The sequence below is a fragment of the Leuresthes tenuis genome, unplaced genomic scaffold (assembly GCF_036924035.1).
Source record: "Leuresthes tenuis unplaced genomic scaffold, fLeuTen1.0.hap1 SCAF_21, whole genome shotgun sequence".
Taxonomy (NCBI): domain Eukaryota; kingdom Metazoa; phylum Chordata; class Actinopteri; order Atheriniformes; family Atherinopsidae; genus Leuresthes; species Leuresthes tenuis.
Genome location: NW_027325375.1, coordinates 7,655,577 through 8,075,590, shown reverse-complemented (window position 1 = coordinate 8,075,590; position 420,014 = coordinate 7,655,577). Strand labels below are relative to the sequence as shown.

General features: G+C 39.8%; 16 protein-coding genes across 22 annotated transcripts; 5 read left to right on the top strand and 11 right to left on the bottom strand.

The window, feature by feature from the left end:
* Window positions 1-598: 598 nt before the first annotated feature.
* zbtb16a (zinc finger and BTB domain containing 16a) lies at window positions 599-142,525 on the top strand. 2 transcript variants are annotated; one of them, XM_072374503.1, is made up of 7 exons: window positions 599-721; window positions 3,670-4,996; window positions 55,077-55,174; window positions 90,633-90,719; window positions 125,366-125,536; window positions 133,224-133,394; window positions 136,420-142,525. In XM_072374503.1, the coding sequence occupies exons 2-7, from the start codon at window positions 3,759-3,761 to the stop codon at window positions 136,647-136,649; spliced, it is 1,995 nt and encodes a 664-aa protein (XP_072230604.1). In that variant the 5' UTR covers window positions 599-721; window positions 3,670-3,758; the 3' UTR covers window positions 136,650-142,525. The 2 variants fall into 2 exon arrangements, with proteins under 2 accessions (XP_072230604.1, XP_072230605.1); XM_072374504.1 differs by lacking the exon at window positions 599-721 and adding an exon at window positions 1,149-1,414.
* Window positions 142,526-147,877: 5,352 nt separating this feature from the next.
* Window positions 147,878-153,878, bottom strand: LOC140280215 (5-hydroxytryptamine receptor 3A-like). Its single transcript, XM_072375513.1, has 9 exons — window positions 153,614-153,878; window positions 152,789-152,952; window positions 152,492-152,536; window positions 152,153-152,262; window positions 151,876-152,045; window positions 151,266-151,426; window positions 149,057-149,267; window positions 148,590-148,826; window positions 147,878-148,290 (listed from the first exon to the last, which is right to left on the bottom strand). The coding sequence occupies exons 1-9, from the start codon at window positions 153,681-153,683 to the stop codon at window positions 147,980-147,982; spliced, it is 1,479 nt and encodes a 492-aa protein (XP_072231614.1). The 5' UTR covers window positions 153,684-153,878; the 3' UTR covers window positions 147,878-147,979.
* Window positions 153,879-156,626: 2,748 nt separating this feature from the next.
* On the bottom strand, window positions 156,627-165,168 carry LOC140280216 (5-hydroxytryptamine receptor 3B-like). The gene is made up of 9 exons (XM_072375514.1): window positions 165,001-165,168; window positions 163,753-163,916; window positions 163,141-163,185; window positions 162,749-162,858; window positions 161,821-161,990; window positions 160,136-160,293; window positions 157,884-158,094; window positions 157,257-157,466; window positions 156,627-156,923 (listed from the first exon to the last, which is right to left on the bottom strand). Exons 1-9 carry the CDS (start codon window positions 165,032-165,034, stop codon window positions 156,658-156,660), a joined length of 1,368 nt encoding a protein of 455 aa, XP_072231615.1. The 5' UTR covers window positions 165,035-165,168; the 3' UTR covers window positions 156,627-156,657.
* A 2,881-nt stretch (window positions 165,169-168,049) lies between these two features.
* usp28 (ubiquitin specific peptidase 28) lies at window positions 168,050-195,505 on the top strand. Of its 2 annotated transcripts, none has more exons than XM_072374890.1 (26): window positions 168,050-168,195; window positions 170,902-170,979; window positions 172,089-172,209; window positions 172,896-172,983; window positions 174,280-174,442; window positions 176,773-176,859; window positions 177,007-177,144; window positions 179,235-179,305; window positions 179,409-179,485; window positions 179,571-179,719; window positions 179,808-179,935; window positions 181,139-181,234; window positions 181,345-181,524; window positions 181,694-181,899; window positions 182,558-182,628; window positions 182,826-183,054; window positions 183,427-183,762; window positions 185,215-185,360; window positions 185,712-185,930; window positions 187,224-187,319; window positions 187,757-187,935; window positions 188,419-188,497; window positions 190,503-190,582; window positions 190,803-190,926; window positions 191,713-191,911; window positions 193,964-195,505. In XM_072374890.1, exons 1-26 carry the CDS (start codon window positions 168,151-168,153, stop codon window positions 194,137-194,139), a joined length of 3,561 nt encoding a protein of 1,186 aa, XP_072230991.1. In that variant the 5' UTR covers window positions 168,050-168,150; the 3' UTR covers window positions 194,140-195,505. The 2 variants fall into 2 exon arrangements, with proteins under 2 accessions (XP_072230991.1, XP_072230990.1); XM_072374889.1 differs by having other exon boundaries at window positions 185,655-185,930.
* Window positions 195,506-198,321: 2,816 nt separating this feature from the next.
* On the top strand, window positions 198,322-209,313 carry orai2 (ORAI calcium release-activated calcium modulator 2). Its single transcript, XM_072374964.1, has 3 exons — window positions 198,322-198,628; window positions 200,996-201,231; window positions 206,982-209,313. The coding sequence occupies exons 2-3, from the start codon at window positions 201,001-201,003 to the stop codon at window positions 207,540-207,542; spliced, it is 792 nt and encodes a 263-aa protein (XP_072231065.1). The 5' UTR covers window positions 198,322-198,628; window positions 200,996-201,000; the 3' UTR covers window positions 207,543-209,313.
* A 3,686-nt stretch (window positions 209,314-212,999) lies between these two features.
* On the bottom strand, window positions 213,000-230,935 carry bckdk (branched chain ketoacid dehydrogenase kinase). Its single transcript, XM_072374630.1, has 11 exons — window positions 230,504-230,935; window positions 227,900-227,968; window positions 227,686-227,796; window positions 222,605-222,652; window positions 219,868-219,987; window positions 219,542-219,640; window positions 219,376-219,449; window positions 218,389-218,517; window positions 217,727-217,816; window positions 217,182-217,337; window positions 213,000-215,734 (listed from the first exon to the last, which is right to left on the bottom strand). The coding sequence occupies exons 1-11, from the start codon at window positions 230,747-230,749 to the stop codon at window positions 215,590-215,592; spliced, it is 1,287 nt and encodes a 428-aa protein (XP_072230731.1). The 5' UTR covers window positions 230,750-230,935; the 3' UTR covers window positions 213,000-215,589.
* Window positions 230,936-232,505: 1,570 nt separating this feature from the next.
* On the bottom strand, window positions 232,506-244,176 carry lrwd1 (leucine-rich repeats and WD repeat domain containing 1). The gene is made up of 16 exons (XM_072375417.1): window positions 244,109-244,176; window positions 243,314-243,400; window positions 242,750-242,984; window positions 241,237-241,356; window positions 240,686-240,832; window positions 240,500-240,589; window positions 239,940-240,305; window positions 238,646-238,763; window positions 238,391-238,497; window positions 238,019-238,229; window positions 235,937-236,009; window positions 235,171-235,314; window positions 234,806-234,909; window positions 234,191-234,352; window positions 233,490-233,599; window positions 232,506-233,047 (listed from the first exon to the last, which is right to left on the bottom strand). The coding sequence occupies exons 2-16, from the start codon at window positions 243,391-243,393 to the stop codon at window positions 232,895-232,897; spliced, it is 2,220 nt and encodes a 739-aa protein (XP_072231518.1). The 5' UTR covers window positions 243,394-243,400; window positions 244,109-244,176; the 3' UTR covers window positions 232,506-232,894.
* A 268-nt stretch (window positions 244,177-244,444) lies between these two features.
* Window positions 244,445-248,458, top strand: alkbh4 (alkB homolog 4, lysine demthylase). Its single transcript, XM_072375471.1, has 3 exons — window positions 244,445-244,587; window positions 245,574-245,762; window positions 245,868-248,458. Exons 1-3 carry the CDS (start codon window positions 244,474-244,476, stop codon window positions 246,387-246,389), a joined length of 825 nt encoding a protein of 274 aa, XP_072231572.1. The 5' UTR covers window positions 244,445-244,473; the 3' UTR covers window positions 246,390-248,458.
* A 455-nt stretch (window positions 248,459-248,913) lies between these two features.
* LOC140279219 (E3 ubiquitin-protein ligase CBL-like) lies at window positions 248,914-265,212 on the top strand. Of its 2 annotated transcripts, none has more exons than XM_072374312.1 (15): window positions 248,914-249,478; window positions 250,982-251,229; window positions 253,383-253,529; window positions 253,718-253,874; window positions 254,245-254,366; window positions 254,464-254,601; window positions 256,135-256,222; window positions 256,413-256,544; window positions 257,228-257,437; window positions 257,536-257,652; window positions 258,540-258,829; window positions 259,282-259,449; window positions 260,225-260,328; window positions 260,626-260,811; window positions 261,500-265,212. In XM_072374312.1, the coding sequence occupies exons 1-15, from the start codon at window positions 249,335-249,337 to the stop codon at window positions 261,835-261,837; spliced, it is 2,589 nt and encodes an 862-aa protein (XP_072230413.1). In that variant the 5' UTR covers window positions 248,914-249,334; the 3' UTR covers window positions 261,838-265,212. The 2 variants fall into 2 exon arrangements, with proteins under 2 accessions (XP_072230413.1, XP_072230412.1); XM_072374311.1 differs by having other exon boundaries at window positions 257,536-257,664.
* Window positions 265,213-266,140: 928 nt separating this feature from the next.
* Window positions 266,141-316,712, bottom strand: mcama (melanoma cell adhesion molecule a). Of its 3 annotated transcripts, none has more exons than XM_072375297.1 (16): window positions 316,572-316,712; window positions 282,973-283,106; window positions 282,255-282,483; window positions 282,063-282,133; window positions 281,868-281,955; window positions 280,940-281,119; window positions 279,334-279,461; window positions 277,783-277,927; window positions 277,566-277,681; window positions 276,754-276,895; window positions 275,811-275,941; window positions 274,928-275,069; window positions 272,589-272,624; window positions 269,720-269,849; window positions 268,799-268,928; window positions 266,141-267,916 (listed from the first exon to the last, which is right to left on the bottom strand). In XM_072375297.1, the coding sequence occupies exons 1-16, from the start codon at window positions 316,633-316,635 to the stop codon at window positions 267,914-267,916; spliced, it is 1,869 nt and encodes a 622-aa protein (XP_072231398.1). In that variant the 5' UTR covers window positions 316,636-316,712; the 3' UTR covers window positions 266,141-267,913. The 3 variants fall into 3 exon arrangements, with proteins under 3 accessions (XP_072231398.1, XP_072231399.1, XP_072231397.1); XM_072375298.1 differs by having other exon boundaries at window positions 268,811-268,928; XM_072375296.1 differs by lacking the exon at window positions 266,141-267,916 and having other exon boundaries at window positions 268,787-268,928.
* Window positions 316,713-345,348: 28,636 nt separating this feature from the next.
* Window positions 345,349-352,898, bottom strand: tmem120aa (transmembrane protein 120Aa). 2 transcript variants are annotated; one of them, XM_072375290.1, is made up of 12 exons: window positions 352,733-352,898; window positions 351,243-351,361; window positions 349,433-349,567; window positions 349,294-349,353; window positions 349,109-349,204; window positions 348,851-348,940; window positions 348,452-348,517; window positions 348,258-348,319; window positions 347,558-347,653; window positions 346,432-346,496; window positions 346,268-346,336; window positions 345,349-345,857 (listed from the first exon to the last, which is right to left on the bottom strand). In XM_072375290.1, exons 1-12 carry the CDS (start codon window positions 352,808-352,810, stop codon window positions 345,750-345,752), a joined length of 1,044 nt encoding a protein of 347 aa, XP_072231391.1. In that variant the 5' UTR covers window positions 352,811-352,898; the 3' UTR covers window positions 345,349-345,749. The 2 variants fall into 2 exon arrangements, with proteins under 2 accessions (XP_072231391.1, XP_072231392.1); XM_072375291.1 differs by having other exon boundaries at window positions 347,558-347,650.
* A 1,441-nt stretch (window positions 352,899-354,339) lies between these two features.
* Window positions 354,340-362,776, bottom strand: styxl1 (serine/threonine/tyrosine interacting-like 1). Its single transcript, XM_072375090.1, has 8 exons — window positions 362,674-362,776; window positions 362,476-362,537; window positions 359,118-359,217; window positions 358,867-359,000; window positions 358,313-358,467; window positions 358,092-358,180; window positions 355,155-355,267; window positions 354,340-354,471 (listed from the first exon to the last, which is right to left on the bottom strand). The coding sequence occupies exons 1-8, from the start codon at window positions 362,774-362,776 to the stop codon at window positions 354,340-354,342; spliced, it is 888 nt and encodes a 295-aa protein (XP_072231191.1).
* A 1,744-nt stretch (window positions 362,777-364,520) lies between these two features.
* Window positions 364,521-366,733, bottom strand: LOC140279273 (serine/threonine-protein kinase pim-1-like). The gene is made up of 8 exons (XM_072374400.1): window positions 366,472-366,733; window positions 366,139-366,291; window positions 365,818-365,912; window positions 365,689-365,736; window positions 365,361-365,579; window positions 365,000-365,180; window positions 364,731-364,901; window positions 364,521-364,612 (listed from the first exon to the last, which is right to left on the bottom strand). The coding sequence occupies exons 1-8, from the start codon at window positions 366,731-366,733 to the stop codon at window positions 364,521-364,523; spliced, it is 1,221 nt and encodes a 406-aa protein (XP_072230501.1).
* Window positions 366,734-375,117: 8,384 nt separating this feature from the next.
* On the bottom strand, window positions 375,118-377,330 carry LOC140279272 (serine/threonine-protein kinase pim-1-like). Its single transcript, XM_072374399.1, has 8 exons — window positions 377,069-377,330; window positions 376,736-376,888; window positions 376,417-376,511; window positions 376,288-376,335; window positions 375,960-376,178; window positions 375,597-375,777; window positions 375,328-375,498; window positions 375,118-375,209 (listed from the first exon to the last, which is right to left on the bottom strand). The coding sequence occupies exons 1-8, from the start codon at window positions 377,328-377,330 to the stop codon at window positions 375,118-375,120; spliced, it is 1,221 nt and encodes a 406-aa protein (XP_072230500.1).
* An 8,409-nt stretch (window positions 377,331-385,739) lies between these two features.
* Window positions 385,740-387,919, bottom strand: LOC140279271 (serine/threonine-protein kinase pim-1-like). Its single transcript, XM_072374398.1, has 7 exons — window positions 387,658-387,919; window positions 387,325-387,477; window positions 386,989-387,119; window positions 386,596-386,910; window positions 386,222-386,402; window positions 385,953-386,123; window positions 385,740-385,831 (listed from the first exon to the last, which is right to left on the bottom strand). Exons 1-7 carry the CDS (start codon window positions 387,917-387,919, stop codon window positions 385,740-385,742), a joined length of 1,305 nt encoding a protein of 434 aa, XP_072230499.1.
* A 5,669-nt stretch (window positions 387,920-393,588) lies between these two features.
* Window positions 393,589-418,038, bottom strand: LOC140279269 (serine/threonine-protein kinase pim-1-like). The gene is made up of 8 exons (XM_072374397.1): window positions 417,777-418,038; window positions 417,444-417,596; window positions 417,125-417,219; window positions 416,996-417,043; window positions 416,668-416,886; window positions 416,305-416,485; window positions 393,793-393,963; window positions 393,589-393,671 (listed from the first exon to the last, which is right to left on the bottom strand). The coding sequence occupies exons 1-8, from the start codon at window positions 418,036-418,038 to the stop codon at window positions 393,589-393,591; spliced, it is 1,212 nt and encodes a 403-aa protein (XP_072230498.1).
* Window positions 418,039-420,014: the final 1,976 nt, after the last annotated feature.

Sequence of the window (420,014 nt, the reverse complement as noted above, 5' to 3'; positions counted from 1 at the left end):
ATTTGTGGCTGCTTTCCTGTTGGAAATGTTTTATTTACCCATTGAGAAATTCTACATTAGTCAGCAAATATCAGCTCCAATACTGCTCAGCTACTGCATTATTAATTATTTCATTTGATTTTCACCTGTTTTTGAAAGTTCAAAATATTCCATAAACTTTTTTTAGGCCTTTTAGTACAAGTCTTCTGATGAGGGTTGGGGCTGCTTCGTCCAGTTTAACCCACATGCCCGCCTGTCCTGTTCTTTACTGAAACTTACAGAATGTAGTGTGAATGGGAGAACATGTTGAGGTGGGGCGGACTTCAGGAGTCCCACTCCAACATGGTTTTTCCCACAGGGCCGCCAAACCATTAAGTCAGCCCCTGGCAGGAGGTTGAGAGTTACTGTATGCTACTGTATGTGTGTTCAAAACAGCTGGAGAGAGGGCAGTGTCGCTCACCTCTCACTGCCGTACTGTAACGTAGCCGTTTGACATGAGACAGCCCCCTAGGTGTCTCACTTTGTCAGTGTTTGTATGGGCTGGAGCGCCGCGCCGGCTGCCCGCCTGCCTGCTGCTGCTAGTCTAGCTGACTGGCTGCGTTGACGTCAGCGCCGCGTTGATTTGCTAAGGCGAGAGAAGAAAGGAGTTAGTGCGTGTTGAGAGAGCGGGTACTGCGAACTGCCTTACTATGCTGTAGCCCCACTCCCCGTACACTATACGGAGTCAAAACGTGCAACTTAGGTGAGTACCAACCCGGGCAAAATGCAGCTGCAGTTTCCCAGCGACAAGTGCAAGACCCGCTACTCTGCATGCGTCTTCCACTGTTTTCTCTGTGTACTTTCATTCAACATATGGATGTTTTCATGCGTTTACAGCGCTGATGACCGTTTTGCTTGTCCCCGCTCAACCTCTCGCTGAAGTTACCAGCAAAACGCGACTTTGACATGCAAGTTGGACCTGCGCACCGGAGTTCTGGATGAAAACAAGTGTTTCGCTGATTGAGCTGCAAGGTGTTGAAGTTTACATTAACGCGCGGTAGCCCATTGTAGAGATGTTAAGGTTGACGTAACCCCCCCTCCTTCTGTGTCTGGTTAGTATTCTGGAGATCGCAGTCCGAGGACGTGAGGTCTGGCTGTTTCACCAGGAGCCAGACAGCTCATGACGCCGAGCTGCCTGTCACTTGAATGGAGAAATCGCGTTTGCTCGTTTCGGTGGAAATTATGCAATTTTTAGGCAGCGACACTCTTGCCCGTCCTTGTGTCTACGGACGCACCAGTGTGGCTTATTTAGCCGTGATGACATCATGATGAGAACCGGAGACACTGGTCTTTATACACGAAACAAGCCTAAATCCCAATCACTGTACTGCCAGACTACGATTGATTGACAGTCAACTAGATGTTTGTTTGGTTACCAATAATCGGCTTGTGCACGGTGAGGTGGGGAACTGTTAACAGATGTATTGGCAAATTGATTTGTTATCGAATCTGTCTGATCTCTCTCTTCCCCTTTCACTCATTTTCTCTTTCACCTCATGGCAGCTTTATCGAAGACCGTTGCTGCTTGTCCTAAACTGTAACAAGGCAGCGTTGCCTTAAACAAACTCCACCTGTGCTTTGATTGGAGATGAAGTGGTTTGGATTGCCGAGAGATCCTAGCTGCTGTCTGTCTCGTGTGTACTTTTTCAGCTCAGTCTGTCTCAGGTCGTCTCGTGGAGACGCTAAACCATTTTGCCCTCTCCACGTTTGCTGTCTGTCAGTGTGGCTCACGATGTAGATTATTGAACGGCGTTTATTCCTGTTGTGGCTGGCGCGCAGTGGCAGACAACTCGTGATCAGATTGATTGAGCTGCCTTTCTGTGAAGTCTGCTAATTATGGTTATTGTCAGTGATCTGTGTAGTCTCACAGGGAGAGCATTTCTCACGGCTCGATGTATTTAATGTAGTGCAAGTTGTTTTGCATAAATGAGTAGAATTTGTCTGGTGCGGGTGGCCACTATTAACGCCGTCTAGACGCACGCAGCCTCGCTCCTTATTAATAGAGACCAGTCAAAGTCCCCAAAATAGCAACTTTACATCGCGCCCCAGTGAAGCCACAGCTTCACAGAGCGCAACAAGCATTGATCATTTACGGGGCCATAAATCGGAGCTATTGGCAAACATGTAATAAAGATAATGTTGGGTTGAAGGCTTAATCTCTGCTTACTGAGAGGCTGATCTCAGTTAAAGGAAAACCTGTGGTTTCACCATTACCTTCCCTCTGTATCGATTTTGTCAATGTTCGAAAAGACAGTCCCCTAAAAGCCGGCGGCAGAATTGTTTTCTGTGATTCTCAGTTCAAACAATAGGTGTCCAGCATAATTTATCTCCTGGATATTCAGATTTCTGAGTGAGCATGAGTGTATGTGTCCGAGCTGAGCTCTTATAGTTCTGGATATTATTTAAAAAGTCGTCTATTCGGGATCCTTTTTGGGGGGGTGGGGGCTGTATTTATTGCATGTGGAAGGGGAAAGGAAGTGTCTAACTTCTTTTGTGACTTTATTTAAAATGCTTAGGAAATCAAATTAAATATTCTTGAAGAAAAAGTTTTTAAGAAATGAGAATTTATGAACAAAGCTAAATGAGTAGATAAATCTAGTAATTTATCTTAAAGCTGATCGAGTAGAAAAAAAGGAGTCCTCAATGAGCTCACTCAGAATGTGGTTCAGTGAAGGTTTCTTAGCTACAAGTCATTCATTCTTTCCTTCACTTATCTCTAATATGTATTAGTTCCAACTCTGTTTCTTTAGTTGGAATAAAAAAAGAAGCAGCATGTTTTCAGATGACGCTTGCAGAGATGGCCTTTTTTTGCATGCAGTGGCGAGACTGTTAATTTAATCTAAGCCTGTCCTCATTATTTAGTGTGGGTCAAACATGCTTTAGAAATGAGCTGGAGCAACATGTTGCCCTGTTAACTTGAATAATGAAATTACCAGCAGTCACAGAGACACTCATTCATTTGAGATTTTCAACATTAGTAGCTGAAAGCAGAGCGGGGCGTTCAGTGCAGTAGTGTTGTGTGCTTTTGCCTCATCCTGCTTTCTTTTCCACACATTTCTGGCCGCTGCTCCCTGCTCCGATCTGTGATGAGAATACTGAGTAAGATGCTATTTAATTTCAGAGAGGCTGCTGACGGTCTTTGTGAGCCAAGCAGCAGCAAAGCCCACAATTCACTCTTGTTTGACTGGTGTAAAACCCCATCAGATAAGCAAATGAAGACATCTTTTTAACATAACATATGTTGGGCTGATTAGTATGTAGCATGAGCCTGTTGGACAGCTAACAAACCGTCTCTGCTCAGAAAACAGACAGTGCTCTCCGCTTGTTTTAAGAACAATATCGCTGCACAGATTGTTTACTGTCGCTGCAGGATGTTTGCAATTTGACATTCCATTGGCTTCACTTTTCCATTTGCTGAATACATTTTTGTGTTCATCAAGCAAATTTATCACCAAATTAAATTAATTTCAAAATAAGTCAGAAGGGTCTTCTCTACCTTTGTGAATGATAACAATTTGACATACTAGATTGAATTTGTAAACATTTTTTGCATTTATTTGAATAAGAGCTTTACACTTGTTGGCTTTGAATGCGTAAATATTTTTTTCTCATCATAAGATTTTTGTTTTCTCCCCCTGTATTTCCATCCAGGTTTCATCTTGTTTACAAAGACGGCTAAAAACTCTGCTGAAAGGGAAAGGCAAGACTCATGAGTCGGCCTCGTGGATTGCATCGACATAATGGATTTAACTAAAATGGGTATGATCCAGCTCCAGAACCCCAACCATCCCACTGCCCTGTTGCAGAAGGCCAACCAGATGCGTCTGGCTGGGACTCTGTGCGATGTTGTCATCATGGTAGACAGCCAGGAGTTTCATGCTCACCGGACTGTGCTTGCCTGCACCAGCAAAATGTTTGAGATCCTCTTCCATCGCAGCAGCCAGCATTATACCCTGGACTTTCTTTCACCAAAGACTTTTCAACAGATTTTGGAGTATGCTTACACTGCCATGCTCCAGGCCAAGGTGGAGGACTTAGATGACCTTCTGTATGCAGCAGAGATCTTGGAGATTGAGTACTTGGAAGAACAATGCCTCAAGATCCTTGAGACCATCCAGTCCTCTGATGAGAATGATTTGGAGGTCAATGCCAATGATGGGAGCACAGAGGAGGATGAGGAGCGCAAAGGCCAAAATGGAGCAAAAAACTCCAAAAAGCATTCCATGGAGAGTGCCAGTCTGTCAGGTATCCAGCAAGTATCCAGCATAGCTGGCATGGTCGACCAGAGTCCCTCTGTCTCCACTTCCTTCAGTGTCTCAAACCTGAGTCCCACTAAAGCTGCTGTAGACAGTCTGATGAGCATCGGTCAGTCTCTGTTGCAGCAGGGCTTTGGTGGTGAACAACTCGTCCATGGCAACTCCCACCACCTTATGAATGATATCAAGACTGAAATGATGCAGGTGGACATGGGAGGCAATGGTCATGAAAGCCCTCAGAATATGGAGTCCAGTGCCTCCAGCAATGGAGAGCGAAGTGGGGAGGACAGGAATCGAGACGGTCCCGGAACACCGACCAGAAGCAGCGTGATCACTAGTGCTCGAGAACTGCATTACGTCCGCGATGAAGGCATGAGCGACCAGCAAGCTGAAGTCAGTCAGATGGGCCTGGAAGCAATGGCTGGAATGACAGAGAAACATCTGGCCTCTCTGTACTCACTACCAGTCAATCATAAATCAGATGCCATGATGTCCATGCCAGTATCTATGGCCTCAGCTCTCCCTATGTCCCCAGCCCTGGCGATGTCGATGGACTTCAGTGCCTATGGGGGACTCCTGCCACAGAGCTTCATCCAGAGAGAATTCTTCAACAAGCTTGGGGAGCTGGCGGTGGGCATGAAACCAGACGGCAGAAACCAGCATGAACGTTGCAATGTCTGCGGTGCAGAGCTGCCAGATAATGACGCTGTGGAGCAGCACAGGTAAGTCGAGTTTTCTCTTGAGTAGCTGCTTGGTAATCGTTTTGTTTTTGAGCCTTTCAGTGCAGCTGTTATTATTATTATTATTTATCAATATTTCATTTAACCAAATTATTAATTGGTGATTTGTTATTTTTGTTATGTGCTGCATTATGTGAAAGATTTACGTACTTTAATTTACAGGCACCTCACTAATTTAGTGATATTAGTTATTTGATGTCCATAGGTACAAGAGAAAATGGCTTCATGAAAGAAAATGGTTTTGACAGCTATCAAAACACTCCACATAGCTCTTATACTGCATTTAGACAAGTTCCGTCCTTTTAGAATCACTCAAGGCGTACTTATGTGTGGCTGACAGCACAGGTCCAGAGATTCACTCCCTCAGTAACTGCCAACTCTGCCCAGGTGACTGCCGAAGCTTTGCTGTCTTAACAATGTCCGAGACCATTAGTCACACCTTCCAAGACGTGGGCGGCAGCTATCACAAATACTTACCAATGTGGAACCCCCTCATCCAAGACTCGGCTCCCCTCCCCTTTCCCATAACTGCACAAGGGGGGCCCTTATTAGCTTGATAATTGGAGTGGACGGTGAGCTCAGGAAATGAGTGCTAAACCTAGACCCTCAGACAAGGAGCTAATTCTAGGACAGGGGAGTGGCACTATACCAGTGCAGCACTCTTTCAGACAGTTCATATAAATAAACCTTACGGTCTTTCACCAAAAATACTGAAACTTGAGAGATTTTTTTCAAAACTCTCCATCTACTCATGATTCTGTACATATGCCTCTGTCACTGTTGGATTGACACATAGTGTGTATATCTTGTACAATGTTCTTGAATCACTTCTTTGTGGATTTTGCCACAAGGCCACGTTCTCACCCTGCAATGTTTGCTTAAATCAATAGGATTGCACAGCGGTTAAAGTTCAGTTGAGGATTTGCTCCCCTTCCCATCATTCTTGAGCAAGTAACTCGGTATAGATGGCTCAGAGCTGAACCAATTCAGTCCGAGCTCCTTCGTTTCTAAATATGTCTTGTGGTTGTCTTTAGGAAATACTGAATATTACAGAATAGCTTTTACTCATGGGAGAGGTGTCCTTGTTAGCAGCCTCTCACTGCATTTCTATGGAGTGTTTCTACAACCTTTAATAACAGTGGTGAAGCTGGTTACTTTCTTGTGTTGGAAGTCGCCTCTGAAAGTTTTGTGTGGCCTTCATGACAAGTTCCCATTATTCATGTAATAAAAAGGGAATTTCTGCATAGACTGAAAAATGTCTGTGATTAGTGAAAGAAAAAAAAAGGAGAAAATCAACTATACAGGTGGATTCTAAGCTGCTTACGATCAGTTCTGACTGAAAACGGCTTAAAAAATGCACTTCAGGCTGTGTGTAAGAGACAGTAATGGACAAAAGTCTGGCATGTGAAATGGTTGCTTGTGTTTCAAGAGGAATTTCATCAATTTGCTCAAGCTGGGAAATCTTTTATCAAAGGAGATTTCCAGACCGTTTCATGCATTGATCTACACCCCATAGCATACTAATGGGTTAATTTAGACTGGTTTATACATCGACACGACACTGTTTAATATTGCATGTCCTGTCCTGAGAAATCAAACATTGCATCATCCACAGTCTGCTTCGCCATTCGCACTTGAAAGCTCTGCTTTGCTTGCCTCAGATGCTTGATAATTCAGACGCTCCTCGTGTCTTCACAAATTCCTCTCGAGGTCATTTGATGGCAAATCAAGTCCACGCTTTTTACCGTGCAGAGCCTGTCAAGATGCTGATTCTTTTGATGTGCATATGAGATGTTTTATTTCAGACAAGCGGAGTCCTGTCCGCGCTAACTAATTACACGTCATTTGCCAACAGCCACTGGGTCACGGTCATCACTGCCCCTGCAACAAACACATAAAGAAAAGTTGCCAGAGATGACTTGGTGCAGGCAGGTCAAGTCAAACATGAGTATAATTGTTTCCAGATGTGGCACAGGTCAGTGGTGAGAGGTGTCTGTGTGTGTGCTTCAATGTTGAAATGAATGCACCAGAAAGTACCCACTTCCTGTATAAATTTAGTCTCAGCTCTCTTTCATTCCTCTGTTACCTGGATTATATCATGATGAACACCACATTTACACGGAATTTACTGAGTATCAGCTCCACAAGTGTTTAGTTAGGAGTTGCTCATGAGAGGTATTAACACGCAAAAGCACATGCCATACTACCCTAAAGTAGGGCTGTTTGAATCAACTGTTTTTCATGCCAGGCTTTTTTTCATTATTTTTTTCTGATCTGTTAACTCTGTTAATCAGTTAATGTGAACAACTGCCTGTGGTGCCAATATCTTCACAGTAGCAGGAGAGACGCCTTGCACTGATATATGTGAGAACATGTTGTAGACCATTCAAATCATAGTGATATCTTGTTTAATACCCTCCAAAGACATGAATGAAGCTGTATGTGGATTGACATAGTGGGTTTTCTTTTCTGAATCTTAACAGCGCCCGTCTGACCTCGGCGTTTTGTCTATCCTTCTCAGCTCCAACATGCCGCCACATCATCTCTCCACTGATTTACTTTAGATATATTTCATAAAGGGATGTTAGTTAGTTTGTTGGCTTTTGTCTGAAGTGGGCTTGTGTAAAGTACTAATCAGCAGTCACTGTCTCACCTGCAGTAAACTGCAGACAGCCTGCTCTCAGTTTGAGGAAGCAGAGATGTAATCTGATGGGGGAGCTGCTCAGACGAGGAATAACAGAGGAGAACATTTCTGCCATCTAAAAAACCTCAATTTAAAAAACTGTAATATTCATATTTCTCACAGTAAGAAAATGATCAACAAGGGAAGGACATGGGTGATTATTGAGTTAATAAATGCTTGATGCAGGGGGCTAAATCTGCAGAGGCAGGGTAAAAGAAGGGGGGAAAAAAACCCTCCTCTGCTTGGTATTCCAAACACAGCATCCAATTCACAGGAACTAGCCTTGGGTTTATCTCTTTCACTTAATCGTCCATTCTCATGCAAATGACTGACCCTGGCTGTAATGTACATCCTATAAGTGAAAAAGAAGGCGCTTTTCCAGTATATAGCCTTTAAACATGACTGATTAAGAATCAAAGCTTCAATCTTTTCATAAAGCAGCTGTTTTTTGTTGTAGTGGTGATTTCTCTTTTTGAACGGTTGGGGGAACAAACGAATCAAACACATCGATGAATTCCCACCTCTCTCCTCTGTTTTTTGCTCGTGTTATTTATTTATTTACTTTTCATTGTTGAAGGTGGTATTGGGGTTCGGGGTGGGGGGTATAGAGTGGGGGAATAATCACCCCCACATTAACCTCTGCACGCGCACCCACTCGTGTTCATTACTTTCCACACACATTCCCTTCAGCAGCAGCAGCCAGCGCTCACTCTTCCATTTCCTCTCCTTTTGTGGCAAAGGGGGACGGAGGGCGCTCTAATACCCCAGGCCCCAGGTGTTTAAACAGCAAGCCCAAGGCCCTTATCTGTGCATATCAGAGTGAGACAGATAACCCTTGGCAATCCTTCTTAGTAAACCAAGAGCAGATTGTACCCAGATATGAGTCTATAACGTTTGTTGCTGGAGATAACGATGTATACACACACTCGCACACTTAATATCTGTTTCTTTTTATATGTGTATATATATATATATACATATATGATATTTATTAATACCATTAATACTTGTGCTTTGGCCACTATCAACCATTAACACTTGATTTTTGCTAACTCCAGTGTGAATGACTTCAGAAGCTTGAACTCGTCTGGAGATACAGGCATCAGAAAATATCAACCTTCAAAGGTTTCATATTCGGTCTCTTTGAATCTCAAATTATCTTAATTTTGATTTAATTTTCTTTGTTGCCATTTTGTAAACAAACGTGTGACTGGAGATATTTGACTGAATATTTGCTTGATAGACATGTCTTCACAGTAAGCTGCAGTAGTTTCCACCCTAAATAACCTAATTTGACGGGACAATTATTTTTGATATAGTTGATGATCTAAACCAGGGAGCCTTATTGACTGTTTCAGTAATCAAAGGACCACACATTGGACAATGATCTGAAACATGGCCAGAGTATGCCGACTGCCACTCTTTAAAAAAATAAAAGTAAAGATTTTAAATGATATATGGTCAGAAAAAGGCTATTTTGCAAGCTTTTATGTCTCCATGTAGTTAATACTGTCAGTTCATGGGTGGTTGACTGCTTTAAAAAAGTATTCTGTCTGGCTGGTAAGTTGAAAGACAACTTTGTCATGTTCATGAATGTCTCTTGATGTTGTACTACTTGAAAACAGCGATACTCATATCATACATCGGCCCTTTGAGCTGACACAACGTTTAGATGTCAGCGCTTGGTTAAAAATGCGACATTTGATGTAAACTTTGCTCTTTTGAATCTGTTGTTTTGTTTTAGTCTTAACAAAATAGCTGGGTAAATTGTGGTGATCCATGTGGGCTAAATTTTGCTCATGACTTTTTACATTGACTAGATACAGATGTTGTTGTTTGTTTCTGTAACTGGTAACACAAAGTTACACTGCAAAGTTAAAAAAAGAAACAAAAAAACCCCAACTTATTTACACCAATTTCATGGCTAAGGTATTACAGTACCACTCAGAAACTCAGGCCAGTTCTGATGACTGAGAATATGAATGTTATACCGTAAATGTCAAACATATTATTATGTTAGGAGTTAAGAGTCTCAGCAACACCAACCATCAGTCTTGGGGTAAATGTGCTCTTTCCACATTTAAGCAGGGTTCTCCAGGTTGTGTGTAACTTGATTGCCAGTAGAAATATTGAATGTTTATTGCCCCTTGCTTGCTGAAAAAAATATAGTAGTTGGTGTTGTTGAGAGGTGGCACATCCAGAGTAGTATGTGTAGAACCCCAAGGCAGCAGTCTCTAGTGTTGGTTGACAGCACTATCGGAGCCTTTCTGCAATTTCCTTTGCTCCACTTTATAACAAAAAGAAAAATCTATATGTGCTGTAGTTGAAGAAAGGATGGATAAATATGAGTGCTTTGAAGCGGGTAGTTTGGCGTTTCCTTTATTGTCTTGGCCTTGCTCACTGAATACAACATGTCATCTGAAATTAAAGATCTCTAAGAACAGCAGACTTGTGGTCCTAACCTGTAAAACTGCAAGCATTTTCCTGCACGCTGAGAGCCGCCTGGCAACAAAGCATCCATTACATGGCAGTGGATTACCCCCTATTTGAAATCACTCAGTGAGCTAAGTCTCCCCGGCTTGCACTCAGAGGTACAGTACATGTTGGTGTAATGATCCAATAGCACAAAAAGCCTCACTCAACAAAAACACCTCTCCAAGAAATACCTAAGCCACAGACAACAGCAGAGGGCTTATTTCGAATCTGGCTGCCACATCGCCTCTCTTTTTATCCTCACACAGGTGCTTTTTCTGCCCTTATTGGAGGTGCAGTATTTGTTTATGCCCCTTGAGGAGCTGCCGCTTTGACTGGGCCCACGTTGATGGCCACAGCCAAGGCAGCTGCTGGCTGTGGCCCAATTATAGACAGGCTTTAAAAGGCTCTGGTTGAACCGTAAAGATTTACACCGCCATCGCTCTGATCTCAGATCTGGGCTCTGTCCTCACTGTCAGGATAGGGAGATGTATCGATTAAAGACTTAACACAGGAGGCTACATCATGTGGAATGGACTACACACGTATACATACATACACGCACACACACCTTAGCACAGATCAAGCTTTTTTTTTGTTGCGCGGTCTTGCGATATCATCAGGAGGAGAAAAAGAAATTGGTTTATTTGAATAGAAATATGTCAGGTTTGTAGCACAAAGAAAAGAGCAGGTTCTAATATACAGAAAGTAAAAAATAGCAATGGAGGGATGTGATCTAATCACCTTGCTGATTAGAGATAAGTGTGGAGGGAGGTGCTTGTGCAGTCAAAGTTAGCAGCGTGACTCGGTGCTAGCAGCTGCCTCTGTGTGGCTAACGGCGCTCAGCAGACTTGGCCTTTGCTGCTGCAGTCTGGCACGGACTGCTATGAAATGAACATATTGAGGCACTGAGGCCCCTATCTTTTGTGGCTATAGGGGCCCTGTGGTCTAGAGACAGGGTTAAGGGTGACAAACCGTACGAGAAGCTGAAGTCATATGTGTTGATACAAGTGTCTGAGATGTTGTTTTTCTGTGTTTGTGAGAGGCAGGGTAGGGGGCTCAATAAAGGCTCAGTGAGGGAGTACTAATTACAGCTGGTTATCAGGTGACATGCAAATGTGTTATCGGCCTTTACTTCCTGATGTCTATCTCAAATCCCAGAAGCTGCTATGAGTGGTGCCTGGAGAGGCGGCTGCGCTGTTGTTTATCTGTAGAGAATTTGTGGAGAATTCATAAATACTATTGATATTCTTTATTTTGGAAGCTTATATTTAACTCAGCAGCCCTGCATATCTCGGCAGACTTTCTTACTGTATTGAGGTCCATGCTTCATTGTCAACTTTCCCATTTAAAAAAGACAGGGTCAATAGAATTAGAATGATGTGGCCTTAAAGCTCTGTGGGTTTTAGTTCTGGTTCATAGAGCCCCCTCCTCTGTTCTGCTGGACCTGAGAGCTCTGGGTTCTAATCCCATCGATATCCCATTAGCATCCCCTCTCTGGGTCCCCACAACATGAAAGATGTGTCAGTTTCTTGTCTCTGATTCTATTGCTATGGCTGGCTGTGGGACGGCCACAATAAGTAAATTTGCTACAGCCAAACGGCCAACCCATGTGTGCTCACAAATGCCCTGTAAATGTGTGTATGTATATGTGCATGTGTGGAAAAAGCTGCCACTGCCACCTCGGAGGCCCCCTTAGCCTCCTTGGGAAGTATCAAAAACCCTTGGTGGCTTCCAGTGAGAGAGCTTCTAATTAGCCTCTTTGTTGCTACTTGAATGGTTTGCCAGAGGTTGGCAAGGGGCCCCAGTGGAGTGATACCAGCACGCTAAGAAGCTGGTCATAAAAATTACACACTGCCTTTCTTTTCCCCATCACCTGTCACAAAGAAGCTCTCAGGTAGGAAAATGAGAACAAAGAAGAACCATGTAGGCTTTTTATCCTCTTCTTCAGAGGCAGAAGAGCCATGTTTCGCTCAACAGGTGGATTTAAGGTGCAGTCGCTTTTAAAAAGAAATGGAAAAAATGGAGGCAAAGCATCCTGAATAGCTTCCAATGATGTTACCAATCACCGATGGTAACAAATATACTCAAGCACTGCACTTGAGTTCAAAATTGAGGTACTTGTACTTTGATTCGTTTCTTTTCGTGCCACTCTACTTCTACTTGACTCTACATTTCAGGAACCAACATTACAATATTACATTAAATGTTTGAGCACTTAGGATATGAAATAATGCATTATACCTTACTGTCCCTGTAGGGAAATTAGCCTTGGCCTTGAATGCTGCATACATACATTCAGTTTTATTTATGTACCACCAAATCATAACAGCTGTCATCTCAAGGCACAGATTAATTATGAATACTACCAGTTGATAAATTCATCATGACAAAAAATTTGTAGCACTTGAAGAAAGAAGAGTGAATTTAACAGGAGGTTAATCTAATCCAACCGCAACAGTGAAATCCTGTTTTAACCAAAATTTTTAATTTTTAAAAACACACAGACCACCTTCACCGTAAATACAAAGAAAGTGAACTGTGGGCATCTTTTGATTAAAGTAGATGAATAAAAGTGTGATTGAAGGCAGAAACAGCTCACTTTCACTCTACTCAAAGAAAAGACACAAACACAATTGCTACTTTCAAAAATACAAGTAAACTGACTAAAAGATTATAAATCACGTTGAGTTACAAATTTCATGGGGTTTCTGTAAAACATGCAAACAAGAGTTCATGGCTGTGAGAACGTGTTAGGTCTAAACCCTACTACTCATTCTAATATACTGTAGGCCATAGTACAAAATGATGACAAGGTACTGTAAATTATTAATGTTAACTTCATGATAATTATAAGGATATGAAGGATTTTACTGGAGGTGTATATCCTGTTTTTATTAAAAGGTATTTTTCTTATTAACGAACTAGAAATGAACAATTTGATGTATGCAATTTTATTCAATGGTTTCCTCTGTTGTTCATATTTTTTTATATTAATCATAATGTGTTATTTGTTTAATATGTAGCTTATTCAAGGCAACCATTAACCAATGATTTCTGCAAAATTCAGTGTGAACGGCTTTAGAGACTTGAAGAGGTACAGAAATTCTGAAAGTCTTCAGAAAACATCAACCTTTAGATAATATCATTGGCAAAATCTCGTAGAAAGTCATATCATGATCTTACTTTAATGATTGGCAAGTTTTGGTTACAATAGGTAGGATTTGGAGATATTAGAATATTAATACTCAAGATGAATGTGGTTGCGTTGACCTCAGATCTGTGCTTACGGCAGCTGACGTGCCGCTCAGCGAGCTCCATGGCTGGAGTGCAATGAGTGTCGAGGCGACTTGCAGCTTTAGCACTGACCGACACGTTTTAAGCTCCGCTGTAATCCAGGAGGGATCAGTTGGGTAAATCATGGCATAAAGCTTAAAACCATAATTGATTTATGTATTTGCTGACCGAAGACGCCTTGAGAGATTACTAGCGGGAGAGAGCTGATGACGGATAGGCCGGTCCACCCTGCCCCCTGACAGACGCTGTGTGTGAGGTGGGGGGTGAATTCAGTTGAAGGCAGATTTGTCTGCCTGAAGAGGAAGGCTGTCTGAAAACAGAAATGAATACATGTATTATTAGAGGTGCATTTTCAGCATTGTTTCTGAGCAATTATGTTCTAAATGGCCATTTAATTTATTTTGAGTTGTTAAAGGAATTTATTTGACACAAAAACTACAGCCGGTGAAACGGTGCAGGCATTTCTATTTACTTTTAATTAGCAGCGGCCTGCAAACAAGCCAAAAACTGCCAATATTGTTGAATCCTCATTGGTTTATAGAAAGTGGATGATTGCCTGAGTTGTAAAAATAATGAGCTCACGTGTCTAAATTCCCCATGAATATTTATTTCTATTTTTTGGTAAGTTACCAGACAGACTCCTGTTTAATGTTTAATTTAGGGAGAAAAAGTACATTATAGTTCTTAGTTACTTACTTTAACGGTTTAATCTTGTATATGTGAGATTCATCCCTGTACGTTATGCTCAGATACCAGGGATAAGTATAGGGATGTATAGTTTTATGCAGAATTGTTATGAAATATAAACTCCCAATCCACAGAAATATTATTAAATGAAATATTAATATATATTTTTGCATTTTGTGTACTGTATTAGAAAATGGTGTTGTATGTAATGTGCGAGTATGTAATTACTTTTCTTGACCCAGAAGGTGTCGTACTTTTCTTTAAAGGACATAAATTGTATAATCTTCTCAAGCATCATCATTTCCTAGTTTTTACTTGGGATATATCAGGTTGTGAAATTCATTTCATTGGTCCAATGGTTGTTCTGCGGGACTTTCTCTCTTGACACATCAGGAATCCTCTCTGTTTTGTTTACAGCCTGACTGTCAGGCATCTCCAAGGTCTTTCTTGACCGTTTCCAGATTGTTTTGTGTTTGTCTGTTTGTGTCTCAGCCTCGAAAGGCGAGAGTTGGATTGTAGAAAGAGTTTGGGGGAGGGGGGCATTCCATTTCCTGGACTGATCGCTGAAGCGGATGGCTCTGACATGTCATGACTCAAACAGCATCATTTCTGTCCTTCCTGTCTCGCTGCTGACCTTACAAATGATGCTGTAGGCTCCCGCCATATGCCATTAAGCATGCCGTGGAACAGGATGGGGTTTTATCCCACGTGCAACAGTGCCCAGACACCCTCTATGGGTTTCACTCTCTTCTCTCACCTTTCGGAAAAGAAAAGCCGATTACAGCAGCGGTTTTCTCTTATTGCTTTGTCCATGCACTTTTCCTCTTCCTGCCCTGCCTATATTTTATTGCCTCCTGTAAGTGTTGGTCTGAGGCGAGTAGCTGAAGCTTCCCTAACAGGTGTTTGGGTGCTTATCACCCACGTCTCTGCCCTTATCTCTGGCCCTCAGCTTCCTGCATCCTCTCTCATGCATGCCTCAGAGTGGGGATATATTTCACTTAGCCTCTGACCCGAAACCTTCCTCTCTATCTCTTTTGGTCTCTCTCCCTCCTTCAGTCTCTTTCTTATGCCATCATATACACTCATTCACTCACATACCCAGAAGGACTGGCTTGCTGGTAGACAGGATGAGGCTGAAAAGCATTTCATCATCACTACCTAGCTTAACCTCCTTTGTTCTAACCATCGTCTCTGTCACATGCAGCTTGCAAAAAATGTCTAAATGAAAAACTTGGGCCACAGCTAAGAATTATTGTTGTTTTTTAAAATCTAATTCTGTTATTACAGAAACCATGAGTGTGGACTGTGAAATGTCAAAAAATGGAAAAATGCTGATCACATAGAGGGTGATCATTTTAAAATTGTTTCATAATTTAATATCCACATTACCCATTTGAGTTCAGCGTTTATAAAATTATAAAAACACAACTCTTAAATTAAATGTATATACCTATGCAATCAAGTGATCTCCTCCAACTGACGCATATTTCTTTAGAAAAAATAAAAGGTTGAAAAAATCGATTCTCATTTTAATACTAAGAAACGTCTTAGTGGCTTTAGCACCGAATGAGCTTTGATGGTGTTTGTATCTGAGAGTTTGATCCAGCATTTTGTCAGACTGATTGGTCTCAGGCTTCAGCCCCACCTCCACATTCCCTCCATCCTTTCCTGCTCCCAAGTCTCACAGCGGGACAAAGGCTAAAGTGTCTGTGCGTTGCGGTTGTAGTGGTTTTGAGGGGTTGACCCCCTCCAAGGACCTGACAGGGGCCTTTTTTTTTCTTTAATCCCCATTCTGAGTGGGCAAAGAGCAGAGAGAGCCCACAGTCTTAACACCCATGAGAGAGTCTATTGTGAGCGACAGGCTCTGTTACAGTAGGATGGATGCAGGGGTCTCAGGCCCAGATAAACTCTGGGGTCAAACAGGCCCCCTTATTTACAGTAGGCTCTTTCATTGGCCGAGTGAAACAAGAGCCCCTGGCGGAGGTGGAGGTGGTGGTGGTGCTTCAGTGGACGACCACTGTTTGTGCTCAGCCAGGCCTCCGCTATAGGTCAAAGAGCACGGGGGTGGGGCCGCAGGGGTTACAGACCTGACTTTTGTCTGTAAGTTGGGGGAGTTGCTGCTTCATAACAGAGAATAAAAGGTAGATAGAACAGGCGGCAAGGATGATCTCCATGTATACTTGGCTGTAATGTGACATAACTAAAGGATATGTCCTGATTATTTATTTATTTTTAATTTTTTTGTAGAATTAAAGGATTTGAGCGTTGACTCAAATTGTGTAACAGCAATGTTTGAAGTCTTTCTCTGCATTTCTCTAATTACATAGGAACCCTACACATATGGTCTCTTAAACCTGAAAACAATAGAACTTGTTTAGATTGTTTAGCGATTAGAAATAATGCAGTTGTTTCCTCGTTGCTTAAATTGTAAGATGTTTGGCTCACATCAAGGAAAAAAAGGTTGGTTTTATGGATATTTTGCACACCCTACATAACGTATGTATCAAACATCAAATTGTGTTGTTCAGATAGAGGGTTCATCAGCTCAAAGAACGGTATGTGGAGGGGGGGACGGAACGGTATGTGAGGTCATTCCTGCTCACAGCAATAAGTCTACACAATGACCTTTTTTTTTTTTTTTTTTTTACAAGGACTAATTGATTCTTTAGGCCTGGAAATAATTTCCCTTTTTGGGATTAATAAAGTACTATTCTTCTCAAATAAATTCAATTTTAGTTTAAAAGCATAGTGTTGCACTCCATGTCCCAAAGTTTGACCTTGTACTGGCATTAATGCTAGCATACTGAATGTAGGAAACTGTTTTAAAAACGCAGGTTTTTAACTTAAATGGACGGTGATTTTAAAATTGAATGTATTCATTCATTCTGAAATTTGGATTTAGAAATGTAGACTTGATTAGTACGTGTTGCTTGATATAAAGTTGGGTCTTCAGTTGAAATGTTTTGCATTTTGACTCTAATTCCACTTAAGTTCATTTTTGGCATTATAGTTTCTTTTTCAAATCAATTGTATAAAGTGGACGTATACTTTTATTTTACTGATGGGAGAAGAAACGCTGCAACAGAAAAACAGTGTCCACTTTAACCGTGTAATGAAAGATGCTTTCTAAACTGAGTAGTAGTCTGCTTTACGTCGCTATGTCTGGATGAAAACCTGCTGAGCCTTCCAACACAAAGAGCATTGACAGCAGTGTAAAGGACACAATAGCTGTTGTTTTTTTTTTTGTTTTTTTTGTCATTTTTGTCAGGGTGTTGCTCCAAAAAGGGAATATTCTACACCCTCACAAATGGCTGCAGGCCTGACTCAATTGTCCTGCATTGACTTTGTGACCTACAAATGCACAGCTCAGACCTGACCTGCTGTGGAAGCTGAAGAAATGTAGCCTCTAAAAAAGAAAAAGCTTTCAGCAACTTGCTGTAACCTGACGCTCCAGATGTAGTTAGTTTGGTCATCTTCGTTCTCACGTGACATTCAATCCTCTGCAGAAGCCCCTATTTGGTAACAAATCCAAAACCCTTTTGGTCAAAGCAAGTCAGCTCTACTCTGAAATAGTTGCTGCCAAGTGCATTTATTAACCTTAATCTTACATTATCCATTACCAACCCAATTCCTGTTTGCTGTCTTTCATTAAGAAACAAAAAGGTGCCAAGGGCCAGCATAACAAAAAAAGGGAACGGGGACCATCTGCCAGAAGATTCGAGCATAATCTTACCTTTAATCTCAGTGTCAACCTGCCATTTTACGAGGCAAGAATGAAGGGAAAAGCCAAGCTAAGATGTACAATAAGGACAGCAGTTTCTCAGGCATTCATTTGCTGGAACAGATTTAGTTATTTTTTTCTTGGACAAAGACAGGAGGGGTTAAAGGTCAGCAAGAGAACCTTCCAGATGAAGTGGGGTGTGGTGGGGGTGTGGAGGAGTTTTATTTGACCCCCCACCTCTCACCCCTATTGTGCAGAGAGTACACAAAGGATTCAGTCAAACTTTAGTGGTCAGCGCTTTGGCCAGACTCGCCGAGCCGAAGCAGAGGTTTTGAAACTGGCCGAAGTCGCCACTAGTGACCAATCAAAAGGCAAAGGCGACGGTTTGTCCCTTCAAACATTGTCTTTTGTATGCGTGTAGAAAGAGCAGGAGAAAAATGAATTGTACTGTCTGTGAGCTTTTGTTAATCTTTGGTGCAGCGTAACCAAGTACAGCTCTGAGACACTTCAGTGCTGCCACACTGAGAGTTACTTTATAAGTCATGTTTTCCATTCCAGATTGTGTGAATGACAGATTATAAATGCATGTATGTAAAAAGATTCCCAACTTTTGACGCAACTACTGCACAGACACACATGCATATAATGTTATGAAAAAAACACGTAGAAGGTGCATAAGATGAATATTTGTACTCTTCTAAAATAATAATTTGAGTCATAGTTGCGAGTTGGTTTAATTAGTTATTATTCACTTTTAATTCATTACGAAATATAACTTTAATTAGAAAATCTCTCTTGTTTGCCTTATTATGAATTTAAAATAATAAAAAAAAAAATAAAAAAAGAGAAAAAAAACATTGTCAAGTCCCTCATCAAGGAAAAAAAAAAAAGAATCCCAACATCTACAGCCTTTAGTCTAGCCTGGATATATTGTCCACTTTCTGTGGGTTAAAAAAAAAATTATTGTTCTTGGTCTCAATAAAATAATTAATTAACAGTCTGTTTGTCTCCAACAAGCCAATTTAAAAAAAATTAAAAGAAAATTAAAAAGAGCTCTGCAGCAGTGGAGCTGTAAGTCATCAGCTATTGCAATCAGTCATCCATCTGTAACAGTAACTGTGGTGGCTTGCGTTAAATATGCTTAAGACCTGCTGACATTTTTCAACATAAAAGAGACAAAAAATATGCAGAAAAGAAAGAATACACTGGCTCTGAGAGCAGACGTGTGACATGAAACGGCTTGACCGCCGTACATTTTCTCTGCTTACGTCTCGCTTTCTGTCTTCTAAATGCCCTTGACATATTGTGGAGGATATGAAAAGCAGCAGAGATGTGGGTTTGCTTGGGGATGTAAAGATGCAATATAAGCTAGGGCATGGCCCCGCAGGGACAATATACAGTATGGCATTTGAGTTCTATCCGACTTTGGTCATCATTGTTGATCTTTGGTTCACCGACACGTGACTTCATTTTAAATGTTTTCTAGTTACAAAAAAATCTTTAGAAAAAAAAGTGAAACAGATACATTCATCATCAGTTTGTTAAAGTTGAATTTGTCATTTGGTCTAAGTAATTAATCAATCCATCAATCACGAGGTGCTTTAATTGTATCAATTAGTTTTTTCCTTTCTGAAGAGAAGAAAACATCAAACCCTCAGATCAGTTCTCTTGTCTCAAATATGAATAAAATATTCATTATTCTGTGGGTTTTTGGCTGAAACATGACATTTATTATCTCTACTAAAGACGTGCACATGATTCGTATACATGAGATATTTTGGACAGTGTATATCAAACTCTGATGTTTTGTTTTTTTTTATCTGCAGAACCTCAAGCACTTTTTTATTTTTTTTATTTAGGAGTTTCAAAAAAATTCACATCTATTAGCAGATCTTATACTCAAATATCATCTTTTCATTTTACAAAAATAGTTTTAATTTGAAAATTAAGCAATGCAAAATCTCAAGTCAGGTGAAGTTGTCAGGGAGGGGTCTTCAGATCCACTAATGAGGGCTTTATTGAGTACCTGAGGAAAAGCCTGAGTAGTGGCGCTGACATAAATCTTACATCAGTTTGTTGGCAAATGAAATGTTGGACCTGTTTTTCCTTTGAGATATTAGTACTCTTATTGTCAGACTGTAACGGTTGGTCGGCTTATTGTGATGGTCTGCAATATGGCGGCTGGGCCTGTGCAAGCACTCAGAGGTCAGTGGACATGGTACGGCTTTCACATGGCCCTGAGGTCCTGACCCCCACCTTTGTTGGTCATATTCACCCCCCCTCTTCCCAGCAAGGACCGAAGCCCTTTGAGCCGAGCCCTCAACCCCCCGCAGAGCGCGCCCCTTCACCACATTAATAGTGGCACTGGAACTAATTGCCCAACCTTAGATGTGCTTGAGACCCAGATTGCCTCAGCTGCCAGCACACCACAACCCCCCAACACTCCAGCCCAAACAGAAGAAAACCCTCAAAAGAAGAATCGCAAAATTGCTGGTTTCCCTGCCCAGTCCTTTGGTAAAACACAGCTCTTCTCTTCAAAGGGCTTCATTTATTTCTTTGTGCTACTGTAAATGTGCATCTATTCAAGCTTGTTTTCAAAACATCGCCCTCCTTTCTTGCGCTGCACACTCGATTTTTGTCTCGCCCTTCAATGATGGCTGGGTTTAGCTTTTATTCCTGCAAGAAGACTGACAAGTACTCACTATGTACCTCACGCCTTGGCGAGACCTTCCCACACATGCCATCCACCGCCATTTTGTGGCTAACCCCACCAGGAACGAAAAACCGCGGACAGATCAGCCTTTTTGCGCTCGGCGCGCTTATCAGTAATCCTTGCTATCGTTCTAAAATTTTTTTTTCTTTTTTCGGCCATACGCTTTGAACTGGGAATTGCAGTAATGGTGTAAAGTGGTGTCTAGCACCAGACTGTTGCTGTTCACACTGTCATGTCTGCCATCTCCTCTGCTGCAGTGAGCGTCACCCGAGTTCAAAGAGACGCTGAAAGAGAGGGAAGCAGTCTGAGAGGCGTTTTATGATTTTATTGGTCCAGAGGAAGCCTTGCTGGGAAGGTGTTGGTCCGTTGTCTGTGCTCGGTGTCTGGCAATGTCACTACAGACTGTGGCAGCCTGCTTGTTTGTGGATCCATGTGACTGCGTGATATAGCTGCACAGCCACAGTGTGGAAATGTGTTCTTTCCTTGTCATCCTGTGCCAGCTTGTTTAATTCTAGTTGAGAAGCAGAAAGGGAATATGATGATGTTCTTTTTTTCCAGGTCAGGTTAACTACTGTCAGGGTAAACTCCTTCCTCTTTTTGTCAAAATGCTAATGTCAGTTTGCAGATGTGTTGCCAGATGCTGGAAGCATTCTCACAAACTGAGAGAACATCCAGATTCACTTGGATAAGTACACTTGCAACCAGGGCTTACATTTAGATTTGTTACGTGGGGCGGCTTTGTGGTTGAAGGGTTGCAATGTGTGCGCTGTGTATGTGTACACCTAGACAACAAAATCTGACATTATTTTTACAAACTGCATATAAATCAAGGTTTCACATTCTCTTGGTTAGCACAACAATCTCTCTGTAAGTGAACTATCTTGTGTACCTCCAGCAGATATAATAATGCTGTTGATGCCACAAAGGAGAAAATGTTCTCAAGAAAAAATAAGAAAATATATATTTTTCAGTAGTGACAATCTCACAAAGCGTTTTTTCAAATCTTCCTAACTTTCCATGACTTTTCAGAGTCCCTTTGAGTTTCAGTCACTACTTAATCACATTTAAAAAAAAACTACTTAAAAAGTGAGGTCGCTCATGGCTTCGGCAAGTTTAAGACGTTGGTTTTCCATTTACATTATCCAAATAAAGATTATAAGTGACGTCTTGTTTGTATGAAAAACAAGGAAGAAAATGCAGGCTCATTCATTGCCATTATTTGATGTTATAGCCAGGAAGTGTTCTGCTTAGCACTTATCACCTCGCTATGGTGTAATTGTGATATTATGGTGTAATAATAGTCTGTGGTATTGTGCTCAAATATTGTTAACAACTTGAACCAGAGTTTACCACCTGACTTTATTTAACAGTTAATTGAGGAAACGTGTCTCAGATCTGCGTTTAATTTGCAGAATAATTTTGTAAAGTTTCACAATGATTGGAGATGAATATTGGCACGTAACATTTTGTTATAACAGTGAAATGTTTCTACCTGTTTTTCCATCCACCTGTCACCCAGTTATCGGCTTGTCTGTCTCTCATGTATGACATGATGACAATATTACTTTGGACACTGATCTTCTCGGTAAAGCCATTAACAGAGAAAAGGCGTTGTGTGAAGATGTGCAGAAATGAGGATGGATTCGTATGTGCTCTGTGACGCCATCGCTGTTAATTAGTAGGGAAGTAAGGACTTATGCTTTGTTCTGAGCCCCGTAAACACAAAGTTCATTGGCAGGATGAGGGGCTTAGTTGGATCAAGTGTTGTTTGCAAGCAGATGTGAAACATTGTGGCTTTCCATGCCTTTAAGCCTGAGAAGTGTTTGAATATATATCATTGAAGATATGCCAAGATAAGTGTTCCATGATGACGAAGCATCAGTTGGGCCAAGGAGAGCCGTGGTGATAGTTAACCGCTGCTTTCTTTCGGTTTGATTTTTTTTTTTGTTTTTTTAGAAATGTTTTGCTTTACTTTTTTCTTTTTTTTTCTCCTAAACCGAAATTTGCTGCACTGGCTGTGATTACACCAAAATGTGTTTCCAAGTGTTTTGAAATATTGAAGGAGTACTGAAATGAAAAATAAAAACAAACACAAAGAACATCCCAGCCTGTCTGTCATAAGGCGATGGTATATGATTAAAGTTCCTACAATTGTATTTTCTCAGTCCAATACTGCAACAATGTTAATAGCATAATGAATAATGACCTGTATGTCTGACTGGTATTGTCATTTTTAGAATGGACCTTTTTGAAAATGTTAACTTGTTCATGCTTAAGAATTCAAATTGTTAACAATTCTGAATGAAAGCGGGTTTACTTTTATTTGACAAACACATTGAAGCAAGGCCTTAATCAGAACTTGACTTGTAAAAATTAAACATTTCTTACTGTATATTAGCATCTTTTCAGCTAAAGTTCATCCTTATATATTCTGATTAGATGCTTTACCAGCTCCCCTGGGAGGGCCCTGACATGCCTTAATGCCTAATTTATATTTGTTTGTCTTAGCCCTAAATCAGAAGGAGATCTTTTCATCCACTTCTACATATTGTGCTTTTTCCACTTAATTGCCCTAACAAATATTTTTGAAGAGACCATAACTGCAATACCAACACAACAAGACAACTTAAATCAGTACAGGTCAAACAGTAAACACAGTGATGCTTAACATTGTAGAAATATGTTTACTGACAGTTATGTCTGCCGAACATGCAGTCTGAAACCCTTGGAGGTTATTCGACTACCATCCTAAATGAGATGACTCAATTTGCAGATACGTGGTTGGCATGATTAACTGTAACAGTGTAGCAATCCTGACCTTTGGCGATCATGTATGTCATAAACCGAATGAAATCAGGCTCGTAAGAACTGGCAAATATTTCAACAATGAGGTGGTTCTAGAGGTGAATGCCCTCAGGAGTGTAGTGTGAATCTTACATAAAACTCATCAACAGCGATGGAAAAGAGTGGTAATGTTTTTATTGGAGTTGGGGAGGGGGGTTTATAAAGAAATCTTTTAATCAATTCAGGGAGCTCTTGAGAATGTCAGCGCAAATAGGAGTGAAGGAAAGAACATTTATAATATGATTATAAGTGCACTCCTTAACTTTAATTTGAATAAATGATTTATACTGAGATTATTTAGTTCTTCTTTGGAGTGTACGAGTGTACTCATCCTGGGCTTTTTCTACTTTTCACCATGTTTTAATCCACCTCACACAATCCCATAATCCATATACGTATCATAAAAGTTTCAAATAGTAGTGTCCTTCTCCTGTGTCATCAGTTGAAGTCCAAAATAGATATTGTCTGCATTTCTGATTTAGTATAGAGCTGTAGTTATTTTTATCATCTGCACAGTTTGAGTTTGAGTTTGATTTTTAAGTGGCAGGCGTCATGTGTGAAAACATGCTTTATTGCATGTTGACAGTGGTTATGACTTTGCTTCATACATGTAAAACATGTGAGAGCATAATAGAATTGACATTTTTTCCACAGTTTTGCATTTTAAAAAAATCATTTAGAAGAAGTTGTGTTAGGAGATTTTTGTCACAGCCACCAACAGGCTTTGTTAGTGTATGAAGAACACCTGAAGTTTATTGAAAGCTGCCTTTGATGCACATAGGCTCCGTATAGCTCCAGATTAGGTGTGAGCTGAGTCCCAGGCCATAGTGTCAAATAAAACTCTCCACTGACACTGATGTGACTTAATTCCTTGAGGCTTTGCAGCTCTTAAAAGAGATAGTAGCAGCAACTTTTATAAGTATTAAAATCATGCTCCTCCTAAAAGGAGTTAGTTCGTCATCCTGTATACTTGGACTGAACCAAGATGACTGTCCCCATACCATAAAAATAAATTCAGTGACTACAAAAAAACTGTATACACATGTCCCGCTGATTAAATGAAAACTTGAAGGTAGAAACTCTTTGTAATCTCTTCAATGCAACATTTTCTTAGTGGTAGAGTCTGCCATTTAAAGTATGTCATTTACATAGGTTGTAATCCCAAAGTGTAATCTTCATGATTCAGAGCACAACCTGTTCTCCAGACAAACATTATCAGATTGTAAAGCTGATGAAGAGCCTGTCAGTGTTTCATCAACCTCATACAGCAATATATTCCCACATAAAATATTCTTACCCTTTTTTGCTTTTCTAGGACAGTGTCCGCCCACTGAGACTCCTCAGCTCTACCTGCTCTCTCTGAAATATAGCGTGTCATACCTCAGTCTCTACATTTGCATGTTGCCAAATAATCCATCACAGGGCAAAAATCTTCCTCCTCCAACAACAACAAAAAAAAATTCAACTCAAAGCAGCAGGAGCGGTGTGTTTGTGGACCAGTCTTATAATCCTCCATGGAAATGTAGCCGCTGACAGATGTGTGCATGGTTATCTAGAATTACTGCTGTGATAAGAAAGAATGAACTTGATCCTCTTTTAGCAACAGTGAAGAAGCTCTCTGCTGTTGTTGTATGGTAAATATCCTTGACATGATGTGCCAGCTCTAATCCCATGACCATGCACCTCAAATCTTTATTTTTTCTGCTGATGTAAATTTTGTTGCGTGTAATAGATGCTGAGTGACATGTCTGATTTCCCTGTTGACCAGTCTTTGATGCGAGGTGACTGTCTGGACCTTAGTCATGCCGAATTTTAACAGTGAGATAGCTGAAGCTCAGATGATAGAGTGGTAGTGCCTACTGATCTCAGGCTTGGCCGTTTGATCCCTCTTCAGCTCCAGATACTGAGGTGTTGTTGGGCGGAAGGGCTCCTGTTGGCAGGCCAGTGCCTTGAATGATATGTGTGCCACCATTGGTGTGTCTCTATATGTGTATGCATGCTTGCCAAGTATTTATAAAATGCAGAGCATTTAGCATAACCCATATGAACACAAATTATGACTCATTACTCGTTGAGTCTTTCCTAGTATTGCTTTTATAAGTAAGTAGGGGACAATCTTTAACTTTCCCTTCACAGCAATCGCAGTTATAATTGCTAACATGAAGCTTTTTGAATCCTCCGCTTGGATTTTGGTTAACTCAGACAGTCATGTGCAGTATCCACTTAAGTGTCTGCCTTGAAATGTTGATACCAGAATGACTTTGCTGGCACTTTTGGATCTTGAAAGACAAGATGACAACATCAAGAGTCTGGAGAAAAACATCAGGCAGAGTCAGCTGACCTTTACCAGCATGATGGATTCTTCCATCATGATGATGATCTGAATCATAAAGCCAAAGTGGTGAAGAAATGGAGAGCAGAGAACATTATCAACATGCTGGTGGCCTAATAATTGTCCACACCTTAATCCCATTGAGAATCTGTGTAGGGAACTAAAAACCGGAGTAAAGATGAGGAAGTCTTCCAAACTCAAGATTGTTGTCACAGTGAAGAGGCTGAAAATCCAAATGGAGACAAGAGACTTGTTGGCATTGATTATTAACTGCTGTTACTGCAAATAAAGAGTTTGCTATCAATTACAGTGAAGCAACATTAAAAGTCAAACACAGTGATTTACCATAATATTTCACTTGTTTATGCAATTTCCAGTGAGAATAGATTTATTTGAAAAAAAATAATAAAAATAGTACTCCCTATAAAACTAAATTAGGCATTAGTATGGATATGGTAGGGATTTGTACTGGCACAACAAGGTATGCTGGTTGCTTGTCCTTTAATTTCCATCATCTGGAGGTGCTATAAAGCAGTTTTAATTGTTTAAAAGAACAGTGTGCAAGACAATTTTATCATCTTTGATCTTATGACCTCCTTCCCCTGATTTTTCATGCCAAAACTGAACTTGTGGCCAGTTTGTTTAATTTCCCAAAATATGCAGAAACCAAGCAATAATGCTGTTGATTTCTTTGTATTACACCTTTGTAACCTTAAATCGTCAAATATATATATATTTTTTAAAGTACAGATAATTTTTCCTTGTTTGCAGGTTTAAGTCCTTACTCAGCGTTAATCAACAAGTTGTCTCCTTGTTTTTTTTTTTAAATTGCTTTCTGTATTCTGCTTCAAATTTAATGCAGCAAATGCCTCAGATACTGGGTTGTGTAAAAAGAACAAAGCACTGTGAGGCCAGTGACCGTATTTTGGCAGTTGTTTTTATTCATCTTTTTCACAAGTCTCTTCAAACTAAATCTCGTCTGAATTATTTTTAAGCAGTGTTTGAATGGGAGTGGATACAATTCATGGCTGAGATGACACACGCTCTCAGAAGTTAAAGACGTATGTGGCAATGCTTCACTGCCTTGATGGCTATCCTCAATAGCTGCATTGGGCCAGATGCACCCTGGCATCATGTTTCTGTCACTTCCTTGACAGAATCGAACCAGAGACTATCCACATAAGATGTGCATCACCCACCCCCCTACAGTTATCTTATTTATTGTTGGACATTTTTCCTTCTCTTTACAACAAATGTGATACATTTTTTACAACTCACTGCCTGTATTTAAAACATCAAGGCCACTGACTTTACCAAAAACAAACATGATCGCAGAAAAGCAGCTCAGAAGAGCAAATGGGGTATCAGTGACTCATGGATAACGAAGAGCATCCGTTCTCCAGTCCCCGCCTGCGGTTTTGGGGATCATTTGGCCATGCCACCGTGTCACTGTCACCGTCTAATCTCATTGTTAAGCCTCAGGCATGCTGCACTGTCCTGCCTGCCCACATCTGAGCAAATACCCTCAGAGAGAAAGACACCAACCTTTCAGTGAGGTGACAGAGGAATGATGAGCGAGGGAGGAAAGCGTTAGCGAGGGGAAATATACAGTGCAGTCGCCAGCACCTGTCTTGATATTCATCTCAGGAGTGTATGAACAGAAATCTCTGTCCGCCTACAAGTGATACCACTGAGTGGCTTTAGGCAAGAGTAGCAGCATGGAGACAGTCTGGATTTATGTACCAGGAGCTTTCTTTCTTATATGCCTTGGCTCTTGAAAGTTGTGATACAAAAAGGGTTGAATGGTATGATATGATGGATTTTAAAAGATCAAACCTGCAGATACAGCTAGTGTCTTTTGTAAAAAAAAAAAAAAAAAAAAAAAAAAGGCATTCGATAAAAATGTAACATTTGTTACTGGTTTACTGATTCGAAATTTAAACAATTTGCAGCACAACATTTTGCACGTAGCCCTGGTTTTTAGATACAGACTTAGAAGCAACATGATTCTTAATTAACTAATTAAAGGTGGTCAGATGTGTTCTTTTATTCTGCGTTCCCACCATCCCCTATTTTGAAAGAAAGCTAATTATTTTTTGTCTGATGTGGCCACTGCCATTTACAGGGCTGACACCGTTTTTGGGAGTGGGATGTTGCCAACAGGGCTAGCTCCAGCAGAGACTTTTGAAAAGAAGCCTCATTTCCACGCTTCAAAATAACACCAGGGAACAATCAAGGTTGTGTTTATTAAAACACATCAGAGAGGCGGACTGGCCGCCAAAAAGCTCTGCTCAGCCAAATGCAACACCCTCTTTGTGATCACAGAGAGAAAAATGCGTCCGGCGTCATTTTAATAAAATGATAAGGTGGCTGATTCCACATGGCCATGCTGAGCCATTTGCTTTTACAGCCTTTTTGGGGACTGTTTGGAGTTAATCCTCTTCTGTAATCAGTTCCTTTCTGCATCCCTGTCAATGATGAAGCAGACTGGACTGAGAATGCCACAGAAGAAACATTTAATGAAAAAAGGGGGGAAAAAAAGATTTCAGTGTGTGTGTGGGCACGTGTCCACAAGTCTGTGTGTCAGCAGCTGCTTCCTTCAATAATAACACATAGACGTGTGGTATTTGAACTTATTCAGCATCTGGTGAAATAAATGCAGACCTCAAAATGAGGAAGTGATAGTGACATGGAGGAAGAGGAGCTGCTTCCAGATCGGTTTCCTAAGCTGTTCAGGATCACTCACATGAGCCCTGTTTTATTCTTAGCATAGGCACCAGTGAGTTTACTAGAGTGCAGCAAGATGATTCTGTGTAGAAAAGCAGTTTTTCATCTTTTATGAAAATCTTGCTGAAGATCTAATTCAGCTGCAAAAAAAATGTCTTTATGAAGGATTTTTATAGGTTAGATTACTCAGCGATGTCATTGTGGTGTTCAGAACTTTGGAAATATAACCCTTCTTATGGGTTCTTAAATTATATCTAATTAAAGCAGCGCAAATATGCTGTCATACACATACATATGTCCTCAAGTAGTCGACTTACATTGTGAATTATGCATATACAGTGTCTGGTGTGACTTTTCAGCACTTTAGCAGATTTTCTTTTTCTTTCATAGTTCTGTCTTTTTGTGAAACCCAGACTGAGCCCCTGATGTTGATGTCAGGTCTGTGTGGGGGCAAGACCATCTGTTGCAGGACTCCTCATCCTTCTTGTCGCTGAAGATAGCTCTTTATGACCCAGACTATGTGCTTGAGCTCATCATGCTTGTCAGAATCAGTTTTGGAAAGAGCAGATTCCTCCCTGATGGTAACATATGAAATATGAGATAATGGACAAGTTGTCATTTTGCTGCTATATGCAACATAGTTTAATTCTTCATTGACTGTCATAAAGGCGAAACATGTTGAAACACACAAAATTAAGTGTTTCGGTAATTTAAATAAGATTATCATGATATCCTGTCCATCAAAAACTCAAACTAGAAATTTATTTTTGCTAGTTTACTAATGTATTTATTTGAATGTCCTCTTTTTTTGCAAACAAGTTCGGAATTCTGTTTGAACGCTTTGTGTTCTGTTTTTGTTTAGTAAGGCCTGACATTACAGCCTTAGAATGTGAGGCAAGCATGTGCAAGCAGTGTTGGTTGATGTAAATCTATGAAACCTGCATATTGGTATCAAATTTGGTTACTGTTGGTGTTTTTAATTGCCTCTGGGCCAAAACCTGATCTTCTTAAAGACATTAAGTATTTATGTTGAAAAACAATGTCAGTGACCAAGCTTGTATGATGACATCTGTCCGGTGGCAGAACTGGGCTTGTTTTAAGTGTCTCTGGCTGTTTGGATGAGTATTCAAAGTTTAATGAAGAGAAGAACAGCCTATGTATTCATTATCCATTGACCAGGTCATATAAAATACCACAAACTTTATAGGTATATCTGCCCATGGTAAATAACTATTCAAATAGTAATGAGCAGTCATCCATTTCACAGTTAAAAAGTCAGTTAAGAATTATACGAATTACATTTGATTTTGGAAACCAAATGGATGGTGGCAATGTAGTGGCCAAACGACTATCTAGGTTTTCTGTATCTGTTCAACCTGAGAGACGAGCTGAGGGTGAGGATATCTTTCAGGTAATGATGAAACTGTGTGTGTAAGAGTAAGATTCACTACCGATTTTCTCATACTATTCAAATGTTTTATGGTCACTGCACATAAACCCAGAAATACCGTTTAGAATTTTATCTGAGAGTATCGTGTTCAAGTAGATGCACAAAATTTAAATGCAAATGAAGTTTTTAAAATGACGACAAATTGATTGAGTTTGCTACCTTCACCTATTAAACAATAATGATGTGATCATTTAAAAAAAACCTCTAAAGTGAAACGATATTTCTCTTTAAAGGCAGACAAAATTTGTTTTGGATGTTGTTCTCTCCAATCAGTTGAACCTTTTACCTGTAAATAGTCTCTACTTATATCAGTGGTGGATGTTTCTTGCTGTGAAATAACTTCAGTTTTGACCTGTTCAGCTTTCTGCTGCTTACTAATGAATTTTTTCATTTGTTAGTGGTCATTTCCACTTTGTTGAAACTGGTTATGAATGCCATTTGTCCCCCCCGTTACCATACCTATATGACTGGAGAGCCAACCCATGGGCAGTGTGAATTTCTCTTATGCTTGGATTTCAGAATTGTGCAAATGAATAGTCATGACTTTGTTATGTAGTTTGTTGCACCACCAAACAAACTCATTGGACAGATTCCAGACCTGAATGACATCCAATACAATTACAAGGCTGGACAGGAATGAATAAGCAAACTAGCCAAAACAGGCCTAAACAAGACGTCACCACCTGTAAGTTCAGAAGAAGCTTCTGGCTTCGCCTCGGCATGTCATTTCAGAGCTGGAAATAAGCCATTGCCCTAAACTGACATGCTAACCTTTTTACGACACTGCTCATCAGACGCATAGTCACACACAGTCACACGCACACACACCATGCTCGCTTCCTTCAGAGCTGGATTGACAAGTGTAGAATGGATGCCTTAGCTGATGCCATTGTCTTGCAGTTAAGCTTTGTGTCGTTTCCCTCCCGGACAAAGGTCATTCATCATGACAGCATAAAGCTCTGGCCATTAGTGGTTGATGAATGACCTGGCCTACCGGTCAAACCTTGACCTCCCTCCTCTTTCATTCCTTTGGTTGGGTAATCTACTCAATTTCTCTGTACTGAAGTCAGACTTTGAAAAAATGGTGGAGTCTCTAAGTTTCTTGTTGGTCAGGCTTTACTGTATCTTATTTGCCCAGTGGCTGGTATTAGTCACACACCAAACATGCAGATATACACACACACAGGATGCTTTCAGTCCTTATCTCTGCTGCTTTTAGGACAGCTGTTGAGTGCAAGAAGCTGACCTCTGACCCCCCAGCTCCACTAGGCTCCTTCCCTCCCACCACTACCAGTACAACCAGCATGACAACCCCCACCCCTCTATAAATTCCTTCCACTTCTAGCTCTGCAGCATTGTGTTGTCCTTCTGGTGTTTAACCAAATAAGAATTGTGAAATATCCAGATTATTAGTCAATTCCATAAAAATACAAATGTATCCTGCAGGTAATTTGAACCATTAGTTAAAAGAAAAATGTATCCATCTTCTGTTTCTCCTTTTTTATTTAATTTTTTTTATTTTAACCATGTCTCATGTAAGGAGCTGGTGTCAGCCCTCCATTTCTTACATACATTCTTTTTCCTCCTGTGTGACATATGTGAGGGGCTCGGGGTCTTTTAAGGTCATACACAGACCTAAAAAAAGACAAGGAGCGGGGAAAAAAAAACCCATGAGGGTCTTAACTTTTCATCTGTGCGTTGCATCTGTCCCTTACTTACCACATTAAAACCATTTGCTCTGTGCAGAGTCGGGGGTCGGTTTTGATTTTCGTCTAGAGGGCACTACTGCCCTCAGCATAAGGAACTCCCATGGCAACCTGAATGCAAACACACAAATGTAACTGGGCAGTACAGCATAAGTGTCAATGTGTGCTGCAGACAGAAAGTGTTCAAATAAAAACTGTCAGAGCTTAAAATAGGGGCAATCAACAGGTGTTAACATGGGGAGTTGAATCTGGACAGCAAGGGAAATGTACTTTGTGTTTTTTTAATTACTTGTATTACTTGCATTAACACATGAGTATTTTAGTGTTAAATACTTAAGAGTTATTGCTCATCCTGGTTGAGCTTATATCAACTCATGCCTCATATTTTTACCTTTGAACATACATCCATTTTGTATATCCACTTATTCCACCTCAGGGTCGTGGGGGGTCTGGAGCCTATCCCAGCTGTCAAACCATCCACGTTTAAACTCACTCCTAGGGATGATTTAGAGTAACCAATTAAGTTGAAATGCATGTTTTTGCGCAGTGGGAGGGAGCCGGAGTACCTGGAGAGCCGGCGTCCCCTGAGAGAAACCACGCATACACGGCAGAACATGCAAACTCCACACACAAAGGCCCCAGCTGGGATTCGAACCTGGAACCCTCTTGCTGTGTGAGGCCACGGTGCTAACAACACCACCACCGTGCAGCCCTTCTGCTGAACACACTCATTTTCCAGGGCGTTTTAAAAATTAAAGTATTTCCCACACTTAAATGTATTTAAATGTGACACATTTGCCACTTCAAAAACATGCTTTAGTGATAGCTGGAGGTCATAAGTGTGTTGTCAATTATTGCTTCAAGATGCACTGCAAGACAGTGCTCTGTTAAACCTCAAGCCAAACTCATTTATATCACCACTTTAACTGTTTAAAGGCTGCAGGTAGAATGATGGAACAGTGTTTGGTAGTCAAAGTTGATACCTAGAAGATGTATAACTGTTATAACCCTTATAACTGTTGACTTGTGTCGTTCACTTTCAGTTCCAAGAGATGTTTACCAGGTGTTGTGCTGGCTTTTAGGTTATATTTTGTTTTTTCAGAGGTTTAATTTTTTACTCGTTTTTATCTTCACATTTCCAGTTTTTTTTTTTAATCCATTTTTATTCAGCTTTACAGAAGTTGTCCAGCAGAGGATTATTTATTCTATACTGATGGTGTGTATCCATACATTGTAGAAACATTCTTAAAAATTTCAAAAGGAAGGGAGAAAAACTTTTATTTCAAGAGCAAAGCTCAAATATACCATATGTCTCCAAACCGAATGTTGGAAAATGTATATATTTTAGTATTTATCTGCAAAACTGTAACAGTTTAATTTGATAAATTGATTTTTATCATTAAGATTCCCTATTTAGATCAAAGTACTGCAGAAAAGTTCTTTAATATTCTCAATGAAGATCAGTGGCCGCTCATATCCAGATTGGTCTGACCTCACTCATCCTCCCCTGTCCCTTTGCTGGAGAAAATGTGCTGAGGGCCACATGAAACTGAAATCAACTTAAGAGTAAAAGCAACAAGCTTTGGAGAAAGAGAGGCACAGCAAATACACTTGACCGCTCTTGACAAAAGCGCCTGCTTCTACCAAATTCACATTGATTAATTAATTAGAATCCCTTATTAGCAAATTGAGTGTCTCAGCTGATTATCAAATTCAGTTTCTTTATTAGATGCAGCTGCTGTGCCGCTGCCCCGATGCTCAGTGTCTGCTCTCTGTCTGAGCCGGCCACTCAGCTGCAGAACAGCACTCATCCAACCATCTAAAGTGGTCCTCTGTCAACAAGCAATCAGACTTGATCAGAACCAGCGTGATTCCCCTGTCAGAGTGTAAATGTAGATTTATGGCCTGAGGAGAGTCAAACAGACAAATGTCAGACAAATCCATGAGTTTAAAGGGTCACGCTAGTGTATTTCTAACCTTCAGGCTGTTTCACAGGATTTTGATAGAGAGTTGAAAAATATCAATAGAAACACTGAATTGTGAAATTGAATCGTTGTTATGTAACACTATAACAAACAATTTGTCCATTACATATATTGACACTAAATAGTGTGTATTGCTGTCCTTTGGTGTTTATTGTTCGTAGAAAACCTTTATCTGTTGGTGGTCGTGCTCATTTTTAAGGGCTGCAGAAATTGGTTAAAATCAGCTTCGGTCTTACAAGGAGATGGTGAGCAAGCATTCCATTTTTCTCTTGTGCATTCATTGCTCGTATGTGTGGTGTTTTTGTAAGCAGGAGTCATATGATGATTTGAAATGGCGATAAAATAAGTGAATTAGGAAACAATCGTCTCTTTGACCTCATGGCTAATGATATGTTGACCTAAGGCAGCATTCTTTACATCCACCCAGTTGTGCTGGCATCACATTGGGCCTCACAAATAACCCTGTTCAATGTGGCTGAGTTGATGGCTGGCCCATATAGGGGCCGATGGATATCTTGCTCCGTGCCTACAGCGACAGGAGGAATGAAAAAGCCAACAGTGTGAGAGCGCTGGCTGGCCATCGGACCACATGGACGGGCCTGTGTAGGGCCTTTGTGGCCAGTGTCTTTGTCCAGATGGTTCACATACCTTTAGTCATGCTCTGGGTGAGGAATGCACTCCCTCGGGACAGTTCCCGACCCTGGAAACAAGGGCCAACATAAACACCCATCCCCAACCCCCACTGTGGCCCTCACCTAAAATCCCTCCAATCTCTGTTAGAGCTCATAATGAGGTTGCAGCAAGATGAGGATTTATTAAAAATCCCGAGATAAGTGTCACACCACCTTTAAATGCAGGTGGTGGTTGTATTTATGAGATTTTTTAATACTTTGAACTTTTAACATGACACATTTTAAGCAGAATTAAGGGTGACAAAAGTGGTTTGTCACATGAGAGCATTAAGATGCAGTGTTCTGAGGAAGACGGTCCGTGTAAGTGTGTGTTAGAGAAAGAGTGAATGTGAGATTACAGCCTGACTAATTACCTTGTAAAATGCCGTTCCTTCCATTTAAAACACAGCAATGCCACAGTTCCAATAAACAGGCATTATTCCAAACAAAAAGCAGAGAGAGTGCGGTCTGGAACCCTCTGTTCCAGCTGTCTTGTAAACAGAGGTCGTCATGGATGGATGATTTTGTTCCATTTTTATCATTGAGGATATGAAATGCGGGTATTTATATTTTGCTATCTTTTGCAAGGGGGGAAAAAAACTCCACAAGTCCGCTCAGCTGTTCTCGTAGATAAGTGTTTATTCAGACATATTTGTATAGGGCGGAATTAGACACTCGGTCTGTTTACAGCACAACTCTGTGTTTAGTGTTTGTTTCTTTTAAGCACTGACAGATTTCAGGTTGATAATAGGAATAGAATGATAACTGTGTTTTTTCGGCAAGAGAGTTCTTTTTTTTAAGATTTGTTTTTTATGATGAAAAGAGAGAAAAAAACCATTGAAGAAAAGCTGTTGAGGTGAAAATAACAGCAAACCTGTCGCTCTTGGCTGTGACTTGTCCAACCAGAATAGACTGAGGGACAGCGGCTGCACAGAATGAATGGCATGTGATGTGAAGTGTCCCTTCTGCTGTTATGAAATCCTTTTTATTTTGACTTTAGCTTGAAGGGTTTCTCCAAAAGTTGGATGACAGCTGGTGTCCCGGCTCTCTGTGACCACTCTCAGTTGAACTTTTCCAACCGTTTTGATGCTAAAATCTCTCTGATCCCCATTTTATCACCAAACTTTTTGATGGTAAATAGTAATGTTTTTTTGTTTTTTTTAACTCGTTTTGGTGGCTTTCATTATTTTTGAAGAGTCAAAGAAGTGGAATGCAGAGCTACATCAAAGTGACAAAAGTAGCTCTGCAGTGAAGCAGCCGACAGGATTTAGGTCTAAATCAGTTTGTATGAAGAGAAAACGTGTCGGAATAGGCCTCAGGTTAAGAATGGCTTAAAGCCAGGCGGACTACTGTTTTCTATCCGTTACTACTCTTCTTTTCTTCCTCCTCTGCAGGTACAGAGGCCTGCGCTCCCTCGCACATCTGTCGGCATATATCCGCCGCTCAATCGCTCTCACAGGGCCGCGGCGGGTTCCCTAACAGCTCAGTATGGCTCTTCCATTAATCAAAGACACTTCCAGTGTCCCATTACAGAAACACTGCTACTCTGCCTGTCTGAAGCTGACAGCTCACCAATTCATCTTCTCTGTGGAAAAAAAAAAGCCATTGTGGCATGCCAGTCGCCTTTACCTGTTCAAACGAAGGGCTGTTAAGAACGCAGGAAGACCCCTCTGAAATTGTTTTCTCTGGGTCAGGCAAACAACAAAAAAGGTAAATTGCTTGTCTCAGGTAACGCACAGGGAGAGTTTGGTGGTGGCAGTTTGGCGGGGGAGGGCGAGTGTTGAATGGTGGAGAGGGTCAGTGACAGAATAAGAGGATGGAGATGTGTTTGTTAAGATGTGGATTTCAATGAGGCTACATGGGGATAAGGCGCACCGATGCATTTTACTAAAACGTTCTAAACGCTGCCCTGACACCACAGCAGGCCTGAGGCACAGCCTGGCTGACACTAAGCACACCTACTTATTCGTCCCCTGTTACCTGAAGACGACAGATTGGGGTGTTTATATCTTTGTGGTGGTGGTGGTGACCATAATGAAGGAAAAATGTTTTGCTCGATTCTTTCTTCAATTCCTTTGTTATTTACTCGGCTGTTTGAGGATATAGCTTTTGTATGTAGTTATTGATGTGTTTTTGTTTATCTCTTCAGTCATGGTGTCTGTGATAGCTGAAGCACACTTTTTTTTTTTTAAACAAATTCTAAAGATTGAAGAAATGAAAATTATTTTTATTACAATATGTGAGCTTGAGGAAGAGAGACGATGGAGGACATTTCAAAGTCAGTGTTTTTTGCCATTATTAGGTGAAAATTCAGCAGACAATGATGTGAAACATTAGATCATTACTGTGCAACTGCGTGTGTGTTATATTAGCAGTCATGGGCTGGATCAAGGTTTCTCACTTTCAAACTGCTTTAAGCTCTGGTTTGGTCTTCACCAGCCTGAGGAAACACTTGTCTCTGTTATTGGGCAAATCAAAGCTGCAAAAATATTCAGAGAATTGTAAGAAATTACATTGTCCGCTCAAAGCAGCAGTGTGACGCGTGCACATTATCCACCTCGTCTGACGAGCATAAGCCAAAACCAAATCTATTTGGGAGGAAGTACATTTATTAAAAAAGAGTACTGATGTAAAGTGCAAGCTCTGAAATTGTAAGTGACACAGGGGCTTTCGCAATTACAGTAAAGCGTACGTTGACATGACAAAGGCTCGGTGGTGAAATTGTTTCCGCTCAAATCCATGTTATTATTTTAAAGTACTTTGCTGGCATCCAACAGTAAATAGTTTATCCTGTGCAGTTTAGAGGCAACAGGCAGAATGAAATGTTAAAAGCCAGCTGCAGCTCAGCACTGGCAGCCACTCAATCCAACATTTTTTACTACTTGGAAGAAGAGAGTTGGTGAGTGGCTTATTACCAAACTGAGGTACAATCTGAGAAGGGGAAAAAAAATGCTCTGGCTATTTCCTGACAGCCCGGCGTGATCACATGCTCTCATTAAGGTCAAATCTTTCTTGTATAATGAACACATGGACAATGAAAAGGAGAGACGCAGAGTGAGAAGGGACAGCTCGTTCCCTCCCTTCTCCGCTCCTCCCCACCTTCCACGTCCCCCGGTCGATTTGATTGGCATAATGAGGTGAAGGCTAGTTGGCACAAAGCTGCTCCAGGGGGCAAATGAAGACATTATTATTGTGTGTGTGTGTGTGTGTAGGTGTGGGTGTGTGTAAGTCGGTGTCTTGGCGATCACACCCAGGCCCCACTGGGATATTAATTACCCTCTGTAACTTGGCATCTGCTGAGACAGGGCGATAGAGCGAGCACTGTGAACATGGGCATGGCTGCTCTCTCTCTGCCTCTGGTCTCCGTGGACCCCAGCTGCAGTTTTCCTCTGTGCTTATTGGATTCCATCTACATGTATGATTGATTCAGCACCTGAACTGTGCTTTTCACGTCAAGCGTACCAAACAAATACACACACTCACACACACAATATGTGGCACAGAACAGCACCCCAGCTGGCAAATATTTAACTAACCATGAGACTCTCTAGGATGCCTGCTCTGTTCAAGTACAGGGGGACATTTTCATAGCAGATGTTTGATTTGATGTTCTGGAAGGTAATATTTTTTTTCGTTCTTTTTGTTTGGTTGTGGCATACATACATGATTGTGTTTTGTTTTTTTCTTCTTGTACTTGACAGTATAAGAGATGGCAGTGATCCATGTATATGCTTTAACAGACCTTCAGGTCTGAGTTCTCCTGTGTTCAGCTTGTACATAGATTTAACTTAAATATAACTGAGGGACAGTAGCCCACCAGATGTTGGCTGAGAAGTATTATATTGATGCTATTACAGGCTTTTTATCACCTACTGCAACCAGTCGTCATAAGCTGCTTGTGAGCAGGATGTAGATTCACACAGATGCATTTTTCATTCAGGCAGTGTCTAACAGTCAGTCTGATGTGCTTCCTGAGCAGTACAAGTACGGCTCTTAACTTCTTAAGTTTTCTGTTCATGCTGTGTTCCCTATAAGAGGGAACATAGAGCTGTAATGGCTAATCTCTTAAAATTGATGGTAACAATAGTTGACAACAGTTTCATTATTATGTATTTGTCGAGGTCACAAGCTGTGAAGTCTCCTTAAGGTCTACTCAAGGTTTCCGCATGCTCAAAGTGGATGCGAATTTGCAGATGTACACAATTCTGTTCATACTGCAGATTGGGTCAGCTGTGCCAAAGCTTTTCATGCAAACAGAAGTGCTCAATTGAGTTTTCAGATTATTTTTTTTTTACTCTTTTGAAGAAGAATGCTGGAGGTGTTTTATGGCAAATCCTCAAGATAAACATGGCTTCTCCTCATACAAGGCATGCTTACTTCAAGTGCAGTCTGCTCAGTCACAGATCTGCTCTTGAACAGCTGCAAGGTCATTGTGGACCTTTGTGGACTGGTAAATATGACAAAATTGATGTCACAGAGGCCTTGCACATAAACATAGAAACATGAAACATAGAACATGAATTGTCCTTAGTGTGGAGGCAGCAAGCAGGCCAATGCCACACCTTGTGAAGCTTATATGATAAATTACAGGAAGGGATTTAGGAGTCTTAGGAGTTAGCATCTTAAAAACTGAGAAGGCAGAGGGAGTACATAGGTTGGTGCTTGTTTGGAAAAGCTGGAAAGAAGCTCTACATCTAGTAAAACCTTAGGTGACATGAGATCTACCACTTTCCTGCCTTCCTTAAGCCATTTTAGTTCAGAGGTCATGCTATAACACTGAAAAGAAGACTTGCAATTGCTCTCTTTCAGATGTTCTGATTAAATGGTGGCAACATTTCCTGTGTATTTGCTTTCAGATAGCTCATTGGAATCCAAGGTATGACATCATCACATAGTTCAGTTTGACATGATCCAACATGCAGGCTTTTTCTTGGCCTCCTCTAATACCAGCTCAGAGACACATCACCTTTGCCCTCTTATTTCACCTCTGCATCTCACAAATATTAATATAAAGTGAAAAGCCCAAAGAAGGTGCCTTTAAGAGTCGGCATTAAAGGAGCCTCAAACAATCAATTAAGGCTGGTAATGCAACAACGAGGTTATTCTCAAAGAGCTGGCTGAAAATTTGGAGAACAGACGATGGATCAACTGAAGGACAAGATGCATTTCTTGGGTCCTGTTTCAATTTTCTTGCTAGGTTTTTTGCTATTTCTTTAGAAGTTCAGTCTCAGATATTGTTCATCTGCTGGAGTTTCTTCTATTTTTGTCCTCCACTTGTCCATTTTCCTTGAATGGTTTTGCAATACTCAGTGCGGTTACATGCGGGCAATCGGATCGGATTAATGGCAAACTACAATAAGATTGAGTTATTCAGCTCATGTAGACAGCTTAATCCAACAAGAAATCGATTCGGATCGGGTTACTTGCGATCGAATTAAGCCCCCGGGATAACTCGATCCGATTGCCCACTTAACATGCCTGGAGTGGATAGGATCGAGCGTTTTGCGCATGCTCGGCTCGAGAAGGAGACGATATTACTGTTGTTGTCGCCGCCGTCAGAAAAAAACAAACAACGCGATGGAGAATGCGCCGTTGTGCCATAACCAGCTCATCACAAATGTAGAGGGACGTAGCTTCATTTTGCTCTTCGTTCGCCATCTTTCTTGAATGCCTTAGTTTTGTTGTTGGTGGTGAAGACATCGACCGGAGGTGGCTCTATTAGCGATAGTTGAAATGGGTACAGCGCCACTTATCTACTGTGGTATTGCATGCTTTGTGCCAGTGATTCGATTCATTCACCGCCATGTAACAAAGGATAATTACCCTTGCTCTGATAAGGAGCATAACCAGTGCTTAATTGATCTTGAGTTTTATTTTTTACTCTTTTGGAGAAGAATACTAGAGATGTTTTATGGCAAATCTCACAATTTGTCCTCAAAATAAGCATTGTTTCTCCTCCTACAAGCCATGCTTACCTTAAGTGCAGTCTGCTCAGTCATATATTTTTGAGATGGTCCTTTTACAACAGCAATTGAAAAATGACATGTATTGAATGTTTTTTTTCAATAGCATTGCAAAACCATTTAATACATGTCCCTGTTCATACTGGAGATTGGGTCAGCTCCAAAAAGACTTGGAACATGTTTTCTTTTTTTTCCAGTTTATTGAAGAACAGTTGAAGTCACTGTGAATAAGAATTTTGAAATTACCTACAAGTGTGGTCTAATCAGTTGCCACTCAGAGTCAAGCTACAACACAGTTACACATACACATGATATTTTTCCATGGAGGACATTTAAAGGTCCTGTTTGTTGTTTAGATGGCCATCCTGCTCCCTGTCTGCCCCCACTACCACACCTCCATGCATCCAAACACACACACACACACACACAAACTTGTGGTGAGTCACAGCATTAGCAGTCATATCGATTTCTTCCTTTATACTCTCCCTAACCTGTTGTAAAGAAAAGGTACACCCACAACCTTCTCACTGCCAGTCCAGACCACCACATCACAGTCAACACAGCGACCAGCGGAATAATGAGCTGCCAAAATTAGAACACCATCACTGTATTATTACTGTATTAGTTAACTAAAACAATCCATTGTGGAATTATTGCATAAAGCAACAGTGCATTCAGTGTGTTGTAATTATCCTACTTTTTCTGTTTCACACAAACAGTCCCTGCTTAATGTAACGAATAAAAATATTTTATTCACTTGGCAGGTCTTACTACACATTCTCCCCATTCCAAGGTGGATTAGTGTCACATCTGGACAAGTTAGCGCATTATCTGTCAGATACTACGTTATCAGTCAACTGTAGTGGTGTGAGATGTTTTCCTAGCTGGGGTCTGTGAAAGTCTGCTCTGCAGTGAAGGAAGCGACCCCGGCCTGACATCCAGACGCTACTATTTCAGTGCTCTGCCCCTCTGGCCAAAAAGCTGTCAGCACATATTTTATCCTTTCGCTTTCACAATATATTTTCGCTCTCTCCTCCTTTTATATCCGGAACTCTTGTCTTGTGGGCTCTCCTCCTCCTGCTGTGTACGTTAGTGTGACGCAGACCCCAGTACAAGGTGTTGATGGGCCTTTACATTCTTGCAAAAATCTTTTGTGTAGCAAGAGTTTTAGGAAAAAATGTCACATCCAGATTTTTTTTAATTTTTTTTTACTCCAGAGAGTTGGATGTAATAATAAACACAGCAGGATACAATTTTCCTTCAACGTGTCACCTACTTTTATTCTTCTTTTATACCCAATTACTATTTCAAATGAGAGCAGGACATTCTGGCTTTAAAAGCTTTATTGCCAAACTGGTCTAAATTTTGTGCCTCCTGGCAGTTCTGAAAGCTTTTTTTAGCTTTCCCCCTCCATGCCTAGGTTAGACTCGGTTTTCTTTTCTGCTCTCTGCATTGCATGGAAATCATTACCTGATTTGTCACAAAGCCACTGCTCAAACACCATGGTTGTTGAGTGTTGCGGGTGAGCAGCAAGTCCCAGATCCAGACTGGTTGGACTACCTCCTGCATTTCACTCCCTCTACTCATATTTCCTGTGTCTTTACTGTCCCTATCTAAACAGCCAAAAAGGCACACATATAGTTAGCAGAAGTTGCAGTTTGCTCTGTTATTAGATATATTTCACACACACAAACCCAAACTCTTGCATGACCCTTTGCTGTGCAGGCACTGATTCAAACTGACAGGAATTCTTGGCACAGACCGCCCACTCCTTTCACTGGCTGCTGTTCAGCTGTCATACTCACTTGCTAAAGTTTTCTCCACTTAATAGTTCTACAAAGATGAAGGTATTAATGCAAGCTCTAGCAATCTGGTTTATACAGACAAATACATGTTTTAGATCACGTATAATAATAAAACAAAAGGAACGCTGCCTCTTGACACCAGCAAAGAAGAGGTATCAGGTGTAAATAAGAACATAGCAAGCTCTTGTTACATAATATACACCAATGATTGCCAGATTTAGGAACCTGCAGGGAACATTGGTGGTGCTGTCAGAAATCGGAACAATTGTCATGCCTCATTATCTTTTTGCTTACTTTAAGCTACTTTAAAGCTCTACTAAGTCGTATTTAATACAGTTATTTTCCCGTAAGGGGAACACTTCATTCAATTTAGTTTAATATTATGAAAAGAAAGTTTGGGGGGGGAAAGTGTAGATGTCAAAAACACTAAATGTATAAACACTAAATATATACTATAAACTATGTAGGATTATCACTAATTTGGCAAACTCTCCTATAATTGAATTTTCAACAGTATGAAACGGAGAATAAAAGTTAAAATTATTTGTATTAGTTGTCAATAACATCCACCTAAAATAAGGTTAAATAATCACCAAATGGCCCACGTTTTTTTTTTATCTGTTGATTAGCCAATCAGTTAATTGATAAAGAAATGGTTGCTGTGAAGAAATAAGAATTAAAACAGGCAACTGTATGCATGATGGAAATCCGTTAGAAATATACTGTTACCTGTTAGCTTTTATGCAAAGAATAAAACTGAGCAGTGATGTGTAATAACTGGCTTTTTCCACAACACCGTCTACAGTATGCACATAACATGTCCATCTGAGTGGAAGCACTCTGGCCATCAAAAAGGAAACAAAACAGTCATGCTATTACAGGCACTCTGATGTGTACAGGAATACAGCGCAGTATCACAGGGTCTCAACCCCCCCAGCAGACACACACTCTACTGAGATGAGAGCGACTTGTTTACTGCAGCCCCACAGAGCCTCGACTGGGGCTGTGCGGGACGCCCGTGGGTGCTGTGCGATGCTTGGAAGGCGGACGTGCGGTGAATGACAGTGCAGATGGCCCAGCACCACCACTGCCACCTGAACCTCCCTTAGCCACACACACACACACACACACACACACCCCAATGTGAGATCAGTCACATCAAAACAACCTGCCTGCGGCCATCTCCAATGTCAAAAGAAGCCTCTGGAATCTTACCTGTTTTTCTTTTTTTAAAAAGACTTTTATTTCCCGCTGCATAAACACACAAACCCACATGCACAGTTTTTGCCTAAACACACAAACACACTGACCTGTGGCTATCTTTCATCCCAGAAAGTGATTTGTCCTGTGTTTGGAGTACAGTAAATCAATCCCAGTAGCATTGCATAATAGTTTGAGGGCTGTGGCCAAATACCAAAATAATCACCTTGTCAACTGGTCTGCTCTGGCTCATGCTTGCTACAAAAAATAGAATCACAAGGTCCCTCTCCTGTTTCCAGACAAACAGCAGTGTTTACACTGAGCAGTGTTATGAGGTAGGGACTGTACTGTCGACGAAATATTGAGAGTGTGCCAGTATTTTCTGAGATAAGCAACATCTGGTCAACAGTACTAGTCATAATGTTGGACCAGCAACATGTGATTGCACATTTGCCTATTTAATACATTCAGTAGCTGACTTGCTTTGATAAGCGATGTTTGAGCTTCACATTATTGCTCACATACTCAAAATTCACAACTCTGTGTACGTTTATTCTATGACTGAAGCTAAAATTACTATTCATTATATCTTTGTCCTGTTATTTGGTATTTATTCTTCAGCTTTTACAGTAATTAGTACAGTATAATTATGTTGTCTGTTTTTAGCGGTGTAGCTTTAAATAAGTAATGCCAATCATCGTTCCTTTGTACATTGCCAGGAAAATGAGAAATTGATGCAGTGATTAATTGAAACGTTTGCAAACGTAAATGTAAATTCAGAATGTAAGGCATATATTAACAGTTAACACAAGTCTAATGAACTTAACATACTAAATATTACCTTTAGTATGACCCCCTTTGTTCATCAACACAGCCTGAACCCTCTTTGACAAGTTTTCTGTCATTTCCTTAAGTAGTCTTCAGGAATAGTTCTCCAGGCTTCCTGAAGGACATCCCAAAGCTCTTCTTTAGATGTTGGCTGCCTTTTGTTCCGTTCTCTGTCAGGATGATCCCACGCTGCTTCAATAATGTTGAGGTCTGGGCTCTGGGGAGGATTCATCCCTCCATAAGACCTGTTGCCACTGATTCTCAGTCCACTTCATTTGGCATAGCTCAGCCTTTTCTCACTGTTTCCCTTCCTTAAGAATGGCTTCTTGACAGCCACCTTTCCATGGAGACCATTTCTGATGAGGCTTCAGCAAACAATAGATGGATCAACTGAAGGTCCAGATGCATCTCTCAGGTCTTTGCTGGATATTTTCCTCTTTGCAGGACATGACTTTCAGATACTGTTATACATCTGATGTATATAGTTTTTTACTTATGACACTTCTTTTGTCCTCAACTTGTCCAGTTCCCTCAATCTTTGTAAGGACACAAGTTTTCATCTAATAGCTCTTTGAGAATCACTTTTGTCTTTTGTTTGAATAATCTAAAGTAATTGGAACAAATGATGTGTCTTTAGGATGCTAAGTGCCTAAAGACACATTTAAAATAGGTTTTTGTTAAGATATCTGTTGTGTGTAGACACAACTCTGGTTAATCATTTGAGATAAGTGCCTCTTTTATGATTGAATCATTCATAGGTTGGAATTAAGTGGCCTAACGTAATAAATAAGTACATCCGTCTGAAAATGTTCAGGTACAAGTACTGGACTGAAAATGAGTGAAAACGCAGCCAACATCCAAAGAAAAACTTTGAAAGTCAGGAGAACTATCTTTCAAGACCACTTTAAAAGACTATAAGAAAGTCTCTATCCTTGGTTGTAAAATATGAAAAATTAGGAGTGGATCAAGACGTTAGTATGGTAAAAATTACAGTAGAGTTTGTGAGTTGTACATATAGCACTACTTTTATCTACTGTTTTTCTGATCTGTCACACTGACATACAAGTGGTAATCAAGCCAGCTGTAGAACTGACCTTGATGACACAAGGTCTGTTACACAGTGTATTCTCCAAATATCTTGTTTTTATTATAAGAAAAAAATAAAATACATACATATATATATATATATATTTTTTTTTTGGTGTTGTTTAAACTCCTGATGCTGTTTCATCATCAGTCTTTTGTGATTATCAGCCACAGACAAAACTTCCCTACCAGGTCAAAGCTTGATCCAGAGCATTTAGGTGCTTCTTCCATCACACAGGTTGCCGTTGTCATCGTTCTTGTTGCGAAACGCAGCTTTTATTGATGTAACAGGTGCTTAGCTCGACTGCGGCAGTCAAAATAACACATCTCCTCCTCTGTTTGGCTTTCAGAATGGAAGCTAAAGTTAGACATCTTTGAGGTTTTTCTGCCACTTGATGGAAGGTGATGCCAATGCATAATGCATGAGGAGAGAGGCAAGACTTTGTCTGGCAGCTTTTTATAGACCACCAAAGCTCTTCTACCGCACACACACGCCTCAGCCAACCGTTTCATTCGACGCGCTGTAACCTCTCACAGATCAAGAAAGCAGGAGGCACAAGAAAAACAGGAATCTAGCAAACTGGCAACATTGTCGAGAATAAAAAAAAAAAGAAAGAAATAAGAAGACGACACAGAAATGTTGACGTGCTATTTTCAGACGGCGGCGTCTTTTGATGCACAAACCAAAGGAGAGGCAGGGGGAAGAGGGAGCAGCAGGGCTGCTGTTTGTCTCAGAGATGGGCTTCAACAGAAATACTTTATACATGTGATCTTACATGCCCTTCCTTGCCTTTGTTCCCACTGTTCCAACACTTGAGTGAAAGTGTCTTTAGGTCTAGTTGAAATCAAGGAAAAAAGGGGGGAAAACTGTGGATGTTAGATTATTTAAAGGCACAGCCGGGTTTGCACTTTCAGTTGCAGACTTTGCAAACACCATTTGCCTCAATAGTGTGAAGTTATTTTCTCCCTCTAATCCTTATTTAACCAGGCTGGTTGACTAAGTGCACACTGTCATTTATAGTAATGACCGGGAGTGGGGGAGCTGAAGGGAGCGAACATACACGCTCTCACACCTGTGTGCTGCCCAGCACCACCACACAGTGACGGACTATAACCTCTATGCAGTTATAGCTCAGTTTATCCTCTGAATTATTTACAATGCTTTGGGCTAAGCACAATCTTTTAAAGAAAATACATACTGTCACTGGTTTTCAAGGTGTTTATTCAAGTGTGTCAGTTTAGACTGGTCAATGTTGGGGTGGCTGATAAATAACTGCAAGGATGAATGTATTTTTCCATCTGCAACATTATGTGCAGTCTTATAGATTCGGTTAATCTTGCTCGCAAACAGTGGAAAGATTTTTCTCATGCCACTTAGAGGCTTGAATATGTTACTAGTATTAGGTGTGCTTTGGCTTTGATAATTTTTTTACAGTTAAATTCTCTCCTGACAGTCGGTGGATTTAAATTGCAACCTCTAGGTCATGTTCCCTCTTCAGTGTCACCTCTTATTGAATAAAAGGACTTTGTCAAAGGAGGAAAGCACTTTACATTGAGTGGAACTGTAGACGAGAGGTTGAAATGGCTTTCCGAGTAACACTAAGGGCATTAAATAGTGAATCCTACTTTCTAAGCTTTGGGGAATCAAGGTATCTTACTGGGATTAGGTTGAAATAGTCTGACTGCCTAGGAAGCACAATTATAAGTTCCCTGTTATTGATCTCCTACCTTTAAAATTAAGTTATTTTAACCATATAGGGCTCATCAGTCATGCAGCAGTGATAATAATTAGTGCAAATTTCCATTGATGCTCTTTTCAAACATGTGTTTGAACACAGCTGTGACATGAAAGCTGAAAGGGCTTGTTACATATACCACCCTCTTGTTGGCTGCAACAGGCTTTTAAGCCCGATGTCTCAGGAAATGTATCTGATAGCAATCTTGTCTTGTTTTTTCAAACAAATGCCTACTGACGTTCCTCAGTTCATATGACAAGTAAATTTAATCTGTGCATTAAACCTTTTTCAAGATTTATAACTGGAAATGGAAATTTGTAGGTTTCATTGATGGCAATTGGGAAATTAATGCAGGTTTCCACTGTTTGGTTTACCTGGAAATAAGAGTATATCTTGAGTATATTCGAAACATTTTTTTAAGGGAGTCACTTTGAAAGGCAGGATGAGCATTATTTACATTCACAATGGTTATAAATTAGGGCTTGATTGGTAAATTACATCTTCAAATTCAGTGATGCACCCTGAAAACACTTCTCTTCCCTCATATCATTACAGTCACCATTGCTTTGCTGCTTCTTTTTTCTGCACATCAGATGCCAAATATCACACTGTCAGTGTGACTTTCACATTGAGATAAAACCAGAAAAAAACATCAGCTTTATGTTGTCAATGAGACTTAAACCTTGAATATACTTCTGTTAACATTATAGTTTTTTTAATAGAAAAAAATATCTTAGCTTTAAAGGAGACATATAATGCCCTTTTATCACAAACTGACAAATTTCCAGGGGTCCTGATAAAATCTGCCTGTGACACAATTAGGTGGAAATGATGAAGAAATACAATACAGCAGCTCCTTTTTCACCTATTGATTTACACCTCTATTCAAATAGATAATTTTAGTGTGTGTGACAGGTGTGGTGTGACCCACTTGACTCCACTCTGCCTCTCTTCCTCACGGTCTACCCCTTTGACTCCTGTAGAAGTAGGAACATACAGTGAATAGCCTAAGAGCTAAAACCACACTCCAAACTAATTGGACCTTTGATAACTGGTAGGCTACTGATCCCTCTTTTAGGCACAATCTTGTCAGGTTGGGCTGCAGTGTGTTAAACAGTCCAAGTTGTTAAATTGCACCACAGAAAATAATGGCAGCTGGCCAGACTCTGGACTTTATTCCTCTTCCTCCTTCCTTTAAGTTTTTAGTGGCTAACATTGAGAACTGTTGCTTACATGGTCAATCTTTCACCAGTGTATTTTTTTTTTTCTTGGGTAGAGTCCGTTACCAGTCCTGCAGAGGTGGTGCTTTCAATGATGCATCATAAAATCAGAGTTTCAATCTCTCTCTCAGTCTCTCTAAAGAACACAAATTAAAATACCGATTTTCTTGTTGGAATATGAAATATATCCCAACAAACAAGTGAACTATAAAACTAATTATAAGTTACTAATTTGTTGTTAATAGTTACGCAAGGGGCAAGTGCAGAAGTGTTTTAACTTTCTGTTTCCAAGGTACACTGAATGCAGCATCCTCAGAAGTTGAAGTTTGACAGAGATACAGAGAAGGCTGAATAACCTTGTAGAGTAATGAAGTGTGACTTCAGACACCAAAATATATGCTCTCAAGCACATAAAACACTTTACACCTTAACACTACATGACCCCAATTAAAAGCCAGAGAAAGAAACTTAAATTCAGCAGAGAAAATCTTCTGACACATCTTCCGAAAACAGTAACTGTCTACGTTCAGTCTCTAATCTCTGAAACACTTTGAGCACCATCTTTTTGTATGAGCCACTCGTGCTTTTGCTCAGTTTAGCGGGATTAGGAAAGTTTGAACGAGACAGTTATTTAGTTTATTTTTTTTATTTTTTATTTTTTTAAAAAGCATGTTGTATGGAAAATTAAGATGATTTAAAATGGTCAGATCTGCCGTGCCTAATTTTACTGGTTATACATCATCCTAACTCCACTGTAGCACCTTGACAAGAGCTTACTCATCTTCTTCTCATCCATCTTCTTCTTAGATCTCATTCAACTTTTTTTTTCTAGATAAATAGCAGGGAGTGGAGATAATTTTTTGCAAGGATTTATTATAAACATAGTCTTTAGAGACACAAAGTAGTCTGTGATAATTTATTAGATTTGTTGGTTAGGACACCTCTTGTGGGCTAACTCCTGCATGACTGATTGGATTTTAATGAAACATGTTGAGGTCATTAATCTAGCTACTTACACCTAGTTTTCAAAATTACATTTAGTATCAAAATTACACTGATCGGAGAAAAAAAATCCATCTCCTTAAGGTAGACATTGTGTACAGGCTGAGACAGACACTGTGTTGCTCCAGCAAGGCGACGTGTTTGTTGTCACTGTTCGCGGATGTCAATTTCTTCATTGTTTTCACAGCGGCAGTGTGGTATAGCTGTTTTTCTCTTGAGACACCCTCAGGGCAAATTTGGGGGTGGTAGTGTCTGCGATATTATAAATAACACAATGAAAATGAAAGACAGTGGCACTCTCCCTCTCTATTCCTCTGTCTCTTCTCTTTTCCTCTCGCCCTGCTATTCATCTATGCTCAACACAAGTGTCTCGGCGTTTGCGTGTGTGGCTTGAATTTATATGAACGTCTCCCCGACGGGGGACAACAGGGGCCAAGTCATTGATATGTGCAGGAGGACTCGGGATAAGCAGCCCACGCCGAATGGTGTTACACCAGCCTGCTTGATACATTTTGATTGTGCAAAGACAGAAAGGTGGGATGATGAAGGGAGGGCAGTGGAATTAAGGATAAAATGACAGAGAGGAAGCAGCTTTTGCCTCCGTTTCCAGACAAAATGGATGCATGTAAATGTTAAGAATCACACATGATGCATCACTAGACAAGACTGTGCTCTGGAAGGGAACAAACAAATGAGGCGCCATATCAAGGCATTTGTTGTTATTTATGCGGATATCAGGCTCATTTTATTTCATTCCTGATTACCCTTTTGTTTCATTGAACATCACTATTACTGTTTTGGTCGTACATTTTTGATTGTGTGTCATTCTTAGTCCTTTAATGGACCAGAAATTTGTGCTGAAAAAAGTCACTTGTTCCCCCCACTGTGCGTTTTTTCTGTCAGAAAACCAAAATAAGAGGTGGCAGCGACACACTGCGCCACTTATGGCTGCATTAGGATCAGCCACCCAAGTGTCACTGAATTGCCTCGTGCATCATTTTGGCTTTGTTCGGCATGACGTGGAGCTGTGTGAGCGGCAATAGCCTTCATTCACCCTGTGCTTTTATCCTCAAATGGATATACTGCTATTATATAGGCTCTTATTTCTAGAGTGCATCATGCCACTTATACCATGAATATTGTTTGAAGTCTTTTTATTGAACGTTATTTCTAATCCAATTTATTGACCTGTCTTTTCTGTTAACATCATGTCCTGTTGCTGCGTTGCCATTGTAAAGGGTAATTGTTTCCAGCTGTGGTTTTATTTACTAATTCAAGCATTACAATGCAGTTCACATGTGTCTTTATTCTGAATGCCTGATGGATTTGTATTATAAGTGGTATACATGGGGAGTTTTGCCTATTGAAAATTGATACTTACATAGGTTTAAGAAAAAAAAAAATCACATTTTCTTGCATGGCTGGAAAAAAAAAACAGGAAAAATGTGTGCTTTATGCTAAGCTGATGGCTGTTATGTCAACTAAACACAGCAGAGAAGTTGTCCTCAGTAATTGTCTCAGATGCTCACTCACCATACCTCTGGTTGGTGGTTGAAATTGGGTAAGGGCCCTGCATTACCCAAGTACCATTTAGTTCCTTGTCCTCTGACCTCAGGATTACATTTCATGGTCTTTTATTGCTTCCATAAGTAATAGAAGATGGGATATAAATTTAGAAATAAGAGATAAAAAAGGGTAGATGAGGACATAGAACAAATCCTAAGGCTGCTGAAGGAGACATTTACAGTAAACAAGTAATGAGAAATAAGAACAGTATAAGTCAGAAAGCTTGACTCGGCTTGATTTTTCTTTTTTATCCAATGATCTGGATGTTGGTGATGCTTTAGCATGAGTTTCAAGCAAAGTCTTTTGATTTAATGAGGTTTGGCAATAGCTCCATTGCCTCTGTCAAAGCCTAGTCATGTGAAATCTGGATGACCCAAAACCATCTAAGGACCATGGAGAACTTGAAATATTTTTTTTTTTTTAGTGTGTAGTGCGATAGATCACCTTAGTTTGACTTTAACTGTTGCAGAAGAAGAGGGCAGGTGGGAAACTTGGGTCTTTACTTCATCAAATGCAGCACTAGTTATGATATATGGCCAGCCAAGTCCGGCGGCAATATGAGGGGAATAAAAACAAAAGAATAAAAAAAAAGAACTTCTGAATTACACGAGGCAAGCTGTTACGGCTCAATAACACGGGCCTGTAATCGACTCACATTTCAAACACACACACACATGAAGTCAAACAGCCCTTGGTTGGGCTGGTTTTTATGAGGAAACGCACCGCACGAGGTGATCAGCATATGTTTTGTTGACATAAATTTAAAATTTATTACGGTTGTCAAAAGTGACTGTTGGACAAAGTCGATTATTAACTGAGTAAATGGCCTGAGAGAGTTTTATGAGAACTTCCTTAATGGCCTCAGTCAGTCTGTTTCAAATCAACCCCCAACCCTTCTTACCCACACCCCTACCACCACACACACACAAAACGCACGCACGCACGCATGCACGCATGCACTATCTTCATCATCCATATCCGAGGCACAACAGAAAGGCAGACAGTTACGATGGGATTTGAGAAAATGTTTGTGGAGAGTGTCTGTCGGAACTAAATCTTTAAGCTGAGATAATATTTTAGTGTCCTTTTACAAATCATTAAACCTTGTCAAAGCAATGTATGTCAAACAAGGTTACGAAGTGACACACAGAGCATTTCAAAGAAGCTAAAAAAAACTTATTTACCTTCTGTTGAACATTATTCAGCCAATCCTTTGTCCATAAATATTTTACTGTTTATCCTACTGTTTTACAGTTTATACTATTTTTATGTTGTCAGGCCAAGAGATGGCATTGTAAAATGTTCATTTCCAAAAACTTTTCTTTTTTGGTCTATTGCTGGTTATTTAATTGAATTAAGCAAATATATATATATGATTTTGAAATTGCTTCAAAATTAAGAAATTTAGCTCAATTAGCCCTTTCATTTGGACAGGCTAAGTAAAGCTATGTTGGCAAAATGATCCGTAGTCTGGCAAGATAGGAAACATTGTCAATTTCAGCTTTTGTTTATTTATTTATTTTTCAATATTATTAATTGTTCTTCTCTTATGATGTGCACTTTCCCCATTTGGCTAGTGTACAGTTGCCAAGTGACGTAGGTTATGACAGAATATACTAGCTCACTAGTTAGAGTCGTTTTGCACAAAGTTTTCCATTTTCATTCCGCTGTCTCCTTCATTCCACCTCCCACGTGCAACTTCTTACTTTTCCTACTGGTTTCTTACCTTTGTATAGCTAGTTTAAAGTACATGGTTAGGGTTCAAATTAATGTACATGGTGAGGCAGTTAAGAAAATGTTTATGTTTATAGCCATTCAGGCTAAATGAATATTGTTAAATGCCAAAAAAATGGAAGCATTAGTGTTTCAATTGGGCAGGTTTCTAAAAGTCCTAAACCTTCCCTGAATCACTTTAACAGGTGTTGTTTCCATTCTGTTGGACATCAAGTAATGAGTTGTTTCAGTGGGTACTGCTAGCTATTGCAGTTAAATTTAACACATTCTCAGCTATGGACATACACACCGCGCTTTGCTCATCAGCACTACATTACGGTGAAAAAACATGGCATTGGTTCCACTCTGAGTGCCCTTAATAAGTCCATCCATGCCTTATCAGTGCTCTGTCTGGGGGGCACAATGGTCAGATTGAGGAGGGACACAAAAGGCCTTTGAAAGGCTTTGTGCACTGTGTGTGTTGCAGTTTACCGCTAACGTGTGTTTTCTTCTTTATCAGGGTGAAAGTGAGTGCATCACATATGACCCTTAACAGAAAAAAATCCTGCTCGGTAGCTTTATTCATTTGGTTTTGTCATTCATGTGGATGACTTCTCAGGTGCAAAATTAATTGAAGGGTTAGAGCTTTATTTTTTTACCTGTTCACACCATTGGTAGTGAACAGCAGTCTTAGGTCCATTGGAGAGCATTACTGTAGAACTACTGTTTTGTAGTTGCCTGACAGAAAACTACAGCAGAGGGATTTTAAAATCTCACCATTTACAACCATGGACTGTGAAATTTAAAGAAAAAAAAACTTAAAATGTATTTTTTTTAAGATTCCTCTGCTTTTTATATAGTATTCTGGTACATACAGAGGTGGATTTTATGACAAAAATGTATTTTTATGATTATGCTCAACACCTTGATATGCTTTGTGTGCTGAAAGAAACATTACAGGCTAACAAGGTTGTTTTCTGTCCCAGGTGTGACACTGCTACCTCTGTTCAAGTTTCTCTCCATTTTTGGCTTTCTTAAGTGTTGCCCTTCCCTTTTGAGGCAGTTGGCATTTATAGGGCCTTTTAATTACTCACAGCTTGCCAAAGGGCTGTCATGCAGCCTGTGGTTTCCAGAGTCTCTCCGTAACTTCAAAGTGCTCAATGATTTTCATGGCTTACTCACCCTCTCAACATATATCTCAGATTTGTACCCACTTTTATCCAGTTTCAAGGATGTTATGCAGCAATTAATTGTGAGCAAAGTCATACTAGAGTTGATTGGTTATTAACTCCTGCAGTCATTGCCATAGAACATACTATAATCTCTCTCTGGCTGTCTTTGTCTCATCCTCACTCTGTCTCTCCCTGCGCTACTCGAGGCACAAAAGAGAGCTGTAAATCAATTTGCATTCGACATCTGACATCAATCAGTCATGTTTTGGGAGAGTGGCACCAACACCTCCTCTGAGGCTTTGTTGAAAGTCTCTAAGATGGATGGCTGTCATCTCGCCCAAGTTGAGCGGATCTCTTATCAAGGGCATTGTTTCCCCTAGAATGCACCAGGCTGATCACTTTGTGCCACCTGGTTCGAAGTGGGGACCATGAAATGTCTTTGACGTCATGTCTGCCAGAACTGTGCTTAGACTCGTACCCTTTCTTTTTTTTTTTTTCCTGCGGACAATAGTGTTATCACCACCTGTTGTGGTTTTGATTTCCTGGTATTGTCACAAAATCTTATTTAGTTTTTAGAAATGTGTTTTGTTAAAAAGCGACCACAGTGAAAGATTAATTTTGCCAACTATCAAACCGCCCCAGCTTGACAAACAGTCACTGCTATCATGGGCGTGTATGTGCCCCTCTAAAGATGAACTATTTGAAGTTGTTGGGAAGCTTAAGGCGCTGTGGCAGTTGTTTGGCAATTCGTGTCACCTTAATTGCTTTAGAGCACTTTCAGATATCTCTCAAGAATAATATGCTTTGTACTGAGCCGTGGGCTCTTTGAGGATTTCGTAATGAAGGGGGTTGTGAGGATACACTATCTGTTGTCTCATGTTATTTAGTTACCTAACCTTCAAGGCCTTTACTACATAATCAAATATTGACCCGTAGACTTGCCTGACCTTGTTCACTTGAACTGTGTTACACCCTAATGACTTTTCATTTGGAAACAGACCATTTATGGCAGATCTGACTTCAACCTCCTCATTACCTCGTAGCCCCGTAAATAGTTCATAACACAAAGTGGCTGTCCTGCATGTTTGCATGAATAAAGCATGCTGATTCACTTTCCAGCACCTAATTTGTCTGCTGCACTTGAGATGTGGGGATTTGAGAAGGTCTCTGCTTGAATAGAACTTTGTGAACCTTGGTTCAATCTACTTTGTGGAAGAATATGTGCAGTAGTTGGAGAACTTGTTAAATTGATGGTTATTGTTATGTGCTCATGTTACAAATGATGGAGTGTAGGCTTTGTCAATAAATATGAAAGGCCAAGCTTTTTTCTGTGCTGTATATTGTGAGCCATTAAAAGCCACTTTGTTAGAAACACAAACATGTACTTGAATGGCATGAATGTACATTAATCTGAGATTGGTCTGACTTATTTTGTTACCAACAGAGAACTTAGTTGAGAAAATGTTTGTTTTTTTGTCAACAGAAAGATGCACAGTGGAATGAAGACCTACAGCTGTGAGCTATGCGGGAAGAGCTTCCTGGACAGCCTCCGTCTGCGGATGCATTTGCTGTCTCATTCAGGTAAAAATGTCAACTCTTAAACCCTAACCCCATATTATGACCCTTGATCATAATATCTTTATCTTGAAGATAAAAAAAACTTATTTACAACATATATCAACAGTGAAGCTGCTGCAACCTGAAGACTAAGTTAGAGTAAACCTGGCCTTGTGCTTGCTTTATCTTGCTATGAATATACAGTTTTTAAAATTATGAATATGGAGCACAGCCCGGTTGTGATGACTCTTCTACCCAGTAATGCTTAACCCAGAGGTGCCTGCCCATCATCACCCTGTCAGCCTACACCTCTGTGACAGTAGAGGTCTATAAGGTAATACAAGTGAGAACACTGGATACATTGATTGATCCAGTTTGACATTGTTACACCCACCCCCCCAACGCATACACCCCAGCAGTCTTTTTGTTACTTAGTTACTTAGTTCTGCACTGCTTTTATAGCAGTGGCAGTCTTTTATAGGCAGCTAGGACTTTCCCTCTTCTCTTGCAGAAGGTTTCTCTAGACTCTGTTAAAGTAATGGAAGTAACCCCTTCTGCACAATGTCCCAAATCCATTTGTTGGCCCAGAGACGCATTAAGGAGTCTGAGTTGTCTGTGACATTATCATTATCGGTGGTTGGCATACACCAAAACCCCCGTCCCCCTGCTCCCTATCTGACCACTGCCAGTGGTCCAAAAAGCATAACTTACGTTAATTTGTTTATTCATATCTCATTAAAACTTAAACAGTCACTGATAGGAATGCCGATACTCCTGCCATGTTTCAACAAAGATGAATGACAAACTCATGCTGTGCTATGAATTGGATCCGCACACAACTCAGTATGTCGCAAGCAAAAGTTGCTCCAAGCAAATAATCCCTATTTGTTTTAAATCTAAACCCCATTTTCCCAATTCCTGCTGTGAATACATGTTACCCCCCCCCCCCTCCTACACACACACACACTTGTCAAAGTAGACAGGACAAAGCTCTGCAACAGAGCACATATAAGATGGTTTAAAGAGTTTATTGTGCGTGTCTCCCAGTGTGTCTCCAATTACTGTATATGCTTCCTCAGATATAATGTTCAGCCTTAAGGCATCTGTTCTAAAACTGCTGTGATGTGACATTATGCTGTACTGTTCAGTGACAAAAGTAAACGCCTAGTCAAAGTTGTCTTTAACTCTGATAAAGTGGTGACAGGTAGCAAGTCAAGGCAACCTTGTGTGCTGACACTTTCTTGTGTAAGTATATGTGTGTAGCTTTGGTGATTAACCGTAAAGATTAGTCTTTAAGTCCCAGGTTTAAGTTCGGCCCAAGAAATATTTCACAACTGTAGCTGTGTTTTAGTTTGGAAAATTTGGCTGTTGGGTAGTTTTAGTTGTTATGATAACCATAGCCAATACAGTAAGCAAGTACTCCCTGGTATTTAACCTGTATGTCCACCTAACTTCTGTGTCCTCTAATTTCTTTCCATCTAAGTCCTCTAAGTTCTTTCCATAAATTTACACAATTTACAGGTAGTAGTATTCAAAAGTTCTATTTGAATTTTCTTTTGCATGTAATTGACAAAAGTCTTAATTTTTTTTGATACTGTTTATAATCAAGTCACGTGGAATGAAACACACTTTTCAGGTTAACAGACCATGCCACAAAGAGAAAAGACAAGTTATAAAAGATTTGTGTCAATTTGAAATCAAAATAGCAGAATTTGAAGACGTCAAAGGTTTTCTGGTACTGATAATGACATATTTTCTTTATCCTCACTAATTTTGAACACAGTTTGTATATAAGAGATTAAGCTATGCCTGAAGTAATGTTTTCAAGCCTAAAGTTTTGCATTTGGTCTTTGCTATTATGGGATTTTTGATGCAAGAGAGAAGCCTATTTAACCGCTAACATTAGCTAGCTGGCTAGTTTACAAGCTGCAATCTTGATTTACCTTAAGGTGATATTTTGTTCTGTCTTCTATTTTTTAAGTGGTTTTTAAGTATTTGTCACTACTCTGACTTACCAGCAGCCACACGTAGGCAGACAGAGCTTAGTCACTTTGTTGAATCAGGGTGGAATTCTGACAAGTAGCCAGGCTGACAGCTACTTAGACTGCATTTTCCCCATCTAATACAACAAAATAACAGAAATTTCATAATGATTAGAGCAATATGTGTATATATATTTAATTATTTTTGCAGTGGAGCAAAGTGTTGTCAGGAATCTTCTCTGATGCTCTAAACTGAGTGTGCTCTGACCACTGTCTTTTGCAAGTAATACACTAATTAATCAAGTAAGTAAGCAGACAAATACTGAACTTTATACAAACCCACTTGAAATAAGCCCAAAGATCCCTGTAACTGTGATAATAAGTAGCATACGAATTGCCTCTCCTTCTTGTTAAAACACTGGAAAAACCATAACAGCTTTAGGGGTATTTTATTATACTTTATGCTAAAAATGACCAATAAAGTGCAATAAAATTGAAAACCATTTAGTACATGAACCGTGTAGAATCTTTTATTTCAATTATCAAAGAACAGGATATAATTACAGTGAAACAAAACTGTTCAAAACAACCTGTGACAGGAACACTAGCAGAAGAATATGTATTAACAAATTATGATTTGTTAATACATATTCTTCTGCTAGTGTTCCTGACAAAATTGCTGTCATGGATCAAAGCTATAACCACGCACCTCAAGTTCACTGGTGTTGCCAATTGTCTCATCCATTCGTCAGTCACTTACACTGGTTCTCATTAATGTCAGTCAATCTAGTCATGCTTTAAAACTCTGATTTTGGAGGATAATATTTATGTAGAATTCTAGAATTGTTTTTTAAAAGTACCACCAACCACTCATTGCACGCAGTGAAAAAGGCTGAGGTGGTCATCTTGAGCTGTGAAAAAAAAAGTATTAATATTCAATGAAAAGTTTATGCTTAATGAATAAGAGTCTGTTGAAGCCTCAGATGTTTTATAGCTAGCACCAAGAAGCATTTAGGTTATTTTTTTTTTTCAGAAAAATAAAAGACTTTAGCTTTGGAGGGGTAGGGAAACTTTTATCCATGGATTGAATATGAATAATTCTTGCTTTTATTTCACCTATATTTCCCTGCCATTTCTATTTCTATTCCTGTGTATTGTGTAGTAAATTCTAGTATTGTACTGTATATCAGATAACAAAATCTACTAAAGTTTCCCACAGGATAAGCTAGAAAAATGGTTTCTGCTTGTTATTTAAAGGACGAAAGACAATGAGTATAACTTGTGTAAAGTAAAAGAAGGAATGTGTGGAGGAAGACAAAAAAATATTGGTTGAATATTGAGATAAAAGTCTTTCAGCAAAGGCTTTGACCTCACATGGGTAATCATTAATTGAACTGATTCCGATTCTTAAGAATCCTCTAATATCAACAGGTTAACTCATGATAAAACTATATGATTTCTACTGAGGTGAAAGTCTTCTGATAGATCAAATGGAAAAAAAATAACATTAAAAACTCTAGGAAGAACCACATACTCTACCTTGAGAAATGCAGCTGAGCGGAAGATGTGGGCAGAGTATTTTTAGCAACTGTGGCAGCAAGTGCACAAACTTTTTTCTTTCTTTTTTTCCCTCTTTCCATGTAAGGCTGTCTCGATGCACAGCATCAACCTGTACTGTTACACACATCAGTGTTGATTCATAGCCGCTTTGGTCTGGCGTTAAAGGCAAGACAAGCGCTTCTGTCGAGACAGGCGATGGTTAGGGAAGAGACAGCGCCGAGGCGAGGCTTCTTTGATAGTTTTTGTTGTCTTTTTTTATTTTTTGCACTTCTCTTTTTTTCTCTCTTCCTCCTCCTCCTCCTCCACCATTTGACTTTCAAGGGTTTTTTTCTCGGTCTGACACCACATCTCGATTTTTATCATGTCTCTTTGTAATGATGACACTTCACCGAGTCCCAAAACCCTCAACTTGAGCCCCCTCATCCCCTTCTTCTTCCTCAACCCGCCGCCGCCGCCATCATCCTTCAGTTTGCTTCAGAAAAGACAGAATATTGGGGAGATGGAGCGAGACACTGGAGAAGCTTCTTGGTATGCGCAGTGTGTCGTGGATGTGGAGCATTTCAGACGCTGCTGCCACTACCTCCTCCCTCCCCTCTGCCTTCCGCTCTGTCTCTCACTCTCTGCCTGCCTGTCTGTCCATCCGTCTGTCGCTCTGTGCTTATTGTACAGAGAATTTGGCCGCTCGCCAGTCTGGGCTGCCTGCCACCATTGAGGGTACAGTATGTACAGTCTACCTTGTGCCAGCTATTTTTTTTTCTATCATCTCGTTCTGTCTCAGTCCTCCACGTTCTTTTCTTGTTTGTTTGTTTTGTTTTTATCTCCACCTGATGTTTAATGTCTGACAACCTTCGCTGAGCCCAAGCCTGCAGAGGTGGGGCTCGGGCCTCGTGAGCAACTGTGATTCTCAGCCCCTTTTGAGGGCATTTTGAGGTTCGAGATGTTGTTCTCTTTTTGAAAAAAAAATAAGTAAAAAATACATTGACCTAATTAATGTAACGAGAATATTGCAAAACCATTTACAGCATATACAACTTTTTCTTAATTTCATACTTAAGGCTGGAAACTGAATTTTGATACTTTGCTCAGGCAGATGTCCACTTTCCACTGCTTGGGTGGAATGTTGTCTATTTGTCAGTGAGTTTATGTAAAAATGAGAAATTGCACAAAACCTATTTGAATAGCTTGAGCATGGTGAAAGGGAAACTCTGAGTGCACTCTCAATGCCGTTCAAATTACATGTTTAAAATTTGCTTGTTGAAGAGACATTTTTATTTAATAAAAGCAGTTGCAAAGCTTTTAACCTTTTAAGCCTTTGAGACTGCTGGCTTATGAGTTAAAAAATTTCTTGCACTTAAGAAAAAACATTCATTCTATTTCTGTTTTTGTGATAGAAAGGAATGTAAAAAGGGTTTGATATCTATGCATAAACTCTACAGTATTACAGAAGTTCAATGAATAGTGCCCAGCACTAAATAAAATGAGACATTAGCATTGAATGCTATGCGTTTTCACATCGATAGAACTGGATTCACCACATCAAAAGTGATCTGGCTTTTAAACCTCACCCTGGTATGCTTGTTTGTTTGAGTAGTGGAACGTGCTGCTGCTCATCAAAGCAGACCAGACCTGGCTGATTTGATTCACTGTTTGTTTTGTGACCAAGCCGGTGCAGCATAATAAGATTAAAATTTAGTTGATCTCACTTTATTTTCTTCCTTTAGAATTTTAGTCTTCCGTTTACAGTGTGTATACATATTCCATGTATCTGAATTGGCTGAATGTGTATGTGAGTGAGTGAAGCCCAAAGCATATCAAGAGAAACATCCTTATTTAACTGGCAGTTGCATGCAAAGTGTCTGGCTAAAGGGCACAATGTGATGATATTTGAATGGAGAGAGCTGTAATATGTCATCTGGTTGTGAGGGAGACAGAAATAGTACAAACATACACTCCTCAACATTTCGTCTACGTGTCTGCTTCCTTCACTTTGCTCTTTACTTGTTCGATGTACTGTATGTAACCTTTGTGTTAAAAGAGAATGGAGGTGATCAGGTAAAATGTACAGCTAAAGATAAAGAATATTAATAGATGCTCTAGTTAGGTTTTGTGAAGGTTGACTATTTTTTGATAAGGCTATTTTGAATGGAAAACCTGTTTAAACAACCAACTTCATCTCAAGACAAAAGATGAAATACTACATAAGCACTTGTTTCAGTACTCAAAGCTGTGATTGCATATAGACCAGGGGTGCAAAGGCATGGAAAAATCTAAATAGCCATTATGATGTAGACAGGGGTCTTGATTAATACATTTTTTCTTCATAGACATTATTTTCTGTTTGTTTGTTTTTCGGGTTAAAATAATGACTAGATAAGGGAACACAATTTCACTTAATTTTGTGAACTAGTTAAAAAAGACAAAAAAAACACGACTGCATCACTTTTACCTAACAAGTTCTCCAATTAATTCAATTACATAGGTCACCTGTTCATACCTTAATATGTGGCCCACGACAGGGTCCTGTAAAGTACCAGGTGCCAGTGGACAATGCAGCTCGTAAGAGCATTTACACATTGGAGCAGTCTTTATTCACAAGTCTTTTGAGACACAACAAAGTCCTCCATTTTCAACAACTCAACAACACTTTGATTAAACACCTTCATTTCTTCTTGGTTGGGTTTAAACAATAACATTACTTGGTTATAGTTTGAAAAGGATTGTGATTTTTGGCTTTAATACATTCTTTTTACTACAGGACTGTCACCCTAATGGATTCCATTTTTGCACTTTTAAACGTGCAGTTGCTCTAGTGACCACTAGAGAGATAAAATGTTCTTTGAACGTTAGTACATATCATATCTGCCTGAACGATCAGCCCCCTGGGCACATTTTGGGGAAGACGGTCTTCATATAGCAGGCGAAACAGTCCACTTTTGGAAGTCCATATTTGGATAGTGGACCTAAACAAAGTGTGATTCAAGTCCTGTGCTGAGCAATGGTATTTTAAAAGTAACATTATTTTATCTTATTTTACAAATTAAAAGCTACATGGTTAAGGATAAAGCTTACATTAAAACATACACACAAACCATGTGTACTACTGATATAAATCACTTGGAAAGTTGTGTGAGGTGGCCTTTAGATTCTCAATTTATTCTTTAGCCCATATAAGGAAGTGTCCCTAACTTGTAACACTGATCCTGATAAACCCAAAACAGATTCATTACAAAAATATAGTGTTGGTGCCAGAGGGGTTGGTACAGAAGTATCCTAGTTATACAAATTATGCTAGCAAATGATTGTAAAATTATTACTTATTGGAATAAAAAGATTCCTGACAAATTTTGTCTTTGAGATGCACTGCTTTTTTTAAGCCTTTTAAGAGAACAATTTGCTGATCAGAGGGGCATTTTAAACAGTTTTCAAAGAATTCACAAAGTAAACCAAATAATGAACTTGGATGTGAATAACCTGTTTTAGATAGACCTGCCCTTTATGCAGCACACTCACAAGCTCCATTACAGTTTACCCACAAATAAATAAATAGTATCTCAGAGTGTCTACATTATTGATGGAAACATGACTTTACATGATAATCTTCTGGCATTTTTTTGGTCATGTGCTTAAACTGTGTGGTGTGTCACACAGGCCTCATCACTTTGGTATTCTTGTGTTTGGCTTGGCTGCATTGATGAGCCAGTACAGCCAACACAGTATATTTCCACAGGGAGGTGTACAGTTTAGAATAGCATTTCTAACCAGCGAGAAGGGATTTTCTTCTTAGTGGTTGATTACTTGTGAAAAGAAAAGTCTAATTTCTTGTAAAGATGCTGCCCAAGTGGTAGTAAAATGCCGGCAATCAACAACATCAAAAGCCCTCCTCCCAGATGATGACGTGAATTAAGAAACATTTTAAACAAAAACAACTGAAAATTAAATAAACGTGTACATATTCATTGGATTACTGTCTACTGGAAATGTGTCTTTTTTTATTAAAGTTTTCTAATGTTCTCCAGTCGTCCCTGGCCAGCTGTTTAACTTGGCTCCCTAAAATCCAAACCTTTGTTCCAAATTGATTTTAATCTGAGTGTAGGAGCAAAATGCCCCCGTAAATGTCCAGGGCTTTTTAGATGAGAAAAAATGCAAAGAATTTGGATATGAATGCAGCGAGGTGGGAGGGCTGCTTTCCCATTGCGCTTTGTCTGTATTTCTATCTTCGTGGCATTTGTTTGGTTGTTTGGCAGTCGACTTGGTCGGCTGTTTTGGCGGGCTGCCCGCTCTTCCCTCACAGTGATGACGAGATATTTGTGCCGGCAGGTCTCGATGTTCTGCCAGCATTCCAGCATTTATGATCGCTCGCAGATGTGAGTCCAGGAACACACTGTACTGTACCCAAACCCAGAAATTAATGAAACTTGACTGGCTTCCAGGCCACAAATTCTTTAAAGTGTATGTGTGTGTGTGAATGCGTGACTGAGAAGAGAGATGGAGGACTCAAGGGAGGGAGGGGCGGCAGGGGGGAAAGTGCTATTAAAAGCAAGTAGAAGGAAAAGAAGTAGTTCAGGGAGAAAAAAATTGTCTCAGTGTTAAGTGGTTTGTATGTACATTTTTCTTCACAGCTGATGTTCTCCTGAATGCACACTCTCACAACTACACACATACACAGTACTGCTGTTTTTCTAGGTACATAAACACAGGATGACAGAGAAGACAAACAGCAGTAGCTCATTCTTTCGTCGCATAACATTACTCCTTCCCTGCAGCTTCAAACTTACCCTGCACTTCTTGCCATTATTCCCTGGACCTGTTGATTTAGTGTTTTCAAAAAAACCCTGGGATCATGTCACCAGAGAAATCTAAGTTGGGTTATATTACTTAAAAGGCACATGGGGGACAGACAAGTGAGAGGTGACACAAGGCAGGGGTCTACGTATAATACTGCAGTGTCAGCAGTAACTGTCAAATTTGTATGTTTAAAAAAAAAATTTAAAAAAAACTCATATGTTTAGTTGCCTAGCAGAGAATGGGGAGGGGGGACAGGGTGGGGGTGTGCTTGTTAGACCTCGGTCCTGCGTGAATGTGACTTCACTAGAAACGTTTTACTCAGGGCAGCTGCCCTCCTCAGCCAGAACTCAGTGTACCTGTGCTTCGAGCTTCTGGGAAAAGAAGTGGTTTTGAAGAAATAAAACATAAAAATAGCCTGGCTGAACAGCACATGAGGGATGATTCTCTCTTTGATAAAGCCTCTGGCTGCCCAGGCTGACAGCTCTGTGTCTGGATCCACTCTCAGACTAGACGGCCATTTGCCTTAAATGTCATTTTGCTCAGCATGGCTCTACCTATAACAGTTTTCCTGGAAGATGCTGTGTGGGTATTAACTGTAACTTGCACCCCTTTGAAATTTGTCACTTACTTCCAAAGATTGTCTGTCAGTCTAACAGTGTTTTGTATCATGACTTACTTTTTCACTGTTTTTGCACACCTGAGCAATGTACATATGCTATGCAAGTATCTAAATCACCTGGTACTTATCAGATCTTAAAATTAGGGGAAATGCAACCTTGAATGAAAAACAGCACATCACATGTTACCTTATGTCATTATTTAACAAAAACTAAACTTAAATGCAGAAACGATGTGTGAAAAACAATTTGGACCCCATGATTGAGCTTGTAGAATCATCAGTTGCTCAAATTGAGGAATTATTACCTAATTTGCTTTACAGTGTTGCTTCAGTGCATTGAAGTTTTGGGGCATTTGTTTATCTATGCATAGATCTCTTAAGGCCTCACCACATCATTTGAATTTTAGGTTAAGATCTAAACTCTAACTGGGTCGCTGTAACACCTTGATTCTGTTCTTTTCCAGAGTTTTTGTTATCGATTCGCTGCTGTGTTTGGGATCATTGTTCTGATGTGTGACCTAGTTTCAGCCAAGCTTTAGCTGACTGCAAGATTTCCAGGTCCTGTGGCTGCAAAATAAGCCCAAATCATCAGCCCTCCACCACCGTGCTTGACAGTTGGTATGAGGTGTTTGTGCTGATATGCTGTGTTTGGTTTTCTCCAAACGTGCTGCTGTGCATTATGACCAAACATCTCCACTTTGGTCTCTTGTTCAGATGTAACTTTACAAACCTAAGCTGTGCTGCCATGTTTTTTTTTTTTTTTTAGAGAGAAGAGGCTTTTTCCTGCAACCACTCCAAACAAGCTATATGTTTTCTAATTGTACTGACATGAACTTTAACATTTAACATAGCTTCTCATCATTGCTGATGTCTGTCCTCCTTGGCATTGTGTTAACACACACCCAAATGCTCCAGACCGGCAAACTGCCAAAACTTCTGCTTTTATAGATGTTCACATTTACATATGATCAATTAATCAATAGCATTTGATTAGGAGCACCTGGCTGCTACTTACCTTCTTGATTCCCATGGACATAGAAAGGATTAACTTCACACACTGTTTCTGCATTTTGGCTGTTTGTTTGATGAATAGTTACACAGTGGAATATGTCATGTTGTTCCTATGAAATTGTATTTCATTTCAAAACTTGGTAAATACCAGAAATGTAAACCTTACAACTGAAAGAGGGTGTCCTTTTAATCACATGACACTTGGCTTTATGACATGTGGCTTTATTGGCACACAAAATAACAGTCAAATTGACTGATGCATTTTTTGCTGCTTATACAATGTCCCCATGGGAAGATTTTTTTTTCCCAGCTTCAGATTGCAAGCTAAAACTTTGTATCACTTTTTAGGCTTATAGTTCAGCTACAAATTTGTGTTGAATATCATTGTTTCCACAATTAAAATTGGTCAACTCAGAAAAACAACACAAATTCTAATCATATGTGCAAGCTCAATTCTTATTTTCAAGATGTTAAAAAGATTATCCCTTCCCAGAGAATAAATACAAGTAAGCAGTTCTTGCCAAACAAAGGGCTCCAGCAGATTAATTTGTAATCCAATCACTGCAGTCTTTTTTCTGTGGTGTCGATTACTCCCAAAGCCTGTCGATCAAAAAAGTTAGAGCTCAAAGTTGACTTTTCATCCCTCTCTATTTTCAGACTGGAGGAAAAAAGTAACAGGAGGACTTGATCTTATTCCTTTTATTACAGGGATATTGCAGCTTTAAATCCTTTTGGTTGCTAAGTAGCGAGTGCCCCTGTTCTCCCTTAATGGGCTTGATTTGGTATTCCGCTCTGATGCCAAGTCTTATTTTTGTATGCGAGACAAAGTGTTTTGATGGAGGGTGATTGCTGAAACGTCTGTGTGTGTCTACTAAAGGCTGTTTGTGTGTGTGTGTAGAGTGAGAGTTTTATGGCCTCTCACAGTACAGTACACTGTGTGCCTTCTGCTCAAAACAAGAACACAGTCGATTGAATTTTGGATTCGCTTCATCATCCCTCCCTCCTCCCAGCAGCTTTGTTGTCAGCGAGCAGCATGTGTGTTTGCGTGTCTGAGAGAGAGAGATGTGATTGCTCACTGTGTGTACTTAATGCGTGTGTGTGCGTGTGTGTGTGTGTGTGTGTGGTAGAAGTCAATTATTGCAAAAGGCTGCCAATTAATTTGCTCTCCTGGAAATTCGAATGATACTGTAGAATGTAGAATGCACACACCCATAAACGTGTGTGTACACATGCACACGAACTGAGCATACACGCACACACTCGTCATTAATTCGAAAAGAGGGAGAAGATGCAGAGGCTGTAGACGTTTGTTTGCTCCAAAGTGTGATGGTAAATTAGGTTGTGTGTTTGTGTATGTTTGGGGGGCTCTTACTGGCTGAATAGTGAACATTGCTCAAGGGGGCTAAAGCAGGATCAGGTGGAATTGCTCACTCTAGTCTTCCAGCATTTTGGTTGTGTCTTTTTTTTTTTTTAGGCTGAGGGTCCTTCAGACTATTTCAGGGTGTTGGGATGACAGAAGGGCAGAGCTGATTATGTGCCCTCCTTGGACACAATAAGTCAGCATGTTTATATGAAAATAGAAAAAGTTGACTTACTGTGTTAGCCTAACTAAAACTTGACCTTTAAAATACATAATGTTGGGCTGACTGAATCCTACTAAATCAAATTTTTCAAATTCAGACTAATGCGCCCAGAATATGCAGTTTGGAGTTGAATTTGTCCTGCGGGTATACTGACACTGGCCCAGGTGCTCTGTGCTCACTCCACGCTTCCCATTGCATTCTCTTAAATATTTTTTGTTGCTTTTTGAACAGTAGAAATAATATTAACTGTGCGATAGGTGAGAATGGGTGTATTTGGTGAACTGCCTCTACAAGGAAGGGCTCAATTACTTAGAGAATTCACAGGTCAAGGGAAAAACAAAGGGAGTTGATTAGTTCCACAAAGGGGCTCTATGTGTCTTATAACTTGGAGCAGCCTTAAAGTAGGAATCTGAGCTTTTTGGTATTTTTTAGTATTTGGGGATAAAGAATCTCCTCTATATAAGGATGTTCTGTTGGAGTTTTTTACCCAGAAGTCACAAAAATAGCCAGTTTACAAATGAAAAAGATAGTAACAGTGGAAGTGCATTTAATTAGATTTAAAGAAACAAAGCATGCAGAATATGTAAAAAGTACAGAGCTGTCCAATTCATTGTTGCCAGCTAAATTGTTTCTCAATTTAAAAGCTTAGTCGAGCTACAGCTATAGCACACTCTGTGTCCTTTTTAATCACTCGACCATTTCACTGATAAGAATTCCACTGTGAAATATAGAAATTGCTAAATACTGGCAGAGAAAATTCCAGCATTTGACTCTTGTTGGGCATTATAGTATTCTACATCCATGTAAAGTTTAACAGTATATTACTGTGCAATAATCATGGTAAATGACGGTAGGCTAACTGTCAGTCTTATGTCATTTTAAACAGTTATCGTTATTGTAACACAACAGCATTTACTGTTTACTAAACTTCAGGGTTTAATATTCTACTGCAGTTGTGAAACACTGGAAGACACTGTTATAAAATCCACAGTAAAGCACTTCATTACAGTGTATGTTCTTATAATCCCCTGCACAGTATAGTACATTAAGGATGCAGCACAAGCAAACAAACAATACAATTGATAGAATTAGTAGCTCATCTCTACATTAATCCATCTTGATTAAATCATTTTATGAACTGGCTATGGTGCTTAGAATGGTACGTGCCCTTCTGGTGGCAAAATAAACTACAGAAATAGTGTATGCAAATACTGTTTGTGCTGGTAGACTTTTTTTTAAAAAGGACCAAAGTTTACTAAGGAAAGTTTGTGTGTATGTTAGAGTGTGTACTTGTGGTACTGGCAAAGTCCATTTGTTCAGTTCTGTATAGTAATTAGTGGTGTTTTCCACATTTGGAGGAGGTTCTGCAATGTGTATCTGGACTGCACATGTCAATATAAGCCCTATCTAATTTTTACTTTTTTCGTAGCTTTCTCTTCTAAACATGTAATTATTCTTTGCAAACATACTCATATGGATCAATGATGTCCCTTAAAGCGTGTCACTTTTTGTATGTTGCATCCCATTTGGCATCTATGCATGTGTCTGAAAAAGAGTCCCAAATGCATTGCTAACACCCCTCTCTCAAAATAAAAAAAGAGAGAGAAAAGCAAAGGCAGCAATGAGAGGTTGGTTGTACAGGGGCGAGATAAGGTTGTGAGAGCAGGAGGCTAAATTTAAATCGTAATTGGCCGACTTCCACAAGCTTGTGGGCATTTTAATGAGTCATAATAACTTCATTTAAAACCAGCTGAGCAGAAAATAGATTGGAGAGGAGCCTGTGGCTAGTATGGATTTGTGTTGCTTTGTGTGTGTATGCACACAGGTTTCCCTGTATTGAGCTGGACTGTAAAACCTATACGAACATATGCGTGCACACACACACACACATACACACACATATGCATAAGTTCATACTTGCAGTGAAAAAATTAACTGGTGTGACATTTGTTCAGGACAGCTCACAAAATATCGCAGAGCTCCTTTTAATGCAGTGTTTGTTTGTGTGTTGGTGGACTGTAATGACACAATCAATATATATCTAATGTTGTTACCATGACGGTGTTTGGCAGACACCATATCTGCATTTGTAACAAATTTTCTGTACCCAGTATTCAAATAGTAATGATGTGTGAGGATGGAAATCCATTTGCAGAAAAGCTAAATGAGACCACAAATGCATTTTGAAGAGTATTTTCCAGACAGTGGTCAATAACTGAGAGCTACCATCATCTATTGCACAGACAAGGTTTTTGATTGTGGAACAATGCTTCAAGGGTCAAATGTAAAGATCTGAGTTCTGTTGGAAAGTGTTTTTTGTCAACTGATGCGATGTGAATATAAGGCATAGTCCACCCCAAAGAACCCTTCAGCAGCCTTGTGCACAGAGGCAGCTGTTGGCCATTGGGAACGTCTAGAGCTTCTGTGAAAATGTTTCTTTCTTTAGCTTGTACAAACCATCTGCACTATCAAAATCCTTTATCATTTTAAGCCTATTCAGTATGTTTAATCTGCACTGGGTCTGTCAGTTAGATAAATGGTTTTGACTGACCACCCAGTGTAGCTGAAGAGCCCATTTTCTTCACCCTCTTAGTGCAGTTTCTCCTTATTTTTCATCTTCTTCCTGCTTTGCCATTCCTACATCAAAGTTCTCACTAACCATATCCTTAAACTAAGCACAAACTCCTGAGGCAAGAAAATGGCAATGATGTGATAATAAGCAAACACAGCTATGTTTATGGTTTTTTTTATCTAGGCGCTTACGGTTTCCCTTTTTGAGACTCATAAATAGACCATTGCCCCCTTCTGCATCGGAGAGTTATGTCCTCTGCTGCAGATGCACACAGTACATTCTAGCTGGCAGTGATCTTTGCTGTATGTTCAAATGGTATTTTACACCCCATACTATGGCAACACAAGGAGAGCCAGCAGGGGTCCCTTTTTAGTGTCGGAATTGATTTAGTGAATCAAGCAAACAAATACAGTGGATGCTCTTGAATTTTACGCCATGCAGCGTGTGATATGTGAATAATAAAGATCCAAGTGGAGGCTCAAGATGGTCTGTTCCAAAAATGTAGTAAAACCTAATTTTGTACCAGATTATGTAGATTGTGGCCAAAACAGCCTTTCACTGGTTTTCTGAAGAATTCACATTTCAAGTTTGAAGAGTGCCACAAAAATACTTTGCTATGAACAACCAAGCATGAAATGTGGTGTCTGTCCAACGGTGGTATGCCATGTAAACAGTCCACTCTGTGGTGAGTGTAGCTGAAACTCTGTAGCTGTCAGTCTACATAACATATGGTATTGAGCTTCCTCTGACTGGCCTCCTTGTGTATTGTTACAAGCATAAGCTCCCAAACTGGACAAGGAGTCGCACCTAGATCTGAAAAGTGAGAGTCATCCATGAGATGGACAGCGTGTGACTGCCAAGAAAATAAGTAAAATCACTGTTCTTGTTTTAAAAATGCTTCAAATTTCTCCAACATTATGCCTAACAATAAGACATTATTCTCCTAATGATATAACTGTGTCATACATTCACACTTGTTATTAGATTTTCACTACCACTTGTTGCAATTTCTATAATGAGCTCTTGGTATGCACTGACATCTGCAGAAATTGAAGTCAGCCTCTCAGATTTGACAGCTTCTTCATTGTGTCATGACAGTGTGGGTAATTAGACAGGTTTTACATGTGTTGACAGATCTACACAAGACTAGACAATCACACTATCTGTTCACATGTCCTATCCAGTTGCTCTTCTGTTATCAGCCTGCCGATGCCCATGGCTTCAAAACAAGGCTGCATTTAGTGGCTGGTATTCCCATATTAAATAAATGGCCAGACAAATGCATTTGTTTTGTAGATCTTGACCCTGCCATGTGACAATCACATTAACTAATAATCACTCATCTAGCATTGTCTGCGCCCAGTTCACACAGCATCCAGACAGCACATCTCTTGAGTCTTGCTTTATGTTGCCCTCTCCTTTCTTATCAAATAAAATCTAACAGTCTCAGTTTTGACAGTTTGCTCAAAAACATGCTTTGTGATATGTTATGTGTTTGAAACTTTGAGTGAAACGTTTTAAAGACTTTTGCGAGGGATCTAAATTCTTTTACAGCCCCAACTGGGAGACCAGGGTGGAGGGATTGTTTGTGACACAAATGGTAATAAAAGTAAATATTCTCTGAGGCACGAGCCTTTATTGCATTATGTAAGTTGGCCAATAGCTCTGGGAAACTTTTTAGATCAATTTCGCAGCACAGATTAGAGAGCTATGAATCCCATTTATGGAAGAGCTCCCTCATGAAATGCTCTTTGAAACTTTTATATTTTCGGATGAAGAGAGAATGAACCCGGCTAAGCAAAGATCTGCCGACGGCACTTTCATGTGGGGGGAAGAAAGAGAGCAAGAGAAAGTGAAAGGAGACAGAGGGAGCGAGGCAGAGGGAAAAGATAAAAGCACTCCCAAAGCCATCTGGAAGTAGCCAGGACACACAAGGATTGCTTTTATGCTGCTAATTCCACTGGGAGGTGCGACATAAAAGCAAAGCATGGATATTGTGTTATAACTGTTGAAAACAAGCAAGTGGCTACAGAATACTAATATGGCTGGTCAGAAGGAAAGCACTTCAATCCAGGAGTAAACAGGCTCTTGGATGCCCCCCCAGAGGATCTTCGGGTGGGGATTAGGGGGTACAGAGCGTATTGATTTGCAGCCATTAGTTGACTGTCTTGTAGTCTCTTTTTTGAAACACAGTTTTAGGCTTCACCACATGTCTACGATTTTGTTTGTGCCCGTCATTTGGTGATTAGCAATTAGCTGTTTCCATGCAAGAAAAATTTTGATGATTGTTTAAGCTTTGGCTGAGATGGACATCATTCACAAGAGCAACATTCAATGTGTCTGTACAAAACGATATACATATTGACACTGTTGATCTGGCCACAAACACTTGTAAAGAAGAAAGAGGGATGGCTGGAGGTGTTTGTCTGCCGACTCCTGTGTGTGGACGAATGTGGCTATTAAACAATCTGATGATTCTGTAAACGTGAGTTGTGATTCATGTCATGTCGATACAAAACAATTTGCAAGAGATGAGTTTAATTACAATCTCTAACCATTTATTGTGACACTTCTACATTTGGGAATTTGGGGATAATTTAAGGTTTTAGGGCTTCAGTCATTAGCACATCTTACTGATCCCAAAGTTACTCAAAAATCAAGATGAAGTGGCAGCTCACTTAGCTCGGTCTGTAATAATGCTTTCAGATGGTCGCCTCAACCCATAGCATGTTGTATTGCACACGCTTCACATTGTTGTATTACACAGACAGAGCTATAAATTAGACTTAAGTGTTAATAGCTCTTTGTGAGCATGTGACAGACAGCACAGTAAATACATCAAAGGAGTAATATTGCACTGGCAGCACTGTCAGTTCATTATTGCCTCTGGCAGTCTGTATGTTATGACATAACTAAATTATAACGTTTGTGCCCGCTGACCGCACTCTTGTTTTCTTGATTCATGACTTTAAATGCAAGCAAATGTTCCCAAGGAAGAACCTTTGCTTCATAAGGTGAGAACTAAATATCCAAAAAATGTTGGTTAAAGGGAAGGACACATGGAGTGGAAAGATGGCAGCATATAACTTTCATCTTCTTTCAGACTCACACAATCCTTTGAAATGCATGAACATGAAATGCATAAACATGTAAACAGGGTGTTTTTCCATCAGTTTGGTTGAAAGGAATAATGCAGTAACTAGAACGTAGAAATGTCAAAAAAGTTAATCATATTAACTTTGTATGAGTGCACAACTGAAGAACAAATCCTAAATGTCAAAACACATTCATGAGGAAAAAACGTGTTTGAAAAATGACAGAAAATTCCACTTTTCCAATTAAGGATCAATCAACCTTGATGGACAAAACTTAGTAAAAAGAACATAACACGATTTAGCTTCTTTAACCAACAAAATGAACACTATGCACAAAAAAAGAAAAGAGCTGAATGAAATGATTGTCCAGACAAGAATTTCACTGACAGTCCAAAACAGTAACAGAAGAAAAAGAGGGAAAAAGCCCTCTTGGAGAGCAACGACAGACAAACCCTTTGAACCACACAGTCACCATTTGGCCTATTTCTGCCTCAGCTGATTGTATTTCCCCCTCACCACCTCCACCCACACATATACACACACTTCCCTACGTTTGGCCGCCTGCCAAGAGCTGTCATTGCCTCTACAGTATGAGTTCTGCTGTATCTATATCCACAGCTGCACTGAAGCTCCACTTCGCACACTGTCTGTGCGAATCTGCAGGAGTAAGAGGGCCAATAATTACCAATAGAAAACTTTGTTTCAGTCAAAAGTGGAACATTTTTCTTCTTTTTTTTTTCACTCCACAGTTATTTAGAAATTAAAAAGACCAAAATTTTAAAAGAAATCTTGAATGGAGTTCAAATTTTTTTCAAAGACCTGATGGTTAACATTCAAACATTCCAATGTGATTGTTTATTTGGATATAAAACAAAACCATCAGGTCCTTACCAGCTCAACATGTGACATATTACACTGTGTCATGATATGTTTAACAAAAACTATGTCAAAATGCAGAAGCAGTATGTGAGAAACTTAGAGGGTAAGTAGCAGCCAGGTGCCACTAATCAAATGAACTTGATGAACTGAAAATCAGTAAGAGTGAGCACCTTTATAAAAGTATAACTTTTTGTACAATGTTCACACAATGCCAAGGAGGAGAGACATATGCCACAATCTTAGAGAAAGAATTGTTGCTTCCCATCAATCTGGGAAGGGTTATAAGGCCATTATCCTGCCTTGACTCTTCTGGAACAATGTCCTATGGACAAATGAGACCAAAGTGGAGATGTTTGGCCAAAATGTACAGCACCATGTTTGGTGTAACCCAAACACAACAAACCAAAAGCTGATCTGAAGTGCTGTTTCTGGGAACTTAAGAGACCTGAGCATAAACCTCCGCAAATTGAAGCAACATTCTAAAGAAGAGGAGAGCAAAATTCCTCCAGAGCAACGTAAGAGACTGAAAATATCATATAGAACACCATTACTTCAGGTCATTGCAACTAAAGGTGGTTGTACTACTGAAAAACACTGAAAAGTGTACTTAGTTTTTCATGTATATATTTTGATGTAGTTTTTGTTGAATATAGACTTGGTGGAATATATCAAGTGGTGTTGTCAATCTCATGTTGTATTTCTCTAAAGAACTGGTGAAGATCAGTTATGTCCTTTTTTTCTTTTCAATTATATCTTGAGACATAAAACCCTAGAATTTAAGGAGTATGTGCTTTCTTTTTCTATAAATATGCTTTACATGCTTCCATCGCACATATACATTTCTCTGTTGTTTAATAACATACAAAAAGTGTAGCATGTTACAAATGATTACTGAATAGACAGACAACCTTCGCAAGTTAAGTGTTTCTCTTCAAATCCTGATGCGTAAAACCCTGAATTGAAAGAGTCAAATTTCACAGTCTTCACCAGTATGCTTGTTGTAAGCAGTTTTCTGTTTTACTTTATTGTTGCACAAAATGAAAGCAGCTGAAGGGAAAACGAAGGCAGCCAAAAAGCAAAGCTCTGGCTCTCATAGATGATAATTAATTAGATCTCAGTGACATCTGTGTTGTGGGTCTGGACACAACTTTTTGTTTTGCTTTTCTTGACTTTTTTCACCAATATAATATCTTTGCTCTGACACCATTTTCGTGGAAAGAATAGATGACCTCATGGAAAAGAATAAGTAACCTCTGAATGGTGTCTCTTGGCAGATAGCACAGGCTTGATGAGTCCTGCGGTATTTTGAGGTAAGTTTATTCCCCTTAATAGCTCTTGTTGTAAGATTTCCCTAATTGATCCAATTTGCGTGTTTGAAGTCGGCACTTATTCATTTTTATGTGGAAGATTTAACAGGGTGCAAGAGAGGATTTTGGAATCAAACAAAATAAACAAGTATGTAAATTAATCCACCTGAGTGCAGTAAAAAATAAGTAAAATAAAAGCATGTTTCAGACATTTCCTGTTGTTTAGAGCCATTTTGATATTCCATCATCTGTAGTTCAGTCATGTCTCCAGTCCTTCGTTGACTCAGATGAACTCTCCCTTTTCTAATATACACACACACACAGACACACATATATATAGCCCGACCAAAAAAAAGTCACAAACTGTAATATTTTGTTGGACTGCCTTTAGCTCTCCTTACGACACACACTCACTGTGGCATTGTTTTGGTAAGCTTCTGCAATGTCACAACATTTATTTTCGTCCAGAAATGCAAAGCTCTTGTAGTGATGGGAGAGTCGGGCCGCTGCACAAAGTCTTCTCCAGCCCATCCCAAAGATTCTCAATGGGGTTAAGGTCTGGACTCTGTGATGAAAATGATGTCTCCGGTAATCAAGGCATTGTCATCTTGGAATCTGCCCGTACCATCAGTGAGGAAAAAATCCACTGATGGAATAACCGGGTCATTCAGTTTATTCAGGTGTTCAGCTGACCTCGGTTTTTGAGCACATAACGTTGCTGAACCTAGACCTGACCAACTGCAGCAACCCCAGATCATAGCACTGCCCCTACAGGCTTGTACGGGAGTCACTAGGCATGATGGGTGCATCGCTTCATCTGCCTCTCTTCTTACACCGATGCACCCATCACTCTGGAACAGGGTAAATCTGGACTCATCAGACCACATAACCTTCTTCCATTGCTCCAGAGTCCTGTCTTTATGCTCCCTTGCAAATGTGGTTTTCTTAATGCTGCACAGCTGTTTAGTCCCAATCCCTTGAATTCCCATCACATTGTGCGTGTGGAAATGCCCTAACTTTCACTATTAAACATAGCTGGGAGTTCTGCTGTTGCTTTTTTACGATTTGATTTCACAAAACCTAAAAATGATCGCGATCTGGATCATTTGAGATTTTTTTCCTACCCCATTTCTTCCTCACAGATGATGGTTCCCCACTATCCTTCCAGTTTTTGATAATGCATTGGGCAGTTTTTAACCCAGTTTTTGTAGTTACAGCAATCTGCTTAGATGTTTTCTGTGCTTGATGCATGCCAATAATTTGACGGTTCTGAAACTGATTCCTCTCTTTTCCACAATCCCAGGATGTGTCTTCCGACATATAGTTGTTTTAAGGAATGAGAAGCTACTATAACGGCATTATTTAAAGTTGAACAGTTGTTTTAAAGAGTTGGATTTTTTTTGTCTTGTTTTTTGTCTTTTTTTTTACAATTTCATTTTAGTAAAACCTAGGGTTTAGTTATCAGCTAATCCTCCGGCAGAGCCATGGGATCCCGTACATATAGTTGTGACACTTACTCTAACAAACACCGTTTTTTAGTGTAAATAATTCTTTTAAAAGTTGACCATCTTGTATTTTCCACTAAACGTGTGTAATTCCTGCCAACTTCTGGGTTGAAATCAGTGTATTCCTGTATCCATTTTACTCTCTTCCCCTCTTTGTCTTAGTTTTACTACCCATGTGATCACTGTATTCCCTGCTTTCCACTCCGGCTTCGTGACTCCAGCCTTAATAAACTCAGCATTGCCTTTGACAATGTGTGACTTGAAAGCAGGAAATAATGGGCCCTAAACACTAAATCTTTACTGGTTATTGACCAGGGGAGAGGAAGGGAGAGTGTGGGTAAGGGGGCGTCCACCAACTTCTGCCATGTTCCCTTTGCTCATGTGGCTGTTCTGGTTCATTTTGCCCCAAAAATTGAACAGGAGCAAAAAAAAAAAAAGGCAGAATAACAGAGGAAGGTTTTTTAATGCAGAACACAAGCTTCCAAAAAAATTGAACTCAATAATACTTATGTTAACATGAGAGTAGGGGAAAGCATGATGTGTCCACCACACAAGTTTTTAATTTGCAGGAGCAAATCTGCATCTCCTGTTACACTAGTAAAAATCCCACAACTGCCTTGGCTTTTGCGGTGGTTTTGACTCTCAGTCAATTTTCCTCAGCAGGAGAAGAAGATAAAAAATAAAAAAAAAACTGCAGCAACTGTTATTTTTTTATTTATTTTGTGCCTCATGCTTTAAACCTCTCCATCACTAGCTGCAACCCCGAGTCAGCGAACTAAAGCCAAAATGAGTTTTTCTTCCTCAGTCCAGCAGACATCTTATCCCGTTTTCTCTTCAACTATAAATGCATTTACAGCACTGTAAAGAGGATGTCAATAGCTGGACTGCCAGCAGCTGGCTTAGCAACGGTTTGAGGTGGTCACAGGGGTAAGGGTTCAACTGCTGGTCAGAGTCTCAGGTTTGTTCCTCTCCTTAGCACTCAGAGAATAAACCTTAGCTTGTATGTAGAGCAGCTTTCAGACCTGCTGGTGGCATGACCTAAGGTTGATGATTTCCATCTGTCCAGCATTTCATTCTGGACACGAGATTTGGTATGAATGATCATGGTCCACAGAAGATTAATTGAGACATCCCTTGTGTTGCTGGTTTATAGTCTTTTGTTTTGAGCAAATAATTATATTGTTTATCCTGTTGGAATTAAAATCCTTTTCTTAAATTGAATGGCTTTAGTCTTGGAATTGATATGCAAATGCATGTATTCCTCTAACTCACTTGACACAGCATAGGTTCCAAATATCCAGGCTGCTGTGTGCTTGTTTGACATGTGTTGCCAGGTTTTTGCTTGATGTCAGACTGCATTTGAAAAATATAGACACAAATACAAAAAGAAGCTAGTTTAAAGTTTTAAGCTAAGGAAATCCACCAGGATTATTTTCAAGCTGTGGAGGAAATAAATAAGGCTTTGAGTAAATTTCCCTCAGGAGAAATGAAATTGAAAGGGAAAAAAAGCAGTGGCAAGATGTTAAAGTTTTAAAAGTGTTGCAGTAGCTTTTAACAGCATATTTGCAATATAATGTCTCTGAAAACACTGTGACCTCACATTTACTTTACACCCTGAACTGAAAATGGTTTTTTTTCAGCCTTAATGCAGAGGGAAGATGATTGTTTCTATAGCCTCTCATATTTTGGTTGGTTATTCTTCTGGTTGCCTCTCTGAAGTAGTTTTACATTAACTTGCTGCTCTGTTGAGCTCAATAATTGGGAAGGGTGACCTTGAAATGAGGTAAATTGATTAGTTTAGAGCTATGACCTCTAAATTCAACTCTCATATTAGTTATGTTTACTGATAAGATTGACCACTACCACAGCTGTTGATAATGAGTAGTAAAGTCCAATTCTGTGTATACTTAGTTTATATGTTGTAGTTTTGGCATTACATTGTTGTCTGCAATGAAAACTACAGTAATCACTAATTACCTGTTTTAATTTTTAGGTTTGATGACAAGTAGGCAACAGATCCATATCTGAAAAATCTTAAAAGATTTTTATATTCTAATACACAAATAGAGCTGCATGATCTTAACTGGGTCCAGTTTGTTGCAAATACGTTCCGGCAGCGGGTCACAAACAAGTAGAATAATACTGTACTTTCCTTCTTTATATTCACTGCATGTCAGTTCAAGTTAGCCCCAAATTGATTCTGATAAGATCTATGCTTAAGCAGAATTATCTTAATTTTTCGTTCAATTCTTTTTGGTAGCCCCTGGTGGCTAAAATGCTAACAGTTACAGTTCCCATCTTTTTATATATTTCATGCGCTGTACGTGAACTATACACCAATATATGGCCCCAAAACAACAAAAAAGTACTTTTGAAGATGAATGTAAATGTGTTTTTGGGTTTATTTCATAGATAGACAAAACTCTTGCTGCACTTGGAGACATATACTCACTTTGAATCCAATGAAATTGTTTCCTATTTTAAGTATCCCTCCTCCATGATTGTAAATTCAAACAAAAATGGCTCAGGCCACTGGAATTGTCCAATCACTGAAGACTTGGCTGTTTTGTTTTGTTTTTGGCTGTTGCTAACTTCTGTTTTTACAGGAAATTTGTAAATGTTGTGGACTAAAAACCTGTTTCATAGAAATGTTAAACTTGATCAATGGAACTTTTTGACAAAGTATAGCAAAAGTATTTTGATTGTATGACACAAACAGTGTGTGACATTTTCAACTTGTGCTTCAGAAAATTTTTAGTGGTCAATTATTCACAGAGAATTTAAAAATGATTAATTTTTAAAGATAATTTAAAGTTTTTAGCAACTCACTTGGAAGAAGTATATACTTTGCTAAAGCTTTAAAACAATCGTTTACATTTATGCTGTAGATTACTTTAATATGAACCGCAATAAATATTCAGACAATTAATTCAAATCAAAATTACATTCTTTGGTACACATGTGCATGGGTTTTTCCAAGCTTTTTTTTTTTAAGTTTCCATTGTAGACACATGCTGACTTTATAATGCTCAAGAGCAGAGCTTTGTTTGGACCATGTGATTTGTTGCGGGTTCTTTATGCCTCTGAAGAAAGTTTTGTGACTGTGTGTGTTTAACATCATTATATGTTTAATAAATTTGGGACCAAACTTGTGCCTTCTTGATGAAGATATTGCTTGGTTAATAAGAACAGTTGATATGCATCAAATCTTTTTGAACAATGATTTCACCCACCTGCCACTGTCAAACCAGCATCTGTTGAAGTTGCATTTTTTGAGCAGGCTAACTTACTTTCTGCCTCTTCACACCAGAAGAGCCCCAGGTGGTTCTTTTGTGCCTCCAGTTTTTGCATCCTGTCTTGCACTTTTTCATCGTTGTACCCGGACACAAACACACATAATCCTCCTAAAACCCTGTGGATATCCTTATGTCTGTGGCCTGTTAGAGCACATGGATCATGTAAAAGACTCATTTTCTTCAGTCTTTTTGAAATCAGAGGGGGGTTGACAGCAAAGCTGAAAACACGTGGCACCTTTCACCTCTCGGGACAGCCAGGGAAGAGGAAAGACCCAATTCTGGAGAGGGCAGGGGCCTTTTGAAACATTTGCTCAGTATACTGCTGCCATTACTGAACAGCAAGACAGAACGCGTTGTTTTGTATGAGTGTTTAAAAATTGCAAGTTTTTACAACCTGCATCTTTCTTTCTTTATGTCACCCATGATCCCCAGAAGTCCACAATCATCATCTTACAGACACAAGTATACGATACTGCTGGACAGATTTATGACAGGCCATTGGGCATCGCAAACAGAAGCCATCACACAACAATAAACTTTATTCTCAAGCCTGGCCTTTATGATTTTTCACTCAAAACCAACAAGCACTAAAAGTCAAGAAATCATCAAATTTACTGTGATTCTTGCCTTGTGATGTCAAGGTAGCCCAGGTTGGTGCAGTGGTGGACTGAATGAAACATGCATCAAAATTACCAGCCCAAGAGCTACCCCTTCTGTCATGGCAGCGCAAATAAATAGGAAGATGAATTGATAACGCATGGAGAAAAACTCACAGGAAAATGGATAAATTAGAATGTTATGTTTCTAAAATAATTCTATATGCTGCATATTTCTTCATGTCCATCTGTGTCAGTGCACTCTTTAAAGCAGGTTTCTGTAATGTCAAAACAACTTTAAAAATAGGAGAATTATTTAAAAAAAGAATTGAATAGAAACAAAAAAGACAGAAGAAGTGAAGAAGCAACTGCTGCAAAGGAGGGAGCAGGAGGGATAGATGCGTGGACTGAGATGCCCTCGATCTCCCAGGGGGCAAAAGCTCTAGAAATGGCTCAGTCATTCAGGGAAAGTGAGGCAGAGAGAGAAATAAACTGTAGAAGAGAGAAGGGAACAGCGAGGGCAGGAAACTGTCTGTGACCTACTGGACAAACAAATTGGTTTGCAGACAAAATGGATTAAGAGGTTGAGTTCGACAAAAAAAACAAGGGTGAATGATGTTGCAATGCGAGCTCATCCTTTGGGGGGGGGGGCTGAATTTAGAGGCGTCATGTGGAAGTTTCTTGTGTGTTTTCCCCCTGTGTGTCTGTGAGTGAGTGCGTGTGTGTGTGTGTGTGTGTGCATGTGAATGCTCTGCAAGTCAATATTTGTCTGCTTTGCCACGTCCCCAGACATCCCATTCGGCGCAACAGACCGTAAAGCTGTCAAATGCGACCTGAATATTCTCTGTCTTCATCTGCTTCCTCCTCTTTCTCACCCTCCCTCTTCCTCGTGCTTACTCGTGCTCCCTCGCTTCTCTTTGATTTCTTTTTTTCCTTTCCGTCGATAACAATATCATCAGGAGCAAACATGTCTCTGTGCTCCTGATGGCTTGTCCACCCCCCACCCCCACACCCCCCACTCTTATCTATACCGCTGTGTTTGTTCACACCATAAAGTCATTTCTGGCTGTGTGACTCTGATATTTGTGAGCACATGTTTCATAGTTCCTGCAATGTTATCTGCATGGTATAGTTTTATTTCCATGTGTAGCTATTTACTTGTTTGCCAGGTACACTGTGTTATATCCTATTAGTTCCTCAACAGAGAGCTACTATATCATTGTTTCTTGCCACTGATCCTACACTGATTATCTTTTTTCCCATTTAGATGGTGTCTTGATCGTCTGACCCCATATGGGTGACTGTTGTGGGTTTGCATACTTATCAGCCAACATTTCTGGCTTGGCTTTATTGCTGTGACAATCTTTTTGCAACTGGGTTAGTTATCCATTATAAGTGTTGTAGTATACATTGGTTTAGTATTCTATCCCCTGTAACCTTCAGTATAAGATGGCATCACTCCTTGACTACCTTTCTTTGCATGGAATGTGAGATGGACAAGAATTTAAAGCTGTACTTTTAGTCCAAGAAACCTTTTTCTTTACATGGATCCATTCAGACTTGTCCTGCAAAGACTAGGCAAAATACACCTTTGATGTTCTGACAGATAAAGCAAGTGAAACTACAGTGTATAAGAGAAACTACACCATAGCTGGGTTCAGAAATAACTGTTCAATGTGGATCCATTCTCAAATAGATATAAACCCTCAAATATGCATATTTTTGCCCTATCAGGTTCACGTGTTGCCCACAAGCTCCTCCCCATTGTCCAAATATGGCCACTTCTGACTCCAAACAAACCAAGATGGCGACAGCCATGAGCACATAATGCTTCACAATGGCAGATTATTTCTCAGTGGGTCACTGCACCGCGTCTACTTCCATTTCTTACTTCATTTTTTAAGTTGTTTAGTCCCTAGTCACTGCGGTCGAACTTAAACATCTGAAGTCCCATAAACTTCTCTACACTACTGCAAATAGCTAGACTACCACAGTGGTTATGTTTGATGGTTAAATCACCCACTTCTTGCATGTAGCCATTTATCACCTTCTTCCTAGAAGACATTAAGATTTATCTCAGCTAAAAATGTAATTGCTAAATTACATGCTTGAATAATGAAATGATTGTCAAAATGACTGAAGGTGGACCCCCCCATCCTAACCCCACCCCCCTTTGTGTGCTGCAAGACCTGTGTCATAATGTGTTTATGGTGCCTTATATCAACCTCATCCTGAGTATGTTTTGTTGTCTTGTGACGCAGACTGGCACGGGCCCAGACTTTTTCTGAGCCTTGATAAAAACGTGCTGTGAGCATGGCGGCATACACCTACTCCACTACAGGGTACAGGCAGTACCGTTGCCTGTCCTCTCCAATTGGCAGCCTCTGTGCTGCCGTACCACTGATACCACACAAGGCTGGTGTAAATGAAACTGTACAGCAGAGCTCATTATAAAGCTGAAGGTAGAGCTCAGGAGGGCAGGGGTGGGGTTAGGGGAAAGAGAGGGAGCGTGTGGTGTCTGTACTCATTGTTCTGATAGCATACTGCGTCTGTGTTTGTTCCCATGAATTTGTGTGTTTTGCCATTTGTATGTGAACCAGATTGACTTTTAAAGTAAGTGTCTCTTTTGATATTTAATTGTCATTTAGTTCATTGCTTCACTTTTCACAAGATTAAAGTTATAAATCTCATGGAGACAGTTTTTCTTTCTTTTTTTTTTTTTTTACTGTGGGAATAAATAAATAAATGAAATTCCTCACAAGTGGAGTTAAACCAAATTGTGTGTGTATGGGGGAGAAGGAGGATGTGGGAGATGGGGTGGTTGTCTCTGTGTGTGTGTGTGTGTGTTTATGGATTTTTGCTGTTTTTTGGTACTGTGAGTACTTTCTTACGTAAGCCATTTATGTAGGCTCAGTGAACAGCCAGGCTATGTTTTTGTTGGTGACTGCTCTTGTCTGCCTCCCTCCCTCAGTCACACACACACAGATATACACACACACTCACATTCTGTCTTCATAATCCTCTCTGCCTCTCTCTCCCACCCTGTTTAGACTGTTAAAAACCACTGAGTGCGATATTGGTCAGCCATCTACAGATGCACTGTAATTAGCCTTTTTAATTTCCCATTTAGCCTCCCTGACTCCTGAGGACAGATCATTCAGCCACTTCCAGCAGAAACATGTGCATGTACAGTATGTCCTGCCTGGCAAAAAAACAAGGCCACACTGGGATTTAAGTGGGAGAAAAATCAGGGCTTACCCTTTACTATGTCAAATAAACCTGCATGCATTCATCTCTAGGGAAAAAAAATCATCCAGCCAATTAGCATTTGAGGCTCAGGAGACTTCTCAGTGGTCCTCTAATGTTTGCAATAACTGCTGCAGCTGTAAAATTAAGTACATTTTTCAGGTCACTGTGACCTTTTGATTTAAGAGGAAATGTGTGATGAAAGATGTTCTGTTTGGGGCAGGTTTTGAAGCCATTTGGAAACCCCACCTTCACATTTACAAAGCGTAATATGAGCTCATTTTGTCAGGTAAATTTAAAAAAGAAATAAGAACAAATTTTATTTATTTTTTTCTATTTTTTATTTTTTGGTTTTGCCCAAATCCACAGTGTAAGTGCAAACTTTTCAAACCTTTTCATTAAAAATGCAAATATATATATTATTTTTTTATGAAAAGATCAAGATTTTCTTTGGTTATATCTTTTTACTGCATGCTTTTCGTTTATTTTTCTGTAGTCAGCTCATTATCACTATGAAAATAAAGAAAAATGTATTATATTGTTATTTTATTCACAGCAGAGCTGTTAGTTTTTTCTTACGTTATGGATTTCCCACAGCTGAATGGATAATTTTACACATTACAGCAGGCTTATTCACATGGAACATACTCACTCCTTAGTTGAACCACTTTTCTTCAATGCGGAAGCTCTTTCAGTAGAAAGGTTTCTCTGTAGAATGGATGTTAAATATTGTTGCAACATCTAATGAAAGCAGGCATATCAGACCTCTTGAAATTTTACTTTCAACACTTTGTCACTTCAAACAGAAGATCTTTGCATGACTTTGCTGTTTCTTTGCTGATACAAAATGACCATTTGTTGTTAAAGAAGAAACAAGTTTTCCTTTATCTTCCATGCAGGACGAAATATTTAATTCACATGTCAACACGGTGGCCTAGATTTTCTGTGCTGCTATAAGGAAAGCCTCTGTAACTCTGATGTTTAATTCTGCGTTTGTCTTTGATGAAAGATTCTGTTTAGACTGTGATCCCCAAGGGGTGACATCTGTTGCAAACTAAGTATATATTATATCTTCTACCTGTGAAAGAAAGTAGGCTGAGACAGCAGTGTTATGTCTGAATGTGGACACAGTAAAAATATATATATATATATATATATATAAAATCTTCCACAGGATATACAGAAAAGCAGACAGAAATTATCGCCCAAAACAAACAAAGCCTCTGTATGCCGGTGACATGTTCTTCTGAATGAGAGGAGCCTCTGAATGGCGGCATTATGAGGTCACATTACTGAACTAGATGATGCGAGCGTGGTGATGGTGTGTGTTGTGACACCCAAATACATTCATACACCCACAAATGCCCACATGGGCATCAAGGTTACTTGTCTTCTGCTCTTTGTGTCTGTATCATCTCAGTGGTTTGCATTTGCAACTCAGGCTGAAATGAATGTAATAACAAATAGTGCCATCATCACATTATTAAGGGAAATTGGAGAATGAGCACTTAGTTTGTCTGAGGAAATTATGGTCAAGGGAATGCACCATCACTTCCCTGTGAGGCCTATGCTGTTGGCTAATCCACAATCCTCATCACGTCCTTGTGGTGAAATGCTGCCACTGTCGAGGGAATCCTGCAGCAGTTAAATTTAAGTGAAACACTCTTGAATAATGCCATGGGATGGTAAGAGCACCTAGAGTGAACCAGACATACCTGTACTCTTGTTATTTGTGAAGAGCCTTAATGGAGTAAAAAGGGGACTTAGGGGTTGAACGAAAATATGACTGACATGATGAGGAAATTGTTTTTGCTTGAGATTGGGAGTCCTGTCTCATGATTGAAGCGCAAGGTTGACTCGAGCTGGGTTTTTTCTTGACTGTTTTCCTTGAATTGAAGATTTTGACTTTAAAAGGTTTCTTATCTGCAGAGTTAGAGTTGCACAACAACTATTAAAAAGTTTTGTCTATCATATACTGTTTTTTTTTTCCTTAGCTGGTATTCTATATTCAAACCTAGAGCTTACAGCAATCTTAAATACCACTGTTTTCATACACATTATAAAGCCTGCAATAGGCTAACTTATTATCCTCAATCACCACTTCATCAAGTAATCTTAAAAGACAAAAATATGTGCTCCACCACCTAAGCATATATATTCAGGAAGTCAGCATGAGCTTTCCTGTTGCTACATACACCGACAAGTTGCACTTACAGCTTCAGTTGAAATAACAGTAACGCTTACTGAAACATTAGCCAATCTAACTTTTAAAAGCAGCGTGACACACCGAGTGGTTAGTTCTTCTCAGATGTTAATATGACACCATATGAAGGAAGGTGTCCTTTATCAAGGGGAAGCAAGACCTGCGCAGATGGATCAGGCTTACACTTTAGACAGAAACATTATAAGTCTTTTTGCTTGACTTTATAGGAAGTTTGGGTGACTGGCAGGGAGCCCTCACTGGCTTGTTCTCCTTTACAGCTCTTTATGAAATAACTGAGCCACAGTGCACTGCAACAGCAGTTGTGCAATATTTCAGAGAGGGAAGTGAAAAGGGAAGTGGCTTCGGTGGCATGTGGCACCTGATCACAATCCCATCCCCTCTTCCAAACACATGCACATGCTAACTCAACATCGGTTGTGCAACTTTTATTATGTCAGCGAAGGGCTAAATCCGTGGCAGTGACTCAGGAGTCCCACTTGCAGAGTGAACTGGGCAAGTCTACTCATTTGGAGATTCCATCTTTTTATTTCTACTTTGATCTTTTCAATTTTGCAGTTAACTATATTTTTATTTACTTCACTTATTTAGATACCTCCTTTGTTGCTTGTGCTGTTAGAATGACATTTAAGATCAGAGTCCTTTAGACTTTGATTAGTAATTACTATTGAGAGCAAACCTGACAAAACTAACAGCATGAATCTCTACTACCCCATTTGCCCTGTCTTTCCAAACTAACAAGTTCACCCTCTTGTGATCAAAGGGGCCTCAAGATTTATCACTTTAATTTGGCACTGAAAATCGCTTATGGAGTCTGTTACCAAGCCGAGGGCCCCTTGTTAGCACTTAGCTGACTAACTAGAGTGACGGGCATCTGGCTGGGTGGCTGCCTGGCCGTGTGCACCCTGAATTCTTGTGCTCCCACTTTTCCTCCCCCTTTTGCCCTACAATGACCTCATGCAGCTCCTTTCTCCTTGAAGCAAGGCACCATGCAGGCATTTCCTGACAATTTATGTCCTTGTGCCACAAGCAGGGGCATGCCCTGCACTAAAATCCTATCCCTGGCCCATTTAGCACACGCCTCTTGGCCTCCCAGAAGACTGGTTATAGTGTCTGTAAGGCACAGTCATTACTTATAGTAACCATGCAAGTTTTACCCATCTACAATATTGTTTTTGCTGTTATTGATTAGACTGAAAAGAAAAAAAATTTAAATTTACTACGAGTATCTTATATTTGCATCAGGCCTACTGGAAATTATACACATGAATGTGTTTTTCTTGACATTCCCAGTCAGCTACTGTTATATATTAGGGATGCTGGTTTTTCCAAGAGTTCAAAGGAATTTGAAATAAACATGAATGCCAGTTTGAATTTTCTTATTATTGCTCCAGTTCCATTAATTTATTCCTGAAACCCCTTTCCTGAAACAATGCAGTTGGGTCGTATATCTTTGCATAAACATATTACTATCTTGTCAGTGATGGCAGTTTTACAAGTTTCTGGCAAGTGACTTACTTTAGCTGACTGTACTGAATAGCAGGTAGTTGGAGCATGTAGAGTTGTTTATGTGGTGCCTCCATTGACTCACTTGAATGGCATGCCAGCAGGTCAGTCTAAAATTTTGTTGTCATGGAAAAATGTGAAATTTATACTGGCCATTCTCGGTCTTGTGAACAGCAGTACTTGTCAGTATTGATATCACAATACCTGGCACCTTGGAATTGTTTTGGCTGGTTGTGTTCCTTTTGATTTTGCCTAACCTGCCGTGCACTGCACGATTGACACATTTGGCAAGAGCAACAAAGCCAACATTAGCCTATTTTACTAATAGGTCACCAGTGCATGTATTAGGTGACCTCTGCATGATCACAAAGCAAACTACTTCCTGACGCACATGGACCTAGCTACTAATATTCAAAGTTTTCCCACATTTGAAAGAATGCCATCCATCCATTATCTGCCGCTTCTCTGGGGGTCGGGTTCGCGCGGGCAGCAGCTTGAGCAGAGAAACCCAGACGTCCTGTCCCCGGCCACTTCTTCCAGCTCTTCCAGGGAGACCCTGAGGCATTCCCAGGCCAGCTGAGAGACATGGTCTCTCCAGCGTGTCCTGGGTCTTCCCCAGAGTCTCCTCACCACACCTCACCAGGGTGTCCAGGAGGCATCCTAACCAGATGCCCAAGCCACCTCATCTGGCTCCTCCCAATGCAGAGGAGCAGTGGCTCTACTCCGAGCCCCTCCTGGATGACTGAGTTTCTCAGCCTTTCTCTAAGGGAGAGCTCAGACACCCTGCGGAGGAAGCCCATTTCGTTCTTTTGGTCACTACCCTCAACTCGAACAACAAGATACTTGAACTCCTCCACTTGGGGAAGAAAAGAATGTTCGAACTTAAATCAGCAGGGTAATAGGCTGCTCATGAGCATCTTGGTGGTGATAATTAATGCAGGCAAATTGTAAAACATTAAAACACAAATGTATTTACTTTGAGTACTGGTACGAATATATCAGTTCGAACTGACAGAATTGAGGTTGAACTTGTGTGGTCATAGAATTGTCACAGGTGGTTGCTGCAAGGGCAATCGATGACCTCAAAGCAACAGGTGAAAGGAGTCCAGTGAAGCTTGACTGAGCAGCTGTAGCACATAGAAATGTAATACCAAATACAAAAGTTATGAATTAGAAGTATAAGAATCAACTGAGGCACTTTGTTATTAATGCAAATCAGGCACCTCAGTGGGGGTAGGGGGGGATTCTATCTACATCCCCTCTATATGCATTGCTCTCCAAAGGTTAAGTGGATGCTTTTGCTAGCTAATTCAGCCATATGCTCATCTGTGCATTTGACATTAGCGTGTCATGCTCTCACACTGAAAATGATGGCTCTTGAATATGCAGCCAATTATATAGCATTGCTCAACAGCTTAATCTGTATTGTCTAAAGTGCCTAAATGGAAATGTATCCTGTGATACTGCAGATTAATCCAGGATGTACAAGCTTTATAGGTTGCATTACAGTGGCTTATGATCTAGTCACGCTCACTTGTGCGGCGTATCTTTTGCATAACTTGTTGCATAAGCACTCTACTGGCAGGCACACTCTGTCATGTACGGTCTGTGTCATTTCTGCTTTTGGTAGGGCTTATTACAGTACAGGCCGTTCCCTAATGTCACTGCGGTTGCAAAACCTCACAAGCCATCTCCCCCTGCCTTTTTTTTCTGTCATCTAAGAATTGGCTTCCTGTTTTCATTGTGTTCTGTTTCTCTCTCTGGAGGTGTCGTAACCCAGGAGGCCGTGCCAAGAACAAACCAAGGTCTAGTCAGGAGAGATCGCTCTGTGCTTGCAGTGGAAACAGGCGCACACACATGCACGCCTATTTTGTACGCATAATATCCAGATGTTAGCCAATGTGAGTGTGCTTGTGTGTGTGTGTGCGTGTATTTATGTCTGTTTGATGCGTGATGTGTATGGCATGTACAGAGCTTGTTGCCAAGCCATAAAAAGTCATTTGCCTGAGATCTGATGTGCCCTTCAACAGCACCCTGCGTGTGTGTGTATGCTTGTCTCCTGTCTTTTTATTGTTGTACAAGGTTGTACACATTCATAAAGTATACACCAACATGGCAATCCAGCCCATAGCTCAAGGCCTACATACTTAGTGTACTTGTATAAACAGAAGCAAAGAAGCGTTTTACAACATAAAGTCGAATGTGGTTGGGGGTGTAATTCAACTATATTGACATACTTTTCAGCTATATTTTCTTGTATTTAATATTTGTTTCTGTCACTCACATTCTCATCCTTTTCTACTGCCATGTTTCCTACTTTCTACACTCACTTAAGAGACAGTAGTCAAGTCTTTTGCAACTTAAAAATTGACTTGCTCTATATTTTGGACATCGTCATTACAGTCATGGAACAGGACAAGTTGCCATATTTTTGCCTTCGTCCTTTTTGTAGAAGAGGTCATTTAAGCAGAGGGAAAGGTGTTAGCTGCAACAAAACTCACGTGGCAACAGTATAAATCAGCAAGCCATTCTTCCACCAATGAATCGTGAATTTATTCAGCATGTGTGTACATCAAGAGGGAGGGACCAAAGTAACATGAGTATGTGTGAATGGTGGCATTCCCCAAGGAGTCAAATAGATGTTTCCTTCAGCTCTACTGTAGAAAAAAGAAGAAAAAAAGAAAGCATTACAATACAAATACTATATATATATTTTTTAATTATATGTGATAGTAACATTGTGTTGAAAATACATCAAATAAGATGTTGGTAGCCATGGAATTGATGTTTTTGTGCATTTTTGCAAAAAATGAACTCAGTAGAATATAGTTCTGCAAATCAGCAAACATCATGCATGTATGAAGAACAGGAGGACACTCTTTGCCATGATTTGCATATTCATTAAGTTTGGATCAGAATCTGACCAATCTGAGGGAGGATGGATTGACACATCAAATTATAGAGCTAAATGCACTGTAGGCTAAATCACAGTGTACAATATACACAATAATCAATCAAATAGTGAAAACTGTCAGTCGTCTAAATTCTAAAAATGAAAGAGGATCAGATAATTATGGATGAAGTCATGTGTTAAGAAAATCTTTACTAAAGCATGATCATGAAGCATGATTGAAATGATCTTGACTCAAAAGTCTTGTGTGTAAAAAAAATAAATAAACATGTTGGTGCATCTCTTGGGCAAACTATGATTCAAGATTGATTTGTCATCATTCAACTAGAAGCAGTCATCTCTGCTAAATTGTTTTGTGTGAATTGAGTCGTATTCCAACCTATTTTATGGCTTCTGCTTTTCTGCAGAGGACATTTCTTGTTATCTGTCTTGTGCTCATTTAGATATGTCTGCAATGAGCTAATGCTGTTATTGGTTTACTGGCTGCTGGTGTTAAAGAGTCACTCATTTGTTTTATTGTGGCTGCCTGAAGGCCCTCAAATCCAAACATGACCTCTCAGTTAACTATTTGTCTTAGATAAGTTCAAAGCAGGACATTTTGAAATGCAGGTGCCTTGCAGAGTGTGTTATGGTTTCATTGTTTTATCCCAAGGATTCAATAAGGAGTATGTTTCAAAGTAAAAAGAAGAGGGACATTTTTTGCAGAATTTATTTATTTCCCTCGTCTCTTTAATTTCATGCAGACTTTTCAAATGCGCTGCATGTGTGGGAATGTTTCATAACAATCCACTTGTTTCTTGTTGTTCAGCTGGTGAGAAGGCCATCGTGTGTGACCAATGTGGCGCCCAGTTCCAGACAGAGGAATCCCTGGAGGCTCACCGACAGATCCACACTGGTATGAACACACACACAGTCAGACATCGCATCATGAACATAGACATAAACAAGAAGATTATGAGCTTTTCTGCAGTATCAATATGTTTGCACTGGTGGAATTTGCTCTTAAAGTTCCAGCTGTTTGAACTCTCTGTGCTAATACATGGAACAGTCTTTAGATGCTGGATTTAAAACAGTTAGCTTACTGTATTTTGACAAGGCAAATCTTATTCAAATGGTAGGGACATGATCTAAATAGCCAGATGTATTGGGAAACCTCCTGTGCAAGAATTGTTGTCAAATAAAATTTAAACTGAGAAAACTTAAGATCACAATTAATTCAATTACAATTAATTGCTTGTGTATTTTCACACATCAGGGTGAATATCATGGCTTGGTGTGTTTAGATAGCATGTAGAGGCTCATCAGCCCTTGTCACCTAACTACAGCCTTGGACTGATAGATAGATAGATAGATAGATAGATAGATAGATAGATAGATGGATAGATGGATAGATGGATGGATAGATCACATCATCTTGGATTAGTCCCACTTGCCCTAAATCAAGTTGGACCCAACAGTAATCAACAAACCGGGAAAACTTGGCAGGTCAATGTTGTTTATCAGTGCTCAGCTATGAAAATGAGACTAGGATGACGTAGATGCCAAGATGTAAATGGGAAGAAATAAATCCCCCCCCCAAACACACACACACACACAGATGTGTGATGGCTCAGAGCAGTTTTACTGCTTGTTATGAACTCTTTAGTTCTGTGGGAAGACTTTGTGTCAAATCATGTCATCTTTGTTACAGAGATTTTGGCCGTTTATGCTTGTTCCACAGTGTTCAGGATTCAGTGTGATTCATGGATGTGTGAGCATGAGTCCTGCTTTATTTCTATTTGATTCTCTTTTCAGTTTGTTTTTTCACTCCATCATGATCTGTTATACAAATGCAGGTGGTGTGAGTCTAAAGAAGAACAAGGAGGTGCAAAAAGTATAGGATTGTCTATTGTAGGTGGATATTTTTTGTACATTGTTTTTAGCTACTCACTACCAAATTATAGCTTAAACATCAATATTTGTATATTTATATGCTTATTATGTTATCAATATGTAGTACGCGACCATATAGACAAGTCAAAATGTCCAATAGTGACTTCTTATTGGTACAAAATTCCTAACTTTGTGTAAGCTTTCAATAGAGTTGACAACAATATGTTTATTAAGCTTTTTTTTTTATTTATTTTCGATTTGCTAGTACCGACGGAGAAATATATAATTTATAGGGTAAAAAACTAATTGAAAATCATTTTGAGAAACACACACATCTTGAATGTTTTGGCAGGCAATTTGGCACATAATGTCACATCATATGTGCTTAAGAATGAATTTAGTTTTAAAAACAAGGTAATACGAAAGATCTCAAAAAATTAACATCCAAAGGACATGGTTGTCTAGCTTTTAATTTGTGATGTCCTGCATTCTGAGTTGAGTGTCTGAAATACAAACGGTTCATCCTCTGAGGTCCCTGAATATGCCCAGCAGATTTTCCCTTTTTGCAGTCTGCTGGTTTTGATATTTCTCTTACACATGTGGACACTTTGGCCTAATGGGTATGTCAGAGAAAAGGTCAGGGGATCACCACCTCACCAATCAACATCACCATCTCTCAGCCTCACTCGAGCATGTCAAACAAAATGAGACACGGGTGTGCTCTCAGGCCAGAAACATTTCTCCAAAATAGCCACACATTATCATTATCATCATCTTGTGTTTTGTCCTTCATCTGAAGCCACGACCCTCAGGCTTCCGCTGAGTCCCCCTTTTTTCCATGCACTTCTCCTCAGTATTTGATAGGAGAAGGTGTGGTGGTGTAGTCAAGACTTAGGGATGGGGGGACTACCCCTGAGGGGCATGCCCTCAGCCAGTCAGCTCATTGGAGGTAAAGAAGGGTTAAACGGGGCTAATGATTCAACAGCCATAACAGCGGAAGGGAACGCTCTAAATATAGGCATTCCAGTCTAGAACGAATGGAAGGGGTTGTGTGGTTGGGGTTGGCGGGTGGGGGGTAGTCACCACCAGGACCAGACATGTCTTCCTGCTAGACAAGTGGAGGAGCAGCAGTAATAGTATAGTATAATAATCATCCCTGTTTTGAGCCTCAAGTTTGAGAGTGGGCTCTGGCAGAACATGGCGAGCCAGTTTACTTCGCCGCCTGATTCCCAGTTTTGGTTTTGTTTCTTAGTGATGTTGGAATCGCTGTACACTTACCTCATGGCATACTCTGACTATGCTCTGAATTCTAATCCATGACATTTTACAAGCTCTTGCTGACACTATGCTCTCCCATATATCCCCTCTAGTTTTAATGTGAAAAAATTCTCACGTGTATATTTGCTTTCACATTACATATACACTGTATCTGAAAGCTTTGGTATTAAAACTAAATTTAAAAAAATTAATTGGTCAGCTCAAAATTAGCTCTTTCATCTGGTTTTAAATGGGTTAATCCCAAGTCCCCTAGTGGGGCCAGTGTAATTTCTAGCACACAGTATGTATACTGTTACCGTACGTTTTTGAGTGTGTGTGTGTGTGTATGTATGATATTACATATGGTGACATTCAAAGGTTAAGTATCATTTGTGCTCTTAGCTCAACAGTGAGCTGAGGGCTTGACAGCATTTAGCCAGCTGGTCTGTTTGTAGCATGGAGTGACTGATAAGTGTGAGAGGTGAACAGTCACATCCCTTCCAGTCTGTGTCTCTCATTTTAACTTTCTGGAGACTGTAAGGTCTTGACCTTACTATGTTAAGTACACTGAGATGACAATGTGATTTGATGTAATAGAATAACATGGAAAATAGTAAGGATGAGGATGGACGGTTTCAGCCCACATCCCAGATCCTACATCATGTGTTTTTTAAGCCACTTAAGAAGTGGCCTTCTTTATATGTTTATATGTTATATGTTTATATATATATATATATAAAGCATGAATGATGATGCCTCAGTAAAATGTAGTAAAATATCCACATTGAATAGAAGACTTTGATGGGGAAGTTTGAGTTTGACTCTCAACAAGTATGGATTTATTTGTGCAGAAATGTGTGTACAGTACACAAGACTCACAGGAACAGGCGTGTGGTGGAAGCAGGGGGTGACTGTTTGCCATCAAAGCCATATTTGATCTCTGCCTGCCTCTTGGCAGAGCTTCAGCCCTTGGCTAATGTTCTCTGATGACAATATTTGGCTTCTGTGGTTGTTTCTTGCTGCTCTGAATGGGAACTATTGTCGCATCTCCTTCATTGGCCGATCAGCTGCAGTCTGACTCAACCTCTTCTCTTTCTCACTTTGTCTTCTGTCGCTGTCAAAAAGGCTCCCACTGCACACCTCTGTGTTATTCAACAGGTCTAGTATGAAGTGCATATAGAAAGTGTTAATCCAAAACCACAAGATAGTTTGGAGGGTGTTGAGGCTTTCCTGAACTTGTCATTATAAAGGGACTTGCTCTTCTGCATAGTAGAGTGTGGGGGTGGCAGGGCCGGTCATGATGCCAGGGAAACTAGCAGCAAAACATCATGTGGCTGTCTTTACCCAGTGAACTCGTGCAGATACACATGCACAAACACCCTCTGCTAACTATTGCCTTCTATGGCAGCGTTGTGCAATGCGCATACAGAAATATATCCAGGAATGCCTGTATTTAGGGGCCGAAGTCACTTGTGAGTTTCATTACATCCACTCACGGCTAATTTTCGTCACATATTTGCCCAAATTGGATGGCATCACATCAGAGTCTTCTTCTGTCTATACTGGGGCACACCACAGGGCTTTTGTAAGCAAAGAACACAGTCTGTCTGGCTTTCATGAAGCACTGATCCTTAAAGGAAAAACACTGCTGTCATTTAGAGTTGTTGAGCTGTTATTACACACTCCGTCTCTGTCCTCCAGCTTTTGGATGCAGAGACTAATCTTTTTTTAAGACCTGGCCTTGTGTTGTGAGCAGCCTTCCCAAGCGGAGACGATGCAAAATGGTGACATGCTTATTTTATGGTAGAGATTTCCGTTTCATCATATTACTGTCAGGACAAGGGACAGATACAAATCCAATACCTTTTGATATATATATTTTTATATTAATGTGTTGTGAATGAATTAATCAGATATCAATGTGACTTCACATGATATGAGAGGAGACCCTCAGCTTAGCTACAAGTTGTAGTTGTGTGTCTTATTTGAACCAAGCACATAAATGAAGCAAAAAAAGGCTGAAAGAGGTTGGATGATGTGTTATTGAAAGGGTTGGTAGAATTTATGAATTTAGTTACTGTTTAATGCCGGCAGTCATAGATGCATTCTGTTTTCTGAATCTTGAGAGATTTTTGTGATAGAATTTACTTAAGCGGCACAAATGTGTGCACAGGAGAAGCTGCATTTGCCATTTCCTCTTTGTGATCAGCTGTAAACTCTTTCCATAGCTATTTGAAAGCAAATTTTGTTGCACGCTATAATCTCACATTGTGAAACCTTCGTGCTTATTTAAACACAGCCACATCCAACGTGTCATTTTGAGTCTTCATTTCCAGTAAAGCCTCTCCCAATCGAATCTGCACAGGACTGTTCTGAGCTCTCAGTTGATAATTTTCTCTCCTCGTGTGTTCATCTCTGTGCTTCTGCCAGCAAGCCTTCTCTATTTTTTTTCGTTGATGGTTTTGGTTTCCACCATAATTTATAGCTCTTGTATTTTATTGGTAAACCCACCACACAAGCTCTCAGTTTGATGTAAGTGCAGCTTGGTGCTGAAACGCAAAAGGTCAGAATACATGCCGAGAAAGTGGCTCACAAACAAAAGAGTAAGCAATAAATTGAAGTTAAAGTAGGTTTTTTTTTTCAGTCTGTCTGCAGAGAAAGAAATGCAGATTTCCCTTCTAGAGATTCATGCATTTTAAAGGCTCTGCAGCTGTAATTTGCACTGAAATCTGCACATTCAGCTGCCAAATTAAGGCCACAGTGTGAGCAGTTGCCTGTTATTCAGTCAGAGCTGTGAGTAGCACTAGAAACAACAGGGACTGCATCTCCCATGTGACTTGAGTAGAAATGAGTTTGGAGTCCACAAGCCTCGGAAGAATTTGTTGTCTGGCTGTTGGTGTTCCTGTTTATACATGAATCATCTCTGTGTGCACACACACATACACACAGCAGTGCAAGAGAAAATCCACATATAATAGAGAGGGGAGGCTCTTACTCTCCTCTTTTCCTTTCTTTCGTACTTTATCTCCCTCTGTCCTTTTTTTAACGTCTTGTAATACAGGGAAAATATGCAAACCATGGAGTGGCAATAGTGGGTTTAGCCAGTGGGAACACAGCATGATTCCAGCAGGCCTCAGCCGCAGAGTAAACACTTTCTTTTCTCAAGCCAGAAATAGTTTGGCTGAAGAGAGAACACTGGAAGGGAGGGGAGAATGGAGGATTGACAGAAAGAAAAAGCGGATGGGTGGGGGTACAACAAGGCTCTGATGGTCAGAAAGAAGGAGCTCGTTTAGTCACATTATTTTCGTGTCTTTGTCTTTTTTCCTCCTTGTAAATTATTCACACCGGTGGCCTCGCAATCACTCACTTCAAATACAAACACACACACAGAGAAACACACGCACGCATGCAGTCCAGTCATGTCACTCAAGCAAATTAGGCCAATGGCAGCGCTACACAGGGGTCACGTCAAAAGTGCCGATTGTCTCAATCACATTAGTCCAGCACTGGCATCTGTTTAGCATTTAGTTAATTGTGATGTTATTAAGTTGTCAGTGAGCATTAGGGCGGCGATAAGCAAAGCAAATATTCTTCCAGCCCAGGCAGGCAGTGTAGCACATGTGTTGCTGATACACTGACAACACTCACACACACAAACGTAGTGAACAAGCTTACAGCCCCACAAATGTGAATGTTATCCCGCTCAACCTACTGATCACTTCTATCTCTCACTTGCTCTGTAAATGAAATGAGCACCATAAAGGGACTTTTGCTATGCTTATGATTAATTTCCCCTTCGATCCCGCTCTCCTTTCATGGACAGATGTGCATTAGCATTACACGACTTTTGATCACAAAGCGTTAGCATGTTGAGCTTCCTGTTGGTGTCATCTGGTGGGTCAAAATGCTGATTAACGCAATGCCCATGCTTGTTGTTTCTGCGTCCCAATCATAATTGAGCAAGCTGTCCACAGTCCTGGGGAGATTATGCATCTGTATGTCTCTGCCCAGCTGCCCAGAGAGCTCACACAGGGCATTCTGGGGCATTATATGTAATGTATCAGGTGGCATGTTCACTCTGCATGGCAGAAATGTAGTTGTGTCACCACCGATGTAATATTACCAAATAGCACTCAGTATGTTGTTAGTATGAAGTTTGATCTATGTCAGATGCAACCCTCTGTAAGGATGCTAATTAATCTATGAAATGTCCCAAGAACTTGAGCAAAAAGTAGCAAAGTTCTGCATTCAAGTAGCTGGAACAAGAACGTTTTTAATGGTATTATTGCTTACCTCATTATTTGTGGATCATATATTTCAGCTGTTAATAGATCATAAGAAAAAGTCATTCAGAATATCTTGATACTTAAAATAGAGTATCAAAAGTGTAATGGAATGATAAGATCAATGACTGTGGGTGGTCTTGGCTTCCATATATTTACTGAAACCGGTTTATTTACTCTCAGAATGTCACTAAGATGATCACAGGTCACTTTACATCTTTCTCTGTAAACAAATAGCTCTTTCTTGTTGCTTTCCTCCATTTCCCCCGCCATGGCACTCACTCTCTTATACCTTCCAGACTAAGAAGAATACAACTGGTCAGAGACACTATCGCTAGATAAATTAAATCAAGCGACACTAGCTAGACTACAGTCACTTCTCCTGCAAACCTCCTCCTTCTCCCTCAGCAAACAAATTTTTCCCCAGATAAGATCTAAATGAGTTTTTCCAGGCGGAAGGAGATCCTCGTTTGTTACTGATGGATACTGAGCAGGGTTGCAGTGTGACCAGCACTGTTGTAATCATCCACCACAACTATAAGTGTTATGCACAGAGGCCTACGTGAATAAAGGATGTGTGGCTTGTGTGTAAATTAGATAAAATGTGTGAATGAGAGCTGGCACTGCTACGTTCCCCTGCACCAAGCTTTATTCATTGGGAAATACCCAACTGGGCCCTTGCACTGCAGAGCCTCAGTTCCAAGGCTTAGTGTCATGGTGGGCATGGTCGCATTAAGGCATCGCCACAGGAAACTATAGGACAACAGCATGTCAGAGAGGGAGGTTGTATTTTTATGAGTTGGTGGGGGAAATGGGTGGGTGGGATCCAGTAGCAAATTGGGATGTCCATAGCAGTGCAACAGTCTGTCTGTGAGAGAATCCCCGCATGGATGGATCATTGTAAACCAGAGACAGCAGCCACACATCCAGAGAGACCAATAAAATGATGTGGTATGGGTAGTGGGAGGGTAGGCAGTGGGGGCGGATTATAGACTCCCAGAGGGCTCTGCGATTCACGGGCCATAAAATGGAAGTCAGCAGGACATGCTGCAAATCTGGCCAGCCAATATCCTCCATCCCCTACCTCCCTCTGTCGACCCTGAGGATGTGTCTTAGCTGTACGTCACAATGCAACCCCAGTGAGAGCGTCCTGTTGTCGGACAATCTTAACTCCCTTGGATACCGCTATTCTCCCATTACATTTGCATGTCAGCCGCTGTGGCTTTGTTCGAGATCTGCTTGGTTAAGAGAAATAAAAAAGAGAGATAAGGAAACAGACAGAACGGTGGAAATCAGCTAAGGCCCTCACCGTCCAGGGAATAAAAAGGCTGCTTTTGTCAGGAGCTTCCCTACTTTCAGATATCCCATCGCATTTTAACCTTGGCAAGGCGACGACTTTGTATATGAAAGGATTCGCCCAAGAGAGTGAAAGAGAAAGAGATGTGAAACACTGGACCCACGTCAACAATGGCCAGGGTTCTTTTGTCCACAGTGTTATTTGAAGTAAATCTCCCTCTGTAATTAGATTGGAACTGTTTGTGGACATCTTAGGAGAGCACATCAGTGTTAAACCAGCAACGCACGAGGGCCCTTTTAATTTACAGTGCAAATACCTTTCGATTAGCGTAGAGAGAGTAAGGGGGAGTAGGAACTGAGGAGGAGGGACAATGGAGGAGTCTCTCAAGCCTTTTCTTTTTGTTGTTGTTTGAGAGAGAGAAGAGGTTTGAGCAGCTCTCCTGTGTTCCTTAATTGTGAAGCAAGGAGATTAGTAAGAGTGCTTCCAACCTTTCACCCCAAACAAAGGAACCATCAGATCCAGTTGCCTGGTGACACAAAGTTTCACACCAGCACATTTAGCCACACCCTTCCCTTCACCAGCTCCTTGAGGTATATCGTAAGAGAAAGAATGAAATCTCCAGCCTTTGCTTGTGCACCCGATTCAAACCATTTCTGTCCCTGTCCGTCTGACAGCACCCTTAATGGCCCTGAGCAGCCGCGCTAATGAAAATGGTCGTTCATCCTCACTCAAAGTCTGTCTCTCAGACTCATATAAAACTTAATGTACCCGTGACAATGACATTCAGAAGACCGTTTAGCTTTGCACAAATGCTGCATTTCTTAGTAGCAAGAGCAGCTGGGCACACAGAAATGTCCTTTTACACTGCGTGCAGCTCAATCAAAGGGCACTTAGCAGTGTCATATTGATTATGGGAGCTTAACCCCTGTCAATCTCTGATGGGTCATTTTGGCAGCCGTCCTGCATATAGCTTTAATGAATAGAGTAGCTTCAAGAAGAGGGAAGGGGTTCCCTGAGCTTTAGCCAGAGCTGGTCCCTTCTAACAGGAGATAGTCGTAAATATTTATTCATCAGGAGGCATTTTGTAGTCTTATGCTTCCTGTGTTTTCCTTTCTCTGTCTTGAAAGAGGAGGAAATTATGAAGGCAAAACATGCACAAATCCTCGACAGTAGGCATTTCTTAAAATGCTGACTTCATTATTTCATTTTCATTGTTGTTCAGGATTTTGTCGCTTTTAAATGATTTGACAAAAGTCTAGATTTTTGTCATAAGAAACACTACTGAGTTTTTTTTCTATTTTCAAGGTGCTGAAGAAGTTTATTTTACATAAATCACAAGCAGCTAAGATTCCCTTTAACTTCCCTTTAAAGTGAGCAATGAGAGGCCAGCCTCTTTACATTATTATGTTTAACTGTAATGTTTTAAGTTTTTTAAGTGTTTTTCACCCTCTTTATAGCTCTAATTTCTATTTAGTTTCAGTTCTACCCATGCCATCACCTATGTCTGAACATTTACATCAAACAAATCGATAATATGAAAATATATGATACTGCAATACATGTAATACTGCAACTTTAACATAAACAATACCTAAAGTGCTCATAATCCAGTTATGTTACATAACTGGATTATAATTATTGATTTATTAATATGGGATTACTTTAGCATTAAAGCTGGTGCAAATTTGAGTAGGTTTAAAACTTATTTGATAAATAATTTATAATAACTGCTGTGGTGAAACAGCATCATCTATCAGTTGATTTATGTTGATAATCTAAATCTGAACAAAAGTTCACAACTAAATAAATTAATTTAAAATAAATGTAGTGCAACAAAAAGTACAATAACTGTGTCCAAAATATGACTGAAAGAAAGTAGTCAAACATTGATATCATGAATGTCAAACCTGTAAAGTTCTTGAATACATGTACTCTAAGATGCCACCACTATCATCTCCTACTGCAACATGATATCATATTTTTATGCATCTGTTAGTCAGAGGCGGCCTTGAAGGCAAAAAAAAAACCTTTTAAATAATGAACATGCTGCTGTTTCTTTGCCCAAAATATTTAATCATGACATGATCAAATATGAAGACTTGACTTATTGTATAAAGGTAACAGTTTAATTCAACTTAAATCATTTTAGGTAGCAGCAGACCAGAGGCTCATCTCATTTGCATATGATAATATTGGTAAAACAAACCTCATCAATCGATAATTGAGAGAACTCAGCTGTACAAAGTACCAGCAATTTCACTGAGAAATGAGGAACTGCTACAGAGGAATGAAGTCTTTCACCTCACCTCAACTCACTTGGCTGAATTTCAGAACCAAACAGCAGTGTGAAGCAACTGCCGCACTTTAAGACAGGGAGGGCTGAGACAGAGAGCAGTCACTGCGTTGGGTTTGTCTTGGAGGTGGCCTGCCAGGACAATACTGCGAAGAGGAACTCAAGTGGGACCCATTACACCATACCGAGGGCAGACTCTTATCAGTTAATAGCAGGTTTCCCTTTGAGAGCAGATTGTTTTGATAGATGGCACCTGGTCAGGCCTTTGCAACCCGCAGAAGAAAAAAAACTACTAGAGTATGCTAGATAAGCTCTGTGAGGTGGGGAAAGTAAAAAGAGCATCCTTTGAGTGTTAATTTGGACACGGAAACAGGAAAAAGCTGAGTTGTGTCACTGAACTTTCATGTTTCTCTTCTTCTTTCATTGTTCGTTCGTGGTAACAATGAGCCCTCTGCACGTTTGCTCAGGTGTGGAGTCAGGAGTGACCGAGCAGTTCACTCCTAACACCTTATTAGACAGCATTCTTGTTACACATCACACATCTTGCCTGCTATTTGGGGGGAAAAGCATTTACCTGGAATGCTTTGATCTCAGTTGCCGTTGACCTCAGAGTCATGTGTTTTTCGTTAGTTGGCACTTTCTATCAAAACTTTCAGTCTTGTATTAACAACTGCCATGTTAGCTGCCATGAACAGAGTGGAAGATGAGTTGATATGGATTCAAATTCAGATTGTCTGAAAAAAGCTGCCATGAACCAAATTATAGATGGCATCCAAAGTTCAGTTGTTTTTACCAAAATGCTGCTATACGTCTTTTACCACTCAAAATTCCTGTGACTCACAGCAATGAACAATTCGTGTTGACTAAACAAAAAAGGACCAAAGGAAGTAGAGAAACATGCGTTATTACCCAGCGCTGTCATCTCTACACCAAATCAAAGTTACAGTCTGTGTGTCACAGTTCAGTTGTAATAGGTGTCCATTTGATCCGTCTTGAACTGGTTCAACAGGATCCAAAACCATCCAACTGAAAAGCTTTTGTTTGTAGACCTGACTGGCCCTTTTGGTGAAGCTAAAGACTCCTGAAGGAGCAAGAAGCTTCTGTCCTTTTTTCTTTTACTTTTCAGTTTACTGGAATGATGAAGTCAGTCTTGTCACGAAATCTTTACGGAGTTGCACAGAGGATATTGTTTGCACCAAAGAGGTTTTTTTTTCCAGAAAGGAGAGCTGCATGCAGTCTTTAATTTGACGAATTACAGCTGACTTGATGGTTATAGATAATTCTCTCTAAGATGTGTTGTTGTGTTAAGATTTCATTTAGATATTACAAACTTTGAGTGATGAATTATGATGATATTTCCCCAGTGATGAGTCAGTGACCACTGTTCACCTTTCCTTGTTGTCTTTGCCACACTTGGTTCCTGCTCTCTAATATGTAATTAATCTGTTGGAAATTAACCTAGTATTTAATTATGCATTTAATCACATGCAAATATGCCAAAAAGTTTAACAAGTCAGCAACCAGCTGGTTCACCTTAACTAACTTTTGGAATTGTGGAGCATCATTATCTTGGAGGAAAATGTTAATTCCTCAGCACATCGGTCTAATGTAATATTGTCAGGTGCTGCACAATTGTAGACAATGCAAAGTGTAAGAAAAAGAAAAAGTAAGTTGCTGATTGCCAAAAGAAATAGCTCTCCATTTTACACACAAACAGAGAGAAACATGTCAAATCTGTGACTGAGGGCTCAAGTTATGTGTCTTGTATACATACTTGTAGTGATATATTTAATAGTCAGAGTGGACTCACTGAGTAAATCAGGAATTTATAGTTTTTACAGTAAAGTAGACTTCAGTGACGCTGATGATGAAAATGGCCTGAGTGAGTGAAATTATCTGGGTAAGAGGGCCAGTGTCTAATACTATTTATATGCTTCTGGTCCATTTTATAAAGATTGTCTGAGTCCACTTACCTCTTGACTGTCACTATGATAACTGTAAGGTGAAAACTGAAGCTAGTTAAGTAAAAAAAATGCATATATATATATATATAAAAAGCAACACTGAACTGTCGTGTTAGGCACATGTTAAAATGTGTATTCATTATGATAAACTTGGAGAATTTAGACCAAAATGTGTATACAGCACAATGTGATCCATTATCACCTTCTGTACCTTTGTTTTTCTTTTTTTGGCATTTTCCTCATTTTTGACATCCCTTTTCTTAGTTCTTAGAAACATATTCTCCATCTTGTACAAGAACAAAGGTGTTTACTGTAAACAGCAGCAGGGAATCCAAAATCTGTTTCCTGATAGAAATCATGTTGAAATCAGTCTGAATAGTTTGAGAGCTTTGGTCATTTGATAAATGTCTTCACTTTGTTTTATGAGCTTTATTTGTAGGACAACACGATGAAGAGGTTGTACCATCGTTGGTGCTTTCTCAAACTTAATTTTAATCGGGAGGAAGAGCATGAAGTTAGGAAGCTTTACAGGATGGAGCCTTTTTTTTTATTTACAGACACAAAAAAACAGTTGAGCTTTCATTTCTGAAACCCCACCCTCATCCAAAAAAGAAAGGCTTTCCTGCAGAGGAATGTTTGGGGGTGGGTCCGCCGGTCGGACTGCGGTGTCCTCTTACAGTCCGGCTGACCAGCAGGCTGGAGGAGGTGATTGATTGGGTGGTGCTGGGGCCACCAAGGACCCTTTCTGCAGCTTTAGAGGTTAGGGGTCATCTCTTCTGCAAATCTGCTTCCTTTTGTACAGTCGCAATACCGGGAGAGTGGTGTCACATCACCCCCCTTCTCTTGTCTCCCCCCAGCCCTCCTCCCTATCATCTTCACCCTGGGAAAATGGGGGAGGCGTCAATTAAACCTTTTCTCTCTATCCTCTGAAGTTGCTCTTTAAAAAAAAAAAAAAAAAGCAAATTCTTTAGGTCTAAATGCAAAGAGGCGCTCAGGGCCAAGCCGCAGTGCTCTAAAAAAGGGTTTGTTAAGGTTTCCTGAGAATAAAACTAATGATAATGGAGCATACAAGCTGTTGGAGAAACACCCTTAATGGATTACTTAAACTAGCAATTAGCAGTACACTAGCAGCCACATATCAGCATCTGAATGGCCTAAAATATGTGTCGGTTGTAATGATGCTATGTGGCAATTACTCTTGTTAATAAATAGAAATTGGTTGGACTGAGGCACTGATATGATGACAAAGCTTCTCCTGCACACTGGTTCTGCTGACACATTCTCACAGTAGACTCTGGAAAGTTTTCAGTTGTGTTGTGCAAGCTTCTCCCCTCGTACATTCAAAAACCAAAGCAAAACATGAAATACGAAACAGATTTATTTGGAGTCCTGGAATTAGGCAATCCTTTAACACCAGAACAGAGAAGAGCCCAGAGATATAATCCTCTGATATGTACTCAGTCCGAAGGGTTAGCTGAGGGATAACGTTGCAATTCAGAAAATGTGACTGGTCCTTGGCCCTCAGGGGCCAAGCCTTTGTGGTCATAGGACCAGGATTACACTTTAACCCCCACCATCGCCAGCAACCGGTTCCCCCAGCCCCCCCTTGGTTAAGGCCTGGGGTCAGGTGAAAGGCCAGGAATCTTAAACAGGGTAAAAAAAAAGAAGGGAAAAGAGAAAAAAGGAGAAAGTCCATCTTTTAAACATCACAGAATGCTTTGACGCAGTCCTGTATTTAATTTGAATTCCTCCACTGGCGAACATTGTTCTTTATTCCTGTCCAATTAGTAAATGCAGGGTGTTTTTAAACACATTTACATCTCTATTCAAGTAGATGTTTGCAATGGCGGTTTGTAGAGAAATACTATTGACTAGCGTCCAGCAAGCTTAAACAAATTAGAATGAGGCAGAGAAATTAAATAAAATACAAGCTTTGACCAAAAGAACCTTAAACTCCAGGGCTGAAAATGAATCAAAGTGTAAGGCACTTTGATTTGTCGAAAGGACTTGAATTAGTTCTTAACAGCCAGAAGGGACCATTGTTGTGGTCAGCGTCAACCCTAATGGCATGTGACAAACACGTGAAAATAAATCAGAGGTTAAACTTAGCAGAGAGCACAGAAAAAACAGTGTGTTCCTCTCTATTGACTGTCAAACTGACACTGGGAGTGTCAAACTGACATTAGAAACTTCTAGTGACATGCGTGTGTCTGTTAGACTTTGATCTGAACATAAAGATGAACATACAGCCGAGGTTTTTCTGCCGGTTTAAAATTTGTTAATTTGTTATCATCCTCTAAAGAATCATGGATGAATCTGGAGTTTAAATATCTACTTTGACCTGAAAAATGTTAAAATGCAACCTGTTTAAAGTGTGATATAATCCAGTTTGTGATATATGATATTAAAATCATAAAATTTGAGTGTGTTTTTCTCCTTTGACACTCTTATTAAGCCAGAAATAACGGCTTTCTGAATGCGTTCTCTCCTGCCCACCCAAGTGTGTGAGCAGATGCTGTGTTTGCGTCTGGTGTGCGTTGCTGCTGAGTGTGTCTGTCAGCTTGCTCGCAGGCCAGATGTACTGAGGAAACGATGGGGTCAAGGTGGGAGAACCCCCTCAAAAGAAAAAAAGGGAAAGAAAAAAGAAGTGTGGATTTATAGCAGCAAGTCTGGGTCAGGGAGCCAGTGGTCTCTCCTTCCCACACCACACTATAATTTCCTGGGATCTGACAGCTGAGAAATATGGCCCGGAGACACACACACACAGAGGTAGAGGAAAAGCTAAAGATAGAGATGATGGGGCAGATGTTAGGAGATGCGGAAGAGACAGTGAGAAGATATCAGCATCGTTTCCAATTCTTCTCCTTTTACATTAAGTTTTTGTTTGTTTGCTTTTTTTTTCTAAACTCTAGAGGATGGGCAGCCTTCCCATGTTCAAAATGTTCCTTTATTGCCAGTAACTTAATTGATCTGACTAGTAAGTAGGTCTGTCTGGGTGTTAATCCTCAACTCCCAAAGGAATCTTTTGATGTATTTTGAGTTTTTATTTTTGAACTTTGAAAATCAATTTAAATGAGCTGAGAAGCAGTGTCAAGATTTGATTACTGTCTCACTATTCCATAACTCTGTACTTCATTGTTAAGTCAATACATTCTTTATAGTATCATATAGAATTTATGTATTTTTACATAAATACATGTTTCACCCCTTTTAATTCATTCTTTTCTACTTTACTGTTGAATGAGTCTCTTAGTTTGATCTTTCAATGATTTAACATGTCTTCTTCTTGTTTGTTGCATCTTTTGATATTTGCTGCTGCTGCCAGAAAGTCTGCTTTAAGAACACAGACACAAATGTGTTAATCAGAGAATTTTTCTCTGCTTAAAAAGAAATGGACTACTAAAAGAAATGGTATAACTACCATTTAATCAAAAGTTTAGATATGCATTTGAAGTGTTCTGATTGAATAGATTTGCCTCAGAAGAAAAGGGGACAAACAAGTGGAATTATCTCACTTTTACAGCATAGTAAACTATCCTTCAACCTAAATGAGACCACTTGTCTTGTTATCATGGCAGCTTTAGTGTATTTCAATCATATATCCACATTTATACATCCATGTTAGAACAGCATCTTAGTGAAACAACATATACCCCCAGTGAACCCAGTGCTTTGTAACACCTGACACCTTAAACTACTTTCTAATCTCCATTCTCAGCCATTAACTGTCTCAGTGGTGGACACTGGGGTTGTTAAGTCTTAACTTATACCATATAAGAGGCTTTTTATCTGATGTCAAACTCCTGTGAACTGGGAGGTCATGTGAGGACTTCTCCCCTTCCCTACTGCTCTCCAGTGGGAACCAGCGTGCCTTTGTGGAAACAGAGGAGCTCCCCCTGCTGGCCAGAGGCAGCGCAGGGCCCTGCACACAGATGTCTCACACATGAAACCCCAGCACGACACTTTACTGCTTTATTCCCACTCATCTGCATCGCCTGTTCTTTATTCAGAGGTGACTTTATGAGGCAGTTTTGTTGCGATCGGCACTATCATTGCCATTATATGATTATCTTCCACTAATCTCTCCAATGTAATAGTCCTACAGGACCAATTTCTGGAGCAGCATCGTTTCTTATCTGCATTTTTAAGCAATCTGGGGCAGCAGGCTTCTCTCTTGTCTCCAGAGATGGAAGCTTAAGATGATGGTCTTTTAGTAATGATTTCATTTCTGCCTTCAGTGAATCTCAATTTGATCATCGTGACTGAGAGCACTCGGCTTGGCTCAACGGAATTCAGCTGCATTTTGGATTGATGTATGAATTTTTAACAGCACGTGAATATGAGAGTGGTACTGTATGATCTCAATGCCTTTAAATGACTTGCAAAGCCAAAGTCTTCATCTATAAAGATAATTTCAATAATAGTTTTATTGCCTCTTTGTGTTAACTATTATAGAAACCACAGGTGGGCACATACAGGTGGTTGTTAACAGTCCTGGCAGTGAACACACTTGTTTTCCGTCTTTCTGACTGAGAAGCTTTTGAGCCTCGCCGAGTTTCTCAGCTGCCTTTGATTTTCTCAGACAAATGTGGAAAACATGAGGCTCCTCTGCTCTCATCTGTCTGAGCATGCAAGCAGCAAAATGACTACATCTACAAGCCGCTCAGAGATAAGTCGAGTTCACCAGTGAAAGGGACAAGAATAGGAACTAAATCAAAGCCACAACTTAGATGCATGCCAGCACTGTCTCCTTTTCATTTTCTTTACTTCTCTGTTATGAAAAAATGAAATATTGGCTGAACATGAGGAGTTTATTTGCATTAATTAATATTTTCATGCCTCATTTGAATTGTTTGTGCAGGGCTTCAGATGGAAGAATAATAGGAATTTGGACTGTAGTTTTCTAAATCAGGATTGAGTATATTTTATTGGTTTCCTCTGCAGTACATGCATGCACACTGTGCTAACTACCAACAAGTTTGAACATGAGGTGTAATTCAGCGTAATGAATAAAATGGAATATTCTTCTGCCCCAATGAGAAGCACACATTGTTCATTTTTACAGGTCTTGTTATGTAGTAAAATTTTAATCAATTAATGTTCATCATACTTTTAAAGGTAAAGCTCTTAATACATTTGTCATAGAATGAAATTTTAAGGGAATAAGAGAGAAAATCAAAATATATACTTCTATAGATAATGTTAACCTTAAACCAAGTTGTTTTACACATTTAAATTTATAACTTGATGTTATTTAACTTTATTCAATAAAGTTAAGGTGATGGTTTAAGCTTTCAGTAGAATCTGAGTGAAATATTCAGAACATTGCAAACAGGAGCTTTATGTTCTGAAGAGCTTTTCAGAGAATATTATAAATATTTCAGAACTTCAATCATGCGTTTTATCGTAAATCATGGCTGTTGGCCTGTATGCCTCATCAGCATTTAAAATAAAAGATTATTGGTCACTTATCTTTAAAACAATGCCTTCTTATAGAATGCACTCACATCAGGGAGGAGCCTGTAAAAGTCACTTAAGGGATTAATGGTATATATGTGCATATGTCACAGTGAGTTTTAATGGGTTAATGCACTCGGTTTGGTAGCTTTCTGAGGTTTCATAAACTTCAATTTGTTGCTTGAAAATAATTTCAAGAGCTTCCCCGTTTCTATAAATTGGATTTTCTCGTAAGGAGTGTTTCAATCAGATGTTTTGAAGAAGAAAAAAAATTGTGAGGCTTTTGAAATAAGAAAAAAGAGTCAGTGTGCATGGGTGTGTCGGTATAAACCGTTTCAGCCTGCACAACCCCGGTCGGCTATAATCCTTATTTATATTCTTTTGTAATATTTATGTTCCATATTTTCCTGCCACTTGTTACCACAAAGAGCCCACGCCCCAAGGGATCATTAGAATTTAATTTCTGTTTTCATTATCACTGTATATCATAGCACAGCAGCACACTAATGTATGCTACTACCTGCAAAGATGTGAATGAATGAAAGAAGGTCAAGACTTTATCACAATTGTAATGGAAAGACAGAACAACCATGTGGACCTACCCCCTCACCCCCCACCACCTCAAAATCAATTTCCTTTAAATGGAATTAAGTGAGATTGAGGCAAACCTCTGTATTTATTCTTCAAAAAGCATTTTTTCTCCCAGCAACTGACACACACACACACACACTTTCTCTATGCTTTCTACTCTTCTCCGTCGGCTGTCGATTTCCCCTCGATGGAGTTTGATCGACACACAGCTGATCTATAAATAAAGGTTTTTTTCTTGCAGCCCACAAAGTCACAGTGGCTGCTTGCAGTTTGGCTCCAAGGTCACAGCTGCCTGAACTCCCCTTTACTGCATCCATTCAGAGCTCATTTGGGAAATGGCTTTAACTGCACTGGAAGCTAATATAAATCTGTTGCTTGATGGAAATTGACAAATAGAAGAAAAACATTTTAAAGAATTTATGCTTTAAAATGCATAGATTTAGTCTCTGGTGGGATGCGACAAACTCCTTTAGAATTATCATTTTGATATAAACATCTCTTTGTGAGTATTATCTGCCAAGTTCTTCACCGAAATGAGGCTTTGCAAATGAAATTATTTAGTTTTAGTTTTCTTTAATATACATCCCATTTACAAAATACACACAATAAGGGATTGATTTGCCTGATTGATTTGAACTTTTTTTTTTCGATTATTCAAATTATTGAGATAATAATTGTTAATCATTTTAATTAGAGTGAATTTGTTTAACTCTTTAATATGGTTAATTTGTGAATTAAAAAAACAAACAAGAAAATCTCTTCTATTCAAAAATGCTTTTTGACATGAATCTAGTAATGAAAAAGTTGACCAAAAATAAAAGAATTCAGTTTTCTTTTATTTGCCCTAATCTGCACTTTCTTCACTAGCATAATGTATATGTTATATATATATTTAATTCAGTAGCTTGCTGGTAAAAAAAGAAATATTGGTGTCTTTGCTTCCTTATTTCCATCATGCGTACTGCTACTCCATGCTTATTATTTTGTTTCTTGTTTTTGCTCTTTCTCACTTATTCTGCTGTTTGTCTTCACATTGCTCATCTTTAAGGCTACTTGTGAACAGTTTTTTTTATTTATTCTGCACTGCTGTAGCAATTGGAGGCACTTTTAGTTTATTTACTGCTAATTGTTTGCTTCATTTTGATTTTCTGATTCCACAGAAAAGCCCCCTGTTGACTTTCATGTGCCATCTTGGTCTCATCAAGATGACCTCAAGCATTTGCAGATTATTTTGTCCCTCACTGTATTGTTGTGTTTTTCACTGTGAAACTCTCGCTGAAGGCTGAGGAGTGCTTTGCCATGTCATGGCCACGCCGCTTCCTTGTGGTATGTTGATGGCTGATTCGCAGTACAAGAAGGTTACAGCACTCTCCGGCTCTCCGTGTTATTCTCTGTGTGTCTTTCGGAGGAAAACTGTCATGTATGTATGTTAAATGCAACTTTCCTCAACAATGGAGGCTTGTAGTGCGCTGTGACTTTTCTCTTAGACCTCCACCCATGGACTCATCCTCTGCTATTCCCAACAAAAGGCCTACATTAAGCTGGCCTAGAAGCATGCCATCCCCATTGTACTGAACACCTTTATAATTCAGTTGCGATTTGGCCATGCTTCTCCCTCAGCATTCATGTATGATTTGCTCTACTTTTTTAACTTGCTCCAACACCCCTCATCCCTGCTCCTTTTTGTCTCACCCCGCCCCTTCCTCTCCCTTCTTCCAAGCTATCAGAGGAAACAAAACAAACACTCCATCCTGCCCAGCAAGTCTGTATTGCAAAGGATGATGTGTGCTGAGTATGTGTGTGTGATGAGGTTAGGGACAGTAGAGTGAGGTGCTAAAAGCCTTTTGTCCAGCAGGAAAGACGATGTCAGCAGCCAAAGTGAGGGGGAGTTGGGGTCATTTTGGCTTCAACCTCTTAGTGTGTGTTTGTGTGTGTGTGCACCCGCGTGCATGCGTGTGTACATACAGGTCGAAGGACCTAAGAGCCTGTGACTAATGTGGGTTTGCAAACCACTCACCCAACCCCCTTTTCCTTTTACATTGTCTGCTTCCACTGTCCAGATGGCCAGTGACAAGAATAAGTCCTAGGAAGGCGAGGAGAGATTTGGGATTCCATTGCAGGACACGGGGTAAAGGTGGGGGGTGATGGGTGCCTGATAGGGTTTGGGTGGAGTTGGGCAAGTTGTTCCCAGTCCACCCGCCCCACAAACCAGAGAGCATCCTGTGAAAAGTTTAGATAAAGCTTTAATAGTAATTAAGCTGTAAGCCTACAGGAAATAAAGACATTAAATTAAATAGAACAAATGAATGCCCTCAAACAATTAGCCAACAAAAGCTCAGGTTAGTAGAAGCATGGGAGGAATACTGGTGTTACTGATGATATGGTATGCAAAATGACAGCTGAAGACACAGCAAACCTTTTTTGTGGCCTTTTAACAGTGATTTGCCAGAGATGATCAGTCCAGTCTAAATAGAAAAGCTTTTCAGTTTTATGAGACTTCTGTTGGCTGCAGTGATCGGAGCAGATGTTTAGTTCACCTTTATCCAAGACCATCAAAGTAAATTTGAGAAGAGTTACAAAATAGTTACAATATTTGTTATATAGATAATGTGCATTAAACACACTGAACAGAAGGAACTCCACAACTGATATAATAGAAGAAAAAGAGAAAAATGATAGCTTGTGATAAGTAAATAGTTTCTATTCATTTTATACAACCAGTTGTTGTCAGGAAAAAACATTGAAAAAATAATGTTTGTCTGGATTTTTGTTTTATTTTTTTTTCCTTTTAACTAACTGGTTATTAAAGAAAAGTGTTTAATTCTATCTTTTTACCATGTGCTGCACAATTTCCTATGACGCTAGAAAACATCACATTTCAGTTTCAGTTCACCAAACATTGCTATATGTTGCTAATTTGACAGCCTCAAATTCTGTTTCCATCTTGGTGTTTGAATCTGTCAACTAATATTTATTTATAGGATAAACCCCTTGAGACGATAGATAATAGAATCAAGCTGCAATGGAAGGTTGTATGCTTTACACGAACCAGGTCTAAATTTCTTTTTTTTTTTTAATTGTGTACATGTATCCCTTTTTATTTTGTAAGTACAGGTTGCTAATTCTTTTTAATTCTGAAGATGTGTGGAAAGCTGCAATTCTAAGAATCCATTCAACACGTGTATGTGTTGGAAGCATCTATTGTAGTTTACGGAAATATACAGATTGCATTTCAGCAGAAGCAATTTAGCAAAGATGTACCCTGTACCCTGGATTAGAGAGGACCAGGAAACTGCACTGCTAGAAGTGACCTGCGGATGCACTAAACTTACTTACTTGATGGATGGAGTGATGCTTTAGCCTTTCTGACTTTATTGGCAGAATGATTAGTTTTACTTAACTGGAAATCAGTTAAGCCGCCATCACTCTGTGGAGGGGGTGGGGGTGGGGGGGGGGTGTATGTGTGCAAATCTTAAACTTGAGAAACAGACATTTTCCACTTCATTTTTCTTAGTGTCTGGAAACCCTTTGTGCCCGATTTTGACATGTTTTGTCAAGTCATTATTACCCTTAGTATTATAATCATTATGATTATTATAATTTTGTCTTAAGTTTGGTAAAAAAAAATTAACAAGAGGTTGCTCACTTTAATTTAATGTTTTCATTTTTTTTCCAGCATGTGAACAGATTACTGCTTTGTTAAGCAATGTTGAGTCTGTAGAAGAGAACAGTGAGCATTAAGTCATCCAAGCAGGACAAAGGTGCAAAGTTTGGAGACATTTTCCTGACTTTTTTTTAATCAGTCTCAGATCATCCTCTTCCTTTGTCTTCCTCGTCAACTAGCACGTTCAGAACTGTGAAAGAGTTAGGAACTTAAGATGTTTATATTCTTATCCATCACAGTAAGATAGGCATCTGATCTGTCCCAGATTCCCTCTGCAGTGCATAAAAATGTGCTCAAACATGCAGCTAGTCATAAAGAGCTCTTTTCAGTCGCGGTTCTTTAGAAATATCTTCTTGCAGGCACGTGGTCCCCCTTGAGCTCTGATCTCAACATCAGAATGGAGTGGTATGCTAAATATTGATCTGATTTAGATTTTGAACGTTCTTGTGCACTTTGTATGAAGTTAACTGATGATATGAACTATTTATACTCCTCCTTATTTTTGATATTTCAAACAATTTTGCACACACTAGATGTCTCCAGTCATAAAGTGAATTTATTATTGGACTTTAACTGATTTTAACTAATTTCAGTTTTATTCTTAAAGCTAAAATCCTCTTTTATATCTACATTTTACAATTGTATGAAGCTCCTTTTAGATGTTTGAAAAAGAATGGGATAGGATGTTGTGTTTTTTTCCTATCTGAATATCATTAATCGTGGTGACAGGGATTAACATCAGCTGACAGATCCACTGATATATTTAGAGTGAAAATGTCTCTATTTCCTGTTAAAGAGAAAAATAGGCATGCTCTCAAATGTGGTGCTTCATCTGTAAACACACAATTGAGCATTCTACGTGGAGAAAACTGGGTATACAAATGACCGAGCTGCGCAAATTTCTCTGTGGGATACTCAAACCTCCCACTGAAAGCTGTCATTTATTTTCATTGGTTTGCTGCGGTAATGGACTTCGCTTGAACAGCATCTTTGTATTTAACCTTGAGAATGAAGCGTTTGAGAGCATATGTGCATTTAGCCAGAAATACACATACAGACACACACTTTGCTAAAATAATGATCATCTTGCTTACTGTTTTTGCATTTTAATGGCGCATTTTGCCCAGTGTTTTTGTATTATCTAAAGAGCGGCAATGAAAATGATGGCAAACATTTTAATTTAGAAGAGCCTGTGATGCTCAATTGCAATCGCAATAAATGTCTGTACTGTGCAGACATTAAAAAAGCTACCCAAGTTTTTAAATTTGTTATCATTTAGTGATGGGTTTATGCACAAAAGAATGTATGTTGCTTGTTACAATTGATGCAGTTCAGACAGGTATCTTAAACATAACCATAACCTGCAGCAGGTTACACACCAGCCTCTGCAGAAAATGGCTCTGTGTCTGGAAGAGCTAGCCAGTTGTCATGGTCAGGCTGGCTGAGAGTTGCGGACACCAGCTGTATAGCACTGGAGCAGTTCCCTCTCATTTCCACTTCATTTATCTGCATCCGCTCTCTCCTTCATCCATCCATCCATCCATCCTACCATCTATTCCATCTTCCTTTCTCTTCCTCTGCCAGTGGACCAGCACTCCGTCCATGCTGAGCTCCACAGCAGCCAGTCAACTGTGGAGGAGCAAATGGCATCTCTTTGTCTCTCTTCCTCGTAGACTCAGAGAGGTTAAGTGCACTCATATATTTGTTTTTATTTGGCATATAAACTCATTATATGTAGAAACCCGTAGAATATAAACCATTTGTTTTTTCTCGGTTATGAACTTCTCTGTACTTTTATTTGGTTTCAGAGCCTCTTATTTTTTTAAGAAGTACATTAATCAGTGTTTTCCTTCTGTTAAAGAACAAGTTTCAGTGAGTCAGGGTGGACAATGGTTTAGGTTGTTAAGGTAATAACTAGAGTCATACAGGAAATAAACAAACATAAAGGAAACCAAATCCTTTTCGATTTGACCCACTGTAGAACAGAGCCGGGTCCAGACAGAGCTCTCTCTCTGTTTCCTTTCCCCTGCCTCCCTCCTCTCCTTGGTATGAATCTGCCGTATCTCATTCCCCAGCGCTAATTCCAATTTAATTGCCAGTAGCCTGAAGCCTCCTCAATAGGAGTAACAAATGGTTTGATTCTGTAGACTTCATCAGACTGCATTTTAAATGCGACACAGTAACCCGGTGCGAATGCCAATGAAGCCTGGCGAGTAGCTCCTCTGTTTACTAATTATCCTTTTTCTTACTCCGAGCCACACTGCACAAGTTGTCTGATTAAATCGGATTTGTGGGGATTGGAGGGTGGGGTAGGTGGGTACCTCTGTGGTGTTGGTAGAGGCCAGCTGGATTGGATGGTGAGCGTGGTCCGTCTTTGTAAATGATCCTCAAGTCCACAACAAGAAGGGACCGGCGGTGCAACTGTAAATCATGATAAAGGGCTTCGCCGCTGTTTTTCATGTTGACATTAATTCCCAGCTTGCACCGTTGATGATCTTTACAGTCAGCGTGGCAGTGAGGAAGAAAACAAACACACGCTGGTAAATAAATTCTACTGGCGTTTCAGAATTTATATCTACTGCAGTCTTGAGGGTGGGAGTGATATGTATTTAACATCTGAAAACCTCTAAATGGTCATGTTATAGGAAGACAGAAATAATGAATGATCCATTTTAGTGCTTTACATTTAGGTGCTTTCTCTGTACTTTCTGACTCAAATGGATTTCACTTTAGTTTTACAAAAATGATTCCACAAAGGTGTAAATATATACGTACATAATTATTGCTTTTATGAATATCCACAGCAGCAAAAAAAAAAGTGTCCATGGTCCAAATATTTTTACATATATTACTACTATATAGCACACCTTAGTCAAAGAATCTGTCAGGAGGCCATGCCAGAAATTAGTTGTTGCCCTTCATAACAGATCCTGACTGCACACCGTATTTTGAGCAAGAATATTCATATAGTAATGAAACGTTCCATTTGCTGCGGTGAGGCTTGGATGCTGTGCAGATGAGGAAATTTGCACCAATATAAAGACCTCTCCCTGTCAACTAAATGGCCAGTTGAGCTGCCATATGGTTGTGCTGACATTATCTCTGGGTAATTAATATGGCATCTCGCCTGGCATCTGGTGGCATTAATCTAGCTGGGAGCAGTTCATCTTACAATGTCAGCGCTGCTGCGGGCCCGACGTGAATTATCGCTGCCCGATGGAACTGGGTGGAAAAAAAACAGCAGGGCAGGGTCTGTTGTCTGTGTGCTGTTGTATTTTGTTGTAATAGAGATTTCATTGCCTTTGAATTTTCTTTGTTTGTTGGTTTTGCATGAATAATGTGAGCATCTATTGGCTTTTTGAGCTGAGCTCCAGTAGTCCCAAGTCGTCAATGAATTTATCATAGTGTACTGATGTTATTATGTTGGGATATGTTCTGTGTAAAACTTTTGCTCTTAGACAAATATTTCATTGTGTCCAAGTTTTGTATTTATTTCTATGGTAACAATCTTATAATCGCATCAATAGTGTAAACAAATGTCTTATTGTACCACATAAAAATATCTTCCATGACTTTCTCATGACTTAAATGAATTGATTCAGTTTTTAGCAGCAGTGTCCATCAACACCAATAGCTTTTGTCTGCTGTATTTTCTTTTAAGAATGAGGTTGTTCTTCTTGTTAATAGAGAAAACCTTGCTTGTATAATTCAGAGAGCATTAAATCAAAGCATGGTTGGAAGTTAACATTATATTCTTTTGTTGTGTCATCCAGTAGTTTTCCCTCAGATATACAAGCATCTCCTCATTACTGAAGCCTCATTTTCATTCCTGCCTCCTTCGCTTGATCAATAAATAGTTCTGTGGAGGTGTTTTAAATGAATTAGAGGTAACAAAGATTATATCTTATTTTCTTTCTCATTCCCTGTATGCAAACAGAGAGCCAGTGTGGACTGTTAAAACCCAGACACCTGTGTTCATGTTTCTGCTGCTCTGTTTCTGTGTAGTGAAGTACACGAGAGGAACTAGACTGATAATGTGAGCTTAGAAAAGAGGATGTTAGAGAGTGCTGTGCACAGCTGGACAACAGGATACTCTGAATGAAAGAAAGGCTATGCATTGTGAACATGGCATTAACTGGTGATGGATACGATTCTTAAATACAGTCTGTTGAAACCCATTCTGCTGAAAAGTCTGGTACAAGGCATGTTGTCTTACGTTGCAAACAACATGACTGATACACTTGCTCAAGTCGAGAAGATATGTGGCAGTGCCCCAAACTGACTTTACCAGTATCAGGTTAAACACTTAAATTTTCCAAATAAACACATCTTAGAGTGGGTATTTATGGAAATTCCAAGATTGTAGAACAGGCTGCAGGGTTTTAAAAATGTCATCAAAGTAATCCAAACTTGATCCGCGGTTTAAAACCAAAATCATTTTATTGCTAAATTGTTACTGTTACAAGCTTACATGCGACAAACAGGAAATAATGTGGTAAGCTTGCACAGCGTGATGTAATTCAGATGCAATACATGTTGTGTGAGCTACTTTAACAGAAAGCTTATTTCCCCTTTTCTGCATCTGTATTCCTCATGCCTCTGTTAGTAGTGGTAGCTTGACTCCACGGTCAGTTTGAGCTCTAAGAGAGTTTTACATTTGAAGTTTGATACCCTGGACTTTTTCGAGATCATCTGCTGAAGCAGCCATTATCACACAGAGAAACGTGTCTAACGGTATGTTTCAGTGGCTTAGACTAAAATAACTGTAAAGAAATGCAGGACATGTTACTGCCTGACAATCAATCCTTCATTTTGTTTGAAAAATGGAAGAAAAAAAGCATTGTACCCTCAGGCACCTTTCAATGAATTACATGCATGGTTGCTGGACGATAGGTTTCCCAGTGTTGATAAAGGTAGGCAACAGTTACCCACAGGGGGCCCACAGAGGGCCCACAGACATGATGACTCCATGGCAAAGCCCTGAGTGTTAGAGACATACCCTAACATTTCATTAGAGACCTTTTCCAGTTTATCTAAGCGTAAATTACATAAGGCATTTATTTGCTCATTCACGACAAGATGCATGTCGGTGGCGACGCCCCATGGAGGCGGCGATAAAAGCGACCTTTTCAGAAGGGCTCTGACCTGATGTGTGATGAAGCCTGATTGCGGATTAGAGTAACAACAAACACTTGACAGAGCTAAAGAGCAGCAGGAACGTCACCTTTTCCCTTCTCTCACACCTTGCTGTGCCGACACGGGGAGGCTTGTTGTGACTGGTGTTTGTAGTGACTGGCAGTTAGATGGTGGCAGACAGCAGAGCCAAGATTTCAGTTGAGCTCCAGGTAGGATGAAGGTTGTTGTGAGTGACTGCTAAGGACACCATTTCCCGTGCTGATGTAGAATGAGGCCATTTGGCAAGGCAGGAGACAGAGAAAATGATTACTGACATTTGTGTTCATGAAAAGCTTAATGATCTAAACTTTTACAGATGAGCTGTGTTGGTCATTCCTCTTGAACAGGAGACATGCCAAGAGTAAATTTCTCCTCTGTGTACCTTGGGTGGGGAAGCCAAATGACAAGGCTGCCCAGCTTCCCATCAAAATGTGAAGTAGCTACTGTGGTGTTCAGTGAAGGATTTTTTTTTTCAAGCCTGTAAAATTGCAGAATGCTTTCAAAGATCTATTCAAAAAGTATAGATAACAAAAGAGAGTAAAGCTCAGTTAGGCTGAGTTAGTACAACTTGTTATCATAATGCCATGATTAAAACTGGGCTCTTATGAATGGCAGACAAATTATCGATACAAGAGACTAAAACTTAGATGGGCCACAGTTTTGTTCTTTCTACCTTTTCTATCTACCTTTTGACAGTATGTTACCTTTTGCAGTTGAATTTCTCCCATTCCTCAGTTAACACACAAATATCTCTGAGAAGAGTGTCTCAGCTTTAATCAATGATGTGTCTAGTTTGACTGTACTCCTTGTGATGCGTTTTTCTTTCTCTTTTGATAAAAAAAAAAAACTAAATTCTGAGATCACTCAAACATCAGCAGAAAATAATTTCTTTTGACAAAAAAAGCCTCTCAGATCAAGGTCTTCTTGCTAGTTTTTCGAGATATTAAACCCTCATGTTGAGGAGACTAATTCTCTTTTTTTTTCAGCTACTGTTTCCGTGTGAAGTATGAACACTCATGCTCAAGATTAATCCTATTTAAATGAGATGGTTATAAGTCATAGTATATGAGCAGTACTTGAAGCCAGCAGCTCACAAAGACAACATAAATCACATGTCTTGTGGTGACTTTTCAATCATGTTTCTGTTATTACGTCTCAAACTGAGCTCAGACTAAGACGCCAACAATTAATTTTGGCATGTAAGAGTACAGATGGCCACATTTGTCACTATTCTGTCCTCGGTATAGATAAACTATACCTTGGCATAGATTACTATTGACAAGAGCAAGCAGCAACAGTGGTTGAGGGCTGTTGGTAATGGCCTGTGATTGAACACCTTGTGCTAAGGTCCCGCTGCTCTCTGCCTCATTAAATCTGGCAGGTCCTCTGTTCAGCACGCTGCATTGCAGGACACAGTCAGGACACATTTAACTGTCTCCACTACAACAGTCCCAGAAACGTGTGCATTCAGGATGGATTTCAAGAAACATTTTTAGGGCTGTAATGCTTGGAACAAGTTTTTATGTTTTTACAGTGTGATGTCAAAGGTTGCTGGTGAGTTGCTACTGTAAGCAAGGAGCACAGACTCCAGGCATCTTGTATCAGGAAGTTGTGTCAATTTTTCCTTTTGTTGTTAATCAAAATCCCTTAATCCAAACCTCGTCAGCCTTGGTTACTGCTGTTTAAGCCTTAGAGGATACCTCTTATCACTAAGATCATAAGAAAAAGATAATGAAAAAACATTTTATTGCCATTAAGGGCCCTGCATCATTTCTATGTTTGATTCACATTCTAGCCATTGTGGTGGAGTTCTTCCATTTAACACAAACAGATTAGTTCTGATTGGCTTAGTGTTTTTGAAAGTGGTAAATTCTTTACTAATTTAACTCCAATTCCTAAAGAATTTGGGACTCTCTGCATTAATTTATTGATAATCAAGAAACATATATGTGTTCAAGGGACACAGCTGAAAGTTAAGACTATATGCCTGTGATCTTCAGGTCCTCAGGCAGCACTGCATTAAAAACATGCATGATTCTGTCATGGAAATCACTGCATGAGCCCAGGAACACTTAGTGGCTCAGGAACACTATGTCATCCACAAATGCAGGTTAAAGCTCTTTGATGCAAAGAAGAAGTCATATGTGAACATGATCCAGAAACACCACCCTCTTTTCTGGTTTATTTGAAATTGACGGAGGGAAAGTAAAAAACTGTTCTGTTGTTTGATTAAGTGAAATGTGAAATTCTAGTTTGAAATCATGGATACCACATCAATCTTACTAAAGAGGAGAGGGACGATCCGACTTGTTGTCAGCACTCCCTGCATGTCTGAATGTATGGTGGTACATTAGTGACTATGGAGCTGGCACCATCAATGTTGAAAGGTATACAGGTTTTAGAGAAACTTATGCTCCCATGCGGAGAAGATATTTTTCAGGGAAGACTTTGCATATTTCAGCAGACAATGTTAAATCACATACTACATCTATTACAACAGCATGGCTTCGTAGAGGAGTCCCGGTGTTGGACCAGCCTGTCTGCAGTCCATACTTTCACCACTTTTTTACTTGGCTTGATACTGTGCTGCTCATCGAAGTCAGTGAAAGCGCCTACCTCAATGGCCAGCCTATCCTCAGGCCATTTCTCTACTCCTCGCCCATCCGGCCACTGTCACCTCCCATCGGGGAGTATTCCTCTCCATTACCGGCCTCTGTCCATCCCCCACTTAAATAACAGCAACTCTGCCACTCCAGACCCATTAAGACACTGCCGGCACTGCCGTAGCCAAACACACAAACTGCCCAAGCCTTTATAAATAGATGACATGAGAAGTAGAGAGCGGCTGGTTAGAGGAGGTAAATTATTCCAAAACAGCCAAACAGGGCTGAGACTAAGAACCCCCCACCACTCTGGCTCCTGCAGCTCCTCCGTTCAGGTGTCACTTTGGGCTGACTCAATTTTACACTGTAATGGACCTCCCGGTTCAACTACTTTTCTCCCACCTTTCTTTCTTTTTTTATCTCTCCACCACTCTCTTTATCTATCAGCAGCTGACAACAGCTTTACTCACTTCCCTACAGCACACATTTATTCCCCATACTGACTGTATACTTTGTACCACTTAATTTTGTCTAATAGTAATCAAAGTTAGAACTTTGCCCCAAAAATGTGGTTTGCAGAAAGGAAGGTGTGAAGGATAGCAGGTAGCAAGCAGGTTTCCTGTAAGAAAAGCTAAATTAAACATCTGGGATATCACCCACAGTTTTATGAAAAGAAAAAATTGAAGCCTTGATTTTTGTAGTGGTTGAAGGTGCAAAAAAGACTGAACTCACAATGCATTCACCGCACACATCATAGGCTATCCCTTATCGGTCAGAACATTTTTATGCAGATAATTTGTTCTGCTTCATAGTTTTATTACTCACATTTCTGTAGTGAAGTAAGTGGGCTTTTTCTTGCCATTAGAGAAACACAGGAAGGAAACACGGCCATATGGAGGCAGTTCGTCCCTTCCCTTTGATAACCCCTAGTAGCAAAGCAATGACTGGAGATATGCCACAGGATGGGAAACTTTAAGTAAACTTTATAAGTAATATCTTAAAAATGAGACAATGGCATGGTTAAGAGTTGGTTCAGTCTTTGGGGAAAAAAAAACAAAACAGGTCAAGGTTAGGGAATGATGTTAGTCTGGGTTCAAATAAGTAGCCTGCCCTATGGACATCAGAGGACCTTCTCCATTATAAAAATTAAGACATGTTTAAAGGTATAAATGGTCATAGATAAAAGAAACAATATCAGCTATCAATGTCGTCTACCAACATCAACCTCCCTGCAATGTCACCTTAGTTCCTCTTAAGCACCTACTACAGCCACTAGAGGGAGTGGTCAGTTGATAGTCTTGGATTTATTTCATATTCCAAAGAATATATACTTAATTTGCTTAAACATTTTGGGAGATTCTTTTTTTAGTATGTATAAAACCTTTTTATGACAGTCACATAGTAGTGAGATAAGTGCATACTATTATTATATTTTAGTATGCAAACACTGGATCTATGCTAGCATAAAATTATTTTATATAAAATTAACTTTGTTAAAATGTTCAGAACATGAACATTTTTGATTGTTTATTTTACAATTCATGTCACGAGCAAAATCAGCTGTCACTGGTATGGCTTGGAACACTTTCCTTGAATCTTGAAATCTACGTTTTGATTCAGAAAGGCGATGTCAGACATCACATTAGAGGGACCAACCCTAACTACTTGGGTGGGGGGTGTACAGCTCATTTTCATTTCCTTTGAAGAACAGATACAAGGAGAAGCTGGTCCAAGATTCTTGGAAAAATTAGATGGAGGCCAGCTGGGGCTAGCAGCAGCAGAGCAAACAGGCGCTAGCTGCTAGCCACCAGACTCTGCTAGTGGGCAGAGATTTGAGAAGGACCAGACTAGCATATTCATTGGTCCTTATTTATTGAATGTAGTAAAAGGTGGAGAATCACACTCAAGCCATTTTAAGGCCCTAATTGCAAAACTTTGAAATGTACAATTTCAAAGAACACAGAGGAGTTTTTAGGAAATTAAAAACAACTGCTGTGGGTCTTTAATTGTCATACATTTCTTTGCCAGACATTATATCTTTTAAAGTAGTTAGTTGTCTTGTAACATCAGTGTATGAATTATTGACAGGTTTCCATAGTAACACGCAGCGGACAATAAAGCTCTCACAAAATTACACACTACCAAGTTTATCCAAAAATATACAAACATCTGTTCATGCCTAAAAAAAATATGTTGATATATGACCTTGAACATTTTTGAGTATTTGGTGTTTCGGTCATTTCTATTGGTTTAGTTATTCTTACATCCTTTGTTCCACTATGTTCCGGTCTATATTTGTTACACTGAGTCTTTGCGTTACCCCCTTAGCAAGCTTACATTACTTTGACTGTCAAACTTCTTTAAAAGTTGATACACACTTGCTGACAAATAGTGTAAGCCATACGACTGAATGTGTCATGCCACTGTAACTGCTCTGACTTCAAAGTGTTTTTTTTTTTTTTGTATGGAGCTTCCACTCTTTGTTCCCCAGCTTTGTTTTTTTTCTGTAAGGGTGTGCGTTGGTATCTGGGTTTCATATTTCCACCCTGCTCAAGCCCAGAGGTCAGAGGTGTGCTGACCTTTTACATTCCAAAACCTTTTTTTTCTCCTTCCCCATATTTGGCCAAAGTCTCTGTGAGTCACCAATCCACTACTTTAGATCACTTACAATGTCTTTGTTCTTTCTCTCCAACCAATGTAACCATGTTACCTTCTGTCCTAAATTTGACCATGAGTAGTTTTTGATTTATGTGGCCTGGAGGAAGAAGTCATCTGTTTATGCCAGTCCACTGACAGAGCTAGACCTTAAGTCAAATTAGTAAATCAACAAAGAACGAGTGAGGAAGAAAGAGAATTGCAGTAAAAGGGAGGTTGGATTGTCAAATCATTTTAAAGTCATTTTAGTATCAGGAGTGTTTAAGGGATACCATTCAATTCAATGGCATCTTGATGAAAACAAGAAGTCCCAAGAAGAAAATACAGCAAACGAAAAGGATCAGCCTGGAATTTGTTTTCAGAAGCAACATTTTATTTTATTTTATTTTTTTAGGTTTTAGTTTTTGTACTTGTCCTTCTTCATTTTTTTCAAATAATTTTAATAGTTATTTTAACATTGATGTTTTCTGCTTTGCTAGTGTTTAGATTGCCTTAAAGTACAAATTGAAGTTTTAAAAAATTCATGCAAGGAAATTAAGTGGTGTCCCTTCATTCACCTGCCAAACCTTATTTCTAGCAGATTTTACATTGTTTGTGTTTTTTCTTGGGAGAAATTATTTAACAATCTGGATCCCATTCAGTAGAGGCCAATGGTTATCCAAAAAAATGGCAAGATTTTTTATTCTAGTGGAGCAAAAGAGCTGAAGATTATCCAGAGGGTGGATCTGGAACTTATCAGTGACCTCAATGTACCATGAATGCTACTACAGATTAGGAATCATCCTCCAAAGACCACGAGTGTAAGTGAAACTGGATAAACACTCAACTCTTTTTAAGCTATTCCAAGACAAAATATGACCAAGATAACAAAATCATGGAGATATGTTTGGTTGTGGCACCAGAGTGGTCATCATACGTCATACTGTGAGAGAGCTCTAAAAACATCTGTTGTAAAACAATCAAACCTTTTTCTAAAGATCCATGTTGTACAGTCTGGCTTGCTTTGAACTTAAAAGGTTGCTTAAGTCTCTTTGTTTTTTAGCACCCTAACTCTCCCTCAGTTCTAGAGCTGAATTCAACTTCACGCTTACTCTCCTGTACAACAGAAAATAAAAGACAGACGCACACCTAAAGTCATAAGGGATAAGAATATGTCAGTATTTATTTATTTTCCCTACAAGCACCAAAATTAGATTTTTTTTCTCTCCCCAAGCAGTATCACAACCATTCGCACCTTGAATCCTGTGACCAAAGCTCCCCCTTTCAGGCAGGTAGACGATTCATAGGTGACAGTGACTCAAATAACATGCACATTGACTGTAACGCTGTAAGCTGATACTCCCTACCAACGAGGTGAGAACTGAAGAAGTCTTTTTGATGAGAGATGAAACGTCTCATGGCATCGGCATCCAGTTGCCCTTACTCAAGCTCTTATGATTACCATGACCTGGATGACTGAGAATCTTCATCAACATATTCTTTCTCACTTGTTTTCTGTGTTGCTCTCCTTAACCACAAACTCAATCTCCCATCTTAAACTGCTTCCAAGAAACTTTTCTCTACCATTCCTCTTATCATCATCCTCCAGCAACATTCCCAGCTTCATCCACGTTCTTTAGTGTGCAGAGCAGTCAAGACAGTGATTGATCTGGTGTGGAGGCTGTCGTGGGCCTTCCTCCACCTCCAGTGGTTATGAACATGAGGCAGGCTGCTCTTCATAGATTTTTAAATTAGTGTCAGCTTTGCCCCAAAGATGTGTTATTGACTGATGAAATAGAAACTGAGCTCCAAACACTCAGTCCTTCCCCAGAGTTTTCCCCAGCCTGGTAATTGAAAAAGTGTGAAAGGAGTGTGTTCGAGGGAGCGTGCAACCCCATTTGTGTGTTTGTGATTGTAGGTGTTTGTGTGCTTGCAACTGTGTGCTCTTTATCTCTGCTGGAGAAAAATGCACCATGTTCGCTGGAGTCAAGATTCGATTGAAGTATTGCATAGGAGATCTTTATCTTTCTACACACCCATCCTGAAACATGAGTATTGTGTGCAACTTTAATCCTATAAATACAGCATGCTTCATGTCAGCCTGTGAGGAAACAGTTAGCAAAATATAACGTGTCTGAGCCTCCTGCATTGTTGGGTATCCTGTGGCTTAATAACTGTTAGCGTGTACAAGCTTGTGCGATTTGTTTATCACTGTGGCGATCACAAAGTGCTGTTGGGAGATGTGGCAGCCCTGGCTAGTTCTATGGTGACATCGCTTTTTAACTTAAAATGAACAAATACGGATCTTGTTGTAATTCTGGCCAGCTTCCCCTTTAGTGACTGTACTCATCACATGAATTGCATTGACAAAGAGATATCATAAACAAAATGATAAAATCCTGTCTCCCAGATTCCATCTCTGATTAACTTGTGGTGTCTTTTTCTCTCCAGGTTCAGACATGGCCATCTTTTGCCTGCTTTGTGGGAAGCGTTTCCAGACCCAGACAGCACTGCAGCAGCACATGGAAGTCCATGCCGGTGTGCGCAGCTACATTTGCAGTGAATGCAACCGGACTTTCCCCAGCCATACTGCACTCAAACGCCACCTACGCTCACACACGGGTAAGTGGAAGTGCCTATTACCCATCTAAACTTTCATAATAAAGCTATTATGCGCTACAGTGCATTATCCACTGTTCATCTATAGCCTCTTCTATAGCTCTAGGTTACACTTGTAGCAAACTAAGTACAGTAGAGTTGTCTTCTTCTTCTCAGCCACATTCTCACACTTGATGTGTTGGCGCTCCAGAGTAAATGGGATATGTAATCGCTTTGCTGTTTTCTGGGTTAGCCTCAGGGTCTGCTCCCATTTCAGTCCAAAATACCTCCACTGCTAATCTTCTGGGAGACCTCAGAATCAGATGTCCAAACCATCACAACCAGCTCCTCTCGACATGAATTGGTAGCAGTTTGTATTTTACATTACTTGTGAAATCTGAAATTCTCCCTCTACCTCAACACTGACCCCCTGTACCTCTTTTGACTAACCAGAGTTTAGACCATACATTAGGAGAGGATTGGAATTCAGATTGACTGGAACCACAAGAGTCTTTCCTTTAAGCCTTCAGTTCGATTACTTCTGGACTGTAGTGGTGTTTTCCATCTTTATATTGTTTTGGTGTGTGAGAGATGTTAGCAGCAGATATTTCTGGCTCATTTCTAACAGAATGACTGAACAAAAATTTCTCTGTTGAGAAATCACGACCTGATTATTCAAGAAGCACAACTCTTATTGTGAGCATTTTAATGTGGGAACCAAAACTGAAATATGCATCTGAGAGACGTGTAATAATTTAGTTGTATGATAGCAAAAAATATTCACCAAGTCTCTGTCTTTTCCAATGTGCTTGTAGTTTTTCATTGATATTTGTTGCAAAAACAAACAACAAGGTCAGGGGATACCGTCTTCACTTGCAGTTCAAATAAGTTGGTGGACAGCTGTATTCCAGTGGAAGAAGAAGAGAGAGCACTGAGAGCAGATATCTCTTCTACCAACATCTTCAAACTTTGGCACTTACACCAAGACTTTCACCAAGGACGTATGAATCACTCCACTCGTCAGAGCAAAAATACGTGTATTTGATTTAGGGGTGAAGATTCCCTTTAAACCGATTAGTTATTGCCCAAGCTAAGTATTAAGATATTTGATCAATTCTGGAGGATAAATAAGTGGGAGTGTTTCTCTGTACAACAAATTGTGAACCCAGCTCAGAAAAAATAGCAAATTGCCAAATATGTTCCAGCTTCTTTCCAACATAGCTACTCATAATTTCTGTTCTTTGGTACAGGCTGTTTTTGTAAATATAGTAGCCTATAAAAGACTTTCAATTTGTACATGGTGTGTGTATTTCTAAAATCATTTGTGTTTAAAGTAAGCCCATGGGTAGGTTTTTTGTCCCAAGTCCCCTCAGAGCAGAAAAATTAAGCTTTTTTTTATTTCTCAGGTCATCATAAACTGTATCAGCCTTTCCCACTTGTATGTTTAAGGGCAACAGAATAGCTGACAGTAAAATAATTCAGTTGCGTTAAGCCTTGAGTGTGAGGAATACAAAGACTGTCATGAACAAATTCAGCCTACAGTATAATACAATCTAAAAAGGCATGTTTTATTTTAGAAAATGTAGCTCTACTGAATAAGCAGTATGAATTCAGGTCAACACCAAATGAATTCTGCAGCAGTCAGAGGAGGATGATTTACAGTGACTATTTGGTTTGTTTTTTTTTTCCTTCGGTCCACTATAATTCTCTACATGCTGGCTCTCTTCTGAGACGAGGCCAGGACTGTTAATACATTTTTTCTGGAGAGCAGAGGTAACGTGACAGATGCGGCTGTTCAGAGCGGGGGTAAAAACGTAGCCATGACAGAATATGAACACATGGAAATGAATCCCATTTCACCAGCGAGGGATGGGCGCTTTTTTCTTCCCTCTTTTTCTCAGTCTCTCACCCAACTGCCTGTCTGTGACCTTAAATAACAGTCTCACTGTCAGAGCCGATTTAGCTCACCAGCTCACGGATAAATATTTGAAACGAAAGGCAGTGAGATGAGAGCAGTCAGCCCTATTTACAAGTCAGGCGAATACACCATTAGTGTGTGATGGTGGTAGGAGCTAGGGGGCTTTCGGGTGGGGCGGGTGGATGAAGCTGCTTGAGCCGCCTGTACAGTAGCGATGCACACATCTGTTCTCTCCAGCAGACATTGGAGAGGACACATGCAGTGTCTCTGATCCACCTGCCCACCCTGGCGACGCAAATGTCACCTCAGCCCGTCTCCAGAGCTGCAGATGAGACTTTGCAGCTTTTTGCCACTTTGAACCTCATCCCACTGTGGGCGTGTGTTAAATCACAATGAGCCAGCCGTGAAAGCAATCATTTGAATATGATGCAGAGTCTTTTGTCAGGGGATTATAAAGTCAGCAACTCACACAGCCATCGCGGGCACCAGAAATAGGTCCTAATTTACCCTGAGAAAAAAAGGAAAAAACACTGAGGCATGGTTCCTCTACATTTACACTTTGATGTTAATAATCTCATTCACACGTTGCAGGGTAACAAGGCTTAAAAACAGCTAGAGCTAGACAGCATATCCACCTTAGAGATTTAGCCCTGTTAGTTTACTGACATGAGGACTTGTTTGTTGATACAGAGACACATGTGCACTGCTATCACACAAAATTCAGGTTTTTTTCAGGTTTTTTTCCTCGTGTTGTGCCACATTTTCTTTTTACAAGTTTTCATGTATACATCAAAAGTGTGGCATCCCAATAATGGTGCAGGGATGGTCTCAACTGGATCGGCTATATTGGATTTAATTGTGTTTGTTGTTGATGCGACATTATTATGACAAAGATTTTTAATTTTGCTTCATGTTCTACAGCTTCCTTTCAGTCAAATCCACATCTTATACCCCACAATCCCATATCTACAACAGCAACCGATGAAGTTGTAAAATGGAAGTGCATTTGGTGAAGAACACATTATGACTGTTTTAAGATTTAAAAATCAAACTTTAGGATTTGATTCTGGTCTTGAATATTGGAACTTGAATCAGATTAATCCACAGTGTTCCACATGCTCTGATCCAAATAAATAAACTGAAGAGAAAAAGCTTAGTGATGTTACATGACTGTGATCACTGCTTTTTATTGTCATACTTAAGATTTTAAGTGTGACAGTTTTTCAGTAAATGATGTTGGGATACGCTGTCTTTGCTTCTGTGCACACAGTCATCTCCAGCACACAAAAGCATCAAAGAGGCATTCACACAAAACAGATCTCTGGTTCCCACAGGTATTTTCCCGAAGAAATAAGAGTCAATTTTGACGAGAATTCCCCGTAAATACAGAGATCTCAATTCCCAGTATTCAATCCTAATTTTAATGGACAGACTTTGGCAGCTCATCTTCTTGAAAAAGCTTTCCAGATAGAGCTTGGTTATTGGTTGAATCACTATTCTGTTGTATCAACTGACAACAGAAAGCAGCAAAAAGCACGTTTATGGACATTCATTATGTGCGCTTCATTTTACCTGTCTGCTGCCTTATCTTTTGAAAGCAGCCTTGCTGCTACGGGCTCTGACACTGGATCACCATTTAGGACGAGGAAAGGAAAAAAAACAGATTTAATGGTGTTTATTTCAGCATCCTAATCTTGCCATCTCACCTCCTCTCGCTTGCTGTGTCTCAGTTATTTCCTTCCATACACCTGCAGTTTCATCACCTCCTCTTGACATACCATTACAGCCATGTTGTCTCTTTATTTTATTTAAAGCTATATATTTGTAGCATGTATGCACAGTACAGTACATGTTTAAGCACTCATGCATTAATACACAGTGTTGGCTAAGAAGGGGCAGTCATAGCAGCTGTGCTATTCCATTTCCCTGGCAGCATACACATACAGACATACACACTCTCTTTACAGACCAGGCCTTCATTAATATTCTGTTGTTGTGCACTGTCTGTGTGCAAGTGTCTGTATGTGTGTGTGTTTTTTTTTTAACTCTGAGCCAATTTGATGTCTGCTGTGGCGGGGTGTTTTGTGTTCGCAGCTGTATTTGATAGCACTACAGCCAGACAGAGGGAGAAAGAAAGAGAGAGGATCGAGGCCAGTTCTGGTCCTGGCAGCAATGTAGCCCGGTAATTTACAGCCTCTTACCGTATATAATGAACACACCCTGTGTGCCCACGGGCACCCTGAGCAGCCCTTTGGGGTGTCAAAAGAGGTGATTGGAGAGGAGGGGGTCAGGAGACGCAGGTGGTGATGCTTGGGGGCACCCTTGGGTTCACTCAGCTTGCTGCGGTTCCACCTCACTGTGCTGCGTCCTCATCTGTGGCGTCCCTGCCATGTGGTCACACCACTGAGAAAGAATGAAAGAAGAAAAGTGAAGAAGGGGTGGAAATAGAAATAGAGGGGAGGGGAGAGCAGAAGGAGAGGGGAAGTAATAGTAGCAGATTTGGGATGGACGGAGGACGTGTCCCCATTGTTTTCTAGCACCCATGAGGATATCCTGACAAAATGAAGTCTGCCCCTTTACATGCTCACAATGTGATTATAGAATTATAGATGGTAGAATCTGATTTATTTAAAGCTCTTCAGTGCAACTTTGCACTTTGGCGTCCCCGAGTGGTAGTGGGAGATAACATGAGTGGTAATTAGGCTGGGTACACGATGCTGGACTTAGGTAGCAACTACGCTGTATTTTTTTCTGCCTCAGCTGATACCAGACATCATGTATTGAATTTACTGTGGGGTTCAATTCCCAATAAGAAATTGGGAAGTCAGCATGTTATGTGTTGTCTGTGAGCACTATATATCCAAGCAGTAGTGGCCAGTGCTTCGTGTAGATTGACAAAGGCTCATTTACTGAACACCAATAACAGTTGTACAGTTTTGTCATTGTTGTCTGGTATGTTTTAAGGGTTGTTTTTTTTTTTATCACTGTTATTGTAGCTAACTCTGAGTCACGTCACTTGATTTAAGAAAATTTCAGGCTAAATTAGATCCAGGGTGTAGGATTTATTCAGATCTAGTAGCAAAGTTCCTGACTGCAATTGACATAATACTGCCCACCTCACCCTCCTCTTCAAAGTTTGGGTCAGAAACACAAAAGGAACACACTAAAGCCGGTGTTTGGATCCTCCTCTGGGCTGCTATGGGAGTGGTAGTGCAACATTGCAAACTAAGAACTGGATGCATGATGCTGTTATGTACATCTCAGGATTTTGAAGGTCAGATTAATGTTCTTGGACTCTTTGTTGTGTTCCTGCCGTTCTAACGGTGTTTGCCTTGTGACGGGGAGAAGTGTGAGGAGCCCACTGCTGTCATGGCGGTCTACTTGGTCTGTAACTGTTTTTAGGTGGATGGTATGTGTCAAAGTAGCATCAACATAAATGCAATGGCCCAAGATTTCTCTTGGGTCTGGTCTGGGAGGGCTGGGCGGTGTGGTGTGGTTGTCAGTGTGATGTTGTGTGAAAAAGAGAGTATGATCAGATGTGTGTTCTTAAACTTGACAAGACAAAACAAGATGAGTGTGTGAGTTTATATATGTATTGATTTTATTATGTAAAGCACTTTGCGCTGCTTTTGTATAAAAAGTACTATATAAATAAAGTTTGATTTGATTTGAAATAGAACATACTGTATTTTCCAATGAAGCGATAGAGAAGTCTTGCAACAAGACATTAAGGGTAAATAACCCACTATAGGCCTTCTTGGAGCATTAGCATCCCACTCACTGGTCTGATAGGAGGCCTTAATTAAAGGCAGGTGAATCTGAGCTCAATTATTATTCTTGCAGCATCGTGCAAGCCAACCGAGCTCTGTGATGGATTGTGATCTCTGCTGTGGTTGAGACGCTAGAAAGAGCACAATGTCTTACAGCGGGAGCCACTGATAACTTCATGCAGACAAATAAAGACTGTCACTTTTATTGATTTTTACCCAGCCCCCACCGCCGCCGCCATATACACCCACATTCCCTGTTTCATCCCTGTCTCAGTTTTATCCCCCACCCCTCCATCGCCATCGCTTCTCTTTAATGGTAATGCATCCAACATTGCATGGCATCGGAAAACGTTTTCCTCCATAAAAGTATAATATAGCCATAATGTGATCAGACTCAAAAGGCTATGCATGTTACATTCTTTGTTCACTCCTCTTTTTTTCTCTGTTCCTAAATAAAACAACTATATGCGTACATTCTGTATGTACTTGCATACAATTTTAAATAAAATATGTGGATGGAAGTGAAATTGTCTCCCAACAGCGGGGCAGAGGTAGCAGCACATAAAGAGAAATGCAATTTATTCCCTGGCACGTTGCTGCTTGGACAGGCAGATAATGAAAGGCATAGGTCATTGATGGTGACTTAAACCTGCTGCAGTGGAGTGAAATACATTAATAAATATCCACAAAATTACTTGGATGGCGAGCGGGGGGGAGAGGAGCGGCTCCTCATCAAACACAGGAATACAATTAGTTTTTGGGCTGCTGGTGAGAGGCTCCCTGCAAATCATAATGTCCCTGATCATTGACATCTGAATATCCATTACAGCTGCCCAGTAGGGACCTCTGCTGCGGTAGCCTGTGGAGTTGAACATGATGCCCTTTATGATTTTCATTTCAGGAAGCACGCACACTGTACGTCCGTGGCCAGCCAGGTATCTAAAATATGTCTGGTGTGTCAGGATGAAATCTTATGCTCTGTTAATAAGAAGTGAAAATGCATTCACACAGTGTGTAAGCGTTAGACAGGTGTGCATGAACAAAAACACTGAAAATAAATATCTGGCATGGCAGATATTTATTTAGCAAAATAGAGAATTTTGTGTAACCTAACGATAGCAAACTCGAAATGTTGAACGTTTGAACATCTTTGCTTCTGCTTCTAAATCTCGCAACAGAAACGTGATGAACCCTGTTGTGGTTCTTTCACAAAAAGCCTGTGATCCAATTGAATGGAAAGAAACAACCGAACGAGGATCGAATTGCCTTGACTTTTGCTGATGTGTCAGGCCAACATCCCCTACATTCTGTTCAAGTACAAGTCCAAGAGGATAAAATGTAACGACTGGCTGCTGCTTTAACTCTTTTGTAAAAGCTTTAAAAAACTGACACATTTTTAGAGGAAATGGCATCTAAGGGGTTTGTTGTATTAAAAACTTACCTGTTCCGTGAAGATAAATCATCACTCTAGGTTTACCACATCAGTCAGGTTTCCAATGAGTGCATAGTAACACTGTGACCTCATGGTCAACACTACATCTCATGGCTGGTGAATAATCAAGACAGGCTGCAATTATTTAAGGCTTTTCACAAAACATGAGTGCAGGTGATTTGAAGATAAAGACAAAAGATGGATCGTGTTTGTCAGTTTGTTAAAGTAGGAATATATTAGAACAAAACACCTAATGTTTGTTCATTGTTTATTATCTATTCAAAATACTTAGATAAAATTCCGGAGTGCAGCTTCACAACTCTGTTTTTAGATTGATAAAAACATCTCGTCACACTGATGAGAACTAACTCGCCATAAATACTGTCACAAGAACTCAGCATTAGTTTTATTTGTGCATGTAAATGAAGGCACAGCTTAATGTCTTCAGTGTTCCATAGTATACCAATTTTGACTTTCAGTCTGTATGTTCACATAAAAGAAATCACTGGGATAAATTGGATGTTCTGGCTCTTCACGTCAAGATTTTGCCTGCAAATGAAGTGAACTTGTTTTTTTCTTTTCACATTTCAGCAGGGGACCACCCATTTGAGTGTGAGTTCTGCGGGAGCTGCTTCCGAGATGAGAGCACGCTGAAGGGCCACAAACGCATCCACACCGGGGAGAAGCCCTATGAATGTAACGGCTGTGGGAAGAAGTTCAGCCTCAAGCACCAGCTGGAAACCCACTACCGTGTGCACACAGGTGCTGCAACCAAAAGTCCAACTGAAAAACAGCACATGTTTGATGAAGAAAATGTTATAATGCTACTCTTAACAGCCTCGTATGCAGATCTGTGGTGTATGCAAAGGGAAAATTAATTCAAATTAACACTTTCATGTGCAGATAGTGAGATCACAAAATTGTTCTGTAAGTTACATTCAAGAGCAACTTTGCTACCATTCAATCTGCTCATCTCTAGCTTTAGCCGTTATTTCCATATACAGTACAGGTCAAAAGTTCAGATACACCTTCTAGTTATTTCTAGAATAAATAGGTATATCCACAATTTAGGCTGGTACTGTAGAGGGTAAGCAAAAATATTGTTGTTGGTGTCTGTACAGGCAGAATGGTGAGCTATTTTACAATCTCCTGGCTTCTTAGCACATGATCATTACACCTAAAATATTGAAACGTTTTACTGCATGTATCTGTACTGTTTAAAAAAAAAAACGTTTCAGTCAAGCTGTATCTGCAGGTATCACTTTCAAATTGTAACAATGAGACATGATTTGGGGCCTGCTGAAGGACTCTAAAATAACCAAGTTGCAAGAGACCAGACCTGATGAATATCTATGTTGCTGTGATACAGTAGATGAATGTCTGAGAAGACTTAGTATTGATCCAAGTATATTTATAGGCCCATAAAGATGTTGACACTGTGATAGGCTAGGTGCCCTGGAGAATGAGTGCATGCTACGAACTTAACTGAGTGAGTATAGCCTACCACGAGCGCTCACCAGGGTGGCACACAGCCAAGTGTTTGTGCTCCCCACATCACCTTTTTTTTCTCCAACGCACACACTCGCGGCAGCACCCTCCCATCTTCCATTCAATAAGCCAGCTGTTAAGCCACACTATCAAGGCAGCCTGTCCAATAATTGGCTCCCCTCTGTCCACCCTTTTCTCTCTTATGTGGGGGAAGGGGGGCTTTGCGTTAAGCTGGAGAGCAACAGCAGATAACAAGAGCGAGTGACAAGCTCACAGTCAAAGGCCACCTCACACAAAAGGGAGCTGCTTGATGAATCATCGACATTGGCAACCTAACCCCCACCCACCCCCCCTCTCTCCACACATCCCAAATGCCAATGGTGGATCAATACCTAGACCCCATTTGCAATTCATTATTAGCTGGTTATTTGAGGCAACTCTGTTTACAGTCTGGTTATCAATATCAACATCATGCAGGTGTCCACACTGAAACGAATGAAGACTCGCAAACTGCATTTATGATTATTGGCTAAATGGCACCATAATCCTGCCCCCTGCAGAGGTCAAGGTTAACCAGAGCTTCACAAGAACAGACCAACAGCAGCAGCAGAGGCAGGAAGACAGGCGCTTTGCTCGCACACATGTGTGAGACTTCAGCTGAAGGGTGACAGCAAGCGCTGGGCCAGATCACTTCCGACAGCTCATTTCAAATGCCATTCGTAAAGGTCAGCATTTACATGTCTAATTTGAGTCTGCTGGCTTGAGCGCTGGTGGATTATTCCCTGCCATCACTCAAATCATTAGCACATTTAGGATGGCTGCTCTTTCCAAATTGAAATGTGGTTCTTGAATATAGCAGCCCCCACAGCAAGAAAGCAGCGTCACACTTTGATTTATAACACCTTCAGGAGTTCTCTGTGGAAGGAGCTGTACATTGTGTAATGTACCATAGATTACTTTATTAGATACAATATTCAAAAGTAAAACCTGAAATGTGTTCTAATTTAGGTCTTAAATTCTTGAATCTATTTGCTGGGTTTACCTCAGTGTCTAATTTAGTATTCAGAAAATTGTGGTATATTACGACTTGTTTTCTCATTTTTGTAGCTGGGGTCATTTTTCTTTGAGCTGTTTTAACACTGACATGAACATGACTTTGCTTGAAACACAAGAAACAGGAGTGCTTCCTCCAAATGGAGAAATCAATAAACCTTTGTTAATTTGTTTCATAACATAAAAGTAAATAAAAACATGATCAAAAAAAGGATTTAATGTTAAAAAATATAGAGGTCTGGATTTTTGTTTAAGAATACTTTTAAAAGGGATTTTGGAACAGTGTAGGTCTTAATCTATATCAGAATGTGTAACAGAAAACATAAGGCAGTAATTATAGCGACATGAGACATGAGAAAAAAGCATACATGTGATTTTTAATTTGATCTTCTATTTGAATGAAGGATGTTCTCAAATGAATTGGTAGGATCACCAAAAAGAAGAGTAGATATAGGTTGAAAACTTGGCTATCATATAGTCAAATGCAATAGATAGAGAAAACAGTATATATCATATTTACCGTATGTGTTTGACAAGTTTAACAACAATTGACAAGACTCGCTGGGGCCTCATAAAAGAGAAGTGAGATGCAGAGTTACAATCTAAAGAGTGTAAAATGTGAACAGTCATCCTGACCATTCCGGTTTTACACAAAGTTATACATATGGATTAAAGGACAAATTCAGCATGAAGAAATTGACAAAACCAATCTTTCTTGTTGAATTTGTGCTTAAACTTCACCTTAGCCAAAAAGTGCCTATGACTGCTGGAGAACTTGTTTCTTGTCACATTGGTCCTAGCTTTAGAAATGCACTGCCTGTGTTGCTGTGTTCCCTTATCTCTGTAATTGCCTTACTGTGTCATACTGCAAGGAGATATGGCTAAAACTACAAAAGTTTATTCAGTAATTTAATTGCTCAGGAAATAGATCTGCAATGCACCTTTGTTCAAACAAACACAATATTTATATAGGCTTTCACGTGGATGCACACGGAAATAATTGGAATTGGAATAATTGAAACCCTTGTGTAAGGAACAACAAAGATTTTTCAAACTGTGTTAAAATAAGAATTTACATGCTTCAATTGTAAATAGCAAAAGTGTAGAATAATACAGTACAACTTTTCCTTCTCTTTAGAGTGATTGCTGTAAAGAATGCCATTTTCTCCCTATTTAACAGACTTATTACTGAATGACACTATGACAAACATAGGTGTTGTTTCAAACCCTTTCTTGTCATCCTTAGGTGAGAAGCCATTTGAGTGCAAGCTGTGCCACCAGCGATCCAGGGACTACTCTGCCATGATCAAGCACCTGCGCACCCACAATGGCGCCTCACCCTACCAATGCACCATCTGCCTGGAGTACTGCCCCAGCCTGTCAGCCATGCAGAAGCACATGAAAGGCCACAAGCCAGAAGACATCCCTCCAGACTGGCGCATTGAGAAGACCTACCTGTACCTCTGCTATGTCTGAGATGGAAATAGTGAATGAAGAGGGTGGGGATGGGGTTGAGAGGTAAGGGGAATGTAATGGAGCAGATAGGAGGCATTGGTTTTGACGATTGAGGAATGTCGATGGCAAGACACTCGAAAGCAAGAGGGTTTGTTTTTCTATTTTTCTTTTCAAGCAAAGGTGGCAATGAGTGGTGGGGTTAAAAGGCAGTAACGGTGGGGCAAAAGTACTAAGAAGAGGAAGACTTGGACATGGAGAAAGATTTTTCCACCATTGTTCGGATTCACCGGGTCATTCACTACATCTGCAACTGTGCTAATGTTTCAGGTCATTTCATGCAGCACCATAAAGCAAGCAAGCAAGCTGCAAGGAAGTGACTCTTTGGATGCTGCTGCCATATTGGTGGGGAAGCAGATTCTCAAGGGCTATCTGAACCTGTACATGTGTGCCATCAGGAAACGAATCCTTCACTCCGTTTAGTCTTCTTCTTTTTTTTCTGGTGTTCTGTGCATGGTATGTCACACTGCTCACTGTTTCTGCGTTTTGAATATTGAAAACTTTTTCTTCATGACCATAAAGCTGAAGTTTCTGGTTGTTATAACAAGCTTATCTTGGAGAAGACATATTTTCCTAGCTAATTAAAGTAAGCAGTGCTACAGACTTTGATTTAACAGCTTTGGATCAACATGCTACTTGTCTTTTCAACTCCAAATACATGTTTGCTTTGTCACCTCTCCCCTTCTATCCCCAAGCAGTGTGCACAGATCTCCCATGTGCCACAAAATCTGCAAGTTAACCTGTCCATACATGAAATACTTTAGATGCTAGCAGTGGCAGTATGATAGCCCCTGAGAATCAGCAGCAGAGCCTTTAGGCTTATGCAGTAGTTGAAACAGTTGAACTGGATGAGTGGGAGTATCGACATGCTGCAAACCAGGCACCCATTTGTTTGCGTGAAGATGCTTTTGCTGCTTTTTGTTGGAAGTCTCCAGAGGTTCCTCAGTGGTCTTCCTGGTTCTGCATCTCTGTCAGATGAGGGCTGGAGAAGGTCGAGTCATCACTGGCCACTCACGGTTCTCCCCAGAGAGCCAAAGGCTAACTTGTGTCACTTTTTCTTAATATAATATTCTTAGCTCTGCAGTTTATCATGGCTTGATTGCACAAGTAAAGCAAACTACGACAACAGTCTCTGTTTGATGTCAACGAAATATATACATCCGTCATAGATATAACTCGCTGTTACAATATACCACAATAAACCCAGCTTATCCAGCTATTCAGCAATAGATAAATTGACTGCTTTTATCCATATGCATTTAACCAAATGGTTATCAGTATCTCACACTAATGATCAAATACATAAACTGACACATAATCAACCGCAATTCACCACAGTAGAGAAAATTAATTGGGGCAAAGGTTGCTGTCCGTGGGAGTCCTGTGACTTTGACTGCTAGTTGTGAATGTTGACAAAGTGCTAAGAATGCCTTAGCTGCACACCTTAACATTTGTCAAAGGTGGCATGGCAGTTTGAAGACTGTTCTGTGGCATCGAAACATGAATGTGAAAGTCTGTAAGCCAGATTTGTACAAGGCGGTGTAAGAATATATATACCGTAGCAGGTTAATGCTGCCTTTTTATATGAAGTTGGAAAAAATTGAATTCCCACCTTGAATGTTCCAGTCTCCAGAAGATTTTCTCCATCCATAATCAGTATTTTCCATCCAACAACTCTTGCCAAACTTCAACCGGACAAGCCCAAAACCTCTACTACCTGCAAAATCCCCATATTCAATCTGGTTAAGCAGTTTTTAGTTGACAATATATACCGTTCTATTACAGATATGGTCGACATATAATACATATTCACAAATATTGTTTCATAGATTTGTAATACCACAAAAAAGGCTACTTTTATAGCATTTTTAAGCATTGTAATGTTTCTACTGTGTCTGGTGGATAGTTATGATTACTAAAACATAGCAAAGGGAGTAAAAGAGGTGTTAGCAGGCACCCGTAGCTTGATATTGAAATACATGCGAAGCATTTTACACTGTGTGCTGCAATGCTTAAGATTACCACTTCTGGAAAAAAACCTGAAACATTCCGTTGGAAGGTTGGAGGTGGGAATGTCCAACTTTCTGATGTCTCTGAAATGCAGCATTAAACCCATACGGCATGTACAGTCGCAGGTGTTGTGATCGAACCTGTAGGCTTTAAACAAGATCACCGCACCTCACAGCATCATCTAGGTGACATATCCAAATGGTCGATGGAAATGGGGGAAGTCACTGACTGGACGAAACACAGCAGCTAAAGAGGTGACCAGTAAGAGGACAGAATGAATCAACTCTTTCTCTGTGGTTTGTCCCTGTGCTTTGTCTCTCTCGTCTTTTGTTGTTGTTGTTGTTGTTGTTGTTGTTATTATTATTATTGACCTTGAGTTTGATCTCAACACATTGTACTTGAATTACCTCATTTTTGTGACCTCATGTTGCTTGTGAATTTTAATTTTTCCCTTTTGTTTCATGTGTACATTTAGTTCTTGTGTTTTGTTTATGAGTGCGTGTCGGAAAGATACATTGCAAACGCAATGAAGCAACGTGTACGCGGAAAAATTAAGTGCCACAGTGAAGAGATTTGTTAGTTGTTCTGATGTTGTGTATTTGTTTGTGCATTACTTGTTACCAAACTTGGTATTATTAACCCTGTTTGTTAAGGAGCCGGAAGGTTTGATCATTTGTTATAAAAGCTACCTCTAAGTTGTTTTTATGTTTTTTGTTCTTTTTTTTTTGGCAAATGCACACTTTTTGTTCGTGTTTTGCATTACTTTGTCATTGCAACTTCATCTCATGCTTTTTTTTGTTTGTTTTTAAGTTGATTTATGATTGTCTGTGTTTTCCAGCAAAGTGTATATAAAAGGGTAAGAGCTGAAAAAGTAGAGGGTGGACAGGATGAGAAAAGTCTTTCGAATGGACGTGTGTTCTTCTCTTGTTGTCTCCCCCTGCACCTCCGACCACAGAAGAGCAGAGAGAAAAGAAAAAAGAAAAAAAAACGCAATTCTGAAGCCTTAAGTGACGAGTAAGGGGTGCAGCAGATGAGACGAAGTACTATTGCTTTTTAAGAGCGTTTAAAAACAAGAGTTTAACTTGAAAATATGTGAATAGAGTTGTAGTTTTGTAATGTGAAAAAAAGATGGTTCATCAAGAACGCTGAGCTGCACAGGACAGGTCATATTTGCAGCGATGCAGAGTGCGCTGGACAATTGGAACTGCAAGTTGTAATCACAAAAGACAAACCAGAAGGTTCAAAATAGCGATTCTCTTGGCAGACAAGCTCTCTTGAGATATGGGTGTATTCCTGAACAAGAGCCAACAGAGGCAATTTGATATATAAAAATTGTGATATTTTTGTATTCAGTGTCAGTCTTTTTTCCATTTGTGGAGGGTTACAGCAGGGCACAAATATTTGTATTTCTTTGTTTTGTTTTTTTTAAACCTGTCTCCTTTTTTTCTCTCTCTTTCTGGGTGTGAATCATCTTTGCCTTGCTCCTCTTTGATAGTGTTGGACAAAAAAACAAAAAGACAAAAACAAAACGTGTGTAAACATATTGTAATAATAAGTGTTGCTTTCTGGATGTCAGTTGCATCGTAGGTGAAGGACTAAATCTATCCGCCACAAGTTTTACAAGTGTGTGTGTGTGTGTGGGCGTGTGTGTGTAAGTGACAAAGTCTAAAAAGAATTTAAAAAAGATGATTTGAAAAAAGAAAAGAAACAAAAAACGGAATGGCAGGCGAACGCTGCCCAACCGACCAATTAGTACTTGTCATTCACGTTTTTTTCAATCAAACTTGACTGTCAACGTTTTTCTTTTTAGTTTTTTTTGTACTTGAAAAAAGAAGAAGGGATGGCACATCCTATGGTGTCTTGCCATTTTATTCTCAAACACTGTGAGCTGAGGGTTTCTTATTTTTTTCCCACCCTCTGATAATATCCACCCACTATAATATACGCAGTCACAGTTTAGTCTGAACACCACAATGCAAGACCAGTTCCGTCACGTTGTTCTTATCATCGTCCTCTGAATGTTTTCTACTCTTTCGTGCGGGTGAAAGTGTGCGTAAAAAAAGTGTGTTACTGTGTGCGAGCGTGTGCGTGTGTATTAGTGGGAAAATGCACTAATCAGATACAAAATAAAAGGATATTCTATGCCACTGTTTTTTCTGTTGGGGAAAAAAATATATATATACATTGGCATCAATATAGTTCTTCCCTCAATGTTCCTCCGATGTTTCTGTACTATCTTTGTGCCTAAAAATGGAAATTGTTCAACAAAAGTATCCATCTATATCTGCTTAGTTTCTGTATTTTCAGAAGAAAATAAAAATGTTGTCTGCGGCACCCTAGGGATGTCATGATGCTCGAAATATGACCTTATTTTCTCTTGTTTAGTTTTTTTTTCTTTCTTTTTAACAGCGCAGGCCTTTTTCTTTTTCTTTTTTTTGTTAAGGACTGTAAAAAAGATCCTTCCCGCTGTTGAAATAGCAACTTCGTTCACTTCTTTTCTTTTTCTTTTTTTTAATCTGTGCTATGTGATTGGCATCCAAAAGCAATTATTTAGCAAAAAAAAAAAAAAAAGGAAGAAAATACCTGAAATGTAGATGGGCTGTTGCGGCGAAACTTGCAAATACTTTTTAGGACAAAATCTGCATCATGCAATTGTTTTTCTCTCAGCAAATTAAGCCCGAGTCCGTTTGTCCTTTTTTGTCAGCAACAGGTTTGCTGATGAGGATCGTCTCGTTCTTGAAGACTTAAAAAAAAAAGAAAACCCCCATTTGGGAAGGTTGGCACTAGGGAGTTTCCCTTCTGCTTTGCTTCAGTTTTTTTTATAAGTACTTTTCCTTTTCTACTAAATGCATTTAACAGGGGATGTTAAATTCGTCAGAGAGGAATCATGGCATCCCTGGAGCTGGCACTCTGTGTTTTGGTGTGGTGTTTCTAGAACAAAGTAACCATTTCATGCAGTGTTGCAATGCATGTGCCATCGAGGTCTAGACTAAAACTGTTTGAGTAACAAAGCACCAAGACATTGTATTTTTTTATATTAGCACTGAGGACCAATTGCCCTGTCGGACCAAGCATAACAAAGCTTTTTATGTAACAAAGCTTTTCTCTCTGTCTTTCCCTGGCTTGTCTGTGCTACTTCTCCTCCTCCATTGTTGTGACAGCACAAGTGCCAGTCGAGTTGCTCTGTATTAAGAAAATAGTGTTTTTATTATGATTTGAATTGTTATAGTTTTTGTCTACCTCAGCACCTAATCTTAGCCTAATCTTAGAAGGTGCCCAATTATTATTTTTTATTTTCTTTATTTTGTTTTCTTATTGTTGTCCGTTGTAAAATTTCTTTTGAAATTTGCAGTAGAGCTTTGCAAAGGTCCTTTGTCTTCTCCAGCGACAACGTGCTATTCTTTTTTTTCCCCCTGTGGCAGTACGTTTACTGTTGAGCTGTGCCACCAATCTATAGCCACCGTCTGTTGATATAGCGGTTGTTCTTTTTCGTTTCTTTCCATGTAGAATCAGACACATCTCTTTGTAACATTTCAGTGTTCTCTGATGGAGTGTGAAAAAAAATAATAAAAAGGAAAAATAAAAGATTTAATGCTGCAGGTCCTCTTCTCCATGTTGTCAATAAAGTCAATGTTGTGCCTTTGATAGTGAAAATATAAAGGAAAAAACTTTTCTTTTCTTTTTTTTCAAATCCTACTAATGGTAGATTGTTTTTTGTAGTGTTTTTTTTGTATTTTTATTTATGGGTCTCATAATAAAAATCAAATCATGATGTTCAGTTGTATACTTTCAATCTGCAGTTAGAAAAAAAAATAAAAAAGTTGACTTCATGTTGTCTCTTAGCACTCTGTCTGGCTCTGTATTTGCCTCCTAAAAGATAACACTCGGCAATAGACCTGCATGGAAAATAATAGTTTCATGACTCTCTCTGCGTGTGTGTGTGTGAATGACAGTGTTCCACTTTTTCTGTAGTTCTTTGATTTATTAAATCATAAGATCTCAGCTCTGCGGCACCAAGGCATAGTTTCATTGGCACCAGAATTTGCCATTTTAGTTTGTACATAAAGGTTTGATGTGTGTTTAGACTGAAATAATGTAATCCTTTTCCGTGTCTTTGTAGATGGCAGTATTAATATGTAAGAGAAAAAGAGTACAATTATAGCAACTGTGCATTGTACTAAGACACCAGATCTATTTTAATTCCTATGAATAACATGGAAAAAGATATTCTGCTCGTTTCAAGGAGGGTGATCCTTTTTAACCTTTTTCACCTCACAGCATTCCTCCCTGAAATGTTGTGACCATGCTTTTTTTTTCTTGAACTGCACCACTGGAAAACGTAGGGTGTGATTTTCAGGCCCTGTGCCGCAATACAGATGGAAGTGCAAGAGACATGACACTGCAGCATTGGGCAGCTGTTATTACATGGCAGGACAACCAGTTTTTTCATGCACGTGATAGCATGTGATGACTGACCGTACATCAGTGGTGTTAGATAAAAGAATAGAAAAAAGGCTGCTTAGACATGTCCTGTAACTTTTTTTATCAGCTTTCCCAACTTATTGGTTATTGCCACTGAATGGAGCCAAGGCAGAAATACTTTCAGATGTTAATCTGGGTTGATGAATATATCTCCACTGTAGAAAATTACACAAATGTAGGGAAGAAAAGCAAAAATCAATGACAGCACAATCAAAAGGTAAGGTAAATTTTTATTAGCTGAAAAAAAAATCTATTTTATCACTTGATATACTGAGTTTTGGATGCATTTCAGAACTATATTATAGCATGCTAGCAATAAAATCTGAAACTATCTAGATATGTATATGTTTATTTATATCTACAAAAACATGGATGAGAGACTTCTGTTTTCAATGATTTTACCTAAGGATTCACAATCTGAATACAATTATTTTACTTTAATGCATGATGGCAATAAATATAACAAGAAAAACGTACCATTTACTTCTATTTACATTATGGAATGGCCATGAATCGTTTTGTCATCCAAACCAAGAAAGACTGTTCATGTTTATAATCTAGATTGTTCTGCTTCTGTATTTTCTGTATTGTGTGGCGGTGCTGTGTACCTTTTGCAAGGAATTTACATCCTCAAAGCATAAATGCATTAACACAACAGTTGAAATAACCCACATGGATCAATCCACTGAATTCCACCATTCACTCATGTTTCTGCTATGTGTACTTTTGTACTCGCCACCTTTTTCATTCATAATGTGCAAACAGTAAGTGCTGCAGCACTTCATGCCTGACTGCCTTTTGTCTGCTCTGCCTCTTAAACCATAGCAGTCACAAATGCTATCATTAGATATGCAGATCACATTTGCACCAGTATTGTCACGTAACACAAAGAATGTCATATGAGAGGAAGCAAATGATTTTGCATGGACACAGGATAACCTGAGCAGCAAGGTTTAGATTAGTCTTTACAAGCAGATTGTTGGGTTTTTTTGTGTCTCTTGTTTTGTGTCTCTATTCCGTTCTATTCTTCAACCAGATTTGTGTCTTATTCTGGGCAAAATTAACAAGCAAAAGTTGTGGCTAGCGTATAGGTAAATACACATGTATGTCGCCAACATACCAAGACTTTTGTCTTCAAATTTAAATTAAATCAAATTTTATTAAATGGAAAAAATAGTGTTATAGCACATTTTTGGTTACCTCAGAATGACTTGTCATAAGCAGTCATTATGCTACTCTATGGAATACCCTGCAGCTTTTTTTGTTGCAGAGGAGTTGACTTGACTTGAACACACTCTGTTGTGTCTTCATTGTGTTGTTTAGAGGGTTTGTGGTATTGTCCATTATTGAAGCCAGCAATTAGTTGGTTTAATGAAGGATTTTTGTTGTGAGAGTTCAGGATTGCCAAATTGAAAAGCTTCTTCTTTTGTGATTTAAGCTTCAGTCCTACATCTAGCTGTTTAACTTGTAACCTGCAATCCCACCTTCTCCCAAACTGTGGAGACTGCATGACCCCGTGGTTATGGTTGAATTGTAGACAAAAGGCAAACAAAAATGTTTCAAATTACCTTATGTTGACTTTTCCTAAGCTCTAACTATCCGACCTGACCCAGTATTTAAATGGTCCCTTCTATGCTACTATAGTAACATGGTAGTTTTTGTATTCAGATTATGAAATCGCAAACATTCTGTACATCATATAGTATGTGTGACATTACATATCCCTAAATGGTACAGTTCACAACTCTAATGGTCTGTTCTGTGGCACAGTTCGAAGGAGAGGCTTTAAAATGCTTGCTTGACTGCTGATTGGGACATTTCATTTACAAGGAGTCGGATGGTAAAATTGAACGAGCTAATTGTTTTTTTTAACTGATATGACCAGCAATTAAATGCACAAACAAGGTGTACTGAAATTATAGCTAGGCTGGAATCGATTTCCACAGTGTGTTTTAGTAAGATTTGTACATAATTTGTAGCCACTGCCAAAAAACATGAAATGTCCCTGACACTAAATATTTATTCAGGTCTGTGTGGCCACTGTACTTTCTTTGCAAGCCAGCATGTCTGTGTGTGAAAACATTAATACTGTATCACATCGAAGTGTCTCCAGAGCATGCGCCAGTATTGCTCCTATATTTGCTCATCTCTTTGACACACGCACGATCAGATCTTGACTTCAGTGTATTGGAAACTAATGAGGCAACTCTTTCCTTTCCCTGTTCGCTCATGCAGAACATTCTGTAGCATTACACCAGAAACACATCACAGCTCTGTGGGTTTTTTTGTTTTTTTTTGACAGAAAACAAAAACAGGAAATGTGAAGAAAAGTCATTGTGAATGGCTTTGTTGGATCTGCTGCTCTGATGTGGCTTTGATCTTATTTTTGGGACATCAGGAAGGAAGGGTCAGGGGTTGGTGAATGGTTCGTTGGGATGGTAATATGAGCCAAGAGGGACTTTTGTAAGTTTTCAGTATTGATCTCTGACCCACACATCTAAACAAACAATCTTGCCAGCCTAAGATTAGAGAGTGATGATTTTGAAGATCCTCAATTTGTTTGAAATGAGGTTTATGTCAAATCCTTTTAACTGTTTAAGTCACCAGACTGTTTTTAATTGAGACCATATGACCCCGGGCATTTAAACTTTAACTATGTAAAGTGTCAGAGGAGCATGAAATTACAAAAAGGGCTTGTGACAGCCGAAATTTCTAGGCATCTCTTAAGATTTTTTGTATGACGCACAGTTGGCGTCTCTGTGGTGATGAAGGAAACTGATGCAGTTGTACATAGTGCCATCCTCTGGCTGCTGTGTTGCACTACAGGCTCTGCATGCACTGTTGAATACTCTTATTGTGGTAAATAAAAGCACATACTGCACATATTCTAGAATATTAAGAGTATGATATGATTTTTTTGTTTTGTTTTAACATTTTGACTTAGGTTTTCATTTTTTCATGAAACTACACATACGGAACAATGAAAGTGATATGTGGCACTTCACTTAATGAATGATGGATAACTTTTAAAAGAGTTGGAGTCAGAATTGAAGTTGTTAAACCAAATGTAAGCAGGGCTGTATCAAACAAAACCGAAACAGTTTATATTGATATCAAATTTAAACAAATCACAAATACAATTAAAAAAATTATATTAATGAACCTGATTAATTAAACATAATCAAAACCTGTGGAGTCCTACGCTCTTCACTTTATTTGCTCATGTAAAACCTTTTTCATCCACATTTATGGCACTTTGACTTTGACTTGAAGAAGGCAAGAAGACCATAGTACAAGTTTTAATAAATATTTTTTGCTTAGTCTTGATCGGTTATAATTGAAACTTGTTACATGTATATGTAACATTATGATTATACAGTATGTACAATGTTTTCTTATCATTACATATCATCTCTTGCTGCCACAGAAACAGCTAAATAAAATGAATGCCACTGAAAACTAAAACTATGCTGTTATTGTATGTAGGTTGGGTATACATAAGCTGTGTTTATGGTGAGACACTTCAGGTGAACACATGAACCTTTTGATTACTTACATTAAAACATACATTTTTTTATATGCAGATGTGTGATCGTTTTCTTTAAAGATCCTATGTGTTAATGTACAAACACTCAAATTTACATACATTTTCAAATTTTCACATAAGTCAGAAAATATTACCAACACCCAGAAATAACGCTTTTTTAAAACTAGATCATTTTACTCAGAGTATAATTGAAATTAATTGGCTGGGGGGAGGGAGTGTCTTTAAAAATGTGGACCATCTGCTCAAAACAAACACTGTTTTTGGAAACTTTACTTTCAGTAAGGCATTTATTAATTTTGTAACACATTATCTTAAAGTTATGGATTATATATGCAAATTCTGTATATTATATTTATCAGAGGTGAAATTTGTCTGAATGTCAATGAGATGTAATGCTGTAAATAAAGACACCTATGTCAGTATTTTGGAAGGGTCTTTTTTACCCGCTAGTGTTGACAAAAACATGTCATTGGAGGAAAATAACCCAAAATCACAGCCTTACATTACTTTCCTTTACTGTTCATTATCTTTCATAAAATTGGAACAGTGATCTCTTCTTGAAAAAAAGCTCTTTTACTGCTTATTATACATCTAATTTTAATTTCTAAAAGTTCTAATTTACAGCACTGATATGCACTATGCAGCACAAAACAGTGCAGTTCATGTATAGCTTGTACATACTGTTTAGTTAGACTGATGTTTCACACTGCAGTAACTAGTTTGATTATTCTCTGTATATTTTCGGGTTCTATGTCCAAATCTATATATCAGTTTATTTCTTCTAAAGCTTCTAAACGTTTTATGTCACAACATTATTCTTTGTTATGAAGGTGAAGGGTCATTAGTTATGGTCATATGAGTTGCACCATGACTGTAATACTTTAAAATCCATCAAAAAGGATGGATAACTGTTTTGAGCAGAATGTTTGTGTTTTAATCTCAACAATCCTTCGGTTGGTGCTGGTAAAGCATCTCGAGTTACTTTTGTGCCACAGGCCTTTAAACTATCTGATCAAGCTTAAAATGGTGATTTTTGTAGGGATATTGTGAAATCAAATCCCACTTAACTTAACTCACTTAACCTATGAATGTATGCATAAGCCTCTTCAGTAGGAGCCATTTTCCTGTTAAATCTCTATGTGAGTTTCCTCCCTCTATCGTATGAACAAGGCAAGGCATACAGCCCCTAACTCTAGCTATCCTTATTCATAATTTGTATACCAGTCGAGTGTCCACAACAGTGCATTGGAAAATCTCAGGCAACCTGCCAGACTGACCACAAAGTTCCCAGTGTGATGCTATAAGCCACCATGGCCACTAAGTAGACTCTGAAGAGCAGCACATCCAGCACGTAGCCAACCTGCAGCCACTCTTTGGCAATTTCCCGACACCTGTCCCTCTTCTCCAGGAAGTGGCGTATCGCTGTCACCTCCTGCAGGATGTTGTCCATGACAGGTGGGGTGCTGTCCCTGGATGGGGGCAGGCGCAGTCCAAGCATTGCGCCTTCTCTGTCCTGCTGGCTGAGCCTTCGGCCCATCTCACAGGTGTGGTGGAGGGTGCACTGGGCTACAGAGCAGGACAGGGGTTGTAGTTTTTCATTAGACTAACACCTACAGAGATGGCTTAAAAGTTAAAACCTTTCATAAATCTGGTTTTCTTTTCAGTGTATCTTTAATGTGTCAATATTATTATATCGCACAACACCAGGTAAAAGAAGGCAATATAAGCCAAGAACAAGATATGACACCATAAACTGTACATGTGTAAGTAGCACTAAGGATACTTCGGCAGGTTGTTTGATTTAAAACTTCTGCGATTAAAAAAAACAATACTGAAAACCACTCATTTAGACCCGTTTGTCTTACCAGTTCCATAGTTGTTGTCCTTATAATGCTCCAGGTCAGAGGCCTGGGAGGACAGTCTGGAACAGAGGCGGTGCTTTTTGTGGATGCAGAAGAGGACCGGAGCTCTTTCCAGCACCAGATACTTCACCCAGTGAGGCACAGGGGGCTGCAGGTCCTGCTTGTGGACCAGGCGTACAATCAGCACAGTTTCTGTCAGGCTGATCACCAAGAGAGCCATGCAGACCACGAAGTACACACCTGCAGTACAGGTGAGAGGAGACAAAGTTTTTGATAATTGTTTTGAATATGGTAAAGTGGTAACTAATCCACGCTTTCTGGGGTAATGTACAGACTCAGATCATGTTTTGTTTTCACTAATCTGTCGATTCCCACTTTGTTTTGTGCACCCCTGACATCATAATTTACCTGCCTCTTTTTTCATTCAAACATTCATTTAAATTTCAATGAGCATTAAAGATCCCAGCCACCTATCAGTGGGGTTCCTATGGCAGTCGCAGGCAGTGTGTCAGATACAATGATGAGGAAGACGGAGTAGCCCAGCAGCAAAGTGATCTTAAAGGAAACTCTCTCCCCGCTGTCTGGTGGCAGATAGAAACCAACAACGTCCATCACCATCAGGAAGATGCTGGGCAGCAGCAGATTCACAGTGTAGAACAACGGCCGTCGCCGGATCACCACCTGTGAAATGAGACAAGTAAACAGGCTTGTCTCGTTTCATAAATGGGAAAGTTACATTTTCTTTACTTATAAAGGGAAAACAGGGAAACACCAATCTACACATTTTATGTTCATCTGCAAATGCAAAACCAGAATCAACAGTTTGTTCATCTAGCTGTGGCTGTCAGGGGGTTGAAGGTCTACTCTGCTTAATTATGTCACTTTTATAAGCATGTTCAAAAAACACATATAGTGCATACAAAGAGCAAAACAAGAACTAATATAACTAAAATGTGTTTTTCCTCAACTATGAATCATATTACAAAAACAGTAGACCAGGAAACACATCCCCAATCACACAAACATCGCACAGAACCTGCATGTCTGATCCAGTATCTATCCAAAATCCTGTTTGTATAACTCTATTCAAACTTGTAAAATACATTTCTTTTCAAAATTTTTCAAAATAATTTTGAAAATATCCCTCTATGAATAGAAATACATTTCAATCATTTAATTTCATACCATATTTAAACTGAAAAAGGCACAAGGTTATGTATCAAAGGAGAACCTGAGAAATGCTTTTGAATTTGAAGCCAGCAACATATTTCAAGACTGATAAAACAGGGGCAGCAAAAAAGAGCAACAATAAAAATCTTCCAATTAAATGACTGAAAGTCATTAACAAAAAAAAGTAAAAAATGCATTCAAGATTGAATTTGAGTCGTTAAGAAATAAGGTGTGTATAGATCAAGATTTATCAACATAAAATTGCAAAAACAGTTCAAGAATATCATCATCTATGGTTCATACAATCATTAAAAACTGAATTGAATCACAGTTTCCACTTGGGACAAGACTCATAACAACACTGAATGGCCATCTGTCCTTCAGGCAGCATTTCATTACAAAACTAAAGAGAATTATACTGAAATATCTGCAATGCAGTGAATCAAATAAACAAGATCTTGCAACCTTCTCTGGGTCTGAGCTCATTTATGATGGGCTTAAAGATTAAGTGGAAAACTCTTTTGATAGATCTTGACAGACATTTTCTTATTTGACATGTCAGTCACTGCAGCCTCGTGGCTAAAGAAGAGAGAGACCATTCATCTTGTTGTCAGCCTGCAGTTCAAAAGAGAGACTCTTCGATGGTGTAAGAATGAAATAATGTGTTAACAAGTTTTGGAACTTGATATGCTGCCACCCAGCCTTTTGCCCTTTTCATGAAGGGCTTTGTTTATATAATCAAATACAGTAACACTTTACATTAAGGTACAAAAAAAATCTGCTTAGTTATCAGAGAACCAATGTGGTTTGAATGACAAACTAACTGATGATTAAAGCAGTACCTAATGATTGACTCACAACCCAGATTCATTTGGAAATTAATGATTACTCAATGTCAGTTTATCAAAAACTAAAGGGAAGGATTAGATAGTTTATTTATATTACTAAATGCTCCCCTAATAAACCCTAAAGGAGGGATTTACCAGGGAACATTCTGTGTACCATCAAGTAACTTACTGCATAATAGGGATCGGTTACTTACTAGTTTCATATTTATTTACTGTTAACTACGAGTTCTATGTACTTTGATATACATGTACTTCAATTGAACATAAAGAACCTTTAAGCATTGTTTGATTAATTTTAATTAAAAAAATCCACAAACTGTTGAGCAGCTGAAATATTTGACTTTAAAACCACAGAAACTGCTCTCTGCAGCACCCAGATTGATGTTAGAGGAAGAGGTAAAGCAGTGCAGTGGCAAACATGCCACTTTCCCTTCTTTTTAGGAAAAATGTTGCTGGCATCAAATTCAAAAACACCGTATGATTTCCATAAAATGATTCAATTTCTCGCTTTTAACTTTTGACTTTGTGTTATTCAGGACGGGGGATTTACAGTTCATTGCATTTTGTTTTAATTGCATTTCACACGGCATCCCAACTTATTTCGGAGAAAGGTTTCTAACATTTTCACCCTGTGTAAAACTACATAATTCCATACACTCACGTGAAACTTCATCTCAGCATAATAATCGTCATTGTCCACACTGAAGATCTTGTAGTTGGACAGTATATGGAGCAGCTCCCACTCTCCTTGGTTCATGAAGACACTCTTGTCATCCCTGAGCTTTTCGGGGCTTCGCATCAGAGTGATGTTGATGTCATCAACTACAAATCGAACACAATAGCAGCAGCAGCATGAAACACCCCCGATAACAATTCAGCCCTCACCAAACACCCAGCTCTCTGAGCACAAATCACTGCAGGAGATAGCTGATGGGAGCACCAAACAAAACAGCTCTTCTGCTCAAGACTTAAAAAGGATTTGCACTGCTTTAAAGGCAGCACTCATCAATGTTGGTGCTTTTATCTGTTACTGCATATTTCTGTGTAGTTAATTGATAAATATCAGCTGGTAAGGCTCGTCTTAAAAAGCATCTACAGCATACTTATAATGAAAAATGCATTTGTGATCTTGATAGACAACTAACAATAAGACATGACACAATAAAAATCTAAGCCTGAACCTGATCGTTGTTATTGTTATTTTTATTTTTATTCATAAGCTTGCACATTTTCTAAAAAACAAACTATTGATTATTTGAGAAACCTCTTACTGGTATGGAGCCAGCTCTGAAAGGTGAGACTGCATTTCTGGACATCAAATGGGAAGTTGTAGATGTTGAGAGTGCAGGCTGTAACCACCTGGATGGGCTTGTAGTTTTGCACCAGTCCATCATGAGTAACATAGACGTAAGGAATGTCTGGAGACTTCCCCACATCTACGCTGCAGGTTTAAGACAGAAAGGACAACAGCGATTGAGTTTAACACAACGGAAATAGTGGGGTTTGCCCCAGAAGAGCAGTGAGAGCATTTATAGAGAAAACTCTTACAATTCGTTGATGAGGATGTCAGGAACCCACACGTTCGCTGTGGGCATGGAAACTTGTTTGACCTCATCAAAGTCCTCTGGATTCCACACCAGGAATTCATCTGTCCATGACTAAAATATTCAGCATTTGGAGGAAAATACATCAGCAGCTTGTTAATATAAAAAATGCCTGCATGATTCTTACTGTTAAAGTGTCAGGAAAAAAAATCTATTTGTTTTAAAGAAAAACAAAATGTGCAAATGATAATAAATAATTTTGATATTAAAGCAGGATCAGATATTCCAAGTGATGCTGTAAAATTAGTGGTGATGATGCATTTCAATTAGTCATTGTTCTTACCTGTCTGTACCACACATATGTTGTCAAGACCTGATTCTTCTCATCCTTTAGTCAGGGTACATAAAAAAAAATTTCAAATTCATCATATCATCTCATGCTGCAGCATATAAGGACAGTTTCTTTGCTCACTGAGCCAGTAGCAGGTTAATCTGCCCATCCTTTTGAATCAAAGTTTTTAAAAAACAAACATATCTAAGTGTGTGCATTACGCATAATGGAACTGTGACACTACACTTTTAAAAGTCCTGACGCACTCTGTAGAGAACAGCAGTGAACATGTATAACCCTCCAACTTACCACACTGAGTATAGAGTATACCATGAGGTCTATGGCCACGATAGTCGACGTCCTCCAGTCTTTGACTGGTCTCACTCCTTTCTTGTACCCCGCGCTCAGAAACTCGGAGAGCCGCACTAAGGTGGCATTGGCAAACCTTCCAGTGCTGCTGCCCAGTTTCTTCACTGAAAAGTTTTAAAAAAACACATAATCTATTACTATGAACTCAAAGAAGAAATTCTGTGTTTGTCTCTGATGTTTTCAACTACATAAATCAAATAAAACTGTTTACCACACTTAGATAAATGTACTATGATTGATAATTGTTACTGTGAGCATTTCTAAAATCCAATGTGCAGATTATTAACACTTGCAGCTTCTTCTTCTTCCTTTTTTCAAAATTCAAATTCATGAATCATGTTAAAAAAAAAATATTTTAACTATTTTTTTGGTTATAATTTTCAATGAACATAGTGTGACCACAACTGGTCTGATAAAAAGAGAATTCACCAACTAATAAAAAGGGTCAGCTAGAAAGAAAACAGACATAAGTTAACTAATATCGATTTTGCTGTAGTGTTTCTAATTAAATTTCTTTGTTTTCATTCTTTTTTTTTCTTATTCAACCTCATGACATGTTTGTACATGGTTAGTAGTGAGGACAATTTGCATAAACAGTAACTCAGTCTAAAAAATAGCCTCTCAGAATGGAACTGTGTTCTGCCATCTTGATTTATTTCCTAAACTACCAGCTATACAAGACATTTGTTGAATCTAAGACTCAAACTCAAGACTAAACAACATTTTAACATAGACCGTCACAGTGTAAATCAGACCCCGGTTTACCTGTGCAGGCTCTGGATGCTCCATGAATCAGGAGGCAGAGGAGTGCTGTCCAGGCTGATGAGAGTCTCATGCTGTTAGCTGACCTGAGTTTCCCTTTGTTGCTGTGGAAGTCTGCCTGTCTCTCTGATGAAAGGCCTCAGGACGTCTGCCACCCCTAACCTCCATATCCATCCACTACGTGCATCACTTCACTCACGTCCAACTATGAAAACCTTGTTAGTGTCAGTCGACTCATGAGGGTGTGTGCATCTGCTCTGATGCCACTCCTCTGTGTTCAGTACAACAGCAGCTCACAGAGATAAATGGAGCGGAAGGACCACAGAAATTCAAGTCAGGACGCTGTGTCCAGATCACATATCATATCTGAGAAATGATTTAATCAAGTCAAACAACATTAAAGCTGATGTGGGGATTTTCATAATATTTAGGGATTAGGACTCTATTGAACTATTAGGCAATTTCACCTGCAGATGGTTAAATTTAAGTATTCAAGGACCCAAAAAGCTAAGTTTTGTTGTACTTGAGCCACAGAATATGATATTTTTAAGTTTTTGTTAACAAAATTAATTTCGGTTTGAATTCAAGTATAACTTCATTTCATGTCAACTGAAATGAGAGATTTAGTGCATGTTCTTGTTTTAGCGATGTCAGTAAACTAAATGAAAGTGGATCTGATAAGTTGAAACAAAGAGGACCATTCAGAAGATATAGTACCTGCTAATTTAAAATGAATATGTGCTCATTTAAAGAAATTACAGCAGTCCTCTTGTTTTTCTCACCTTCAGATGTTGTTTAGTGTAGTGTAGTGTTGATTGATGTAGCCTTACAAATGAAAAATAACGTGACTTTTTCCAGTAATTAAATTCACAGAATACACAACCCCTAGTGGTCGTGGGAGCAACTGCAGGTGAAGGGAAAATGTCCTTAAAGACGGTACAGTGTTATCTCTTACCTTGATTGTTTTCCAACCCTGTCAAGTAGTGTTGTTTTTCAATCTGAATTAAATTACATATTTAACTTGAACCAAATGTAAGTTTCATATGCTAGTTTACATTCATAGGCAAGCAAAAAGTTGGCATCCATGACGTTTTGGTCGCATTTTTAAAGGAATGTATTTTAGACCTCACCACGATGGTTTTGATCTCACATCACACAAATATCTATATGGTGGAAGCACAGCATTTAACTGCTTAGTCCACCCACCACCTCCTTCATCCTTTTGAGCATTTTGTAGATTCATAAACGGAAGACTTGAGAAAGATGTCTGCTCTGATGTGGAAGCCTCATACTGTATGAATGCTTGTTGGAAATGAAAGATCATAAGCTCTGCTGCTTTTTTAATCGCGTGTTTCACAAAGGCAGACCCTCAGCAGTTTTCTTTTTCAAAGAGGTGTTTATTGTCACTTCTACAACGTATTATCATCACAAATGATCACATTCTTATTGAGGGTATTATTTTATTTCAAAACATTTTATTTTCAAAGGTGAACACACAAAGCTTGAACAGCAAATGCAGCAGTTGCCTCATGGAAACATTAATACAGCAGTGATCGGACACTTATCTTCAGCTATGTTGCATAACATCATGGAACAAGATCTACTGGAAGAAGAGGTTGCAAATACCATCAAAATCACATTAATATGGATTGTTCCGCTGGCAGGTTTTCTATTATGCACTTTTGATATTCTTATCGCAACTATTACAAAGCCAACAGGGAACAGAGACACAGCAGCCAAGCTCTGAATGGGGTTTACTGATCTAGTTTGCGGCAGAAGGATGGAGATTAAAGTAAGAATTTGATATCATAACACCACACTGCCAGTGAGAATTTTCTCTAGAGAGCTGCCGTATTGTACGGTATCTATGGTTAAATCTTCACTGTCGGGAAACATAATAACAAACTCGATACAATAATGTCTTTGTCAGAGTGATGATGTTACCGTACAGTGACATGAGCACTGGAGGATATGCAAACAGAATATTCAAAGGATAGCACTAGTTTTATACGGCTGGAGTATTACTGTTTTTTGCAGTTTCATTTAGTTATTGAAAAATAAATCAATATGATTACACAATTTGTCATTTGTAAAGATTTTCACCATTTCAACACCCACTATTTCCTTAAGATTGTATATGGCATAGTTTGGTGTACTAACGTTTTTTTTAACAGTTAGACTTCATACTTTGCCCTAACGGCAATCATTTTGGTGGAAATTATGTAAGACACATGCAAAAGTCTCTTTGAACAATTCATTAAGCAGATCTGATCTCCAAAAAAGCAGAAAGTCAAAGTTGTTCATTTTTACTTAAGCTTTTGAAAAACTAGTTCTGAGGCCAGGTGATAAGAATTCCTAAACTTTAAAATGAATTTGGGAAGTAAATCCTAACCTTTTCTGCATCCAACCACAAAAACTGGGCCTCAGTTGTATAAGATTGAATATTGAATTCTGATGCAAGAGTGATGAATTTTTGGCAAGAATCCGCTGAAGTAATGAACTAATAGCACTTTTTGGCTATATCGTGCAAAGGCGTGTTTTCAGAAAGAAACGCTGCAGAATTTCATGACAGGAATACCGCCTGTTAAGCATGGAGGTGGACTCATCTTGCTTTGGCTTTGTGATGCAGGCGGAAGGAAGAATGGATGCATTTAAATTCTGGAAGTAAAGATCACGCCATCTTAGTTCACCAAAGATCTAAAGAGAATGGCTTCAACGGCAAAAATGCATCTAAAAATCCTCCATCACACCCTGACTTTAAGGTGGATGGACCCCAAAAGAGCAGTACATGTAAAAAATTTTGCTTGCTTACATATTGGCAGAAATTTTGACAAGGTTGTGTTCATACTTTTGCATGTAACTGCATCATGAAAAGCAAAAAAAACACTGGTTAGCAACAATGGCAAAGTACAATATACTCTAGTATAAGTTTCCTGACACATATGTAGAAGTGAAACTGAATCATGTTGATTGTGTAGACTATACTAAGAGTTTTCTCATTAACTATGACGTTTGTAGCATTCAAAATCTTGCTTCTAAATATGTTGTCAAGCAAAGCTCCAGCTGGCCCAAAGCAGCAGCAGAGTGCTTGTGTACAAGGAAAGAACAAAGAGGTAAAGGCGGAACAGTAAACGGTCGAGACGCAAGCAAAGGGCCAGCCACTCTGTCTGAGCCGAAGACTCTGTGTCGTCCTGGGAAAAAGCCATCCGGAGGGAAACCAGCTCCTGGAGGAGCCATTCCAGTCCAGAGGGGGCATCCTCAATCTCAGTCAATGACAGAAGATCCTCGTCAAGTGAGTTTCCAAGCTCGTAATCTATGAAAACATTAAGAGTTTGCTTTGAAAAGCAGATAACAAATTGCGATTTTTGCAGTTTTTAAAATAAATGTGAACAGCCAAAAACCAATCAGTAGTGATGGGATGATTCCCTTCATAAAAGATTCTTCAAAAACTTATATATTTAATTTGATTTCTTTTTATCTTAAACTTTCTCACACAGATAGAACGTGCCTTTACTTCTTTTTATCCCGCTGTTTTTTCACCCATGAGTCATGGTGTTGTTTTTGTAAACTGACATGAGAAAAAAGAAAATAGAGTTCCCTAAAGTCCTGCTGGCTGTGGATATCAGCCTTTCAGCATGTAGTGTACCTCCAGATGGGTTGATTTGGTCAAGGGTTTTGATGGATGTTAAAGCACTCTCTGTGAAGCTGTGACCAGCTGAGCCGTACTTATCCAGCAGGCAGGCAGACAATGACATTTGCTTCACCTCCTTCTCACTGTGGTGGAGCAGCTTTACCACCAAGATTGACTTGCTGAGGCTGAGCATCAGCATGGCCATGCACACCGCAAAGAACACGCCTGCAAGGAGATTAAATCAGTAAAGCTCGCAGTTATTTACTGAGTAGCATAATTATGGCCAATAATAACAGACAGACATTTTTGGTGGCCTGGGCCTCTAATATAACAATTCAAACAGAAACCTTTTTCAGGCCCAAAGTGTAACTCTGTTCTGTTTACTGTTTTCTTGTTTGGAAATATTGTGTTTTCTGAAATTTTGTGTTTTCGATCTTGTTTCTAGAAATGTGAGTTAATGTTTTTGGATGGGGAACTTTGGAATTTGGGACTTACTTTTCTGATTACAACATCCAGGGAATTTGATTTTTACTCAAAACACAACAACATAAAACATACAAAGTGGGCCTACAACAATATTTGTCAATGATAATGGCAAGAACAACAGACATAACTAAAGAGCAAAATGAGAAATCATCTCACCAATAAGTGGAGTTCTGACAGCAGTAGCAGGTAGTTCATCTGTCAGGTTGACTCTGAAGACTGTGTAACCCAGCAGAATGCTGATCTTAAACGCAATGCGTGTGCCGCTGTTCAGAGGCAGGTAGAAGCTCACCACATCTACCAACATGAGGAAGATGCTGGGGATAAGGAGGCCCACCACATACAGCAGGGGGCGCCGGCGGATCAACAGCTAGATTAAAGAAAAAGCAGTGAGGTCACTTTAAATACAAGATTATACTGTAGATTTCGTACGTTTTTTTTCCCCACTCCCCCACAGTGAATGTCAATGGAATTTGGTTGCTGTGTGCATACAATAGGACATTTAGAATACTCAACAATAACATATCTTTCTGCCAATGTCGTTCACGCTGTGTAATCCAAAAAACAGCAGGTTTTTGCAGGGATAACTTTTTTACCATTTGATTCTTTATCTGTGCTTCAGCATCAAACAGTGTTCCAAAAACAGGCCCATTTTGTGTAAGATATGGAGCGAGCGATAAAATCAAGATGATACTTGGTTTGCTTCCTCCAAACCAATTAGTCAGTGTTATGTGATTGATACTGACTAACATTTAAATTCAACCAATGCTTGCATGCCAGCCAAACAGGAAGGGCCTTTGGAGGTAAAACTGGAGCCCAGCAAAGAGGGAGAAGGAGGTACATGCAAGTTGTATTTGTTCAGACTTTAAACTCTTTCTTCTTCTTGAGATTATCAAATTTCTGCTTTCACTTTTTTGTTTAGCAACCTTGTAAAATGGTTCCTCAATATCAATTTCCCAAACATGGCAAACAATTGTCATTATCACCATAACTTTCCACTCTGCTGCGTCGGGTTTCTGATCTTGGGCTTCTATCGCAAAGAAGATTCGCTAACTTACATGACCATTACAAACGTAGCAGGCATCCCTTTCAACAAGTTGGTGTCATTTTTGCAAAATGCAGATAAGTTCACAAGCTGCACAACCCTCTTACGATCTCATACATGCGTGGTGTTTCTTGTAATCTCTTGTTGCTTGTTGCAAATTTCTTGAATTGGGCCTCTAGTAACAACACATGGCACTATTTGTTAAAGGAAAACAAAACTGTAAATTAAATAGGTGTCATTTTTTCTCTGTCTTGTGAAATCAAGTAAACTCTCTACCTCCCCACAGAACTGCTATGACGCACTAAGCACCTCTCCTCTGCAGTCTGCTCTCCGGGTATTTAAAGGCTATTACTGATGTCATTAACTTTCTGTTTTATCTTTTTTTCTTTCCGATTGCCCTGTGCTTTTGTGTGTTTGTGTCACTATCCTGTCCTCTCACCCCCAACTGATAAGTGATTGAGGTAGATGGCTGCCTTCACTGAGTCTGGCTCTGCTGGAAGTCGCTTCCTGTTGAAAGAGTTCTCCTTTTCACTATCATGAAAGCCTGTGCATATTCAGGACAGGCATCTGAATCAAACTAAAGATTCAATGCTGTCCCGGTTCCTTAGCTGGTCAACTCTTTTTTTTTACAAATTTTCATGTTATATATACTATTATATCAACTTCAAACAAACTTTTTCTCACAACTGGGGATGAAAAATATATATATATTTCCCAGAAATGAAAAATTAATCATGACAAATCAACTCTAAGCAACAAAACTGACGCAGTGTAACAATGTCTCAGTGAGCCATGAAATGCTCTACTACCAAAAAGCCTTCATTCTATGAGCTGAATAAATAGCAGCCATCCCTGCTCTCCACCTGCAATGGGCTGTGGGGCCATTTTGCTCCCAACTAACAAGAGGTCCATTGATCAGGCAGCCACTGAGACAGTCTCATTATGGTAGCCCACCCTCCCCTGTCTATCAGCTTCTCTCTCTATCTGTCTCTTTACTTGCCAAAAGCAGCCTCAGCCTCATCATTTGGAATTAACTCTGTTTCTCAAGCCATGAAGGTCACAGCTATTTGTTTAACACTTTGCAATTCCAATGCACAGAGTAGGGGGTCTTACCCACACATGGCTACAGTTTACGACAAGCAGTCACAGTCAACGCAGTGCAGCTACTCGCTCAACTGTTATAGAGCTATTACGCCCCTGCAACAGCCAGTAATACAGGGATTAGATCCATAGATAAAACTGGCAGAATGGTTTTAGTGACAGTTCAGCTTTTTATTCTCTTTCTTTGTCTCAACTGTTTCATTTAAACTGTTCCCATTTGAATAAAGATAATGACAGTACATGTTTGAGTCAGTTAGGTACCTACATTGAATTGGATTTGGGCATAGTCAGTGTTGTCTTGCTGGATCTGCCTGTATTGTGAGGGAATGGACAGCAGTTCCCATTCTCCATCATTCATGAACTCCCTCTTATCATTAGCTATGGCCTCTGCACTCCTCCACAGAGCCAGGTCTATTTCTTTCACTGGCGAGGGAAAGATAACATAGAATAATAGATAGCAGGAAGATGGACACACAACGAAAAAAAGCTGTGAATTTTAATTTCCTCATTGTGTTGGGTGTTTTCAAGTATGTCTCACAGTAAGAGAAAGAGTTTGTGTGTTTACATAAATTTCAGTAAGATACATCAGTCTTTCCTTTAGATATAAAAGCATGGTTAGCTAGAATTTGTATATTTGCTGTCTATTCTTCCTGCTTCATTCCACAGAGTGGTTAGTTGAGAGGAACAATAAGAAAAAAATCTCTCCTCAAGGTTTTTCGATGCACCTATCTAAGCTTTCAAGATCTCGCTATTTTATTCTATCAGAGACTTTGATTAGTCAGGTTAAATTTGTTTGGGAAGTTTCCATTCATTAAAGTATTTCACTGCTACATCGATAGGTCAATAACCCAACAAGACTTTACTGAAACAATTTTATTACTTCCTGGTTGGTTGTGACTGGGTCAGAATTTATTTCTAAACTAGTTAGGGTTAGAAAACAATGGTTAGAGGTAAAACACTGTCAACCTCATGGATGACATTTTTACTATTTACATGCAGTTGCTGTCATGACCACTAGGAGTTGCATTATTCTAATGTAATTATTGTTAGTTCTGGCCTGCATGTGCACACAATCCTTGAGGTTTGGGAGGAGGACAATCTCATATTGAGACAAAGACAGAGGTCCAACCAAGGCCCTGTACAAACAAGCATGACTTTGCATGTGAATGCAAAACTAAAACTGTGTTTTAGGCACTGAAAACTAACTGACCTCTGGTTGGTGACAACTTTAAAGATAAAGTGGTTGTAGTGAGCTGCTTTATCTGCACATTGAGGAGAAACCATAAGAAGCCATAATGAGGTCACCTGTCTGTGCTGTCAAAAAATAAAGTATATGAGGTGAGAGGAGAGGAGACAATTTATGCCAGCAAACGCCTTTGGATTGTCAATAAAAGTGGTTTGGACAAAAAGCAGATTACCACTTTTACCCTGTGTAAATGCAGGAAGCTTTCACCACTGTGGAACTTGTGTTGGATGGACGTGTTTTGTTTATTTTCTAACTAAAGGATGAGGAAAAAACCTCATGTGTGCTCAGCCTAAATCTCCAAGTCAAGCTATGGATCAAACTTTGGATTTTGGAACTTTACGTTGTATCCTTCCTGATTACTGGGTTTGAAATTTTTTTTTAGTAAAGGAATGTCAATGTTCAAGTTTAACCAGCTCTTTGACAACTTATCAAACTACTTTAGCAGTTGACAGTCCAACAGAAGCCAGTCAATTGACCTACAGTTGCGTAGCTTTTGCCAAGCTAATGAGGGTTAGTAGTTTCTAAGAATAAGCAGAGGCAAATAAACAAATGATATTCTCATGAGGATTCATGTGGCGTTAAAACATTCTAACAAAAAAAAATCTAATCAAAAAAGAAAAATGCAACAATTGCTTACTCCTTGAGAATAACTTGACTTTACTGAGCTTACAGACAACAATAAAACAAAGGTTTTGTGAACAGACCTGAGTGAAGCCAGCTGCGGAATGTGAGGCTGCAGTTCTGCTTGTCAAATGGAAAGGCGTACATTTCCAAGCTGCAAGCAAGCACAGCCTGGATGGGCCGGTAGTTCTTCACTGAGCCAGAGGAATTGACATAGACATACGGTATCGGTGGGGACTTCCCCTCCTCCACACTGAGAAACACACAAAACAGAGGACGGGTGTGAACTATAGGATGGATGTTTGACCATTCAGACTCACCTTCAGGTCCAATGCTCCATGTGCTATGTGTTCATCATAGTTACATTTAGTGGGATTTAATGTTAAGATTTATTGATATTTTAGTGATCTCCATAGGGATGTTACAACACCAGTAACAAATATACATTATAAAAGAAAACGGTGATAGCAATAACAAGGATAAGACCATTTATCATGTAACAGTTCTCAGACAAATCCAACATTCAGGCATGTTAATGGTTAAATCTAATGGTTTTATGGGTTTTAAACCATTTATCACTAATGATTTAAATTACAACTGAATGTTATTTTAAAGGTGGTTGTTCTAAAGCGAAGACCCAATGTCCATCTGTAAAGATCCAAAGAGTCTGACTAGTAGTTTTTGTTTGTTTGTGAGAAACAAGGACACACTCTGAAATCAGCCTGCCTGCCTTGCCACAAAATAATTCACTAAGCACTCTCTCCTGCATCTAAGTCAATATTTAAGATATATTCTAATCTTATTAAGAATAAGTATCCAACCATATATTTAATTGTCATTCAAATCATAACTGCTTCATAAACAAATGAATATATGGTGGACATTGGACCTGGGGCCAATACACTCTATTAATAACTTAAGGTTTACCTAATATCAGGATACTTTACACTGAGGTAATATTCAAGTGAGTACAAATTAAAAATGTTTTAGGATGTTTTTGGAACTTCTTACAATTCACTAACAATAACATCAGGTACCCAGATGGCATCAGATGATAGCGAGAGCTCATTGATACCATCAAACTCTTCTGGGTCCCAAACAAGGAACTCATCTCTCCAGATCTGAAAACAGAAGAGTTAGTTGTAAAATAGCATAGTTTCCTCCCAGAATTCAATATACACAAAAACAGTTGAACAAAAAACATGAAACCCGACTGTTTCACACATTTGAAAATCAGCCCATATCAGACGCCTGTCACACATTGCTAAAGCTTGAAGTTAGAATAAATGGTAGAGCTCAGTGATGACATGGGAGATAAATGGAGCTCTTTTTAAGATTAAGATGTAAATGTGGACTTCTTTAACCTCTTCATAATGAGAAACAAAAAGTAAGAGGCCACCTACCTGTCTGTACCAAATACTTGTTGTAATGCTCTGAGTCTTTCCATCCTGGGAACAGGAAATTGTTGTTTTCATTGTGATTAAAGGCCATTGTATACATAGTTGTACAGTGTAAGACATATTACCAAAGTCATTATAGAAATAAAGAGTTCGATTGACATGTTTTGTTCATACACCATTTGAAATTGTGAGGTGATAGCTGAATATTCATGAAGATTTTGCTTCTGATGATCTAACAGTCATTCAGGTGTTTTTCTGGCAAACTCCCAGCAGGCTGTCATGTGTGTTTTTATTGAGGAATGACTTTTGTGTGTACATCATCAAAAACCCTGCATATTCAGAGCAACACACCGAATTGAACTAAAGGCTTAATCTAATCAGTTGGTTTCCTAAACTACATTAACTTTTTACAAACCGGCATTTTATGAATACTATTATGCTGAGCTTTACTGTGCTGTACTAAACTGGACTGAGATGGATTATAACTTGAGAGGGAAACTCCCTGTCTGCTTTGTAAATTGCCCAAAAGTCTTCAGTGACACTGAATAAAATCTTTCTTATGAATAATAAAAATCTATAAATTCTCTGTAAAGAAAACATTCAAAGTTGATGTACCACATCGAGGACAGACTGCAGTATGAGGTCGACATAGACAGTGGTTGGACTGGTCCAGTTGTGAACAGGCCGAACTCCACAGTCGTATTTCCTCAGGAGAGTCCTGGTCAGCTGGTTCAAAGTGGATCTCTTCGGCTTCTCTGGCACACATTCAGCCAGATGAGCTAAAAGTTAAAGATGGGTTACGACCTTGGCAAACTCCCTTGACAGAGCAACTTTTTACTTTAAGATGCACTCTCTTACCTAATACTGATGCAGCATGTATTTGTGTGTGTGTTACTTTTTATCTTTGTCTATGTTTTAGCTTATGTTTCAGTTTTACTTAGTGGTGCACGCACCCGCAATAATTCCAAAGTTAGGACCCTGTGTAAAATGTAAATATAAACAGAATGCAATGATTTGTTCATCTCATAAACCAATATTTAATCACAATAGAATATAGAAAACATAGTACGGTTTTGTTTTTTTGAGTTGATTGAGTCGGGGTTGTGTAAAAATCATCCCAATCTAAAGGATGCACATAAAACCTAGGGCTTCTTGTAAAATTTTTGGGCACTATATGAGTAATTCCTCAATTCCTACCTGTAATGGAGATCTAGTGAAGGAAGCTGCAGAGCCTAACCTGGAATATGCTCTTTATCTGTTGGATTTAACCAATGCCTTATAGAGTGGGAGAAATGCTTGGTGGAGGTGGGGTGGTGGTTTCAACAGGTTACTTAGTTCTGCTAACTAGTGATGTATCACCCAAAAATAACATTACATATAGATGAAAAGAGCAGGGTTTATATGGTGTGTTTTTTTTAGCTTGGTATATTGTTGAATCCTTCCCATTTTTAAACATAGGAATATTAAACAAGTTGGTTTTGTTACTGTAATAACGAACAGGGTGGACTGTGAGGTCAAACACATTATTAGAGGAACTTTCTACTGCTCTGAAAATCCACAGCATTCACACAATAGTTTGAATGGATTATTAAAACTGTTGATCCTTTTTTAAAATCTAGTTTCCAAGAGCACAAAATAGCTGTACCCTTGCATTTATTTTCATAATAAGTTCCACATGATTGTTTAAAAATATGCCATCGCCTCACTGAAACTGAATCTGAAAGACGGAGGCTTGTCAACCAGTGTTTCTGGGTCAAAACCCTGCAAGTAAAATCTAACCCACCAACAAATATTTTCTTTAAACGCTACTAAAGAATATTAATGAGGATTTCTTTGAGCTAATTAAAAAAGGTGAACTCTTACCTGAGAACAACAGTGTCAGCCAAATGGGAGACATCAAGCTCAAACCAGCGTCCTGATTACAGATGTTATCCAAGTGTCACATCCGAATGTTTGCTTTATAAACACAGAAATATTCACAGTTTCAGAGAATAGTTCAAGCGTAGCAGAACCGAGTGGAGAGGAGGAACAATGAACGTGGTCATGCAGACATCTTGGTTGGACTGACATTGATTTTCCACATCCTAGGTAAGATGATACGGATGATAGTGAAACACAGGGGAAGAGAAAACTCCCTGGAGGTTGGTTTAGAGACAGTTCACTGCTTCAGAGGATTAAGAATATTTAGCTGTATGTTTGTGTATTACCCAGCAACAGAAGAAAGGTAGAATGGGCTGATGGGTTGAAAAAAAAATAAACATAGCAAGTGTTGTCACACTTTTTGCACACAATCACATTTATCAGTTACGTTCAATAAATTGATTATGGTAATACAATGATAAAAGACAGCTAAAACAAAAATGTTTTCCAAAATGGATAGTTCATGAAATTCTCTTTGATAATACATTGAAATGGAGTCCTTTTTTTTTTATCAAATAAGTTTGTTTTATATTAAGTGAAGGAATTTGTAGCTACGGAGCCCCCTGGGGGGACACGGGGGTGAAAAATGATGGGTGAAAAAAACTTTTGTGAGATCTCGCAAAACTCTCTCGAGGCCCATGGGAACGTAAAACAAACACAGACACAAACATGGAGTGGGAGAAATTGATTGAATTTCATTTTGAAATGGGCCTAAAATGCAGCGAGATAAAAGCTGTGCTCAGCAGTAGACACAGCTTTGAAATCAGCGAGAAACAGGCGTAACTAACCCAGATGTACATTGTCCTAAATACGACCTTGCGAGATCTCACATGATCTCGCGATACTTCGCGAGAAAGATCTCAAGAAAGTTTTGGGAAATCTCCTGCCTGTCAGTCAAAAGTTCAAAGGTCGAGGTTTTTTTTTTTTTTTTTTTTTTTTAATGGCAGCAAAGTGAGATTATTACTTTCTATAAACTGAACAAGAAAATCTCACTACACTGTGCAAAAAGACATTATATCACTGCTGTTTGCTGTACTTTTTTCACTCTTTACAAAAATCTTGTCAATTGATTTGGTGAATTATTAGCTAACGTTTGAAGATAAGTAACATACTTTTAAAAAGTATTTTAACAGTATACTGTCAAAAATAGGAGTACAGTAGGGGTATATTTCTATAAAACTATCAAGACAACTGTTTGCACTTTTTGAGGGTCTGAAAGGTACATTTATGTTCCCAAGTAGTAAATGGCGCATATGTGTACTATGTATTCACAATTCTAGGGTACACTATTAGGAAATTAACAACAAGGCAAGAAAAATGGTAAAAAAAAAATAAAATAGTTGTAATTTGAAGGTAAAGCATTCAAAGTAGAGAAAACCATAATGTTGTTTTAGTCCAACCAAAATCAGACTTTTTTCAGTGTATTTGAACAGGACTGTCTTTATCTTCTTTACTCTTTCAAATCATGATGTAGATACAGTCGACTGTGGCCTCACAGAGAGCATGGTTGCGGTCCGTTTAGTTGCCTCTTGAAGCAACTAAAATTCAATCAGTCTTTGTCCAAGCAAAAAGAGAGTAATATCACTGACTTTACAGCCTGTGCCTCCAGAGGAATGGCAACAAAGTATGTCTTCAGCATCACTCTGGCAAATGTTTGAATGCTGTTTCAGTTAATCTCCTAAATCACAGTTTGTGTATGTGTAAATTATGATTTACGGATTTATTATTCCTTAAATATATAATCTCAAACACGTGTAAAATACATTATCAAATTTTGATAAAGCAAATTCAACACTTCATGATTGCCATTCTGCATTTACTAAATATCAGTCACGATGACTGTGAAAGCAAGTGAATTTGAAGTTGTCAATTATCAGGTAGTCTATGACGACTCAGATGAACCTTTGACAGAAAAATTACTGAGCTGTTAACTAGTTTAAAATAAAAGTTCATTCTGAAATGCAGATAGAAAAATCATCTTCCAGTTTCTGTTCAAGACGAGATTTTTCATGTTAATTTTCTAAATGTGTTTTTTCAAGTAGAATTACGATGTTTTTATTGCTTACCACATGCAGAAAAGTGTTTTTGATATCTCAAAGAATCCAGAACTGGAAAGTGTCAAGCGTTCAAATTATTTTTTTAATGAAGCAAAAAATGCTATACGATCTCCATAAGTGATGAAAACCATTGTAAATCCAAGCTTGATATGACTGAACCTATCCATTATAAGTTCAGAAACTCAGTAGGGCAAACACATACAGTGTTGCTGGGAATTCTCTGCACAGAATTTTCTGGGTGAACTTGAAAGTGTGCCTGGAAAAAGTGTATCCACTCAATTTTTATTTTTACCTGTTGAACTGCAGAAAGTGAAAAAGTTTACCGGCCTGTCTATCCTATGACCGCCACTTTTTATGCTTACAGAGTCAAAGTTGATGGAGAATGGACTTTACTGAAACCAGGAGATAAAATAGACTTCCAGCCAAATGACATTTACTCAGTGGATGACTTTCTATGTCACAGTTTGACAATGTGTTTAAGATTTCAATGAAATGAAAATGCTGAAATGTGAAAATGGAAAATCCTATTCCAGCTGTCACTGGACAAGTCACCAGTCCATCACAGAGCCACACAGAGACACACAATCATGCACACTCACATTCACTCCTAGGGACAATTTAAAGTCAATATAGGAACTATTGCCTGGGGAAAGTTTTTGACTCACATTTGTAGTTTAATTAAACTCCAGTTTGACGTTTTGTAATAACACTCGAAGGTAACTTTTTAAAGTCTATTTAAAATCAGTAATAATTTATTGTTGGAGCTTTATATACTGCACCCGCAACAGAGATACGTACTGTTCAATGGTTAAAGTGAGAAATCAAAGTTAGAAACACAGACGGTCGGCCATTCGTGTTGCCAGTATGCGCGTGCCACATGCCGCGACCGCTGAAATGCACGCGCGTCCTGACAGGTGAGCGCGCGCGCAGCTGGCTGGCCGCTCTTTGCGCTTGACAGATGGAGTTGGTTTGAAGTAGAGACAGTGCGGCAAGATTTTTGTGGAAAAATACGAAGAAATTCGTGATTTAATCTGCAATGGGAGCTGAGCAGACTGAGAATGGAGAAAACTCAACGAACTCGGTGAGCGCAAGGGATCATGGAGCCACTATTAACATAATAAGTGAAATGTCTTCATGGGAATGCCTGGAGAACTAACGCTAACACTAACCCCTCTGTTATGTGGACCGAATCCTAAAAACCAAACCAGAATCATACAAAAAAGCCTTTGTAAAGTTGTAATTGTAAAGATACATACGATTTTCAGTGTCTTTAGAAAGGATATCTAAGTGTGCTCATAAGTCGAGTTTTAAAAAGTCAAACTTGTAAATATTCAATGACATGACTTATCAGTTTAGAGTATGATGAATCTAACAATCAAATTTTATTTTTAGACCAACTGCTTGGTCTAAAAATTACTTACATTGGGCATTTAGATCAAACTGTAGTGAATATAGGCAACTAACAAGCAAAACAGTTTTAAATGAAACACAATTGTGAGTGAAACTCAGAGTTTCCAGTCACAAAGAGAAAGGCTGTTCTGTTTGATTGTTCCTACAGACAGTGAATAAGACCTAATGATAGGATAAGGGTATAAGATAAAGTAGATATGGTTTGTTTTCATGTGAAGTTAAAAAGTTGTCTCTAAAGTCTATTTAGCAATGGTGTTGATGGTGTGTGTGTGTGTGTGAGAGAGAGAGAGTTGGGTGAAAAAGGAAGAGAGGCACCCAGTGCCCGGTGGCATGGTGAGTGGAATGATAAACAGAAGCTTGTGCTATCCATGTCAGTAGCCTAAAATAGAGGCTAACCAAGTGGGTCTCAGATAGCCCCTGGACTCCATATAAGTCTGGTCAGTCTGCTCTTGGCTTCCTGTGTGTATATATGTGTGTGTGTGAGAGAGAAAAGGGGAGACACTGACACGAGCACCTGCTGTTGGGATAGCAAGCTTTATATAGCACGTCTCACCCAGCAGCATCATGTTATTTATTTTTAAAACCTCATGCATCTCCGAGGTCAAAGCATACGATTTGTGTTTACTGGTGTAAATGAGGATAAGGGGATGTTGGCCTGTTTTGGGTTCCAACCTACTTCAACAAAGTTTGAGTATTGGTTGAAGGAAACAAAAGGCTACATTTATATATTCAACATGTAAACCACATCAATAATATATATGTCAAAAGCAATGTGTGAAAAAGTCTGCACCTACTAATATTACTTACAATAGGAAGAGGTTAAGTAGCAGCCAGGTTCTGCTAATTGAATGCACTTGATCGTCAGTAAGTGTGAGCACCTCTATGAAAGTTTAAGTTTTGTCAGTTTGCTGGTCTGGAGCGTTCAGGTGCATGTTAACACAATGCCAAGGAGGAAAGACATCAGCAATGAGAAGCAATTGTTGCTGCTCATCAATCTGGGAGGGGTTGCAATGGTCATTCTACAGAGATAAAGATTATTCATGTGTGGAAAACATTCAAGACAGACCCTAAACCCAGCGAGTTCACCAGATGGGCAGACCGTGCAATACTCAGAAAAACTGCTAAAAACCCAAGAGCTACGTCTCAGACTCCACAGGCCTCAGTTAGCATGTTAAAGGTTAAAGTTCATGACAGTACAATTAGAAAAAGACTGAACAAGTATGGCTTGTTTGGATAGATTGCAGGTTAAGCCTCTTCTCTCAGAAGAGAACATGGCAGCACAGCTTAGGTGTGTAAAGCTGCATCTGAACAAACCACAAACTTCTGGAACAAAATGTCCTTTGGGCAGATGAGACCAAAGTGGGATGTTTGGTCATAATGCACAGCAGCACGTTTGGAGAAAACCAAACACAGCATATCAGCACAAACACCTCGTACCAGCTGTCAAGCACGGTGGTGGAGGGCTGATGATCTGGGCTTGTTCTGCAGCCACAGGACCTGGGTCATTGAGTCCACCATGAACTCCTCTGTATACCAAAGTATTCTAGAGTCAGATGTGAGGCCATCTGTCTGACAGCTAAAGCTTGGCTGAAACTGGTTCATCAACAGGACAATGATCCCAAACACAGCAGCGAATCTACAACAGAAAGTCTGAAAAATAAAAGAATCAAGGTGTTGAAATGACTTGGTCAAAGTCCAGACCTCAACCTGACTGAAATGCTGTGGTAGGACCAAACAAATGCTACAAACCTCAATGAACTTAAGCAGTGTTGTAAAGACGAATGGGGCATAATTCCTCCCCAGCTATGTAAGAGACTTATAACGTCATAAATAAAAAGTTTACTTTAGATCATGGGGTGTAATATGTTTTTCACTCACTGCCTCTGCATTTTGGTTTAGTTTTTGATAAATGAATAATGACACAATGTAATATGCCATGAGTTGTTGTTCATCAAAGGTTGTCTTTACCTTAATTCAAGACTTCTTAAGAACCAGATGATAATTCTTTTTATGTCCTGGTACAAATTTATTTCGAATCAAAAGGGAGTGTACTTTGTTTTTCATGATTTTTCAATATGTGGTATATGTGGTAGCAGTAACATCCTGCTGACTGCCAAACATATATTTTTGTTTTATCATAGCTGCTGATTCACATCACTAACTTTGGCTCCATTCAAGTTGTAATTGTTGTGACCCAGACAACATTTCGACATCATGAGAAAGACAGATTGGCATTTGTCCTTCAGCTCCTTATAGACCTCATACCCTATTTGCCTATGTGGGTCACAAGCACGGCTTAGAACAGCATGAGCCATACAATTCAGGTCCCACATGGTCCTCGAGTCTTGTACAATACAAGTTTGTTTGTTTTTTTCAGCAGAGCAAAATGCTGATCAGCCAGCTTAAGGAGATCACTGGAATCCAGGACCAACAGATTCTCTACAAAGCCTTGAAGGTAACAAGTGATCAGATTTTAGGATCCATGTCATGATGCAACTAAGGAGCTGGTCTCTTTTTTTTCTGTTACTTAGTTGTTTTTGAATCAGCACAAGCTTTTGTACAGCAAGGATCATCACAGTTTAGATATTCCACACATTTAAGAAGATCCAAAGTAACCTTTGTTAGACTTATTACAGCCAAACAAATTTACAATTATATTTATGGACGACTATCCTTTGCTTCAACGACTTCATCATTACAGATGGAAAAAAGTGCCAGAATAACCAACAGAAATTGCGCCAGCAGCACACCATGCAATCTGTCACATAGAAAAGTTTCTTAAAAAAACAGTGCTTACAAAGAAAGAATCCTACCAAAAAATCTAGAAGATACAAAGGACGCAATATATCCAGGGTGACTGCAACTGAAATTTTCCAAAAGCATGGTAATGCCAACAGCAGTAGCAACAGCATCATTAAAAGTCCCAAAAGGAACAGAGAATTTATAGAAAGATCATCTACGTGGATTCATGTGACATTGTGTATTCTCATTTTGGTGAGCATCAGAGAATTGTTAAAAGACATTTTATACCACAGAGGACCCGAACGTCTATACAAAGTGTTTTAGAAGTCTATTGGTGTAGCTACTGTCCTTGAGGTTGTCCTTCAGGTGTAAATTATGTTAAAGAAAGTCCCCTTGGGTTCCACTCTGCTAATTTTCTGCTATACAACTACACAGACATATCTCTGAACGGCTGACTTCATTCATGAAATTCATAAAAGTGATAACTAGACAAACTGCAGATATAATATAATATGCATAGTGGCTGAATGATGCACAGCCATCATTAAACCACACAGGCCGCAGCAGCTGTCAGGTTTCAGTGTTGTGTTTCCTCCTAAATTCCATACAAATTCAGAGAAAATGCATACATCTCCCTGGGATAGACTCCAGCCCCCCCCATGACCTGACCGACGGATTAAGCGGGTATAGAAAATGGATGGATGGATGGATGCATACATCTGGCTTCAGACACAATGTTTGGATTGTGTTAAATATGTTATTTGTGTTGATTTTATACTTACAGTTTATCTATTTATCTATTCTTTGTGGTCTCTTTTTAAGGCCAGTCAGGGGGACGTTGGACATGCAGTTGGACTGCTAACAACCCAGCCTGCAGCGATCCAGGACCCTGCAGAGCCACAGGAGTCAGAGACGTCTGGAGAGACCTGGGAGGGTCAGAAAGGTACTCTGAGGGAAAAAGTACATGTAAAAAAAAACATATACAATAGCATAAAACTGTAAACTGAGAGAAATATGACAGAGACCAGACTGAAGAAGTAACAACTTGCGCATGACAGCAAATTTTGAGCTCAGAAAGTAGAACCTAGATTCCGAAATCACAGCAATGAAAGTTATATTCTTGTATTTTAAAGAAAACAAACACAATAAGACAAAGGAGTAGAAACATACAGCTCTTCCAAGAGACCATAAGGCATCAGGTCTGTTTTCACCAACGGTATCATTTGTTTGCCATTTTAGATGTGGTTTCTTTTAAATTGCTGAGATTATTCACCCATGAAAGAATAACTCAACACCAAGCTGAAAATAGCTGTTTTACTAACAACTTCTGTCTAAAAGTTGTGATGTGTTGTACAGCTGATTTTACCAATCAAAAGTCAGATTTTTCTTAAATTGTGTTGCAGTTGTGTTGTAATAAGGTTTTTAGCAAACATTTTGTTTCTTAGTAAGGTTAAGCTTTTGCTTTAGTTGATATACATAATTGTCAATTGTGGAAAATGTGGAAAAAGAGATTGTATGGTTCGTGTTAGAGATGGGAGGATAGGTTGTCTGGCGTTAATAATGGAACATGAAACAGTTTTAATTAGATGCAGTGGGGCACAGATGTCATGTCATTTTCTGTTTCTTCAGGACCTCCTAAAGATGAGCTGCAGACTGCCATAGAACTCAGCCTGCAGGAGTCCCATGATGCCCAGGAAGAAGAGAGAGAATTTCACAGGTATGAGAAAACTGTTTCTGCACACTTACTGTTGACTGGCAAGGAGAAAAGCAGGGGCTCTGACTCTCATCAAGGGTGCTGCTGACAGCTGATAGTCAATGCCAAACAAGAAAAAAACATTTCAGCTAGAAATATAAAGAGAAAATGTTATACATCTTTGTTTCTGCTTGTTCATATAGATGATCATATACATGAAGATAACTTGGTCAGAGGCTATTAACTTAAAGCACATAAAGCGAGTTACTCTTTGGCCATCCTTGTAACATCCAGGATCAGATGCATAAGCACTGCACAGACACAAAACCATGTGTTCACCTTTTCCTATATACAAATCTTTTTTAAAGGAAGAATGTGCGGTGAGAATTTGTGCACTTGTGCACTTTCTACGGAACATGCACACACACATTTTGAAGCAATTGAAGCTTGACATGAGGTGGAAATGAGGGGGGAAAGATTCGTGATTCGTGGCAGAAATTTAACTGAATTGTTATCATATTTTAATGATTATAATTATCACTATATTTAGTGATTGTGTTTCTCATCATGGGTGTTTTTTCAGTTTAGTCCTAACTGATTGTGGCTGTGATAAACAACTGCAGCTGTGCATCAGGGTTGTGTGTCGTGGCTGTTGAAGACCTTGCTAATGAGACTTTAGAAAGAGAACTAGTATTTATAGATTGTTCTGATTTTCTGGCATAAGAGTGACTAATGTCCTACATTAGGCTTCCAAAGGGTGCTTTTTCTTTTTTAGGTTCATCAAAGCTCCTTACAATGTATTTCATTAAAATATATACACCAATTGATTCGTGGTGCAAACTGTATTTTTTTTTTTTCATGTAAGTGATTAATCTGGGTAGTCTCCACATCCATACATAGCTAAAGATGGGAGTGGAAGTCAGGTTCTTGCGTGTGAGTACTTTCAATGACTGGAATTTATAAAAGAGAATCATGCCTATGCGTGGCTTTATAAATCTGGAGAAAAGACTGCTGTGCACATTTCTGTTTAGAGCACACAGTAAACAGAAGTGTTGCTGCAATACAGTATGGGATAAATAATGTGGAGAACATTTAGGCATGTCAACTTTTTCAAGTAGACCTACAAAAAATAACATTTCCTTTAAAAAGTACAATATAATATGTATGAGTAATATTTTTCTCTGTTTTATCCTGCAGAATGGATGTAGAATGAAGGTTTTATCATAGAGCTTCTGTGCTCAGTCACTGTAACTGAGTTAACGTGCGCTTAATAATGTTACCAGATCAATGCTTTTAAAAGGACAATTTGATATTTCATAGGGCTCTGGAGGCCAGTGTAGAGGAAAATGCCGCAAGAATGAAGAGGAAGAGATGCGAAGCCCAGAGTGAAATGTGCAGCCCTGCAGACTGGATCCGTCAGGATGACTGGCCCGTGGGCATTCGCAATGTAGGAAACACCTGCTGGTTCAGTGCTGTCATCCAGGTGAGCAAAAAGAGCTCATTGTAATAACACTATAAACAGCTATGTAAAAAAAAGAGTATAATTTAAATATTAAACAGATGAATACTAAGATACCAATGTCAAATTTTGCCACTTTCAACATGTGGTGATAATATTGAGATCAATGTAAAGTACATTAGGGCAGACGGGTATAGTACGGGAATTACCATCACATCACTGAAGCTTACTCGAAAACGCTTTTACTGGAATTATTCACATCTCTCCATGGTTCTCATGTCTGTTCCAGACATCACTGAAAAAAGTCATCATGGTCTTGAAATCAGGACATGACACGTTACACCGTGTCATTAATAATTTTAACAATAACCAAGCCAAAATGGAGAAGCCGTGTGTGAAAAACTGAATGAAGTTTGGTAAACTTGCTGGGAATGCAAAAGCAGTACAGGATACAGTGCGGGCAGCATTGATAACAGATCCCACAACACAGATTTTATCTGGCCAGATTTATTGTTTTTGTTGTTGTCACAAATGTCAGATAATTGTACAATAGGCATAAACCCATGCCGCACCCCTTTATCTGACCATACTTGGGTTTCTCGTGATAAGGTAGATGCAATAAAACAGGTCTTATGTGTCATATGTGGTGATGATGGAAGCCTCTGAGCACTTATGAATATCTTTAGATTTCCATTTGAGGAAATTCAATTATGGCTTATCTCAGTTTTGCTGTAATTTATACCACATAGGATAACAGAGCTTTGCTCACTCAGCTTCAGTCTGGTAGCATGAATACTTTTTTAGAGGAGGCTGCTTTATCAAGAAATCTGTCTCAGTTTTATCAGTTCAGTTAAAAGAATCAGAAAACCATTTGAGTTCTGACAATGCTGCTTCATTTCCCTGTTTTTTTTTCTCAGATAATACCACCTATTCTGTTGTGGTTTGACATTTAAATTGATGCAGAGGTATACCTGAATTCACAAGATACAAACAGTGATTGGTTCTTCTGTGTCCATTTCAGACTCATTCTGTCCTCACAGCACTTGCTACTTAATTAACCACTCAGCCTGTGTATCTCAGTCGGGGTCTGGTTTCCACCGGGTTACCTGATAGGCCTGGCTGAGTTCAGTCTGGAATGGATTTATAATGAAATTAGGAGCTCAGAGAATTGTCACTTGCTCTAAATTAGCAAAAGGTTGCCAACACGTGTTTGTTCTCCTTTTGACTTTTACTCTTATTAGGCTGAAATATTGATGAATTGATGAATATTGAGGAGTTTCAACCAAGATCATTTTGTAGTCACACTGCTGATGTCAATTTAACAGCATGTTGGTCACAAACTTCAAGTAACTAATTATGCTAATCATCCATCCATCCATTTTCTATACCCGCTTAATCCGTTGGAGCCTATCCCAGCAGTCATCGGGCGAGAGGCGGAGTACACCCTGGACAGGTCGCCAGTCCATCACAGGGCCACACAGAGACAAACAACCACACACACGCTCACACTCACTCCTAAGAATAGAATAGAATAGAAGTACTTCATCCCAAACTGGGAAATGACTTTACACTAAGGACAATTTTAGAGTCACCAATTAACCTAACATGCATGTTTTTAGACGGTGGGAGGAAGCCGGAGTACCCAAGAGAGAGAACCCATGCATACACGGGGAGAACATGCAGACTGCACACAGAAAGGCTATGATAATCATGTATTTGCTCATTTTAATTTGGCAAAACCAAGAGATCAGTGAAAGACATAAAGACATCTGCACACAACTGCAGATCTACCTTTTTTAAAGGGGAAGTTCCAAATCTATACATGTTTGCTGAGCTAAGTCAGAGAGCTAGTTAAAGGTTAGGAGCAACTGAAGTGTGACACAGTTAGTACACAGTTGGTACTTTGAGGGAGCTTATTGCACCTAAGAGAATACACACTGCAGGATTTCTGGGAAGCTGCGTTATTAGTGCTAATTTAAAAAAAACTTTACTGCTTTAAGTGTCATTTTTAAGGGTGCCTATTCCACATCACATCATATTAGTGCTTCCATATGATAAGGTATAGAAATTATGACAACTGTGCATAAAAGGATGCTGCAAACCTCAGTGAACTGAAGCAAACAGTAAAAAAGAATGGGCTAAAATTCCTGGTTGTACAAGCTGTTGAATTATGGGGTAGATTTAGTATTTCACTCTCTGTTTCTGCATTTTGATTTAGTTTCTGTTAAATACATTTTGACATTATGTGTATGTGTCTTGTGATCTCGTTAATCTGAGGTAGTCTTTACCTAGTTAAAGATTTTTTTTTATTTTTATTTTGTCTTGAAATAGAAATTTTTGTTGTCTTTTTGCAGTCACTGTTCCACTTGCCCGTGTTCAGGAGACTGGTTCTCAATTACCATCTTTCTGAGCGAATACTGGAGAAGTGCAAAAGCCACGCAGTGAGTACACTATTGTGTAATAATGGGTCATTTTCTCACTGTCATTCACATTTTCATTAATGCAGATTATTTTTACCACAAACATACAAGTAGACGTGACTTTCACTTGCACGGTGATGATGTTTGACTCTGACTTTATGATAACAGGACAAGAGGAACATAGCTTTCATGCAGGAGCTGCGATGTCTCTTTGCCCTCATGGTGGGCTCCACCCGCAGGTTTGTGGACCCTTCGGCAGCAGTTGAGTTATTGCGAGACGCCTTCAGGACAAGTGAAGCACAACAGGTAAAACACATGTAAAGTTTTTCTTTTTAAATTTCTTAAATCGTAACAGTACATCTCAAAAAACACTCATCATCCCCTCCACCCACACACATACACACACATACACACACACACACGCTGATAAGACTTGGCTGTCTCATACACACCATTCAGATCCCATCAGACAGCACCTTATTATCGTTTGAGAGACACATTAGCATTCTAGATTCCCTGAAATATGCAGCAACTGCTTAAGCGATGCCTGGAATTTTTATGCATCTGTGGCACTGACATGAATGCAGTATCTCTTTAGTAGCGCCTTCAACAAATGTCCACTTGGACTCAGCAATGAAGTGATTAGAATTTGATGGTTAGTGATCAAACATCACAGTGACCTAATGCAACGTGTTTTTGCTCAAACGCTAATCATGACAGCACTGCACACAAATGTCTGATAGTAAAAACATTCCAAACAGTCCAAACAGTAGAGTATGGACAGACAGGGCCCAAAATCCTTTTTATTTATGAAGCTTTGGAAGGAAATTATTAATTATAGTCAAATACAGACTCGGGTGGCTGCTAGTCTCTTTTGTTGTCTCTTTCAATCCATTTATTTATTTAATTAACTTTTTTAGGAAATCCTGCTTTCATTTGTGTTTTGGTAGAATCAGGAGTGCATTCAGTCCATTAGGCCACTGTTGTTAAGAGCAGGTCTATTCAGCTGGGAGTCCATGGGCCAAATGTAACTCTGTAACTCCTTCAATCCAGCCCTTTGATTATTCTTGAGTAGGAAAAAGATCATTCATATTGTTAATTGTTTGAAACAAAAAAAGGTATTTAAGATCGTACAGTATAAGAACTTTTTAATCTATGTTGATATTTTTTCAAAATAGTTGTGAAAATAGGGCAATCCTGATTATAGTGATGAAATCCCCTTGAAAGGTTTAAGTGTGCCTCATTTCTCCTCTCACTCACAACACAGTCCTGCTACAGGCTTTTTTCCCCAGCCATGGTCTGTTCGCGGCAGACTCGCTTGGAAATTCTCTTCATAATTTTTATTCATGTTTATTCAGTCACACAGTAAACAACAAATGTGTTCAGTACAATCATAGTGTTTTAAAGTGACTGAAAAGGCACAGGCTGAAGCATAATACTTAAATTTAAGCATGTCCCATGTAACAAAATTAAGCTACCCATCAAAATAATTGACTACTTAACGACTGTGTCGCTATATTTAATCAAAAATGAGTACTCGCTTTGCCTTTGATACCCTTCTGTTCCTATCTGAGAGGCAGCAAACTGGACTGTGCCAGCGTTCACTTAGTTTCTGTCACTGCAAAGTGGAAACAGTACATTCAGCTGTCCAAACCACAGAGAGCTGCACATGTCAACCAACCTTTCAGTGATACTTCATGTAAACACAGTCCAAATCAAAGCACAGACATTGTTTACAGTCAGTTTGTCAGTAAGACACCTTTGCTTTTAGGAAATCAGTGACTGCTGCTTAACAGGTGGCATTTGAGTACATTTTCTACTCTCTGATTTCTGATAAAGTCCAAAAAAAAATTTAATAGGAACAGTTTTATTTGGAATTCACTTGCATTCAAATTTAGTAGTGAGTAGGAAAGGGTCATAGAATATATTATAATATATCAAATGTATTGTAATTCTGTCTAAGCATACAAATATGATTTTGTGACTACACAGCCCAACACAGAGGTACTTTTGTTATTAAAACATTTAGGGTTTGATTAGCTATCAAGTCTCCAAGCTGGTCAGGAGCTTTTCATTGTGTATTCTAATGTTTGCTGAGGCTTTTTTTTTTTTGCTTAGGTTTAGATCTTTTTGATCAATTTATTTCACCAAACTGGCACCAAATAAAGCTCATTCCATCCACTGATTGAATATCTGACTTGAGATTAAACTGTCCTTCTTTACTAGAAGCCACTTGCTCTTCTTATCGTGATCCAGGGAGCATAACAACGAAGAGCTTGTCTGTTGACACAGTATACAAGCTGTTCCTTCATCTGTTGGCTTCATTGGTTCCTTTGCACAGTATGGCACATTACAGATGTGAAAAAAAGAGTCAAAATCTTCTGTGTCAATTTCAGGATGTCAGTGAGTTTTCTCACAAACTGCTTGACTGGTTAGAAGATGCTTTTCAGTTGGCTGCCAACGGAAAGTAAGTTGTCTTTTAATCATTCACATGTTTGGTTTATGGTTGTCCCTGCTCTCTTCATTTTTGCTGGATAAATGAATGTATAAAAGGAAAGTTTTCATTTCAGAAACGCAGAAGACAAACAACACAATCCAATGGTCCAGCTTTTCTACGGCACCTTTGTGACAGAGAGAAGACATGAGGGTATGAGCTTAATAACCACCTTTTGTAGCGGTGTCATGAATATGAATTCCGTCTTATTCAGTGCTATCTATCTGATTGTGCTTAGGTAAGACGCTTTATAATATTGAGCAGTTTGGTCAATACCCCCTGCAAGTCAATGGATTCAACAACCTGGATGAATGCCTCGAGGGTGCTATGGTAGAGAGGGAGATTGAGTCCCTACATTCAGATCACAGTGTCCCATCTGGACGTGAGGTGATTAATCTCTGACAACAAACAAGAAAATATCTCTATATGTGTATATATTATCTGCTAAGATGCTTATATTTTCTCTTGCTTGCAGAGATGGTTCAAAAAGCTGCCACCAGTCTTGACATTTGAGCTTTCTAGATTTGAATTCAACACCCAGCTTGGGCGTCCTGAGAAGATACACAAGAAATTAGAGTTTCCACAAATCATCTATATGGACAGGTGAGCTTCAAGCATTACATTTATTATTATTCATTTAGCAGATTTTTAGGGGGGGACTCTCAGTATCCTGCCCAAAGATATATAGGGAGAAGCGTCTGAGTTACAGCCACATTTTTATAAACATATCACACTCTGCAAAAGTCCATATATTTTCCTTCCAAGCAGCCAGACTTACTTGTCATCTTTTAACTTGGTCTTCATCACTAGTTCTTCTGACTTTCTGAAGCTCTTTCAAAGTCTTTATTTGGACATTGGCTGCTTTTCATTCATTTTCAGTCCAGTCCTTGTACCTGACCATTTTCAGAGGGAAGTGTTTTTTTGGTTTGTTATGACTCCTAACACTGACCTATGAGTCATTTCAGCAGAAAATAGGTACTTCACTCAGGATATAAAACCAGTGTTGTCAGTACACGCAAAAGACAACGTAGCAAAGAACTTACTTTAAATTGTATTTAAGGCACTTTGTTTCTAATAGCCTATCACAAAGACACATCAGTTGATCCTATGTTTTGTACCAATAAGATGATTCTCAAAGAGTTATTAGCTCTTTGTTATTAGAGTTATTAACATGGCATATTTCAGTATGCTTAGCATTGTATCGTTAAAAAAAGGTTTGAGAAAACTGGACACGTGGAGGACAAAAGAAGAAGTGTCAGGCCTAAAAAAAACTATCTACAGCAGATGAACAGTATCTGAAAGTGACGTCATTGATAAATAAGGAAGAAATCCAGCAAAGACCTGACACAGGACCTGAGAGATGCATCTGGACCTGTTGCCACTGATTTTATGGAGGGATGAATCCTCCCCAGAGCCCGGACCTCAACATTATTGAGGCAGTGTGGGATCAACCTGACAGAGAACAGAACAAAAAGCAGCCATTATCCAAAGAAGAGCTTTGGGATGTCCTTCAAGAAGCCTGGAGAATTATTCCTGAAGACTACTTAAAGAAATGACAGAAAGCTTGTCTAAGAGGGTTCAGGCTGTGTTAAAGAATAAAGATGCTCAGACCAAATATTCACTTTCAAGATTGTTACAATTATACAAACTGTTACCTTATATACTCTATTTCCATGTTTGCACATGTTTTGATAAATCTTTACACCTATTTCCTTTTTTTTTTGGAAATATGTATAAGTTTTCAGGACCTTTGCACAGTATTCTACATGACATTTTTCTGGCATATCCTGATCCTTCTGTGTACAGATATCTTCACAAAAACATTGAACACACCCATGAGAGGAGAGGAGAAGTGAAAAAGCTCAAGGAGCAACTTGCAGTCCTTCAACAGAAACTCGAATGGTAAGTCATTTGGTTGCACAGAGAAATAACACAGTTCCAAAACTACTTTAAAATGTCCACATCTTACTGAAGCAAATATTCTTCTAACTATCTCTTGACTTCATTAATAGTTACAAAAATTATGGCTCAGGACCTACTAAGTACCCTCTGGCTGACATGCTTCAGTTCGTTCTCGAGTTTGCTACCACCAAACCCACAAGTGTTTCCCCAGCTGAGGACTCAACACTAGCCACATCTTCGCCAACTCTTGCAAGCCACCCCCTCAGTGAGCCCATCCCCAAAGACAACAGGTGTGTTGGACATTATTATTGTTCGTAACAACAGCAATATAATCGCTAAGTCAATTACTGGGATTTCAAATCTCAAGTTCCTTTACTGATGAATTTGATAAGTCTGTTGTTAGAGAGAGAATAACTTGTTTAAATCATAATCTGTCTCTGGGATGCTTGCTCTCCTCAGTGAGCCTGGAGATACAGATTCAGCAGAGGTGGTTTCCAGTGTTTCCAGTTGCCAGCGGACACCCATTTACAAGCCCTTCACCCAGTGCAGACACCCGATAGAGTCCCCACCACACCCAGCCCCTCACTGCATCAGTGAGGAAGAGCTGCACTTTGTTAAGAGCTGCCTACAGCGCTGGAGGACTGAAGTCGAGAACGACATCAATGGTATGACAGTGAAAACGCTCATAATACTCACACTAACACTGTGTTGAACATAATTACTATAACCTCAATAACTCCTGTAGGCGCAATCTCAATATTCACAATATTCACATGAATGTTTCATACAGGGAAGATACTTTTGATGAGAGTGAACCAAAATAGTCAAGTTGCAGACTATAAAACTAAAATATGCATTGAATGGAGGAGGGTTAATTTGCTCTTTTGGTTTGTCACTATTAGTAACATTTTATGCATATAACCATCTGAGCAATTCACTGTGGAAGATGGCATATGGTTTTATATTGCACAAAAATTGCTGCCAAGCTGATCAGTGTGAAAATGCTCCACATCATTATCATTTTGTGAAGCACAACGTTAAATAGAAATTATGTGGTAATTTAGGAATGGTGCAGGTTATAAAAGTACTTCGGTATTACTTTAAAAGTACCACCTTGTTCCCACAGGGCTGAAAGGAAATTGTGACTTGTGTTTCTGTGTCTCACAGCTGACTGTGGCTAAAGACAGCTCAAGAAAATATATCATCTATGACAATTTCAATAATTTGCAATAATTTACCAAACTCTCCCTCTATTGGGCAAATCATATATAATATTTCAGTAGTCTGTTCCGTTACATTTGTGTGTGTTTGTGTGTGTACCAGAGCTAAAAGCCAGCATTGACAAGCTCACTCAGGTGCTCGAGGGCATGTACACAGACAACTGCCTCTGCCAGGTAAGACTTGTACTCGCCTAATTTACTCTGACAAACATCAATGTAAATATATTTTTTACATCTAAAGCTACAGAGTGCATCGACTGAGCTTAGGTCAAACTTTATTGATGTTATAAAGTATAGATGCTGGATCCCAGTATTGTTGAACTTCATTATTTTACACATTAAATGTTGTCTCTTGTCCTACTCTTGCATAGGTGCCATACAGACTCCATGCAGTGCTTGTTCATGAAGGCCAGGCTTCAGCAGGTCATTACTGGGCGTATATCTATGACCATGCCAACCAGCGATGGATGAAGTACAATGATGTCAGCATCACTGAGTCATCCTGGGAGGAGCTGGAAAGAGACTCTTACGGAGGCATGACCAACGCCAGTGCTTACTGCCTGATGTACATCGATGGCAGGCTACCCAGCCTTATCACAGGTACACACACCTGTATGCACTTCAATCTCTGATGGAGGTTTGCAAGTTATTATTTTATTATGGATTTAAAAAATTGTTTTTCCATTTATTGGGCTCAAACTAACCTAGGTAAAAACCATATTGTTTTTAAATAAAGAATAAACATATCATCCTCTATGATTAAATACAGGACTCTTAAACAGAGAGACAAAAACACAGACCTCTTTATTAGATATTGCACTCATGTTCAGAGTAATAAAATATAAATAATGAATATATTTATTTGTATTATGGACATCAAGTATTAGCAATCAATGCTGTTATTTATAGTTCTCTCGTGGTCTAAATGGCACTCATTTATTTGTACTAACTAACTTTCCGTTACATACACAGAAGACACAGATGATGAGACAGGTCAGGTGCTCCATGGCATGGACTCCCTGCCACCCATCCTCAGGCGCTATGTCCAGGAAGATAACCGCTGGTTCCAGCAGGAGCTCAGCGAATGGGAGGAGCAGTTCTGCCAGACTGCAACCCCGCAGGAAGAGTCGACCGTGTCCGCAGAGTGCCCGAGCGCCACGTTGGAAAATGTACAGCAAACACCCGTTGAGCCAGCTACCCAGTCAGGTCCCTCCACAGAAGAGCTGGACCAGAGAGCTGCTTCAGAGCCCCAGTCAGAACCAGAGCAAGATAAGGATCCAGAGTCGGATCCCGGAGAGAAGACTGAAGGTTTGTAGTGCTCCCTGTAGAAAGAGCAGTGTGACATTTCCATAAGTTTCCATCTTCACTAACAATTTTCACAAATTATAGACTCATATTATTTAAGCAGTGATGGCTATTTCAGCCTAAATTTAAACAAATTTGAGAGCAATTTGAGAGTGCTTTTGTAGTCTAATAGATGTGTTAAACGTTATCACTTGGTTTGCTTGTCTTACTAAAATATGACTTTTAAATTGTTGGCGCAGAAGAAGAATCAACAAAGATTCAGGAGAGCCGGAGATGTTATCTTTTTTATGTATACATCTGGTAACTGAACAACCCCCTAACACTGAACACACAACAGAACCACTAGAAGTAGTATTTATTGTGCTGTATTTTTTAACCATTCTTTCACAATTTGAGCCCAAAAAAATCTGGTCTTGACATCTTGGACTGTGCTTGTGCTACCAGGGAAGAGAAGTTCTATTGGTGGAAAAATCTGATCACTGACATTCAGATATTCATTTGACCCCATTTGCTGCGGATGCAGCACTTCATCCGCCGCTCCTCTTACCCTGATCACTCATCACTCTGGAACAGGGTCAATCTGGACCACATGACCCTTTTCCGTTGCTCCAGTGTCCAATTGTATGCTAGCCAGCAGGCTGAAACTTTTTTAAATTATTAGCCTCACTGATAAGTTGTTTTCTGAAGGCTACACAGCTGTTTAGTTCCAAGTCTTCTCTTCACACGGTGTGTAGAAATGCTCTCACTTTCACTATCAAACATTACTGTAAGTTCTACTGTTGGTTTTTATTTGATTTGATCTCACTAAATGTTAATGTGATCTCCGATCAGAGTCATTCAGGAAATTCTTCCAACCACAATTCTGTCCCGAAGACAATCGTTCACCCCTGTCCGTCCAGGTTTTACTCTGTTAGACAGCTCTTACTTCAATTTGAGTAATCTCAGCGGTCTCCTTTGTTGTTTTGTTTGCTTGATGCAGACAAATCATTCAATCCTTCTGAAAACGAGAAGCTACTTAATGCAAGCGTTAGAGATAAATGACCTGCTGCCAGCTGAAACACATTAATCACTGCAGTACTTTTCTGGCTAAATTATTATTTAGTTCCTTGTACTTTCTTCCACATGTGAGCAAAAGAATTGAATTACAAAAGGAAAGCTGTACATTTAATTAATTTATCTGAAATGTGGGTAAAAGAATGTCCACTGATTTTTTTAGTTTTTTAAGAAAACTATCTGGCCGTGTATACCAAACAAATTGTGTCTGGATTTCTGCAGAGCCTCCAAAGTTATGCCCAAACACAGGTGGACAGAATATATTCTTGCTGTGAAATTGTCATTACACTGTCCAGTATCACATGAGATTAGATTATCTGATCTACTTATACATTCTGCAAGTAATCTGCAAAACAGTGCCCTTCATTACAGACACAGGTATCAGCTTTCACCCTCTCTCAGTCTCTTTGACAGCAGAAGAATCAGAGTTATCACCACCACCTGAGAGCCCTGGCTGCCAGCCAGATGACACCAGTGCTGCAGCAGTCACTGACACCATGGAGCCAAGCCAGGGCTCCAACTCAGCTGAGAGGGAGCTGCAGAGTCAGGTGGGAAAGTCCATCACACCCCCGACTCATTCCTTGGTTGTTGAACAGGGGTCTGAAATTCTCAGCCACAAAACTTAGCAAGGAAATTGTTTTTGAATTGGCTATGTATGTATGAATTGGACTAATTTTGAATTTAATTAATTGGATTTGATTGGATTATGATAACAATGAATTGGACTCTAATTGGCTTGAATTGGACTGTATTATTGAAGTGCCTTGAGATGACATTTGTTGGGATTTGGCGCTAGATAAAAGGAAAAATAATGTGTATCTTCGTCTTTTCGACCTTGTCAGACTCCTGGCCCGGATGCAGAGCCCAGTAATCAGGCAACATCTGACCTCCACATCCAGAGTGATGACATGGAGGCAGCAGGCCTGGTTCCTGAAACTCCCAATGAGCCCGAAGCTTCCGGAGAGGCTCCTGAACATGAAGCAGAGCAGGGACATGAGGAGCAGCAGCAGGAGCTCCCAGCCAGACAGCGACAGACTGAAAATGAGGTCTCAGAGGTGGAGATCCCCAATGTGGGCAGGATCATGGTGAGGGCTGATGCTGATGGGTACAATGAAGAGGTGAGTTCCAAAATGAGATACGACTTTAGCAGCATATACAGAACATGAATGTGTAAAAGTCCATCTTCTTTGTATTTTATCTTGAGGCAGCAATTCTCGTCTTCATTAGAATTTCTCCGGGTTTTCTGAAGCTCTTTCAAAGTTTTTCTTGAGACATTGGCTGCTTTTTTGCTCATTTTCAGTCCAGTATCTGACCAATTTCAGAGGAATGTGCTTTGTTTGTTTAGCCACATAGAACTGAACTATGAATAATTCAAGCAGAAATGACATACTAACTAAAGGAACAAACCAGAGTTTATACTAGCAGCCTGTCCCAAAGAACCATCATTTGTCCCAATTTCTTTAGTTGTTTTTACGGAAAATACAAAAGATAACACAGTGTGTCACAAAAAGTTTTGAGAAAACTGGACAAGTGGAGAACGAAAGAAGTGTCTGGCCTATAGAAAACTATCAACAGCAGATGAACAGTATCTGAAAATGATACTTCCATAAGATTCCATAAGAAAGAGGAAAAAAGCCAGCAAAGACCTGACACAGGACCTGAGAGATGCATTTGTACCTTCAGTTGATCCATCTACTGTTGGCCCAAGCGTCATCAGAAATGGTCTCCATGGAAGGGTGGCTGTCAAGAAGCCATTCTTAAGGAAGGGAAACAGGGAGAAAAGGCTGAGCTATGCCAAATGACACAAGAAGTGGACTGAAAATCAGTGGCAACAGGTCTTATGGAGGGATGAATCCTCCCCAGAGCCCGGACCCCAACATTACTGAAGCAGAGTGGGATCATCCTGACAGAGAACGGAACAAAAGGCAGCCAACATCCAAAGAAGAGCTTTGGAATGTCCTTCAAGAAGCCTGGAGAACTATTCCTGAAGACTATGAAATTACAGAAAGCTTGTCTAAGAGGGTTCAGGCTGTGTTGAAGAATAAAAGGGGTCTTACAAAACATTGACTTTCAGGTGCTTTAGTATTGTGTTGCTTTATATACTTTATTTCCATTCATGTTTGCACATGTTTCAATAAATGTTGCACCTTTTTTATTGTTTATCTGACTATATATTAAGAAATGAGGGATAGCTCAAGACTTTTAAACAGTAGTTGTTTGTGCAAACCTGTCAAAAAGTTACCCTGAATATGGGCTAAGCAGTGGATATATCTCAGCTCTGCCGTGGTAACATAACATATCAATGTCCTGGTCCATGGTTATGACTTAGTTCAAGGTCAGTTACCTGTCCTCCAGCCTTTTGTTGTTGTAATCATTGTTTTTCTTTTTTACATTGCTGTGTCATTTCCTAGATGATGCTCACGCCAGCTATGCAAGGTGTCATTCTCGCCATAGCCAAGGCCAGACAAATCTTTGACAAAGAAGGCCCTGAGGCTGGCCTCATAAAGGTACGCTCTTGGAGTGATGTTAGAGTTCCTTTAGTTTTAGATCAACATTGAAGTTTTAACTTTAGTTGTATTTTGATCCACTTATCCTCTAACAACAGTTTGGATAATTTTTTTCTACATGAGTATTAAAATCTACTGAAAAACAAAAAAAGGACATGTTGCCGGCCATCTTAATCACTTAAGGGCGTAATGTTAAGATAACGGTTTGGGGTCATATTAGCAGAAATTAGAGTCCATGGAAGATGTAGTACTTCTATAAGCTACAGAATTTCAAATTCACATTTGGTAGCATCAAAAGAAAGAAGGAAGTACTTAAACTTGTAACATGAAACATTTATCTGAGCATTTTGAATTACATAGAATCTATCCTCATGTTTATCCATTTGCTGACTATAAGCATTTTGGGTGAGTGTTAAAATTCCCCTTGATTCTGACAGGCCTTCCATGAGGAGTATTCCCGCTTATATGAGCTCTCCCTGGAGGAGATCACGCCCCAGGAGGATGCTCGTCTGCAGCATGCTTTGGTCTACTTCTTCCAGAACAAGGCACCCAAGCGCGTTATTGAGAGGACACTGCTTGAACAGTTTACAGACCGTAACCTCAGCTTCGACGAGAGGTGAGCACACACACACACACACACACACACAGTTCATTGTTTAGTCTTGCACGTATGTCTGTGTGTTTCGATCGAGATTCTAAAAGTTTTACAACAGCTTGACAGTTGAACTACTGTCACAAACTTAGGATAAAATGTCACTGTAATAGAAACTGTATGACAAAACCAAAAATAAAGAGAAGCCTCTTTAGGAAATGTGAGAAAATGAGACAAGACAAATTGCTTATTAAAATCGCAACGTTTGAAAGGGTTGCTGTTTGGTGGGTTGCATGTGTACAGCGTGTACATATGAGTAAGTTAAGAACAACATGGTAAGAAAGAAAGGTTTACTGATAGCAGCACCACTCCACAACTGAAGTAGCGTCACTAAAACACATAGCATGCCTCGTCTGCCATCTAGTGTCCAGACCAGAGACCTGTAATTCATGAAGATGTTATCTTATCAGTTCTCTTTAACTTAATTTGTTCTTTTTGTGTATGCAGGGCCATCAGTATCATGAGGGAAGCCCGAGCTAAGCTGCGCCTCATTAAGCCAGAAGATATGGACATGGATGAATACTTGGTACTGTCAATGGTCTGATGCTTTTAGCGTTTGATGCTCCCTCGTCGATTTGAGTTTTTTTTCAGGAATACATTCCTCATGTTTTTAATTAATCACCCCTACATCATTATTTCAGTTGGAAACTGATGTATTTCTGAATTCTTTAAAGTCCAGGAACAACACAAACAAGAACATTTAGGTGTAGAAAATATATTCATTAGAATCTAAACTAATTCGCATTAGAAACTAAAAAGGGGCCTGTGTCATGAAAGTTCCTCACTTGGGAGTGTTTTATTGATATAGCTCATCTGTTACACACAATGAAATGTTGAACATACTGTAAAAACATGTAACCCCCAAATCAGAACGGTTGGGATGGTGTGGAAAATGAGAAAACAAAAAGAAAACAAATGGCTTTAATTTAATTGCAGACACTGTGAACCCATCATATGTCATGTTTTTTCTTGGCAAATTCATTTTATTTATTAACATATTTCCATTGCTGCATTTCAAGCCGTCATCACATTCCAACATGTTGGACAGTGAAGCTTCTTTCACCTTTTTATGTTGCCATTCGTGAAGCATTCTTAGTTGTTATTTTGGTCATTCTTGCTACCAATCAGTCTGAAGGGGTCCTCACAGACTTTCTCCACACACTCTCTGTTGGGGACAGGTCACAAACACAGGCAGGCTTGGTCACTATCTGTACCCTCTTCTTCCATAACCAGGTCCTTGTAATGTGTGCAGAGTGTTGTTTTGTGATGTCTTCTTAAAAAAATGCATAGATGTTCCAGCAAAATATGTTTTGAAGGCCACATATGTCGCTTTAAAAGCTCAGTGCTTAATGTTGCCATCACAGAGGTCTAAATGAGCTTTGCCAAGGACGCTTATACAACCCAATACCATCACAGAGCCTGGCTTTTGGACTTGCTGCTGATAACAGTCAATTATCCTTTTTGTCTTTGGTCTGGAGCACATGGTGTCCATTTCTTCCAGAAAAGGAATACTGATTGTTCTGACCACATTACACATTCTGTGTGATAGTGCCTCCAAGCCCAGAGAAGTTAACTCTGCCCCTTGACAAGGTTAACGTAAGGCCTCCTTCCTGCAAAGTGAAATAGCATTTGTCAATCTAAATCTGTATATTCAGGCTTGACAAAGGTTTCCTACAGTAAACCCTTTCCCATGTGATTATATCATGTGATGCAGTGTTGTCTGAGGGATCAGAAACGGAGGTCCAGCTTAGGCTTGCTCACTCGACCTTTCTGACCTCCTCCTCAAGATTTGCTGATATTCTGCAGTTTTGAGTTAGAAATATGTTGATCCACTTCTAACTTTCTTTGAGGAAAATTGTTTTAAACATTCCAATATACCCCTCATACATTTGCATGAAACGTCTTGGTTTCATCCTGTCTGCAACGAAAGAACAGTCCTACAGAAGTAGTGTCAGAATCACTTTTTGTGTCTTTTCCATCTCAACTTTTTTAGTTTTGGGTTGTAACAACAAACAGTTTGAATGTCAAATGTCAGTCTGGAATGTTGATGCTGTTGTTTCAGCTTTATCGAAGATGTTTTGATTATGTTCCATTTGATAAATCTTTAATCTGATTATTTTATTTGAGTCTGCATGGTTTAAATTTCAGTTGAGAGCGTGTAAACCTCATGACATTTAGTCCCATTGGAATGTGAACTATGTGTTTTCCAGCATGGCAAGACGGCTGACATGATGGGAACATTGTGCACCAATCACAGACTGGAGTTTTGAGCTGCTTCCTAAAACAAAAGCACTGTAGAAAACCTAAACTCCAAACTGATGTTTAATAAGATTATGGATCTTGTTTTATTACAGTACAAATTACAGTATAAATGTATTTCTTTATTTACAATAATGATTATAAAAGCTTATAATCAAATTCTGTCAAGTGGAAGCATGACTAACAGCTGTATCTCTCCACTGTGAACTAACAATAGAAAAGGGGGAAAAAAGCAAATGAGTGACTTTGGGTTATTCTGTGTCTCCCTTCAGGAGTGGCATGATGACTACAGGCAGTTCCGCACAGTGTTTGTCCATCTGCTGACTGGCCTGGAAAACTATCAGCATGGGAAGTAGGTGTCAAACATTCACCTCAACTCAACCAGAGTAGCATATTGGATTGCTTCTGTAGATTAATGTAATTTTTTAATACCATGCTGAATTTAGCTTGAATTGTTTACAAATAGAACTAAACTGGAAAAAAAGCTTAGGTACTGTATTTCCTGGTCGATTAAAAGTCTTAACTGTGTTTGTGCTGATCATGACAGAGGTGGTTTCCTATTTGTGCTGCAGGATGCGAGAGGCATTGAACTACTTAACTCATGCATATGAAACCAACAGCGCCCTGCTAAGGAAGGGAGAGAAACGTGGTGTGGACAGGTCTCTTATAGCTGTTTACCGGAGGAAGGGTCTCACTGTGAGTAAGGCAATATTTGAGGGTGAATATGTTTCAGGTCCAGATAAATCTCCTTTTTCAAATGTATCAAATAAAGTGAAATATTTGTCTGATTTTGCATCTTGATGTCACTTGTATGAAAATTTTTTGGACGGTGCTAGTGGAAACTTTAAGGCTTATCAGAATCATAGCAGTCATCCTCTGGGAACTATCATTTACCGTCTTGCAATTCATAACATCTGGCCACAGCTGCTGAGCTGCTTTCTCTATGTCAACATTTTGGACAGGAGGATAACATTTCCATGTTAAGGCTCTTGCTGTAACGAGGCAAATAAAAAATAAGAATTTATAATTCTATTGAATGTAATTATAATATAGAATAATGTTTTGCTATTAAAATAACATAGCCAAGCACTCAATCGTAATTTGTCCACAGGCCTCTTCCAAAGTTTTGGTGTAAAATTGACTGGACGGGATAGTACATACTTAGTGGTTTCTTTACCAAGAAAATGGACCACCAGTTCATTTGGATCTGAATCTGAAAACTCTTTGACGGCCACTTGAATGATCAATACCCTAAACTTCATAGAACTTCATAGAAGGAATATGTCAGGGGTTGATGAAGGAAATGCAAATGTATGGATCAAGTTGCACCAGTCCCGTTCATATCTGTGTCATATGTTTTGATATGTGGTATGTGACAACATTACAGATATATACATTTGAATCTGTGGATATAATTCATACAATTTACAATGTAAATCCAGAGACAAAAGTTCAACTACTTTCTCCATCTCCACCTTGCAGACACTGAATGAGAGAGCATCACGCCTGTTTTGCAGCGGTGAGGAGAGCAAGGTGGAGGACGGTGTCGCCATCATGGACGAGGCTGTCATTCCCTGCCTTCACCTGATGAGCCGGGACCCAAATTTATCCCAAGAGGACCGGGACACTATGGAGAGCATCCGCAGCCACTGGTGCTGCTGCCTTGGTCAGGACATGAATGGTGAGTTACTGAAAGGACCAAGGATCATATAAGAAGGTGCCAACAAATATTCATGTTTGCTTGGCAGTCTAATGTAACTTTTACAACCCCTTTTCATTTAGAAACATGTACATACGAACCCCATTTCCAGAAAAGTTGGGAAAACACCACAAAAACTTAAATTAGTAAGTTGTATGTTTGTTTTAAACTTTATTTAGAAAACAAAAGTTTTTAATCTTTTTAACTTGTCCATACAATATTTTTTAAGTGTTACAAGACGTAAAATGAGAAAAACAGCAAAAAATGCCATGGCAGACTTTGAATCTGCAGCGCTCCACTGAAAGGCGTGGTCATGTTCTACGGAGACTGTTTGGAGGAGCCTGTACCACTTAATACTGATAATTATGGGGTGATGCAGTAGAGCTCATTTGAATGTGTGAATATGAACAGATTAAATGGAAAGCTAGCAAAAGCTATTAAGAGAGACGTTATCACAGGCTAGTAGAGAACATAGCAGAGACTTCTCCTGATCGAATCGGTGCTGGCCATGGAAGCCACTGGTTCTGGGAGCTCTAAGAAAACTAATAGAGGTGGAGCCAGAGACAAAAGTGAACTAAGACAAGACTAACTGATAAAGACAGAACATCTAAACAAACAAGCAAAGCCTAGAAATAACACAAACCTCAGAAACCTGATAACCAATTACCTTAACCAATAACTCAAACAACCTGAGCTAAAACAAAACCAATTGAGAAAAAGAGCAGAAAGCAACCGAGGAGGAACTATGAACAAAAAAACAAATCAAGACCAGAGACACAAACAAACAGCAAAGAATCCTCATAAAAACAAATGGCTGAATAACAGCAACAAAACACAGTAAAACTAAGACATAAAAAACAAAACCAAAGTCCAAAATCCACAAACCCTGTAATGATCGTGAAACATCTAATCTGATCTGTACTGGTCAACGCTTCACTGATTGATTTGGGCCCAAAGTAAGCTATGACCCATCCATGCTTGGAAATACTTTTACACCCAGTCTCAACACCCTCAACTGTAACCAATTAATCTTCTGATTCTAGAATATTCCAGAGCTCTGCAAACTATTAGATTTAAAATTTGTTTATATATTGGAAAAAACAACTATTTAGCTGGTCGGTGAAGACACTGAAAATCCTTTCTTTGGACTTCTGTTTCTTAGAAAAAGTCTCAGACAAATTACAGATTTAAATTTCCATTGCACTTTAAGACAATCAGTCCCACTGTGGGGAAAAGCAGCAAAGAGGATAGCAAAGTGTAGCGTAGAAGTAGTCACATCTCAATAGAAAACAAGATAATATGAAACAGTCATGAGCAGTATACAAACAGTAATAAACAAAACCAGTAGCACGAAGTAAACCCTATCATACAGTAAGAAATGATGTGTGTTTGGTCAGACAGTTATTGCATGGTCAACAATGACTGCTCACTGAGGGAAGAGAAATTGCTCAATGAGCAGAAAAGCAGTTAAAGTCTATTCGGTGTTCATGCGGTCTGTTGGAAGCTGTGCTGGTTGCACTGTGATAACACTCCGTCATACATTTGGGATGCAGCAGCCTTTCAGTGGAAGGGCTTTTCAGTGCTGTGCTATCTCAGTGCAGAGCAGGCCATCCGGATCAGTTTATAGAGTCTCTTCCTCTCAGCAGTCAAGATGCTGCTGCCCTGGCGGGCCTCTTCATAAAAAAATGGTTGATGCCAAAAATAATCAAACAAGGACGTCAGGAGTTCCTCCTGCAATCCAAAAGACCTGAGTGTGCTCAGCAGGCAGCTTCTGCTCTTTAAAATATTCTCCAACTTTTCTGGAAATGGGGTTTGTAAGTCCATCTTCTGAAAGGAGAGCCAAAATATTTAGATTTGGTTTCAGACTGTTCAGTGTCTTTCCTACAGACTCTTAGGATGTTTTCCAGCATTCTTATGTGCTTTAAAAGTTGATCATTTCTGTTACTTTTTTTTCATTTGGGGGATTTATTTGGAAAAATATCATTTTTAGGTCCACTAAATCTCCTCTCTCTACTATTCTTCCTCTGTGTTCAGACTCATTGCAGGTAAAGCTGGGTGAGCTGCTGCCCAGGGTTCTGGACGGGTCTACCGAGACAGTGGTGCTTAAAGAGCCACCCAGAGTTCAGGTCAATCAGGCCCACGACCTGTGCAGCCGCCTGGCTGCGGTTATGGAATCTCTTCACAATACCACAATAGTAATTGTCAAGTAAAGTTCTGCTTGAAAGCCAGGACAGAACTGTACATCTTCACTGCAAGACGTTTTTGTTCTGTACTGATAAGACTGTAGGGTTGAGACAGCATGTGGTTTCTAATATCTGCTGGTTTGGCATTGCACATGCATATAAAATTGGTGTGCTAACATAGCAAGTTGTAAGCACACATTGTGGATAGATAAGGGATCAGGCAGGTCTATCACAACACAAAGGTATGCTCATTCCAACAGCATTACTATGTCAGGGAATATTTGAACAGCCCGCCTTTGAAAAGTCCTCAAAACGTTTCAGTCACATTGTCACTATTCTTCTCAGTTGCATTTAAGGGCCTACTTACCTAACACAAGCAACCCCAGAGTATTACATAATAAAGAAAAAATACTAATGGTATTTATAAGCCAGAACATTGTTTTAAAGGTTAAGCAAAAATAGACCTAAAAGGGCAGCAGTACACTGTATTTGTTTTCCTATAATCTGCAGAACTGGCAACTAGGGCAGATATTTATTGACCAATTATCAGCTAGTATCTACAAGTTTATCAACTTTTCTACCACAGGTAAATCTACTGAGAATACACATGAATGGTACCCATTTGTAGAGAGATTGTACAAGTATATATAGCCCTTACCAGCTCCTTGTATTTGTTGCATTCACCAGCCAAACAACCTGAAACCAACTTGCAGAAGAACAGTGAAATGTATATGCTGATTAGCACTCTGAACCATACAAATGTGGAGATATGTGACTGACTGGTTACCTCGTTCTGAACCGGGCTGTCACACAACTCTGCAGAAAGTGGTGGAATTGATATGATTAGTGTACTGTCTTGCTAAGCAGTGTGGATGCACAATGAGGCCTTTTGTTTTATTCACAGGCCGTTGGAGACACTGAATTTGTACTGCACAGTAAGAAATACTGTTTGTCAGCTTTTTTAAATATGTGTTTTATATTTCTTTTTAATTTTGCAAAACAGATTTTATGCTAGAAAGAAAGGCATCTACAGCACTAGTATGCTTAAAAAATAATGATGTCCTGTATAGTTTGTGCACTTGAATAGCAAATGGCAGCCATGTGACTATGCCATGCTGAACAACACTTAGAGTTGTCCCTTTCCTTAATTTTTGAAGCATTCTCTACCAACCATGTCAGTCCTTTAAAGTGAAAGACATGGAGAAAAAAAGGTAAAATCATTTTCTTCTTGTGTCCCAGAATGGATACAGTATCCTGACTAAATCAACTGAAGCAGGAGCTTCAGGGCAGCAGCACTGAGCGACTATAATAACCATTTCTGACTGCTGATTTCATAGTTTTTCCTCTTGTACTCTATGATGGCACTCAATAAATGTTTTAAAAACTCTCTGTATCCTTCTCTATTATTGACTACTTGCTTGTATGTTCTTCTAACTACTGTTTCTGACATTTTCTGCAACACAAAATCTAATGATCAGAGTATATGCACATATTTCTTTAAGGTAAAGCTTGCTTTGCTTTGTATGGTTTCTCCTTTTTAATTTTTTTACAAAAGCATTATGAAACCAATACTGAATCAGTTCCATTCGTATTCATTCATTCTCCATGCTCTGCAGTTCCACTGTTGCCAAAAAATTATTACAAGCAAATCTCACTGCATTACAAATTTTGAATCCCACATGCACCTGCTGTTCTTCTGCTGTAAACGCGACAGCATCAAATGTGTAGTCATCCACAGATGAAAATAGTCCCAAAGAACATGTAGCTAAAATGACAGCAACTGAACATTTAAGACGTTGACTGAATCTATTTATAAAGATGAAATGTCAAGTGTATATTTGTGATCCTTTATTACAGATTTACATCAACAGTGTGAACCAATATAACAACCAACAGCTTTATGATGAAAGAGATTCATCTATGTGCCACCGATGCTCTGATGGGATTTTGTTTTCTACTTTTAAGAAAAAGATGGAAATGTTTTCTGATCAATCAATCCAGTTCATATATTTTTACAGATTAGGTCATGAGTAATCCTGATGATCCATTTTGTCTTTCACATTAATCAATTTGGCTCTTTGTTATCCTAAATCCTGTTCTATTATATGATTTGTACTGCATGCTATGTACGTCATGGCCTTTGGTTGGCAATAGCCCACATAATCTTCCCCTAATTCACATAAGCCCTTCTTATCTATGTGTATCTCTGCACTTCAATAGTCTGCTATTTTATCATGAAATGAAGTTGTGACTCATATTCAAGTTTAATTGCACATGAAGGATCTAATTATATTGAGATTAAGAGGATAACGCTGGTAAATCTGAGCAGGCTTTGGGCTAGATGGAGTTCAAAATCCTCCAGCTGTACAATGTTTTTATGACATGTCCAATTATTGTCAATGTTATAGTCTTACTGTTGCTTAGAGAAGGTTATAGATGTTTCACTGTTCTGTCACACATTCAAAGGTGAACATGTTCTCATGCAACACCAACTACAGGTAAGCATTTGCATACATCCGTATAGATTTCTGATGAAGCCCTACCTAAATAGTTTGCATCAACATGAACCCTGAACTCTTGATGACTGCATGCTGATGTTCAGATGGTTTGACTCAGGGTGAGAGAACAAGAAAGCGCTTTACAAGCAGCTTCTAAAGACCTCCGCAGTACCTTTGGATGATCTCCCCCTTCTAGTACATTTAGTACTTACTGAATGTGTCATAATGTGTAATGATTACCTTTACAAATTCATTTTGTATAAAAAGTCTGTGTTAGTGACACTGACCCGACAAAGAGATGATGGAACGTAACATCGTTTTTCTTTTTTTGTGAGGATTTTGTGTGTGTGTGTGAGTTGGTGCTTTCATTTATCATTACAAAATAACTGAACGTGTAGGATGTGTAAGCTATATTGTATAAAGAAAAAGGTCTTTTGAATGGCAAGTTCATCTTTAAAAAACGCTGCCAGATGGTTCTCTGGACAGGACCAAAGTTATCTGCCGTTACTGTCAATGTGAACTGGGTTATCACCGGAGTACGTCGAGTCTTGAATATCAGTTTCTTGCCAAACACACAGCTGATGCAGAGATCCCCAATCCCTCTCACCAAAGGCAGAACTTGCTTGGTAGTTTGCAACGGAAACACCTGGACAACTCCACCTACGGCAAAGTTAGACACAGTTACAGCGTGTGAAGTTATTTTCTTTAAGTGTGAATGTTACACTTTGGAAAGAATGTTGCAGTCAGGTCAATATGCCCTTCTGTTGTTGCTTGTTGGATGAAGAGGACAGTATGTATCAGGACAATTAGTTTTGGGTTGTTAATGTAAATATAAAATGCTTTTGCATGAAGAATGCATATTTGTCTGCTACCACCAGAAAAATCTATTCAAGGTGCATTTAGAGCATATTCAAATGTTTATTAAAACATATGTTTTGTGATTAATCACGAATTAACTACGGATAAACAATGGATTAATCACAATTAAATATTTTGATCGATTGACAGGCCAAAATCAATCATGTTGGAGTTCACCATCAGCAGCCTGAGGGCTCCGAACACCACACACACAACAAAGCCAGCTCAGACCAACACCCATCAAAATGACAGAAAAATTCTAATTTTATTTAAGAATACTTTGAGAGGTACATTACATTCATCTTATCAGCAGTTTGGACAGCAGGCACTGTTGAACTCATCCAGCTTAAAATATTGCATTGCAGAGGGAAACAGGCAGCCAGCAAGTTTATTCTTAATTTAAAAACTCATGTGCTAATTCCTCTGTCACATATAGATTTCGTGAAACCTGGGCTTCCCTGTCACTCTTTCCCTCTTTCCTTTACATAAAATCAGCACATAGCCTACTTGACTCGACAAAGCCTTCTTTGCCTCATAGGGATTGTTGCCTAACAATCCCTATGGATAGTAGGGAAACAGTATCCACTGTTTGCTTTTCTCTCATAGAAATTCATACAAATTAGTGCATTCTTACGTTGTTATTGAATTATTTGTGTTTTAAATCTAACTTTTTTCTTTAAAACTTGTAATTCAAAACATAGACTATTTGTCACTCAAGTAAGTAACAGTTGAAGTCTGACGGTAATTCGTCTGAGTTTAACCTTCTTCTTCAGCTTCTTCTTCTCCTCCCATTGTCTATGTGTGCTTTTATTTTGAAGGCAACACGCCCAGCCGGAAATAAAATGTTTTTTTAGTTTTCTTCCTCTGCTCAGCACCTTCCGAACCACTGACACCGGTTCCAGGTGGTTAGTGAAGCAAATCGGTTTGCGTGTCAGCAGAACCTGGACACGACGAAGAGCGGTATAGTTATGGACTCTGGGTACACTGCTGGAGCAGAACGGAGGGGTGGTTGGTGAGAGCAGGCGAAGAGCGGAAGTTGTTGAACCGAGACACCTGAAGAGGTCCAGACGGTTCAACGTTCACTCATTGTGTTGGAGACGTGGAGAGAAGACCCGTCTTGGAGTTTGCACCTGTCATTTAAAAGGCACCTTTTCAAATAGGTGAGATGAATAAGGCCTGTACTTGATGCCATAAACTAGCAGATTGATTACTTTGTTTGAAACTGTGTTGAGTTGTTAGCGCAGTTAGCTAGCAAGGGGAGTATTGCTTAATTTGAATAGTGTTGTCATCGGATCTGTGACGACTATGAGGTTGCTTATAGTCTAACTTTCGCTGCACAATCTCTTTCACAAATGTGGCCTTTTTCTCTTCAGGCGCGACGGAAATGTTCTCTAAAATAACTGCTGAACCATACGACTTCAGTCAGCTTAACTGGGTAAACGGATCCTGCTAACTTGTACCAATGTTCTAAATATATATAGTGAGGCGTAAAGGTGCACACATCTGCTGATCTGTTTGCCCTGCAGTCAGGGGACCACAGGAGGATTAAGATCCCATCACTGTAACTCTAAGGTTCTACCAAGGTTTGCTGCTGTAACTGTCATCTCTGCCTATATTTAGTGCTTGTCAAAGGTTTTGGAACCCCATTTTTACAGGTTTTTATCGACATTTACACACTTGAAGTTCCGTAAATAACCGAAAATACTACAGGTGGCTAGAGCGTAAAATTAAATATAAAGAAATTGCCTTGGAAGTTTCTTGTTTTTTTTTTTTTTTGTATACTCCAAAGGGATATCTTCTTTTTTTATGAACTGAATGTTCTTGAATGTAAATGTTCCACAAGTACAGAAGCTAAGACAGGCCATGTTTTTGTTATGATAATTGATACATTTATGTTGTTATCTTTAGATAAAGTGTTAATATATATTCAGTCAGTTTGCCAGAGTAAATTTAATTTTCCCATCACCACTGAAGCACAGCAGAGTTGGTTAAACTACTCCCACCACAGATGCTACTGCTTGTGCTCAATAGCAGGCATTTACTAAACTCAGTGCAGCAAACAGAATTACTTGATGTTATAAATCCTCCCCATGTGTTAGGACACCGATAATGAAGTGTGAAATTAGGCTTTGACACAGGAACCACTCATTTTCCAGGCTCACCATAATCACCTTGTGATCTCGATGAACCAAAGCTCTTTTCCTCCTGATATTAACTAAAGTGCTTGCAACAATCTTTCTTGGTGGAGTATTCTATCCTGATTCTGTGATGTCTTCCTCTGTCGACCTGCATGCCTACCTTTCACAATCTTCCCATTTTGTTGGGAACAGCCAACATGTTTTGCTTCACTCCAAGTTGTATTAGTTGCATAATTCTTCCAATTGTTTCCACTGACGGCTCTCTTGTTGGGACCATGCTTCCTGTCAGTCAGTCGGATGCAACAGCTTGTTGAGCTCAGAACTCTCTGTTAACTGCTCTTTAGACTTTTTTTCTTGAAGCTTTTATGTATGTCGCTCCCTTTGCCTGGAACAAACTTCAAGAAGACTTGAAACTTCATGACTTGGTCCCATTGGAGACTTTTTAAAAAAAACACTGGACAACTTTGAGGCTGATACAACTGTTTGTAGATGTTCTGTCTGATTTTCGGATTTGAAGTTTAAACATCAGTCAGTTTGTGTGTTTGCTGATATGTCTGTCTGTAGATTTTATCTCTGCTGCTGTCTTGGCCAGGGTGCACTTCAAAAAAAGAGATTTTTAATCTCAATGAGGCTTTTCCTATTAAATAAAGGTTTGATAAAATTGTTTTCAAGCCAAGTCAAATCTGTTGTTTTTTTCACTCAATCTCACGGTTGGATTAAATGGAAAGATAGAAGAAAATTGCTTGATCGTGCATCAAAATGTATAAAACTTCTAAGTCTAAGATGGCCCTTTTCTCATGTCACAGTATTTTTTTAGCCAGAATATTGTTTGTTGGTTTCCATGATAATACTGTTCCCCCTCCCACGAGCCGCTGTTCAGCTTGTTTGACTCCCTGCCAACTGGATTTTGGAGCAAAGCATTCTTGTGACAGACATACTTAATGACACACACCCCCTCCACACACACACACACACACACACACACACGCAAACACACACACAGAAAAAGTTCACAGCGGGTTGTGGGAATATGTGGGCAGAGTTGACCGTTGACATAAGTGAAATGGAGAGATGATTGACTGACAGGAGGAACACAGATGCTTGCTTGAAGTTTTTTGTAGAATGTTCTGCATCTCTTAGAGAAGGAGGAGTTAAAGCACTTTAGAGGGTAAATCTTGTGGTATGTGGCTTTGGTGTATGGTTTAACATGCACATTGTATCTCGTATGTGACCTAGTTTTATTCAGACATGACTGGCCTAAGAGTCAGAATTCTCACTGCTAGAGGCTTCACTAAGTTATTCAAAGAGTTTGGGACTTTAATCACACAGCTTGTGTTAGTCTTATGAGGTGGAGCAGGCTGGATTGACTTGACCATCTGTCTCCTTTAGGTGCCATGAGCAGTGATCTGAACGTGCCTATGGGGTCCCCTGCCCTGGGGGTCTCAGAGCGGGCTCCAGATGGCGGGGGGATGGACTACAGGGACTGGGTGCGACGCAGTTACCTGGAGCTGGTCAGCTCAAACCACCACTCGGCGCAGGCCCTGTCCTGGAGGAAACTCTACCTGAGTCGTGCCAAGCTGAAGGCGTCCAGCAGGACCTCTGCGCTGCTCTCCGGCTTTGCGATGGTGAGTCCCCTTTTCGACCAGGTTCAGTGCAGTACAGCCTCTTTGTTCTGTTTTTCATATCAAGGAAAACTCCCCTGGGGCCCACTCCACATTTTACATCGGAGAAGACTAGTTTTTGCACTGGAGATTCAACGGGAAGAGCTTCATGCCAGCCCAAAGTGTTAAAGTTGTAACATAAATTGCCTGCCAGAAATGTTTTGCTTGTTATGTTTATCAGAACACATGCGGTCAGAAGACTTTCAAGTATGGATTGAAAGGGTGTGTTTACCTGCACAGTTTCTTTGTGTGAGCCTCTTCCTGCTGTGATTAGGGATGGGTATCGTTAGGAGTTCTTTGATATCAATACTCTTCTTGATAATACTTAGACAAATTAGAGCTAAACATAAAGAAATGGCATATGAAAAGAATTGTAAAGAGGTGAACAGTTGGAACCAGATGGAAGATTCTGTTTCATAATTCCTCTGTCATTTGTTCTGTAGTTGTCCTTCCAGAACTACTGTAGTATACAATTCAATTCAAGTTTTATTTATATAGCGCCAAATTACGACAAATGTCATCTCAAGGCACTTGAATAATATAGTCCAATTCAAGCCAATTGGAATTCAATTCATTGTAATCACAATCCAATGCAATCCAGTTAATTAATTTCAAAATAATCCAATTCATTCATGTGGAGCCAATTCAAAGGCAATATCTTATCTCTTATCTGCTGCACTTGATGATACAGTGATAATAGTGGGAAGGATTTCATCAATCTTCTCTCTGATAGAAACAATTTTATTGATAAAGAATCTCATGAAATCATCACTGCTGAGAGTTAAAGGAATACCTGGCTTTCTTATACGTTATTAAACTATCTTCCCAGACTAATTGAGACTCTTCTAAATTAGAGGAACGCCACTGTCTCTCCAGCTTTCTTGCAGTCTGCTTTAAAGCAGCTGTGAATTATACCAAGGAGCCAACCTCTTCTGACTGATTACCTTCCTTTTCAGAGGGGCAACATTGTCCAGTGTTGTACGCATTGAAGCTGTAGTGCTGTCAACAAGAGCTGGAGTAAAATTTAGGTAGCCGTGCTCTGTCATATCTGCACATGGCAGTGAAGAAATCAACTCTTTAAAACTGGTTACAGCATTCTCTGATAGACACCTTCAACATGTAAAATTCTTCTCAGAAGCCGTATAGTAAAGTAAATTCAAACGTTATCAAAGAATGGTCAGACAAGACAGGGTTATGAGGGAACACTGTTAACTGTTCACTCTCAATGCCATAAGTCAGCACAAGGTCAAGGGTAAGATTAAGGCAGTGAGTAGGTCTGTGAACACTTTGAGAAAATCCAATAGAGTCTAATATAGAATTAAAGTTAATATTTAGGCTGTCCTTTTCAACATCTACATGAATACAGACTTTATCTGTACTTGGCACTAACTGGGATTCTCTGAGAATTCAGAGAGAAACTCAGAATAAGGGCCAGGTGGACGATACACAACAACAAACACAAGAGGTTTTTGTGATTTCCACTTTGGGTGGGAAAAACTGAGAATCAGAGATTCAAAAGAGCTAAAACTAATCTCGGGTCTCGGACTGATTAGTAACTGATCTGAAGATAGCTGCCACTCCTCCTCCTCTGCCTGTGGTTCTAGGAACATGAACATTTAAATAGTCAGAGGGAGTTGATTCATTAATGCTAACATGATCCTCCTGCTGCAGCCAGGTTTCTGTCAGACAAAATAGCATCAGGTGGGAAGCCGCAGAGAAGTGTGTAAGACTACAACTCTGCATCCTGGTCTCAACCCTGGGTTGTCATGTTTTTGGATGACTAATAAATTTGTCCATATTTCTAGAAATGAGAGCCGCTCCTTTCAAAGTGGGATGGATGCCGTCTCTCCTCATCAGACCAGGTTTTCTCCAGAAAGATTGCCAATTATCTATGTAGCCCACGTTGTTTGCTGGACACCATCTAGATTAGTGGTTCCCAACTGGTCTGGCTTCAGGACCCAACATAATTTGTTATGGACAAGCTGCGACCCAGGAACATTTTTAACTAAAAATTTTAACTTAAACTCAAATTTCTTTAATGAAAACATGTTGCAGTTTGAACCTGACATTAAATAAAATATCACAGTGTGTCAATAGACACAAAATTTAAGTTTAATGATAAACAAAAGCAAAAAAAAAAAAAAAGTGACGGTAGAGAGGAAAAATTCCCTTTAACACTCAAATGGCTGCATTTTAATTCAAAATCAAAAAGTGCACAGAGGTTGTTCCCCCCTTTGTCCTCAATATAAGAAAATCCATATTTTTTGTAGTCAATGTAGTACCTGCGTTTAGCCATGGTCACTCTCATATGAAAACAAACCGTAGCTTTTCTTCTATCTGTGAAATGGCGGGAGTCGATTAGCATTACAGGGTATCGTCACCACCTACTGTTTAGGAGTGTGAATAGCATGCATACTGAGCCCTTTAAAATTAAAGCATGGTCATTTTTCTGAACTTTTTTTTTTCCCCAGTCAGAGTCAGGCGACCCATTGAAAACGGTTTCCGCGACCCGCCAGTTGGGAACCACTGATCTAGACAACCAGCGATTGAAGGAGGTCATGTAACTAAATATGTCATCACTGGTCAGATTTGGCAGGGGTCCAGAGAAAACTACGGAGTCCGACATTGTTTTGGCAAAATTACACACCAATGCAACATTCATTTTAATGACCTCCAATTGGTGTAACTAGGTGTCATTACCGCCGACGTGAATAACTATTTTACCGTATTTACGCTTATCCTTAGCCAGCAGTTTTAAATAGGATTCTATGTCGCCCGCTCTGGCCCCTGGAATGCATTTAACTATGGTCGCTGGTGTCGCTAATGCCATGTTTATGACTATAGAGCTGCCAGTTACCAGGGTTTTGTCCTCAGCGGGTGTGTCGCTGAGTGGAGAAAATCTATTTGAAACGTGGACAGGTTGATGGTGAACCACGGGCTTGACTTTAGGACTATGACTCCTCTTCCTGATAGTCACTCAGCCACTCTTGGGTCCTGACTGCTCGGGTTCTGCTCAGGGGCAGCTAATGGAACTAGCTACGCTAGGTGGCTCCGCACTGGCTAAAAGGGCCTGGCTCGATATCGGGTGGTTTTCAACAGTGCAGAGCCGAGCTTCCAATTCAGATAACCTCGCCTCCAAAACTGCAAAAAGACTACATTTGTTACATGTACCATTACCACTAAAGGTAACTAAACATCTGACACATGGAGCAGGTGAAAGCAGGAAATGGAGGAAGAGAACTGGTAGCCATGCTAAGCTAGAGAACCTGACACACCGCTAAAAAGTGAAAAATAAAGACTAAAGATCTGTAAGAGTGAGCGTTAGAATATAACAAGTATGGGATAGAGTTAACTATGCAAAATGTGTCAATTATAGGGAGAAATAAGGTGATTATTAGTAGTTCAAGAGGAGCAAGAAATGTCAAAGTACACACACAACAGGAAGTGATGTAATACATCTTTGCAAACTGTTTGCATAACCTCACATTTGCTGCTTCTACCAGTATTTCTGAACCCAATAATGCTCAGCTTGTCATCTATTACCAGGTTTTTGAGTCATTTTATCTAATTTTCCTCTGTGCAGATAAATTCAGTCTCCTGTTGTAGCTTTAGCCAATAATGTGCAAGGAAAACCCCAAAAATAATACAGCTGTAAAAGAATATGGAAATACATCAGTGAAACAAGTATTAAAACATAATAGTATTTGTTATTATATTATTATCTTTTCCTTTAATTCGATATTGTGTTTTTTGTTTCTCATCAGTTTTTTGTTATTTCCGTTTGGACTTTTGCTTTGAGCCAGTTGGGCTTAAGTATGAATGATCAGCTTCCTCTTTGTGAACTGCCCTGTGTTGTGGAAGGATATGATTTGATCTATCACTTGAGACCCTTTCACACATGCACCGCTTTCCATTAATCTGGCAGTAACTGAACATGTTGATGTCCCGTGTGAAGGACTGACAGAGTTTTGTGTGATGATACAGCCTCTCTACTAATAACCTGCTGCAACGGTGCAGAGATGGTGAGTTAATGAGTAAATAACTTCATCATTTTCTGAGATAACTGCCACTCTGTTACAGTAGCACAGGTAAACCCTCGCAACAGACTGTTAAACAAGCTCAAACATGATTTATCTAGCTTCCACAGGAACGTTAATCGAAAAGTGAGCAGTTTGTATGACTGAATGTCACTGAGTAACAGATTGATGAAGCCGTCAGTGTAACAGTTCTCATGTGTGAAAAGGCCTTTTTTTTTTTTTTTCTTAAATGTACCTTAAGAATGTGTTGATGTTTTGTTTTTTTTTGTTGCCTACACAAATGTTTTAGTCACTTCTGAGGGTATTCAAAGAACAATGGCATAAATTTCTCTTATTTTACTCTCATTCCCATCGTTGAAGCACTGAAACAGCTCTGCTCAAAGTGTTAAATGATATCAGGTTGAATACTGATTCTGGTTATGTTTCAGTCGTGGTTCTGTTGGATCTCAGCGCTGCGTTTGATACTGTAGATCACAGAATCCTGTTGCACAGGCTAGAAAACTGGGTTGGACTTTCTGGAGCGTGGCTTAACTGGTTCAGGTCCTACTTAGAAGGCTGGAGTTATTTTGTTACAATTGGCAGCTATGAATCTGAGCGAGTGGCCATGACTTGTGGAGTCCCCCAGGGGTCAATTCTTGAACCTCTTCTGTTTAACTTGTATATGCTTCCATTGGGTCAGTTATTGCAGAACTTTAACATCAATTATGACAGTTATGCAAATGATACACAACTTTACGTGTCTCTGTCACCAGACGACTTCAGCCCAGCAGACATACTGTGTCAGTGTCTGGAGGAAATAAACACCTGGATAAGAGAGAATTTTCAACCAGAGAGAATAAGAGAGAATGATCAACAAATTAAAAGTTTTCTCTCCCAAAAAGACCAGAAGAATCATCCATGCATTCATCTCCAGTAGACTCGATTACTGTAATGGTCTTTTAACTGGACTTCCCAAAAAGAGCATTAAACATCTGCAGCTCATCCAGAACGCTGCTGCTAGAGTTTTAACCAGGACTAAGAGATCTGAATACATCACACCAGTTTTAAAGTCTTTACACTGGCTTCCAGTCAGTCACAGAATAGATTTTAAAAGCCTGCTGATGGTTTACAAATCCCAGAACGGTTTGGGCCCAGAACACATCTGTGATGTGTTCAGAGAATATAAACCCAGCAGAGCTCTGAGATTCTGAGATAAACTGTTGCTTGTTTTTAATCATTTTAATTTCATTTAAATTATTTTATGTTTTCTATTTATATTCTTTTATGTATTTTTAATGCTTCTTCCACTCCCTTCTGCAATGCTTTTATTTTATGGAAAGCACTGAAATGTGCTATACAAATTTCTGGGATCATCTAGGACTGAATGACTACAGATCTATGTTTATAACGATCTATGTTCATGAGACAAGGTCAGGATGGTCACATTTCCAAGCTGCAAAATGCATGTAGCAACATGAGCTGCTTTCTAAAGAATGATGCATTTTGGGAGGTTGCTTTCTTCCACACAACTTTTCATGCACTTCAGTGCTTTTAGATGGCATTTTGAGGTGTGATTACTGACTTCAAACGTCTGCAGCACTAGAGTCGTTGCATGTCAGCTGGTCTGGTTTTCAGTACCATTCCATAGCTGTAATGTGCACACAAATATGTACAGTAACCGATGTGTTTTTGTCATAGGTGGCCATGGTGGAGGTGCAACTGGAGGTGGAGTACTGCTACCCTCGAGCGCTCCTCATTGCCTTCAGCGTGTGCACCACCGTGCTGGTGGCGGTGCACCTCTTCGCTCTGCTAATCAGCACCTGCATCCTGCCCAACGTTGAAGCCGTCAGCAACATCCACAACCTGAACTCCGTCAGTGAGTCACCTCACGAACGCATGCATCACTACATCGAGCTAGCGTGGGGCTTCTCCACAGCTCTGGGCATCCTGCTGTTTTTAGCAGAGGTGGTGCTCCTCTGCTGGGTCAAGTTCCTGCCCGTAGACTCGGGCGGGGCCAAAAAGCAAGCGTCCTGCAACACCACCACCTCCTCCGGCACGACCCTGGACAGTGGCTGGCAGGCCGCGCTGGCCTCCACCATCATCATGGTCCCGGTGGGGGTGATTTTTGTGGTGTTCACCATTCACTTCTATCGCTCTCTGGTGCGCCACAAGACGGAGCGCCACCACCAGGAGATCGAGGAACTGCACAAGATAAAGGTGCAGCTGGACGGGCACGAGAGAGGCCTCCAGAATGTGTGAGAACATGATGGCAACTTTAAAGACTTCCCTTTGTGTTAGATATTTATCTGTCTTCTCTAGTATTTGCTGCGGTCATTGTTAATGCCTTGAACACATAAGGGGTGAGCTTTACAACATGTTACTTTGCAGCCAATACAGTCAGACCTGTCATTTATTCTAAAAGTAGAAAATATGCAGTGACTCTGTTTTATGTTGGTTCAGTATGATGTTAAAAGGTTTACAGAAAAAGGGCTATTCATGTTGAGTGTATCATTTTTGCTATAACTTTGATCTGTATGGTAATATGGGGTTCTGGATATGATACCTGTATTCACTCTGAGGCTTATTGTCTCTGAATTTCTTTACTTTTTATTGGTAAACGGCAGTGTGGAAGTTACTTAGGTTAGGGTGAATAAGTCTTATTATTAACTGTTGCTGTTCCCTTCCACCTGAAGAAATGGCTACTTGAAGCTTCAGCTACTTAACATTAATGTTGAAAATAATTCACCATGATCTCCCTTTGCTTTTGTTTAACTTGTGTGCTCCTCTTGAACTGGTGTCTGTGCTCAGCCAAAGATCGGCGGTTCTCAAAGGAACCACCCTGACAACACTCCCATCAAGCATGGACTGTGTGGATTTGGACTTCAACAATAACGGAGGCGTGTGCCATGTCTCAGAACACATACGATAATCTTAGAATCAAATTATATTAATCATCTGTTTAACAGCACTAAATCAGGATCACCAGGTTTCGACGAAAGTTGCTCATAGAAAAATGAGCCGTGCCAAAGTTTAGCAGCTCCACGATTTCCGTTAGAAGCTGCCGTGGACCTGCCTTCTTCGCCAATGAATACACTTGGATAGATTCCATAAAAATGTTTAAATCATACGAAGCAGATTTAATACTTGATTCAGGTCTGATAAAATGCTACTGAAGCCTCATTGTTCACACTCAACCTGCTGCACATAAAACTGAGGATGTTCCACTGTGTTCTGACTGACTTCATGGAATTTCTCCAGCATAGCTCTACGAGTGAGTGTGTGTGTGTGTGTGTGGCATTGTGATGGATAAGTGTTGATGAGTCTTAAATGTTACATTCTTGTTGAATAGTTTGGAGGTCGATTGGCATCACCGTGTTTTTAACATCCAGAATCTCTCAAAGGTTTTCTCTTTTCTTTCTTTAAGTATATTTTACTGTCTGTTACAAGGACCATGGAGCCTGTTTAAAAATACTGATGCTGCTTAAAATGCTTGAATATATGAATAAGTTACTGTCCACATTAAAGCCTGCCTTATCTAAATATTGCCTTTTATGAGCTGCTGTTTCGCTAAAGGTCAGAACACAAGCACATCTGCTGTAAATGTTAAAATGTTGAGCTCTGCAGGAAATGTCGAAGTGACAACTGTGACAGATGACGAGCAGCCTATAAACAGACGCTTGACTTTACGGCCTCCAGTGCTACATATTAGACATTTTCAGTGGGTTCCTCAGAAAAAGGCAGAATATGTTGGTGTGTGTGGGATTTTTCTTTTTAAAAAGGAATGCGTTACCAACATTTTTACCACATTCCAAATGACACGACAGACCAAAGTGTTGCTCAGTTACTTTTTTCTTTCTTCTCAGAAGAGACAAAAGTGCACTTTTGTAGCTTGTTTGTACAGTGAATTCTTCTTCACAGAGAATGCCTCGCTTTGTTTTGTGGGTTTGTGCTGAATACTGCAGAGGTCATATGCTGGAAGAAACAATTCACATCCTGCTACAGACTTCCAGAATAAAAAAGATTGAATGTTTTCCTTGTCTTGTACTGTTTTCAGCCATTGAGAAGGAAATTGTCATCCTCCCTTTAAAATTTATTGGATTTTTTTTTTTTTTTTGCTGAATAGTCTTGAAATCTATTATGCAATACATTTCTCCAATAGATGTTTTTTACTTGCTAATTAATGCCACTTAATATTTAGCCTTTAAAGTTGTTTGTTTAAATGTTCTGCTCTTTAGCTCCCCCTACTGTTGTGGGATGTAACGCCACAGTGATGAAAATAAGTCCCTGGTGTGAGCTCTGCGAAATTAACAGCCTCACATATGAATTTGTCATATTGAAGAGGCCAAAAAAGACGCTGTCAAGGAACCAGAAAGCAAAATGCTGTGACGCACGGCTGGAAACCAAAGTTGTGATCTATGGTATCTCAGCCCCAGACGCATTAGGGCAGTTTCATGCCTGGGAATGTGCTCAAAATGACTCAGAAGCACATAGTTTTAGGGTTCACTAAGTCCTCTGGAGCAGCTTTAAAGTAGACATAGTATGGAAAAATCCCATCATTCATCATGTTTTTTTTTTTTTTTATTTTAAAACAAGAATGTCATGTGTTGCTCTCTGTTAAATTAACAGCATGTATCATAAAGATGTTTGACAATATATACAAAATCTTTAAACGCAGTAAAATAATGCTACATGTGCATTACTACCAGTTGTGCTGTGAACATGTCGGGCTTGGTCCATTGCTGTTGATGAGAAAACATTGTTTCCTAGCATCTGTTGCTAACCTTCAGCTTCACTGCGGAACTGTTTCCCTCTCTGATCAACAGAAGAATTCTTTATATCTATATAGAGAGCTGGAGTGATTTAGGTTTGACTGCATTAAATGACACTCCGGGTGCCCAGGTTTTGATGACGGCGAGCATACATGAACACAGTATAACCTACACCAACATCCTGTTGGAGCCTTGATGGTTGAACCTCTCCGGGAGCTCCTTCTTTTTTAGGGTCTTACTTAAAACGGTTAAAACTGATACGGTAGCTGAAAAGTTTCTTAGTAGACCAGGTCAGCTGTCAGATGAGCAGGTGGGCCCTCAGCTTCGGGGGAAGAGGTCAGGCAGCGGTGTAAGTAGCTGCGGACCTCTCCAAAAGGGTGAGGTTGACCACTTACTCACTCTGTGTGAATGTTCTCAGCAGAAGTTTGGAAACGGGGCCACTGTGCTGAAACCAATAGATATTTTCACCAAAGCCTGCCTCATAGATCTCAATATGACCTCAGAAAGTCGTGTTATTTTTCAAACAAGGCATAATATGTCACCTTAAACTGCTGATGTTTTCCTCAGCAGCTAAAGATAATTCTCAGCATTAGCACATGACTTCAAATGAAAAGTGTTTTGCTTTGTACGTGCCAGTCAGGCTCATATCAAACTGCTAAATGAGGTGATAATGTTTCCTGACTTGTGTCAGGATTCCCACAAATGGATCTGGAAAACATCAGCTCGTGGGGGTCAACATTTTAGTCAACATTTCAGTATTTTTCAGGATAAAATACCTGCATGAGTAAAAGTTAGCATGAAAGACAAATTAGCATGCAGGATAACGAGGATAACATGTCAAAGCACCACTGTCAACTGGCTGGGACGATACAGATATTTTAATCTTGAACAGTTGATTCATTCATACAGTGCTATTATTAAACGCTCCATTATAGGATCATTTTGAATGATAATATGTGTAATAACGTGCCACAATATGACTTTTTTTTTAAACAACATCTGACAGCGCGTTGTTCAGACTTTAGTACTTTTAGCTGTAAAGTAAAGGGTTTAAACAAAAGGTTTATGTACTACCAGAACTGAATTGCAAAGTTGTTCCGTACTTTTATAGTAACAGATCAGTAACAGACTCTGCTCAGTACATGAGCAGTTAAAAGCAGGAAACCAGACTTTGTTCATCAAACATCTTTACAAGTGCTCAAACAGAATAAAAGAAACAACTCTGTCCAAGATTCAGAGAACCAATGAACCAAGTGTCAAAGAAGGGAAGCCTGAACCGGAGTACGACCCTGCGTGTATACGCAGATTGAAAAATGAGAATATTAAGCCATATTAGGGTGATCTTGGATCACATGCAATCCAACAGGGCAGAATTGTGTGGTTCGAATTGATAGCACATCTCAGAGCGAATACAAAAAAAAAAAAAAGAACAATTTGTGAATTAGTTTGCTGCCCCCTACAGCACATTGAGGGAATTACACAAGGAAGGATGGCTGAACGTAAGATACACATGGCATCAAATATAGAATCACTACTCTTAGAGGGTGTTCATACAGCTTTTTAATTTTTTTTCCTTTTAAAAATATGACATATGAGACATCAAATAAATGCCAATAAATAAATTAAATTAAGAGAATTTTTTTTTCCTAATCAAGCGGAGAAAATATTATTACTAATTTTTGAGGAAAAATATGATACAAGCACCTCGAATTTGTGTTTCTAAAACAATTACGTGCACAAGTCCAAATATGCAGATAAATAAAAGAGCCGGCAGAGCTTAAGGACCTGTTGCTTCTTGCTTAATGTCAGGAAACAACAAGAGAGCTATCAGTGGAAACAATAGAAAGGACTATCAAATTCCTCAAGGTCATTCAACTCTGTGTGAGAGTTCTTTCCTGTCAGCTGTGTCTAAAATCTGGAGCAAGTACAAGCAAAACGGAAAGATTTTAAAAAGGAAACATGCAGGTCGACCAAGGAAGTCGTCACAGCATCAGGACGGAAAATAGAGAGAAAATAGGATGCATCATAAAAGAAATGAACAACAAACCAGCTGAAGGAAATGGGATTTCCATCCAGAAAAGCCAAACGTAAACCACCACTAACACATAAAGAGAAGAAAGTGAGGTCACAGTGGGCTGAAGAGAAGCTGCCAGGCACTGTGGAGGGTTGGATGAAGGTGAGATGAATCACCATTCTGCATCCAACGAGGAGATGATGCTGGAACTTTAGTTTGGTGCAGATCCAATGAAACTTAGAAAGATGATAGGATGTTGATGTCTGGTAAAGGACCAGTGAAGATGGTAGTTATTACCTCAACAGTAAATAAGGAGGTGGACAATGACGTTTTGGACACTTTTCTCATTCCATCAGTTGACAGGAGGTTTGCTGATGCCGAGGTCATTTCCGAATATGATAACGATCCTTTTTTTTTTGCCAGGGCGGTGTGTAAACAGACTTCGTCTCTCATCTTCCTTTAGTTCGATTCATCCAGTTGCAGAAAGCAGTGCGACGAGGGCCTGCATTATGCTGCTCGACAACAGCAGCCTGTCAAAAAGAAAGAGGTTAGTTATGTCATACCGTGAAGCTCAGGTGGTCTTCAAATAACCTTTAGACCCAAGTTAAGTCTTCTGTGTGGTTTCAGTTTCCTCCACATCAAACAAGCCCATTTATATGTATACATATATATATATATATATATATATATATATATATTTGGCCTGCAAATTAAGTTAATTTATTTACTCATCTTGGAAATTGTACACTATGCTGGAGGTGCATTGCTCAGACTAACATCTGAAATGAGCACTTATGCTGCTAAGTGTAACTAAGTCTTAATATGACTATTTTTCTACGTGTTTTGTAGTTAAGTTCCGTCTTACCCCACATGCCGTCTTGTCCTTAAACACACGTTAACACACTTGAATAAAAATCAAAGTCACACTTAAAGTTGCAGTGAAGTCAAATTTATTATCTACAAAGTTTCGAACACAACAGAAATCATCAGGAACTTGTGTTAGTCTGGGAAACACTCGCATACTGTCAGTAACATAACTCTGAGAGATCAGGTTTTTATTTTTTATATTGATTTTTTTTGCTGATCCTCATTTTGAGCTGAAAAAAAAGGAGAAAAAAAGAAGATATTTTTGAGTGTTCTTCATGAAAAAGGTTTCTCAGCCTCCTGTGACTTCTTCAGGCCAGCAGAGGGCATGCAGTGCACATTTTATGGCACCATCGAATTCAAAACGTTCAACACACCTTCATCAGACAATAAAGGGAAACCTCAAGGTGCCGGTTATCTGTTAATGCGTCAAATAAAGGGACACACGCGTTAAACCGTGGTCCCTCTCTTTCGTTTAACATGCATATGACAATATTTGTGTCTATATTTTCCAGGACTTTCAAAGCTACAACAGACACATTAGTTGATATAAACGGCTTCAGCAAGAATCCAGGTAGATATCATCCTCACTCATTCTTTAGCTGGTGCGGGATAAATAAATAGCCTTTTAAAAATAAACTCAGACTAATAAAATAACATGATCAGGGCACGTGACGAGCTAAAACCTCTTTTTTTTTTCTTTTTTAAATCGAGTTGTGTGTAACTAAAAAGCCAAAGTGATGTTATGTCTGCGAGTGAAGACGAAAAAAAATAATAAAAAAATCGAAAACATTTTAGCATCTTTAATCATTCGCAGGTTTGTTTTTTTTTAAGTCAATTTTACATAAGATAACTACGTTGGATATGACGATGGTTAATGAGAGTCAGCTTTAGAACAGAATATTGAACTGTAGGCAGATGATGAGAATAAGTCATGCAAACTCCACTCCTAATGCCCGTTCAGATTAAAAAGATGATAGTTGGAGTGAGTGCAGCTGCATGTTCTAATAAAACAAAAGTCTGAAGGTTGCATTCAGGCTGATCTGTGGTGTTTTGCTTGCTTCGCTCTGGGGAATGTTTAACACAAAGGGAGGAGTGCTCATGGTGATTATCTGCTGTACTGCAGAAGTCGAAACCTGCTGACTTCAGCTTTTGCTGTACTCTCTCACCTCATTCTCAAACTAGAGACTCAGAAGTGGTCAGGGCTTTCTGTTAGTTTCCGTATAATCAGATCACAACTCGATTATTGCGATAACAGTTTTCTCTTGCCTGCTGCTTTTTTGTTACTTTGGGACCAACAAACATTAAATAGTGTCCATTAAAGCCAAAGCCAATGGCCGGGTTTTCAAATCATACTTTTAAGTATGACCTATTTCGCAGTGGCACGTTTTAAAACGGAGGGGACAAATAACAGAAAGAAAAAAAAAAAAGGAGATTCCGTCATTTATTACCTCAAGATAATGACGTAGTATGTTTTCATCTGGAGTAATCTAGCTTAAAAATGATTAGCCAATCAAACTCTGCACAGTGCAGAAAGCCTGTTGTTGACCCTTCTTGAAATGTGACCTTATACAAACTGTGTCTCAAAAACTTTGTAAAAACTGTATCTGAAATGCTTTCAAAAAGGAATCCCAGGCCAAATAAACAGAACAAAGACAACGATATTAGACAATACTTCTGGTATAAGGTTACTTTGTGAGTTTTGATTATGTCAAAGCTTTTAGGATTGGTGCAGGCGCTCAGCGTTACGACAGGAAATTAATTCATTGTGCAAAAACATCAACAACTAACATGTTTGTGAACCAATAAAGGCATCGAACGAGAAAAGCAAAAGAACTAGTGTCACACAGAAAGGCAGCTGAACATCTTTGTCAGAGAGCTCCACAAAAAACACTGAACAAAGATGTTCATCGCAGCCAGATTTCTAAAAACAGAACAAGACTGACACCTGTTAACGAGCATTCCGTTTTGGCAGTTTTTGACTTGATTTACGAGCCACAGGAGGTTGTCGCTGAAGGTTGGAAAGGGTTGAGCTCACAGCACAAGCTGGAAAGCATCTTGGCTTTAATTAGAGGACACTGCAGGTTAACCAGCACCAGTTTCCCTTGTAGGCCTTGTGTTTCTGCGTGGCTGGCTCCACACCAAATCGGATCATTTAAACTATCACCACAGAGAAGCTTTGTGCACTTTGAGGAGACGGGACAGGACAGGGTTACTGGAGTGTCTCAGAAGTTTCTTTTGAAACATTTATCATCAAAATGTCTGTTTTCTATTTTTGAGGCTATGTAATAAGTAACTTTAAAGTGAACTTTGTAACAAAATGGAGCTCTTCTTCCTGTCCTCCCCCTCCATCAGAGTCCACCATCATGCACAGTTTGTCCCGACAATTCAAACATTCAAAAATTCACAGACCACAAATTATCGGAGACGCCACAGGGTACAAAACACAAAGGAAACCAACTGTAATCCTCAAATTGAGAGCTAACGTAGCTTATAGTCAGTCTAAGGTGAAACGAAGAAGAACCGACAAAACAAAATGAAAGCTGTTGCTTTGCAGACAAAAAGCGGCTCGTCCTCGTCAGCCTCCGACACAGGGAACCCGCTGCGCTCCTGCAGGCCCGATTCCTTCCATGGGACCTACCAACATCACCAACAAGCTTCACACTCTGAAGCTCTCTCCTTTGCCGTCGATGTGGCGCAGACGCAGGTAAACGTCAGTGCCGATGCCCTGCATGGACTGTACGGACAGAGAACCCCCCAGGTACTCAGCGTAGGCCCTGGATGTGGGCAAACCGAAACCAAACCTGCAGAACACAAACAAAGCTGTCAGCTGGCTGCTCACTACAAGTGAAGCGTAAAATGAAACCAGGAGGAAGTGTAACATGATGAGTCATAAGAGGTGGAGAAGTGATGATACTCAGCTGTACTTATCTATGAAACCAGATGAAACCAATAGGTTGGTCAGACAAGTTATTCTCTTTGGACCTGAGAGCTTCAGGGAGAAATTGTCTAGTTATATAGTTACTCTAGATGGTATTTCCTTGGCTTCTAGTTCTACAGTGAGGAACCTTGGAGTTATTTTTGACCAGAATTTATCATTTGACGCACATATAAAACTGGTTTCTAGGACTGCCTTCTTTCACCTTCGTAATATTGCTAAAATCAGGAACATCCTATCTCAGGGTGATGCAGAGAAACTAGTTCATGCATTTGTTACTTCAAGATTGGACTATTGTAATTCCTTATTATTGGGCTGTCCCACATATTCTCTGAAAAGCCTCCAGCTGATCCAAAATGCTGCAGCCAGAGTTCTGATGAGAACTAACAGGAGAGATCATGTTTCTCAAGTTTTAGCTTCTCTTCATTGGCTCCTTGTTAAATTCAGAATAGAATTTAAGATTCTTCTTCTCACATATAAAGTTCTTAATGACCGAGCTCCATCATATCTTAAAGATCTCATTGTAAGATATTTTCCTAACAGAGCACTTCGTTCCCAAACTGCAGGTTTACTCGATGTTCCCAGAGTTTCTAAAAGTAGAATGGGAGGTAGAGCCTTCAGTTGTCAGACCCCTCTCTTGTGGAATAAGCTGCCAGTAAATGTCCGGGAAGCAGACACCCTTTCCACTTTTAAGATTAGGCTTAAAACTTTCCCTTTTGATAAAGCTTATAGTTAGGGATGGCTCAGGTAATCCTGAAACATCCCATAGTTAAGCTGCTATAGGCTTAGACTGCTGGGGGGCCTAATCTGTCACACCTTTCCTCACTTTGCTCTCTTTTTCCCCCTGTTTAATTTCTCAAATGATATTATGTACATGTGACATTATTGTGGTTATTAACTTGTGTTTCCCTGTACCAACAGGTATTCTTTGAATGGTGTTATGGTGTTCCCCCCCCCTCTTTTCTGTCTTCTCAAGACAGATGGCGGATGGCCACCCTTCCTGAGTCTGGTTCTGCCAGAGGTTTCTTCTTGTTAAAAGGGAGTCGTTCCTTTCCACAGTCGCCACAGGCACGCTCAGGACGGAAGATTGGACTGAAGACACGTTTCGGTGCAATCTGTTGGTTTCCTTAGCTAGGATATAAATTTTTTGAATTGGCTCTATATGAATTAATTGGATTATGATTACAATGAATTGAATTCCAATTGGCTTGAATAGCACTATATTCTTTAAGTGCCTTGAGATGACAATGGTTGTAATCTGGCGCTATATAAATAAAATTGAATTGAATTGAATTGAATTGAAGTGGTCTTACCCATGCATAGGGCTGGACTGATTTCCACTGTTGGTAATGTTGTCGAAGAAGTTGCTCATACGGGGGTCCTGTGCACTCTCCTCTGCGGTGCTGAAGTGGTAGTCCATCACCTTCTCGATTATTTTGTGAGGGATGCCTCCTCCACGGTCAGAGATCCTAAATTGGAGTGAGAAAAAAAAAGCCACCACACTGAACAACTTCAAGGCTTTGTTTATGTTCCGGCTTGCTGCAAACATCAGGTCATGTGATCGGACTAAGAAAGATTAAGATGTTAAACTTCCGCCAGGCTTCAGTACAGGAGCCCTCTGGTCTTTATCTGGTCTCAGGAGAATCTGACTCAGTAAAGAATCATCACTTCAGCATCGTTTATCCTGCTTTCACCACTTATTCTGATCCAAGATCAGCAGATGAAATCAGACCGATGAGTCCAGCTCAGCTCAGAGAAGCAGTTTTATTTCTGTACTGCTGAACACTCGGAGAATGATCCCTGGATTTGAGCCCTAAAACTGGAAAAGCTGCAACAGGAAGACCACCTGGGCACTCACCTGATGACAAAGTCGATGTCGTTATTGGCGATGGTCACAACCACATCAGGCACATTGTATGGGGTGTCCAGGTGGCTCTCCATAGTGGCCCTGAAGAGACACAAGGAGGGATGTTATGAGGAGTAAAATGACAGCCTTAACATTAACAAGATTTTCTGTAATAGGACACCAAGAAAGTGTAAATTACACTCATTCAGATACTGGCAATTTTTGACAGATCCAGTATTTTTAAAATACAACCAAAACTTTTCTCCAGCTGCAATCACAAACCTTCACTCAACTAAAATATAAAAACAGATTTTAAAGATTAACTAAAACCAGTTCCTCAACAGTCAAAGGTCATTAATGTGAGGGAGATGATGCAGGTTTCTGGACAGAAAGAGAGTTCAAAGGCGGTCGTTTCAGATAATAGCAGCTTTGATACAGCTTTACAAATAATTCACTTTAGAATAAGAGTTAAGAACAAGAGACAGACAACATGGATCCAGAATGATAAACAATCAGATAAAGGCATATTTGTGTTATTACAGGGAGAACCTGCCAGTAAAAAAGGTTCTGTGCTCGTCTCTGCACTGCCACCTCCAAACATCAAAGCCGATTCAAAAGAGCTGAAAGCAGATGAGCGAACACCTCCATGTATGTGCAGCAGGTGGTGAGGTTACCTCATGGCGTTCTTCAGGAGCTCCGGCAGGATGTAATCCAGAGGCAGCGGGATGAAGGGGAAGCGAGCTGCCACGTGTCCGTTGATCCTCACCCTGGGCGAGTTTCCGTACTGATGTTCACAAAGACGTCTGTTGGGAAACAGGAACATCTCTCACAAAAAGTTTTTCCATGTTAAACTGAAATGCAACTTCCTGTTGGTAAACAACTTGTGAAGTCAACCAGGGGTTTTGATTTTGCTCTTTATTTCCTGTGGAAGGAATCACCTCTCTGAGACCCGTGGAACTAAATTACAAATGGAGAGAAAACTCTCATTTTTTATTTAATTATGTAGCAACAGAAATGGTTAAGAACACACTGCTGGAATGTGTTCATGTAGAATCCTGCCATTGATATTTCCGCCACAATTTGTAACAACATCCCTAATATGTTTCCAAAGTTGAAGAAATGTTCGACATCTTTTTTGCCCCAAATAAATTTTAGGTTTACCAAAGAATATGATAAATAAATCTCTTTGTGTCAGTGTGTTGGAGGCCCCATAAATAATAAATAAATTGAAATCAATAACCACAATGACTTAAGATGAAAAAATTCAAATAGAGGTAGGGATGTACCACAATATTAAGCACTAATTTTGTACAATAACTGCACTGACATACAGTTCTGTGCACAGAGTCTTAAGCCATCCCTTATTTCCTCACATATAACCAGGAAAATGGAAACTAAACGCAGAGATTTAGCATAGAGATCAAAAACAGAGGTTGTATAATTCTAAATTTAAAAGACTCAGTTAATCAGTTAACTCCCTTACAGGTAGAAAAAAAGTCATTAACTCCTGATAAGATTACAGAGAGCAAACAAGGACGATAACTCATATCTCATTCACACATTTATCAGCTGAACTCTGACACGTCTGTGTCAACAGAGAGCTCGCAGAGGCAGGAAGTCATCAAGCGTGACAAATAAGCAGAGCTGAGGCAAACACCCACCTGGCAAAGTCCACCCACTTCTCTATGATCTTTTTAGGAGAGAGACGTCTGCATATGATCCCAACAAAATCAGGCTGAAACAAGAAGAACACCTCGTTTTTTCACTCAAATCACAGACATTGTAAAGGAAAAAAGACGTGAATCCCATAAGAACCGTCAGACATACGTTGTCTTCGTGGAGGGCGAGGTGGTGCGTGGCCAACATTCGGATTCCCAGACGAGAGCACAGTGTTGTATCCAAGAAATTACGGAGGATTGTTTCATCCTGTAAGAGTGAGAAAAACAAATGCTTCAAACTCACTTCAGAGCTCCAGCAGCTGATAAAAGCCACCCATTTCCTATAAAACATAAATCTGAAGCATCTTTCAGTTTATTATATTTCCAACAGTTGAAGCAGCTCTAATTTGCCTGGAGGTTGAAATAAAAGGACAGAAATAGCTAACCCCACACAGGCACATAGAACCACGAGTACGTGAGCAGCTCTCACAGTACCTGGATGTGTCTGCGACACTCCCTGAAGCCCTGGGCCAGCATGGTGACCACATCTTTGTGGTCATCCAGCAGCTGCTGCACCAGTTTACAGAAACGAGCCTCCAGGTCCTGATCCTTGATCTGTCCATGGAGGGAAAAACATTTATACATACTACTCCTGCAGGGCTTTCAGGCGTTTCTTTCAAATCAGATTCAATGATCTTTTCCCTCATCGCCTCTGAAATTATTTTTATACAAATGCCCCTTTTGTGTACTCAGACACTTTCAGATATTTCTGTATTCGTACATTTACTTAGATTTATTTTTACATGTCCTTAATAGTTATTTCCGTCTGTTATTTCTGAGCTTTTATGTTAAAGGTTGGGCGGGTCTTTGTCCACTTTTGCTGTGTGCAGGTTTAAATCATGATACACAAATAGTAATACATCACTTATAAAGAAAGAAATGTGAAAAAGTGCCTCAATACATGTATAGATAAATAAATGCATGTAAAAATACTTAAACAATCTGACAAATCACCAAAAACTTGTATTTTTATGGCTGTTTAATGATCTATTCATATCTTCCTCACAATTAAGCAGCGCTGTTGATGCCTTTTAGACATTAATGGGTTCACACTAGGGCTGCCACGATTAGTCGACCAGTCACAATTATGTTGGCTATTAAAATCACTGACGACTAATTTAAAAGTTTTTGGTCCTTTTTTTTTTTTTAAACTTTGTTTTTTTTTCTCAAAACTGCTGCGGCACCTTCCACTGCTGCATCTGCCTTTCTGTCCTTGACACACATGCGCAGTAGTGGTAACCGTGGTCAGCCGTCATGTCACAGGAAGTTAAACCAGACGGGCTCTGGTATCATGGCTACCCGGCAACATAGCTCAAAAGTGTGGGAGCATTTTAAGAAAACTAAAGACAAATGTGTGCAATGCAATATCTGCAAGGCAGAACTTGCCTTCCACGAGTACCTGAAAAGGAAGCATGTTGTTGTGGCTGATTGTGAAGAGGGACCGTCATCTTGGTAAGCTAACTGGCTAGTTAGCTGCTAAAACTAGCATAAACAGAGAGTTAACTTGCTACTTACGCATATTGACAGCTGTAAACGTTAACATTAGCGATGACGATTTGATTAATTAGCCTTAGCACATATTTCATGTGTTTTCTGTAACGTTATAACAGTGATGTGTTTGAATAGGAATGCTAATGTTTTCCAATGTTATGTTTCAGTGCTAAAAAAGCATGTTCATCTTCAATGGACGGCTTTGTTACAAAGCTAGCTACATGCACACCTCAGCAAGCAAATGTCCAGACTGAGTCCATACTGAACATGTTGGTGTTTGAGTCAGTGAGACAAAACTTTTTGTGAATAATTCCTTAGTTTCAGGTGACCTTAAGTATTTATTTTTGTGCGTTTGCTACAGTTAAATAATTGTTTGTTGCAACAAGCTGCATATTTCATGAAAGGGTTAATGAACTATGATATTAATTGTCTTTTTTTTTTTAGTTAGTATATACCTTAAACACTCTAAGCTGAAAGATAATGATGTTATATAAGAGCAGCTGCATCCTGGTGCAATAAACTATGTTTTACATTCAATTTACGTATGATCCGATTAGTCAACTAAACGAAAAAAATAACCTGTGATTAGTCGACTATTAAAATAATCGTTTGTGGCAGCCCTAGTTCACACATTGGTCAGTTTTCTGTTAATGATTAATGAACCCAAAAGTGCTACTACAGGGACAATTTTCTCTGTGTAAAACAGAGCTGGTGGACAGAAACAGCTGAAAATAACCCCGTTCCACATGTTTATGCTTACTGAACAGTATTGCTCAGCAGTAACGAGCAGTAAGATCTTTTTCTCGACACAGACTCCACCATCACTGCTGTTTGTCAGAGGAGACGCAGCATTAAACGAGACCAAGTCCTTCTCAACTTACAGTTTTCTCATAACAGCATGTAGTCTGGCCAGAACATCTGCGTGTGTCTAACAAACACACAGCGTTTTGTTAAACAAAATGGTGGTGGATGGGATCAGTTGAAAATCCTGGTATGTAATTGGTCAGAAAGCAGAAGCTTCAACACTTTTTCTTGTTCATTTTGCTCACGTGCTGAGAAAAACAACTCTGTGCTGCATCTGATTATCGGTGGGAAAACCTCTGAGTGGGAAAGTTTAAACAGAGCATTTAATTGTAGATTTGATCCTTGGAACGGCTGTAGAGGAGCCAAACTAACCAGCAGCCGCTCAAACTTGTGCTGTGTTGAAAGATACAAGTGTATGTTACCAAGTCTGAAACTAAACAAATTACTGTCTCATGTTACAGAAACTCAGCAGAGGGTCACTCACACAGGACACCGACACGTTTAGGTGCCACATGATTATGGTAAATAAATGCAAGTCTGTGAGGGGCTTTCAATGCACAAGAAACAATGTCTCGTCTCTGAGAACTTAATTAAACAAAGAATTGTGCAAGTGTCTCACCAGCATAACTAATACTCGCACCTAAAGCTCACAGAGTTTAGTTTCAATGATCCCAACTCAGGACTGACTCGGTGCTGAGCAGATCTACCAATCCTGGACGTGCTACTTGCTGGCCAATCAACAGTTTTGACAGTGAAAGTTGGCTTCCCGTTTTGCTCAGTAATAAAAACCCTTTCTGAGAAATGGTGAACTTGAACTTCTGACTCTGTCACAGTGTGTATGTGAGGCATTTCCTGTTTATATGTGTGTGACACTCACCTGGGGAAAGTCGATGAGCATGTGGTAGGCTCTGATATACAATTCATGCTGTGGGAAAGAGGAGGAGAAGTGCAGGCTATAGTTAGACTGATTCTCTATAAATGTTCATTCAGACAGACAGCATCCCATTACTAGCAGCACCGGACCCTGACTGGGCCCCAGGGTAGAACCAACGAATCCTCACATGACTCACATTACTGAGCACTACAGGACTCTTCACTGGGACGAGTTTCTTCTGAAAAACGTCTCCTCGTTAAAAAAGCCTTTTTTTCTTTTTTCTTTAATACATTCAGATTTAAATGAGTGGACTACATGACAACATTTTTAATCCAATTCGGCTCCAGTCTTTATATCTGACTGAAAAAACTGACAGTCCACGTACATACAAGCTGACCTCCGTTACAACTGCTGGGATACAAAAGAGCCTTCGTTTGATGCAATCAGCACAGAAAGCTCTGAGATGCCAGAGGGGAAGGAATCTAGGTGAGAGTTCATCAGGAAAGAGACAAACGGCTAACAGAGGAAAACTGGCTGAGAGATATGCTATTATATTACAGACTCCTTTCTTAAGGGAGACATTTATGCTGATATCACCGTGCAGCTTATGTCAACATTACCCCTTTACAAAGGGGTTTACAGAAATTCTGATGGCCTGAAATTGCATTTGAAAAATAGAACAGCAATAAGCCTCCAGGAACACTGTGCCCCCGTGACTTTACTTTGGACCAGTATATCTTCATTCTGTGGCCTAAAAAACAGAACAACGTCTATGAAAACTGATGAGGTCGGCAGACAGACAGACAGACAGACAGAAAACCAACCGTGAACGTCACGTGAATTGATTAAAAATACAAAATGTGGTGAATACGACCAACTCGGTTCATAAGTAGGTGCAGCTTCAAGACAAATCTGTCAATATAAGTTTATTCTTAAATAAAGCATTTGGAGAATATAATGACCACTAAAGGAAAGGTCATTAAATGGCTGATTTCCTGCTCCTTTGTTTAAGGGTCACATTATGCAGGAATTCTCGCCGGTGCTCTGCAGACAGCAGCCAATACGTCAGTAGCGACATTGCTGATGTGTATTTTCAATAACCTGGCAGCACAAGCCATCAGCTACAGCATTTCCAACATACCCGCATGCCGCTAATATCAGCTTACTCTAAGCTGGCCGACACTATCATGCAGCATAACACAACAGCTACAGATCAGTGACCGTATTCACAAAGGATCTTGGGGCTAAAAGTAGCTCCTAACTGGCGAATTTAAGAGAAACTCCTAAAAATAATAAATAATGGGCGTGTCAGTCTCAAATTTAGGACTCCTAATTTTTTTTCACCAAGGGCAATTCACAAAAGATTTTAGGCCTAAAAGTAGCACCTAACTCTAGGAGAGCTTAAAAGTCCTCGAGAAGACTCCTACCTCAGTAAGAGCTATTCACAAGAATCAGAAAATGGCTGCAGCGAGACAGAATAACTTCCCTGACTAACAGAAATAACCCGATCAGTCCGGAGACAAAATGTTTGGCAACACTGATATTTAGCAACAGGAAAAATGCAACTTTGCAATGCCGGCGATTTAGGAATATTGCAACCATCAGTCAGCCGTGCCATAAACCAAACCATCACCGCGCTCTCTAGAACACATATCATAAAACAGTTTATCCGGTTTCCTTTGGACAATCAGCAACTACATAGTATCAAAGCTAACTTTATGGCAATTGCAGGCCCGCCCGGTGTGGTCGGTGACATTGGCAGGACGCATATCAAAATAACTGCACGATCAATAGATGAGGACGTGTTTGTCAATCGAAAGAAAGCTCAGTCCATCAACACGCAGGTTGTTTGATGCAAATTTTAACATTCTTCATGTTGTTGCAAAGTGGCTTGGATCTACCCACCATTCACGTATTTTAATGGGGAGCGGTCTGAGGCATCTTTTTGAGAGGCACCATGTACCAGTTGGATGTCACTTGCTGGGTGACAGTGGCTATCCCTGCAAGGCGCTCTTGACACGCACTCAATCCTCAACTGGGAGCGCAGTTAAAGTATAACATGCAACTGATTACGCTTAGCCCTATGCGTAAAACATCGTATTGGCTCATTATCGCCTTTTATTTTATTTGAATCCATATCTAGCAGTAAGATAAAAAGCTTTGCGAATACGGTCACAGATCTTTAAACCAAATCTGTGGTTAAAAAAAAAAATCTGTTTACACAGTTCCTTTTTAAGTTTGATCATAGTTATGCTTACAAATGGGACAGTGACCTTTTTATGTAACAGCATCCAATCCAGCATGTTAAATTGAAGAAGCACTTTCCTCTCTATTCTGGATTGGGTTTGAAGGTGCACTGTGTTTCTGCCAAAAATCTGTCTATTTCTTAAGGTATATTTTCAAAATGGGAATGATTCTATCTCTATATTTAGTCAGGCATATTTTTTAGGCTTGCGTCGTTTTGCACTTTAAGTCCAAAAGGGAAATTCAATCAAATGTATTAAAGGGGAACTTGGGTATTTTAAACCTAGACCTTATTTCTGGCATGAAATACGTTTATCTACTCACCCAGAACAGTTTGGTGAAAGTCGGCGTCCTTCGGAAGCTATTTAGATAACTCGCAATCTGCGTATATTCAAATAACGGAGTGAATGGGGCAAAGCCGATGTAGTCTCTAAATAAGGCATTATCTGTCTTTATTTCACCAATACTTTAAGACGAATGAATGAACGAATGCGTACTATTGCTCTGTTAGCACATAGCTACTGTTATGTGGCTACTTGCAGCTATAGGAGAGCTAATAGAGGGATTTCTACACACACACCTCTACTGGGGCAGCTTCATCGACACGCATAGCTGCAGCACCGCTCATTCACTCCGGTAAGAACGACCATCTTACTCAAAGTCGTCGTTCACATTGTCAAAATTTGATAAATATCCTGCCATGTTGCACAAAAATAGCAGTAGCAAACTCATTGTGAAGTTAGCCGACTGTCACAGAGCAAGGAGTAAATAAACTGTGCTCCAGGGGTGGGGCGAGTGGATGAAGTCGTCCCAGTAGAGTGCCTGTGTAGGAATCCCTCCGTTAGCTCTCCTATAGCCGCAAGTAGCCACATAACAGCACCTATGAGCTAACAGAGCTATAGTAAGTATTGGTGAAATAAAGACAGATAATGACTTATTTAGAGGCTACATCGTTTTTGCCCTGTTCACTCCGTTATATGGATATACGCCGATCGCAGGTTATCTAAATAGCTTCCGAAGGACGCCGACTTTCGCCAAACTGTTCTCGGTGAGTAGATTTATTTCATGCCAGAATTAAAGTCTAGGTTTAAAAGTACCGGAGTATTATATAGTACTATATACTACTATATAGTATTTGTACTAGTGCAGATAAAACTGCTGTGTCCACATTCACAGAGAGTCCCCATAAATTAGTGTGAAGTCAGGTTGTTCTCATCATGTAAGTAAAACAAGTACAAACACACACACACACAGTTTACATCAGTTTAGAAATGTTCCCTGGAGGAGCAGGGAGAGCTTGCTCTCAAACTCAAGTGGGGACATTAGCTGTAGCAGTGGACTTTCACACTGGGAAAATAATCCACTAACACACTGAGCTTTTGTCTTCAGTGTGAATGGTACGATCCACATTCTTTCCCAGGTCAACTGACTCTGCAGCTGTCAAAGGTATTTTTCAACTCCAGCACCAATCAGCGGTAATTGGAACATGACACTCAGGTGGACATGCACATGTCTGCCTTCTTTTCTTTCCAAAATGCTGCCATCAAAGGCGATTACCACGAGGACAATAAAGACTTTTCCGGTGACTTCTCTTAGATGTCATCTGAGCCAGAGATTTAATCTCTCTGATCAATCAGAGCTCCAACATCATTCAGTCAGCTATGAGTTTGAGGATAGTAGCATAGTACACAATCATCTACTTCCTGCCCTCTTTCTGCTGAATATACCATATGAAAAAAGAAAGGTAAACCCTGTTCTGGTATTAGGGAAGAAATAAAAGATAGAAATGCTCTAATTCTTCTGTAAATGTAATGAATAGAAAAATCACTTAAACCCTACATTTGATCTATTCAAATTATATTAAACTGAAAGTACTACAATGACAACATATCCAGAGTTCAACGCAGTTGTTTTGGATTTTTCTTTTTTTTTTTTTCTTTTTTTAAATATGATGATTTTGAATTTGAACCCAAAATATATTGGGACAGCAGCACATTTACCATTGTGTTATATCTCTTCTTTCAGTCATTCTTGTGTTCACATTTGACAGGTAAAGTTTGATTAAAACAAACTGGTGTGGTTGTTCTTCTCGTGCAGTTTATCTGAACAAATGCAAACTGTCATTTGAAGATAAGAACACGGCACCGACCAGATACAGCCAAATGCACAGGAGTGGATTTCCTGATTTACAGCTTCCCATGTTCTAAACGTAAGACCTGAGTTGGTCATTTCAGCAGCTCAACAGTTTCCTTAGCAGTACATATGAATATACTGAATATGAAAACAATATTTGCCCATGCAGTCTTGAACCGAGTGAAGTCCTCCCCATCTTTACTTGTGAAAGACTCAGCCTCAGATGCTCCTCTCATAACCCCACGTGTCTCAAAAGTTGGCAATTAACCATATTAGTTGTGAAATATTCCACTGGGTGGATTCAACATCTGTCCCCCACTTCCGTCATCCTGGTGATTTCTCAAATGTGCCACTTGGCTTTGAATTAAATTAAAAATGAGCACATATTCAATGGAAAAAAAAAAAAAAGGATTCTCCATTTTAAAAGTTTATGTGTTGTCATTTTAAATTAGGTACAGGATTAAAACAATTGGCAAATTATTACATTCTGTTACAATCGCCATTTTAAATCAATATCGCAACTGTTTAGTGAATGGGGCAGCAAAAAAAAAAAAAATCTCTACTGTCATTCGGAGCCCAGCCAAGTCTTCTGTGCAGCGTCCCAGTTGCTTCTTTCTTATTTTAGAATCTGCTGCTGCTCCCTTCATGTATAGCTCAGCATAGTGTAATTACGGTTTCTGGCTGTGTCCTAAAAATCATGCTCTTACCACTTGCAGAATGGTGGGGTTGCAACCGATGATGAAGGGCAAACTACGGAAGCCCTTGATGCGATGAGCGATTCGTACAGGCAGCTCCTTCTGAAGGTACTTGCCACTGCTCTGAGGTCACACAAACACAGAAAACAGTGAAAATCCAGTGAGTGGAGTTCCAGCAGTCAGCTTATTTAACATGCAGCGATCTCAGAGCGGATGAGGTTTTTACCAAGATGTGGTGTCCATCGGGAGACTTCCCAGAATACAGGAGGGTTGCTAAGGTAAGTCGCACTGAGGCCTAGGGAGGCAATGACACACAGAATCATGTACATATACACACGTGCAGGTCACAAGAAACCAAAAAAAACATTTGCCACACACATCTATAAACAAAGGAAACAACTATGAAACATGTAGTGTGTGTCCATGTTGTAGTTATCACATTTGAATTGATTGTAAGAGCAGATACAATCCAAATACCTTTTTTTTCACCCAACAGTAGTTTTCATGAAAGTCATTTCAATTATTCTAAGTTTTGTTTGTTCAATTACTTAAACATATTTAAACAGAAATAAACTAAACGTTCACATATACGCAAACAAACAAGAAGCTTGCTTAAACAGAATAAGGTTTAAATATAGATTTTCAACTAAAAAAAAACAAGAAATCTGTTCGAAACTTTTGATATGCGTCAGACAGATCCTGGTGAAAAGTTTTAATTCATTAAGGCTTTCAATGGCATTTACTGCTTTAGTGTTTTTGTTGTTTTATTTCTTACTTTGTTAGGTTTTTGTTTCTCCCTCTTGTGCTTTTACAATCGGTCTCTGCTTCTATGTTTTAGTGTTCTCTTCAAATTTGTGTAATGTTCTGTACAGCGCTCAGGTCAGAAACTGTGGTTGTTTCTCATGTGCTTTATAAAATACATTTGATTTAAGTTTCTCAGACCTATTGGCAAACGCAATTTGCTATTGCATACCTTCAACTGGAAAGACTTCATTTCTCAAATGAAAAAAAAACAAAAGGCACTATGAATCATCCCGATTTAAACCAAATTATATGTGACAATATGTCATTTTCTTCCGCAGAGACAATCGTTATTGCTCATGTGTTATGGAGGAGAAACGTGGGACAATCTCAAAAAAGGAATCTCTCACTGTGCAGCAGCTGGATCAAATTACAGGTCTAAGGAACACCATGACACGGACAAAAATCAGGTTATGCAACAAGCTTTGGGCCCAGACCACTTTATGCATACCATGGTGTAAAAAACTTTCCTGCAACTGCTACTGGTAAAAGAAACTGTTCAGTGACTTTTTAAATTACAGCTTAAACCAATACCACTGATAATGGTCAGTTCTGTAGTTTATTGAGGATATTTTATGACCCATCAAAACGGTCATAAACATGCTGTTTGTAGCAGCATAATTTATCTCAATACAGGCAAAAAAACACCACAAAAATAAGAACAAGATTGGAGCAGTCAGACCACATCTGCAGATAATCCTTATCACATTCAGATCTGATCAGCAGGAACACTTACAGCCTTTAATTTCATAAATTTGAGTTGGGGATACCCTGATGCTGTAGGACGCTGTGAAAATATTTGACCAGGGTGAAAGATGGGGAGGCGTGCATTGATGTGAAACTGGCAAACAGAAGTGGAGGATGTACAGGAAGAAAATGTTAGCCAATTCTTCGAGTTCCATGGAAATGCACCACAAAGCTGTTGCAATTTTAATATTTCAGTTTCTGTTCATTTCATGTGTGGTGAGCCCAACCAAGCTGGGAACCACTGCGCTAGATTAATGTGCATTGTGTGATTAATGTGGTCTTGAAGGCAGAAATATTTGTAGCATCTGTTTGACTCAGCTACTAGGCTAAATATTATGGCCAAAGGACATTTGCTAAGCGCAAAACAAAAGACTGCAGCCACCCAGGTTTCTGCCAGGGACAAAAGCAGGAACTGGGAGAAAGGAAAGGTTGTTGAAGAGATAAACTCAGAAGGTCACGGGACAAGAGCTACCAACAGCTAACAATACTGTATATCTTAATACAAGTATTTGTAAGTTTATGTGGATTCGAGCTCAGACTTTTTTAGTTTATGCTTCTAATTTGAAAGGGTCGAGACGTGTAAAAGGGTAAAGGGGTCGCGAGTTTTGTTTTTTTCCCAAGCAAAGCAGGTTTCGCTAACTTTCTATGAACTGGGTCAACTTGAAACTTTAGTCCGTCAGCTATCGTCATTGCGCAATGTTCACACAACTATGGAGCTGCTTCAGTAGCAGCTTTACATTGACAACTTTTTGTCTCTCTTCCTTTTATTTTTCCCTTACTGTCAACCGACGAGAGACCGTCGTTGCTGTGAATTTCTCCAGAAACACTCAACTACCCATACAACATTTTCTCGTATTGCTACAGATGGTCAAATAAGGGCCAACCCAACATAACGGTTAAATGACTTTTGCATTTTAATGGTACACGCAGACAACCTCCTTAGTAGCATAATTTCAACAGGGGAAAAAAAAACTTCTTGTGTTATGTCGGAACTTATGTTACTTCGAAAGGTTAGGAATATTTTCACACTTTTAACTGACAGTATTTAGTTGTTAGTCAAATATTTCTCCACAGTGCAATTAATAAAAAAATTGATTTAAAAATGTTTTTTTTTGTTGTTTTTTTTTTTAGATGTTCTCCCTTTTCGCCGTCCCTGAACGCAGCACCAAATACACTAACGGCTAGCTTTGCTACCAAGCTACAGCTAGCTAGCTTGCTTCCTCGTTGCCACAGATGTAGTACCACCTTCAATGTGGACAACAGCAGAAAATCACTTTCGTACCTTCTCTGCAGAAACATCGATTGCTGACTGGTTGTAAAACGACGTGACAGTCTTCGACCGCTCTCTCGCCAGCTCTGAGTATCCATGCATCGAGGATGTGGAGCGAAATCTGTTGCTCTCCGTGCTCAACAACGGCGGTGATGTTTTGGTAGCGGTGGTCAGCAGGAGCCTGCCGAGCCTCGGCCTGGCCCTGCTGGTGGCACCGGTCAGCATCTCCACCGCTATACTCGCAAGTCCCGGACGCATTCGGAGACGAGCTGTTCCCGTAAAAGCACTAAATTCTACAGCTGCTACGAGGCCATGAGGGTCGCGTCGTGCTGGTGCACAAAGGCACTTATCTGAATATAGTAGCGAGAAGGAATAGAAAGGCCTTTGTGCACATAAGCCAGTAGGGAGAGCTCTGAGCCGACCACATGAACGCAGAGCCAATCAGTCAGTCAGTGAGAGGCGGGACGAAGCAGCATCTACACCCCCTCTCACTCACACTCACACCCACGCGCGCGCACACACACACACACACACACACTGTACTTTACTGTACACCACGGCGCTGCAGGAACACTTGGTGAACAGCCCTCAGGAGTTGGTGGAGAAGCGGACTTCTGGCTCAAGCGGACATTTTAATTTGTTTTTCTTTCAACTCAGTCCATAATGCATTGATAAAAATCTGTTTATCATTTATAGTTGTGTTTGAGAGGATTATGCCACTTACATCTAAAAATAAAAACTTCCAAGGATTCACGAGAGAAAAGATGGATATTTAATGTATTTAATGTCAAAGATGACCTGCTGTTGGGTACAACATTAATGGTTTTCACTTATCAGTTGTGTAGCATCTGATCTAAAACTGGATATTGACCTGAAGGCTTTATATTTAGCTTCCTTCAACCTACATACCAGATTGTTACCAGATTGCCTAAACACTAGCCGCCACTTCTTAGCATTACAAATAAATGTCTTGATAGTAGCGCCCTGATCTTGAATTATTCAGAAGAGCTTCAGAAAAAAAGTATCCATGCTGGATGAGTAGCAAGGTGCTTTCAGAAAAATTAGCTACAATATGTAATAGATTTAGTTTAGTAACAAGTCAAAGATGAACACAAACTTAATGTGTAAACTGTGGTGGACGTTTACAACCGACAGTGTGATGAATCATTTCACCATTCGCTTGTTCTCTCTCCTTAATAACTTTAAACTTTATTTACAACTTCTCTTAGACAGATTCTCTCTCTGAGTAATAGATATAAAAAAAACGTATTTATTCATACATCAAACACACACATGAACCCCCCCCAAAAAAGATTTCAATGTCCTTTCATTTACATATTAGTTCATGTAAAGCTTCAAGTTCTACAAAGAAGATGGCGAATAGTAGAGTGTTCCACTGCTGAAGGAAGTAAATGACGGGTTTTCTGTTCAGATCACGTTAATTACACAGCTGCATCTGCAGTGTGGCTCCTCGCTCCTTACAAAGGAGCAGACACTGCAGCGTCTGCATTCTTAAATGGTGTGAGAACATGACGACTGGGCGCTAAAATGTACGCATCAAAGTCTTTAAACGAATACCAAAGCTCAAAACTGAATGTTCATTTAGCTGATCTGTTGAATTAAACCATCTTCATGGCAGCTGAAGTATGTTCAAACTCATTCTTTTCATTTTATGACGGAAAGTTTGCTGCCTGTCGCACCTCCGGCAGACATAGAGAAGGCTTCTTATCCAGTTCACCGAGTTCTTTTAACACTGCTTTGGATGGACACAGTTACAGTAACTTTCATTCCCAAAAGGTGCACAACTGAAGAGAAAAGCAATATGAAATGGCTGTTTTGGTGCCATGGTAACAAGAGTCAGCAGCTTTTTACTTCAGCAGAGTGGTTTATTTAATACCGAGCTGTCGAGGACTGCCATAAAATATGTGCGAGGCATTTCTGCATCTGTAAGCCTTACAGCATTGTGTATCAACCACAAATATAATACAATGTAATATTGTAAGAAGTGGTCAAACTACAGCAGCTAACTGTGCCCCGCCCCCTTCTCCTTCCTATTCCACCATTATTAAGAACAACAATTTATCCAAGTATTAAATTATGTATATCAGAGTTTTACGTCAAACTCTACATATTACACTTCAGTGTAAAAGATTAAAAAAAAAATTTAAAAAAATTGGAAAAGATTACAATTGTTGTCTTGCTCAGTGATCTTGGACGTCCTCTCACAGAGAAAGAGAGAAAAGAACCAGTTCCTGAACAGGATCGCTGCATTCTGACGTTACCAGAGAACATCCTCCACAGCTATGTGCTCAGACATGTGAATTCCATCCATGTTTACTTTGATCTTCAACGCCCGTCTGACAGGATCAACTGTTGGTTTTGAGATTGCACAGCCCATAATCCTCAGGACGACTCCTCTCTCTTCCATACTATCACCATATTCTTGTCGCTGAGGGCGACCAGGTAGTGCAGCTCGGGGTCCATTGCTACACTGTTGATGGAGGGGCCCTCCATCTGGCCGAGGCCGCTCCTCATCGGAGACGGCCACTCCAACACCTGCCAAAGAAAAGCAAAGGGGCTCTTATACAGGGACAAAGTGGAACCCCATCTAATGTTAGCGAACGGGACAATATGGTGAGAAATAAATCACACGCATCAACTATCAGCTCCTTGTAGAAAACACAGGAAACACATACACAAACACAACTAAACCAAGCACAAAGGTATGAAACTATAACAAATGTTTGGGATGGATGGTACAGCGTTTGGCTGATCTGGAGGTTAGTTTACATAATGACCACCTCCACCATCTAGCTGCTTTTCTGTAAAGCCGACATGTTCCCAGATCTCTGCAATTAACTTGAGTGTAAAGTTACAGTAAAGCAGGAAAATCCTGCAACTCAAGAGAATGTTTCTCCTTAACAGGGTCCTGCTGCAACATTTTATGGAGGCAGAAATATCAAGTTACAGGACAAAAACGTTTAGAAAAAGGCAACACCTCAGTGGGCCGGATAGGTTTCCCAGTCTGAAAGCCGTTTATCTGGAGGTCGGTGACGTGGTATGTCCACAACCTGCCTTTGTCGTCACCACACACAACATAGGCTCGTCCTAAAGAGGATACACACAGGGGAAAGAAACAACTGTCAACACCAGGTCCCAAACGTACAACCATCGATAAGTCTCTGAAGCTACCCAGACAAAACCGGCACCTGGAGAACGTCAACTGTTGAGAAATCTTATAAGGAACTAAATCACTTCATTAGCAGATTAAACAGACAAGTTCTGAGAAATAATTTTGACCAACTTCCTCGCTTCATGCCAACACCACACTCAAAAAGTTGGGACAGAGGAAGGTTCACCATCCTGCTGCGTCACTTCCAGAATACGTTTGAATCAAGTGATAACAGAGGACACTAAAACTGGGGTTTGAGAGACTTTCACACAAGATTACAGCTGCTCTACAACAGTCTGCGTGCTTGACATTTCATTAGTCCATACAGAAGGTTTTCACCTGTAAATGTCAGACTTTCAGGGGTTTTGTGTTAGCGGATGTGTGAGAAAACATTTTAATATGGTCATAGCAGGTTATTGAGTGTAGATTACCAGACAAAAAAATCCTTTCACAGAAGCCTGAAAGGATTTAAAATTGGGGAGAGAAAGTGAAATGCTGAGCCACTGGCTGGATGATGTGGGACTTACCGGGACAGGTGTTGAGAGCCAGGTAAGGAATATCAGTGCTGGCCCACTGCAGCTCAGCCAGGACCACAGCACACACCGCCCTGCTCTTCTTGTCAGGCCGCAGAGCCTTGGTCCTGCTCCAGCTCCAAAGGTAGATGGAACCATGCATGTAGCTCTTAGAGGCTACCATGATGACCCACAGGGGCGGGAGGGGAGGGAAATGGCAAGAAAGAATAAAGGAGCAAAATTAGTTTGATTTTTTTCTCTATTTGAAAATTAAAATATAAAGTGAAATGTCCTGATTCTGAGTTTTCAAAACAGTATAGTCTAAGCAAGTTAACAGTTCCCCAAAATATAGTTACATACGCTAGTAAATGAACATGTGGTCCACAGTGGGGCACGGCCTCACTGACATAACCAGCATGACACTTTACAGCAGTGCCATCATGTGACCTCCTACTATAGCTACTTCACATTCATTCTGCCCAAACTGGTGGACTGACCGACAATGACAACCTCAGGAATGGCAAGAGGCCCTAATTATATCCAGTGTGACTCAATGTTTCCAGCTCAGTGGGAACGCTTATGGGCACTGTGAATAACTGCAGTGTTACAGTGGATTGGAGCCTCACATACCCACTATGTCGTCAGTGAGAAAACTCAGGCCGTCAATGGTGTGGAAGTCATGTTCTTCGTCCTCCTTCTTATAAATTGGGAAAGTTATCTCCATTTCCTTTGACCTACTGAAAAAAATTACAGTGAAATGGCTTCTGACTGGTCCACATGGAAAATGTGCAAACAAATGGTTGTACAAGTTTGAAAGTCTTTATTTAGTATGAACACAGTAATTGTTAAACAGCCTGAACCCTCTTAGGCAAGGACAGGCCAGAAAAAGAGTGAAAAAACAGCCAATAAACAAAGTCTGGAGAGCTATTGATCAAGACTGATTACAAGAAAGTGTGACTCCTTGGAAGTAGAATCTAAAGAAATGAGGCTTTTACCTCTTTGTCGTGTCGTTTGTTCCTAGTTGTGTGTTGTAGCAGTACAGGCCATCCTCACAGGCAGTCAGAAGGTGCATGCTGGGAGAGGTCGGGGGCAGACAGATGTGCAGAGGAGTGGCGCTGATCTCCAAGGCCAGCAGCTGACTGGAGGGACAATCAGCGGAGTATTAAACAGCTGAAAACATGTTAAAAAGTCAGAAAACTGTACTTTGATGAATTGTGGAACTGAGCTGTAAACCTAGTGGTTTTTAGAGCCGGTCTTCAAAAAATACAAAACTAAAATCCACAAAGTAGAATTGAGAATGAGGCGAGCAAAAGCGACACCACCCCTAACAGTTAAATAGACCTGCTATGATGCTCAGACTTTCCAGCTACCTGTTCTGCCTTCATCACTAAATGAGTCTAAAACCCCGGAAGCCAGAATTTGCAGAACGTGGGCCGTTTACTGCAGGGGAACGAGGGGAAAAACTGGAGTTGTGTTGTGAAGTGCGAGCGTGAAATGCAGCAGGGTGTTCATCAGGTCTCCGAGTAACCTCATTCTTTTTACCTGATGGTCGTTTTATTAATTATTTTTCATTTTATGAAAGGCTGGGTGGTTAACAACAGAATTGTCTGATGTCACAAAGTAGATTTTTTTCCTACTTTATTAAGACATTAATGAAGGAAGAGGGAAGAACCCAGCACAGCAGTCATGTCATACTCAAATTCCTGAGGAGGTGATCTGTAGCTTGGAATGAAAGCGAGTGCTCCAGACAGAAATACTCACACAACTTTGAAGTTGTACTGGCTGTCCACTCCACCGATATCCCACATCCCGATCTTGTTATCATACGATCCCGCTGTAACACACCAAACCTGAAGTTAAAATGAGGTCAAGTAAAGTCATTTAGAACGCCACCCCCGCTGTTTGAGCGCCATCAAGTCCTCAACAGGAAGGGATGTAGTCATCAGAAAGCAGTGGGTGTTAAACATGGGGAAGTTAGAGGAGAGGAGGGATAAAGGAATGTTTGGGTGCTCCACATCTAACAAAACGTGGAGAAAGGCTGTCTAGTATGCTGTCATTTTAAACTGACCGAGAACGACCCCTGTTTAGAAACCAGGACAGCTGATGGCCCATATAATAGACTTTTTTTTCTTGTTTTTTTTTTTTTTTTTAACATGTTGTTATTACATATGAGACAGTGTAGCACCATGTGGACAAATGGTAAAAATTAATCCATTTTTAATTTTTACAGTTGGAAGACGATAAAAAGAAACAGTGGATAATTATTAACATATCGTGAAAAACATCAAGCAAATACCCACCCATTGGCTCAAGGTAGACCTTTTTTGTTTTCTTTCAGGAAACTTCACTGTATCAAGTCAAAGATTAACACAGAATTAATGTGTAAACTGTGGTGGATGTTTACAACCGACAGTGTGAATAATCATTTAACCATCCGCTTGTTCTCTCTCCTTAATAACTTTAAACTGTAACTTTATTTACAACTTGTCTGAACAGTTTGTGATTCTTGCCAGGTCAGAACTTTGCTCCTTATGTCCTTAGATTTTATGTTTATACATTTGGGAGAAGCTTTTATCCAAAGCGACTTACAAATGAGGATACAACATTACAGCCAACTTAAAGGCTAACAATAAGCTACATAAAAAGGGAACTCACTAGTCAGACTCTGTCAGAGATGACAGTGCAGAGACAGAGTGCAGGCATGGGGGAAGTACAGGGTAGGAGGTGCTCTCAGAAGAGCTGGAGCTTTAAGAGTTTCTTGAAGATAGATGGGGACGCCCCTGGTCTTGTAGCACTTGGTAGGTCATTCCATCATCGTGGAATGAGACATGAAAAGAGTCTGGATTGTCTTAAGAGTGGTGTGGGCACTGCAAGAAAACAATCCTTTGATGACCGGAGTGACCGAGTCGTGACATAAGCCTGTGCAAGAGCATTCACGTAGATGGGAGTCGTTCCATTAAGCACTTAGTAGGCTAACATCAGTCACTTGAATTTGATGCAGGAAGCCGTTGGAGCTCAATGAACAGAGGGGTGACATTTGCTGTTTTCAGCTAATCAAAGACCAGCCGCGCCGGCCAGTTCTGGTCCATCTGCAGTTATGAGAGCGTTTCCATAGTCAAGGCGGGAGATGACCACAGACTGCACCAGGAGCTGGGTGGCGTGTTGGCTTAGGTATGGCCTGATCTTTCTTATGTTTAGCAATGCGAAGCGGCACGATTGAGCAATGGAGCCAACATGATCTTTAAAAGGTTAATTGGTCATCAATCATGACACCAAAGTTTCTAGCTACCTTTGATAGAGCAAGAGATAGGGATTCAGTTTGGATGCAGATGCTGTGGTGTTTGGCTGGGAAGAGAAGCAGTTCAGTTTTAGAGAGGTTTAGTTGGAGGTGATGGACTTTCATCCATTTCAATGTCAGACAGACATCTGAAATTCGTGACGAGACCGTGGGGTCATCAGGTGGGAATGACAGAGCTGGTTATCGTCAGCATAGCATTGGTATACCAAGCCATGTGATCGGATGATCTGGCCCAGTGAGGTGGTGTATATGGCAAAGAGAAGAGGTCCCAGTACTGAACCTTGGGGGACCCCTGTGGCAAGGGGGTGCGCTGCAGAAGTGTGACCAAATCAGGATACTTTGAATGACCAACCAGTGAGGTATGAGAGTGTGCTCTCCCTGTGATGTCCCAGGTTGACTGTGTCAAATGTAGCAGATAAGTCGAGCAGGATGTGTACTGAGGACTTAGCTGTTGCTCTGGCTTCTTTTAAGGCTTCTGTCACAGCCAACAGATTTTACAAATAAAGGCTGTCAGCAAATAAGAGCTCATGCAAGTTAAAACTCACTGAAGAGGAAGTTTCCCTGTTGGTGGTTAAAACGGAGGACAGACAGCGCCTTTCGGCTGGCTCTGAACTCGCCGTAGGCCACGTTGTTTCTGGGATGGATCAGTTTGACGAGTCCTCTCTTCCCACCAGCTGCCAGAACGCTGCAGAGCTGCGCTGCAGCTTTGCCTCCTCTGGACATCAACACTGTGGACCAGGCCAGCGAGAAGAACTCCTGTTGTAGAGAAAAATGGGCAACTTGAGAACTCAGAATTATTTACAAATCAGCCTTCTGAATGAAAGAAATGGTCATTAATCATATGCCAGAGAAATCTTTAGAGCCATTTTTTTTTCTTTTGTTGACATTGTGGAATAATCAGAAGAAACGGAACAAACCTCTCCAGAAACTTTGTATTTTTTCATCACCATCCCTGTTTCACAGTCAATCACACACAGAGAGTCTCCTCCACAGGTAGCGACCAAGCGGCTGCCCCCCCCACAACCTGCTCATACAGGAAACAGGACACATTTTAAACATCAAAACTAGAGAAAACTTTTAGTATCCAGTTACAGTTGGAACCTTTATTTACAAAAAAAAAAAAAAAAGGGTGGATGTTTATTTTTTCAAATAAATGAAGGGCTCGTCAGTACCAGAGGCATCTGGCAGCGGCTGGAAGGCACACGCCCACAGCTGTGTGGAGAAGTCACTCGAGCTGTCCTGCTTACTGTGACACTGGAGCACATGGAGCGGCTGCAGGCCCACCGGCTGCTGCTGGAAAGAAACACAGCAGAGCGATGAGAACCCGACATTGCTGATAGATGGCTATTAAACACTGCCATTCAAAAAAAAGATCAGCAGCAGCTATTAACTAAATGCAAACTTTAGTAGGTTAACAAGCCGAATATTAGGAGTAGAATTTTCCCAGGTTCACGATCTTAATTTAGCCTGGTAGTCATGCTATTTCTCAAAGTAGAGGTAGACACCAAGCACAGGCAGGAATGATACTAATATTAGACTAATTCAAAGACTTGATGGCACATCTTCTATACAAATTCACTTTTTTTGGACTCTTGTTTGGTAGTGTGCATTCCAGACTCCTTTTTTCTAAAGCTGCATTAAAAATAATTTCTTTGGCAAAAAAAATAAATAAATAACTTACCGAATTATTTAATTACGGACAAAATCTCAGACGCTTGTGGATTAGAAGCTGCATTTAACCCCAGCATCCTTTTTTCATATTAGACTTTCACGCCCAAACTGATGCTCTTTTGTTGAGTAGATTAAGATTACTTTATTGTCATGTACACACGAATGGTAACACGAAATTACTCCTCCTACGCATTTGACCTGTCCAGGCTGAACACACATGCACACGGTCACACACACACACGAGGAGACAAATGCCTTTCTACGTCAGTCCACCAATCTATTTTGATAATATCTACTCCAACCACTGAGCCACGGCCGCCCCCGAGTATTTTCATCGTGTGCGAAGTCGATCAGCTGCTAATTTGCCTCCAGGTCAGCGAGGGAGGTGGTAACAGCGGTGAAACCCGCTATGTGTGCAAGGACAGGCTGGCGTCACGGAACACGTCGCTCTGACCAGCGCTCAGCTGATTCTGCCGTGGCGGCTTGACGTGTGTTAGCACACACTAATGTGGGGCCGAGACCCCCGAGGTTCGGCATGTGTGAATTACTACATAGAAAAAGCAGCAGATAATTTAATAATAATTTAACAATCAGCGGTAACATCTTTATGCTGATATACATTAAGAAAAGTTACTGTGACCAAACAAATCTGAGAAACGTGGGCAAACTTCAGTCCCTCAGATCTTTTGCTGCCTCTTTGCAAGACACAAATTTCATTCTTAGAGCTCAGAAACCAGAGCACTTCTCTTTGTATTGGCTGTACAACTTCTAACAACATCAGGACTTTTACTGTACCTGTGCCTTGCTGCAAGTCTTGATTATGGGCAGCGTGTACACATCTCTCTGCAGCTGTGTAGCTTTGACATCCTCCGTCAGTTGAGCTTGAGCATCATCCTCTTCGGTTCGCCTCGCTTTGGGTGTCCTGGCCGTATCTGCCCTCATCTGTCCTCTTGTGGGAGTAGAGGCAGTTTTATTTGTCTTGCGAGGGCTCATGCTGGTGCGAGTTATTGTCTGAAGTTTGAGCCGCAGGCTGGATTTTCGAGGACTATCTTTAGCTGGAGAAGCTGGGAGATCCGAGCGCAATCTTTTGCGAGGACTCAAGTTGATGTTGGTGTCCACTACTGGTTCAGTTTGTTTCCTCTTGGAAGGTGTCGAGACCTCCTGAATAAAACAGATACATGTGTGAGAAACTCGTACTACACAGATCAGATCAGTGTCAATTTATTGCCGATCAGGCGTGTTGTCCAGTAACCGGATATAAAGCAGTAACAACATAAAGGAAGCTGTTGATCACAAACTTGGGTAACCCCAACCCAGAAAGGTTTGTTAGCGTTGTGATCTTTTAAAAATCTTACACAATTCTTTTTAGTGTCAGACTCCTTGTTGTCAGCGTCTTCCTTTGGTTCGGTCAGTGAGCGCAGATACTCTTTAGCTATAATCTCCACCTAAAAATCAAAAGGATGTAAAGAAGCAGTTAATAAAGAAAATGAGAAAAAGCAACACAAAAACAGGCCAGAATGTTTCAAACAGCCCCATCTTACCTTCCATTTGGTGAAATCACTGACTGAACTGGGGCCAAATTTAACTTGTTGTCGGGCTGTGCTCATGAAGCTCTTCTCCAAGGCGGACATTTTCTCAGCAGTGATGGGATTTGGGAGACTAAAGCTCTTCTCCCACACTGCAACGACCTAAAAAACAAAGAACAAACACTTACTGACACAAGCAGAAATATCGTGCACACCACAATGCCATGACGACTCATGACATGGCATAACGTCTAATTCAGGAATACAAACACATCTGCCGTGAGATCGTTTATGCTTGAAAACAAATCCAAACATACTGAATGACCAGATTTTAACAGAGATTTCTTTTCTTCCTTGAAGTCATCGGCAGAATATGTCAGGATTCATCAGGCTGTAACGTTGAAAGATCTGAACCCCGTTTACACTGTACAAGAGAATGAATGCTGCATAAGCTTATCAAAATGATGTCACAAAGAGTGTGTGTTGTAGTCAAAGCTAAAGACGGTCCAATAAAATATTCGAGAATTCCAGGCCAGGAAGTGCAAAGAAAAATATTAGTTTCATACCCTGGTTCTCAGGTTGTCACTGTAGACATAGCGCAGGTGGTTGGCTGTTGTACTGACATCTTTGTTGTTGTAGATCCTCAGATTGGGCAGCAACACCATCAGCTTGTAGTTGTCACTCACCTGAAACCAAAACAACATCAACAATCAAGTCTAACCCATAATGAGGAAGTGCCTCGTGTTGATTTCTTAAAATAAGCACAGGAAACCATTTAAAAGCAAGTACCCAGCAGTCACCCATGAAACAAAAAACAGTGGAACTGTTCATATTTCGTGCCAACATGCATGCACCCTGCTGTTCGATGAGCGCCACTGGTTACCGAATTCAAGTCACACAAAGTGCTTAAAGGAACGGCTTCCATCTACTTTCATGCTCCCACAAAGGCTTAGGTCACGACTCGATCACTCTGGTGCCCACACCACAATCCAGACTCTTTTCATGTGTCGTTCCACGATGATGGAATGACCTCCCGAGCGCTTCTAGAACAGGGGCGTCCCTGTTTATCTTGGAGAAACTCTTGAAGAGCCAGCTCTTCAGAGAGCATCTCCTACCCTGTACTTTCCCCTATGCCTGCACTCTGTTTCTACACTGTCACCTTTGACAGTCTGACCAGTGGGTTCCCTTTTATGTAGCTTATTGTTAGCTTTGATCTTGGCTGTAATGTTGTATCCTCATTTGTAAGTCGCTCTGTACGGAAGCCGAAAACGGCCATGGATTTTTTTTAAAATGCACTGTTATCTCGTGATAACAACTTATTTCGTTATCTCAAGATAACAAAGGTCGTTTTCTCGTGATAACTAATTAATTTATAATGTGTTTGTCTCGATTTCAACCAACAAGAGCTGCCACGAATGGCTTCCGTAGCCACTGGCTGTAGCTGTAGCCTACGGTAAATTACACTTCATGTTAGTTTGTTTACTTGACTGGGTTTGTTTAGGGGCTACCGGTTAGCAGGTGAGAGGCTGACTAACTTCCATCTATCCTCCAGCTGCTTCAGCTAAGGTAAACGAAAAGAAAACAATCTTTGTTATATCGAGATAACAAAATATTTAATTCGTTATCATGAGGTAACAGTGCATAAAAACTAAATTCCATGGCCGTTCTCGGCTTCCGTAGCGTTGGATAAAAGCGTTCCTGGATGACTCCACCACAAGTGTACAGGTGTGAACACATCAAGAACACATTCTGCGCTGGTTCATCTGAAATTAAAAGACTACTGACTGGACTCTGGGACTGTTCTTATTTGGTGATAAAATGCTGGACATTCACACCATGGTATGGGTGGGTAAGTGCCTAATTTCCATAATCTAAAAAGTCTCTGTGCTGTGGAAAAAGCCCACACAGACTCACTGGGAATATGCAAATTCCACATACAAAGGTCTGAGCTGGCTAAAAGGCTTAAAAGACTGAAACTTCCCGTCGAGGAGCAGCACTGCCAGCAAACTACACAACATGGTGTAGAATTAGCCAGCATGGTATTTTAGGATCCATATATAAGCAGAGGCAGATTCTTACAGTGATATAGAGGTTGTCGTCCATCTTGAGCTCTTCCAGACTGCTCAGAGACTCCAAGGTGGTAACATCCTCCATCTGGTTGTCGCTGAGGTCCAGGTAACGAAGTGCAGGCAGCTCCAGAGTCACAGGAAACTCTTGCAGTCTGTTTCCAGACAGATCCCACCTCTCCAGGGACCGCAGGCGGGACAGGAGCCTGACAGGCAGGTCCTGAAGCTTCAGCCCCAGCTTGGACAGACTGAACAGCAGAGAGCCACAAGTCAATGTTTCCAAAAATCTTGTTTAAAGCATTATTTAGCGATTCATATGTGAGCACAGCATCTTTTTAAATCTCTGTACTATTCAACTCACAGCTAGTCTCAAATCACAGTAATGTAATAACAAAACAGATTTCTAGCAATTCAGTCTTTTTTTCTTTGCTTTTTTAAAGTGTGTCTTTATAACAAAGTCTCTCTCAAAGCAGATCCTTAGTTGTACATTTAATCAAGAGCCTCTAACGGCACAGGTGTAACTTACATGTAAATACAATTAGAACAGGACAGCTACAGTGCACAGTAATATGCTTACTTCAGTGTCTTTATTTGCTCCAGCTTGTTGGTTTTTGGAGAGCCTTTCTCCAGTAAGAGTTTCTCTGTTATTTTCTCCATTGCTTCTCTGTAAGAACAATTCAGATACAACGATACCGGAGAGAGAGAGAGAGAAGTGTTCAATAAAAAAGTAACTGTTTCAGAGCTAAAGGGGCTTTTAAGATATTTTTTAGCAAGTTGTAGTTTGGGCACATGGGGAGATTTTCATTAGACCAACTAAAGTCTATTTTAAGACTTCAGTTTTCAGCTTTTCCTCTGGTTTCTTTGTCTCTGTAGCATGCACAAGTTCATATCACCTCGACGGAAATCACACGTTCACGGTGGATGCATATCAGTAAGGTATCACAAAGGAGAGGTTAACCTGAGAATGGTCGACATTATTGGTTCAGATTCGTGGTTCCAAACATGCAAAAGAGAAGCCGAACAAAGACCAAAGGATACTGTAATTCCCAACGTAACCATGTTTAAGTCAGTGTTTTTTCTCATACAGTTTTAGCATTTGGAAACTGTATTTCACTCTCAAAATATGAAGAGGGTACATCAGGATGTATTTGTTGACTAAACTATAAGCTCGAGGAACTTTTACTTTACAAATAACAGGCTAGCCAAATTGTTTGGAAGCACTGACTGCCTCCCCCTTACTTCTTTGCTAAGGTAGCATTATATAAATAGCATTCATCCTTGAGATTTAATGCAGGTTACGGTCGTTTATCGTACATAGACAGAAAGAAACATACTGAACTTTTTGAAAATATTTATGGACAAAATTACTTACGAAAACTTCGGCAACTTCAGCGAACTTCGATACACATGAGGACACCGAATATTCCCGGGGAAACTCTTCGTACATCCGGTGGGCGTGGTTTAAATGTACATTAGAAGAACATGTTGGACCCTGAGCTATGTCTGCCTACCTCATATATGTATTTATATATTAAGCTTATATATATATATGTATACATTTATAAAGCAAAGTCATTCTACACAAAAGAACGCTGTACAATTAATCATCAATCTTCGACATTTCTAAAAAAAAAAACAAAGCCGAATGAACCTTCCTGCAGGCTCCATTAGGTGGCGACAGCTTTGTACTCCAGCGGAGCGTCATTTTCCAACACACGAATAAGATGCAGTAGGAAGATGACTCCAGACAGCAATGATGGCGTTGCTTCATGCGGCTGTAAAGGCATCCGGACGTGCCTCATATGTGAAAAGTTTAAGAGGAAAGCACAGTTGGATGCAAGCGAATCAAAGGTATTTATGTCTTACTATAAACCGTGCTCTGCTTTGTTTATATCTCAGGATCGAATATCATTAAAACCACTGTAGACATCCTACGGGAGCCCGCACAGGACACAACTTCATTAGCCAAACTGTTATTTCTGAGCTCTACTGTCTACTTGCTGTTTACTTGTGGCGTTTTTTTTGTTTTTTTTGTTAGAACATTTTTGTTAAAGTTTTCACAACGGAAACGACTAATGCCTTTTTGAACAAAGTATTATTATCATACTGACAAATTGTGGTTCGTCATTACCGAATGAAATCGTCAAGACTGCAATTTCTTGATTTAGTGTATACATATCTTATTTCATGAAAAATTTAACCTTTATGTGAGACACACAAAATAGACACAAGTCAAATATTGAGCATATCGTCAAAAATCAAGTAGAAAAACACCAGAATCATTTTCAACAAAGCAAATTAAGCTAAAAAAAAAACAAAAGCATCGGACTAGTTAACTGTCACCTTCATTGCAGGTCAAAGAGAGGCCATGGTGGTTTAAAATACCCATGGAATCATTTAGATGCAGCAGTTACCTAAGGTTCTATTGGCATGTAAACATTTATAAACAACTCTTTTTCTTAACTCAGTTCAGGTTTTTGGAATGCTGTGTGTTTCAAAGAAAAAGAAAAAGGCAATAAAGCCTGAATGACTTTCCAATACTTATTGGACTGATGCAGGACAAAAAAAATGCTTCGTAAAGAAAAATGTATCAGTCGTTTAGTCCGTGGGACGACAAACAGTCGATCATACTTTAGCATCCATCGTGAGGGAGTAAGGCATATAAGGGTTGTAATTTGGGCTGTGGCAGACAGTATGTGGCACGTGTAAGCAAATGACAAAAGATGCATTCTTGTAGACGACATCACATTAATCAAGCACAGACACAACAGTAAGCCGTCTTACCCCTGCTTCAACCTCAGTTTTTACAGAGTTGTTTTGTCCTTTGTCTTTGTAAGATTGTGCATCATTTCCTCTTCAATCCTGAGTCGAAGCTCGCTGTCTGCAAAGATGCGGAGGCCGTGTCATTTCCCTTTCCTGGTGTCTTCCTGTGGGAGGACTTTATATCAGAGGAGGAGGAGAAGGAGCTGATCAGCTCAATGGACCAGGATACATGGAATCAGTCTCAGTCTGGTCGAAGGAAACAGGTAATGATGAACACATTGCGTGAAAAGCTATATTTTCTTCTTCAGATCTGCAAATTAGTTGAATGTTATTGTAACAAACCGTATTCTCCTCTCATATGGTGACAGGACTTTGGCCCAAAGGTGAACTTCAAGAAGAGGAAAGTGCGTCGGGGTGACTTCAGTGGACTCCCTGCTTTGAGCCAAAAACTAGTACTCCGAATGCAGCGAGAGCCAAGCCTGGCAGGCTTTCAGCCAGTGGAGCAGTGCAACCTGGATTACCATCCTCAGCGAGGCTCAGCCATTGATCCACACCTCGACGACTCCTGGTTGTGGGGAGAGCGGTTGGTCACCATCAACATGTTGTCAGACACCACTCTCACCCTGTCCCTTGAGCAGGGCCTGCCAGAGTTGGGACTAGCAGATGAAGTCCACGTGGCTGTGCGTCTTCCTCGCAGATCTTTAGTAGTTTTACACGGTGAGGCGAGGCATAGATGGAAACATGCCATTCACAGGTGGGACGTTCATGAACGCAGAGTCTGCAGCACATACAGAGAGCTGTCAGCAGAGTTTCTGTCTGGAGGGCAGCAGGCGGTCCTGGGAGCTCAGCTGTTGAATATTGCTTTGAGCTTCCAAGGAACACCAGTATGATTTAATCGGACACATTAAGCTTGAATTACAAGAGCTAGGACATGTGTTGAACTTTAAAGATGTGCTTTTTATTGAACTGACGGTTTTTAGACTGGAACTTATAGCTTATATGCACTGATTGTCAAACATGTATACCTTGACTAGTACTGCAAAGTACTGTACAATCTGTGTTTCTGTCGAAACATTAAGGTACAAAATGTTTTCTCCAGATCTTTGGACGTCTGAGATTGCCAAAATAAGTTCCCCTTCAGTCTGTGTTTTTATGACAGTGATTGGAACACAGCCTTACGTGCTTTTCTCATAAGGATTGTCAGATTGCCATCTGATAGGGATGATGGCGTCACACTGAATGACTTGTTTTGCATTTGTTTTCCACTCTGTCATAATTTATATATCCAGCAGATGCCATCAAACTAATGAGTTTTAATCTTAGGTGCCACTTATACTCCATAATCTGTTGTTTTTTGTGTTTTTCCCACCATGTGGTTTTCTTTCTTTTTCCCTTATTGTGTAACATGCAAACCACTGCACACTTCTCCACTGGAGTGTTATGTCCTCTTGAATGCACATAGATTGTATGTCTAGGCCAGCAGTCGGAAGTCAGACTGGCGACATGAAGTGACGTAGCAGGGGGCCTTTCATCACCGCTGGCTAATGTGCATCCTGGGAGACCTGATCACAAGTGGACTGCTTTCAGTCTGTGTGTTGACCCCCGGCATTACGAAACCTTTCTATGTGTCCTGACTGACCACATGTGATCGAACATCAGTTACCTGTTCTATGTGTAAGTAAACACGTAGACTATGTCACCCTGTCAGCTTTGCAACTGACACCAGCAGGCCACAGATGTCTCTGTACTGGAACAGATGCATTCTGTGACACGAACCCTGTCATTATTCAGACATTAGCAAGTTTCGCATTCACTTGAGTCCCATTAATTGTGGAATTGTCTACAGATATTTCCATAAGCTCAGTTTTGTAACAGATGTAATATGAGAGAAGTCAAGGTGCATAAAATGATAGAAAGCTCAGCCTCAGCTCACTTCTGCTAAAAAGACACAGCCATTAAAGCTTTGAACAACTTAGAATCTCATGACTCATCAGCTGTTTTCCATACTACTTTGCAACAACATTCAGCTCCCCAACAAAGCCTTCAGGTATAATCTTTTTTTTCCATTGACAAAGGTCTTAATAATCCTGTTCAGCAAAGCTTTTGCCAGATTTCATTTCCAATTAACTGGCAGCTATGCCTCATCTTTCACATACCCTCTCTTATAAGTCCGGTTTGCATGTAAACATTCTTGACAAGGTGATTTGAAAACAAAGCCAGCCTTTGTCACCTGTGTTGAGACTATATGAGCTTTGACGACATGTCCACAACAGCCAACAAGATTCCACGCTGCACAAATGTGCCCGTCCCTCATCTGTTGTCCTGTAAACAGAGCTTGTTTGGGGCATGGCCCGCGAAAAGGACCGACCGGAAAGATCAGGTGCTTTAGTGTTGAGCTCACAGCTGCTTTGTTCTCTGTTGCTGCAGATTGTAACATAAAAGGGCAAGCAGGAGATTTCCTTTGAATGAGATATCCTGAATGATTTAAAGTAGCTTTTTATATATTTTGTTTTTTTAATGACAACCGTGACAGCAAGGAAACATCCTGATGATAACTGTTTGACTGAAGTCACATCAGGTTAGTGAATTTTGCTTGAATGTAGCCCTGTGGACTCTTGGAACATGACCTCCATCCTGACTGCGTTCACAACTGTGCGCTGTGATCTGATCACTGGGGATGGATGTCAGCACATAGTCTGAATGGGACCTTGAGCTTTGAGAATTAAATAACTTTGTTTACTAACTAGTTCAAGACTTGTGTGTAAAGATGCTAAGATTTTTAACAAGCACTAATTTCTATCAAATAGAATATTGTTTGTAATGATAAGGTTATGCATTTGAGATCCCTTACAGATATGATTTGTTACGTGTCACATAAAAATATGCCACAATTGTATTTTGGTTCTACGTCTTTTGAATAAATCATATGCATTGAGATGGAATTAGAATATTAAAGCTAGAACAGTTCATCAAAAAAAGCTCCATCCCGAAACAACCATCTGTAGAAAGTCTTTCTGAATATCGAAAATCTGTTTTTGTTAAAATAATAATGACCGCTAACCATTGATCAGACACCCACTTTGTGTAGTTCAATATGGCAAGAAGGCTGCAGACGTAAAACCATCAGCCTTTAGAAGCTTTATCATATGGACGGCTCAATCTGTGAAAGTGTTACCATATCAATGAAAAAAATGTTTTTTTTTCAGATCTATGTATAATGTCAGAGTCTATCTTAAATGACAGTACTTTTACACACCATTAAGGATAACTATTGCTTAATTAAAGATCAAACAACGTTTAACAGACCGCTTGTTTGCGTCAGTTTGCGATCTAGATTTTTATGTTTAGCGGGCCATGATTTTATTTTGAAAGTCCGGCCGGATATCCGTGTTTACTTTAGCTTCTGGATCGCTGTTGGCTGAAGCTGCTGTACAACCTGTTTGTTGATCGCTCTATGTGGCATATTAACACCCAGAGTCTGTTATAAACCGGGCTGATATCTCAGGGAGGTTTTACTCGCCGTCGCGAGGAGGAGACAAGCCGCTTTTTGACCGCACATACAACAACACAAGGAGTATGTCGCAAGCTTGTATTCGTCGGAATTACTCTGAAGAGGTTTTTCCAATGTAGCTTGTTAGCTAGCCGCGTCGCTTACAGTGTACACACAGCCTTTTTTGTTCTGCTCTTGGACAGCCTCTGCATGACAAATTATCACCAGTACAGAGTACAGGGAAGGCGTTAAAACAGCGGGTGCTTTGTTGAAAAACTCGTCAAGAAGAACCCCCGGTTGTCAACCACATCCCCGGGGCTTAACCCCCGGTCATCGAGCGAATTAATGGCCGGAAATCCGAGGAGGGGCGCCGGTCTCATCGGCTTGATGAAGGACGCGTTTCAGCCTCACCAGCAGCCTCTCCAGCCTCACCAACCCGCAGTGGTCGATAAGAAAATGGTGGAGAAGTGCTGGAAACTCATGGATAAGGTACGGACAGCGTCTTTTGAGCCAGCAGATATTTAACAAACGTGTCACTCATTTTGCCGATTGCTGTCATTTTCCACCTCTGGCTGGTTATTTGTGAATTTACATATTGCGAACAGTCACTTCCCTCTTTTTGGTTTATGGGCAAGTTTATGTCATGATTTATTTACCTCTTATAACCCATTATATACACGCATTCATTGTAACACTGGGATAGGATGAAAAAAGTTTTTCTTTCTAATCCCACAGCATGATATCGAGTATCAGACATCCACATAGAAAGGTATTTAAGATCACATTTTAACACTGACTTGTGGAGCTGTCTATAATAGTCTAGATGAGAAAAAACTAACCTCCACCCCCCCAAATTTGAGTACAATGGTGCTCCTGATCCATTACCTAATTGGGATAATGTGAATTGGGTCACATTAGTGTCCCTGTGAGAACAACCTATTTTCAGTATTGGATCAGAAGAGGTGAGTATGTTGCAAGCAGAAAGGCTCGGTTCAGTTTATTCATCACTGCCACTCTAGCTTATCTTTTGCAGTCGGCTTTGACTGAGATGGAGATAAGAGAGCAAAGCAGGGAGAGATGGCCCAGACAAGACTTCACAAGATAGTCATTCAGGAGGGCTGGAGTAAGAGGAGAGACGTTCCAGATAAGGCAGAATGTGGTATGCGTGTGCTGCCTCAGTTACACTTCCAGAATGTGGTCTTCAGGGCGCTGCCTCCTCCCTTTTTGCTGCGTGAGATGTAAAACCTTTTCCTACCTGAGTCACATGCCTGTGAGATGGGTGATGGCACATTATTAGAGTACACTACCTCGCAGTGGAATTGTATAGTGAGAAAATATATGGCAGTTAAAGTGATGAAGTAAGATGCAGAGGTTATATTGTGCAGTTTTATGTGATGTGTGCCCAGCTTGGTTGTTAAACATCGTTTGAGCTCTTTATATGATGTAAGGATAGACGAGGGTATGACTTGGCAGCTACCACTAGGCCTGTCACTTTATTGTTAGGATGTCAACTAATTGAGGTCATTTCCATCGCTGTTTTATTCTTGTTTTTCACCAGCTCATGTTTGATTGCTGCTCTTTTAATGTTAGGATGACATAACGCTACCCTTCGCCTGTGGTTTGGACAATTAGCACCATTTGACCAACATCGTTTCAGTGACCTTATACCAACAATTGTTGTAAAGATTTGGGACGTTCTGACATTTTCTCCAGTGTCATCAGTTGACCCCAAATCCAGAGCTGTACACGAGGTAGTTTGTCATCTAACAGGCTAACTTTCTATACATTTGAGAAGGATATTTCAGCCCTCGGAGGTTTCAACTTGTTTTATCACAATCATCTTGCAGGTTTTGATTTTCCATCACTTTATACCCACTGTCCAGCATGAGGCCTCAGGCTCTATCGGGGGGAGGGATTTAGTCTGATTTCACGTCACATTATCGCTTTGTTTCATGTTACAAGAGTCCCTGATGTGTCGTGTTGCCTCTCCAGGTGGTGCGTTTGTGCCAGAATCCCAAGGTAGCGTTGAAGAACAGCCCACCTTACATCCTGGACCTGCTGCCGGATACCTTCCAGCACCTGCGCACCATCCTGTCCCGATATGAAGGAAAAATGGAGATCCTCGGGGAAAACGAGTACTTTCGTGTGGTCATTGATAACTTGACCAACAAGACAAAGCAGACCATGAGCCTTTTTAAGGAGGCCAAGGAGAGGATGTACGAGGAGAACTCCCAACCCAGGTATGCTCATGACCTGATGAAATGTTAGTCAAGCTTTTGGTGAAAATAGATTTATTTAATCAGGACACGGCCAGAGAGTAAGGCTGTGAAGCAGGGAGCAGATGGTACAGAGCTAATCACTGTTTATCTTGGCTTCTAATCAATAACATAATCCTTTAAGGTCACGATTGCTTAATTATACCTAATCTGGCTGTGCTGCTGCTTACTCACATGAAACTTAGTTCTCTGTCCTTTTTTTTTTGAAGTTGAGTAATTTCAACTCTAACTTTAAATGGCACGGTTTTATAGTAGAGAAAAGCACGTAGCGTTGGTCGATTTAAAACAAGTGGAAACTGTTGCACATGTCCAGTCTGATTTATTTTAAGAAATAAGCACGCATTCCTCTTTCTAAAAACAAAATTCTGACCAAAGAAGCTTGCTCAATTACTCTGTTTCCACATGTCAAATCAAACCAGAGTCACAAGTAAATTTAATGAAGTTGTTTACATTGTGGTGGCCTCATTTTTTAACACCTATGATTGTATGGTTGGATGCAATCTGTTGATACAGTAAAAGCCTATGTGCTTTGAACACATCATCTAAGTGTTGCAGTACTGCTCTGATATTCAGTTCTGTAGAAAATCATCGATGTTCGTCATGATAAAAAAACAAACTCCTCATCATGTAAAGCAGTGGTGTGAACCGAAGCAAAATGACAGATGTATGATAAAGGTATAATTAAAGTGTCGCAATCACATCTACTTCCTCTCTTTCTCAAAAAGCTATTAGTAAGCGAAAGTTCATCCTTCCTCTGACTCACAGAGTTTTATCAAGCATTTCCTCATAGTTGCTCTGCATCAACAGCTGTTGTCAGTTTGAGCACATGCATCAGTCCCCAGTGGGCTTTACTAAGAAAGGCCTTGTTAAAGGAGCCATCAAGGTAACATACAGAGCTTTTTCCCATCAGGTGGTGTTTTTACAGTGCTGAAGGAAAGTTTTCACCCTTTTTTTCTTCCATTTTTTTTTTCATATGTAGCTATTTTCTCCAGACTTGTCACAGCGGGTGACTCACATCATCTTAAAACTTGCCAGGTCATACGCAGTTCGGAAAGTTGTTTCCATCAGTCCTCCTAATGTGCATCAAGTCCTCTTCAAAACAGACAAAAACCCTCAAGTGAGCGTATTAACATCTTTGAATGCTAATCAGAGATGACTCGAAACCTGATTACAGATTACAGGAAGGCTGCAGCACTTGCAGTGGCTTCATAAATTGGTACATGCCACAGATTGTCAGCTGGACTGAGGTCTGGGCTTTGACCGGCCCATTCAACACATTCACATACTGTGCTTCAGCAGTATGCCTCGGGTCATTGTCCTGCTGGAAGGTGAACCTCCTTCCCAGACACAAATCTGGTCCAGAGCTTCTAAAACAACATTTCTACTGTATAATATTGTAGATATTAATATATAAGTTTTGATCCACAAAGAATAGTCACCCAAATGACTTTGAGAGCATGAGAGAGTTTATTAGTCATAATTCCTATGAGTGCGTTTGGAGCAAAGCAGTAAAAGAACCTATATATACACATTCCAATAAGATGACAATAAAACATGCCAACAAGAAAACACAGGAGTGACTCAGCTGGGTTCTGGCGTCAAACTCAGTAAATCACCTCTGGAGGGACCTGATAACTGCTGTCCCCTGAGGCTTTCCAGCAGAACCTGGTTTGAATGTTTCTGCCAAGAAGAATGAGACAGCCCTCCAAGGGAAAAGGTTGGCTCAATGCAGCATGGCTTGATGATCTGACGTGTTTTTGATGCATTTTTTTACAAAAGGTCTCCGTTTATTTCACCTTTGTTCTGCATTCAGCCTGTTGTTTAGTTCAAGAACTGGTACACAGCGTGATATAGAGACATATATCATGCTGTTTGGGACGAATGTCTGCATTCTTCAACAGTCCGAGTAATGTACATGCTCCGCTTCCAAGGAGTAATCACTCCATCCATCTGAATGTATCAACTTTTGAATAAGTTACTTCCTCTTTTTAAGTTGAACTGAGACTGTGGTAGAGTCCGACAGTCTTTCTGACTTTGGTCCGACGACATGCTTTAACTGACATTTAAATGTCACCATTTGTTTCTTTCGTTTCCTCTCTTCATGTCCTCTGACTCAGGCGTAACCTCACAAAGCTGTCTCTGATCTTCAGTCACATGCTGGCAGAGCTAAAAGCCATCTTCCCCAACGGCCTGTTTCAGGGCGACAACTTCAGGATCACCAAAGCTGATGCGGCTGAATTTTGGAGAAGGTCGTTTGGAGATAAGTGAGTTTCTACTGTGGAACGTTAAAATCTGTTGGTCTACAGTTGCAGGAAATGTGTATTGGTTTGGGCATAAAGGTGAAGCTAAAGTCTTGATTATAAAATTTGTGGTTTAAATTTTTTCATTCACACTACTTTCACATATTTAAACCACAGTGAATAGTTGGTACAAAAAGCTCCTCCCCCCGCAGGACTATAGTGCCATGGAGGACATTTCGTCAGGCTCTCCACGAGTTTCACCCCATCAGTTCAGGTCTGGAGGCCATGGCGCTCAAATCCACCATCGATCTCACCTGCAACGACTACATCTCTGTCTTTGAGTTCGACATCTTCACCAGGCTCTTCCAGGTAATCCGTCTGAGCATGTAACAATCAGGAGGTTCATGAAGTAAATTGGTGTTGGAAGTCCATTTCATGCTTTCAGTTATCAATAAGCTCAGATATTGAAAGTTTTGCAGTATTGAGGAGAGTTTTTCCTAAATTGATCTGTGTTGCCAATTATCTGAGACCTTTTAAGACTCATTTTATTGATTGGAACCATCACATGGTCAAAGGTTACATGGACACTTGACATTTCAAGTCAAACGGCTTGACCTCCACCCCTTCAGTTTTTACTTCAGTCCTCAAGAAGGATTTAATTTCTTGTTTTTATTGTTTTAAGAAGGTTGTTCCTGTCTGTAACATGAACACTTTGCATGTATGTCTGTGTGTTGTGTAGCCATGGTCGTCTCTTTTAAGGAACTGGAACAGTCTTGCAGTCACACACCCTGGTTATATGGCCTTCTTAACCTACGACGAGGTCAAAGCTCGGCTGCAAAGGTTCATCCACAAACCTGGCAGGTAAGAATCCAACAGGGATGTGTTTAGACATGCAGCTGCATTACACAAATGATTATCTGTAAGTATCTGTTGGTTGAGATCGTTGTCCTTCTCCCAGCTACATCTTCAGGCTGAGCTGCACTCGGCTGGGACAGTGGGCCATTGGCTACGTGACGGCAGATGGAAACATCCTGCAGACCATCCCCCATAACAAACCACTTTTCCAAGCCCTAATTGACGGATATAGAGAGGGATTGTAAGTTTGATTTGATTTCTACTATAAGCAAAGCCACTCCATTGATGTGCAGCTCTCCTGCCAGTCAGCCGTACGCTCTCAGTGAGATGTCCTCCATCCCAGGAGGTTCATACAGTGCTTACAGTTTACAGAACAATTTTGTGGGTGTGTTCCTAACAATTAACTGAAAAGAAAAAAAATAATCTTTAAGGAAACATAGATACTTGCTTTATTAGGAGATTCTGAACACTTGCACTTCCTTTAAAACTCTAATGTTTTTGAAGGATGCAAAAAAGGAAACGTTACCAAATTCTTTAGGTCTGTGGGATAATTATGTCCTGCTGAGTATTTCGCAACATTGCATTGAAACTTGGTGCACAGTTTCCCCCCTCAAACACCACACTGAGACTGTTGATGCTGACACTCCTCAGACTGATCTGCAGACTTCCGCAGAAATGAATTTCTCATCTGTAAAGAAACGGACAGTGTTATTCTTTCTGATATGTAGCTTCTAATTAATCATAAGAAGGAAGAACATCACTAGAATGGGTCTTTTTACCCATTATGACTTAAGGTTTGATTTAAAACACCTTTCTAAAACCTGAGTCTTCTGGAAACCTTAGACCTATCCAATAAAGCCTTCTATGTCTCTTCCTCCTGTGAAATACGAAATATGAAATGACAACCTTTTAAAGATGTTAAACCTTCAGCTTTTATTGTGAATTGACTTTGCCCTCGTATTTTTCTCACTGTTTTGAATAGTTTTTGTCTTAAAAATGTCACCAGGGTTAAACTTATCTACTGTTTGGCTGGTTCATTCTTGTTCTGTGGCTGCTCTCAGATGTGAATTCTCTTGTTGGTTTTACCTGATGTAGAACAAGGGGTTCAGCAGATGGGATTTAATATAGTAAGAATGCTTACATTAACTGATATGAACATCAGCATTTGTTGTTGAGAACAAATTTCAGGAAAAAAAAGCCCTGATTAAGTTGTTGGTGGAAGAGGCCCTTTAAAGGGGAAGTTCTTTCTTTTTTATTTTTTATACCTGGACCTTATTTCTGGCATAAAATACGTTCATCTACTCATCAGCTCTGAACTAACAGAGCAATAGTACGCGTTCATTCATTCATTCGGCTTAAAGTGTTGGTGAAATAAAGACAGATAATGCCTTATTTAGAGGCTGTATTGTCTATGCCCCGTTCTCTCCCGTTAAATGGATATACGCGGATCTCGAGTGATCTAAATATCATCCGAAGGACGCCAACTTTCACCAAACTGTTCTTGGTGAGTAGATGAACGTGTTTCATGCCAGAAATAAGGTCTAGGTTTAAAAATTGAAACCTTCCCCTTTAATACATTTGACTGAATTTCCCTGTTGGACTTAAAGTGCAAAACGACACAAGCCTAGAAAATATGCCTGTCTAAAAATAGATAAATAAGGTCCAGGTTTAAAAAAAACAACTTCCTCTTTAATTCTAAACACAAAGTCAGAATCGCGGTTGTTCAAAGTAAAAAAAATAAACAAATTCTGACCTGTGTGTGGTGGTTCTCCAGTTATCTTTTCCCAGATGGCCGCGCACAAAACCCAGACCTGACAGGGTTGTGCGAACCTTCTCCTCAAGACCACATCAAAGTCACTCAGGTTTGTTTGTTTCTCAGAGCCCCTCCTGTGCCTCAGCTGAGGTGTTTTAGCACAAATCCAGCTTCGCTGCACGGTAAACCTTCGACACATTCGAACCTTTTGAGTACATTTAGTTCTTCAGATGATAACGAATGAACAAAAGTATTGAATGACATAACCTGCAAGTGTTCTCCTCCTTCTGCATCTGTAGGAGCAGTATGAGCTTTACTGTGAGATGGGCTCCACCTTCCAGCTTTGTAAGATCTGCGCAGAGAACGACAAGGACGTGAAGATCGAGCCCTGCAGACACCTGATGTGCACCTCCTGTCTGACTGCCTGGCAGGTGATGCCACTGGCTGCACTTTAAACCTCAGAATGCTCATTTCTAACCAAAGGAGAAGTCTTTCTTTTGCTTCCTGATATCACTGTTTAATCAAATACATTTTTTGTGTGTTCATGTTCTAGTGCTTCCCACAGCATTGTTAAGTCACCTTGATTGTACTTGCTTCACTTCTCCAACTCAAAAGCTGAACTAATTCACCTTATTTCCGAATGGCTGCTTTTTCTTTTGTCTCTCATCTGCTGTCAGTGAAACTAAAACACTTCCTGCTCATATTTTTAGTGATAACAGCTTCTCGGTTGCTGGGCGGACAAAGACCACTTGTTGTTGGTGGCTCTTCGTTGAAACTCATTTGAATTTTTTTGCAGAATTTTGCAGTTCATCTGATCAACTTGGCGTGCAAATAGTTCTCGCCACCCTGTAGGTTTGAGTTTCAGACCAACAGAATCAGCCGTTTGTTTATGCATGTTTGGCCATACATATTCTCCTTTTCTTCTGTTTTTTTGTAGATGAAAAGTTAGAAATGTGGAACTACTTGTTTAAAAGATTCCCCCTGTCTCTGTCATTGTAGCGTTAGTCCCTCTGAATTCTCCCTGACTTTAGGGAATTGCTCCCAGCTGTACTCTGCACCATAAAGAGTTCACTCTGCCTGGACAAAATTTAAACTTCCTGTGTGTCTTTACCAGGAATCGGAGGGTCAGGGCTGCCCATTTTGTCGCTGTGAGATTAAAGGCACAGAGCCCATCGTGGTGGACCCTTTCCACCCAAAGGCCAGTGGGGCTTCCTTTGCTGGTTTCCAGGGGTCAAGCAGAGCAGAAGCCACCGGCAACGAGGAGGAAGAGGACGATCGTCTGGAAGACCAAAACTTCGTCATGAGCAGGTTGGCTTGCAGCAAGGTAAGATGATTACATAATTTGGTTACAGCTAAAATATCGCATGTAAATCTTTTTGCAGGTGCTATGCAGAATCTCTAAAAGTATTTGTGGGTGTGCAGGTTGAGCGTCCAGCATCTCCAGTGTCTCAGCTGCCTCCTGTGCCTCCACGGCTGGACCTCCTGCAGCAGAGATCCTCCAGCTCCCATCCTGCTCTGGGTCAGGGAGTCACAGCCAAGGCAAGTGCATGTGTGAGTGCACCTGATAGAAGCAGGGTCTCTGACCCCCTGCTTGTGGGACGGGACTTAAAGGATTGACTCACATTCTTTCCACTGTCTTAAAGCAATACCCTGACCCTCGCAGGTACATTTCTCTGGCTGTGGGATAATCCTTTCTAATAAGATTTCAGTGGACAAAATCCACTATACTCAGTCTGTGTAAACACATCTTAAATTGAAAATATCAAGAATTCTCTGAAGTTAGATACTGGTTTACTGTCCCTCCACCACAGATCAACAAGGAAATGCAGTTCACCAAACCAAAAGAGACTTTTTTTGTTTGTGTAAAAAAACTTACATAATTTGACTGAAGCGACCAAATCTAATCTAAGCATCAGCTGAACTCAAGGAAACATTTTCATATGAAAAGATATTATGGGCTTTGTCCCCCAGGTTTTCCATTACAACAATGCCAGGAACGTATCTGACAGAGTAAATGTGAGCATGTGCCGGAGAAGCTTTAGAGCTTAATCATAAAGAGCAGACACAGTTCACTCATTCATTTCAAATCAGTTCAATTATATCAAAGCTCTGAGCCGCTTCACGTTTGGTGCTGACGTCCTCGGTGATCAGATACACGCACAGCAATATTTTGACTACTGACCTTAATACAGATACAGAGCATAATCTGATTCATCTTTCATGCCCACCATCCAAAGTCTTCACTGTATCCGCATCGCTCAAAATCATGTGATTGACGGGGCGGCCGTGGCTCAGTGGGTCGCCCAATAACCGGAAGGTCTTAATGTGAGACCGCTGCTGTGCTGAGGGGCCGTTATCAGTACAGAAGTGCAGCTGTGTGTGAACATGTGTCCTCACATCTCTGCTGGTTTGTAACTTCCTGCCAGATTGCAGCCACTCACAGAGACAAGCCTCTACCTCCTCCTCCAGCCGTGAGAGAGCTGCCCCCTCCTCCCCCTCCCGAGCGGCCCTCCATGGTCATCCAGGACTCCAGACTCCAGAGGAGACCCCTGCCCTCCACCCCCGACCAGCCTGCCTGGGCTTCCAACTACATGATCCCACGTCCTGCAACAAAGGCTCCCTCGGCCCTGTCCTCCATCCCTCAGAGCAACGGCACCAACGGAGAGGGAAGCAAACCCCACGCAGCGACCAACGCTGTGTACTGCCTGGCTGCGAGGTACGGATCTGCTGATGTGAGGTGTGCCTAACACAAGGAGACCAGAACTCACGAAGAGAACATTTCTATACTTAGAATTTCACTTCTTTTGTAGCAGTAACAACACTTTGACTTATTGCTAATTACCATCCAAAGAGATAATGGGAACAGTCTGCTAGCAAACGGTAGCCGTTGCGTAGGCTGTTAATCAGTCAGTTGATGTTCGTCTTTGATATGTTTGTATATATATATTTCATATTTACTCATTATGTACCTGCTTGTGATGGGGATTTTCTATTTGTTTCTACATCCACTGTGGATCTGTGGCAGTTAAATGAGGCTCGTGCGCGTGTGCAGTTCCACAGAAACACAGATTTGTTGATTTGAGAGTCAGATGTACAGTTTATTCATTTCGTCCCAGTTTTTATCCCCATATTTGAAAAGCATGCTTTGTGATGCCTACATCTGCTCAGGTCGCTGCCACCATCAGTGGTGTCGAGCGGGGAGAAGCCCTCATCGGACTCCGAGGAGAATGAGTACATGAGTCCCACCTCCCTTCCAGTCTCTGGTGCCCCCTGGGTCATAACGGGCTCCTTGGTGCCCCCACCACCAAGCCAGGCAAACAGCCACAGTGACGTCAGGTAACAGGAGAATTATAAAGTATTTTACTCTGACTAAAATGATCGGAAAAGTTAAAAATGTCAGTGGCAGATGTTTAGTTAAAGCTGCGCTGCAGGACGCTTGTCTCCTGTCTGAACAGAGTTTCATGTTTATCTGGAGCAACACAAACATGTCTTGAACAGTAGCCTAATTAGTTGTTTTTTTAATACAATAAAACATCTTTTGATGCCTTGAGCCCTGACAGCACGTTTGAGTTTTACAAACTGATGTGGCGTTTTACTTCTGGTGTCCAGCAGGGGGCTCTATTGCCCCATCTTTTTAGAAAGGAATATCTGAGTCCTTGTTGTGCTGTTCTTCCCCCTCCTAAATAATTTAAAGGAGATGAAGAAGATGCAGATCTTGAGAAGATGAAGGGTGACCACTTTTCTCTTTGATGGAATGATGAAAGTGTGACATGTGGGACCAGAACTCCACTCATCAAAAGAATGAATAGAAAATTCTGCTTCAGCTGAGTGTTGTGAACTTCTCAATGGAACTGAACTTATTGTAGTTCTGAGTGGCAGCTTTGAATTTATTGGCACTTCTAGAAGCAGTTGCAGAGGTGGGAAATAAAGAATAAAAAAAGAAGCAAACTTTGACTTTTTTATTCTTTTACATTGCATGCAAAACAGATTTAAATGCTGAGCTTCGTTTTCAGTACACTCAGTTTGGCTCTGCTTAAATAATTGAGCGTCTTTTTTTTCTCTCTTTTTTTCTTCTTTCTGAAATGGTTTTTCCTTGTCTTTGACCTGGCAGTGAGGTGGGCGACAGCGACTCTGAGGATCCCCAAGTTTACGAGTCCATGTGCAACATCCAGAGTCAGGCGGGGGCTGCTGAGGCAACACAGGCCTCTGACCTCGGTAACGTTACCTGCAGAAGTATTTAAGAAGCATTTAATGTTCGATGGTTAATCTGGAGTCAGCAGAAAGTATCTGTCGGTTACTTTTTCATACAGAAGCACAACAAAGAGATTTTTTTTTGTGAACTAGCGAAAGATGTTTGTTTTTTTTCTTTATCAGTATTCAGAATTCACACCCTGGGAACATGACTGTCAGTGTAAAATGTGCACTTGGTACAGATTTCCCATCCATCCTGTGTACGATTTGTGTCTCCTGTGCCGTCTGCATATGGTCATCATTGTGGGGGTTGTTTTTCAGACCACCCTCAGCATCCAGCTGGGGTTTCCCTGGACAAGAAGGAGGACACCAGCGTGGAGGACGTTTACGAGTACGACTGTCCCCGGTCGGTCGTCACTCCTGCCACCACCAGAAGAACCGTGTCAGAAATCGTTTGTCCCTCGGCAGCTTTCAGCACTCTCAGCGTGGACGGTCCCGTAGAAGCCAGTATGCATCTATGCATTTGAATTATTCTAGAAAAAAGTCCCTTAGACTTTGGGTAAAATGATCCAGATAAATTAAATTTAAAACTCTTTCATTTGATCTTAAACATGTGAATCATTTGAGCTGTGACGTTTATGCCTGAACTCTGCTGATAACACAGTGTTTGTGTAAGGTCGGATTACTGATCTGATTACTCCACTCAGCCAGGTTGGATGGGAAGTATCAGCCCATTTTCAGGTCTCTCCACAGATGTTTTATTTGATTCAGGTTCAGGCTCCAGATCTTTTACAGCTCTCCCTTAGCCCCTCATGTGTTTTCTTAGCAGTGTGTTTTTTGGTCATTATCTTGTTGAAATATGAACCTCTTCTCCAATCTGTGGAAAGGCTTTTCACTCACGTTATTCTTATATTTTATGCTTATCACCTGCTGTCCTCCTCACTCAGCCGTGAATTTGATCAGATGTGTGGATTTTGTTTCTTCTGATCTGGTTATTCCGGTGCATTTTGGGAGTCTGCCAGCAGGCTGTAATGGGCCCATTGGTGAGAGAAGACTTCTGTGTGGTTACTTTGGAGTTCTGCCCCTGTAGCTCTATCACTCCTGTATTCACTCCTGTATTCACTCCTGTATTCACCCCTGTACTTCACACTGTGTTTTCCGCTGGAACTGACTGTCCTCTCACCTGTTCTTCCAGGTATGTTTGCAGCAGGTGTGGAGCCCGAACGTCCCCCCAAACCTCTCCCACGCCGCGCCAACTCCGACCGACGGCCTCGACCGTTCAACCGCGAGTTTCCATTGCCAGAGCTCCCCGGTCCCTCCTCTGGCGTGTCCCCTCTTCTCGCTCCTCCTACTCCTCCCACCGGCCCAGGAAGCATAGCTCTGAACGGGGAGATTGAATGCCTGATGTCTCAGGGCTACTCCATCCAGGACATCCAGAAAGCCCTGATGATCGCCCAGAACAACCTGGAGACGGCCAAGAACATCCTGCGCGAGTTTGTCTCCATCCCCTCCACGGCCCACATCGCCACATAGTCACTCCAGTCCCGCTCGTCCTCTGTCTCGCCTCTGTCTCCACTCTGTGCCATTATCATGGATAGCATTTACCGAGCACTTTCCTGCGGGGCCACAGGGCTTTACTCTGAGGGGTAATGCTGCGTTCATGTCAGATCAAAAGATGAATATCCAAAGTCAATTGTAAGCAAATGCATCAGGTATTATTTGCGTTTCGAAGTGGATTTTTGGTGTGAAAACAGCTTATTTTGATTATGTTGGACTACTCTTAAGACGATGCCAAGTGACTGGCACTGAAGCCTCAAAAATTACTTGTTCTCCCCACATGGATATGAAGGGCTTCTGTCCAGCCAGCAGGAGCGCAGGGATGTTGACGCCCATCAGTCGGTCGGTTCTTCTCATTAAGCTCAATATGATCTGAACGCAGCATACACAGAGAACAGAAGCCTTTAAAGCCAGCTGCCTGTAGCCAAGCTTTGACCCTGCTGCCACTTTTCTGAGTCGTCCTGTGCTGCGGCAGTGACTCCTCTCAGAGTGCACGCTTTCCTTCAGCGAAGTGTTGAAGCTCCGCTGTTCTGCAGAGGGCCTGCAGAACGTGTCCCGCTGCTGGCAGCTCTTCAGTTCGGTGCCTTACGGGCTTCTTTACAAAAATGTGGCGTACAGATTTTGTAGCAGCACAAGTTTGGTCATTTGGTAATTAGTGCAGAACTCTGTGGCGTGTGTGCCAGCGCAGATGAATGTGAACGTTCAGTTGCAGTGCAGTGTGTTGCAGGGCTTCATGTGGTGCTCGTCGCTCGCTCTGTTTTGACGGTAGCTTCACTCCGTTATTCTCCTGGTTAAATGATGGTTCTGTGAATGAAACTTCAATGTTTAAGAACTCTCATAACGTGTTGTGCTGTGTGTAGTACTAACAATAGTTAAATTTCAGCTCTTTTTAACATTCTGTCCTTGGTTTGCTGCCGTAGCCTCAGTTCCATTTGCCTGGCTCGCTTTTATAACTGTGCATGCTGGGATAACCCAGGGATAGCCACGGCACTTTGATCAGACTTTTCTGAGCAGGACTGAAGGAGCTGGTGACACATTCGCACTAAATTGACAGCCAACAATGATGATACTCCCTTCCCCCTGCAACACTGGTTCACACCCAGTGGGACCTCGACATTCACAATCTAGATTCGTAGCACGCGTTAAGAAAAGTCACTTACCCTGTTCCTCACATCAGGACTTTATCCTCAGTGTAGGCTTCTCAGAAAACAGACTCAGACTTTCAGGCACCCCAAGACCCTGAGAAAAGATTGTATCTGTCGCAGATATACATGGAAGTCCTCCTCCAGCTTTCCCAAACTAATCTACCTCACTGGCCCCGAGTCTCCAAGCAGATCAGTGGCAGCAATTCAAACGCTCATCCCAGCAGCCTGGATAGTTTACTCATCTGATGGTTCTGGATGTGTCCCTGAGTTGACTGCCATGATCTCACATCTCTACATGTGCCCCCCCCACCCCCGAATAAAATGGCAACAAAACCGAACACCCCATTCAACTGACCCACCCACAGAGCGTTTCCCAAAAACCGGGTGTGCCAGATGCAACCGCATCAGCAAAGGCACCCAGCAGCAGCCACAGATATTTACAGAGCAGCCCCCAGTTGTCACAAGAAAAACGAGGCCACAACAAAGCTGGTTAAATGTCAGTTTTAAAAAAGAAAGCATACGATCAGAGATGTAGAAGAGTGGAAGTTTGTAACCCCACGAAGCTTCAGCTAAAGAACCAAACTGGTGTCTCAGGGAAGAGAGGGTCATCATGTGGACTCAGGTACTCACTAAACACCAGGTTATGTGTGATGGACAGACGACAATGCAACGCAACACTCCTTTAATCATTTCAGAAACTGCTTTTAATAAGTTATCCTGTCATTTTAACGTCACTTTTGCTTTCCTGAGCTGGTGATGGTTTTTTTCTTTTTACCCTCACCAGTCAGAGGCCTAAAATACAAAGTCTAGTTACTGTTTTTGAACGCAGCATTATATTTGTATCTCTTTCTTGTCCATTATCTGATGTTATGTGTGCCTGTGGATACACCAAGGGATCACCTTCTCTAGATGTTACTGTCCCATCAACGCAGGAGGAAATCCATCTAGTTTAAAAAAAAAAAATTTAAAAAATATTCTTGAAAAAAGTAGTTGCTCATTGCCATCTTTTTTAAATGTTGCAGGTAAAAGTAAAAAGTTGCTCAGATACCAGGTACCAGTGGCTGTAAGTTCTACTAAAGTACTGTAGTAGTAGTTGTTTACCTCTCATTCAGCTGATGTGGGGCATTAGGCTGTGGTCTGTCACACTTTTCATGGACATTTCTTTCTGTCAGATACAGACATGGGTTCACAGTTACAGACTTAATCCCCTTCTAGTTCTGTCATCTGTTCAACATTCCTTCTAAAATGTCCCTGTGAGCACATATCTTAGTTGTTGCATCTGGTGACTTTACCATCTTCTGGTAAAAATGTTATAGCTGCTTCATCAGTGCACGATGACGACAAGGTTAGTCGTTCTCAAATCGTTCGCTCTGCAACAAAACGTCCAAACCGACAGCTGGAGATAAAAAGCTGAACCAAACTGAGCTGCTGTCACCTTTAACTTTACCACACACGAATGTGAAGAGTTGCTGAAGTGTCCTTTTTTAACCGCAGTAGAAAGTTCTTTTTTCCCCCTTAATAAAAGTTCATCCTCAGTATATGTGCCTCCTGTCAGTCACAAGCTGCACCACAGAGTTTTATTAGCACCTTAGTTTTGCTTTTTGCTCAACACCTCAACTAGTTGACTTTTTTTTGGGGGGGGGGGCTCTTGTCGTAGAGACATTTTTTTGTGTCAGTAGCTCGCAGAGCTCACACTAAGTCAGAGTAGGGACAGAATCGTGCCTCCTGTAAATCGTGCAGCTGGAAAGCTGCCGCTCCCCACTTCTGTCCTGCAGCTTAAATTGTCCCAAAGCTAAAGCTTTTCAAATCGGCGGGCTGCTCGTCGTGTTGCCCCGGAACGGAGACAGAATGTGTCGTCAGTCCCTCGGCCTGACCTCGCGGTTTAAACTCTTAACAGGGACTAACTTCTGTGGTGTGTTGGGACACACTTCAGTCCTACTCACGCAGATTCACTGTCAGTCTCACTCTTCCCCTCAGAGTCGCTGGTAAACTCAGCTGATGTGTTGGTTTACATCCACTAACCAATTGTATTAACTAGCCTTTTTTGACAGAAACTTGCCAACTAAAAAGTCATTGCTTTGTTATTGCCTGTGTAGATATGATTTTATTTATTGTCTTTTTAATATCCTCTGCATTCATTGTGCTGCCATGTTTTCACACCTAAGCCATTAAGATTTTTGATTAAACTGTATTTTCTTTAACATTTGATCTGTGTGGTTTGTCTATAATAAATACAAACTTCAATATGAGCAACTAAATGCTCCACAAGGATGTCTAACAGGAAGAGAAGTTGGGGCCCAAAACCAGTTCCTTCAGCCCTTCATTTTGCAGGGATAAAGAAGAAAAGCTGCATCTTTAGACGTAAAACAAGACGAGGCAGTGTGACGACATGGCTTCTGTGACTGAAGATGGGAAAAATGCTGAAGTGTAGAGGAAAGTACGATCTGTTCAGATGCAGCCAAAGTGCATTGGATGGAACGTCACATTTTCAGGTGGACAATGACCCAAATGCTGCAAAAGAAAGCCAGAGGTTTTGGAAGGCAAATGAGTGGAATGGCCTTTAATGGCCAAGTCAATCGCCTGATAAGACTTTTATTTGCTGAGGAGAAAACTAAAGGTTTAAGCAAAACTACAAAAAAAAGGGCTCGAGAAAAAGCATCTCGAAGGGAAAAATGAACATTCTTTAGTGACGTCCAGACTTCTTGTTAATTATAGTTTGGTCATCTGTCTAATTGCAACCCTAAAATCACCAACATCTCTCCCCACAAACCTGAGCGAACAATGTCCAACGAAAATGGAATTACTGTAACCGTTTAACGTCACTGAGCTTCTGTCGTCTTAATCTTTGAGGGCGTCATGTCGTCACCTGCGGACTTCTACACCGACTGAGCGGAGGACTGCTGATTTGTTTTGCAGCTCTGAATTCTTTGCACATCTGAGCTGTTTTTGTGTCCCGCTTCCGTCCGCACTGGGAAACCTGAGCTGCTGCTGGAGTCATTTCCAGCTCGTGCTGACAGCGGTTTGGAGGCTGCACTCCTTCCTGCCTCCTCACTGTGGGACGGTGCAGCGTTAACGCACAGCAGGTTCTCACTCCAACTCCCTCATACTAATGCAAAAATAAGCGAGAGAGAAAAGTGACAGAAGAAACAGCCTTTGTTTAAAGGAAACTTTTATTTGGCATTACTTGTTTTTGCAAAATAAAATGGAAAAAAAATGCAAGCATCAGAGGATCACATGTACACCACTTAATTTACACACATTTAGAAAAAAAGAACATAATGGCAAAGTTCAGTTTCAAACTCAAAAGAAAAAAAAATCTAAACCAGAATGTGGCGGTGCAGACTGATGGATCCAGTCAGAAATGTTATGGCTTGGTGCTGCTTTTCTCAGCCAGAACATCAGCATCACGCTGCCAATGAGGACGGTCTCCTGTGAGGACGTCCTGCACATGGGGGGGGGGACCAAGCCAAAGAAATAAACATCGCTACTATGTAAATGTTGCAAGTCATCGGGGCAATGCAGCGCTCTCAGCAACAGAACAAATCTTCTCACCATAAAATACACAGTGGCCAGTATTCACAACAGTGGCCCTAAAAGGAGCCCCGCAGCATTTTTGCATGTTTCACATTAGCCCAGTTTGCACCACATCCGTTCTAATCACTTTACTGAAACACGAGCTCCTGACCAGCTTTGGAAAACCCAGAGGGTCATTTAAAAGACACTGCTGCTCTGAACACAAGTTTTCTGAGACGTTGGCTGTTTGTCGAGCGACCATCGAACTATAACCCGCTTTATTCTTATGTTTTGATCCAGGTGGTGAGAGGAGTCTGAGGGTGGAAATAACAGCCATGACATCACACGGCCTCCTGGGCCTGTCAAAGGTTGTCATCCTTTTCAAGCAAACTGATACTGAATATGTTCAGTTACCCATCACAGTGATCATTGTGTCTACTTTTCCTGTTCATAAAGGCAAAAACCAAAATCCTGCAGCTTGAGTCAAACATTAAACATGCAAAAATACTGGGACGCCTCTTTGGGCAGCTCCCTCTCAGTGGCAACACAAAGGAAACAGATTCAAGAGAAACAAATTCAGTGTATAATGAGTTGTCAAAAACAGGCACAGCAGATCTCTAACTTTGACCTCGAGCCTCAGGAAGAGTGCGAGGCTTCCTCTAACAGGTCTCCACACTACATGTATTTACAAACAGCACAACGGTTTGACAGCAGTTTGAAGAGAAGGCCGCCAGTGTGTCTCGTTTCAAAGAGAAAATTACTGATGTCATCCTGCAGGTCACGTTCGGTGTCTGATGATAAAACACTGATTCTGGAGGAAGAGACTTTTTTTTTGTCTTTTTGTCTGTTTCTACAAATATTGGTATCAAATCCTGACAAACACACTGTCAAACCTCTCAGGAGTCGCGTTTGGCCTCTGACATCATGTCCTGTCTGAAATCTCACCTGGACCCACAAACACAGATCAACATGAACAGGAGCCAGAGGAAATGAAAATCTGAGTGCCAAAATATCTTAAATAACAAAATATATATAATATATACACTATCATAAAAAAGAAGGATGATGAACATGAGAAACCGTCACACACACACGGAGCAACAGCTGAGAGGTGAACGCAGCTGGAAACAAATGAAGGAACTTAATGATGAGGAAGCAAACATTCGTTCAAAAGAAAATACACATCTGTACAAACACACCTGTTGATGTGTGTGTGTGTGTGTGTGTGTGTGTAATGTGAGTGTATGAATATGGTTGAGTGTTCCTGTGTAAATCTACTGAATACTGCTGAGAACAAAGCATGATTTTGGGGGTGGTGGTACCCTGCAGGTCTCAGATCAGTGGAGCTGATGCACTGACTGCTGGTTTCATGCGACCCGCTGCACGTTGGGGCTTTACTGCGGGGACAGAGCAGAACACAACGTCACCATCACTGCAGCAGTGCAGACGGCAGCCACCCTGCTCACACACCTGCTGCTATGTGAGTAAAAGATAAAAAGCAAGTTCACTTTATTTTCATTTTTACAGTTAAAAGAGCAGTTGAATGAAATTAAATGAAAACTTAATCAACATACTGTTTTACTCTCATGTCAGATTTGTTGAATTGCTAACCAATCTTGGAGAGAAAGAGTGGGCGTGTCCTCTGAGTCAGCAAACAAACTTTAAACCCTGTAGAAAAGTAGCACTATGACTGCCTTGCTGCCTGCTTGAATTCAGACTTGTATTTCCAAATTTTGGCTTGTACATGCAAATTTGATCCATACTTGCAGATTATACCTGTGCATATGGACATGTAGATACGATATGTACTTCTAGATGTTTTCACACATTCAAATATTCAAATGTGGTGATACAATTTACAAAACATGTGCAAAATGTGCTTCTCTTGGCTCCTCAACAAAGGGCTACAGTTGTGCCGTGAGCCTCCACTGTTCTACAGCACTCTGTGTGCCGCTCTCACAGCAGCCCTGGAAGAGCAAAATGTCTCCCTCCTTCACCAAAGAGCATTATTAATAGTCCATGGATCAACAAAAAAAAGAAAATACTGAACATCTTTCCATTTTTGTGCAGTTCTACTGCACATCATTTCATTCAGATTTCTACTAAATACAAGCTGGTGTAGACTCATTTCTAACCAAGAACTTCATAAAAGCCACCCTCTCCAGGGGCTTTCTTCTGGACAAACTTTGGATCGTAGCTCCACGTTTGTCAGTAGTGAACACTGCCGCCTCCGGAGGGCACTGGTGTCCTCAGGCTTTGAGTTCTAACTATCCACTCACCACAACAGTTACCTGGTCATTAGGACCCTTCTTTTCTCCATTGACAGCCTTTAGAAGGACAGCTTCCTCAATCTTTGTGTTGGTCTTCATCTCCACGACAATGTCATCTTTGGTGGTCTTCTCTTTAGTGCTGGTGATACAAAGAAGAGTTGACACATGTGACATTGACAAAAAAATATATATATATACTGCAACAGAACTTATTATGACAAACTACATTCTCATTTCTAAGATTAGTCGGTGTTCTTTGGTCAGATTATGTCACAGATTTTGAATCAGCACTTCAGTTGGGATTTGAGTCACAGTCACAACAATGAAGTAGTTTCTCAATCCATTCGCATGTTGGATAAAATACATCAACTGTGTTTGCATTTATGCTGTAACTTTACTTTTCTTCTTCTTGTTAACAGGTTAAAATGATACAAACACCATGTTTTGCCTCCGTCTTGTTTGAAAATGACATATTTATCAATGCTGCGGCATTTCTGTTCAGGTTGAGTTTGACCAGCATCTATAATAACAAACTGAGGCTAGACTGAAATGTGCAAGTACGAAGAAAAAGGCTTGAACTTGTCTAAAGGCAGCACGCCCTGTTTATCACAGTCATGTAGTATGGTTTCCAGAAGCACTTTTAAAGGATGCTGGGCTTGATTCCAGGATGTTTTTGTCTTTTCTTTACCACCAACCCATTGAAAATCTGAGCAAAATGCTCAAAACAGATGTTTCACCGATGAACCAATACTCAACAACTGTTTGTTAAACATATCTTTAAACATATCTTTACATAAAAAATTCACACTGGAACAAGTGTGATACATACTATCAGGACAAGCTATTTCCTTCATTAACTGTTGGTTTTAGGCTTTTCACCGTCATATTGTTCGGCGATCATCTTTTGCAGAATGAGGAGACAGTACTCACATCTCCTGTTTGCCTGAGCGTCCACAGGGGATCTTTCCCTTCTTATGCAGGAAGTAGAGAACACTGCCGAGGAAGGCCAGCAGCAGCAGACACAGGATGATCACCACTATGATCACCCCGCTGCCCTCAGCTACACAAACACAGAGCAGAGGTACAATCATGTCAGTAGCAAAGCTGAATCAGACCTTGTTCTGACAGCGTAGAGACGAACAGAGAGTATCTGTTTACAGGTTCAGCCTCAACATTAAATAGATCTTATTTACTAGAATATACAGACAGTGCATTCCTTATGATCTTAATGTGACACGTCACAAACTGACATGTGGAGAACTCGGACTGTGGAAACAGATGCATCGGTTGTGCTCTGTGTTCTGAGATCAGTGGATGAGTCCTGGAAAATGGCTGAAAGCATGCATTACATGTGTGCTGGTGTGAGTTCTGACACACTAAAGTGTTTTTGCAGTGGGAGAGTATCTGGGAATCTGCTGCTTTAACTTCAACCACATATTTAATTAGTCTATTGCCATAACCCTACAAACTTTTTAGAAGTTCCCTTTTAACTTTTTTTTAGAAATGAGTAAAACAACAGATGTTCAGTATCAACAACCTGCAGTATTTAAACTTGGCTGCCAAGAGGCTTATTTAACTTTCTTTTCTTCTGTATTAGAAATAATCAGCTGAGTGTGAAATTACAGCAATTCAGCTATCATTTAGGCAGCAGAGGAGGCTGCATGAAAAATGTCATTTATTTTGCTCAGCATCTGTGACCTGTAGCCTTAATAACTGACTTCATCTAAATTCCATCCAGAAGGTAAAACAAAAATGTTATCTTCACTGTCTGCTGGAACAGTTTGGGAAAGAACTCACTGGTGGGAAAAGATGAAAAATTGTTGACTGGTGACTCCAGTATAACTCCAGTATATAACTTCAAAGCCTGGTTGTGGTTTATTGACACTGTTAGGACCTGAACAGATTGAATATTCTGTCATTTATTTTCCAAACATCGATAAAATGATAAGTAATAACTCATCTGAGAGCTTTCTTACGATAAAAACACAACATTCAACCCTGCAAACTGCAACCAATATCACTCCCATCAAGCTGGATGCAAGTGTGTTAGCCTTAGTTCTGTGATTTATTTATACTTAAACCCAAATAAATTGTTATTACTTATGTATCGTGCTCATATTGCCTCAATAAAACCGCTCCACCATCACACTGCTGTAGATGCTCTGAGCCTCTACCTCCCCCTCTGTCCACCTGCAGTTAACTCTATTCCAACTCGCAGGTCAGGGAGGTTTCACATGGTGGAAAACAAAAAAAAAAAAAACACAAAAACAGTGTATTACAGTGTATTTTCCTAAGAACCACCTCTCTTGACATTATGTCACGTGTAAAAAATAATCAACCAATCGAAACCCTACATGGCTGCAATGCAGCTCATGCAGCAGCTGAAACGTGCATCTAACACAGACAAAATGATGGTGTTCTGCACACGCCATGCAGACATGTGATGCCCCCAGTGAGAAGTCATAGGAAAGAAGAGCACAAAGGAAGAACAGGAACGGAGAACAGTGAAACCAGGAATTCCTTTTACTGGACTGTGAACAAGGTGGAAGTGGCCCTGGAGGTAAAACATGAGTGTAAGGTGGACATGACAGCTGAAATACAGATAGAGTCATCACAAAGCAAATGTGAAGAGTTTAAAGAAGTGCAGGAAGCATTATGACCATCAGAGGAGGACGTGGCGTGATGGAGCAGACAAGAAGGATGACAACCAGACAGTTTGTGTGACATGTGGATTACTAAACTACAAGCGTGGGCGTCTCCATCAACAATGAAAAAAAAACCATCCAGATTCTAGACGTGAATCCAGTAGAAGTTCTGAGTGATGAACTTCGGATCCTAGTCATATTAACACATTCACATAAAAATAAAACTGCAACCAGCCCCTCCACCCCCGAATAAAAAATCCAGACACTCATGATCCCTTCTGTGTCTGCAATACAATTTAAATGAAACCTGACAGGAAAGACACTAAATTCTTCCCTAAACTTTGTTGCTGTTTCCACAGCTGATTTACATCTGGGATGCTCTGAAATACCTGGACTGCTGTTTGAATATGCTGACTATAAAAACTGAGACGCACACTTAACTTTATTTTATGGCGCTGAGTGACGATGATGTAATTCATTCTGACAACAGCAGCTTATAAACTCAGTAAACAATTAGAGAGGCAATAAAAAGGATTTCTTGTGCGCACTCGACTCTAGATGTACTTCACAATGTTTCCTTCACTATTGTTTTTTATGAGGGTCCGTGTAGTCCTCAGAGGGCTGTGAAGACTTTTAACAGCATGAGGTGATTGCTCAGATAAAGTCAGAAGTCTGCCCCATAATTAGGCCTCTGCATGATTAACTGCAAATTGTCCTGGTATGTAAAAATCCACCATAAAACAGGATGAGTGTCTGGAAAAGTCAGTTCTAATGCAACAGAATTGGTTTTTAATGTTACTTATTTTTGTTTGCTTTACAATTTAAGGGCTAAACAAACAGAAGCAGCATGTTTGGTGTGAGTATCGTCATGACTGTTGGTGTGCTTGAATGTGCTGGTGTTAAGATTTTTCCTTCTAAATCAAACAGAATATTTAATAAGCCCACAGGCTATCCCAAAGATCTGCCAACTAACCAAAAACAGTTCTGGGGTGGAATGTCTGTAAATAATGTATGTACTCCTCCAACCCTTCATTGTCACACACAGATTTAAGTGAAAAGCGTGAACACTGAGACAGAAGACAGTCTTTGAGCTGGAAGAAACTGAGCGACACTGAGAGCTGAAACATAAAGAGGCTGTAGGGTAATAATCTTACCAGGAGAGAAGGGAGCAGTTGTGGTGACCCTGGGAACTGTGAACAAGTAGAACAACACTTAGAGTGGGTAGCTGTCCATGTCCACCAACATTAACCCAACACACACACACAATCTCAGATTTCATTTGATCTCAGCTGCTAAATAATCCCATGTTCCTCTGGAGGTGTGAGGGATGCTGAGCTGCACTGTTTCCGCCCTTTTGAAACAGAACTCCCAACAATATCGGCTTCTTACAAACATCACGACCAAAAGATATTCAGTCTCCTATGTTTGGTCAAAGAGGAGCAAACAGACATGGTTTAATAAAATAAACAAATAGGAACGTTTTTCTTATTGCTTAAAAATGATCTTTTAAACCATTATCATCTCTATTCATTAATTATTCATTAATCATCATTGATGTCACCATTACAGCTGACGGCACCAATTCATGGGGTTCTAATGCAAAATATTTGGTCATCAATGTAGTATATTTCATGGCTCTGAAGGAACATGACAGCTGGCGGGAGTGCTGCTGTGCTGAAATGTGATCATCTGTTCTGGATTTTCAGCTGCAGCCTTCAATAATGATAGAGACCTTTTAACTGAGAATTAGCCAAAACTTTATTAACAACTAAATGTTTTCTTTCAGTGGTGCCGCATATCATTAGACTCTCAATGTGACAAACGTCACCAGAATTTTCATTGAATAGTTTTAGTTTGTCAATATTTATAGTAATAGCAGTAGTAGTTTATTTCTATTAGGAAATAACAGATGTACTCAGAGCTGTCTCCATTATCACAGGTTTTTAACTTGTGTGTCAGTGCTCACAGGTGTTTAACATTGGGGTGTCTACTATCAATATGATCTTTCAAAATGATTCATTTTTCGTAGCTCATGGAACAAAAACTCCACTTGTCAACTCAGAAAGGATGGCATTAATTGGTGGATGACACAATCTCAAAGCCTGTAACCACTGTGTGTGAAGAAGACTGCTACTGATGATTTCAGGAAAAGAGAATCACAGAGAGAACATGTTGGATTCTTTGCTCCAATTGTGAATTCACGCAAGCTTGTGGTTTTTTAATCACAAAACCTAAAACATATCAGCAAAAACCCAGTACACAAAATGTTGGGATGCTGTGTAAAATGTATGTTAATGTAAATTAAAAACAGAATGTAAAGATTTGTAAATCTTATAAGTCAATGTTTGATTCACAACAGAACACAGAAAACATCAAATGTTGAAAGCGAGACTATTTGAGACCTCATCTTAAATTTCATATCAGCAACACATCTCACATAAGTTGGGACAGGGTCGTGTTTCCCACTGTGTAGCATCTTTTCTTCTTTCAACAACAGTTTGTGAACATCTGGGAACTGAGGAGACCAGCTGCTGGACCTTTATGGGAGGAATGTTGTCCCATTCTTGTATGGTATAAGATTCTAGCTGCTCAGCAGTCGTGGGTCTTCTTTGTTTTATTTGAAATGTTTTCAGTTGGTGAAAGTTCTGGACTGCAGGCAGCTCTTCTTACCCAGGCTGAAAAATATGTAATCTGGAAAATCTGTAGATAGCTTTCAGCATTAATGGAGCCATTCCAGATGTGCAATTTGTCAGTTCCAGAACAGATAATGCACCTCCTTACAATCAGAGATGCAACAAACTGGATGGTCCCTCTCATTTCTAGTCTGAAGGACGCAGTATGCGTGGTTTCCAAAAAAGAATTTTAAACTTTGTCAGACCACAGAACAGTTGTTCACTTCCACCTCCAGCAGTTTCTTTTTAGTAGCTTACTTTTCCAGCCTTTTTTCCCCCCATCTCAACCTATTTGACATGAACTGCTGCCATTGAGTTGAGTTAATATTTTTCATGAAGTAGTAAAATGCCTCATTTTCAACATTTGATACTGTGAATAAAATATTGTTTTTTAAGATTTGCAAATGATTCCAGCTATTTTATTCACACTTTATCTTCATTTTGGAATTGTACAGTCTGACATGGAAAACCTTGCAGGAGAATTCTCCAATAACAGACAATGACCAGAAGATGACTTTCAGGCACCGGTGTGAGAATCTGAACAAGTACAACATGGTCATTAACTTCAAAAGCAAGAGTTTTCAAACACTCATGCAGCCTGCAAGAGAACAGAGAACACTCTTCTTCCTATATATAATTATCTTACAACTCACCACATCACATATTGTTAACCAGAAGCCAAATATCAAAATGTAAAAGTCATATAATAACACAATAACTAATGATTAAGAAACATAATAGAGGACTTTTATAATCTGGCCATTTAAAAAATATGTCAGTTATCTGAATAAATACATAATTAAAAGAAAAGAGGCTCTTACTGGCTTTGATGCTGAAAGCCTTGACTTCAGTGCCCATATCGTTGGAAACGTTGCAAAGAGCGCTGATGTCTGAGGTGACTTTGACAGACACCACGCTGTGAGTCATGTGATCGTTGGCTTTGCTCAGCACTTCTTGCCAGTTCTGTGGAGATGCACAAACACAAACTGTTTGCATGTGGGATATCATGCACATTTCTCTCTTCACAACTGTAACCAAGCTGCTATACTTGCTCTATTAGATCTTGATCGCTTGTAGAATCTTACTCTATTCATCACCATGACTCACCAGGTGAGGGGTGGGATTGGTTGCGTTATGGCTCTACGTAACTGAAACTCTACAGATTCTGTCCAATGTTCCTTCCTCATAAAATCCAAATCATTTTCAGACTTGACTTGAAGGTGTATTGTAAACCATGTTAACATCTCCTTTAATTTAGGAAAAGAAAAATCCAATCTGTTTATGTTTCAAAATTCCACTTTTACCACTTGATGTAATCCAGATGTTTTACACCTGAATGATTCATAGGTCAGTGTTAAGTGCTTAAACAAAAACAGAACAAAAAGTTCAAAAAGATTTCTTGGAAGCAAGATATAAAGAAATGAGAAGTGACTCAAGACTTGTGCACATTACTGTACACACATATAGAGCAGAGAAAGAAGAACTGTAACAAGTAAGAAAACCAGCCCTTTGAAACATCTTTGCTTTCACTGTCAGTCTGAAATGCTTCCACTGCAGCAATGGTTGCACCATAATTCAAATTGTTGCTGTCCTAATCTTCAACAACCACTCAAACAAACTCAAGCAACCACAAAGTCAGCTTCTACTGTACACCAACACTTTAAGATGGGTGGCTAAATTCATGCTGTGAGTCAGACCGGATACCTGGCTGCCGATGATGTTCCAGGAGATGCTGGGCAGTGGATGTCCCTGAGCCTCACAGCTCAGGTTCACCATCCTGCCTGCTGCCTCCTCCAGCTGGACCTCCTGCTCCATGCCAACCAGCTGGGGACCACCTAGAAGAGCCCACGCAGAGGTAGAGTTCATTATATTTCAGAGACAAGACTGCTCTCTGTTCTACTTCTGCTTGAATTTGCACCTGATGAACACTTCTTCCATCTTCACCTGTAGCCTAAAAAAAATGTTTTGTTCACTAGTGCACGCTGCGGCCAAGTCAAAATCATCTACTTTTGATGAAATTCGCATTACTCATTTTTCCACCGAGGTGGATTGTGTCTGTTGTCAGTGGGACATAAAAAAAACTCCTGCCCAGATGTTTCACATTAAAAACTTTATGGTGGCTTCAAAGGGCATAAAGTTCCTCTGTCCTGGAAGGCCAAACTCTCACAACTCCAGGAAAATATCCTATTTTCCAAACTCAATTTCTAAGAATCAACGCAGGCCTTTTTCACCTGACTGACATTTATTATGATTGGTTTAAATGAGAAGTTGTAATAATAGTCAGACTGCAAACTAAAGAAGCAGAGAGGGTATTGATGAACAAGAAAGAGCCTGAAACAAAAAGGTTCCTGCATGTCTGCGGGCATAAACTACAGAAATCTGTTGCCTCTTACAAAGGTCAAATTTGTCAAAGCAGTGAGAACAAAGACATTAATTTCCTGGGCTCTCTAAAACATTCAACAAAAAGCTTTCCTGGTTTCTTCTTATTAACAAAAAACAATATGCAGAATATGCCGTTAACAGGTAACAATGTGACAGGTTTCATTTTAATTCATATATGTGATAAATGCGTAAGTCCATCACATGGAGGCCTCAGTCTGCATTATTCATAAAGAAAATGGTTGAACTGGTGCAGGTGCTGACTGACCTTGGACGATGATGTGAACGGAGCCGCTGGTGTGCAGGGTGAGCAGGGAGGGAACGGTCACTTCACAGATGTACTCTCCACTCGTTTCATAGGTGGCGTCCTGCAAGTGCAGCGTGTTCCCCTGACCCACCTGCTTCCCATCCTGCACACAGCCAACAAAAACATAAGAACAGTGGATCATACTAAGAGAGAATGGTCAGTGGCTCTTTATAGCCTGCTTCCAGGCATGTTAGTGAAGGAGCTAAAGAGATGGTGGTGTCCATCACCGTGGCTGACACAGGTACATCTCTCTGTTTAGTAGATGGACTCATTTTAGCAATAAAACTTGTGCCTCTGAGTAGAATGTCTATAACTTTCACGTAGACTGCCATGACATTTGTCACAGACATTCATGTTCCCCTCAGTGAGAGCTGTAATAGCTTTTATTACCTAAATATAGCGGTAATGATGTTTTTATCAGCTGTATGTCAGTTCTTTGCTGTGTAACTCGACTGAAAATATACACAGGTTCTGTAAACTGGACAAACAAAAGGCCTGTTTAGCTCTTGTTGCATATGATAAGCACAGTTCCAGATGTGCTCAGCGTGATGCCTTTTCAGTGTAATGCAGGAACTTTCACATCCTAAACAGCAGTGGAACAAAATTAGCTTCTGTACATGTTCATAATAGATTATATTTATAAAACAGAGAAAACTGAAAATAAAAGCACCTTTAGTGCAAGCCTGCTTCATTTGAAGGACTATTATCCTTTGCCATCAAAGTACACTTTTCTTGGACACACACTAATCTATGAATGTTTTTAGGATACATACCTTGTACCAGACAGTAGATGTTTTGAGGGAGGACAGAGCATTGCAAGTCGCAGTCAGATCTTCTCCTCTGAGCATAATCTCTGAGTCTTTTGGCACCACAACTGCTGGGTCCAAGTCTGAAGAATCAACAAAATAAAACGCAGGAAACACATTGGTGAGTTTGACATGACTGCGCTGAGCTTTGGCTGTGCTGTGTGTGCTGTGTGTTGTTCCTCACAATGCACAGTGAGCTGCACCTCTCCTTTGACATCAGTGTGGCCGCCAGCATCCACAGGCCGACACTGGTAGATGCCGCTGTCTTTACGAGACACTGGTGACACGATCAACACATCCCCTCTGCTCTCCAGGTCCACGTCCAAGTCCTGTGACAAATACTCTGGTTAGATTTAATCTAGATGTATTTTGTCTTTGTGTAAAAATAGTAACAAAAACTAAGGTGCTCTGACAGTAAGTTTCTTCATATTTTTTAAAATCTTTTTTATGTTTTTTTCATTAAATTGGCCATCGCGGTAATATTTACTGTTCTGTTTCTCCACCAGGATCTGAAAATAAAGTTACAAAGCTGGAAAAGTTTATGCCTGAATCCATTAAGGCAACAAACACACATGGTAGGTCACAGACAAAGTTTAAACATTCCTGAAAAAAGGTGAAGCACATAAATGTCTGCTATAGCAGAGCTATGGTGGGTACGTTTAGTATGAACCAAACCACAGAACAGGCCTCGGAGGGTGAAAGCATTTTTTCCTTCTCATGGTCCATCAAAGGGCTGCACGGTGGTGTGGTGGCTGCCTCACAGCAAGAGTGTTTGGTTTAAAACCCAGCTGAGGCCGTTCTGTGTAGAGTTTGCATTTTCTCTCTGGCTTCCTCCCACCATCCAAAAACATGCATGTTAACTTAATTGGTGGTTCTAAATTGAGCGTGCATGTTGTTTTTCTCATGTTGTGGCCCTGTTATGGACTGGTAAACCAGACAGAGTGTACCCCACATCTCGCCCAGTGGCATCTGGGATAGGCTCCAGCCCCCAGCAACCCTGAATTGGATTAATTGGTTATAGAAAATGGATGGATGGTCAATCCATTTGATTGTCTAGAGTAAGGTATCTTGGCAACACCGACTTCTGATTATATTTGCTGTAAAAGTACAAAATCAAATGTGGAAGTTCTCCATGTTTCATTCATCCAACAGGTCTGCTCACTCATGTGTAATGAGTGTCACACACTTAAAGTCTTTATGGTTATTTTGTATGTTTAAAGCAATTATATAGCAGAGCTATTGCGTCCACACATCACAGTACATTTTGTGAGAAATTGCAACACCATTAAACATAGGCTCATGGCTAAATGTACTAAGACAAAACCAACATTTTCTTAGAATATACACTATTTCCCTTTATAGTCTTCCGTAGCAAAATTTTTTCCTAAAATCATTCGTGGTTATAACAACCACTAACAGCAATGTCTGTGACAGCCCAATTAGGAAAAGTCCAGACAGCAGTCAGCTGAGTTTTTGTGTTATCCACACACACACACAATGAGTGTGTGTCTAACATGGGAATGAGTCCGAGCCATGAGCCTGTCAGTGTTAGGTCTCAGACCCCTGTCTGGATCTGCAGGGTCAGAGCTGACAGAGTCTTCACAGACCCTGCGCACTCATGTCTTCATGGGGCTCTGTGAGCTCTGCATATCAAAAACATTCCCTACATGTCTCTTGTGTGTCACCCATTCTCTCTCAGGGACTTGTAGGGTGAGAAAAGGCCCTCCATTCTTACTTGTTCTCTGTTGAAAATGAATGGCGACGGGGGGTTGCCATCACCCTGACAACGTAGCTCCACAGTATCCCCCTCTTTGACCAAGCCCTGGGGCGACTCCTTCCACAGTTCCACCATGGTGGTGGGGTCTGCACACACACACACACACACACACACACACAAATCAAATTAAGCAGGATTATTCAACTAGCTGTTAAAGTCACTTTAAAAGGCCATTTCCATAATGCTGACAGCACAGACTGTGTATCCATACTAAACTGCTCCAAACAACAAAGAGGTTGAGGAGATGATGAGGTTGTCAAAGTTCTTATGGGTGATGGGAACAAAAGCTACATTTTTCTACCAAGAGTAACACAGTTTAAAGATGTTTTCCACTTTATCTTCTAGTTCAAGTTGAGGGACTCACCACATTAAAAATAAGTACACACCTCTTAACATTCTCAGTTCTAACTCATCAGGTTTGTTTTCATCTGACGCTAAAGAGCTCCTCGAGAACTTAAACAGACTTGTATTATTTTTCTACAAGTATTTGTCATAAGAATGAGCTGAACTTTATGTGTAAACCGGGGCAGTGGCTCTTTAAACATCTGAATGGAAATAATCCATGAACAAACAAGCCCAAGAACATGCTGATCTCATGTCAGAGGCTCAACTGGACAAAAAATATCCTCCACTGCTTACTTAATATGGGAACCTTTAACCTCCATCTCAGCTGTTTTTTCTTCACTTCTACATAAATCATCACCAGCACTTTAATGGATGTGCTGGTTGTTGAGTTTCTGATGAAGGTGTTTTATTAATATTCCACTGACAGTGTGCAAGTTCAATCACATTAGCATCCGTTACGGCAAATTGTAAAAAAAAAAAAAAAACTCAATTGAAGAAGCACACAATCAGAAGGTCCAAATAACAGAGAATGATTCGATACAAATAGATAATATATGTAAAAACATATAAAATAGGTTTAATAGGACAGAAGGTAAGACAAAGGGGGCATAAAAATATCACAGGTCTATCTTAAATATTGCAGAGCTGTTACATATTTGATTTGATATTCATAAATAATGTAAACGAGCAACAGTGTGAATGATACAGAAATGAGGTAATTACAAACAGTATGCTATTACTGTAAAACTCTTTTTATAATGCTGATTTAATTTAAAGGAGCGGTGGAGAGAGACGAGGGATGTTGGGAGAGGAAGAGGTTCTGAGCATCATGTACTATTTTCAATCTTTAATTTCCACACGATGGGGTCAGGGAGGACTTCGCAGGTCCTTAACAAAACATGACATGAATGTTTTAGAATCCGACTGGTGATTTGTACAATTCATAACTAAAAATCTTTTGCTCCCAAAACCAAAAGAGAAAGTAGAGAGTCCCAAGTTTAACAAAGAGAGAAAAATAAACACGAGTTGTTGGTGGTAGCTTTTACTTTGTGTGTTCACTTGGTCACACAAGGGAGGAAACACTGAGTGAACAAATTAAGTTGTTGCACAGATAAAGGCGTTGAAGCAAAATTGCCACCAGCATGTGGTTATTTAGTGCTTTACTGCTCTAACACAGGCTAACATGACAGCAGAATAAAAAGGCTCAGTGTTAACTCACAGTGAACGGTTATATTGATGCTTTGGGACTCTGTCGTCCTGATGGCTCCCGGTACAGAAAAGCTGACCTCACAGGAGAAATGGGAGTCCTTGTCCTCCTTAACCACTTTGTACTCCAGTGTGCTCTGGACAGAGTAGAAGCCACTGGACTCTCGGGTCACCAGGATCAGCAAGTTTACATCTAGAATATGAACAAGACAATATAACAGATATGTAGCTTTGGATCACCACCAATACTGGACCAAGACTAAAGAAACTCTATAAAATATTAGTGCTCCAAATATGCAATGAGAACTATGTGTGTTTAACAAAGATGTAATTAGCTGGCCTTGGAAAGGTATAATTATCAACTTATATAAACTTCATTAGCTCTCTCTCTCACTTGGTGGCATCATAATTTATCTGTTCTCGCCTGGTTTCAACCTCATTTGCAAGTGCAAATCAATGGAAACAATATGTAAAAGATAAAAGTCAGACCATGACTACAATAAAGTCATGCTTAGAATTTCAGTTGGACAAGCTTCACTAGCATGACCATAAACATGTACTGTACTGTATATAGTATTGTTTACATTTAGTGGGAAATGTATACAGTGGTTTCAACCCTACCACAGTACATCAGCAGTTTACAGCTAATTTCTAAAAATAAACAGTCAGTTGGTTTTAAAGATGGTTGGTCAAGAAGATGTTTGAGTCTCTACTAAAGTGATGGAACAACTGACAAACCATTAGGTGTAAAAAACTATTTGACATTGATCAAATACTGTCCATCAACCGTCATTTTTTATCAATAACATGCAGCAGCTGTTAGACCACACACTGATCAGCCACCAGTGAACAGAAAGGATGTCTCTATCCCACTGCTGCATCAGTGTGCAAAGGAAACACTCCAGAAAGCCTCAAAGACAGACACAGAGGCCCATACTTACATCCTGGTGTGGTTGTCAGTGGCAGGCCATTCCTGTACCAGGTGATGTTGGGTTTAGGGAAGCCATTTCGAGCCTCACATGATGCCACCTGGAAGGAGAGTCACATTGACTATTAAAATGAAAAACCTCATGGAGAACATCAGCATGGTAAATGTGAAGATTATTATGAAAATAGATCTCTGTCAGTTGACTCACCTTAGATGGCACATCTTTGGTCACAGATATTCCGGAAAGGACACCCTCGATGATGGGAGCCTCTGGAGGAGCTAAATCAGGACAAAAATTGTTGCAGTCGCTTATAAATTAGATCGGAAATAAAGACACAGTTTGAATGCTTATGACTTCAAACTTTTATCAAGATGAAGGTTTCTCTTGTGCCTGCCTTACCAAACACTCTGAGGTGGGTCTTGCGTTCAGCATTACCAGCAGCCAGCCCATTAACCTGGCAGAAGAATTCCCTCTCATCAGACAGCTGGACGTCCTTAATAATGAGTCGTGTTCCCTTCTTGTCTGAAGTCACCTCAATGCGACTGCTGTAATCTGTGTTGTTATAAACTATCTGTTGACTGTCATCAGCGTAGAAGATCCGCATCCTTGAGCTGTTCCCGGCAGATCTCTGTAGGACACACAGTCAGAACATACTTCACTCAACTAGAACATCAATGACTCTCAGTACTGTAGAGATCATTCAGGAAACTTGTTATATGTTATATACAATGTTATATTGTGACAGATTGAATACAAAAGCTGAAAGACTGAGCATTGTGAGTTAATCTAGAAAAAAGGACACTTTTCATCCATGGAAATGAATGCAAAAGAAGCAACTTCATCAGTAATGTGCTGCCCTCATCAAAATTAACCCTGCATAACAGGCTACCTCATTAAGCTTTAATCCCCATAGTTAAAATATGGCTAAATCTTACTTTCTTTTTCTTTATTAGTTTTTCAGTGGAAAGTTATTCTTTTTTCTTTTTTTTAAGTTTCATGTCACAACTAGAAGCTGAATTAAAAAAAAAACAGATATCCCATGATTGTAAGAGGACTTCATACATGAGCAGTTAGTTTCAACAGACAGCTTCACTTTCCATTATCCAGCTTTACTCACCACAAACCACTGGATCATGAAAAAGCTGGGCTCATTGTCGGTATCAGTGAAGCTGTACTGGCAGGGAATCTCAACCGAGTCTCCCAAGTACACCTCAAGATTATCATTCATGGTCAGCTCCACCTTGCTCCACACTGAAAGACACACATACATGCAAATAAATCAATGACACTCTCAGCACATTATTCAGGATCCATGCTGAGACATAAAATATATTTCCCCAAATCAAACATGCATTTCAGTGTAGCTGTATTCTCACTTAACTGAGTGATTTTGACCTTCAACTTCAATTTAATTCTAAACCCATTGAGTTTGGCAGATGACTGACTGGCTTTCCTGGCCAATCTGGAGACAAGCTGCCATGTTAGCAGAACAAAGAAGAAAGGGATTCTTGTCCACATGGCATAAATTTCAGCTCCCTTTCTGCCTGGCTGACTGTAACCACAAAACCACATTTTGGCCAGAAAATCAGTTCCCTAGGCATCATTGGGGGAATGCAGGCATAGGAAGGCTAGCCAGTTTGACACTGGGCTGTTGATTCAAAGTGCCAAGAGCTTTTTCAGCCATGTTGGACTTGGCTGCTGTTCGAGTGGGGCCCACTCCAAATGACAAATGAAAACAAGGATGGCACCAAAAAAGTGTATTCTCTCTGTTTAATTTGCTTTAGAGGATGGTCAAGCATACTCTCTCTACCCTCCCCTCCTATCCCTCCTATGCGGTCAGATGTTGTGTGATGTTCAGCGTAGCGTAACATAATTTCCTTAAGTCACTTTACCCATTTTCTAAATGAATTAGTAGGAGGACTAGTAGTTCACATGTATGATAATAACAGGACAGAACAAAGACCGTTGCCTCCTCCATCACCAGCTTCTCTCGAGGGCTGCTCCGACTCGCAAATTTTTGTTGTCCTCCTGACAATGTTTCAAATGAAATTCTCATAAAGATTAATATAAGAGAAATTTTTAAAAAGTCAGTTTTATGTCATGAACACAATAGGAAATAACTCAACTTGTTAATAATACTAATCCACCTCATGAAGACAAGAAAGTAGTATTTGGCACTTAATATTGTGTCAAATTAAATCAAAATATGGCATTTCTGCTTTGTAACCAAGCCAGGCAGCAGAATCACTCCAATAAAACAAACTGAGAGTAAAACTTACACGACATCCCTCAACTTGTTTGGTCGTCTCTGTTTCAGGAAACCACACAGAGTTTTACTCTGGCCTTATACTGCTTAGGTAGAAAATGCAATAAAGTCAGTAGAAAAAAATATAGAAGTTTGCTTGCTTCGTACTGCACAACTTGGACTTGAATACACTTACATGCACATCCGACCGGATCGGCTGTCACGACACAGAACAAGAACTGGATTTACAACAATAATACGAGACAGAGAGAATTCAATCTCAGTTAAAACCTCACAACAGCGCAACATCCTCACACACTAATTTATCCTAATTTATTCTTTTATCTAAAATATTATAAATCGAATCTTTAAGCAACTTGGGATTCACTGTTTGCGGCACTAATTCAAAACTTGTGTGATCAAGAAATATCAGAGGAGGGAATTTGAATGAGTTATTTAAAATGGCACCAGTTAAATCTTAAATGCTGAAAAATGAGGAAACAGAGGCCAAATGCATGACATTTCTGACATTTTGATCCAGCTGTTTCTATACAGTTGACCCAAACTATTACGCAAAAGTTATTGCGGTCAGCTCAAATGGTCACGATTAGACAATCATGTCATGTTTGTGACTTCTCACAGCACTGCTGTTAATCCATCCTGAAAAGGGTCAATGCTCCTTGATCCAGGACCATCAACACCTCCCTTGTTTGAAAAGTGAGAAAATGCACTTTGTGTTTATGAGATGTCTTTACATACTGGTTGTGGACATCACTATATGTTATTGTTAATCACTAAATAATAATCTCTATTCCTTAAAAGTAACCTTTAGAGCCTGGAAATAAAGAACCATAAAAAGTTAAATATTTCCAGGAAACGTCCTCAATTAAAGCTGAAGACAACAAACTTATTATCACAATGCAAAAAGCAACAAGGAAACAAAAACATGAATTGCTGTGGTTTTGTTTAAAGAGAAGACAGAAGTCCTTCTCTTTGATTCTTGAAGACATTTAATCTCTCACCCAAATGGCTTTCTCACTTCAGAACTGAGGAACAGGATTACCTGAATGACTGAGAATCTACACAAAAATACGAGAACTGAATTGTCCTCCCCCTCCACCCACTGTACTGTGTGTCCAGATAACAAAGCAGGCCATATTAATGCTGTTACACACTTAGGAGGGAAAAACCATGGGTATCCCAGCTTTTTTTTTAGACTAATGGTTTTAAAAAATAAAGGAAAAATAGTTAGCCAGAGTAAGGTCTTGGTGTCCTCATATGTGTTTTCAGTGTTGGTTGAAACAGACCAAGCATGAAGGGAGCTTTAAGAGTCCAGTTGCCACCCCGCTGCCTCCATTCAGCTGTCTGCTCCCCCATCAGCACCCCGTCTACCCTTCCTCCTCCTCACCACCAATAATTTTCACCTCGTTTTTTTTTTTTTTTCTTTTTGCCCCGCCTTTGCCTGGGTCTATGCTCAGCCAACCATTCCTTTAAGACAACGGGCTCGCCATTGTTCCCCCACCTGGGTGGAACAGAGCCCCCCCACGCGGACATACATGTACCCCCACCCACCAGTCTTCCAATAGAGGGGTTAAAAACAGTTCATCATGTGCTGAATTTGTTGTTTACTGTGGTAAAGATGATGTGAAACGGCTTCGAGACAAAAAGAGATTATGGAGGCCAAAGAAGAAAATATGTCACAGAAGTCAGTGTAAAAAATGGTGTCTCTTTGGGGCCATGCTGGTAACTTTTCAACTAATCCGATTAGCACTGGGGGGTTGCTGCGGATTTGGCTTCCAAAGCCAACCTGGGACCTCTCTTATCTGTTCCTGTTGTGACTTTATGCACACGGTTTACGGCACAAACACACATTACCCATGATCCATGAACTGCTGCCAGTGGTTGTGCTTGTGCATATATTTGTGTGTCTGTCGACTGCATGATGCAGAGCTAATTCAATCGGAAAAATACAAAGTTGCATGATATTTGGATGTGTTGACAGGATCAGACATGTGACTGGACAGGACTACAAATGACTGGTTTGTAAAAAAGAAAAGAAATACGCAGGGGGGTGATTACAATGCACAGTTACACTTGAAATGACCAGTTGATTCCACAAAAGCTAGATTTACTCATGCAATGCTGTGACATTATTCATATTTCATTATGTCATAGTTAAAGCAACAGTGGGATAGCAAATAAATGTGTCATTGACTGCCTCCCTTTCTTTTACTTTAGGTGCCAAAACAGTGTGTTTTGATGTCATTAGAAAAAATGCTTTCACCACCTTTGGCTAATGTTTGTTGTTGTGTTTGTCACTTTGAAGAAGTGCTGCGTTCAGCCTCTTTGTTCAGAACACATCCTTTTCTTTTGTGCAGCCATTTGTGGTATAGTCACTCTTGCACCTTATCGAGCACCGATTCGTGTGTGCAGAAACTGTCAGGCTCTCCTACTGTAAGAGCAGATCGTCTGGACACCGAATGCTGCTCGCAGGAGTTCTATTTTTGTCACATTTTTCATATTTTGATGGGGAATAAAACTACAAAGTCTTTCTGCCGAGGAATGAAAAACAACTCATGGACACAGTTTTAAATCAATTATTATATTAAAGTTTTCCAGCAAAAACCCATAGTAGAGTTAAATATTTCAAAGCTTTTTGTGTGAACACTATTTGCTGTACAGGAACATTACCTGAAACTAGGAGTGTGTACCTCTCCTATATAAGATAATTCGGTATATAGACACGTGAGGTGCAAAAGAATTTTGGGACATTTTATTTTTAAACAGAACAATTCAGTTTGATTCAGTTCAATCATATTGAATGCAGTCTGATACAGTTGTTAACATTCTTTAACATAGATAGTTTTATCACATGCAAATGAGAACAACCTTATCCAATGAATGAGTGGAGAGTTCTCAGGTAGATAACTTGCTTGTCAAGATTTATGGTGTTGGGCCACTGGAATGAATGCCCTGAAATTTCCCACATTTACATCCAATGTCCAACATATGTGTGATCCAAAGGCAAAATACAATTTAAAATGTTCACCTCAACAATTAAGTTTTACCCTTTAAAACATTTGAGAAGAAAGGTCAGTAGAGACAGATGACAAATATGTTTCTGTTCTTACATTCAAGGCAAGCTGACACAGACTCACACAACACTGTCACAATACAATTCAGACAATAAAAGACATAATAAGGGGGCTACTCCCAGGAGCCTTTGCATACAATCACTCATTATGCATCTAACGCACAGACAATACCCTCAGATGCTAACTGATGTGGTCACCATTACTGGCTTTCTCATTCCATTAAGGCTGTCAGCTTAGGCGTCCAGTAGATCTGCAGCTCTGCCACTGATAAGAGTCCAAATCACCTCTGACACAACAAACCAGCCTCATTTACTCATCCTAATCCCAGACAAGCCTGCTGAGGCATGAAATGAGACTGAATGCTTCTAAGAACATAAAAATGTCATCTTATTCATGTTCAAGAAACCCTTATTTTCACTGGACAAGTCAGTCTGACTGTTGGAGATATGAGCAGAAAATACAAAGACCGTTTTCATTTAAAGGTTCGCTTTTTTTTTAAACATGGACCTTATTCCTGGCATAAAATACGTTCGTCTGCTCACTGATAACAGTTTGGTGAAAGTCGGCGTCCTTTGGACGCTATTTAGATCACTCGAGATCCGCATATATCCATATAACGGGAGTGAACGGGGCATAGACAATACAGCCTCTAAATAAGGCATTATCTGTCTTTATTTCACCAATACTTTAAGACGAATGAATGAATGAAAGCATACTATTGCACTGTTAGTTCAGAGCTGCCATGTTGTTGTTATTGGGGGCTATCGGGGGCTTTCTACACACACGTCTAGTGGAATGACGTCATCGACGCGCGCCGCTATGCCCCTTTCATAGCCCGTTACATGGATATACGCGGATCTCGAGTGATCTAAATAGTGTCTGAAGGACGCCAACTTTCACCAATCTGTTATCAGATCCAGGTTTAAAAAAAAAAAAACTTCCCCTTTAATGCAACATTGTGCCTATAAAACATGGGCTGTCAGGGTTTGATATAATCATATGGGTTAGAAAAAAACCAAAACAAGCATGAATATGTAAGGTTATGCATTTTATTCCACAGACACACCAGCATTTCAGAGTTTTCTAGTTCATACAAACTCTGAGTAAAAGTTGTGTGCTGAAGCTGAGAGTCCCTCAGAGAGTGGAGAGTGTAAAAAGCTAGCATGTAAGTGTGGATGACAGGGAGGAGGATTTCTCAATACGCAGTCCTGGTGTGGTGTTGAACACCTGGGGGACACTGTCTACTGGCTGACATCAAAGGGCACACACACACACACACACACACACAGTGAAAGCATACAGCCCTACAGTGAAGATGAGAGCTCCTTGTCCACCTGATGTGCTTTCAAAAGCAGCATCCGGCACAAATCTCCCAGCAGCCTGTTCCCTGTGTGACTATTAAGGGTTCGGGCTTTATTCTTTCACACAGAGAGATAAGGAAGAGCGGAAAATCTCCTCAAAGACACCTCTTTATGCATCTTAAAGCCCCCCTTTCATGCATCAGAGCATATCACAGCTTAAGGTCAAGTAAGAGCCTTGGACATCGTCCATGATCAATGCTGAGGTGGAAACTGTCAGTTCAAGACTTCCATGAAGTGCACAAAGTGACAGCCATTGATGGACAAGACATTACGATACATTAACACTACACACTGCTAATGGAAATTAGATTTTTACAGGGGAGTGAGTGTTGAGGGGAAAAAAAAGATTCAGATACTAATCTATACTAAAAATGAGTTCATAATTAGATGCATTGAGGGTAGATTTGTTGTAATCATCTATTGCAGCTAACTTGAACAACAACTTCACCAACCACTGCAGACAGACACACAGCTCCTTCCTCACTAGTAGCTGTCGTCGGCACTGACGTGGCTTAATATTGTTTTTATTCTTAAAGGAGCTCTTTGTGACCATTTTTTGAGATTTGTAGTGAACGTGGAAATTAGAAAAGGATTCTAAAGTTAGGTTACGTCCTATCTTGGCTCTGATCTAGATCAATATATTACTTTTTCTTTAAAAAAAAAAACCCAGAAAGTTTGGATCCCTTTCAACCAAAAATCAAAGGACTTCCAAGACTGGATTTCAGGAACAAAAAGTAATAGAATTTTAAAAATACTAAAAGAAATACATTAGTTGTACTGTATGTACATTTATCTACATTGTGACTTGGTAAAGTAGATGAAGTAAAAATTTTGTCTCCCAGTAAGTCTTTTAGTAAAGAATAAAAACAGTTAAATGACTCTACAAATAGGAATAACCCAATGTCAACTGGTAAACGTATAATATTTATGACTGAATATATATTAACTCAATACAACAATCATAGACTGACAAGTTGAAGTATTTTGTTATAGCTGTTCTTATTCTTATTTAAAAAGTCAGTCCAACATTATGAGACTGAAACTGGATGTTTGTGCTGTGTCTAAGAGACTGTGGTGCATTATAAAAGTCCTCACAGAAAACAGCATACTCCCTGATGGCAACAGTGTGCAGGATAACACACGTATCCCTAATTAAGGTTCTGTTAATCCAGGTTTGGTTATCTTAAAAACTTTTAATCTGGATGAGGGTGACCCGATTAAATGTTGATTTTGAAAACCAGCATAAAGGATAGATGGATTAACTGATCCCGGACTGCAAAACATGGTGTTTCTTCTTCTTCCTCTTTTGGCCACTCCCTCACAGCGAGTCGATCTTGCAACATCGATGTTTTACGCCGGATGCCCTTCCTGATGCAACCCTCACTGTTTATCCGGGCTTGGGACTGGCACTATAAATGCACTGGCTTGTGCTAAAACATGGTATTTCTAAATTTGAATTATTCTGATATGGCTTCAGCATTTGAACAACTGGCCCTGTGATGAGCTGACGGCCCGGGCAGGGTGTACCCCCCCCCCCCAGAACAGGATAAAGTGTGTAAAAAATGTAGAAAATAAATCAATGAATGAAGGATTTTAAATGACCAGTGGTCAAACAATATATATCTAAGTTTGTTACTTTTAGGGACAGATATTTCCAATTTTGCAGTGCATTGAGCATAGCAGCTCTCTTCTTGCCTTTGGTCATTTTCTATTGATTATGAAAGTTGTGTAAAATTAACATGATGCAGTGTGATGCCAATGGAACAGAATGTGCTTTCCTGAGTCAATGCTCATTTGAAACAAACTGTACATCTTCAGTGTGAACCAGTGCCCTTCATACCCTCAGATGACTTCAAGAAACACGGGCCAAGCTGCAGAGGTTTAAAAACTTGCAGCAACTGTTTTACACCATCCTCAAAGTTGAAAACCAGTGCAGTTTCTGACTTTGAAATAATTGCTACTCATTCTTGCTTGTTAGCAACTTCTTCAGCAGCAGCATCAATTTTTGATCATCACACCCAGTGGGTGAGACTTCATTAAAGGAGCAGCGTAGATGTTTTATTTATGCTTGTATCTGATGTTCAGCAGTGAGTGCGGCTTGTTCCTCGGCATCCACTACCCATCAATAAACCCCCCTACAGAGCTGCTGGGCTCTGGCACGCAGGTTGCTCCGCAGCCACAGGATGGGTAATTAAAGGTCAATAGGCTAAACACTGTATCTACATCATGGGGGAGTTCCTTTAGCTATGAGCTGAACAAAAACAAATTTGCCAGACAGTAACACAGTTTCCTGAAAGCTAATGCAGCAGTGACAAGAAAGTCCTGCAATTACAACGCAAATTCAATAAAATATTCTTCCCTCTCACCTAACTTTGGCCTCATCCAGCAGCAGCAACTCGGTAAATCATTTTATTTTGTTTACACTTTAGAAACAGTAACTGAAACTGAACTATTCCTGACAGCAATGCAGAAAATGCTGAATGTAATGCCATCTGGTTTCCATTTTGGAAAAATATATCAATTCAAGGATACATGATTGGATTTTCCTTTCCCAAAAACAGATGTTTATATAAATTAATAACCACAAACATGGAGCACATCCTTGTCTATACAGATATGTAACCCATTATTAAAGCTTTAGAACCACTTCCGTGAACCCTCTGGCATCTGAGCTATTTCTTTCCTAATACTGAGGTCTTAACTATCTAAATATACAAAAAATGTGTGGACATTCAGACCTGTAAGGCACAAGCAAGCAATCTGCAATCCTATTTAAAAAAAAAAGAAAGGCAGAACTGATTTTTTTTATGTTGTACAACAAACTTTTTGTCTTCACATTTGCAGCCCAAACCCTCAGGTGAAAAACAGAATCTGCATAGAGACAAAACTATTTCCATTTCTATCCACTAATGTTTGTACAGACAAGTCAACTAGTCCACTTTTCTGCTCTGCAATGATATTTTACACTTTATGTTCACTAGTTGCTGATCACGTGGTTATAACAAGCTGAGGTGTAGCAGTGGAAGGCCGTAATTAATTGAGTCCCAGTGGATGGCAGAGAGAGGCAGTGATGCAACTTAAAGGAACTCTTCATCTTAATTTAAACCCCAAAGAAGAATATCAGAGATCTGTCATTTGGCCAAGCAACACAAAAGCTATGTGGTTATTTGGGAGAATTTTCTATCTGGCTGTGAAAACTATCATGTGACCACACAATGTTTCCCTTATATTTTCCCTTATTCTTTCCCTTACAGGTTATGCAGACACCCGTTTATGTTAAGTGAAAGCTGCAGTATATCCCTGCATCCTGTTGTGATGCACGGTCGGTTCCAGAATGTCACTGGCTGTTTCTTCCAACTATGTGTTGTCAGCTACACTTTCACTCATCCATTTGCTAGCTTGTTTTTTCCTCAGGTATTAATCAATGTTGGCTCAACATTCGCCTCATGGTAGTCTTTTGAGAAAAACAATAAAACCGTGCAGCATCTAATATCTACATTAATGGTGGTTGTTTTAAAAATATATTTTATTATTTATTCAATCAAGCACACAGAAGTAGGAGCACATGATCGTGACAAAGCTCAGCAATCATTTACCTTCTGTATCTCCTTTATCATGTCTGTAACTTGGTGTTTTTCCATTTGTGCGCCGTGCTTTGAGCATCCCCTGATAATAGAGGAGAAAGTTAACTTGTCTGGTAACTATTTCCCTCACCTTAACAGTGATGAACTGTGTATATAATTGCCAATAAATAAACAAGGACATAAAACATATAAAAATAAAAAGTAGTATTAGTTTTAAGGCAAACTGCTACATGCACCCATTACAAATATACTCTTAAAGTGTAACCCTGAGCGATTGACTGGACCTCAGAGGGTCACTTTATCTATTATTCAACAACTGGTCATGTGATCCCACTTTGCTAAAGGTGGACAAAACTGACATTTTGACACAAAAATGTGTAAGTAAGTCTGATGCCTTCATCATCTCCTATTAAAGTGTGTGAAAGACAAGACATTCACATAAGAGAGGTCAGGTATGAGGTTTTGGCCGTCACTCGAACATTATAAATGGGAGACCTTTTTCCAATCATACCTCTGACGACAGCACAGCGACTTGCCACTGTGATCCAACAAAGAACTTCTTATTCCAGCCCTGCGGTCATCATCACAGTGTTGAATATCCTTGAAAGCTACAAACTTGGTGCCAACTAAATCAGCCTTCCTTCAGAGAGAGCTGCACTCACTTACTTCAACTTCAGCCCCCAGAGTTCTGCAAACTCTGAAGTCAAAAAAGTCGAAAAGCAGAAGGCATAATTGTTTTGTTTTTTTTACTTTATTTGTATAGACAGGTAATATGCAGAGAGAGACACAACGGTTTTCAGTCATGTTTTAATCACTAAAACCGCAGAAGTTCTCTCACAGACTTTGTTTCTGCTCAAACCAACATGATTCACTGAAATTACAGGATATTTGATCACTGCTTGCAGAAGCTACAACGAGCAAGTCAGGTAAAAAAGTAAGAACTTGTTCAGCTGAATAAATTCTTTATATTAAAAAACTTTTTTTGTGGAGATAGATCTAGTTCATTTGTAACAAACACACAAGCAGTCTCAGCAAAATGAGGTCAGTACTTGTGGTAGGACGTGCTCACTCCCCATCACAAAAAACAGATTAACCTGTGACCCAAAGGACACTATGAAAGATGGATTTTGTTAACTTAATACATGAAGGGTCACGATTTGCAAACAGCCGTGGTGCTGAAATCCCTCCTGGGCTGCTCTCGCTTATGTAACTCAACACAAAGTGCCTCACTGAAAAACCTGGAATAACTTAAAAGAAAGTTCTTCTGCATCTGTCCATGAATTTGCTGGTCAATTTCTGCCGCTTCCCTTCTCTTCCACTTCTTGTCAAAATTTCTGAAACATTTGATGCCTTTGTGTCATCATCTTTCTGCCGGAATCCCATCAAATCAATCTGTCTTTGGGTGTTACACTTCAGAACTAACAGTTCTTTTATTAGCTTTGAATTCATACATACCACTGTTATCTCACTATATTTACAGTTGTCCTATCTCCTATCTTCATATGAGGCTATAATCACAGAAGATGGTTCATGTAGAAAGAAGTTGAATTGACAAAGTGTGATTTCCCTTTAAAAATTTGTTCTGTTTTTTTAATAAAAAGTATACAGCTGGTTTAAAGCAAATGCAGACAGCTGCTCTACAGTTACACTGAATCATACCAACTACTTAATTAATCATGCAAACAAGATAGATATATTCAGAATATATTCAGTGGGGTTTAATCTCATAGTGTCACATAGAACTTGATGAGTCTGGTAGGCACTTACAGAAAGAAAGCATTACAATTAGCTATAATGGTGATTACAATCAACGCAGCTATCAGACAGCCACCCAAACACCTCGAACAGTCTCTATATCTGTGTCTGTTATTATGTGCATATTTGTATTCCAGCAGTGCCTGTCCTACAACAAAAGCCTATTTGTGCATTCGCTTTCCTTTTATCCCATCTAGCAGACATGAGGCGAGCTGTCGGGCAAGCGTGCCACACCCAATTCACAGGGATCAAAATGCTGAACCCCAGCCCCCTGCAAATCCCCCGCTGGGAACCTTAATGCTCTCAAAGAGAATATCAGAGTGATCACAGGTGCACTGCTGTGTTAATGAGGAGGAGAGGCTACTGCATGTGCCCGGGCCAGTCCTACGTACCTCCAACACACACGGAACCAAAAGCAAAAACAATGCTGTTTAGACAGAATTCAATTTTACTCCCATTGAAAACCTTCTGAAACCCAGAGTCTGATAAGCATGCAGGCCTGGGACAGCACAGGTGGTAAAAATGAGCAATGCTCCAATCACATCAGAAAACCTGCATAGTTTCCACAGATTTGTCGCTGAACTACTAAAAATGTTTTCTAAATATGTGAACCTGCTAAAAAAGTAATTGACATGTCTATTTCTTTTAGTGCAGTAAGCACAGTATGTATGATTAATCCCAACTGAGCTGCAAATTAATTCCAAATGTACATTATTTTGCTAACCGCAGCAGTTTAACCCAAATTCAACATTTAGAAATGCAAATATGCTGAATACAAGCGTAGTGTGAGCGGGACTGATTCGTGGCCGATGCAAGATTGGCTCATCCAGATGGACAAAGCATTGCACAATCTGACAGCTGAGAAATACGTGCAGACAGAGGTAATTAAGTTACTCATAATCAGCCATGAGCTGTCTAGAGAGACCCAGGATCCAGGATAATTGTTTTACAGAAGTTGTTCCAAGTTTACACATTCAGCATGCTTACATGAGGGGGCATATAGCAACCCAGACCCACAGTGTTGGACATATTTCTATCCATAACTTGATTCCCCTCCGGTGCTTGAAAACATTTGAAGTTTATCTCTGTCCCTGATGCTGCTGGTGTTACATGTATGCTTGCTTGACATGTGATATAGACTGAATGAAGTCTGATAATTGATGATTGATAAACTCAGTGATTTAAAGAGTATAGGGCAAATTATTATTGTTGATTGTAAGGCACAGGACAAACAGCACCTTCGTGCATCAGAACCAGCAGATAGAATCACGAGTAGATCAGTAATCCAGCGATACTGTCCATTAAATTGACTTTTCTAATGTGAGTTAATGTGAGTTTGTGCTGACAGATCTTTGTGTTAACTTCAAACCCCTATTTGTTCTTTTTTCCCCCTCATGTTTCAAATCAAACTCAATGAACACATTATAAAACTGGGTAAGTAAACTCAACAAAAAAAAATGAAGCAGTTATTATTTACATCTCATATCTTCGAATGACTGAGCATGGTTGGAGGGGAGTTTGAATGGAGATGAATGGAAGTTTTGCCAGTCCTTCACTGCCTCAATCAGTGGGGTTACATGGCACTGTAAAGAATTGGATTAATGGCTAAATTACAATAAAGCTGAGTTACTAAATTCATGTATACATCTTAGTTTGACTAAAAATTGGACCAGAGGTTACTTGCAGTTGGATTAAGACCCCGAGATAACTCGGTTGATAGTCACACTAAATGTGCTTGTAGACGGTGAAGCACGGGTGAATTGGATTTTGTGTTCTGCGCATGCTCGATATTGCTGATTTTTTCCCAGGGGTCGTGTCCCGGAAGTCAAAGGAGACGATATTATTATTGTTGTTGCCGTCAGAAAGAAAGAAACAACACGATGGAGAAGGCGCCGTTGTACATTGCGTTTGTGCAATGAGCATGTAGAGGGACGTAGCTTCATCTTGCTCTTCGTTCGCCATGTTTGTCGAATGCCTGAGTTTGTTTTTGTTGTTGTTGGTGATGAAGAGGTCAACCATAAGTGGCTCTATTAGCAAATAGTTGAAATGGGTACAGCATCACCTATCGTACCGGGGTATGAAATGTTTTGTGCCAATGATTCCATTTATTCACCACCATATATACTCAAATAAGGAGCATAATCCAACTATAGCTATAATCAAATTAATCTCATCATGTAGACCCACTCAATGATTGGTCACTGCATCACACCAGAAAAGGGGAGAAAACGGACATGTCCACCTGAGTGTCATGTTACACTGCTGATCAGAGCTGGAGCTGATGAGAATCTGCGGCCAGAGTCTTTTGACCTGGGAATGAATGCTGATTAGCGTCTTTCTCACCAATGTTTGTTTGTTTTTTTCAGTCTAAAAAAGGCGACAAAAAGATAAAGCTTATGTTGATGAATTAAAGTCCAACAATCTATTTTGTTGTTTTCCTTTAAATCATTGGAAAATTTACTTGAAATGAGCTTAACTAATGGATGACTTTCCTAAAACAATTGTCTCACACCAGACCTCATCACATGTTTGTATGCCAGGAATATTTTTGTAAGTAACCGCCTTACCAGCAATCTATTCTTGATCCTTTTAAATCAAAACAAATTGCCAATTTTAGATAATCTAACTTTGGAAATAAATGACATTTTCTAAGATTTATTACACTAGGTGGTACAAATGTGATTAGGATTAATCTGAACAAGCCTAAAAGAGCTAAAGTTCCTTGTCGACAACAAATTCAGGAAAGCAGAGAACCAGAAGAAACAAACAGCCAACAATATGAATAAGTTTAAAGCTTAACAATGGAAAACTTTCATGCTATTACCTCACTGTCTGTAATTCAAAATACCATGATATGACTTGCAGTAATAGCTTGCAGAAGTGCTGCTTTCAAAACACATTCATATTTGTAAATGAAAAGATTTTGGTCATTTATCTGTGTTTGGCAGAGATTGGTCTTGATTGCTTTTTCATATTTGAAGCAACGTTTGAACCAACAAACAAGTCTTTCCGTTCTGACAGAAGTAAAACATTATAAAGCTCTGCGGTATTGTGTACTGCAATCTTATCAACCACATCTGCCAGCCATGCTAGCGGCTGGACCTTGGCAGGGATCACAGCAGATTCACAGGCAACAAAACGGGGAAAGGAAAGAGATTTTAATTCAAGATTAAAACACCTGGATACCCATGTTTTGTCTACTTAATCAGTCAATCATCTGCTCAGTGAGCTTTGTAGATGCACTATGACTCAGTGAAGAAAAATGATTTGCAGGTTAGGGAGAGTGCAGCTAAGATAGTGGTGGCGTGGGGGAGGAAACTTGTGGAGGAGAACAGGCACAGGGAGCAAACAAAGCACATGTGGGCTTTAACTGCTACTAGATAACATTCAGAAACACAGACATTTATTAGACTATGAGACAATATTTTACTGTTATGAATTAGTCTTCATCAAGTAACATTGTACAAACTGACCTGCAATTGCTTTTCTAATTAATCAACTACTCCTCTCAGCTCCACTAATTAAATCATTATTTATCAACTAATGAACGCACTGTAAAACTCTGTTTTTCAGAGCCTTACAATGACCCGTGTTTTGTGTGCATGTACACAATCTGAGAGTCACAGGTTAAAAACATCTTCACCTTCACTGCAGCCTTACTGGCATGTTTTAAAGATGTAAAACTCTGTGTTTAAACACTGTATTTACACAACAAACTTGTCTTGTATTTCACGTCAAAACACAGCCCTCGCCTCCTGGAAGTAATAATAGCTTTCTCCTTTTGCTCCAGGAATCCTATGCATGCCGTCGGTCAGATACAATGTCAAACACAATGAAATATCTGTGTTCAGACCTCATAACCAGCTGCATTGTTTGATATGAGAGTGGAGAGCAGCTCAGTCCAGACTTTATCTTGATCTCCAGACTGGGAGACTCCAGTTCTCAAGGCTCAGCAGACAATATTCTCCACTTGTTTGATTCGCCAAAACCTTGAGCCAGGGCTGTGGTTATGACTGGATTCCCAGTCGTCGGGTGGCACTGTGTCCTGCTGGGCTGGGGAGGACGGAGGAGGTGGGGTTCACGTTGACACAAACAGCTGTGGATAATAGGAGAGCTGCTCCCGTTCCCATGCTGCAGAGGACCGGGGCAGCTGGGGAGGGGGGCCAGCAACACCTGTGGGCAGCCCATTTGTCAAGTGATTTGTGGGAAGAAGTGTAGGAGCAGTGAGAAGAGAGGAAGGAGGGCAAATAGGGGCATATATGTGTGTGTAGGTGGGTGGTGGGAGGGATGTGGGGGTGTAACTTTGTAGTATTATCACAGGGCCACACACAATGCGGTGCCTGTTGATTTTCTCTCACACACACCTGTGCAGCTGTAAAAGAAATGTATGCTTCCTTGAAACCCTGCTGATACCCCAAAGGAAGATATTTCTGCATTTTTTAAAGTTCCTCATCAATGATATTATCCCAAACAGTAAAGCCATCACTAAGCTTGAAATTTCCCAAAAGATATTGAATTTAACCTTCTTCTAAAACATACACTTTTTTACACACTTGAGCTTCAGCACTGCTATGCAGACGATGAAGTCAAACAAACATGTCAAGTCAAGAAGACAGAAGCTTGCAAACTGATCCAATGTTTTTTTTTGTAAATCAGCATGGCCAGTGAGTTTATACAGAGAGGCGCACAGCTGCCTAAAGGCTGTAAGAGAGCTGTGCTTAAAGATTAAATCATGTGGCTGATGTCACATAATGATGTGTGATTTAAGCAATACTGTGAATAATAACATGTTGACAATTTGTGGTCGGCCATCCGGTTTAGTTGGGGATGTATTTCCTTAATTAGTTATTGTTAAAGCTCGATTTTGATCACATATTCATTACCTTGTTGTTTAGCAGAGTTTAGCTTATCACAACCACAGAAATAAGTCACAGCAGCTGAGTGCTCCCAGTTACTTTAATAGGACCAGTGATTTGGATGGCATAGATAAGAAAGGTGAAGAAGGGACTGATGCGGTGGAGGACGAATGATAAGTCAGTACTGATAAAGTTAATCAGCCAGCAACAACTCCTATTGTGGGGCAAGCAAGTGGCAGTGAGGAGGTCAAGAAAGATTAGAGGGTTCAAATAGTCAAAGCCACATCAAAAACTCAAGGGTCAACCATAGTTTGGTCAATGAGGCCATTTATAAAGGTTACAAACCCAGTAAAAATAACTAGAATCTGTCCATCATGTCAAAGAAAGTGTGCTTAACAATTCTATAACAATTAAGGTTTAAGCAGTGCACTTTTTCCCAGTGTTGAATAAATCAGTGGGCTTCATCTCTTTAACTTTAACCTTCCTCACAAACTTACTGCTTCAGCTATATTTCTGACACCACAGTACTGAACACAGATATTGTGTTATCATTAAGCGTCATCGTAAGTCAATGTTTATCTTAAGCCCAAGCCAAAATGAATCAATATCGGTCAATACTGACTATGTACAACGCTAATTCTTATGAAGTAGCCATAACACTCGTCTCAATGTTAGAAGAGTATCCAGGAAGCACTCGGAGGGTGTAACGATGAAAAGAACAGCAGCCTCTGTGTCCCATGTGAGATCAGCGGGAGAATATACCATAACCTGGCATTCTTTACTTAATGGTGAGTGTTTTATCATAAACACAAAGAATAAAAATAAGTGATAAAAATACAGTTAGTTTGGTTCAAATAGTCAAAGAGAAAAACATCTGTACTGGACAAAAATAAATAAATTAATTCAAACAGGTTTGATTTTCAGACTAGATTTATCAAACTTCAGGTTTTATTATTTAATAACTAACATATGTTCATAGTTAAAGCAGACTAAACTAATATACTTAATGTACACCTCACAGTGATGTGGTGTGTGCAGTTTACCACTTGGATCATTATATATATTTGACGTCTTTAATTCTGTTTTTCTCTTATTAATTCTGGTTCACTTTCACCATTCTCATTAACACCAAAACCAATGGCAACAGGTTGGAGTTTTTAACTGAACACCTCTGATGCTACAAATGTACTGACTGTCCAGAACCAAGTGGAGAATTCAACTCCTGAGAAAAACTAAATCAACACGTGACCTCCAGCACGGGGAGCTTTAAAAATACTGCATTTTTATCAACAGAAAATATCTATCAGTCAACACGTGAAGAAAGACCAGCAGATTAATTAATCAGAAGATTTGAAGACACAAAACAACAGTTAGATAGTTTTGTGCAGAAGCATGTATACATTAACTTCCACAGACAAGGTTAATGGGAAAATCCTTTGCTCCAAACACTCCTCTTTGATTAGGGAGTTGATCTTTTAACAGCGTCCAATATGGGGGATGAGGGAGTGGGGGAGGATTTGATATTTAAGCATCTCTTTATCCTCTCCCTTTTGAAATGTCAAGTTCAAAGATCTAAACCAGCAGCCTTGATCTGTGAGCTAAGACGACCTAGAGAAACCCGGCAACTCCTAACCGTCATCGCACGACAGCTTTGTGGCGAGTCGCAACACGGTACACATGGAGTGTTATTAACTCTGATTCTATTAAAACCTGTAAATAAGCTTTTGATGTTTGCTTCTCGTGTTCCAGTCAGACCTGCCTCATCAAATCACAACAGTGTTTTCACTATGATGAAAAGCTCATTGTATGTTTGAGCCATTTCAAATTCAATTGAGCTGATGTGATCAGGGTATTTTCCCAAGCAGTCAGTCTTGTATCCCACAGGGTGATGAGTCCCTTCAGTCTATGGAGATTTTCATCGATAAATATTTAAAGGTAATGACGTTTTAAATTAGGACAGGTGATGGATATACTGTCCTTTAACTCTGGGTAGGGTGGCAGCGTCAGTGAATGAAGTATGGCCGGTTAATTTAGAGCCAAACATAACCCGAAGTCCTGCTGAGCAGGAACTAAGCCAGAGTCTGCATTAAAAATAACTCCAACATGCCAAAAATATGGCAGACACACATTTTTCACCTTCAATCATTGCTAGGGCTGCACGATTATGACCAAAATCATAATCACGATTAATCTGATCAATATTGTAATCACGATTATTAATCACGATCATTTATCATGTCTGGAAAAACATGTATTTTTATTGCACCATTTATAAACAATGAGCCAACCATTTTTATTGAAAATTTAAACTTTAAATTAGAATAAATGATAATGCAAAATAAAAACAAAAACCCAATAATTTAAAATCTTAAAGTAACTGTATTGATCGGACACATGTCTTTGGCCAAATAAAAAGATATTGCGTCTGTTATTTCTGCGTGTCTTTGGGAGGTAGATGGATAGGGTTCTGCCCGTTGCAGGATTGCTGTAATGGTTGTCTGGGTTGGCGCTGGACACGGACGGGGATTTTGTGAATTAACTTTAGCTTTGGCCTTCATGCATTCCTCATATTTAGGTTTGTGATGTTTTTTCAAGGCACAAGCTCCTCGCGATCCCCAGATGCTACTGTATTCTTCTTGGCTTTCGACATGACTTGCTCTCATCATGACTTACTCATAGACTGTCTAACTAGCTGCCGCTGCAGGCTGTCTAACACTGCGCTCTTGTTATTCAAGCAGCTTGATGAAGCCTTAACCATGCTTTCGCCCCCTGGTAGTTGGTAGACTACTGGTTGAGAACGTGTGGTTAGATATGCAGGCAGCAGAGCTCGCATTTTGAATGTAAATATCATTGACGATCAGGTTCATTTAATTGTGGCCACCAAAATCATGATCATGATCAAAATACGATTAATTGTGCAGCCCTAATCGTTACTATACTGTTTTAAAGTTAGAATACTTATCTTATATTCAAGCTTTTTTCTCACTTCCAATCAATATCAATGCCCTGTAGCACTGATTTAAAGTTTTAAAGCTTTTCAAGTAAAAAATGTGGACCACTGAACCCTCACAACTGTCATGTTCACAATAGTTTCAGAGTTGATACAAAACAACTTCATGAGCTTTAAAGTCCAGATTCTGTCCATTAAAGACACTCAGGATCCTCTGCACAACATCCTCATATCTCAGTTTCATCACACGACTTCAGGTTGTAAACAACTGGAGTCCAGCATGTTCAGCACAGATCACCTCATCAGATGGTAAAGTAATCATATTCTTGTAGCAAATGCTTCTGGCAGATTTAGTCCACTGGCCGACGGTTACTGCCAACACATGAAAATACAAGAGAACATGGAGGCTATTTAAATCTTAGAAAGGCTGAGTCAGGCTGAATTTAAAAAGTTACAAACTAGGTTAAAGTTTAGTATCAGCTCATTTTTCTTCTTTGAGAATTTCCTCAGTATAAAATGGAGCAGAAGAAACAGAGATATTTACAGGGAGACAGGGAGATATTACGGTCCTTGTGGGATGCAGTGATTTTTGTGAGTTTCAAATGAACAACTACTAGTCAGATATCCAATCCTCTGCTGCTTCTGTTTGCTCTCAGTTTCCTCACAAGTTCCCCAACTTTATAAAAACTGCATAAATAAATAAAGAGATAAGCATCAGCAGCATACCACCAGAGATATTAGGCAAAGCTCATAAGTGATCAACAAGTTCCATCTGTCTAGTCAAACCTACATAAAGCTTACTCCTTTGTCATATATTTTTCAACTGTCGTGAAAAACATATTAAAAATCTATACGTAAGACATAATGATAGCTGCTCCTTCAGTAGGAACACCACACAGTCACTGGCCTGTTTTGAATCAATGCAAATGCAAACATACTCTTTGGAGCACCTAAAATGTACTGATCTTCAACTAAAAATTGAAGGAGCTGAGATAAATACTACTCTGGTAGAATAGTTTAGTTGTAAGAATGAAGAAAGGTGAAATACGATGTGGCTGCATGGCTGTGACCCAGCTTTAAGAACCACTGTTTTAAATCCCAACCACAACAGGAGGTGAGAGGCAAAGAACTGATGACCGGAACTGGCTTTTTTGTTCTGCTCAACAAGACCACAGTCTACAGCTAACTTGCAACTGTGTGGAGCGTCTCCTCCTCCTGCGTAACATTTTGCCTTGTGTTATGTACCCTTTAAGAAGCATCAGCGTATTTTTTCAGGCCTGTCGATATCAGTGTTCCTGGTCTCTGCTGGGCAGCAGATGCCAAACTGGCTGGAGATGGAGGAAGCCTATGGCGTCATGACTCCTCCAGCCCTGCAGGGGGCTTTGCAAAGTCAGATTTCTTTCTGTGGCCTTTAACCTTATTGGGATATTTTTTGGACATGTCATCCAAAAAATCTTGTGGCTCTTACCCACGAGATTGTGTCTCTTTTTGACTTCACGTCTGTAGCTAGCTAACACACTTTGTACAAAAATTAATCTTACACAGAAACCAGCCGCTGAAGACTGTGTAACACTCGAGGAGCCATCATTTATTAAATGGGAGTCTGGATGGGGTCTGTTTCATCAATATATGCCTGCATATTAGATAAGTATGACAAATTAAACATGAGGTTAATCCCTCCTCCACAGGGGCCTTAAAGCTGAACTAACACATTTCCTGTGGCATTACTGCCATCCCTGGGGTCCCTTATATGAACTTAAAGAAAGAACAAGCTGGAGAGAAATGTTTTGTGCTGCCACTGCAACACAAAACGTTATTTCATTGGTTACTTCTATCAGTTTTATGCGATAACTATGTGTATTTAGTATGGCTTACAAAATATATGTTATCTGTTTAAACCTAAAAAAAATGCTCTATGAATTGACACAAAGTTACATTACCACTGAAAACACACAACAAATGATTATCTGAATAGTTTAGATAAGCTTCCAATTTGATTCAATTTCCAAAACCACTTTTGTCTGGATATGAATAGGAAGAACCAAAAGGTTTAACATACCAGACTTAAGCCTAGTTTATGCTTCTGCGACCCCTATCCCATAGCCTGACGCACAGCTCCAAAAAATCCTAACTGCATGTCGAGTTGACATGGACCGCAAGGGCTGTGATTGGTCTGTTCAGAATGTAATTTCCAGAAGTTGCTTTTTCCGGTCTTAATGGCTATACACGGCAAATAAGCTCGTCAAACCGGCCCCTTTACATTCAAAAGTATCCAAAGTTAATTTGTTTATCCAGGTCCCTCAGTGGGTGAACCAGTGTTGTAAATTCACCCGTTCCCAGCCTTGACCAGTTTAGTGGTCATAACAGACCACCTCCGCAAACGTCTTCTCTCGCCTGCGCTTCAACATTTGCAATATAAGCATTTGTTCTTCAATATTGATGAGCTCCAACTCCAAATACAGCGGCTCCACCTCAGTTGCCATTGTTTACTGTTGTGAACTGTGACCGGAAGAAAAAGCAAGGATTCGGCTATAACCCCTGAAACCACACAAACACACAGCCACACCTCCCTGGCGGCATGGTGAATTGCAGAGCAACATGTTCCCTCGACGCAGAACTTCGAATGCTCAATGACGGTCCTACACTGTCGACGTGACGCAGAAGCATAAACTAGGCTTAAGAAGACTTTATAAATTTTCAGAAAAAGACAAATATCAAAACATAAATCAAAACTAAATTTGACTCAAACTGGATAATCAGTTTCTGTAGCCTGAGCACTAGTCAATGGAAGTTCACAATCAAAGGTCTACATTCATGAAAATGATGTGTTGTCCCCCTGCTCAACAGCATAACCTGTTCCTTCCATTATCAGACACTTATCAAGGTCAGGGTCACTTTCACAACAGGTCAAGCAGAGAAGCCCAGACATCTGTTTCCCTGGCAACCTCATCCAGGCCCTTCAGTCTCTGTGAGGGTGGGTGTCCTCACCAGATGCCCAGTCCACCTCAGCTGACTCCTCTCTGTGTGAAGAAGACTGCAGTCTGACACCAGGGTCTGCTTCTGTCACCCACTGATGATGTCAGTGGAACTACAGGGAGGCTAAAATAAGATCAGTGTTCTCATCTTCACTCCAAGTAACAGTAAACAGTCACAGTGAGAAGTGCTTTTACTGGTCATTTCCCAGAACACAAAGATATTCATCACAAAATTTGTCATTTTTTAGGAGTCAGAAAGTCAAAATTCACACAAGCCATCAGCAGTGAATCTTCACTACACTGTGCCAGTTTGCTGTGGAGTTCATATAATTCCACTGCACAACAACCTCAATGAACGTCCCGATCAGTGTTTATGAGGTATCATATTTGACATTTTGACATGAAAAAAGCAATCTGAGTACCTGTCCTCTTTCTATTATAACGGGGTTGGGTATCCTGGACAGGACTTGATATCAATGTAGAAGTTCTAAGATAAATAAATAAAAGCTAAAATATTGTGAAAACTTTTGGTATTCACATGGACCCGTTTACCTGAAGGCAATCAAAGTCTAATCAAGCCTGACTAGTCAATACAACTGACACAACAAACCAGGAAGATCCTCTCTCTTGTCTACAGAGTCTAAATACTCAAACTCAGACAGCAATAAGTAAAGTTGCTTCATTATCCAGAGAAAAGGTTTTAGCACCATGGCCAGAAATTTCTTGAAAGACATTGAGTTTTTGGCCAAAGGAAGAGGAAGATCTAAATTATTATCATTAACATCCACCACATCATTTGCACACAAACTGCAGTTTTCTTCGTTTGGCCACATCTTCTTTTTGTCACATATTTCTTATTAAAGGCAGGTAGGTTTTTCGCTGTGGACTTGGTCTTTACAATAAATTATACAAGCGAACCCTTTAAATAATCTCATTATATGTTGGATTTACAGTGAGAGAAATACACGAGAGAATTGGTGTCAGTAAGGTGCTTACAACCAGCTAACCACAGGCTTTACCTTTATTACCCTGAACTAATCACAGATGGCAATTCAGAGAGTCTTCAGTCCGGTTTTCACAGTGCTTAGAATAGTGTTAGCTTTGAGCCTTGACATGTCTTTATTCTGAAATTGCAGTTGTAGCCGAAGCCCCCTCAGGGCAGATTCCAAACCATAAACTTGAGCTGAAGAGGTAGATCACATTACAGCTTTCATCAGACACTTCTTCAAAAAGATGCTGCCTGTGTCTCACAACCACTTAATTGCCCTAAGTCAACTCTGCACCATGGCTCCTTAATAAATCCTGTCTGTGATGTGGACATCACCCGTCAGAGTCTGATTCTTATCTACGAACAAAGCCTGTTATCACCATCCATGTCAGGACAACAAAGCGTGCTACGGATCACTATGAAAACTCTGCTAGAACTAAACATCGACTCCAGAGAGCTCCAGTTCCTCCATCTGCATACTGTGGAGGACTTTGTATTCACTTAGAATGGTACACACTCGTTTGATCTTTTCCAATTCAAATTCAGCTTAACTCACTTAATGCTGCGAGGAATCTGTCTAACATTCCTCACACACGTCTACCCTGTGACTTCTTTTAGCTGAACGGAGAGTGACGAACTGCTTACAGATTATAAAAAATACAAGGTTTTCATTCTTATTCATGAGACTATCACACTTTGGAAAAATTATTTCAATTTGTTCAACATTTGATTTGTGAAAAGTTTGCTAAGGAGAATTGTAAAAAGTGCGACTGCTTATCTCAAAGGTGTCTGCAGCATCCAGTTGCTACAAAAATCCTTAAACTGAGTAACAGTTCATGAATACTTTTCCTCACTAAGGTGTTTCCCATATTCAACAGTGAGCACATGGAGTCGCAGAATTAAACAACATGTGGGGGATATTTTTTTCCTTACAGAGAGACAACTTTTTCTTGCAGTTTTGTGCATTTTGCCTTGTTTTGTTGTGTATTGTGCTTCCTGAAGCCAAAGACAGCCCACACGTCCTCTGTGGCTTCGTCAGTGCCCACACTTCCACATCTGCACCTGCGACTGTTTCTTTAGTGACGTGCAGATTTTCGCTGCCCTCGTTGTTCTTTGTGGCTGAGCTGAAGTTGTTAAAACAGCTAGCTTGGAGGGAGCATGACATCTGTGTGTGGGTGTGAGTGTAAAGATCGCAAGCACACACTAACTGACAGCTACTGGCTGCTTGTTAGTTAGGTGTTTATTTGTCGTTGTAAAAAGAAAGTTGTCACATTTATTATCTACAAACTTATAGTAAAAGCTCTAATATTTGATATTGGGAACATCAGTTTGGCACAAAAAAAAGTTTGACTATAAGTAAGAAACACATGGCATGTAATAAAAATTTATAATTTTTCACTCCTGGTTTAGAAAATTAATCAGAAAAACTGTAATGTCAGTATATTCAGTCTTTCTAAAGCAACAGTTCCTGCCTTTTTCTTAGCCCTTTATAATAACTAAATATTGGTAGTCCTACTTGTGTAACAATCATGCAGGGAAGCAAACAGACGGAAAACATTTCAAACAAATTCCACTGTCCAATCAACAGTTGCTGTGGCCTTTCTCCAGTCAGATCATTTTCTGCCTCTCTAGTTGCTCCTGAGAGACACTTAAACAAAGAGCTGAGGCCTCTGGGGAATCTGCCAAACAAATGCCCTGCAGCCACTAACTGAACAACAGAAAAGACAACAATAATTAGCCAGCACTATCAATCAGCTGAAGGGGAGAGTCCCACTCAAAGCATGAAATGTGAGCTAAATCTGGTCCTCCACTGATAGTTGAGCCTCAGGGACAGGGGGGAACAATTACAGGCAGCAATGACACAAGAGTCTGTAGTGACATTCCTGCAATGCGCATAAAGTCAAACAAATTCTTAACAAATTAACACGTTAAGTTTATTTTCCATAGTACTAAATGTTGAAGGGGTCCTTTTATGTTAACCAAACTGAGACTAATCTGCAGATTTCATGCTCCAAATTCTCTAAGAAACCATGAAAAGTTACAAAAAGCTTGCAAATCTGCCTATTTTGAGGCTGACACCAGTTAATTTAGCTTTGCGTGCTTTATGGAAAGTAAGAAAAACAACAACATTGCCAGATGCAAGCGATGGCATGGCACAGCCTATTAGCAAGAGGTAAACAGCATGAAAGGAGGTCTGGTGAGCCCCGAGGTCATCATGAATATTCATGTGCACATGCACACGCGGAACACAGAGATGTCTTTTCACCATCAAAGTCAGTCTGGATTCAAAAAGATTTCATTTTAATTTAACAGATGTGAATGCAAGTTTGTGAGACAGGCAACTGGAGCAATGCCAGACATGCTGAGCGCTATCATTTCATCTCTTTATGGACATAAAGAAAAACTACATTTGACTTAATAATATGAAACTGACAACATATCATTTTGTGGGTCTCTTCGGTGATAGTGTGGAATTGTTTAAACCTGATATCAGATGTCCACTGGAAGTGTCTTTAACTTTTGCTGGTAGTCATAATTACTCACTTTGCCCAATCAAGTATGGCATCAAGTATGAAGCTATGTGTTCTTTGACCCTTAAATATCAGGAAGATGCAGACATTATCTTTTGTGTTAACTATTTTGGTACTTTCGACATATGTGGCCATGATATCACTTTGCAGCTTAACTCTAGTGATGGGTTAAACATAATGCCAAGTCTATTTCTGCAGCTCTTCAGGCAGTCTCCAGGTGACACTGAGACACTGCATGGTCTGACAGTTTGACATGAACCTGAAGAACAAAAGAAATCAGAGAACTTAGCATTCCTCAGGACAATAACAGGGTCGGTGGGGAAGCCTTGAGCCAACACTGAAGAAGGTCGGTGGCATCTGCATTGTTCTGAGAGGAAACGCATCTCCTATCCATTACAAGAGAACATGCTTGAAAATACAAGTGGAAGCTCTAACCAATGACATAGTCCAGTGGTCACATTTCATACACGCCTGAAGGATGTAAAGTGGTCTCCAAGCTTTCACCTCATCAGGAGTAATAAGAGTTCATTGTGAACCCTTTTGTGACTCATTTTATTCGGCAGCCCTCCTGATAATGGGTAACTCTAACCTAAAGATGCATGAGTGACTCAGACTTGGTGTCAGGATACTGCACAAAGCTGCCCAAAGCAAGACTCTGAGACATTTAAAGACAAACTTATTGATAGTTGGCTGACAGACTTTAAATATAAACTAAATGTACACAAACGTTTAAAGCAGTTTACATCTCTTTATAACCCAGTTCCATTTGATCCTGATACTGGAGCTGCAGACTTTTTGAGAACTTGAACAGACACATTTCCCAAATGACAAATCATTAAAAAAAACAATAATATCCTTCTTTTGATTATGAGATTTTCAATCCACCAAATCTCCCAATCAGTCTCCAGAATACAATAATTATCACTATTCACTGGATATACACTACACTGCAATGATTAGGATTGCATCAGCACCACTATAAAAAGGGCTAGTCTGAAATCAAATTATTTGTCAGCTTTGGAGATACTGTGCATATCTCCATTACCAGGAAGAAAAATCATCTTGGGATTGGTCTCCCATACGGTGGTGTGTTATAACTAGCATTATATGCCCAGACCTGATTGACACACTTAATCACTCTTAACTCTTCACAAATGCTAGTTTGTTAAAAATCTAAATAGAGTGAGAATGCTCAGCTCAAGCGTTTCAGTGCAGTGACACACATTGGAGTTAATCCTACTCTCATGTGCTCCTGCTGTTTCAGAGAGAACTGTTGACAACAAGAGCAAAGTAAATACTCCCAGGCTCTGTCCACTGGACTCCTACAGAAAGGAAAAAAAAGTAAAGACGGGGGGCATGAGAAAGGTGCGTGAGGAATCGCAGTGTGGGGGGCACGTCTCCGAAGAGGCGGGAAGAAGGCAAAGACCTATGTGGTGTACAATTTCTCTGTAACGTGAGCCTGTGCTTGTTGCCCCCGCTGCAGAATGTGCCTTGTCCGATGTCTTGGGCGTCAGGTGTGTGCAGCTGCTGCTTAAGCTTTGTTTGCAGACCAAAGAGGGAGAGAAGTGGGAAAAGGAGGAAGGAAGGTTTTTTTGTCTGTCCCTGTGGCACTGATGGGACTGATGCCAAGGCTTGGATTGCTGCCCAGGAGAGTGCCATGTGTCCCACAGATGGGTCTTCTAAATATGAAGGGACATCATGTACAGATGGCCAATTTTGCCTGGGCAGAGTTTAGAGACAAATTGCCAAATGTGTTTAAGACTGAAGCAATACTAATAAACATCTTCTTTTAAAACACAGAGAAGAACTGCCTTCTTCTATTAGCATGAATATATTCCTAGATACACACGTAGAATACATTTTTTTACTAATAACACATGATTTCTGTTATGCACAATGTGGCATCCTGAACATATAATGGAGTTTTTTCAAATTATGGAATATTTTACTCACTTCTTCAACCAGGATCTGGTGCTAAAATGCAACTTCTTGTAGAGCATCACATCTCATGGAACATACTACACATACTTCTACATGTGGAAAGCATGGCAATGGTTAAGCTCAACACTGCTCTGACAGTACTGCATGCAAATAATGCAAACAGTACAGCCAAATCCAATATCTCTGATTCAGAGATACGAGCCTTTGAGCACATCCCCAGAAAAAGAAACTGTCTGCATTTCTGAAACATTTTAGTGCTCTAGATCAACTTCATGACAAGCTTCCACATGAGTAACATCTTACACACTTCTTGATTGACTTTGCTGTTTAAACAACCATCTCCAGCTCCTAAAAGAGGTCCTATCGGCTCCAGGGTGCATTTTCACAGCATTTAATGATGTGCTTTGAATAACACACAAGTCAAAGATGTTTTGGGCAGCTCTTCAGCAGCAGAAAGGTAGTCGATACAGGAGAAATTCCCTCCCAGAAGGCTAGGGATCAAACTACAGAGGCAGCTGTTGGATATAAAATCCCACTCAGACATCAACCCTCCGCTGCACATGTGAGACAAGGCCCCTTGAAAGCCCTTCAATTTATGCTTAAGGGTGTCAGCTCAGCTCCTGCCAGCTTAAAAAATATGGCTTTGATTTCCTAAAACAACATGTCTTGGATCTTTAGAGCATGCACTGGCTGTAAACCACATACCCGAACAACAAATACCAAAAACATGTTACAAAATGTTCTTTTTTGTGCCAGTTTTCACATATTTAAGCAACTTTTAGCATTGAATCATCTCACCATTTCATGACAGAAGCATTTAAGCTCGTTCTGTGGGGGTGGTGTTTCCACAAAATCCACTTACATTAAGGAAAAATAACAATGCATATTACTTAACTTTAGACAAAGATGGTGAAGCACTGAAAATGTACAATATGACACTATAAAAAAGTGATAAAACACTCACTAACTAAAATCACCATGTTTCCTTAAGTTAAGCCCTTAACTGTCTGAACCTAACAAAACCTGGTAAAGATGCAAGTCATCATCTTTAAGCTCACTGCTGCCCTGCCCCTTCCAGTCCCTTCCTATGTATATCCAACAAACACTGTTGAATAAATGTAAATGTTTTTACACGTCAAAAGTAATGAGATGCATTTATGCAATAGGATGGTATTTGATTGTTCACCACGCTGACCCATGTGTTAGTTGAATTAGCTTACATATGCCTGACACTACAGCAAGACTCCTTTATAATACTACAGGGATCAAACAGCACACTCTCTTTAATGAAAACAATGAGGCAATATATTAGATTATATGGGTGTCATGGCTGACTATCACTCAGGCAAATGCGCTAATCCGGCACGAACAACTGCAGCCAACAGCTGCACACTTCCTGCTACATGCAGACAGCAGCTGAACTCGGGCATTACCGGGAATTCAGACACAGACCGGGATGAACAAGGGGTCAGGGAGATCAGCCTTTCATTTACAAGACAAAACTGACTCTCTAGGATACCTTATTTACTTGTTTGGTGTTTACCACTACCTAACAGCATCTAAACATACATTTTCTTATCGAGGCAATAATCAATAACATCCAACAAATATAAGACAATCTGATCTAAAAACAAAGCTATGGATGAGACCAAACATTCATGGAAAATCTTTGCAGATGTTGAGTAAATCATACACAGCACTTTTTATAGCACAACTACAGCTCTATGAATTTATCACTAGACTGAAATGAGTGCATATCAATATGACCCTGAGGTCAACAACTATTTATTTCCTCATCTAAAATAAGATCAGTTTTATTCACCCTTCCTCCTAGAATGTAAATACATCTACAGTGGGCTTGATAATTATTCCTGATAAATATCAAAAGGTTATATCACTATAAACAGCTGCCAAATTACTTTACTAATCATTTTCTGTGGTGAATAAAAACGTCATATGTTACACTCCTTCAGATGTCTAATCATTCTGTCAACAACAAATCCTAAGTGTAAAACATTTGTTAATGTTGACCACGTCTGAAGCTGATTCCACAGCTTAATCTCCTCGTTCTGAACTTAAAATGACTTCAGTCACAATCAGAAAGCTCCTCATCTATCACAGAGTCTAACCTTTCCATTTCAGTCTTCATATGAAGTCTTATCAATTCACATTCCTAGTTGTTGCCTGAGGTACCGAGCTCAATTCATCCTGCGTGTGGTCGTGTGGATATTGTTTTTCTTTTTAAACAAAGAGGTGGAAAGATGAGCCACTATGTTTTAGAAAACAATACAACGCTCAGTTAATAATAATAATAATAATAATGATAATAATAATAATAATAGTTGCTACATACTAACCACAACCACAGATTCAACCACAGGCTTTTTTTCCGTTAATGAGTCACTAGAGACGAGTATCTCTATTGACACGGTTCAGCATCTGTGCCAAAAATACTTCTTTTGGTGAGGTTTGAGGAGTGAGGCAAAGCAAAGCACAGACATTACAGCATGTTCCTCCATTTATCATTAAGCAGTCATACCAGGAGATGCTGAAAAAAAGTGAGTACGGCTCAGAGGAGGGTTTCAGTGTCTTGGGGTGATAGAATGACTGTCATCCTCTTTATCAAAGTTTAATTAGTCTATTATCAAGTAACACGGTGAAGCAGAATTATCAAGGAAAGCACAGAAACAAATGTTATTGGCTCTGAGCTACACAAAGCTGTGGACATTTGGTAAGAATGTTAGATCCCCTCACATGATGATATCCTATTTCTCATGTTTATAATAAAAAATAAAAAATTTAGAAAATTGGTTAAAAGTTAAGTGTGTTAGTGTATATTTTGGAGAACAGATGCAAGGCAGCAGTATATATCCCAAAGAAGAATGTCAGGTTTCGGTAGCTATGCAGAGTAATGCATGGGGGTGGGGTTGGTGTCCCATAACAATTCTTATCTGAACATCCACATCTCACATCAGGTAGCAACTCCAATCCGGCAATGACATGCCCAATTCCAGCACCACAAGGTTAAGGAGCTGAATCTACATAAATCAATTTCTGTTTTATACAATATGATGGCCTTTATCCTTTGTTTAAATTTATCCTAAAAACTTAAATAAAACATTTTCACAGGTCATTTTTTAAAACAATGGAGCTCTGAAGAATGAAATAGATGCAAACAAGGCTACGCCATTTAAATAATACCTACAATCAGCTGAACATTGACTTGAGTCTTCCACTGATGTTATCAGCCTTTTTAACCACTCAATAGGTCTGGTTCCCATAGCAACACTTGTAAATATGTTAAGTTTTTGTGAGCTTTGCAGTTGGCATAATATTCTAAGGAATTGTTGGTTAAAATCTAGACATTGTTTTCTTCTTTACAAATCCACTTTAATTCATGACCAAGTTTAAATCATCCAAACCTACTAAACTGTTGCAGGGTGACTGAATATTTGAACTGTGTTGAACCATGCATGTAAGAATGTATTTCATTGACAACAGCTACAGACGGCTTGGGGTTTCCATATACATTATAAGGGCTGATCGTCCGTGCTGTGATTGAAAAAGACATTTTATACACAAAGAAACTGACTTTATTGATCCTGCAGGCCCCTCAATGCAGTAAGGGATAAAGCCTTATTTTGTTAAAAATGTTTTACAATGGCATAAATTAAGAAGTCCATCCATCTTGTCTACTTTCTGTTCTGTAAATGTCACCGTAAAAGCTTTGCCATCTCTCAGATTTACTGCACCACCATACTGCATGGTCCGCTCGCCCATTCTCATACACAACACGACCATCACGCTGATGAACACTGGACTCTGAAATCAATAGAGGTTTGTGTACAGTGCATCAACAACGCAACATGTTTGGGTTTCCTCTCATGCGCAGGATGGGTTCATTTCCATGTGGGAGAAATGCTTTTAGCCACAAATTGTATTCGAGTAAGTGCCCTTCAAGGTCCATTAGGGAGTAGGTCAGTTTAGACAGAGCCTGATTTAGACGCTCTTTAGAGGGCCGGGGTCTCTATGGTGGCCCCCGACCTAATCCAGAAACAGACAGCTTACTCTGTCTCCAGAGGAGGGTCGAGGGGAGATGAGGATTAAATAAAGGTAACCCAATTAAGACAAGGCTGATGGGGTAAAAAACAGGGGTTTAAGAGAAAAGAAGGGATAAGGTCCGGGCAGAGTGAGTGTTGTCCTGTTGAGAGATGGCTGGGTGGGGAAAAGTTGATTCACTAAAAATGTGTCAAACTAACCCAACTTTTAAAACTCTCTGAATGTAAATAGTGGTGCTTACACATGAATAAGGTAATTACACAACTTGACCCACTAGATACGTGTGTTGGTGTATTTCCCTGCGCAAAAACCCATCTGCTTGTCTTTCCCTTGTTTCTTCTAATTTATCTGTTTTTGGGCTACAACCTTTGGGCAGAGGGTCAGAAAACACCCTCCATCAACAGCACAGGTGAGGACAATAAAGACACAGCAATCAGTTTGAATCGCTGCCTCGTCTTTGTCCAAACTACGCGTAACGTAGTTTCAGGTTTGACCAGCAGAACAGAAACTTTCACAAAAACCCTGCTAATGCCACAATGGTTGTGTGTGGTTATTCATTTATTTGCCAGTCACCAAAGAGTCCAAGTGTAGCTCCACTCCCCACAAACCATTTTCGGTTCATCCAAACACTAAAGAACTTGTGGTGAATACAAACAGCCTCCTGGGATTAGTTTTTTGTATAGTAAACTGGTGCGATAACATCATACATGCTGCCAACTCTCACTCATGAGAAGCTAGATGCCGATTTTCTGATGAAGTGAATGAAATTGCATAAGTTAAATAACTGATGTCATGCAAAAATCCATCCGTCCAATCCCAAAACTGTTTAGTACACTTCAAGGTCCTTGTTGTCTCTGGGAACCTCCTCCAGTTCCACCTAAGGGATTCCCAACCATTCCCTGGCCAGAAGGGACATATAATCCTTCCTTGGAGTACTGGATCAAACCTTGGGCCTCCACCCAGCTGACCCTCCCCATTAAACCTCAAAAGGGAGGCAACCAGGAAGCATCCTAACCAGGTGCCCAAACCAACCTAAACTCAGCAGAACCACATCACCTCGACTGACCCCTTGATGCAGAGAAGCAGAGTCGGCTCTTCTTTTGAGCTGTAAAGGTTAATTATTTACAAAGTTGAATTCTCTAGGAGGCATAGAATGCCATAAAATGACAAAAACCTACCAGACTACACAAAGCTAATACATATTCATTCAACGGTCCGACCCTGGTATGTGCAAGATTATGCAAGACCTGAAGAAACCCAGGTTGCAATTAATAGAAAAAACAGACATAATCTGTTTACAGTTATGAATCCTTCAATGACCCCTCACTTAACAAATTAGTTTCTCATATATTTATGTACAGCATCAACCTTTTACCCATTGTTTAGTTATATCACCTGAAATGGTCATTAACTAAACTGAGAGAGTCTATGATGAGTGACTTAGTAAATAAGCTCTGAAACGGTTAACATCTACTGCTTTACTATGTTTAGATTATTGCAAACTTGCATCACAGGAGTTTAGACTCAGACAAAACAGCACATATGCCCACCTGATACTGTTCTGTGGGAAACAATGATGAATATTATTCTAAACACAAAATTAGCTTTGCCTTTGCAAAAAACACCCACAATCTATGGGTAAACGATTGCTAGTTTTCAAGATAGACTGGAGGGGTTTCACACACACAATCACAGTTTTATTACGCTGTTATTGTTTAACTTATTAAAAGCTTCCGTCGAGATACTCCCGCATTTTTCTGAACTGAGACTCCCCTGAATTTGGTCCTGGCTTCCACTTAAAGTACTGAGGTTCTTCAGATGTTCACAGGATGCTCATTAACGCTTTAAAAACTTATCCAGACTCTGGTGAACAAGGTCACGAGCCTTTAAAAACACTCATCACGTGCCAATGAGTTTTTACGCTCAGCTCGGCGTCCGACGGTTAATTAGCGGCATCAATTACGCAGTAATTAATTACACCTTTACGTATTTAGGACGGCAAGGTTTTTGACTAAAACACCTCAAATGTGCACCTGAAATGCGAGCTAAACAAGCTCAAATGAACCAAATAAACTTTCATATCTATGCGTCTGTAAGTAAATCGTATTTCAACCACACAGCCAGCGAAACGAAACGTACCGACGTAATTAACTGCATTAGACATAAAATTAGACATAATTAGACATAAAACACATACAATACACTTCTATTGAGCGCTGTCTTCGACTTTACAGAATAATACCTTTGGATTTTTTGAATGTCAAAGAAAAAACACAACTTAATCTAAACCAGCAGGCTGTCCTGCTGCATCTCACTTTTCTGATAATTGTTTTTTTTAAATCACAAAGGAACGTGTTTAATTTATATTTAACTCACCGCTCCAGTTCAGCAAGCAGAAATGAAGAAACAACGGTAAAAAAGCTCTTTGTAGGGAGGCCATGTCTTTGCTGCTCGTTGTATCCAGTCCAACACAAACTGAACACAAGTGGTGCGTCGACGAGAAGTTAAGCAGCAGCCCGGAGGAGACGAAGGAGAGGAGATGAGAGGGGGAGGGAAGAGGAGGGGCGGGGGGCGCAATTAAAGTCTCAGTCTGGCGGGGTCCTCCTGTTGAGAAGCTGTATTTGTGAAAAAAAAAAATCAGCTTATCGGTGTTTTCTGCAACAAAATTCACACGGAGTTCATTTCTTCTTGGTAGAAAGTCCTCAAGGTTACGAATGAATAAGCCTACCTTATCAGGTCTCCACACCTTTGAGCCTGAATCCCAGAGCCTGTTGGCAGAACTCAGCTTAACTTAGGCACCTTATTTTCACTAATAATGGCTTGAGGTTATAACTCAGGTCCATTTAGAGTTTGGAATTTAATTTAGCAGGTACAAGACATTTTTAGTAAAAACGCTAATGCTCTCTTAGATTAGACTGATACAGCATATCTACAGCAGACAGACTCTTAGCTACATTTGAGAGGAGTTGAATGGTTCTGTCCAAAGCCTAGGAACGCCACTGAAGCTAAAGAATTTAAACATTTTAACCATGTTTGTTTGATAAGTGCTAAAAATATAGTGTTAAAAAAAACTGCAAATACTTCAAGCCAGAAGACTCCAGAAAGTCTCTGGACAAGCAGAAAAGGTGATCCCATGTACTGTCTTAGTTTTAAAGCTTCAAATGTGGCGCTTTTACATTCTGATTCCTGAGGATAGATGATGTCAAAGTGTGCTAAAAGCAAGCCAAGTGATTCTTAATTAAAAGAGGATTGGTTTGGATATCATTCCTCATCATTTACTATTTGGGAACCGAAGAACAAATCACCCTGCAGTCAGATTACACATTTTGACCACAGATAGCTCCCCACTCCAATCCTGTGGGGCCCAGTAATACAGATGCAAAGCTAATTTAAAGTGGAATTAGACCATTTAACCACCCAAATGTCTTTTTAGGCTGAGGCATAAATGTTTTGGTGGACTGTGGCAAGTTTTTCAGGAAAGCCAAAGAATTTAGAAGGCTCTTTTTTAAGTGAACCCATATGCTACAACTGGTTAACAGGCCAGAGGACCAGTTCTAGTCAGTTGTTACACTCACAGTATCTTTCACACTCTCCAAACATTTTCTCGCATGAAATCTGGGCAACATTTGCAGTGTCACCTTGAAAACCCGTCGTGTGGACGAGACAGGGGAGGACTGTCAGCATGTGATCCAGATTGGCACCTGGATATGTATGTATAAGAGGCAGAACATGATGCAAAATGTGGGAGATGCATAGGAGTAGGAGTAATTAGCTGCTCTGTTCACAAATGGGCTAAAGGTGCACATTATCCAGACTGTAAGTCAGTGAGTTGACTGTCCAGACACTGTCCAGTCAGACTGATTAGGACGTTTAAGTTTGTTACATGCAGCTCTCTCTGATCTTTAAGGCTGCAGAGTATGTCTGAAAACCCCCTAAAGGAGGTCATCTGTGAATTCAGCAAGCCAAGTAATTGACATACACACTTTGGCAACTAACTGACTTCCCTAATCACTAACCTTACCACGACTAGGCTAATTGTTTCCATTCCTAAGATGCATGAACAGACATCTAAGTATGTACTCACAGAATTTTAAAATGAACCAGTGTTGAATATTACATTGTCAGTGGAAAGCAATAATCATATCAGCATCTCTGTCCGTATGTAGTGCGGTCAGCCTTTATTATTTCCCCACACACTTTTTAACAGTAGTTAGTGGGTTTGTCAACTTACTTGAGGTGTGAACACTGTTAAATCTGATTCAAAATTATGTGTTTTTCTGTTCTAAGTCAGTGAATCAGAAGGTGATAAAGTAGGCTTCCACATCTCAGACTTCTCCCCCAGTAAACATATAAAAAACATTGGTTATATATTGGAAAAGTAAGAGTGGGTTTTTTTTTAATTCCATGAGTATGCATTATTTATTATGTGCCAGTGACTACACACACCCTCTCTGTGGGAAGAAGTGGATCAATCTAAAGCTCTCAGTAAACTTTGATATGTGGCACACTTCTTGTGCCTTCCAGAGTCAGGTTATGTGTCCCTTTGTCTTAAGTCTTTGTCTAAATTAGTTCATGTTAGTGTGAGTGACCCCTCCCAGAGTCATCTGACAGTACTACAGGTTTGAAGGTTCACCCATCGTGGAGGAAAAGAAGTGTTAATGACAAGCTGAGACATACCGCCCATGTGTTGTTTTAACTTTAGTGGATGAATAGTATTCACACTCAACTGTGACTGCACACATTGTATCCTAGTTTTTGTTTGCTTGTGACCGACTGCTGGGACAACAGCTGGTTGAAGAAGCCAGGTCCATTTTTACCTTTGTGTAAATAGTGCAACAACTACTACTTTAAATTAGAGTGGTCCTCTGGGGATGTAGTCATTCTGCCAAACCCTATGTCCTGTCTTAATTTTAAAATTGACCCAGATAAAATCTAATGTTTTTATTTTTCTCACCAAGCTTCATGAAATTTGTCTGGGTAGTTTGCATAGTATTACTGATAATCAGATAGACTACCCAACACAGCACTATTAATTCTGCAGAATCATGTATCACCTTTAGCACCTTTAGATCCCGACACTGCTATCATTCCAAACATTCATCCTCCTGTCGCATCTATCCCTGTGCTCACAGCTCAATATGTCACCTTATCAAAAGTAGGTTGCAGTGGTTCTTAATGTTGTCTGTCTACTGACTTTGCCTTTTAAAGGTTCATTATCCTATTTTGTGTTCAAAAACTTTTTTTTTTCTCATTTTGTACATATCTATGGCACCTCTTATCACCATCTGTCTGAAACACTTCATTTTAGCCTGTCTCTTTCAGACCCCCCCTACTGAGAGTCCCCATCTAAAAGAAAGGAAGGACAACGTAGGCTTTATTTATTTTCCTTTCATATATTTAATTATCTTTGTGTAATTTAGATTTTGCTCATATTTTGATTATTCTTTTTTTTCCGCCCTGTTAAAACTTTTTATTCCTATGCTTTGCTTTTTTAAATCCTTTTTGGCTTTTGGAAGTGATAGAAACATGTTAAGACTGATTTGATTAGATTCTTTTTATTGCATGTGTTAATTTAGTCTTGTTGCATGTCCTGTAGGTGTAAGTAAATGAATCTACAGTCATAGAAAAATGTTGCCCCAGACTTCTCCTTCCACCTTATAATCTATGAACAAGGATTAATGTAAGCAAATATTTGTTAAGTTACAAATTAGCAAACCACAAAGACCATAGAAACCATTTCTGATCACAGAGTACACCTTAGCAACCATTTGAATATTAGTTTTTCTCATACTTACAGCTCGCCTACGCAATTTCTCCAAGAAATATCTACCTAAGATATTCTCCTCACTGAAAAGCAACAGAAATTACACTGATATCATATCTTTCGACAGAGCAAACTGAGGATAAGATTAGGTGCAAGGATGCATGAAATATAGTGTTTGGGGGAGGATTAGGCTGAAGTTTGATATAGGTAGAACGGGCAGGTTTCTGGTGTTTTTATCAGTGACTGTCAGGTCACCTTGGATAACAGCCACAGTAGAGAGCCTCCCTGGAGTTTGTCACTCAGCTGTCCAGCCCCCATCATATCTCAACATACAGCACTGACCACAACATTAGCCTAGACATGGAGACGGAAATCTTGTGGTCACAGAACACTTCTAGCCAACTGTAACTTCACCTTAGAGTGTGTCCAAACAAACTGCAGGGCACTAAGATTGCGTAACTGTAAACCACAAGTTTTCTGTATACAGCAAATAAAAAAGCTGTGAACTCTGTCTCTTTCAGTCATACAGCTTCACTACACGGCACATCCAAAAACAAATGTAGCTCTGCTCCAGTCATCTCATGACGGCTTGTCATTTTCACTATTACATTTATGATTTCATGATTTTTCACCCACTGCAACAAACTCATACTAACAGGTGTGTGCAAAAGTGCACATAAGCCCCGAGTCAGATCAAATAAAGAGCATTCTTTGACTATAGATCAAACTGAGGAAAGCTGTACATGATGAGTTTGAGGAAATCCTAATCAGGAATGTGGTAAATTTTATCCTGATTTATAGATATAGTTACTATGGTCCTTATTATTTATTTCAGATGTGGTTGATTTGGGATGGAGTGAAGAAATATTATGTCTAAATCATTTTAAAAATAAATTCTCAAGTGCTAATGTGACTGAAATGCTCTGTAAGTTTCAGGGAATGTTTCAAGGAATGTCATAGAATCTGAGTTCAGATCATTGAATCACACATTTTGTGTAATAGACCAACATTTGGTTCTTTTATAATCCCTTTTATCAGTTCATGACAATTAAGATTTACTACCATTGGTGGTCATCACCTCATGTGCCAGGTTGACAGCCCAACACCCATTTGTTGATTGTTTTCAAGGGTAACACATATGAATCACTGCTCAATCAGCCTTTGTAAACTCAAAATAGACCTGAAATAAGCCTCAGGCTGAAACGAGGACAGAAGCAGCTGCACATGTGCAAAAGTGTATCTTGAGCTTTCTATCAGGGAATATTTTTTTTGGAAAAAAGCCAAGTTCTCTAAAAGAAACCATCTCTCACATAAAATCTATCCACTTCTTACTCATGAGATGATCCCACCCAAAAGAGCCTTTTCAAACTCTCTGCCCACACACTTTCTCCTCTTTTAAAACCGGGAGCTCAATCCACCAGTTCTTTGCCCCTCAGCTTAAGCCATGCCCCAGTTACCCCTTGAGAATAATCTTGCCTCCTATCAGGTAAAAAAGGTCCACTTTCAGTATTGTTATTAAAACTGTAAGTATACCTTCTGTCGAATTGAATTCTTTAATATTCTATGACCTTTGAAAATCTTCAAAGCCACAACAGTGACATTATTTAATTTGTTCTGCATTTGGATTCAGATAAAAAGTCAAATAATTGTTTTTCTCTTGGATTGTTTGCATGAGTTTGACTGCAGGGCCTACAGAAATGTGTCCAGCTGAACTCACCACAGAAACCATCTCAACGATTTCCTCAAACTTGTTTCAAATCATTTTCAGTTTCATATAAATCTGTGCTTGGATTTGTATGTAACATCTTCGTCTTCCGTCTCTACACAGTTCTGTTTGCCCCTATATTCACACCACAAACATTTTTGACATTATCAGAGATCTGAAAGGATCGTTCTCACGCTATGATATTTCTAAGGAAAGCATGGTCTTCCCAAAGTGATAACATACATGTCCTCTTGCACACAGTCGGGTGTTAGCATTCTATACCAGTTCACGTGTCGAACAACAGGAATACAATAAGCTTTAAGTGATTGTGGGGGCTAAAGAGGTTTAACCTGCTCAGACAGGAGGAGTAACCATCTGCCCAGCTTATTACCAAATACACACTTTTACTGTTTGCTCTCAACACAGTGTCAGTCCAGAATGTGTAATATGTACTGTTGTCTACAGCATAAAACACCAGCTTCACAAGAACAGCTAAAAAAATGGTCAAATAATGACATGACATGACATCTTGGCATGACATGACATTGTCACAAAACCAACATTTGCCACTTTCAGATGCTTTCAGGTATAATTGTAAAGAGGTCATTTGTAGACTGTTGCAGAGTTCGAGCCCCATCTGATCCAATATTCTTCAGTATTTTCACTTTCAATCGGTCAGGTTTAAAAACTAGAAAAACACATTGTTGCAGTGAGGAATTTACATTTTTCTAGCTCTGCCTCTGACACTGACGACTTTAATAATTCAGTTAGACAGTTTCCCTGACCTTTCACATGGTATTTGCTGACTGTTTGTACAGTAATTACACATACACTGTGTTGTCCGTTTATAAAGATGTTGCCCCAAAGAATGTCATTTCTCAGTCTGATGGTAAATGGTAAATGGACTTGTACTTGTATAGCGCTTTTCAGTCTAACTGACCGCTTCTAACGCTTCTGGTGCTTCTAAGCGCTGATAACTGTTATTCAATCCAAACATTTGCACTCTGGTAAACAAAAAAGTCCAAACTAAAAGTCCAAATATGTTATCTTTTATTGTGCCACAGAACTGTACATGGAAGCATTTACAAAGCTTTTGTAAAGTCACCTCTCACACAATTAAAGTCCCTTTTGATCTGACACTGCTCAAATTCAGGTTTTGTGAGGTTGAGTCACAAAATACCCAGCTAGAGCTGGGAGACATTGTAGTTTCCATTAAGGTTAGTGAGCCATGTTGCTGTGCTTTAAGGAGGAACTAACCTTTTAAGGTTTTGGGGAAAATCTCAGTCATGCTTCACCTCTTAAGCCTAAACTATTTTATGAATCCATAAATCCTTGAAAACAGCTTCACAAATGGGGAAAGAGATCAGGAAACTGACACTTTATTTTTGCCAAGTCAAAATGATCTATTACAGTGTCATTAACAGCCTCGTAACAATGAATTAGTGATGCTGATGGTATTGAAACAATTTCATAAGATCTGAAATTCAGGTATGTCACAAATTAATCACAGCAGATTCCACTTCCTTTTTTTTTCTGGTAGTACTCTGGTAGAAGAAAAACTCTGTAGGTTTATAACAAATACAGCTAGACTGAGTACAGAGGAAGTGAACAGCTGTCTCCTGTGTCAAAGTGTGGCCTTTTGTTGTCCCATCCAGCCACAGAAATGATGTCTCCAGACCAATAATACTCCACTGCACAGCACATCCTTTGTTTAATCAACATATTAGATTTATACACTATAGCAGATTGTCTGCAGGACTTTGACAGAGGATTTTGCTGCTCATCTTTCGACCAATGTTTTTCCTCTTGGGTTTTGTGAACTCCAAACTGCAGTCGTGTCACTGTGGACCCCGGTGCCGTGGGAAGGGTGTGGACAGGCATGTGCTACGCCCGCAACAGATGGCAGAACCAGCCGTTTCTCCTCACCTGCCATAGAAGAGGACATGCCAGAGGTTCTCACCATTAGCCCCCCCCCCCTCCTCTGTGCAGGCTCCCTGACAAGCCATTTGCTCCCAAAGCTCAACTTTGACTTGATGTTTTCAGTCAAAACTCATGAGCTTTTTTCCAGCTGACCATAGAGGAACATTTGGGCAAGTTTAGTGTCTTTTCAATCAGTTTCATCATTAAACTGAGTAAAGCAGCTTTCATGAATGCAACTCGAATCTGGGCCACTCTGACATCATTTTATTCTTTTTTGCATAGAAACCAAAGAGTCGAGTCAATTTATACATTTAGATCAATATCACAAATTTGCAACATGCGATATGCTCTCCATCCTCAGTCTCTATGGCCAGTGACTGTATCAAATGCTTTTTACAGCACTCAAGTCAGACGCAGTACTGGACTCACAGTGTCTGTAATATTGCAGTAAAACTCTATATTTGTCTTTTTAATCCTTGGTTCACAGACATGAAGGGAGGGCCATGTAAATTACACTAGCCCTTGGAAGTGAAGTCTGTTTTATATAAAAGGGAAAGGAAAGCCAGAAACTTGTGTGAAAAAGTCTTTGAAGTGGGCAGAAATCCCAAACCTCATCTTAAATTCTTCTTTTCCCCCTGTAATGGAGCAGAGGGAGAAAGCAGAAAGAATTCCCCACAGCTAAATCTCGCTCCTGCTCTAGTTTAAATCAACTGTGCCTCTTTGTGATGTTCCTTGCCCTCATCTTTTTCTTGCCTATCTTCATTCCAGTCATCTCGGGTGCTACTGAGCAGGTTGAAAGCAAAAAGAAGGAAAAGTGGGTGGAAGAAGAAATACTGGGTCATGTGCTGCATGTCAGGGTGTCAAAGGAAAGATTTAAAGCTTGTATCCATGTAACACAGCCTGCTATGAGACATGTGATACTCACTGTCCTGTCAACACACTGAGAGAATCTTTCCACCAATAGGATGAGACCTATAAATCTAAAGTTATGGACCAGGTAATTGTCAGAGTTATAAAGTTAAGGTTTCAGTGTGTTTTTACAGATCCAGTACAATGAAAACAAATATATTCTTACTCTACAGGAAAAACTGTCAGTGTAAATGCCAACAAATTCATCATTTATCATTTTGGCAGAACAAGACCATGGTCTATGTCGAGACTCTATGTCATCTGTTTTCTCATTCCTGAAATAATTTTTTTTAATAATGAGTGAACTTTATTTGACTTTAAAGATACACTGAGTTTCCAAAATTCTTTCATGTCACCACACAAGTCTAATACAAGCCATACTGTTCATAAGATAATCAGTATATCCTAACTATAGCATTATTATTATATTATTGGAAAATGGAAAACTGTTCTTATGGTCATTCTAATTTGAGGTTGTATACTCCATACAGATATACAACCATGTTTCTGATGCGTCGTTGTAAAACAAAATAATGTTAGTTTGTGTTTTCTGGTGATTGATAATAATTATGACAACACAATCTCAGGACAGAAGGGAAAATAACGACATTGTTTCAAGGTGCAAATTGGTGCATTTTTGCTATATAGGCTTAAAAATGCTAAATTACGTGTTACTCACTCTTACTTACTTCTTACTCTGTTTATCACACAGGCGCAGCTTAAGTTTAAATAGATCAACATGCGGATGTCCAACACCTCCACATTCCTACGCAATTACGTCCACTCTCTACCTCTCCATAGAGTTCACTGGTCACAAACACTGGAGCAGCAAGAGTGGGGTACAAATCCAATGGTTTTTGTGACACTGAAGACTTTCATGCAAGAAATCGCTGGTTTGAGACTTGTCGTGCAAAATGTTTTCAAACAAAGATTTTGTATTAGATGGTTTCTAATACAATTCTTCATGTGACCATTAGAAGTTGCATGTTTTTTTAGTTGATATAGGTTGTAAAATCTGCTTGAACAAACAAGCTAATATTTTTTTACATTTTTTGTCAGAGGACAGCATCAAAATCTAATATAGTAAAGCTTCAAATACACGTCAACAAACATAAGAAGTTAGTTTGATAATGATTTCTTAACTCAAAAATGATGATTCAGGTAAAGTAAATGCAAAATCACACTACCTGACTAAGGAGGAGGGCTGCCACTATCCATCCATCCATCCATTTTCTACACCTGGTCGGGTCGCGGGGGGGCTGGAGCCTATCCCAGCAGTCATCGGTCGAGGGGGGGGTTACACCCTGGACAGATCGCCAGTCCATCACAGGGCCACACAGAGACAAACAACCACACACTCACAGCCACTCCTAAGGACAATTTCAGAGACACCAATTAACCTAACATGCATGTTTTCGGACGGTGGGAAGAAGCTGGAGTACCTGGAGAGAACCCACACATACACAGAAAGGCCCCAGCCTGAACCTGGATCCCTCTGAGGCGACAGTGCTAACCACCACACCACCGTGCGGGCTGCCACTAGTTTTCTATAAATGTTTCCCTATTTATTTAGACTAAGTAGAGGGAGCTTGCAGCAGGAATGACTTATGCGAATGACACAAGAAATAATTAATCGAGGTAACAGGCAAAAACAAAAGAAGATATCCTTTCCTCTATATTAAGAGTCACTATTTTAAAATGATGGCATTCAAATTACCTGTCTATATAATTCTAAAAGTATGTGGTTTTTTATAATCTTTATCAAGATAGTGTTCTTGGAACTTACAAATCTTATATGATATTTTGTGAATGTCATGAGGGCAAGATATTCATTCACTGCCCGAAAAAAGACTTGCACAGACTGTATAATACATTGAATACAAATGTTTTTTTTCTCCTCGATGTGCATATAAGGGATTGAAAATAAGATGAAAGCGGGAGAAATTTTTCTTTTGGTTACAGCAGAAGATGTGAGGAAGCATGAGTTAGAATAGTGAAAAGCACCCAAAGCTTTCTCTAGCTTTCTCTTTCCTCGAAATGTAAAAGCTGAGACATCCTTCAAGATGACCTGCTGAGATCGATTTCTAGGTCAAAGGCAGGTGGAGAGAGGAGAGGACAAGGGTTAAAGCAGAGGAAAGAGAGAAAAAGCTCATGGAGAATACAGCTTTGTATATTGTAGGATAGGTGACAAATGCAGTAAAACAATGTAACTTATGCTGGATTCACAAGTTGCCTGTTTCTAGTGCTGCAGCTCAAAAAGCTACTCAATAAGCCTGTTCTGCAACTGAAATTCTGTCATCTGCACTTACTGTTCAATCATTATGACTGAACATTATCTTATAGCTCTCCAATGGTTTCAGTTCTGCACATCCTTCAAGTACTGACCCCTCAAGAAACAGTTAGATATTTTGTTTCCAAGACTCTTATTTGTGCGCCAGGGGTCTCTTTAATATAACTTTTTTTTTAAATTTATTCTAAATTCATTATTACAGTTTAAATTGCTTTGTTCATATTTATGGCCACTGCTGCTGTGTCTCAGAACTCATTTTAGGGCAGGATGCCAGGAAAAGGTGAAAAAAAAGTCGTCCACATGGGCTTTGAGTTGTTCAAAGCAGAGTGAAGTGAAAACCGTGCTAGCTAAAATAGGTATAACCATTCGGTCCTGGGAGAAGTCAGGATAATGCACTTCATCATTGTGTGTCTGTAGCCTGAAGCAAGCCCACACACTGGCCACACCACTCACACAGATTGGGGGCAGAGTGTTTCACCACAGGAGTGCCAGACGAAGTCAGGGACCAGTAGTTTGAACAGACTCTGACAGAGAAAGGGGTGGGAATGACAGAGAGGACGCCATTCACAAGAAAAACAAAAGGAAGGAGGAGGGGCTTACAGGGCATGCTCTTGTTTCCTTTTTTTTTTCTTTTGGAAACTGATTTTAATTTCACTTGTTCATACCGTCCAGGAAAAAAGATTTATGTCTTTAAGATAATTACAGCAATCACAGCAGATTACATTGTTAGACAGCGCAATTGTGTATGTGTTAACCTAAGAAACCAGACTGAAAATATTGTGTTATACTGAAAATGAACTCCTGTTGTGGAAAACTTGCCAGGATTTGATGGATTTGTGATGGTTCTTGGTAAAAGTGGGAAAACCTATTACACAAAAAGAGTCGATTAAAGATTAGATTCCACATACTTAGCTTTGATTCTAACATATGTATTCATCATGGTAAAAGTATACCTTTTGATTGGTCAACAGAAATAAATCAGTTTCATGTATATTTAGACATTACTCTTTTTTTCCCCTCTTAATTTTGTTTACAAGCAGTATGAATCCTCATGCAGCATTCAACCACAGCAGATATTGAAAAAAACTGTGCTTACACTCAGCTTCAGTTCTTGGAAACACACAAAAAAGAAAGCCATGTGCCTTCACCTCCCATTAGTCCTGGTGAATTCTTCTGTGCTGGAGGCTTACTGGAACTGTACAACTCAGAATTTCTGATTAGATTATAGTTGGAGCATTTTGTGTCAAGGATGTGTGTGTATGTATGTGCACATTTGTGGTTGTTTTTGTGAGCGGGGCCTAAATGGGTTAGGGGATCTAAGTATGTTTTTTTTGAGGAGGGGGTAACTGATTGAGTCTCCTGCTTTTGCTCAGATCCAATGACATAGCTTGCCTGAAGGAGGCTGTCATGTTAGCAGTGACCCCTCGGAAAGATTGTTGCCATAGCCACAAGACGCCTTAATGAACTAATGAATCACTCTGGCACACCTCCGCTCAGACACATCAGTGTCTCGCTGAGGGCACAGAGGGGTGGGAGGAGGGGGGAGGGGTAGGGTCAGAGCGCCGTGCACACACAATGCAGGGTTGGGTTAAAGCAGTCTTGGGGACCCAGGTGGCCGATTGTTCCCAAATGTAGTGAATCAAAATTTGTCCACTGCAGCTCTTAATCACCAGGAGACACTTCTCATTCATCCTTCTCTGATTACATTAATAAGACGTCTAGAATTGTTCCATCTATTTTCTGCTCATATAGAGAGACTCTAACTGCTTTTGTGCACACTGTGATTATAGTATATTGGAAATTTCCCTTGACACTAGGATATTTTGGTCCATATTCCAGTTATGCCTCAATGCGTCACAATAAAGGAATAGATCAGGATCTACATGCAAGGGATGACAAGATCGTCACTACGTCATAAACCTTTGACTGTTATCAGTAAGGATTGTCAGCTTTAACCAATTACTGTAAGACAGGGCATTAAATTTTTCAATTATCAGAAAATGGATTCCAACTTGACAACACCTTGAGAGTGGTGATAGCTCTACCCATCGTGCTAACTGGACAGAACCAGGAATTCAGTGTTTCATGTCTGCCAGACCAACTGGTGAGACCAGAGAAGTAGATGGATCACAGGTCTCAAGAGAACCATTGTTTGCCTGGCTCTGCATAAAAACTGGGACTCAACTAGTTCTGTTCATATGACAGAAAACTGTTGTTTATCAGGACAAATCTTGTGTATCCCACTGGTGTTTTCCACAAACTTCTCTGTAGAGCCCATACTGTTGCATTGGAGGCTGCTATAACATAAAAGATTATGGTCACATGCTGAGCACTAGAGTTAGTAAGCCTCTCTATTGACTCTGATTAGCTTCTTATAGTATAAGAAATGTTATCCTACTTAGCAAGACTATAGAAAAGTAGCCAACTGGTAGACTTAGTATAACAAGAAAGCTTACTAATAAAAAGGCCTGTTAAGGATGTCTTTATCCAGATAACAGGTCCAAATACAGATCACAGATTAAAGCACAAGTTGTAATGGGGACACAGTTATGTAGACCCAAAAACAGTGGTACAAACCAATGGAAATAATTTTAAAGTGAGGTGACGAATGCAACAATGTTGTCTGTTGTAATGGAGGAAACAAAAGTGTTTTGCTTTTGTTTCCAAATCACTCATTTAACATTTCAACTGCAGGTCTAATATTTTGTTGGTAGCCCTCATGCTGTCAGTGACGTATGGACTCCACAGGAACTCTGTAGGTGTCCTGTGATATTAGGCTACACATTCTTTAGATCCTGTAAGTTGTGAGGTAAGACCTCCATGGACCCATTTGTTTTATCAGCACTGAGTTCTGGGTAATTTGGAGGCTAACACCCTAAACTCTTTGTCATGTTCCTAAAACCCTTCTTGTATGACAGGGTGCATTATCCTCCTGAAAGAGAGCACTGCCTTTAGGGATTACTGTTACCATGAAGAGGTGTAGGCGGTCTGAAACAATGCTACATGTAAAAATGGCATCTACATGGGTGGTGGGATCTAAGGTTTCCCAGCAAATGACCCAAAGCATCACACCGCCTCTGTACTCTTCCCATTGTCCATCCCACTACCATCTCTTCCCCAGAAAAAAGACAAATCTGCACCTGGCTTGCCACATAGAGTAAAAAATAAAATCATTCATCAGACCAGCCCATGTTCTTCCATTGAACCATGGTCCAGTTGCCATACTCATGTTTGCATTGTAGGGTACTATCAGCTGCAATTAGACGTCAGCATGTGCTCTCTGACAATAACTCCTATACACAGGAAGCGTAATACTTATTTCTGTCATAACCAGCAGAAAGGTTTTTCAGCCGTTCAAGTTACAATCATGAGACTGAACCAAACAGGACAAACCTTTATAGCACAAGATAAGATTTCAACATTTCGTCCAGTTGTAGCCCTCATTTAGTCCTGAATACCTCTAGCTAAATTTAGGCCACTTTTAGCTCAAGCAGTTAAGCTCTGACTACTTAATTAATTCTTAAAATAAACTGTAGGTATATAAGATGCACAACGGAAGTCTGTAAATCATGTTTGAATCATAGGGACCACCAACTTGAATATCAACACTGAATTTGGTTGAAAACGGTTTGATTTTCGATATGGATATATAAAAACATTTTTCACCCTCTTTTTCAGTTTAGACATCAACAAAACTTCACACTTTTAGACTGTATTTAGCCCAGACTCATAGAGTACACATCTATGGACTATTTAGATATATGTTAGATGTCTTTTTAATAAAAAAATTCTAAGTGGGTACATTTCCTTGAACAACTGAAGGTAGATGCAAGCCAATGCATTTTGGGAACAATCCATACAGTATGACCTCTATTTTTGGAGTGTTTTCTTCATGTAAAATCCACTCACAACTTTATTCTTAACCATAACCATTTGTCCTGCTTTCAAGAGAACAGCTTCAAGAATGTTTTGTTTACATACTGGCTAACATCTTCTATCCTTTTACAGGTAGCATTTTAATGCAATAACATTATTCGCTTACACTTCCGTGGTTTAATGCTGTGGCTCACTGGTTATTATTTTGCAGTACATTTGATTCACTCAGACTTATCAGCATGACGGTGGTCACAAATCAAATTTAGTCAAACATATCTTCCTAACAATATACAGAATAGCTTTGACAACGTTTCCCTTGTTTGCCTGTGCATATTGAGTAATCCCACTGAAATTTAATTTAAAAAAAAAATACAAGCTTTGAATTGATGAGTTGAAGCCTCCGGCAGCTCTGATAACACGGCTTTAGACTCCCCCTCCTCCACACACCAGCAACGAGAGGTTTACTGCTCTTTTGTGAAGCTTCCCACCAACTTAAACCTCCACTTGCAAACTGAATCTACAAAAGGTAAACTGTCTCTCAAGCAGACATGATGACAGACCTTTTTAACAACTCACATACTTGGTGAGATTCAGTTTCTTGTTTATGTACAGAAAGGTTTGCTGCAGGGCTAAGATTGGTCCCATGAAACTGGCCCCCTGTGGGTGACTGACAGCCCCAAGTGCAGTCAGTAACACCATTAACCTTTAAACCATTTAACTACGCTATCACATAAAAAAAGTCAAGTGTGTACTATTCCCAAAGGTGTTAACGCTTCACAGTAATCACACAGGCACAGCATTTTAAAATGAAGTAGAGGTTGATTTCAGTTCAAGGCTGGTAGGTTCTTTCCTCATGTTACTGGTCCTGGCGCCACTATTGTCCCTCCTGAGATGTATCCGAATTCAAATCTCACCATTTCTTGTAAATTTAATGTTCTATATTTTCACTGTTAGTTCAGTGTTGTAGCACTGTTTTGTTGCCCTGCCTGTGCACCACAGACAGCTGTGACACAGCAGTGGCCCTATGGTTGCATGGTCCAGGCTGGTTTTTATAGCGGGACCTGTTCAGCAGCTGCCAGCCATTCAGTTCTTTCTTGCTGTTTCTGTTGTGAGTGAGTAATTCCTTAGCAGCAACATGTAATTTTACATAATCTAGCAGCAGCCACTATTTAGCTAAACTGGCATCAAAACTGCATCTTGGAATCACATGCCTATTAAACAAATCTGCTCTTCGTAGTTTCCATCCAGCACCAATGAAGGAAGCATTGTTCCCCTTATGTGCCAAAATGGAAAGTAATGGAGTGGAGTGGAGACTTACAAACCTGAAATTAGTTTAACTTTTTACTTAATGACACTTTTCCTCCCCAACTTTAAAAGTTTTAGATGTTTCTTGTACATTTACTGTGAAAGAAACTACAACTTCTTTATACAAGCTTTTATGTATCCGGGTACCAGAAAATCATCTGCTCCTTACCAGGTGTTGATATCTGATAAATATACTTCACATAAACAGCAGCACATGACATTTTATATGCCATTACAAAAATTAAGCCAAAATGCAGAAGCAGTGTCTGAAAATCACCCCATGTACACCCAATGATTCAGTAGCTCGTAGTATCCCTTTTAGCAGCAATGACAGTGGTTTATATGACAGTGATGTTACGTCCTACAACTGTAGGGGAGCCAAAGAGCAAAATGATTGTCAAATTCTTTGTTGTTATTTTCAACTCACCACAGCATTTCAATCAGGTTGAGGTCTAGACTTTGACTTGGTCATTATAGCACCTTGATTCTTTTCTTTTTCAGACTTTCTGTTGTAGATTTGCTGCTGTGTTTGGGATCATTGTCCTGTTGATGACCCAGTTTCAGCCAAGCTTTAACTGTCAGACAGATGGTCCCACATTTGTCTCAAGAATACTTTGGTATACAGAGGAGTTCATGATGGACTAAATGACTGCGAAGTATCCAGATCCCGTGGCTGCAGAACAAGCCCAAATCATCATCCCTCCACCACCGTGCTTGACAGCTGGTATGATGTGTTTGTGCTGATATGCTGTGTTTGGTTTTCTCCAAACGTGCTGCTGTGCATTATGACCAAACATCTCCACTTTGGTTTAGTCTGTCCACAGGACATTGTTCCAGAAGTCTTTGTATGACCTTTGTTTGTTCAGATGTAATTTTATAAACCTAAGCTGTGCTGCCATGTTTCTTTTTCTCCTGCAACCCTTCCAAACAAGCCAAACTTGTTCTAATTCTACTGTCATGAATTTTAACATTTGACATGCTAACTGAAGCCTGTGGAATTTGAGAGGTAACTCTTGTTTTTTTTCAGTTTCTCCTAGCATTACACTGTCTGGCCTTGGGTTGAATTTGCTTGAACTGATTGACACCTTTGCTGAATGTCTTCTGCATGTGAATAGTCTTTCTTTATGTAGAATGGTGGATTCCAAATAGTTTGGAAATGACCTTATAACCATTCCCAGATTGAAGGATAGCAACAATTGCTTCTCTAAGATAATTTCTGATGTCTTTCCTCCTTAACATTGTGTTAACACACACCTGCATGCTCCTGACAAGGAAACTGCCAAAACTTCTATTTTTATAGAGGTATTCACACTTACTTACGATCAGCTAATTAAATGCATTTTATTAGAAGCGCCTGGCTGCTTCTTACCCTCTTAATTCTTATGCAATCAGTAAGAGTGTTTATGGTTTTTCACAGACTGCTTCTGCATCTTTGCTTATTTTTGTTAAATAAATAATGACATGTTGTAATATGTCAGATTGTTCATTTAAGGTTACATTTACCTCATTTTAAGACCTGGTATAATGGTGCTAGATTAGTTTTGTTCTATTGTCCTGATGTGTAAAACCACAAAATTTAAAACAGAGTGTACTCTTTCTCACAACTGTAAATTTGGTATAACCACAAACATTCCTTCAACTCATCAATATCTTAGTTACTACGCACAGATATAGTAAAAATTTAAGATTACGATTGTCCAACACTGATGTGTTTTATTGTTAGGAACAACTGGCCATTCTGTCTGTCCCAGAAATCCCTCGCAAACTAGGCAAATATCGACTTTGCCATCATTAAATTTGCTGTAGTAGCCCATTTTTTTCAATGATTAAACTCTAATGTTTCTGGTGAACTCTTCTGACCCGCCCTAAGGACAAGAAATACACATGTGCAAGAAATCTGAACTCCTACTGTGCAGATTGCTGCGAGATGCACCAACAACATTTTCGTTCCCATGAGGATGTTTTGTGGTTACTCTATGAACTTTCCTTAAGAGAAAACTTAAGCTGCAAGTATAGATTATTACAGACATTTGAACTGAATCACCTGAATACCATTTACTTGATGTTTTAGCATGAGGTAGCTGCGGTTAAGGATCAAGTCATACACTCCAGGCTGCAAGTTGAAGGGCCCTCAGGCAAAACGGTAAGCTCCAAAATGCCCCCAATTCATCATCACTGTGACAGGAAAGCCCAATAGATTGAATGAAAATATGGAATAAAAGCACTCTGTGAATGTGGGCTCATGTAATATAAACACCCTTGACAAATTAGAAAAGCCCTATAAAACTCTCAAACAATTTGAACACCAATTATTGGTAGGACAGACTGAATGATGTAATTGAATGACGGAAAATTCTGTTTATTTATCTACTTCATAACATTTGAAATGTAATTCTCTTGAACCTCTGCACACCGAGTGAAATATTCACCAGCTAGTGCAAATTAGCACTTCTTAATCTGGTGCTCTCATTAGATGAGGAGAGTCTAACACAACTGGAGGAGTCAGAGTACCTCAAAGACTTGCTCATGAGTGATGGGACAGGAGATCGAACATGCAGCTTTTGCAAAGATGTGGTATTTGTATTCTCATAGTTTGGCTTGGAGCTTAATCTCTCTGTTGATCTGTGAGTTGATCTACATCCCTACCTTCAACTATAGCCCTGAACCTTGGGTATAACATTTTTGGCAGAAAGAACAACATCAGTAAAAGCACCTTAAATTATTAAAATTAGGGGAGAGGCTCAATAATCCAGGAGGAGCTGAGAATGAACCCACATCTAGTTCAGGCCCCTGAACTTCAGCTGTTGAAGATGCCCCTTTGGTGACTCCCATTAGATGTCTACCAGGTATTTCCTGGTGAGTCGGCATTCCAGGACCCTGGACGAGCTGGAGGAGCTATAACTCCATGCTGTCCTGACCTAGGAGCAGCAGGGAGCAGGGTAGGTGGTGGTAGTAGTGGTGGGAAGGGATACGGAGGGTACGTTCAGTATTACAACAATAACACTTCATTAAAACACTTTTGCCTCTCTGGTAGGATTTAGACATTAGTTAGATGGATGCATTAGTTGTTTATGGTTAGAAAAGGTTAGGACTAGAATATACATTCTTTTTACAACTTGACCGTCAGCCATTTTGCAGGTTGCCTTGGTCACATGTAAACACAACATGTAAGTATGAAACTTTGTCATTTCTTGATCAGATTTAGCAAATAACCTCACTTGGTGAGGCTTAGACAACATCATGGTTAGATCTTTTTACAATGAGACCACAGTCATAACCATCATGGACACCGTTTTTACAACTCACATGCAGTTGCTTCTATAAACACTAGAATTTGCTTTTTATTTTCAAATATAATCATAGGCTGTTTCATGGCTGTTTTGACACCTGCATGGGTGCATCTATTTGCTGATTGGTTGAAAGTTAGCTCGAGCCAGAACTGGGAGGGTCCAACAACAACTGATTTCAAACCAAATGGACAAAACACCAAAATATATTAATACAAAGAAGCACATTTGAAAAAAAAGTGACAACCGTCTTAATTAACTTCATCACAAAGCAGATCTTTGTAAACTCTGACCTCAGTCTTATCCAAAGTAGAGCAAAGCAAAAGGCACAACAATAACAAAAACACAACTAAGGGCAGCCCACAACTTAGATTGCTCCACATATTTGTGAGACTGCCCTCAAGTGGCAGCAAAATTATACCATGTAGACATACATTTACAGGGCACCAATAGAGAGCAAAAGACCCATAGGTATGTATTTGGGATGAGGACAGCCTCGGATTCAACTGGAGGAGCTGAGGAAGATGATGGAGAGTGGTAGGCCTGGGCTAAATTTATGTGGCAAATTAATTTATTGATAAATGGAAATGCAACGGGAGAGCTTGTCCTTTCAACAGCCTCAGCAAAGGATATTCTTTAAGACTTAACATACCCTTCAAAGGGTAGAACAAGGGTTGATTTCTGTGATAACTTGAAATCAATGCAGAATAAGTATAAGAATAAGTAAAAGATATGCTAGACTGACGTGTCATATGTTATTCTAGGCCATGAGTATACTTGATAAGCTAAAATATTGACCTTTTTTAAAAAAAACTTTTATCACTAGATCAAATCTGTGTGAAAGTTGGGTGTTGCAGAGTTTCCATCCATTTTTTATACCTGCTTAATCCAGTTCAGGGTGATGGGGGGTCTGGAGCCTATCCCAGCTGTCATTGGGCATGAGGCAGAGTACAGCTTGGACAGATCGCCAGTCCATCACAAGGCCACACAGAGACAAATGAGACAACCACACTCACTTCTAGGGTCAATTTGGAGTCACCAATTAACCTGACATGCATGTTTGTGGATGGTGGCAGGAAGCCGAAGTACCCGGAGAGAATCTGTGCATACATGGGGAGAACATGCAAGCTCCACACAGAAAGGCTCAGGCCAGATTCCGAACCAGGAACCCTCTTGCTGTGAGGCGACACTGCTAATTACCATACCACCGTACAACCCGTGTTGCTGAGATTTTCTGACCCAATTCTATATGTTTCAGTTTTGTGCTCTTTTCCTTCTGACCTTACAATATTCCAAAGGAAAAAATTCTGTTTATCTGCACAGAAAATACATATATAAGTCCTGAAAAAAGGAAGCATAATTTGTATTTATTCAAAGTCTTTGTTGTTTGTCTGTATACCCACTGCAGCTTTGTTTTATTTGATTGTTTAGAGTGGGTGCACATGATGATTTAAAATAGAAATGGTAACCAGGGGAAACTAGAAAAAGCAGTGACCAGCAGCAGGCAACAATGTGTGAGACTAACAAAGAGAGCTGAGAAAAATGGAGGCTTTAGACACCATTTCACTAAGAAAGACCGAAACAAAGGCAATAAACCAGACACTGGAGAGAAATCCTTTTCAACAAGCCAAGAGAAGTAGTGATGTAATATTTCAAGCCTGCCACAAGGACAATGCAAGTATTTCAGCCCTCTGGCCTGTGCAATGCCCTGCAGGGCCCTGTTCTTTTTAGATTCCTCAGTACCTGCTCACAGTTGTTTCTGCAGGAAGTGTATGGAATAGCTTCAAAGCTTCATTGCACTGAAAAACAGCAAATCCATCAACAGCTGAGATGTGTGACAGGCTCCAGCCTCACTGAAACCTGCAGGACTGAGTCCATGTTATCTATGGGAAAATTAGGATTTTAATGACCTCAGGACAGCATTACATTACACAAAAAGAATGTGCTGACAGCAAGCTAATATCTTCGAATTTCACAGTCTTTAGTCAAAGACTATTATCTTTAATTAGATTTTAATGAAGTTCCTACCACAGTTATACACCCTGGCAAAGCGGAGATTGCTGAAGCAAGGATTTAGACCATCACGGGGGAAATGAAATTCACAGAAAACATTCATTCATTCATGAATTAAGCGAATGAACGAAACAAAACAACATTTCACAGAAACACTTCAGCACACCTGCCCTGCAGTATTAAAAATGCAAATAACCCTTTGTACAAATGTTGTCATGAAGCTCTGATGTTGCTCTGGAGGCACATTGTGGGTGCATCCTTTTACATCATGCATACAGGTTTCAATATTTCAAAGAATCACTTTTAATTAAAAAAAAGGAATTCTCATTCATACCTTGTTATGTTATGTAGACAAATCAACAAGGACTGCAGTTTGACAGTAATACATACATCATCAAAATCAGCCTTGTTTTACCACCCCAGTTGTTGCAACAAATTCAGGCAATACCCACAGCTATAAATCGCTGTCTGAACTTAATTAGCATGTTTAAGAAAAGTGAGTACTCAAAGCACAAGGCTTGATCAGAAAATGACAGAAATACGACACAATGAAAGGAAAGTGTGCTTAATTTTAGCATGACCATGCTGTACCTGACTGCAGGAGGTGTGTATTCAGGAAAGCACAGGGGGAGTGTATTCACTCAGACAGAGGACAGAATTTGTTGGGATTAATTTTGCCTCGGTTCAAACCAAATTGGCCATCTGGCTTCCAAGAAGCTGCAGTGTGTGTGGGTGTGAACCTATTGACCCACTTCATTGTTCATTCTGTGGCCCCACAGGGACAAATATTTTACATATGTGGGTCAAGGACTCTGTGGGATGCAGTTATGTGTCATTATGTGAGTAAACTCCAAACGCAAAGAAATACAGGGGAAAAAATGAAGATGAAGTGTGTTAGGTAAGGTGTTGAGGTAAGGCGTTGCTAGACCATCTTTGGGTCATCTTGGATTTCATTGTTCATGTCATGGAACTCTGCTGGAGGGGTGAAAAACCACTGCCTAACACCTCAATCTAAATTTTCCCATAGAAACTGTGTGTAGTGAAATGAGATTGCTTTTTTATTTACCAAACCATCAAACCTTTAAATGATTCCATGGAGCTCTATCAACCTGGAAGAGACATCAGGAAAGAGACGTTTCATCATTGGATGAAGGTGATCGCTCAGAACAACTAAATATTGATTTGACTAAATATTGTTTCCTTCAAAAGGAACAAGTGAGCCCAAAATATGAAAGTAAAGTGTTCCCCACAGCATAACAGAGCTGCAGGATTCCCCCTCAGTATGCTACTTTTGTCTTTTTTTATATAGATACATGTAGATACATCTATTTTTTGGATTATTACACAAACTGTCCCTCTAAAACACCCAGAATGTTAAATACTTATGAAAATTTAATCAATTTGAGTCATAAGACACAAATCAGTAATTATGAAACAAACATTACATCCCATTTAAGAGACAACAAAGTCTATGACTGGAGGTCAGAGGAGTTCACACTGATCTCATGACAGAAAAGCACAAACGTTCATTCACGGAAAGATACGAAACAATTTCATGTAAAAGGGTAAAAAATACTTTACAAAAAAACTTACATTTTACTCTCCCTGTTCTTTACTGATGTGCTGCTCCCGTCGCACTTCTGATCCACACATTCACATTTGCGAGCGACGTGATAATGTTGAGAGCTGCCACTCTTGATTTGTTAAAAAACGTCCTTCAACAGAAAGAAGACTTGGGATGATGGGTAGTACCAAGCCCCCACAGTCTCAGACAGTCAGGTCTGAGATTACTGTATTAAATCTTGTCATTTACAATCTGTTCATCAGTCTGTGGTTTTCTGCTTCCACACTTTTCCTGCTTCACTTCTATCCGCTAATGGTTACGGTTATTTCATGGTTATGATTAGATTTAAAGCATGTAGGAAGGTTAACATGTGAAAGAAATACATGGCTAGGGTTAGAATTACATACATCATCATGGACTATGGCATTTTATATTTATTGGTCCCAGTTCCCATCACACAATGTGACACTACCTAGGAAAAAAAGAAAGAAAGGAACTGGGCTGCGACTGTCAAGCCAAACAACCAAGTTCCAGTCTCATCCCAGCCATCAATATTTCCGAAGTTACTTGCTTTGAAATGTCCTTTTAGGATTCAGTCACTGTTTCCTTGCACTTTCAGCAGTTGTTTTTCTGGCTTGCTTACGGATCTGCATCATTATATTCAACCCAGCTCATGGCAAAACATCAAATAGTCATGTAAACTCTGTATATTGATTTGTGTCCTCAGACACAATTGTTCCTGGGGTTTTTTCTGTGCTAGAGCACAAAAGTAACCCCACAGAGTTGTTGCAGGATTTTGTGAAATAGTCATTATTTTGACTGTCACATCACATTTGATAGGTGAAAAAGTCCACATTTGGAGGTCAAAGTTGCTGGTGAATGGTGTTACACGCCCTGCTACCAAGTGCGAGAGTTAAAATCAAGCCCCACCCCGAACAAAACACACTTAAATTAACTTAATTTGAAATATTGTCTTTGCTTTCACCTGCTGTTTTGTTGCTGTTTTACACATCACAAACTACTTGTTTAAGGTTGGGTATTAAGAATTAAATAGTTACACATTAATCCAGTTCAGGGTGATGGGGGGGCTGGAGCCTATTCCAGCTGTCACTGGACACGTATTTCACAGGTTTTTGTGACACCAGGATACTAAAACAGAATTTTCTAAGCTGTGCACATTCAACATGTACACATGAGCATCTATGAGGGGTGATGTCTTTCAGTTTGTGGAGTGAGGCTGTGGAACAGACTGGGTGCGGGGCTCAAGCAATGTCCAAGCATGATCCAGTTTAAAAAGCGGTACAAACACATGTTTTCACGAGGTACAGGGAGGAAGAAGGGTTTTAACAATCGGGTGTTTTCATAAATGATATATGATTTATGTACTTGTTTGTTTACTCTATTTATTTTCTTTTTTTTTTTTGTAAATATGTATTATTTAGATATGTATGTTTTGGGAGAAAGATTATTAATTGAGTAGGGGCGAAGGGGTAGTTGTTTGTTTTTTTTTCAGTTTACTTTGTTGTTGTAATACTCACACATGTCTGAAATAAACTAAAGTAAACTAAAGTAAATATGCACAGTATCATCTCTTCCTTTTTTAACAGCCAGACACACTAACTGTGTGCAGCATCCCACTCTTTTCATCAGCTTGCCTGATGTTTTTTGTCGGCACAGAGAGCATGACTGTTCCAAAGCTGAGAGACTGCACAGGTGTGCAGGTTGCTGAATAAACTGTTGTGCACGCATCTGCCTTATTGAAATTAGTGTTTGCTTGCTTCTAAACTCCCTGAGGTTCTGCAACAGTTAGGTGATAATGGTGACAAAGTGTCCAGTCTATTTAACTGCCTGAGCTCTGCAGCTGTTTTTGTGAAAGGACCAACCAACCACCAAGGTTCTACTCACTGTTTCAGTCGAGAATGTTTATTTTTTCTTGTTGATCTTATTAACTTTGGTGCTGCCTTTTCTCAACCACATGATTTCCATTCCATGCCACACAGTCCGCAGTCTATGAAACATTTTCAATGTTGCAATACCACCAATATTGCAAGAGAAAATTTGACCCTCCTGGTAGACCTGTTCTGGATAGCTCTTAGCTTGGCTCCTTAGTCAATATTCCTCCATGATTCTCCAAACTGAGAGCACTTTTAGTGATGTCTCGTGTTGTTGAAACACTGACTGCTCTTACGTACAATACACAACCACATTTAAAAAACAAACAAAGCAAGCAAACAAAAAAGCTCTTTAAGAGGAAATCGGAAAATGGAAGAAAAAAAAACAACCTTTTGTTCATTTAAAAAAATCAACATTTGAGGTTTTGCTTTATTTTCACAGTTAATTCTGTGTAAATTTTTGATATACAAGTCAATCAAGTGATATGATCATATACATCATACGTTCATATCAATGAATATGACCCCATAACAGCATCCTGTAAAGTTGGGGTTAGAAAAAGATCAAGATTTAGGCTAAAATGCATTTTTACAACACTGCCATCAACCACTTTATGCACGCCGTTAGGCAGGTTGCCTTGTTTAGATGTAAACACAAGTTACTTTTTCACTTCTTGGCTGGGTTTAGCCAAGATCATCACTTGGTTAAGGTCAGAAAATTATTGTGGTTACAACAATAATACATTATTTATACAAAGTGACCTCAAGTGTAGAAAGACTGTCACCATCATGGATGCCGTTTTTAATCATAGGATGCTCTGTCCTACATGAACAAACACATCTGCTGTTTGTTGGGGACAGTTTCATGATGTCATGATTATTTTCTTTAGTAGTGATACTGCTTTTTACACATATATGTATTTCAATCTATTTTCTGTAACTACTGGAAGTATTGTTCTCAACATTGACATAAATGTTCAGACTGATTATCAACGAACACTTTGATTAAAGACAAACTTTGTAAAATGGATGACGTCCCCCATCCCATCAGCTTCACATACACCTTGGACATAGAAATATTGAAAAACGCTATATGAATAGTATAATGCCGAACTGATAAATTACTTGTCATGCAGAAAAAAATTCAAAATTCAAGCAATGTATTGTATAAAACATTTATTTTTCTATTTTTGTTAGATTTTATGTTCTGACTCCATCCATCCATCCATTTTCTATATCTGCTTAATCCAATTCAGGGGGGCTAGAGCCTATCCCAGCTATCACTGGGTGAGAGGCAGGGTACACCCTGGACAGGCAGCCAGTCCATCACAGGACGTTCTGACTCCGATCAGACAAAGAAACGCTTCGAGCAGAAGAAGAAATTACAGTAGTCTACTGTATGTACCCACAAAATGAATGTACCCACAAATAAAGCTTTTTGATAGTTCGAGTGGTGGTAACGGCGCATGGCAAGGCAGTCTACATACTTTTTGTGGTTGCTATGGAAACCAACAATCCTAACTCTGAGAGAGGCTAAATGTATGTGATCAGCTCTGCAGAGTGGGGGAAGTCCTGCCAGGATTACTCCCAGAGATCCGTGTTGAAATGAAAATGAATTCTCTTTTTTCCTTCAAACTCTGCGGGCCATAAGGGCCTCACTCTGCCTCTCATATTTCCTCATTGCTCATGTTCTCATTTAACAAGTGGATGAAATCATGTTCCCGTCTTATTAAATATGCATGTTTAATTTGTTTCCCACTTTCATATTTCAGGAAGCGAATGAGTTGCTGTCATGGGACTTAATTTACTAACGAGGAGGGAGAGATCTGAGCCATATAACTGCAGTAGCGCTTTATTTTGTTGAATCATTTACCTAAATGTGCATGCGCATCACTTTCTCCTTGGACTGGCTACATATTCCTGTCCATATTCATCTGGAGGAGGAATGTCCCATGCAAACTGCTGTGTGCTCTTCGCTGGAGCAGGCATTCAACGACGAGATCCAAATGTAGATTAATAAACTACACAATTGTGTGCAGAACATTTCATCACTGTTGCAGGATGATGAATAACTGAAGTGACTGATAGTGTCTTTGCAGTCTGTGGTTTTGATGGATACTTTAAAAGCTGGCAAAATCTGATATCATATTCCTCCACCAGCTTGCAAAACACTATAAACTGAATTTGTAATTTAAGGATTAACAGCCAGCATTTCCTCTTGTGTCTTTCATACACCTGCAACAACATTTTTCTTTTCTTTGCCACTTTGGGAAAAAGAGCACAACAAGCAACCAGGATATCCAACTGAAACAAGTCTGAGCTTTGACAAAGCAACAATTTTCTCTTTAAAAACAATGAAAACTGTTTCAGTTTTCCTTTGAGATTACTGCCTTGCTTTGTCTCCTGTCTCATCCTCTGTATTCCAGTCTTGTGTCCTCATCGTGACTTCCTCAGTTTTTATTTGTCACTCCATGAAAGATGGACAATAAGTTAAACCATTAAGGAATATTTGTCAAAAAAGAACTGTTAACTCAAAAGAACTCATCATCTATGGCACATAATATTAAAATATGAAGACTATCACTTTAAGAGAAACGTAACTGATAAATAAAACATCAACAGCATTATGAAACAAAAACGCTACAATAAATTGACTTAACTTATAGAGCAATTATCTCATCTTGCTCAACAATGATTAGCTACTTTTACTTTTGTGTACAAGCCACCTTCACCCATTCACATGCAGCACTTCTTAGTCTTAGTCTTGCAGGCCACACAGTGCCTTTTCTCTATCATACAGTGTTGTCATACAGCTCCAACCAGCAGATGAAATCCACCATCAAGCAACAAAATGACGCACTACAGCGACTTCTCAGCCCTCAAACACCTACAGAGCTTTGTAAAGGAAGAGGTGCAGCAGCAGTGTGGTAAACCTGCCCCTAAATGAGGCATTGTTGCAAAACCTGAAATACTAAATACTGAAATTCATATAATCTGTTTAAAAACAAGCTGTTGAGGTCATGGACAATACACTTAAACCTAAGAACAATAAGAAAACCACAAATCTTGCCCTAAATCTGAACATTAATCCGAACACGCCAATATTACTGGAAATTCTTCCAATTAAAGCCCCCACTGTGTTCACTGCTGGATGAGCCTCCTTCTATAGAATCACCTCTTCTGGAAAGAGCCGGTTCCCCTCCTTGCCTCTCTGTTAATCATTCTGTCCCACATGGAGGCCCCTTGCAGCTGCCCGTTTTTTTTTTTCATACATTCTCTGATAGAAAGGTTCTGTGTTTCTGAGCTACTCAACCATGGAAGCCCCCTCGGCCTTCGTGCAACTGCTGGAGTCATTCTCAGGCCGGGAGAGAAGGTGAGCACAGATAAGAGGTCTTTATCTGGGTCCCTGAGGGAGGCAGGTTAAGTTTAAGGTGAAGGTTTGACATGGTGGCTCGTCTGCTTGCTTTGGCTGCTTCCTCCTTCCTCCTCCACCTCCTGATGCGAGGCTCAAGCTCAGTCCCCGATCACCATGTCCCAGGGCTCATTCTTGACGGCCCCCACTGCTCCAGCTTTAATGAGAAAGATGAAAGAGGTGCAGGCTGCGAGAATACCCAGCCCTCCTCCTCCTGAGCTTGTACCACCTGATTCACTTTGCTCCTCATCCTCGCCCACCCTCGCTCTCACTGGCCCTCCAGCACTAACTCATCACACACTTTTTAGCCAGGGTGGGGGAAGTTCTACTGTAATAAACTGGGAGGGAAGCTGGGCTCTATTTGAAATTTTTCAGGTATTATTCCCTCTGATCTTATGTGCAAATTCCTCCCCAGCCTTTATGTCATGTGTGCTACTTTGTGTTTAAATGTTTAAATCATGAAGCCCTGGAAATGCAGCTTTTTTTAAAGTCCCCTCCCTTGTTTTTCACAAGATCCTTTTGTGGTTTCGTTACAATTTAAAAATCCTGGTGATGGAAAAAAAAAAAAAAGCTTATGACGTAGTTAACATTCTGTCGCGCACTTATAGAGACAAAAATTACACAAAACTCCAGCCATGATTCTGTGGCATCGATTATCCAAACAGCAATCACTTCCTCATCACTCAGTCGTCCTGCAGCAGCAGATTAAAGGGTGAACACACTCAAGAGATGTGATCCATCTCAAAGTGACCACAAAGTGGGTCACACAATCTCCACAAGCCCAGGCTTCAGATAAAGAAAGGTTTTCTTTTGGCACAAACTTCACTCATGGTATTCATTGTCTTCATTGTTGGCTGCTACAGTTCAATAACTCCACCTTGTGGCCAATTTACGTATTGCACGAAATGACTGAAATTCCTGTCAAACATCTAAATGCATCTTTTCGTGGAATCAAGACTGAAGCCTTCATCTGCCATCACTTACATTGGAAGCATTTAAGGACAGGCGCTCTGAATAACCAGCACCGAGCGAACAAAACCTGATTTTTGCTTGAAAATTCACCTCAACAGTAAGAACTAAGGTTATATCTATACATGATACAGGTCAGTCTCCAAAATGGATCTTATTTAATCCTGTTGTAGTGTGTTAGTTTAAAATATATTCCCCATTAATGAGACAGCTGTCTCAGAATGAAGCTCAAAACACAGGAGCGTTCAGAGAGTTTTATTCAGCAAAGCACTTTCTGTAAGGCTAACGGACACAGCAGCTCCTGAGTAACAAACTACAGCTCTTCTTACGTAACTTTAATTCAAGTAAAACAGACCTTAAATCAGTAACATGTTCTTAGCAAGGTTGCACATTCCTGAAAGAGACTGACAATCCCACTGAAACCCGCTGACAGAAGTAAATAACAGTCAGACAGCGTGATAACGTCTACAGCAAGCTGTTCTGATCACAATTTATGCAATCATGAAATGAAAGAGACTTGAAATCCAAAGCGCATTGATGGAGGATACATTGTGGGGAAATGGTCCACAAAGAGAAAAAACTTAACTTCCTGCAATCTGTGAACAAGAGGCATCTTTTGGTGATTTCATCCTGTATGTTATTGCAGTCTTACACCTTCTTCTTCTGGTTGTTCATATATTTCTGGTAGACCACTCTGAGTGTGGTGAAGAAGTTTCCCATGAAGAGTACCATGTAAGAGCAACCGCACATCACAACCTAGAGCACAAGGTAAAAAGAAGACAAAACACATGCTTATAGAACTATACATGAGGCATCATCGGTGTACAGTTATTTCTGACTTACAAATGTACTTTAAATATAAGGCTGGGAATATAATGATGCATCAGAAAATGCTTCTTCTGACAATCAGAAGTTCAGCTGAAGATTTATTTTGACTGTTAAATGGATTTAGAGGAGATTGTCTAGGCAGTTCACAGCCGATAACTTAAGGTCCTTCATGTCTGCATGTTTGGCTTAGACTGCAGAAGAACTTGGAACGACCTTGAATATTCTCCTATCTGAATATTTGTTGGGTAGGAACTCAAGGCACTAAAAAAACAAAGATTTAGGGGCACTCTTTTACAAGTTTTTGACATGAGAGCAATTAATTTCTCATGAGAACAAACCTGCCACTCTTTACACTCTGGGAGCTGGAACATCTTGAAGAGCGTGGTGCTGTTGTAGAGCTGCCAAAACTGGAACAAAGCAAAAGTCAAAAAGAGATTTCCATTTCAAATAAAGTCTACATAAATAAGTCCCAGAGGTTACTATGAAGATAAGCGGTGCTCACGTGGCCAAAGAACAAGAAAGGGAGGAGGAAGGTCAGGCCTCTCCACATCCAGGACTGGAAACCCTCTACACACCAGGAGAGGAGAGAGGAGTCACTGAGCTGACATCAACCGTGACTGTCACGATCATTTTTACTCAAATGGAAACATTTCACAGTCAAACTAAAGTTACAACCACACAAGATCAAATGTCATCAGACTGATCACAAGTTTTCTCAATGAGGACAATTTGTGACAGTTTCATAGTTGTTGAGACACTCAAAACCACAAATGTGGGCTGGATGGAAAATCCCAGAATCAGCACAGCCATCTGTATTAACTGAAGGGAGTCCACGAGTGTTCCACCAAAACAATGAAAGAAGCAACAACTGCAGCCTGAAACCAGTGCAGAGATACGCTGACGTGAAATACAGCTGCTGGCTCTAACATGTCATCAACGCCTTCAAGTCAGTGAAGAGGAGCTCATTTCCAAATTACTTCCATTATTAAGCAAAACATCAACCTGAATCAAACTAGTCAACATGCTTGGCCCGGAGAATCCCTCACTCAAGTGAAATCAACTCAAAGCCACACTGTTCTGGTCCAGTTTCAGCATGACTTGACATCTTTTGATGGGGACACTTTTGCTGACAGTGGATTGTTCGAAAAGCGGCGAGGAGGAGGTGATATCTGCCATACTGTAAATTGCGTACATGTTAAGGTTTTTGGTACTGCTGGCTCAGCTTAAGTTGATATAATTCACAACTCTGTCACTCAGTCAAAGAGTACGTTCTCCTACTACAAGCACATCGTCCAAACAGCTGCAGATGTAGGCTTCAGTTCAACTCCAGCACAAACCAGCAGGTTGAAAAGATTCATTTCTACATCACATCCAGACCAAAGTGATGGCCAAACAAACTGACCCACACTCCACAGCCACAGTGTGGTTCAAATCAACCTTTTCAGAGCCCTGTGATGGACACACTGTGATTGGACCAGTGTTTGTGTGACCTCAGACGAATCTTTAACGTTTCTGTATCACAGTCACTAAATACCACATATGATGCAGTCACATGACACAGGCTGGTCAGTTTATAATGGGACTTCTCTTATTCTGCACCACAGATTGTACGTGTGAAGTGCTCTCACCGACTGTAAGGTCCATGTTGTGTCTCTCCCCCAGCGCTCTGAGCCTGTACAAACAGCCGCTCTGGTAGTAGTACTGTAGGAACTGGACAAAGCCTACTTTGCAAACAGAAAAGCAAACAAAAAAGTATATAAATGACAGGCTAAATACCACTTAAACCTGTGTTATAAATGCAGGTATCAGACACAGGCTGTGTCAGCAGTGGTTTTATGAGGTTATGTGCTGACACTGGTATTAGCCTAGTTATGCTTCTAAAGTTGCTGTGTGATTGCGGTTGTTTCTTTGGTTCAAGCCTTGTAAATACATCATTTATATTAGCAGTACATTATAGAGCAAAATTACTTCACCTCAAAATACTAGCTGCTTTAATCAGTGGTATTTCATTCCATACAGATCAGATACTTTGCTTTGTTACTCATGCATGTTAACATAGGACAGAGTACTGTATGGTACAGTATGGTTATATTTTTTACACAAATGTTTTTCCTTTTAATCTTTGTCATTGTAAAATACTAAATACTATTCATGCTTTAGGACTTAAGAAAAAATGCACATATGCGGGTGATGAAATCGGATTTCCACTAAAACAACGTACAACACGGAAAAACCTTGTGTTCTGTTGCAATTTGTCTTTCCACACAATCATATCCTCAAATCTTCATTTTAAGAGGGTTAAAATAAAAAATATACATAATCTCTTACTTTGGTAGAGATTGTAGGATAAGAACTGGTTCCTAAACATTTGGTAGAGGGCGCCCTCAGGCCTGCAGATGAAGAACACATCAGGTTAGAATCTGACATGTTGAAGAACAAGGCTTCAACACCAAGCGGTCAGTGCGCTTGTAGAATGTTTCTACACATTGGTGGACAGTGTAAAAAGCCAAAAAACGACTCACCAAGTGAGCATGACTCCGGATAAGAATGTCGACACATAGTGGTGGAAAACCCACCAACCTTTGATCCTGAAAAAACAGAGGACTGACACTGAAAGAGGCTGGAAAAAGTTTTAACGCCCTGGAAGGGGTGCTATGGATTCTAATACAGGATGTGTGACAACGAGCAATCAAGCGACAGAGCATTAGGATCATTTTTTTTTCCATAATGTAGTGTCACCGCCACAAAGTAAGAACTTTTTTTTTTTTTTTTTTTTTTTTTTTTAAATGGAGGGACCGACACAGAGTCACATATTTACAGAGAGGCTCAAGAAGAAGACTTAAATGAGCTGAAGACTTTAGTAAAAACCGTGAGAAAGACCCCTTACATGACCACCATGAAACAGTAAAACTGCCACAGACCTTGAGCCGTTGCTGATGAGAATGCTCTCCCGGATGGTGAGGGTGCAGTAATACCACACCAACAGGAAGTTGAACAGGGCGTCCAGGACTCTGACACATGGGCAAATAGGTTGAGTAACACGTTTCATAATCTCAATCAGCACAAATATTGTCCACTATCTGCTTCTGTATTAAATTACACATGCATTTATCGAAGGATCGGGGCCATTCCATTACAACTTTACCAACAAACTTAAACAAGGTGCTGCGAAGTCTCACCTGTAGCTGAACAAAAAGCGACATGTAAAGGAGAACATGAAGAGGATGACCGTGAGGACCAGCTTAAACTTCTCATATTCATCTTTGTAGGCAAATCTGTTTAGTGAAACAAAAAGAGAGGTTTGTTCATGTGAGGGTGACGCAGCTACACTGTTAGAGGCAAATGGAGCTCTGAGGTGACTTACTTCGCCTGCTTTTTGAGGAGTGTCACATTGACGTTTCCTAAAACAAGAGTGAGATATAACCTGAACAGGAAGAGGAATCGGTCACTCGTCATGTTGAAAGCTTTCACGTATCATTGCACATCGTGTAACAGAATTATACCCGTTTTTCTTTGGCAGAAAAGCTTCCATCTCAGAGAAAGCACTTGTCTTGTCCTTGATGGATTCCTCGACTTCAGCGATGAAATCCTGATCCTCTGAATTTAAGTGTGCCTTTGGTGTGTGGTTGCCTTTGCATCTGATTGTGGAAAAAAAAAAGAAAAAAGAAAAAAGACAATTACACCACAGCACAACAACGTTGTTTCAAAAGGATGGCATGTTCCCTCACTGGCTTCTCACCCGAAAAGGACAGCAACAGGGGCTGACGGCCAAGAAAAATTCCTGGATTCATTAAGCTCTTGTGTTGAAAGAATCTGTCATCAGAGCAAAGTTTATGATTCGTAATACTGAGCGATATGACGGCGTTAGGCTGAGTTAAATAGTGCTGTTGTTCTTCTGTGCAGGAGACTTACAGCTTTAATGTTGTGGATGCCTTTTATGTTGCAGCTACATGTGAGCGACGTGTAAAAAAGACAAAACAAGCTAATAGTTCAATGTAAACTGAAGTAGCAGCGTTGTCATGACTGGCCCGCGCACCACCAGCAGTACGGTCAGAAATAGCTTCTGCTCGTCTCAGTGTCAGCTGTTAGCCGGCTGTTTTCTTGTCATTCCAGATATTTTTTCATTTGCATTAAATGTGCCAGTAATAAATCAACAGACTGCAGAGCTGATAAGAGTTTTTTTCTCCTCTCTTTGTCACCTGCTAGGATGAAAAAACACTAAGGACTTGTGAGCACGTGTATACCACTGTTTTTAACTCATTCCACTGTATTTAGAAGCTATAATTACTTCTACACACAGATGGTGATCGATGGCATCTCTATAACACTTGAAGGTGGGCATATGGACTGGTGGGTTGCTGTGCTCTGGTGTAACACCACATTTGGTCACCGATCTAATCAGCGAGCAGTAATTGTAATTCATATGGTGCTGAAAACATCAGCACTCTCTTTGCATATCTGTTTATAGCAGTTCCCAATAAATGAAAAAAAAACAGAATATGAGAAACTGAAAAATATTGCTTAAGTCTGCTTTTAATATTTTCTAACATTTAAATGTAAATATAATAGGGCCCTAAATTTGTGCAAGCCACTGTCCGGGGTAATGAATACGTCCAAACCCTCTGGAACAAACTACATTTTCATCATAATTCCGTATAAAGAAATGCCATTTTGTTGTTTTTATACAAATACATAAGGATATGACAAAAAAACGTATCCTGAATTGGAATGAAAAAATACATGTCACCAGGTGAAACTCTGCCCCCTTGTGGTGATAATTATTAAAGACCAAAGCTACTGAATCCATCTTTAAACAACACATTATAGGTTTTGGAGCAACAGATGCTGCCTTCTGCTTCCAGTCCAGATTCAAATGGAATAGACTGCACTAACTTAGTGCTTTTCTGGTATTGTTCACCACTCAAAATACTTTACACCATGAGCCACATCCATCACACACACTCATACAGCCGTTTTTATTCCGCACACTGTGCATATCCAAATCATTAAAACAATGCACCATGCGTGTTTTGCTAAAGGGCACAAAGGATTGAAGCCAGGGATTGAACCTTTCAATTCATGAGAGACAGCTCTGCTTCACGAGTCACAGCCACCCTGACACCTTTTGAAATAATAAATTATGAAGCAGAAAACAGAGCACAGGAGGCTCTGAACTGTGGAGCTCGGATCTAATATCCAATGAGACAGGGAGACTGTTCTACATTTAAAGCTACACAACAAATGATCCCCTCTGCTCTTAAACACTTCTTATAAGAAGAGGTAAAACTGAACGAATTCATGATCAGTACTTACTCTTCCAGCGACGCAGACAGCTCTCTCAGTTTCTTCCTCTGGCGTGCGATAGCGGTGGAGCAGCTGTTTTGGAGTTTTGACACTTCCTCCAGCTTCTGTTTGTATAGCCGATGAGTGTCCTGGAGGCACAGACATATTTAAGAGGAATAAATTAAGAGGAATTGTGCGGTGCCAAACTTTAGATTTTTTTAATATTACTAATATTATAACAGCACGGCATGGAGGTCACAAAAAAAAGATGCTACTAAATTCTTTACAGTGATGCTCAGTTGTTGTTGTCAGCATGCCCAAACATCACTGTGTTAGGGCAGATTTCTTATTTAGATCCCCTTAAAGTCATGTTTTCAACCTTGTTAACATGCCCGAAAGGTTGTTTTTTTTGTCACCAGCTGCGGCTTTAAATCTATTTATCTGACCAATATGATCATCAGTGAAATTCATGCTGCAACAGTAGACCACAGACTCAGTTTTAGCTCAGTCACATGCCATAAAAAAATCTACAATAAAATTGATAAATTAATTAAATCGGAAGTCTAATTGCTGTAATCTGGGAGCATTAGTATTATGTTAGCACTAAAGGACACAGGATGATAGAAAAATTCAGATACTGATATTAAAGAACTAACACTATGAAAATGTTGTGTTGCAGGAACACAAAGAAATAAAAACTTGAGTAAAGCACAAAAATCTAAAAAGAAAACTTCAATGCATCAGTGGAGTTTAACTACTGCAACTTCCTGAAGATTGAGAGTGTTTCAACAATTTATCACAGCTACAAAGGACAGTCTGGCCTCTGAAGGGGGTAGAAATGATCCGAGACTTTCTATAATCTAATTTATCTGTTGTTTTTTTTAATGATTGGCAAACAAAAGTCACAACAACTGATGAGAGGAGCTGTGTCCAATACTTAGCAAGCAAAATTATCTCTTGTAGGTGACTTGCTACTACAGCGTTTGGATAAGGAAAGCTGAGTTGAACCAACAGCAATTCCTTCCAAATATGATGGATGAAGGAGTAGAAATGGAAATACAAGCCCTTAATTAGCTTATTTGCTACCTAAAATGAGTCGCCGCCTCTGACCCCTCGAGGTTCAGCTGATATGATGAAAAGGAGTCATTCCGCAATGCATTAGAGCGAATATAAAGTCTCAACACTTCCTCCGTCATTGTTCGCAGTATTAATAAGCTCATTATTGTATTACAGATTCACGGATTAAGCTATCGAATACCACCACCAACTAACATCTTGGGTGCTTTCCCACAACATTTGTATTGCGAAAAAAGCGGCAAATATTTAGGTGAGCAGTCCACGATATGTTTCCGTCTGACTTTTCCTGATTATATATTGTTCTCTTAGCCGGCACAAGACAACTATCTTAAGCTCATGAGGGTGGGTAGGTACCACCGTCGCATGCGTCCCACCCACCCTGACTGTTAGCTTGCCCGGGCCAGGCACACTATGGTCGGCTGTAAGTAGAGACACCAGCTTACCTGAATTTGTTGGTAGTCTTTCTCTAAATCCTGCCATTCTCGCAGGCATTCAGACAACCCCGTCGGACTGAACAACATATTTTACCCCGACATCTGGTAACCTCCTGGAGTTGTGAAATAATCAAGATTTGCTGTGCAACAGTTGTACTGTTGTCATCATCAAAAGAAAAACAACACACACTACGACTTCCGGTTGGTACCTTCATAATAAAAGTAACTAATATTTCAGCGTCATAATATGACGGGTCCAGGCTGCTGTGTTGTATCATATTTTTCTTGTTTCATGACTAAATGTCAGTCAGTATGTAACCCAAACGAAGATAAATAGTTCAAGCTTCGTTTGCTTTGCCTCAAAATTAGCTTGAGAGCTGCTCTAATTTACTGCTTTCATTTTCAGAACGTATCCGGTTAAACTGTGCTAACTATCGTTAGCATTACTATTTGATAGGCGTGCTTAGTGGCAACCAGTTCGTCCAATCATATATCACACTGGTGATTGGTATATCCTCTCAGCCAATCAGAAACAGCATCTATGAAAAGCGTTTCTCTGTGTGTGAAAGTTTACTTCCTTATATTTAGCCTCACAGGAATTACGCTCTTTCTTACAAACACGAGTTTTAGCATTTAACCCTAAACCATGGCTGTCACCTCGGACATCTATGCACCTGCAAGTACACCTTAGAGAAGTACTTATGTTTTGCTTCACAATCTCTATTCAAGGAGAGTGCGAACTGTCCCCCAAGATATTTATCAGGCCAATAAATTACTCAATGACATGTCGCCTGTATTTTTAGACCAGATGTTATGTAACTCTGCAGAAAGGGAACCTGTCAGTGCCAATATTGTCAGTACCTCTGGGGTAGTATGGACCGCTCCATGACCAGTGACATTTACAGTCCACCGTTATAAATGACTTAATGGATTAATGAAAAATAATCAGATGAGATCCTGTGTGTTGGCTTTGTCATCTTCTTTTTTTAAATTTTTTTTTCCAACCAGATGATACTGGAAACTTTTACTTCTTTTGTTGAAATGTAATTCAAGTAGTCCCTTCAGTTTAATTTATATGTTAAACTGCTTTACATCCTACTTTAGCTGAGATGGGTGCTTTTTGTTGCTCTCCTCCAGGGATTACTATTAATTGGTTTTTTTGTTTGTTTGTTTTTTTTAATCCTAAAAGCTCAGCAAATTATCATTTTAAAAATAAGAATTTTTTTTCAAATCCATTAATTATCCACAAAAAAATCTTTGGTTCAGTATCAATCCCTGAATTTGGACCCGAGTTAACATTTTTTTTTTTTTTTAAGTAATGTTTAAAATGGTATAAATACCCATCTGTGTTGCATCAGCATGCAGTTACACACTCAAAATAAGTAGAATTAACATTGTTGTCTTAAATATTTTCATAAAAGTGAGCTGTGTTTCACAAAATTACAAATTAAGATGACTCTAAATGCTTTCTTTGACAGAATGCATGTAATAATTTTGAACTTGCATACCTAAGTTACCTTGCAACGGAAGAAAAGACAGGTGTCCCTTTAACTGATGCAAAGTCTTTATTTCATGAGGTGAACTGAATTTTGCAACATTAACTGTTGCTTTTTTTGTTAAAAGTCACACGTGGATATATCAGTCCGTTTCCTCCCCAGGGTGTGAACCTCCCAGTCAGACAGCTGCTGCAGGAACCCCGTGTTGGGCCTCATGGTGGGTTTACATTGCAGCATGTATATCCAGGCCTCCTGGAAAAAGACAAAACCGGCAGAATTTCAGTGTAGCTGCTTTCTTTTCACACTCCAGAAACAGCCTCATGTTGAGAGTTATTTCATATCTTAGAATAAACACTTATAAGCTTTCTTAGATATAAGCTTAGATAAAAGCTTTTCTTATTATAAAGTCATGAGGTACTCTCATGACATTATAATTGTTGAGCTGATGGAACCAGGGGTAAAACCAAAACTTTTACATTAGAGTTTCTGTGCTGATCATTGACTGTAAAAATCAAATGTTAAACAAATGCTAATGTATAGCAATGGATAAATGTACTAGATCAAAAACATGTACATATTTTTGCATTTCTTGAATATGAAAATGTAAATACAGACAATATAAATGCAGCCGTAGACTAAAAGTTTTCATTTCTAACCAGTTTGCAGTAGCATGAAGGAAGATAAGAGTGCCACTGCGGGGCTAAAAGCTATTTAATTACCTGCTGAAGACTATCTTGGGATAATGGTTTTTGTGTGTTTTAAAATGTGCATTTGTAAGTACCAAATCACACACATTTGTAAATGATGTTCTTTTATGACTATTTTGAAAAATCCACAGGAAAATTCTCTCATCAGACTGAAGCAATAACACCTGACACTCTTAGCAGAAAGGACAGCGATTTGTCTACATATCAAACTGGATAAATCCCGCTTGCCTCCAGTGTGTATTTGAAGTGGTGCATGAGGAAGGCAATGGTCCCAGCGCTGCAGCGGCTTCTTCCCTGCCTGGAAATGATCAGGACACGTGATCCCACGTTGATGTGTGAACCTTGAAACAAGAGAAAGACACAAAGACCTCAACACCATTTTAGTTTATGCAGTAAAGTCAAATATTTCTATATTTAGTGAAAAATATGCAATCAATATCACATAGTTTTTGTACTTTGAAAAATGTTTTTCCCATGGTTCCCAACCAACCAGCCGACTCATTGAACCCTTAAACAGGCAGCATGCACCAGAAGAAACACACTCTTCATGCTCCTGTAGGGAGTGTGGTGAAAGGTTTTTGTGCAATTAAGTTTTCATTTCTCAAAAGTCATGTCTGGTGTAAGTATCAAGATCATATGATAGATGGTTGGCGGTATCTGTCACCGCTTCATCAACCTGTCCAGAAAACAACATGGCCGCCAATGGTACAGGAATCGATGACAAGCGAGTAAGTAATTGCATTTTATTCATAGTTATTCTCAGTTAAACAATATCATTATACATTATATAAAACTTCATATGGATACTGTCAAAATATACTGATACGGAAAAAAATTCCAACGATGCATGTGGTGTTATTTAGCAACTTTTGAAAATGATGTATTCAGCAGGATATGTTGCCAGATTAGGTGAAGGAAATTGATCAATATGTTGTATTATACATTTTTAATTAGAATAGAGGGAAATATTCACAGCAAAAACAGGCATTGTCATGCTCAGATACATTTATTATTATTCTTTTATCTCTATTTTTTCAGCAGGGCATCAGCTCAGTTTACACTAAAAAAAATGGTGATTTCAGGGATGAGAGAGAGGATGAGAGTTATAGATGACATCTCTGCACGCTCTTCTGACTCACACTCCAGACATGATGAGGATAAGGAAAACAATTTAAGCCAGGATTAGCTAGAGACAGTGATGGAGGAGGAGGGGAGAGTGAGGAGGAAGATTAGCAAGAGGAGATACATCAAAAGTTCAAAAGTGGCTGTTGTAAAATGGGCTGACAACAACCCAATCACTTTAGCTAGCTCCTGCACTTCTGTAAGCCCTCCCCAGGAAGTCAGGCGTTTCTCTAAAGCGTAAAAAATAAAAGTTCCTGTTATTTTCCCAAACACTGTGTTGCAATACAATATCCACATGGGAGGAGTTGATCTTGCTGACGTGATAGTACTGTAATACCGCACTTCTTAAAAGTCCCATTGGTGATAGATGTGCCTCTTTTAGCAAATGGCTGACATTGTCATCAACAATTGATGGCGCTATCGCAGATATGCCAAAAATGTGCAAAAGCCCGAAAAGCTCAAGAGCTTCAGGTTTGATGTCACAGATGCAATTATCCATGATGTAAAGAAGAGGGGAAGGCCATCCAAGATAAGAGAGGACTATCAGATGCATCTAAAGGCCAACACCCCCAAGACCCATGGATGATGTCCGCTAAGACCGAATCGATCACTTCTCAGTTTTTGAAGATAAAGGAAGATGCTGGCTCTGCTCGGATGGACAGACAACCATCTCCTGTCAGAAACGTGGTGTTCTTCTGTGTATTGTTACTGGGAAAAGCCTAGAGAACTGCTTCCAAATATTCTACAAAAATGAAGACATGGAGCAACTGAGAGTCACTGTAGTTGGTCATGTGTTATGTGCTTTGCTTGTGTTGTGTTCCATTACTTTTTATACGGTTGCTGTACTTGATAGAAATGTATTGGTGGAAGGAAAACTTGTGATAGACCTATACTATGGTAAAAAATGGTGAATTTAATGGATTTTAAAACGTCTATATGTAATATCAAAACAAGAATGCATTGACTATCTTTATTAAATAAATCATGACAATGTTCACAATCTTTATGTTCACAAACTTGTTTTTAACCTTAACAGGGCAGCGTATCCTGTGAGTTTCCAGCCATAACACTCAAATAATATAATGTTTAACAAATATGTGTGGTAACATTTATTTTGGTGCAATTACTAGCTTTAAACTATTTCTTACACCTCATTTTCCAGCACTCACTGTTTAAGGATTAAACCCAGCAGGTTTTACTTTACTGTTTGCTTTTACATTAATGTGCCTAAAAAGAAATACGCCTCTGTGTCAGCAGGTGTGTGTGTGTTCAGCCAAGAAACCCAAGCCCATACATCCTAAATCACACAAAAAGCCCAATTATTCCTTTCAATGAATAATTAGTCTACGGTTCAGAAAGAAAAATCATTGTTCTATGCAACACTAATGGTCAGTCCATCATAGAGATTGGACCGAAGAGAAGTTTCGGTGCAATCTGTTGGTTTCCTTAGTTACAAAATTGTTTTTTGAATTAGCTCTGTATGTATAATTTGGACTAATTCTGAATTTACTTAATTGGGTTGATTACAATGAATTGGACTTTAACTGGCTTGAATTGGACTATATCATTGAAGTACCTTGAGATGACATTGTTCTCCCCGTGTATGCGTGGGTTCTCTCCGGGTTCTCCGGCTTCCTCCCACCGTCCAAAAACATGCATGTCAGGTTAATTGGTGACTCTAAATTGTCCATAGGAGTGAGTGTGAGCGTGCATGGTTGTTTGTCTCGTTTGTCTCTATGTGTGGCCCTGTGATGGACTGGCGACCTGTCCAGGGTGTACCCCGCCTTTCGCCCGATGACTGCTGGGATAGGCTCCAGCCCACCCGCTACCCGATTAACGGATTGACGGTATAGAAAATGGATGGATGGATGAATCAGTGTATTTCATTATGCCAAATTAGCTTTGTCATATTAGCTTTATGCCTGTATTCATCATCATTACTATTCATGGTGCGCTATAAAACACCATCACTATTTAACCAACTCTAAAACTTAAGGTGACCAAAAATCATACATTTATTATCCAAATATGGCAAATACTCACCAACAAAACTGCAAATCTTTTGAAGACTTGAACACAAATCAGACTCTGCCACAGGGATGTTAAGAATGGCCTGGTTCCCCTTCATTGATCTAGATATTAAAGAATATTTAAAAAAATTAAATTACATTTTTTTGTTAAAAAAAATCTGAATAACTTTAACAATGGTGCAGCACAACAGTCAGAATTTTCTCCTCTATTTCCAATATCTGGTCCTGCCTTACTCCAGGGAGTCAGTCTGTGTAAGATGTGAGATGGTGATGATGGCACTGATTTTTAAGTCCTTGAGGATACTTGTGTCCGTGCTTTGCTTCTGGTCACCCATATACAGTAATCCTGCTATAATTTCCACTGGATAAATCTTCAGGTTTTCAAGCTCCTGAAACAGTCCAGAAATATATCAAATAGTAATTTTTCAGAGCAGTTGGAATAAACTCACTTCTGGTGGTGGGGGATTAGGAGCCAAACACTAGGAAGGAACTGTCCTGAGTCTCCCAAAAGTTCAAGATAAAAAAAAAAAGGTTATTTAATTGATACAAAATTAAACAAATAAACAAATAAATAAATAAACTATTGCTTGGTCCATTCAGGAGTCAAAATGTGTTCACTCCGCATTCCAGTACAGCCACAGTACCTTGCTATCACATCACTTGATTAGTTGGCTAGTTTTAAATATAACATATTTTCAAGAATTTAGACCATGTAGACAGTTTGATCAATCTTCTGAAAGGTACTGACAAGCGTACGGAATGAGGCTTGTGTGTTTGTTTTGTTTTACCGTGATGGTATAAAGAATCTTCTCTGTCCTTAAAAAAGGGTACAGAGCCGAAAACCTCTGAAAGCCCCCCTTTACTACGTGGACTGGACAGAGGCTTGCCTTAGCCAGGACCTGGGCACAGTCAGCTGCTCTGCCTGCAAATACAGTGAGACAGCAACTGATGAGAAGTGTTTTCTAACGTATTAGCTGACCTCAGATAACCTAGCTGTAAAAACAAATTTATTTACAGTTATAAGACCTAAACTGACTACCTGGTTCCTCCAAACAGCTTGTGGTGCTGTCATATACCACCACATGTTGCATAGTGTTCACCTCCACGGCTTCTGGCAGCAGGAATGTTCCATCTAAATCCTGGAAAGAGTCACCCACAAAGTTTCGATGCAGTCATACGCTTAAGTTTTGTTGATATATTTTGAGTGGAAGTAAGAGCATTAAAATCAAGCCTTTCTATGTTGTGAACTAAAAGACTAATTAAAGCGCAGTAAGAAGTGCAAAAGTATGTTTTTTAAAGCTGCTGTGATTTATTGAGACAAGCAAACATAAATGGAAATACAGTATATAAGGTATAAAAACTGAGTTTGTAAGATTCTAATGAGCTTTGAAGTCAATGGACCTAATTCACCAATATCTTCTTAAATCTGTCCTTAAAGTTGTTCTTAAGAAATTTATTACGAAAACCCTGCGTCAGATTTATGAATGTGTTCTCAGACCGCAAAACTGTGCTCGTCTTTGCCCTTTAATTAATCAACATCAATCTTTATAACTTGAAAGGATGTCCCAGCTGTGCCTAATTTGCATTGGTAAACCAATAAATGCCCATAAAAGAGGACGAGACATGACGGCCGTGTGAAAACACATCCAGCATTCTTTTAAGACGCCTATGATGCGCTCAACTGTGGAGCAAGTAAGTGTGTAAAACCTCCAGCTGGGTCTGAGGGCTGTCAGTGGTGTTATTAACCAGGGGGCCAGGGCATATCCTTGCTCTCCCAATAAAACAAATCATAATAAAAAAGCCTCTGTCGTAGAAAATTAGAATCATTAAAATATATGTACCACTGTGCCATGCGTCACCAGCTGCTCCTTGATCAAGACGCATGCCCACAGAGCTGTTCTGTAAGATGAAGGAGTCGTGTGCTCCTGGGAAGCGGGAGACCACATTCATCTGGTGGTTCTGGGAGTCGCAAATGAGTTGGATATTTATGGAGTGATACTGAATGCGGTTAAGGTATGGGAATGTATCTGACGAGGGGGCTTTAACATGTACGTATGCCCAGTCCATTGCACCGATGGTGTTAGGAAGACCAGCAATAAAATTTCCTCTTGACTTTGACTTGTTCTTCAGCCGTATGTGGAAAACTTTGTGTATTTTGTGGCCAATTGATTTATTGCATACAGGACTTGTGGTAGAGCACGGCTGATGGACAGCTGTGATATGCCCACTCTGTCTCGTAGCTCCAGCTAAAACCTTCCAGTGGCCAAAAACCCCAAGGTCAAGAGAACTTGCACATAAGGTGGAACTCCAAACGACTACAAAGGTCCACGAGAACTGCTCGAGGTTGTTTAAAGCGTTCAAACAGGTACTCATCACTCTCTGCAAATAAATCTGATTGGTTATAAAACATTTGTTCCTTCAGTAAGACTTAATCTGCATTAGTAAATATAACATTTTGTGAGCAGGTCTGGGATGCTTATTTCAAAATATCAAAATGCTTTGTAAATTACCAAAAGATAAAATAATTCAAATTAAAATATATATATATATTAAAAATGTAATTTTATTATGGTATTTTAATGAACTGCCCAACAGAAGACAACACAAACGCTTATTGTGTTAAAACATGTCAGCGCTCAAATGTGCACAAGAGTACTCCTGAGCGTTGTCAGGATGACCCCAAACTGCTTCAATAATGTTGAGGTCTGGGCTCTGGGGAGGATTCATCCCTCCATAAGACCTGTTACCACTGATTTTTAGTGCAGTTCTTGTGTCATTTGGCATACCTCAGCCTTCTCTCCCTCTTTCCCTTCCATAAGAATGGCTTTTTCACAGCCACCCTTCATGGAGACCATATTACTGTCCTTGATGCATTCTAGATTTTAAAGATAGCCTCAGTCTAACCAACTTAGAGTAATGTAGGCACTGTTGTCAACAGTGTATGCAGGAAATTTGTTTAAATAACTTTTTCTCAGGGAGACCAAATGCTATTTTTCTATGTTTTCAAAAACAGAAACAGCTCAGTTGAGCTGAAACCCAGTTACAGCTTGGCCTGGCCATTTAATTGGACCACCATCCTTGACCCAGTTTACATGTCCAACGCAGCTATGCTGTGGACTGTGACATTCTGCGGCTCCTAACATTCTCTGTGGGAGATGTAAGGATAGCAGAATCTATCGCATCTTTAAGTTATTTGAATAGTGACTTTGTCAGATGATGCTGCAGTTATAAAATCAGGATTTTATTAGAGCAGAGTGCAGTCTGGAAAAGCAACCACAAGTTGGCACGTAGTCTTAATGAGCTGATTTTCAGTCATATTTTCTGATTTGTTTGGCTGACAAAAGACACAAAACAATATGTGAATGAAAATAGCTTTGTTTAGAATTCAGCTACATCAATGTACACTTAAACTTAATCATTTCTACTATAAGTTGCAAAAAGATGGAGTTTTGGAGCATGTTTGGTGTGCCAAGGCCCATTTTAGTGTAGTTGCGTGCATATATGCAGGAATGATTTAAACCCTTCCAGTGATTTCTGGGCGTGTTAGTTTGGTTTTGAGAAGCTCAACGTCGTACGACTTTGGTCAGACTAACATGTACATGCATTTTAAAAGTCCAGTTTTGGTCTGACTTACACAATTAAATATTTTTAGTGTCACGTAAATGTGGTTAGTGAGTTTCCGATCCATCCTTTCTGTCTCAGAGCCTCAATTATCTGCTGCTTCTCACTAAAGTTGTCACTGGTTTGGGTGAATATAACTGAAACAATCTGTATTGTGGTGCAGAGCCCCACAATGTGTCTTTCTGCTATGCCGTTATTTACCCGTTATGTATTATTTAAACTTAAATTAAATGTTTACTGAACAACTCAGCAGGGGTATATTAAATAATATTAATTTCTTACTGTCCACAAAGTAATTCTATTTTTGTTACACAATTTATTAAAACACCGTAAAGTTTATACTCTCCCAGAAATGAAAAAAAAAATCAATGTCAATAAAAAGTCAATTTGTGGTTTTTCCATGGTAGACAGAAAAGCTGTTCAGTGGAAATCATTTGAAGACAGACAAATTAAGTGTTTTTGGACTTATAATTAGTTTGTTTTCAGCCACTTCTATGTATGATTGTTCTCTTTTGGAAATCACATTTTTTTTAATTCTATTGAATTGATTTTTGGTTCAATACACAAACTTTACAAATATTCAAGTCCAGAACCTGATCACATAAAAAGCAATCTCAGCAACATCCTTCTAGTCCTTCCTGAAATGAAGGATTAAATGGTGTGATAGCAGTATTGCTGGTGCTAATCATGTATTCCCTGCATCATTTATGCTCAGTCTTGTATCTCTGTGTATTCATCAGTCTGTGGCTGAATCATAGATTAAATGATGCTCATACCGTTTTCACGTTTTTAGCTGTTATGACGTGACTTATGTAGTAATCTTGGGTTTCACGAGCATCTGGAAAAGAGACATACAGGTGAACTGAAGTTAATCTGAGCAACAAACCAACAATATCTAACCAGAATCAAATTATGACAAAGTCATGAGCACAAAGAACCTGTAAGAACTAGTGGAACTACATCCAGTCTCTTACCAATCAAACACAGGTAGTTGATCTCTGCCAGCCTTGAAACACAGCTGTACTGGTTGAGGAGATTGTAGAGCTCAAATGACTCGCACAAGGTGATTTTAGGCATCACAGCGAAAATTATATCAAAGCCGCTCGACAGAAACGAAGCTCAAGATGACTTGAACAGAATGATAATGTTTACATGCAGTGTACGCATAGAATTCAGTGAGCATGCTGTCTTCAGCGGGCATTTTTTGTTTGACAGGGCTCTGTTGCTAAGCAACTCAGGGTTCTGTTTTACTGGTGGTTGGTGATGATGCTGTCTTAAAGTCACAGTAATCCATTTCTTGCTCATATGAATTTCCTGTTTGTTCACAGGTATACGTACATTTCTTTTCAAGTACATATACACTAGTTTATTATTATTTCAAAATAATCAAATACTTAGTTTTCTATACCTACTTATTATATTCATGGGTTGACAGGAAAGCAATATTAGATCAATGTAAACGTGATCTGAGATGCAAAATCCAAAACAGCACTGCATAATCTGACACTAAAGGCTGTTCAGTCATGTCAAGGTTTTGAGCGAGTCACTCCAGATGTGCAAGTTTCCAGTTCCTTGCTCCCTGCTCCGCACCCGAGAAAAGAATTGGTTTGCAACTAGTGTTTCACCAAAGTATGTTGAGGGGATCTTCTGCAAGCACACACTTATTGGGATTTACCTGAGCCTTCTGTTTACATTATTAGCCTACTGTGACTAAGCAGACGTGTGCCAAAAGGATAGTAACTCATTTGTTGTGGGTTTTTCCACTTTTATGCACTTTAGTGTCTTCTAATGTAGGTTTTGTTTGAAGGCCGACAGAGTAGATATTTCTGAACTCAGTTATATAGGGCTAATATAAATGTGAAACTACTTGAACTAATATTCAAATGTCAGAATATTAAATAAACATTCACTTTCTTTGAAAATTGTGTCTAAAAATGGATTTTATTTTTGTAATATTTAGCGCAATTCATTTTTTCACATTTGAGATCATTCAGTCATCAGTGATACATACCTCCTGGCAGAGGCCCCACCCAATACCTGAGAGGGCCAAGCGCCCCAGACAGCCACACAGTGGGCCAGCACCTGCCCCAGGAGTGCCCCGGGAGTCGTGACGTGCCCACAGGTGGGTGAAGTCGCGAGCAGCGGGGAGAGGAGACACCCCCCCCCCGGGAGTAGCACAAGCAGGCCAGATGACAGAGTAGATATTTCTGAACTCAGTTATATAGGGCTAATATAAATGTGAAACTACTTGAACTAATATTCAAATGTCAGAATATTAAATAAACATTCACTTTCTTTGAAAATTGTGTCTAAAAATGGATTTTATTTTTGCAATATTTAGGACAATTCATTTTTGCACATCTGAGATCATTCAGTCATCAGTGAACACTTCCTCTCAGAGAAGTGAACACTGATAATTAAAAAAAAACAAATTTTATAATTGTTCTGTTCCTCTTCTGGTTGTCTTCTGCAACACTGTAGATGTACCTGTTGAAGAACTAATACAGAAGGATTCTATTCTATTCTATTGTGTTCTATTGTATTGTATTGTGTTGCGTTATGTTCTATTCTATTGAATTGTATTATATCATCTTGTATTCTGTTGTATTGTATTGTGTTATGTTCTATTCTATTGTATTCTAATATATTGTATTCTATCCTATCCTTACATCCTCACATCACAGAGAATGTGACATATTTATAATGTATATTTATTCCTGTTAAATTCGGACATAAAGATTTAGGTTTAAATTTAAACATGAATCAAACTTTCAATAAAATGTCATTTGTTTTGATTAACAGTGTGTGTGTTGTTTCTGTCTCACGTGAACCAAGTGTGATTCAGAAGCTGCTCCAGCGTGGGGCGCTGCTTGGGAACTTTAATCAAACACTGCTCCAAGAAATCCAGGCAATCTGGAGGATGTGAAGAAAAAGAACAAACATTGTTAGGTCTGCAGTGGTCTATCAGAATGTGAACTGAAACAGATTATCTTTTCTTAATGACAGATGTGTTTATGGGTGTTTGTTTTACCTTGAGACAGCGTACTGCTAATCTTTAGTCTCTTCCTGATGAAGTTAGTGGACCTGAAATCTTTGTTGTGGAGCATTTCAAACAGCACCACTCCTACCTGCCACACTGTTGTAGGTCCAGCACTGTATGTACAGGAGTTCAGCCACTCTGGAGGGACATGAGCACTGGTACCTTGAGGATAAAGACATAAGAATAAATGTTAGAGGAGGAGTGGCTTTGGTTTTTAAATCACTGATTGGAGAAGAGCAAAATCTGAAGTAATAACATACCATAAAAAGTCCGATATATAGATGTCTTTTTGTTGATGCAGCTCATTCCAAAGTCTATGAGACGAAGTCGTGGGACATCTGAGCCGGTCTCAATCAGGATGTTTTCAATTTTGATGTCTCTGTGGAAGATGCTGTTTTGTTTCAGGTGGACTGCTGCATCAACCAACTGTTGTATTATAATCTGAAAGAGGAAAAAAACAGGTTAGATATTTAAGCAGAGAGGATGGTGTGACATTTTTTATGGCTTTAAATTATTTTGATAACCATTATGAAATCATTTAAATAAAAAAAGCAGAAAGTGTGACGATGTCTCTCAAAGAATGACATTCACAAAGATTGCAAATATTTTCCATCAGCTTACTTTGGCCTCATCTTCCTGGAGGGAGCCTCCATGCTCTTCGATGTAGTGAGCGAGGTCCTCGGCAGGCATTGGTCTCTCCAGCACAAGAATCAGCTCCTGCTGTAGATCATACCAGTCCAGCAGGGACACAGGTGCTGAGTGCCCCACTGAACTGGCAGTGCTACTTTCCAGCTTCAGCATGACAGCCACCTCCACTGAAATCTGCCTCCCATTCTTGTCCTGAAACATCACAGCAACAAAGAAAGTGTTAGGCAGGGAAAACCACAGTTTATCTATAATCCAGTGATAGTGCTGATAAAAGCAGAAGTTACTGCCATTGCTAACTTACTTTATGTTTGCAGAACACTTTGTCTTTAGGAATGTGTTTGATGGCTACCTGCAAGATACAAACAAGACTTTGGTTAGTCACATCATACGGTGAGTGTCTTGAATATGACAATGTGTGTCTAATACATACGGGTAAATTATCTGCTCTCCGACAGCCTGCAAACACAGATCCACAGCCTCCTTCGCCGAGCTGATTTTTCTCCTCATATTTCTCCTCAAATTCAGCTAAAATAAAACATAAACATCATTTTAGTTTGACAGTACATCAGAAGAATTTCAATGATAATTTACACAGGTTACCTCTATAAATTCTCTATATATATATTTAAAAAAACAAACATATATATATATATATATATCGCCTAGATAATAGGTAATACCTAATATAAATACTTATATTAAATATAACGCACTTGAAGCTAAATGTTACATTTTTTTATTAATGACTGACCTCGTTGGGCATCTATTTGGTCCTTTATGGTCTCAGTTTTCTTCGTTCTCTTCCTACTCTGTGTTTCCTCAGCAGGTAAGGCCTTCCTCTTTCTATTACCCCTCCTTATGTCCCCATCAGATGTACAACCATCTACATTGTTGCTACTGGATCCTATAAATGACAATAACACATTGAAACATTAGCATGATGACACTCACATGTTTGTAATTTGATTGAAAATGTGTGTTTAGATCAGTGTGACAAAGTTAAAGGACATTATAATATTCAACCACTACAGCTAAAATGTAAGTTAATTATGCAGCTGTAATTTCACAGAATGCACCAGCCTACCACTTTCCACTGAGGAGGAGGCTGACTCTTGATTTAACACGACATCCAGGAGTCCCCTCCTTCTCTTTGGGTTTCTTGAGGGTGCCTCTCCATCTTCTGTAACCTTCCTCTTTCCTCTTTTCACTGTCCTGACCTCGTCCTGACTGCTTGTTGAAGGTCCTGCCACCTCAGAGACCCTGGTTCTTTTATTGGTCAACTGCTGGTCAGGACTGGCTTTTCTTTTGGTTGCCTTTGTCCGGCCATCCTTCACTGAACGTGTCATGCTACTGTCAACTTCTACAAATAACAATAAAAAAAAGTTGTCATTTTGTTATTAATTTATCAAATAATTCTTTATCACTCCCCAAAAAAGATTCAGATTACAGACACATAACCAGTGATGATGATCTGAGGAAAACAGGGAGTGTAATACAGAAACTTCTTAATTTGCAAAAACAGTTGTAACTGTTTGGTAACCACAGTATTTTAATTAGTATTAAAACCAAATTTAGGAAAAATAAAAGTCATTACAGATCTATTGTTTGAAAATCACTTTTAGTATAACCCAAGAATACCAACTAGCCTGAATTTTAAACAAATTGTTAAAATTTCCAAGTTATACTTTTAAAAAGAAAAAAATGTTTATCCTAAAAATAAGTTTGGAAGTTTCTGCATTACAAACCCAGAAGTGTAGCTTAAGGCACAAACTGAATGATTCATATATATAACCAAAATGAGTAATTTCAAGTTGTTGCATGAATTTCTCCCTTACTTTGATCTTTCTTGAGGGCTTTCTTTGTCTTCTGCACAAAATCTTTGTTCATTGTGATTTTTATGAAGTTCCAGGTATAGATTCAACACGCGTAGAGTTAGTCTTCACAAACGTTCTGAGATATTAGTGAACTGAACTATAGAATGTTCTGATGTATGTTCTGATGTATGTTCTGATGTATGTTCTGATGTATATTGTGATGCATGTTGTGATGCATGTTGTGATGCATGTTGTGATGCATGTTGTGATGCATGTTGTGATGTATGTATTACATTTGAGTGACATCATAAAGTTCCTTCATGATGTCGCCTAGCAACACAGAAGGGCTTGGCTCCGCCCTAGGCAATATTATGAAAGAAACCAAGTATTGCCTAGTAAAAAAAAAAAAAATTAAAAAAACAGAGAAAGGGATGTGGAAGTTTCAACCATTTCTTTTCAACCACCATCCTGATCACGGCAGCTATATTAAATGGCTGCTTTTCTTTCTTAACAAAGTGGATGAGGTCGTGGATGCCAAGCCTGGCCTTAACATGATGATGCTGGACATGATGAAGGAAAGACAAGAGGAAGACCCAGCTAAATATGGTTGAGTGTGTCTCATGTCCACAGTGCATACAGGCAGTTACCTGGAGGACAACTGTGACCACCTAGCAGACTTCCTGGAAACCAAAACCAATTCCAGAAGTCCTGAAGGTCTGAGAGTGGAGCAGCTGGTCGACCTGACATCACCAACCACCTTCACAAAAACAGATTCCTGTGTTCTGTATCATCTGGCCGGATACATCGTGAAGTGTGTCTTTAGCTGCTCACACTGCGAGACATGCAAGCATGTACTTGTGCAAAATGCAGATGATGCACATGAGCATGTTGTTCTGCTGCAGTTGAAGGAATTCAAACCGGCTGCACTTTATCGGCCATCTGACGAGGTCTTCACTGTCGTCCAGCATGTGGAGCAGCTGTTCCGTTCAGGACAGATGGAGTGCACCAATGCAGTGGAACAGCTGGAAGAGGAGGCCATGCTTCTGGAGAGCAGCCTTCCATCATGCCATGATGTGAAGAGAAAGATAGTCTGCAAATATGTCAGGCTGAGGTTAAGGATTGCGGCAAAGTGCATCAGGGCTGAAAGGAGAGAAGACTAGAGTAAAGGTTACCTTGGCAGCAAGAGTCAGAACAAGAAGACCAAGAAGGCTTAACCTCCTGCACCAAAGGCCATAATATCTAGGCCACTACCAAATACTTTAGTTATTGCCATGGATGTATTTGGCCTCTCCATTCCTGCTCAACCTCCAGCAACCACCAGCATCTTCCTGCAGCCATCAGTGAGACACCAGCGAGCAGTCACCACTAGTAGCTTCCAATGGTAGCAGCAGCAGCCTCTGCGAGCAGCAGCAGACACCACCAGCAGCAGCAGACACCACCAGCAGCAGACACCACCAGCAGCAGCCTCTGCGAGCAGCAGCAGACACCACCAGCAGCAGCAGACACCACCAGCAGCAGCAGACACCACCAGCAGCAGACACCACCAGCAGCAGACACCACCAGCAGGAACAGCCACCGCCAGCAGGAGCTTGCAGCCAAATCTGGCTCAATATATGTATTAAGTTTAGTCCCTATTAAATCAATGAATAAAATGAATTCATATTTTTATTGTTAATGTTCTATTGTCATTTTATCTGTGTCTTGTAAGATGCCATTGAGTGCTTTGAAAATTGTGTCTAAAAATGGATTTTATTTTTGTAATATTTAGCGCAATTCATTTTTTCACATTTGAGATCATTCAGTCATCAGTGATACATACCTCCTGGCAGAGGCCCCACCCAATACCTGAGAGGGCCAAGCGCCCCTAACAGCCACACAGTGGGCCAGCACCTGCCCCAGGAGTGCCCCGGGAGTCGTGACGTGCCCACAGGTGGGTGAAGTCGCGAGCAGTGGGGAGAGGAAACACCCCCCCCCGGGAGTAGCACAAGCAGGCCAGATGACAGAGTAGATATTTCTGAACTCAGTTATATAGGGCTAATATAAATGTGAAACTACTTGAACTAATATTCAAATGTCAGAATATTAAATAAACATTCACTTTCTTTGAAAATTGTGTCTAAAAATGGATTTTATTTTTGCAATATTTAGGACAATTCATTTTTGCACATCTGAGATCATTCAGTCATCAGTGAACACTTCCTCTCAGAGAAGTGAACACTGATAATTAAAAAAAAACAAATTTTATAATTGTTCTGTTCCTCTTCTGGTTGTCTTCTGCAACACTGTAGATGTACCTGTTGAAGAACTAATACAGAAGGATTCTATTCTATTCTATTGTGTTCTATTGTATTGTATTGTGTTGCGTTATGTTCTATTCTATTGAATTGTATTATATCATCTTGTATTCTGTTGTATTGTATTGTGTTATGTTCTATTCTATTGTATTCTAATATATTGTATTCTATCCTATCCTTACATCCTCACATCACAGAGAATGTGACATATTTATAATGTATATTTATTCCTGTTAAATTCAGACATAAAGATTTAGGTTTAAATTTAAACATGAATCAAACTTTCAATAAAATGTCATTTGTTTTGATTAACAGTGTGTGTGTTGTTTCTGTCTCACGTGAACCAAGTGTGATTCAGAAGCTGCTCCAGCGTGGGGCGCTGCTTGGGAACTTTAATCAAACACTGCTCCAAGAAATCCAGGCAATCTGGAGGATGTGAAGAAAAAGAACAAACATTGTTAGGTCTGCAGTGGTCTATCAGAATGTGAACTGAAACAGATTATCTTTTCTTAATGACAGATGTGTTTATGGGTGTTTGTTTTACCTTGAGACAGCGTACTGCTAATCTTTAGTCTCTTCCTGATGAAGTTAGTGGACCTGAAATCTTTGTTGTGGAGCATTTCAAACAGCACCACTCCTACCTGCCACACTGTTGTAGGTCCAGCACTGTATGTACAGGAGTTCAGCCACTCTGGAGGGACATGAGCACTGGTACCTTGAGGATAAAGACATGAGAATAAATGTTAGAGGACGAGTGGCTTTGGTTTTTAAATCACTGATTGGAGAAGAGCAAAATCTGAAGTAATAACATACCATAAAAAGTCCGATATATAGATGTCTTTTTGTTGATGCAGCTCATTCCAAAGTCTATGAGACGAAGTCGTGGGACATCTGAGCCGGTCTCAATCAGGATGTTTTCAATTTTGATGTCTCTGTGGAAGATGCTGTTTTGTTTCAGGTGGACTGCTGCATCAACCAACTGTTGTATTATAATCTGAAAGAGGAAAAAAAAAAGGTTAGATATTTAAGCAGAGAGGATGGTGTGACATTTTTTATGGCTTTAAATTATTTTGATAACCATTATGAAATCATTTAAATAAAAAAAGCAGAAAGTGTGACGATGTCTCTCAAAGAATGACATTCACAAAGATTGCAAATATTTTCCATCAGCTTACTTTGGCCTCATCTTCCTGGAGGGAGCCTCCATGCTCTTCGATGTAGTGAGCGAGGTCCTCGGCAGGCATTGGTCTCTCCAGCACAAGAATCAGTTCCTGCTGTAGATCATACCAGTCCAGCAGGGACACAGGTGCTGAGTGCCCCACTGAACTGGCAGTGCTACCTTCCAGCTTCAGCATGACAGCCACCTCCACTGAAATCTGCCTCCCATTCTTGTCCTGAAACATCACAGCAACAAAGAAAGTGTTAGGCAGGGAAAACCACAGTTTATCTATAATCCAGTGATAGTGCTGATAAAAGCAGAAGTTACTGCCGTTGCTAACTTACTTTATGTTTGCAGAACACTTTGTCCTTTGGAATGTGTTTGATGGCTACCTGCAAGATACAAACGAGACTTTGGTTAGTCACATCATACGGTGAGTGTCTTGAATATGACAATGTGTGTCTAATACATACGGGTAAATGATCTTCTCTCCGACAGCCTGCAAACACAGATCCACAGCCTCCTTCGCCGAGCTGATTTTTCTCCTCATATTTCTCCTCAAATTCAGCTAAAATAAAACATAAACATCATTTTAGTTTGACAGTACATCAGAAGAATTTCAATGATAATTTACACAGGTTACCTCTATAAATTCTTTATATATATATTTAAAAAAACAAACATATATATATATATATATCGCCTAGGTAATACCTAATATAAATACTTATATTAAATATAACGCACTTGAAGCTAAATGTTACATTTTTTTATTAATGACTGACCTCGTTGGGCATCTATTTGGTCCTGTATGGTCTCAGTTTTCTTCGTTCTCTTCCTACTCTGTGTTTCCTCAGCAGGTAAGGCCTTCCTCTTTCTATTACCCCTCCTTATGTCCCCATCAGATGTACAACCATCTACATTGTTGCTACTGGATCCTATAAATGACAATAACACATTGAAACATTAGCATGATGACACTCACATGTTTGTAATTTGATTGAAAATGTGTGTTTAGATCAGTGTGACAAAGTTAAAGGACATTATGATATTCAACCACTACAGCTAAAATGTAAGTTAATTATGCAGCTGTAATTTCACAGAATGCACCAGCCTACCACTTTCCACTGAGGAGGAGGCTGACTCTTGATTTAACACGACATCCAGGAGTCCCCTCCTTCTCTTTGGGTTTCTTGAGGGTGCCTCTCCATCTTCTGTAACCTTCCTCTTTCCTCTTTTCACTGTCCTGACCTCGTCCTGACAGCTTGTAGAAGGTCCTGCCACCTCAGAGACCCTGGTTCTTTTATTGGTCAACTGCTGGTCAGGACTGGCTTTTCTTTTGGTTGCCTTTGTCCGGCCATCCTTCACTGAACGTGTCATGCTACTGTCAACTTCTACAAATAACAATAAAAAAAAGTTGTCATTTTGTTATTAATTTATCAAATAATTCTTTATCACTCCCCAAAAAAGATTCAGATTACAGACACATAACCAGTGATGATGATCTGAGGAAAACAGGGAGTGTAATACAGAAACTTCTTAATTTGCAAAAACAGTTGTAACTGTTTGGTAACCACAGTATTTTAATTAGTATTAAAACCAAATTTAGGAAAAATAAAAGTCATTACAGATCTATTGTTTGAAAATCACTTTTAGTATAACCCAAGAATACCAACTAGCCTGAATTTTAAACAAATTGTTAAAATTTCCAAGTTATACTTTTAAAAAGAAAAAAATGTTTATCCTAAAAATAAGTTTGGAAGTTTCTGCATTACAAACCCAGAAGTGTAGCTTAAGGCACAAACTGAATGATTCATATATATAACCAAAATGAGTAATTTCAAGTTGTTGCATGAATTTCTCCCTTACTTTGATCTTTCTTGAGGGCTTTCTTTGTCTTCTGCACAAAATCTTTGTTCATTGTGATTTTTATGAAGTTCCAGGTATAGATTCAACACGCGTAGAGTTAGTCTTCACAAACGTTCTGAGATATTAGTGAACTGAACTATAGAATGTTCTGATGTATGTTCTGATGTATGTTCTGATGTATGTTCTGATGTATATTGTGATGCATGTTGTGATGCATGTTGTGATGCATGTTGTGATGCATGTTGTGATGCATGTTGTGATGTATGTATTACATTTGAGTGACATCATAAAGTTCCTTCATGATGTCGCCTAGCAACACAGAAGGGTTTGGCTCCGCCCTAGGCAATATTATGAAAGAAACCAAGTATTGCCTAGTAAAAAAAAAAAAAAATTAAAAAAACAGAGAAAGGGATGTGGAAGTTTCAACCATTTCTTTTCAACCACCATCCTGATCACGGCAGCCATATTAAATGGCTGCTTTTCTTTCTTAACAAAGTGGATGAGGTCGTGGATGCCAAGCCTGGCCTTAACATGATGATGCTGGACATGTTGAAGGAAAGACAAGAGGAAGACCCAGCTAAATATGGTTGAGTGTGTCTCATGTCCACAGTGCATACAGGCAGTTACCTGGAGGACAACTGTGACCACCTAGCAGACTTCCTGGAGACCAAAACCAATTCCAGAAGTCCTGAAGGTCTGAGAGTGGAGCAGCTGGTCGACCTGACATCACCACCCACCTTCACAAAAACAGATTCCTGTGTTCTGTATCATCTGGCCGGATACATCGTGAAGTGTGTCTTTAGCTGCTCACACTGCGAGACATGCAAGCATGCACTTGTGCAAAATGCAGATGATGCACATGAGCATGTTGTTCTGCTGCAGTTGAAGGAATTCAAACCGGCTGCACTTTATCGGCCATCTGACGAGGTCTTCACTGTCGTCCAGCATGTGGAGCAGCTGTTCCGTTCAGGACAGATGGAGTGCACCAATGCAGTGGAACAGCTGGAAGAGGAGGCCATGCTTCTGGAGAGCAGCCTTCCATCATGCCATGATGTGAAGAGAAAGATAGTCTGCAAATATGTCAGGCTGAGGTTAAGGATTGCGGCAAAGTGCATCAGGGCTGAAAGGAGAGAAGACTAGAGTAAAGGTTACCTTGGCAGCAAGAGTCAGAACAAGAAGACCAAGAAGGCTTCACCTCCTGCACCAAAGGCCATAATATCTAGGCCACTACCAAATACTTTAGTTATTGCCATGGATGTAATTGGCCTCTCCATTCCTGCTCAACCTCCAGCAACCACCAGCATCTTCCTGCAGCCATCAGTGAGACACCAGCGAGCAATCACCACTAGTAGCTTCCAATGGTAGCAGCAGCAGCCTCTGCGAGCAGCAGCAGCCTCTGCGAGCAGCAGCAGACACCACCAGCAGCAGACACCACCAGCAGCAGACACCACCAGCAGCAGACACCACCAGCAGCAGACACCACCAGCAGCAGACACCACCAGCAGCAGACACCACCAGCAGGAACAGCCACCGCCAGCAGGAGCTTGCAGCCAAATCTGGCTCAATGTATGTATTAAGTTTAGTCCCTATTAAATCAATGAATAAAATGAATTCATATTTTTATTGTTAATGTTCTATTGTCATTTTATCTGTGTCTTGTAAGATGACATTGAGTGATTTGAAAATTGTGTCTAAAAATGGATTTTATTTTTGTAATATTTAGCGCAATTAATTTTTTCACATTTGAGATCATTCAGTCATCAGTGATACATACCTCCTGGCAGAGGCCCCACCCAATACCTGAGAGGGCCAAGCGCCCCAGACAGCCACACAGTGGGCCAGCACCTGCCCCAGCGCCCCTGGCCAAGTGCCCCGGGAGTCGTGACGTGCCCACAGGTGGGTGAAGTCGCGAGCAGCGGGGAGAGGAAACACCCCCCCCCGGGAGTAGCACAAGCAGGCCAGATGACAGAGTAGATATTTCTGAACTCAGTTATATAGGGCTAATATAAATGTGAAACTACTTGAACTAATATTCAAATGTCAGAATATTAAATAAACATTCACTTTCTTTGAAAATTGTGTCTAAAAATGGATTTTATTTTTGCAATATTTAGGACAATTCATTTTTGCACATCTGAGATCATTCAGTCATCAGTGAACACTTCCTCTCAGAGAAGTGAACACTGATAATTTAAAAAAAACAAATTTTATAATTGTTCTGTTCCTCTTCTGGTTGTCTTCTGCAACACTGTAGATGTACCTGTTGAAGAACTAATACAGAAGGATTCTATTCTATTCTATTGTGTTCTATTGTATTGTATTGTGTTGCGTTATGTTCTATTCTATTGAATTGTATTATATCATCTTGTATTCTGTTGTATTGTATTGTGTTATGTTCTATTCTATTGTATTCTAATATATTGTATTCTATCCTATCCTTACATCCTCACATCACAGAGAATGTGACATATTTATAATGTATATTTATTCCTGTTAAATTCAGACATAAAGATTTAGGTTTAAATTTAAACATGAATCAAACTTTCAATAAAATGTCATTTGTTTTGATTAACAGTGTGTGTGTTGTTTCTGTCTCACGTGAACCAAGTGTGATTCAGAAGCTGCTCCAGCGTGGGGCGCTGCTTGGGAACTTTAATCAAACACTGCTCCAAGAAATCCAGGCAATCTGGAGGATGTGAAGAAAAAGAACAAACATTGTTAGGTCTGCAGTGGTCTATCAGAATGTGAACTGAAACAGATTATCTTTTCTTAATGACAGATGTGTGTATGGGTGTTTGTTTTACCTTGAGACAGCGTACTGCTAATCTTTAGTCTCTTCCTGATGAAGTTAGTGGACCTGAAATCTTTGTTGTGGAGCATTTCAAACAGCACCACTCCTACCTGCCACACTGTTGTAGGTCCAGCACTGTATGTACAGGAGTTCAGCCACTCTGGAGGGACATGAGCACTGGTACCTTGAGGATAAAGACATAAGAATAAATGTTAGAGGAGGAGTGGCTTTGGTTTTTAAATCACTGATTGGAGAAGAGCAAAATCTGAAGTAATAACATACCATAAAAAGTCCGATATATAGATGTCTTTTTGTTGATGCAGCTCATTCCAAAGTCTATGAGACGAAGTCGTGGGACATCTGAGCCGGTCTCAATCAGGATGTTTTCAACTTTGATGTCTCTGTGGAAGATGCTGTTTTGTTTCAGGTGGACTGCTGCATCAACCAACTGTTGTATTATAATCTGAAAGAGGGAAAAAAAACAGGTTAGATATTTAAGAAGAGAGGATGGTGTGACATTTTTTATGGCTTTAAATTATTTTGATAACCATTATGAAATCATTTAAATAAAAAAAGCAGAAAGTGTGACGATGTCTCTCAAAGAATGACATTCACAAAGATTGCAAATATTTTCCATCAGCTTACTTTGGCCTCATCTTCCTGGAGGGAGCCTCCATGCTCTTCGATGTAGTGAGCGAGGTCCTCGGCAGGCATTGGTCTCTCCAGCACAAGAATCAGCTCCTGCTGTAGATCATACCAGTCCAGCAGGGACACAGGTGCTGAGTGCCCCACTGAACTGGCAGTGCTACCTTCCAGCTTCAGCATGACAGCCACCTCCACTGAAATCTGCCTCCCATTCTTGTCCTGAAACATCACAGCAACAAAGAAAGTGTTAGGCAGGGAAAACCACAGTTTATCTATAACCCAGTGATAGTGCTGACAAAAGAAGAAGTTACTGCCGTTGCTAACTTACTTTATGTTTGCAGAACACTTTGTCCTTTGGAATGTGTTTGATGGCTACCTGCAAGATACAAACGAGACTTTGGTTAGTCACATCATACAGTGAGTGTCTTGAATATGACAATGTGTGTCTAATACATACGGGTAAATGATCTTCTCTCCGACAGCCTGCAAACACAGATCCACAGCCTCCTTCGCCGAGCTGATTTTTCTCCTCATATTTCTCCTCAAATTCAGCTAAAATAAAACATAAACATCATTTTAGTTTGACAGTACATCAGAAGAATTTCAATGATAATTTACACAGGTTACCTCTATAAATTCTCTATATATATATTTAAAAAAACAAACATATATATATGTATATATCGCCTAGGTAATAGGTAATACCTAATATAAATACTTATATTAAATATAACGCACTTGAAGCTAAATGTTACATTTTTTTATTAATGACTGACCTCGTTGGGCATCTATTTGGTCCTGTATGGTCTCAGTTTTCTTCGTTCTCTTCCTACTCTGTGTTTCCTCAGCAGGTAAGGCCTTCCTCTTTCTATTAGCCCTCCTTATGTCCCCATCAGATGTACAACCATCTAAATTGTTGCTACTGGATCCTATAAATGACAATAACACATTGAAACATTAGCATGATGACACTCACATGTTTGTAATTTGATTGAAAATGTGTGTTTAGATCAGTGTGACAAAGTTAAAGGACATTATGATATTCAACCACTACAGCTAAAATGTAAGTTAATTATGCAGCTGTAATTTCACAGAATGCACCAGCCTACCACTTTCCACTGAGGAGGAGGCTGACTCTTGATTTAACACGACATCCAGGAGTCCCCTCCTTCTCTTTGGGTTTCTTGAGGGTGCCTCTCCATCTTCTGTAACCTTCCTCTTTCCTCTTTTCACTGTCCTGACCTCGTCCTGACAGCTTGTAGAAGGTCCTGCCACCTCAGAGACCCTGGTTCTTTTATTGGTCAACTGCTGGTCAGGACTGGCTTTTCTTTTGGTTGCCTTTGTCCGGCCATCCTTCACTGAACGTGTCATGCTACTGTCAACTTCTACAAATAACAATAAAAAAAAGTTGTCATTTTGTTATTAATTTATCAAATAATTCTTTATCACTCCCCAAAAAAGATTCAGATTACAGACACAAAACCAGTGATGATGATCTGAGGAAAACAGGGAGTGTAATACAGAAACTTCTTAATTTGCAAAAACAGTTGTAACTGTTTGGTAACCACAGTATTTTAATTAGTATTAAAACCAAATTTTGGAAAAATAAAAGTCATTACAGATCTATTGTTTGAAAATCACTTTTAGTATAACCCAAGAATACCAACTAGCCTGAATTTTAAACAAATTGTTAAAATTTCCAAGTTATACTTTTAAAAAGAAAAAAATGTTTATCCTAAAAATAAGTTTGGAAGTTTCTGCATTACAAACCTAGAAGTGTAGCTTAAGGCACAAACTGAATGATTCATATATATAACCAAAATGAGTAATTTCAAGTTGTTGCATGAATTTCTCCCTTACTTTGATCTTTCTTGAGGGCTTTCTTTGTCTTCTGCACAAAATCTTTGTTCATTGTGATTTTTATGAAGTTCCAGGTATAGATTCAACACGCGTAGAGTTAGTCTTCACAAAAGTTCTGAGATATTAGTGAACTGAACTATAGAATGTTCTGATGTATGTTCTGATGTATGTTCTGATGCATGTTCTGATGTATATTGTGATGCATGTTCTGATGTATATTGTGATGCATGTTGTGATGCATGTTGTGATGTATGTATTACATTTGAGTGACATCATAAAGTTCCTTCATGATGTCGCCTAGCAACACAGAAGGGCTTGGCTCCGCCCTAGGCAATATTATGAAAGAAACCAAGTATTGCCTAGTAAAAAAAAAAAAAAATTAAAAAAACAGAGAAAGGGATGTGGAAGTTTCAACCATTTCTTTTCAACCACCATCCTGATCACGGCAGCCATATTAAATGGCTGCTTTTCTTTCTTAACAAAGTGGATGAGGTCGTGGATGCCAAGCCTGGCCTTAACATGATGATGCTGGACATGTTGAAGGAAAGACAAGAGGAAGACCCAGCTAAATATGGTTGAGTGTGTCTCATGTCCACAGTGCATACAGGCAGTTACCTGGAGGACAACTGTGACCACCTAGCAGACTTCCTGGAGACCAAAACCAATTCCAGAAGTCCTGAGGGTCTGAGAGTGGAGCAGCTGGTCGACCTGACATCACCACCCACCTTCACAAAAACAGATTCCTGTGTTCTGTATCATCTGGCCGTATACACCGTGAAGTGTGTTTTCAGGTACTCACACTGCGAGACATGCAAGCATGCACTTGTGCAAAATGCAGATGATGCACATGAGCATGTTGTTCTGTTGCAGTTGAAGGAATTCAAACCGGGTGCACTTTATCGGCCATCTGACGAGGTCTTCACTGTCGTCCAGCATGTGGAGCAGCTGTTCCGTTCAAGGACAGATGAGTCTCTCATGGAGTGCACCAATGCGGTGGAACAGCTGGAAGAGGAGGCCATGCTTCTGGAGAGCAGCCTTCCATCATGCCATGATGTGAAGAGAAAGATAGTCTGCAAATATGTCAGGCTGAGGTTAAGGATTGCGGCAAAGTGCATCAGGGCTGAAAGGAGAGAAGACTAGAGTAAAGGTTACCTTGGCAGCAAGAGTCAGAACAAGAAGGCCAAGAAGGCTCAACCTCCTGCACCAAAGGCCATAATATCTAGGCCACTACCAAATACTTTAGTTATTGCCATGGATGTATTTGGCCTCTCCATTCCTGCTCAACCTCCAGCAACCACCAATATCTTCCTGCAGCCATCAATGAGACACCAGCGAGCAGTCACCACTAGCAGCAGCCACCATCAGCAGCAGCCTCTGCGAGCAGCAGACACCACCAGCCTCCACGAACAGCAGCAGCCAACCCAGCAGGAACAGCCACCGCCAGCAGGAGCTTGCAGCCAAATCTGGCTCAATATATGTATTAAGTTTAGTCCCTATTAAATCAATGAATAAAATTTATTCATATTTTTATTGTTAATGTTCTATTGTCGTTTTATCTGTCTTGTAAGATGACATTGAGTACTTTGAAAGGCGCCTCTAAATACAATGCAATTAATTATAAATTAATTAAAATGTTATTATTATTATTGTTGTAGTAGTAGTAGTAGCTATAGCAGTAGCAGAACGTTAGCCTAATTGCCTCAGTCAGTCGTATTTGAATGCCTTAGACTTAGGCAATTATCCTATTAGGCTAAGGAGAAGTAAAACAGCATTTAAGTAATGGTAACAGTAAAAGCAGTAGCATCGTAGTAGTAGCAGTAGTATTTTGGTAATGTTTTAAAACTTAACAATCAAAACAACTTTACATAATGTCTCCTGACAACAAACAGTTAACGGACCTTAGTAAAATGATCACGTTAATGTCACATTAGCATATGTTCACACGTTAGCTTCCGTTAACAAGCTTTTCAGTTAGGTCCCTAAATCCATTACATTTTTAACATTAACATCGACATTTCATGCAAACCAAATGTAAAAATAACGATGCCTAAGAGTATACTTCTGATAGCTAATGCTTAAAAGTGTAAAAAAAAAAAAACAACAACAACAAACGTTTAAAATGCTGTTATTTCATTAATTTACCAGTAATTGTTCTTGACGAGCAATTGAGTTAAACGGAGCTCCGTGCCTAGTGTGGAACTATTGGCGTCTTCGTAGCCAAGAAGTGTCGTCCGCCATTTTTTACGACGGTAGTCAATGGGAGTGTCATAACTCTGTATATACTCTGTGGCTCTGGAAGAGGGCTGCACTGGGATTGGGTCCCGCAGGGTCCCAACTCAAATCTCGCGGATGCGGGCGGGAGTGAACATACAATTTGCAGGTGCGGGCGGTAATGGTCAGAAATTTAGCGGGAGCGGGATGAAGAAAACAGTCCCGCGCAGGGCTCAACTGTGTGGCTAACTTATCAGTTATAAATGTATGACCTTTCTTGAATTTTATGTCAAAAGATGACCTAGTGAGTATTAACAAGGTCCTGAGGCTTAAAAAGTTTTAAAGCATCACTGGAGAAGTTTTGAATATTTTTATTATGTGCTTCTGACTTTTTTTGAAGCATACAAACCTTTGTTATGCTCATTCTCAGGCCTGAAATTGCCATAGCTATGAAGAATGCCGGAGACTGATGTCACACTTTAGAACTTTGTTTTCCCGCCTGGCACATCTGTTTACTTTACATTACCACATATCACACACATAAAAACAGGACTGTCAATATTAAATTAAATTTAAAAAAGGGTGCAGTTGTCATCTCCAATAAAATTGGAGAAAAGAAAGGACACTTGCCATCTCAAATGAAGTTTTAAAAAAAAATCCGTACCATTTCGTAGTAGATGCAGCAACTAGACCCAAGACAATGCAATGAGAAGAAGCGAGGAAGAAGTCAGAAAGTCTGTTCATCCTAAAGAATAAACTTGTAATTATTGTCCCTGCCTCAGCGATGAAGCCTCATTTAGAGACCTCAGCTCCGTTTGAGGCAAACGTGGAAATAGTTTCTTCTCGTGTAAAAATGTTTGGTCCATTTTTGCAAATTTCACTTTAAATTCTTGGAAGTTTGGAGACCTTTAAAATGTCCTTAGCTTTCTTGTAATTCATGCCACTGTTTTACATACTATGTGTATTGAACAGCACATGTTTTGATTTCACTCTATGCCACATTCAAATCCTTCAAAGTGTAAATCACAAAAATTAAACTGTATTACAGATAAACTACAACTTTTTCATAGTTTTTTGTCAGCATGTTTGGTGGTGTACACAAATAGCCAGTCTTATTCTTGTTATGTCCTGTAACATTACCCTATCTTGTCACGAGATATTGTTTGGATCTTCATTTGTTGTGTTATAAGGCGTAAGTTAGAAATCTTAAAAATTTTATATATTCCAGTCCTGCATTAAACCCCAGGAAATTATAGTATGACACGTTTGTTAAAAAAGTAGACTACGTTTAATTTTATTTCAAATAAGCAGCATTTGCTCACACAATGTGGAACCATAGACTGTTTCTATCTGGCATTTTGCCAGGTAGAAACTGTTTCCCAGTAACAGAAGGAAAAAGGAAGCGCAAGCACCCACTGATTAATATCAGATATATTATCATGTACACGAAGTACACGAAATTTCTCCTCTGCATTTATCCCATCCAGGTTGGCACCTGTTGAACACATACATGCACACGCACAGGATCACACACTAATGGAGACAGATGCCATACACTGGAGCGGTAGGCAGTCATTCACAGCACCCGGGGAGCATGGGGGTACGGTGCCTTGCTCAAGGGCACCTTGGCTGTGGCAAGGAGGTAGACTGCCACCCCACCAGATGTCAGTCCACCAATCTTTGAGTGGCGCCCTGATTACTGCTCTTGTGATCATGATAGAAAGTTTTACTAAGATAAGGAGGTGCAGATGCAAATTAAATTTATGAAAATCAATCTTACACAGTAGGTTTGAAAGATAGATCTTATCTTAAACTGAGGAATTGTTACATAAAATAATTGAAAATTAAATTAATACAATAAGATTAAATAGCTCACAATAAAATGATAACCTTAAAATAAAAACCTAATTCAAAATATTTATGTACTAAGCTGAAGAAAATGCAGCTGTCAGAGCAGACAACATGAATAAAACATATTTTAAAGCACATGTGTTAAAATAGCCCACTTACTTAAGTCTGTGTGTAAAATAGATCAACAAACTAGGATCTAGCCGAATCATAAGATCAAAAAAGTTTGAAATTGAAATTGAATTTGTGGTTGCTGTAGGGTTGGAGAGAGAAGAGGATAGGAGAAGCAGAGTAGACGAAGAGAGCAATAGAAAGATGCAATGCCACAAGAGTGGGAAGGTAGATGTCAGGTAGATCCTTTGTAACACAAGTGAATCGTCAGCTGTTCCTGTAATTAGAGGAAAAAAACAAGACAAAGTTTTGAAATTCAATATAACATAGGCTTTAACAAAGCTTTAATTTCTTCTGAGCGTTTCATTCCTGCTTGTACCAATAAAAATTAAAAGGTTTACGGTAATCAACTCAGACTGTACCAATTTCGTTTTGTTTTCGTGTTGTTTTAATAGCCAGCCTCTGCAGATGCCTTGTACTCATCCTAAATTGATTTTACTTTGTTTTTTTAAGAACTTGAAAATGATAAAAATTGTCTCTTTTTGGGACTGGATTAAGCGAATGTTTTAAGATGATGCATATACAACAATCTTTCTCACTCCAAGCTGAACTCAAGTTGGCAGCCCTGTTTATATGCTGTTGTAATTTGATGTATCCACCTCAGTTTCACCGTGACAGTAACCTTTTGTTTTGTTGAATTAAGTGATTTAGGTGAAGGTTAAACACCTACAAATATTAGAAAGATTGAAGATAAATTAATACATGACTGCGTGAAGGATTTTACCTCTGTTATGCTGTTAGACAAGATGCTGCATCACAGAAAGTGCTCATTTAAAATCTACGAACTAGGGCTGTATCAATCTGCCCTTTCTTCAGACACACGGTGACTTGTTTGAGGAGATGAGAATAGCTGACCGAAAGCGTAGTCATGTGTGGAACTTTTTCACATCCAAAATAACATAATATTACATAATAAAACAATGCTATGTGGGACGTGTGCCGTCAGACAATGAGATATAGTGGAAAAACCACAAAACTCCTTCAACATTTGAAATGCCATCACACAACAGAGCATGAGGAAGTCGGGTGGCAACACCCATTCCGAAATACCGCCATTCCGACATCCCGCTATTCCGACATTCCGACATGCAAACGTCCCACCATTCCGACATCCCGCTATTCCGACATTCAAACGTCCCACCATTCCGACAAGGCTTTCAGTTTAAGGAAATGTGCGTTACTCAACAGGCGAGTCCCTTCTTTCTGTTCATGCAATTTATATGTTTAACACATGTTTACAGATAATTAAAAACACAAAGTCTCGGCAACTGGAGGAGGAGAAGCAGACCGCGGTGGTTTTCAATCACACACTCCAATGCCACTTGTTTCAACTTCCGAAAATTTAATCCAGGAAAAAAAGGCTTACAAATATGGACCGAAACGGCTCCATAACACGCAGAAGAATCGAAAAGAAACGAAAGTTAACTAAAAGAAAGCAAATACACAGCATGAAGTGGTCAAAATTGGTTTTACGCATGCCTATGTGCGTCTGGCACATGCGTCTTCGGGCTCTCCCACGTTGGTTTGTGGATGAAAGCTATATGTTCAGCTGTAATGTCATGTAAAAACAATCTCTACATGACATTTACTCCCAGGTGTGACCAGTTAGGTCCTTAAGATATCAACAGGCTGTATAAAGCCTTGCGCAACGGCTGTGTGTTTGTGCCAAATGCGCAAAGCCCATCCGCGCTTCCCATAAGTACTCATAAATCACGTGAATTACATGAATAAACGTTCTATGCTGTCATTTCTCTCCTCTTCTATTGGCAAGGCAAGGCAGAGTGCTCGCAACTGTGTCCTGTGCAGTAGCCGTGATATCTGTAATTGCAATTATTACTTTTGCATATGATGACAGCGGGCAAAAGACGCATGGGCTCTCTGGAGAGCTCCGCTCCAGCTGTCTGCTGTGACAGCTCACTGACACTGTGTTTCTGCTTAATCAGTTTCAGTCTCGCCAGAGTTACATTAATATCTGTATTTTTATATTTGACATTTCAGGGGATTTTGATAATAGATTATTAAAGTTTGTTTGCGAGGCTGATATGCCGGCGCAAATACGCGCGCCGGCATATCAGCCTTCATTAGTGTAAAATGTTTTGGGTAAAACATAGGCTATTAAAAGGAACTGTCGGAATGGCGGTATGTTAAAAAAAAAAAAAACATACCGCCATTCCGACCATAGGAGGAAAAAAGTGTCGGAATGGCGGGACGTTTAATAAAAAATTAAGTGTCGCCATTCCGACAATTGGAGGCCAATGTCGGAATGGCGAGATGTCGGAAAGGCAGCATGTAACCGAAGAAGTCATGCTGCGGCGAAGTGAAGGAGTGGACAAAATATACAGACCTGCTGCTAGTTCTGCTAGGGCGAGACAGGCATCACTAACCCTTCTTTTAATGCATTAAGCTTTTGTAAAAAGTATTGGTATCGTTATCAGCATCAACAAAATCACTTTGGTTTTACTTGGTAATGGATCTCAATAAAAATTAGTGCCACTATAATCAATCAATCATGAAATACAGTGAACACAATTAGTAATCAACAGGCTTTTCTGTACCTTATAGCCATTCCTGCTGGACTTCAAGGCACATCTCATCACATACCCTCCATGGCAAAGCCAGGTCCTAAATATCAACATAATTTAGAATAGTAGCAATGAGCCAAATTAATAGAAAATAGAATTGAAAAATACTTAATCAATAGTGGGTGTAAATATCCACTAACACATCCAATGTCTTGATGAAACCTGTCTGTTAATCTAATCCACACCATAATGGTACATCAGACAACACGACAGTACACACAACAAAGCTCCCTAAACAACATAAGGGATATTCATTTATCAGCCTTTGCCATTTTCTGTTGATTTAAAATGCTAAAAACACACTGGACCTAAATACATAAAAACAAGAGTACTAACCACATTTAAATGATATGAGTCTGACTTTCTTACTCTGAACATTTGTTTCAGGAATGCTTATAGTTCTCCTCTATGCTACATACAATGTAAAAACTTACTTTTTTTGAATAGCATACACACTACTGAGATGATCTTTTCAGACTTCTGTACTTTTTTGGAACCTAATGGTTTTCACAGGAGCCTGAGCGCCCCCATACCTCCTGGCAGAGGCCCCACCCATGGGGCTAATATAATTGTGAAACTACTTGAACTAATATTCAAAATGTCAGAATATTAAATAAACATTTACTTTCTTTGAAAATTGTGTCTAAAAATGGATTTTATTTTTGCAATATTTAGGACGATTCATTTTTGCACATCTGAGATCATTCAGTCATCAGTGAACACTTCCTCTCAGAGAAGTGAACACTGATCATTTAAAAACACATTTTATAATTGTTCTGTTCCTCTTGTGCAACACTGTAGATGTACCTGTTGAAGAACTAATACAGAAGGATTCTATTCTATTCTATTGTGTTCTATTGTATTGTATTATCTTGTATTCTGTTGTATTGTATTGTATTGTGTTATGTTCTATTCTATTGTATTCTAATATATATTCTATTCTATCCTATCCTTACATCCTCACATCACAGAGAATGTGACATATTTAGAATGTATATTTATTCCTGTTAAACTCAGACATAACGATTTAGGTTTAAATTTAAACATGAATCAAACTTTCAATAAAATGTCATTTGTTTTGATTAACAGTGTGTGTGTTGTTTCTGTCTCACGTGAACCAAGTGTGATTTGGAAGCTGCTCCAGCGTGGGGCGCTGCTTGGGAACTTTAATCAAACACTGCTCCAAGAAATCCAGGCAATCTGGAGGATGTGAAGAAAAAGAACAAACATTGTTAGGTCTGCAGTGGTCTATCAGAATGTGAACTGAATGTGAAATGAATCTCTTCTTAATGACAGATGTGTGTATGGGTGTTTGTTTTACCTTGAGACAGCGTACTGCTAATCTTTAGTCTCTTCCTGATGAAGTTAGTGGACCTGAAATCTTTGTTGTGGAGCATTTCAAACAGCACCACTCCTACCTGCCACACTGTTGTAGGTCCAGCACTGTATGTACAGGAGTTCAGCCACTCTGGAGGGACATGAGCACTGGTACCTTCAGGATAAAGACATAAGAATAAATGTTAGAGGACAAGTGGCTTTGGTTTTTAAATCATTGATTGGAGAAGAGCGAAATCTGAAGTAATAACATACCATAAAAAGTCCGATACTTAGATGTCTTTTTGTTGATGCAGCTCATTCCAAAGTCTATGAGACGAAGTCGTGGGACATCTGAGCCGGTCTCAATCAGGATGTTTTCAACTTTGATGTCTCTGTGGAAGATGCTGTTTTGTTTAAGGTGGACTGCTGCATCAACCAACTGTTGTATTATAATCTGAAAGAGGAAAAAAAAAACAGGTTAGATATTTAAGCAGAGAGGATGGTGTGACATTTGTTATGGCTTTAAAATATTTTGATAACCATTATGAAATAATTTAAATAGAAAGTGAGACGCAGAAGTGAAAGTGTGACGATGTCTCTCAAAGAATGACATTCACAAAGACTGCAAATATTTTCCATCAGCTTACTTTGGCCTCATCTTCCTGGAGGAAGCCTCCATGCTCTTCGATGTAGTGAGCGAGGTCCTCGGCAGGCATTGGTCTCTCCAGCACAAGAATCAGCTCCTGCTGTAGATCATACCAGTCCAGCAGGGACACAGGTGCTGAGTGCCCTACTGAACTGGCAGTGCTACTTTCCAGCTTCAGCATGACAGCCACCTCCACTGAAATCTGCCTCCCATTCTTGTCCTGAAACATCACAGCAACAAAGAAAGTGTTAGGCAGGGAAAACCACAGTTTATGTTTGCAGAACACTTTGTCCTTAGGAATGTGTTTGATGGCTACCTGCAAGATACAAACAAAACTTTGGTTAGTCACAGTCAGTGAGTGTCTTGAATATGACAATGTGTGTCTAATACATACGGGTAAATGATCTGCTCTCCGACAGCCTGTAAACACAGATCCACAGCTTCCTTTGCAGAGCTGACTTTTCTCTTCGTATTTCTCCTCAAATTCAGCTAAAATAAAACATAAACATAATTTTAGTTTGATAGTACATCAGAAGAATTTCAATGATAATTTACACAGGTTACCTCTAAAAATTCTCTATATATATATTTAAAAAAAAAAACATATATATATATATATATATATGTTTATATTTATATATATATCGTCTAGGTAATACCTAATATAAATACTTATATTAAATATAACGCACTTGAAGCTAAATGTTAAATTTTTTTATTAATGACTGACCTCGTTGGGCATCTATTTCGTCCTTTATGGTCTCTGTTTTCTTTGTTCTCTTCCTGCTTGATGTTTCCTCAGCAGGTAAGGCCTTCCTCTTTCTATTACCCCTCCTTATATCTCCATCAGATGTACAACCATCTACATTGTTGCTACTGGATCCTATAAATGAAAATAACACATTGAAACATTAGCATGATGACACTCACATGTTTGTAATTTGATTGAAAATGTGTGTTTAGATCAGTGTGACAAAGTTAAAGGACATTATAATATTCAACCACTACATCTAAAATGTAAGTTAATTATGCAGCTGTAATTTCACAAAATGCACCAGCCTACCACTTTCCACTGAGGAGGAGGCTGACTCTTGATTTAACCCGACATCCAGGAGTCCCCTCCTTCTCTTTGCCTTTCTTGAGGGTGCCTCTCCATCTTCTGTGACTTTCCTCTTTCCTCTTTTCACTGTCCTGACCTCGTCCTGACAGCTTGTTGAAGGTCCTGCCACCTCAGAGACCCTTGTTCTTTTATTGGTCAACTGCTGGTCGGGACTGGCTTTTCTTTTGGTTGCCTTTGTCCGGCCATCCTTCACTGAACGTGTCATGCTACTGTCAACTTCTACAAATAACAATAAAAAAAAGTTGTAATTTTGTTATTAATTTATCAAATAATTCTTTATCACTCCCCAAAAAAGATTCAGATTACAGACACATAACCAGTGATGATGATCTGAGGAAAACAGGGAGTGTAATACAGAAACTTCTTAATTTGCAAAAACAGTTGTAACTGTTTGGTAACCATAGTATTTTAAATAGTATTAAAATCACCTGCTGACACTGTTTGTGTATTCATCAGCTAAGTTGTTTCCAAACTGCAAAAACAACACCCCAATCTTTTCGTGGTGATTTTCGAAGATTTCTACGATACCCTTTTCTGCTGAACTTCAATTCACCACAGTCTGAACCCTCTGAGACAAGCTTTCTGTCATTAAAAAAAAAACAAAAAGGGAAAAAAAATAACAATTTTGAGCTACATCACTAATTTTGAATAAAGTATTTTTCTTTTCCTTTCCTTTCCATTCTATTCTATTCTATTTCTCGCTCTTCTTTGGATGTTGGCTGCCTTTTGTTTCGTTCTCTGTCAAGATGATCCCACACAGCTTCAATAATGTTGAGGTCCGGGCTCTGCGGAGGATTCATCCCTCCATAAGACCTGCTGCCACTGATTTTCAGTTCACCTCTTCTCCATATCTCTCCCTGTATTGTTTAACGCCTGTAAAACTGTGTTGTCTAAGGTATTTTTCATCAATGCAGCTAACCAAATTAGAACAATTGATGTCTTTTCAACATGCTGCTTGTTAAAAAGAACCTAAATACACAATTTAAAATTTGTGTATTGCTATAAGTTGTCATTTATGTGTTGACAAAATACTGGTTCATGTTTCGAGGTCCATTTTCTAAGCCTGAACTATCTAATGGTCAGTGTTAAGTGGCTTATCAAACCGAAAAACAAATTGATCTGAAAATAGTCAGGTGTCAGAACTGAGTGGAAAAAGCAGCCATGTCTAAAAGAAAAACATTGTTAGACTTTTGGAAAGCCTAGACAACTACTGCTCAATATCATTTCAGTCATTTTGCATTTGGGAACAAATAGAGTTAAGTATGAAGGGTTTTTTTTTTGTGGGTGCTTCAACAACAACATACTGCTGGGAGAGGCTTGTCAATGGTGCAGTTACGTCTCCATGCCCTGGTTCGTGCCAAGGAGATGAATATAAATGACTTTTCAGGTGGGCCTTATCAATTCATGCAACTGCCTCTCTATCAGAGCACGGACAATGGTGTGTCAGAAACTGCCAGCAGACTTCCAAGCCATAAATAAATGCAACTTGTACATGTTTTTTTTCCTCTTCATGACGAATTTTTTGACTGATGCAATTTATACTCCGGAGAAATTAAAGTCCGGAAAATGCAGATGCGGATGAAGTCATAACAGGGTTTGGGGAGAGTGGAAGTAGATGGAAAGCAACAGCGACTTGTGTAAAACTGCATCTCTTTTGTCCAGGGGACCTGTACTACAAATCTTTCGGTGATTTGACTTAACTAATCCTAACCATTGACATCTCGCTAAGCAGTACTATGATGCTGGTTATTAATTTAGTAAGCCAACCCAGGTTTTCTAACTAACATTCATGTAAAACAGGTGGAGTTGGCACTATTAACGCATCAAGTTCTATTTTATTTAATCAATTTCTAAGAGAAGTGATTTGTCAAGAGGGGGTACTTTTAAGTGTGTTGATCTGGGAGAGCTAACAGGATTAGCCATGATAGGTAGTGTGAGTGAGGATAGCTGTATAAGGTGATATCCTGTATAACCGACTTGCTCATTTCTGTGCTTGCACAGCAGCCTGATAAGGAAATATCTCTGAGAACAACATGTTGTAAAACTAGGACCGCACCTACAACGGTCTTCTGAAAGTAACGCCTTATACCAGTACACACACGCACACACATAGAGGAAGAGATAAGATATTGACGCACACACATCTCATAAGGCGGAGACTGAACTCAAGTCTATATAACATCACACCCCTAGACAACGACAGAGCTTTTCCGTACTTTGTGCTGTTCGCATGCATTGTACTGAACTGCTCTCCGCACTTTGCAAACTGCGCAAATAAAACTGTGATGATTCTTATATCGTCTCCTCTGTCTTCCTCCTTCACTGCATCAACGGACTCGGAAAGAGGTACAGGTTAACCTCAACAGTAGTTCCACATCGGCTAATGTGGGCTTGGTTAGCTACCAGGTTGTTTTCAATGGTGCAGAGCCAAGCTTCCACATCCAAAGCTACAAAAGACTACTGTTGTCACAAGTGCCACCATAACTAAAGGAGGCTGAGGAGTAGATTAAACCAACTGAGCGAGTGAAAGCAGGAGATGGATGGGGAGAACTAACAGCCACGCAACACATGCAAACTTGAGATATACCTAAAGGAGAAAAAGTGTGTTACTGAAGTTACAGTGAAAGATACGCCACTATGGGTATACAAGTAATTAAGAACTGAATTAGATCAATTAATCTGGAATTAAATTAATGATATTCAACTAGACAAGAGAAGCGAGCAATTCCACAGAGCACAAGCAAGCTACACAGGAAGTGATGCAATAACCTTAACCATGAACATTAGCATGTCAATTCGTATACAGTCCAATTCAGAAATACACTTAAAATCTTCTTTCAGAAAGTGGCGTACTGATTATTATACATGACAACTGATTACACTGAATTTCAAAAATAGGAGACTGACAGTGCATGTAAAGAATCGGGAAGAAAGTGAAAAATATCCACTGTAAAATGACTGTCATGGAACTGTGTAGCTAACTTATCAGATATAAATGTATGACCTTTCTTGAATTTTTATGTCAAAAGATGACCTAGTGAGTATTAACAAGGTCTTGAGGCTTAAAAAGTTTTAAAGCATCACTGGAGAAGTTTTGAATATTTTTATTATGTGCTTCTGACTTTTTTTGAAGCATACAAACCTTTGTTATTCTCAGGCCTGAAACTGCCATAGCTATGAAGAATGCTGGAGACAGATATCACACTTTAGAACTTTGTTTTCCCGCCTGCCACATCTGTTTAATCTACATTACGTACACATAAAAACACTTGTCAATAATTAAGTTTAAAAAAAAAAAAGGGCACAGTTGCCATCTCCGATAAAATTGGAGAGAAGAAAAGACACTTGCCATCTCAAATGAAGTTATAAAAAAAAATCCGTAGAATTTCGTAGTAGATGCAGCAACTAGACCCAAGACAATGCAATGAGAAGAAGCGAGGAAGAAGTCAGAAAGTCTGTTCATCCTAAAGAATAAACTTATTATTGTCCCTGCCTCAGCGATGAAGCCTCATTTAGCGACCTCAGCTCCATCTGAGGTAAACGTGGAAATAGTTTCTTCTCGTGTGAAAATGTTTGGTCCGTTTTTGCAAATTTCACTTTAAATTCTTGGAAGTTTGGAGACCTTTAAAATGTCCTTAGCTTTCTTGTAATTCATGCCACTGTTTTACATACTATGTATATTGAACAGCACGTTTTGATTTCACTCTATGCCACATTCAAATCCTTCAAAGTGTAAATCACAAAAATTAAACTGTATTACAGATAAACTACAACTTTTTCATAGTTTTTTGTCAGCATGTTTGGTGGTGTACACAAATAGCCAGTCTTATTCTTGTTATGTCCTGTAACATTACCCTATCTTGTCACGAGATATTGTTTGGATCTTCATTTGTTGTGTTATAAGGCGTAAGTTAGAAATCTTAAAAATTTTATATATTCCAGTCCTGCATTAAACCCCAGGAAATTATAGTATGACACGTTTGTTAAAAAAGTAGGCTACATTTAATTTTATTTCAAATAAGCAGCATTTGCTCACACGATGTGGAACCATAGACTGTTTCTATCTGGAATTTTGTGAACAGTAACCTAGGGAAAAAGGAAGCGCAAGCACCCACTGATTAATATCAGATATATTATCATGTACACGAAGTACACGAAATTTCTCCTCTGCATTTATCCCATTCAGGTTGGCACCTGTTTAACACATACATGAAAACGCACACGATCACACACTAATGGATGATAAATTTATGAAAATGAATCTTACATAGTAGGTTTGAAAAATAGGTCTTATCTTAAACTGAGGAATTGTTACATTGCGTAGTCATGTGGGTACGTGTGTCGTCAGACAATGAGATATAGTGGAAAAACCACAAAACTCCTTCAACATTTGAAATGCCATCACACAACAGAGCATGAAGAAGTCATGCTGTGGCGAAGTGAAGGAGTGGACAACATATACAGACCTGCTGCTAGTTCTGCTAGGGCAAGACAGGCATCACTAACCCTTCTTTTAATGCATTAAGCTTTTGTAAAAAGTATTGGTATCGTTATCAGTATCAACAAAATCACTTTCGTTTTACTTGGTAATGGATCTCAATAAAAATTAGTGGCACTATAATCAATCAATCAAGAAATACAGTGAACACAATTAGTAATCAACAGGCTTTTCTGTACCTTATAGCCATTCCTGCTGGACTTCAAGGCACATCTCATCACATGCCCTCCATGGCAAAGCCAGGTCCTGAATATCAACATAATTTAGAATAGTAGCAATGAGCCAAATGAATAGAAAAATGCTTAATCAATAGTGGGTGTAAATATCCACTAACACATCCAATGTCTTGATGAAACCTGTCTGTTAATCTAATCCACACCATAATGGTACATCAGACAACACGACAGTACACACAACAAAGCTCCCTAAACAACATAAGGGATATTCATTTATCAGCCTTTGCCATTTTTTGTTGATTTAAAATGCTAAAAACACACTGGACCTAAATACATAAAAACAAGAGTACTAACCACATTTAAATTATACGAGTCTGACTTTCTTACTCTGAACATTTGTTTCAGGAATGCTTATAGTTCTCCTCTATGCTACATACAATGTAAAAACGTACTTTTTTTGAATAGCATGCACACTACTGAGATGATCTTTTCAGACTTCTGTACTTTTTTGGAACCTAATGGTTTTCACATAGTTTCAGCTACTTAACTCTTCTAATGCCAAAATATTTAAGTCCGTCAGATGTGTTTTTACATTAAACTTTTCATAGGTATGACCAATACCTGGATATTAAATATTTAATTATATGAAATCTGAATATTTTCAAAACTGGAATATGGAATCCAAGTGTGTGAGTAGTGAAATCACCTTATTCTAAAACATTGCTTTAAGATGCCGCCATGCCAGAGGCAGTCTATTGCAGCAGCAATTTTCCTAGTACAGTACACAAGTTTCTTCCCTCCCCCGTCTCTCTCCTGTAGTGGAGCCACTCACCCCACCCTTTACCCAAACCCCCATGGACACAAAAGACTTTCCTTTCTTGACTGACTGCTACCTCAACTTTCCAGTATGTATCCAACTGATTCTGAGGCTTAAGAGGGTGCTGGTGCTGTGGAAAACATGCTGCCTTGGTCCTGTCCCAACATTTCAGTTCTATTGCTGCTTCAACCAATTGTTGTAGTATAATCTGAAAGGCAGGGACAAAAAAGGTTAGATATTTAAGAAGAGAGGATGATTAGAGGTTTATTCTTGTTGAACTCGGATATAAATATTTAGGTTTAAATTTAAACATTAATAAAACTTTCAATAAAATTTCAGTTGTCTTGATTAAAAGAGCGTGTGTTGTTCCTGTCTCACATCAATTAAGGGTGACCTAGAAGCTGCTCCAGTGTGGGGCGCTGCTTGGGAACTTTAGTCAAACACTGCTGCAAGAAATCCAGGCAATCTGGAGGATGTGAAGAAAAAGAACAAAGATTGTTAGGTCTGCAGTGGTCTATCAGAATGTGAACTGAATGTGAAATGAATCTTTTCTTAATGACAGATGTGTGTATGGGTGTTTGTTTTACCTTGAGACAGCGTACTGCTAATCTTGAGTTTTTTCCTGATGAAGTTAGTGGACCTGAACTCTTTGTTGTGGAGCGTTTCAAACAGCACCACTCCTACCTGCCACACTGTTGTAGGTCCAGCACTGTATGTACAGGAGCTCAGCCACTCTGGAGGGACATGAGCACTGGTACCTTGAGGATAAAGACATGAGAATAAATGTTAGAGATAGAGGATATTTTCCACTTTGATGTCTCTGTGGAAGAAGCTTTTATACTTAAGGTGTACCGCTGCATCAACCGTCGCATTATTGTCAGAAACCGACAGGACACAGGCGCAGGATCAATTTCAAAGTAAGATAGTTTATATAATAAACTCCGGACAGAGAAATAAACACTTATGAAAATTACTAAGGCTCTGATCACTATTACTATAGAAGTGTAAGAGGCCGGTATAAAACTTAATCAAAAGAAACAGTCTCTTCACTCTAGGAGGAAAACAAAAGGTCTATGAAAAGATTAATATTTAAATTTAACCACACGAAACTCCACCTTCTAATGGAGGAACTATAGAATATATCAAAGAACAAAAATCAAGCAGCCACTCCTATAACGGAGGAGCTATGAAACATTACAACAAAAATCTCTCAAAAGGAGGAAACCAAAAACGACTATAAAAATGAGTCAAAGCTGAACTGTGAAACTACACAAACATTAACCAAAAGAAAAACTCTGAAGGAGAAACACTCGACTTCAGCGAATAAACAAGGCATCAAAATATTGAATACCACAATGGTCAGGAATCTGGAACACAAGGAATCAAGCGATAGGTTTCGGAGGCTAGGATGAGGACTGTTAGGTACAACACACTGGCCACGAGACAAGGGAAGACAAAGACTATATGAGGATCCAAGGGGAACAGGTGGAAACACCTTGGTAATCAGGGGAGACACGCAGACGCAGGACACGGGAGGAAGGGCAAATTAGCTGAAACGAGAGGAGAAGTTAACATTCAAAATAAAACAGGAAGTGACGAGACATGAAACAAAACCTGAATCCTGACAAATATGAAAAAAGAGGAAAAAAAACAGGTTAGATATTTAAGAAGAGAGGATGGTGTGACATTTTTTATGGCTCTAAATTATTTTGATAACCATTATGAAATCACTTAAATCAAACAAAGCAGAAAGTGTGACGATGTCTCTCAAAGAATGACATTCACAAAGATTGCAAATATTTTCCATCAGCTTACTTTGGCCTCATCTTCCAGGAGGGAGCCTCCATGCTCTTCGATCTAGTGTGCGAGGTCCTCAAAGAATGAAATACACAAGAAAGTGTAGGCAGGGAAAACCACAGTTTATCTATAATCCAGTGATAGTGCTGATAAAAGCAGAAGTTACTGCCGTTGCTAACTTACTTTATGTTTGCAGAACACTTTGTCCTTAGGAATGTGTTTGATGGCTACCTGCAAGATACAAACAAAACTTTGGTTAGTCACATCATACAGTGAGTGTCTTGAATATGACAATGTGTGTCTAATACATACGGGTAAATGATCTGCTCTCCGACAGCCTGTAAACACAGATCCACAGCTTCCTTTGCAGAGCTGACTTTTCTCTTCGTATTTCTCCTCAAATTCAGCTAAAATAAAACATAAACATCATTTTAGTTTGACAGTACATCAGAAGAATTTCAATGATAATTTACACAGGTTATATAAGCTGTAATATATATATATTGCCTAGGTAATAGGTAATATCTAATATAAATACTTATATTAAATATAATGCACTTGAAGCTAAATGTTACATTATTTATTAATGACTGACCTCGTTGGGCATCTATTTGGTCCTTTATGGTCTCTGTTTTCTTTGTTCTCTTCCTGCTTGGTGTTTCCTCAGCAGTTAAGGCCTTCCTCTTCCAAGTACTCCTCCTTATATCCCCATCAGATGTACAACCTTCTAAATTGCTGCTACTGGATTCTATAAATGACAATAACACATTGAAACATTAGCATGTTGACACTCACATGTTTGTAGTTTGATTGAAAATGTGTGTTTAGATCAGTGTGACAAAGTTAAAGGACATTATAATATTCAACCACTACAGCTAAAATGTAAGTTAATTATGCAGCTGTAATTTCACAAAATGCACCAGCCTACCACTTTCCACTGAGGAGGAGGCTGACTCTTGATTTAATACGACGTCCAGGAGTCCCCTCCTTCTCTTTGGGTTTCTTGAGGGTCCCTCTCCATCTTCTGTGACTTTCCTCTTTCCTTTTTTCACTGTCCTGACCTCATCCTGACTGCATGTGGAAGGTCTGCAGTGGTCTATCAGAATGTGGTCTGAAACAGATTATCTTTTCTTAATGACAGATGTGTGTATGGGTGTTTGTTTTACCTTGAGACAGCGTACTGCTAATCTTGAGTTTCTTCCTGATGAAGTTAGTGGACCTGAACTCTTTGTTGTGGAGCATTTCAAACAGCACCACTCCTACCTGCCACACTGTTGTAGGTCCAGCACTGTATGTACAGGAGTTCAGCCACTCTGGAGGGACATGAGCACTGGTACCTTGAGGATAAAGAAATAAGAATAAATGTTAGAGGAGGAGTGGCTTTGGTTTTTAAATCACTGATTGGAGAAGAGCAAAATCTGAAGTAATAACATACCATAAAAAGTCCGATACTTAGATGTCTTTTTGTTGATGCAGCTCAGTCCAAAGTCTATGAGACAAAGTCGTGGGACATCTGAGCCGGTCTCAATCAGGATGTTTTCCACTTTGATGTCTCTGTGGAAGATGCTGTTTTGTTTCAGGTGGACTGCTGCATCAACCAACTGTTGTATTATAATCTGAAAGAGGAAAAAAAACAGGTTAGATATTTAAGAAGAGAGGATGGTGTGACATTTTTTATGGCTTTAAATTATTTTGATAACCATTATGAAATCATTTACATCAAACAAAGCAGAAAGTGTGACAATGTCTCTTAAATAATGACATTCACAAAGACTGCAAATATTTTCCATCAGCTTACTTTGGCCTCATCTTCCTGGAGGAAGCCTCCATGCTCTTCGATGTAGTGAGCGAGGTCCTCGGCAGGCATTGGTCTCTCCAGCACAAGAATCAGCTCCTGCTGTAGATCATACCAGTCCAGCAGGGACACAGGTGCTGAGTGCCCCACTGAACTGGCAGTGCTACTTTCCAGCTTCAGCATGACAGCCACCTCCACTGAAATCTGCCTCCCATTCTTGTCCTGAAACATCACAGCAACAAAGAAAGTGTTAGGCAGGGAAAACCACAGTTTATGTTTGCAGAACACTTTGTCCTTAGGAATGTGTTTGATGGCTCTAAGAATTTCAATGATAATTTACACAGGTTACCTCTAACAATTCTCCATATATATATTTAAAAAAAAAACATATATATATATATATATATATCACCTAGGTAATAGGTAATACCTAATATAAATAATTATATTAAATATAACGCACTTGAAGCTAAATGTTAAATTTTTTTATTAATGACTGACCTCGTTGGGCATCTATTTGGTCCTTTATGGTCTCTGTTTTCTTTGTTCTCTTCCTGCTTGATGTTTCCTCAGCAGTTAAGGCCTTCCTCTTTCTATTACCCCTCCTTATATCTCCATCAGATGTACAACCATCTACATTGTTGCTAATGGATTCTATAAATGACAATAACACATTGAAACATTAGCATGTTGACACTCACATGTTTGTAATTTGATTGAAAATGTGTGTTTAGATCAGTGTGACAAAGTTAAAGGACATTATAATATTCAACCACTACATCTAAAATGTAAGTTAATTATGCAGCTGTAATTTCACAAAATGCACCAGCCTACCACTTTCCACTGAGGAGGAGGCTGACTCTTGATTTAATACGACGTCCAGGAGTCCCCTCCTTCTCTTTGCCTTTCTTGAAGGTCCCTCTCCATCTTCTGTGACTTTCCTCTTTCCTTTTTTCCCTGTCCTGACCTCGTCCTGACTGCTTGTAGAAGGTCCTGCCACCTCAGAGACCCTTGTTCTTTTATTGGTCTACTGCTGGTCGGGACTGGCTTTTCTTTTGGTTGGCTAAAGGGCAAGGCCAGTGCTAATTGAATTTCAGATCTTCCAATACGCCTCCTGTCAAAACAGAGCCACAAATACACCAAAGACCAGAGGGAGTTTGCCATCACTCTCCACTTACATGGTCCGAAGGCATACAGCTATCTGAGAGAGACTCTTCATATCAACCTCCCACATCCACATACATTGCAAAGGTATTGTTCGTATTATTTGAAACCTTATTTTCCATGTTAGCTGTGCATATTATTTTATCCTGTTATGACTGAACAGAGTGAAAGGCGGACATACCTACACCTAGCATTATTAACATCTGCCAATACTGCTTTCAGTGATTATTGATCCTGAAAAAATCCTGATTACAGCAGCCATATTAAATGGCTGCTTTTCTTTCTTACAAAGGTGGATGAGCTCATGGATGCAGAGCCTGGCCTTAACATGATGATGCTGGACATGTTGAAGGAAAGACAAGAGGAAGACCCAGCTAAATATGGTTGAGTGTGTCTCATGATGGATGCCATGGCCATTAAAAAACATATCCAGTACAACTCCCATACCCATGTTAGCCCGATTTTTTCTTTGGAAGCCCAAGAACAAGCTGGAGAAATCGTTTATTAAAAAAGTATTTATTAGTGGTCACAAGTAAAGTATATTGCAGCGCTGGACTCGGAGTGCCAGAGCTCCCGCAGGAAATTCGTCAGGCCGAGCCCCGTTATCCGGAAACATGTCATATTTATATTCAGCTTTATCTCACAGAAGTTGTTTTCACACTTGTCAGAGTATAATTGGCCAGTTTTGGGTGACATGCTCAGGCCAGCTGCTATCGTTGTTGTGTTCTTTGGATGTGATAAACAATGTGTGTGTGTGTGAGTGCTGTTTTAGGCTCGGATCTAATGTACCAGACCTATCTGTCCTAATAGAGATGTTTTGTCTGACCCAGTTGTTTATGTCATTCTAAGGTCTTGGACCATTTAAGGTCATCTGTTGTGCAGTATGAGCAAAGTGGAAAAGTACCAGCTAGGAACATAGGTTATTTAGGAAAATACAGAATATGAATTTATAATGTCTAAGATCAAAGCCAATTATAACAACTCCCCCTTTTGACATGATTTAATCATGTCAACTAAATGAGGTAGGACTGTTATATTCTGTATTGTGTAACACCTGTTAGCGGCAGCCAACTTAGCAGGTCCCCAAACTGCAAGTGGCCAACTACCTTGAGGTGCAGCACAACCAGACAGGAGATTCTTGTTATCCCCCTTTTGATAAAATTTCATTATGTGAGCTGTTATGTGTAAGCTGTTCTTTTTTGCGATTATCAGCAGCAAGCAAGTTTTCATTGCATATGCATGTGTAAAATAATTGTAATGCGTTAGCTAAACCTTTCTGTATCAGGAGTGTTTATCATGATGCTGGGAACAGAACCTCTTTCCCAGAATAGTTCAACCTTCATTACTCAACTGATCATAATGAGCACTTAAAAAGCTATAAGTATCACGCCTGTACGTGTATGCAAGGAATAAATCCATAAATGTTTCAATATGTCTTAAAATTAGTGTGTGTATGTGGCCCCTAACCCAATCTCTGTGTAAAATCTTAGTTCATTTTGGCCCAAAACTATATGTGGTTTAAGCAGTGGCAAGACCCTGCTCACCCATAAGTACCATTACAACACAACAATAATTAATTAAGCTACAACAATTCATAAAATATTGAAACTCAAAAAGTGCTTAAGGCAATTAACATCACCATCAGGATCGTCCACTGTTCGCAGCGAATAGGAGCGAAAAAACCGAGGGCTGATATCCGGGAAAATTCTCCTATGGCCCCATTCCCCCTTGGCGACCGACCACTTAATTACCTTTCGGTGCCTACGGTCCCGCTCCGAACAGCCGATTCACACAAATGGCAATGGACGTATGTATGAATTCCTATGATTAATAATTGGTCTACTTAAAATCATTAAACTAAAGAGGAACATCACAAAACACAAAACAATACAGACATTTAAACATGACGTGAATATGAAGATATGACCCTGTTGAGAACAGATGAGTAATGATAGTGTAAAAACTGACAATTTCTTTTGAGTGAAAATTTTATGATAACATTGTGCAGAGTGGTGTAGTGCAGCTCAGTCTCTTCTGGTCCAATCCTGTCACTGCTTGGTGTTTGGTTGTCCTTCTGGCTGAACCTCAGTTCAGCAGTCTGAGCTAACTAGGAAGGAGAGGTTACCAGCACTTCACTTCCACAAAGGGGTCTTTACCACCCGTTTTCTCTAACTAATCTTTTTCTTTGGGACAATTCAGGAGATAATTCAGATTATTTTGTTGACAGTGGTTGAAGGTTGTGTGGTTGTTCAACCATTATCTTGGCATGATGATCGTGCCTCCCAGAATTTCAGACCGACGTCTTGTCAGTCACTTGGCTGTGAGTCCTGTAGAGGTTCTGCTGCAGATGCAGTTAATTTAAGCTGTGGATGAATGTTAGCAGGAGAGAGAACCGAGCAGCACAACATGTCATTTTCACAATGTTCTATATTCAGGAATTCCCTTTTAACAGGTTCAATCCCAGTATTCATTGGTCGACCAATTAAGTTTTCATATGAACCCCAAACAAAAACAAATATATAAACCGAAAAAATAAAAATAAAATAAAATAAAAATAAATGAAATAAAAACAAAACAACTGGCCAGTTGATAGACACCATGTTTTAGGACAATACCAAAATACTCACCAACCTGCTGTACAGCATTAATGAGAAATCCAGTACCATCCAGCACCTTTTTCTGTGGAAAAAACTTCAAACCATTTAGAGAACACAGCAACACAAAGACAAAACACAAGACAACATAGAACAAAAGACAAAAGAAAGACAAAGACTCACAGAATTTTGGGAAAAACTTGAGAAGTGTTAGTAAACTATGATCTCCACCCCCCCGATGAGACTTAGTCTCATCCGTATGTTAGTTCTGCTGAACTCTTCCACTACAGTTTCTGCTCCTGTGTTGCTGCTGCAGGACAGAAATGTTTGTGGTTAGAGTTCATTTTGGGAGCAGCACAGCACCAAGAAAGCAGCCATTTCTTCTCAATGAGTAACTGATTAACCTTTTTGGGATAAATATTGTCTGTCCTCTTAATTCAACTCAGAGTGTTTTTGATAAAATTTCAGCATGATCTGCTTAATTCTCACTTGTTACTTAATACTAAATTATATTTAATTCTTACCAGTGGCTGTGTTTCGTGATGCTGAGCCATCCACAGACAGTTCAGGATCAGCATTAATTTTTCATTTTAATTTTAAATTTTTTTTTCCATTTGAATTAGAAACCCTTCATGTGGTACCAACAGTGTGGCATCAGAGTTTCTTATAACATCACATGATACAATAACATATTTCCATACAAATTAAAATCAAAGACAAAGGTTTATTCTATTTTTCTATTTGTCTTAATTCCTCATTTATTTATTTTTTAGATGAGCCATGTGGCCTTGTGCTGCTAACTTTTTCCTTAGCAGTGCCACAGCATCGCGCTTGTGTTGTCAGACATCAGATCTTTGGTTGGTTATTGATCACTGTTACCTTGCATGCATGCTTTGACCTAAGGGCCCAGATTCTTGATATTATTCTGTAATATTTTTCTTTGCTCGTAGCAGCTTTGGAATGTTAGCTAAATTGTTCAGGATCCTTCTTGTTTTTCCTTGACATGAATTAGACCTTTAATCGTGCAGTTCAAAGCTCTGTGCTTTACCTTACTTAGAGCAGCTCTGCCTCAGTTTATTCTGTTTTACTTAATCTTTACTTCTTTCTTCCAGTATGTGTGGATGTATGTGGGTGTATGTGTACGTATAGATGTGTGTGTGTGTGTTTATGTGTGTCTGTATGTGGCCTTGGGTTTCACTGCTTTGTTTTATTTTCTTCTATCTTGTGAAGCACTTTGTGCTACATTTTCTTGTATGTAAAGTGTTATAAAAATAAAGTTTGATTGATTGATTAAGTGCACCAGATTAAACAATTTGGGTCATCTCCCGTGTAATTTCTCGAATGAACCAGAACACATGATTAAAACTGTTCTCACAGAACATTTTATTCATCCCATTCATATCTTTTTCGTTCGACCAACATGTCATGATTGAGCACAGATCGGAGTGTACCATACCATTTTGTTTCTCAATAAATTGCAATTGAAGTGGGTTGTTACCATTTTCCAGAGATCTTTTAGTCACCTGGTGTGGAGTGGTGGGAAGAGAGGGTGTGTCCAGATTATTGTTGTAGTTCTTTGTCACTTGAGCTTTTAATGTCTGACTTGCACACTGGAGAGGTGTGAAAATTAGTTATTGTAACCTTTATTGTTTCTGCTACTGCGGTTCTACAGTCTAGTCTCCACAGTAGTGTTTTCCTTTGGTTTCATAGTCAGTGGTCTGTTCAGTCTCTGATAGAGTTTTAGTCCCCGTGGTCTAGTCTTTGTTAGTAGGTGAGGTTCCTAAGTCAGTCCGGACCTCAGTTAATGTTCTTTCGGCAGGATCTTGAGCCTGAGTACAGTGATCCTTGTGGATCCAGTTACTCAGTCTATTCTCGGTCAACCGTACCTTTACACAATGTGTTGTAGCTTCTGCGTCCTGTCCATATAGGAGAGGACCAGTTAAGTTTGTTCACTTTCCTGGTCCTGTTCCTTGGTGAGTATTTATGTAACCTGTTAAGATATCCTCATCACCGTGTTATTCAGTTGTTTCACATTCACACAAGTTTCCATACTGTAGTACAACAAGGGGTGAGCCTGTTGGTGCAGTTGTAAATGGACAGGGTGTTTCCTCCCTGTCATGACCTCATGTGGGACAACATGACAACATTCATGGTGGCATTTGGAGTAAATCTTAGGCTAACACAATACGTAGCGCTTCAGCCCAGGTTAACTGTGTGTCTGCACAGACTTCTGTTCGGCCTTTTTGATGGTTCTATTTGCTCTTTTCACTAGTCCTTGTAAAGCTGGGTGAGAGACTGCACTGAGCTTATGTGTAATTCCAAACAATTTTTCCACTTCTCCTAGTTCTTCATTGGAGAAGTGAGTGAATACCATTGTCTGATCTTATCACTTCTGGTACCCCCAAATCTTGAAATAATTTCTCTTGTAAGCCATTTAATGACTTCTTTTCCTTTTTCGGTTTTAGTAGGTGTGGCTTCTACCCATCTAGAAAAGGGAGCTACACACCCTAGAAGATATAGTTTACCTTCAGTCCTGTTCGCTGCTCCCATGTCAGTAAACTCAATTACTATCTGTTTCCAAGGGGCATCAGGTACTGGGAAACTACCTAGTCCTGCTTTGAGATTGAACAGCTTGCAAATTTCACAAGATTGCACAAAATATTTCATTGTGTCTTTTAGGTGGGGGTGCCACCAGTGTTGTGAAATGAGCGCTGTTACTTTTGAGCTGGCACAGTGAGCTCTACTGTGTGCTTTTTGACATAGCAAATTTAGTAGTCCAGTTGGAGCTACTATTTTGCCTTCATGATTCCAGCAGCGTCCTGTGGAATCTTTTTTTTTTTTCCGTTCCATGCTTGCTTTTCAGATGTTGCCGCTGCTTCGTGAAGTTCTTTAATGTTTTCTAAACATAATTCTCGTTGTGATTTTTCCTCCAATGTTTTCTGAGACATCTGGTTAAATGCAGTATACCTTGCTTTTGTTTTTGCTGCCTTATCTGCTGCATTGTTGCCTCTCGCTACTCTCCCATCTCCCTTTTGATGTCCTCTGCACTTGACTATAGCAACTTGTTTTGGTTCAATTATGGCATAATATAGTTCGAGTAATTGATTTAAGTTTTTAACCGGGGTGCCTGCTGTCACAAAGCCTTTCCTTTTCCAGTGACACATGTCTGGTATAGAGGCATGTCTTTAACTGTAAACACTGTTTTTGTTTTTATTTCACTAATTTATTCAATGTTTATTGTTAGATTAATTAATATTTATCTGCAGAGTTAGAATTTGCTAATAGTATTAATATAGTGTTCAGCTGTACAGCTCTCTGGTTGCTGTGGCTGTTTTTAAATGTGCCATGAAAACAAACCTTGACTTGACTTGTTATGACTCAGACTTACTGCAGCGCAGATGTCTTTAAATTTCTTTTAGAGTTTTCTTCTTTAAGAAACTCATTGGTGATATCTGACTCTCGTTGTGCCTTTTATTGCCGTGTTTTTGTTAATTTCCTAATTATCTAACTCACTTTAAACCTTTCTGTAAAGCACTTTGCTGCTCTGTTAAGATAACAGATCAATTGATTCATAGATCTGCTGCAGTTAAATAGTTAAATGGTTTAATGAGATCAAATATAAATACTGATGATGAATATTAACTCAGAATTGGTGAAAATAAGCAGAGGAGAAGTATTTAGATCAGCTAAATTTTAAGTCATGTTACTGTGATCTCTAACACAATAAAGGCTAACCTTTAATGCTTTAAGATGGTAAGAAACTGTCTGACACCTATCTGTCTGACCTTGCTGTTAAATCCTGATATTTTCTAATATGTCATATGGTCTGACTGTCCGGTCTCAGACCTGCTTCAGGTGGAAATCATAAAGTCTCAATTTGTAGAACATCTTTTGTTCAGGCAGTTTTTCAATTAAAGGATCAAAGATTTAAATGCTGTGTTTGTTTGTCTGACTTTAACTTTTTAAGAGAGCTGTTAAATCTTAATTCAACAACAAACTGGTTCTAATGTTTAGTTTTAAACAGTCTGTTCTTCCTGGATTCATTTTGGACCTTGTATTGCTTCTTATCTCTTCACTGTGATACTTGCATTGAAAAGCGGTTTTCAGATTGTCCATTCAATGTGGTATTTCTCCCATTCAAATTTATTTAAACATAAATTATTGAATTGATGATAAATGCTCTAGTAAAAACTTCCATTATCATTGTAAATTTTTCGACTAAATAACTATATGTAACTCTGGTACTCTTTAAGTACAGGCCAATGATCAATCAGAATCTGTCCTCACTCTCAGGGCTGAATGGGGGAAGAAGGAAGCAGGGTTGGGATGAGATAATCTTAGGGTGAGAGCATTTATGACAAAGCTGAGGATATCTAACCTTTGTCTTTTTCTTGTCTGTATAACTGGTCAGTTTTTTCTTTTGCTAAATGGCATGCTTCTGTTATTGAGCATGCGTGATGTTGGGAAGATGTGTCTTATCTTCTAGTGTAGTAGGATGTGTCCCTGGAAAAGATGACGTTGTGTCTGGCACATGCTGTGTTAGTTGTCCAGAGAATTGCATCTGAATAGAGAATTTAACACAGTTAAAATATATATTTTTCTGCCCTTGCTCTCTGCAATAAACCTGCCTCCTTTAGCTTTGCTGTAGTTTGATTCCTACTGCCTGTTGCTTGTTTTGAAAACATAGAGAAATCACTCAGTTGCGGTGGAGCACTTTCACACCCTCCAAACATTCCTTTCCCTTGCATTTCTCTCGTCCAGTTTACAAATCTATCTGTCCCTCTTTTTTCGTCTTCTCTTGGAACTTTTTTCTGCCTTATAGTCAACGTGTCAAATAATACCGACCCCAATGAGCCGGGTTTATATGTTTTCCACTTATCAACAAAGGTTTGTGACATATTCAGGTATATCACGTGTTAATCAGAATGGGTGAATGGCAAAATACCTGAGTGTTGGACCCCACCAAGAAGCTTCTACACAGAATCTTTTACTCTGTGCGCTTGATCGCTGGGGGTTCACCCAGTCTCTTCACTCGTTTTAATTCACCAATCTCTGTAACACCCTAACTAAATTCCCCTTTAATTTGTAGTCCAATGCCCCCCTTTTACAGAACCACTTGAGATCTGTCAGTGTAGGAATTCTCGATCAGTCTCGACTGCTCGATACACTTCCACCAACACAGTAAAATATCAACCAAGTAGCAAACCACCCCACATTTTCATGAAAAATAACAAAACTTAGCCCTGTGTCCTTATGCAGAGATAAACCCTTAGTGTATCGTCTGTTCACAACAACTACAGAACCACCGCCGATTGCGGAGAGAAAACAAAAACAAAAAACAGACACACCGCCGATCACGGATTTTACAGTCCAACCACCAAACGTGAAGTAATACAGACCCACCGCCGATTGCAGATAAAGGTCCAAGCGCCACTTGCACAGAAATTACTCACATCGCCGGTCGTGCAGTAATACCGAGATTACTCACACCGCAATAGCGGACTAATAGACCCCGCCCATTGGTATCTAATTCCTATTCAGTTTAGAAGACAGGATGTATTTATGGTATATTAATTTATGTCTTTTATTTGGCCAAATTGTACTAAACTAGGACACATATGACTCTCCCTATATGAGACTATGTGTTTATACTTTACATGTGACCACCTAGTAAACCTGTAGACACAAATTTTGTGCTTTTGATTTAGTGATCGGAGGACATCCTAATTCAGACAATTTAGTTGAGAATGACCAATGTGCAGAAATTTCACATATCCTGATACAAGAGGTTTTCTGCTCACCTTGTGTTTTAGGCGCCTTGAATTGTCTGAAGAAGAGTCCCCTCCAACCAGCTCCGGAAGTCCTCGATCAGACACGGTCTCAGAGTCAGCCAATCCGGGTCACGGCACCAATTGTTAGCCCGATTTTTTCATTGGAAGTCCAAGAACAAGCTGGAGAAATCGTTTATTAAAAAAGTATTTATTAGTGGTCACAAGTAAAGTATATTGCAGCGCTGGACTCGGAGTGCCAGAGCTCCCGCAGGAAATCCGTCAGGCCGAGCCCCGTTATCCGGAAACATGTCATATTTATATTCAGCTTTATCTCACAGAAGTTGTATTCACACTTGTCAGAGTATAATTGGCCAGTTTTGAGTGGCATGATCAGGCCAGCTGCTGTCCTTGTTGTGTTCCTTGGATGTGATAAACAATGTGTGTATGTGTGAGTGCTGTTTTAGGCTCGGATCTAATGTACCAGACCTATCTGCCCTAATAGAGATGTTTTGTCTGACCCAGTTGTTTATGTCATTCTAAGGTCTTGGACCATTTAAGGTCATCTGTTGTGCAGTATGAGCAGAGTGGAAAAGTACCTGCTAGGAACATAGGTTATTTAGGAAAATACAGAATATGAATTTATAATGTCTAAGATCAAAGCCAATTATAACACCCAGAAAATGTCTGGATTTGTGGATATGGCGGATGGTTTGAATGAGACAAATTTTGTCACTGAAGCTCTTGTTTTTATGGTGGTAGGCCTAAAAGGCCATTGGAAGTGCCCAATTACCTACTACCTGACCAAGTTATTATCGCCAGAGACTCAGGAGGTGCTGCTTGTTCATGCGTCGGAGGAACTGCATAAGTGCGGCATAAGAGTGGTATGTGTTAGAGTCCTGCGCGGGACTGTTTTCTTCCGCCCGCTCCGCTGAATTTCTGACCATTACCACCCGCTCCCGCAATGTGTATGTCCACTCCCGCCCGCACCCGCAAAACTTTTGAGACTTTATGCCAGCACAACAATAGAAATGTCTTCTCGAGTCCCGCAGGAGAAAACACGTAATTTCATAGGCTTTTAATAAAGAGATTCATGGACAATTGAGAAACTTCTCCAAATGTCAGACTTGCCTTGCTTTGTCTTTGTGCTGTAAAGATCTTCTTTGAGCTTCCTTTCCACATAATTTATTCTGTTTATCCTGTCGCTAAGATACATCCCGACAGTGTTGCCAGGTGGGAAATGTAGTATCATCGTATTTTGAGGTAAATTATCGTACACCCTTCATAACTAAAATAACAAGTCTATTGTGCGCTATAGTCACTCTAGTGTTGAATAGCGTCTAACAGGTCGTCACGGCTTTGCATCATCAACCCCACGTTAGGCTAAATGTCCCCGTAAACAATAAAATAGAAAAGCACGATTAGCTTGAAACTTGTCACATGGAAATGCCTTCAGGGTTCACAAAAAAATCCAACAGACAGTGCGACAGGCTGGTTACAACCGATTACAACCACACATTCACAGAATGGTCAAATGATCGTATTTGTAGCCTTTTTGGGGATTATTGATAGTACATCGTACACAGGGCAAAATTATCATATAAATACGACAATTACCGTACACCTGGCAACGCTACATCCCTGTCCCGCAGTATTTTTTATTTTTCGCCCGCGACTGCCCGCAGAAAAGTTCATACCGCCCACTCCCGCGAGAGTTGAGTTGGTCCCGCGGGACCCGGCGGGACCCAATCCCAATGCAGCCCTCTCGTATGCGTCAAAATAGATGGGCGTGCCTCCAATGTCCGCTTGTGCAACCTGCCTGGGTGCCAAAAAGGGTAACCCTATTGAGCCCTTAAAAACATTCTTTCCACATCCAGTAACTAGTGAGAGGGTGATTGTGCGGATGGATGCTTGCCATATGTTGAAGTTGGCACGGAATATGCTGCAGGCTTACAGTCCATTAACCAGCACCAGTGGCCAGATCAACTGGAGATACATCATTCATCTTAATGATGTCCAAGCAAAAGGTAGATTGCATGCAGCTAACAGGGTAACAGACAAGCATGTGAATTTTGATTCACATAAGATGAAGGTGTCCCTAGCTGCACAGACACTGAGTCGGTCTGTGACAGTGGCTCTGCGTGTGTGGCATACAGAGCCATCAGTGATATACCCACATTGTTATTATTTATATGTTTAATATTACTTGCATTAAGTATAAGTCATGAGTGTGTTGAAAATTGTCTGTGCGTTGTCTGATAGGGAAAGGTTCGTTTATTGTTTGACAAATGTGGTGATGCAGTGTCTAAGTGTCACCAGCAGAGGGCGCGTTCGCTACACTATGTACAGGGAAAAGAAATATCTCGCGAGAATACGCTGTGAGACAAGAACACACTCCTGAGTGTGAAGATGTGTGTGGCGTAACGTGATAAATAATATATATTTTTGGCTTTTTGCAGGTAAGAGGGGAGAGTTGTAATTGTGTGCTTGATGGATGAATGTGTTAATTGTGAGTTTATGGTCTCTTTTGGATTTTATATTTATTTTGTTCAAAAACTTTACTGGTTTATAAAACCTAATGGTCCGGAAATAGGCTGATAGTACTCGTTGCCTAGCAACCACGAGCAAGCATAAGGCTGGAGAAAGCTATGAGCCGGTGTAAATAGCCCGAACGGTTCGGGTATTGTCAATAGATAAATAAATAAGTTAAGATGGATACATAATTGATTTCGTTAATGTGATCATTTTGGTAAATATGAATGGCTGATTGTGTATTGGAGAAACAAATTGATATTGAATGTACAAAATAAGACAACTGGTCTGGAATAGCAATGTAACGGTCATGATTATTGTTTGGATGTTTTGTGCAGATGTTCATCATTTTTCTGTGTTATGTGAATACGCTGTGAGAACGACAACACACACCTGAGTGTGAAGATGTGTGTGGCGTAACATGATAAATAATATATATTTTTGGCTTTTTGCAGAACAAAAATAAAATACTTTTTCAAATTAAATGTGTAGTGGAGGACAACTTCACTTTGTACCACACAACTCGTGCACTGAGGGACCTTGGCTATTTACAGTTCCAACACTGTGAAGCAACAGCTGAGTTCATTGAGGTGATGCTAATATAATACTACTACTAACATTCACACAAAGTAGGACGGCAAGATTGTTGCTAAAATGTCTATCACAACTTTTCTCCCTAAGAATGGAGATCAACTCGTGAATCATTTTTATATTTTAGAAATTAGACTAATGACTCAGAGGAACATGTTATTGTTTATGGTGATGATTATTGTGCTTTCTGTTAATGCAGACATTTGCTTTTAGATAACTGACAGGCTCTTTGATAAAATGAACAGTCACAATCCCCATGCCAAAGGGTTCAAAGCTCCCCTGGGTTCTTTGTATTGGGCAGAGAGTGTAGAGTTCTTGGTGAGAGGCAGGGACTACTTGATGAGTTGGTGATGAAAGATGGCACACCCCTTCACCTGTCAAAGAGGTTTTAGGAAAGTGGGGAGCTTTTGTTTGCATGAAGAGTTCATAAGTTTAAGACATCAAGTTCATATGATGTTCTGTTCGAGGCTGGACAATAAATTCAAATGTAATTTTGATCAAATATTGATATAGAGAGAAAATTGAAGGGATGACTGTTGGAGCTTTATAAAATATTGATATATTATGGATATATTGCCCAGTCCTATTCTATTCTCTTGTTCCGTTTGATGCATCATAAGTTCCTATGATGCTTTGTTCTCTGGTTCCAATGTTTTTGCAGTCTCCTGTTTTGTTTCTGTTGGACTTCTATCTTCAGTGTTTTTCATTCCTTAGAAGTGTTATAATGGTATGTATAGCAGTGTCGATGTTATCAAGCTTTCCCATTCCTGTTTCAATATTGTTTCTCTTTGCATTAACATCTATAAATGAAGGAAATCACGTAGTGCTCTCTTGAGGTATTTTGGTTTGCCATGATTATACTGACAAAACATTTCCTTGTGAAGGTACCTATCTGTCATGGGATTCGTGATCAACATTGACACCCTGATGTTGATGATTCCAGAACAGCTTCAGCGGTACGTCAGCACCTACCGCTTTAGCCAGGATCACTTGGAGCTCCTCTTTAATTCAATCAGGGTATCAGGTAGGGATTTCAGATTTTTTTACTATGTGGTTAGTCTCTATGTATGCATATTATTCGGGTAACTGTATATGTAAATGTGTTGTTTGTATGTGTTTTAGGGGGCTGGAATAACAATCCCTCAGCCAGCCAGTTCCAGGCCATCTTCCTGCCATCTGATGGTGCGGTGTGGTGTGTCTCCAAGCACATCAGGAAATGTGGCAGCATAGGATGAGACCGTGTCCTTGTCTACTTTTGAGATGTTCCCTCTTCTCCAGCAGCAGAAGAAACTGAAGAGATTCCACCCCCTTTTTTCAACGTTCCTGCTTTAGTGTCTGACCATAGCTATCTACCAACCCGCTTTGGTGGTCTTGTGGACAATGCACTGGTGTACATCTCAGGGTTTGTTGTTTGCCAGATTCTCAAAAAGCTTTCCTGTGATGTGTGCCGTGGTAGTTTGGTGACTGATGTTGTACCCGCATCATTTGATCAGAGCTACCACTTGCTCACGCTAAAAAACAAGGGAAGGCTGATGATTCCTTCTGACGGTACTGTAAAGGTGGTCAGATCAGCTGAGTGTTTTATTCGCCAGTCAGTGTCAGGGCAAGCGGTCAAAGCGGCCTTGATCTGTCAGTTTGTCCGGGCTGAGATTGGTTCTGAGGATGTGTTTTTTCTGGGGGGGGCACATTCAAGAAACACAGATTGGAATTGACAATCACCATTTTGTGCTGATGTCACACATTGTGTCTGTCTTCCACAAATTGAGGCTGCACCACATTGCCAAACTGAACACCTTAACTTAAGCTGCAGAGTGACAACACATGGAAAAAGCTGTAATAGACTATTCTTTTCCAAGGTTTTTAACTTACACTGACTGCAATTGTATAGCTGTGTAGATAAGTGTGTAGATATAAGTGTGTATATACGATCGTCAATGCCCCCGTGTTCATTAATGCCCTTATTGTAGATATTTATATGTATATATGTTCATCAATGAACATATATATATGTTATATATATATATATACATATATTCAGAAAACCCTCTACATTTTAGGATCTGGTTATAATAAACACAGATTAAATGTCAATTATAAATATTTCAATATTTATCATCACAGTAACAGTGTTGTACACATTAGCAGCTGTAAACACTCATAAAAACATTAGAAAAATACATGTTAGTTTGGTGCTTACCTATAGCCTAAAAATAAGGAATAAACATTTATAATCATCACTTAGTTACATGTTGTTTCTGGTACGTACTTGTTTCCCAACTATATTAGTGTGTCTGTGTGAATAAGAGGCAATAACTTTTTACCCCGATTCTTTCATTGAAAGTATTTATTAGTGGTGACATGTAAAGTATGGCAGCGCTGAACTCGGAGTGACAGAGCTCTCGCAGGAAGTCCGTCAGCCTGAGCCCCGATATACGGAAATATATATATAAATATGTCTATGCTGTGTGGAAGAGGGCAGAGCTATAGAGTATATAAAGATGACAACAACAACAGAAAACTTTGTGAAGTAAATAATGGCCACAGAGGTTTTATGATAAAGTTATTTAAAGTTAAAGTTAATTTCAAAGGGCCTTCGACACCTGAATGTAAAGAAGAACATTACAATTAAAGTTCAACAGAAAATGTGAAGTGTGTAGGGGAAACTGAACTTAGCCTACGACTTATCACATCATTACCTCCTGGCAGTTACACTTTGAGGACAACCAATTCACGAACACAAAAAGAGGCACAGAGGTCGAGAGCAGATGCTGTCCCAACCATCTTCATCCATCGCCCCAAGCCCAAGAGGAGGAAAACACCTTCGAGGATGATGGCTTCTGCAGAAGTTAAAACATCTGATGACCACACTTACTGCATAAAATCAAACCTTGGTATGATACCAGTCTTTCCACAGTTTTTCCCATTTCATGTATTTCAAAAACAAGATATTGTAGTGTAGTGTAGGTGGCATAAATACGTATAACACCAACAATACGTTGTTATTACAGATATTGAGGGACAAACTGAGGTGCAGTTAGAGGCGAGTGAGAGGGATGTGTCAGGTGACAGTGAAGCAGAGGTCAGCAGACCAGCAGGTGCCAGTCAGTCAGGGGCCACTCATCCAGGAACCAGTGTGCCAGGGGCCAGTCATGACAGGGCCAGTGTGGAGGACCTGCTGAGGGAATTAAGAAAGGAAAGATATAGGAGGGATAAAAGCAGAGAGCGCTCCAGCACAACAAAAAATAATCAATTTGGCACTTAGGAGGAGAAACAACAACCTTCAACAAAAATTTACTTCAATTTTCAATCAGGACCAGATTCATGCACTCAGCCAAAATAATAAAAAGGCGGAAAAGCTGTTTGGCAACGTTACACTGCCTGGCCACAATGGCAGAGCAACTCACGCTTGTGTCTTCATGCTGGCTGGAGTAACAACAAGGTGGAAGCAAGTTGTGGCATACCACTACAGCAGTAATTCCACCAATGGTGCCGTCTACCAGCCCATCATCATTGCTATAGTGGAGGCAGCTGCATCTGTAGGACTTCATGTCATTAATGTCACAAGTGACATGGGGAGCCCTAATAGAGCAATGTGGCGAGCTTTTGGGGTAACGTGTGATAAGCCCTGAATTCCACATCCCATAGAGCCACACCGACGGCTCCATTTCATGGCAGATGTTCCACATCTGGTCAAGAACTTGAAGAGCGCCCTTGTCCGTGGTCAGACCATCACCATTCCACAAGATGTGGTGAACAAAGAGCACCTCCCATCCAGTGAGGTGTCTGTTGGTCCCTTACCGGATCTGGTGTCCTACCAAGAGGGCATGGCACTAAAGCTGGCCCCCAACCTCTCCTGGGGCATCTTGGAGCCTAACCACTTTGAAAAGATGAAAGTTAGCTCAGCCATGCATATCTTTAGTAAGTCGACAAGTGCTGCCTTAAAGTACCTGGTAGAGGAGGAGCAGCGTCCTGAATCAAACCTCACCACATCATGGTTCCTGGAGAAGATGGACCACTGGTTTGACCTTTGAAGCGCTTTGAGTGGTCAGCTAGACTAGAAAAGCGCTATACAAGTACAAGTCCATTTACCATTTACCTTATGTCGTCCCGCCATGTTGTGACTGCCCTCTCACGGTTCAAAATGGGGGAGTATGAAAAGGCCATCAGCTTTCTCCAGGAGAGTGTCCATCTTTTTCAAGACCTAAAAATAGGGGAAAAGAGCAGCTGGAAGCCAGTCCAGACAGAACCATACTGCAGGTCGAGCCAGAGTCACAAATTTGTCCTCACAAGCCGGTTCATGCAGGACTGCCTGGAAAACACATTTGGATGCATATGTCAGAGGAACCCTGTGCCAACACCTGTGGAGTTCCACTATGCCCTGCGGGCTGTCACTGTTGGACAGTTCCTGTCCACAGTGCATACAGGCAGTTACCTGGAGGACAACTGTGACCACCTAGCAGACTTCCTGGAAACCAAAACCAATTCCAGAAGTCCTGAAGGTCTGAGAGTGGAGCAGCTGGTCGACCTGACATCACCACCCACCTTCACAAAAACAGATTCCTGTGTTCTGTATCATCTGGCCGTATACACCGTGAAGTGTGTTTTCAGCTACTCACACTGCGAGACATGCAAGCATGCACTTGTGCAAAATGCAGATGATGCACATGAGCATGTTGTTCTGCTGCAGTTGAAGGAATTCAAACCGGGTGCACTTTATCGGCCATCTGACGAGGTCTTCACTGTCGTCCAGCATGTGGAGCAGCTGTTACGTTCAGGACAGATGGAGTGCACCAATGCAGTGGAAGAGCTGGAAGAGGAGGCCATGCTTCTGGAGAGCAGCCTTCCATCATGCCATGATATGAAGAGAAAGATAGTCTGCAAATATGTCAGGCTGAGGTTAAGGATTGCGGCAAAGTGCATCAGGGCTGAAAGGAGAGAAGACTAGAGTAAAGGTTACCTTGGCAGCAAGAGTCAGAACAAGAAGACCAAGAAGGCTTAACCTCCTGCACCAAAGGCCATAATATCTAGGCCACTACCAAATACTTTAGTTATTGCCATGGATGTATTTGGCCTCTCCATTCCTGCTCAACCTCCAGCAACCACCAGCATCTTCCTGCAGCCATCAGTGAGACACCAGCGAGCAGTCACCACTAGTAGCTTCCAATGGTAGCAGCAGCAGCCTCTGCGAGCAGCAGCAGACACCACCAGCAGTAGACACCACCAGCAGCAGACACCACCAGCAGCAGACACCACCAGCAGCAGACACCACCAGCAGCAGACACCACCAGCAGCAGACACCATCAGCAGGAACAGCCACCGCCAGCAGGAGCTTGCAGCCAAATCTGGCTCAATATATGTATTAAGTTTAGTCCCTATTAAATCAATGAATAAAATGAATTCATATTTTTATTGTTAATGTTCTATTGTCATTTTATCTGTGTCTTGTAAGATGCCATTGAGTGCTTTGAAAATTGTGTCTAAAAATGGATTTTATTTTTGTAATATTTAGCGCAATTCATATTTTCACATTTGAGATCATTCAGTCATCAGTGATACATACCTCCTGGCAGAGGCCCCACCCAATACCTGAGAGGGCCAAGCGCCCCAGACAGCCACACAGTGGGCCAGCACCTGCCCCAGGAGTGTCCCGGGAGTCGTGACGTGCCCACAGGTGGGTGAAGTCGCGAGCAGCGGGGAGAGGAAACACCCCCCCCCCACCCCTCCCGGGAGTAGCACAAGCAGGCCAGATGACAGAGTAGATATTTCTGAACTCAGTTATATAGGGCTAATATAAATGTGAAACTACTTGAACTAATATTCAAATGTCAGAATATTAAATAAACATTCACTTTCTTTGAAAATTGTGTCTAAAAATGGATTTTATTTTTGCAATATTTAGGGCAATTCATTTTTGCACATCTGAGATCATTCAGTCATCAGTGAACACTTCCTCTCAGAGAAGTGAACACTGATAATTTAAAAAAAACAAATTTTATAATTGTTCTGTTCCTCTTCTGGTTGTCTTCTGCAACACTGTAGATGTACCTGTTGAAGAACTAATACAGAAGGATTCTATTCTATTCTATTGTGTTCTATTGTATTGTATTGTGTTGTGTTATGTTCTATTCTATTGAATTGTATTATATCATCTTGTATTCTGTTGTATTGTATTGTGTTATGTTCTATTCTATTGTATTCTAATATATTGTATTCTATCCTATCCTTACATCCTCACATCACAGAGAATGTGACATATTTATAATGTATATTTATTCCTGTTAAATTCAGACATAAAGATTTAGGTTTAAATTTAAACATGAATCAAACTTTCAATAAAATGTCATTTGTTTTGATTAACAGTGTGTGTGTTGTTTCTGTCTCACGTGAACCAAGTGTGATTTAGAAGCTGCTCCAGCGTGGGGCGCTGCTTGGGAACTTTAATCAAACACTGCTCCAAGAAATCCAGGCAATCTGGAGGATGTGAAGAAAAAGAACAAACATTGTTAGGTCTGCAGTGGTCTATCAGAATGTGAACTGAAACAGATTATCTTTTCTTAATGACAGATGTGTTTATGGGTGTTTGTTTTACCTTGAGACAGCGTACTGCTAATCTTTAGTCTCTTCCTGATGAAGTTAGTGGACCTGAAATCTTTGTTGTGGAGCATTTCAAACAGCACCACTCCTACCTGCCACACTGTTGTAGGTCCAGCACTGTATGTACAGGAGTTCAGCCACTCTGGAGGGACATGAGCACTGGTACCTTGAGGATAAAGACATAAGAATAAATGTTAGAGGAGGAGTGGCTTTGGTTTTTAAATCACTGATTGGAGAAGAGCAAAATCTGAAGTAATAACATACCATAAAAAGTCCGATATATAGATGTCTTTTTGTTGATGCAGCTCATTCCAAAGTCTATGAGACGAAGTCGTGGGACATCTGAGCCGGTCTCAATCAGGATATTTTCCACTTTAATGTCTCTGTGGAAGATGCTGTTTTGTTTCAGGTGGACTGCTGCATCAACCAACTGTTGTATTATAATCTGAAAGAGGAAAAAAAAACAGGTTAGATATTTAAGAAGAGAGGATGGTGTGACATTTTTTATGGCTTTAAATTATTTTGATAACCATTATGAAATCATTTAAATAAAAAAAGCAGAAAGTGTGACGATGTCTCTCAAAGAATGACATTCACAAAGATTGCAAATATTTTCCATCAGCTTACTTTGGCCTCATCTTCCTGGAGGGAGCCTCCATGCTCTTCGATGTAGTGAGCGAGGTCCTCGGCAGGCATTGGTCTCTCCAGCACAAGAATCAGCTCCTGCTGTAGATCATACCAGTCCAGCAGGGACACAGGTGCTGAGTGCCCCACTGAACTGGCAGTGCTACCTTCCAGCTTCAGCATGACAGCCACCTCCACTGAAATCTGCCTCCCATTCTTGTCCTGAAACATCACAGCAACAAAGAAAGTGTTAGGCAGGGAAAACCACAGTTTATCTATAATCCAGTGATAGTGCTGATAAAAGCAGAAGTTACTGCCGTTGCTAACTTACTTTATGTTTGCAGAACACTTTGTCCTTTGGAATGTGTTTGATGGCTACCTGCAAGATACAAACGAGACTTTGGTTAGTCACATCATACGGTGAGTGTCTTGAATATGACAATGTGTGTCTAATACATACGGGTAAATTATCTTCTCTCCGACAGCCTGCAAACACAGATCCACAGCCTCCTTCGCTGAGCTGATTTTTCTCCTCATATTTCTCCTCAAATTCAGCTAAAATAAAACATAAACATCATTTTAGTTTGACAGTACATCAGAAGAATTTCAATGATAATTTACACAGGTTACCTCTATAAATTCTCTATATATATATTTAAAAAAACAAACATATATATATGTATATATCGCCTAGGTAATAGGTAATACCTAATATAAATACTTATATTAAATATAACGCACTTGAAGCTAAATGTTACATTTTTTTATTAATGACTGACCTCGTTGGGCATCTATTTGGTCCTTTATGGTCTCAGTTTTCTTCGTTCTCTTCCTACTCTGTGTTTCCTCAGCAGGTAAGGCCTTCCTCTTTCTATTACCCCTCCTTATATCCCCATCAGATGTACAACCATCTAAATTGTTGCTACTGGATCCTATAAATGACAATAACACATTGAAACATTAGCATGATGACACTCACATGTTTGTAATTTGATTGAAAATGTGTGTTTAGATCAGTGTGACAAAGTTAAAGGACATTATAATATTTAACCACTACAGCTAAAATGTAAGTTAATTATGCAGCTGTAATTTCACAGAATGCACCAGCCTACCACTTTCCACTGAGGAGGAGGCTGACTCTTGATTTAACACGACATCCAGGAGTCCCCTCCTTCTCTTTGGGTTTCTTGAGGGTGCCTCTCCATCTTCTGTAACCTTCCTCTTTCCTCTTTTCACTGTCCTGACCTCGTCCTGACAGCTTGTAGAAGGTCCTGCCACCTCAGAGACCCTGGTTCTTTTATTGGTCAACTGCTGGTCAGGACTGGCTTTTCTTTTGGTTGCCTTTGTCCGGCCATCCTTCACTGAACGTGTCATGCTACTGTCAACTTCTACAAATAACAATAAAAAAAAGTTGTCATTTTGTTATTAATTTATCAAATAATTCTTTATCACTCCCCAAAAAAGATTCAGATTACAGACACATAACCAGTGATGATGATCTGAGGAAAACAGGGAGTGTAATACAGAAACTTCTTAATTTGCAAAAACAGTTGTAACTGTTTGGTAACCACAGTATTTTAATTAGTATTAAAACCAAATTTTGGAAAAATAAAAGTCATTACAGATCTATTGTTTGAAAATCACTTTTAGTATAACCCAAGAATACCAACTAGCCTGAATTTTAAACAAATTGTTAAAATTTCCAAGTTATACTTTTAAAAAGAAAAAAATGTTTATCCTAAAAATAAGTTTGGAAGTTTCTGCATTACAAACCCAGAAGTGTAGCTTAAGGCACAAACTGAATGATTCATATATATAACCAAAATGAGTAATTTCAAGTTGTTGCATGAATTTCTCCCTTACTTTGATCTTTCTTGAGGGCTTTCTTTGTCTTCTGCACAAAATCTTTGTTCATTGTGATTTTTATGAAGTTCCAGGTATAGATTCAACACGCGTAGAGTTAGTCTTCACAAACGTTCTGAGATATTAGTGAACCGAACTATAGAATGTTCTGATGTATGTTCTGATGTATATTGTGATGCATGTTCTGATGTATGTTCTGATGTATATTGTGATGCATGTTGTGATGCATGTTGTGATGCATGTTGTGATGCATGTTGTGATGTATGTATTACATTTGAGTGACATCATAAAGTTCCTTCATGATGTCGCCTAGCAACACAGAAGGGTTTGGCTCCGCCCTAAGCAATATTATGAAAGAAACCAAGTATTGCCTAGTAAAAAAAAAAAAAAATTAAAAAAACAGAAAGGGATGTGGAAGTTTCAACCATTTCTTTTCAACCACCATCCTGATCACGGCAGCCATATTAAATGGCTGCTTTTCTTTCTTAACAAAGTGGATGAGGTCGTGGATGCCAAGCCTGGCCTTAACATGATGATGCTGGACATGTTGAAGGAAAGACAAGAGGAAGACCCAGCTAAATATGGTTGAGTGTGTCTCATGTCCACAGTGCATACAGGCAGTTACCTGGAGGACAACTGTGACCACCTAGCAGACTTCCTGGAGACCAAAACCAATTCCAGAAGTCCTGAAGGTCTGAGAGTGGAGCAGCTGGTCGACCTGACATCACCACCCACCTTCACAAAAACAGATTCCTGTGTTCTGTATCATCTGGCCGTATACACCGTGAAGTGTGTTTTCAGCTACTCACACTGCGAGACATGCAAGCATGCACTTGTGCAAAATGCAGATGATGCACATGAGCATGTTGTTCTTTTGCAGTTGAAGGAATTCAAACCGGGTGCACTTTATCGGCCATCTGACGAGGTCTTCACTGTCGTCCAGCATGTGGAGCAGCTGTTCCGTTCAAGGACAGATGAGTCTCTCATGGAGTGCACCAATGCAGTGGAACAGCTGGAAGAGGAGGCCATGCTTCTGGAGAGCAGCCTTCCATCATGCCATGATGTGAAGAGAAAGATAGTCTGCAAATATGTCAGGCTGAGGTTAAGGATTGCGGTAAAGTGCATCAGGGCTGAAAGGAGAGAAGACTAGAGTAAAGGTTACCTTGGCAGCAAGAGTCAGAACAAGAAGGCCAAGAAGGCTCAACCTCCTGCACCAAAGGCCATAATATCTAGGCCACTACCAAATACTTTAGTTATTGCCATGGATGTATTTGGCCTCTCCATTCCTGCTCAACCTCCAGCAACCACCAATATCTTCCTGCAGCCATCAATGAGACACCAGCGAGCAGTCACCACTAGTAGCTTCCAATGGTAGCAGCAGAAGCCTCTGCGAGCAGCAGACACCACCAGCCTCCACGAACAGCAGCAGCCAACCCAGCAGGAACAGCCACCGCCAGCAGGAGCTTGCAGCCAAATCTGGCTCAATA

Excerpts from the sequence above, each read along its gene's own strand:
- zbtb16a (XM_072374503.1), top strand. The coding sequence starts at position 3,759 with ATGGATTTAACTAAAATGGGTATGATCCAGCTCCAGAACCCCAACCAT. Across the intron at positions 55,175-90,632 it reads GCATTTGCTGTCTCATTCAG|CTGGTGAGAAGGCCATCGTG; the intron begins GTAAAAATGTCA and ends CTTGTTGTTCAG. Across the intron at positions 125,537-133,223 it reads CCACCTACGCTCACACACGG|CAGGGGACCACCCATTTGAG; the intron begins GTAAGTGGAAGT and ends TTCACATTTCAG.
- LOC140280215 (XM_072375513.1), bottom strand. The coding sequence starts at position 153,683 with ATGAGACTCTCATCAGCCTGGACAGCACTCCTCTGCCTCCTGATTCAT. Across the intron at positions 149,268-151,265 it reads ATGCTGAGATGAAGTTTCAC|GTGGTGATCCGGCGACGGCC; the intron begins GTGAGTGTATGG and ends CTCATTTCACAG. Across the intron at positions 148,291-148,589 it reads GGACAACAACTATGGAACTG|CCCAGTGCACCCTCCACCAC; the intron begins GTAAGACAAACG and ends CCTGCTCTGTAG.
- LOC140280216 (XM_072375514.1), bottom strand. The coding sequence starts at position 165,034 with ATGTCTCCCATTTGGCTGACACTGTTGTTCTCAG. Across the intron at positions 158,095-160,135 it reads ATGCCCAAATCCAATTCAAT|CTGTTGATCCGCCGGCGCCC; the intron begins GTAGGTACCTAA and ends TCTTTAATCTAG. Across the intron at positions 156,924-157,256 it reads CCAAATCAACCCATCTGGAG|ATTACGAGCTTGGAAACTCA; the intron begins GTACACTACATG and ends ATGTTTTCATAG.
- usp28 (XM_072374889.1), top strand. The coding sequence starts at position 168,151 with ATGGGAGCTGAGCAGACTGAGAATGGAGAAAACTCAACGAACTCG. Across the intron at positions 172,984-174,279 it reads GAAGAGAGAGAATTTCACAG|GGCTCTGGAGGCCAGTGTAG; the intron begins GTATGAGAAAAC and ends GATATTTCATAG. Across the intron at positions 177,145-179,234 it reads GGACAAGTGAAGCACAACAG|GATGTCAGTGAGTTTTCTCA; the intron begins GTAAAACACATG and ends TGTCAATTTCAG.
- orai2 (XM_072374964.1), top strand. The coding sequence starts at position 201,001 with ATGAGCAGTGATCTGAACGTGCCTATGGGGTCCCCTGCCCTGGGGGTC. Across the intron at positions 201,232-206,981 it reads TGCTCTCCGGCTTTGCGATG|GTGGCCATGGTGGAGGTGCA; the intron begins GTGAGTCCCCTT and ends TTTTTGTCATAG.
- bckdk (XM_072374630.1), bottom strand. The coding sequence starts at position 230,749 with ATGCGTCCGGGACTTGCGAGTATAGCGGTGGAGATGCTGACCGGTGCC. Across the intron at positions 217,817-218,388 it reads CTCCTGAAGAACGCCATGAG|GGCCACTATGGAGAGCCACC; the intron begins GTAACCTCACCA and ends GTGTCTCTTCAG. Across the intron at positions 215,735-217,181 it reads CAGTCCAGCCCTATGCATGG|GTTTGGTTTCGGTTTGCCCA; the intron begins GTAAGACCACTT and ends TGTGTTCTGCAG.
- lrwd1 (XM_072375417.1), bottom strand. The coding sequence starts at position 243,393 with ATGGAGAAAATAACAGAGAAACTCTTACTGGAGAAAGGCTCTCCAAAA. Across the intron at positions 242,985-243,313 it reads GAGCAAATAAAGACACTGAA|TCTGTCCAAGCTGGGGCTGA; the intron begins GTAAGCATATTA and ends TCTGCTGTTCAG. Across the intron at positions 236,010-238,018 it reads ACAGGGAAACTTCCTCTTCA|CGGGATCGTATGATAACAAG; the intron begins GTGAGTTTTAAC and ends GGTGTGTTACAG.
- alkbh4 (XM_072375471.1), top strand. The coding sequence starts at position 244,474 with ATGACTCCAGACAGCAATGATGGCGTTGCTTCATGCGGCTGTAAAGGC. Across the intron at positions 244,588-245,573 it reads TGGATGCAAGCGAATCAAAG|ATTGTGCATCATTTCCTCTT; the intron begins GTATTTATGTCT and ends TGTCTTTGTAAG. Across the intron at positions 245,763-245,867 it reads AGTCTGGTCGAAGGAAACAG|GACTTTGGCCCAAAGGTGAA; the intron begins GTAATGATGAAC and ends ATATGGTGACAG.
- LOC140279219 (XM_072374311.1), top strand. The coding sequence starts at position 249,335 with ATGGCCGGAAATCCGAGGAGGGGCGCCGGTCTCATCGGCTTGATGAAG. Across the intron at positions 249,479-250,981 it reads GCTGGAAACTCATGGATAAG|GTGGTGCGTTTGTGCCAGAA; the intron begins GTACGGACAGCG and ends TTGCCTCTCCAG. Across the intron at positions 257,438-257,535 it reads GCAGGTTGGCTTGCAGCAAG|GTTGAGCGTCCAGCATCTCC; the intron begins GTAAGATGATTA and ends GTGGGTGTGCAG.
- mcama (XM_072375296.1), bottom strand. The coding sequence starts at position 316,635 with ATGGCCTCCCTACAAAGAGCTTTTTTACCGTTGTTTCTTCATTTCTGC. Across the intron at positions 282,134-282,254 it reads GACCCACCTCAGAGTGTTTG|CTCCTCCAGAGGCTCCCATC; the intron begins GTAAGGCAGGCA and ends GTCCTGATTTAG. Across the intron at positions 276,896-277,565 it reads CATCTACTGTCTGGTACAAG|GATGGGAAGCAGGTGGGTCA; the intron begins GTATGTATCCTA and ends GGCTGTGTGCAG.
- tmem120aa (XM_072375290.1), bottom strand. The coding sequence starts at position 352,810 with ATGTTGTTCAGTCCGACGGGGTTGTCTGAATGCCTGCGAGAATGGCAG. Across the intron at positions 351,362-352,732 it reads AAGACTACCAACAAATTCAG|GACACTCATCGGCTATACAA; the intron begins GTAAGCTGGTGT and ends CTGTGCCTCCAG. Across the intron at positions 346,497-347,557 it reads CAACATGGACCTTACAGTCG|AGGGTTTCCAGTCCTGGATG; the intron begins GTGAGAGCACTT and ends CCTGGTGTGTAG.
- styxl1 (XM_072375090.1), bottom strand. The coding sequence starts at position 362,776 with ATGCCTAAAATCACCTTGTGCGAGTCATTTGAGCTCTACAATCTCCTC. Across the intron at positions 358,468-358,866 it reads AGATTCTTTATACCATCACG|GAGCTTGAAAACCTGAAGAT; the intron begins GTAAAACAAAAC and ends GGACTGTTTCAG. Across the intron at positions 358,181-358,312 it reads ACACAGACTGACTCCCTGGA|ATCAATGAAGGGGAACCAGG; the intron begins GTAAGGCAGGAC and ends TTTAATATCTAG.
- LOC140279273 (XM_072374400.1), bottom strand. The coding sequence starts at position 366,733 with ATGACACGTTCAGTGAAGGATGGCCGGACAAAGGCAACCAAAAGAAAA. Across the intron at positions 365,913-366,138 it reads CCAAATAGATGCCCAACGAG|CTGAATTTGAGGAGAAATAT; the intron begins GTCAGTCATTAA and ends GTTTTATTTTAG. Across the intron at positions 365,181-365,360 it reads TCCAGGAAGATGAGGCCAAA|ATTATAATACAACAGTTGGT; the intron begins GTAAGCTGATGG and ends TTCCTCTTTCAG.
- LOC140279272 (XM_072374399.1), bottom strand. The coding sequence starts at position 377,330 with ATGACACGTTCAGTGAAGGATGGCCGGACAAAGGCAACCAAAAGAAAA. Across the intron at positions 376,179-376,287 it reads AAGTGTTCTGCAAACATAAA|GACAAGAATGGGAGGCAGAT; the intron begins GTAAGTTAGCAA and ends GTGATGTTTCAG. Across the intron at positions 375,499-375,596 it reads TATATATCGGACTTTTTATG|GTACCAGTGCTCATGTCCCT; the intron begins GTATGTTATTAC and ends TTTATCCTCAAG.
- LOC140279271 (XM_072374398.1), bottom strand. The coding sequence starts at position 387,919 with ATGACACGTTCAGTGAAGGATGGCCGGACAAAGGCAACCAAAAGAAAA. Across the intron at positions 386,403-386,595 it reads TCCAGGAAGATGAGGCCAAA|ATTATAATACAACAGTTGGT; the intron begins GTAAGCTGATGG and ends TTCCTCTTTCAG. Across the intron at positions 386,124-386,221 it reads TAAGTATCGGACTTTTTATG|GTACCAGTGCTCATGTCCCT; the intron begins GTATGTTATTAC and ends TTTATCCTGAAG.
- LOC140279269 (XM_072374397.1), bottom strand. The coding sequence starts at position 418,038 with ATGACACGTTCAGTGAAGGATGGCCGGACAAAGGCAACCAAAAGAAAA. Across the intron at positions 416,486-416,667 it reads TCCAGGAAGATGAGGCCAAA|ATTATAATACAACAGTTGGT; the intron begins GTAAGCTGATGG and ends TTCCTCTTTCAG. Across the intron at positions 393,672-393,792 it reads TAGCAGTACGCTGTCTCAAG|ATTGCCTGGATTTCTTGCAG; the intron begins GTAAAACAAACA and ends CACATCCTCCAG.